General features: G+C 37.1%; 4 protein-coding genes, 1 long non-coding RNA gene and 1 pseudogene across 14 annotated transcripts; 2 read left to right on the top strand and 4 right to left on the bottom strand.

Moving 5' to 3' along the window:
* Positions 1 to 83,782: 83,782 nt before the first annotated feature.
* On the bottom strand, positions 83,783 to 233,104 carry Jakmip2 (janus kinase and microtubule interacting protein 2). Of its 3 annotated transcripts, XM_074076701.1 has the most exons (22): positions 232,796 to 233,104; positions 213,252 to 213,480; positions 140,747 to 141,022; positions 130,822 to 131,319; positions 126,570 to 126,779; positions 124,614 to 124,712; positions 120,616 to 120,762; positions 119,836 to 119,976; positions 112,639 to 112,695; positions 111,718 to 111,837; positions 110,616 to 110,744; positions 108,340 to 108,423; positions 107,587 to 107,649; positions 104,668 to 104,766; positions 103,449 to 103,547; positions 101,779 to 101,832; positions 100,861 to 100,926; positions 96,423 to 96,491; positions 93,676 to 93,753; positions 91,615 to 91,818; positions 87,187 to 87,252; positions 83,783 to 83,853 (listed from the first exon to the last, which is right to left on the bottom strand). In XM_074076701.1, exons 3-22 carry the CDS (start codon positions 140,873 to 140,875, stop codon positions 83,803 to 83,805), a joined length of 2,463 nt encoding a protein of 820 aa, XP_073932802.1. In that variant the 5' UTR covers positions 140,876 to 141,022; positions 213,252 to 213,480; positions 232,796 to 233,104; the 3' UTR covers positions 83,783 to 83,802. The 3 variants fall into 3 exon arrangements, with proteins under 3 accessions (XP_073932802.1, XP_073932801.1, XP_073932803.1); XM_074076700.1 differs by lacking the exon at positions 213,252 to 213,480; XM_074076702.1 differs by lacking the exons at positions 107,587 to 107,649; positions 213,252 to 213,480.
* Positions 146,322 to 146,420, bottom strand: LOC141424442 (U6 spliceosomal RNA; annotated as a pseudogene).
* Positions 233,099 to 407,932, top strand: Scgb3a2 (secretoglobin family 3A member 2). 8 transcript variants are annotated; one of them, XM_074076703.1, is made up of 9 exons: positions 233,196 to 233,333; positions 240,465 to 240,660; positions 267,020 to 267,094; positions 290,573 to 290,792; positions 291,282 to 291,481; positions 292,670 to 292,758; positions 294,568 to 294,839; positions 407,222 to 407,421; positions 407,763 to 407,932. In XM_074076703.1, exons 7-9 carry the CDS (start codon positions 294,794 to 294,796, stop codon positions 407,829 to 407,831), a joined length of 315 nt encoding a protein of 104 aa, XP_073932804.1. In that variant the 5' UTR covers positions 233,196 to 233,333; positions 240,465 to 240,660; positions 267,020 to 267,094; positions 290,573 to 290,792; positions 291,282 to 291,481; positions 292,670 to 292,758; positions 294,568 to 294,793; the 3' UTR covers positions 407,832 to 407,932. The 8 variants fall into 8 exon arrangements, 6 of the variants coding, with proteins under 6 accessions (XP_073932804.1, XP_073932805.1, XP_073932807.1 ...); XR_012449010.1 differs by lacking the exon at positions 407,763 to 407,932 and having other exon boundaries at positions 233,099 to 233,333; positions 407,222 to 407,356; XM_074076704.1 differs by lacking the exon at positions 290,573 to 290,792.
* On the bottom strand, positions 308,238 to 314,519 carry Spink1 (serine peptidase inhibitor Kazal type 1). The gene is made up of 4 exons (XM_020151243.2): positions 314,384 to 314,519; positions 312,777 to 312,808; positions 311,117 to 311,223; positions 308,238 to 308,338 (listed from the first exon to the last, which is right to left on the bottom strand). The coding sequence occupies exons 1-4, from the start codon at positions 314,436 to 314,438 to the stop codon at positions 308,293 to 308,295; spliced, it is 240 nt and encodes a 79-aa protein (XP_020006832.1). The 5' UTR covers positions 314,439 to 314,519; the 3' UTR covers positions 308,238 to 308,292.
* A 15,786-nt stretch (positions 407,933 to 423,718) lies between the features above and the next one.
* Positions 423,719 to 428,841, bottom strand: C6H5orf46 (chromosome 6 C5orf46 homolog). Its single transcript, XM_020154823.2, has 2 exons — positions 428,695 to 428,841; positions 423,719 to 423,958 (listed from the first exon to the last, which is right to left on the bottom strand). Exons 1-2 carry the CDS (start codon positions 428,762 to 428,764, stop codon positions 423,798 to 423,800), a joined length of 231 nt encoding a protein of 76 aa, XP_020010412.1. The 5' UTR covers positions 428,765 to 428,841; the 3' UTR covers positions 423,719 to 423,797.
* Positions 428,842 to 432,529: 3,688 nt separating this feature from the next.
* Positions 432,530 to 474,284, top strand: LOC141423892 (uncharacterized). Its single transcript, XR_012448656.1, has 4 exons — positions 432,530 to 432,647; positions 450,464 to 450,632; positions 463,378 to 463,503; positions 470,893 to 474,284. It is a non-coding gene; the product is annotated as an uncharacterized lncRNA (long non-coding RNA).
* Positions 474,285 to 571,040: the final 96,756 nt, after the last annotated feature.

Here is a 571,040-nt window from a genome sequence, read left to right as displayed (position 1 = left end):
GTTTTCACTTGCAAACTCCATGTATGAATGAATGAAGCAATGTTTGCAAAATATTGAGCACTGTGCCTGATGCACAGTAGGTGTGTGTCAATAGCTACAATTCCCTATTTTCCTTTGAGAATAGATACATCATTAATATCAGAATTAGTAAATGATCTTGAGTATTTTCTATAACTTTAACTTTGCAGAACTCTGTGCAGAAAATTGTTACAAACTGTGATATTGTACAGTTAAAAATGGCTAAATCTTCCATACACCTCCAGCATACTCTACGAATTTTCCTGACGGGCTGCTGCTGAGTGTCAGCTCAGTACCTAGTGACCAAAGTATTAGTGAAAAACTTGAAAGTAGGATTTTTTCAAATATATGCACAATGTTACAATTAGATTATAAAATATTTTCAACAATCCTGATAACACATGAATGAAAATATCCCTAGTTTCATGTGAATATACACATATAAAGTGAAAAAACCTATAAGAACATGTATAAAAATACTGTATTAGTAGAGTCTGAGTCAATGGGATTATGGGTAACTTCAGTTTCTTCCTTAATGCATTTTTCTGTTTTTCAAAATCTTGGTTATTAAGTGGATTTATTTTCAAATGTGTGTCCAGGATGTTATTTTACATAAAAATACACTTATTGAACCTGGTGAAAATTGCTGGTGAAGAGTTATTGAACCAAATAGTTACACCTATTATCTAAAATGAGAAATAAAAATAAACTAGTTTTCTCGTCTCAGTCAAACTGCCACCTCATGCAAAGCATCCTTGCAGTTGGACAGCTGAGGAGAAAAGCTTGTCATGATGAGGATGAGAAACGAGGGCTTACAAATGTCCTCAAGGTAAATCCTTTTCACCATGGGATTAATTAATAGGACATGACATAACCCCCTTCCTGGTGGGGATGGTGGGGTGTCCTCTCCGTGTTATGCATTGAGCATGTCTCTTTGATTTTTATCATTCTCAAGTGTTTGGAAGGCTATTTTCCAAACACAGCATTACCTTTTGCCTTAACTGGGAGGGAGACAAATGTAAAATTAGTAGCTGACCAAACTGATAAAATAGATATTCACTTCCAGTGTTTTCCTGCTTGATCTCCTTAGTGAGGATTCACAGGTACACTTTAATTTGGAAAATCAAGATTTCTAAGTAAGGACCAGAAAGTAAAGCAAGTTACAAAATGTGGCAGGAAAATAGCACCACCACCACCACCACCACCACCACACACACACACACACACACACACACACACACACACACACACACAGAAACAAAACAAAACAAAACCATCACCCATCCAACATCTTCCCATGTCACAATGGCTGACAGTGTTTCCAAACTTTAAAAAAATGAATGTATTTTGTTATTTTTCTAGTTACTCTTCACGTTTTTTGTCTATTTACAAAATAATTGCATAAGTTTTACATTATTATTATAAGAATCTCATTCTTAGTATCTGAAATCAAATGATACGCTTTTAAACTTTTACTCTTCAAAGATAAAAATAACAAGACATCCCTTGTTTATCTCTCCCTCTCTTCTTAGCTTCCTCCCTCCCTTTCTTCCTTTTCAGTGAAAAACTAAAATACAGACAGGCAAAGAGTGATTTAGCAAATGCCCATGTACTCACTGGCTAGAATTTATAAATGTTAACTTTGTATTATGTTTTTTCATATATATTAAACGATTAAAGTGCCTTATGTATCCCTTACCTGCCTGTTCTCTCTCTGTTTCTCTGTCAGTCTATGAAAGAAAGCCACCTATGTTAAATGGTCATATTCTTCTAGAGTCTGTCATGTGTTGGAAACTGATCCTTTAATTATTATTTTATTATGAAATAAATTATTATCTCATTTACTTGCTTTAAAGAATAATCCTTGGCCTGGGATGATGTACAGAAGTTCCTCACTCCTGGAAAGTAGAGACTTCCAATAATAATGATAGATTTTGGCCTAAAATAAAGGTAATCATAATTCATGTATAAGGGAAGAAAATGTTAGACTCACATTTTAAGAGAAGATGTGTGTCTCAAAACACTGGACTTCTGAATCAACTGACACAAAAACCAACCATTTTTCCCTTACTGGGAATATTTTTGTTATCCTGATGGCTTGAATGCTCAAGGAACTGAGAGGAATCTTATGTGTGACATTTTAAAAAGGAACTTTCATTTTACTATCTCCTTGAGCCTGAAATAAATAATGAACAAAGAAAGGTAATCAAATAAGATGACAGTGTGAAAAGAGAGCTCTTTTCAATCCAGCGAGAAACTTGCTGGTTCCACAAGACTGGGGCACATCCGGACTCCGTCACGTGGCAAACAGGCAAAGGCGTGAATGACAGAGGCTAAAAATCTGAAGAAAAATACAAAAACAGTGAATAATTCTTTCACTGAGAACTTTATAGTTATGTGTAGATTCAGAAAACATAAATGCATTGGTTGACTTCTTATCCTAATGCTTTTGTCTGATTTCATTTTTCTGTTCATAAATAACTCCTTGTCTGGGCAGCTCTCTGAAACGCCTTATTCCTCCAGATCTGCCATAATTAAGATGAATGGATAGGAAACAGGATCCCTTAAACATTTCCAAGCTTTCAGAACAGTTTATGTTGGAACCACGAAGAAAAATATGTGCAAACCATTAATCTAATTATCTACCCCCAATTTCCATGTCTTATTAAGAAATACCAGGGTATTGATGGGATGTGAGATATGAATGAAGAAAACATGGGTTTGAAGTAAAAAAATTTGGACTATAATTCTAGATCCATGACTGGAGAGCTGAATCTGGGGAAATTGCATAAATTTTCTTTTCTGTTCCTTCATCAACAAGATGGAAAAAGTGAGATGTTTCATGCTAAGTTATAGCTGTTTTATACATTGTTTTATTTTCTTCAGTGCCTGGCCACAATTTTTGTGACCTAATATGTAAACAACAAATGTGTGCTGAACTAATGTTGCACAGAATTTTTATCTTTCAGTGGTAGACCTGCATACAGTATGTAGCTAGTTCTTACTAGTCAGTCCTTAGGCAGGACCAAAGTGAAATTTACAATCATGAGATCCTGAGATATTTCTTGCCCAAAAGTGTTCTTAGATGAAAGATACAGTCAATTGTATATGTGAATCTTATTATTTAAAAATACTAAAAACATTTAAGTTATGGGAAATTTGGGGGGGATCATGGGTCTTTGTGCTTGCTAAGCAGGTGCTCTACCATTTGAGCCATGCTCCCAATTCTTTTTGCTTTATTTATTTCTCAAAAGGGTTTCAGTTTATGTCTGCCTACCTGGACCACAATCCTATTTATGCTTTCCATGTAGCTAGGATGACAGGCATGTGCCACCACACCTGGATTTTTTATTGGTTGAAATGGGTCTTGTGAACTTCTTGCCTACGATGATGTCAATGCATGATCCTCCTGATCTCTACCTCTTGAGTAGCTGGGATTACAAGCATGAGTCACTGTGCCTGACTAGGCAAATGTTTTTAAATACTGACATAGTTCATATTTATCATATGAAAATTTACTCAGCTTTGGATATACAGTGTCTAACAATTTATTTAATAATTTGTAATATTGGCTGGTCACTAAAAATTGATTTTACATTTAAAGTGTAATGTTGAATTAGGGGTGGGGCTCAAGTAGCAAAGTCATTGCCTAACAAGAGAGACCCTGAGTTTAAATCCCAGTACTACCAATAAATAAACAAGTGAATAAATAAAACAAAGTATAATCTTAACTTGTGAAATGGTTTATTCCTTATCAAAAATATCAATATAATCACCCACTCAAATGATATACTGAACAATCATTAATGGTACTAAGGTTCTCGAAGTTTCACCTATAGAAACATACATTATAGTCTACTGCTATAAGGCTGACTGATTAGTTTTAGGGATAATTAAAGAATACTAAGATGGACTAGATAATTTCACATTCTTAACGCCATAAATTTTTTGCAAATTGTTATGAGGGTTTCTAATGCAAAATCTAAGATTAAACACAATGCAAAAATTGTCGTGGATTATTTATCTGGTAAAGTTTTTTTATTTGAACATAAAAAATTACCCCATTTTTAGCTAACAATTCTTACATTAAAAAATGAGTGACTTACGAGCCAGTTAGAATTTATAAAATGTGCATAATATTTCAGTAAGTCTGGTGGATTTAGACGTTGGCAATTACTCTGGTAATATTGTTAGCTGGATTATTCCTTAGTATGGACATAATTTTTGGCATTGGCTAGACATTTCATACTTATGTAGAAATTCAGTAATCAGGAATTAAAACATAGTCATCAGTCATGTAATGATGATTAATTTTACCATGTGGATTTTTATACCAGTAATCTTCACAACTGGATTTCAAGAAGTCTTTAATTCATAAAAGGCATAAGTGAAAATTCCCCATGGGGAAGGCGGATCTAATTTTATATGAAAGATGCCATTCCAAAATTGTAGTATGCCTGAGAGTATCAAAATCAAATTTGCTTGTTTCTTTGTTCCTTTCTTCTTTCTTTTTGATTGTTGAACAGCATTTAGAAAATTGCCCTTGTCAATGGCTGTGAAATTGTTTTTTGTGAAGGTTAAATTTGGGGCTTACTAGGCAGGCCTCTACCCCTTCAGCCGTATCTCCATATCTTTTGGCTTTAGATGTTCTTCAGATAGGGCTCGCGTGTTAGTCTGGGCCTCTGATCTCTGCCTCCCGAACATCTGGGATCCACCATGTTCAGCTCAAAAACTGTGAACTTTTTTTAAAAATAAATGCATGATTAATTTTTATTGTGTTTCATAGACACATAAATACATTCTCAATTTGAAGGTCAAATAAAAACTACAATCTTTTCAGTTCACCTTATTTGTCTTGTTTTTGTATCTAAAGAGTAGTTTTTTCAGTGGATTTTGGTCCTAAAATAATGCAAATGTTGAAGAGACAATGTCTGAGTCAAGTTCATTCTGCCTTAACTAAGAAGAGATTAGAACCCTGCTGGAGTAACAAGAGGAAAGCTATTGGTTTAATCAATTCAAATTATTAATATTTATTGAGCACTTATTCTGTGCCAGAGTATTTTGGAAGTATTGTGGGAGTGTAGGAATACAGTAGATATGACAAATGTACTTGAATGCATTCAAATATAACGTAACTCAGACTGTCAAAAGTGTTGTCACAAGAGAAAAGTAGAGCTACAGATCAGTCAAGGCATTCAGAAAGCAAACGTGAAGAAAGAGTGGGATTTTGCCAGAAGAAGATGGGCAAAGTCATTCCTGGCAGAGTGAGAAATGCTGGGAGAACAGGGAGCAATCCTGCTCAGCTGGAAAGCAGGACACTTGCAGGGCAGGTATGAATGAGGCCAGGAAGAGTAGACAGGGCTCACATGTGGACGGCATTACTGCCTTTGCCCTCTGCTCGCATTTCTCCTGTCTTCACATTGCTGTCTGAAATCACTTTGTATAACTTAAGACTCCAGAGCTTTTGTCAATATAATTTTTCCTGGCAGCAAAATACCTCCAGCTATTGGTATATACACACCCAGTACCTTCTTGGATGGTTTTGGAGGTTAGGAAATTGTCGGCGTGCTAAATCCCAAAGTATCCTGTAAGGGGTTTCTGGAAGTAGGCTTAGAATTTGGAGGTAAAGTTCCTCTGGGAAAGGGAGGCTTTCTAAAGGAGGCTCTGTTGAAGATGACACTTGACTTCTCCTTGTTAGGGATTGCAGATGAGAAATGGTTGTTGGGAAACCAATCATTCAACAGTAGAACAGAAAACTGGGGATGTTGAGCACACTTTGGTCTTCCTGAGAAGGGCTGGAGTGGTGTAGGGTTTAATTACTGTAGGGGCATTTGAAGAAAAAAAAAAATCATTTCCTTCTATGAGAGTATATTACTTTTCTAAAATTAAATGACAAAAATTTATTATGTCGGTTTTCATGGATGGGGAATTTGGATATAGATTAACTTGTCAAGGTCTCAAGGTCTCACCAAGCTAAAATCAAACTGTCAGAGGAAGGTGAGGTCTCACCTGGGTCTTGGGGTCGTCTTCCAGGCTCATTGGCTGGTGGCAGAATTTACTTCTTTACAGTTGCATGTCTATCCACCATTGTCCTGTTGGCTGTCATCAGAGGGCACTCTCAGCTTCAGGACGCACCCTCATGTCCTTGCTTTGTGATTCCTTTCCTAGGTAGTTCACAAGATGGCGATTTGCTATACCAAGGAGAATCTCAGTTGTTTGAATTGCTGACTTCTTTGATTAGATCAAGTCCACCCAGTATAATTTCTCTAACTTCAAATGAATCTGTTAATGACTTTAATTACAACTGAGAAGTTCCTTCAGAGTAATACATGTATTAGTATTTGAGTGAAGAATTAGGAAGAAGGTGTGTGTACCAGGTGAGTGGGACTCCTGGGAGCCATCTTAGAATTCTATTTGCAACAAAGAGACACATGCCAGAATCTTTAATAAACTCCACTGATGTTTTTGCATTTTTTGTTATTGACTTTTTTGAGAGAAGGCACTGGGACTTGAACTCAGGGCATTGTGCTTGCTTGTCAAGGGCTCTATCATGGGCGCATGCTCTCAGCCCCTTTTGCTTTACTTATTTTTTAGGTAAGGCCTTGCTTTTTGCCTTGGGTCAGCCTGGACAGTGATCCTCCCACCTGTATCTCCCTTGTAGCTGGGATGACAGGTGTGCACCACCATATACAGCTTATTAGTTGTGATTGGGTCTCACTAACTTTTTGCTTAAGGCTTTAAATCTTGATCCTTCTGTTCGCTACCTCCCAAGTAGCTGAGATTACAAGTGAAAAGGCCCAATGCCCAGCTCCCTACTGATGCTGTTAATTACATGAGGAAAAGCTTTTGAAAGATGAGCAAAGCAAACCATCTCTTATATGTCTATACCTGTCTATACAATCTCTACGGTGTAACACGTAGTGATTCAGAAATCAGTAAGCACCAAAATATCTAGTGTTTATAATATTTGAGGGTGGTTATATCATATGGATTTGACCATATGACTCAAAATAATATTTATACTATACAATAACTTTACTGTATATTGTTTAGGGTCTCATCACAAATGCATGAAACAATGGTACACTGTCTGGTAATATCCAGTAAATATACACTAATTTAATGAAATACTTTGTCCTTTTCTTTGGAGACAGGGTCTCCCTTAATAGCCCAGGCTGGCTTCAAACTCACAATCCTCCTGCCTCAGCTTGCCAAGTGAGTGTAAGGATTACAGGGGTGCATAACTACTCCTGATTTCTGTATTTTTATTGAGTTGAATTTTGGGGGGAGTTTGTATTCTATCTCATGCAACATCAGTTACTAGCAAAATGTTCTCAGTCCACTTCAGTCTGAATCTTTATATTTTTGTAATATTGTGTATTTCACAAAGTTTCTATAAGGAGTAAGGAAGGTTGTATAAGGATCAAATGGTCTTATACAGTTATAGACCTATATATTATTTGGAAATTTTGTATGAAAATATAGGAAGAAATTTTAGGCAAAATCTTGATGAGTTATCAGTTGGGCAATACTTCTGAATTAAGTGCCAGATAAATAAAATATTGCAAACCTGAACAGAGACAAACTCTTGCCTCATTTGGTCAGGATAGGATAGTTCTTCCAGCTGGGCAACTGCTGCTATGGTAGCCTCAGAAGCTCCCTTTAATTTTAGTTGGCTTTAGAAATTCATATGATAAGGCTAAGAAGTGCTCTATCGTTGAAGCCTTGAGAATGTAAATTATTATGCATGAGGCCAGGTCTCCCAGCTCTGGCTTTGTAAGAGATGCCCTTATAAGGGTAAGTTGGAAGAGAAGTTTCTTTCTTTCCTATGTGTATTTTTAAAAGGCAATAATGGACGTGCAAAGGGGCTGATTTGGAAGTTGTATCATTTATACATGTGAAAGCAAACTGCTAGTCCAAAAATAATGTCTGTAATGATTACTGTAGCTGACTTGGGATCAATAGTATTGATCAATAAACTGCAGCTCATGGGCTAAATCTAGCCACAGGCCTGTTTTCCTGTAGCACACATAATGAGAATTTTTTTACATTTTCACATAGTTGAAAGAACTATCACGATGAGAAAAACACACAATTCAAATTTACATGTCCATAGGGAAGTTCTATTCCAACCCAGCCATACCCATTTTCTCATGTATTTATTACCCTCTGCTCTTGCAATGCACAAGTTGAATAATTGCAACAAAGACTGAATACTGCCAAGAACTGAAAATATTTGATCTCTGATCTTCACAGTAAAACTTTGTAAACCCTGATCTATAGAATACATATTTTTGTTCATGTGTAGTAAAATGGTTCCCATATCCATCACTTCTGGGAGTATTTATAGGTGCAGCACTTCTAGAGGGCAGACTGACAATAGATACCAGAGTAAGACACTTTCCCCTAGTTGATTCTGCTGTGAGTGGTTCTCAGGCTGCATTCTGAAATACAGTGTTCTCTGTTCTCCTTAATCTGAGACTATCTCTAATAAGCCCTTTAAAAAATTTCATGCTGCTGGAGCTTCCTTGCTTGGAGAAGTTTCTCAGGCTTCATGGCCCTCCGGGGGTAGGTGAAAAATTTTTAGTAGGAACTGTTCTTTCAGCACTACATCCTTCAGGTGCTTGTAAATGCAGTTCACACCTGACAGCAGTCTGAGAACTAATAAGTCTCTCATCATAAAGCAAGTTCTCCATAGTCTCAGAATTCCTTATTCTTAAATATAATAGCCTTCGTCAGGCCATGGTGGCTCACACCTGTAATCATAGCTACTCAGGAGGCAGAGATCAACAGGATCATGGCTCAAGGCCAGCCTGGGGAAAACAGTTCTAGATATACCCAACACAAAAAAAGGGCTGGTGAAGTGAATCAGCTGCAGAGTGCCTGCCTGGCCCTGAGTTCAAACCCCAGTACAATCCCCACCAATATGTAATAGTCTCATATCGGAAATCAGTAATTTGGGATTCTTCCTAATTCCATTATAAAGCACTTACTGGCTTAATTTTTAAAATTTCCTCTGAGGAGTATGTTTTGATGCTTTCTGGGGAGCCAAAGGCTTGCAGTTTCAGTCAGTAGAAGGATCCTGAATGTAGTTGTTATGACATAAGATCTTATTTTGTCTTTCTTGTTTTTTAAGCCCAAAACCTTTAATAATTTCAAATATTTGAAATTGTGTTCCATGTGTTAAGAAGCACTTAAAATCTAGACTGGTTAGCAAATGAATTAACTCAATTTTCTCTATTCCTTTTTCTTAATCCGAAGCAAATTGAAACTTAATATTTCTATATTAGTCAAAAAGTAAAGATAGAGAGCAGCCCAAGAAAAGTAAATAAATGAAAAGGAATTATGATTAAGTAAAACAGTTTCATGTGTCCCTGCCATCTTGTGCCAAACAGTTTTGGAGTTTGAAAATACATGGTGTACAGCCTAGCTGATTCAGTATGAATTATAGAAATTGGAAATAATTATGTTATTAAAATTTCCCTATGTGAACACTTTCCTATGCATATCCAATGCAACAATTATTGTAGTACAGGAGCTCCCAACATCATGGGAGAGAATGATAAACTGCAAATGAAAATATATCTTGTTAGATGCTACTAAAAGGATGAGCCAGACATGGGACACATATTATGCCATCTTTTGAGGGTAAGGTCAATTGAGTTCTCAAACATGAATTGGGAGAAAACTGGTAAAATTGAAGGAGGGTATTGTAGAAGAAAAAAATTTGTGCAAATGACCAGTGACAAGAGATAGCTTGTCACTATCTGTTTCATAGTGTCACTGTTTGACAGTAAGCAAATAATTTCTAGTGAACAGAGGAGAAAGAGCTGAGTTTGAAAAATAAACTGAGTAGACATGATGTACATAAGTATATAGATGCATAATTTTAAACATGCGAAATATTTCATTAGTTTAAAAATAAAAATATAGGGCCGAGAATGTAGCACAAGAGTAGAGCGCTTGCCCAGCATTCACAAGGCCCTGGATCTGATCTCCAGGACTGAATGAGTGAATAAATAAAGTGTTAATGGTCTAGAAGATGTGCTTCAAAGAAAACAAGGTATATATAAAGTAGTTAGTGCCTGGTAATTTCTCAATAGGTGTTAGCTATTAAAGCCTTATTTGAACTAGAATAAAAGGGCAGCATCTGGACGGAACTTTATTTGTCATGTGGGTCAAGTAGAAATTTGATATAATTGTTAGAGCCAGATAGACTTGGATTCAAATCCAGGTGCTAAATATTAGCTCTGTGCCCACGGGCAAGTTTTTAAAACTCTCTAAGCCTGTTTCCTCATCTGTAAAATGGAGATAATAACACCTCATTCATGGAGCCCTTGTGGGGATTAAATTTAATAATAGATGTGAAATAATTAAAACAAGTTCACTGGCACAGAAAAAACACACAAAAATGGATGCTTGTGTCATGACAAAAAGAGACATTAGACATGTGGTGGAGATTGAGGGACATTCCCAGAAGATGCATGGCAATGAGGATGATTGTCTCAGCTGGATGTGAATTCATCTTGCTGTGGCAGGGCCTGCTCACAAAGAAGAATAATCCCACAGATGAACAGGCAGCCAGCGAGCATGCTTGATCCTCAGCATTGGTTCTAGCCAGGGAAACTGAGTGCGAGCAGAATGCAAATCACCTGCTTACTGTAAATTAATTATTATTATTCACTCAGCAAAGAGGAAAAGATGCTTGGTCAGAATTAATCATCTAAAAAGCTGAGTTATTTTAAATTCATTACATTTGAATATGGTAATGAAACATTTGTCACTTTTATAGCTCTTTGTGGGGGATACTGTCTATTGTAGGATGGAAAGGATTAACATATACTTTTTAGAGTGTGCCCCTCTTTTTTTAATCTTTTTTCATATTTGTTTACACCTAATATAATGTTTGCTGTATAGCTTTTATTTATGGATAAGAAAATAGTCTTTGAAGTGATTTATAAAGACCTTATCATTCTTAAGGTAGTGAAATGGTGTTAAAAATCAAGATGTCTTTACCTCTAAGTAATGGATTTAGCATTAGAATCACTTGAACTTTTTAAAAACTAGTTATGCTTAGGGCCTTGACCTAGTGATTGAGTTTTTCTGAGTTAAACAATCCCTAAATGTGAAATTTCTTGGTTAAAACAAACTCCTTTAAAAATATTTGACAAATAAATGGCTTCAAATTTAAAATATGGTTATGCTGTCTACTTAGGAACCAAACTTGACAAAAAATACATCTTTTTTCTTCTGCTGTTGTATTCTTCAAAGGAATAACCTCAGAAGCAGGTTAAATACAGGGAGAATGAATCCAACCATTTATGCTGTGTTGGGGGAGGGAAAAGAGTTTTCTGCCCCTGACCTTTGGGATGAGTCATTGATAGCCTTACTATGGCAACTCTTTGGCCTCATCAGAGAACAAATCCCTTCAAACATTCTAAATAATCAGAACATTATCTAACACTTGAATGAACTTGGTTCACATCCCTTAACCAATTGACCTTGGAGGCTTACTTCTCCAAAGGAAAGATGAACCAATTTCTTTTTATTCTTTATGTCACTCTATAGGCAAGCATTTTGAAATGCCATCTCTTTGTTATCCTGGGAAATTGAAATGATCTTATACACTTGAGGCTTTTTGGAATCCTACTCTCTCTCCCTGTTGTACATTCACTCACTCATGTCAAGTGTTGGCCTTGGGGGAGAGATGGAACAAAGGGTGAGTCAAAGCAATTCTCTCCTGCTGACTGTAAAAAAATGATAAAATGATTCTTCTTTTTATTGTTGCAGTGAGTCTTAAATTTGGGGTAATCCTAATTCTCTTTATGTTGCTAAGAAAAGGCCCTCAAGGGAAAAGTTATTAAGATATGTATGTTTCAAATATTTACCTATCTTGACTTCTAAGGATTTCTAAAATTACAATTAAGGAATTTGACACTCTGTGAAAAAAATAAATGTGTTCTTCATCTTTTACTTATGGATATGGGGATATAGTAGAAAAAACAGATAATTCAAAAGTGAAAATGAAATCTTTTTATTTGTTTTGATATACATAAAAGCAATCAAAACAAAACAGAAGCAAAATATAAAACAAAGAACTTTTCTACCAACCAAAAGAAAGAAAGAGAAAGGAAAGAAGGAATGGAGGGAAGGAGGAAGGAACTGACTGTGATTATTTCCTAGAAATATAACTTCTTTCCACTGTGTGCAGTTCACAAATAGTAATGTGTATATTGGTAAATACTGACCCTCCCAATCTGGCTTTTCAAGTCAGTCTAACATTTCCTTTCCTACTTCTACTTTTTCAGGGTTCTTTTTCTTATTTTTCCTTTTATCACCTAGTCATCCAATCACAAATATTAGGAAAGAGATCTGCTATCAATTAGCCAAAAATATAAGTGGTAAAATGTAAGGTCATAGGAAACCCTAAAATGTACCTGAAAATATTTGATCAGGAATTGACTAGAAACAGATTCTAAATTGCTACCTCCAGATTGTATCTCTGGAGACAGAAGTACCCCTAAAAATTGTGTCACAATACCATTTTATATTTTGACAAGAGATTTGTAAGAAATCCTGGGAGAATAGGGGTGAGATGAGGGTGGTGACAGTAGTGCCTAAAAGTGAGACAGGAGCAGAAAAGACTTACTGCCTGTCAATTTAAGAGACTTGGTTTGAAAATCCCAGGGCTAACATTTTAATGCTTTATTTATAAAGTAGAACAATATTACAGAATAATATCTCAAGTGAGCTTCATTCTTCTTTTTTCCTCAACATATCCTCTTATAAATGGAACCATGACTAAATGACTGAAACATGGGATTGGTAAGGTCTTACTTTTGTCTTTAACTTGCTAAGATTTTATAGGTTCCAGAATGTACCAACATGTCTCTTTACTGAGTAATGATATTAACACACAGTATTTGTTGAGCTTTTCCTATGTATTACACATTGTTGATAAACTCATGTAGTCCTTTCAACAATAGCACTTATAAAGCTAGTACTATTATCTCCTCTGAGGCTAAAAAGGATAAATAATCATGCTCAAAAGCTTAGGGAAAATGTGGTCTCCTTGAGCCAAAGGAATGGGACTGTGGAGCCTACACTCACAATTATTGTGCTGTATTTCCCCTAAACTCATGCATCTTTATGACCTGAGCTGTTTAAAGCAGTTTCAACCTCATTAAAATGTAGTTTTCAAAGCTAGACAAAAATCTTGACTCTTAGACAGATATTGCTGAGGTTTAGTTCCTAAGTGTCCCTGAAAGGTTCATGCAGCAAAATTTGGTCCCAGTGTAGCGCTATTGGGAGGTGGGGAAACTTTAGGAAGGGGATCCAAGCAAGTGGACTTTAGGTCTTTGTGCTCTCAAAGTGGATAGTGGCACCCTAACCTTCTCTTCTTTTCTTCTAGCCATGAAGTGAATGGTTTTGTTCCACCATGTGCTCCCTCCATGATATTCTGTTTTGCCACGGGCCCAGAAACAACTGGGTAGACTAATCATGGACAAGAACCTCCAAACTTTCAAGCCAAAATACATCTTTTCTTTACAAGCTGATCATTGCCAGGTATTTGTTACAGTGAGAAAGCTGATGAACACAGACTTAAAAATTAAAACATATTAAAGATTTTATTTAGCTCAGTAATGAGGAAAATAAAATGTGCTACAACTAATTAAAAAATCATATATTTATAGGTCAAGTCTATGGAGTGAATGTGCAAATAGAGGCAAAATTGGACTGTTCTACAGGGAAGAGTGCAAATAATGTAAACCTCTCCTGAACAGAATTTACACTTCTGTGGACAAGAACTATTCGACATTTCCATGATTTTTCTACATATTATAGCTTCCACAATATCAGAATGAGATAAATCTAGGAATCTGTGCTATAGATAAGCATAGATTTTCCTCCGAAACACAAGTTTTTTCTTATGAAATTTATAATTCTTCCTCAGTCCTCAAACTCAGGAAAACTTATACATGATAGGCCTAAAAGGTGTTTTGGGAGATATACATATGAATTAAAAATATCTTACAAACTACCAAAATAGAACTTGATACATAATTTTCATAAGGCAGATTGTTAAGGAATATAACAAAGAAAGAAGAGATTCATTCAGCTCTGGGAACCTATTAAAATTTTTATATAAGGGGCATTGAGTGGAGTCAATCTAATTGGAAGAGGGAGATAACCTGACAGTGGTTGTAGATACTACTTTATATAAAATTAATAAAAACTAGACTTTCTATTAGAGAATTGGATAAAGTATGATAGGAACCCTGAATCCATACAAAGCAGTCTTGTGTTTTGTATTTGAAATCTAGAAAATTTCTTTGGAGAAAAAGACATTTAGATTGACCTAGTAGGAAAATGTAGAAGTATATGTCCACACAGAGTGGAATGCTGATTCAAATCAAAGAGGCCAAGAAAAGAAAGTGACTCGGGAATAGGAATGGTAAGAACCAGGCAGTAACAGGAAAGGAGTCCGCCTAAAAGTCCGGTGCTCTTATAGCCTATGCAGGTCCAGGCACTTACTAAGCTCTGTTTCCTTTTACAAGGATCTTGACAGCGGACTCCTCTATTTTAAGTCCAGAGCCCTGGTCTTAGCACATAAACAAACTCTGGGTGAACAAAGGTATGGAAAGATAAAGGGAGGGAAGGAAAGACCAAATCTACCTAAGCCATCTGCTACCCAAAAAACATTTTCCAATCTTTCCTGTTTTAGGAAAGAGCCAACTACAAAAGACTACCCTTCATATTTGTTTCTAGTTAAAGGCCCACCTCCACTCTAGCTCACTATTTCTTTATCTACCCCTCCATAAAACCACAGGCTCCTTCCTTTTCTTGAAGATATTCTTCGTTAATAAATATTTTTCCTATTGTAATATAGTAAGATCTTCCCAATCATCCTGTTCATTTTGTCTTTCACAGTTGGAAAGAAAAGGGTTCATTCCCCAATCTCTGTTTTTGAAGAACCCTTACGTGGGCCAATACAGGATAAAGGTCTGCAAATCCTTTATTTATTTTAACTGCATCCTTTTTATACACACGAAAGTATAGAGATCACAGTGATGCAAAAGCCTCTGATTATAATTTGACCAAGAAAGAAGTGTAATTGCTGGTGGCTCTGGCATGTACATCTTTGTCCTTGGGACATGATGCAAGTTCAGGAAGTTGTTTGAAGTTCATCTTTTTTGGAACCAAGAAATGTAATGGAGGATGCTTTTTCTTTTCCTTCTTGGATAATGGACTGGGGAGGGAAGATGTGAATTGGTGAAATTACATCACCAGAAAAACCAGTTTGGGAGAGAAAATAGACACATGCTTTTATTCAGCCAAAGAAAGTATTCATGATGTCACTAAAGGTAGTTTAAATAACAAAGCCACTTTTTACCTGTTTAAGAAATAAACAAAATCAGAGAACTTACTGAAAAGATGAGGTTTAACTCAATCTTTGAAGACAAAGTTAAAGTGTAAATGCTGCAGTAGGATAAAGATGCTAAAATGAATGGACAGGGATGACAAGCTCTGACTCATAGATGTCCCATTACCAAAGAGTCAAATTCTCAGGAGAGCACATATGATTGATAGAACTTGGGTTAACCTGCTACCCCTAGCCACGGGATGGCCCAATGAGTTCACTGACAGTTCTATCAAAATTATCCAAAGAAGGAAAAATTATGTAGCAAAATGGAGAGGAAACTAGAGGACTATTCCAAGAAGGCAGAGTCAAGTATTTGGGGAAACAAAATAGTTCCTTTACAGAGAATTATGCGATTCTATGTAAAGCATTGTGATTTTACTCTTGGGTACATATACCCAAGAGAAATGCAACCCACATTTATACAAAATGTTGTACATGGATGTTTGGTCCTCTGAACTTTATTCATACCAGCCATAATGTGGAAACAACCAAAATGCCTATCAATTAATGACTGAGTAAGCAATTGTGGCATCTTCATGAGATGGAATATTATTCAGTTATAAAAAGGAAGGAATGTAGTGCATGATATATACTACATGATGAACCTTGAAAACATGATGCTAAGTGAAAGAAGCCAGACACAAAATGTTTCATGTTGTATAGTTTATTTATATGAAATATCTAGGAGAGGCAAATCTATAGAGACAAAAAGTAGATTACTGTTTGCTTAATACTGAAAGAGTTGAGAGTGAGGCAATAAGGAGAGTAGTAGAGATTGGATGGTAATAGATGTGGATTATTTCTCCTAGGGAAACAAAAACATTTAAAAATTGTTACAATGATGATTGCCCAAGTACTATAGCTTGGATGTTGAATGTTCCCCCACAGGTCCATGTCTTAAGGGTTTGATCCTCAAGGAGAAATTACTGGGAGATAGTGAAAGCTTTGTGAGGTGGGGCCTAGTGTGAAATCCTATTGTTAAAGCAAATAAGGCATTTGAAAACATAGCCCAAACTATGAAAATTTTATAAGGCAACTTTAGTCTTTAACTTATTTGCCTCAGGTATTTCACTATAGTAAAGGAAAGTTGATGAATACAACAAACTTGTGAATATGCTAAAAAACTTTTAGTTGTGCAGTATATGAATTAACTCAATAAAACTGTTTATTTAAAAGGCAGATTTGCCATTATAATACTGTTATTGCAGTGAGGAAGTTTGGTTTTTATTAAGTTTAATGTTTTCTCTTACCAGTAAAGTAGGGAGAAGATACTGTGGTATGGTCATAAGAGGTGGGATAAAAAAGGTTACCAGTCTACCACAATTTCTGAAACCTAAATTATCCTTTTATATTAGGATATTTTCTTTCTGTTGGAAGCAGCTACTCCCAAGGCAGTTTCTTAGTTAGCTTTATAAGTAGACAAAAGTAAGTGTGGATAACACTGTCATATCCTACCAAATGTGTGAACCTGACTAAAATAGGCCCTGTCTGGGATGAAACTTACATAAGGCAGTGTAGAATACGGCAAAACATGCCTACCAAGAAGGCTATGCCATTAACATACCATTAATATATACTTGACATAGACTGTGTGAAGTTCCTTTCCTTCTCTGGTCTCAGTTTCCTCACCTGGAATGGGAAAGGATCAAATTAGATCAGTGGTTACCATTAATGGTTTTGAATTAATATTTCCTCAAAACAAATTAAATAAAGTGAATCAATAATAAGAAAATTCTAGGAAAATAGCAGTGTGGACTTTGTACAGATATGGCAAAACCATGATGTTAATATAATTACTGGAATCTGGAAAATGCTGCATGATTGATATATCCTGCCAGAGCCTGGTTGTGTGGAATAAGGTCCTGCATATATGTCTACAAACACCATTACTTTGTAAAACCATATCCCTCTCCCATTTATTTATGATATTAAGTTTTAAAATGATAATGATGCTAGTAATATTAATGAACATTTGCTTTGTTAAGTGTCTACTATATGATGGTTCTTGCAAATAAAACTCAAGAAGATATTATGACCAAACCGTGGTTTAGATGACTAAGTAAGACCTCTTTGAAAAGCAGAGACAGGAAGGATGATGGAATTAGTAAGGTTTAGTAAGGATTTAGTGAAGCTAGAGGAGGGCATCTTTCTATAAGTGAAAAGGCATCTGCAAAGGTTTAGGGTTGAAATCTAACATGTGGTCTATCCTACAAACTAATTGGTCCTGTGCAGTTGGAGCATGGGGAAGGAAGAAGAAGGAATGAGATCAGTACCCAGTGCTTGCTGAGACCATCACATCTTACTTGTCACACACCCTAAGTGCTCTGCTTCCTTCATTTAAGCCACACAAAGTCTCTATGGAGTCAGGATCATTATTCCTTTTTACAGATGAGGACTAATGCTTCAAGTTAAAATATCTTGTCTGTGGTTACAGAGCTAGTAGGGGAAAAAAAAAAAACCTGGATTTGAATACAACCAGACTGTCTCCAGATCTACAGTGTAAGCCACCACACAAGACTGCCAGCTGACTGCACACTGGTCATCTTCCTTTCTCCAAAACATTGCCATCCTTTGATTCCCCTCTGCCCTGGCTAGGCTGAGTTAGCAAGAGATCACGTGCTCTCTGATCCTGCATAGGAAGCCTGTTGTTAAAGTAAATAAGGCACTTAAAAACGTAGCCTAAACTATGAACATTTTATAAGTCAACTTTACTCAAGATTCTGTACCGGAGGTAAACGTTAAAAGGGCTTATTATGAAATCATATCTTTTAGACCATCCATATAATTTCCTTCTCCTTAACAGAGTTGACAAAGATAAAAATAACATTTATTTTCACTGGGAAAATAATATAACTTTATTTGGGACAAGAATTGAAATATATTTGTTTGGTCAGTTTTTTTTACTCTCATACTATGATTTGATACAAAATGCCAAACAGTTATTTTTCACTGTGTTTATAAGTGGTTCTCTTAAAGTTGTGCAACTTCTCATAATCCAGTGGGTACACATCATAACAGACTAAGTCTCTAATAATAAAAATTATTACTCAAAGGATGAAGAAGGTAATACAAGTACTTGCTAACATGCTGGAGGTCCTGAGTTTGACATCTAATATTGCCACAAAAAAGAAAAACAGAAGAATAAGAAGGAGGAGGAAGAGAAGAAGGAGGGGGAAGAGGAGGGGGAGGGAGAGAGGGAGGGAAAGAGGAAGAGGAGGTAACATGAACCCAAACCCAGCTTCAACAGATAGAACAAAGGACCCAAAACACTTTAATTCTAGTCCAAATTTTGAAAGAAAGCCCTACTGTTAATGTTTAGATTTACTAATTTACCACTGAGAATTTGAAAAGAAAGAAAAATAAAATAAGGTAATGTTTATCCATGATGGATAGGTGTCACACCTACATTTTTGAAAAATATATTTGCCCTTTTCCTAAGAGGCATTTTGGAATGGAGTCATAACAGTTATGAAACTCTATCTTATTCTGTTAAAATGTTCATTGAGGAAGAGAAACTTTCAAGAAGTTAGATGAAGTGGTTCTTCCCTTGCACATGTGACTATTTTGATGGTTTTGATGCTTCCTGAAGAGATGAATTGAACACTTTCATGCTATGCACTATTCTTTCCAATTTTTATTCTCTTTGTACCGTGACAAAGGTGATTTGATATATACCCTGACTAGGAGTCCAGAGAAGAGGATTTAGGATGATCACATATGCTGGTTGCTCAGGACTGAGGGACTTTCTGGGATGCAGGAATTTCAGTGCTAAAATCAGATTCCAGTGCTAGAATCAGCCCAGGAAAATCAGAAATCTCCTTAGAATGGTGTTTTTTAAATGGGTCTGGTTACATCTCTTTCTTTAAACAAATGAGAGATCTTCATCCCTTGTCTACTGAGACATAATCTCCTGAGAGCCCAGGCAGCTATTATTTTCAAAATTTTGACAGATTGCTTTGATGACTAGCCAGATTTTCAAGTTTCTGACATGGTGCAAGTAGTTCCTAAAGAGAACTATTGCTATTGGTCTTAAATGGAAATGTAATAAATATGTTATTTTCTAGGTACTTGAAGTTGAACTGTATTTAAACACAAATCAAGTGGTTTCTTTCAGAAGAGAGCCTGCTACAGTCTTCAATTTTCTCAAGATATATACCTTCTGAAACTAGACTTTTGTCTAAAACACTAGGAACTAGAGCATCAGTTACCTATGTGGCTTTAAATAGACTATAGTAGTCTGCATCTAGACTTGATGATCTTTCTCTCACTCCTTATCATTTCCCATTTCCCAGAGAATAGATGGGAAAAAGAATTCCAAATATCCTTCAATGCTCTTAAAATCCTCAAATAAAATGCTGGTTTGTTTTGCTTCTTACTTTAAATTTCTGACTTTAGTGCAATTCATAGTTTGCGTTATGAAATAATTCATACTTATTGCAAGACTTTTGAAAAAGTAAAAAAGGAAAAGATTATTCATTTGTTTGACTTCTGCCCAACCCAATCTGTCTTAATATTCTGATGTATTTCTTTTTTGTATTGTTCCCATGCGCTTAAAAATATATAAATATAACAAAAAGCTAGTCATGGTGGTGCACACCAGCTATTTTGGGAGTGGAGGCAGGAGGATTGTGAGTTTGAGGCTAGCCTGGACAAAGTTGGTGAGAGATGCTGTCTCAAAAACAAAAATAAAAACAAAAGTGCTGGGAATATAGTTCAAGTAGTAAAGGGCATGCAGAGCAAACACAAGGTCCTGGGTTCAATTGTACTATATATGCAATATTTTATGAGCAGCATTATATTTTGTTTTCTTTTTAAACTCACCATTATAACATATACATATTCCTATGTTGTGACAAACCATAACTAGTTCTTTTATTTATTTATTTATTTTTATTCATTTATTCACATGTGCATACATTGTTTGGGTCATTTCTCCCCTTTGACCCCTGCCCCCACCTTCTGCTCCTTCTCCCCCTCACTTCCAGGCAGAACCTGTTCTGCCCTTATCTCTAATTTTGTTGAAGAGAAGACATAAGCATAATAAGGAAGACAAAGCATTTTTGCTAGTTGAGATAAAGATAGCTACACAGGGAGATTCCTAGCATTGCTTCCATGTACAAATGCGTTACAACCCAGGTTGATTCATCTGTAACTGATCTTTACACTGGTTCCTGATCCCCTTCTCATATTGACCTCTGTCGCTCTAAGGTTTGTGTATTAGTTCCTCTGGAGTGGGGACATCAAATGCTTTCATGTTTTGGTTTTTCTACCTATCCCCATACCTCCCATTTGTGCTCTCCCCTTGCCTTGTGATCCAAGCCCAACCACATTGCTGCATTTGCCCTAGATCTAAAGTCCGCATATGAGGGAGAACATACAATTTTGGTCTTCTGAGCCTGGCTAACCTCTCTCAGAATGATGTTCTCCAGTTCCATCCATTTACCTGCAAATGATGAGATTTAATTCTTCTTCATGGCTGAGTAAAATTCCACTGTATATAAATACCACATTTTCTTGATTCATTCATCAGTAGTGGGGCATCTTGGTTGTTTCCATAACTTGGCTATTGTGAATAGCACTGCAATAAACATAGGTGTGCAGGTGCCTCTGGAGTAACCTGTGTTGTATTCCTTTGGGTATATCCCCAGGAGTGGGATTGCTGGATTATATGGCAGGTCTATGTTTAGATTTTTAAGAAGTCTCCAAATTTTTTTCCAGAGTGGTTGCACCAGCTTGCATTCCCACCAGCAGTGTACGAGGGTTCCTTTTTCTCCACATCCTCACCAACACATGTTGATGGTGGTGTTTTTGATGATGGCTATTCTATCAGGGGTGAGGTGGAATCTTAGTGTGCTTTTGATTTGTATTTCCTTTACGGCTAGAGATGGTGAGCATTTTTTCATGTGTTTTTTGGTCATTGGAATTTCTTTTTTTGAGAAAGTTCTGTTTAGTTCAGTTGCCCATTTTTTAATTGGTTCATTGATTTTAGGAGAGTTTAGTTTCTTGAGTTCCTTGTATATTCTGTTATCAGTTCTTTGTCGGATGTATAGCTGGCAAATATTTTCTCCCAATCTGTGGGTGGTCTCTTCCATTTGGAGACCATTTCTTTTGTTGTGCAGAAGCTTTTTAATTTCATGAAGTCCCATTTGTCCATCCTTTTTCTTAGTTGCTGAGCTGCTGGGGTTCTATTTAAGAAGTCTTTGCCTATGCCTATTAGTTCCAAAGTGTTTCTTGCTCCTTCCTGTACTAACTTCAGAGTTTCGGGTCTGATATTAAGGTCCTTGATCCATTTTGAGTTGATACTAGTACAGGGTGATAGACATGGATCTAATTTCAGTTTCTTGCAGATGGATAACCACTTTTTCCAGCAACATTTGTTGAAGAGGCTGTCTTTTCTCCAATATATACTTTTGGCACCTTTGTCAAAAATGAGGTGAGTTTAGTTATGTGGATTCATATTGGGGTCCTCTAGTCTGTTCCACTTGTCTTCATGTCTGTTTTTGAGCCAGTACCATGCTGTTTTTATTGCTATTGCTTTGTAATATAGTTTGAAGTCAGGTTTTGTGATATCTCCAGCATTTCTTTTTTTGGTGAGTATTGCCTTGGCTATTCACGGTCTTTTGTGTTTCCAAATAAACTTTAGGGTAGATTTTTCAATTTCTGTGATGAAAGTGATTGGGATTTTGATGGGAATTGCATTGAACATGTAGATTGCTTTTGGTAGTATAGCCATTTTTGTTATGTTGATTCTAACAATCCATGAGCACTGGAGATCTTTCCATCTTCTGGAGTCTTCCTTGATCTCTTTCTTCAGGAGTTTGTAATTCTCCTTGTAGAGGTCACATCCTTTGTTAAGTTTACTCCTAGATATTTGATTTTTTTTGAGGCTATTGTAAATGGAATTGTTTCCATATATTCCTTCTCAGTTTGTTCATTGTTGGTGAATAGAAAAGCTAATGATTTTTGTAAGTTGGTTTTGTATCCTGCCACCTTGCTATAGCTGTTTATGGTGTCTAAGAGTTTTTGGGTAGAGTTTTTTGGGTCTTTAAGGTATAGGATCATATTGCCTGCAAATAAGGATATTTTGACAGTTTCTTTAACTAGTTCTTTTAATGGCAAAATGAAATTTAAAGAAATAAGCATAGATATCAGCAAGATTCTTGGTTAACTACCAAGAGCAATCCAATAAAACAGATGCAAGTAGATCATTGTCAGATAGACATCCAAAATACAATCTAAGGAAGAATGACTGTCTTGATAATTTACCTACAACTAAATTCTTCCATTTAGGATATAGAATGAATCTTTTCTCTGGAAAATTTCTCTGTCTTCATGTTTTGCTGGGTTCATTTTTAATTTAGATGATAGAATAGCCTAAGATAAGATTTTTTTTGTGTGTGTTGGGTTTTTTCTTTTGTTCTTTTTTTTTTCATTTTTCTTTTATTATTCATATGTGCATACAAGGCTTGGTTTATTTCTCCCCCCTGCCCCCACCCCCTCCCTTACCACCCACTCCTCCCCCTCCCTCTCCCCCCCCTCAATACCCAGCAGAAACTATTTTGCCCTTATTTCTAATTTTGTTGTAGAGAGAGTATAAGCAATAATAGGAAGGAACAAGGGTTTTTGCTGGTTGAGATAAGGATAGCTATACAGGGCATTGACTCACATTGATTTCCTGTGCGTGGGTGTTACCTTCTAGGTTAATTCTTTTTGATCTAACCTTTTCTCTAGTACCTGATCCCCTTGTTGTGTTTGCCCTTGATCTAATGTCCAAATATGAGGGAGAACATACGATTTTTGGTCTTTTGGGCCAGGCTAACCTCACTCAGAATGATGTTCTCCAAATCCATCCATTTACCAGCGAATGATAACATTTCGTTCTTCTTCATGGCTGCATAAAATTCCATTGTGTATAGATACCACATTTTCTTAATCCATTCGTCAGTGGTGGGGCATCTTGGCTGTTTCCATAACTTGGCTATTGTGAATAGTGCCGCAATAAACATGGATGTGCAGGTGCCTCTGGAGTAACAGTCTTTTGGGTATATCCCCAAGAGTGGTATTGCTGGATCAAATGGTAGATCGATGTCCAGCTTTTTAAGTAGCCTCCAAATTTTTTTCCAGAGTGGTTGTACTAGTCTACATTCCCACCAACAGTGTAAGAGGGTTCCTTTTTCCCCGCATCCTCGCCAACACCTGTTGTTGGTGGTGTTGCTGATGATGGCTATTCTAACAGGGGTGAGGTGGAATCTTAGCGTGGTTTTAATTTGCATTTCCTTTATTGCTAGAGATGGTGAGCATTTTTTCATGTGTTTTTTGGCCATTTGAATTTCTTCTTTTGAGAAAGTTCTGTTTAGTTCACTTGCCCATTTCTTTATTGGTTCATTAGTTTTGGGAGAATTTAGTTTTTTAAGTTCCCTGTATATTCTGGTTATCAGTCCTTTGTCTGATGTATAGTTGGCAAATATTTTCTCCCACTCTGTGGGTGTTCTCTTCAGTTTAGAGACCATTTCTTTTGATGAACAGAAGCTTTTTAGTTTTATGAGGTCCCATTTATCTATGCTATCTCTTAGTTGCTGTGCTGCTGGGGTTTCATTGAGAAAGTTCTTACCTATACCTACTAACTCCAGAGTATTTCCTACTCTTTCTTGTATCAACTTAAGAGTTTGGGGTCTGATATTAAGATCCTTGATCCATTTTGAGTTAATCATGGTATAGGGTGATATACATGGATCTAGTTTCAGTTTTTTGCAGACTGCTAACCAGTTTTCCCAGCAGTTTTTGTTGAAGAGGCTGCTATTTCTCCATCGTATATTTTTAGCTCCTTTGTCAAAGATAAGTTGCTTATAGTTGTGTGGCTTCATATCTGGATCCTCTATTCTGTTCCACTGGTCTTCATGTCTGTTTTTGTGCCAGTACCATGCTGTTTTTATTGTTATTGCTTTGTAATATAGTTTGAAGTCAGGTATTGTGATACCTCCTGCATTGTTCTTTTGACTGAGTATTGCCTTGGCTATTCGTGGCCTCTTGTGTTTCCATATAAATTTAACAGTAGATTTTTCAATCTCTTTAATGAATGTCATTGGAATTTTGATGGGAATTGCATTAAACATGTAGATTACTTTTGTGAGTATCGACATTTTTACTATGTTGATTCTACCAATCCATGAGCATGGGAGATCTCTCCACTTTCTATAGTCTTCCTCAATCTCTTTCTTCAAAAGTGTGTAGTTTTCCTTGTAGAGGTCTTTCACATCTTTTGTTAGGTTTACACCTAGGTATTTGATTTTGTTTGAGGCTATTGTAAATGGAATTGTTTTCATACATTCTTTTTACGTTTGCTCATTGTTAGTGTATAGAAAGGCTAATGATTTTTCTATGTTGACTTTATATCCTGCTACCTTGCTATAGCTATTGATGATGTCTAGAAGCTTCTGAGTAGAGTTTTTTGGGTCTTTAAGGTATAGGATCATGTCGTCTGCAAATGGGGATATTTTGACAGTTTCTTTACCTATTTGTATTCCTTTTATTCCTTCTTCTTGCCTAATTGCTCTGGCTAGGAATTCCAGTACTATGTTGAATAGGAGTGGAGATAGTGGGCATCCTTGTCTGGTTCCTGATTTTAGAGGGAATGGTGTAATGCTGGCTGTAGGTTTGTCATATATAGCTTTTATAATTCCTAGTTTTCTTAGAGCTTTTATCATGAAATGATGTTGTATCTTATCAAAGGCTTTTTCTGCATCTATTGAGATGATCAAGTGGTTTTTGTCTTTGCTTCTGTTAATGTGGTTTATTACATTTATTGATTTTCGTATGTTGAACCACCCCTGCATCCCTGGGATGAAGCCTACTTGGTCTTGGTGAATAATCTTTTTGATGTGTTGCTGAATTCGGTTTGCCATTATTTTGTTGAGGATTTTTGCATCAATGTTCATTAAGGAGATTGGCCTATAGTTCTCCTTTTTGGAGGTGTCTTTGCCTGGTTTTGGGATAAGTGTAATACTGGCTTCATAAAATGTGTTTGGCAGTTTTCCTTCCCTTTCTATTTCGTGGAACAGTTTAAGGAGGGTTGGTACCAGTTCTTCTTTAAAGGTCTGATAGAATTCAGCAGAGAATCCATCAGGTCCTGGACTTTTCTTTTTGGGGAGACTCTTGATTGCTGCTTCAATTTCATTTTGTGTTATAGGTCTATTCAGGTGATTAATTTCCTCTTGGTTCAGTTTTGGATGATCATATGTATCTAGCAATCTGTCCATTTCTTTTAGATTTTCGAATTTATTTGAATATAGGTTCTCAAAGTAGTCTCTGATGATTTCCTGGACTTCCATGGTGTTTGTTGTTATCTCCCCTTTAGCATTCCTAATTCTACTAATTTGGGTTTTTTCTCTCCTCATTTTAGTCAGGTTTGCCAGGGGTCTATCGATCTTGTTTATTTTTTCAAAGAACCAACTTTTTGTTTCATTAATTCTTTGTATGGTTTTTTTGGTTTCTATTTCATTGATTTCAGCTCTTATTTTTATTATTTCTCTCCTTCTATTTGTTTTGGGATATGCTTGTTCTTGTTTTTCTAGGAGTTTGAGATGTATCATTAGGTCATTGATTTGGGATCTTTCAATCTTTTTAATATATGCACTCATGGCTATAAACTTTCCTCTCAAGACTGCCTTAGCTGTGTCCCATAGGTTCCGGTAGGTTGTGTTTTCATTTTCATTGACTTCCAGGAACTTTTTAATTTCCTCTTTTATTGCATCGATGATCCATTCTTCATTAAGTAATGAGTTATTTAGTTTCCAGCTGTTTGCATGTTTTTTTGTCTTTACTTTTGTTGTTGAGTTCTACTTTTACTGCATTGTGGTCAGATAGTATGCACGGTATTATTTCTATTTTCTTATATTTGCTGAGGCTTGCTTTGTGCCCTAGGATATGATCTATTTTGGAGAAGGTTCCATGAGCTGCTGAGAAGAATGTATATTGTGTAGAGGTTGGATGAAATGTTCTGTAGACATCTACTAGGTCCACTTGATCTATTGCATATTTTAGATCTTGGATTTCTTTATTGAGTTTTTGTTTGGATGACCTATCTATTGATGATAATGGAGTGTTAAAGTCTCCCACAACCACTGTGGTTTTTCTTTAAAAAGAAAAAAAGAATACCCATAATTCCTCTGCTCTAATATTGTCACTCCAAATTTTATATATGTATATAATGTATATATATAATTTCCCACAGGTATAATTATATAATGCATGCATTTATGTATTCCTTTTTTCCATTTAATATTTTATTATTACTATCTTATCATAATATTATGTCATATTCGTATTCATAATTACCACTTTTAATAGTTGCATAATCATACACAGGTTTGTGGCAATACAATTCTTTTGGAAATAAGAACAGGAAATATTCAAGCATATTGTAAAGTAGTGATTTTTAGGGCTGGTAGAATGACTCAAGTGGTAGAGTACCTGCCTAGTAAGGGTGAGGAGTTCAAATCCCAGTACCACCCCCACAAAACAAATAAAGCAGTTTTTTTTTTTAATTGTAGGCTTTGGTATACTCCAAGATTACCTTGGTAATGGGGAAAAAAAGAGGAATCTGGGACCCCTCAATCTTTCTTCAATCAAAATACTTCTTCTCTAAATTTTCCTCTCTAAATAGGTCTCCTTGATCTGATAAAAGGTAAAGAGTAAAGTATAGCACTAAATGACACAATTTGTGGTACAGTATGCCATTCACCAAATAGGTGATATTACCTGAAAGTCTGAGTCTCCCCATCTATAAAATGGGATGTTAATTTTGCCTAACTCAGTGAGTTATGGTAAGGATTAAGTAATATATATGTGCTATGTATATATTACTAGGACAATTCCAGATATCTAATGGCTGTGCACTTATTAAATAAATAAATGGGATACTAGAAGAAATAGTATCCAGCCCACAAACCTAGAGTGTATTCATGTGAATTTTAAAGCAAGAACTAGACCAGTTACAGACAGGTCTCTCAAGGGCACTGACCACAGACAGAAGAAAGCTTACACCTAGGCTTAGGACAAGCTTGACAAGGATACTTCATACCTGTGTGATTCAAGGCAACTGAATGAACTTTCCTAACTCTCAGTTTTCTTATCTGCCAGAGTGGTGGTAATATTAACTATGTCATCGAGATCTTACGAGCAGTAAATAAACAATCACTACAGAGAACTTAGCCTGCAACTTGGCCCACCCTAAATCTTCAGTGACAGCCAGAATCATCCCAAGGTCAGTGAATCCTTACTCACAAACTGGGGTTTGTGGGGAGGGGTGTGGCTACATCTACAACTTGTTTCATTTCTTATAATGTCAAATATGTTCAGTATGGGGTCCAGATGACCAAGTTGGAAAAGAACTTTTGTTTCACTTTTCAATTTGCAAATGGACAACAGAGAAGGTAAAGTCAGGCTGATTTATCCCTGGAAGTCAATGTGCCAAGATCTTGTCTGCAGTTGTAGGCAGGAGTTTGGGAATGCCTTGGAATGTGTGAAGCACAGTGCCTTAGCAGTTAAGCAATGAAGTTCTCCTCGTGGTTTTGTCCTAAACTTGTTACATCACCTTGAATAAGTCAGTTTTCTACTCTACTTCTACATAATCTTCTCCCTAAAAGTTGACAGTTCAGCTATAGACAGCCTCCCTTTCTCTATAATTCTTCTGGTGCAAAAGGATCTCTGCCAATTTAAGAATCTTCAGGGCATCAAGATTTTGTAGACAAGAAGGTGTTCGTTACATTTTACAGAGCACTATGCAACTCTGGTGAAGATTGCCACTTGTAGGTCAGTTATATTGGCTCCATCTTTCCTTGCTCTGGGAGAGGAGCAAGGAAATTCCTAGAGTATATGAATAGTGCTGTTTCTGCTTCTAAAAAATATTTTATCTGAACTGTTGGAGTTGGAATTCATGTATTCAGCTTAAACACTCCTTGTCTGAAACAAAATGAATTACCACACTGCTTTAGCATTCCCTCTGCCCCTAAGCAGAGGAGAGAAAACATTTTTGGTCAATTGTACAGTAGAATTAGAGAACGTTTGCCTTATTTAGTCATGGTCTGTCTGAGTCATTCTCACTGATAATGTTTGGAATAAAAATTAGACCAGATGTTCACTTAAATGAACTAGAGAGATTAACTATTAGTCCTACTGCGTTATCTTGAAGGGTGGGTAAAGAATTTCCCAAAGAATTTCCTGGAGCTGGACACAAAAGTTACTGATTATAATTGTAGCTAACACAATGTGCCAAGCACCATTGTAGGTGCTTCACATGTATTAAATTATCTAGTCACATGATAACTCTTGGAGGGAGGTACCATTGCTATCTTTCTTTTGTGAATGAAGTCACTGAATCTCAGAGAGTTTAAGTGCTATGTCTAAGGTCACCCACCTAGTAAGTGGTAAAAGCAGGAATGAGTCTAGGACCCGTGATCCTTTAGTTCCTGCTTTCCAACTATTCTGGTCCATTACCCTCTACAATTCACTGTACCAAGGTACCATTAAAAGTTGAAAATATTATATTAATCATTAATTTATAAGTGGATGAAGAGGAGCTAGAACTATTATGAACATCAAAAAAAATATATATATAGTAGCTGACTTAAGAGAAAGGAAAATTGCTAAATTTTGGAGACTATATATATATATATATATATATATGATTAGAAATGTCTTGAGTTACCAAAACAGCATAATAACATATCCAGTATTTATTGATCTTTTAAAATAATTTGAGGTATGTGAGAAGAACTGGAGTTTAGATCTGAACTTCTTGTTTGAATGAGGTATCTGGAATTTGTTTTGTTGTGATCAAAGCCAAATGTATAATATTGGTTGATGCTTCTTGGTTAACTTAAAAAGAAGCAAAACAAAACAGTTGGATTTTCCTCATTTACAATGGAATCCCAGATATTTCTTTATTGTTGAGGTTTGTTGGAGTGTTGGGTTGACATTGGCATTCTTCTGAGTTTAGCTTAATGTCTAAAAGCTCTTTCATCATTTGTTAGCACACATTTTCCAACAATATAAAGAAAGCATAACACTTACGCTAGCCATTTACGTTTTAAAACACCAGAAGATGTAGCTTCCAAAGGGTTCTGATTCTAGATGGGGAGATTTGTGGATAGGTCCTCTCAAATCTGAGCCTGAGGACTCCTAATGTACTTGAAAGGCATAATTCTCCCTCAGACTCAATCCCCCATATTTTTTGCCCTCCTAAGACACCCAAGAATTATGTTAAAGATACTTTTTGTATAACATACTTTCCCCCTTATCGCTCAGTGAAGGTTTTAAGACTTTGTGCATGCAATGAGAGCTTTATTCTATATAAGTAGGGTTCCTGAGATTTGCATGAGTTGGCCATAACATCTGTATTATGTAATTTTGTTGTTTTAAGCATTGTGATATGACATGTGAATGAATAGCCTCAGTAATGGAATAGAAAAGATCACAGGGAGGTGGCTTTGACACAAGTGTAAATGTTGTGCTCACCAAAAGAAGTCAAAGAAATTGAAACTCAGATTAACATTTTGATTACCTAGGATATAGTCTGTCTTGAGAGTAAAAGAAATCACCTGCACTATGCCTTTTACTAAAGGTGAACTTTCTCCAACAGAGAATAGTTTATCTTTAATCACCTGAAGTTTCTTCTGTTTTAAAGAATTTATGTTTGTTTCACTATTAAAAGATTATATATGACTAATGAATAAAGCAAAAAAAAGTAGAAAGATTTTTTAGGGTCTCAGTACCCTCACACCTCACGACTTACGTGTTGGCACACTTCCATAGTTAATTATGTTCACTATATTAATGCTACATCCTTCATTTTAAAAGTTTAGTATTAATTGATTGTATTTTGTGTGTGGAAACATATTTTTATGGTTTTCTGTGAATAAATATTTTAACTACATAATCTTTTTATCCCTAAACAAATAAGGGGCTTCCATCTTTTCTATTCTAATAAAAAGTAATTCAGTATTCATCTTTATGCCTAAACATTTCTTTTCTTAGGATTATTTCTTTGGGTTAACTTCCCTCAAGTGCAATCATTGCTCAAAAATGTATTTTGAAGTTGATTTCAAGTAAACAGATTTTTATCAGTTTATATTAACTTCCTACAATAAATTTGCCCACAATACGTGGTTAACTTAACTGGTTTGTACAACTCCCAAAGCAAAGCTTAGAAGCAGACAGTAACTGTTCCTTAAAAGGATTCTGAGTATTCTGATGCTTTAACTAGAGTTTCTGATTTTTTTTTTTTTGATAGTTTTGGGGATTTGAATTTGGGGCCTCAAGATTGCTAAGCTAGCATTCTTAAGCCATACCCTCATCCCTGAATTTCTCTTATGGGGTTTTAACTCAATGTTTTGCATGTGTTTCTCCCATGTATCTAAGTTCTTGAATTTACTCATTGGAAGGGTCTGGTTTGATCATTGACTCTTTGCACCTAGCTGAGTTCCCTCGTTAATACATTGGTTTTCTGCTTCTATCCTGGCAGGAGTAGATATTTTTCCACATTCATGTGTCTTTCCTGTATTAATCTCTTAGGAAACTGGTCCCACCACATCTCCAGAGGTGTCACTGATTAATCAGTCCCTCACTTGCTCACTTCCTTATTAAAACTGCTCTGGTAGTGTCACCAGTGACCTCACTTTTGTTAAACCTAATAATCAATGCTCTATTTGCATCTTACTTCACCTCTCAGCAGCATTTGGCCAGTTTAATTACTCATTCCACTTTGTTAAATCTTTACTTGCCTTCCAGGACCTAATCAAGTAAATATCTAATCAGGAAAATAAAAACTTGTCTTAATACTTCCTCAGAGAGAATTTAATTCAGGATCTTGATGACATCAATGACAAAGTAGCTGAAAAGCCAAATAGATCAGAGTGAGGCAACCCAGAGACTGGCAACAGCAGAAACACAGTACCAACATGGCTGAAAAAAGAAAGAAGAGGAGGTTATAGCAGAACCTATGGGTAGCAGTGACTCAGAAGAAGGTAGAATGATGCAGACTTGTCTGGTAGAAGCTGGAGCCAGGGAAAAGACATAGGTACCCATGACAATAGACACCACCCTAAAGAGAGGTAGGAGGGGTGGGGATAGAGAGAGAGAGAGAGAAAGAGAGAGAGAGAAGGAGGAGAAGGGCAAGGAGAAAGAGAGAAAGAGAAAGTTGTATTTTTATCGGGTACATCAGACTTGCTTTATCCCCTACTTTGGTGGTTAGTCCTTCTCAGTCTTTCTACTGTTTCCTCCTCTCCCAATCTCTTAATGTTGAAATGCTCCAAAGCTCAGCCCTTCATCTGTCATCTTTCTGGATATTTATGGCTACCTAAAACCCCCTCCCCATCATAAATTATTTAGAACAATAATTTGTTGCTACTTCTTGTGATTCTGTGGATTGACTGAATTTAACTATACAGTTGTCTCTTGGGCTCTAATATAAACTCATAGATCTGGTTTATGAGTTCTGATCCATGATAAACTCATCTGTGATAAAGTTTATGGTAAACATAACGATGTCAATCAGATCCCACTTCAGGAATGAACAACTTATAACCTCAGTTACTGAGGGGATGGTTGGAAGATAGCACTTGGAGATCAGTCTTTTGGGAAATGTCTCAGTTTGTGAGTCACTTTGCCCAAGTTCTCCTATCTTTCCCAAAGTGGCACATATCCAATGATTAACTGATATGGGTATATGATGCACAGCCTTCTTATAACTACTTGGGATAGCTATAAAATATCACCCCATCTTAAGAACTCCCTTGAGGGTCAGTTGAGTGTTGTGAAGAAATTGCATAGCAGTTCAACTGTTCTCTTTCCCCCTTCTCTTCCTACCTTTCCTTCCACAAAAGCACTCAAAGCACTCTTTAATGAGCCTCCTCTGTTTCAAAATCTGCTTTTTTAGGAACCCAGCTTTCAACATGGTTGCATTCAGATAGTAGCTGAAGCTGGACATTACTGTGGGTCACTCACATGACTGCCAGTTGATGACTGTCAACTGGCTGTGCCAGTTGCAGGTCTAGACATTTCCTTTCCAAGTGACTTTGAGTCTCTTCAGCATGGTGGTTGTGTTGTAAGAGGGAGATTTCCAAGAATAAATGTTGAAGAGGGCTAGGGACATTGTCACTTCCTTGAAGGTCACTTGTATCAGTTAAGCAAGTCACAAAGACTAGCCTGAATTCAAAGGGAAAAGTATGAGACTCCCTTCTTGATGGAAGGAATTTTCACATAGAGAGTGAAAAGAAATGTTTGGAAAACATCTTTGTAGATTTTCTACCACATCTTTTCCTTTTTCTCTCTGTCACCACCCCCAGTGAAATTGCTCTTGTCATGGTCACTATAAAGCTCCACATTGCTAAATCAAAGTGATCTATTCTCAGCTATAATCTTCTTTGACATCTGAACAGTATCTCTCACTTATTTGATGATATCATAATGTTTATATACAGATGAGTCTCAAATTTTTATTCCAACTCCCCTCCCTCATAAACCCCAGACACTTCTATCTTCAATTCCTTCTTACAATCTCAAACTAAGGCGACAAAACTAAATTCCTTGTCTTCTGCTGAAACCTTGCTCCCTTCATAGCCTCCTCTACATCATTTGTTGGTAACACCATCCTTGCATGCAGTTGCTTAGCAAATTAAAATCCTTATTGTTGCTTTATTTCTTATTCCACATTTAACTCAATAGAAAATCTTGTTAGGTTTATCTTCAAAACATGCTCCAAATCTGACTACTTTTTACTACTTTCTGCTACCACCCTAGTCTGAGCAACTTTCTCCACCTGGATTATTTTAAAAGCCTCCCAACTGAATCCTCTCCTTCAACTTTTGTACCATGGTAGTCCATTACCAGGTTATCAGCTTTAGTGGTTCTTTTGAAATAAGTCAAATGATGTAGTTTCTCAGCTAAAACAATGTAGACATTCCATTTCTCACTTGAAATAATAGTCAAGCTAGTTGACCCTCTATAAGTGCTCACAAGACTTACATGATCATCTCCATTACCTCTCTGACATGATTTTGCCTATGATCCCTCCCTCACACCACTTTATCCTCAAATTATATGCATATTCATGCATTGAGGTTTTTACAATGGCTATCCACCCTGCCTCAAATGCTTTTCCTGAAGATATTCTGATGACCAACTCTCTCCTCTTTGTTAATGTATTATTCAAATGTCATCTTCCTCATGAGTCCTATCTTGACTACCTCATTTAAAATCAAAACCATCAATTTCAACTTTTAATACTCCAACTTCCTTTTCTCCTGCTCTATTTTCTTTTTTTATTCCACAGCATTTATCTCCTTTCACAATGCAATATAATTCATTAATTTGTTATGTAAATATCTGTCTTCTTATAATGAGATAGACCTTTGTTTTGTTTACTATTGCATTCCAAATGCTTAGATCAATGCCTGGAACTTATGAGGCACTCAGTAGATATTGATTGATTGATTGGGTGGACAAATGAATCATTTTAGTTCAGCCCATAACAAGTGCATGGCCTTCACCTCAGTTAAGCATGCATTCATCAGTGAATGGCACTCACCATGTTATCAGGAATATGCCCATGACCCAGATTTATCAATGAGACAAAGGAAAATCTTTGGTGAGTAATTTCAGAAGTATCACACTCTTCTGAGAGGAGAAAGTTATAAAAATCATCTTCTGTATTGTGTGGTCTGAAGATATAAAATGTGTACATTACAGCCATTTTGTCCTAAGGGTGGTCTTCCCTATAATAAAGCTATCAGCAGGGGCTGAAGAGTAGAATGATGGAAAGATGTACCCTTGACATTATTGAGTTGATTATCAAATGAATCCTGGGATTTTCATACCTCTAGAGTTTTTAGTAATGAAAGACACTACTTCTCTTTGTGTGGTAAGCTAATTTGAATTGCATTCTTACTAACTGATATATTTCATTGAAATTCCCTTTCAACAAAATTTCAGTTTTTGTGGTAACCCTTAGGCTTATCTAGGATGGTCTAATCAAAGTCTTACACTTATTTTCTGTCTCCCAGTTTTTTTCTGTTTCCAATTAATTCAACCACACCCCCTCCATTGTTTTCTTAGTTTATGAATGTTTGAAAAAGAGTGGGTACTCTTACTGTTTGCTAATGAATCAAATAATACTGGTTCCTATGTTCTGACAACTGACCCAAATAAGCACACTTGGATATGAGCACTGTTGAGTTCTACTCATTTGAATTTATTTCTGTTCCTTCAGGAACATGTATCAGCAAGTTGTGCAGTTCCTCATTATCATTTCCTTTCTGAGAGGAGAAAGTTATAAAAATCATCTTCTGTATTGTGTGGTCTGAAGATATAAAATGTGTACATTACAGCCATTTTGTCCTAAGGGTGGTCTTCCCTATAATAAAGCTATCAGCTTTATGGACATATTTCCTACAACTTTTTCCTTTGTTCACTCTACTCGAGTCATGATAACCCTCCTGCTGCCATTCTCAAAGCACCAGCAATTTTCTGTGTCAGGTCTTTTGAACTTGGCATTTCTTCAAACTGGAGAATTCTTTTTCTGGTTGAATTCATGGTTTCTTCACTCAAAATTTTCAAGCCTTTTTGAATGTCATCTTAATGAGTCCTTCTGTGGCCCACCTTCTAAAATTGTACAATTCCCACTTCCCCACCCTCTCCATTCCTGTTTTTATTTTACTTCATAGTACTTAGAAGCTTCTCTTATGTAATTTACTATGCTAATTTATTTCATGTCTGTCTTCCTTGGTAAGATAGACATTTGGTCCACTTTATAACTCCACTCCCATAAATAGTGCCAATAATTATTTGCTTAATTTATTAAGTGAATGAATGAATTCATACAGGATAATGCAGATAGAAATAACCACTTTTTTCAATGAAGTCACATGTGTGGTTCATATATATCATTATTCTATGCAGTACATTAACACTTCTATAAATTTTTCTATTATTGTTTCATAATATTCTATGCAATAGCTTCTTGAAAATGAAATGCCATGCAAGAAAAAGTGGAAAATGCATGAGTTATACACTGTATCCTTTGTGCAAAGCACAGGGACGCATAGTCCCACACAACCCAGGTCCTAATGTGGACTCAGAAGTTAATTGGGAGTGAGGGTGGCTCTTTGACATGTTCTCAGCTCTTAGAAGTCACCTAATCCTTTAAGATTACAATCACACTTACTGGTGAAACCATTCTTCCTCTCCAGATCATTATTCTGAAATATTTTTCAGTAATCATAAATTTATCTCTGTGGATTAATTTTATCCTGTAACATAATATGTCTCCTAGACACACATTTGAGTCAGCTCCGTATGTTCCTGAATTCTCTTAGCCAAAGGACAAAATAACAGAAACATGTACTTCCTAATTAATGTGACCCAATAGGGAATAAGCCAGGATTTAGAAAAGGGCTTCTGAGGTATTTCTTGCAGAGTTGGAAGATTAATATCTTAATTTTATGTTGTCAGGTTTTTTTTTTTTTTTTTTTTTTGAAAAGCTTGATTCTGAGGAAAAGGCTTTGGAGACTTTCATATAAAAATGATGTTGTAGTAAAAATATAGGGACAATCTGAGATCAGAAAATAACCAGTCTACACATGAATCACAGGCACACATGGAGAACAGATAGTAAGATGGAAAACAGTCCTTATTCTTCTCCCTGAATCACCTTTTGGAGTTAACAGGGACAGCTTCTCTTTCCTTCCTTTCTTCCTTCCTTCCTTCCTTCCTTCTTTTTCTTTCCGGTACTGGGATTTGAATTCTGGGCCTCACACTTGCTAGGGAAGTGCTCTACCATTTGAGCTATGCCCCCAGCCCAGGTGGCTTCTCTTGTATAATTTGTTCCATTGCCCAGTCTCCATTCCATCAAGCATCAAGGTTAAGGCCATGGCAAATCTTTCACTCTATCTGCAAGAGTGATGCGGACTCCTTTACAGACCTTCTCAGGAGTAGAATTAGGATGCCCAACATACAATGCAAGCTCTACCTCTCTCTGACTAAAGGTGAATGTCTCTCAGTAATATTAACAATAATTTTTAAATAATAAACTAAAGATTTTCTTCTTACTAGTGTAAAAATACAAAAAAGTAAATGGTGATAAAAGGGTAGTGGGATATCTTCCCACAACAGGAAGATACAGAAACTTGTTTGCTATATAGTAGAGTAGTTTAGGTACAGAATAGTTAGAAGTTAGATCCAACAAGGAAGGGATTCCAAAAATATTTGTTGAATCACTAAATAAGTCAATGCTTTTGACTCAAATCCCAGTTGTGTCTAGCTTTTTTGTTTGTTTTTGTTTTTGCAGCACTGGGGATTGAACTCAGGATCTTAGATCCTCTAGGCAAGCACTCTAGCACTTGAGTTATATTCCAGTCCTTTTTCTTTTAGTTTGTTTTTCAGATACAGTCTGCTTAGCTGCTTGGGTTGTCATCAGCTATAATCCCCTGCCTCCACCTCTCAAGTAGCTGAGATGTGTCTAGTTTTTAAATCTTTTTTAGTCTGTTTTTTTTTTTCAGGTACAAAAATGGAAGTAAGGAGGATTGCATAAAATAATGTGTAAAGTACTTAACACAGCACAAGCACAGAGTAAATGCACAATGGATTCAATCTATTTTATTATTCTACTTGACATCTTCATGAGTTTGAAAAAGTTCATGAAAGATGGGAAAGGAGCTCCACACAAAATAAGAGAGTTGGATAAACTAAAGATGTTGCCAGTGATGACTTAATAGTGCTACAATTTCTACTTTGCCCTTTTGTTTATTTGTTGATCTACTAGAGGCATCCAGAGACTTTCCTGCTAGTTGGATATATGAACTGTCCTACACAGTACAGAGAACCACATGGTGACTCACATAAGTAGTCAGGTTATTTTCACTTTCTGTTCTGAGGACTCAGAGGTACCTAGAGATGCCACATAGCTCCTCCGTTATACCCTTGATGTATGAGGTATCTGTACATGCTGCTGCTTGTCCCCTAAATATTTAGATATTTAGTCCTTTATGTGTTCATATTTCATGTAGGTGCTGCATATATCACATTAAAAAACAATCTCTGGCGTAATGAAGTTTATAGTCTTGTGAGTGACATGGAGATTATAGAAGAAAACACATGAAAACTATGTGAGTATGAGTTGTAAAGTGTGATAAACATGAGGTTTTGTTGTGAGTTCTGTTTACTAAATTAATGATGAAATACTTTGGGGACATATGACATCACCAAATGTAGAAAAGAGTGGGCAACTGAACTTGGATCCTTTCTACATTAAGATTCACAATTTGGTATCTTTTCTCAGGGGCCTTATTAAAATGCATTTCCACACTGAGTCTAGAATAACTAATTTTTCAAAAGAATGAAAATTCCTACTGTGAAGAGCAATGGAAATGTAAGGGGGAAAGGCTTGTGGAAATGGGCAGTCTTTTAAAGTTTAAGCATGGGAGCAATTCTGAGTGGAATTATTGGTTTGTGGGGAGCCAGTGGTAATATACAGTTGCATAGTTGCTTTAAGAAATGTCACTGTTTTTAGGTCAATTTGTTGTAAAGCCAGAGTTTCTTTCTATGATTTCATCTCTGAGTAACGATGGAGATAAAAATTTGTGATCCTGACAGTAGAGAGCAAGTACAACCTTGAATCTAGCAGGGACTGACACTAAACCTAAAGTTTTTAGGGCCTGCTTTATTTAAAAAATAAAGTACTCACTTGTACTGAAGTAAGTATAAGAGGTCACAAATCAGCAGTGCTTACTTCACAGACTTAGGAGAAAGTAAGCACACCATACAACCATTTCCCAGGGGAAGAATTAAAATAATGCTAAAAGTCCTGATCGGGTCACCTCTCAACCACTTCCCTCACCCCTCACTGGTCATTACTATCCTGAAGCATATCATTATTCATATATTTACCTTACAATCTGTTCAATACTCTGTATTCATAGCTATATAGGCATTGTATACAATGAGTCATGTACTATCTAATCCTTCATGTCTAGAATTATTTGGGACATTTTCCTGTGTTGTATATAGCAGAAGCTCAGTTTTCATTATTATTGCTATATGGTCTTCAATTGTATGAATGCTCCACAATTGATTCATTCATTCTGCTTCTGAGAAGCATTTAGGTTGCTTTAAAATATACTTTTAAGGAGTTTTTAATAAGGAAATCCATTTATTGCTGATGACTATGCATCTATACATCTAGGAATGAAGTTTCTCAGTCATAATCTTGAATAGGTTTCATGTTGGTAGATAAAATTAAGCAGTCCTCCAAAGTAATTGTGTTAGTCAACTTTTGTCACTATAGCAAATAGCTAAGATAATCAATGTATAGAGAAAAAAGGTTTATTTTGGCTCCTGATTCAGTCAGTTTTGGCTCAGGTTTCAGAACATTATCAGTTGAACATGTTGCTTTAGGTCTTTGGTGGAGGTGCTAGATATCAATGACAGAGAGTGCATGGTATAGAAAAACCCACTCACCTCATGACCAGGGAGCAAAGAAGAGAGGAGAGCACTGGGCTCCCACTGTCTCTTAAAAGACACTTTAGTAATGACTTAAGGACCATCTCCTGGGCCTCACCTCTTAAAGGTTCTGTCATTTCCCAGTAGTACCACCCTAGGGACCAAACCCTTAACACAATTAGTATATGAGTCATACCCATTTTTATTCCTACTACCAACATATAAAAATTCCAGCTTGAATCTGGGAATGGTCAATATTTTTAATTTTAGATACTTTGGTAGGAAATAACTTCATTTTAATGATGTGTATTTAGGCAACCATTTGCTGATTTTCCATTTGCTTGTCATAGTTGTATGTAAATGTCACTTTGTCATAAATCACTTCTTAAAACTATATACTCTAAAAGGCTTGGTCATCACCAATTCCTGATTTCACTATGTTATTTTCCAAATGTAATAGTAATAAAAATGATAATAATAATAATGATATACTCTGTTGAAAGTTTACTATCTGCAGGATACTTCTTGTTACTCTTAACAACATTAAATTCATTTGTTCCTCATAACACCACTAGAAGATAGATTTTAGTGTACTTCTTCTTTTTATAACGTCTGAAACTGGAAGCCAGAGACATAAAATTAAATTAACTTTTCCAAAGCCACATAGTAACTGATGAACCTGGGTTAAATAAAAGGCAGTCTAACTTTATAGTCAGTATTTAAGAGTGCTTTTCATTGCTACATGTAGTAGGAAATTCACCATCCTGCCATTATCTCCAAAAATATTTAGAAGCATATATTTTCCCTGTTCATTCCTTCCTTATTTTTCTGATTTATGATGAATTTTTATTGCCATTTTCATCTTTCTGTCTTCATTCTTCTCCTGTAGGCTGGGTTTCACCTACTTGTAGTCAGCACATTTTCCCGACTTCCTAAAGAGATTTCTCACTGATTGAAGGAAGGCTCCTTTCATTCCACAGTTTGGCTATCTTCATCACATGGCTTCTTAAGTTTCCAGTGCTTTTTTTAGCACCAAGTCAGGGGAATGAACTGACTTGGCTCATGGAGGATGACAGCTGGGAAATGTTGATGAACCAGTGGTACCTGACCACAGGGCAGGATAGGAAATGTCTTCTGGCTGTGAGCCTAGTAAGGAGAAGAAATGGGTCTGGTGGGTTGCTGGTAGTCTCTGTCCCTAAGCAATGCGTAGTCCTCTTCACCTGTCATGAATTAAGCTATCTCTCCATCTCATTCCGTTGAAACAAAAGTAGTTCCTTTCATCTTGATGTTTAATAAGCATCTCCATTGAAGCACAATGGAGAACCAGGAATGTGCATATCAAATAGGTATCCAGTGACTTCCACTGCAAGAGAAGCAATAGAACAGGATTCATATGGACTAAAGAGGAAAGGGAGGAAAGGAAAAGGAGTTTATCTGGATCAATAGCCCTGGAGTATCATTTTTACTTTAATAATTTCTTCTATTTATAATCCCTTCCTGTTAAAAGCATTCAATAAAATTGATGCTTTGTCATTGTTTCCTGTGAGAAATAAAGTAGGAAGGATGTGATTTCATAAATAGGGGAAATGGGAATTTCAAGGAGGTCAAAGTCATGATGTAAAGGAATTCTGGGCAAGAAATTGAACTTTGTTCGTCTTCTGTAATCACTAAGTGTCATGCCTTATGTGTGTGTATGTGTGTGTTGGGGAAGGTGTTATGTTTGATTGCCTTCCCTCTTTTCCCTCTATTGTTTATCCCTGCCTCCACACATTTTACAGAGAAAATTGGCCAGGCAAATCAAAGAGAATTTTATGAGATAGAATTGACATTTTCTCATAGTGTACTATTTCTGTTTGGAGCTTGTGGATAACTGACAAATTGTGTTCCGATTGAACTACTCTTTTTGTCTTTAAGAGGTTGAGTATTTGTCATTCGGTTATTCACATCCACATTTTTACTCTCTGGCAGTAACTGATGAAAACCCAGAGATTTCCTATATTGTAAATATGCTGGGATTTATCTACAGACATTTTTGTTCTTTTTCATATTATTAGAGAGAGAGGGAAGATAATAAGCAGAGCAAGTGGGAAGTAAAATTCTTTCAACTTTTAGATACTGGGATTTCCCCTCACTCAATTATTTACTATTTATGCAGATAGGGAAAACAAAGGGGGAGAATTATAGTTTGGATATGAAGTGTCCCCTCCCCTATTGAAGGCTTGGTGCCTGGTTGGTGACACTATTGAGAAGTAATTGGACATGAGGGTGCTAATCCATCAATTGATTAATCCCTTGATGAATTTGTAACCGAATAGACTACCAGGAGTGGACCTCATTGGAAACATGGCTTTGAAGGGTATATCTTGTCCCAGGACCTAAGGTAAGAGGCTAACTATTGGTTAAAGAGAAAAAAATTTGAAGTCTGTACCACAGTTGGCTCTGGAACTTTACATGAATGTGGTAGTGGGTAAGTTACCTAACCTCTCTGCTCCTTACTTTTTCGTCTATAAAATAAGAGCGATAATAATAATAACAATAATCCATCAAATTACTTAAATGGTTAAATGAGTTACTGATTATAATGTGCTTATTGCAGTGTCTGGAACAAAGTTGCCTGTTCTCTAAGGCAAAAAATGACATCCCTATCTGATGCATTCTAAACTTGAACTCAATTTATCTGTTAATCCCCAGCACTCACATATACACATATAACACATGATACCCTACAATCTAGGCTTTTTATCTCTGTGTACATAAAAAGTATATATACACAATTACATATTATCTATTTATATGCTTTTATTCAGTAAAAATTAAAATGAGATCTAATTAACAATCATACTCTTCAACTTGATTTTTTCCCTCTTAGTGTTTTTTGACCCTTATTCTAAATCTATTATAATAATCTATTTTTAAATTTTTACTTAGGATTCCATTGTATAAATATGCATTAACTTAACTAACCCTCTTCTGAAAGATATTTTCGTTCCCTTAAACTTTTCACTCTACCACACAAAACAATGAACATCCTAACTAGGGTTTTACACACTTTTGAAATATTTAAGGACATGTACCAAAGCAGGAGCCATAGATTCAGTCTTTTAAAAATAAAAAGTCATTTGCCATTATTTTAAGAGTGTAGAAATTGAGACACAGAGAAATGACTTGTCCAAGCTAATCAGTACTGAAATGAGATTCAAACCATTTTCTGGAAAGTAAGTGTGCATGGTTGGGTAGGGTGTTGGCAAAGCCACTGGATTTGGAAAAATTAGATTTGAATCTCAGACAATGAGAAACATTCCTCAGGTATATGTGAGTCACCAGGATCTCACAGTTTGCAAGTGACAGAATAGGACTGCTCTTCCTAATCTCCATGTCCTTCCATGAACCTCAAGACTTTTCTTCTGGGAGACCAAAACCAGTTGAACTCAATATTGTAATGCTGACCAAGTCCAAGTAACTCAGACTGTTGGGAAACTGCTCCATTTGGTCCATTTTTCCCTTCTGGAGAGTGAAATTTTGCACTGCAATTGAGGATTTCTGTCCTTCTTGGCAGCAAAAAGAGAAGAGCTCATGGGAAGTATTTAGTATGTTCATTGTGACGTTTATCTAAATATATTCTTTGTGGTGGTCTGCCAGGATTCCCGGACTTTCCATATTAGTTCACTCTTTTATGTATCACAGGCATTTTTTTTATCATATGTGTTTAAGGCGTAAAGGTACCCATCAGGCCTTTAAAGAACTTAAGTGCTTGTCATATTTAGTTTCAGACAGAAGGATGAGAAGGAAATGGGACAGAGCATATTTAATTTTGATGGGGAAGAAGAAATGGATTTGAATTTTGGGACACAATGAATGTCATGAATAGCCTAAATCATTGATAATAGCTTCAGTAGAATGGCTGTTAAATAGCAAAGGAAGGGGGCTTTCTTTGTGTTTTTTAATATATTGACCTTATGAAATATAACTCAGCTACCATATAATTCACCCATTTAATGTATATGATTCAATTGTTTTTAGTATATTCACAAAGTTGTGTAATCATCATCACTACAGTAGAGGAAAATTTTACTTTCCTTACCCAATGATAGGTTCAAGGCTTAGGTACCACTAATAAAAGGCAGAGTAAAGTGAGAAAAGCAGGTAGATTTGTTTAGTATGAGTTTACACATGGCATGGGCACTTGCAGAAAAGAAGACCCAAAGAATGCAGAAACCTGTGTATAGATTATGCTTAGGTTTGTTGAAGATTGATAGTTGTGGAGAAGTACAATTGGACAGAGGGGATAAGACCTAATGGTAATGGGCTGGGGGAATTAGCAAGGTCTGATTTTCTTGTCCTTGTATCTTCTGTGGTAAAGATTTCCCTTTCCTCCTGGTATAGGGAAGGCATATCTGGAATGAAGGTCTTATGATGATTCTGTTTCAGGGGAGGATGAAGTTTGACTACTTTAACTGCCTCATACAAGCAGAGCTCTTGGTGTTTGTCCCTTTACATCTGTCTTATAACCCTCAGCATAACATTTTCAAAGTTCATCTGTATAACATATATCAGAATTTCCTTCCCTTTTAAGGATGAATGAGTATTCCATTGTTTGTATATATCAAGTTTTATTTCTCCACCTTGGGTGTTTTTTGCTATTATGAATAATAACAAGTAGCTGCTAATGAACACAGTTCAGAAATAACTGTATGAAATGCTGCTTTCAATTATTTTGGACACATAGGCATAAGAGGAATTGCTGGTTTGTATAATTTCATATTCAGTTTTTGAGTCATCATTGTACTGTGTCCTGAGACTGTACCATGTTAGCACAGGATTCTAAGTTCTCCACCTCCTCATCAACACTTGTTATTTTCTGTTTATTTTTTATAATGGCCACTTAATGGATGGAAAGTGACACCTTGTTGTGATGCTGATTTGCATTTCCCTAATGTTTATAACAGTGAGCATTTTTTCCATGTGTTTATTGGCCATTTGTTTATCTTCAGAGAATTGTCTTTTACCCATTTTTGGGGGGTGGGGAGGTGGTATCAAGGTTTGAACTCGGGACTTCGCACTTGCTAGACAGGTGCTGTAACTCTTGAGCCATGTCCATTTTGCTCTGGTTATTTTTGAAGACAGGGTCTTGCTTTTTGTCCAGGCTGGCCTGGACTGCTATCCTATTTTAAGCTTCCTACCACAGCTGGGATGACAGGCATAAGCCACCTTGCCTAGCTTTTGTCATTTGAGATGGGGTCTCACAAACATTTTTGCCTGGGCTAGCCTGGAATCATAATCCTCCAAATCTCAGCCTCCCAAGTAGTTTGGGATGACAGGCACTTGCCACTAGGCCCAGCTTTGGTTGAGATGGTGTTCTTGAGAACTCGCTGCCCAGATTGGACTTAGCAATCCTCACTATCTCAGCCTCCCAAGTAGCTAGGATGACAGGCATGAGCCACCAGCATCCAGCTTTGCCCATTTTGACTTTTTGTTGTTGTTGAATTGTAGGAATTCTCTTTATAAGGATATTAATCCCTTTTTAGATATACGATTTGTAAATATTGAATCCAAATTTTTGGATTTCCTTTCAGTCTTCTGATATATTTCCTTGATGTTTTTATTTTTAATGTAGTTAAATTTATCTGTTATTTTCTTTTGTCATCTGTGCTTTAGGTGTCATGTCCAGGAAATCATTGCCAAATCCAATGTTCTGAAGTTTTCTACTGAGTGTTTTCTTCTAAGTGTTTTATAATTTAAACTCTTATGTTTAGCTATTTGATTCATTTGGGGTTAATTATTATAAATAGCATAAGGTAAACGTCCATCATCCATCTTTGTATGTGTATATTCAGCTTTTCTAACATTATTTGTGAAAGCAAATGAGTTTTTTTTTCCCTCTCTCTTTTTAAAACAATTATTTGTACGGGTACATTGTGACATTTACAAAAGTTCTTACAATACATCAAATATATCATAGTTGAGTTCACCCCCTACATCATTCTCACAAAAGAGGTTTTTAAATAAAATGTTAAAGGCTTGTTTTGAGTTCTTCTGAAGCAGAACCTGTCAGATGAACTTATTTACAGATCATTTATTTGGGAGGTGATCTCATAAGCCAAGAATCAGAAAGAGGAGAATGGCAGAAGAAAGGACAAAGGCCAGGCATGTTGGCTCACACCCGTAATCCCAGCTACTTGAGAGGTAGTGATCGGGTGGATCACAGTTTGAGGTCATCCTGGGCAAAATGTTATGAAGACTTCTTTTCAACAAACCAGCCAGGTGTGGTGGTTCATACCTTTAATCCCAGCTACTCAGGAGTCATAGGTAGGAATATTAAGGTCTGAGACTGGTCTGGGTAAAAAATATGAGAACTTATCTGAAAAAGAACTAAAGCAAAAAGGATTAGAGGCATAGCTGAAGTGGTAGAGTGCCTGCCTAGCAAGCTCATGGCTTTGAGTTTAAACCCTGTACCACTCCTACATCCTCCTATCCCCAAAATAGGCCACTGTGAAGGTTGCTGCCATATATGACAGGGGCTCAGTTCTACCAGGACATACGAGAACAACAATTTAAAATACCTCCAAAATAGCCAACTGAGGAACAGAAGAATGAGGTAGTTATCCTCATATCTGTCCCCACTTGTTAAGGGGTACCACTGATACTCCAAAGGGTATATGTGTGGGTGGAGTGGCCTGCTATGACTTCAACAAATGTTGTGTGTGGTACTCACCTGGAAACCCTAGTGAGGATGTTTCAGCTCGTGAAGAGTCATGCTCAACAACTCATACTTGAGATGTGGACTGAGAAAAATGATGCAGACTCCCAAAAGTGTCTGCTACAGCTAGGAGCCAAAAATAAACATCAACTGCTTCAACGTTTAGCAGAGGGCACTTCATAGAATCAGGCCTGCACCTTTTAATGAGCATCTCTGATATATAAGCATATGTACAGTGGGCTATAAAACTGAATTTGACATTCCCAAATAAGCTACAGTTTAATACAGAAGGCATGATGCCTATGAAGACCATACCTTTCAAAGAAAGGAAGTGGAATGGGGTGTACTTCAGTGGTAGAGCACTTGCTTAGTATATGTGAGGTCCTGGTTCAATCACTAATGCCACAAAAAAGAACAGAAAAAAAAAAAAAAAAAGGAAGTGAAAATGCCACAGAGATGTGTGTGGGAAGGAGAGAAGTTTCCTAGTAATGGGTGGTAAAGTCTCAACCAAAGAGCTCACTTATTTATTTACTCATTCTAAAGATACTTCTATTGATAGTCTTTTGTGCATCAGGCCTTTATCTAGATGCCTGGAATTCTGTGGTGAGCAAATCAGAAATGGTCACTGCTTTCTTTATGATCTAATGGAATCAGGCAATGAAGTTATCAAATAAATGAGCAAAATAATGTCAAGCAGTGTTGTATGCATAAAGGAAACAAGATCAGATAATTCAGTAGCATTCTGAGCTGGGGTGGGGTGATCAAGAAGTTCTTTAAGGAGAAAAAAAAACAGTTAAGCTGAAATCTGAATGACAAGGAGAAGATGTCATCCCCCAAATAAGAGGAAAGTGTTTTAGGGACTATAAAAGCAAGTGCAAAGGTCAAAAGCAGGAAGGACTTTGGATGCTTAAAGAATGGGGAAAAGACTAGGGATTCTGAAGAGTAAGAGCCAGGAGAAGAGGTATGAAATAATGTTAGCTGGATGGACATAGGTCAGGTCATTCAGGACCCAGTAGGCACTGCAAACTTTGACTTAATCTGTGTACCAGGAAAGTCACCGGAGGTTTTAAAGCAGGAGGGTGACCTATTTATGTTTGTAAAGTATTCTGACCATTCAAGACAGGAATAGGAGTGTGAGCCTAGTTTCAAGGCTCCTGCTGATGCCATCCAACTTGGCTCTGGAGATGACTCCAGTCAGGCTGGTGTCAGTAGGGACAGACAGGAAGGGAAGGTTGGGATTCTATGCTGCAGATGGACTTGAGGTTTGCTTTTTTGTATAGAGTTGGTAACTGGGAGAATGGATAGGGGCACCAAGGTTGAACAGGAATCTGTCTTAGAAGAAAATTAGGCCTTTTCCTCCTTGGATGAAGCTTAATCGGGTATTGACAAATAACGGTGAAGAACTGACTTTGAAAGAGATCAAGGAGAACTTTGAACCTAGGCAAAGGAATCAGACTTAATTCTGTATTGATGATGAGTAAAAGTACTTTTAAACAATGGGGGACAGGAACCAAGGTGCACTCTTAAGTCTTACTGGGTCAACTAGCTCATAGGTCTAACAACAAGCAAATCAACAATCACACCTTCACCAGTGTGTGTGTGTGTGTGTGTGTGTGTGTGTGTGTGTGTGTGCATTTAAGCAGGAAGAGTGAGAGAAACTTGGATAGCAAAGCCAGCACACTTGTCCTTCAGAGGTTAATGTACTTCTCTGTTTATTAGAGTTGCTATGGTGATGCTAAACCACTAGCCAGAAGAACGGAGAACAGTTGACTGTCTCTGCACTTAATAATCTGATTTTATGTAAGACATCGGAAAAGAATGCAATAACTCAGGCCTTTGCTGGGAGCATTAAAAGAAACCAGATGAGGCTGAGCTCACATTCTTCCCAGCCACACCAGTCCCTTTCTTGGGTACAGGGTTTCAGGCCCAGCTGTCCTGGCACAATCTGTCTGACATTTGGAGGAACTCATCCTGCATTTAGTTCCCTCTCCCTCTCTTGCTGTCTCTCTCTCTCTCTTTCTTTCTCTCTCTCTCTCAATCTTTCCCTCCCCCAAATCAGACTATTACAAAGAGCCTGCAAAATGAAATGAAAGCTCAGGGATGTTGAAAAGGAATCTTGCCTATAAAAAGGGGGTTGTGATGGGAAGCTATTTCCCTGCTGAAGGGTAACTGTCTCCTGGAGTCCTAGAAGATAATGGCCCCAAGCACAGGTCTAAGAGAAGTTGCAAGATTGTGTTTAGATTTGGATTTTTCCACTTTCTTTCAGGAAGTCAGTGTTTTGATACTGGTGGTCAAGGTATTTTCCCTAATTAGAAACACATTCTTCTTAAGCAGTAGAGTGCCTGCTTTGAGAGTGCAAAGCCCTGAGTTCAAGCCCTAGTTCACCCCACACCCTTGCAAAAAGAAAAAAAAAAGGAAAGAAAGGAATACATTCTTTGTTATTTAGGGTAAAAAAAATGAATTTTTTGCTTTCCTTGGTGACACAGTAAGTTTTTTCTTTTCTTTTTTCTTTTTTTTGTAGTCCTTAACTGGATTTTTTAAAAATGGGATTAGTAACAAAACAAACCTTTTGTCACTCTGAATTCTAAACCGTGGATATCCTAGATTCTTAGTAACATTTTTATTCATTCTTTCCATAAATGCTCAACTTCTTCTAACAAGAAGAATATTGTAATGGCACTAAGAATATGGTAATGAGTGCATTGTTTCTTTCTCTAACTTCCACAACCATGGTGCTGACAATGAAGGGCAGTATCATTTCATTTTGGCTATGTGGAGCCTTTGTGGTTACATCTGCTTCAGACGTTGTCCCACTTAAAATTCCTAGCATCAGAGAAAGTGTTAATATTAGCCTAGGTTACAGAAGAGGGAGCTGAGGCTTCAGTGTCTGGCATGGAGGCTGACTGATTATCATTGTGTTATGTGTGGTGTGGTTTGAGGAGTAACAAGAAAGGTGACATTCTGAAATAACAAGAGTAGACTGTTTCTTAGATTTAAGAGTGAGGTAAGAGTTAAGCTATCATAACACCCTCAACCAAGTATCACTCAAAAATCATTTTTGATGGTACTTGGAAGGCTGAGGAAGGAGGATCATAAGTTACAGGCTAGCCTAAGGTATATGGCAAGACCCTGTCTGAAAACATGAAGGGCTGAGGATGTAGCTCAGTGGTAGAGGACTTGCCTAGTAAAGCCCTGGTTCAATCTCTAGGACCATATGAATAAATAAATAAATAAATAAATAAATAAATCACTCTTAGCATGCTATTGGCTGAGAACCATCTATCTTGGGAATCAAAGCAGGCTCCTTAGTTTCCCATCATGAAGCCATGGACATTCCAGGTTTTGATGTTGTGAAGCCCTATCTCAACAATTGCCAGGAGATTTTACAGTGGGTGAGTTTTATTCATGAATTCTTCAATGTTCTATAATTGCATTCACTTGGGGCTGATTAGTGTATTGCCAAGGTCCTTGGTTATATTGATTTACTTTATTTGATGTGCATCAATTTTTTCTTTTCTCTAAACATTAGAGGATTTCAAGGATCTTGCAATGTAAGTTGAATTCAACTTCACAGCCTTGACAACTCTGTGCTTAGCAGAGTAAGGTCTCCCTTCTGCCAGTTTGTGACCTCATATTCTGAATTGATGAGATAGACACTTAAAATCAAGAACTATCCTGAGAAACAAAGACTAATAAATTTGTTCAACTATAACCCAGAATATTTTTAAAGTTAAACAAATATATTCACATTTATCATCTGCTTCAAGTTAATTTTCCAATAGTAAGGAATATGCTGATAATCACATAAATTAAACTTTGACTTGACCATTGTCTTTTCCAATCTAGCATGAAAACCCTTGTGTTGAGCATCTCTAGAAACATATACACAGCAAGAAGTGGAATGCCTGTAACAAATATGGAAAGAAGCTATTGATCATTTTACAGTGATTATTTTCAAGTCCTTTCCTGCTTATGTACGTACAAGAGCAAGACTTGGGGAGAAGTTTCTAAGCCATTTGCGAAATATCAGATTTGAGGAAGGCTTGTTGGAGATGTCCTGGTGGTGCCACTGGTTTAGTGAAGAGAAAATTGTATCAAAGTCAATTTCTGCAGGAGGATGAATATCTCAACTTAATGTCTTTTACTTAGGGAGGAGTTCCCTGACACTTTTGACCAGACATATTCCCTGGAATAGCTACAGTCCATCCTATAACTTTTATTCACAGCATTTGTCACAAAAGTATATTAAACAAATATTTTTGTGATGATTTGCTGAATGAAAACCTTTATCACTAGAATATAAGGTCCATGAGATGGTGTTTGTCTTTTTCACTTTTTGAAGGAATCTAAGTGTTTAGCTCAAAGCTGAGCATATCTGAGGGATTTAATTTGTTTTGGTTGAACTAATCAAAGTCAGGGAAAATAACAACCAAGATGATAAACCAAAACAATTAAAAGAGTGAATTCATTGGAAATGAGTCTAGATGAATGGCTTCCAAGATTTTGATATTAAAGAAAATAGCCCCACATGCAAGTGGCAGTACTTTAAATTACTGATCATTGACATAATATGGGAGATTTATAAACCTTTGTGGATTCTGCCATGTTGTCATGATTCTATCTAGAAAATAAAAAGGAGATTTTTAAAATGTGATACAGGTACATTGCCTTATTTCATCTCCAGGCAATGCTCAGACAAGAACACACACTTGATGCTTTCTTCCACAGCTCCCTGGATAGGCTTAGGTGACTATCACTGAACTTCTGGAAACTACTAAGCTAAATAGCATGCCAAATTGCTTCCACTTCTAAAGTTCAGAGTCTTATACATTCAGTGTTTGGCAACAAGGTGAACAAAAGACATAATGTTTAATAATTAGTATGAACATCCCTAAGTTCTCTAAAATGCCTTTCCTTTCAGTGTTGCACTCATACAGTGTTAGCCCTATGCTCCTGGGGCACATAGGTACCTGGCAAGGAGTAGGTGGAAGAGACCCGGTTCCACTGGGTCCTCCTAGATTCTAGTCTCCTATTGGTCGAACCTGACAGACATCAGTATGTAAGGGAGCCTAGATGACCCACATCCATCAAGGTCTCAAGGCACAGAGTAACTCAGAGAAGGGCATAAAGGATCTAGAGGGGCAAGTGTTGACTAACCAACACAACAGGGAAACTCTTATACTTGATTAACTCCTCCAAGATGAGGATTGGGACAATGACAATGGAATGAAATAGGAAAGGAGATCTGTTAGGTGAGTTCTGAAAGGTCAACAGCTAGTGAGACATTGAACTAGACCCTTCCTGAAGCAATTGGAGCCCTGCTTAGTGTCTGTGTTGGGAGCATGGTTCTCTTCCCCCCACCATCCCAAACAGGGCATTACTGTACCTAGAAATCCTTTGGTGCTCTGGCTGAACAATGTGGGTGGTTTGTGTTCTGTTTCTTTTCTGTTTGTTTGAGGATTTTGCCTCTGTTTATAAAATATTATCTCTCCCTGTCTATAGTATTTTATTATTGCTGTTAAAGTACCCAGAATCTTTCAGACCCTCAGAGTGGAAAAGTTATGGTCAACATAATGCCTGATTACTTATACCATGGGGGAGAAGTGCAGGCTCTTATAAACTTACAGAGGGCTGCCCCCTGGGGGCCAGAAGAATGAGCCCCTTCCTGGTAAGGAGTAGAGTGGCTACAGGATGATGATACATTAGAACACTTGGTCTCCTCCCTTGATACTGGAGAAAATCTCAGTGGTGACATTCTGTTGAGATCATTTATGCCAGTCCTAAACTTTCCTGTGAATTACTTTTCTCACCCTTTACTTGCCAGATTATGTTTAAAAAGACCCAACTTTAAAAACTAAGAAGTATTTCTTAAAAAAATCCCCCCCAAAATTAGCAGAGATGAGAGATAAGAGAAAGAAATAGAAAGAGAAAATTGCCCACCAACACCCAACAGAAAATTTTCATTTAAATCTTCCTAGACTTTATTTTCTGCATGGATATACATGCTTACTATAAATAAAATTTATTTTTAACTGGAATTATTTTATACACACTGCCCTGCTTTCATTTTATCCTCTTCAGTGTCTTAACAGGATAGATTTCTCAAATCTCTTACAGAAAGCTGGAGATGAATGTCCTATAGTTGGAACAGGGAGTATGTTGGAATGCCAGCTCCTCAAACTAAAATGTACATACAAATCACATGTGAATTCTGTTAAAATGCAAGCTGTAATTCAGGAGGTCCAGGGTAGGTTTTAAGATTCTGCATTCCTAAGAGTTCCCTGGAGGTGCAGATGTTGCTGATCTGTGATCCTTCTTTGTGGAGTGTGGACATTGGATTATGAAAAGCCTATGAGAACTGGATGTAAGCAAGGCGAGATGCGGTTTAATTGCTTTTACCTGTAGGCTGAGATAGGCACAGCCCCGGCCACGAGACAGAAAAAAGCATAACAGCTGTATCTCCTAAGCTTGCATTCAAAGAAACAGGAATGCAGGTTTCTCCTGTTACAATGTCATACCCCTCCCAAGAGCCTCTGCAAAGGCCCACTGAAGGGGAACTTGGGAATTTTTGCTTTTTGCCTTTGGCTTTTATTTTGGGCTTTGGAGGGTTTTTCCGCTTTGGGCTTTTGCTTTGGGTTTTTTTGTGTGGAAAGCTTTTGGAAGGGAAAAGAATTACTGAAGGGAAAAGATTTGCTAAAGGGAAATTGTTAAAGGGAAAAGAATGGCTAAAGAGGGGTTGATAGAAAGTCTGAATCGAGAACTTTAACATAGACTTTAGAAAACTAAGCTAAAGAAAGAACTTTATACATAGGCTTTAGAAAAGCTAGGCTAAAGAAAGACCAAAGAAAGAACTTTACAGTACAAGATAGAGGACTTTAAAAGTTATGCATATGTAGTTTTTAGGCATGACTGTTTGCAAGTCTTAGCACTGAGGCTTTAAGAAAGCTAAAGGGAGAATGCTAAAGAAAAGCTGCAAGCCTGGGGGCAAAAGACATTAAGAGTGATTAGGCTAAAGATAAACTAAAAGAAAACATGGGACAATGTGAGTCTAAGGAAAGAGGTTTTAAACAAGGTTTTATTTATTTATTTATTTATTTCTTATTTTTTCATCTTGGCTGTTTCCATGCCTTGGCTATTGTGAATAGTGCTGCAATAAACATGGGTGTGCAGGTGCCTCTGAAGTAATCTGTGTCACAGTCTTTTGGGTATATCCCCAAGAGTGGTATTACTGGATCAAATGGTAGATCAATGTTTAGCTTTTTAAGTAGCCTCCAAATTTTTTCCAGAGTGGTTGTACTAGTTTACATTTCCACCAGCAGTGTAAGAGGGTTCCTTTTTCCCCACATCCTCGCCTGATGATGATGATGATGCTATTCTAACAGGGGTGAGGTGGAATCTTAGTGTGGTTTTAATTCGCCTGATGCTGATGATGGCTATTCTAACAGGGGTGAGGTGGAATCTTAGTGTGGTTTTAATTTGCATTTCCTTTATTACTACAGATGGTGAGCATTTTTTCATGTGTTTTTTGGCCATTTGAATTTCTTCTTTTGAGAAAGTTCTGTTTAGTTCACTTGCCCATTTCTTTATGATTCATTAGTTTTGGGAGAATTTAGTTTTTTAAGTTCCCTATATATTCTGGTTATCAGTCCTTTGTCTGAAGTGTAGCTGACAAATATTTTCTCCCACTCTGTGGGTGTTCTCTTCAGTTTAGAGACCATTTCTTTTGATGAGCAGAAGATTTTTAGTTTTATGAGGTCCCATTTATCTATGCTATCTCTTAGTTGCTGTGCTTCTGGGATTCCATTGAGAAAGTTCTTACCTATACCTACGAACTCCAGAGTATTTCCTGCTCTTTCCTTTATCAACTTTAGAGTTTGTGGTCTGATATTAAGATCCTTGATCCTTTTTGTAAACAAGGTTTTAAAGAAGACTTTAGAAGTAAGGTTTTAAAGAACTGCAAGGAGTAAGGCCTTAAAGAATAAAGATAGAAAAAAGAAGCACCCAAGTGCCCAACACACCTGACCCCACTTTCTGTCTGTCTGTCTATCCTATGTATTTTCTGAATCTCCAGTCACCGCCAGTTAAGCCCAGTTAAGTTCAGTAGTAACCAGGAATGAGAGATAAAGCTTGCTCTAACAAGGGAGGGAGTGAGAAAACAGCACCCTCTGCAGTGGAGCACACAGGTGGCAATTGTTATGGAAAGAACTCCAACGCATGAGTTCAAATTTTGGCCATGTGATTTGGGGTAACTTTCTAATCTCTTAGACTTAGTTCTTTTATATAAAAAGAAAAGTTCATAAAATCTGAAAATATTTAGCTTAAAACATGAATTTGTTAAAATATAGTTGAGTTGAAATCCAGTCATGATAAAAGAATTCTCTTACTTCATATTCCCTATTCCCTTCTTTCACTATGCCAAAGGAATAAAATCTGCCTTCACAACAGAAACCAATGTTCTTAATGGCTATTGTACTGAAAGAAATCCACGAGACTGAATTTGGAATGATAAATTAACCCTTTTTGCCTTTTTAAAGCATACAATAAAAAAAGAAATTTGAACCCATATTGATTGGTTCCCCTGAGAGTTTCTGTTTATCCTACAGCAGCTTGAAGGCTGATTCTTTTACAAATACAGTAACATCTCAAACAGAACTCTAAACCTCATGAAATTCACTTTTCCTAATTCGTATTTTCCCTTTTTCTCTCTCTCTCCACCCCCTCTCCCTCCCTCCCTCTCTTCCTTTTCTTTCCCTGTTTTCATGCCAGAAAGGTTCTCTTTCTCTATCAAATCTCCCTTTCCATGGCCTCCCCATCTTGCTGATCTTACTGGCTTCATCTTCTTTTGCCTTCTAGATATTCCCCAGTGGCTACTTTCACATCCCTTTTTGTACTGTGTTCTTCTCTTCTCTAGTTTGTCTTCACATGCATTTCCTTGCTCAAGAGGAAGGCTCCTTTCCAGGGAGCTCATGTTTTTCTTGACATAACCATAATCACCTTTTTTTAAAAAACTAAAAAAATTAGTCTTTCATGTTTCTCTTTTGAACTAGGGAATTTCCAGAGACCTTATTTCTACAACCCTGATAATATCTTCCTTCCTTTCTTACTTTCTTTCTTTTCTCTCCCTCCCTTCCTCCTTCTTTTTCTTTCTTTCTTTTTGTCTTTCAACAAGGGGAGCCCATTGATCACTCAGGTTGGCTTTCCTTGCAAAGGTAAAGGGGAGGGGAGCCATGATGGTCCTAGGAACAGGACTTGCACCCCCTGCATTGGGAGCCACTTGAGACAAGGATGGTTGTTCTAGTTTTGTGAGGGAGAGATGTGGGACTGAGCCTGTCTGGTGTCTGCCTATGTCCCAGAAAGTTCTTTGTACAAAAAATGAAAGAACTGATTCTTCAGGGCTGTTTGATTCTGGACTCCTGTGATTAAGTTCTGAAGGTCCCAACACTGAGACCAGTATTCCCCACTTATTCCATGTTCTTTTGAAGAATAAGCTTGGGTGGGCTCAGCTTGGGGATAGAGAGCTCTAGCTAGACAAAGAAAAACTAAAATAGTTTAATTGGCAAAATGGGCCAAAATAAACTTTCTGAGGCTTAGATATTCAGTTATTTCATGAGTAAATGCCATCCTCTACTTGAATGTTTTAGGTAGTTGTATCTAATTTACTGTGTTGCAATTTCTTGTTTATTCTCATGGAGCCTGACAGTCTCTAGCTTCTTAACTTGAAGTTAGCAAACCCACCATGGTGGGGACAGCATGATGATTTCCTTGTTGTAACATGACTGATTTTTTTCTCTCAGATTTTTGATTTTACTTGATAATTGTTTGGGGTGGGGTGGGAGAAGGGTAGTGTTAATTTAAATGATATGATATAATTCAAATCACTTTTAGGATAATTTGGGAATACTTTTGATATAAATTATAGAATATACTTACATAACAGAGAAGTAATGCATAAGTGAGAACAGAGTAACAGAGGAAAGCTGACCAGGAAGGTGTTTTTTGGTATATTTTGGGGATAAAAAGTCAGTTAAGAACCAGACTACAGTTTGGCTCTTGAGAACATGTGTATGGACAAAACTGGAGATTAGAACACATTTCATGAGTGGTGAGAATAATATTCTAAAGTCACTTTGATATATTTTTCATGTCTTGGAAAGTAACTTCACATCCCAGTGCCCACACGTCATATTATAAGCGGATACCATTTATTTATTAAGTACTTGCCTATAGGAAGTACCACATCTCATGCGTACTGGGCTCCAATCAATGAGCAGGTTTATTACTACCTCTGATACCTCCCTTGGTTTCACAGAGAATTGCATGAGGAGAAATACAGTTAGCAACACTGGGACATAGGCTTTGCTAGTTGGCCACAGCACTTCTTTTTTTTTCTTGTTTCAAAAATGGTTTAATGTATTTGACAGAGAAGGTTGAATAATATGAGCAAGGAAAAGTTAGGCTTCAAACTTCAGTGTAATGAGGCCAGAAGTCATGTTCCTTACCCCTGCTTACTTCTGCCATCCCAAAAATACATTACCCTGCACACTCCCAACTAGGGGAAGTAACAGGGAAGTAAGGGACTATCACTCAGGTCTACTGCTCTGATAATTACTAAGTATTTACCAGTCCTCTCAATCCCACTTGTATTTATTCATGAATGCATTTACTTGAGGAGGGGCAGAGGCTCTGTTTGCCAACTTCTTTGTGGCCTATTGGAATTCTAGTTCAGTCTTCAGTATGGGGAAATCTGAGCCCCATAAACCATGCTATGGCCACATCAGAGTGAGGGATTTTTTTTTCTTTTTCTTTCTTTCTTTTCAGCCCCCTTAGCCAAACCAAGTTGAATGACCTGGCTCTTGGCAACCTCATCATATCTATTATGTTTTGATCATTACTTAAGCAAATGATATTCACTGGGGTCCAAGTCAGAGGGACAGGACACAGAGAAGTCTTTTTATCAGTCAGCTGGACTGTTACTCGCTTTTCACAGGTCTTTTGTGTTCCCTGAGGATCCCTCAAGTGTGAAGCAGCTCACAAAGGCATGAGATGCACACAGCCTTTGTCTGGGAAGGGACATCCAGTCACCCCCTCTGTCCCTCTTCAGACAACTTGATCCTTTCAGATTTTTTTTTCTTGTCTTTATTTAAATCAAAAAGTGCTGAGGGAGTACCCCAAACACTTTTAAGGCACTGAGGTAGGAGAAGTAGAAAGAGTCACATGCAGGTTTTTTTCAAGGTCACAGACATCATGCAGAAGGAATAGGTGTTGAAGCAGTATGGTTCTGCAGACTGGGTGCCTGGGTTTCAATACTAAGTGGTCTTGAAAAATGTCTTAACACAGTAAGAATTATATTCTTTATCTGTAAATGGAGATAATAGTTATAGCCATGTCATAGCATTGACTTGAGGATTAAATGAAAAATGATATTCACTGTGCTTATTGGCACATTTAGAGCTTTTATTAAATTTTCACTTTTATGGTTATAGCTGAGGAGTACTTCCAGAGGGAGGTGGTCATGAGTCCTGGAAAGGAGAAAACTGATAGAATGTTTTAGGCTCAAGTCTAGTGTGTCATGGGTTTGGGGAAAGAAATAACAAATCTACAATTTGTCTTTTTATTTTATAGTACAATATTTTTTTTTTTAAAAAGAAAGTTTCACAAATCTAAAGCCTTTAGTAAACTATACTGGTTAGCACTTTGAGCTTGCACATAATTTCCCCAACCACAGTTCCACAGTCTAACAGTCTAGGAATTTTTTTGTTAAAGTTGCCTCTCCCAACTCTGTACAAAAGATGTTTTTTGTCAAACATATTTTAAAAGCTCAGCCTGCTTAGAAATTCATAATGAGCCAAAGGACAAAGTTTCTGAGCAGACCTATATGAACATAACACAGTCAATCCAGTGTTAATAAGTTTGAAGATGAAGCCTTTTTCTGTGGTCTTTTCCATTGCTGCTGCTATTGTGTGCTATTGTTTGTAGAAGGTTGCAGGAGGCCTGAATTAGGGCGCTCTGGTCATTCCTAAGAATGGAGTGAGCGCTAAACCAACTCAGACAGCCATGTGCAGCGTTTGCATGCAGTGTGTTTAGTCCATCAAGTGTTCTTTACAACAATTGTGGTGACATTAAGTGCTGCTCTCAAATGGTGATCCTAAAAGGCAGTGATTCTGAAGACTCTGGAACTGAGAAGCTGGTACAACCAGGCTGACCTAGGTCAGGAGAAAACACTTTATCATGATATTGGGGATTTGCAGCACAGTTTTGACTAGATTTAATTACCTGATTTTTCAAGATGTTTTCATTATCAGCGTCTTCCTGAAAACATTTGTAAAAATGTAACTCACTCCAACTGCCTTTCCTCTCAAAGTATACAGAGCTTATGAAAAAGCTGGGCATTGTGTGGGACAGAGAATACAGAGATGTGCCTGCTGGACATTAAAAGGGAACGCAGGGGAAGGGAAGAAGAGAGAAAAAGGGAGAATGGTGATGCTGTGCCTCTCAATTTGAGTCTACATAATATGAAATATATAGATTAAAATATTGCCCTGTTGGGTGCTAGTGATCATGCCTATAATCTTAGCTACTTGGGAAGATGAGATCAAGAGGATCACAGTTTTAGGCCACACCAGGTAAAGAAGGTCACAAGGCTCCATCTCAACAGCTGGAAAATAGCTGGGCATGGCGGCATACACCTGTCATCCCAGAGATGGCAGAAAGTCCTGGCCTGGATCTTGATCCTCACTTGCCTGGGCAAAAAGTGAGACCCTATCTCCAAAATAACCAGAGTGAAAAGGGCCAGAGGTGTGGCTCAAATGGTACAGTGCCTGCCTAGCAAGCACAATGCCCTGAGTTCAAACCCCAGTACCACCAAAACAAAAGTTATCCTTACAATAAATTAGTAGCCATGCTTAGGTATTTATCTATAAAATCTCTCCTCTGTGTGTGTGTATTATATATATATATATATATATATATATATATAATACATATATATATAATACATATATATATATGTATGTATGTATTCCGGATTTTTGGAGATAGAAAAACCTTATAGTAAATTGATAAAAATTTCAATTTTCTTTTATGTATTTATGGCTATAATAACTATAGTTTAAAATTTGCTGTGCCTAATTCTTTTAAATAATTATTTAGTATCTCTTCCATCATTGTTATTGCCTCATGAGAACTTCTTAAAGTTGAGCTTTTTCTTTTTGATTTGAGCTAACCTAGTCCATCTAAAATAATGTGTCCTTATAACATCTCTTCACGCTGTGGAGTGTTTCTTAGATTCTTCCTCTGTAAACTGAGAATAATCTCTGTTTTCTGGATCTTTATGAAACAAATAATATTAAGTATTTATTCTCATATTCCTTTCCATGTGCCGGACCAGATGTATAACAAGATTTTTATGGATCTGGAGTAAAAGGAGAAAAAGTAGGATCAGTGTGATAAGGTGCTAGTCGAATTTCACACAGTTAAAAAATGGAGAGTTCTCTCTAATCTAAAAATGTTCCACTTTTTAATGAAATGTCTTTGCAAGATTTCTACCTATATTTTCCCCATTATATTTTGTAAAATTTTTTAATTTTAAGTTTTTTTAAGGAATCATTAATAGTGTAAGGGAATTTCATTGTGAAAATTCATAGATGAATACAGTGTACTTTGAACAAACTCACCCTGTCCATTATATTTCTATAACCATTCTGTCCTACTCCCCACCTTTTTCAAACAGTATTTGCTGGTGCGTTTCATTATTCTCTCTCATCTACCTATCCAACTATCATCTATCTATCTATCTGCCTATCTATCATCTATCATCTATCTACCTATCTATCATCTGTCATCTATCTATCTACCTACCTATCTATCTATCATCTATCATCTGTCTATAATATACAGCAAACCTCTCACGCTCCTAAACAATGAGCTGATGATATAGAATACTGGGGCCAAGAGTCGTAATGGTCAGTGTTCCTGTGAATTTTGCTTTCTGGATGGTTATCCCTTCTTTGACGTTCATGGCATCCAGCAATAAAAAGAGAAAGAGAGAAAAATATATCTTCAGATATAACTAATGTAAACTTTTTGGACCAGACCATCTTAAAAAAGGTATGAGTGGCTGCCTTAGAGATGTCACCTCTAAGGTGATGCCTTATGGAGCCTGTGGAACCCTGCAAATTGAATTGCCACAAGGCCCAGGATCTCATGGCTGAGATCTCGCTAGGCTTATACTACAGATTGACATAGCCAATACAATTGGAAGAGAGCCATGGACTTTCTTTTCCACAAATATTACTGTTTTCCTGTTAGTCATCATTTGACATTTTTCTGTGTCTTTTTCCCAGATTCGTGTTAACTGCTACAGGTTCTTTCCTTAATTCATTTGACAGACATTTACCAGGACCTGTTGTTTATCAGATATTGTGCTGAGAACTTTAAATACTTCACTACCTCATTTAATCCTCATAGAAGTTCAGTGAGCCAGGCATTATGTTCTTCATCAATTTTTACAGTGAGGAAGTGATACTCTGATGGTATGTGCCATGCAAATGCCATTTATCAAGTGAGTCAATTAGCTGGGTTCAAGTCCAGGTATTTCCTATTTTGAAGACCATGGCATGAATTGCCAATATCCAAGTCTTTCAGCAGAGCAGGGAGACAGTATGGCAGAAACAGTAAGAGCAAGGACTTTCGAAATACAGATGTAGGTTGTTGTTGCTGTTGAGTTTTTGTTCTTTTTGGAAAATCAGGGCAATAACTGTGCCTTACCTTTATAGTTGCTGGCATGATTAAATCATGCATACAGAAACGTAGAATATACTAAGTTTTTGTGAAATGGTGACTGTCATTAACAATGGTAACAATGGCACTGTGATGTGGTTATATGAGACTTTGTATATGAGAAAACAGATCTACAATTTAAAGTGAAGTAGGGCATTTGGGAGGTGGGCTCAGAGGTGGGTGGAAGGATTGAAGGATCACAATGAGGTGCAAAGGCATCTGGATTCCAGTGTGGTCAGTGCTTCCTTGTTGAGTCCATCCTTAACTGGTAGACTTGGCAGCCCTGGAGATACAGGGTCTTAGTTTGTGCCTGGCTGCCAAGTATACTGAGCTTTGTCTCACTCCTGGTGGGGAGGACAGGACCAAGTGAAGTATGAGGTTCATGCATCTGAGACCCTGTGAAAGGAGTTTGTAAAGATGAGAAAGTGAGCCTGGTTCCCAAGGGGAAGCCCTCCACCCTGCTGTCTGGCTCAAGTTGGGAAAAACAGTCAGACTTTGATTACCTTGGCCAAAAACCCTTCATGATGGTCCAGGAACTGAAAGCTTGGGATCATTCTGGCAGTTGCTGGCATGTTCTGAATCACAAGGCTTGGATTTACTCCAGAGTTGGGAAGCAGCTGCCCTTTGGAGAGAAAGAGGAGTGGCTCTCACATGTGTAAGGCCGTGAAAGGGGGAAATGGCTATGGAAGGAAATGAAGTCATGGCTCCTGCAGTATAGTGTTTGCTCTAGATTGGGGGATCTTAGTTATGATTGAGCTATCTCCAGAGATTAGAATCCATCATCTTGATGAATATTGAGAATGTGGGAAAATTTAGGGAGACTGTCATATTTATTTAATATTTATTTGCATAGATTTTCAGTGTAGACAAAGCATCAAGAAATTATAAGTACTCCAAAAGAGAATTCCTTTCTCTTGGTTTTTATCTTGGTTGTGACATCTGGGAGATCTGAGGAGCACTGGGTTTAACTGGGAATTTTCTGTATTTCTTGTACATATCCCTATATTGATAGCTTAGGTAACAGTTACTGATGGTCCACTGGCTGTATTATTCATTCTTCCTTCCTTTCTTTCTTTATTTTTTCATTCTTTTTCTCTCTTTCTTTCTTCCTTCCATCCTATCAGCTATCTATCAATCTATCATCTATAATATCTACACATATGCAGATAATATAATAAAGTACATATTTATATATTAAATTTTAAAGACAATTAAGTACTAAATGTAGTAAATATTTATAAAATGTTATATTGACATAGTACTTAAATTCTTATTTCAGAATAATTACATGTTCACAAGAAGATGCAAAGATAGCACAGAAAGCCTTGCCTGTGTACTTCACCAGGGATTATATGTTGCCTAAGTAGAGTATAATATCAAAGTCAGGGAATAAATTTTGCTGAGATATGCACTATTCCTTTTGGTTTGCTACCTGTGTAGATTGTTGTAATCACTCCTCAACTGAAGCAAGATACAAAATAATTCCATTGCCACAAAAATTTCCTTCAAGTTATGATTTTACACTCATGCCCATCTCTTCCCTCCACATCTGTAACCTCTGGCAACCACTAACTTTTGTTTTCTATTTCAAAACCAACATATTGAGAACGTTATGCCAGTGGAATCAAAAGTAGGTGATCTTTGGAGATTGGCCCTTTTCACTCAGCGTAATGTCCTTGAGATGCAACCAAGATGTATGCATCAATAATTCTGGGCCTCTTTTTGCATATTCTATAGTCATATGACTGTTTGTTTAAGCATTAAACTCTTCTGTGTGTGTATGTGTGCAACTAGGGTTTGAACTCAAGGCCTTGTAGTTACTAGGCAAGTGCTCTACCACTTGAGTCACAACTCTGCTTTAGTTATTTTTCAGATAGGGTCTCAAACTTTTGACTGGGGCCAGCCTCACAGTGTGATCTTTCTGCTTCTGTCTCCTGCATAGCTGGAATTGTAGGCAGGAGCCACAATGCTTAGCTTTTTTTTTTAAAGATAAGGTCTCTTTGGCCAAGCTGCACTCAAACTGTGATCCTCTTATCTCCTCTCCAAGGAAGCTCAGATTAGAGTTGTGAGCCAAACATTCACCTCTTGAAAGGATATTTTGGTTTTTTCAGGGGACCAGGAACTAGAGAAAAGGTGAGATCAAAAAGAATTAACCTAGAAGGTAACACACATGCACAGGAAATTAATGTGAGTCAACTCCCTGTATAGCTATCCTTATCTCAACCAGTAAAAACCCTTGTTCCTTCCTATTATCGCTTATACTCTCTCTACAACAAAATTAGAAATAAGGGCAAAATAGTTTCTGCTGGGTATTGAGGGGGTTGGGGGGAGAGGGAGGGGGCGGAGTGGGTGGTAAGGGAGGGGGTGGGGGCAGGGGGGAGAAATGACCCAAGCCTTGTATGCACATATGAATAATAAAAGAAAAAAAAAAAGAATGAAAAAAAAAAAAAAAGTTGTGATCAGTACCACCCTTTACCATAAGTGAGCTGCAGATGTTAATGGCTGATGGTGTAGTCTGTGATCAGAAGATCTCCAAAGTCCTTGTGTCCTGTGTGGAAGGATTCATAGCAGGACATGTGGATATAATTGGGGTTTATCAAGTTAGGGAAGGGAAATACGGGTGGAAGCTTGGAAGCAGGGAGAGTGTGCTTCTCTTCAGGTAGTTTAAAAACCTATGCTAACCTATGTGAAGGGAAGAACCAGGTAATTCCCATCCAATAATTAGTGAGTGGGGAGGGTCATGCGTGGTGCCTGGGCCCAAAGAGGATGGCTTGAGCAGTCTGTGAGCCAGGCGTGGGCAGCCTACACACACGCACACACATGCAATTAATATTTTTTTTATGAGTCCCAAACTTTCCCTAATTCTAGCCTGCTTCCAATTCCCCCTGAGAGACAAGATCCTGAAAAAAAAATTTTGAAGTTGTTGAGGGACTGAAGTTCTCTTTTTCTGAATTTGCTTTGAACTGACAAGAGGATATTGTCTCTCCTATTTCTTTCCTTTGGGGCTCATTTGGACACAAGGTGTCTGAATTATTGTCCAGTACAATCAAGGTTCCTCATGAGGATCTTCATGTTCTTGGAGATTTTGTTCATCTGCAGAGATCAATAACCCTGTTGCTTCATGATTTGGGTCCTAAAGTCTTCTATCCTGGAAGAGATAAATCTGGTTTAGAAGGCATGACCAGAACATGTATACTGACAGGAGTGTCAGAAAGGGCCCTGTCAGGTATAGCAGGAAGAGTAAAGAATTAAAATTTTTATTTTGAAAGGTGACAACCAGAGTCTATTGGTAATTTTTTCTATAAGTGTCTATACCTGTAGATATTTTTTAACTGTTGGATGGCCTCCTGTTTGGATTGCCACTGTGGTGGGCAGTTAAGGACTGATTATTTAGGGTAATATCTATATCAGGGGCCAGGTGTCAGTCCAATTAAAGGGTAAACATCAATGGGGAGGCACATCGGTGGTACCCTGGCCAGGTGAGGGTGGTCTGAGCAGTCCCTGAGTCAAGCATGGGAACCTATACATGCATACAATATTAAGTCATGCATTTTTTTATGAGTCCCAAATTTTCCCTAATTCTGGCCTGCCTCACACATACTTCAAAGAACAACTTTGGATATAAAAGAAAGGCAAGAGTCCATTGGCTTTGCATAATTGAGGGAAGAGGAGTAAAAGAAAGAGGAAGACAACACATGATAATCCCAAAGGTCAGTTTTCCTTCTTTTCTGTGGTACTTTTCAATTTTGTTTGGCTTCCTCTGTTCTTCAGAGAATGTAACAGCCTCACTCTGGTTAAAAATGCAGTATTTATCATTAGACAAACATGGGCTCACATCCCAGATTCTCTTTTACTTTCTACCTGTTTGATGTTTTCAAACTTTAGTTTCTTCTTTTTCAAAATTAGGATAACAGTAATATCTTCCTCATAGATTTATAATGAATACTAGGTAAAAAAAGCATTTAGCAAAGCACCATGACATATAGCAGCTATTATTATTTTCCCTGTCCAAAATTACAAGTTGTCTGCACTGTAATCCATTTCTTTGAATCTTGCTCTGTGAATTGAAAGAAAATCCTCATTAATTTCTTACTAGACTTGAAATATTTTTCTTTTGTGGGAGTAAGGAAGATTTCAATTTCATTTATGCTTTAATTTCCTGAGTGTGTTGTAAACTGCACTGGGTTACTTTTCTTGTGTGAGGGTGTTCAGGGTCCCAAGATCATTAGACTTCTATTAACATGTGATAAAAGGCGGGGGAGGTTGCAAAAATTGGGGTATCTGTACCTCACATCACTGCAGCTAAGATAGAACTCAATCGTCAACAGGGACCATTGTATAAAGTTGCTATGAGAGTCAAAGGAGGGTAACTGCTGAGCCTTTAAAGTTATGACATTTGCTACATCTGTAAAGTGGTTTCATTTAATCCAAATACTTGCAAAGTGAATTCTATGACAAAATAGCAATGGTTACGTTATGCTTCATTAACTTTGTGCTACCATGCTGGTGACCTCAAAATAACAGTCAAAAGAAGACACTATGGTGAAAATCTGTGCTATGAAATCCAGGAGGGAGTCAAATATAAAAGGCCTACTTTTTGATAAAGGTTCTAAGGCATACGGAAAAGTTAAAGCTCTGTATATCTTGTATCCTTTTCTGAGACTTTCCTGGCCTGATTATCCTGATGCTTCCTTTCTTAGTGGTATGATCTATGACGACAGGAAATCCATGAACTCAACTTATAATTTCAAAAGCCTTAATTTTAAGACTGAAGAAATCATCCCATAGGCTCTGGTCTGGTTGTATTAGAAACTCAATATTCCTATGTGTGTGTGCGTGTGTGTGTATGAATATGAATATCTATGGCAACAAACTTATTTGATTATTACAGTTTACTATTAGGTTCTGTTAAACTCAAATGCAATTAAATTATTTATACACATTTAATTGCAGGATCTACTATAATTCTCTATCTGTATATTTACACAGGAAGATGTTTATGATGATGCCCACCTATGATTCCTCTGTCTTTAAATTTTCCTATATTGTTTGAGAATTTTGTTGTTTTGTTTGAGGTTCTCTTTCTTCCACCCTCGTCCGCCCTGTTTTTCTTTATATCTTTCTATCATAAAATCATTATAAACCCCACAGTAAGTTGGAAAAATAGAATAAATTGACATTGGTACCATACAAGATACAGACTTTGTTCAGATTTCACCAGTTTTTACATGTACTTATTTGTGGTAATGCTCCATCTTAACTCCACTGTGATTAGGGATGGGTGGAGTTGGGCAGGAAGCATATTGAACTTTGTGGGGATAAATGCGTACTTTCTTTGAAAAGTCATACTATCTACTACCCATGTGGTAGTAAACAGGCAATAAGTAACTTTATCCTTCCCAAAATATCAGTAATGATGTGCTTATCCCAGGTGTGGCAAGGCAATTGTTAGTGTTCAGGAGTTCTGCCATTGATAGTTTGAATCAGTTAGGGTGAAATGATTATCTCAGAGATACCTACAAAGAGTATATATATGAAAAATTTCCTCCCTTCTTACAGTCTGTTCAGCAGCACACTGCTGTTTTTCTTGGTTAATCTATTTACCCATTTAGCTCTTCTTATCTGCATCTGTCTGAGTGAAACCTTATTTCCTAGTAGTACATCCCCTTATCATTCATGATGTTTCTTTTCCTCTTGGTTTATAAAATAGGGCAGTGAAATAATCTACTAAAAAACCAAGGTTTTCTGTTAATGGATTCAAATGCTTCCTTAAATATACCTTCTGGAAGTAATTTACTTCCATCTGTCTCCCCCAGGGACTTTCTGGAATATGTAGGGAACATCGAGGGCATATGTGAGGGTAAAGGGGGTGTTCAGTAGAAGCTGTCAGCCCCTCTCAGTTCTCATCAGGCAGGCAGCTGTTGATCTTACCCATACTCAGGGGTCTTTCCCCTCATAGATTCATCCCTTTCTCTCCAAACAACTGGGACTCATTGGGCCATTTTTGTTGAGGCAGATGGTGGAACCTGCAAAGAGAACCTTGCCTTAAAGTTGAAAAAGGGTCAAAAGCCACAGGGATTCCTTTGTAAATAGCAGCGTGGATTCACAAGCTTCTAGATAGTGAAAAGACATATCCCTTTACTTTAGTAAAGTTATATTTCCTTATAACCGTTAGTACATCAATTATAGTGAGAAAAAGAGTAAAACGAGCAATACTGTCTTGTTCTATAGAATTCCCTTATTTAGATGCACTGATTGTTTACACTAACAGTTAGTGTAGACTGTTCCATGTACAGTCTATTACAGGTCCTGCAGGGCAGATTAAATGTTTTCCTACCTTTAAGACATCATAACTGTTTGGAGACAAAAATTATACTGGCAGCATAATAGTGGTATTAGCACAAGCTATGGTGTTAGATTGGAGTTGATTCCTTCTTGGCCACTTACTAGTTTAACAAACTTGGGCAAGTTGCTAAACTTTTGTGTGTTACTTTCCTCATTAGTAAATGTAATGTTGTTAAGAGCATGAATGGTAGTGATTGAGCATGTAGGAAGTATTTTCTGTACATTTTACAGTTTTTCACTTTGATTCATTTAAATTTAATCTTTGCCATTACCCGTGGTTGCATTATTTCCATTTTATGGATGAGAAAATTGAGCCTCTCAGACATTCAGTAGGTTGACCGGTGTTATAGAGCTAATGGGAACAGTGCTGGGATTCAATCGTGGGCTTCCAAAGTAAACTGAGACCACGCTAGAGGCCACATAGCATATGGAAATATAAATGAAAAGTTTCTGACTCAGAGCAGGGGCTCATTGTTATTTAATTAATAAATAATGAAATATATGTGTTAGTTATGTTGATAATTACACTAATATTTATTATGTAGAGAATTCTACAATTTATTATGCATCAATTAAATTAATTATATTATTGCTTTAGTGAAAAGTTCTCTAAACTTGGAGTAAGATGATCTGACCCAGCTCTTGGCTCTGTTTTTTTATCAGCCTGTCAATAGGTTTTCTTATTCATAAACATTCATGTCTTCCACATTGTAGCTTTTCAACAAATAACTTGTTTTAAAATGAACAAATAAATGTATTCTAGGTCTTAAAGATTATGTTTGTTGTGATTTACATAAATGAAAAATGAAATAGTTAATGCTCAAATAAAAATTGACTAATTTCTGAGTCAGAGGAGCCAGAACACAGCATTTCTTCTACAGTGCCTCTTTTGGCGACATCAGGTACTGCAAGGGTTTTTACCCAGGCTTCACATTACCTTGGTACATGGCATTTTGCCTGAGATTTGCCCTGCCACTTGTTTCTTCCTTTTCTACTGCCTGTTCACCCTATCCTGAACAGGAAGATTTTTGTTTTGTTCTTTATTTTTTGAGGGGTGCTGGAGATCAAACTGAGAGCCTTGCACACTCTGTGCATGCACGGTACTACTGATCTACATCTCCAGTCCGTTTATTCCTTAAAAAAAGAAAGATCACTGCTTATTTACTTAACACTGTGATGGTCTTGCTTAAGATGTTTTACTTGGTTTTGCTAGAGAGTCTTAGGGGTCAGGGAAGGATCAGGCAGGATGTCTGGGGTAAGAAGCGTCCTCTTCACCACTGACCTTTCATGCATGAAATGAAAGTCCTTTTATACTGACAAGCTGAACAATGTAACTTTAAAAAGTATGACTTATTGAGACTTTATTGTAACTTTGTGTACTAATTCTGTTAGATATTGAATTCTCTGAGTGGTGCAATATGGTAAATGGTATTATTGTCCCATCTTACATATAGGGAAAGGGAGGTTTAGAATGGTTAAGTTATTCATTCAATGACACATACCTGGTGGCAGAGATGATAGGACTGAGACCTGCTCTAGCTGACATATATATGATATATATATATATATATATATATGTATTACCTTATATGTACATTATATATATAATGCAGCTTGTAACAGAATAGAAAGAAAAATAAGTCAGAAAGAGAAAAGATTAACACACAGATCTCTGCTTTTCTGCCATTTTGATTAAAACAAAATTGACGCACCTAGCTTATTTTGAGTTGTTCTTCCTTATAGCAGCTCCTGTACAAGTGGGGAAATGCCAGCACTAAGAAGCCTGGAGGCTTTGTCAATTACATAGGGACACACAATGACATTTCTGGTTTGGAGTGGTGAACTAATAGAAGAAAAGCTTATAGTTCTACTGTTTTATAAGAATAAGAAGAAATTACTGTCTTGTTCATTCTTGGGAGGTAAATATTTGTAAAGGACAAATTCCTGTTTTTTTTTTTTTTAAAGTCCCTTTTAGGAAACATAATATGTTTTGGCAAAGATATTTAAAACATAACACTGTTATTTTAAAAAGCAATCAGAGGTATCCACATAGTAAGAGACGTTCTAGACACAATAACATGCCTTCTTAGTCTCTCCCCTGGGGACTTGTTTCAGGGGTGGGGAGTTAGGGAGTGAATCTGATGAACCGCCTTGACCCCCTTTGTCTGAGTCTGAGCCAGTCCGGAATATTTGGAGACTGTGTAATTGGTGTCCAAGTTTCCTGGGGGCCTTTGTGCTTGCAAATGAATTTGCTGCCTGAGTGAAGACAACAGCCCAACCTTCCTAAAATGAGAGGCTGCTGCACTCAGATGGTGAACAATCATGCCCGAAGAGTTAGTACACAAAGCAATGCTTACATTTAGGTTATTGCTTTCATCTGGGTGCAGGGAGGAGAAATGCAAACTAAGGAACACAAACTATCAAATGAAATCTTAGCTTCAGATTTTTCTTGAGCTCACAGTTTCTGGACTTTTGGACAAATGCTCCCCTCCTGTGGTCAGATTGTAGAATACAGAGGGACAGAGAACTGGCAGGACAAGGTGAAGGGAATGGAGAATGTGGTAGTTTATTTGTACATGTTTTTGGAAGAGGTTTTGGTTTATGAAAAAACAAAAGTCTTTCAAAACAACAATAACAACAACAACAAAAACCAAAAGTGAAAGGAAGAAAGCAACAAAACAAGCAAACACCAGAAACAACAACAAGATAACTTTCTAATCAAATGGCCAGGTTTTGCAATTTCTTCCTTCATGGAGCCTTCTCTGATCATTCAAACAGTATATGACTTCTCCCACGGTCCAGTACATAAAACAATTGGAACAGTTTAGGAGGCTCTGCTCAAAGCTGAAACAAGTCATACTCTCTGCCTTCAGGTAACTTGTATTTAACGAGGGAATTAAGTAGAGAAGTACAGAACAAGGACCTTTAATATACCTGGTCAAGTGAGTTAGCTACACAGGAATGCTTTGCGAGAACAAAGGATATTTTATGCAACTCTTCAAGAAGATGATGGCTACCTGAATTTCCAATTGTAAGATTTGTCTGGGTGAGGAAAAATAGGACAGCATTCCTGGCCATATAAATCATAAAGCAAAATCCATACAATCAATTTGACCCAAAGCCTGTATAGATACTAGCTCTTCAGGTCTGCCAAGGTTTCCCACATTTGACTGTAAACATTTTGAGGGTGTATTCATACATTCAAGGTCATAGAAATGGCCCAAATGGATGCTTATATAATGCACACTCAGTATTATTTGTTCTATATAGTAGTTCTATGAGAGAGAGAGAAAAATGTAAGCAGCTAGAGGAAGGTAAGCAATACTTAGAATTGTGATTGCAAATAGCCAGTAAGATTCTCTCTTAAACTACAATCAAAACAGAGACTTTACTAATCATGGCTCTTTTCTTACGAGTGGAAATTCTGACTTGGTCTTTATTGCAGTGTCCATAGCAGGCACACACAAACTCAGAATTTCAGGGTAATAATGAGAAGGAATCTATTTGCTGTCCTTGTTATAGAATTTATTTCTTGACATTACACTGACAATTCTGATTTGTCTCACCGTGTTTTATAAAGTAGATAAAGAATTCAGTTATCAAAAAACAAAGCAAAACAAAATAAAACACACAGAAATACAGCCAAACAAAAAGCACCCAAACTTATGCACAACACTAGATCAAGTTTTAAAAAAATGCAGCTTGTTTTATTTTTATAGAAACTAAAACACTGGAGTTCATTGATTCCTATATTAAATACATAAATTATAAAATAACCATTCATAAAACTTTACATACAATAAATTGGTTCCAATTTCTACAGTAATACATATAATACATGTACATGTCCTGTGTACTTCAGAGGATCATTTTGGTGAAACTCAGTCAGTTTCTATCTTTCATTGATAAACAAGCACTGATGCATTATATGGAGTCATGCTAATGAGATGGGCAGAACCAGAAATGAGGCTGCTGATTGGAGGAAAGTTGTGAGAGACAGGTCCCGGGCTACTTTGATGTAGTAGATATCTGAGGAACTTTGCATTCAAACATATTACTTCTATACTTAATCCCCACAGAATTGGATATTGAGGATTAAATCATGCGTGAACCCTCTTAGAATGAGATTTTAGTTAATATAATATTGGACCTTTGACTGATTTTAACACTGTAAATTATGCTGGATTTTCTGTTATCCTTTTCCAAAATTGCTGGTTTATGGGCCTGAATAATTGAAAACTCAGTGAGTAGTCTTTGCTATAGTCAACAAGAAGTAGTAATGAACAGAAGGTGGGATCAAAGAGAAGAGTCAGGCAAGGAGGAGAAGAACACAGATACTAGCTGGTAAACAAAAACATGAGTTGCCCAGGAGCAGAAAAACACCTTCTTTAAATTCTCTATCCTGGGTCAGAAGTGCACATCTAGTAAGCGTTCACACCTTCATACTATGTACAGAATATATATGCATATCTATGTATATCACATATTTATAAAAGTGTTTGGATTTTGATCTACCTCACTGTGGGAAGATGTTAAGGTTAATGGGGAAAATAGGCACATTTTGTGAGATGTTTGTCAAATGTTAAGTGATTGCTGTTACTAATGGATCCTGGATCTGCTTGCATTTGGTTGGGAAATTACATCATTTACTCTTTAGTAAGTTTGTGGAGTCTTCATTGTAGGGAAAATTGGACTCAATGTTGCTTGTTTACATTAGTCCCATCCTGTATAACTTTGCATATAACAAAGATGAAAATATAAGCGTGGGTATAAAGACCCCATAAATAAATAAAACAAAAATGGGAAACTTTCCCTATTTAACCATCTCCACCTCTGGGTTTGATAAATTAGGATGAATGCAATAAATTATAATCTTATTTTTTTGCTACTTTGTTCCTATATCTTTAATAACTTTTATTAAACATTGGACTTAGACTCTCTGAACAATAGGAGATGCATTTAGGAAGAACAAAACTGTCAAACTGGAGGCAGCAAAGGAATGTGAAACTGTCCTGCCCGATCTGAAAAAGAATCAAAGAATCTGGATCTTGAAGAGGCCATAAAAGATCAACTCCAACCTTCCATTATGCCAGTATGTCTGAAGTTCAGTCTCAAACAGCATATTATGTAGAAATGACAAAGAAGTTGGACAGAATGGAGGCTTCCCTTTCTGAAGATTTGTGTTGTTCTTTTTCTCCCCTCTAGAATAGAGAAGTCCACCTTGAGAGTGGCATGAGCCCATCCTAGAAGCATTAACTCATGACATAAGCAGTCATCTAAGACATGTTTTGATTACTGTTTTTTCAAAAAGTTATATTGAACTTTTTCATTATTGTAGATAGATTTAAATTATTAAAGTGATAGTTAAATGTCAAAAGCTAATTAAATTACCAGATCTTTGTTATGAATCACAAAAGGTAAACGATGAACCCCCTAAACAATACAGCCAATTCTTACTCTATTGTGCACACACGTATGAGTGTGTGTGTGTACATGTATGGTTATATTATGAGTCATTCTTTGACAGATCAAAAGAATGCAATTAAATGTTTTTAAAATATAGTATCTATGTACTCCATCCATTTTGGTTTAACATAACACAGATGGTTCCATTATTTAAACATTAACACACAACCAATAAATACTATTTTTATAATTTCCATAAAAACCCAGGCAAGTAATTTTTTACTTAAAAAAATTTTAAAATAAAGAACTTATGAATTATATTAAAGGCATGAACACACAAGTTACATAGTATGTTTACAGAAAAAGTTAATAAATAAACAGAAAGGAACATGTTTGCCAGAGATTTATTTAAAATAAAAAACAAATAGGTCAAAATAAAATACTAATATGAATAAAAAAAATAAAATACTATAGCAAAAGTTCTTCAGCAAACTTCATTTCTTCTATTACAAGTGGAAAATCCTTCCTACTCAGTGATGACCAATGTCCTCTCTATCATGTGTCCTTCTGTGTTGGGAAGAACCATACTGCCAGCTGAAAAGTTATTTATATACTGAAGAAAATATCAAAGAAAATTATTTTTTCACTCCTAAAACTACCTGCTGACAATAATTTCAAAAGGATCTGATTTTTCCAGTATATTCTCTTATCTCCTTAAATGAAATTAAGATATTTTTTAAAGGACAGATTAGTGATGATGCATTCCAGTTGGTTGTCAAATAGTCTATCCGTTTCTTCCCTCTTATGGAAATTTTCTGTCTTGAATAATTATACTAAATTGGGGCTTTAATTTATCTCAGAGTTTTTAAAATAATTATGTTATTTTCTAAGGAATCAAAACTTTGCTGAGAAAAATTAAGTAAATCTTCTCTGATCTGATTGCTGCTAGCTCGTTGATCAAATGTGTCCAATGTGTGCAGAAATTAAAGTCCAGCATATGAGTAATCTATTTTTTTAGAGCAACGGAGCCAGAGCAGACCTATTAATAATGAGAAGTTAATAATGAGAAATTATTTTTACTGTTGCAAAGGAAACATTCATTTAAATATCATCCTTTTCCATGGATCCATGAGTGACTGGAAAATATAGCTACAATTTTCCTAAAATTGTTATCACTGTGGAAATGAGTAACAGAATTGAATCTATCAAGATATTGACTTTTCCTGTGATATTAATTTTGAGGATCATGAGCAAGACTTGATAAAAATATCACCATTTATCTTACATCTAGAGAAATATGCTTGCTATCTTGAATTTTCAACAAGAATTCTTCTTTTTGCATTTGCCCTCATCTCATCTAAAACCATTTAGATGCTCATCCTAGCTTTTGTTGCTACCCTATAATTTGCTGTGTGTTATAATCCAGTGAATAACAAATAAGCAAATGGGACATATGACTAAACCACACTATTTAAAAAAATATTTATAGTAATTTAGAAATAGTCAATTATCAGATATAAAATTTAACCTACAAGTTTCTCCGTGGGAAGCCAAATGAGGAAAAAAAGAAGATATGGTTGGTGGAGCATAGATTTACTCAGATGGGACCTGGAATGGTAAGTGAAGAGTAATTAAAAAGTTAGAGATATGAAACGGTCATTTGTTGTCTTCCATATTTTTTGACTGAGGTTTGGTTGGGTTGGGTGACAGACATTGTAGAAGTACCCTGTTTCACTTTTCATGCAATGAACACTCTGTTCATGTTTAGTCTGGAACCTACCTAGTGGAGCAAAGAGTCTAGTAGGATAGCTCTGTTTTTTTAAAAATTTTTTTTTATGTTCCCACTAGGATATATCACCTGACCTTTCTCGAAGATGAAAGAGATAATCAATCAAGCTTATTATATTATACATAATATAATGTTATGTATTATTAGTTCTCTCCAAGCCTTTGTTTCATGGTTGGTTCTTCTGTGATAACAGTGGAACTTTGTTTAATGGCATGAATATGCAATCAGGAGAGTGAGGAGATGTTTACTACTGAAATGACACACTCCTTTGTTTTGTTCAATAGCACGAGATGATCTACTTGCTATAGATTTGACATCCTGATTTGAATCTCTCCATTTTTATTGCTAATAATTCCTGATAGCTTGATGGGAAAGCTTCAGTACTGCAGTGCTCAGATTTAACCAAACTGAAGCAGTATTTTATTACACAGGGGACTTTTTCTCTCAACAACACAAGAAAGTCAGATAACACAGCACTTAATTACAAAGCACTTTGTGCTACTTTAAGCACCTCTTGTTCCAGAATTGCAAATAAAACTTTATGAAAAAAAGCATTTAACCCCATTAAGCAGATGAGGAGACTGAGGCACAGAGAGGTTAAGTGACTGGGACAAAGATACCTGGGTCAGTAGTAAATATAAGGACAAAAAGTGGGACCCCAGCCTGCTAGTATTTCTTGAAGATTCTTCAGTTATTATTCTGGCTTTGAAAATGCCAGTACTTAAACCAAAGGATAAGCTACTGAACTCACATATGGAAAAATTTGTGTAGAAGTTCATTGAGCTTCTGGCTCCCTACACATATTCTCTATACATGAGAATTCTAGCCCCATAAAAAACAAACCTTTAAAATTTGAAAACTTGAGGTTGTCTTGTCATCTACAGTAAATGAGGTGTAAAATTAGCTTTACAAGAACATATATTTGCTCTCAGAGCTGAATCAAGACTTAGTAATACATAACTTAGGAAAAGTACCAGTTTTCTATGTCTCTGGTAGAAAATTACCTTTTCAGCAATATAATGTTACTTCTGTATAAAAAAGTACAGCTATCTTGCTGCTGTTAGCTGTCTGGGGGAAAAGTGATAATTGTAAATGACAAGAGGTCAGATTGCTCTAGATTTAACAGTTAACTTTTAATGTTTACATCTCTGTAGCAAATGAGACTGTTGGTAGAAGTTTACTTATCACCTGTATGATGTTTAAACCTAAATCATATAGTATATTCGTTTGCAGGCAATTTTAAATTCAAAACCAACATGGAAATTGACGAATTCAGAGGTGCTCACTGGCCCATGCTCCCTACAGGTGTTGGCGTTCTAAACAGAACTAGTTGAGCTTGTGATTTAGAGTATCATCTTCTTAATTTTCAATATGAATGAGATCAGTCCCTTGTTGGTGGAGGAATGCAGACTTGAGAGAACAAGGAACATCAAATCTGCAATTATTTCTCATGTTACATTCACCTTTGACTTGGTTGCCAGGTTAGTTGAGACACTGAGATCCACTTCTCATCTGTGGAGGCCTGCTATCAACTCCACCCTTCGGAGAGAAACAAAACGGAGAGGGCTTTCCTTGCATTCACATTGTAGATGTCTCTGTTCCTGAGTTTAAAACAATCACAAAGAAAGAAAAGCAAATCCCTGTAGTAAGAAACCAGACTTTTCAAATGAAACATTTTATTGTAAATAGCTCCTCATAGGTATTCCTCGTGCTTCATTCCCCACCCACCCGTAGTTTTTCTTTTGTTTGTTTGTTTTCATTTTTTAAAAGGATGTTTATTTTCAGGAATAGTGTTTCCATGGGGTGTGGTGTTACATTAAAATGACCCCCCCTGCACAGCAGGGGTTGAATTGTAACTTTGGTTCCATGCCCAAGACACATCTTTGCTTGATCTGCTGAAACTGGTCCTGTTGCTGAATTTTTTCTTTACACAATATATGTTTATAGCTCTTTTCTTTAGGGTTCTTTTCTTCTGGTTCGATGTACACACGTTTCATTAAATGCAGCATATAGTGTAGATTTTCGACAGGGTCATGTAGGAACTATCAAGTAAGAAACCTTGAATAATGGCTTTAAGATACACAGTCGCAATCTTGACTACATGGTAGGTCATAGCTTCTGATCTCCCTTGCACTGGTGTAAACAATTTTGCCATCTTCGAAGGTTTAGAAGCATCTTCCTTTCGGGAGTATGATCCGTGTTTTTGTTTTTTCTGTAAAACAGAGGAAAACATTCTTTAACCATCACTTCTGTTAACAGCTGGTTTAGGAAAAAATGAATTCTTGTACAAGGCAACTTTGGGGTTCAATTCCTAGCACCAAAACAAACAACAACAAAAAGGTGAACGTTTAAAAATAAAGGAAAAAATTTTTTTACTCTTTTCTCTCTTACAGTTGACTGCTTTTGTGCAACATCTTCAGGCTTTATTGCTTTATTTTTAAAAAAGAAAACAGAAGTGTTTATTTCACTGTTTATGGCAATATAATGTAGATAAAGCTATTAACAATCTTTGTCTCCTAATATGTAGCTTGAGATATTAACTATTATCATTATTGCCTTTTCCTCTGAAATCTTCCAAGGTAATGTCTTAAAACACAACTGAATCATCATGCTCCCAAACATCAAATTCAGTTTATTTTAAAAACAGGCTTGTGACTTGCTTCTATGCCACACTTTCTCTGGAGCAATTATAACCACTGGCAGGTTATCTCCACTCTAAGGACTGATTGGAAGCCTCCATGGGAATCCTGTAATATAGGCTGACCCTGAGATGTCTTAGAAAAAAGTTCCATCCATGAGTTGGGTCAATCAGGAATCTTAGCCCTGTTCCTTCTGTTGTCCATAGGTTTGGTTCCTGGGAAGAAATCTAGGTCATAATCCTCTCTTTGTCCAAGGAGAACTGGCGATAGCACAAAGGCTGCGCTATCATGCACTGCTTATGGACACGGCCTTCAGAGTCTGATTAACATGCAGGATGATGGAGGCAATGCAACTAATGTACAATACAAGTCTAATCGGAATTGTCCCTATGAATCTGCCCATATATAATGAATATATCCTAATAAAAATTATAAAAGAAAATGGGATTTCCATTTTTCTCCCTGTATGCCTAGGACCATGTTATTTAACTTAGCTAATCCCCAATTTCTTCATCTATAAAATAAGGATACTCATTCTGTGGAGAACATCTTTATTGTTTCAGATATGTTGACCAAGTTCCAAAGCAGGGGAAAAGGAGATATTTAATATCCCAAGGACACTTCTTGTTTACCAAATAGAGGTAAATTAAAGATCCAAAGAACTTTCTGCCATAAGTATTTGGAATGTATATTTGTAGCTCATTTTCTCCCAAGACTGGGTTAGATTAGGATGAAAGACTGATATAGTCACAAAGTTGACCCTATAGGAAGGAAGTACAGTGGCTGAGGTAAGACCTTAGTGAAGGGAAGGCTCCAAGAGGCATAAAGAGACTTGTGGTGTGTACATAGTGACTTGCCTTCTATTGTTCAAACACAGACTTGCTTGTCTTCCCTTGTCTTTCTGAGCAAAGAATTGGAGAGGTTGTATTATAAAGATGGAGTAGAAGTACAATTGTCTCCTTGCATTGTTTTCAACAAAAGATTACCTCCTCAGCAAGTTGCTGTGGGTTATACCATCCATGACGAGAGCCTGAGTGCCAGCAGAAAAGATTGGGTCTTAGCCAGGCCTTCTGAAGAACTCACATGTGTATCTCCAGGATGGCCAGTGGTTGGCCCCTCTCAGAGAAAAGACATAAAGACCTACATAGTTAAGGCCAGTGAAATAGCCTCAGCTACTGTCAATAGATTTGAGAAGCAGAATCCCTTTCTCTCTCCTCTTCTGTCCCCTCAAGAAGGGCTGAGCTTTGAAGACAGAAGAAAGGGCATGAGATTACCTAGAGACACCATGAACTCACTCTTTCCCAAGGTTTTCTGACTCATGAGTAAGGTAGTGTAAGGAAGGAAATGTGATTAAACAGAGTCAGTGACTGAATTTTTAAACTGGGTAAGAATTTTTAAGAACTGAAAGTGACTGAAAAGTTGGGGAACCAACTTAAAATTTAATTAAAGGATGAGAGAAGGAAATAAGTCAGAACCTAAGAAGACAGATTAAGTTCATATTTACATATATTGACATGAGAGCTTCAAACAACTAATTATAAATATAGTATTCTCCTATTCCCTATCAAAGAAGAGAACTAATCTGAACCTATATGAAAGACCGTTCAAGAGATATATGTTTGTGCATTTGTACACATAAAATAAATATATTAACACACAAAGACTTTTACTTGCAAACTTTCAATTTATATTCTATCCTAAATTTTGTGTCAAAGCATGCATATATAAATTTTTAGACAGGGTCTCACTATGTAGCCCAGGCTGGCCTTGAACTTACACTCCTCCTGTCTTTATTACGTAGTGTTGGGATTATAGGTAAATGCCACCACAGTGGACTATCATTTCTGCCTATCATAACTGAGTAAATCCAACCTGTCGCTGGAAAAAACACATATTGATTTTAAAACCAATGAGCTTATAAGTGTTTTCTAGAATGCTACATTCCTGTAAATTAAGGGGTATCTACACAAAGGGAACTATTATTTCCACAGTAAAGCCAGATTTATTCAAATTAACATTCTGAATATTTGCAATTATCCAGAATCACAATTTGGGTCACAAGGTTAAACAGGTTACAGCACTGAGCTTCAGTTTCCTTCTGTATGAAATACCAATTGTAGCTATAATTCTAAAACTCTTTTTTTTGTGGTACTGGGGCTTGAACTTAGGGCCTTCACCTTGAGCCACTCTACCAGTCCTATTTTTGTGAAGGATTTTTCGAGATAGGGTCTCACAAGCTATTTGCCTGGACTGGCTTTGAACCACAATCCTCCCGATCTCCTCCTCCTGAGTAGCTAGGATTACAGGGATGAGCCACCAGTGCCTGGCTTTCTAAAACTTTACTATGTAACCATCAGACTCTGACTTGTGAGGACAGTATTTGAAAGAGGTCCATTAAGGAACTGGAACTTGATCCTAATGGATGATGTTTGCTAAGGAAGGGAGCAAGATTAGATTTGGGTTTCAAAAAGCTTACTCTGCTGAGTGGATGAGGGGAAATGCTGAGCCCATATTGTAGACTATTCCACTGTGGACGAGGGGAGAATGTATTCGTTGATATATTCTTTCTTTTGTTAATGAATTCCTTAAGTTAGTGTCCAAACAATATATAACTAGCAAATCAAATGGTTTTTAGGGGATCAAACCCAGGGCCTCTTCACATGTTAAGCGTGCCCTCTACCACTGAGCTACACCCTGAGCCTGGTTATGTTACCTTGGTATTGTATTGTTATGCTATTCATGGCTCTGATCAAACATGTCACAAATCTGCTTTTATATTCATCTGCCCAGCTAGTTATTCCATCATCCATCCACCCTTCAATCCATCTGTCAATTTAAAATGTATCTAGCACCAAGTATGTATGTATAAAGCATTGTTACAGACACTGAAATTATAATGTGAATAAAACAAAAGCTCTCCTCTGGGTTTGACTGAGTCCAACTTGTAAGGCAGGTAGGAAGCAGGAGGCAGGTAGTATGTGTGGATAAAAGATAATAGATACAATCATATAAAGGAATGATTAATTGGAACACAACAATTCATCTTATAGACTTTCTTTTAAACAACAAATAGAATAGAGGTTTGTCATATGACTGTTTTCCACAGGTCACTTGTAAACATTGGTGGTTTGGCATACTAAAATTATAAATGTAATAAAAAGTAAACACTTGCATATTTTAACAGATACTTTATATTCAATTTTTTAATAATACAGTATCTAATTTTTTAAAATTTCTTTTTGCATCAAAACAGTAATATAATTTTTTAAATCATTTTTATGTTACTACACAGAAAGTAAAAATATTGAGTTATCTAGTTCAAGAATTCATGGTTGACACTTAGAGAGGTGTCATTAAAAATGAACCAGACCAGAGTATGTGGATATAGGATCATGATCACCTGTTCTCTGGCCTTCCCCACTTTATAAGGAACAAAACTGGAGGGCTGGAGGCAGGGCTCAAGTGGTAGAGTGCCTGCCTTACAAGTGTGAAGCCCAGGTTCCTGCTCCCAAAAAAGCAGGTAAAGGAACAAAGCTGAAGCTTTCTCTTCACTAAGCCATTCCTACTCAGAAGAGGATTTCAGTGGCTCATTTAGCCTGGATGTAACAACTAACCCGGGGATAGAGTTCTATCCCCGAATTTTCTCTTCTCATCTTCTTCTTTCCCTTGTTTCCTTATGTAACTCCCTAATGTGGAAGTTTAGTGGTTATGATGATTTGGATGTGTCTCCCAAAATCATGTGTTGCAAATTTAATCCCTAATGCAAGAGTTATGGGAAGTGGGACCTAATGAGAGGTATTAAGCCATGAGAATGGAATGAATGGGTTATGTAGGAAAGCCAGAAAAGAAGCAAGCAAGTCTGTGTTCTGATAATGTAGCATTGGGGAGGGGACAGCACAGCAGGGAGATAAACCTTAAAGAATCTAAACATGAAGAAGGTAACGTAGCACTGGGGGTGAAGTAGCCAGTACAGTTGCATGCAACCATATATGGGTTAAACCATGCTTTTTCCTTCTATAACCTGCTTGTAAGAGTATGTAAGGTGAGACCCCTTTGTTCTCAGGGCTCAGCCTTCAGATGTGAATCCACTGAGCTGCTGCTGGCCTGCTAAATAAACTTGCTTCCCTAAAGCCTTGGTGCCGAGTCTCTGTTTGAGCTGTCCTATAACATTTTGATGTAAGAACTCAGGGTTCTTTTGCCGTTGGACCCTGGGACTTACACTCGTAGCCTTCTGGGTATCTTGGGTCTTTGGCTTTGGACTGAAAGCCATACCATTGGCTTTCTCGGCTCTTGGGTCTTATATCTTGTACTGAGCCACAACAATGGCTTCTCTATTTTACCAGCTTGCACATGGCCTGTCATGGGGCTACTTAGAATAGTTCCTATTCTATTCGATTCTATTGGCTCTGTCTCCCTTTAGAGGACCCTGACTGATACAGTGGTATGCTATTCATTTGGAATAAACAGGATGCATGAGTAAATAATATCTCCTGGAACTACCTGGGGTCCTTCTGTTTAAGACAAAAATCCCAATATAATCCGTGCAGATGAGTTATTTAGTCAGAGTGCTGAGTGCAGCAAGAGGACCTATGTGGAGCTTTTAGTCAATTCTGTATCATTACTGAAAAGATATAGGGAGTCTATTATCTATCTATCTATCTATCTATCTATCTATCTATCTATCTATCTATCATCTATTTATCTATCTACCTATCATCTATCTATATATCTATGTATAAAGTAGTCTTGGGTTCATGAGAAGAATAATTAATTTCATATACAAAAAATGTATGGTTATTTGCAATATGCTTTTAGTATCTGTTAACAATCCAAGTACTTCCTTTCTTTCTTTCTTTCTCTTGACTGCTTTGGAGACATAAGTAGTATTAATCAGCTTTCAGTAATGTTATACTCCCTTATATTAACTGAATCCAGGTTTTTTTTTTTTTCTGAAAAGAGGTGACTGAAAGCAACTTATTTGCATTTAGGCTATAAAATACTTAAGAAACAATGTAGGTCATAATTTCATCTTTATTTACTTGAAAACTCAGTAAATGCGATAGCTAACTTTTTAGTAAAACTAGTAAAAGTTGCTGGTTATTTAACTATTTTCCAGGCAATGTGGTAAGTGTTTTATATGCATCACCTCATTCAATTCCCTCAACACAGCACCATGCTGAACTTAACATGCTTATAACCATTTTATGGAAAAGGAAACTTAATCTTTACACATTAAATAAATTGCCTACCCTCACATAGCTAGTCAATGGCAGATTCAAGCCATATTTCAAAGCTGTACATTCTAAACTACTTACCATTTTCCTACATATATTTTGTACTGGCCAGATTCATTATTACATTCATTTGCTGTGTTATTATTATCATCTTAGTCTTTCATTTGACAATTACTAAGTGTCAAGTATGTGCTTCTTTGGAGAAAAAACAAATCATTCCCCAAGGAGTTACAGAAAATGGGAAAAGATGTAGAGATGAGTACATTGTAATTTCGAAAGCCAATAGTTAAGTGGTACTAGGCAAATAGTAGAAAATGCCTCTGATTGCTGACATATCCAAATATAAATGTTACCCAAAATACAGGAGAAATGTCCTCTTTTATTTGGTGGTTAAAAGTGGACTCTGGAGTGAGGCCGTCTGGGTACAAATCTTAGTCCTGCCAATTGCAGCTGCCATGGTCTTGGGGATGTCACATGCTGTCACTTTTCTAACTGTAAAATAGGAATAAAAGTAATACCTACCTCATAAGGGGCTTGGTGAGGATTAATGTATCTTGCTTAGAACATCTCCTAGATTTAATAGTGTTAACCATTTTTGATGTTCATGCTGAAACCTGTTCATTTTCTTATTAGTTTCTATGAAGTTTGATTTTTCTTCATAAATCGCCTCATAGTTTCTTGTGTCTCATTGAACTTTATTTACCCTGTGTATTTGTCTACTTGGGGCTTTGTTTTCTGAAACTGGTTATTTAGATCCTTTACTAAAGAATCTCACCCCTTTTCAATTTCAGTAATCTTATTCACTTTAAGATGCTCATTCTTCTTCTTTGCGTGCTGCAAGGCTATCCCCAGACAAAGGATAAATTTTGATCTGAAAAGAGAATCCTTTGGAATAAGGAATAAAGCCAGATAATGTGTTATAAGGGGACATAAGTTTTCTGGGCATATCTGCTTAACTCTCCTTATAGTGGGTCATGCTAAAGCTCTTTTTCTTGTTTGTTTCACAAGCAGGTAAGAGAGTTGACACCCATAGAGGGAGAAAATTTCTCTCTTCTATTGTTCAGTTTGCTAGAAACAAATGTTAGCCAGTGTAGAGTCTAGGAAAGATCTCTGGATGACATAGCTCCATAGGATAATCAAAATTGACATGAACCACAATCAATGAGAAAAACAGCCAGCACTTCTTCTTTTTGTCTTTTTATTTTTTAACAATAATATTGAGATCAGTAGTTTCCATACATGGCTGGACATCAGAGTTGCCTGTTATGCTTGTTAAATGCATCTCAGGCTATTGATCTTCATCTCTCCCACCCTCTATCTCAACTCCATGTCAGTGATCTGATTCATTCAGTCTTCAGAAAGTCATGTGAATCTGTTATTTTCAAGCACTGGGAATCACTGGCTATGATGAATTATAGGTGTGTTCATGAGACATGGACCTGGTAATGGCAATAATAAGACTCTTTTTTTTTCCTTCCTAAATGGTACTGAAAACTGACTTATTTAAAAATAAGATCCAATTTCATGAAATAGCCTGCTTTTCTGAATTCCAATGATGAGAGACTGGAAAAAAAGAGTTGAAAAAATAGTAATAATTATTGACTTGTTAGATTCTCAGAATCAGTATTTCAAGCTGGAAGCAATACAAAAGATACAGACATATATAGCTGAAGATGTAGAAGTGACTCTCAGTGTAATTGGAAGTTAAATTGAGAATACTGAGATTTTCCCATACATTGTGAGTTCTCAAAGTAATATAGCTAATTGGAAAAAACTCTTAATTTCCATTATGTTTTGTAACTTTTTAAAAATTTCTTTGTCAGTCAAATGGATTGGATCTGTTTCTCATTTTATGGCTTATCAAACAAATGTTTTTAAAAAAACTCATGGCATAACTCTATGCAACATCTTTGTTATCCAACACCTCTTAGAACCACATTGTGAAGTTAAATGGAATCTTACCTTTAAGAGGCACCTTGACATCAAGGCCATAGAATAAAGGCAAGAGAGAAGAACAAGAATAGAAACAGAAACTGCAGAAGAAAAAGAAGAAGATTATGTAAATCTGAACTCTGAAGAGCCATTCAGGTAGTACAAAACCTCAGCCCTTCTACATTGCTCAAGTCTTCCCACTTCTTACATGTACAAAATACCTTTCTGCTTCAAAAATCCATACTTTTCAGTTATCTACTGGCAAAGTAATACCACCATTCAACTAACATTGGTTCATACACTTTAGAATTGCAAGGGGTCTTATGGATTAGTGGTCTGAGCTGCCAACTTTATAGATGAGGAAGATAAACACAGAGCAAATCAACTTACACAATTTCATGACACAGTGAGGGCTAGAGCTTAGCTATTTTGAGTCCTATATCATTATATATCATTGGCTCTATCTTCTGTGGATGAGATAGTATTTAAAAATATGATTAGTAAATATGATTAGTAGATATACTTATCATCACTATTGATCTACCATTACTTGGTTAATATGATGGATTTTAAGATCAAGGCACAACAGGGAAAATATTAATCTGTAGGATAAACGTATGTTACCCTAAACATTAACTATCCACAGTGGAGCCTTTCTGAGAAGGAAACTGGACACTACTAGCAATTACATTGGGACAATAAACTGGGTCTGTCCTGTGCAGACATTCTTATTGGTATGAAATATGCTTCTACATCAATGGGTATTTCAGATAATGAATGAGTGTCACGCTTCTGAGACCTCTTCTTATTTGACTCATAGAAGTAAATGAAGTCTGATCTATCTTTTTTTACTGAAAATCTTCACTAGAGACTCAGATAACTGAATGAACAAATACATTCTGTGTAGCTCTGGAATATAACTAACTGCTAATTACAAAAGATCATAAATTAGTTTCTTTTTAAATTTTGATTTCCTTGGCAATTTAACGTTATCCTATTCCAGGAACATCCTGTTTGACACAGCATCTTCAAATAAGGGTCATGTGTGGCATTCTCATATTATATATGCTATTTGAATATTTCTTTTATTGCCACTGCCTCACCTCTGAGGTCCCTGCTTCACTATGGCCAAATTCTACAAACAAATTATAAATGTGGTGCCAAGAGCCGTGTGTTGTTGACTGTTGGATTATTTTGAAAAGCAGAAACCTCATCCCTTAAAAATTAGTCCTTGAAAATATAGCTGGAAAAGCTATGGAAGGAGAAACTATAGAAGGAGAGGAATAGAAGGCTTCTCACTATTCCTATGAGGAGGTCAGACATCAGAGCTACTTTTCTGGGCATGAGGGAAGTCATCACTTTGTAACAAAATTCCTAGTCCTTGCAGTGTGGTGGGCAGATCACGACACCTGGAGTCAGATACCTTGACTTCCCAATTCGTCATAGATTGGCTATGTAATGTTGAGCATGTTTTTTCACCTCTTTGATCCACTGTTTTACTATTTACATGAGCAGGGATCATAATGTATGCTGGCTGTCCCATGGAATAATTACGAGGACCAAATAATGACAGCGGAAGTGCTTTGGACATGGTGAACTGTTGCATAGTGTTCAGAGTACTCTGCTGGGTTTGTCAAATACTCCATCTCTGACATAAATATCTTTACCCATTTTACTGGGTTAGAGGGTGAGTAAAAGGGAGGTAAATGAGTAGATTGTCCAGTATGAACCTCATCTCTCATTTAACTCTCTAGCCAGAAGTCGATTGGGTTATATTTTAAAACTAGCTTAGTTTATTATCTTATGGACAATATGAAGCTTTGATAACAAGAGGCTCTTATTCTCTGTATAGTTCATCACTACTTCATTATCATAAATATTGAGGAAGTTCAGACCTGTAAAATATATTGAGCAAAAGAATTGTGAAAAATTCATATTAAATTATAGGAATAATCTTAATCTCTCTTCTCTCAAAATTTTTGTGACATCTATTTAGAGAAGGAATAAAGTGGTGACATTAGTAGAAACACTGCCATGCTTTTTTTTTTTTTTTTTTAAATTTCAGTTGTGTGGAGACTGAATGGATATCAGAAAGTTTCTGGGAGCAGACTTGTCCTGATTGTAACTTCTTCCTTGATCTAGAACTGGGAAAGGGTAGGAATGGGTAGATAGCAATGTGTGTCTTCCTGCCAAGCACTGGGAACTTAAACTTAGTTCTCAGTTTGTTGTACTTTACCCTTGCCTCAATCAATGCTGCAGAACTAAGTAGCCACTTCTAAAATGAGGAAAATTCAAATATAAAAATTTTGCTGAGGTTGTACACATTAGGGGTGAAAAAAAATTTAAATTATACTTTTTAATTTGACTTATATATTCTCTGTGTTTCTTAATGTTCACATATGACCTAATTCCTCATGGGACCCATGAAAAGAGGTGAGTACAAGTGTTAACATTCCTACTTTGTCACTTCTCCAAGGTGAGCTAGGTACCTGAAGACCCAACTGTCTAAGAATCTAGATGCCTGGTGGTCCGGCTCCTAGAACCCACCAATACTCTCTGACATCATATATATGGACAACTAGAAGCAATTTAGAGTGAACCAAACTCTAACCAGATGTTTTGCTATTTTTTTCTTGCATGCCTGTGTTAGACACTGCAAAACAACCATATCCTTTCTTTATACAGGAATTTAGTCAATGAGACTGGGATGCTAGAGAAAACCTCCTGTGGTCTTTTCAGTATTCCTTGGCAGGACACTCCTGGCATGTTGCAAAAGGTGGTTCTTTGCTGTATAAGACTCTTGAGCTCAGGGCAGCTTGCTCAGCATCCTTGTCTGAGTCTGGCCACTTCTCCCAACAACCATCTCCAAGTGCCCTCTTTAAAACAACTATGCTTTAATGCCCCCAACACATTAGCTGTCTTGGCGGAATCAGTTTCTCTTTCAGCCCACTGGGGAAGGACAGGAGGGCAATAGTGATCAGGTGTCAACCTAAATTTCTGAATTTATTCAGGTGAAACTGAAACAGGAGGATAAAAGGGATTTATACAAACAGTGATGGGAAAGTACTTTTTAAAAGTTGCTAAAAAGATTTTTTCAAGAGAAAGAGCAAACTATAATAACAAAATTGAGAAAAAAATCTCTTAGAAGGGAAATGAAGAGGAGAAAGGGTAAGTTGAGAAAAGAAAGCACTTAGAGAAAGTAATAGGAATCAACACGAAGGGCAAAGTGTCCAGGCTAGGTGACAGATGGAGCAGCCTCTGCCTGAATTTGGGTACTCAACTGCAGGTGAGCACTACGTTTACTGCACCTAACACCTGCCTTTGCCAGGTCCACAGTAACTGAAAAACAAGGGAGAAAGAATGGGACTAGAAATCAATATTGCTTTCTAATTTAACAAATAAAGAATAAGATACATATTGAACTTAACACATACCTTTTCTTCTAAGTCCTTTATCTGTCTTTTCTGGATGTCTGTTTTATCTTCTAGGTCACGGATTCTCTGAGTAAAGGAAAAAAGAGAAGAAAAGGAAGCATTGGTAGGTGTTAAGTTGTACAGGAAAATTGTTCACTGAACTAAAATAAAACCTTCTATTACAATATTAACATTATACTAGCAGTTGGTGATATCACACATATACTTCTCCATATCTACAAAGTGGTTGTATGCTTCAAACATTAGTCAGACTTGTGGGGGAAAATAATTATCACTGATTATATTAAAAATATATTCTCCCCTCTGTGGTTTGGATCTTAGATATTTCCCAAAGGCTCATATGGTAAAGGCTTGGCTGCCGTCCTGAAGTGTTATTGGGAGGCAGGAGACGCTTTAGGAAGTGGGCCTACTAAAATGAGGTTAAAGGAGTGGTATTGAGGACATATTGGAACCTGTGTTGCTTTTATCTTTCTTTCCTTCTCACTGGCCACGAGGTGAGCAGCTTTGTCTCTCATGTGCATTCTACCATGATGTACTGCTGCAGGTCCAAAAGTGACAGAGTCAACTGACCATGGATTGATACCTCTGAAACCAAGAGCCCAAATAAACTTTCTTCTTTACTAAGTTGAGTTTTGCAGGTATTTTGTCACAGTGACAGAAAGCTGACAAGCAAACCACCCATCTCTTCTGGACCTATTCCTGCAGAGACCTTTCCCAGTTGAGAGGTGCAAGTACCACCACACTGACAATGGGCTTCGCCATGAGACTTGTTCTGGCCAAGATAATATGAGTTGGGTGAGATATGGGAAAAACCCCATTCTTGTAAAGAGAGCAGGATGCCCCATAGCTAATGAGCAAGAAACAGGCTGTTGCAAACTCTTTGGATTGAGATTCCTGGTTGTTTATTGGCACAGTAAAAACGGTTAAAGCTCACTGGTACAAATGTAAATGATCTCATTGTTTGTTGCTAGCATTTCCTTTCTTCCTTATTTCAACCTTGTATCAGGGTAGAATTTCCTCACAGACAGGATTGCCCAATTCTCAAAAATACTTCAATATAACTCCTCAGAAGGGAGTTGATAAACTAAAGAAAAAGACAAGTCCTAACAAAAATAGCCCAAGTAATCACAAAGACAAAAAAGCTTGTCTCGTTGAGCTTACCTGTCAACCATGTAACCAAATCCCACACATTTAAATTACATAGACTGCATATCAACATTACATATTCACAAATGAACAGTCTTCACAATTATAGCTGGTAATCTAAAGGCTTTTTGTGTCTGTGCACATGGCCACACTGTGTAGGCTTGTTATTTAATGCCTCTGTTGGAAGTAACTAAAAAATAGAGAACAGGGGCCTATGAAGAATATACTAGAAGCCAAATGGAGTGATAACATACCAAGAGAGGTTTTTATAATGCAATGTGGGGAGAAAAGCTGGAAAGCTGAACAAAGGACACTTTTCTGTAAAACAATAGTTCTCAACTGGGGTGGTTTTTCTCCCTCCCCGGGTGGGGGGGGCAGCTGGCAATGTCTAGATATTTTAAAACAGTATGTTTATTATAAAATGTATAATTTAGTGGCTTTTAATATATTCACAAATTTGTGCACCTCTCACCATGACCTAACTGTGACGACATTTTGTGTTGTTACTGCTGGGGGTATGTACAACTAGCCTCTGATGGGTAGAAGTGCAAATATCCTATAATGAAGAGGATAGTCCCCTCCGCATAAAGAGTAAAGAATTATCTGGTCCAAAATGTCAGTGTTCTGAGATTGAGAAAAGAGGAACTGATGTGTTTTGGTCAGAGTGAAACCATCGAGTTTGCTCTTGAAAGGATATGACAGTGAATGCTGGAGAAGCAGCTGGGACCAGATGCTGATGCTATATGTGTATGTGTGAAGTGTGTGCTGATGTATAATTTTTTTAGTGGTACTGGGAGATGGAATCCAGGGCCTAGAGCTCGGTAGGTAAGCACTACCCTTTCCCCTGCCCTCTTGTCTTCATTTCATTTTTGAGATAGGGTTTCATGCTAACTTTGTCAGGGCTCATTTCAAACTGGTGATCCTCCTGTCTCCACCTCCTTGAATAACTGGGATTGGAGGCATGTGTCACCATGCCTGATGTGTATTTTCAATGTGTTGCCTGTGTTCCAAGGCTACACATTAAAAGCCCAAATGTGTTTGGCATTTCCACCGTGCAAGCAATTCCTTGGCATGTCTCCTGAATGCAGAGGCTTGTATTATATTGAGAAAATCCTGAATACATGAGATTACTAAAGTACTTTATTCAACCATCCACTCTGTGCTTATTGGATACTTTTATAATGAAAAACACAGATAAGGCATCAACTAATTCCTGATCTTGATGAACTATGAGATCCAGATGGGAAGACAAAATTTAAAGCACAGAGAATAACAAATTGAGTTTAAAAGTTAAACAATGCCCCCAGAACATATATAGCTTCATCACCAATCTCCAATTCCTAGCGCAGTGTTTAGCATGAAGAAGCTGACCCCTCATGTTTGTTAAATGAATCCATTATGCTACATTATTTGATATAGGCTTGATTTCTTTTTCCTTCATATCCCCTTGCCATCCAACCCAATGGGAAATCTTATCAGACCCAAAATACATCATTTCTACCTACTTCTTTTTATCTCTACTGCTACAAAATAAACAAAGTCACTGTTATCCCTTTATGGGGATTGGTATGACAGGTTATTATTAGCTCTTCCTGTCTCTTTTCTTATCTATCCTACATCCATCTACAGCCAAGATAAACTTATGATGTGAAAGTATTGGGCTGGGGTATGTTAGGGCACTTGCCTAGTATTTATGAAGACGTGGGTTCTACACCTAGCACCACAGGAAAAAAAAAAGTGAAATGATCACAGCAGATCAGTTTAAGAGGTTTGGGAAAGGAAAGAAGTTAGCTGAGCTGTACTCAGAATAAATCCCTGCAAGAATAAAAGAATAAAAAAATAAAAGAATTAAAGGCCTGCAAAGTCCTACATGATCTGGCCCTTTGTTTTGCCTCCAACTTTGCCTCATATTAACCTTAGCCAGATTCTATGTACTCTTGCCATACTGATCTTTGCTCTGTTCCATGAATATTCTAAACTTATTCCTACCCTGGAGATCTAGCCCTTGCTGTTCCTATCTTCTGGAACATTTTGTGAAGATCTTTGTGTGGCTGCTTGCTTGGGTTGTAGATATTTTCAGATAGTAACCAATCCTACTACTAACCTCATACACATTCTCACACATACTATAATTTTCTCTGTGGTGTTTATTGCCATTCTTGGAAATTGCCTTTTTCAGTGTTCCTTTGTGGTATGGCTTTGTCCCTTTCCATCTGTAAGACAGATCAGAATAGTGATCTTTATGTTTTCTGTCACTATCGCATCCCTAACACCGGGTACTTATCAGGCCCTCAATAAAAGGTTTTGAATGAGTATGAAACAGGGAATGAAATGCAGATTTTTTTAGGCTTGTATGGTCCATTTTGTATATCAAGGAAAGAATCATGAAGGAGGTGGATCATACAATGGGACTGGAAAAAATGGGAATGCTTGAATAAATGTAATGGGAACTGGAGGACATTTTAGGATAAGCAACCACCAGGGCTGCTTAGCCCTCACTTTTCAAGTCATAACATGAGTGAGGAATTGGAATTAAGAATTTTGTTTGGAAATGGGTACTGGATGCCTATATTGAGTCACGCTAGTCTAGATGAATCATGGATAACTTACATGACATATGATATCACTATGCACTGGTCATTCGTACTGATCTTGGAGTTAGGCAGACCTGGGTTGTATTTCTGGATCATTGTTTACTATCTGTGTCATCATGGGCTGATCAGTTAAGCCTCTTGTCTTCAAAATTGTGATAATAAGAATACTTACCTCATAGGGCTGTTGTGAAGATTAAGTAAGTATAGCCCTTAGTTTGTTTCTTGACATAGTACGTGGTACTTAGTATATAGCAGCTTCCAGGCTTTGTTGCTGTTTCTATTTGTTCTGGGAATAAAGAAAAGGCCTTTGTTCTCTTTCACCCTGTTCATATTATTGGATCAGGTTCCATCATGGACTAGAATGAGTAATAGGAGAGAAGCACTCTTTCTGCCTGAAGAGACAGCACCCTGCTTCCTGCATAGGGGAGTAATCAGACTCCAGGAAATTCAAAAGGTACTTTATGAAAAAGTAGTTCTAAAAATGACAGCAAAGTTGAAATGTCAATTTTCTGAAGACTGAGCTATTACAAAACTGTATTAGTGATGGTGGAAAATAACGGTTATTCAATTTAGTCTCTGAAAATCTTCTGAGCATCTATCTACGTACTTACAGTTAACACGATGTACTTAGTACTATGTCCCACTTGCTTAGTACTAAACTATACAGATGCAGGGGCTCGATCCTCACCTGATGGGCTTGCTGTAAGAGCTCCATTCTCTCCTGGAGAATCTGACAGTCATACTCTCTGCTCTTCCTCAGCATTTGCCGTCGTAACTTTTCTACTGCTGTCCTCAGCTCCTCTTGCTGTTTTTCGCTTAACAATTCACCAAACTTGATAACAGTTTCTTGCTGCAGAGCATTGTACAAAGTAGCTTCTAGTTCCTGGATTCTCTGGCAAATAAAATTAGAAAAGTCTAACTTTGGAACTGAGCATTTGTGCGTGGTGTGAGGATGCATACATGGGTGCCTGTGCTCATGGATTTGGTGCTTTAGTTTCACAAGATCTTATCCACAGAAGGAATTTCAAAGCCTTTCTAGGTCAACTCCCCTCTGAACATTTTCTTTATGAGATTCCATAAATGTTATCTAGATAACAGGTGAACTGCTCTAGTGAGAGAAACTTGTTCTCTTTTTTGGGATCCTGTCCATTTCATATACTTTTCATTTTTAGAAAACCCTTTATCACAATTACTGTACCTCCTCCTCAAGTGTATCTGAAAGCATCTATCATGGTGGCCATACTTTAGGAATAAGTGGTCTATGCTGGAAAAAATACTTGAAATTTGAGATATGTTTCATACACAAAATGCTACTTCTCATTCACATAACAGTCCTCTGTATTTCAAGATGGTTTAATGGTCTCCGTGTTTTTTTCTTGAAATAAAAATTGGGAAATATGAATCCAAAAATGGAGTCCTGGAGTTGGTCTGGTTTTAATACACTGAGAATGATCCTTGCTTTAGTTCTAATGTTTCCCTTTGAGTCCCTTCTTTGAGAGATGAAGGTCTAGTGTCTCTTGTATTTCAGTGTTTTTTCCCACATTGAGTTGTTAAAATCTATAATCTTATCCCCCGTAACTTTAACAGGAACGGCAGGGAATATTTTACTAGCTCTTGTTCTGGAGTAAGGATATGTCATCTTTTAAAGATTAAATATGGTTTTCTGAATGAGGACTTGATAGCTTCAGGAGCCACATAAATACTCAGCTTAATTTTATTATCTATAGGCAGGAGAGACAAGGGTGAAAGGGTAGGAAAGGAGGAGAAACCCACTTGCTTCTTTATTCTCTAATTAGTGACCAATTCTCATTCTTTCCTTTCCCCATCAATCATCACCAGAATCTCCTATTCATTCTGGAAGGGGAAGACTAAGTCATCCTTGTTATAAGGAGGGGCTAAGTGTTTTTTGCTCTTTTCCCCAAAGTGACTCAAGCTGCTTCCAGGAAAGCATTATAAAAACCTCTGCTAGCAACTTCTTGAAATATCCCTCTAATGTGTTCTTTTTCTTTTGATTCATTACGATGAACGAATAAGGTTGAGACAAAAAGAGAGAAGTAATAAGAGCTGTACCATATGAGGAATTTTGCAATATGAATTTTGTAGACTGGAAAAGTTCAAATGTAACTTTAATCATCATAACTTTCTGGAGGAGAAAAAAACGCATAGTCCACTTGCTAGCGTGGCCTCACTTGCTGTGGCTGGATTATGATAGTTAATTAAGGTCACAATTTCTGGAATCAGATCTACACAAAACCAGTCTACCAACTTGGGCAAAGTTTCTAAACTCTCTAAGCCTTACTTTCTTCATATGTAAGATAGAAATAATATTCCCTATGCCTCAAATGGTAACTATGAGAAATAAATGAATTGAAAATATGCATAAGAAGCATTAAATACACAATTTAAATTCTATCACTGGACTAGACTCCCCAATGATTGCTTTTGACTTGATAAAATTATTTTTTAATCTACATTGACATCCAATATGCCCTTCATCTAAATATTATTTTACAATATACATTTAATTTTTGATGAAGTATAATTTTCTATTAAATATTATAATATTTTAACAGGAAAGACAGGGATTTTTTTGGTTGTTGTACAATAAGAACTAGAAATCAATACATAAATGACCTACATGCTATGTCTGTTCAAATCTATTCAAATACACAGCATGAAAAATTAAATGGGATGCCTTATTTCATAGTACATGGACATTTCAGGTGTCTCCATCATTTGTTATACCTACCATATACGCTTGGTCAAGAGCTTGTTTTCTGTAGTCTAGTTCTTCCTCCAGATAGCCTTTTATTTTACAGAACTGTTCCTAAAATAAAAGGTCATATTGGTAAATAGGAAGAGCCAGGTAACTAGAAAGTGATATACAAAGTGTACTGATTTATGTTTTCTCCAATTCTAACGTAAGACAAATGTCTAGTATTTATAGAATTACAGATTTTTGCCTATTAGGGAAATAGTTCAACTTGCACACACATACACAGGGAATGTGAAAATCAATAGAAAGAAGCAAAAGATATAATGTAAAATCCACATGGGATGTTCTTAAAGATTTTTAATGCCAATCTGAGAGTATGTGATTAAGTAGAGATCTTAACAAGTTGTGTGTGAACACTGGTGGTCTTCTGTTTCTGCTGGTTCTGCACCCAGAGACTCAACCAACTATGGTATGGAAATATTTGAAAAAATTACACTGTATTGAACATGCAAACACTCTCCATTATTCTTCATGGAAACACAGTATCAATCACTACCTTACAATTACATAGCATTTATTTCTGTATTAGGCATTATAAGTAATCTTGAACTGATTTAAAGTACATGAAAGAATTTGTGTGAGTTTATATGCAAATACCATGCCATTTTATATAAGGAACTTGACCATTTGTGGATTTTTGTGTTTGCTGGGCATCCTGAATCAATCTCCAATAGATATGGAGGGGTAACTGGGTATTGTAATAGTATATTTTTGTGCGAATATTACAAAATGTAATAGGGCAGCACTGTATAATAAACAAATTTAACTTATTCAAATTTATTTTTGTACAATTAGTACAAACAGAGACAAATAATTAAAGGAGAGGGGGTGGTGATTCTGCCTGCACTGCAACTTGGTAAATAGGTGTCTCCCTTGCCACACAGCTGGGGTGAGCTGGTAGACACAATCTGATGTTTCCTCACTTGTCAGTTCCTGTGTGCCTCTTACAACAGAAACGCCTTTCATTAGCATTTAAAACTATATTTTTGAGTACAACATAGTCCCAGGTGAAAGTCAGTTACTGAGTGTTTAACTGAAGGAATAAGCACTGCTTCCAGCCTGCAGGAAAGCCCAATTGCTGTGGCTTTTGCAGGAATGTGTAGTCACTGATCACCCCTGAGTTTCATTGCCTATGACACTACCTGGCACAGGCTGGTTGCTTCATTAATATTTGTGCATTTATAGAGGTTTCAAGAGTAATTGTGAATACAAACAGTTTTTGCTTTATGCCTTGACTGTAGAGTCTAACCTTCTGGTAAAATATAAACTGCATGTAAAATATAATCAAATGATTTATAAGCTATAATATGTTATAAGATATAAGTTACTATTCTTAATACAGAATTCACTGGCTTGAATTTTACTACATTTTAATTAATAATAATAACATTGATAAAGTATTGGTATAAAATTTTATACATTGTTGTAAGTTAATAGTGGCCAGTGCCTATAGTTGGAGGTTTACAGTTTTAAAAATTATGTTAAAATACACATGCCATAAATTTACCACTTTTATCCTTTTTAAGTTATAACATGAAGTATTCTCACATTATTATGCAACCAATGTTTACAAAATTTTCATCTTACAAAAGTGAAACTATTCCTATTAAATATTTCCCCCTACCCTTTTTTGCGGTACTAGGGTTTGAACTCAGTACAAAGTGTAGTGGCCTACACTTTAAGCCACTCTGCCAGCCCTTTTTTAGCGATTGGTTTTTGAGATAAAGTCTTGCAAACTACTTATTTGCCTGGACTAGCTTTGAATTGAAATCCTTCTGATCTTTGCCTCCTGAGTAGCCAGGATTATAGGCATGAGCCTCTGGTGTCTGGCAATTCCTCATTTTTGTCCTTTTAATCAAGGTAACCAAACTCTCTACTTCATGTTTCTATGAATTTGACAAGTCTAGTCTCTCACATGATCCAAATTATACAGCATTTGTCTTTCTGTGACTAGCTTATTTCCCTTAACATAATGTCATTGATGTTTATTCACATTGTAGCTTGTGTCAACAGTTCCTTCTTTTCTCTGGCTTAATTATACCACATTTTGTTTATTCATCTGCCAGTGGATATTCTGATTATTTCTACCCTTTTTTTTGTTGTGAACATGGATACACTATGAACATGGATGTATAAATATCTCGTCCAGACCCTGCCTTTGATTCTTTTGGATGTACGAATCCAGAAGTAGTATTGTTGAATCATATGATAATTCTACTTTGAAGTTTTTGAGCAATTATTATAATGTTTGCCATACTGGCTGTACCATTTTACATTCCCTGTAGTGTACAAGGGTTCTAACTTCTCTATATCTTCGCCAACACTTGTTATTTTTCTGTTTTTTGATAGCAGCCACTCTAATTGATGTAAGGTAGCTTAGGGATTCTTAAAATCATACTGATACCCACCATTTCTGTGATTTCTATTTCATAATAACTTATGGCAGAAAAATTACTTAGTTTAAGAAAGAAAACACTTAATTCAATTTTCTTTAGCTTTAGTTTTAGAAATATCACTAAAGCATAACATGTTTTTCTGAGAGACTAATGACTTGAAATTACTGGCTACTTCGGGAATTTTGTACCACAGTCTGTACATAATCTAAAAGGAAGACTATAAACTTTCATCCATTCCACACAACACTGGCAAAAGTAACTCTCACCTTCCATTTGCCTTGGAAATGTTACTTAATTTTTATGATAGTTCATCTTTGCACTCACCATGTCACTTTCTAATTCCATCATTTTCTGGTGCAGGGCAGCCTCTGCTCCTTCGATCTGCTGGATCCACTAGGAATTAAAAAGACAAAGTTTGAAAATGATTGCTTGATGAAGAACAAACCTCGTGGACTGATCCTTGAGGTGCTCAGTCTCCTCACTTAATCTCAGGAAGCAGACTGAGAACTTAAAGTGAAAACTGACTGCATTACTTCCTAGTTCAGACACGAGGCTATATAGTCTTCCATGCATGCACCATTAATTTAATAAATGCATTCTCCGATGTCTACCACATGTCAGGCACTGTGCTAGGTCCTAGGGCTGCAATGGCAAACAAGACCAAAGGTTTTGCCATTTTTGGATGACCCAATGAGAGGTCTTCTTGGAAACAACAGTTGCACTCAAATCAGAAGGAAGAATGGAGAATATTTGGGAACAAAACCAGGAGGAAGTTCTAAGCAGAAGGAGCACCCTAAGTGATATGAGTCTTTGAGTAATATGGTATGAGTCCACCATAGATATGGTTTAGTAGAACGAATTATGATAATGGATCTCTATTAAGTTAAATGTCAGCTTATGCCTCAGGGGGCAAACGGGCATAATTATTAAGTGTGCAGGTTTTAGAAGGAGACTATCTTGGCTTCAATTCAAATTCTAGCTTTTCATGGCTGTGTGGCCTTAGAAGATAACCTGATTTCTCTGAATCTCAAATTTCATATCCGTAAACTGAAGTTAATGATATGACAGCAAGGCATGGGGGCTCACACCTGCAATCCAAGCTACTTGGGAGGTGGAGATAGGAAGATTGATGTTCGAGGCCAGTTGGGGAAAAATTTAGTGAGAACCTATCTCAAAAAACAAGGTACAGCCAGGCACTGGGGGCTCATGCCTGTAATCCTAGCTACTCACGAGGCAGAGATCAAGAGGATTGCAGTTCAAAGTCAGCCTGGGTAATAGTTCACAAGACCCTATCTCAAAAATAGCCAACACAAAAAAAGGGTTGGTGGAGTGGCCCTGGGTTTAAACCCCAGTACCACCAAAAACAAAAACAAGGCAGGCATGGTGGTACATGCCTATAATCCCAGATACTCAGGAAGCAGAGGTAGAAAGATCAGCCTCAAAAGTGGGAAAACATATCTGAACAAAAAAAGAAAAACTGAAGCAAAAAAGATTTGGGGGCATGACTCAAGTGGTAGACTACTTGCCAGTCTAAGACTCTGAGTTCAAACCCCAGTACTGCCAATGATTAGTTAAGTAATTAACAACCATAATGTGACAATTAAAGGAAGACATTCATGTGAGCTGTTATTCATTGTGTACTGCATATACTAGTGTACTCCACTACCAGGTATTTCTTTTGAATTTACCTGTTATGAATTATGGACCGAGTATTTCTATGTACTAGAACCTGGATAATTATGGAGCTGTCCCAGGTCCAACCACCTCTCAGCTATTGGAATTGGGGGGTGGGGGCAGAGAAAACGGCATGTCGAGATGGGAGAGGCATGATTCTCCCAGCCCTCTGTACATATACAGGGCTTACTCTTGAAACAAATTTCAGTCAAAAGCCATGGTTTCTTGTATACTGTCAAGTTTTTACTAAACCTCTTCCTCTTGTTTCCTGCCCTTTGGTCATGGGGAAACAAATGTGAGAAAACAAAAGTCATATTTTTAAGAGCAATGTGACACTTAGCAGTTAAGTCCTAAGCTTTAGATGTAGCTGTGTATGGCTCCTGCTCCACACTATTTGGGTACCCAGGGCATTACTGATCACCCCAGCCTTAGTGTCGCCATGTGCAAAATGAAGATAGAGGCACCTATGTTGTAGGGAACAATGTGACCATATATGTACAGTGTCAAGTATAGTGCCTGACCCACAATGTCATTCGAGGTCATTGCTATTGTTTTTAAATACAAAGACACAATAGGACTTCCTTGCTAGAATTTTGTTTAGGCATCAACTTTGGCTAAAGATCATATATCCATACAGTGAGAGTTCAAATTTGTAGTATCAGAAAATTCAAGACTGACATTTAGAATTGCTTGAGAGTGAAACTTAACTGAATGCCAAAGGTGAGATATGACTTTAATCTGTGAATTGCAAAGGTCTACACCAAAACCAGTTTCATAGGCCACGAGCATCAGGGCAGGCTTGTGTCTTATCCATCTGGTCGCTCACTTTCTACCACAGCGCTAAGAAGACAGTCATCACCCTGTGCTTGTTCAAGTGAACCCAACAGAGTCTGTCTTACAAAAGAGGAAAGTGGAGCCATGTGATAATTCACCACAGCTGTAATGGGCCATCCAACATGCTCTGAACCGCCTGCTTCCTGGTTTCATAGGATTCTTGAAAGAAGTCTGGCACAACAGTAAAGATTACGGACTCTGGTCCAGACTCTGACTCCATCAATTTCTGGCTGCGTGAATTTGAACAGTCACCTACTTTCTCTGTTTTTCAGATTCCTTGTGTAAAAGAAAACACTAATGTCTAGACTTGGCAGTCATAACAGTGCATAGTTTAACAGCAGCACTATACACGTGTTCATTATGACTCAATACACTTTGCACCAAACGTATAGGCATCGCTGATTTAGATGGATGTATCTAAGTAAATGCAATGCATGCGAGGTTGTTTTCTGTTTCTTTCACCTTCCTAGTCCACACCTTCCATCAATTGTTCCTTGTAATAAATAATTGCAGGCCCCTCATGAATCCAGCTGAGATGCTCTGGCCATAAATGCTAAATGAACATCTAACCTAGTGGTACAGATTGTGTTGTATTCATCTCTGAGCCTCGTGTCACTAGAACAGTGTCTGGACATTCACAGATTCACTCATTCACTTCAGTGAACATTTACTACCTATTATACTTGATGTCCTTGTTGAAAAGCTAGGAGGAAAGGAGAGAGGGAATATACATCATATTCACCCACATGGGCTTAAAGTCTAGAGGGCAGTGGAGGAATAAAAGTAAATGGGCAGTTCAGTACAATTGTCAAAATCCAGGGAGCAGGAACACGGTCACTGCAGAGGTGTGAATGGGAAAGCTTCTCTGTATGCGGAGCAGCCTAATAATTACGATTCAGGCAGGCAAAAGTGGAGAAGGAAGATGGGAACCTCTTCTAGGTGAAGAGAACAGGTAAAGGGCCAAGATGGAGACAGAGATAGAGATAGATGTAAAGGAGAGAGAGAGAGAGAGAGAGAGAGAGAGAGAGAGAGAGAGAGAGAGAGAGAGAATGCTAGAAGAATAGGTAGGTAAGGGCTGGATCCCAGGGATCCCTCTTGCCAAGTTGTAGATTCTGAAGTTTCTGTTGGGGACAATGTGGTGCTCTTAATTTGCTTGAGCGGGGGGAGCTGGTCAGGTCCCTGGTTTCTACAGATTTTATGTGACTGAAATTGTAAACACTTCAATAGGCCTTTCTAAAAGATAAGGCCTTTCTTTCCCAAACAAAAACAAAACAAAACAACAACAAAAAACCCCCATAATCACAAGGTCTTTCTCATACTTTGCAAAGTTAACATTAGTATCTTTTGTCATCTGACACCTGCTGTATATTAAAATTTGGACAGCAAAATGTCTTTTAAAAATCAAACCAAAAAAACTCTTGGTTTACTTAAATGAGGATCCCAAACAGGATCATTTCAATATTTCTCAACACTCTTTGTATTTTATAGTAAAGTTACTTCTTTTTAGTTTTCTCCCTTTATATAACTATTTTGAGTAACATAACAATGTTATTTGACCTGTACAATTCCCTCATTTTAAATTGGAGAACATGTATTATTTCTAAGTGTTATGTACTCTGAAATTAAGAAAGCATTCTGATAAATGTATACAGTACAATTTTCACTTTATCCAAACATGCGTACATGATTCTCGTCTCTGTGCTGAGTGATGAGGCATTTTGCAAATAACCAGGCTCTTTCCTCTTCTTGCTTGTCTTGGCATTTGCCAGGTTTAGACACAAGAGGGCAAGAGCACCCCAGTGTTGCTTTTCTCCTGACAGTCTCTACGTTGAGATTTCTCAGTGAGACTACACTACAGTGAGCGCCTCCAAGATGCAGAATCACTGGAGAACAATAGGTAAGTGCACATCCACGGGAGCCTCTGAGACAAGAGCAATGCTCCAGTTTACCACCTCTCAACAAAACCCTTCTTAATTGGTTCCCAGCTTGGTAGGATTGCTTGAGTAATGTAAGAAGTTTTCCCATTCTTTAAGAATGATACATATTCAAGGTAAAATTATTCATCCACTCCAAATCAGTGTCTGGTGTCTGGACTTTTCTTGTGTATTCTCTCATCTCTTTGGGTTGGATCACATTTATTACATATTCAATAATTCAAGGTCATGTGCAGAAGGAATGCCTTCTACACCTTGCCCATTTCTTTGGATGTGGAGTCTGACATGAGATGATGTGAAATGTTAGTATGACTTATTACCTTCTCTGCTAGGGACAGCACAGTGCTGGCTTGAATTATGGCCACTTGTTCTTCATTTCTTAAATTCTGTAAAAAAAAATAAAAGAAGAAAGACAATAAACTGAAGATGTTTATGATATATACCCAATAGAAAAAAATATGTCACAGGCACTGCTGTATATGCATACATGAGACCTCAATAAATTCCTGCTCTGTTTAGTAATAATTCTTAACAAAGAGTTCAGAGTTAATTCATTTACTATGCCAAAAGAGGCATGTTATATGTGATTCTTTTTTCATTTCTCTAATACTTAATTTTGCATTACTGTAAGTGTACTTCATTAATAGCAAAATTGTGAGAAAATCAGAAATCAAGAAACCATGAAATAAAGAACAGTTCTGTTCTTTCCTCTGGTAATCTTTCAAGAGAAAAACGGTCACTCCTCAACTTGCATGCATCATTCATGTCACAATGATGGTCCTCTCTGAGAATTAATAGACCTCGACCCTGTCTGGAAGGAGTTTTTAGAAAGGAAAAGGACTATAGCTTTCTACTTCACTTTTAGGGGCTGCCAACAATCCTAATATTTAGCAGGATTTGCAACTATTGTGCTGATTAATTTTACAATGGTGCCTCTGAGCAGCAGTCAGACAGTAATTAGCTTTAATCTCTACAGATGTGGTCTGCATTCAAACCTGAAACCTGCCCAGGAAGAACACTTTACTAAATTGGGTTTCTGCTACTACCTTCCTGAGAGCCTTCCAGCCCCTGAACCATGCTGTCTGATAAACTGTAGATGCTCTCTTGGGAGCTACATGCTTAGGTGAGTGAGTATGGTGTCTCACTTGCTGTTATTTTACACGTGATTCACTGGCAAGTATTTCTTACCTGTGTTCTAGGTAAATCAATATATATGCCATATTTAGTTCATTACTCACCCCATTATCACCCAAGATATCAAGTTGCTTTATGAGATCTGGGATGTTTACATCCTGCAAAATCAAGAAGATGAATTCAAGCCAAAGACATAACTGAGGTCTCCCACTTTACCAGCACCTGAACACTTAGAGAAGATAATTGGGGCTATACTTTGTTGACTGTTTCCAGCCAGGTACACCAGGTTTTAAATTTCTTCTGTGCTTCTTACAACCTGTGTGAACTTGGAGTACCATGTAACAGTTCATTCTGGAGATAATAAATCTGGACATTAACTTTTCTTATAATTGCCAATTTAAATTTTTTCCAATTATGATAGCTATTGGGCAGAGAAAAAGTAATATAAAGAATCAACCAATTTTTTTCTAATTTAGAGGAAGTCTGATCTGGATGAATTTTGGACTTTCATGCAGTGAACTATAAAACTATAGTGGAGTTCTTTTTTTTTTTTTTTTAGATTGTTGGGATTAATTTTATCCTATGGGAAAGTGCTTGTTTTTACTTTAGAGCTTGAGTCTGTTTGAAGCAGCTGGACTCCATTTGAAACAGTTCCCTTGAATGTGAATTGTACCCATTGGATTAGGTTGGGATTTAGGTAAGAAAAATGCATCTCAGGAAAAGAAATAGACAATTTCTTTTCTTTTAATTAAAACTGAATCAGAAAATTACTTTGGTTTACAAATTTTCATGTAGCCCAGGAAGGCCAGAAGTTTAAATACTGTGAAAATGGCTGAAGATGGAAGACAAGGAAGCACGGCTTTGCTACCTCATTCCTCTACCACATTTGCAGCTCATTACTACAGTTCTTTCCATAGACTCATGTTCAAACAGCAGTACAGCAAAGCCCTACCACCAGGAAAGGGAAAGTCTAGCCCTCTATCCTAGGGAGAGAGAAGGCAATTGGAACAGGTATGTCCAGCAGCTCAGAGTGGGAGCAGGAAGGACCATACAGAGTAAAGGAGAGACCAGGAATAACAGGAGCCACCCCAGCTCTCCCTCAGAAGAAAGTATTCACAATGTGATTTCTTTACATTACATCACTTATTTCTGGGAAACACAGCCACCTCAATCCAACCTTAATATTTAAAATGTGTTCCAGTGGATTTAATATAGATAGAATTCTATTTTAGCTAATAAACAACATGTCATAAACCTTAAGCCCTTCTAAAAGGAAGAGATCCTCCCTAAATAAAACACATCAAAAGACAAGGTGAACTAGATGACTTCAAAGGTCTCTTCTGGCTCCCAAATCCTCCACAGGGCCTAGAAAGTCACAACAAAGGGATTCAGCAAATATGTTTTTATCTGGCAGACTTGAAATATGCTTCTTGAAGTACTGACTTTATTTCATATTTCCCCCAGATAATTAAGGCTAATTATCTCAATAAATATTTTGATTCTACACTGTTCTTTATGTTACTCTGTTCTAAATGATTATGGCTGTATTCTTTGCCATTACCATTCTTACATCTATCTCACATTTATTTTGCTCTCCTGGCTTTTCAAAAGATGTGACAATAGTCACATCTATTGAAAATATTCAAGTCCTACATGATTTGTACCAAAATGAGATCCAGTGACTGTAAGACAAAACAGTCCAGAGCAACATGTCTTTCTCCAATTCCCAGTTTTTCTAATTTCTACAAACATAAAATGTTTAATGTCTGCTCACCTTGACACCTTCCTTCATACAGTAGATCTGCAGAGCACTCACACCATCTGAGAATGGGTGAATTTGTAGATTAAATGGAGGGGATCGCCTCTCTCTCTCCTTGGAATACAGAGAAAAATATAAGTGAATTAAAAAAGCAACAAGAGATTAAACACTAAACTACTTCTCTCTTTATGCTATTTCAGCAGTTTATCAACATGCCATTTGACCAAAAAAAATCAACAACTAAACTCAAGATGCTCATGCTTAAATTGAATAGAAAAGAACTAACTAGTCAACTAAGAAATATGGGAGAAATACATAGAGATGGTGTTTTCTATTCCTGAAAATTTTTTTGATTAGGGAAATGCAGACAGCAGAGTTTCAACTTAAGCTGTATAAGGACTTAGAACGTTCAGATATCACAGAGTGGTCTTGCCATAAAGTTTTATGGTAGCAACCACCCTTTTGTACACAGTCTGCTCAATTTTTTATGAGCAAGATATACAGGCTGCAAGAGATGGCTTACTGAGGGTTACCAACTGCTAACTTTTTCACAGACCTAATCTGAAATACTCTCAAGAAGAAATCACTGCCAAAATAATAGTCATACAGTCTTTTTCCTTATACTCTTGCCTATCAACCAGATCCTATGACAGATTCTACATGATACAATCAAAGTTCTATTTGATATATGTTTTGTTTAAAAAGCAAAACCCCAAAACAAAGACTGGAAATTTGGCCTGGTCCATCTAGTATGTCATAAAACAAGCTACATTGGTTCTTAGCCTTCTTTTTGCATAAATGCATTGTGGAATAAAAAGTTTACTTATAATTCAAATTTAACTATAAGATATTTTATATAGCATATTTTGAAATATAATTTTACTAGTAATATTTCAATGTATCAAAATTCAATGAAAGATGGACATTATTTGAAAGCAACGAATTAATGAAGTTTTAATCTATTAATTTATTTAGAAATTGTTCATCAGACTTGTCTATAAAGATGGCAGTGTTTGAAGAGCACATCTCTGTGTGCTGCAACAAGATTTCTGTACTTACCAGTCCTGGACTTGGGCAAGTTATTTTATCTCAGTTGTTTCAGCTACAAAATCCTGAGGTTAATTGTGAGTCCAAGTGAGAGTTTGAATCTGAAATGCTTAATTCAGCCCCTGGTCCCTAGTGTGCTCAGTGCATGACCTGATTATTTTTATTATTACCACCATCCTTTTCTTACTTCTAGCTCTAGGTTTCGAAACTCCAGCAGCTCATTCTGGTCTCTGGCATCCTGAAGTTCCTGTTGTAGCCGGTGATTTTCTGCCTCCTGTTTTTCTATCTAATAAAGCAAATCCTGAAGTTAGATGAACATTGCAGCTACAACTTTGCAAAGCAAGCATGAATAGTGCTCATTTACTCAGTAAATGAATCATCTAGACCACGAAAAAAATTCCTAGGTAGATATGAATAAAGTAAGTTTTTAGCTTTTCTTCTACTTATCTTTCAGTCAAGAGGTTTTGTTGTTGTCATTTTGGTTTTCATCATAGAGAAAAATGCCCAAAGACATCTGTTTCTGGGGATAAAGTCTACGACTTCTGTGAATAGTGAATCTGAAATACTCACATGCCTTTGTTGGGAGTCAGACTCAGTACACTAGACCCAGATTTAAGGGAATGTGTAAAGAAGATTGACACCTTTAGCCCCTGGAGTTACCTACCTACCAGTTGTCAGAGAAATAATTTTCATTGTGAATTGACGCTTCATAATTGTATAAGTTTATTGGGTGCAAAGTGATGCTATAATTTGTGAACATAATGTGGAATAATGAAATCAAGTCAGTGAACATTTCCATCACCTCACATACTTAACATTTTTAGTGATAACGTGATAAATACTTAGGAATTTTGAAGTATATAGTAAATTTTTTTTTAAAAAAATCCACTTACTTTGAGAATTTCAGTTACTTACAGATGAAAGACAAACTCCTTAATATGGAATTCAAAAATCTTAGTAATGTGGTCTTTAGCTTGTTTTCCAGTTTTACGTGTCATCAGTCATTTCTATATACTCACATGCAACCCCACACTTACTAGAATCCTGCAGTGCTGATTTACCCTATGAATGGACTATTCCAGGAGCTCTCTCTGTGTTCATCTCTGTCTGTAAAGGACTCCTCATTTCTCCTTTTGAAGTAGAAATCCTCTACTTCCTTGAATGCCAAGCTTTAAGGTCTTATAAGAGCCTTCCCCCTCCCACCCATCCAAAAGTGACACCTTTTCCTTCTACTTTCCTATTTCCTGTAGGCTTTTTTTCCTTAGTGACAGGGTCTGAGTATGTTGCCCAGTTGGCTTCAAACTCCTGGGCTCTGGCAGTCCTCTGACCTCAGCCTCTCAAGTAGTTGGGATGATAGCCATGCACACTGAGCTCCTACAGGATCTCTCATACAACTTGATGAAGCGTGGAGTTATATCAGTTGTGTGCAGATGTGCTTCCCCTGTAGGTTCATGTCAGAGGCATCTTTGGATTTTAAGGGATCAGATAATTGTTAGGAACTATGGTAGATTTTGGGCTTCCTTGGTCATTAGCTCTGTGGGTGGATGTTATGTACAGTAATTACTTTAAATCTTGAATCTAGAAATATAAACCTAGGGGCTTTTTAACAAAATCACAGATGAATCTTATTTTCCCAGACAGATACATGTAATGTAAAATATTTAGTTTTCTTGTCACTTCTGTTTTCCATTTATTCTTAGAAGCCAAAGCTCAAAAATTCCCTTTTTGAACCAAAGAAAATCAGATAGCAGATATACTGGGAATTATTTTTTATGGTAAAGAAATGTAACAACATTTGTAACTAGACATCTCTAAGGTTGACAGGAAAATAAAGGTGGAGATATAATGGGGAATCCTATAACATTTATTATTAAAGTCAGCTCAAGTTTTTCTCCGTGGATATTTGTGATCTAATAAACTTTAAGAAGTTTTTAGAAGTTGACTTGGATTGTAAAGGAGAATCTCCTTCCTTGAATCTTGTATTGGATCAGGGATAGGATATTGGAGGTGGGGGTGATTGCTGGCTCTGGTTGTTAGGAACAACTAAGTCAGTTGTTCAAAAATTCCAATGCACAGACTGGGGCTGAGGTCAAGGAAGCTTCTTTCCATGGACCCTTGGGCCTCCTGAGAACACTGGTTCCTAATTCACTCTGTCTCACATCACGCACCAAGTGACACTATCTCAAATTGCCGCACTACAGGAAGGGAGACATCTGTTTCTTCCTTTTCATGCTGACCAAGTCATTGCAGATAATTTTTATTACTTGTCAAGGATAAAACATATTGTTAAAAATAACCCTAAAATAATTTCTTTATCACTATGAACTGACCTCTAGAATTAGTTCCTTTACTCAAATGCATTTTCAAATTCTGTTTCTGTCAAAGATCATCTAAGATTATTTTGTTTTCTTTCACTAGATTTGTAGAAGATATGTACCAAAGAAAAGCCATCTTTGAACTTAAAATGCTCTCTATTATGTTTAAATCAAAACTGTGTTCAGATAACCAAAATTTATTATCTATTTGGCCTAAATCATGTTTTTGTATTGTGGTTTGCTGATTAATTCCCTGGACGTGCTGTTTGTGCTTTAGATGTGTCTAAAAAACTATCTTTCCTTAAAAAAAATAGGAACAGCCAAGCTTAGCAAAAAGATTAAAGTTGAGAATGCAGTCTGTACTAAGTTGTAGCACAATCTTAGAGTCGTATTCTGTCACTTACTGCCACAAAATAACGTTGGTAGTATGTTTTTTGGGGAGGTATACAACCACATAGGATGTGTGCATGTGTGTGTGCGTCTGTACATATACATATATCCATGCACAGTCTATGTACAATATATATGTATATGGCTAACCAATCGGTGAGTAGCAGGGATCACATCTTTTCAAGTCTGAACAATGCGCAGCACAGAGCCATGCACACGTGCCACTTAACTGATGGCGATGGCAGTGACGGGATGCGGTTGAGCACGCAGCAGAGGACAGAGCAGCACCGGAAAAGCCTCCCCTTCCCTGGCCCCTGTGCCACTCCTGAGAGCACCCCCTGCTGCTCCTGGATCTCTCATCATTGTCTCCTCTGCCCGCTAGAGTGTTGTGCCCAACATACCTTTTCTAAAAGCTCCTGGTTTCTCTTAATGAAAAGTTGTTTATCTTCTACCCAGTGTGAATCCTGTTTGACAAAGAATATGGTGCAGTCAGCATTTCAGAGTGGCACAAAAGAGCATGTGTCCTCAAACACTTGGCCAGAGCTGTCTTCTTTTCACCCTGTTGGTTTGCCTGCACATGGTAACTGGTAGCTTGTAAATGGAACTCATCCCTGCCAGCTCCTTCTTCAAAGATTCTGGGGCCAAAGTTGCCAGGAACAATTTAACCCCCTTTTCATCATGACTTTCTACCTCTACCTTTCATTCTCAATAATCCAGGACCAGCCTTCTGGGGACTCAGAAGTGACCACACAGGCAAAAAGTGAAAAGGTCAGAATGCACACAGGCTTGATACATATGGATGGAAAACACTAAAATGCAGAACCATAAATGTAGCATAGAGGCAAAGAATGCAGCTGGGGGGTGGGACTTTGTCTAAGCAGTTTGTGACAAGTCTAGGCTATTTGTATGGGGCTCCTCTTCCTCTGGCCTTCTCTCTTTCTTGCCCACCTTCATTCACTGTGGTGGCTGGGTTTGCACTCTGGCCAGGAAAACACCAGGGACAGAAATACAGAGTTGCACATTCTGACACAGTTTGAGAGAGGTCACTGTGGAGAGCCAAGCCGTGTCCTGGATGCGGCCCATGCTGGGGTGAGCTAGAGGAAGGTCCGATCAAATGGTCTGCCTCTGCAGAAGAGCTACGACCAGGCGCCTACCTGCCCTTTCTGAGCCAGCGTCGCTTCCAGATCTTCGATTTTGGCTTTGTATCTGAGCACCTCTGCTTGGAGCTGTTCTTGAGCCTGGTGAGATGAAAATTACAGAATTCAACAAATCCAATGGTCATTCAACATTTTTCTTTCTCTCATGTTCCTTCACCAGTACTCAGAAAATGAGAGAGGAAAAAATTAAGAATTTTCTAGGATAAAAGTGCCTTTCTAAACTACTTTCATGATCTAACGTGACTAAATTCTTGTTTAAAACTCCCTGTGGTTCCCTTGATCATCAGGTTAATATTTGAGCTCTCTTTAGCTTGGCATTCAAGAACTCCTGTTACATTTCCAACCTTTTCATACTTCTTGTCACCATGGCATGCGCCTTTACCTGTGGGCACATGCTTGTTTCCTAAATCCTTCTTTGTAACTTGCCACTGCTTTTTTTATTTGAATGCGTTCTTTTTCTGGGAAGCCTTCTCCTACTTTGCCTCTCCAAATTCCATCCGTTCTTTCAGAGCCAACTTTGTGCTTGGTATGTAAATCTAAATTCAAATCCTATCACTTTATCTGCCCGTTCCTGTGGTAGTATGAATGCTTAGTAAATATTGATAGTGAAACCTGCAAATATTATAGGATCGAGGTGAACATGTGATGGCATGCAGGGACAGCTCTTTCTAGTGATTGCTTTCCTAGTTACTCCAAGCTAATTTTTTTTTAAAATTAATAAACCAATCAATTAATTGGTACTGGGATTTGAACTCAGGTGCTGGACAACTTGAGTTCAAACAACTTTTTGCTTTGGTTAGTTTTGAAGTAAAGTGTTACATTTTTGCCTAAACCACTATCCTCCTACTTGTGCTTCTTGTGTAGCTGGGATGACAGGCATGCACTATTATACCCAGTTGTTTTTGGTGAGATGGGGCCTTGCTAACTTTTTGCATGAACTGGGCTCAAGCTGCGATCATTCCCATCTCTGTCTTCCAAGTAGCTGGATTCCATGAGCCATTGCATCCAGACCAAAGTTTTAACTTTTAAACATGTTTACTCTCTTATGCAGGTGTATGTACAGGTATCTGTTACAATTTAAAAATATATAATGTTAACATTTATTTTTCTTTGTAAACAACTAACAGCAGTTGCTACAATACTCCCCAGTGCATTATAATCCCTTCAGAGAAAAAAGTAGGATTAGGATAAAAACCGTTGGGTAGCCATGCTCTCTCTTGCCTCATGCAGACTAATCTACGAGGCAGTGACAGCACAGTTATGGCATGTTGAGTAAGACGCTGAAGTGAGAGGCTAAGTTTGTATCTCAGCTTTGTGACCTCAGGTAATTTCATTAAGCACATTTAACTTCTCAGTTATTAATTCATTTTCTGTAAATAGGAGCTAATAATAGTATCTAATTCTAAGGATTGTCTAGGATTACTTAGATCACTCATGTCAAGTTCTCAGCACACCAGGAACACAGCAAGCACTCAATAAATCCTTCCTTCTTCCTTCCTTCCTTCTTTCCTCCCTCCCTTTCTCTTTCCTTCCCTCCCTTTCTTCTTTTCTTCCTTCCTCCTTTCCACTTTTGTATGTGTATGTACAGGTGAACACTGACATTTAAAAATATATAATTGTAATATTTGTGTATTACAATTATTATTTGTATATTACAAGTCTTCTTCTTCATCCTTTTTTGATGTAGGAATAAGAGAGACAATTATGATGTAATTAAAAAAACATTTCACCCAGTAAGATTTGAGTTAAAATCCCAGCTTTGCCATTTATTATCTGTGTCAATTCAATTAAACTCTCTGAGTCTTAAATTCTTCTTTTATAAAATACCTGCCTTAGGAGGCTGTCACAGGATTATATGAGACATTATCTGTTAAAATTCTTGATAAGCTGTCAAATACAATATTGTGCACTCATCAACTAAGAAAAGAAACAGACTATAACCATTTCTTTTGAAGATAAAAATTGTTTTTCCAAACATGAAACTAAAAAAAAAAATGGATTATCAAAATCCATATTATTTAAAATATAAGTTTTCAAATAGTAAGAATATAAACTATATGCTCAACTATCTTTCAAGGAACAAAAGCATTTGTCTGAGCTGGTTCTAAATGGCTTTAGATCCAAGGTTTGTTGACGTAAACGACAAAACAGTTCAAAGGCTGCAGAGGAGAGAAGGGGACAGGGAAGTGTGCTACTGACGCTTTTATGTCTGTGGTACTGTCATGCTGTGACCACTGCAAGCAAACGCAGAGCACTATGCAGATGCACACTACCTTGGCTTCTCGTTCAGCATCAATGATGCCTCCAGTCTGCTCCTGCAGGAGGGCATATGCTCTTTGGAGAGCCTGGTATTCTTTTGTTAGTTGTCGAAATCGTAGTTCAGATTCTTCAGCTGCTAAACTCTTGAGGTTAAAAATATAAGCCAAAAAGTAATTGGGTTATGTTCAGGTTCTGTGTTCAATGTGAATACTAATATCTGCCCACTTTTAAAAAAGAAGTTAAAGTTTGTTTGATTTAACATGGTTTGATTTTATTTTTAATTTAAACTGTTATTACACAAATAACAATAAAATTTGTTATGACACACATGCTGTTATACTTCCAAGGAAGACATTGCAGAAATATGTAAGCAGTTATTTAAAGAAACATTTACTTTTTCATAAGGAGCACATACTCATTTATTTATCATTACTACCTGTTTCATCTTGGATGTCAGCCATTCCAAGATCCATTATGAGAAGACATACTCAGACTTTGAATCTAAATTTGAGGCAATGACACTTAAGAGTTTTACTTTTATTTCTTTTTAATTCACTATGTCCACAAATAAATTATAAATTTTAATTATATTTTATCCTAAATAAATTATAAAAACTGTTTTATAGATTTAGGTCATAAACTTTAGGGCATAACACTATCATCAGAGAATTTTACTCTACAGATCCTGAAGCAGGAGATGGTGTTTGGGTCCAGGAATTTTTATTGTAACCAAACCCTCTAGATGATTTTCATGAAGTGGTACCCAGAGCACACTTTGCCAAATACTGCCTTGGACTATATCCAGAAGCCTTCTGAGCTTCTTTTAGTTCACACCTTCCCCAGATGAAGAATTTTGGAGAATAACTTTTATTTTGAAAGAAATATTCAAGCTATAGAGATGAACTGTAGAGAAGTTTCTAAAAAGGTTGCATGAAATAGATGATGTTATTTTTCAAGAGGTAACAAAGTCAAGTGTGGTCTCAAACTTGGTCACTGTTATGATATCAATTTGTATGAGTCATAAAGGAGAAGAAAAATGAAATGCTTTTTTCCTCCCCCTTTCAGGAAAGATTTGGTGACAATATCACACAAGACTAGAAGAATGGAAAAGCTTACTTCATCCAAGTCATCGTCGGGAGTAGCCGGTGTTCTATCTGTTCTAAATGAGGCCATGGATGACGTCTCTGAATCCATGGAATCCTCATCATAGCCAATGAATGGGTCCAAAACAGGCCTCTAAATGAGGGAAAGGACAAATGTACAGACACAACCAGAAATGGAGAAAGCTGACATATCAAAACTCTGCTAACTGACACATGTACATGAGTAAAGAATTCATGAATTCTTTTAAATGCAATAATACTAATACATGTTTCTCCTCTATTATTCACTTTGGCTCATTCAAATATAACTCATTAATATTTGGATGCCTTCATAAAAACATGATAGCCTCTCTGTATTACATTTTATATCATGATGAATTAAGGTAGTTTATTCTTTCTAGTATTTAAAATATGCTCAAAGGACTTCAAAAATTTGGGTATCTATGTCAAAAGGGTTATCAGATCATCCAATTCTGCATTCAGACCAGTTGATGTGCTTGGCAAAGAAAATTCTACCAAAATCAAACAAATGGAAAACTTAAGATTTCTGTGATTCTAAAAGGCCATAAAGATATTGGTGGACCGAGTGTCATTATCAATAATAATAATACATAATAATAATTCAAACATATGAAGCAAGTATAGGATAGGGACCAAACACCAATATAATTCAGTGGAAAACATCAAATCATGTGTCTTTTTTTCTTAAAGTGTAACTCTCCTACTCGTCAAGTGGGCCTTTCTATAATAATGGCTTCTCTGTTCAGAGAAAGTCAAGTTAAATCCACTACACAGTCATTTTCAGATCCAGAAATGTCAAGAGGAGAGATTTCTTCTAGCAAATCTTTATCGTGGTTCTGCACAGAGGTTCCTTGGCAGCCTCCTTTCATTGGCTACCTGTGGCAAATGCCTGATAACCAAGCTTTTGCATTACCTTAATCGGCTTGGAGCTTCTTCTATGTTTTCTCCTACGGATGAGCTTTTCCCGGTCCTGGAAAACAGATGAGGACTTTTCAGATCTAGAGTTGGTTCATATTTCCCTATAGTCTTTTTTTTTTTTTGAAGACAAAGTTATTTTTCCCATCAGGAATTATATATTTTTATTTAAGGAAAAATTTTTTTATAAATTTGGGCAACTGTTGGATATGATACTCAAATATTTTCAGAGTATGAATACTATATTTTTCTGATAATCTATGTGATTCTGAGAACTTCACAATCAGGAAGTTCACTGTATTCCTTCATTTCATACTTGAAAACCAAGTAGCTCAAAAAATAATTTGTTTTTTATTCCCCCAAAGTACAGTTCTCCCAGACACAAAGGTACTTTGAATTTGTAATTTGTGGTGAGAAAATGTGATTCCACAACAAAATTTTTAATAAAACTTACTAATTTTGTCATTTATTCCAGTCTAAATATCACCATTGTTATTATTACAAGCTAGAAAATACTTAATTGCACACAGTACAGGGACAATAACAATACCAAGGGCAATGACGGGAAGACAGAAAAAACAGGGAAACCAGTTTCCCCACAGCAAAAAATTAGTACAGGAACCAGAGGGAAATGAAGAAAACAGATACTCAGATCCAGACTCCAACAAAATGAAGACAAACTATGCCAAAGAACCCAATGAAGCCCACAAGAATAATCTAAAAGAACATATCTTACAGGTAATCAATGAGAATTTTATAGAGATGATGCTGGGTAGGGTCAACCAAAATGTACAGCAGACACTCAAGAAATTCCAAGACAACAAAAATAGAGAATTTGAAAAAGCAAAAGAAAAAAGGAAACCGTAGAAGACTGTATAAACACCAAAGCGAAACAAAGAACACAATGAATAAACAGATAAATAAGCTCAGGAGAAAAATAGACAATATTAAAGAGGAAATGATCCAGGATTTGGAAAACCTCAGAAAAAAGAAGAAAACAGAATTGCAAAACAAAACAGAAGGCCAATCCAGCAGAATAGAACAAACAGAAGACAGAATCTCAGAACTCGAAGATGAAATGGTAATTAAAGGAAAAACCAAAGAACTATTAATTAAACAACTCAAGTCCTGTGAAAAGAAAATGCAAGAACTCACTGACTCCATCAAAAGACCAAACTTGAGAATCATGGGCATCAAAGAAGGAGAAGAGGTGCAAGCGAAGGGAATGCGTAATATATTCAACAAAATAATAACGGAAAATTTCCCAAATCTAGAGAAAGATATTCCCATACAAATGCAAGAGGCCTCCAGGACATCAAACAGACCAGATCAAAATAGAACTACTCCACGACATATCATCATTAAAACAACAAGTTCAGAAACTAAGGAAAGAATATTGAAGGCTGTAAGAGAGAAAAAACAAGTAACATACAAAGGTAAACCCATCAAAATCACAGCAGACTTCTCAACAGAAACATTAAAAGCAAGAAGAGCGTGGGGTGAGATCTTCCGGGCACTGAATGAAAATAACTTCAACCCCAGGATACTCTACCCAGCAAAGCTATCATTCAAAATAGATGGAGCAATAAAAGTCTTCCATGATAAGCAGAAACTAAAACAATATGTGACCACAAAGCCACCATTACAAAAGATTCTGCAAGGGATCCTGCACACAGAAAGTGAAACCCAACTTAACCATGAAAAGGCAGGCAGCACCAAACCACAGGATAAGAAAAAGCAGACAGTAGTAGAGAGTAACATCAAGTTAGGTACACACAATCAAACCTTCAAACAACTAAGATAACTAAATGGCAGGAATCACCACATACCTATCAGTACTAACACTTAATGTTAATGGACTTAATTCACCCATCAAAAGACACCGTTTGACAAAATGGATTAAAAAAGAAGATCCAACAATTTGTTGCTTACAGGAAACTCATCTCACCGACAGAAATAAGCATATGCTTAGGATTAAAGGCTGAAAGAAGATTTACCAAGCCAATGGCCCCCGAAAACAGGCAGGAGAAGCAATACTTATCTCTGACAAAGTAGACTTCAAACCTACATTGATCAAACGAGATAAAGAAGGACATTCCATACTAATAAAAGGGGAAATAGACCAAAAGGAAATAACAATTATCAACCTATATGCACCCAATGCCAATGCACCCAATTTCATCAAACATACCCTGAAAGACCTAAAAGCATATATAAACGCCAACACAGTGGTTGTGGGAGACTTTAACACCCCATTATCATCAATAGATAGGTCATCCAAACAAAAACTCAATAAAGAAATCCAAGATCTAAAATATGCAATAGATCAAGTGGACCTAGTAGATGTCTACAGAACATTTCATCCAACCTCTACACAATATACATTCTTCTCAGCAGCACATGGAACCTTCTCCAAAATAGATCATATCCTAGGGCACAAAGCAAGCCTCAGCAAATATAAGAAAATAGAAATAATACCGTGCATACTATCTGACCACAATGCAATAAAACTAGAATTCAACAACAAAAGTAAAGACAAAAAACATGCAAACAGCTGGAAACTAAATAACTCATTACTTAATGAAGAATGGATCATCGATGCAATAAAAGAGGAAATTAAAAAGTTCCTGGAAGTCAATGAAAATGAAAACACAACCTACTGGAACCTATGGGACACAGCTAAGGCAGTCTTGAGAGGAAAGTTTATAGCCATGAGTGTGTATATTAAAAAGACTGAAAGATCCGAAACCAATGACCTAATGATACATCTCAAACTCCTAGAAAAACAAGAACAAGCAAATCCCAAAACAAATAGAAGGAGAGAAATAATAAAATAAGAGCTGAAATCAACGAAATAGAAACCAAAAAACCATACAAAGAATTAATGAAACAAAAAGTTGGTTCTTTGAAAAAATAAACAAGATCGATAGACCCCTGGCAAACCTGATTAAAATGAGGAGAGAAAAAACCTAAATTAGTAGAATTAGGAATGCAAAAGGGGAGATAACAACAAACACCATGGAAGTCCAGGAAATCATCAGAGACTACTTTGAGAACCTATATTCAAATAAATTTGAAAATCTTAAAGAAATGGACAGATTTCTAGATACATATGATCATCCAAAACTGAACCAAGAGGAAATTAATCACCTGAATAGACCTATAATACAAAATGAAATTGAAGCAGCAATCAAGAGTCTCCCAAAAAAGAAAAGTCTAGGACCTGATGGATTCTCTGCTGAATTCTATCAGCCCTTTAAAGAAGAACTGATACCAACCCTCCTTAAACTGTTCCACAAAATAGAAAGGGAAGGAAAACTGCCAAACACATTTTATGAAGCCAGTATTACACTTATCCCAAAACCAGGCAAAGACACCTCCAAAAAGGAGAACTATAGGCCAATCTCCTTAATGAACATTGATGCAAAAATCCTCAACAAAATAATGGCAAACCGAATTCAGCAACACATCAAAAAGATTATTCACCAAGACCAAGTAGGCTTCATCCCAGGGATGCAGGGGTGGTTCAATATACGAAAATCAATAAATGTAATAAACCACATTAACAGAAGCAAAGACAAAAGCCACTTGATCATCTCAATAGATGCAGAAAAAGCCTTTGATAAGATCCAACATCATTTCATGATAAAAGCTCTAAGAAAACTAGGAATAGAAGGAAAGTTCCTCAACATTATAAAAGCTATATATGACAAACCTACAGCCAGCATTATACTTAACGGAGAAAAACTGAAACCATTCCCTCTAAAATCAGGAACCAGACAAGGATGCCCACTATCTCCACTCCTATTCAACATAGTACTGGAATTCCTAGCCAGAGCAATTAGGCAAGAAGAAGGAATAAAAGGAATACAAATAGGTAAAGAAACTGTCAAAATATCCCTATTTGCAGACGACATGATCCTATACCTTAAAGACCCAAAAAACTCTACTCAGAAGCTTCTAGACATCATCAATAGCTATAGCAAGGTAGCAGGATATAAAATCAACATAGAAAAATCATTAGCATTTCTATACACTAACAATGAGCAAACGGAAAAAGAATGTATGAAAACAATTCCATTTACAATAGCCTCAAACAAAATCAAATACCTAGGTATAAACCTAACAAAAGATGTGAAAGACCTCTACAAGGAAAACTATACACTTCTGAAGAAAGAGATTGAGGAAGACTATAGAAAGTGGAGAGATCTCCCATGCTCATGGATTGGTAGAATCAACATAGTAAAAATGTCAATACTCACAAAAGTAATCTACATGATTAATGCAATTCCCATCAAAATTCCAATGATATTCATTAAAGAGATTGAAAAATCTACTGTTAAATTTATATGGAAACACAAGAGGCCACGAATAGCCAAGGCAATACTCAGTCAAAAGAAGAATGCAGGAGGTATCACAATACCTGACTTCAAACTATATTACAAAGCAATAACAATAAAAACAGCATGGTACTGGCACAAAAACAGACATGAAGACCAGTGGAACAGAAGAGGATCCAGATATGAAGCCACACAACTATAAGCAACTTATCTTTGACAAAGGAGCTAAAAATATATGATGGAGAAATAGCAGCCTCTTCAACAAAAACTGCTGGGAAAACTGGTTAGCAGTCTGCAAAAAACTGAAACTAGATCCATGTATATCACCCTATACCAAGATTAACTCAAAATGGATCAAGGATCTTAATATCAGACCCCAAACTCTTAAGTTGATACAAGAAAGAGTAGGAAATACTCTGGAGTTAGTAGGTATAGGTAAGAACTTTCTCAATGAAACCTCAGCAGCACAGCAACTAAGAGATAGCATAGATAAATGGGACCTCATAAAACTAAAAAGCTTCTGTTCATCAAAAGAAATGGTCTCTAAACTGAAGAGAACACCCACAGAGTGGGAGAAAATATTTGCCAACTATACATCAGACAAAGGACTGATAACCAGAATATATAGGGAACTTAAAAAACTAAATTCTCCCAAAACTAATGAACCAATAAAGAAATGGGCAAGTGAACTAAACAGAACTTTCTCAAAAGAAGAAATTCAAATGGCCAGAAAACACATGAAAAAATGCTCACCATCTCTAGCAATAAAGGAAATGCAAATTAAAACCACGCTAAGATTCCACCTCACCCCTGTTAGAATAGCCATCATCAGCAACACCACCAACAACAGGTGTTGGCGAGGATGTGGGGAAAAAGGGACCCTCTTACACTGTTGGTGGGAATGTAGACTAGTACAACCACTCTGGAAAAAAATTTGGAGGCTACTTAAAAAGCTGGACATCGATCTACATTTGATCCAGCAATACCACTCTTGGGGATATACCCAAAAGACTGTTACTCCAGAGGCACCTGCACATCCATGTTTATTGCGGCACTATTCACAATAGCCAAGTTATGGGAACAGCCAAGATGCCCCAGCACTGACAAATGGATTAAGAAAATGTGGTATCTATATACAATGGAATTTTATGCAGCCATGAAGAAGAACAAAATGTTATCACTCGCTGGTAAATGGATGGAATTGGAGAACATCATTCTGAGTGAGGTTAGCCTGGCTCAAAAGACCAAAAATCGTATGTTCTCCCTCATACGTGGACATTAGATCAAGGGCAAACACAACAAGTGGATTGGACTATGAGCACATGATAAAAGCGAGAGCCCACAAGGGAGGTATGAGGATAGGTAAGACACCTAAAAATCTAGATAGCATTTGTTGCCCTCAACGCAGAGAAACCTAAGCAACTGAGGCCAATAGGAGAAGGGGAGCAGGAATTAGAGAAAAAGTTAGATAAAGAAGAATTATCTTAGAAGGTAACACACATGCACAGGAAATCAATGCAGTCAACTCCCTGTATAGTTATCCTTATCTCAACTAGCAAAAACCCTTGGTCCTTCCTATTATTGCTTATACTCTCTCTTCAACAAAATTAGAGATAAGGGCAAAATAGTTTCTGCCTGGTAGTGAGGGGTGAGGGGGAGAGGGAGGGAGTGGAGGGTGGGTAAGGGAGGGGGCAGGGGGAAGGGGGGAGAAATGACCCAAACATTGTATGCACATATGAATAAAATAAAAATTAAAAATAAAAGAAATTTACAACTTAATCTCAGGGTGTTCACAACCAGGTAAATTCCTTGTCTAGTGAAAATACGTGATTCCTAAGTTATTAAGATGTGGAAGTGAAGTGAGGGACCCAGGGCATCAGAACACATTTGAAAAGCAACCTGGTTTAAGCCAGTGGTTTTTAGGCTTTTGATATTTTGCGTTTATAGGTAAGAAATATTTTGATCATGCAGCCTTAATATGGCTGAAACTTTTAAAGTTTATACAGTATATATTTATACTAATCTAGTGTGTATGCATTCTAACATATACTCAACACAGAAAACTTTAAAAAGATGAATGACAAGTCATTACAAACAGAAGTTCTAATCTTTCTTTTTCTCAATGGCAGGGAGTCATCTTGTTCACCTACTCTGGAGACAACTAGCTGCCTAACACCTCACCCCCATCCCCTAACACTAGTTCCTCAAGTCCGTCTGTCTTGGTTCGGTCCCTAAGTGAGGGGGACCAAAGGTGTCATTCTCAGAATAAAGACAGAGAGGCAAAGAAGAACCCCGAGGCGTGTGAGGACTCAGCCAGCTGCACACAAAGCAACAACTATTCTACCTATTCAGCAGATACTGAAGTAACAAGAGAATCTGGACCAGAATTTCAGCTAAGTCACATAATTATGGCATTGTTGTACATTCAACGTTTATTAAACAGTACCTACATTATAGACCCTGACAAGGTGTTGGGGAAAAAGAAGTATATGGTTCTGTTATTGGAAACAAAATCTTTAATCTTTGAGTCTTTGGATCCTGATACTAGCAGGCAAGACACAAGTACCCACCATACATACTTATATATAATGTGTTTGAAAGCTCTTTTACCGTGCTTTGCAGTCACATTTGTGTTACCAAATTAGTTGGCAAAGGATTACAATTGAAAATGTATAAAGTAGTTTAATAATAAAATATCTTTGGACTAGAGTCTTCTGAACATAATTACATACTTAGTGTATGAACTTGGGCCTCTGGGATTAATCTAAAATTATTAACTGCTTTCAATATGTGTTGGTTTGTTGGCTACTTGTCTTTAGAAATGGTTTAGAGTTTACAAATTAATTGAGACCAACCCTTGTGAGTTCATCGATGATATTCTGTTGCTCAATGACTTGAAGTTTTAGAAACTCTGTCTCTTGTTCTTCATTAGCTTGGTCAAGGTCATTCAGAGATTTTAATTTCTTCAAGGGTGGGTGGGATGTTATTTTTTCTCTCTGGATTAGAAAAGAAGAAAGTACAGGTGGAAACTTTAAAAATCTTAAACTTCAGTCATTAATATAAAATATTTATAGAACATTTATAAGACTCCAGCTAACTTTGAATACTGTCCCACTAAAATATAGACTTTCACACCCACCCACTAAAGTTCTCAAGTACATTTTATCTGCCATAGTATGTTAAAATCCTTGGGGATTTTCTGTAGATCTTGATAGCTGTTCTGGAAGTTGTTAAGGAGTACCTTACATATCACTTATCCATACATAATACAAGTGATATCTATTTCACAACTGTTGCACGAGTTTTTAGAAGGCAAGGTGTGCTCTCTGTAGAAGTCTCTAAATTTGGAAGAGGATTGAGGATGGTTGTGGATGCACACTGAAACTCTGCTTCTCTGTTTTCTAGCTTTCTGAAAGCATGCAGCTTCCTGGAAGCACTCCTACAGTTTTGCAAATTTAGAAACTCCATAAAATTCAGAGGCAGCAAGCTTTTCTTTTTCCCTTAAAGCATCCTTGCTTACCTAAGGGAAAATCCAAATAGCACTGGATTTTAAAAATAAGCTGAGAAAAAAACAGTAAGTCAGGTTATTGTAGTGATACAAAGGACTGCAGTTTTGTAGAGTCTGTGATACCCACCATTTCTGAATTTTCCTTGGTAATGGCTTTCAATTTCTCTTCCAAGCGCTGCAAAGACACCATCAACTCATCGTTTCTCTTGGCGAGGCACTTGTTCCTTTCCAGGAGAGGTTTGCACTGTTTTTCAGTTTCTCGCACTCGTTTTAACTGGGAAGAAATACATTAGACCTTATCTTTTGTATTTGGGTGGAAGTGGAGTCAGGGGGTCAACTGTGCGGGTAGAGAAAGCCCCTTTGTTTGCTTCACTGTGTGTTGCAAGACTGACCACTGACATTCCAATCCTCCATTTAACAGATGGATTACTTCGTTTCCACTTGCCTCTGATGGTTTTTCCCCCCCATATCAATCTGTTAACCTTGAAGGAGGTGCCGCAGACAGAAATGCTGGGTTTGGAAGTACTCATCTTTGCTGGTACCACCTCAGTAACCCCACTATGCTCAGCCCCTCTTTCTGGAACTGTAATGAGCTCTCATTGCCTCAGAGAGATACAGCAGCTCAGTAAGCACAGTTACTAAATACCACAACCAGGACCCACACCCAAGCCTCACTGTCTCCAAAACCCCTTCTTTCCCTCAGAGATCTTGCTGAAATCTCTCACTAAGACCATTTATTTTTAAGGAAGCTTTATTGAACAACAACAACAACAACAACAACAAAACTCTCATGTAATTTGAAAACTGTATTAATGATTGTGTTTAAGAACAATCACCTCTACCCATGCCTAGGCAGAGTAGAATGGGACTGTAATCTACCCATAACTAAGAGTAACCACACACTCTTGTCTGACCAGTTCTAACAGAGGCAGGGCTTTTCAACCTAAGCTCCCTTGATGCTTTTGGTCAGATTTTATTTGTTCGTTTGTTTGTTTGGGGGCTGTCCTGTGCATTGCAGGATGTTTAACAGCACCCATGCCCTCTGTCCATTACATGCCAAGAACATCCTGCCAGTTGTGACAACCAAAAATGTCTCTAGATGGCACCCAAATAGTTGCTAGTTTAGAACCATTGGTCTAAAATTATGAATGTTGTCTTGGGGTACTCATTAATACTTTCTCCCTTTATTCTCAAAATTCTCCTTGTTTGGATGATTAATTTTATGGACAAGCTATACATAATGGATTCCCAAAGTTCTAATGATTGGTTCATTTCCCCAATATTAATAATTCTGAATATGAATGTGTATTGGGGAAGAGCTACAAATCCAAGGAAAGGAGAGAGGTGTCAGAAATACTTAAGAAGATGTTTTACAGTATTCATTCCTATCATGGAGAGTCTGTAATATTGAGGTCGTATTGAGACACACTGAGGGAAGAAACCACTACCTATGAATATTTTGAAAAATTCCTTTTGTGATTTTCAAACAGTACTCCTCCAACAGCATCCCAACTTCAAGTTGAAAATTCCAATTTTATATCAAAGGCCCAAAATGGATTTATTTCTCATAAATAATCTGACCTCATTCTCAGTTCTTGAGCTTTAGTGTCTAAATAATTAATATTAAATATTGAGCACATATAAGAATGAATAAATTATTCCAGTAGGTTTATTACTTCAATCTTTACTTCTTTTCTGGAGGTCAATGACATGCATTTTAAATATTTAAATGTATTTAATGCATATCAATCATAGAAAATGCAGATAAGCACAAAGAAAGGGAAATAAAATGTCTATAATACTAACATAAAGTACATCAATCATCACAGTACCACAGCACCCAACAAAATGTTCCTTTTAAAAGATATACCTTAAACCCAATAGAAAAAGACTGAAATTAAAATGCATGTGTTTGCTCACATATGTATATTTGTATGTGCATGCACATGTATATTCATGCAAGCACTAAATGAAAAAATCTGATAGTTAACATATAACAGATAGACTTAAGTTAAGACGTCTCAGAGAAAAGAAAATATTTCATAATAAGCAATTAAATATGCCAAAAACATAGAGAAAATATTAATTTATATGCATCTAGTGATATAACTTCATGTAAAGCCAAATTGACTGAACTAAGAAGAGATATATATCAATCTGTTGGGGGAATAAGCAGACAAAAATATGAGTAAGTATATAGAAAATTTTAAATAAGAATTAAACTCAAATGAAGCTGTAACTAATAGTTATAGACTATACCTTCTTTTCATGTGAACATGGGACCCATGCTGGGGCCATAAAAGAAATAGTGAGGCTGGGCGCCAGTGGCTCACACCTGTAATCCTAGCTATTCAGGAAGCAAAGTTTAGGAGGATTGAGGTTCGAAGCCAGCCTGGGCAAATAGTTCGTGAGACCCTATCTTGAAAAAATCCATCACAAAAAAGGGCTGGTGGAGCGGCTCAAGGTGTAGGCCCTGAGTTCAAATCCCAGTACCGCAAAAAAAAAAATAATGATAAATTCCAAAGGAGTGGAACACTACAAAGTATGTTCTCTGACTATGGTGGAATTAAGAGAGAAACTGAACAAAAAGATAACTGAAAACTCTCCAAATGTTTGGAACTTAAATGATATCACTTCTGGATCAAAGAAGGAATTACATGACCCTAGAAAAGACTTTTAATGAAATAGAAATGACACCTAAAAAACTAGCTAGCATTTGTTGCCCTTAACGCAGAGAAACTAAAGCAGATACCTTAAAGCAACTGAGGCCAATAGGAAAAGGGGAACAGGTACTAGAGAAAAGGTTAGATAAAAAAGAATTAACCTAGAAGGTAACACCCACGCACAGGAAATCAATGTGAGTCAATGCCCTGTATAACTATCCTTATCTCAACCAGCAAAAACCCTTGTTCCTTCCTATTATTGCTTATACTCTCTCTACAACAAAATTAGAAATAAGGGCAAAATAGTTTCTGCTGGGTATTGGGGGGGGAGGGGGGGGGAGTGGGTGGTAAGGGAGGGGGTGGGGGCAGTGGGGAGAAATGACCCAAGCCTTGTATGCACATATGAATAATAAAAGAAAAATGAAAAAAAAAAAAGAAATAGAAATGCATTATGACACATTATAATCACCGGCCTAGTATGGTCTAAAATGAATATATTTTTAAAAAGGAGAGTCTGAAATAACTCCTTTTTATGAACAACCCCATTAAAAATGTAAGTCACAGAGCAGATATCCTAAATAAAATAGCCCACAAAGGATTTTAAGAAGTCCTAACATTAATAAGAAAAATAAAGGCAGCAGAGCAACAAATGAACAAAAGGCTGAGTGCAAGCCTAGGTATCCAACAGGCCAGTGGATATTTGAAAGGTCACCTAACCTTATTACAAATGTTAAAATTATAATAAAAATAAGAATATACCTCATGGTCACCAAAATGGCTAAAATTAACAATTATCATTGCATGTTGCCAAAGATGTGGAGGAACTGCAATCCTCAGACATCCTTGGTGGGGTTGTAAATGTCACAACTTTAGGAAATTAATAAGTACCAAAGCTGACCACATGCTTATTCTGCCATCCGGTAATTCTACTCCTTTGTATATTCCAGCAAACATGGACACTTTTTTTTTTTTTTGTAGCCGAACCCTTCTTAACAAGTTAAATGTGCTAGGAAACAACACAAGTATCCCTTAACAATGGAATGAACACATGTGTTTTGATACATTAACTGAATACTAGAGAGTAAGTCAATTTAACAAGCTGTATATACAACACAATGGATGAATTTCACAACCAATGCTGAGCAAAAGAAGCCAGGCACAAAGATTGAAAATTGTATGATTTTGTTTAATTTTTTAAAACAGTGATATACATTTATGGTCATAGAAGTCAGAACAGTGGTCACCTTTAGAAGGATGGAGGAGGTTCTGAGACTTTGGTAATCTTCCACTTATCCATCTGGGTGTTAGTCAGGTCGCTTTGACACTTTATGACTATTTATTGAACTGTCCTTTTAGTATTTGTGCCCTTTCCTCTTATGCCACCCTTCTCTAACATAACGTGTGCTTGCATAACATAACGCTTAACAGCAAAAGTAAAATAAAAACCTTGAGTGCAACTCACCAGTTCATTTCGTTCATCTCCAAGCAAAGTGTTCCTGTCTTCTAATTTTCTTATAGTGGCATTCAATTCAGCTATTCTCTTTTGATTTCTTCGCAAATCCTATATATGAAAATTAAAATGGGTATTTCTTCAATGATATACTTTCATAAAGATTTGGGATAACACGCACAAAAGTAATAGGCTCATTTCTCCTCATATGGCTCAAAAGTGACAGTAAAGTGTTCTTTCATTCAGAGAGGAGTAAGTATTTATCCTTTTCTAACTACCAATATTCATCACTTTTAACCAAGCCTTGTTAAAAATGCAAATGAATTCCATGTGGCAGATACTCCCTGAAGCCCAGACCCATGACAGAGGGAATGGCAGAAGATTGGATCAGCTTATCAGAGCGATGTTCAGCGAGACCAAGGTCCTGTTATGCTTACATGAGGTTCAAGGAGCATTCTTATGTCACGTGCACATTGCTTCCTTCAGCCTGGACAGCTGTACTGCTATTACACACATTCACAGAGAGGGTGGATTAGGAGGTAGGGGTGGGGCTTTGTAAATTTCTGCACACTTCTGGATAAAAAGGTTAATGTGAGGAAAGATACATTGCCTTAATGTTAAAAGGTAGTAAGTAGTTTATAGGGTTGTATAAAGCGTAATTGCTTTTTCTGCTGGCAGAATTGCTATGAATCTTCTTATACACCATAATCAAATTCTATCATCATTTTTCCTTTTGATAATGTTTTCTTCTCTCTCTCTCTCTCTCTCTCTCTCTCTCTCTCTCTCTCTTTGGTAGTACTTGGGTTTAAACTCAGGGTCTTGCACTTTCTAGGCAGGCAGTCTACCTATTGAGCCATGCCCCCAGCCCTAGATACTGTTGACAGACATCATATCCTAGAGTCCCAGTACCTAACAGATTGAGCAGAGTCCTTCAGGTAAAATTCAGGGAAGTCATAATTAATCTCAGGGGTCTTGTGGCTAATGTCAGTAGATCAAAAAACTAATGTACTGAATGTTAGCTGCTTGCCAGATACTGTGTTTATCATTTTATATGTCATATCTTTTGGTCTTTAGGCCAGACTTACAGAGTACTTGTGAGCAGTGAAGTGGGTAGCCACTTCAATGGGCCACTCAGTTAAGGACGGATCCAGAATTTGAAGCAAAGGATCTGACACAGCCTATTCTCTGGTCATGTATGCTGCACTGTAGATAGGTGTCAGCGATAGAACTGAAAATTATATCTGTTTCATCCTGGATCAGTATGCTTCCTGCCACCTACTAGGATACACATAGCTTGGAAACCAACTCATAAATTATTCATTACTTTTTCTAAGTACTACTTTGGAACTCATCTCTGTTCCTAAATAATACATTTTCACCTTTTTAGCAGCTAAATAATTTGAAAGGTAAAGGATACACTAGCCAACTATATACAAACTGACATCTCTTTGCTGTGCTTCTGCAAATCATTTCTCATATAAAATACTGAACATCCAGAGAAATAAATGGAAAGTTCAATCAGATTAGAAGTTTTCCTGCTATGATGACACATGGTTTAGCCTTTTATACAGGTATACATTTCAACCTTTGTAGATGGTAACTGTCTATACCAATTTCTAAGTCAATTGTTTGCACAGGGAAAATTGTCAGTCTTGGCAAGAGGCAAAATATTTTCATTTAAGTTATGATTCTTATAATAGACTTAAGTTTGAGTAGGTATTTCTTGGTTAGGAAAATTCTATGAAGGATTTAAAGAAGCCTGCAATTCTCATGCAATCTGCTGATGTACTGAGACTCTGTTGTCTATGAGTTTAGAAAACCTTGTTCCCAAGACATTAGCTGGTTTTATATAAGATGTAGAATTGATTTCTTCGTAGTAAACAGGAAAAGCTCTTAAGTGAAAAGTTAAACTTGGGAGCTAAATAAAAGATGACTCTAAAGTTTTTAACCTCAACTTCATGAACTCACAGGGCTGCTGCAGTGTTCAGAGCCGTCTCCTGCCCTTCCTGGGATTTCTCGCTTCGGACTGCTCATATTACACTCAGCCTCCTTGACCAGGAAGAGTTGCTCATCCAATGCCTCCTTCTGCAGTTGGAGTTTCTGTACATAGCCTGTCTGGGTCTCCAGTTCCTTTTCCAGGGAAAAAATGATCCTGTCCTTGGCTTTGATTTCATCCATCTGAATTAAATGAGATCCAGGGAATTTTATTTAACAATGCTGTAAAGAAATGCATTTTTGCAAGGGTATGAGTTTAACTTTTTTCTGATTGATACAGGAAAAAATTCATGAACATGACAAATGTATTGAACACATGAATTTGATGGGACAACACTGTGTAATAAAGGGCTATCCTAGGTTAAGTAGGTAGTAAAGAGAGAAATTTTTTTTCTCTCAAGTTTATCCTAGATAGATATTTTCATTTCAGATATTGTTTGAAATGGTCTCGGTTGATTAGAAAAGGCTAATTTTAAAAATGGGTCACGTGTGTTAATAAAGATGGATACCCAATACCCCACAACAATGTTTCCCAGGACAATACTCTTTTAAATGTTACCTCTTTTTTGGAGGAATGAGCATCTGAGTTTATACCAAATAGCAGTTGCTATGATTAGCTGATCAACCAAAACTAAAGTAACTGCAAATGTTTTAGTACCCTAATTATTTTCCAAGACTAAGATGCTCTCATGTAGGTGGTGAATTTAGAGGAAGGTCCTTACAGTGTTTCATGGCCTATGCTTCTTTTCATTCCTATCCATATTTCAGATCAGCCAGTTCTTAGCAACCATTTCACCATTACTGTCAGAACACCATGGGTTGGAACTAGAACAGGGACAGAAAATACCTGACAATATTAGACACCATTTCTCCTCCTACATCTGTGGGATATCTATCAATCAATCAATCTATCTATCTATCTATTGATCTATCTCCCAACACTTGTTCTAAGACTGGGCATGACCTGAAAAGTACTTCTCAACTAAAGGACACAGGTATTGCATACAATTGATCAGAGTTTCCATGGGAAATTTTTTGCTGTCACTGGATGATAGGTAATGAAATTAACATCTGTAAACACTTTTTTTTTTTTTGGTGGAACTGAGGTTTGAACTCAGGACTTTGAGCTTGGCAAAGCAGGTGCTCTACAACTTGAACCATACCTCTAGTCCATTTTGTTCTGGTTGTTTTGGAGATGGGAGTCTCACAAATTATTTGCCCCCAGTTGACCTCAAACTGCAATCCTCTCCATCTCATCCTCCCCAGTAGCTAGGATTATAAGCATGAGCTACCAACACTCAGCCATCTATAAATACTTTTTGAAGAATGCATAGCCATTTGATGAAACCTTTGTTCTCAGTTCATTATATTCTATGTGAATATTCACAACAGAGGTAAGGAAAGACATTTAGCACAAATCTTATGCTGTTTATTTTCTTTCTAAGAGAATCTCATTTTTAACAAATCACTTTTGTATAAAGCTTTGGAGTGGCCTTTAGACCAGGAGAAAAAAAGAAAAGCATTTGGGAATTAAATTAGGTTATACAGTCACGTATTTTCCACATATCAATTCCTGAGATATTCACTGCAAGTCACATGATTAAATTTTAGGTCAACTCTGGGAAGGCATTAGGCTAACGTCTTCAGGGTCCAGTAGGAACGTCTGATAATTTGATGAGATTATGATAATTTGTGAGAAAAGTAGCATCTGTAGCTTCTAACTCCTTGTAGAGGTTTTGAGTCCAGGGCTGAGTAACGCATTCATTTGTCAGACTTGACATGTCCAGTGTTATTTACAGTTTAATATAACTCCCAATCTGCACGCTTCTGGTTGGTTCAGAGGCATACTACCTATCAAACTTGCTAGGAAAGCATTTCCATTACCACCTTACAGTCGTCCTCACCATCACCACCATCAGAACGGAAATTACCAGTCTTTGACCATATCGGAAGCACTGTATTAAGATCATTACATACCTTATTTCATTTTACGATAATCTATTCAGGCCAGGTACTTGTGGCTCATGTCTGTAAACCTACTTACTTGAGAGGCTGAGATTAGGAGGATGGCAGTTTGAGGCCAGCCTGGGCATATAGTTCTTGAGATGCCTGTTCCAAAATAACCATAGGAAAATGAATTGGAGGTGTGGCTCAATCTATAAAGTACCTACTTTGCAAGAGTGAAGCTTTGAGTTCAAACTCTAGTCCTACCAAAAAATACAATAATAATAATCCTTTTGAGAAAGTTCTATTATCATCATTTTGCTGATGATGACTGAGAACCTGAAATGTTAAACAACTTGGTTTTAGTCACTTGGCTTGTGAATGATGAAGATTGATTTTTAATTCAGTCTTCTGATTCTATAGTCCATTCTGTTAGGCACTATGCTATACTGGCTCCAGATTATCCATAGTCTCCCAGTATCTCCCAAAGTGGTTCCCTGTGGAATCTAGTAAATAGTGTTGATGAGACTCTATCATATAGTGGTGATCAGCATGGACTCTGACCTCAGAATAATGAAAATCAACCAAAGCTCTATTTCTTAGAAGGGAAAGGGTATTCTTTGAGAAATTTCCTAAACAGAATAGCTCCCACTTCTTTCTCTCTCTTAGTTTCAAAAGTAGATCTGGGTGGCAGGTAAAGATAGGTGAGAAAAAGGGAAAAGTCAAGACAAGTGCACGTGTACTTTTTAAACATTTTCCCATTTTATTCTGCTCACACCCAATTTTTCTTTTGGAAGTACTGGGGGACTGTGTCCCCCAGTCCTGAACCCAATTTTTGAACAACTGCTCAGATGGTTTAGTTTTACATTGTTATTGAGAGGGATTTTGAGACTGCTTTATCAATGTGCTAGTGAAAGGAAGTCATGGAAAATATTTGCTCATCGACAAGTGCATATACTCATAGATTTATGCTGGAAGGCATTAATAAACAAAAGTATTTAATGCAAAACTTCCCTTTCAGTTACTTACCTGCCAACTCCAGAGTTTACTTTCACCAGGCATGTTGTTTCAACAACTAAAGGCAGGGCAGAGACCAAGATTTCTGCACCATGTTTGGTCATTATGTCAAATAACAGAGGATAATAAATTGCAGATAAAAATCCAGAAAATCTGGCAGAGGCAGCATTTTACAGCCACACTGGATTATAGTACAGAGAAATTTACACATGTTGAGCTTTTAAAAATGTTCTATGGTAACCAGTTTTAACTTAAAAATGAAATTTTAGAGAGATCATCCAAAGAATGTAAATGGAATTCTATGAAAATAATTACAGGATTGGCAGACATAAGAGTAAAAATAAAGTTTTTTTCTATGTGAAAGTACTATAGTTAGGGTGGCATAAAGTACATTCTAATAGGTGATGGTTAATTCAGTAAGATATAACTAAGATCTAGCTAATGCTAAACTTCTGAGAATATAAATGCTTCTTCTAAAATAATTGGACAAGGTCAACTTAAGACAATATAGATTTAGATATAGTTACATTTGTTTTATTTTTGAGCATGATAAGAGTCTAATGTGGTTTTTTGTTATAAATGTTAAAATGAAAGACCCTATGCTGCAGGGGTCTTGAAAATTACAACTAGCAAAACAAGTTATTTAAGAATAACATCCAACTAGAAAATTACAATGGCTTCTGTTCTGAATGCTCCTTGTTTATTTTTGGGGAAAAGATCTATTTTAAAAATAATTAGGGATTTTAATAGCTCTGTGCTCTGCTTTCAGACATGGCTCCTGAAAAAAAAGACTGGTGAATCACTCGAGATGTTCTCAGTGGGTGCCATTTTCAGACATCTTGAAAATTGTAAATACCCCCTATGTCCTGTAAAATACCCATTGACATTTGATAAATGGAAATCCCACAAAAGCATGTTGAGTATGGAACCCTTCATAATTTATAGTACTTTTATAAGTATCCATGAAAACAGGAATTACTGAATATACACTCTTCACATGTGTGGTCCTGAAAGAATCCTGTTATTATGAGAAGGGTGATTCCAAAATCTCTTAGATTTTGCAATTCCAATTTTGACCTGAGATATCTATCTATCTTTCTACCTAACTACCTACTGCTGTATCTTGTATTTTGGATAGAGCACTGAACAAATCAAAGGCATTGTTTATAAATCCACTGACAAGGAAACATCCTAAGAGCAAATCCCATGGAGCTCTGAACCTGGAAAGAGACTGTTTCTGCACTGGTCTGGTGGAGTTACTAACCAATCTCCGAATGTCCCGCTCCGACTCCCATTTGATCTTTGAGATGGCTTCTTGGTGAGACTGATGCTCACTCCTAAGGTCCCCAGCCTTGATTTTATCCGCTTGGATCATATTGCTCAGAGCCTCGTCCACCTGCTTCTTGGCTGTTTTCAGGTCTGTAATTTCTTGTAAGAGCTTAAGGCGCTCTGCATCAAACAGTTTCCGGGCCTCCTCCCGCGCCTCAATGGTGAGCGCTGTCCTTACTTTGTCACTGCTGCCGTCCCGGAGAGCACACAGAGCAGACTTGAGCCTCTGGATCTCTCCATCCCGCAACTTCACTGTCCTTGACATTTCTTGCTCGTGTTGCTTGATGAGATTCTCCCGCACAGCCTGCAGCTCCTTCATCTTCTCCTCATGGAGCTTGGCTTTGAGTTCTGTCACCAGGACCGTGTGCTTGCGCTGCTCCAGCTCACGAATCCTCTTTGCTTCTTGAGTCTTCTCTCTTTCAAGCTTTGATACCTAAAGGCAGAGAGGCAAAAGGATGAAACGAAATGAACCTCAAAGAAAAGGTGTTGCTCCCAGGCAGGATTTGCAGCTTAGGCTACTGTGATCTTTTAATTTTCGATCTCTTTTCAACAATTCTAGGTCACTGTGTGCTCAGAGGAGAGGGAATCAGAGGCCTTAAAGCTAGGAATACAGTGTGTGTAAAAGGAGGAAACACTTAAGACTGTTTATTTTACTCTGTTCAGACAAATACTGGATATTCTGGAGGCTGATATTCAATGTGTTGTCTGCAGGCACAAGCAGCACAGGCATCACCAAGAAGTTTGATACAAATGCAGAATCCCATATTTGATCCCAGAGCTGTGAATCATGAGACAATGATTTAACAAATCCCGAGACAATTGGTCTAAACCTTAAAATTGGGAAGTATTGATATAATGGGTCTTCTTTTGGTGGAGAAAAATTCAATGCAGATCATCTGGATAGCTTTCTGGAAAATACAACCCTAGTTAGATAGAAACTGACCAATGTGGGCATCTCTGGATAGCTCAAAATTTGATATTGTGATCAGGCTAATACATTAGTATTTAAAAATGAGATAATAAAATGTGCCTCTTCCTTTTCTTTGAGTTACTGCTAATTGGGAAGTTAAAAGATAAAGTTAGTTGATGATAGCTTTATCTCAGTTTACCGACTAAAAGTTCCCAAACTTAGGAACACAAGTATACACCAGTCACCCAGCCAAATAATGAAACACTTTGTCCTGTAGCTGTTGTTATTTCTGCACCTTCCATAGGTGTCTTTTTGCCTTTCATCTCCACTCTCACTCTTACCCCTCTACCTTGCTGCCACTCCCCCACCAAGCAAACACTCCAAGTAAAGTATTCCTTATAACCTTTTCACCTGTCAAGAATTCTGGTTAAATAATCTGGGTTTGGTTGTATTTCCAGTGATAATACAGGCTTCCTTGCAGGTTCCCAGTGGTACTGCCTTGATCTGGTTGGTCAGTCTCTAATTTAGTAGATTAAGGTTGGGTGGGTAGGGAGGGGACTGGCATTAGTAGCTTGAAAAGGCCTCTGGGTGGCCCCATTCTGCTGCCTCCTTCCCACACTTCACTTCTGCTGCCTGTCTCTGTCTTCTCCCTCTGTTTCTTTGTCTCTGTCACAACACATATACACACATACAAATTTGAAAAAAGAGAAGGAAATTTAGGTGCCCCAAGAGTATTATCCAGTTGAGTGATACTGTGTCTCTGCTATTTCTCAAATTTGAAAGTTATGCAAAATAATGGTTTAGTTAAGAGCCTTTCCAGGTTTTACAAAAGTTTTAAGATTCAAAATCTCTCTTGAAATCATTGTAATTATCATTATACTATATATTATACAATATATAATAATAGATATACAATGTATATGTGCCTGAGATTTTACTTACCTCAACAATTTACCTACCTTTAGTTATGTCAGTATTTCCTAGGTCTGCATTTTCTAAATATTTTATTTTTCAAGGCATAGCAGCTATTCTCATAAAAAACTATTCTCGTTTATTCTAAAAGAGCCCTGAGCACAAGCATATTCAAACAACCATCCTTTGGTTTTTGTCCAGTATAGGCCCGAGATCCGTTCCTGGATGCTGTTCTCTCACATGCTTTAAACTGTGTGGTACAAGTTTGAATTGAAATTGTCCTCAATATTAAATAAAACTCTGGAATCTGAAGACTTATTAGTGAGATAAAAGAAATAAAGTTTCTTGTTAATCATTTTTATGCTGATCACATGCTGAATTTGTAATATTTTGGATAAGTTGTATTAAATAAGCTGTATTATGGAAACTAATTGCGTTTCTTTTTACTTTTTAAAATTATAGCTAGAAGAAATTTAAAAACCACATACATGGCATGTATTTGCAGGTAACATAACTCTATCAAGGTTGTTCTAAAGTTCTTGGAGTTTCGTTTTGTGAACTCAACAGTCTCTAAATTGCTGGTGACATTCTCTTACAAAGCTAAGTTCTGGCCTTATTTATGTGCCCACTCAAAAACTGTCCAGGGTTCGTTATGCTATAGAGAAAAACAATCCTAACACCTCACATTCATAATTCAGGCTTTCATGAAGTTTTAGGTGGACTTAGCTCTTGTTTCCTCTCTCCCTCTCCTCACCTGCACCATGTTCCATGCACAGGACATTATGCTCTCTTCTGCACTGTGCTACATCTTTGTACCTATATGCTTACATTTTCGGGATCCTTTCATTCTTCCCGGCCCAGACAGATGACAGCTTCTCCTGTCATGCAACCCCAACTGACCAGGAAAAAATCTCATTTTTCCTGCCTTTGGCTTCTCAGTGTACTTTAGTACCATCTCCTTACTGCCCCTTTCCATTTTTCTTTACCTTATGGTGTTTTGTAGGCTATCTATCCGTACCACCTCCTTTCCTATCCCTACCTCAGCTTAGGGACTCACTCAAGGTCACCACTGTATACCCATTGGTTCCCAGTATACCACATAATAAGGGGCAGAAAGCATGTGTGGAATTAAAGGATATATGACAATATGTTTCCATGGATGGCAAACTAACCAGAGGAAATAATAATATATGCAGTTATACAGTTTAGAGAATCCAGGCTTCTACAGTTACTACAGTTGCCCCTTGGTCATCCCTTCCTTATAAAGCAAAAAGCAAAACAGAAAAACTCCTAATGTAAGAATGTCTACTTATCTGCTTGATGTTTCTTTCAGTGCTTCAGTAAGGACAATCAAGATCTTATTCTCCATTTTTCTAAAGTGAATGTAAGAGGATACATCCCAGACCAGAGGTCCATCCTGCCTCTGCTTTTATGAATAAAGTTTCACTGGAACAAGGTAATACCCAATCATTTATCTATTGCTTAAGGCAACTTTCATACTACAATGGGATTGAGTAGTATAACAGAGGTTGTCTAGCCCATGAAGATTGAAATATTTACTATCTTTCCCTTAACAGGTAAACTTTGCTGATTGTCATTATAAGTAATTTTTTTTGTTAATTTTAAAACTCAATATCTTTCATATAAGAAATTATGAGAGTAAACTTTATCTTAAGTGATAGGAACATAGTCCTCTTCAATTTCAGCAAGATATATTTACCTTAGGCATTTGTGACAGTGTCATGCCCACAAAGGCTGTTGGATAACAAGTCACTAAGGGAAATTTGAGCAATTCTTCTTAGAACAATGAAAAATGGACGAAGGGTAAGAAATTACGTAGTTGTATTTCTATTTCACTATCTACTATCTTTATGAAACTTGCTTAAAAATGTCTGTTACAGTTATTTCTAGGTTCAAATTAGAGAATGTATGGGAAATAACTTGGACTCCAAAGCACTGTGTCATGCAAGATAAAATTGTTATTAGATATAACAGGTGACACTCCATCTAAAATTATTTGTGTCAAATTTTCTGCAGGTGCATAGGATTGTATTTCCCTGTGATTCTGTCATTTCTCTCGAATTATAAACAATAATCTTTTGTGTGCATAGACAAGAGGAGAGGTGAACAAAAAGGGAAAAAAGTGAAAATTCAATCTGAAGACAAAAACAAATACAAACAAATACCAGTCTTCTTAAGCATCATTTAAGGTAATCCACAAAACAAAGAAAATTCAAGGGAACTAAGTAGTATTTAATATTTGTTATGTCTACTTGTTTTAATTGGCATGGAAACTGGTGTAACTTTTTCTGCAGGATTTCTAGATCTGACTTGAGAGAAGTATTTCATTGTGAAGAAGAGCCAGAGGCTGTGACTAAAAATTTGGGGAAAAGAAGCAATAAAATAATTGTAATAACTTAGTATGTCTTATGCTAGCTACTTGAAAGGGTGAGACTGGGAGAATCACAGTTTGAGGCCAGCCCAGGCAAAAAGTTTATGAGATCCCATCTCAACCAAAAGCCAGGCATGGTGGCACACACCTGTCATCTCAAGCTATTCTGGAGGCTAAGACTGGGAGGATCATGGTTCCAGACAAACTCAGGTTTTAAAAAAAAAGGTTGATGAGACCCCATGTCAACAGGAAAAGAGCTGGGCATAGTGGCACGTGCCTGTCACCCTAGCAATGGTGGGAAGCATAAAATAGAAGGATCGCAGAACAGGCTGGCTTGGGCAAAAAGCCAGACTCTATCTCCAGAATAACCAGAGCAAAACGGGTTGGAGGTGTGGCTCAAGTGGCAGAGTTCCTGCTTAGCAAGGGTGAAGCCATGCATTCAAACCCCAGTACCATAAAAAATGCAGTAATATAATGTTCTGAAAATTATTTGCAGTACAGATTGGAAATATATTTAAATAACTAAGGAAATTTATTTAAATAGCTTAAAATAAATCTTGAGATGAATACACAAAACGTAAGAACTATTCTTGTGTAGAAATAAAAACATGAAGATATTTTGAAATGGAACAAATTATTTAGAAGAAAGAAATTATTTTGATTAATAGAGATGTTTTATGCAGAATAAATTCTGCTCAGTCATATAATAGCTAACATTTAGAGACGGCTCCTTTCTAAATAGACTTTTTACTTGCCAGTTCATTTAATCTCCTGGATAGCTCTGTGATGTAGGTAGTATTTGTTCATCACAGTTTCAGATAGAAAAAAAGTGAGGAAGACACTATATATAAGCACAAGGTAAAGAAGGCTGATTAAAGTGGAAGGTGGCCAGGGGCTAATTGTGGGTCAGAGCCCAGGTCTCCCTGTTTACTCTGAAACCGTCACCTCTGTCAGCCTCAGTTTCTTATTGGAGTTGGTAATAATAATTCTCCTATGGCTGTGGTGAGGATCAACTCAGACAAGGACAAAAATCCCTTTGGAAATCCTGGCGCATGTGTAGGACACATAATACAATGTTAATTTTGATAAACATTATTGTGTACAGTAACATTTATGTAATGTTATATTGATACCTCCACCAGCATAAATGTAAGTACCTATAATACATGAGAAGACTAACATTACTAGATTACATTAAGACTGTAACAAATACTTTCCAGAAAGAAAGAGACATTCAAAGGTAAAACTGGGTTTCCCTGGTATTGGTGGCATAGACTCTTAATTGGAAGATACCTGGAATATGTGTGGGTATAACCAGTGGGTGTGGGCTGAGGCAGGCAAGGAGGAGATATTTCTAGAGTAGAAATATCTTCTATTCTAAATGTCCTATAGAAAAGAGATGATCATTAGGACAATTTAATCCAGCTGGTGAAAGGTTACACTCGACAGAGGGAAGAGAATTCATGGCTTCCTTACGTAGTCCTCACACTGTATTTTTATCCTCTGTCCTAATTCTAATTCCTTGAAAATGTCAGTGTAAATTCTGCCAAGATAAGGATGGTGAAGATTTGAGCTCTAATATGAGCTTAGAAGTCTATGATTAAAACCGGAGACAAGTCAAAGGTGAGGAAAGGTTGAGAGGTTATCGAGGTAAGACAAGCTAACAGAAGCTCTGGCTCGGATTATCTGCATTAGATGTTCCTGGAAAGCAAACCCACACTAAAATGGCAGGGATTTTTATGGGTGCCAAGGAACTTTCATGCAGGAGAGGTGGAGGAAGGAAAAGTTGCCACTGCACAAGAGTTGCTCATAAGGGAAGCCTTGTACAACCTGGAGTTACACAAAGGATTTTTAAAAGTTCTTGCTTTCAGCTCTTGGGGCCCAAGCCCAGAGCCTCTGAAACCTCAACAGAAGAAGTTAGCTGATTTTCTGCGAGAGCCCTGGGGGCCACTGGTAGCAGAGTCAGGCATCAGTATTGCCTTCATCTCCACCATCTTAGAGAAGAAGAGAATCCCTATTTTGGCTCCTCCACTTGTGGTCACTGGGAGCAAATGAGTTAAGCAGTCTAAGCGCCATTTTCTTTCTTAGTGCAATCAGAATAATAATCACACCTTGCCTATGTCCCAGGCTTGCTGCGATTTTTATAAGGCTGGGTGTAAAAGTACTTTGTAGTCTGAGGGCTGTTCCAATGCTGGCAGCTCCAATCTGGAGCTGATTCCTCCCAGCCTCTGACACCTAAGCCTGCAACCTGCAGCTCCTATCCTGGAAACCCTGTTCTAGGATCACTTCCCTTTATCCCTTCTGTCACTGTGGCCTCACTGCATCTATTGTCAATCTCTGAGGAAAAGCACAAACTCTGGAGACTCTGAAGGATGAATTTCTCATCTCACAGCAATCCCTGGTGTGTTCATACCCATTGTGTGGCCTCACAGTGTCCACAAAAAAGGCAGATGAGAAAAATATCATAGTTTAATGGCTCAGAGTGCTGGTTCAAGGAAACGATACACCTAGGTAGAAATTCTTTCTTCACCCAAACCTGAGACTTCCCACCTAAATAACTTCTGTAACGGAACTGAAATCCTAGGGTTTCCAGGGAAGTTTTGAAAAAGAGTCACAAGTCATTAGACAAGTGGTTTTTAGCACTTTCTATATGCCAGGCAGTTTTCTTGTCTGTAAACTGGAAATAGCAACAGTGCCCACCTTAGAGGATGGTATGGAGTGTCAACTGAGGTGACCCCAATTCCACACTTAACGGACTTGACATAAACTAAGTGCTCAGAAATTCAGCTCCCTTATGAAGTAGATGTTACTCTTGTCCCATTTGACAGACAAAGGACAGGAAACATTAAAGGGGCTTCAAAACCTGCTCAGGGTCACACACCTGTTAGAGTGTGTGATGGGTAGTACACATTCAGTAAGTAGTCACCATTTATATTGTCAACCATATAGCTTATGACTCTGTTCTCTGCACATGGGATGTTCTGTAAATGTCAATGGGATTATTTGCCTGACTGGAAAAATGAGTAATGGGCTGTTGCCCTAAAGGTCTCCACTCTTTAGTCCATTCCCAGTAGTCGAACTGTTATCTTGCCATCAGAGTCTTGGAGCCCAACGAAGAGTGTAAATTTACATCTTGGCAGTGATCATATTTTCTCTCTTAAAGGCTGGCCTCTGAAAACACAATTGTATTTATTTATAACGAAACTGCTTTATGACTTGTTTGTCCTCTGGGATGCCTTTGCTCTTCGGGGATGGCTGCTGACAGGGAGGGAGGCTTTGCTCCAGGTCCTGTGCTACTGTAATTAACAGCACAGAAAGGGAGAGGGGCAGGGGCAGCCAGGATTGGGAAGGGCGAGGCTGTGTTAGTATTCAAGAGGCCGGCTGCCAGGGCCTCGTCAGAGGGCAAGGATATTACACCTGCCTGCAGGCTTAGAAGGCAGTGCCAGGCCCTAGAGAGACAAGCAGCCTCGGAGAGGCTCGGGAGTTACCCATTTTAAAAGGCTTGAATGGTGGAATGTTGGCAGCAGTCAGGTCATTGGGGCCTCTGCTTTGGAATCTCATGAGTTTGTTCTCTGTCACACAGTGGTGGCTTATGCTTACCAGTTTCCAGACCGACAGGCATCTTCCTGTGAGTATTATTTGTCATCCTGTCTTCACTAAAATTAAAGAAATATGCCTCCCGTCAAATGTTTCATTGCCCCAGGAAAAGCTAAAATCAATGAGATGTTCAAAAGTAAGACCTGGAAGGCATCTTACTCTGGAGTGTTTGTCACCACCACTCTGGAACTCCTTCCACCTGAATTGCCTGGTCATCACCTGATTACTTTATTGGCATCCTTGGTCTGTGAGCTCAGCAGTCTCACCTTTTGATAAGTTCCTCTAGGTTATTCTCTGCACAGCGATGCTGCACACAGGTGTGGAGAAATAGATTCAGTCATATAGATTACAGATAGAGACATAGAGACACTCATATTTGTCTCCAAGGAGAGAGAAAGACAAGCAACACTTAGGACTTCTGCTTCTCAAACTAATACTTTTTAAAAATGAGATCATGTTTCCTTTTGGTTTATGGAAAGTAAGAATTTCTTCGTTAACTTTGCATTGGGGTTTATTTGTCCAAGATCAAGGCTGAGCTGAACCAGGAGGCAATGGGCTTTGGCTGGTCCAGATCCTACTTATTATTGTCAAAATGAAGACAAGTAGATTTTGGGGATAAATCACAAATTAAATTTTAATAGTGATGTCAAAGAAAAAGAGGCAGACAAACTGGAGTAAGGATATTTGTTGGTTTGTATCTTGCTGCTTGCTGATCAGAATATTTTTTTTACTATGCCAAAAGTTATCTAAATGAGGCAACTTTAATGCTGACTTGGTTGTCTCTAGCTTATCTGGAACAAAATATGTGTATGCATGTTGGATATTTCAAAATGCTTTCCTAGCCATAAGCTACTCAGTACTTACACTGTCCTGGTGAGATATGCATTAGCAATCCAGTACACTGATGAGACTCTGAGGAAAAATATTTTCCTAAATTTAGTTAACAACTGAGTCAAATCCAAAGAATATTAGGGGGAATAATAATATGAATAATTCCTTGAGTATTTACTATATTCCAGGCAGCTGTCTTGGTACTTGCTATCAATTTTCTTATTTATTCCTAACAAGTATTTTATGTACCTGTCTAATTTACACCTCATTTTAGCTCCATGAGATAATAGTAGCATTTTAATGATGCAGAAACTAAGTTATAAGTAATAAACTACCTTCCATTAATTCTTCTATTTATTCAACAAATAGATGTTGAGCTTTAACCTCTGGACATTATTTAGGCAATAGGAATATGAAGTGAGCTAAGTCCCTATTTTCACAGAGACTATACTTGATTGGGAAAGGATAAACAATAAATAAATAAATATATAAATAACTATGAAATAAGTCAAGAATAGGCTAGGAGGAGTTATTGGACCCTGGGGAAGTTATCTGTTTTAGAGACTGTGGTCAGATGAATGATGACTGAGCATCCCTTGGAAGGAGGTGAGGGAGGGAGAAAGTAGATAACCAGAAGAAAAACAAGGGCAAAGGCTCTTAATGTGATTGACATATTGATCTTGATCCAGCAAGAGGCTGGAACAGCATGATCAAGAGAAGGTAGCTGGAAACGACCTCAAGAATGGGCTGGAGGTTAAATCCTGCAGTGGTAGGAAAAGTCTTTTCCTTGAGAGGGACTCAGAAAGCACTGGGGAGAACTAAATACTGGAGTAACATGATATGACATATTTTTCCTGAAGGATTGTTCTGAATTTTCTTCACAGGGCAATAACAGAACTTGTTCAAGGTCGTGCAACTATTAAGTGCTGTGTTAGGAGGTAATGACGGTTGGATTTTATTGTCTCAATTTTTATATCTGGCTTTCTGGAACAGGCTTTCTGAAGAGGCAGAGATCTGTCTAGTGATCATCCTCATCCCACATTCTGTGTATATGCTCTCAGTCAACCCTGTCACACACACCACAGTCTCCATGCAGATGGGAATTGCCTCTGGCAACTGGTAGGAGTGCACTGGAGTCCAGTAGGCTGAGCTGTGATTGCTGCACATGGACACAGCCAGGGCTGCTCAGTGCCACAGCCAGAGGTAGGCTTCACTCACCTTGGACTTCTCCTGATGAAGCTCTATCTGAATGTCTGTGAGCTTGGTCCTGAGGTCTTCATTGGCAGCTTGCAGGGCGACAATGAGTGCCTCGGGCTTCTCGCCCTTATTTCGCCCTTTCTTGGACATTGTTCCTTTCTAAATGGAGTCTGTTGGTTTTTAATCCTTTCAAACAGGCACTGCCATGTTACTGTTTCTTATCCTGGAGTGTGAAGTCTCAACATCTACTGCATGGTGCTCCTCGGTAAGGTCTCTTCAACCGCTGCCCTGGAAGCCCTGAGAAGAGGCAGAGACAGCAATGACTATTTGGCAAAGACCTGGCTCAGTGTCAGCAGATCCACTCAGTTTAAGTGGCCTGTGGGCACCTCCTTCTGAGGCTCTCCTGTTCCCATTACCTCCTCCATCCTTTGCAGTGAATTTACAGTGATTTCTCCACAAGCTTAATCTGGATGGTTCAACACTCTGCCTAAAATCCTTCACCTGTAAGCATATGCCTTTTACACCATGGCTTTTGCCAGAAATTGCCTACTCTTTTATTCTGATCTCCACCATGTCAATCACTGATACTCTGACCATATAGAGCAGGGTTGTCACCATATAGGTGACATCCTAATTCCCAGACATTCAACCTGAAGAAAATCCAATATACGCAGATAGAGGTATTCAGTGATTAAACTGAGAAAAGAAGGGATTAAGTTTAGACTGCTGGATTGAATTACTTAGTCAGTTAATATTGCTAGAATTTCTTCCATATGCTTTGTTAGATGCGGAATGTTAAAATTTTAAAAATCAGAGTTCCAAGGCATAAAAAATTTATCTATTCATCTATCTATCATCAATCATCTATCTTCATCATTACCATCATCTGTCTAATTAGCGTTTTTAAAGAAATGCATATTATTTGTTTCAGAAGTACAGACAAGGACATTTCTTTCTGCCTAGACTGGATAAGGAAGGCTTCCTGAAGAATTCACCAAAGCACTAGTTTTTGAGGAGTAGGTAAGATGTTAACAGATGGAGAAAACAGGTAAAGCATCCTGGAATGAGAAAATAGCAGGTGCTCTGGTACAGCAGAGAGAAAGCACAGTGACTATTTTATGGGGAAAATAGGGTCTGATTAATTACCCCTGTACCTGGTTGGTGTGTGTGAATGCTTGTGATAGATGGTAAGAGACCTTAAATTCCAAGCTTAGAATTTTGGAGGAGATTTCCAGTAAGTAGCCGGGGAGCTGTTGCTTCTGGCAGGTAGGGGCTCTAACAGGATAGTGTTTGAGTTTGGTTATTTTGGTGGCAGAATGAGGGAAGACTGGGCAGAGGGCTACTGAATTTGTCTAGCTGATGGATTATGAAGGCCTAATGAGAATGGTGGCAAGAAAAAGAAAAGGACGTGTATTTTGATTTACAAACTTTTATACACTACCTAGGAAAGAATGGGTCAGAAAACTATAAATACTAAACCATTAATGATGATGGGAAAATCATGATAAGCTACTAGGGTAAGTTTCCCATGTAGCATTTCAGAAAGTCAGGTGTTGTATGAGTTGAGGTGCCTCAGTCCAGAACTAAGGGGAGCTCCTACTGATCACCCATATGTTCCAGCAGCTGCTGCTCTCTTAAGACCCTCATATTTAGCTTTGAGGACTGTGAAGGCATCCTGGGCTATGTGCCATCCCTCACAAGCACTGTGGCTGTGCCCTTTGGAGTATGTCCCTGAGTGCATAAGGATGGGCAGGGGTTGGAGGTAAGGGTGGGTGAGCATGGAACTGTCCAACACATTCCCGCCTGTGCTAGATGCTGGATTGGCCTTTGTGATTTTTTTTTCAAATTTTGCCTAATTGTTAAAATGCAGAGCTGAGAGATTTCTAAGGAGCCACCTTTCTTCCCTTTTAGTATTGAAATGAATTCAACAGGCACTGATTGAACATTTGTATGACAAACACCATTAGGCATAAAGATAAACAAACAGTACTCAGCCCCGTGGGTGACGAGTTTCAAGCAAACCCGTCCAATAGCTTGCTCTTCCTTTGGCTGATCGTTAAATGTTTCTGTCTCTGGGCTTCTCCAGATGATGTCTGTTGGCCTCACCTATGATGCCTCCTTTACCTCCATAGCCCTCAGTGTTTTCTAAACCCCAGACTCCAATGTACATCCCACTGCTACTTACCACTTCAATATCTGACAGGAATCTCAAACCTAACAAACTAACACCGGCATTGTTGTTGCTAGTCCCCCCAGGACCACATTCTCCTCTGGTTTCCCAGTTGTTACAGATACAAGCTCAGACGTCATCCTTTCTTCTACTTTATTCCTTACATCTCTTATCCATTTCTCCAGGAAGTCCTGCTGCTTTACCTATAGAAAAGTTAGCAGACTTCTAAAGTGCTGTTGGAACACAGAAGAAAAAGAAGCTTGAGAAAAGCTTCATAATTGCTTTATAGTTCCTTCGTAGTTGTACAGACTTCTTGAATAAAGAATGGGCTTTTCTAAATGGACATGGAGGGGCAGAGGAAAGAGTAAAAACCCGGAGCCATAGATCTGCCTGATGTGTCAGGAGGCTGGAAACTGGGAGAAGACAGACCGAGGTCAGATTTCAGTGTCTCGCATGGTAGACTAGGGAGTTTGGCCTCGATTATGTAGAGATGAGGAAATAGCAGCATTTGAGTAGGTATAATAATAATAAGAGCTAACAGTGACAGATTACTATGTGCCTGTCATTGGATGAAGGGTTTAACATACTATCCCCATATAATCCTCACAAAATTTAGGGAAAATTCATTCACAGAAAGCTTAATTAACTTGCCTAAATTGACCAAGTTAGTAGGCAGTGAGACTTAGATTTCAGGCAATTTGAGATCAGGGCTCAAGCTTTTTCCTCCTGGACTGTACTGTGCATTTTAGGAAGGCAAGTCTGTGTATGGAAGATGAGTTATTAGACAGGGAAAGCCTGGGAGAAGGATCTCAGTTAGGCTGATTCGGTGGTCCACATGAGAGGAGACTTACCCTGGAGAAGCAGCATCTTTTACATATGGAAACATTGATGGAACCATGTCATATTTCTAGACATCATTTTCACAGGTTTCAACATTTTTTTCTTTGATTATAGATAATTGGTACCAGCTCTCTAGAATTCCTTGCAGTCAAAATGTGCGAAGCAACACATTCATTTTCCTTTTTCACTTATAACTCTTTCCGACGAACATAAGTCTGTGCACCTGAATTCATGTACTTTTACTCTGAGAAGTACTATGACTTAGTCTCATAAAAGCTGAAGAAAGAGTGAAAACTTATGTACATATTCAGGAAGCTACTGATAGAGTCAGCTTAAGGTGAGCAACTTTCATAATTATGGTGACTATTGTTCCCTCTGGTGGCAAACAAATTCCCAAAATCTCCAGTGGTGATGGGTTCTTGGCAATCTCATGATTTTAATTTAATTATAATTATTCTGTATCATTGTGCTGCCTGTTTAGAAAACAGATTTAAAAAATAATTCCTATCCAGTAAAATTCACATTTTTAAAATATACAGTTCTGTGGTTTTTGTACAATCACAAGTTATATAAGCATCACCATAATTAATTTCAGGGCATTTTTATCAACCCCCCCCCAACCCACATTTATTGGTGGTCATTTGCAACTTCTCACTAAACCCTCCCCCACTAGGAAGCCACTATCTACTTTTTGTCTATGAACTTGCCTATTCTGGACATTTTATATAAAGAGTAACCATATAACATTTTTCCCTCTGACAACTCTCTTTTCTATTTTAACATGATGTTTTCAATATTCATCCATGTTACTGCTTTATGGATACTTTCTTTCTTTTTATTGCTGAATAATATCCATTCTGTAGATAAACTGCACTTTACTTACATTCATCACCTGAAGACACTTGAAGGGTACTTGTGCTGCCTTTGCTTAAGTGGATTAAGGTCAGGTTCCTACAGAAGCTTCCCATGAAAAGCGGCATCACCTGTCTAACGAGTGTGCCCAAGGATACAAAGGAAACACTTGAAGATATCACTGCGCAGAGAGAGTGTGCTTGTGGCCCTCCCAGAATTCTTGTCATTGATAAGGTCTGACATAGCATATTATCTGGAGGAAGGGCAGAAGCCGTGTTCATCTAAGGCTCAAGCCCTCTGGGAGTATTATAACATTAAGATAAAATTTAAAGGGCTTTTAGGTGAGTACTGTGTTTCCTTCTCATAGCTGCATGGTAAAACAGGGGTAGTCCCTGGCAGCATTGTGAAATCAAAGATGTGATTTTTACCCTACCCTTCTGACCCTCCTCCATCCTTAGCCAGGCACCTTCTACAGCCACAGAGGCTGAGTTCCTCTGTTACTCCATCTTTGATAATGACAATAGCAAATTTATAGAGACAGCCTTTCAGGAGCGTTTGCGTTTTAGAACGAGGATCACTATTCAAGCAAGCCCCAAGGAAGGAAAAGATTATTAGTGGAAGAATTGAAGGCATCATTCACTCACTCAACAGACTTTTTTTTTTTTTTTTTTTTTTGGTGGGACTGGGGTTTGAACTCAGGGCTTCAGGCCTACAAAGCAGCTCTACTGGAGATGAGGGTCTTGCAAACTATATATCCAGAACTGTGATCCTCCTGATCTTAGCCTCTCAATTCGTTAGGATTACAGGTGTGAGCCACTGGCACCATGTCCTCAACAGACATTTACTGAGGAGGAAATACACTTAGTGACTTAGAATAGAGCTTCTATTACATCAAAGTGTACTGGAGAGTTTAGAGATGAGGACTGCACCTCGGGGATTTGATGTAGTACATACCTCGTGATTCTCATTCACAGGCATCTTTGAGGACTTCTGGTTAAGAATATGGGCTGTGGAGTCAGACAGATCTGAGTTTTCTTTTTTTTTAAATTTTGTTTTCTGTTCTGTGGATTGAATTCAAGGCCTTTAGTATACTAAGGAAGTGAACTGCCACTGATGTACATTCCTAGGCCCCCACCTCTTCATTTAGTAAGTATACAACCTGGAATAAGCCATTTAATTCTCAAGGCCTCAATATTCTTCACCTTAAAAATGGGGTGAGAGGAACAGGAACATATGGGAGCAATGGCATTAGATAATCTGCCAATTAAATGAAAGAATGTAAGCAATACTTTTACTTAGCTCACAAACCACATTAAGTGCTTTCTGTTTCTACTATTAGCCTAGGTAGGGGAATTGAAATTGCCTATAAGCTCTGTCCTCAAGTTGCTTAAACTGGGGAAGAATGTTTAGGGATATGCAAAAATAATAGTAATTCAAACTGCAACACTTCTGGAATGTCTCATGTATCAAAAAGCCCTTCTTGCTAGGCTCTACCTTCTTGCTTGCTCTACCACTTGAGCCATGTCCCCAGCCCTTTTTATTTTTTAGATAGGGTCTGACATTTTTTTCCGTGGCTGGCCTGGACTGTAATCCTCCTGTCTATGCCTCCCATGCGGCTGGGATTACAGAAGTATGTCACCACACAAGCTTTTTTTGTTGTTGTTGCTGAGATGGGGTGTCCCTAACTTTTTTGCCCTAGAAGTCCAAATATTTTGATGTTCACTTACATTTTTAAAAAATATGGAATGCTTCATGAATTTGCATGTTGTAGGGACCATGCTAATCTTCTCTGTATTGCTCTAGTTTTAGCATAAGTGCTTCCAAAGTGAGCATGAACTATTTTCTACTAGTTTTCATATCCTAAAATACCACACAATCCTTGTCCTTGTCAGAAATGTGGCCACATATTTGGTCAAGAAAATATGGCCACTGTTTACTAAACTTGGCTTTCTGTAGTGCTAAAAAACATACGTATCATTTCTACTCTTCAGTGGCTTCTCGTCTATGAGAAGAGATGAGCTTCTGCACAGAGGAAACAAATTCTAGAGAACAGTGGTTGGTAAAAGCTGAGGGAGTAGCTCAAGTGTATTGAGAAGGCAAGAAGACTTCATAAAATAACTGCCATGTGAACGGCCTCTGAACGGCACTGGCTCTTTCTCTGTGCCACATACTGTGCTAAGAACATAATAGCTGTCTTAATTAACACTCTCTGGTATTTACTCTTATGATTTATTTATGTATTTATTTATTTTTGGTGGTACTGGGGTTTGAACTCAGGACCTTGTGTTTGATAGGCAGGCACTCTACCACTGGAGCCACACCTCCAGTCCAAGTCATATTATTTTAGATTGGGCTAATAAGGATTGAAGAGGTGTAACTTGGAAAATATTACTCAGTTTTGAAATGATAGAGCTGCAACTCAAATGAAGCTTCTTGGCTACAATAATACTTTCTTAAAGCAAGGGTAGAAGTCAGATCTGGCTGCCAGCAGTCTACAGAGATGGTGCAGGACAGAACTTTCACCTGGAGTTTAATGAAATAGAATGGTAGAAGGTGGTGGTCAAGACAAGACACAGAAATGAAATCAGAAAAACTGGCTGTGAATTAAATTTCATAGTTGTATATTCTCGAGATATTGCTTAAACGCTAGCTTCCATTCCCTTATTGCAAAATGTGGGAAAGAATGTATTTACCTTTCTGAACTCTTTCAAGAAATAAAAGACTTAAAGTGTTTGAAATAATCAGAAAATTACTATTATTATTGTTGACATAAGTAGAGTTTTTCAAGGATATAAGTATACATTAAACACCAGATGAAATATAAAGGGCAGAAGAAACTAAAACACCACCCTTTGGTGTTAAAAAGATGGGCCAGGAAGGCTCAGAGATTTCTGAAAAGGCTAATGAATTCCAATTTTATGTTTCTGGAGAAGTGAGGCCTGCAATAGTGGGTGCAGTGTTCGGAAAGTTCTTGGCTTTGTAGGTGGTTCTGCCCTAAGCTGTAAAACTGAATGAAGTCATTATTAATCTCAGCGTTTCCAACAAGGCTGCTGCCAGGGAGCTATGATTTGAGAGCACTGTTTTATGAAATAGCTGGAGTTCACACCTAAGAAGCTAAATGCTTCAAGAGTTTTCCATAATTAATATTTGGAACTGTCCAATTAAAAAGCCTTGTTAGTTTGTCTAAGCCTTCCCTCTTTTCCAAAGATGATTTTTTTTTGTGAGTTGCTGCTAAAGTTTAAAGTGAATTAAACTTGCATGCTTTATTCATGGTGACTTACTGAGACATGTTAGCACTCCTTAAACCCTTCTCTGTGCAGGAGAAATGTTTCACTGCACATTTATAAATTTGACACTGAAATTTGATATAAAGGAGGGAGGGCTGTGTTCAAGCTAGTTCTGGAGTTATAGCTTCCCTATGAAAAAGAGTCTTCTGGCTCTGGGATAAAAAGAAACCATTTTAATCAATTACACCTGTATTAGATGTTAGCATTCAGCCTGGTAGTGATTATGCATTTTCAAGACTGAAAGATGCTAGGCTTGTGTATCTCTTTATGTTTGTTTTTCTTTCTCATTCTCTTACCAAACTGTCCTCTTAATCACATAATAACAACCATTATTAGAATTATTTAATGTTAATGAACCAAATATTTCATACGAAGAATGCTTTATATAGTCAGCCAAGAAGTTACTACTGATTAGTTAGCTTTTTAGACCTCAGGTTTAAAACTTCATATCAGGACACTTCAGAAACTACAGAGTTGGAAAGAGCTCTCAGCACACAAATAAGAGACATCTAACCTTGTCAAGGCGGCTTGGTGGAAACGATGCTTAAGTTGAAATCCTAAGCAGGTGGCATGATCCAGAACTAATCTACTATGCAGATTCCTGACTTTGTGCATTGTATTTTTGTACTTCAACTACCTGGTGAAATATATTCTACTCTTTTTTGTTGTTGTTGTTTCTTGGCAGATCTGGGGACTGAACTCATAACCACACAAATGCTAGACAAGCGCTCTACCACAGAGCCAAACAAACTCCCTAACCTCCAGTCATCTTCTCATCTTTTAAAATCACATTCATGTCACTTTCCTTCACACCTTTTCATAATACACTGGGTGAAATAAATTATTCCCTAGTCTGTAATTCCATTTTCACTTTGAAGACAGAGAAATTGGACTCCAGACTCATTTATTAATCTATTCACTCATTAATTCACAAATAGTTATGAAGCAACTGGTAGAGGACACGGTCCATGTTAAGCAAGAAAGAGAAGATGCAATTTAATATACTGTGATAATTGCACAGATGATAAGACACAGGAGTCAGAGGAGTATTGGTAAGTCAGGAAAGACTCCATAGTAACAAAGATGAGAAGGAATCAGCTGCAAATGGTTAGGATGGGAAAGAACTCTTTAAGCAGGAATACTGAATATGTGGGTCTAGAGGTAAAAAATGATTATGAAAGATGGTCCACAGAGAAAGACTGACAATAGTTTCATGAATTAATGAGAAAAAATCAGCACAAGATAGGCTTGGAAAAGTAAGCATTGGCCGGATGGTAGAGGACAGATAAATTGTTCAAGGCTAAGGACTTTCTTCATATGTGTGGTCTCTGGAGGGTGTTGTATGGAAGGAAGCATGATTACGTGACATGTGGATTTTAAAAATAGTTCCCTGGCAATAGAGGAAGGAATGGACTAAAATGGGTAAGGCCCAGATGTGGAAAGAAGAGTCACTTTTTAGTAGTGGCTGACTTCCATTAATACTGTGTCATATTCATCTCTGTACTCAAAGTACCTGTCAACAAGGAATCCTCCAAAGTTCAATTTCATTACTATCAATCCCTATCCAAGGAAAATACAGAAACTGAACAGTATACTTCAGAATTTCTGCAAAGATCATTATAATAAGGTTTAGTACAGAAAATTTCTTTTGCTTTGTGGGAGCTCTTGAATAGCAGTTTTGATTTCAGATAAAAAATAAAACTTGATACAAAAACTAATTATAAACAATAAAATTAAATGAATTTAAGACATATACTAAGTTTTTTTTTTTTTTCAAGGGAGTCTTCTATGTAGCCCAGGGTGGCTGCCTGCCTCCTCAATGCTGGGATTACAGGCCTGTTGCCACCAGATTTCTTAATCATGGCTACCAAACATCATGGTCCCAAATTTAATTTCGCTCCTTGGCACTGGGTTCACCTCACACTGTATTCTCTTGTCAGGATTTATAAGGCTTTCACCAAATATGAATTTATCAAAGTGTCTAAGTAGTATATCATCTTATTTCATTGTCCTGTGTAGATTCAAAGTATTTTACAGTTATTGTGGAGCTGCAAATATGATCTATCAAACAAGAGAGTGAAATCTCAAACAGTTATGTATTCAAGGTTAGGCAGAACAAGAAGCATGCATTAGAGGCTCTGCATACAGCAGGCACTTGCTGCATATGTCACTGTTGCTAAAATCAAACTGGTATGTAAAGTAAAATACCCAAAATATTGGAGGAAGAGGTTTTCATAGAATTATATTTATAACTGTTAACAAGCTTTTCTATTTTAGGTATAGGTGAAACATACACAACATATCCCATCGTTTCCTTGGTGACTGTTTTCAAAGACCTTGAATTTGAAAAGAAACTGTCTTTGAAGGCACCTTTAAAAAGTGTCAAGCAGGAACTGAAATTTCTATATATAGGAGTTGAATAATGTGTGTCTGCTATTTTAAAAGAAACACAACAATTTCAATACAAGGATTTACATTGATTAATATTAATCAGGTAAAAACAGAGAAACTTTGAACAAAATAGCTTTTGGATATATTTTATAGTTTTATTGTAAAGAATTACATTTCATTTTCCAGACTCTACATAAGTTTAACTGGTTATCAATGTTTCCTCTGTGTTGTATTACGGTATGATGAACTAATAAATTATAGAACAGTATCAATCACTTTGTAAACATTTAGGATTCTGTTTTGAATTTTGTTCCAGAGTCCAATGCTTAACTATGAAAATTTTAATTGGGTAATTTTACCCAACTGATGAAATCTTGGAAGCAAAATTGTGAGGATGACTAATGAAGGTGGTTAACCTAACCCCATGGGCCAAACTCCATAGGAAAAACATTTCAAGAATCAGATCAACAATTATTTCTTAACCAATAATTATGTGTAAGGCATTATGATATGGTTGAATATGATACAATTTGCATATACTGAATGAATATGCATATTCTAAATGCCAAAAGAATGGGTACACACACACACACACACACACACACACACACACACATACACATACACACACACACACTGTGAGAACAAGAGGGATGGTATCATGGAGCGAGATTACAACATTTAACTCCTGTGTCCTTATTGAATCCCAGTGTTTGTTGTGGCCCTGACCACAAAATGGATTCCAAATAAATATTAATGAGGGCATAGATGACTGCCAAAATGGAAGGCCTTAATAAGGCTGGGATGTGGAAGATAAGGAAAATTCAGAAAGGAAGGACAGGTGGAAGTGTGGAGAATAAATTGTACAATTTTATGGTTAGTGTGGAAGATTCATTCTAGGAAACCAATAAGTGTATAATTAGGAAAATAAGGTGAGGATAAATTATGCATGTCTTGACTACTTAGAATTTTAATTTTGTGTACTAATTACTGAGAATCTAACAAACATTTTAAAGAAAAGAGGCATGTTTCAATTTGCTTTTAAGGAAGATTTACTCTTGAAGTTGTCTGTAGGTAAGAATGGAACAGAAAAAAGCTAGAGTAGGAGATCCAGATAGGAAACTGTTACCAATATTCAGGCATAAAGAGAGAAGCCTGGACTAGGATTGAGGGGTAAAAAAGCTACTCTTTCTTAATCTAAAAGAACTCTGATCCATCTCACCATCATTGTCTTCCTCTCTTCTTTTTAGGGAATAGCTATTATGTACTGAGCATAGCACAACATAGCAATTTATGCATATCCTCCCATTTGGGACTTAAAACAAGACTATGCAGTTATAGAGATATGCAGTTATTATTCTCCATTTATAGATGGGAGAATTGAGTTGATACAAGGTAATTCTCTTACTCAAAGTTCCAGAGCTAGGTCAATAGCACAATCAATATGTTTTGAACATGAAGCTTCTTTGTGCTTCTCTTCAGCTGCTCTGTAATGCAGGAAAAGTCTATATAATGTGCTGATTATTGGCAAGAAGTGAGGTGGTGAAGAAAAGTTTAAAGAAGACACACAATCCTTGAGTGTGGGACACTGGAAGAATGTAGGTAGTGTCAATAGACTGTAATATGCAAGCAGTCATCCATGGGTCCAGAAATAACATGAGCTAACATCTTCAGGTTGCTTAACAGAGGCCAGGTACTATACTGAATGGTGTCTATTCACTTCTCATTTAATCCACATTATACATATTACAATTAAGGAAAGAGATTGAAGAAGAAACACAGATTGTGCAAAATGAGGTAGATGGTAAGCATCAGTCAGAATATACTCCAGAGCCACACAAGTGTCACAGAAATGCTGTACCAGAAACACTCTGCTTTGTTCTTAAAGAAATCACACTTGAGGAATAACATTACTGTTTTTCCCCCCCAGGGGAGAGCTCTTTATTTTGGCAGTACTGAGGTTTGAACTCAGGGCTTTGTGCTTGCTGGGAAGGCACTCTACCACTTGAGCCCGTTTTAATCTGGCTGTTTTGGAGATTGGGGTCTCACTTTGTGCACAGGTTGACCTGGACCACGATCCTCCGGCTTTTGCTTTTTTCTGTAAGTGAGATGACAGGTGTGCGTCACCACACCCAGAATTTTCCATTGAAATTGGAGTCTCATAAACTTACTTTGTCAGGGGTGGCTTGGAACCTTGACCCTTCCCATCTCAGCCTCCCATGTAGCTTGGTATAACAGACACGTGCTATTGTATCCAGCTATTGGCCAATATGGGAGTCTCACAAGTTTTTTACTAGGGTTGGGCTCCAATGGCTCCTGACTGTAGCCTCCCAAGTACGTAGGATTGCAGGTATGACCCACCAGCACCTGACTGGAGGACTTTCTTTTTATTATTTATTTATTTACCTATTAACAGTTTCTTTTACATCTTATTTGAAAATCAATTTCCAAGTACTTTATAGAAATAAACTTCAACTTAATATGATCTAAGACATTTAAAAGAAAGCAAACAGTACATGTGTATGCATGTATAAAGACAGATGTTCAAGTAACAATTGTTTTTATTGAGTAGAAGATGCTGGGATGTTTTAATTTAAACTGAGCTGAGGTTTTAAGTCTTGATTCTAAAGTTTCTATAATAACTATTGTATTGCTTCTATAACTTGAAAAAAATCATGTTTCTGGTGGGGGGACCAAAACACAGAAGAATTTCAGGAAAGTGGAGCAAAGAGAAAATAAGGTAGGCAACACACTGACTCCAGGAGCAAAGCTGGAGGTCAACAACACTGACATCACATGGAAGAGCTGGAGTGAATGCAAGCACAGAGACCATGTTCCAGAATTTGAAATGGTTTAGACTTTGAAGGTGCCTCTCCTCTCCAATGAACTAATGTGTCATTAGCCACAGCAAGTCATAGAACAATTATCTCTCTGCAAACCTGACCACTGGAATCAACCGGGCCAGGAAAGACTTTTGAGTGTATGCCGGCCTCTTCTCATGAACTATGTAGTCATGAGGTCAATTAGATTATGATCTGAAATCACTCGAGGGTACTGCTTTCTATCAACTCTGCCTTTCTTAAGGAAGCCTACCTTACCTGCCAGCCTCTTCTCACACACATCTTACAGAGTTAAAGAGTACAGATTTCCCAGGGAAATAACTGCATTTCCTAGGATATTAACTTTCTTATCTTCGGTATCTCTCTATTCTGTTAGGCTCTGGAGAGACAGGGATTTTCCAGGGCCTAACAACCGCTTTATTCCAAGTACTTAGCACAGTGCTTCACAGCAGCTACTCAAAACCAAAACGTCTGTTGAGAAACACATGAATGCAGCCAAAACGAAAGCGTCATTGGCAAGAATAATGACCTCCTTAAATACACAAAATCTTAAATGTAGTTCTCCTTAAATATGGGTTTTTCTAGGGAGGGGAATCATTCACCTTGTGTTAGCCATAATCTTAGTTTACCCCATATTAAACTTTGCAATATACTAATAGTATGTGAGTACGTGGAAAATTCAGCAATGTCTTTTCAAATGGTGCCAACTTATATTTGATAAACACATTTTTCTCAGAAATTTCTTTGATCTATTACTTCCTGGCACAGAAACTAGGAATTGTATTTCTCACTTTATGTTTTAAACTGTTTCTGTAGAGAGCTTTATTTAGCAAAACAAAGTCTCAAAGTCTCAATTTTCTTTCCTTCATATCTCAGAATTCCAAAGTTTCAAGAGTCACTCTTTCCTCCCTGTATAGTAAACAGTCTTTGATATTTTAAAGCCCTGGAGACCTGGCCTATAATATTCTCGAGCATTATAGCATTTGTAAAGATAATTACTATCCTTCATCTGCTTGCTCACCTCTTACTGTGACAGATGAATGCCACTACTACCCTTAATTGTCATCATCATCACTGCCATTGACCATTTACTCCCCCAGTCACTGTGGTGAGCTACTTACATGCACTACCTTTTCAGTGCTCTGAGGAGGTGTTTAAAGTCATCTAGTCTAGTCCTGTATGTATGATTTTTGAATCCTCTCTACAACTCTTCCTCATGGGGAGAGACCAACATGTAAATAATGAACTGCAGTCTGCAGATGTAAAGAGCACCACACTAGGCCCCCAGTGCTCAGAGGAGGTATCTACTCCCTCAGGAGGACAGTCAGTGCTTACAGCAGAGGGTACGGCCACAGCCTTGAAAGACGGCAGAGGATTTGCCATGTGGTCCAAGGAATAAGGAAGAATTGAGAATATATAAGGACTGGAGGTGTGGCGCAAATGGTAGAGTGCCTGCTTTGGAAGCATTAAAACCCACTGGGACTGCCCACCTGAAGAAAGAAAGAAAAAAAGAAAGAAATTCAGAGAATAAAGAAGAGTTGGTGAGAATTATGGATGCATGAAGATAATTGATTAACTCTAATTTGAGGAGGAAGATAAAAGAGGAAGGGAGAATTTTGAAAGGGTTTGTTTTTATGCCTGATACTAAGTTCATCTGCATTCTTCAAGTAAAACATTTAACTTGGGGCAGAGGGTTCCATTCTTTAGAGTGGGAAAATTGTTTATTAATGACTCTATAGCTCAGTGATGGAGCACACGCTCAGCACACGCCGGGTTCAGTCCTCAGCACCAAGGTATTCATAATAATTCTACTGAAATTTTCACTATGTCAAGCATGGTATTCACCACTGCACACATATTATCTCAGCGAGACAAATTCACAAGGGAGATATCATTTCCTGTTATTCAAAAGAGAAAATTAACAGTTTTAAATTTGCTCACCACCACAACTCACATGCTTATAAGCCATTCATTGATTCAATTAATGTTTCTTGAGAGCCTAGGATGCATCTGTCAAATTCAAAATCAAGTCAGCCTAACTCAAAAGCACTTGTTTTTAACAACTGCACAATGCTCTTGTTCTCGTTTAGGACCAGAAAGAGAATATTTTTTTTTTTTGAAAAAGAGAATATATTTCCTTCCTTTCTTCTTTCCTTCCTTCTGCTGCCTTTAGAATTTTCATGTGACTTAAAAAATAAGTCCTGTTCTATAGAAATCAAAATATAAAACCACTACACACATTTCTTGTTTAGAGTATTAGAAATATTTAACTCACAACTGTATATTATTCATTGCAGTAATAATCTGAGCACTGATTTACTTGCCTGCTTAGAACATTGCACTTTAAAAAAATCCCATTTTTCTGTCTGGGTACAGTGGTTTAAGCCTATAATCCTAGCTACTCAGCGGGCTGAGGTCAGGAAGATTAAGGTTGGAGGCCAACCTGGGCAAAGTCTGTGAGACCCTGTCTCAACCAAAAGAAAGCTTATATGGTGGCGTGACCCAGCTATTCAGGAAACATAAATAGGAAGACTGTGGTCCAGGCATGCCTGGGCAAAAATGAAGCCTCTATCTCAAAAACAACCAAATCAAAAAGGGCTAGGAGACGTGGCTTAACTATTAAAGCACCTGCCTATCAAGCATGAATTCAAACCCCAGTAACATCCCCCCTCCAAATTCCCATTTTGGGGGGTCCTTACAATCTAGCAGTTAATACTTTTCCTCTGCAATACAGGGTCAGACAGAGGCATATATTACACCTGTAAACAGTATGCACAAAACAGATATTATATTTTAAATGATCTAGAGAGATAATCAAACTAGATGGTATTTGATGCCTAAATCTGTGGCTGTGGTTGAAAACTTCTTAAACTGTCAGAATTGTTTCTTCGCACAGAATTTGATAAAACACAACAAATAGTAATACATAATGATCATAAATATTTCTCTTTTATCTGTTCAAAGGGGTAACAGAGACCATATGATTGAGTTTCTGCCAAGAGCAGTGGAGCAAAGGTTTAATTCAGGGTATTTGACTGTACAGCCCATTCTCTTAAACACTGTAGTACTCCTCTAATAAGATGGTGCTGAAAGTTACATAGAATGATGCAGACAAAGGGTTTAGTGGTATGTGCCAAATAAGTTATCTGTATTAAACTAAGTTCGCTCAACAAATAGGTATTGAATGTTTTATAAATGCCAAGCACTGTTCTTATCATGGAAGAAACAACATGAAGAAATAAGGACAAAAATCACACACCACTGGGTCATGGAACTAACATGGTACTTGGGAGAGACACACAATAAACATGCATACATACACATACCTACATACATACATAGTATGCTAGAATATGACAAAATGTTATGAAAAAACTAATATAGGAGAAAGTAGAAAGGGACCTATTTAAGAAGAGGAAGAGGATCAGTATGGAGGGGTAAGAGTGGTAATAGGGGGGTGTCAATGGGATGAAAATACATTATATACATGTATGAAAATGTCATAATGAAACCCATTACTTTGTCCCAATCAATAAATTAACAAATTAATATTAATGTTGATTAACATCAATGTGTTGATATTGTCAATATTGTTGATTGATATTATTCTATTACTTTATTAATATTAATTGTGAAAAATAATATTATTAATTAATAAAACAGATAAAAACTAATATAGTATAGAGGATGATAGGAATTATGCAGACAGGCTGTGAAGTTAGACCTAAATAGATGTTATCTGAATATGCTGAAGGCTGGAAAGGAATGATGAGGCATGTAGGTGCCTAAGGGGAAAGAAAGCATTCCAGAAGAGGAGTGAGCTAGTTCAGGAGCTCCAGGGTGGGCACACGTGCCCAAGTTCATGGAACTGCAGGGAGCCAGGGAGACTATAGGGAATGAGCCAGCTAGGACAGCAGCCAAGTTAAGGGCAGACATTAATGGGAGGGCATCTTGTACCAACCATGCTGTGCTTTTTAGGCCTTTTTACATTGACCCGTGCTTTTACTCAGAGTAGGTGCAGAGCCCTTGGAGGTTTTGAGAGAAACAGTGTCTGATCTGACTGAGTTTCTAACATTTCACTCTAACTGTTCTGGTAAGAATAGAATATACATATGGGTGGAAACAAGGAATTTAGTTGGGAAGCCATTGCGAAAATACAGCCTAGAGACAGTACCATAGTGGCTTAGACCAAAGTGGAAGCAGGGGAGGTAGTGAGTGGGCACAGATGTAAGCTGGTGGGTAGAAAGGATGTAAAGTCTTGACTGTGTGGAGTTTATAGTCTAGTAGTGTGAAACAAATGTTAAAAGGGAGATACATAAATTTGATAGCATATGAAAAGGTAATAATGAGAGACTTCATGATGATCAAACCATACCTGTGCAACACCATAATAGAGAAAAGTTACAAACAAGCAAGGGCCTAGTTAAAGAGACCAGCTTTACAACATGCTACATACAGTCTACAAAGTATGAACTAACTAGTGCTAGTTGCAATTCAAAACATGTGATTTGGTCAAGAAAGCAAAATGATCAATGAAGCCCAAGTATAATGTTATTCATGTAAAAAATAAATTATATATATGCACATATACATACACAGACACAAATATTTCTACATGTGCATGTATGTATGTAAGCTCATGAAAACATTTTGGAAAATATATAGAGTAAAGAATTCCACTTCATTCAGGGATCAGTATGTCTTGATTATGCTCATGTCTGAAATTCTCTGGAGAGTGTGGCTCCAAGCCTTCTGCTCCTCCCCTCTGGTTAGTCCATGGGTCATTCCCTATAGCTTTGTGGTCACTGCATATATGTCTCTGCATGAGACAACAACTCTGACAGATGACATATTTGGACCTGTTTCTGGAAATGCTAAGACCCTCAGAGTGGACAGGATTTGTTGTAAGTGAGAAGATTTCTCCAGTTTATCTATGTTTATGCCTTCTTTGGGCTGAGGTGACTGAAGCCCTACTCTGGTCTCCCATCTCCTTTTCCTGACTTGTTATTATCTTCCTTCATCCTTCCCAAGACCAGTTGATGTGATAAACCATTTCTGCCAACATGCTAACCTTAAGAAAGCTTTGTGTTTAGAAACGCTCTCATCCTCCAGATGCCTGAGTTTTATTTTTAAAGGGTTAGAAGACACAAGCATTGCATGTGACTGTATGTGAGAAAGCATTGTTGCCCATAAACCACAGTCCATATGGTCAGTTATTAAAATGATTCCTACTAACTCTCCTACTTTCTCCACTGTGCAAAGATTAAACGCTATTGTTATTACTAACCTTCTCACCTCCTCCGTGGCATACAGATTGGGAAAAACTATTAGTGATTCTCCCCCTTCCCAATCCTGATCCTGTTGTAGCTGTGAACACATTTTTGGGTGAATTGTGCTAGGCTTAGAGGGCCCAAGGATTTTTTTAATCTTCCTTATCCTAAGTAGCATTTGAAAGAATGCTCCTCCTCATTAAAGTTTATAAAGAACATGCTTTGTCTCATTTAATATAAACAATGGATACTACTCTGTTCACTTTTTAGATGACAAGACAGCCTCATAATCTTATAGTCACTTACTCAAGTTGTCAATCACCTGGGATCTAAACAAATCATCATCTTCCAAACCCCATGTTCATGTCCCACAACCCAGGCTTTGGCTCTGAAGGAGGCTTTACCTTATGGACTTTCCTACAACGCAATCCAGAACAGGGATCGTTTTCCAGTCTTTCCTTTATGGACCCATGAACATGTTGGTCAACCTGTGGACAGTAAAGCTGGGGTGAAGATGCCCAGGTTTGTGATGTCTGCACTTCCTAGGAGGGGAGTCTGTGTCTGGGAGCCTGTCCTTGAGTCTCTTCACTCCTGTGTTTCCTTGGGTATGTGTGTCTATGTGCTTTTAAGTGGTCAAGTAGGATGTTATTTGCTTGAGGCAGGGAGAAGCATACTTTACAGTACCACTCCCTGGACAGAGATCTCTGTTCCTTAGTATCTAGTACCTCAGCTCAAATGTAATTGACTCAAGGAAGCTTTTGTGTGCCGAGTTGTGCCTCTCAAGATATTTTCAAGTCCTAATTCCCTAAAAATGTCACTTTATGTGCAAACATGTAATCAAGTTAAAATGAGGTCATACTGGATTAGGATAAGCCCTAATCCAATGAACCAATTCAGTTTATAATGCATATACACATGGAAATGTCACAATAGAACTCCCCATATAGCTACCTTAAACAAACAAAAATGCCTTTTTCAAAAATGGAGAACAAGAAGATAAAACAGGTTCTGTCTGGGAGTTGGTACCAGTGGGAGGGGGAAGGATATAAGGAAAGGGTGTAGGAGGGTGAATGTAGTAGAAATATTATGTACTCATGTGTGAAAATGGAAAAATTGGACATGTTGAAACTATTCCAGGAATAGGGGGAGAAGGGGATAACGGAGAAAGATGGAGGGGGTGAATTCAACTATAATACACTGAAGAACTTTTGTAACTATTACAATACACCACACAGAGGGTAGAATGCCATGAGAAGGTGGAGACAGGAATTGAAGAGATATGTCTCCAAGCCAAGAAGCAAATTCTCCTCTAAAAAAACACCAACCTTGCTGATACCTGATTTCAGATTTCTGTCTCCCAGAGCTGTGATAAAATGCATCTCTGTTGTTTTTAGTCACCATGTTTCTTGTGATCTGGTAATTTTATTATCTAACTACTACAGAAATTCTCTTGGGTTATACAGATCGAAGCCATGATCTTTAGGGCAAGTTTCCATAGCATCAATTGTTTGTCATAGCTTGTGATCAGATGCTTGATTTTTTATCAATATTAACTTTCCCCACAAAAAATAGAAGCCCTGTGAAAACAGGGATAGTGCTAGGAGAGTGACCAGCATAAAAGCTGTATAGTAGCCAATACATATTTTTAAAATGAAGGGAAAAGTTGAATACATGAGTGGACAAGAGAGTACAGTACTATAATTTTGGCCTGGGAACATGTGGAAGTGGTCATCTGAAAACAAAACAAGTATCTCTTCCTCTCTGCATCTCTCTCTCTCTCTCTCTTTCGCTTGCTCACTCTCTCATATTCAGAATATTTATTTTCTTAGAAGTATGTGAGAATGATAATGAAAGATGGACTGCAGGATGTCCAAAAAGGTGATAATTGGCCAAGGAGACATTTTTCCTTCCCAGCAAACTTCAGTTTGCACCTGAGAGACATCTCTGCCCTCAGGCAATAAAAAAAAGGCTATAAAACCCCAATTTCCAGCCTGACCCATGGGACCACAAGTTTCTGGGTCCCCATGCATGTCCCCATGCAGCCTTTCTATTATCTTCTCTACAAATAAAATCTTTCTGACCTCTGCTTCTGGAGTCCACCTGTGCTTTCATTCTCAGAGTGGACCCAAGAACCCTGAACACCTGAAAATTCCTGCGTGTCACCTGTTCATCATGTTTGGTGACCACAAAGGCACACTTCTTTACCTGAGGTCAGTACATGTTGCACCAAACTGGAGGAGACTGCTTAGGAAGTGACTGTGACCATCCAGCACTTCAATGGAATCTGTCTTCCAGGAGAGCATCCCCACCACAGCTTAGCTATGATGGACCTCTCTGGCAGACTTTCTCTCTCTCTCTCTCATTAAGAAGGGTTTTTCTCCCTCAGGAACCTGAGGAAAAGCTCTGAGCCCATTAAAGCTGTAAGGCAGGCAACCTGGGAAATCGGGGGCTGGCCAGAGGCTTATACCAGACTGCCAATGCTATCTGGGCAGAGTTAAATTTCAGTGCAAGAAGGTTTTTTTTCCTCTCAACCCTTGGATCCCTCCTTCCTTAAACTCTCACTCCCTTTCAAGATCTGACCCACTTAGGAGAAGGTCTGAAAACAGCCAGTGGAAAGGAAAGTTTCTCTTTAAGCTATTAGGGTGCTCTGGCTAGGGCAACTCCCTGGTGACACCCAAAGGCTGGAGATGCAACTTCCTGACCTTTCCTGAGGCTCCAAAGGAAGCTAAGTCTCAGACCCCTCAAGCCATGTCCACAGCTAACAGTCAGTCAGATCTCTTTACTTCCTTCATGGCTTCTGTGGCCCGAGAGTGGAGCTCACCCCTTGCTTCCAGTACTCCAGTACTGCCTCTGGCAGGATCCACCTGGACAGCAGGGATGATCAATAATCCCTCATGCGTTGAGCCTGGGAACACTTTTTCCCCCAATCCTCATCCTTCCTTTTTCCTTTTAGATCAGGATGAGTGGCCTCCCCCCTTTGCTCTAAATAGCAGTGGGCTTCCTCCTTTAGCTGAGTCTGTGAGAGTTCCCTGCATCCCCTAATACAGACACCAGAAAGTGCTACTCTCTAATTTGGGCTTAAGTGTCTTTGTCAAGAATCTTGTTTATCTGGTTAAGCTGATTCCACAGTCTGCCCTCAGGGAGTCGGGGGGGGGGGTGGGGGGGGTGGGGGGGGAGGGGGGCGGCGGGGGGGGGGGAGAAGAATTAAAGGGACAGAGACTTCAAAGGTCTTCTGCTTAAACAGGTTCTGAAGTCTGCCCTCAGGGAAAAGAAAAAAAAAAAAATCAGTGCTTTCAGATGCTCCCTCTCTTCTCATGGAAAATATATGTCTCATAGGATAAACAGGGGGACAACAGTCTACCTCATCAGGAGTCCCTGTGTGTGCCTCTGCAGGGGTTCTCCCTCTGACCATGTAAGCCCACTGGTTACTTTGATAGAGTTGTTTTTAAATTACAAACCTTCAGCTGGTAGAGGGGAACCAGGTATCTGGGTTGCAAGGCAAACAGGCAAGTCAAAATGAATAAATAAAAAAATGATCAGGGGACACTCTGGCAGGATAGCTGCAGTCAGATGTACACAAATGTCTTCCCCGTGACCTTAGCCACAGGTGGCAGTGGTGAGAGAGCACAGAAGAGAGGGACGCCCTCTTCCACATAGAGTTTCTCCTCACCTGAGGATGCCTGGGTAAAAGCAGAAAACCTCTGTTAAGGTGATCAATTTTCCCTTGCTTCCCTTTCAGGTGGGGAATCAAGCTTCAAGGATCCCGGAGGATCCCCGCCTTGCCTGCTTACTAAAACATTGGAAAGACCTTGATCCAGAAAGTCTTCAATGAAAGTGACTCAAGTTTTATTGCACCCAGGCCTGGCCTCAGTATCTTCTGGGAGATGGGGAAATATGGCCAGAAGGAGGGAGCATTAACTATAATACCATTCTTCAATTTGATATGTTCTGTAAAAAGGAGGGAAGGTGGACTGAAGTCCCATATATTCCTAAGAGGCCACCCAAAATAGCTGAGCAAATGGTCTAGGTACCCAGACCATGGTGACCCTTTACAAAAAGCCCCCAAACTCCCTTGAGGAACCAGAACCAAAAACACCATCTGATGCCCCATCAGCTCCCCCTCTATCCCCTTCCCAGCTACCTCACTCCCCCAACATCATCCCACAGGACTCTACCCACTCCAGTCAATTCCTGGAGGGGATAGGGCTTGTGTTCCTTTTAGATTAAGTGACCTTAAAGAAATAAAAAAGGATTTAGGAAATTACACAGAACACCCATATCAGTACATCCAGGCATTCAGAGAAGTCAGCCAAAACCTTGAAATGAGCTAGAAAATGTTTATCTCAGACCCTCACTTCTCTGGAGTAACAGTGAGTACTAGATCAGGCAGCTGCAGCTGGGGATGATCATCATTTAGATTAATGTGGCCTTATAGGCCTGTCCCAGACTGGAGGAGGAGGAGGAGGGGGAGGGAGAAGACAGACAAAGACACTGGATACCTAAAAGGGAACCCTGATTCCAAATTCCAACAGGAGGTCAGGAAGTGCCTAGGTATTATCCTAAGAGGGACCCAGAAGGTCCCAAGGATGAATGGACCTGTAACTACTTCATCCACTGCATTCTTGAGGGTCTAAGGAGAGCCTAGATAAAACCCCTTTATTACTCCCAAGTCACAACTATACAGCAAGGACCCTTAGATACCCCAGTAGCTTTCCTACAGAGACTTAAGGATGGTTTACAAAAGCATACCAACATTGTACCAGAGTCACAGGAGAAGATCATCCTAAAAGATAAATTTCTAACACAGTCAGCCCCAGATATCCATAGAAAGCTTCAAAAAACTGGAGGCTGAAGGGAGCAGAGCTCTAGACCAATTGGTGTGGATAGCCACATCCATATACTATAACAGGGACTTAGAAAAAGAAAAAAAGAGCTGGAGAGGGAAAAGAGAAAGGATAAATGGCAGGAGGCTCTGATCACAGTGCTCAGAGAGGTTCCCCTGGGGCAGAGTCCAAACCGGAGGACATACTTTCAATATGGACAGGTAAGCCATTTTAGGAGGGAGGGTCCCCGGAGGAAGCCATCTCCTGTCCCATTTGTCAGGGAAATCATTGGAAGGCACAGAGCCTCCCACTCAATGACAGGTCCTAGGGCCTCCCATCCAGCCTCCTGTAACCACCGTAAAAGCAGGGGAGGCCCGGGTTATACTCACTATGGAAAAGCACAAGGTCAGCCTCCTTATCGATCCTGGAGCCAGCATCTCAGCTATTTCTTTCTCTACCAGACCCAGGTCCTCCAAGAAAATTACTGTTTGAGGCATATCAGGGCAGCCTCTAGAGTGTTATTTCACTCAGCCTTTAGCCTGCTTCTGGGGAGAGTCCCATTTCTGTCACTCCTTTTTAATTTTCCCAGAAACCCCTACTCCTCTGCTAGGGTGAGACCTTCTATCTAAATTGGGGTACAGCTCCTTTTGCCCCCAGGAAAGTACTTCTGCTTGCCCCTGATAAAGGAACAAGTAGTCCCTATGGTGGGGATGGATGGACATACTGTGGCACGGGCACAAATAGTGGTCCCAGTTCCAATTCATCTCAAGGACCTCTCTTGGTTTCCCCATCAAAAACAATATCTTTTAAGACTAGAAGTTAAGGAGGAACAAATTCCAATAATCAAAGACTTAAAAATACAGGGACTGCTAATAGAATGCTCTAGTCCATATAATACTCCTGTTTTTAGTGTCAGAAAGGACTTAACAAATGGAGGCTAGTTCAAGATCTCTGCCTGATCAATACAGCAATAGTGCCTCTCTACCCTGTAGTTCCAACTCCCTATATACTTTTAGCCCAAATACCTTCAGGTACTGCCTACTACTCTGTTCTGGACTTAAAGGACACCTTCTTTTGCATTCCCTTACATCCTAAAAGTCAACCTATCTTTGCTTTTGAGGCCCCCACATGAAAGTCTGGACAGGTTGCCTGGACTGTCCTCCCCCAGGGATTCAGAGACAGCCCCCACCTCTTTGGGCTGGCTCTAACCAAAGACTTGGCAGAACGGCAATATCCACAAGCTACTCTGCTACAATATGTAGATGACCTCCTGCTCTGTGGACCAAATGAGCCTGTCATTTCTCATGTCACTGAATCCTTACTAAAAACTTCCTAGCAGATAGAGGATATAAAATCTCTAAAGAAAAAGCCCAATTGTGTCATACATTACATATTTAGGTCTTGTCCTGGAGGAGGAAATGAGGGCTCTAGGAGGAGATAGAATCTGTCCAATTCTGATATTTCTCCTACCTAATACTCTAAAGCAATTGAGGGCCTTTTGGGTGGTCACAGGATACTGTAGAATTTGGATCCTGGGATATGTAGACCTAGTCAGGCTTTTATATTAATCCTTAAGGAAGCACAGAGGAATACCCAGCCCTTTAGTGAATGGGATGACAAGTCAGAAAATGCATTCCACCAGTTAAAAGAGCCCTTATGACAGCTCCAGCCCTAGGTCTCCCTGTACAGGACAAGTTTCAATTTTATGTCAATGAAAAGGGAGGACTTGACTTGGGTGTGGTGACTCAGCTCCGGGGCATCACACCCCAGCCAGGGAGCTACTTAAGCAAAGAATTAGACCAGGTAGCCAAGGGATGGCCAGGATGCCTTAGAGCAGTTGCTGCAGTTAGCTTTCTAGGGCCTGAAGCTCAAAAACTTATTCTAAACCAGCCCATAACAGTTTACACCCCACACAACCTAGGTAGGATTTTAAACTCAAAAGGAGAACTTTGGCTATATGACAGTTGTCTAGTTAAATATCAGACTCAGCTTCTGGGAAGGACCAAAATAACTTTAAGGACCTGTCAGAGCCTAAACCCTGCATCCCTTCTACCAGAGGCAGAGGGAAACCCTGGACACTCATGTGAGGAGGTACTTATGGAAAATTGTGCTGCCTGACTTGACTTAACTGATTGGCCCTTGAAAAGCCCAGATCTAAAATTATACACTGACAGCAGTTCCTTTGTCAAGAATGGTGTCAGACATGCAGGGTTTGCAATTGTGACAGAATTTGGCATCCTCAAATCAGGTCCTCTTCCTCCTAATACAAGTGCTCAACTGGCAGAATTATAGCCCTAACAAAAGCCCTAAAACTGTCAAAAGAACAGACAGTCAACATCTATACAGATTCTAAGTATGCCTTTCTGATCCTACATGCTCATGCAGCCATCTGGAAGGAAAGGAGAATGCTAACTACAACAGGAACAACTTCCCATAGAGATAAAAGGGAGACTACTCTAATAGTTTTAGGGATAACAGCATTGATTACAGCACTATCTGAAATCAGCTACGGGGTGACTGCCAATAAAGTAACTCCAAAAAACCTAACCAAAGTAGGAGAGGGCACCTCAGACCAGGTAGGCCTTGCCATTAAGGACATGCAAAGGTCTTTGTCGTCCCTTGCCTGTATGGTCATGGACCACTGCCTGGCCCTATACTTTCTTTTGGCTAAACAAGGAGGGGTATGTGCCAGCGCCAATACTTCCTGTTGCACATATATAGACACTTCAGGCATTGTAGAGGAATGTGCAGATTACATTCTCAAACAGGCTAAGTGACTCCAGGAACAGTCCCTTGAAACTCAGGTTTCTACACAGGTACGGGACCAAAAAAAATCCTAGCTCCCCTCCAGGACTTGGTTCCTACCCTTTCTGGGGCCTATAGTTGCCATTATTCTCTTGCTTGTGTTTGGGACTTATATTTTAAACTTACTTGTCAAGTTTGTTTCCTCTCGTCTAGAATCCATCAAATTACAGATGTCCCTGACTGAGATGAAAACGACCTTGATAACCCTCTCATGGTCAGTCCTGATGCTGTGGGCCCCTTCATTGCCACCGCCCCTCCCCTCCCAGTCAGCAGGAAGCAGTTACTGAATAGACTTCTTTGTGCCTTTGTCCCTATCCCTAACAGCAGTTAGGGTGATCACTGAGGGGGAGAATTGATGGACCACTGCAGGAGGTCCCAAAAGGTGATAACTGGCCAAGGGGAAACTTCTTCTCAGGAAACTTCTGTTTGCCCCTGACAGACATCTCTGCCCTCAGGCAATAAAAAAAGCTTATAAAAACCCAATTTCCAGCCTGACCCAGGAGATCACCAGTTTCTGGGTCCCCCTGCATGCTCCCATGCAGCCTTTCTCTTCTCTTCTCTTCTCTACAAATAAAATCTTTCTGACCTCTGCTGCTGGAGTCCACCTGTTCTTTCATTCTCAGAGTGGAACCCTGACCACCTGAAAATTCCTGCATGTCATCTGTGCATCAATAACAGTGACAAAACTACTCACAGTATTAGAGAGAACTGTCAACACTAAGTATGATAATAGATACTGTAAAACTGTGAAACAAGTCATTTCTTCCTGTAAGTTAGAGTAGATGGATGCTTTTTATCATTCTGTCTTATTATCAACTAGAAAAATGGTAACAGTTTGTGCCATTAATTTGTATACAATCTAAAACTATATACAAATTTCACTTGATCAAAATAGTAAAATGTTGTATTTTTTCTGTCTTTAGCATTAGCTGTTTACAAACATGATCACAGATTCAAATACTGCAAAAATTACTGGAGTCAGAACCCATATTTAAAGTGTAGTTCTGACTAATTACTAACTGTGCAACTTGGACATATTCATTCCCTTCTTAGCTTTTAATTCCTGCATCTTAGGGGAGTTATTTGAATCTACTAAGCTAACGTATGCAAACACAAACAGAAGTAAGTGGCACCTATTAAAACTCAATCCATGTTCACCATTCTCCTTACCGTTAGACATCTGGCATCTGATGAGACCATGGTGAGTAGTGACTGGGATAACATCTATTTCAAAACTACAAATTATAAATCATTTCTCTTTTTCGTCTTTAAGAAATAGAAAGCAATGAATAAAATAGGTAAGTGATGTGTGGTGTTAGAGTTAGGATAGAGATTTTTCAAACTCACTTCTTTGTAATAAAAATGTTAAGAGTTTAATTAATCTTTTTGTTTTGGTAACAGAATAAGGGATGTAAAATAATGTCAGAAAACCCTCTTTACTTTCACTCTGTTAAAGGTATCAAATTATTTTTATAACTTTAAAATTCAAGTTTTTGTACATCAGTTCCAGTCCTGTCAAGTCAAGCTTTCAAAGAATTGTCAAGCTGAATGTTTAACTGAATGGTTTCTATACTCAGAATTACAAGCAGTTTGGAAATTGAATTTCTGATCAGACCAGTTAAATCAGAAAATAAAATCCATGAAGTATATCCTTGGTGTTTGCCCCTTCGCAAAGAAATACCTTCTAAAAACATTGCAAACACTTCTTTGGTTAAAGAATTTTATGGTCAATTAATATGTTTAAATTGACTGTCAGAATAGCCAGGCTAGAACTTAACTCTTCTCTCGGTATCAAATTGTGATCACTCTTGTTCAGTCCCAGATTTAATGTGGAATTATCTGCTGGAAATCACTACTACCTACACTGGAGAAATATCCACGTTGAAAAATCCCCTTAATGCTCCATTTTGCTAGCAAGGATAAAGTTCATTTCCAGTGAGATGCCAGCAGTTCCTTTGGGACACTGGGTATCTCCCATCTAACCGCTGTGGTTAATTGTGAGGTGACAGTCATATCATCAAGAATTAAATACAAACAAGGCTTCTCAGTGGTCTGTCAACACTACAAGCCGTCATTATGCTGGGTCAGGACTTCCTGAGAGCTGGAGAGACTCTGCAGGAAAATGAGCCATGCCAGAGAAATTCTTACAGGTCCAGTAATTGTCTTCTGAAATTGATAGGCTATGCCTGTCAGAGCTGCTGGCTCCTCATTCTTCCTGCCTGCTTGCCTCCCTCCCTGCTTGTGGCTGGCAATTTCCACTTGCAGCCTTTGCAGTTGGATGTGTAATTTGACTTCCTATGCCTGCCTGAATGTACCTTCCTGTAACTTCTCATTCTGAAACTGCTTCTTCCTCACACTTTATTTTAATCTCTTAGTATTGTGGAGTCACTCTTAAAGTCAGAGTTGAAGAAGAAGAGTTCATCTTTGACAAACATAGAGTAAGCCCACCTTATTTGTAGATTTTTTGACCAAACACAATTTAAAAAATAATTTTTTTTAATCCAAAGAAATTTTAAAAACAAAAATTTTAAATTCCTACACACGCATTATGTAGCTCAGTTGATGTAGAGAAGCACTTGGTCAGTCCTGCACTATCATCAGCTGTGTTTAAATCATTTTGTGATCTGCTGAGTGTTTCCCTGCCCTTAATTTTGTGAAAATATAATACGCCTTCCCCAAAGCAAATGATGCCTAAAATGTATGTAAAAGTTATGGTAATCCTCCCAAGCCAAAAAGGGCATGTAACATGCTTAATTTAAGTGGTACAGTGAAAATTTTACATTTGTTGAAGGGCAGCATGTCTTTAGTGGAGGTTGGGTGGCATCATGGGAAAAAAATGAATCAAGCATCCACAGACAGCACTGACATCTACACATTCTGAGCATGTGTGGTGTTTTCTCAGCCATGGTCTCCTTGAAACCATACACGCATGGATACTGAGGGTATACTGCACACAAAAATAGAAACAAGTGTCAAAAGCAGAAAAATGGGGAGCTAAACTGTTATGTCAGGCATAGAAATTAAATTTTATGTCTCTTGTCTTTCTGAGCAAAATATGAATATATGGATTTGGTACTTATCAAATTGGAGCAAATTTTGTGTATTTAAGGTTCTATTGAAGGCTGAATGATTTGGAGCATAGAATAAAAGGAGTACATGCAAGCAAGCCAATTTGTCCTCTTTGTGACCATTATTAGATTTAGGACTCAAAGGAGTTTTTTCTTTTATTCTCAAATTTCATTTAGGAATAAGTATTAATGATCAAGCAAATAATATAAGAATTAATCCCTAGAATTTCTATGAAATGATTATTATACTAAATTTAGCAGTTTACATACAGCTGCCAATGATCCGACTAAATTAAGTCAAGTGCTCTTTAACAATAGCTTAAGGGAAGAAAGGCCTATTTAGCGGTTGGGAGGACAAAAATGAAAAACAAAATGGAAAAATTTGTCTGGCTCCCTTCCATGCCCACCCCACAAGGTAAAGACTCTCAAGGATGTAGGTTTTCTTTTCTTAAACTCAAAAGAGGTGAAATTTATTATGGGCAGTGGATTAATGGTTTCTCTTAGTCTGCAGCTTGGCTATACCAGTTCCCACATTTCCTGCCTAGAGAACTGGATTAATAGGCTTCCTTCTTAAGGGACTGTTTAATGAGAATGGCAGTGTGCCAGCTGCAGCATACCTAGACTGGGCCCTGGGCCCAAACATTCATGTTTCTTCCTGGTTCCAGTCTAGAAAAGCAAGGCTTGCTTTTCTCTTTTCTTTCCCTATAGTTACACAAATGGAGTGTGTGTGCGTGTGTGTGTGTGTGTGTGTGTGTGTGTGGTGTATAAAAGAGAATCAGAGAGAGAGATTTATTTTATACTGATTTATAGAAGTCAAGGTCTAAGTATTGGCATACCTGTTTGATTTAGACTGACGCATAAGTTATATATTTATCTGAAACTTTATTTTTGGGGGGTAAGGTTATGAAAAATAATAAACCATTCTATTACATTATACATTTTAAAGGCCTAATAGATCCATGGACTAAAATCTGAATATAGTATTATGACAATTGCTTCCATTTTAAAGAAGAGACAAAAGTACAGCAGTATTTATGGAGAGCTTTCTAATATACAGGCTGTTACCTGCCTTAACTTTCCTGTTTCACTAAAGGTTAGGAAACTACACTGCAAATATACAGCAAAACAGATCCCTTATGGAGGCGGAACAAAATTCGGTAAACATATATTGGGTGCCAACCATGTTTAAGATGCTCTATAGAGTATGCGGTTTCTTGGGGCTGGCATGCTGCACGCCTTGAGGATGTTTTCATCCACACATCTCACTAAAGTTGCACAAATGTGAAAGTAGAAAAATAAGGGCAATATGGGCTTTCAGCGGTGCTGGGTGGCCTTCAGAACGCCACTACCTCCACCCCATTGAAAGGTCTTTACAATATGGCTTCTTGAACCTTATTTATCACAAGCCATGTTATCTGAGGTTTGACTCTACAGGATCCGTTCACTTCCCACTTTTTCCTGTAACTGGACTATACTCTCTGCCCATTCTGGTCTTTACTCATGGTGTGATCTTAATTTAGTTAAGCACCTAAATTATACACCCTTCCATTATATAGTAGGAAAAGCACTAAGGCATACTATTTAAGCTATAGAATACGGGAAATTTAAAGAAAAGAAAGTTAGAAAGTAATTCAGGCCAACCAAAGGCTTCAGCAAGCCACAGGGTTGCCGATGTGTATGATGTGTGCAGATGGCCTGCTAGTAAGTCAAGCTGTGTTGCAGTCAGAAAACCATGGCAATTGTTAAACAAGACAGAGTCCAGGTCTAGCATGGGGTGGAAATGGAGGAAGATAAATACAGAGAGATTTCCAGGGCAAGAGAAGTTAGTTGGCAGACACACACCTGGAAGTAATTACATTAGTGAAAAAAACAATGAGAAAAGGAGTCTTTAAATAAAAGTAAGAGCATAGGAAAAGCAAGTTAGGTGGGGTTAGAATTGAGTGACTTGAGGAATTAAGAAGAGGTTCTTTCCCAGCTATACAGTGAACTAATTTTCTTGAACATTTTACCTACTTTAGAAAAAAATCATCTAAAACTTCTGGATTAACAATAAAAGCAAAAGCTAATAACAGAATAAAAGTAGGATTCCAGAAATATGAAGAAACACTCCAGATAGGGTTTTTCCAAGGGTATCAGCAAAAATGTGATGACCACTGGGCACTGGGGATAAAAAACAAACCGTGGAATTTTACTTCAAAAGTAAAGCTGGCTTTCCAAAGAGAACTAAAAATTGAACTGCTGTACCAGAACACCAAGGAAAATTGCCTATTTCAAACTTCCTGATGTGTGAAGGCAGGGAAAATTATTTCCTGACCTGGAGGAACATGTCATTCTTCATGTTGGTATGAGATCTTAATACATGATTTATATATGTTGAAAACATTTGGTTGAGAGACTAGTGTTTTCAGTGAACCAAGAAAAGCAAACGCAAACTCACTTTGTTGAAACAGCCCATCTACACAGTCTGCAAAAACGTCCTGAGAGAAAGTTCCAAGGTTAGGAAAGTTTACTGAGGGGAGGGGGGGCTGACTACAAAATTGGGCTAATATAGATTCAATTATGGAAATTACTAGGCATAGAATAATTTTATATTAAGAATATAAAATATTTTAAATAGGATAAGATGGGCTAAGGAATTAAAAATATAAGCATTGAAAATGAAGTGAAACTTCAGGAAGGAAAGTAATTGTGTGTGAAAATAAAGTGGGTGGGGAATATTAGATTAGACAGAGATGGAGAGACATTTAGTAAACTGGAATATGATCTAAAGAATTAATAGTATGATTTAAAAGACAGAGATTGAAGTATATACATATGTGTACACACACACACACACACACAAACACAGACACCCTCCCAGAGCTTTGATCAGAGCCATGCCCAGATTCCTAGCCAGAGCCAAGAATTAACAAATCCCTGAGGGGTAAAGCAACTGCAGATCTTTGGATTACCGCTAGATGTTTCCTGCCTTTTTATGATTTTAATACTTTAAAATATGATTGTTTTATAACACATATGGCTTCTCTAATAGTTTTCAGTAAAAGCATGAAATACTTCATTTTAGTAGGAAATGGAAATTTAGGATGGCTTCTTTAATATTGGAAAATATGCAATTGCTTGGAGCATTTGAGTAAGGACACTGTGGACAGAGGAAAGTGATGAGGGTGGTAGCAGAGTCAGAATATGTAGAAACTATAGGTTGTGGTAAACATTTGTTTTTAAAAGAGCTGTAGGGGCAAAGTATGGTTAAGACCTTGCTATGAAAGAAAATGACTCAAATGAAAAAAATAAGATATAGAAAAGGAATATGATTATGGGTGAGGGAAGAAGGATTTCCTGGAAACAATGAAGCTGCTTAGCTTCCCAAAAATTCCAGTCCTAGAACTTCAAAGCACATACAAACTCAGAGATAAGGAGGACACTTAAGGATATTCTGATGGGCTTCACCAGTTTCATATGAGCTAATGATGGGTTTAGTGCTAAATTCCAGGTCTCTTATGCTTTTGTTCTCCAAGAAGAGATGACACGGACTTTCCCTGTGTCTCTTTGCCTTTGAATTCTGTGGACTTTGTTGTTACAGAAGCAAAAAGAATCTCTAACATTAGAGGTAAGAAAGGTAAGAGGAACCAGTCAACCATGGAGGAATGATTCACTCTCCCAGATGACTAAATTATCCATTAATAATCAGTTTCTTCATGGATTCCCTTTGCTAATCAATTGACATAGTCATTATTCAACAGTGAAGTCTGGCAGAAGGTTCATTCCCTTGACTTCTAAATATCTTTGACTGTCAGTAATCATTTGTACTTGATACTACTGTTTATGCTGACATTAAGAAAAGCTGGTGGAGTTAGGAATTTCCTCCAAAGAAGCAGGACTTCATGTGATTGTGCAAAGGCATTCAGAGACCTGAGGGAATGTATTTGTTCATTTTTCTGAAGGAGGCTGAGTTTATTGGATGGAGTCAGACAGAGAAAACAGTGCTAACAGCATGGCAGAGTGTGAATGACAAGGTACAGGAAAACATCTGCACACAAATCAGGCAGGATAATTTTATCCCATCATCTGCCATTCCCAGAATGTGTGAGCAAAATCTCTTTGGAATATATCACATTGGTACTGCAAGAGAAAATACTTTGCTCTTAATGATAATTATCCTCTGATTTCTTGGTCCTTTGGAATGCCTTTCCCATCAGATAAGCCTATTATGATTGTGTGAAAAGCTTATACAGATCAAGCTGAGTTTGAATTGCAAAATTTTAATAAGTCGCTTCTGCACCTTAAGCAATGGATTATTGGAGCTAGGAAGGGAATTCAGAGAGCAGTTAACTAGAGACAGCAAATGGCAGGTTGGTAAGTGAAGAATAGTTTGAGATCCTATGTAAGCCTTAACAAATCTCTCTCCACTTTGAGCTTCACCTTGGAGATATGCAAAGTGAGGACACTGGACTAAGAGACATCTAAGGTCAATTCCAGAGTGGAAGTGCTCTGCCCCTCTCTCCTCAGGATAAAGCATGAGGCTCTGTGTCACTTTGACGCAGAGCATTGAAAGAGCAGGGACTCAGGCTAAACCTTATACACAATTCAGGACTTGCAATTTAAAACCACAATTGTGTATTTTTACACAGATTCTAAAAAATGTGTTTTAAACGCACTGCTTTGGAACAGATGTGAGCAAACACTCCTGCAATGTAGTGGGAGTGTAAACTAGCACATGCTTTGTGCAGGAAAATCTGTCAACATACTTAACTATTGAAAATGCATATAATCTTTGATTTATACATTGCATTCAATGAATTTATGCTAGAGGGGTATCTATACAATTGTGAAATGATTTTTGTATAAGACTAACCACTGTAGTGTTGCTTCTAGCAATAAAACACTAGAAACAGCTTAAATATCAGTATCTATAATGTTATTTCTTTGGAATGGAATGTCCTGTAGCTATGAAAAACACAATGTAGATTTGACAGAAAAAACTTAAGGCATTTTAAAGCAGAAAGACTCTTACAGAGATAAATTACGTTGGCTGATATTGGCCTTTTCTATCGTCCTGGAGACTTGAGACTCTAGAATAGGTGTGGGGTGCTCTAAGAATTGACAGGTGACTTTATTTTGTCAACACTGGACAGGAAGGGGAATGGGGGACTGGCTGAGAAATTCCACTAGTGGTTTCTTCCTCTATCGTTATCCCTCTTCATACAATTGTTCCTTTCCCTGCAATGTCTAAGTGGCAACATCTTCTGTTATAAGTACTTACAAACTCTTATTTTTGAACACTTTTTATGGTCCTCCAGTATAATGGACATCTCTGTGAAAAAGAAAATAATAACGTTAGAGTATTCCAGTCCTACCAAGTGCCATGTAGTGTGATCAGAATTTCATATGGATTCCACCATGTATCCTAAAAATTATGATCTCTCTAAATATCTCCATGTATCAGATAGTAAAACTCAGAGAAGATGACTTATTCCAGCAGAGGATGTAAGTCAGCACAGCTGAGATTCACACTCAGTGTACTCATAGGCCTTCTTTGAGGATGTATAAACCATATTTTTCTGCATAGGTAGAAACTGAGGTTTAATATTAATTGATTAAATAATTAAGAGCCAGGTACTATGTGAAGTCCTTAGCAAGTATAACCCAGCTGCCTACTCCCAGAAGGGACAGAAAGGAACATGTGCACTTGTTAATGCTAGGGGCCCACGTCAGTGGTACAACCAAAATTAGTCAATGCAGTGTTTCCAAAATGCAGACATTTGTGCTACCATCACAGTTTTCATCATGGCCACCTGCCAATGTAATCTTCTTCAATTATTTTTTTTTAAATAACCTCAGTTTTCCCCCTTAGAGTCTATTTATTTAGCTTCAACCTAAGCAGACATATCTATTGTGTTAATCAGCTTTTAGTTGCTGACATAAATGATTTTTAAGGACAAGAGATTTATTTTGGCTCCTAGTTTTAGAAGTTTTAGCCAGCTGGCTTCACTACTTTTAGGCCTGTAGCAAGGCAGAAATATGAAGGAAGGGCATGATGGAGAAAGCTGTTTACCTCATGGCAGCCAAGAAGGAGAGAGAGAGAGAGAGAAACAGAGAGAGACAGAGAGAGACAGAGAGACAGAGAGAGAGAGACAGGAAAGGGTTGGGGAACAAGATATATCCTTGTATGACACTTTTGCACAGTTCCAGTGAACCTGCTTCCTCCAACCAGAACCCATCTCCTCACAGCCTATTCAGTATGAACTCATCAATAGGTCAATCCATTGATGAAGTTAGTGCCTTCATGATCTAATCACCTGTCAATAGTGCCACCAGCCAGGGACCAAGACTTCAACACACGAACCTTTGCAACATTTTACATGCAAAGCATAATATCTATACAACCAAAGTTGTAGTGTGTCAATATTTTTCCAGTACATATCGATATATGTTATAGTGTGGAGGGATCTATTCATGCCCTATCTAACATCATACATTTGGAAATACTGGATTTAGTCAATTGTCTCATGATGACAGGGATCCCTCACAGACCCCATAAGATTATCTTACTGAGCTTCTACGATGCTGTAGCTTGCAGAAACACAACGTGTGGCTACCAGACTTTCCTGAGCATCAGTACATCTCCCATGGTGACATAGCCTGTTCCAAAATTGATAGACTTACATATGTTCTATCATGCCCCACCCTTCCAAAATGTTTGACTTCTATAGATGTGATGCATAACAGTGGGTTTTTATAATAAAGTTGTGGTGAGTCAATGAATGATATGTAAATTGAATTAGAAATAGTAAGTAAAGAGTTTTTTCAGTAAAATGGAATTGAAGCTGGGGATAGAAGGAGCCAAGATCTGAACCAAATGTTTCTGTAGGACAGAACTTGGACTGTTTTGAGGTGGGCTATATCAGTTGGTTTAAGAAAAAAACCTTAAGCTAGGAATGATTTTTCATCATTTTTCCCTAAAATCGTAAGTCAGAGAAGAGCGTGGTTTAAATTTCTATTATATACCTATAAACAAACATTTGCCTGTTTTCTAAACAGTATTTAGGAGACATTCTTGGAAGTGTGAGATTACTGAGTTAGAGTATGAAAATATTTTCCACATTTAGACACTCCCAAAGCCTAGGATTCAAGAGACAATGGGAGGGTAATGTCAACTTGAAAACAACAAGGCAAACAAAAAATTAAAAATAAATAAAAAGAAACATGAACCAAAGAAAAATTCATGTTTCCCTCTGCACTAGATTTCTAACATTAACTCTCGAGCCTTGAAGAGCATCAATATTACCTGAGGAGTCTGTTAAAAATATGGAAAATAAGCTCAAGCCTGTAATATGGAAAATAAACTCAGGCTGTGGAGATACAGAAGATCTCAGTTCAAAGCCAGCCTGGGCAAAAGTTTGCTAGACCCCACTCAACCAACGCAATAGCTACAGGTGGTGATGTGTGCCTGTCATCCCAGCTACTACAGCAAGCACAAAATAGGATCACAGCCCAGGACAGCCTGCATATAAAGCAAGAACCTATCTCAAAAATAACCCATGCAAAAAAAGGACTGGAGGTGTGCCTCCAGTAATTGAGTACTCGCCTCACAAGCGTGAAGCCCTGAGCTGAAACCACACTACTGCCAAAATAAACAAACAAACCAAAACTAAGGAAGTTAGGCTCCACCCGTGTAAATTCTGAATTAGGAGCTTTGAAATGAGGACCAAGATCTCCACTTTTAGCAAGGTCCCAGGTGACTCTGATGCACATCACATTTGAAAACTCTCATTTAATGAACTGCTAGTCATATAGGAGAAACAAGGTGGAAATATGGTTACCTGCACTCACGTTTTAATTAGGATTTCTTTTTTAATCAACCTACAGAACAAATAGTTCTTTACACTTGTTTTTTCTTCACAGTTTTAACTTCTGTGCTTTCTATTCTAGCTTGAACTTTTCTCCCCATATTTCAATGTTCCTGAAATTGAGATGTTTTTAAAATTGTGTCTTTTATCCTGAGATGATGTAATTCCATGTGTCAAAACACAAAGAGTTGTCTCACTCAATGAAACACCACATTTGCAAGGGATCTCAAAAATGGAGGACCTGAGAGCCTCCAGAAGGCGGTGGTTGATGATTTCAATCTGTGAGCACTCTGAAACTACTGTGTAGCTGAGGTTTTCTTGAGAAATAAGCTCAGGCCCCTGCCCAGCACAACAAGGTGGCCTTACTCTGCAGAAAGTCAGAGTCACCTAAGTGGTGAAACAGCCACCTCAGCAGCATATTTTGTTCTCTTGTGAAAAACATCCACAAATTTAGTCAGAGGTTAGAGCTGGGAATAAGAGCAGAGAAGTCTAGGATCAATCTTCTAATCTAAGAGGTGGTATTTTGAATTAATCCAGGACTTGGAAAGACAGTCAATAAACTCTATTAGATAAATCACATATAGTTTGGATTTATAGAGCTCTCCAGTGTACCAGCGATATTTTATAATTGTATTGTGAAAACCCAAATGACATTAGGGGAGTTGGGAAGATGTGAGAACATGCTAAGAACATAAAGGGTCTACATCATAAGACCCATATCTATCTATCTATCTATCTATATATATAAAACATGTGAAACACGTGAATACACATGCACGTATCACAAAAATACCTACGCACACGTCTACAAAGTTATACACACATGCCTGCATTACACACACAGATATTTCTGTACAAATTCCCATAGATCTAAAAGCATCTCTATAAAACTGTATACATATTCTGATGCATAAAATATGTTTCAATAGTTTTTAAAATGCAATTAAATATTTATATATTAATGACTTAGTCTGAAGTCAAGATAAGAATAATAGGAGATGAAAATATTATTCGTCTTTCTTCTTTTGTTCTTCTGTTCGTAGTTTTTTAAAGGTCCTACTGTACTCTGCATTTCATTTTATTCATCAATGTGCATTCGTCATCTCTCAGTTAGTCGAGAACTTGCTTAAAGGCTTTGATATTCTGCTTGTCATTGCATCCTCAGTGCCTAATGGGGTGGTCTGCATTGTGACAAAGGCTTAATAAAAATCCAAAGGAGTGCTGAATGAACAAATGAGCCTGAAAACATGAGCCTCAGTATAAGTTCTTCTGTAAATGGCCACCTCGAACATGGGCAAATCATTTAACCTTCTTGAAAATAAGTTTAGTTATCTATATAATTACAAGGTGGATGCAATTATTCTTCAAAGAATCTTTAAAGTTACAAGAATTTAAAAATATTTGTGAGTGATTTAGAATAGTATGGAGGTATAATCTGTTGCAATGCACATTGTATCACTTCTTCCATCAGATATATGAGCTAGAAAAAAAGAATAATTGAGTAAAATACCTTTAAAAAGGTATAAAATTTATTTATATCAGTGTCATGGAGAAGAAATAAATAAGAAAGCATAGGTTTAAAATTCAGAAATCCTAAAATTCAGTCTGGGCTTTGCCATTTAGAGGTGACTGACCTTTAGAAAAAAAGTCAATTAACTTCTGAGGTTCCGTTTGCTAGTCTGTAAAATAAAGATAATGGTACTTTCTCTATCTCCTTTTCAGAGTTGTTGTGAGGTCTATTAAGATAATATATGTGAAAGCGGTTTGTATGATGCTATGTCAATGAAGGCTGTAGTTTTAGCCTTCAATACCAATGGTTTAACGATATTCAACTATATATTACTATGGAACCATGACTTCAAAATCTGCCATGGTGCTACTAAAAAGCAACATAAAATAAAATGATATATGTGATGGAAAAACAACTCTGAAAACTTAATTACATTATGCAAATGTATGGCAGTATTATTTTATATCGATGCAGATTTCAAAAGCAGTTAAAAAGGATGCATTTCAAGTAGTAAGGTGCTTAGGTAAGTAACATATAAATGTTTCCAAACAGGGAGAAGAATAAAAATCATCATACTATTTCTTATTTAAGCCAAAAATCTCATGTTCTTGAATTTTTCTGGACAACATTCTCTAATGCTGAAATGATAACATGTTAAATAACAACAACTGGAAATAGTAGAAGCATGAATTGATCTACCACAAAAAAAGCTTCTTACTTTTATTTTCTTAGGGACTTTGAAAAGATGGGCTCAATGGCAAGGAATGAATATAATGATGAAATTAGACACTTGTGCCTGTGCAAGGAAAGACCCAAAACCCAGGGCTTGTGATTTCTTAGAGTCATAATGGAGTAGCTGCTGGTCCATAGCAGTGACTATAAATTGGAATACTCTATTTATTCATTTATTTTTTCCTTTTTTATTTTATCATTTTTATATTTACTCACATGTGTATATTGTTTGGACCACCTCCCCCATCCCTGTTCTGGGCATTATTTACTCATTTATTTGCTGATTCAATAAGCATTTATTTAGCATTGGGTACTTTGTTTGGAAGTGGGGACTAAGTAGTGAATAAAAGGATAGGTAGGTTTCTTTCATTCCCAGACATTACCATAGGCACAGAAGGAAATATTAAGGAACATGGAGGTAGGTGGTGCATTGGTGACATGCAGACAGCTTACAGAGACAGTCACTTAGGGAATTGGGGAACAATCTAATTTTCTGAAGCTTCAGTTTCCTCATTGATAAAAATGGAATAATTTTATTACTGATCTCTTGGGTCTTTGAGAAGATAAAGTTAAGGAACAGGCACAAATCATCCTATACGATCCATATTAAATTTTTAATGAATGGTAGATTTTATGGTCTTGATAATGATATCTTTATCAGTTATGCAATTTTGAACTAATTTTTTAGCTCTTATGCCACCTTAGAACATTCTACCAAAAACCTTGCTTTATTCATACATAGAACCTGAAAATGTCTGTCATGTTGCACTTTGAACAATGTTTTCTGATCCAAATCTTCCACTTTCTGACCTGTGATTTTGTCTTTTGTCTTCAGCTTCACACTTTTGTCAGACCCAAGCCTCAAACTGTTTGTCTTGCTCTGGCCTGCCCTACTTGGTTACAATCCCACCCACATGCAAAAGTCACATTTTCTAGCTCTCCAGAAAACAGTTTCATGGTCTAAATCAAAGTTCTCCTGGGTTTGTCTTGGTGGGGGAGAGGATTCAGACAATTCTATTTTGTGATGAAGCAGTTTATGCTCTACAGGTCATGGTTTCCATATCCATTACATGACAGAATTTGATTAGATAATGCCTTTTTATTCATTGTCTTTTTAAATTTTATTTTTGAATTATCATATGTCACTAATAAGAGGGAATTTCACTGTGATAATTCCAAACATACATACAGTGTACCTTAAACAAGTTCACACTCTCCATTACATTCCCATTCCCCCTCAGCTTCCTTCCTCTTTTTTCAAATAGTGTTTTGGTGGGTTTCATTATGCTGTCTTCATAGACATATCTAGAACATACTTCTATCTTCTTTACCCATCAGTGTATTCCTGTTTCTATTTCTTACATTTTATTTTGGTGTGAAAATGATCCAGTTTTGCATAGACATACTTCTAAATTCATATGAAATCTGCTGAAACAGTAGGAACAAACATAGAGTCCTTCCACTCATAATACTCATATAAGGTTGCATTTTCATCTTTTTTCTGAGACTTCCTTACATTATAAAATTGCTTTGCCAATATCAGTTAGTAGAGGGAGAAAGAGGGTACACTTTAAAGTCAGAAATTGAATGTTTCACTTGGTTGCTCTGTCATCTATCTTAATTTAGACAGCATAACCACATAGTACCTAGCATCCAACCCCTTACACTCTGATGGAAATAATGGGTATGTCTATGAATGTTTAAAAGCAAAAATGGATGGGCACTCACTTCCTTCATAGACAGACACTTTTTATTCTCTTTCCTAAGTAAAAGTGTGAGTAGTAAACCTGCTGAGAATACTAAAGATTGAGACAAATTCTCTGTATTATGCTGAGATAATAAATCTGAGAGATTCCAGTTAGTCAGGCTTCCTTTAAGGAATATGGCTAATGATTCAGAAATATATGTTATGGGGAAAAGGCGGAGAAAGAGTAAAGGTAACTGTCAAAACTGACAAGTTCTAAAAATAAACCACATCCTGAAAACTAAAAATGTATTGTATGAAACTCAATTGGAACATTTTATATTTAATATTATCAGTAAGAATTACACAATGCAGCTGACTCAGATATTTTTACATGATATTTTTTGATAAACAGCAATGGTATTAGAAAAAACCAATTTACACTAAACTTTATTGGCTATTCACTATGTATTCAGTGCTATTCCTGGGGCTTAACATGCATCAATTTACTTTAAACAGTCCCAAGAAAGAGGTAATCCTTTTTTTTAACATAAAAGGAAATGAAAAGTAGAAAACATGGTAAAAATTATAAGTATATTGGGTATTCTCCTTAATTAATGGGAGGTTGGATGCTTCTGGTCAAGCTTCAGTCAATGACTATGATTTAAAATATTAGGGGAGAAAACGCAATTTTAAAGAGCTGAGAACTGGGATGGGGGACAGTAAGAGCCAACACCCAAGAACACAGAGTCCTCAGGGTCTTTTTCTTTGGTGGTATTTGCTGATCCAGGAGAGATGGATAAGAGTTTTTGACAGACTAATGAAAGCTTTATGGGAAAGGCTGGAATCCATGTTCACTGCCCCTGTTTTAGGTTGTGGTCTCAAAGTACCACACCCTAAAGACAAAGGTAAAATAAAAGTAAATGAGTAGCTTGACTGTAAGGCATTTGGGTGACCTGGAAAATCTCAAGCCCCAAATTAAGATTAAAGTAATTCCAGATTGTTCTTGCCCAGAGCCTGGAAAAGGAAAGTAATTTAATGGGGAGGGGAGGGTTATGGCTCAAAACTATTCCTAGTATTATCAGAATGTCACTTTCAACACACAGTCATAACTAAATACATGAGGAGCCAAGAAAGAATAGGTGAGAACTTGCAGAACCAAGGAACAACAGACATACACATAAGAATTCAAATACTGTAATTAATACAAAGGTCCTGTAATACACTACGTTCCCTTAATCCAAGGAGAGAAAAGCCAATCTTGAAAATGTTGAAAGACATCTTGAAAATATATTAATTGATATAGAAGACTGGAGAAAGGACAAAATAGAAACTGCAAAACTGAGAAAGACAGCAATCAAATTTAAGAAATCAATAGACAGGTTCTTAGAAGTTTAGAAGAGGAAGATAATCAGGAAATGAGAGATAAGTCAAAAGCATGAGAGACCAAAAGATGAAAAACAATACAATAAATAAAAGAAGGTAAAAGATATTGGATGGTAGACAAAAGTCTTGTCATTCGTTCAGTAGAACCATAGACGGATTCAAGAGAGAGAATGAGGCTGAGGCAATGTTTGAAGAGATACTGGCTAAACTTTTTCTGGAATGTACCAATATACACACTGAAGAAGTCTTATAAATACCAACAAGAATCAAAGACAAAGAGGAAATGATATCTTACATCCCATCAGAGAAGATAGCTAGCTAGTCTTCAAAGGATAACAAACTGACAGTTGACTTCTTAACAGCAGAAGGCAGTGGAAGAGTGTTTCCAACATGTTGAAAGACAGAAATTGCCAAATTATAACCCTCACAGGAAGTATAGGAAGTATCCTTCATGAAAAGGAGTAAAACAAAGACAGATGCATACAAAGGAAACGAATAATGCAGGGAAAAGGAAAAGGACATAAGAAGCAATAAGGAGCAGTGTATAAAGAAAAAGTTATGTGTATCTGGTCACATGTAGATGCACATTAATTATTTGAACATATTAATATTTCTTATGATATGTATAATTATAATTCACAAAACTAATAGCATATAATTCCATAATTCATGAGGGGAAATATGGTTTTAAGAATGAAGAGAAGGATAAATGTAACTATTAAAGTTTGGACTTTGATAAGACAATAATATGTTATAATTAATAGAGTTAACACTAAAAAATAGAATAGTCTATAACTTCTAAGTTAATAGAAGGAAAAAGTTGAATGATTAAAAATTTTTTCTATCAATACAAAAGAAATCAAGAAAGGAGTGAGGAAAAACAAATGACTAGGGAAACAGAAAACAAAATGAGGTTGCAGATTTAAATCCAAATATCAGTAATTATGATGAATATGGATTAATTAGATATACCAATTAAAAGATAAAAATAAGCACAAAGGGAAAAATCCAAGCAAAAAGTCAATATATAAAATAACTTAAAATTGTATGTGCATATTTGCTATTATAATATACATAACATAACAAAGTTTAGAGAAACCTGTAGTGGCTGCATTAATACCAGAAAAATAGATTTTACTAGATATAAATGGAGTAACTTCATAATGATGAAATTTAATTGCACCTAGGAAAATATGCCAATTTTAAATTTGCATGTATCTATTAATACATCTACTCACATAGCCTCAAAAAAGGAAACGTCAAAGAAATTATAAAGAGAAACAGGTATATTCATGATCATAGTAGAAGCTTCAAAAAATTCTTCTCTGAGTAAAAGCCAATTCAAGACATGTAGTGATATTTTTTAAAACCCTATTTCTTCTATATTAATGTGTGAGAGGAAACGGATATCAACTTCCTAATTTTTTTCTCAGGGGTGGACCTCTTTGGAAGCAGTCACCCTAGAGAAAATAAGTATTATAAAATAATTATAGCCCCCTTCTTTTGGTGGGACTGGGATTTGAACTCAGAACTGCAAAGTAGGTGCTTGCAAAGTAGGAGCTCTACTGCTTGAGACATGCCTCTAGTGCATTTTGTTCTGGTTATTTTGGAGATGGGATCTCTCTCAGGAACTATTTTTCCAGGCCGGCCTCAAATCTGGATCCCCTCGAACTCAGCTTCTCAAGTAGCCAAGATTATAAGCATGAGCCACTTGTCAGCCAGCTTGCAAAATCACTGTAAAACAATTCCTTTCAACAATGCTCAGTCCTTTTTATCCTGGATTTTCACAAATAACCTACAGTATAAAAGTATTTTGTGATACAACATTTTAAAGCCAATGAACTAGCCTGGAGATACAGCTCAGTGGTAGAGCTCTTGCCTAGCAGGCACAAAGGCCTGGGTTAAACTACCAGCACAGATTAGATAGAAAAATTGATAGACAGATACATAATTATAGTCAGCAAACTGAATGATTTCTAAAGGGGTCTCTATATTTATAATAATTTAAAAATCAACTGGTTGCTGTTTGTATTCTCTACCCAACTTTGCTGCAAATGACTAATTTCAGTACTTTGCATCTCCTTGCAATTTTCACCCTGATGGTTTTATAAATACCTGTGCAATTTTTAAAGCATGATTTTATAACCTGCTATCACAGGTTTCAGGTTTGTCTCCTTGCTCTTTTTAGTTATTTCCCTCTCCTTCTCCTTTTCCTCTTATGTCTTCTTTCCCTTAGTCTTTGTGGTTTTGACAATACATTTTGCATATGGGAGATTCCTTGTGTAAAAAGCAGATTTTTCCCGAAAATTCCTGTCCTGTCTATGATTTCCTAAACATCTATATCCTCGAAGGTTTGCACTAATCAGCTGCAGGATACCATAGGCTGAAATGTATCCTTTTGTTATGAGGGTTTTGTTTTTGTTTGTTTGTCTCATAGAGTGAACAAAGATTTTTAAATACAAGGCCAGCATAGCAAAGTGTAGCATGAAAGGGTAACATGGAAGACAATGTCAGTCACAGAGGGAAGCTGATAATTTTGATCATTAGATTAGAAATGAAGAAGAAACTAAATCATCTGAAGATACTAAGTTTGGTGTTTGGTCTGGCAAAACAAGATCACCCATAACTTACTGTTCTCTTGGTCCAAAAAATATCTACTTAAAAATTAAAGGCAGACACTTTGGAACACACTATGGAGGCTTCTTAAAAAACTAAACATAGATCTGCCATATGATCCAGCAATACCACTCCTAAGGATATACCCAAAGGAATGCGACACCCGTTACTCCAGAGGCACCTGCGCACCTTTGTTTATTGCAGCACTATTTACAATAGCCAAGCTATGGAAACAGCCAAGATGCCCCACTACCGATGAATGGATTAAGAAAATGTGGTATTTATACACAGTGAAATTTTACTCAGCCACAAAGAAAAATGAAATTTTGACCTTCGCAAGTAAATGGATGGAACTGGAGAACATCATCTTAAGCAAAGTTAGCCAACCTCAGGAGGCCCCCCCAAAAAATGCATATTCTCCTTCGTATGTGGATTATAGACCCAAAACAAATGCAGTAATATTATTGGACATGGGTCATACACTAAGGGGAGAACACGCACAGGAGGAATAGGGAAAGGAAAGGAAACCTAAAACTTGAATGTGGTTGATGTGCTCACTGTAGAGGAGCAAATATGGTAATTTTAAACTGGCAGAGGCCACTATGGGAAGGGGCCCAGGAAGTAGTGAAGAAGTCTGGAAGAGATGAACCAATGTGGGTTGCAATACACAAGTGCATGGAAGCAACACTAAGAATCTCTCTGTATAGCTATCTTTATCTCAAACTAGCAAAAACGTTATGTCTTTCCTATTATCTCTTATGTTTTCCCTTCAACAAAATTGGAGAGCAAGAGGGTGAAACAGGTTCTACCTGGAAGTGGGGGGATGTGTGGCCAAAACAATGTATACACATGTGAGTAAATGTAAAAGCAATAAAATAGAAGAAAGAAAAAAATTGAAGTTAGAAAATAGTTATGGTCCATTTCTATTTGCATCCTGTTCTTTTTTCTTCTCTGCAAATCTGTTACATGTTAATGTAGGAAAGATTTACTACCTTTACAAAACTCATATTATTGCATAGTATCAACAAAATATTTTAGGGAGGTGAAAAATAAGAATGTCATGTAATTAATTACATTTTGATTTTTGAAAAATTTAGCCATGCGTCATTAGCACTGTATTGTAACTAAAAGAAATACTGTGGATTTTAAGATCTAACTAATAAAGTTTGCATTTCACTAACCTTGGTCTTTCTAAGTTGCTTGTATTTTATCAGACTACAGAGAAAAAAGCACCACATATCCTACATACTCACACACAGAGAGAACACAAATACATGTGCATTTTTTTGTGTGGTACTGGGGTTTGAACTCAGGGTCTCACACTTGCTAAGCAGGCGCTCTGCCACTTGAACCATTCTGCCTGCCCATGTGTGCATTTTTGTAAATATGTTGATTGACATGGCACTTAGTAACCCACAATTTTATAAGCATTTTATAAACCAGCATACAATATTGTAATTTTAACCCTTACTTTTAGCTTATATCTTTAAGAAAAAAAACTAACTTTATTTCCTACACTTAATCTGCAAAAAAAGATTTCATTTTTAGAGAATAAGATAGAATTTAACTCCACAAATTAACAGCCTCCCACATATGTTAACTGGAAGCTTTTCAAGAAAACATAGAGATCACCTAAAACAGTTCTTCTAAAAATAGGAAACATTTATGTGATTTTTAAAATTTTTGTTCTAACAGAATGGGTGAAGAGTCTAATACAGTGGTTTTGGACATTCTAGGTAGTGTGTTCTATGACAGTTTTCTCTTTGGGCTGAAAACATTAATTTGGGGCAATGCCATGGGGTAAAGGTCGTGAGGTTTCAAAGAAAGACCTTATTTTCTCTCAATGTTGTATGTCTAATTCCAAGCAATTTTTAAAAACCAGTTATCATTGGTCAAATAGTGAAAAACAGATACTTCTTAATATTCTGAAGAGTATTCTCTTCTTTTAATGCCTTGACACCATTATTTTTAGAAATCACCACTCTGCCTTGTGTCTCATTCATTATGCAGTCTATATAAACTCCATGAGACATTACAGGAAGGAACACCATATAGCTTTCAAAAAACACTCATTCTGCCTTATCCATCAGCTATCACTGTGTAGCTGTCTCTTTACAGCAGACCAGGGCAAGCAGCCCTAAACACATTGACAATATAATGAGTGATCTATATCCCAAAGGCAAGATGCACAACATAACTGGAAGATTCTGTGGTAAAATGACCACAAGCTTTCTCACTACCTGTGAGAAAGGGGTTTCAATTAAATTCCACCCAATATCCAGAAGATACCATTCATTACCAAGAACAATTTACTTAAGCAGATACCTAACTGACAACTTCTTTTATTATCAGTCACACTACAAGAAGAAGGGGTTACAGAGATGAGTGAGAAGGTAATTAAACAAGTTATTCTTTTATTCATAAATTAATTTTTAATGATTAATATTTATCAAGCAGTGAGTTATGACTTGAGGGTGCAAGGCACTCAACCTAAAACTCCAGTTCTTATTTTATATTTTTTACAATGCAAGGTAGTTTTCTTTCACCATCCAATGCGCTGTATGCTCATAGATGATGGCCCATGTAAACACGTCAAATATATTTTCTAGCACCATTATTTTTGTCATCTTCCTCTTATTTATCATACCTGAAGCTTGTATAATGAAGCAAGCTGCTGAATAACAGTATCATTTTTATGTCTTTCTTGTTCTTGTTTAATAACAGCAACAATAAAAAAAATCTTGTGTGCTATGCACTTATTATGTCTGGCATTGGGCTAAGCACCTTATAGGCCTTGCCCCTTACATTAAAAATCCATAAAAAATCAGATAGGAACTGCTATCACTTTGACTTAATGAGAAGAAATTCAGATTCAGAGTGATTTACTCAATCACTGGAGTTAAACAGAATAGTTGGAGGCTCAGCTGAAACTCAAACCTAGGTCTGTTGCAGAGAAAGGTGACTTAGAAGGAAGATTTTCTTGTACCCACTTCAGTCTTCATTCATGAAGTCTTCCCAGGTCAGGAAAGTGTGAGCTGACTTTTAAAGAGTTGGATCAGAAGATTGACAACTTTTCTTTTCCTTTTTAACCACTGTTTTGATAATTAGGAAGGAAGGAATTTCTCTCTTACATGTTAATTCAGGAAGCCCCTGAATTAAGAGCTGGCCAACCTCAGTTTTAGTCATGGACCTATGTCCTTGGCCAAGACATTTACCATTTCCATGTTTGTTCATTTATAAAGTCATAATTCCAGGATTTATGGAATTTCTCACTTTCTCACTTTTGAGGATAAAATGAAAGAATGCTTGAGACAGCACTTTGAAAACTGAAAGAAATGTTCAGATGACATCAAAAAAACTGGGGAAGGGGAACAGGAAAAGTCACTAAGTTTTATGTCTCTTAGGTGTTATAATTTTGAAAGGCTAAGCAGTGTTAGATGCTGTCAAGTAAAAATGCTTGTTCTGTCAACTATTTACCTCCTGAAGAAACTTTCTGAACAAAGCAGAGGAAACAAAAATGTTAAAGGGTAAGTAGCTGAGAGCCATGGTTCAGGAAGCAGACATGAGGTCACTTATGCCTGGCTTGAAATGAGCTTGACTATTTCATTTTTCACTAAAAGATAGAAGTTGTGTCACTGTTGTTCTAAGTCTAACTTTCTTATTTGTTTCTATCTGATAAGGTTTACAAAACTTAAACAAAAATAAGGCAGGCAAAGTGCTTGGCCTTGTGCCTTGCACAAAGAAGATGCTTAATAACTGGTCTCTGAAGAGTCTGATACAGTAGATGATTTCCTCCCAATATGCTTGGATTTGTTTATTTGTCTGTTTTTGCAGTGCTAGGGATTGAAGTCAGGGCCTCGTACTACCAAAGTAAGCACTCTACCACTGAGATACATCCCACTGTATCTCATCCATTCCTGTATTTGCCAAGCCTGAGGGGCTTCAAGCCAATTAAGGTTAATAAAGAATGCAAGAAGATTAGATATATTAGGAAGTGATAAGATTTTTTTCATTGCCAAACTTCAATCAGGATCCTGAACCTTCATGTACTTCTTGTAAAAATCCAGTTTTATCAAGAACCCTGCTAAGTCAGTTTAGCAAGAAACCCCTACCCTTGATATCTTATGATCTCCAATATCTGATTGATTGAGTTTCCCACTCTTCTTCCTCCAGGTGATATCTGAACATATTGGCCTTTTTTCAACTAGAATCCTGTTAGGCTAGTTTATCTAGAATTCTCCTTACCCCTAATGTTTTCGCTTAGTCACTTTTTACTCACTGATCCACTTGCTCTTCCTTGGCTATAAATTCCCACTTGGCTGTGCTGTATTCAGAGTTGAGTCCAATATTTCTCCCCTACTGGAAGACTCCATTCTAGAAATACTTATACATACGATGATGGTCCTGAATAAAGTTTCCCTAACTATGAGTTATCAAGTATTCCTGAATAATTTTTTTCTTAAACAGAAGATTGGAGGTAAGATTGGTAGACTGAAACCAAATGATTTCACAAAGGTGATGTGAAGCAGAAACAAGAATCACATTGGCTCCACTTTGAATGGAGTAGGCAAGAGAGGTCACCAAGATCTCTTCTGATATAAAAAGCATTTTCTGGAATTTTTAGGAAAAGAAATTATTAAAAAACAAAGAAATTCTTTGGGGAATATGAGGTAATTTAGACTTCTGAATTTAGCAATGATAATATTCCAGTTCACTAAGAACAGACTAGCATTGCACTTGTTATCCTGGCTTTGTATCAGCAGCGCTCTAAAAGTGCCCAGGTCTGGACAATGAACTATACATATTCTCTCTACTTCTGAAGATTATTTAGAAGGATTTGGATGCAGCTTTTATAGAAGTTGTGAGGGCAGCACTTCCTCAAATAGCACAAATTTAAACTAATGGTTTCCTAAATTCATGGTCATATTTCCCAGGAAAAAGAGCCTCAGATTTAACTGGCGTCCTAATGAACACAGCCATGTCCTCTTCTTTCTTTTATCTAGATTATTCTCCTCCAAGATAATCACAACAATAATTTTGAAAAATAGGTCACCTAGATTTCAAAACTATTTTGTTTCTAGCCATCTGGAGCTGAGGAGGGTTTTGAAATTAGCTGTTCTTGGTATCATGGCAGAAACCTGACATTACACATTTATTTGCACATTCCCCAGTGTTGCAGCATTGTTCTGGGTATTTGATATTCAGAAGATGTATTAAGCATTGGAGCCTCTGAGAAGCAAACCACTCAGCATTTCAATTAGGATTACTGTGTTGTGCATACAAAACATCACTACAGAAAATCTTGGAACATGATGGATTGTACATGGTGGATTGTGTGGCTTTTAAGTAGGAAATATTGCCAAGCAGTTGTAAGGTAAATTCTCTCTTCCATGGTATTCTCACCCTGCCCTTGAACTTTCTTTTAAGGAAGGTATTTCATCCAAATCCCTTCCACTTTAGGTTGTCCGTCCATATTTAATGAATTATTCTCAGCACATTTAATCAACTCTGTATAAAGCTTTGATCAAATGGCATCTCAGAAGGTCAGTCATGTGACTCCATGTATTTCCCATAGGGCCCCAAACTACTATAAAAAAAATTAGTAGCTTCATTTACAATCATTGACACTTTTGTGCCCTTCCCTCATCTTGCTGATATAATTCTTAGTGTTCCCTTCCCCATGTTTCATGGGAATGCTTAGTTCTATTCACAACTGCTAAGTATCAACTCAGAAAACAGAGATAGCTCCTCCACCTTGTATAAAAAGTTGAGTGTGTTGGAATTTACATAGAGCTATTTCTTCCTGTCTGCTTTAGTGGTGTATACAGGAGAAAGCACAGGGCTCACTGTATTCTTCTAGATATGAATAATGATGAGCAGCAATGCTAATGCTAATATTAGTAATATTAATGATTCTGTGATGAACATTTCCAGGTGCTGAGGGCTTTACCTGCCTCACGTCATTAGTCCTCACATGTCATTACCTCGGAGATAAGTACCATCACGCCTATTGTTTGAGGCAGGAGACTAAGGTCTAAGGTTTAGAAGATTGCCCAATGTCTCTTTTCCATTAGATCAGGATAGAAACCCAGCTCATGCTGTGATATTTCTTTCCAAGGAAGAAGTTCTGACATAAGCAACACTATCCTGCCATTTGATGTTACTACATTAAGTTAGAATGCTTCTGCCTTCCTGGCATATTGAAGGACATGTCTAAGTGTGTGATCTTTATGAATCGTTTAGAATTAAATTGCTAAGAAATCACCTGTGTGAATGTACCTGTAATGAAGTCATGGTTTAGGTGAGGATTTTTTCAATCTATTAAACTTTGAGGCTCTTAAGGACAGAGATGGTGTCAATTATTTCATTCCCATTAATGAGCACAATAATTGACAAGTAGTTGTCAACAAACAATGCTGATTGAATAATGTGGCCAGAATTAAAAAAACAAAAACAAAAACCCATTACTCATGGTAATATTATTCACTTTAAATGTAAGAGTAGTTCAGAGATAGGAAAGCTGAAATGGACAGCACTGATCTAGTCTGGGCTGGGTCCTACAAGGGAGGGAATGAACAAAGAGCACTACTGCACTACTCTGTTCTCACTGCTCCTAATCATTGCCCTTTGGCACTGCCATTTTCCCTCTTGTTCCCTATGCCCTTTTGCATAGGATAAACTTTGCATCCTTTCATTTCCGGTTCCTGTTTCGCATCTTTTCATGTGATTATTGACAAAACCAATTACTTTCAAGAAGAACAGGAGGTATTGATTTGGGGATAAGATTTACTAACTACATGCAGATCACAACAAACTGTTTCTAATGGGTGTGAATAGTCTGATTTATCCTCTGTGTTGAAAGGGGGTGATGGGGGGGGACACCGAGGACCCTTGTGGATGTCTGTGTAAGAAGGAAGTGCTGTGCTGTAGGAGGCAAAGCAAACACCTCCTCCAGGAGTTTCTCCAGACATGTGCAGGGTCACAACACCCTCTCAGGGTGTTCCTGTGATCTGCCTATCCTGGGATGGGCCCTTGAAGGGCTCCTCTGCGACTCTTGCCATTTGTGTGTCTCTATTTTAGTGTGTTTCTTTCCTGCAGTCTCTACCAATACTATGACCTTGGTCAAATTATGAAACTCAATCCTTATTTTAAAAAGATAAGTTGATGTAAAACTCAAGACAACTGACAGAATATGAAAATGATTTTCAAATCCAAACGCACACCTCAAATGTTACTTACTCTTATTATTTTAGGTATTACATTTCAAAAGCTTCCACCAGTTCAATGATTAATGATTTGTTGATAGTAAGCCTTAATTAATTGTTGATCATCTCAATATTATTTTAATTAGGTATAATACTTAATTTTTTTTTTTAGCAATTATGTTTTCTAGCAAACATTCCTATTGGTAGATTCCATTTCTAGGAAAACTTTAGTAAATCAGATTTAGGACTTGTTGGAAGTCAGAATTTTGATAGTTCCGTTCTCAGTTTGGAGCCCAGCCTGTTACCACTCTGGACAGATCAGGGCAGATTAAAGGACACAATGCCTCTAAACCAATGTGCTTTTCCACCCCTCACTCCATAACCTGGCTTTAAAAAGCAATATAGTAAACAACTGCTTCCCAGCTATAATTCTTAGGAAATGGGATTTTCCAATTCATATAATTTCAAACATTGCCAAAACATCTTATTATAAACTGATTTTTTAAATTTAAAGAACATTAACTTTGAAGGAGGTATTCTTAGAGTTCATTTTATCAAAACCCTGGATTTTAAAGATTTCTGATATTGAGAATCTATGTGTGATTTTTACACAAATCTTATGGGAGCCCTTTATTGTCTATACTGGAGATATCCATGTAACTGGTAGCAATTTAGGAAATTTAGGATCAATATTCACACACAACTGCTCAGTATTATTATTTACCAATCAAGTTCCCAAATTAAGGAAGAAGAGAGGGGTCTTCGAGAAGAGATACTGAGCCTGGGAAAGATAAGATTTAATTGCTGTGCATGCATGAGGCATGTGATTTATGACCTGTGCATAACTGTTTACTCACCTCTCTTATCACAAAGATGACCAGTTAACCTTTTAGGAAAGATATTTGCTGAATATCTGATGTCAATCCCAGCAATCTCTATTAAAGAATATAATTTGGGCAAATATTCAGAACATATTATAATAACAGAGATTTTGAATGCTGTTTGTAATTTTCATTTCTGAGATTTAAGTATTGCCTGAACTGGTAAAATGAAAATACTTCCCACTTTGACGTCAAAACACCTCTCAATAAAATTAAGTGTTGAGCTGAAGCATATGATTATCACAGTTCATTTTTCTTTGTGCCATGTTCCAGCCCCTGCTGTAATTCTGTTCTTGCAGTGTTATAAATCAAGACTCTAAATAAAGACATAACTCATTGTGTATGTGTGTGTTCTTAGAACAACTACTCAAGTATGTTTTCCTAGACAGGGATAAATGGACATGAAAACCATGACTAATACAATGGAGGTGATGATGACATAAACTTGGAAATGAAGTTCTCAGAGCATAATCTTCAGACAACTCTTCCACTTTTGCAATCTTTAAGGCATACATTCTGACAAAGAATGTAATTAAACTACGTTTATCTATTTAAAATAATATATGAGGACTGGTTCTAGCAGCTGCTGATTAACTTTGAGATTCTTCTGCTCATGAAACTTACTCTTTGTTGGAAAATACGACCTTCCTATTTGAAGTATATATTGATTGTTCAAGGGACTTCACCTTGACATTTCAGATGTATATATTGTGCTTAAATCAAATTAAACCCCCTTATTACTTACTCTTTTTCTATCAGCCTTCTCCCCTACTATTCAACAGTGTACACTGCATTACTTTATACTATCTTCATATACAGATGCATTGTATTTCAATATTATTTGCTATCATTCTTTTTTTCTTCTTTCATCTTCTGCCTTCCTGCCTGCTCTCAGTCGGATCCATAATACAATCATATAATCATGTGTTCTCTCTCTCTCTCTCTCTCTCTCTATATATATATATATATATATACATGAATACATATATGTGCATATATAGATACATATGTGTGTATAGGATCATATATGTATTTATGTGTACATTTATCTTCTTTTTTTGAGAATTGAGGTTTGTACTCAGGACCTACACTTTGAGCCACTCCACTAACCCTTTTTTGTAATAGGCTTTTTAGAGATAGGGTCTTTTGAACTATTTGCCCAGATTGGCCTCGAACCAGGATCCTCCTGAGTAGCTAGGATTGCAGGTATGAGACTGAAGTTTGTCTCTTCAGTTTGGTGACCATTTTCTTTGCAGTGCAGAAGCCTTTTAGTTTCATGCAGTCCCATATGTCAATCCTTTTTCTTAACTGCTGAGCTATTGAAATTCTATTCATAAAGTTATTACCTGTGCTTATATGTTCCAGTGCATTCCCTAGTCTTTCTTGTGATAGTTTCATGGTTTTAGGTCTTACACTGAGATCACTGATTCACTTGGAATTGATACTAAGAAGGACAGGAAGGTAAAATAGGTCCTGTCTGGGTGTGGGAGAGGGAAAGTTAACAGAGAGGCTGAAAGAGAGTGAATATGATGGAGGCACATTGCATTGGTATTTGAAAATAGAACAACGAAATCTGTTGACATTGTTCTAAGAAGGAGGGAAGAAGATGAAGGATAATGATGGAATGGGTGAATCTAGTTAAGAAATGTTTTAAGCACACATGCAAATGTCACAATGTATCCCCCCTGTACAACTATTACATGCAAACAATAAAAGAAAAAAAAAGAAAACTACCCTCATTAAAGGTAGTGTAGATTCCTCTAATTCTTGCCCCTGATTTTAAACTAATTTTATCATCACTTTTTACATCCGATCATTCAACTTACTAAGATAAATTTGGGAAATAGGGAAGGCACAATCAATTAAATAAGTGGTACTATATAGCTCTCCAGGTTGTTCTTAATTTTTCTTTTAATTTCAGATTTTTATAATTTTATCATTTTTTTGGTGAGCACATTCAAATTTCTCTCTTCTAAATATTTTGAGATATATAATGATGTGTTGTTGTTAATTATATTCACCCTACTTAGAACTTACTCATCCTAGCTGGGCATGTGGTTCATGTCTGTAATTCCAGCCACTGGAAATTGGGAGAATTGTGATTTGAGGCCAGCCTGAGCAAAAAGTTAATGAGATTCCATCTCAAGCAATAAACTGGGTGTGGTTGTATACCCTCCCAACTATGTGGGAGGCCATAGGTATGAGGATCATAGTCCGAGGCTAGATCTGGGCAAAAATGCAAGAACCTACATGAAGCAAAGTTAGGGAGGCTCAAGTGATAGAGCACTTGCCTAGCAAGTATGATGCTCTGAATTCAAACCCCAATACGGAAAAAAAAAAAGAACTTATTCTTATAAAAAAATAATGTTACACCCATCTATCAACCTCTCTTCCTTGTCCATCCCCCTATCCTTCCAGTTGCTGGTAAGCACTATTCTGTTGCAATTCTTCTTGATTAAGTTGGGTGATACCAAGTTAAGTTAATGTAAGTGTGCTATCAAGTGCATATATGTAGATACACTTTTTCCTCACAAAATGTTATAATGGGTTTAAGTAGTAATGTCTTACAGACAAGAAAAACTTAAGAAAGTTCAATGTATGGAAAGTCAAGGTATAAGTCAAGCAGACAAGTTAATGACATTGACCTTTCTTTAGAGAACATTAGAGTTATGGCAGGAAGTATGTTAGTGCATGTTAATTAAAGATTAAGATCGCTGGCTTTGGACTGAGGAAAGTTTAGGATAAAATATTGTTTCTGCCACTTAGCAGATGTGGAATCTTGGACCAGTTACTTTTCTAAGTGTTAATCTTTACATCAGAAAAAGTGTAGTAAGAGTAGCAATTATCTCACATGACTTATAAAGATTTAATGCAATCATGATCTGGTCAGGAGGAAAATGCAGTTAATGTTAGAGTTTTAAGTAAGGCCTGAATGCAAAAGTCTACAAATTAAAAACAGTTACTGAGCACACATGTGATACCAACACTGGGGAGGCAGAGCCAAGGGGCATCATGAATTCAAGGCCAATTTGGGCTACATACTGGGTAAGACACTATCTCAAAAACACAAGGGCTGGGGATGAAGCTCGGTGGTAGTAGAACACATTCTTAGTGTGTACCAGGGCCCAGATTTGATCTACAGCAAGAGAGAGAGAAAGGGAAAGAGAGAGAGAGAGAGAGAGAGAGAGAGAGAGAGAGAGAGAGAGAGAGAGAGAGAGAGAGAATGATTAAAATGGACATTTTCAGAACCAGTTTAATTACCCTTGGACTTCATCCAAGGATCTTTAAACAACACAAAAAATTTGAGGTTGAAAGGAGGGGATTTCTGTTTGGATGATTTTGGAAACAGTTTTTGGAGGATCATATGTCACACTGGCTTCTTAACTGTCTCTGAAGGGTCCAGAGATCTTTTCACCTGTGCCTAAGAACAGCACTTGGAAGGGCACTGGGAGCCTCTTTGAGGTCTGTGTAGAATGGACTCCCAGACAATGACAACAGGGCGGGGAGTGGCGAGCCACAATAGACATTGCCTAGCTCCTGAGAGTAACAACTCTAAGAGTCCATCAGGGCCTTAGAAGGATTCACACAGGTAGAAGAGTCAGCTTTGAGATTATTTTTCTTGTAGACACAAAAGACTCCATGAGAAAAGGAAGCACGAAGTTCTCAGAAAGCAGTGTGAGCTTCAGTGACATCTTCTCTGACCCCTTTTCCAGTGCTCCAACTTCAGAGAAAAGGTTGGAGAGTCAGAAAAAAGACAAGGAGACACCCCCACACACACCTGCCACACACACATTAAACCAAGATCAGAGTTGTGATCACCCTCTGAGACTAGACAGTGTCATCTCTGAAATGAGACTGTGTAATTTAAAGAGATCACTGTACTTCACAAACTGACCAGAAATGTTGTATCTCCTGTTCTTTTTCCCTCATAGTCATAGAATGCCTACCTCTAATGTATACATTTTAAAGAAACCAATGAAAGATGAAAATAAAGTATATGGTACATTTTTCATGAGTTATTCTTGTTCAAAATATAACGAGTAGGGGCATAGACAGCTCTCAGTATTTTTAATCAACTGGAAAATCTTATTTGTTGGATACCAAACTCTCAATCATACAAGCATACAGGGCTCTTTGTTGAGTTTCACTTCTAATCTACCAGCCTGGCTTTAGCTGGAAGGCACCACAGGTGACGAGTGCTTGCCACACATACCCAGTATAATGTTGTGTTGAATAATATGTAAGTGAGAGTGCAGGCAGCATAAGATCTAATTATAAAATCAGAATGCAAGACATATGCCAATCACAGATGTAAAGAAGGAATGGGGGACTGATTGCCATTACGCACATCACACAACTTTATTTATTATCAGCACACTGTGAGGCCAGAGAGGACCTTACTGGACATTAGGGAGCTACGACAAACAGGTCTGATTATAATCATGTTTTTGTAGAACAAGCCTCTTTCCTGAAATTTCTTACTTCTGCCAGTTGACTGAGAGTCTTCCTCAGACTACAATTGAGAGGTTGTCCTCATGAACCTGTAACACAGCGGGAGGGACTTCCTCGTGAATGCTCAAAACAATTGCATTTCCATAAACTTTTGGACAACCTAGAAGTAACACGAGGTGGTGCCAATTATCCTGAAATCTTTGCTTTGCATGTTCTCTCATCTTGGAATACCCTGGCATAATGAAGCTAAAACTAAGGCTGCAACATCGGGGATGCCTCTGCAACCAGAGCTCAGCGGAGTGACTAGCACTACTTGCAATAGCTGGGAAAAAGTGTCTTATCATTAATGTGACCATCTTGAAGAGCAAAACTCATACACTTGGTTGATAGAGAGGGGCATTGTCTCCAAAATGAACTGTGAGTTTCTTTTGTGTGAGAAGACATATCAATGTAGTCATACATAGGGAGAGCTGGAAGGCCCAATGGGAGTGCTGATTGCACTCCCTCGAGGTATCCTAGACAACTGACTCCCCATCCTCACTTAGGCCTGACTCATTAGGAACAAATTGAAAAATACAGGGAGCCCTCTCTCTTCAGGCTTTGAAATACATTACAGATATATACTACTGCAGAGATCATGGTTAACTAAAATACCAACTTGGTAAGCTAAATTGCATATTAGGAATATCATTTCATGAAAGAAATATTTTACTTCACTTAAATGCTAAAATATTTTAAATATTTCTCCATATATAAGTATAAAACACACAGAATACATTTATCATAATTCTGATGATAATTGCACTGTAAAAAAATTTACATATACTATTAAAAAAATACAAATTTTGTAGCTTCAGAATGTGATACAAAATGCTATTTCTTAGTACAATTATGTGTAGAACTTATGTGTGTATTCTTTTGAATTACATTTTAAATTAATTTTCTAAAATGAGCACATATAACTTGTTTAATATATAAGAGAAAAGTTATAAGTATACATCTTTTCCTAGAAGCATGAAATGTTGCTCACTTCCTGCATTAATTCACCAGAATAATAACAAATACTTGTTCTACTTTGTATTTGCCCACAGAACTTGGTAATATATTTTTTAAAGAAAATAATTACACAGAAGACTGGAAGAGATGGGCAAAATTCATTCTAGACTTTAAGTAAGAAAGACAGTTTTCCTTCAGCAAAGCACAAAAAACATGTTTTCTTTCTAGCTCCAGGGAAAATCTGCGAGCTATAATTAGGTATTGAATAATGCTGTTAGTTTGGAATCAATGGTGAGTGCAATCAATCCCGTGCCTGAATAAAGCAGGGGTGCAGCATCAGCAAAACTCCTGAAAAGAAACAGCACTACAGAGGAACTCAATCTGCTTCCCCACGTCACCTAACCTTAGCGATCAAGCGCACAATTGTATTAGTGTTGGCTCAACCCTAAAATGTCCTGCTCAAGATTTCATTTAAACACACACACAAACACACACAGGCACACAGGGACACTTTATTAAAAGACAATAGCGCTGCCGTTATAAAACCACACCGCTAAAAGGGCACTGCTTTCTGATATTGCTTTGTCGGTGACCTTCTCTCTTTGTTCCCCTAACCTCAGAGAGCTATATATATTTTTATACCATTATATCTTTTAGTGGATTCCTTGTGGGACTTTGGCAGGGTCGCTACATGCTTCTTAAGATAACTAGAAAGAAATATCCTGAGCTGTCACAAAACCTTGATACTTATTTATCGAACGCAACTAGAGTTCAGGGAAGCCTGCTCTCAACCCTGGCCTCTCATGATCCTGTCATCTAATATTTCAACTCATTCTTGAGCTCTTCTGTGGCAAGGAGCAAAGGGGTTTTCTTTCCTCCCTTCCTTCATAAATATTCACTGAGCCCTTACTATGTGCTAGATCTATGGTAAATAACGAACGAAGTTTGACTCTCATGGAGCTTGTGATCTCCTGAGGAAAGACAGACTAGCAACAAAAAATAAATATGTATTGTGGTAGGCGATAAATGATAATTAGAAAGGTAAAACTGGGTAAAAGAATAGAGAGGTGGGGTTAACCTATGCAATTTAGTCATCCTCAATAAATACTTACTGTGTACATGATATAATCCCACATTTGTTATTTAGTTGGTCTTTCAAGAAATGATGACGTTCATCACTCCCACCCCCTCACCCACCTCCAGGTGTTTCCTTTTTAACTTGCTGAGTTGGTTATTGTCCCTACACTATTTTGGCGTTAGGAACAAATTAATTATTGAAATGTGAGTATTAGTTGTCAGAAAAATGTCTAATACCTTGCTTGGTACACAGTAGGTATTTTTTCAAGCCTTATTGACCTATGGCATTGAAAACTAAAGTAAGACTGAATTTTTATTCACTTTCAAGAATTGTCCACACTGTTTCCCAACCTGCAATGTTTGACTTTCTCCCCAAGAGAAACCTTTCAGGGGCTGGTAGTGTGGCTCAAGTGGTAGTGAGCCTGCCTTGCAAGTGGGAAGTCCTGAGTACAGCCCCCCACCGAGAGAGGGACAGAGAGAGAGAGAGAGAGAGAATCATAATCAACCAAATATGATCATGAGCACTTACTATGATGTGTTATGTTCATTCTTTAGATCGCCTTCTCATGAATCCTCACATTGACCCTGAGGGAAGTACTCCTGCATACTTGTGTTTTTAGATGTGGAAGCATGCCTCTCAAGGTTATCTGACCTGTTGTACACCGTGCAGCTTTCCAGAGGTACAATAGGCTTGGGTCCACAATCTTACCTGAAGCAAGGCAATGATCTTCATCACTCTCAAGCTACCACCTAAATATACCTCAGGTTACCATTTAGTTGGAAGCAACTTCTAATGTAGGTGGTAAAGATACAAAAGTCACTGACGGTTATTGAAAAATACTACTTGAGTGAGAATGATGTGGTATGTGTGTGTGTAGAAATCTTTTAATTAAGATCTGTGTATCTTTCACAATAAAATGCAGGCATTAGAATTTGATCTCAAAGGAAACTTATGGCCATGGTTTTTCTTTGTGCAGTATTGAGATTTGAACTCAGGACCTCATGCTTACCAGGCAGATGCTCTACTCCCTGAACCACGTCCCTAGCCCAAGCCCTGGTTCATTTTAAATTACTCTATATTAATTGTACAAAGGGGTTTCATTGTTATCTTTCCATACATGTATAAAATATACTTTGATTAAATCCCACCATGTATTGCTATTTGTCTTCCCTCCTCCCTTTAAACAATTTTATAAGGTTTCATTATCCTATTTTCATATATGCATATAAAGTACTTCAATCATAATTACTCTCCCCCAATTATCCTCTCCCTTCACCCTACCCCTACTACTGGTGCCTGGCTTAATTATCATTATTTCTGATTATTAAACCCAGTGAAGACTGCTGAAGCTTTTAGAGAACCAAATTTTGAGAAGATAATACCAAATTTTTAAATCCTGAGAGTACAGGATCCAAGCTTGGAAAATCTAAAAATAAATATATAGTTAGAAGGAAGGAGACTTTTTCATCATCAGATTCAGTCGGAGGAAACAGGGGCACTTTCTCAGGATAGAGCAACTACGTTTTCCTGACACAGCAGGACTTGACTAAGTTTCAGGAAATGCTTAATGGGTTTTCATTCAGACATGGCTGACAGAAGTATTTCCTTATCTAATGTTCTCCTGGAAAACACCTAGTGAGGACTAGGGATGTAGCTCAGTGATAGGGTGTTGGTCTAGCACATAGGAGTGCCTCAAACCAAACAAAACTAGGTGACAGAATTCATACCTGCACATGTACATGGAAAACAGAACGAATTGACCCAGAGACAGAACTCTATTCTGTTGGAAGAACAATGTACTGGAAAAACCTGCTCTTTTGGGAATTTAGGATCCCTTATGTTCTATAAACTAGTTTTTATATAAAAACGTGAACATGTGTAAATATGATAAGTATATAAAATATAAATAATAGATCATAAAATATAAAATAAAATCTATAATTTATATATATACATGCAGCATTTTTGGAGCCTGAAATATGTACAATACTCAAGAAACATTAGGTAGGTCTGTAATTGCAGAATTAAACACTGAACTCATAAAGCATCAATTGTATAACTATCTTCCTCCACTGTTACACATCTTCATTTGCTCATTAGTATAAATATATACTTTCATTTTCCTAAAGCTAGTTATTACTCAGAAATCCCCATGTACGTTTCCTTAAAGCACTCCTGTTGTTCACAGAATTGACTTTATCATTGGTGGCCTAGGCCTAGTAGGCCAATTGTTTGCTTTAGCTTAGTTTGAACAGTGATTTCTATATCTTTGACCATTTAAGCCATTTATTCTGCTAATAAAAAAAAAATGTCCCCAATGAGCCAGAGCCCATAAGTTGGTGCATTAAGGCAGGAGAGTAAGTTTTTCTTCTTAGTTGTCAGCAGGACCATCCTTCCACAAAGTGAAAGCCAGCCAGTGTCCAGCACTTAATGAAGATCAGGTAGCATGGACTCATGGGGCATGAAAAAGTCCGCCTGAGCACAGATGCCCCCAACTGGCCCACACACCTCTCCGTTTTCAGATGGGGGAGGGCAAAGGCTGGAAATACTACACATAGAAATGTCCCTGGAAGAAATGCCCAAAACACCACTTATAACAAGCCAGTGAGAGTTTCTGTCCTGAGAGTGAATCAAACCCTCACTAGCTTGTTATAAGAATACAAATTATGACACTGAACACAGCTGACCTGAGAACATGAGGCTCTAGAAACAACAATCAGGAATAATCAAAGATGCAAAGTGAATGAGTTTCCATCTGTCCTGATGGAGCTTGGTGGCTATGTGGCCAGTCTCCTGACCTCACTGTGAATTCAACAGCTCTCTACTAGTCTTCCCCTTCCCAGACTCTGTCCTGCAAGCCATCTTCAAGTTGCTGTCAGAGGTTACTAGAAGGCATCATTACTTATGTCAAGTCAGTAAGTGGCTCTTCCCCAGGTCCCTTACAATTTATTTAAACCACCCCAAAGTTTAAACTTGGCCTACCAGGTCTACCGCCCAGGTGTATTGTGCCACTCTGCCTACCTTGTGTTATGGTTCAGCCAGACTGCATGCTTACTATTCTCCACAGAGGCCCTACGTCTTTGTCTCTTTGCATCAGCTATTCACCCTGTTACGAGGCCTAAATGCAATAGTTTTTTCCAGGCCTGGGTTTGCTTAATCATTACCATTTTTTTCTTTTGGCAATACTAAGGGTTAAGCTCAGGGCCTCATGCTTGCTAAGCAGGCACTCTACCTCTTGAGCTACAGTCCCCATCCCTTTTTGCTTTATTTATTTATTTATAGAGTCTTGTGTTTTTACCCACCCAGGCCTCAGACAACAATTCTCCTGTCAATACCTCCAATGTAGCTGGGATTACAGGCATGGAAAAATCACACATGGCTTATTGATTGAGATGGGGTCTTGTTAATTATTTGTCCAAACTGACATGGAACCACTATCCTCCCAGTCTCAGCCTCCCAAGTTGTTAGGATAATAGCTATGAGCCACAGTGCCTGGCCCTTTTCTTACTACCTATTTACTTGTTGACATATATTTTCCAAGGTGCACCTCAGATGCCACCTCTTGCAAGGGGTCATCTTTCCAGACACTCTTATTTATGACAATTGGGAGCATTTACTGAATGTTGGCACTGCCTGAGCACTTTGCTAAAGGTTCCACAGATTTATATACAAGCAAGTGAAAATAGTGTAACACAGTGTTAAAGACTGCAGAGTGTCAGGTTGCAAATCCTGGTGTTATCACTTACTGACTGTTTGAAATAGAAAATGGCTCGTTTTGTCTGCTCAGTGTCCTCCTGTGAATGGGAAAAGACAGCCAATACTTATGAAGCTAACAGCTCTTGTGGAAATGGTAAGATGGTAATATCTGATAAAGTTATTATGAGGATTATATGAAATAATACCCATAAATCCCTTAAAACAGTTCTTGGCACACTGTAATTATAATATAATTACCTTGTAGCTGTATGCTACAAGGTAAATGGCTTTGTTATTCCATCCACTCTAAACCTACCTGATCTTATTTCTGTAATCTAGGCTGATTGGTGTCTTTTGGTTGCCTTTGGTTGGTTTGGCTCACTTGGGAAATGTGCCCTGAAAGGGCCAAGCATGTGAGAAATGTCAGAAAGGGGGACATTTCATAGTAAACAGGCTTCATTCTTAACCCAAGAGGCACAATTCCCAGTGGATGCCTTTGTGTTATTAAGATATACGAAAAAGGCCCCATGACAAGCGTTCTCCTATCTCACGGAGAGTGACTTTCACACATAGCATTTGTTTCTTTAGACACTTTCATCTCCAACGTGGTAAAAGCTACAAGATTAGAACTGGTGTGAAGTTTGAGAGCCAACAAGAAAGAAAGAGTAAGCACAGAGATTTCCCAAAGAAGATACTGCTAGTGTTGTCAAAATGCTCACACACACACAAAACCTATCTAGCTCCATCAATAACGAAGTCGTATTACATGAAATTGAAGCATTTGAATGTTCCTTAAAAATTCATATGTTAAAGTCCCAACCCACTCAGGGTGACTTTCTGCACACAGGGACTTTAAGAAGGTAACTAAGGTTACCACTCATTAAGAGTACAACTCTAAAGTTACAGGGTGGTGTCTTTGTAAGGAAAGGATTCCATGCAGATCTCTCTCCCAGTGCACAGAGAAGAGGCCTTGTGAGAACTCAGTGAGAAGGTTGCCATCTGTAGGCCAGGAAGATAGCCCTCACCAAAACCCATCCTTGCCACCTTACGGACATTGGTTGGACTTTTAGCCTCCAGAGTTGTGAGAAAATAAATGACTGTTGTTTAAGCCACCCAGTCTGTGGTATTCCACTATGGTAGCCGATACATGGACTCACCTTTGTATTGAATTATTTCCCATACTCCTATAAAGTAATGGTTCTGTTTTTCTAGTGAAGAATCAGGATGGCTTTTAAAAGAAAGGGTATTTGCTTCCTTTTCAAGTCAAGAGTTAGGAGATCTAGCTTGGACTTTTGGGCTTTTATACTTCAGACAAAAAAGAATTAATATCACCCCAGGTGTAACCTTTCTTTTGTAAATTTTTTCTTTCGTAATAGTCCCTTCTTGAACTACCTCCCTAAACTTCAAGCATGGACAAAGGGGCACAGGGAGACAAAGACCAGCCACATAGCTTTGAGTACACTTAAGGATGACATAGGCTCATTGTTAGATGGACTTTACTCCTTTTACTTCTGAAATTTAAATTTTTTCTAGTTGCAAAGGATTTTACAATTCCATCCCCTTAGCCAGTGACACTACAAAAATTTTGGTTAGAGAAGGTGGAATAAACCTGACTGCTGAGGTTCCTTAGGCCTTAAAGGGCTGCGGGTTGAAGCAGAGCTCACAATGAACAACTTCATAATGAATAAATGACTTCTTTCCAAAAAGTACTTTTGAGGCCTGTTCTGTGCCTGATGTTGGGCAAGGCCACAGCAAGAGAGCAGCAAGACAGCGGCCTGTGTATTTGCTTCAGCAAACACAGATCATCAAGTAAAACTGACCAAATTAATAATGAGGACATTTCTGATGATGGAAATCACAGAAAAGAATATAGCATAGAGTAATGGATGATTTTAAATTACATTTGGAAGGAGACTGAACTGTGGCCAAGAAGGCTTCTCAGGGATGCTCTTTGATAGATAAGGAGAGTTCAGCTATCCTATGATGGGAAGAATTCAGGGCAGTTAGGAAAAAGGCTCTGTGGAAGGAATTACCTTGTTCTGAAAATCAGTATAAGGCTGGTGGAGTGGCTCAAGTGATAGAGAGCCTGCCTAGCTAGTGTGAGGCGCTGAGTTCAAACCCCAGCACTGCTTAAAAAAGAATGAATGTTGAGTAAATACTTTGCTCACGCCTACAATCCTAGCTACTCAGTAGGCAGAGATCAGGAGGATCTCGGTTTGAAGCCAGCCCAGGCAAATAGTTCGCAAGACCCTATCTCGAAAAACCCTTCACAAAAATAAAAAGGGTTGGCAGATGGCTCAAAGTGAAGGCCTTGAGTTCAAGCCCCAGTACCACAAGAGAGAAAGAGAGAGAGAGAAAGAGAGAGAGAGAGAGAGAGAGAGAGAGAAGGAAAAAAGAAAGAAAGAAAGAAAGAAAGAAAGAAAGGAAGGAAGGAAGGAAGGAAGGAAGAAAGAAAGAAAATGAGTATAAAGGATGGAGCGGCTGGGGCAGAAAGGAGCACTGCATCAAGGAGGGCATGCAGACCATGATGGGGAAAGCTGGGGATATATTAGTAGTACTTGAGAGGCCTTTGTAGGGGTTTAAGTTAAGTGAGTGACATGATCTTATTTCATTTTTACACAGATCACCCTCACTAATTCAGCCTATAGTCTGTTTTTGTAAATAACCCAATCATTTAAGTATTGTCTCTAATTGCTTTTGGGCTGTAAGGGGATATTTGAGTGCTGTGATAGAGTTAGAAGCTCACACGACCTAAAATATTTACAATCTGGCTTTTCACAGAGAAAAAAATGCTAGGGTGGAAGCAGGAGGAGCACCAAAGGCTGTGGTTCTCCAGTGTAGAAGCACTGGAGTTTGGACTACTGTGGTGGGTGGCAGTGCAGATGTAGGGAGGCGGGCAGATCTAAGACATGCTTTGCAGGGAGAGCTAGCAGAATTCACTGATGAATTAAACATGGCGGGGAGAGAGGACAGGAGAGAGAAGGAATCAAACTATTTTTGACTTGAACAGCAGAGTAGATAACAAGGCCATATGCTGGGGGAGGAGCAGCATTGTGGAAAGGATGAGAATGAGGAAATGTTGGAGAATGCTCAATTGGAATAGCCTTTCTATAGGGCTGCTATGTTGTTTTGGTTTCCTAGGTCCTCAAAGTCATGTAGTGACTTCTTTTACCTCATTGTTTTATAACACAAACCAAAGCCATGTAACTAGTAGTATACCTGACATTTGCTAGGATGCTAACCTATAAACTCTGTGAAGATCATACAGTGGTTCTCACCATTCTTTCTCCATGTGTAACCTGGGAACTGGCAGACAGTACAAACTCAGTAAATATTAATTTTGAAGCCAAGAAATAGCAAACATTTACAGAGAACTTACTATGGCATCAGACACTCAGTGAGGCACTTCATATAGATTTTATTGCTTAATTCTTTTTTTGGAGGGGTACTGAGATTTGAACTTCAGTGTTTTGTGCTTGCTAGGAAGATACTCTACCTGTCGAGCCACACACTCCCAGCCATTTTGCATATGGTTATATTTCTGAGATAGGGTCTCACATTTATGTCCCCTGGATGGACTACAATTCACATAGTTAAGATGACAGGCATGTGCTACCATACCCAGCCATTGGTTGAAATGGGGTCATGAGAACTTTTCGTTCAGTCTGGACTTGAACTGATATCTTCCCAATTTCTGTCTCCCAGGTAGCTAGGTTTACAAGCTTGAGTCACCACTTCTGGCCACTTCACTTAATTCTTACTACTGCCTCTCATTGCCGGTTGCTGTTAACTATACTAATTACACAAATTTGGAAACTGAGAGTTAGAGAAAGGGACCAAAAGTACCAATGCCTACACAGCATCAAATTAGGATATATGAGTGAGTACAGGAGACCATGTAGTGACTAATGAGAACTGATAGGGCCACAGCCTTCCTTAAATGGGCAACGAAATGAGCAAATTGCTCATGAGAGCAATTGTTCTTTGTAAATGTAGCCACACAGTACTGCCAGTTCTGATTTGTCAAGAGACGCTGGAAATTATTTTGTAACTGTGAAGTTTCTCAATTAAAAATAAAAAAAGATGGCTTAGAGTAAGCACTAAAGAATTCAAACCTAGCAGCCTCCTGTCATATACTTTTTTTGTGTGGTAAAAGTTCAAATCAATCCTTGATAAACATTATTGGTGAATGTGGTAGTCACACTTCCCTGTGAGGTCAGCCAAATATATTTTTTTGTTATTGTTGAAGGTTTTTTTTATAATAAGGGTCACACTAGGCACTTGCTTTTTGAGTCTAGAACACTGTATTCATTCTCTGAGATCTGAATATGTGTCTGGTGACAAGGGTGAAATATCAAATCATATTGCCTGAGTGGCTCATGAATTCCTGCGGTCCTCCTGACACAACAGTGCTGTCATGCTGACCTCACTGAGTCACCAAGCTGTGCGTATTTAGAACTAAAGATATGGAATGCTCCTCCACGCACAACTTTTTATGTAACATTTTATAGTGTATATTAATTGTCCGAAGTAGTTGGCTGCACTATGACGTTTTCATGCATGCATATAAGGTACTTTGAGAATATTTACCCGCCTCCATCACCCACATTTAGTATATCCTTTGTTCTTCTTCCCTCTGGTCTGTTTCCTATTCCCTGGGATTCCCTTCCCCTTCTACTTTCACATCTTTTTCTTTACTTTTTTTGATTCCACATATGAGAAAAAACATCTGACACTTTCCTTCTGGATATCATATTGATGTTCCAACTTAATTTCATAAAGATGAGGGATTAGAAAATGCTAGCAATGACTTATCTTTGAAATTTTTGGTATGACTTTTAAATAATGTAATGAAGAGGGAGACTGGAAGTTTAAAGTTTCTAACAAATTCAATTTGGTGAGCAATTACTGTATACCTATTATGTGTCAGATGCTAGCTATATCCCAAGATACAAAGTGAATTTCATTGCCTCCTCCCACTAGTACAGTCCAGTGGGACATATGGCCCATAAAAATAATAAATTAAGCCATATACTATAATAGAAGGATTACAAAGTACTCTGGGAACTTAGATAATAGAATGTTTAGTAATGACCTCATGGGGGCAGAACTGGGACGTCTAGTCCAAGGAAAGCTACACAGGAAAGATTATTATTCTGCCCTGACTTTAAGTTGACTTGAGTTGTTTCAGATTTCAGGTATACGAAGAAGTGCATTCTGAGTAGCTAATAGCTACAAAGTTTACCACAAATGACACGATTGAGCTTGCATTTAAAACTCATTCCTCACAATAACTCAATAAGTTAAGATTCTTTTAAAACTCTACTTTTCAGATTAAGAAACCAAGACCCAGAAATATGATATAATTTAGCCAAGTCCTCAGAGCTAGTTATGTGGAATGTTGGTTGTCTATTTCAGGTCCATATGACTGGAAAACGTGCTGTTTAAAGTACTACACTCTATGTCCAGGTAGGGTAAATAACACATGGAAATAAAATACTTTGATCTGAGGACTAGAGACTAGTCCAATATGAGTAGAAGATGTTTGTACAAATATCCATATAAAGGCCTGTTTTATCAAACAGATGAGTATATCAGTGAAAATGGAAGGGACCAACACATATATTTATTCAAGTTTTTTTTTTTTTGGTGGAACTGGGATTTGAAATCAGAGTCCCACACTTGCAAAGCAGGTGCTGTATATTTAATTTTTTAAAAGGAATATTTATGTAATTACTGTTTGACTACACTGAACAAAATGAAAGAATAATAGTTTTAAAGAATTACTTTTCAAAGCGTTTTATATTTTCACGGAGTTTTAAGGAGAAGAATTCTATTAAAGACAATTTTTATTTGTGCTGGCTTTATTAGGAGAAATCACTTTAATCAGTAAAAGTCAGTAAAACATGACAAGGAGACTTTGCCCTCACTCTTACCCTGGCTCACACAAAGAGTCTAGGGCATCCTAACCACTTAGCCTCAGAATTACAGCATATTCTACCTTCTGAGCTATTCAAAGAGGGTCTGTGAGCAGTTCTCATGGTTACACAAACATGAAACAGAAAAGAACTTGCTCAGCATGATGTGTTGCATTCATGCTTCTTTGTTTGAGGAACTGAAAGCACTTTACAAACAAGCTCTAATAAATCTCCTTAAGACAGTTGCTTACTGAGGCCAATAGGAAAAGGGGACCAGGAACTAGAGAAAAGGTTAGATCAAAAAGAATTAACCTAGAAGGTAACACCCACGCACAGGAAATCAATGTGAGTCAATGCCCTGTATAGCTATCCTTATCTCAACCAGCAAAACCCCTTGTTCCTTCCTATTATTGCTTATACTCTCTCTACAACAAAATTAGAGATAAGGGCAAAATAGTTTCTGCGGGGTATTGAGGGGGGGAGCGGGAGGGGGTGGAGTGGGTGGTAAGGGAGGGGGTGGGGGCAAGGGGGAGAAATGAACCAAGCCTTGTATGCACATATGAATAATAAAAGAAAAATGAAAAAAAAAATAAAATCCACTGGGTAAGCAAAAAAAAATAAATAAATAAATAAAAAAGAAAGACAGTTGCTTGTGGGAACTCTTTCCAACTCAATGGAGACCAGGACAGGTAAAGGGAAAAGAGAGACTGGGGGTTAAGAAGGGGCATGGACAGGTATCCACACTGTCTAAAGTCTCTAAAGAAAAGCAGAGCTGTGCACATTTGTCCTTTGATAGGACTTAATGTAAATAGGCTGCACTGTACCCTTCCCATGTGGTTGCTGATGTATCTGGATTTACCATTTGTTAACACAGGTGAGCAACAGCGAGCAAAACACCAGAAGCACAGAGAGTTGGGGTGGGAGGTAAGAGAAAGCCAAGAAAAAACAAAAGATTGCAGAGCACTGTACTCCCTGGTTTTCAGACACTGTGTTAGATGCTGTCTCATTTTATACTAGGGACTCAATAAATGCTAATTTTCTTCCCTTCACATAATATATTGTCTGATTCAAGAAAACTGGTTTTCTGGGAGAAAAAAAAAGATAGTTCTTGTAGATGAATGCTGCTGATCAAGAAAGAAGCTAACCTATGTCTGCTTGGAGGCCCAATAAGAAAAGTTAAGTACGGTGCTGGTTCGAGATCTGCTTATGCATTCTATGTACTGTTTATGCCTTTGCAAAGCCATTCAATTCAAGGAAACATCATTTATCAAAAATGAAGAGCCTAGAAGAAGACAGAAATATTCACTGGGATAAAATGTTTAAATTTTCCCTAGTGAAGCAGACAGTTAAGGAAATGGAGAACTCCTCAGAAATGCAGTTGCTGCTTTAGTTGTTGACTTTGGTTGCAGAGCAAAGACTGATGTGGCATGAGGGAGACATTTATCGAACACAGGATTGTTGGTCCCTGTGCTTTATAAAAATATAGAGAAGATCTTTAAGGAGTTATTTCACAAGACAAGTGAGCTACTCAAGGATAGTATCCCATTGGTTCAGAGTCAAATAGACTGGGTGTGAACCCAGCTTCTGCCCCTTAGTCAGGACCTTCTATGTTTTCCAGATGCTTTCCACCAGGTGGGTTTCTTATCTAGGAAATGAGCAATAATAATAGCATCTATAATATCTGCCTCTCAGAAAATCGTGGTAGTGATACATATGGATATTTGGCAGTACCAGGCATATGGTAAGAAATCCAACACATCTTAGTTTATATTGATCACATATTTTAAGATCCTGGAGTGATAATGTACTTATATCTAAGGTTTGGTATCAATCTACATAGATTTTAAAATATTACAATAATTTTTCATAGAGATGACAGAAAATTTAACATTGGAGATTTATTTCAATCCAGAGGCTCTGCTTTTTTATTTTCTTTGAATTGTATCCAGAATGAGTTTTGTTTTTTCTGAATTTTATTTATGAATTAGCATACATTAATAATATGGGAGTTTCATTGTGATAACTCTGTACATGTGTACTTTGAGCAAGTTCAACCCCTCCATTATATTCCCATTCTCCCCTCTCCCCCCCACCTTTTCAGATAGTGTTCAGTGGGTTTCATATTTTCATATGTGTGTGTGTGCACACACTGTACTCCAATCCCCTTCACCCCTCATTGTCTTACCTTCAAAATGTAACCCATGATTTTTTAAAACTGATGCATCGGCTATGCCATGTGTATCTAACTATAAAGGACAGACTTATCTATTAAAAGGTTATTCATCATAGGTTTTACTTTAGGCAAAATAATCACATGTAGTAAAAAAACAGTTTATAGCTAGCATTTGTTGCCCTTAACGCAGAGAAACTAAAGCAGATACCTTAAAGCAACTGAGGCCAATAGGAAAAGGGGAACAGGTACTAGAGAAAAGGTGAGATCAAAAAGAATTAACCTAGAAGGTAACACCCACAACACAGGAGATCAATGTGAGTCAATGCCCTGTATAGCTATCCTTATCTCAATCAGCAAAAACCCTTGTTCCTTCCTATTATGGCTTATACTCTCTCTACAACAAAATTAGAAATAAGGGCAAAATAGTTTCTGCTGGGTATTGGGGGGGGAGAGGGAGGGGGCGGAGTGGGTGGTAAGGGAGGGGGTGGGGGCAGGGGGGAGAAATGAACCAAGCCTTGTATGCACATATGAATAATAAAATGAAAAAAAAAACAGTTTAGTAAAATTTCAGAAAATAATAAAGGTCCCTAAAATCTAATTCCTCCAATTAAAATGCTATGAGACATGTAATAAGAGCACAGAAATGCTGAGTTACCAAAATGTCAACCAGTAGTTAGCAATTTTACAACTTTATCTAATAGTTATAGCAGAGTCCATGGAAATGTAGCAATTAAATGATTTAAATAATTTCTGTTGGTAATGGGACGCTTAGTGACTAATTGCTAAGATGCATGTGAAAGCTAATTTAAGAGGTAAAAATAACTTCTTTGAGAATACAAATTTAATATGAAATACAGTAAAGAAAAATATTTTGGAAAAACTTAGACAACATATACTCTATACCATATACCAAAACAAGCTTCAGGTGCCTGTGATTCATGTCTGTAATTTAGCTACTTGGGAGGCTAAGAGGATCACAGTTCAAGGCCAGCCTGAGCAAATAGCTTGTGAGATCCTGTCTCCAACATAATCAGAGCAAAATGGACTGGAGATGTGGCTTAAGCAATAGAGCACCTGCTGTACAAGCACAAAACCCTGAGTTCAAACCTCAGTCCCATCAAAAAGAAAAAAAACCATTCAGTTTGCATAATGAGTTAACTATAACCTTCAAATCACAGAAAAACTAGCTTAAAATAAGCTACCAGACCTATGAAGCTTCCAAATGTTTGAAAAATGGAGACAGTAAATCACAAAGAAAAAGTTTAACAGGATTTACTGTAAAGGCATTAAAGTTTTATACAATGACAACACCATTACAGAATACAAAAAAATACCACATACACATGCAAATGCCAAACCCAGGAAAAAGCAAAATAAAACTCTCAAGAGTGTAAATTATGGAGCATGCATAGTCTAGGAATATTGTTCATTTTGTTTTGTTGTAGTGCCAAGGGTCAAATGCAGGGCATCCTCAGGTGTATTACTGAAGGTGCTCTCACTAGTGTCCCTACCACTGACTGGAACCCTAAGGGACACTAGTCCCCTACTACTTACTTGAAAGTATCCTTCTGCCTGCTCTATTGCCTTGGAAACCTCTCTCTATCTTGTCACACCTCTGATGTCCATTTTTGGTAATAAAAGCCTCAAGGGTTAGAGAGAAGAAATATGTTTTAAGATTTAAAGCATGTGTTTAATAACTATATTTGATCTGATTTCTATTACTGGGTAAATTCATCCCCAAAAGTAATTAAGAGGAAAAGTGAAAACACATACCTAAAGATGTTCCTATTAGTATTATTTAAGAATGAAAAACAAAAGAAAATAAATGGGGAGGGGAGAGGAGAGGGAAGAAAATAAGGAGAAAGGAGGAAGGAGAAACAAGGAATTTTCCAAAATGTCTAACAAATGAGATGGTATATCAATTATTTCTTTTTAAAGATAGTTTCTTGGACCTTGCAGGAAACGTTTAAGTGAGCTGTAGCTTTGTGCATTCATTCAACACATACCTGAAGTGTCTGCTCTTCAGACACCATTTGAGGCTTCAGGGACTTGAGTGCTGGTGTAGAAAGAAAGCAAAATATCAGTCAGAGACAGGGGTTAAGCAGATCATCAAATGAATGAAGGGACGGAGACTTTCTGGTTTCCCCTCTAGATTAGATCATCTGTGAGGGCCTCTCTGAAGAAAAAGGACACTGACGTTGTGATTTGAACAGCAAGAAGCCAGCCTTGTTAAGCCTAGAGAGAAACAAACACCAAGAACACTGTGAGGGAAACAGGAATGCAGACGTGAGGAAGAGGGCAGCAACATGGTCAGTTTATAGGACCTGTAATTTTCAACATGAATTTTGAATTTGTTAGAAGATTTGGGAAGAAAGTTGTGATCTGATTTATGTTTACAAGGGCTGCTCTACGATTTTTTGCAATGAGAATTTGCTGTACGTGGGGACAGATACATAACTGGAGGTATTTCAGGCAGAGAAAGAGGGCCCTGTGTAGGAAGGTAGAAAAAACCACAAAAAGCAGGCTGCTTTAGGGAATGTTGGAGGCAAAATTATCAGATCGAGGAAAGAAATCAAAGACAGCTCTCTGATCGTCTTTGCAATTTTAGAAGACATCAATGTCATTTACTAAGACGGGGAGTGGAGAAGGACAAGTTAGTGCTGGAGGTGGCGCATGCACCTAAATCAAGAGCTCTACTCTGTGCCTGATAAGTTTGAAAGTTCACACACACATTAGCATAAATAGTAAGTAGGTGAGTGAGTGTGAGTCTGAACTTCATAGGAGAAGTGAGTGCTGCAAATTGGTGTAACTATTCTAAGACAAGAATTTATGAGATTACCTGGGGGAGTGCAGCTAGAGAGCATAAGGAGGTGTGGCATTGAGCCTTGGTTGATTCAAGCTCTTAGGAAAGGAAGTACAGAGGGAGCAGCCATCAGAAAAGATAGTGAATGAAATAAAAGAAATAATCAGTAAGTGTAGTTATAGAAATCATAAAGGGTAAACCATTAAAGAGGGGGAATGGTCATGAAGTACGGTGGCTCACACCTGTAATCTAGCCACTCCAGAGTCAGAAATTGGAAGGATCGAGGCAGCTAGGCAAAAAGTTCACAAGATTCCATCTTAACCGATAAAAGCTGGGCATGTTGGTGTGCACTTGTCATCCCAGTTATGCAAGAAGAGTAAATAAGCCTGGGCAGAAAGGTGTGATCTTATGGGGAAAATAACAAAAAATCAAAAAGAGCTGTAGGCATGCTCAACTGGTGCAGTGCCTGCCTAGCAAGCTCAAGGACATGAGTTCAAACCAAAGAAACTTGAAGAAGGAGGAAGAGGAGGAGGAAATAAAGGCACGCGCATGCGCGCAAGAGAGAGAGAGAGAGAGAGAGAGAGAGAGAGAGAGAGAGAGTGAGAGAGAGAGACAGAGAGAGAGACAGAGAGAGAGAGAAATGATTGGCCCTTGGGAGGCAGAAGCAGGAGTTCAAGGCCAGCCTGGGTTATATGGTGAGACCTTATCTCAAAACCAGACAAAGCAAAATAAAAAAATTCGTTATGAGGGAAAGGGTGAACAGTCTTAATGTGAGAGGTCAATCTAGAAAAGGATGGAATAAACAGCTTCAGAATTTGGCATCAAAGGACAGAGGTTGTTATGGATTGGATGCACACAGGCTGAGTAGTGCAATGGGAATGGCAGCCATGGGCAGGTGAGGAGAACACATGGGCTGAGTCACTACAGACAGCATTGAGAGGCAACTTTTCAGCAGAAACTGCAATGAAGGGTAAAATCTAAATGGGATTGTGATCAAAAGAGGAATTTTTTTTTCAGTGCTGAAAATTGAACCCAGGGCTTTGTGCACACTAGGCAAGTGCTCTGTGACTGAGCTACATTCTGAACCCCTAAAGGAATGCTTTATAAACATTTAAGGTACAAAAGAACATTTGTGTGCTGATGTGAGCGATCAGTTGAGAAAGAAAAGGGTGATTCAGGAAACAGAAAAGCTGTTGAGAAGAGGAGAAGGGATGGAATCCAGAACCCATAAGCTCCTCACCGACCTGGACAGGTACAGAGACACTCTCCCACTCTGCAAAGAAGGAGGCATGTGGCTAAAGGCATATGCATTAGCTATTGCCACACACAGGTATTAGGCAGGCTGGAAGGAAATATGAGAGTTTGGAGAGTTAAATGAGGACACAGGGTGACTCTCCCTTCTTCTAGTGCCCTTATCATCTGCCTTTATTATAAATAGACTTTTTTTGCAATAACAAATTCTTGAAAAATCTTCTAAATAAAGGTGTTCCCATCAGTATGTAGCAAGAAAATAGTTAACAAATACATGTTTTTTTTGTCAAATATACAAAAAACTTGAGCTAATAATTTTGGTACTTCTGATGGTAAAGACTATATAATATCCCCTAAATTAATTCCTCATATAGTTGATACATACCTATATAGTTTTACTATGTGTCAGTACTGTTATAATAATTTTATAAATATCAACACAGTTAATACTCAAATATCATATATGATATTCAGCATATCAGTTGCATCACTATTACCATTTTATACATGAGAAATCTGGTGTACAGAAAAAAATAATTTGTCTACAGCCAAAGAACTAACAAACCAGGAAGTTAAGATTGAAGCCAACACACTCAGATCCCAGCATCTTTGCCCATAACTGTTAACTTCTTAACAACAAACTTACAAGAAAAGTATAATGAGTCCATATATTTAACCGCTAAGAAAAGCGAGACTTAGAAAAGTTGAGTAAATTTCTTTCATGGTCACACTATTTAAGTGGCATGGCAAGTATTCAAAACTGAATCTGTCTGTATGTGTGCCTTCTCAGCACTTAGCACTTAGGAGGTTTTAGAAACAGACAATAAAAAGAGTACATCTTTCATCTCTCAAAAATGCTGAATAACTATGACAAGTGGAGCACAAAGGGAAGTTTTTGATGATGGGAATGAAAACAGATGAACTCAGAAGGAAAATGACGATAATTAATTATTTACTGACATTATAGGCAGGAATTTAATATGATATTGCTAGTTATTGGATCTCAGGAGCTTTAAAGTCTGAATCAGTTTTATTCTATTTGGAAGCTACTTTTAAGACATGAGATAAAAATACATATAGCTTATGAATACTTCTAAAAATAATTCATGTTTATTTGGAAAAATCGGCTTTTCAGACAAGCTTAAAAAGAAAGGAAGGAAGGAAAGGAGGGAGGAAGAGAAAAAAGAAAACTATATCTGGAAAGGACGTGAGGGTTTTCTTGCATCTAATTCTGACATTGTGCACGCACACAGATAGATACAGTTTTCTACAAATAAGATCATATTATGTGTTTTTTGGTAGCCTCCTTTTCTAACTGAAACCCTATTGGGAGTGTTTTCTCTATCAAGCATTATATAGATCTTCATGTTTTATAGTTCCATTGTTAGATTGCTCTCTAATTCATTGATTGCATTGTATATTAGCTTGCCAGTGCTAACATAGCAAAGTGCCACAGACAGGGTGGATGGTTAAGCAACAAAAATTTGTTTTCTTACAGTTCTGAAGTATTAAGTCAAGATCAATGTCATTGCAGGTTTAATTTCTCCTAACGTCTTTCTCCTTGGCTTTTGGATGGCCACATTCTTGCTGTGTCCTCATAGGGCCTCTTGTCTGGGTGTGTACATCCCTGGTATTCCTTCCGTTTCTTAAAAGGACACCTGTCATACTGGATGAGTATTCCATCCTTGTGAACTTATTTAACTGTAATCACATCCCTAAAAGCCTAATCTCCAAATGCAATCACATGGGGGTTAAGGCCTCATATTATTTGTTGGGGATGTAATTAAGTTCATAATAAGTTATCTCCAGATTTTTAGCAGTATAAATCTTATCGATGATAAGTTAAAAAGTGATTTTTAACCAATTATTTCCTGGGATGTAATCCTAACAGAATAATTGCTCGATCAAAGGTTATGCTATTTCAAGGCTTTTATATGAACTCTCAAGTTCATTTTTCAACTCTTTTGCAAATTTTTCCCTTCAAACTACTACCAGTAGAGTAGGAGAATGGAAACACAATCATTTTAAGGAGAAACATGTATGTGTAAACTTCTCTAAGCTGGAATCTAACCTTTGCTCAGATTCTACCTCTTAACCTTCACTGTGGACAGCAACCAATTTGTTCCTGAGCTCCATCTGAACTCTGGGAACAAACTCCTGAAGAATGATGGGGATAATGTGCTCCATTTCTTTTAGTATCTTTGTTGCCTGTTTTCTAAGTTATTCTTATTTAATTCTTCATATTGCATTAATGCAAATGCAAAACCCAGTTTATTCCACTGACAGAAGCATGGCAAGACAGAAGATGACAGGGGACATGCGTGTTAATTTGGGGATGCTAAGAGGCTGCCTCCTCTTTCTTCCCACTAAGCTAGCACAGTTGAAGGAGAGCTTTTTCCTACTCAGCATTCTCTCTGTAAATAATACGTTCTGCTGTCTCTGGCTGGCATTAGATTACTCTATAACCTACAGGCAATTAAATATGGAATCACTGCTTCCTCTGTTGCCTTTTACACTGGAGTCCAGTGTCTCCACAACTGGGTGAATATTTTAATTTCAAGGTAGATACAAATCTCAAATTGAAATAGAGATATGATAGGTTCTTTCATGCAGGGAATGGAGAGAGCTTACTATAGTTCCTAGGATAGAGGAGTAATTCGATGTTGGGAACTTTGAAATTTAATGTAGTTTTGATGAGTGGAAAAATATCATGGGAAAGAAGCCAGAAGAGGAAGGAAAACTTGGCATGGACAGGGAAGGCCATTTAAAAGCAAAATTCAAAAGTTTGTTATATTTAATGTTTTCTACCATTAAATTTTACCTCAATTATGTCAAACAAAGCAAGAGTATATGAAGGTAGAAAATTAAATGAAATTATAAGTGAGCTGCCAAACATCATGGTGGAATGGAAAACATTTAGAAATGCCAAGACATACAACTCTTATTATAACTAGCTGTGTGGTCTCAGGAAAGTATACTGCCTCTCTGAGTTTCAGTTTCCTCTCATGACAGATGAGAATATGAATACCAACTTTATAGAGTAACTGTAGTGCTTAAATGAGATAATATGCAAAATACTTATTAGAGTACACACAAGATTCACTCCTCAAGTGGGTTTCCTTCCACTTCTAGGAACAGGAAGAAGACTGAACTTTCCTTAAGTCCCTTTCAACCCAGATGTGGAGTCTAGATGCTCAAATAGACTCCCAGATGTGGAGTCTAGATGCTCAATTGTTCTTGAGAAAAGAACAATTATGCACTCAACAATGTGCGTTGGTCACAAGAACAGCAGGAATTCAGACCAAGGGAAACCTGAGTGTGCTGGATTATTCTGCTTGGAAAGATTCATCTAATTGTGCAGACACAGCAGGCATAAGCAAAGTAAGAGAACCTAGTTGAGGAAATAAGATATTGAAAGTGTGCAGAGTGAAGGTGGGATACTGGAGCAAAGACAAAAATGGTCGGAATACTGAACTAATTAAACCCTTTGACTGGTCTTTAACTCATAGAAAGAGTAATTCACACTCCTAATAGATGCATCAAAAACAGCAAATGACTAGGAAGGTTTGCAGTGTGAGTATGAAGCAAATAAGTACTAATAGATAACAATAATGGTTTATGAGAATTCATTTTGGAAATTAAAAAGACCAGGAACTGTAAACCAATTGGTCACTTTCTCAAAAAAAAAAAAAAATGACCCTAACATTAATCTGCATGACTGTTAGTAGATAGAATAGTAGAAAGCGCTAGTTCTTTCTATTGAGTAATGACACACTTTCTATGGTTGGCTTGGTCTGATCCTATGGCTTTTCTTTCAGTACCAAAATGACTTTAATTCTGGCAGGACAGTGGTGCTGGTCTTAATTTGGCTTGTCTAAGTCTTAGAGTTTTCACTTTGTGCATATATTTGTTATTTTAATTCACATATTTATTTAAATTATTTTAGTTCACATTAAATTACAAAGAAAAATGGATAAAAAATAATTTGCTCTAATGTTGAAAAAATATGAGACTTGTTTTCCACTATCAAAATCCCTCAGGAATTATCTAAAATCTTCAGGTTAAGCCAACTTTAAAAGTTCTAATTGTTTTTTTTTCTTATTAACCAAGAAATACATGTTTATTGGGGAAGACAAGTAAACAAGATAAAAACATAAAAAATAAAAATTCAATTACATTTCTACCACCTGAACACTATAATTTTATAGTGTCCTTAAGTCGTTCTTCCCTATGCATATACAAATATACTAGACATACTGTTTCCATATCTACATTTTCATTCCACGTATTCAAAACATCTTTGCATGTCATAACAATTTTAAAAACATTTATAACGCACACTCTTCTGTGATGCTCTCTCATTTTATCTTCACTATGTGGCAGTCAAGACAATTTTATGTAGTTTTATATTTTATGTAGCTAGATATTACAATTGCAGAGAGTAAATTACTGTGCAATTTGAGCCATCTGAAATTTCCTCACTCCTTCCTGGGTTCTGATCTACTCTTTAGGATTGTGTTTTCCTTCTTCTTCTCCTTCTCCCTCCCACCTCACTTCCCTAAAGGAGACTAATAATGCTAGTAAGGGTAATAAGTCAAGCCCATAAATAATTGTAGTCACTACCAATTATAAGCCAAAAGGTAAATGAAAAGATTCTGTATTGCAAAGGAGGATTTCTTCAATCACATGGCAAATATGCCCACATACCCAAAAGCAAATGAATTAAAAGAACCTTACACACATATTTTTCCTTCTCAAGACAAGGTAAAGGGGAGCTGATACCTTGTATTTCTCCCTTTTCACAACCAAAAAGCATAAATCAAGAATGGAAGGATGTCTGCTCATGTCCTATAGTTGGTTCATAACTGAGCAAAGATTAAACCCAGGATCTCTGAATTCTAGTTTTGTTCCTCTGCATTGTGTCACACAATCCATCCAGAAAAATCACAACCTGGATAAGAGAACTTGGTACCTAGTCATTGACATGGGAGAAGAATATTTGATAATGCAAAGGATTATCATTATAAGAGATTTTCTTTTTATTCCGTATGTGACAGCATTACATGTTCTGAGAAATAAGAGAGAAGAAAAAAGAGAATCTTTTATCCTTTCATTTGATGTTTTCTTCCAGGTAGAACTATAGTCATATTTTAATTAAAGTGCCATAATGGCTATTCCAGCTTCCAGCATGTTCTCTAAAAAGGGAACATTAGACAGGGACTTTCTAAATATGCAAGAGAAAATGTACTGAAGGGCACAGAATGCTTCTGCCTTGGGGTTCCACTTACTGCAGGTTCACTGTGTTGAGTGGACAGAATCCTTAAATGCAATCTAGACTATAACCTCTCAAATAAACCAGAAACCCTCAATAATAGGACTGTCAATCATTCACCTTGCGCTTGGATATCACGCTTATGGATACAGAATCCGGGCTCAATCAGGGAAAAAGTATGCACTGCATTGAGAAGCCCGGCCACAGTACTGACAGAAAATATAAAGGACAATCACAAAACCATAACACATAGATTTATAGCTGCAAGAGTCCTTGTACATGATTTAGCCCAAGACATTCTTTTTACTTAAGGGGAAAAAAGAGTTTAAGGGATTTGCAATGGTTTTACAGATTTCTGCCTCAGTGACATTTGACTACACAAAATGTCAGAGAAGCAAAGAGAGGAGAGGAAGCTGGAAAGGGAGAGAGAAAGAACGAGAGGAGGAAGAGGGAAGGAAGGAGAGAGAGAGAGAGAGAAAGAGAGAGAGATTGATTATGTATTATTTAATACTGAGGCTGGAGCACTAATAATTATCCCTCAAAGAAGGAAAACCAGCAACGTGAAAGCAAGTTGAGTCAAGATCAATATTCTCATTAAATACTCAGTGACCTTCATCCCCCTGGGTTTATATTTTTCTTCACTTTCTGGGTTACTTTTTTATATATTAAATGTAGAAATAAATAATAATGGAGTCCCTTGACTGTAACTAGAATCAATGTATCTAATATGTTCTCCAATAGTTTCCGTTGTGCATATGCTCTTGTTAGAGTCACATAAAAAGAAGGGTTCGGATAAGGAAAGAAAGCTTTAGTAAGCCATTCATAATTTTCTGTGCAGGATTTCACAGTCATTTTTTATTTCAGTGTTACGGTCTATTTCCCAAGTGCTAAAGTTTCATCTGTGTGAAAATTCAGAGTATAGCAAACTTTAGATTCCACAAAGGGCTTTGTTTCTGTGGTTTTGTTTTGCTTTATTTTAAATATTCATATTTTGCACTGTTCCCTGAATATTAGCCATTTGCAGCTTAATTTTGCATAAGTGTAATTTTTTTTTTCCTTTGACAAAAGCAGGTTACAGCATGCCCCCTTCCCATTTCAGGTGCATGAACTCTATCTCTGGAATTTGCTGTTTTTCTTCATTCATGGGCATTGATTGATGTTTCTCACAAAGTTTTCTTGTATAGGTTTCATATACTCTATACCTATCTTGTAAATGTTCTTATGTTCTGATAAAGGCCCCTGGGTCTTATATCTTAATTTTAGTGCCTGAAAGCTTATTGCTTACCATACTTTTAGAATTGATCCTGATTCATCTTTGTAGGTTTCCCATTTGCTGCTGACTCCTACATACAAACACCATAGAAGAACACTTGTAGGTGTTAGAATTATCTTTAAACAATTTTTTTTTATATTTTAAAATCAGGACCACAAATTGAAAGAATATCCATTTGTTTTTAGTTTAAAGAATATTTTAAAGTCCAAGTCTTTATCTAGTTCAAATCAAATAAGTTTACCAGGTAATGTCATGACAAAAAATTATCTTTGACAAATAATTAACATATGAACTAAGACATTTGAGTTATCTTAACATTTATGGTTGAGACACATTTGGTCAGGCAGTATTAAAGTACATTATGAAGTATACAGCACATCAATGTAATATACAGCCACAGGAAAGTAGGCATAGACTCTTATCTTTATGGCAAATGTGAAGATATTAAAGTTTTGTTTGCAGCACAGGCTAAAGCAAAGAAAGATCTCATTTCATCTGAACTTCAGAGAGAGCAGCAGAGATTATGCAAAGGCTTCATGATGGGGTATGCAAATGCCTACCTCCTAAAGGGAAAAGGCTGAGGACTTCAAAGAGTTCATGTGGATTTTTGTCCTCTTATGCAATAATCCTTATTTGAATGTACTTTAGTAAATTTGTAAGTCAAAGAAAAAACTTGTATAATTCCACCTAACATTTTGATTTATACTATTTTGATCCTTTAAGTGTGTGTGTGTGTGTGTGTGTGTGTGTGTGTGATTTTTCCCTCTTTACAAAATTAGAATTAAATTCTACCTTTTGACTTTTGAACTTTTTAAAACTTTCAACACATATTTTACATGTTTTCCTCTATTACCAAACTTTTTTTTTAAACAGCATACTACTTAAAGAACTTCATTGTATTTTACAGTTGAAGTAGGCCACAATTAATTTGGTTCATATATCTGATTTGTATTGAGAGACGAACAAATCAAGATTTCAATCTTTTCTCATTCAATCCTATTCTTGTTATAAATCTTGCCTTTCTCTATAAACAAAAATTGAAACAAAAGAGTCTTGAACTGTGGAATTTATATTATGGAACCTATTGGACTCTAGGAACTATACTATTCACCACATTAAGTTCTGGAATTTGTGCTGCTTGATCTATTTTGCAGCTGGGGATTTTCCCACAGATGAAATTCCTATGGAACTTCTCTTTGAATCTCTTCAGAAGAAAATAAAATGTTGATAGTTTACAGAACTGTCAAAAACTTAGCTTAACATTTTGCCCTAAGTATTAATTGCATGAAAAAAAAGTAGAAAGGAAAACTAGATAATTTTCTTGTTAAAATATATTTAATGCCTATTTAAAACTTGCTTTTAAAAAGGGGTTTCTGAATTATATAGTACCAAAACACAAAACTCACCCATTGATCTCTAATAGTTATTTAAACATAAAATCCTCAAATGGTTTATATTAGAACTAGGATTGATTCACCCCTTATTTTGTCTCCTTACTGAGAAAGTCGCAGTTATGTGGACTTTGTTTTTGAACATAAATTGTAGTAGAGTGTTGTCGTCCTCTATAGCAAGAACTGGGTCTTTGAAATAAACATTTGGAAATTGTTTAATCTGAATTTATTTCAAAAAGTAACTTGAGCTGGCAGTTACTGGTTTAAGTGGTAAGATAGCAAGCATGAGGTCCTGAGTTCAAACCTCAGTGCCACAGAAAGGTAGTAATACCTCTTAATAATTTATATTTAGTAATGTAAACATTACAATGTTTGATTCATTAAATGAAAGATATGTCTTAAGAGAAGAAAAGGAGGATTGAAGATCAATTCAAAGTCATCTTTGTCAAGGTGAACATTGATAGGTTAAGTCCATTACATAGAAGTCACAGGGGTCAGTGTACAAAATCAAAGACTTATGCAGGGAAGTGGTTTCTATATCTATCCCCTGTAACTGTTCCATGGACTGCTATTCTTTGTAAAATTTGGCCCATTTTTCCTTTAAAAAACCTAAGTTCTTTTGGACAGGGACTGAAGTTAATGATCAGAAGTCTATGAAACCTTTCTATTTTGAGGCTCTTCACTGAGGCTTTTGTGTTGATGACGATACTATACTCGTGAAAATTATCAATACATATTCTCCCTACATGCCAACCAACCAACCAAACAAACAGAAAGGACTCAGCTTATTTAGTGGTTTCCATACACAGGTACCTGTAGACTGGCTGCCACTGATTGCATAAAGGAAGGACTGGCAAGGGTAACCAAAGACCTAACTTACATACACTAGTATTTGATATCTGCCTCACTGATGTTTGTGTGAGATTTAACTAAAGTGTTAAATGTCCTTTGTTCTTTGTAAAATAAAATAATAAACACATTAACTGTGCAACAATACCTTAGACTACTAATCTTGAAAGACATAAAATAATTGATGGAGTATAAGAGGGATCACTAGAACTTGCAGACTTTTCTATTGAAACGTCATTGTCATTGTCCACAAAGTATAACTAAAACAGTAAACTTCATTTAGAGACAATTCATTTTTATCAAATGTTTGTCTTTATGGTCACTTTCGGCTCTGATACTAATGAAACCTATTTAACTGTACTTCAGCTTAACTGAAAAAAAAACATGAATAAAACACAGCATAACAGACACAAAAGAAGTGCTCAAAGAATTTAATTAACTCTCCTTTTCTGAATAATTTGGAAAAGGTTGTTTTACTTTTTTGGTAGTTGTTATAATCAGAGCATATCAGATATTCTCATTAACAGGGTCACAGCTATCCCATTTGTTGTTGGAATAAATTGTTTTGCTTCAATTATAAAGAAACTTCCAAACTATGTATCTTCCATGCCTTCACAAGAGTGAAGATGAGTCAGTATTGAGTCCAAAACAATTTTCAGAATGACCCAAAGAGAAGGTATCTTTACTCAAAGTACATCCCTTGAACAAAATGCTTTTCATTCTGTCATAAAGGTCCTTTGGTTAGTCAAACAGCATTTAAACACAGCAGAACATATTTAGTGATGGCAACATGTGAATTGAGAATGGATCAATTCTGCTTAGATTATTTTTTGACTACAAAGTCAATGTTCCAAAGCAAGAGGATTATACAAAATAAATGTAGATAGTTACTGTTTTCAAACTATATAAACATTAGTGAAAGTTCAGTAAGCAAATGACCAATGACTGACTAGGAATATTCATCTTGTCTCTTTACTACCTTTCAGGGGCCTTGGACAAACCATTTAGGCCATTTCAGAGTCATAAGTAGAAAGGAGAAAAATATAAAATCATGTACTACAGTCAAAAGAGATTAGGCAACATGTGTAGTTAAACCTGCCCAGAAAAGAGCATTTGAATGAATCAGGTGTATTTCTACATGGATCTGGACACTAGACTTCATTAAAACGATGCAGGATAAAAACCTGAAGGTCAATTTCCTCTTGTTGCAGACCAGTGTTTTCACTTCTTTTATTTTCAAGTGTAGCATTGCACCCTGCAGATCTAAAATGTGAACAATCTAGCTAAGAGGAGAGTGAGGGGGTAAACTATTCCTTCTATGTAAAATTAACCAAGGGAAAGAGTTCTGAGTTAGTTCATATTTTAAACCTAGGATTTAGTTTTAATTTTTGTTTATATTTTTGCCATCTGGCTAAAAATACTACAAACTCTAAATCTTACAGGTGCTTTCATTAAGTGAAGAGCTTTAAAGATAAAAGGAGGGACAAGTAATATAGCTCAATGGTATCACATATTAATTGTGCCAAGGCCCTTCATGTGAACCCCAATAGCATAAAAGAAAAAAAAAATCAATTAATCAACATATAAAGGGAAAATAACAAATTCAGTTGTTTTCCATAATACAGCTAGAAATCCCATATATTCTCTAAACTACAAAATTTTATGTTTTATGCAAAATATAAAATGGTAATTATCTATCACTTAAATTACTTCTTAATAGACATAGGAGGCTGAGTCTGAGCCAGTGCAGTTGGAGTAATTCCTGCCTTTGGCCGTAGGTGACTAGTGCTGAGCAGATGTTGGAGAAAACACAGCAGTTCCAGAGTGTCCACCTTCATAATCTGAATTATCTAAGAACTTCATAAGAAAGGTCTATAACACATATTTTCAAAACATTCAAGTCTTTCTCTCCATCTTATCAGTATCAACAAGTTGAATTAGCAGGCTGTGAATTCCACCATGGATTTTTTTTTTAATTGATTCTCCAAATTTCTTATCATTATATAAAAAGTAGTTGTTGATGACTTGGGGTGGTGCCTAGTGGTAAAGCATTTACCTAGCATATGTGAGACTCTGATTCAATCCCCAGCAACACCCTCTCTCAAAAAAGTAATTGTTGATGGCTTTGCTCATCATTTAATGATTTCTGGTAAAATGACAGAATAACCTAGATTTTGCAGAATAACACTTATTGGAAAAGTTGTTTTAATCAGTATTGTAGCATCTAAAATTCCAGCAATCTTTGTCTTAGAAAATAGGTTCAAATTAGGTACATTTGATTTTATGAGTTTGTAAGGGTCTTAAGTATGGATTTCAGTGATGACTACAGAGGCAGAACTCAGCTTCTTTTTGGAAGGTACCTCTGTCCCTGAAATGCTATACAAGAGCCAGATGAGAAATTATTGCTTAGTTTTCATTTTTAATGTGGTTATACAGGGAAGCACTTTCCACAGGAATATTTCCAGTTTGAAGCAGAAGGCATAATGAAAATATCACCATTTCTACTTAGCTAGACACTCACAGACTTTTGTAGTCATAACAATCCCAGCAAAATTTTGTTCTTGAAAATAATGGCAATGAATTGTTCTCTGACCAAATAAGTGGTGAACCAAACTTAGTCAGATTTGGTTCTTCATGTGCATTTTAATTATGACTGAACTCCCAAAATTCAGGAATTGCAGTAAATTCCATCATCTCGACTTAGATCCTACTTAAGTTTCAGTGTATCAGCAGGTTAGGCACCCACCCAGATAGCTTGAAGGTATACACAGTGGCTTGAAGGTATGTCTCTGTGTCTGTCAAACATAATCTTTCTTCCATGTCACCCTTTATATTTGATTTCAAACCTTCATAAAAGCAGAAGGTGCCTTAATTTATCTTTGAACAAATTACATTTGTTTCACCTTACTTTGGGGAGATAGACATTAAGGAGTGATTTGTATGTGATTAATGAATTTGGTAGAGTGGATTTCTAGAACAGCAGAATTGCTATGAATGTGTATCATATAATTAGATGCTAATAATAATTAAATTACTAATTTATTTTAGTAAATTCAAATTAACAATTTCACTATTTTCAACTTCTAATACAGATTCTAAAGGGGAAATAAAAGAATCACAGAAATGTTTATAGCTTTTCTTATGTCAGCACGTAGTGAAAAATCTTTAATGATGGATTATTAAATATTGTGCTTTTTACCTTTATGAATTTTATTTTCCCCATCAATAGCTTAACAAAATCCTTAGAATATCATACATATGAATACAATCTATTTTGTTTTTACAGGTTATTTATTTGCCATGCTGGGGATCAAATCCAGGGCTCTGTGCTTGCTAGAGAAGTGTTCTACCATTGGGCAATATCCCCAAACCTACAAGTGGTAGTATCTGAATAGCAACTGCGAGGCACTGAGTTCACACACACACACACACACACACACACACACACACACAAACACACACACACACGATGAGAGTCACAGTCTAAAGAACTACTAGTGGATGGAAATCTCCTCCATAATCACGGGCCAATGGCCATTGAGGACTCTACACTCATTCACTGGATCAGTTGGTCAGTCAGTTGGTCAAAATTGTTTATGTAGAACATATGTTGTGCCAAAGATTATTTTAATCAGTGAATGAGACGGCCCCATTTTCTGCCCTCATAGAGCTTATCATCTAGCAAAGGGAAGGGAAAATAACTAGTTCTAAAATTAGAACTTTTTGTAAGTGCTGTGAGGGAAACATATAGGGTACAGGAAATACACCTATGGAATTCTCTTCAAGACGGCATACTTACCGAAATCGAGACCTAATGTATATTGAAGATGAGGAAGTATCATATACATAATGTATATGTTGAAGATGAGGAAGTCAGATGACCAGGCATTCACTGGAAAACTATTCTATACATGTTTAATGATGACAAATATGAATCTTGGTTTATACTGAGAAATCGTGTACAGCTGAGTGTATATCATTTAAGAATATTTCCATAAAGGATTTGAGTTGGTCACACAGGTTACAACTACAGGATGCACTGCTATCACACTGGGAGAGAATGACATGAATCTAAAAGAGATTTGTTCTTGGCTTTGTGTTTTAATTGCTGCTGTTGTACACACCTAGTGAACTTCCTAGTGAATGAAACAAGGATTTCACTAACTTGGGGTTAGAACTCATTCATTATTAGCAGACAAGAGGTTAATTTATTACTCATTGTGAGACCCAGTGGCAGGTAGGCAACAGAGCTCATATTTCCTGAGAATAATACCTGGCTCACAGCTGAGGTAAATAAGCAGGCTCTACCTGTATCTGAGAAGTAGTTACAGCAATGTGTAAAGATTCCCAAGTGGGGAAAAGCAAACGTGAATCATGGAGAAAAATGCAAATGGAGATTAAAAATTTAGTAGACATATTCATTGACATTAAAAAATGTCCACCACATAGAAAGTAAAAGAAATATAATCAATGGTTAGAGTATGGTCCATTTATGAAATCCTCTATGTGTGAGTGTTTCTATGTATGAATAGAAAATAATGTAAAAGGAAATATGAAGAGGCCCAGATTTTTCTAAAATATTTTTGTGTCTTTTTTTGGGCAGATACCCTAAATGCACAATCAATTCGGCAATTCAGTATGGTCAAAAATATCAAGGTACGTGAAATATTCAAATAAAACCCAAATAAGAGTGAGTAACACAATGCAGATTTATTATACTTTATAAATAAAATATTCAAGTTAATTTGTTACACTTTCTTTTTTCTACATTTTACAATGTGGAGGTTTTCTTTTTAGTATTTCCACACATGTATAGAATATATTTGATCACATTCACCCCTTCTAGATTTGTACTCATAAGACTTGGGATGTTAGACGATTTACCAAACACAAATTTGGACAAGTTTGATCTCCTGAAACAATTTTCACTTATTTAAAAATTATAACAACTTTACTAGTAGTATAGAACTTGGGAGTATAAAATAATAAGTAAAGAATGGAAAATAACCTTGAGAGCTTAAAAGATTATAATAACATAAGGTATATTTACAGTACTAATTATAACTGCAGTATATTGTTTCATAATTAACTATTTCACATATGTACATCTTATATCCTCCAAGGAAATTCTACGTTGTTAGCATAAGCAAATTCTGCTAATCATATAAGAGCTCTACAAATAGTGTTAGCCAATTGATTAATTCATCTTGCTTGAAAACACATTGTGCTTGATAAAATAATAGTGGGATGTGTAAACAGGGAGAATTGTAATTGACTTCTCAGAGTAACAATGAAATATAAACCTAGTTTATTTATTTCAATAAAAGTTCATTGTTGAATTATTTATGTTGAAACTTCCATGACAAATTTGGTTTTCATTTCATGATAAATTTGGGGCAGCATCAATGATTTATGAATCAATGAGAAACATAGAAAGAAGTTTTTAGTCTCCAAATATTTTCTATGTTATCCTGAAAAAGACTTGCAGAAATGCATATAAATTAAAATATGGCCTGAGGCAAATTGAAGAATTAGAAAACATCTAATCACAAAATACTAAAATAAATAATGTGCATTTTAGTTGAAATAGGTGTTCTTAAAGATTTACATAGCACTTGAAATATTTAATTTTAATATTCCAACAAGAATGGCACTTTTGGCTAGTAGATAGGCTCACGTGGTACAATGCCTGCCTAGCAAGTGTGAGGTCTTGAGTTCAAGCCCCAGTACCACAAAAGAAAGGTATTTTCAAGACAGTTTTTGGGTAAGAAGTAATTAGTACCTTTTATTCAAATTGCACATTTGAAAAATACATGCAAACAATCATTTACATGTGTTGTTCATATTTTTTCTGACATCTGCTTGGTAGCTCTTGAATTATTTTGTATCTAGACTCTACTAAGTAATATATCACACATCTCAAAATTAACCGTACAACAGGGAGTAATTTTAATATTGATATTTGGTATCTCACTCCATAAAGTTGCTGAGAAAGAGGGACTTATGAACAGGTTAATGCCTATATCTGTCAGGATTACATAAAAATTTCTCCAGGCAGATGCTCAATCAAATTCTTTAAAAATATTCAGATCTTGTAACTTAGAAGCTCATTGCAAAATGGAATTTTGCTGTTATAGGTCTAGAAGTAATGTGATATTAAACAACTAAACACATGCTCTTGAAGGTATGGTTTACTCTGGAAAGAGGCAGAGGAGTTCTTGAGGAGGAATCTAGTCTACCTCAGGCAAACACATATCTAGGTCATACTTTTGGAGGTTTTGATGACAAAAGAGTGTACTGCTTTATCTAACAATTAACATGACTACTCACACCTTGAAGAACTTCTACATTTTATGTTTCTGATCTTCACTTTTCCTAATGAACTTGAAGCCCATTGACCATATTTTAGGTTCCAAAAAATAGCAATAAGCAATGTCCCATGTAAAACCAGCAGCTTATCTGAAACAAATGATTGTCAACTCTCAATTTTCTCTTCTCCAAATGACATAATTCTTGTTTCTTTATCATTCCTTGGAGACAGGGTCTCATTGCTGAACCAGTTTACAGCAGTGAGTTTTAAGCCCATGTCCTAGGATGGTGTGCCTCTGCTCAACTGTACCAATTTGGCCCACAAAAACACATCCAAATAAAAACTCAACACAAAGGAAATAAAAACAAAGCCTCAAGGTATCCACTTTCATTGTGTAAAATAGAATTAACTGCTATATATCTTAACTTTTTAATGTTTACTCTAGATCTACCTGAATTTTGAATTTTGGAAGTCAAAGGTTATCATTAAAAATTCAGGACATGTGTTTTAAAAATTTCGATGAGACATACAAGCCTAGTAAACCCTTCCTTGCCCTACTTTCTGTAGTTGTTACAATTAGGCACACGGTAGCATGTGTTTACAGAGTGTGGAATTCATATAATGTATGACATGCCAGGGGCATATTAAATTAAGTTACTAAGGAGTTTTCCTATCTATAAACCAAATAGTACAATTATTCACAGAGAAATACAACTATAAAACTGACACATGTAAAAATTATAAATGAGGGAGAGTGGGTGAAAAACACAAGATTAAAACAAAACTCACTTATTTTACATTGCAAAAAATGTTTGTACTGACAATGATATTGTTGGAGAAGAACTTGATGGATAAAATTAGTGTGTGTGATGAATGCACTTGTGCTAATAGTGCATTCATCATACACACTAGTTTTACCTGCAAGGATTTTTCTGGCTTTAATTCAATGAAATCCATTATCCTGGGTAGGAATGGAATCATGTATGCTACTCATTTCTGGCACTTTTAGTATCCTGAGCTGTGTTAAAGCCTTGACATAGTAAAAGGTCAAGCAGAAGCCAGTAAGCATTTATAAACTATAATCGCCCCCATTTCAGCTACAGCCACACATTCTCCTGCTAAGCTTTGCTCACTGTCTTTCATTTTATTGCATGAGCAGGCTAATTTGGAAATGGTTATCCTAGGGTGCTTGGAACACCTAGATTTGTAAAACAATCCTACTTTCCTGCTTAATGACTTCCAGAAGCAGACCGGTAACACATCTTACAGAACTATAAAATGGTGCCTGGATACTGAAGGGATGAGCAGCAAATAGCAGCACTATTAAATAAAACAAATGTATCTCACCTCCCAGCTCGGCTGTGCTACCTGAGACACACTGTACCACCATGAAAGGGTTGGGGCAGAATTTCAAGGGAACTGATTTGTTTTGACATTAATTTGGGAAAATGCTGGATGCAAAATAATACCAAAGTCACTTCTCTTTCTCATCATTGTAAATTCAGAGCCCTAGATACAGGCCTATAAACCCGATGAAATATACAGAAGGGAGGCAGCCTAGGAATTCACATCTAGCTCTATAATACAAGTCAAACAATAAGCATAATTGTTTGTAATTGGTCACAAGGAAACCAAGAGACAATAATAGGAATAAATGTCACATTAACCTAAATGAAGACAGTGAAAAATAAAACAATCCAGCAAAATAGTTTCAAAAATATGCAATTACTTCCAAGCATGCAAGGACATTTAAAACCCATAATGACAGCAAAGCAAACACACTCTCTATATAAACATTCTTGGTAAATGAAATATATATCTAAGTAATAAGTTTGTATATGATAGTCCTATCCATACGAGGCATTTGTGTATATTCACAATCAAATCTATATACTAAAAATGAAACTCTGGATCTGTCAAATGGTTTTTCAATGAGTGCATTAGAATAGGAAATAGAATATCAAATTCTAGGGCCACCTTAGGAATAAAGAAAATAAGCAAAAGTACCTTATATTTAAGAATGTATTTTTGAGGAAGGCCCAAAACTGTATGTGAGAGCTGCAAATGAAACAATTCTTTTCAACAACTCCTTTTTCATGTTATTAGCTCTTTTTCCTGATTTTGTTCCTAAGCTTGGAAGGAAAGGAATCAAGAGGCTCAGTCTGTATACTCAGCCAAATTGAGATTAAAAATCAGACACCATTAAAAAAAAAATCAAGCGGATGCCTTCTCACTTCTCTCTTCCTAGCAACCGTCCTCTGCCTCCATCCTCATCTGTCTCCACATCTCCCCCTCCTAGACTGAGACGCGAGTCATTGTTCAAGTCCAGGCCACAAATGTATACACAAGTCATTTAATAACCAGCTAAACCAAGAAGGTAGCCCCACTGTCTCCTACTTACCATGATGAGACCCGGAGAAACTGCTGAAAGGAGGAAGAGATGCAAACTGAATCCATTTTCCTTGTGCTCAAGTCGTATGCAGCCTGCAAACCCAACATCAGCAGCGGCTGCTGTGATTTTTTTTTTCCCTCCCTCTGTGGTTGGCGACGGTGCGAATAGGAACCACCCTTCCCAGCCCCACTAGAATATCAGCAGCAGAGGCGGCAACAGCAGCAGCATCACTTGGGCCTCCTCCCTCCTGGAGGATGGGGTGAGCTCAGAAGCAGCCAGGAACTTGCAGCAGATACCTCCTCTGGCTCCTCCTTTCCCTCCCCCACCCCCAACAGCCCCACCCCTGCTGCGGTAGAAGCAGCCTGCCTGGCAGCTGCTGGTTGTCATGGCAATAGCCAATGGTAAGCGGCAGGTTAGGGGGAGGGGAGAGGAGCACAGCAAGCTGCAGAGGCAAAGAGGAATGAAGTTGAGAGACTGCCCTCTGAGATGATGTTGGTCTCCACTACCCTGGGCTACAGGACTTTAGAAAGGGGACAATGGTGAAAAGGTACGGAAAAAGAATAATTAGAATTTAATGGATAGCTAGACTGAAATATCCAAAGTAGCTTAGTTTTTTTTTTTTTTTTTTTTTGCATTTTTCTGTCCTTTTCAATGAAACGTATTAAATTTGCTATCAGAGAAAAATAAAATCAAATGTGGAGAAAATTTCTTGTATGATAACAGATTATTACTACTGCAAATTTGTCTGTCCTTGTTAGCATCTTTTACTCAATGCCATTCAAGGTTGGACTTTGCCAAAAACTGAAAGTCTGTTCGATTCTTTTGCACTATTCCTAGCTTGTGTTGGTCACTTGGTCACACTGTTTTTCCAGGTCCCCCTCTGAAGAGGACTTGGAGGTGCTGACACACTCCTAAGGAAAAGGAAGTTGAAATAGAGAAACAGGAAATTCCTTTGAACAACTAAGGTTCTTAGCAGCACTACTTGGTGGACAGTTCCATACTTGGTGTTATCAAACTCCTGGAGTGATTGATTTTCTGCATCTAATTCCATGCTATTTTTGTGGATGCTCTTTTGGAGTTCAGAAGCCAGCTGTTAGTCAGGTTGGTAGGTAGGAACACTGGAAGTGCAATCAGCGGTGTTGAGTTATACCTGTGTTCTGTTTCTAACTATAAATTATAGATGACTCTAGTATTTATCTCATGCAATAGTAAAGATTGATTGAGATAATGCACTAAAAGCACTTGGCATGTAAGTAAGTGTACAATAAATATTTACTATTATTATTATTATTATTAGCAGTAGTACTTTGTAGCCACTACTTAATCTAAGGGCTTTAAGGAAAGAACATGACAATTTCAGGTAGGAGAGATAATTTAGGTGGGAAAATACTAAATACATGATAACTGTGATAATGAAGTTGATGGTGATGGTGATGATGGCGATAACACTGATGCCCTAAGAGAGCACATGTTCTCTAAAACTTGTCAGTTAAAGACATTGTAAATCTTGGAGGAGTCAAATAACTTTCCCCAAATTTACATGACAAATAAATGGCAGAGCCATAATTAAAACTGACTCTTCTAACATTAGTGTTTGTTCTCATGATAGTTGCTTTTCTGCCATTCCTCCACAGAATGAAGACAATCTTTATTCTTAACTCACAGTTATTTAAGAGTTTAAATGGGATTGATACTAATTTCATAGTCTGTTAGCCTAGGCTGGATTTCTGGTGCCAGTATTCACTGTAAGTATGCTTTGGGAAAATTTAATCATCTTTAAAATGTAAATAATCATAGACCCTCATGAGTCATTGTGCAAAGTGAGTGGGATGACGTATATGAAGCCTTAGCACACTGTGTAGTGCATAAGTGTTCAGTAAACATTGGCTATAGTTCTTTGTTACTATTCATATGTAGTTGATGTGAAAACATGAGAGGATTTTTTCCACACGGGGTTGCCCTTGGTGCCACAGGTTTAATTTCACAGAATTGACTTGAAGGTGACTAGGTGGTGGAAGGAAGGACTGCAACTCTTCCTCAGCACCTGATACGTGGGGTCCACTCCAAGGGAAAGACAACATCCTGCTTTGTGTGGCTAGAGGCCCCTGCCTTCTGCCAGAGTCTCCACAGTCATGCAGTCTGCACATAATTCCAAATCTCCATCACTCAAGTGTAGTTGTGCAACATGAAGAATGGGTTGCAATCATCTTGCTTCTTTTTGTATTCTCTGTATTTCATCATTTCCTCCACAAAGATAGTCTTGTAAGTGAGCAGAGAAGGAACTGCTGGCTGTTAAGTTTAGGCATGCTGAGATTGGCCTTGCTATAGAACATTTCACCTCAGCACCAAGAATTGACTGGATTGGAGTGAGTGATTCTGGTTTCCCAACTCCCTTCAACAAAGACACAGATAACCAGGAGTGAATTGGATGAGGGAATTATTTGGTGTTTCTGGTTTTAACCATTCCCCAACTTAACCACTTCTACTTTCTCACTTTTTTTTCATACCCATGCAGCACTACCATTGTTTATAATACTTTTCTTCAAATATTTACTTTAATTATATATGATTTACTTTAATTGTTATGTATTCATTTTTAAATGAAATTTGTGGCTTCAGCAGAATATAAATAAAAATTGGAAAGTTAAAGAGATTGACCCTAGAGAATAAATCTGAAAGCCAATTTTTATTTTTGCTTTTAGTGAAACAGACTTCAATTATATTTTAAAAAATTTTAATTAAGGAAAGAAATTTTAAAATTTCACTCCTGTCTGTTATCATTTCTCTCTAATTGTGCTTTATATTTCCATGTGCTATATATATGGTTAATATTAATTATCTAATGTAGAACATGAAGATAAAATAGGTCCTGTCTGGGGGGGGGTCAGGATCAGTGGGAGGGGAGAGGAAGGGTTGCAGGAAGGTGAATGTAGTGGAAATATTATGTACTCATGTATGAAAATAGAATAATGAAGCCTGCTGAAACTATTCCAGGAATAGAGGGTGGGGATAAAGGAGAATAATGGAGAGGGTGAATTCAACTATGATATATTGTGAACACTTTTGTAAATGTCACAATGTACCCCCAGCACAACAATAATATCATAAAAAAAAGGTAAAAATATAATGTAGTATAGTAAAACATAATGTAGCTTAATGTATTATTGAGTATGTTATATACTCTCTATATTTGCCTGTATGCTCTATAATTTTAATATACTATATGATAGTAATAATCTGTCATATTAATTATTTGTATTTCTGTAACCAAAATATGAGCTATAAAATGGCAGGGAGTTTTGTTTGTGTATTTACTTGTGACCAGTGCCTGGGGTAAATTGGCCATGTGGTAAATATTTGCTGATTAGTAAACCAGCAAATAAAAAAACAACTTTTGGTACTGAATCATGGATATATAAGTTATTTTAATATTATTGACCATATATATGATCCTTCTCATAGTTATAAACAAAGACAATTATGCTTGTTAGCATGTATACATGTTAGTATAATGTCTATCTACCACAGATTTAAAACACAGCTACTAACAATAAATGTTTGTTTATGCATAGTGGAAACTGCCTAGCACACCCTCATCAGCATGCATGGTACGCTGATTTACTCTAACAGCTTATTGTTCAGTAATACTAGTGGGACCTTTCCAACTTTGACTTGTAACTTCTATGAGAAGTCTGAAAAAGTACAGGGTGGGTCTTGACTCCAAAATGGCATTAAAATTTCAGGGGATGCCACAGTATAATGGAAGGAATCTGCAAATCATGGGCTCTCAGACAGACTGCCTAGACTTAGCCCAAGCGTCACCATTTGACCTTGGGCCAGTTGCTTCACATCTCTGTGCCTCAGTTTATTCATCTATATGACATCATAGCAGTACCTACACCATTGGATTGTGTTGTTTTAAAGATCAAAGTTTGTGTGGGCCAAGTAGAGTAACTGCCCTATGATAAATAATATTAATAAATGTCACTATGAATCATTTCTAATACTACAGTTATGGAAGGAACATTTTATGGATTGTCTGAAACACTCAGATTAGTTTGGGCTAATGAGCAAGTTATAACTGGAGACCAGCTGTCAGCATACTAGAATGAATTCTGGAGATGCTCGTCTCAGAGATAGGCAAATGTTTGGATTTCTCCCCCAAAACAATCAAAACTGGATGGTTTGGATGAGTGTCTTCCAAAAGTCCATGTGCTAAAGGCTTGGTCCCATAGGATAGTAATATTGGTGGAGTATAGTAAAAGGTCCTTGGGTCATTGAAGGAATATTCGTAAAAGAGTACTATGGCACTCTGATCTCTCCCTTTACTTCTTTCTCTGCCTTACGTTCTCCCTCTCTCTCCTCCTGTCTCCATCTTGCATCCCGTCTCATGAGGTCAGCAGTTTGCTCATGTGATGTGGTGGACATGATTGTTTCTACCATTATGTGCTGTACTCACCAGAGCCCAAAGCACTGGGCTACCAGTCTTGCACTGGAACTTCCAGAATCATGAGCCAAAATGAACCTTTTTGTTCTATGTATTAATTGCCTCAGATATTTCCTTATAGTAAGCTGAAGAATACAGTGGCTTCCCCTGTTTCTGTTGGAAGTCCCTTTCCTGCCTGAATGCTTCAACCACTAAGATCTAGCCATCGCTTCCTTCAGGGCATCTTTACATCATGCCAGGTGTGTTGTATCATAACTGTAATCCCAGCACTCAGGAGTCTGAGGAAGGCAATCACAAATTTGAGGTAAACCTGGGCTACACAATGAGACCGTGCCTCAAAAAGCAACAACAGAAACCAAAAAAAAAAATCCACAAAATATATCAACAGATGTTGTCATTTGTCACATTTTATTTCATGATGGCTAATGGTAAATATTTTTTTTGTCATTCTCTCCTATTTTATTGTTAGCATTTTGACTTCAGGGACAATATTCATTGGTTTCTTTATTGATACAGCAATCTAACAAATGTTTACTGCTAGCTGTTGCTATGTGTTGGTGCTAGGTATCAGGGATGTAGGTGTGAGTCATAATATGAGCACTCCCTTTATGGAGCTTACACTCTAAAGAAAAGGAGAGATTGCATGGGTACAAAAAATAAACTAGGTTGAGAGCCATAAGAGAGAAATATAGGGTGCTCAAAGGATGTCACTTAGTTTGGGAGACTATGTAAAACATAATAGAGGGACTGTAGGATGGGAAAGCAGGTTGTTTCAGATAAAGGGAAGGATATATATGCAGATCCTAGTGCAGAAGATGTCATGTGACTGTTTTCATTTAATCCTGGTATGTAGCGTGTAGCTGGTATGTGTAGCTTACCTGTTTGATGGAAGTGTTTTGCCTCTTCTACCTCCCAACACATACAAAACACATTTCTTTCCTCTGTTTTTCTTTTGGCAATTTATTTGGGAGATTAATATTTAAGAATAGTTAAGAAACTGAAAAGCTTTAGGGATAAGAAGTCATGAAAAGAGATCAAAAGATTAATTTTCTCACAGTATAGAAAGGAGGCATGAGACTTTCACAGTGGCCACTGCTCCATCGCAGATTACTGATTTATGTGATAATACACACCTTTGCTCTGATGCTGAAACCAGAAACAGCTTTTCCCTTTCAAGACCTGGGCAGTTTTAGATTATTAGGTCAGACAACACACGGACTTAGGGTACCACCAAATCAGGAATACCAAAGAAATCAGAAAATTCTGTTTCAGTGACCTTTTCCAAACTTATCTAGGAATAAACCAGGTTCATTTCAGTATATGTGCATATTTTATTTTAACTTTGGTGTAGTTTTTGGTTTTGGTTGCCTATGGAAGGAACCATACTTTTGATAATTTTTTTCATTGCTTAAGGACTCAAAATGTCTTATTATAGCATTAGGCATAAGAACATGAGTGTTGAAGTAAAACAAGCACATGAGTTCCACAGTGAACAAAACAGACATCCTTCCTGCTCTCGTGGAATTTAGACCCTTGTGTGTCAGACAGCCAAAGAACACCAATTTTAAAAAATACTTAAGTAGTAGCGAATTTTCCTCGCTGCTATGAAGCAATGAAAAGATCAAGAGGACAAATAAGAACTGGGAGTGGGAGAGTGAAAATGGTGGTATGGGTGACATTTAAACTGAGAGATGGAATTTGGTTTATGCTTACCATGTAAAAGTGGAGAAAAGAGCTTCAGGTGGAAAGATGAGCTTCTCAGGAAAGGAAAAACCAGGAACGAGCACCTATTTTTTTAAGGCTGCTGCTAGACTATGGTGATTAAGAAAAGTCTGGCTTGAGAGGAAGTTGGAAAGGTGGGCAGGGGCCAAAATTATGCAGCACCTTGCAGCCTACTGAGGTGATTGGAGTTTTTCTTCAATGCACTGATGAGCCATGGAAAAGTTTAAATTTGGCATAGGGCACTATGGGAGATGAATTAATGGTAGGCCAAAGGGGTGCAGTTAGTATGTTGCAATCACTTAATCTACAGATGATAATTGTTAGATTAGGGTACTGGGAGTGGATGTAAAGAAAAGTGGACTGTTTCAAATATATTTTATAGGTGGAGTTGTGAGGACTTGCTGATGGGTTGGATCTTGGAGTTGAGGGGAAGGGAGGAATCAAGGATTGCATGTAAGTAGACAGCTAGAATCTTCCTTTAGAAGTGCCTACTGCCAAATTTTAGTTTCTACCTTCTATAGTGAGGAAAGGCCTGGGTCTCTGACTTTGGGAAAATGTGTGGAAACTTGAGGGGTTTCTGAACACTGAGCTCACAAGGCCCCTTCTATATACTTCTCCAGGTTTGGTGATTTTCACACTTGGGCCATAAATACCATTGGGCAAATCATCACCAAGCTTATACTGCTGCAATGAAAGCAACATGGCTGAGAAGGCCAGGAGAGTCCCTAGATCTTCATTCAGAAAGTTTCAAGGACTTTCAGAAGTGAGTTGTAAATAAGAAATGGACTTCCTCTTCTCTGACTCTCCCAACAGAGACTGAGGGAACCCAGTTTCCTACTGCAACTCACTTGACTTCTTTCTCAGTTACAGCCCTCATCCTGCCACCTTCTAACCATGTGACCTTGGAACTATTTCTTATCTCAGCCTCACTGGCCTTGTCTATGAAGAATCCAGAATAATAATCTCCTTTGCCGACTAAATGGATATTTAAATGGGTTATGTTTGTAAAGACCCAAGCACTTGCCTTGGCACGTAAAAACCCTCTGTGAATTCCTGCTCTTCTATTATGTAATCGGCTCTCTGATAGCTGAGTATTTCTTACAAAACTCTTGAAGGCCCACAGGCTTTCCCTTTAGTCCCTCAAGGTTTTGAAAACTTTTCCTAATACCTTCCATCTCAAGATCCCCAAATTAGCTCTCAGTCCCTCAAACAGCCAAGTATTTATTTTCCTCTGAAAGATGTGCCAGGTACAGGGGGACAGACCACCAAAGGGTTGTCAGAAAGTGGAGCTCAGACATTTCATGGTCTGCCTCAAATATTTATGAGCCCACTTTCTTTAAATATTCACATCCTGTATCTACCTTTTATTACTATTTGATTTGTTTCTTACAGTTGATCTGAAGTGTGAAATTGGGAGGCTGTAACTTGCCAACACTTCCATGTTAGAAAAAATTCCACAATGAAGGAGTTTGAGCTTTGTATTTTTTTTCTCTCCTTTTCCCTACCAAGGACAACTCACCCTTGAGAAGAATATGCCACCCTACACTCAGCAACTCCTCCTGGAACACTATTGCTTACAATTTCCCCAGTTGTAGCTACATGCTGAAGGTCTTGACTGAAGTGCCAGAAATGACTCCTCTGGATCAAGAGTGTTTGATTCTAAATGAAGATAATGGAAGAAACACAAGGCCAACTTCAGAGAGAGGTATTAAACCTCAGGAAAGATACTTCCTCATTTCTTTTTTTAGAGGTATTGGGTTTAAATTCAGGGCCTTGTAATTATTAGGCAGGCCTACTACCACTTAAGCCATGTTCCTAGCCCTTTGTTTTAGTTATTTTCAGGTAGGGTCGCTTGGTTTTACTGGGCAGACTTTGCACCAAGCTCCGTCTACCTATGCCTCCTTTGTAGCTGGATTCAGAGTTGTGCACCACCATACCTGGTTCCTCATTTTAACTCTTTCAAACTTCTTTTATCCTAATCCAAAATCCTTCCCTTTTTTAAGCATCCATTTCTCCTTCTAATACATTTCTCAATACTTAAAGCCCCAATCTGTCTCTCAAATAAATCTGTATAATGCTTAGCTCTTATTGAAGTATAATTTTCAAAAATAATAAAATCAAGAACTTCAGGCAAATACAAATGAATGTATCAATGATATTAATTAATTAATTGCATATTAAAACTGGTCTAAAGAGCATTTGTGAATCTAGGTATTTCTAGGCAGTATGCAAATGAGAACAAGAGTCACTTTACCCAAAGTTACGTGATCCCATCATCATGAGATGGGATGATGTTACATACAAGATTGATCTTCGAGAACCTGAATAAACTAAGCCAATAGTCAACTTTTTGTAAGTTACAAAATCCAGCTTTTATAGCATTGCCTGGACCTCCAGGTGGAATTAATATTAATCTCTCTTTCCCTTCCTCAGAGAGGCCTCAAATAAGATGTAAAGGACACAATGATCTGATACTGAAGTCAGAGAAAGGAAATTTTATACCTTTTATTCCAAATCTCTTTTGTTTGGTCAAACTGTTTTTATCTCACCTGCTGAATCACCACACGCCCAGTATTCTTGTTCTTGTTTTGTCCATGTCTTCATCTGCCATAATATCCTCCCATTTTACAGCTGTATTTGTGGAAGCAAGATGACGAACTGAAAATAGAGGACAAAAGGAATAGATGAAAACAACTTTTCCAGTCTACTGGGATCCTGGACTCTGAGCCAGTTCAGGCCCAGTCACACTTGGGGTGTCAGATGAACTGTACTCTGTGTAGAAAGTAGAAGTCCCACTGACTGAACACATACTCACTTTGGGGCCCCAATAATTCTTCTCTGACAACTCTTCCAAAAGAAGATGGGAAGAATTGTTCTCACCTCACTAAAATCACTTAATATAGAGAGGAAAGACATCCTTAAAAAGACCACAAGAGTATTAGAGACATAGCTGAACTGATAGAACACTGGTCTGAATTCAAACCTGAGTCCCTAGTCCAGCCAAAAAAGAAAATAAAAAAAGGCATAACCACATAAGGCAGAGGTTGCTGTGAATCCTCCTAATCTTGAAAGAGACTATTAAGCATTTCTGCCTGAAAAAGGTTGAGGGCATTGGAGACCAAGGTCAATCGATCAACAAATATGCCATGGAGGAAATGAGGACTCCAGGTGGGTGCAGGAGGCTCAGCAAATCATGTGTGAGGTTCTGCATGTTTAGTGTTGCTGATGCAGGGCAGGTGCTGAGATGCAGAAGTCAGAGGTTGCTGTACTAATTCTTGGGCTCCAATGATAAACCCCTTGGGGAATTTTAAAGAAATATTGAAGCAGAAGATGCAAAGAATAGTAGAATATCTTTTTCTCTAGTAGGAATGAGGCCTTTTCAGTGTGTCAGGATCATTCATTCAAGAAGTAAGTTACAGCTGGGTATATTTGTTTTTGCACAAATGGTTATTATTATTATATTTATTTAATTATTATTATTTATAAGTCCCTTGCTGATTCTCCCATGTATTCCTGCCAGATAGGTGTGCTCTAGGCATGCAGTCCAGCACTGTGCCACATTCCTATCTTTGTTTAACCTTTCATGTTTCATTGCCTCCATATCAAAGTACAGAAGAGTGGTAGAAAATATAGACTCTTTTACTGGTACAATTTGCTAAGGCTTAAATTTCCTGTTAATCCTACCATTTGACTTCTTGAAAAGGAATTTCTTGTAGGCACATAAAAGAAGGGGATTTTTGTGTCATGATCTACAAATGCCTGGTAGAGGCCTCCATGGCTCAGAGCTCAGCACTTCAGGTCTCTCCTTCTGTTTAACAGAACAGAGCTTGCCTCTCCAGTGTCCCTTCAAATAGAAGCTTCTCTTAGTAAACCTGACTCTGTGTGGTCACTGTTCTCCAAAAATGTGCAAATGTGTCTGGGAAATGCAGAGAATCAATGGATTTTTATACCACAGAGGACCATTGGAGTTACTTATACTACCTCAACTATAGGAAGATTATGATTTTTACATTCTAATATACAAGATTGGGTCAAGCCCTTTTCTGGAGCTTTGAGGGTTTGACCTTTAATACAGAAACAGAGTATCAGTGGCAGAATTTAGGACTGTTTCATTATTTTAGACCATGGTTTTGTTTCCTGAAGAGCCTCATAGGTAATAATTCCATGACCAGTGAACTTAACCTCTCCTTTTAGGCTACCATATTATTCTAGATGAGGTGTTCAAATTACTTCAGGAGCAAATTGACACTGACTGAGAAAAATGTCACTTCCTCTACACATCCAAAAAGCTCAGTTTTCAAGCCTAGACCTAGAATGTCACAATGCTTCATGATGATTTTCCCAAAAAGCTATAATTTGCCTTTGTAAAATGGAACAATATTTAAATATAAGAGAAAAAAGAAAATGTGGCATATTGAGCTTCATGCAAATTCCTCTGCAATTCTTGAGATTTGCTAAACCTTCAAAAATTGAGAGTAGATTTTTATTCTTTACTTTGATACACTGGAATGACTAATAGCTACTTAGTTCAAGTATTTAATTATTGAGGGTAAAACATATTGTGAATCAAAGGAAATAGAGTTCCTAATATTTTCCCTATTTTTGTATCATTTGGCCCCTAAGACATGATGTCAAGGAAGGAGAGAAAAGTGCTTTGCATCATATTTAGCCCAAATTTCCCAGCATTTTCTGGAAAATGGCCTAGCTGTGACTTTTTGCAGTGATCTTTGTGAGACAAGAGATTTGTTTCATGTACCTTCCTTGAAGGAACAGTCTTCAGTATCCCAGAAATATATCTGGAATATTGGTCATGGAATAAATATTGTATGCCCAATTGTGGCCTTTGTAATTTCAAGTATACTATCTAAAGCCTGGCCTTTTAAATATGTCATGATGATAAATTTCTAGTTGAAAGGAGTCTAGAGCAGTGAACATTAAGTAGCATGGGCTCTTAGGTTAGAACCTGGGAAAGCGAACAAACAATCCACCTGCTATAAAGTACATCAAAGAAATAATTGCCAATAGTTGACTGCAATGTAAAAATTAGAGAAAATTAGATTAATGATAATTTCCTCATTTTGATAAATGAACTCTTGTTATGAAAGAAATTGTCCTTGCTCTTAGAAAATACATTTCAAAGAATTTAGGGAAACACTGTAACATTAGTAACTCCTTTGTAAATGTTCTTTCTTCCTCCACTTTTTCTCCTCCTACCCTTCCTCCTCTTCTGCTTCACTGTCCTACTTGTTCTTTTCCTTATATTTCCCTCTGTTTTATCACCCTGTATGTACTTATCTGTGTGTGTATACATGGAAAGCCAGAGAAATCAGCCAGCATTAGAAGAATAATCTAGGTGAAGGAATATAAGAGTCTTTGTAAATTTTTTACAACTTTTCTATAAGTCTGAAATTAAAGGAGAATAACACAGCAAATTAAAAAAATTTCTCACTCAATCTATAACGCTTATAACTAGTCTTCATTTTCCATTCCTCTTTCTTTTGTCTGTAAACCATATAACAGGCACAGGGTCTTAGTAGTCAGGATCCTTGCTTTACATCAGGTCCTCATAGTCCTGAGTTTTCTGCCTATGTGGCATTCTGACTACATAGTTGCAGGAGGCCCTGAGAGTGGTGGGAGGAGACATTGCTTTGTGAAAAGCCCTTAACCTCCTGAGATTCTGCCCTCTCTGTATATATTTCCATATAACAGAAAAAAGGTTTTACTCTGCCTAAGAGAGCAAAGGTGAGGTGGGGTGGGAGCTAGTCCTTGAGCAACTAATTTCTTAATCTTGCCGGGACCATATGGAAAAGTGTTTCCACGGGCCACACAGCATGAGTGATGAGGCCATTGTACCCTAGACTTTGGTCCCCCTTCCTCCAGTGTTTCCCTATGAGGTACTCCCTTTTGGGGGGCACCAAGCTATAGGTTGGTACAAGTGCCGGGAAATCTTGATGGGATGTAAACAAAGTTTGCGTGTACATATTCCTGAGCTAAACAGAGCCCTTTGGAGCTCAACTCTATTATGCTTTGTCTCCAGGGATCATTTCAGTTTGTGTGTTTGACAGAATGTCTCATATCACTCTTCTCTAAATTATGTGATTCTGGCCTTCTTGTTGCAGAAAAATCATGGATAACTCCATGTCACGGACATAAACTTTCTAAGGCCTGCTGGGATCTGGGTGAGGAGAAAAGTGACTTTCCTGTCCTATCCTAAGATTGGTCTAAGGGAAGCTTTAATATCTTGTATGTTTCTCTACAAACCACCGATTTCTTATACTTTGTCCTACAGGCACTTAAAAGTCAGGATCAAGGCTGATTAAGGAACTTGAATCCAAAGTAACACTCATTTCTTTGCCTCTCTCTTGACATTTCCCTAGTGCCCCTTTAGGGAAAGAAATCTTATAGCTATTTTTTCATTAATTTAGAGAGAACGTAGTATGTGTCTGGCAATTGAGTTGTAAGACATTGATAGCCATACATATCTAAAATTGCAGCTGGGTCTTTATAATCAGTTGCATCTATTGGTTAGTCCCCCATTCCCAATCTTTACAAATAAACTACTGGAAACATCATTTGTAGTCGTTTGGGTAACTGGTTTTCAAGTCCTCTGGACTGTGATTGCAAGCAGTCTTCCATATCCCCTTCCATAGAGCTGCCCTGAATGGGCTTCCTGCATTAAGGATAATCCCTTGAAGCCAACTTTGAAAAAACATTTAAGCTACATTTTTTTTTGTTCTACCTCTCTTAGAGAACTATCTTTTACAATGTGCATACTCTGAACCTAAACATTTATAACTCATTTAATTTATTATGAAATTATAATAGTCTTCTTACTGTTTCTCCTTATCTCTGGTTTCTAGTATTCTAGTCCTGCTGTCTTTAAAATTTGAGCTCTATTGCAAACCCCATACCCCTTTAAATTCACAGTGTAATACTCATGTTTCACTCTGTGCCCCAAGTAGAATTTCTTATTTCCCTATGAATTTCTACCACTTGTGCTGAAGAATACAATCTAATCTAAAATTACATTTTGAAGCAGTAGCTGCATCTATTATTCTGCATAGAAGTTGGACTAACATTTAAGGCTTTATGTGTATATTTTTCTTGATTAAAAATGTAAGACAGTCTGGGCATGTGGTTCAAGAGGTGAAGTGCCTGCCTAGCAAGTACAAGACCCTGAGTACAAACTCCAGCATCACATCCTCCCCCCCCCCAAAAAAAGCAAGACATTTTGCATGATCAGTGGAGATCCTGTTTCGCTGCCTGTCAAGAGTCTTGAATATACAGTCCTAGGTGTCTATCACTTCTTCAGAGTTTTCCCCTCATATGTGTAGACTCCTTAAAGATGACAAAGCTGGTCAATAAATGGCTGAGTAAAGAAAATGCACATTTAGTGCTATGATCTGAATGTTTTCTGAAATACATGTGTTGAATCTGAATCACCAATAGTGTTAAGAGGTGAGGTTTTTAGGAGGTGATTAATCATGAGGGACGAGCCCTTCTACCTTCCACTATAAGAGGACATGGCCATCTTGGAAGGAGAGAAGAGCCCTCACCAGACATTTAACATCTCCAGAACGATGAGATATAAATTTCGATTACTCTGTCTGTGACCTTTTTCTATGGTAGCACAAATGAGCAAGATGCACTATTCAGAGCAAATGAGTAAAGCAGAAGCTAGACACATAGGAAATGAGATATATGGGGAACAATCTATCACTTTGACTTTTTGGTCCTACTCCATGAATCTCACGTGTTAGAGATACCCATGAGGTCTTGAATGACTTTATCTTAGTGTGATCTGGGTACAGTAACAATTTTCCATGTTGACTAATTTTGTAAAGCAATTATTCTCCAAGAAAGTATAGTTCAAATATCCTATACAGCCTACTCTTATGTAGGAAGAGTCCGAGACTAACCAATTGGCTTTTCCACTTTCTCACAAATCTCACTGAATTGACATTGATGTGATTTTTCTGCTAGTTCATGTTTAAAAGAAAAATTTCACAAGAATGGTGCAGTAAAGAGCATCAGGAGCACGTTCCCTAGAATGTGGAAGAGTTATCTGTAATTACACATCAGAAGGGAATTCCCAGTTAAAAAGACACTGAAGGCCAGACTAAAGTCAAGATTAGCAGATGATGTGGCAGGAATGAGTTAAATCTAAGGACAGGTTTGCTGCAAGATCACAGCTACACAATATCGTACAAGAAATGTTATGAAAATCTTTAGAAGGAAAACTTTTGGTCAAAATCTTCCATGCATGTTTATAGTCATCTCACAGGCCTGAGAGTCAGCATTTCTGATAAGAAAATTCTAATCCAATATACATGGATCCATTCTAGTTTATGCACTCAAAGTTAGTAATTTTGTGTTTACTTAATGACTTACTTAATGACTTTGTTAATTCAAGCTTTTTAAAAATAGAGACTGGAGGAGCCCAAGGTGGCAGATAGCTGACAAACCCAGGAACCCTGAGCTCTCACAAGTCTGAAAGAATACTTCAGATTCATGGTAGCAAGGACCAGGTAACCTGGCTTTTTTTTGCCAACTAAGATACCACCAATACATATAAGGGGCACAAAATGTACAACCGCCAACTTTTAAATAAGTTTTTTATAGCACATCACAGTCCTGGAAGCCTGAGAACCCGACAGAACAGCAGCTGTTGCCTGGCCCACTCACTAGAAAGCTGTTTTTTTCTTTTCTTTTCTTTTTTCTTCTTTTCTCCACTCTCTGAAGAGCAAAAACACAATGCAGAGAACGGCAGAACAAGTTCTTCAAGCATCTGGGCCATCCTGGACCTGCCAAAATTCATAAACATAACATCTCTGACTGCTGCCTGCCTGTGCCCATTCAGGCTGACCCCTGATACCACCAAGTGAAACTACAACCTTGCCAAGTGAGCATGCCACATCATTTATTATGGAGGGAACACATAGTTCAGTGCAGCTTGTGAGCATATTGTACCCCTGTTGGACAAAACTGGTGGCCTAATAAATGGAGGGAAAATTTCATCTCCACCTAGTGGGGAGGGGATGTGGAGCTGAGCTGACGCAGCCTGTGTGTGGTTTGGGTGGTCTAGCTGCAATCTGAGGAAAATAGCAACACATTCTATCCCCTAGAAGAAGCTGGTAGTGAGCTGAAACTGACAACCTTCCAAGAGAAAAGCAGTAGGCCACAAAGCTCAATTGTAGTTCCCAGTCTTGCCCTGTGGGTGGAAGGGGCTGGTGACTGCTCACATACCAGCTTCTCACAGCACCACTTGGGAGAAGCTACTTACAAAAAAATCACACTGAACCAGATGGCCCCTCCTCCCAAGAAGAGCTTGGGTTCAAACATGAGCAAATCCCCCCAAAGCTGTCCAGTAGAGAGGGGCACCATCCATTGTCAGACAACCTAGCATATCAACATTTAAAAGAGGCAGAGACAGAGCAAGTTCCTGTCAGAAGGATCAACACCTGGATTAGAAACCAGGGGATAGAGCCCACAGCACTCATTGAATTCAGAGAAAACCCACTCCTCTCCATAACAAGGAAGAAATTTGGACAATAAATACACACACATATCTATTTTTAAGCTTTTTTTCTTTTTACTTTTCTTTTTATATTTGTTGTTACCTATCTTTTTTCCATTCTGTCCAAATTTCAACTTGCTTAGCCTTCTCTTGTTCCACTTTCCCTTTTTCCACTAATTTTCTTCTTCTCTTTTCTTCTTTTCCCTCTTCACTTCTCCTCCTTACCTTCATCTCCTTCCCCTACACTGACCCTACCTCCTCCACATTAACCACTTACTGAATAGTTTTTTATACCAACTTTATACATTACCCCATCCTTCTTATCCCTCTGCAATCCCTGACAATGTCACCATCCCCCACTATGACTGAACTATACTTTTATACATGTTAGGGCCTTATTGTCCCATAGCCCCCATACCTCTTCTCCTCCTCACTCCATACCAACCTCCCTACCCCCTCTTCTAGCACCATCATTTTAATTACTATGTATCAATCTCTATGCACACAACTATTATCTCCCCAATACTCATTGTTCATAGAGAATATTGACAAGGGTTTTATATACTATGTAAATAACTGGTTTGGCATTGAATCTGTGAATTTTTTATTGCTAGGTTATACCACCAGTTCAGTGAACAGAAATATTACAACAACCTAGCTAACAAAAAAAAGTTGGTCAAAACAAAGAAATTAAGTAAAGGTAAAGATAACAGGTGATTAAAACCCTCAACTAACTAATCGATAACATATGAGCAAAGCACAATAGAAACATGGGGCAAAAAAGAAAACAGGGGAATATGACTCCTCAAAAGGCTAGCAATAACACAGTAGAGGATTTGTTGGAATGATAAGATTGTTCAGTGAGCTTGAAGAGGACATACACAAACATCTCAGTGAATCTCAAGAATTAAGTCCCTTAACATTAAGTGTTAATGTTAGTACTGATAGGTATGTGGTGATTCCTGTCAGTTAGTTGTCTTAGTAGTTTGAAGGTTTGATTGTGTTTACCTAAGTTGATGTTACTCTCTACTGTCTTGCTTTTTCTTTTCCTATAGTTTGGTGCTGTCTGTCTTTTCATGGTTAAGTTGGGTTTCACTTTCTGTGTGCAGAATCCCTTGAAGAATCTTTTGTAGTGGTGGCTTTGTGGTCACATATTGTTTTAGTTTCTGCTTATCATGGAAGACTTTTATTGCTCCATCTATTTTGAATGATAGTTTTGCTGGGTAGAGTATCCTGGGGTTGAAGTTATTTTCATTCAGTGCCCGGAAGATCTCACCCCACGCTCTTCTTGCTTTTAATGTTTCTGTTGAGAAGTCTGCTGTGATTTTGATGGGTTTACCTTTGTATGTTACTTGTTTTTTCTCTCTTACAGTCTTCAATATTCTTTCCTTAGTTTCTGAACTTATTGTTTTAATGATGATATGTCATGGGGTAGTTCTATTTTTACCTGGTCTGTTTGGTGTCTTGGAGGCCTCTTGCATCTGTATGGGAATATCTTTCTCTAGATTTGGGAAATTTTCCATTATTATTTTGTTGAATATATTACGCATTCCCTTCACTTGTACCTCTTCTCCTTCTTCGATGCCCATGATTCTCAAGTTTGGTCTTTTGATGGAGTCAGTGAGTTCTTGCATTTTCTTTTCACAGGTCTTGAGTTGTTTAATTAATAGTTCTTCGGTTTTTCCTTTAATTACCATTTCATCTTCGAGTTCTGAAATTCTGTCTTCTGTTTTTTTCTATTCTGCTGGATTGGCCTTCCATTTTGTTTTGCAGTTCTGTTTCGTTCTTTTTTCTGAGGTTTTCCATATCCTGGCTGGTTTCCTCTTTAATGTTGTCTATTTTTGTCCTGAGTTCATTTATCCGTTTATTCATCGTGTTCTCTGTTTCACTTTGGTGTTTATACAGTGCTTCTATGGTTTCCTTTATTTCTTCTTTTGCTTTTTCAAATTCTCTATTTTTGTTGTCTTGGAATTTCTTGAGTGTCTCCTGTACATTTTGGTTGACCCTATCCAGTATCATCTCTATAAAATTCTTATTGAGTACCTGTAGTATGTCTTATTTTAAATTATTCTTGTGTGTTTCATTGGGTCCTTTGGCATAGTTTATCTTCATTTTGTTGGAGTCTGGATCTGAGTATCTGTTTTCTTCATTCTCCTCTGGTTCCTGTACTAATTTTTTGCTGTGGGGAAACTGGTTTCCCTGTTTTTTCTGTCTTCCTGTCATTGTCTTTGGTGTTGTTACTGTCCCTGTACTGTGTGCAATTAAGTATTTTCTAGCTTGTAATAATAGCAATGGTAATATTTAGAATGGAAGGGTGAGCTGAGATGGAAAGCAAGAAGTTAAAGAAAAAGGAAAAACAAATGCACAGATGAGAAGGAGAAAACAGAACAAGGTATCAAACAAGAAGATTTCAAAGGTATAAACAGGCAGTGTTAGTGTACTAATCGACAGTAAGCTGAACAGACATTAGACAGAGAGAGGTTTGAAAATCAAAAATAAAAAAAAGATAAGAATAAAAATAAAAAATAAGTAAATGAAAGAAACATCTATATATAAAAATGAATTAAAATAAAAAAACCCAAAAAACCAAAAAAACCAAAAAACCTCCAAGTTCAAATGCAATGAAGTTTCAGTCTTAATAATTTCGGTGTCCATCTCAGTCTCCAATCCTGGAGATGGTGCCTCAGATGTTGTTTTGTAGTTGTCTCATCAAAGGGGATGCATAAAGTAGAACAAAACTACACACACACACACACACACACACACACACACAAACACCACCAAGTGTCCCAAGTTCAAATGCAATGCAGTTTCAGTAAGTTTTTCAGCATGCAGGTGTAATTTGGTTGTTCTCTCATCAAAGGTAGGGAGAAAAAGAAAAAAAAAGAGTCTGGAGACAGTTCTGAGAATGGTATCTGCAGCTGTGGCTTGCCTGCTCACTGCTGTCAGCCTGCTGTTGCTGGAGGCATTATTTATGCAGATCTCTGGGGTGAGCTTAGCACTCACCTGGCCCCACAGGCTTTGTTTGCTCAGAGTTCTCCTGTGTTGGAGCCTCTGCTACAAGCTTTCCCCTTTCCAAGCACACTGGGAAAGGTGACACTGCACTTGCATTCTCAGGCCTGTGTGTTTATTTACAGCTCATGTGGGAGGTGGATCTTCCCCCCTCTCCTGTGGAGTTTTCCTCCCACCACCACTTTCACTTTCACAAGCTTTCCTCTGCTGATTACTGGGTGGTGCTGCTGCTCCTGCCAGCTGCCATGTTTGTTTACAGTTCACGTGAGAAGTGGGTCTTCCCTCCTCTCCTGTGGAGTTTTCCTCCCTCCACCACTCTCACAAGCTTTCCCACTCCTGGTTGCTGGGCATGTGCCCCGGCTCCCACCAGAGCCTCTCCTGCCTGCCCGGCTTGTTTATTTACAGTCCCAGGAAGGATTCCCTTCCCCCAATCTTCGGCGCTCAGTGTGCCCCATCCTCTTTCCCTCGTGTCCTTATTATTCTTATTGCTTATTGCTCAGTTTCTCTTTTTTCCCTGGGTGGAGGTCAGTCTGTCCAGGGGGCTATGCTGCTCTGGCCCAGGCTTGTCTGTGGGAGAACAGTGGTACCGCAAAGCTCACCTGGTCCACGTCTTCCCAAGCTTTCTGGGCGCAGGCAACTGGTGGCCTGGGGGTCCTCCTGGTTTCTCCATTTAACGTGAAGTGGAGATTCTCTGCGCCGGCTGGAGGTGTGGAGGAGTCAAAGTTATGCCTCTTCTCAGTGATTATGCCTGCAAAGTGTGTCTCCAGCATCTCTCCAAGATTTCACTATAGGAAACTCGCTTTCTGCTTCCTCCCTCTAGCCACCATCTTGGAATCTCCCAGTAGATTCTTAAAAGAATCCTATTCGTGAGAAAATCCATCAGTGATAAGTCAAGTTACAGTAGAAGATTTTCTAATTATTTTATTGAGTGTGTGCAAAATGTGGGATGATTCTGGGTTTTGTCATTGGTCTTGGAGAAATAGCCAGTCACTGTTTTATATGACAGAGATGAATCCCAAACAATGGGAAAATTGTTCTTTTTCAACTTGTGGGTTTTTGTTTTGTTCTCTATAATGAAGCATGTAAAATAAAATACGTCATTAAAAAAAAAATCCTATTCGCAATAAACAGCAATGAAAGGATGGGTACTATTAAATCTAAAGAGAAGACCAGACAAATAATTAGAGAGTAGCATAGAATTAGTTACACATCCTCAGACCCGCACCCAACAAAAACAACTAAATTCTAGGAATCACCACTTACCTCTAAATATTAACACTGAATATCAGTGGCCTCAACTCCCCCATCAAAATATATAGATTGGTGAACTGGGTTAAAAAGAAAGACATGACAATTATTCTTTTTAAGAAACTCACCTTAATTACAGAAACAAACACTGCCTTAAGGTGAAAGGATGGAAGAAGCTTTACCAAGCTGATGGTCCCCTAAAGCAGGCAGGAGTAGCAATACTTATATCAAATAAAGTAGACTTCAAACCTAAATTACTCAGAAGAGACAAAGAAGGTCACTGCATACTAATAAAATGAGCAATAAATCAAGAGGAAATATCATTTGTTAACATATATGTACAAATATCTCTGCACCCAACTTCATTAAACATACTCTACTGAACTTAAAAACACAGATAGACCCCCAACATAGTGGTGGTGGGAGAACCTCAATGTCTCTACCACCAATAAATAGGTCATCCGCACAAAAAATCTCTAGAATTGAATGACACTGCAGATCAAATGGACCTAACAGATGTCTACAGAGTATGCCATTCTGCAATGGCACAATATACATTATTTTCAGCAGTCCATGGAACTTTCTCCAAAATAGACCATATTTTAGGTCACAAAGCAAGTCTTAACAAACATAAGAAAATTGAAATAACCTCCTGCATACTGCCTGACCACAATGCAATAAAACTAGAACTCAACAACAAAAGCAGCAAATACTCAAACAACACATTGCTCAACAATCAGCGGGTCACAGAAGAAATAAAGGAGGCAATCAAAAAGTTCTTGGTATTTAATGAGAATGAAAGTATAACCTACCAGAATTATGGAACACAGCAAAGGCAGTCCTCAGAAGAAAGTGTATAGCCATGAGTGCATATATTAAAAACACAGAAAGATCTCAAATAAATGACCTAATGCTGCATCTAAAACTCATAGAAAAACAAGAGCAAGCTAAATCCAGAACTAGCAGAAACAGAGAAATAATCAAAATAACAGCTCAAATGGAGACAAAAAAAAAAAAAGCACTATACAAAGAATCAATGAAACAAAAAGCTGGCTCTTTGAAAAGATAAATAAGATTGACAGACCCCTAGAAAATTTGACTAAAATGAGGAGGGAAACGACCCATATTAATAAAATTAGAAATGATAAAAGGGAGTTCACAACAAACATCAAGGAACTCCAGGGAATAATTAGGGACTACTTTGAAATTTTCAAATTTTTCAAATAAATTGAAAAATCTAGAAGAAATGGACAAATTTCTAGACACATATGACCATTTACAATTGAACCAAGAGGATATAAATCACCTAAACTGATCTATAGCAAGTAATGAAATTGAAGCAGCAAGAGTCTCCCAAAAAAGAAAAGTCCAGGACTTGATGTATTCTCTGCTGAATTCTTCCAGACCTCTAAAGAAGAACTAATACCAACACTTCTTAAGCTTTTCCACAAAATAAAAAGGGAAGGAATACTGCAATACTCATTCTATGAAACCAGTATTACACTCATCCCAAAACCAGATAAGGACACAATGAAAAAGAATTACAGGCTAATCTCTTTAATGAACTTAGATACAAAAATCCTGAATGAAATATTGGCAAACTGAATTCAACAGCATATCAAAAAAGATCATATGCCATGATCAAGTCAGTTACATCCCAGGGATGCAGGGATGGTTCAACATGCACAAATCATTAAATGTGATACAGCATATTAACAGAAGCAAAGACAAAATGACATGATCATCTCAATAGATTCAGAAAATGCCTTTGACAAAATTCAACATCTTTTCATGATAAAAGCTCTGATTAAACTAGGAATAGAAGAATGTAACTCAATGCAATAAAGACTATATATGATATCATACTAATGGGGAAAACCAAAACCATTTCCTCAAGTCAGAAAGGAGACAAGGGTGTCCACTCTCCCCACCCTCATTTGACATAGTCTTGGAATTCCTAGCCAGAACAGTAAGACAGGAAGAAGAAATAAATGGAGTATAAATTGGAAAGGAAGAAGCTAAACAATCCCTATTTGCAGATGACACAGTCTTATACCTAAAAGACTCAAAAAATTCCACTAAAAAAAACCCTCCTAGACATCATAAACAGCTTCAGCAAAGTATCAGGATACAAAATTAATTTAAAAAAATCAGTAGCCTTTCTATACAGTAACAATGAACAGATTGAGAAAGAGTATAGGAAAACAATTCCATTTACAATAGCCTCAAAAAATATAATACATAGGAATAAACTTAACAAAGGATGTGAAAAACCTCTACAAGGAAAACTATAAACCATTGAAGAAAAAGATCAAAGAAGACTACAGAAGATGGAACGATCTCACTTGCTCATGGATTGGTTTAATCAATATTGTGAAAATGGCTGTATTACCAAAAGCAATCTACATATGCAATGCAGTCTCCACCAAAATTCCAATGACATTAATCACAGAGTTGAAAAATCAACCTTAAAGTTCATTTGGAAACACAAAAGACCACTAATAGCCAAGGCAATACTGAACAAAAAGAGCAACACTTCAGGAATAACAATATCCAACCTCAAACTATACTACAGAGCCATAGCAGCAAAAACAGCATACTACTGGCACAGAAACAAATATGCAGACCAGTGGAACAGAATAGAAGACCCAGATACGCATCCACACAATTGTGCGTACCTGATTTTTGACAAAAGTGCCACACCAAAAACATACAGTGGAGAAAAAACAGCCTCTTCAACAATTTTTGATGGGAAAACTGGATATCTACATGCATACAATTGAAACTAGATCCATGTATTTCACCCTGTACAAGTATCAACTCTAACTGGTTTGTGGATATTAATATAAATCTGAAACTTTGAAGGTAGTGCAGGAAAGAACAGGAAATACACTGGAAATAGTAAGCAATTACTTCCTCAATAGAACTCAAATGGCTCAGCAATTAAGAGAAAGGATGGACAAATGAGACTACATGAAATTAAAAAGCTTCTGCACAGCAAAAGAAATAGTCACCAAATTGAAGTGGCTGCCCACTGAATGGGAGAAAATCTTTGCCAGCTATACCTCAGACTCCAGATTATACATGGAGCTTAAAAAACTAAACTTGCAAAAAAATCAGTGACCCAATGAAGAAATGGGCAAATGAACTGAACAGAACTTTTTATAAAGGAAGAAGTCTAAATGGCCAAAAAACACATGAAGAAATGCTCGACATCCCTGACCATAAAGGAAATGCAAATCAAAACCACATTAAGATTCCACCTCACTCCTGTTAGAATGACTGCCACCAAGAACACCGGCAACAACAAATGTTTGTGAGGATGTAAGGGAAAAGGAATCTTCATATACTGCTGGTGGGAATGTAAATTAGTACAACCACAATAGAAAACAGTATGGAGACTCCTCAAAAAACTGAAAGTAGACCTACCATGTGATCCAACAATTCCACTACCAGGGATTTACCCAAAAGAATGTAAGTTACAATAAGGGCACCTGCACACTCATGTTTATTGCAGCATTATTCACAATAGTTAAGCTATGGAAAGAGCCAAGATGCCCTACTAGTGATGAATGGATTAAGAAAATGTGGTATTTATAGGCAATGGAATTTTATTCAGACACAAAGAAGAATGAAATTTTATCATTTACAGGTAAATGGATGAAATTAGAGAACATCATCTTAAGTTAAGTTAGCCAGGTTCAGAAGGCCAAAAGTCACATGTTTTCTCTCATATGTGGACTATAGACTTAATACAAGTACAGCAATATTATATAAAACAGATCATGCTAAGAGGAGGTCACAAGCAAGAGAGGGAGGGTAAAAGAAAGAATCTAACAAGGTGAATATGGTTGATGTACTTCCTATACAAGAATGAATATAGAATTTTTAAACCTGTTGATATTATCATAAGAAGGGGACCAAGGTACAAAGGAGAAAAATAGAGGAGATGAACCAAATTTCCATACATATTTCTATGTGTATATATGGAAATGTTACAAGGAAAATCCTCATATAGCTATCTTAAACAAACAAAAATATTTTGCTTTTTATAAAATCGGAGAATAGGAGGACTGGAGTGGCTGGTAAGGGTTGGGGTAGGTAGGATGTGGTGGAAAGGTGTAGGAGGGTGAATATGTTGAAAATACTGTGTACATGTGTATGAAAATGTAAAAGTGAGAACTGATGAAAATATTCCATGAATGAGAGGAGTATAGATAAAGGAGAATGATGGAGGGGGTGAATTCAACTATGATATATTTGATATATTGTAAGAGCTTTGTAAATGCCACAATGTACCCCCACCCAGCACAACAATAAAAAAATAAAAACAGAAACTAGATTCATTTGCATTCTAACATTAATACTAAAATAAAAGAGGTTTCCTAAATAAATCCCTCTTGTTCTACACAAATATTTTTCTCATTCTCTACATACTGAAAGACATAGTAACACAGAATGCAAAATCCTTTGGTTGACATATGGTGAAATTGAAACTTTGGCTCATCAATCATTCTTTTCTAGTAGCTCTGAGTAAATAACTGTACAACTCTGTCCTGGGAGAAGTTACTCCAGTTCAGTTTTCCAGAAACACCAATTAAAAACTCTCTGTGTGCACCAAGGAGGACAAACCCACTAAAATTAAGCTGATATGAAGACAAATGTACAGGTTTTAAACCTGCCACTCTTGGGCAAGAGACAACATCCAAACAGAAATGTTGACAAAACAGAAAGATGGAGAGATAAAGATGAGATTTAGAAGATAGGTCAGATGAGTGATTAGATTAACCTGAAAGTTGACAGAGGTTTGGAGTACTTACATGAGATGAAGAAGGGAACATTAAAAATACTCTTGACCTGAAATAATCTTTTCCCAGGAAATCCTAGACTAATGGTGATATGTTTTTGTTTTGTACCTTTACTTATATTTTCTGACTAGATTCTTATGCCTGTACTTTTCCTTTTCTCACACATACAGTAATCTCTCCTAGTTCAGGGGGAAAAACTGAGAATAAATTACCCAAAGGTAATTGCAAATGATTGTTTTGGAGCTTGCTTAACTGGGATCATAGAAGAAAAACTGAAATACATATCTTTATTTTTCTGGAACAATTTAAATGTTTAAGGATTTGGTGACAATTCAAAGGTAGAAATTAGAAGTTGGGGAGGACAGAGTCAGATGTTTCTTATGCCCAACCCTCTGTTTTCTTTTCCAGGAAGGAAAAAGGAGTGGCACATGAAATTTCCTTAATGTGAAAAAATAAGTGGGTAATCAAATAGACACTAGATTGACTGGCATCAGGGTCATGGGTGAACATCATAAAAAGCATTAGATTTTCCCACCTATTTCTTCTGTGTTCCAAGGAGCAACACAGAGCAATGTAGTTCTGTCAACACTACATGAGTCATAGTGGAGACAGCAGAGTTACATGTTCCTGGTAGATAGTTTACCTCTTATAGGTAAGTGTACAATTACTCCTGTTACAGTTTGAATGTGAACTATTTCCCCACCTCCAAAGACTCATATGTTGAAGGCTTGGTCCCAAATGCAGTGATCAGAGGTTGTATTGGGGGAAGGATTAGATCATGAGGATGCTGACCTAATCAATGGATTACTGCACTGATGAATCCATAATTAAATGCACTAGTGGCACGTGGTAGAGACTAGAAGGTGGGGCCTGATTGGAGTGTGTTGGTTGGGGTGTGTCTTGGAATAATATGTTTGGTCCTCAGCCTCTTCTTCTTTCTCTCTCTGCTGCCCAGCCACCATGAAGTAAGTCGTCTCCTCTCTCACATGCTCCTGCCACCATAATATTCTGCCTTACCACAGGTCCATTGAAATACATCCCGAAAACTATGAAGTGACACCTCTGAAATCATGAGCCAAAATGAATCTTTCCTCCTTTACGTTGATCTGTTCAGGTATTTTTTTTCACAGTGATGAGAAGTGACTAACACACTATCTTGGGACAAAAGTGCAAATCTCCTTACTGCTAAATGAATTCTGTCATAGTGCAAATTAGTTCCTTAGTACATTGCCTATCAGCTGAGACAGACCCCTAGCCAATGCTCTCTTGAGAAAGCTGTTGCTGCTTGGGTTTTATGAGGCCTCACTTTCCCAACCTCCATCTCTGTCTATCTTGATGAAGTTCAAGGGAAGTATTTCTCACAGACTCCTTAGAATAGGTCAAATTATTCCTCTGCTTCCTTTCAGAATTTATCATCATTGATACAAGTGTTTCTCAACTTATTGAGAATATATTATATTAGGTAAGTAACTCCTGACACTTGACCCTTTGAATGTTTGAGAGGAAAATTCTAAACAGATTTTTAAACCATAAATTAATAAACATCCTCCTTCCTAATCAGATACACAAAAAATACTTATTCTCACAGACACAGTTTGTAGAGATGGCATGTTTCATTCTATTGCAGTAGAACTCTAGCTAAATGCAGTAAGGACAGACTGACAAAGGCAAGAACAGAGGCAGGTGGTAAAGGGAAAAGTAGGTGCACTTGTTACACTGGGGCAGTGATAATCTTTACCTTGAAGATAACTCTCCCCGGTGTTTAATTGTGTTTCTCCATGCTTTGGGTGTTACTCTGACCCATAAGATGTTGTTTACATCAGCATCCACACTGAGCCGTCCTCCCCTTGCCTTCTTTGACGACTGTGGTTTTCGTCCCTTGGCAGTAGTCCTTTCTTCCATTCTAGTGTGTTCAGAATTCTATCTAGTGAACAGAAGAAACCCTCATCCATGTACGCTCAGAACACGTAGCCTGACTGCACTGGGATTGGTAGTAGTGCTGTGGAGGAGACTGGAGGAACTGAGTAGATAACTCTGTGCCTTTAGACTCACAAGACTCTTCATTAGCAGTAAGCTAATGGTAGGGAATCTCTACATGATGGGAAGACATAATCTTCATTTTTCTTCATTCCCCCTAATTTGATCTCCTTCTTGTACTGTCTCATATACACACCATATTCTTTGACTTTTCAGCCCTTTATTGTTTGCTTAAAAGGATTTTGATTCAGCATAGCAGAATCAGAAATCCTAAACAAAATCCTAAACCACATGTTTTAGGATTCATCAACACAGCAGCATCATCTTCAGATAGGACCAGACTTCTCTCCCTGAATCTGGACCATTATCTTGCTCTTCAGAGCTTCCCATGTTTATTTTTAAGTATTTATCCCTAGCATAATCACCACTTAATAAAGTGGTATCTGAATCACAGTTCTATAGACTTTGTAATTTCTATTCTTTACACCACAGAGGAATATTCTATAGATAATGCTTATAATTTCTGGGAAACTTACTTTTTAGTTGCAGATATAATTGTTGAGACAACAGGACTATATTCAGTGACCTTAACCATGGCAGGAGATGCTGAGTTATGTTTCTTTGGTTATAGATCCATAATAGAAGGAGGAAGATTGAAGAGAAAAAGAGTAAGAAAGAACATAGAAAGAGATATAAATGAGATAAGACTGAGAGTGCATAAGTATGACAGAGAGAGAGAGAATTATAATAAAAGGATAAAGTCAGAGAATGGATAGAAACTTCCAAACCTTTATAATAGTTAGATAATATCACCTCTCCTATTAATTTAATTTTTTTCTTAAATCATTAATAGTTTTCATAAGCAAATAATTTGTGTAATTCAGTTTACATACTTATTTCAGTTCTTTGAGCAAACTTGTATTCATTATTTCATTTTAAAGAAACTTACCCTGAAAGGTAATTTAACTTGCCTGAGAGTATATAAATGGTTTTTCTATTATGCACACTGTTTGCCTAGCTAAGATTTTCCAAACAAGAATTCTGTGTTAGGATACAGTGATCAGAAAGAACTTGCAGCCTTGGAAAATAGATTTCTTACCAGTCTTATAAAACAGAGGTTCATATCTATGTCGGTTAGTGTCAAACCCAGGAATCATTCTAAATATTTGAAGGAAAAAATAGATTTAATGCAGTCACAAGGGGCTTAGAAAAAACAAAAAGAGAGAAGGCTTTTACTTAGAAACTAGAAGCTGCTGTTGGACCTGACCTGAAGCCTTGTTGCTCTTGCCAGCTGTCTGCTGGAGGTGCTGTCGTTAATGATGAAATTGCATCCATGCTGCTGAGCACGGGTGCAGGAGCTTACAGTCCTCTTGCTGTTGCTGCTTCTACAGTTGGATCCACACTACTGCACTTGAGCAGGATCTCAGGAGACTGTGCTTCTAATGATGTTGCTATCACTTCTTGATGTACTGTACTATAGACAGCAGAAAATGGAATGGTTGTCCTCCCTTCTTTCCATCTCTTTTAGCCTCTGCTGCCAAAGGAGCCTGATAAAAATGGTTGGTGAACTCCCATTCCTGCCGTTGCACAGAAAAAGCTCCAAAGAGTAGGGGTAGAGCTTATAAACTAATAGACAAATAATCCACATAGTTTACCCTTTGGTGACACAGTGCTCACTCACCTCCCTTCTACCCTTATTTAAACTCAATTCAATAACAGTCATGATGATAGGTTGCTTTGCATAATATGATGAATGATTTTGCATGTAAACCAAAATGTGCTTACCCTGGGTTTCCTATAATTTAAATACTAAATTATAAAAATATCCATCATCCCATATCTGATATAATGTAGGGTAGAAAAGGAAAAGATGTAACAATGGATTAATATACAAAAATATTATGTAAAAAGCAAGACCAAAATCATATATATAATTACCACAGTCATAATTTCTAAAACTTGATATTAACAGGCAGTGAGGCAACCATGATATTTGTAATTCCCTCTTCTGCTCATTTCATGTTCCCTTTGAACTCAAACTGCCCCTCATTTCAGTCTTTACTTGTTGAAATTAGTCAAACATTAATTCTTGAAGAATCTGAGCTCTTATTAGTCCTTTTTGTTGAGTTGCTGTAGATTTCCAGCAACTTTCATTATTGAACACAGAAGTACTACATTCACCTGGGAGGCACCTCAGGGGGGCCTTTTGGTTCTAGATAGAATCCACTCATCCCTCTGTGGACTAGCATTCTATTTGCCTTCAAAAACAGAGAGTGAGTACCCTGCTTAGCTTGTTGTTTCAGTGACAAGATTCCCAAATAGCCACATGATGGTCCCTATTTCACAGATCAATGGAGCCATCATGTCATATGGTAGAGACATTTTCTCTTGGGAATAAAGACATCGAAAGAAGCAGAGCTTAAATTTACAAACATGAAGCCAAAATTATTCACCTTGGCCATTCCTTGATTCTATCCCTTGATTCCAAGGTCTGTGAATCCTGGTAATGACAGAAAGAACATCATATTTTCATTGTTGGTTCAAATCAGATGCCACATCTTTTTAGGATTGCATCACACCTTTGGAGTGATTTTGAGTACCACTTCTCAACCAGGAAGTGGTACTAGTCTTTAACAGTACATTCTAATGTTTTATATAAGAGTAGGGATAGTGTTTCTGGGTGATAGCGTATACAATAAGATCAGTGAATTTTATGGGGGTGGGGCCCTTGATACACTTTATCTTCTGTAGAATAAATTATTAGCCTAAAGTTATATAGCACAAATAATGGTGACCTAATTTGTCTACCAACTAATCCTGTGAATATACTATATTACATGATGAAATGGAATTTGTATGTGATTAAATTAAGGAGTCTGAAATTGGGAGAGTATCCTGGATTATCTGTGCAGTACCCAATGATGTAATCACAAGAATGATGTAATCACAAGTACTTGCTCATGAGGGAGGTCCTATTACAAGAGAGAAGAAGGCCATGTGAAGGCAAAAATAGAGGTAGAATGATGCGCTTTGAAGATGGGAAAGGGTCACAAACCAAAGATTACAGGTGGACACTAGATGCTGAAAAAGGCAAAGCAATAGATGATTCCCTCAGAGCACCCTGGAGGAAAGAGCTTTGTGGCTACTCTAAATATCTTGATTTTAATTCATTGGAACTAACTTTAGACTTCTGATCTCTAAAACTGTAAGTAAATTAATTAATTTGTGTTGTTTTACATCTTTTAAGTATGTAGCAATTTTTACAGTAATAATAGGAAACTAATACAGCAGCAATGCTATGTGGAATATTGTACCTCTAAATAAGGCATTCATAAGTGTACCAATGAAGGCATTACCTGTAAGAATGGGAAATTCACTGACAGAATGACAGTCTCTTTTAGTGGTGGTAAATCACTTCTTCCTCTATTATGGAAGGGGTGAGGTAAGATCATTCTAATACTGTATAGCTGTTTGGTCCACCAGGAATGATGTTATCATAGGACTCAGCATCAGTGTCTGGATGGGTCCATGCAATACTGGTAGTCAAATCAGCCCTGGTGAACTCCATGTCCAATAAATAGTTGTCACCTCTACTGCCTTGGGCATTTTAACTTGGTCTCATTGAGTGATTACTGGAATGCCCAGGAAAATAGATTTGCTGATATACCAGAACACATCACCTAGTCCATACGATTTCTTAGAATGTCCTCTGCAGTGGGTACACTTGACTGAGCACTCATATGGAACACAAATATCCTCACATTCTGCATCTATCCCTAGAAGTTTGTGAATATACCTTTCCCTCCCATCTTCTTTTAACCAAATCTTCAGTCTTGTTTTTTTTTCAAGTTACTAATGACCTGGACAGTCCATTATAGTCACTGACTATGAAATAGTATGTAAGTAGCTTCATCTAACTTTCCAAAAAAGTAGAAAAAAAAAACCAAGGAAACTGCTGGACGTTATTGTAAATTGTAGTCTTGCTTTCTTCACTTTATCATAAATATGCCTTGAATAGGGCTCAAATGCTGTATCAATGCATTAATAGCTCAATGTGAACATTATATACAAAACCCTTCGTAATTAGAACTCATTTGCTTCCTTTCATGTTAATTTGGAATAAAGAATTCCAGATGAGGCCACAGGTGTATACTAGAGGGAGAGGAATCAAGGAATAGGAGTAGGTCTCTGGAATCTCAGTGCCTGCTCAGTACTAGTCAGTGCTTCTGAGCATGCTCACTGTATCATTTTCAAAAGCTTCTCCTTTTAAAAAAGTGTAAAACATTGTCAGGGGAGACTAAGCTTCCCAGATATCAAGATTTACCATGTTATACCTACATTAACCCCTACTTTCTTACACTATCAGTTTTTTCCCTCTGTGCTTAACACTGGTATAACAAATATGCTTTGAACCCTTCCAAAGACCTCTGTTGACTGCATTTCTCTCCACATGTCACCTCACTTCTCTGCTTCCTATCAGCAAAATTTCTTGTAGTAGTTATCTTTTTTTACTCTATTTCTTCACTTTCCATCCACTCTTCAGCTCATTCCATGGTAGCCTTTTGGTTTGATAATCATTTCTCTGAAAGTGCTCTTCATGTGTCACTAGTGGCCTTCCTATAACATGTCTAGCAGATATTCCTGTCTTCCATTCTTTAACTTCTCAGTAGCATTTGATCCAGCTGACCATCAACTCTTTTTTTTAGAGAGGTATTTTTATATCTTGTCTTTTATGACTTTGTATTCTTTGATTTCCTCTTATTAAACTGGCCATACTTTTTATGGCATCGCTATCTGACCAAGATTTCTTTTTCTATTAGCTTGTCACAGCTATTATGTTCTTTAATAGCTTTCAACACTGTCTATTTGCTGGAAAATTCCCCAAATTTATATCTCTATCTGTGCTCTCTCCCCTGAGATCCAGACAGATAACCAATGACCTCTTATGCATCTCCACGCCACGTAATAAAACTTTCCCCAAACCAGATATCCGTTGTCTCTTTTCCAGTCCTAATCCACTTCTCAATTATTCATTCATACGACTTAGCCAAAAATCTAGCATTTTCAATTCTTCTCTTTCTCCCCATAACTATTCATTTCTCTATGAAAGCTCCCATGTTACATAAAATTTACCTTCAATAGATTTGTATGCTTTTCTCTTGTTAATGTTTCATGTTATAGGTGCCACACTAAGAACCCAGCAATGGATAAGGGAAGAGGTCTTTTCTTTCTCTATAAGGTATATATTTTTGCTAAGCACAGTTACTTGTAAATGAACTATTTAAAGCTTTAGGGTACATTTAATTCTGTGGCACCAATGAAACTCAGCAAAAACGATTGGGAGACTTGTTTGACTAATAATCTGTGATTTTTGTCTTGATCTTTTTTGAATTAATACATTACCTATTCAGAGGTAGTTCTTGAACCAAGATGTGATAATTCATTTATATGTGTTTGTGGAAATAGACTGACTTCAGAAATTGCTGCATAGAAAGCATAGGAATGTGACTATTGATTCAGAAGACTGCTTAGATGTGTTTTCTTTTTCTTTTTCTTTTATTACACTTCCCTTTTCATTTCTCCTTTTTTTCCTGCTCTCCCTTTTTCTCTCCTACCTCCCCCACTCTCCCTTTTCTCTTCTGTTATAGGAATGATACTATACCACTCTGTATTTGAGTGAAATACCACAAATGCACTTTTTCTCTTTTATTGTAATGATATCAGTAAATGGTACCAAAAACCCCTAGAATATGACATGGAAAAATGGATCTCAAATATTAAAGTATCACATAGACAAAAGTGAACTCAAAATGAATCACAAATCGAAATGCGAAAAGGTAAAACTAGAACACATTTAGAAGAAAGTACAGGAAAAAGCTTTGCAATTTTGGAGTAAGCAGATATTTCTTACTTAAGAAATAAAAAGAAAAAAATGATAGAATAAGCTTCACTATAAAATGTTCTCTAAAAACACCATTAATAAAATAAAAAGTAAAGTTACACACTTGGAGGAAAATCAAAAACATTCATAACTTAATAATTGTGATAAGGCAAACAAACTACACACAAGATTTTGATAAATAGAAAAAGATACATAAATAGATACACAAAAAGATTCTCAGCATAATTTGTCATCAGAGAAGTAAAATTAAACCTATAATGAAATATCACTATTTTGGTAAAATTACTAAAATTAGGATTGACAATATTAAATATTATCGAGGATGTGGAATTAGAAACTAGTGTGGTTTCATCAGCATGTATCTGCATAAAAACTCACTGAACAATGTAAATGTACAACATTTTAATAAGGATAACTTCCCAAGAACTATGGTAATGTTTTTCGGTTGAAAAGATGACTGTATTTTCATCATTATGAAAACTTTCACAAAATATGCTTAGATTCTCAATAATATTTGAGTTGTTGGTTTCATTACATCTTGTGTTACTTATTTCCTAAGAAAAACATGACATGTTTTCATAAAGCTGAGTTAAAGCACTCTTTCCACTTTTATTTTAGAGTTTTTGAGTTCTCAGATATTGTAGGTTATATGGAGAGGGTACTTGCAGTTGGTGTGGCTTGAAAACATTTGGTTTATCTGGATTGGGCTCCAAAAGAATTAATGCCCGAGAACTTACTGTCTTTAATAGTTGAATTATTCCTTATGACAAGCTCTTCAATAGCATTTAAAAACCTTCCAAAAGGAATATTGCAGGGTTTTTTCCTTCATTCTTGGTTTTGCTAGTAGATAAGGAAGAATTTCTGTTGCCTGATATTTGGGACACTTAGAGAGAGTATGTAATACTGAATGGAAACAGTTTCTGTAGCATAGTACATCAGAAATTGCAGAAACAGAATCTATGTTGGATATTAGTTACATAATTTGAAACAAAATCCAAATGTGTTTTGAAACCACAAAATATAGATAAATAATATTGAAGTACAAAATGGAAAATTAATCATTTAATTTCCAAAGGCTTTCCCCCCTCAAGGTATCTACTGCTTAAAATTTCATTGTAACATTATTAAATAAAAGCATTTGATTACATTCTTTAAACATTTGGTCTAGTCAATTTTCAAAGAGGAATTTTCAAATAAGATGAAAAAATAACTTAAAAAAACTTTGAGTTTTTGGAATATAAAACTAACTTTATTGAGTTGATATACAGATATTGTGCTGTGATTGTGTAATGTGGAATTCATAGATAATTATTTGGGAAACTAAAACAGAAAAATAAACAAATATGCACACATTTCTCATATATATGATCTCATTTAATCCTTTTGATATTATTTATTCATTTGAGGCTGTGTGCCAACACATATTCTAAGTTCTGGTAATACAGAAGTGAACAAAAAAGTTCTTGGTCTTTTAACTGTTGGTAGAAAATAGTTATTTCAAGGCACAAAGTAGTTCATTTATTGAAAAGCATCACAATTTAGTCTGTACTGGAAGCTGTACTGAACACATTTTACTTTAATATACTTTCTTATATTTCAGGTTGACTACACTACAATCAGACAGGAATCAGCAAATTATTGTGAGAATTTAGAGGAGATCAGCTTGAGAAAGCAGGTAAAGTTCTTGATAGAAACACCACTGAGCTACCTGATGACTCACTGGGCTCCTCCAAAATGGGCTGGTCCTTTGGAGCATTGTGAGGGTGAGACCTGGCCATCAAAGTGCAGAGAAGCTCTTCAAGTGATTCAAATGCTTTGTAAAGTTTGAGATCCTATGTTAAATGATAGCACTGGTGTGTTTGTATGTGTGTGTGTGAGTGTGTGTGTGTGATATTCATTCAACAATTTTGATGGGTAATAAAGTTGTTTAGAATGATAACGTAATGGGAAAAATACTTCAAACAGGGACATGTGGGGTTTTATGTTGCCAAGGAACTATTGGCCTAAATTAGGACCATTTTTTTAGTAAACTATGTGTAGCCATTATAACTTTTTCATCAGCGTGAAATAAAAAATATTTTTGTGATTTAGAAGCATTCTCTGCTTCAGGATGAACTGGCATTGTTCGGAGTGCTTTGGAGAAGGTATGTTGGAGTAAACTCAGGCAAGTAGAGCATTAAACTTTCTCAGAGGTAACACAGGGCATGATGACGGCAATTGATGGGGAAAAGAGACAAGACTGGATTTGAAAGATCATATATTTTAAGAATGAATTCCATGGTCCAAGTTCCACTGCAAATTTTGTTTTGTCTGGATATTTTGTACTGCGTGGTAGCAGGGATTTTATAGTGAGCATGGGATAGAGGAAGGAATGTTGTTTGGTTATGAAATTGATTTAATTAAACTGCTCTAGTGCTACTGTTAGGAGACAGAAAACTGATAAATGAAGAGAAGAAAACTTTGAGAAGTCTAGGTCTTCTGCCATGGTAGTGATCTTAGAAAGACACAGAATTTGGCAAGCACAAAAAAGGAGCAAAAAGTGGAAAGAACTTCATTGAGCTGTAGCAGATTGATAGAAGGTTCTCAGAGAGTTGATACCTGCATTCAGATAAGTCAAGGAAAAATTAGATGGTGAGTGAGTGTTTGTGTGTGCGTGTGTGTGTGTGTGTGCATGTGTGTTCCTGTGAATTATTTGGATGTAAAGCAGTAGTACATTCAGTCAGAGTAGGACAGAGGACCAGAGAACATGCCATCTTGGGGGACTTGGGATTATTATTTCCCACAGGCAAGTCACTGTTATGTAGGGCAGGAGCAACAGCAGCCACGAGAGACTGACAGTGTGACATAATGACAGGCTAAGGACTCTACATTTGGACTAGTTCTGACCCTGAGTTATTTGGAATCTCAATTTCATCATCCCTAAATTCAGAATCTCAGGATTTCTTGAGGATTCCATGTGACAACACATGGGAAGCCCAGCACAACACAAGGGGCTGGCACAAACCATTGCACACACAGGTTTGTTCTCACTATCTTTATTACTCTTTCACTTTCACCTTATGATGATTTATGTGCGTAAGTTATTAAAGTTAGTAAGTGAATCTTTTGAAGATTTTAAACATCCTTATAGTATAAATGATCAAAATATGATTGTAAGTTGTAAGAAAAGAACATGCAATTGCTTTCAGTGAATAAAGGGTTTTTTAAAAAAAGAAAAGTTAAGGATCCTTAAAAAGTTAAGGATTGGGGGCATGGCTCAGGTGATAGAGTGCTGAATGTGAGGTCCTGAGTTCAACCCCGAATACAGTCAACACACACTGAAAGTCAGCCTGAGCAGTCCATAATGAGGCAACCTATTGTGAATGTGGCTGATTACAACCACATGTACTCTGACCTCACTCTGTTCACTGTCTTCGCTTCTCCATCTTTGTCTGGTCAGGAGCTTCATTCTCTGTTTTGCTTTTCTTTATTTACTCTATGAATAATAGGCATGATTATGCTTTTTCCTCTTTCACAATTATGTATTTCTTGTTTTCTTTGTAGTTTTCTCTTGGTCTTCACTTTTCTGCTCCTGTTTCTAACTCAACTCTTCTCCTAGAGACTATTAATCCCCAGTGTTGTCTTATTCCCTTTTATTTGTCCAATAGGGAAGAATATAAAACCCAGAAGCATTGTGATTTACTTTGTCCTTCTTATTATTGAAGCTACTACCACCTGTCAACAGTAAGTCAGATCATTAAAACTTTTATAGTTTATTGGAAATACACAGGAGCAGTTCATGAACTATAAAATCTCAAACTGAAAAAATAGCAGGAAATGTCAATCTATAGTACCTATAGCACAATTTATAGAGGACAAAGGAGGAAGTCTTTTGGACTTTTGATGATTACCTGTCACACACTTTTTTTGAAGATAAACAGAGCTGTTCAAGTGGATTTGCTGACTGGATTAATCTCAATGAGTCATGCTGATAAGACCAAAACTAACATTTATGGGTTTTTTTTATGGTTTATAATTTACAATAAGTGTCAATAGGTGATTAGCTTTATAGTAATTAAACTGTGCCCTCCATTTTTGTTTATTTATGTTTAATATACTTAAAAATAATAGAACCCCAAAGATCCCATTCAAGTAAGTGGCTTTTGCCTGATCTCCAAACAGGTTTTTTGTTGTTTGTTAGCTTTTTAATGACTTTTGACTTATTTAAAAGCAAAAGATGTGTATAATTTCCATAAATAAACACTATTTTATTATCTACATTGTCGATATTTTTAGTTAAATGTTGCCTGTTATTTAAACAATAAATATAATCAAATTTTTGGCAATGGTAAAGATTAAAGAAGTAAGAGCTTTGCACTTTTTAAAAATTGTAATTGCCTTCTTTATTATGCAATAAAATTTATTTCCACGTAGTTGGTATAAAATGGGTCATAGAAATGGAAATAAATGTCCAATGTATTTCATGCCACCACCTTTAAATGCCAAGTAAAGAAGCATGGTAAAGGCAGAGAAAGGAGATTTATTACTTGGCTCTGGACACACCATGGGAAGAGGCAGAACATACATTCAGTTAATCTTCAGCCACCTTCATTCAAACAGAACCACCTACATGGACACAGTATCACATGCTTTCTGACAGGCCAGACAGCAGAGCCATTACAGGTAGATGATCTGGGTTTATGTCTTGCTTCTGCTTATAATTTCCAAACTCTTCTTGCTATACTTCCAGAATGGTCCAATTGTCCATGATAATTTATAACATTCAATTATTAAAATATTCAAAGTAATTAATACTAGGAGTGGCTGCAAGTGTCTTCTAGCATCACAGATAAGACTCTGGGAGCCATCTTGCAAACACAACCTCTGTTACCAAAAATTTGGTAAGGTCAGTCAGGCTCTTTTTTAGCTTTGTCACTTGGCAAACTATGGCATCCTCTAGTGGACAGAATTGAATCACAAGACACGTACATTAGAAATATCAAAAAATATGAGTGCTAGGCAACTTCATTTTGCAAGTGTGGAATAGCTTTTCATTGGTTATTTTGGGTTCAGTGAGCAATCTGCCCCCAACTGTTACTATAGTAGGGATCCTGATGATTCTCAGCCTCTATTAGCTATCTATTCACGTCTCCATTTTAGGCTTGCGTCTCTGGAACTTGGGATTTCAAGCTGTATTTACTTCTCCCATTTTGTAATACTTAGAGATATTTTTCTTTTGGGGAAATTCTTTATTTATAGAAATACAAACACAATGGACCTTATGATAGGAGGATGTTATACACAGTACCTATACAAGAAATAAGCAGGGACAAAGCAATGGAATTTAGGTCAGCCCTATGTTAAATGTCGAACTCTGCTACTTTGTTTGCTGGTAATACCATAAACAAAGTTATACTACAACAACTTGTCATTTATTTATTTTGCTTTTTATTAAGTTTTTTAGAGGTATTAGAATTAAGATAAAGAGGAAATAAAGGATGAATTCAGCAGGAAAATAATGGTGAAAGGGTGTCCAAGTGGTTGTATTCTAAATCATGTAAATATAAAAAAGTCAGCTGTTAAAATTCAGAATGGGCATTGACTAAGTGGATGGAGTATTAACCTTTGTTGTCTAGAATATGTGAATGATTGCTAGGATAAGATTAGAGAGGATGAGGGCTAAAACTCCTAGTTTATTAGAAATAGATCATAGGATTGCATAAGCAACTAAGAAATACCATCCTAGGTTGATAAGTGGCAATGTTATAAGGGGGTTTGCAGATGTATAGTTTATAGGAGATCAGGAATGTGGGATTAAGAACACAACAAGGGGATTGGACTATGAGCACATGATAAAAGCGAGAGCACACAAGGGAGGGGTGAGGATAGGTAAGACATCTAAAAAACTAGCTAGCATTTGTTGCCCTTAACGCAGAGAAACTAAAGCAGATACCTTAAAAGCAACTGAGGCCAATAGGAAAAGGGGAACAGGTACTAGAGAAAAGGTTAGATCAAAAAGAATTAACCTAGAAGGTAACACCCACGCACAGGAAATCAATGTGAGTCAATGCCCTGTATAGCTATCCTTATCTCAACCAGCAAAAACCCTTGTCCCTTCCTGTTATTGCTTATACTCTCTCTACAACAAAATTAGAAATAAGGGCAAAATAGTTTCTGCTGGGTATTGAGCGGGGGGGGGGGGGGAAGTGTGTGGTAAGGGAGGGGGTGGGGGCAGGGGGGAGAAATGAACCAAGCCTTGTATGCACATATGAATAATAAAAGAAAAAAAAAGAAAAGGAATTATAGGATGTCCTTAATTGAGATATCAGATGACTTCACTTTTCTAAGTTTAATCACAAGATAAGAGAAATCTTACAGGATTACTGGGCTCACATATAAAACAAAGTCCTCACAATCAGTTCCTCTGGTATATAGTCCCCTGCCCCCACTTTCTTTGTCCAAACATTTTTTGGGGATGGTTTGAAGGTAGGCAATTCCATGCCTCATATTAACTCAGAATTAGGTCACTCCCTTCATCCTGATTTGCCCAATACATACCCCATCAAGTCTTTGAAGCAGATTTTCAAGGGAAACTGTAGATGAAGTCCTCCATCTTGTCAAGATATATATTCAAAATGGGATAATTTTGGTCCACAGCTCACAAAATGGAGTTGAGTGGAGACAATTAGATTAGAGTTTAGAAATATCTATATTCAAACTTGTGACCCTGCAGCTTGTGCATATGTTCCAGGATGCAAGCTAGCTTCATGGAAGAAACCAAACCATCACTCCTTGGGACACTGGCATTTTCTGCAAAATTGAACTGAAATATTCCTTTCTCCTTCTGAGAAGCTGTCCAGAGATTGCTAATTGTTGCCTGACCCTAAACTAACAAAACAGCCCACCCTATGCCAGCATCCATCCAAAATCCTAATGTAACTCTTCTCTCCTTTCATGGTTTGAAGCTTTGTGTAAGTCCTGAATTTTGTGAAATGTCAGAACTAAGCTGGAGAGTGATTGAGTCATTGTGTCATAAGGTTGAAATCCTTATGAGCCCTTAATAAACATTTTTTTTCTTCTCAACCTAAATTTATGCACAAGGTTGGCAATCCAGACTTTAAGTAACCAGGGAAAACATACAGATTTACCATACTTCTTATCATTTTAGGGTAATGGGAAATGACCTCTGCTGGGAAAGAATGAAGGAAAAATCCAGAGATCACCCAACAGCATTATTAAGAAAATGTAGATTTTTTTTGCTTGTTTTTCAATAATTCATCAAGGGTGATAATTTCTGAAATAAAATTTACATTCTGAAATATATGGACATTTTCAAGTATCAAACTATTCTACCAGACAGGCAGCACTATGTCCATGTATGTAATCCTAGAACAGGTACAATAGACACTCACTTAAATTTGAAGGAATTATTTCAATTGGTAAAATGAGACAGAGTTAGAGTCTTCCAACTATTCCTGAAAATGGTAGTTCAATCCTACATGGATCACATGTGTTCATGATCCACTCTGTCCTGTAATTTAATATCTTCAATCATATTTTCTCATACAGAGAACTTGAATATGAGTAAAATGTAGAAGGAAAAGATATTGTGAGGGAAATCCTATCTGAAATTACAGAATTGCTGAATTGATAAAACCCTGTCTATTCTGAGTCTTGTCCAAGTGCCTTGGCCCCAATATAATCATGCAGGCATTTAAGGAAGAAGCAGTTGGAAAGCATGTGGTGTGTTCAGATGCATTTATTCAACAATGTGGCTAGCCCAAAATCATAAGGGCCTCAAGAGCCTTCAGGATTTGCAAGACCCAGCTGCTCGAACAAGAACAGGATACTCACGTTCCCTATAGAACCGATTGAGAAAAAAACATAATAAATTTAAACTTTACTGACAAAAAAATTGGCTGTAAGAGAAAGACAATGGAAAAATCACATCAGCTTTATTTAAAACAGAGATGTTTCCAGTTTATCTTTCTTTCATCCATTTATTCATTCACTTGTCCATCAAATAATTGATTATTATTACAGTCACTAGGGATCAGAAAGGAAACATCACTTCCTTACTACACTTCCAGATCTTGTGGGGTATTTCAGTCAGCCCCTGAAATTAGTCTTGAATCTATTGTTGTTTCTCTTGCTCCTATGCTACTGCACTATCTACCAGGTTTCCATCTTAATTGATACCTGAGCAATTGTAGGAACTTCTAATTGTTTGACATTTCATATTAGAAATCTGGGGATCCAAAACTGAGATATCTTGCCAAAGAAACTCAAATATCTATTATATATGATACAAGTTATTCTCCTTTACAAATAAAAACACCTTTTTTCTCTCCTCTCCCTGTACTATTTTTCCAATGTTTTTTCATTCTCCAAACTTAATATTCCTAAATCCTATAATAGCTTCTCATAAGTCTGTTTCCATATATCTCATCTTTCTAGTCATCCTTTCCATGAATAATTTGAGTTACAAATTTCTTGTATTTCTCTATGAATAGAGAACATCCTACACACTCATATCATTTTATACCTGGACTTTGTTGAGTCTTCATTTTAACAGATTTTAATACTTCCATGTCCCATAATCATTAAGGCTAATAATACTGATTTCCAAATAAGTTACTTATATAAGCAGAAGCATCTATGAGAGCACATAGGTTGACTTGTTTCCCATAGTCATGTCTTTGCATGTTTCACATTTGGTTATTTTGAATTTACATAAAAATTTAAGTAATGTTAAAAATCCAGTGTCTCAGTTGTACTAGCCATGCTTAAGTGCTATACTAATAGCAAGTGGATTGTGGCTATGTTTTGTAGATCACAGATAGAGAGTATTTTCATCATTACAGAAAGTTCTGATAGATGATGCCAATCTATAGAAATGATTTTACCATTATAGATTTCCTAAGAAGACATAGAAGAAATACAAAGAGTCTTAATTGAATCTACCTGCCAGGCAGCTAATGATGAAGGGAACCACCAGATATACATCCTTACTTGGTATTATATACTCCTCTCAAAAACCATCCAGAAGGGTCAGACCCTGGCTCTAGTTACTATGCAGCAGATTTGTTTGGAGATTTTAATAAACAACAGAATAAAAGCAATATGGAACCTCAGGAAATATGTTGTATTTAGAAAAGCCAAATTTATCTCTTAACATTTTTCTTATCTAACATATATAGGAAAATATGTTTTCTGGCACCCAAATATTCCTTTTCTAATTACACATATTTGAAAGAATAAGGAGGAATTAGAAGGTTTTAAAGACCAAGGAAACATGACCTTCCAGCCAATTACTCACATTTCCCCAAGTTTTCATTCTAAATAGAAGGCCTTTTGACCTTGGCAATTGGAAATTTCCCAAGTCTCACTGTGTTCTATTGCTTTCTCCTCCCCTTGAGTGAAAATAATTTTTAATCCCAATGTCAACAAAACAGGTAATGAGAAAAGCAACAAATTCCTTTTACAAGTCTTCATAGTGGATACAGATTCACCACAAAGCAGAAGTTTGGGGTCTGAAACTTCTTACTCTGTAGAGCTATTTTCATACTCTTGGCTAAATTCTGAGATTTGCCTGTGATCATTTAAAACAGCCCAAGAGGGTTTGTGTTATTTGGAAAGGAATTCATGCTGTAGGATAATGGAAATTTAGTTATTTGAGCCTAAGTCAGTTTTTATTATCAAGTGAGTCCCAGAAAAATCAAGTGTTTTTGGGTCATTTGTGGAATCTCTTTTGTTTTTACTGGTTCACAGTTTATTTAACCCGAAATGTTCTTTTTTCTATGCTGCCAAAATGTAGACCCCTGTTTAAATGGCAGCTTATCATGAGTCACTTCTTGAGCCCATTCAATATGAAGACATTTTCATCTTGCTTTATGTCTATAATCCTTTGCTTATTTGCTTATTTACTTGTTTGCTAACATTTACCACAACTTATAACCCATTTTCCTGGGCTCCCTGGGCCTGATTCCCTTCACTTATTTCTAGGTACTTCAGAAAATTAAACTTCATTAAGCTAGTTCTCATATTCCTGAATAAAAATGTTATATAATAGATTTTTGCTTGCCCAGATCTACTTATATTTGCATATTTGGGGACTGTAGAAAGCACAGGAAATACAGAGAATAACCACTGTTATCCTCAAGAAATATTTTAAAGGTATTTTGTGTACACAGGCTTTCCTAAAATATAGACTATATACTGTGTTGCTGTGAAAATCTGGATTCTTATCAGACAAGTTATTTTTAAATCACATACCAAATAAATGAAAAGGGAAGATTTTCATGCTAATAATATGTAGAGGCTTTAGAAATATATATGAAAAATTAAAGTTTCTACTCACATATTTTCCTTACAAAGAATACATTCACTGGAATAAGTAATTCCATCAAGCCCACAGATAGGTTTGAAAACATCGGGGCATTTTAAAGGCATCTTGTTGCAAAAAGGCTAAAAGTGGAATTAAACACAAACATTTTCCCTTATTGACCATTCTTTTAATTTATAGTAAAATATTAAAATAGTTTTAATTTCTCTGGGGAAATAGCTGTATTTGGGAGAGTGACACTGTGTGTTGCAAGACAAGAAATCTAAGATCTGGAGTCAGAAAATCTGGTTTCAAGATATGCTGCTGCTATTTATAAGCTGTGTGACATGGTGAGTCTATTGACTCCTCCCTGAGCCTCAAAACTTCATCAGCAAAATAAGAATGATCTTATTATTTTCCAACATATTTTACAATGCTATTATGGGGAGGTTATTTTAGACAGGTGAGATAACATCCAAGTTCACAATTACTGCTTGTCCTGGCTTCTTTTATGTCAACTAGCTGCATGGGACCTGTTCTTCCTTGCACACTGTAGCATACTCTTACAGATCTTCCTTTAAGTGTGCAATATCTGCATGTCTTTCTTTTTGGAGTCCTTGTACTCTGGTTCCTCTACTACAGTAAGAGCTAATAATCATTAAATGACTGTTATAGACCAACAAATGTCTTAAGTACTTTTTGTGTCTTATTCTACTTAAAACATTTATTGACCAACATTAAAAAACTCATCCCTTAAACAAAATTGTCAATTATCTATTCACTTGCCTATTTTATAGCTATTATGTAAAATTATTAATATAATACTATTGTTTAGGTGGAGACAATGAGTCACAACGTGATGAGATCATCCAAAGTGACACAGTAGTAATTCCTGGATCCAGAATCCAAACCCAGTCACTCTAGTTCCTGGGCCTTAGTTCTTAATCAATTCATTCTGCTGCATCCGCCCACCAGTTATGTTTTGCTAATGCTTCATCCTGCATGGTTCAGTAACTCTCACTTGGGGCCACCTTCTCTCATCTCTCTAACTAGGTTACATTCCTAATGGTATCAGATCTTTTTCACAATACTTAACACAAATACAATAGTGCTTTCACTCATGAATTTTGGGTTTATTAGCTGCCTCCCCTTAGACATAAATACAATGACAAGAGGGGACTTCTTTCTCTGGTCTCAAATGTATTGAACATTTATGTCTACAACCTTTTGGAAAACATGGAAAAGTGGGATTTAAACAGTTTTTCTAGAGAACAATCTTAAGTTGTTTTCTGATGTTCATTATAAATCAGAGCTACACCTTGGTATAGGGGAAACTTAACACTAATGTGATCAAATGGTCTAAGAAGAAGGGCTACTTGGAGTAGACTTGAGAAAGCTTCTATCTAAAATACTTGTCCTACCAGCAAGCACTAGTGTATATTAAAAACTCCTTCACAGCAAGCATTAAAAATTGCATAGCACTTGTTCATGCATCAGTGAACTTGTCACCATCATAGAACTGTGGGCATGGAGAAACTGCTATAATTATCTGCACTTAACAGGTTTAGTCTCACAGCATTCAGACTCTTCATCTTGACTTCAGGACAAATGGAAAGGTGACTGCTAGACTGCACTTTTGTTGGATATAACAGTTTCAGCCTAAGAAATAAGAAATTATAAAATTCTCCTTACCAATACTCCTGCACAGAATTTTCCATCATTACCTAGAAAACATAAAGAAGACATATTAAATTGAATCCTGAATGGGAAAACCCAGATATATTCTTAGTTAGCAGAGCATATACTGTTTTCATAGAAGCTGTGACTTCTTTCCTGACACCTTCCACTCCCCACTTCTTATTTTTTATCCTCTTTCAAAAACAGATGACTGTTTTCCCATTCATGCCTTTCCTGCTAACATTCTGAAAAAATTCAATAAAATTTAACTGTTACCAAATCATTTCAATGTGGCATTTCAGAAAGTTGGTTCATTCTCTTGGAAATAGAAATTGTCTATTTACTACTTGAATTTTATCAGGCACTAAACTAATGTCTACTAACATTCTTAAAACTATCCACTAGACCTGGATCTAAAATTTATAGATAGAGGTAAGGATCATTTATAACCAGCTAAGAAAAAAGAATTATCAGACCTAACCAGCAAAAGTATTCTGATACAATTACACTTAACTCTTCTTTTGTAAGTTTTGCAAATTGTGGCTTGTTCGCCAATGTGGTATCTGTTCCTAAATGGCTTTTTCCCACAGTTGCATTACACAGACTGACTATATATCCAATTAAATCCAATTACATTTCTTGAATTTAAAAAAACTGGCTGTATTCTCTACAAAAGAGCAGGTCTTGCTGACATAATGTAGGGTATGGCAACTGTGGATATGAATGTGTTCATTGTATAAAAAGGACATTTATCTGGTAGTACTGACAGGAAGAAATGTTGATGAGATTTAGTTTTGATAGCAAGAATCTCTGAGGGTACAGAGAAGAAGAGCTCCTAGAATAGTCTGAACCTGATGCTGTTGATAGGTCCTATTTGATTTCAGAATCTAGATGAGTGAAAAAAATTGATGAGCATGTGCTCACTATAGGCATCTATTTATATTATTTAATGCATAAGGAGGGGGAAAGGGACCTCTGCTCCCATAAATATTTAGCAAATGCAACAAGTGTTTTTCTTCTACTTGACAAAGTACTGATTTGACTTCCAATAATACTATCTGGTAGATTAAAGGTAAAGTTGAAAATGTTCATTTCCAATGATAAAAAGGAAAGTGATCTCAATCTTTTGAGTTCAGCACAATCTGACAACATTGTCAAGATGAAGTTTGGGGATTTATGCACATCACCTGTTCAAGCTGAATGTACACGCCCCAGTCATCCTACAGATCAGAAATATATCTGTTTTCTGCAATTCCATGAGAATTTCCAGTTTGTAAATTGGCCTTAAGCCAATTTAAAGAGTTAGAAAAGGATTTAAAGTTGAAGTATCTTTCTTTTCTCTACCTTATCTCTGGCAAAGAGTCAACCATGTCCCTAGAGTAAAACTTTCTATCTCCAGGCCTTTCTCACCAGAAATGTTTTGTTAATTTTATATTAAAAATTATTCTATAGTTTTCTTTTATTGATTTTATTTCATTTCATTAGGATCAAAGGACTAGCTAAGCTTAGCTAAAACTACACTAAGTCAAATTTCTAGAAGGTACTCTGCTCAGCAAAGCAAGCAGTCAAAAAGTTTGACTCAAATTTGAAATATATGCAAAGATACCTACCAGGTAAACTGAACAGGATCAAGGCAGTGAGAAGAAAGACACTTGGCACCTTCATTGCTGCACTTCTGGGTCTGAAGTTTGGTTGAACACTGTCCTGAACTTTCCACTTCTTTTCAGAATCTGGGAACTGAAGGTTCATATAGAAGAGGGCAACACAAGCTCCACCTACCACAGTGTGTAATAGGTATCCTTGGTTTTTGATCAACTCTGTTTCATAAGCTGGCTTCCAGGCTTGGGAATTGCCACCTACGTAAGAAAGGTGAAAGGAGGGTGGGTCCTAAATTTTGATAGGGAACAGTTCTTGTGGTTAGCTAGTTAGCTTGATCCCTAACTTCTCCTGTGATTATGAGGAGGCCCTCATAATCTGGATAAATATGCAGACATCTCTTTTCTCTCTTTTTCTGTCATGCATTTGCAAATCCTCAAGTGGTACATAGAGGGACATAGGGAGTTTCTTCAAGTCTGTGCCTTGGATCTGGATTGTGGAAACTGGGGTTTAGGAAACCAGGTAAATGTTGATACTCTAACCAGTATTGAAGATTGAAAGACCCTTGTCTCAGACCCAGAAGTCTGAGTCTTCTGCCAGTTTCCATTAAAGGGTTGCTGACCAACATGTTTTTTTCAAAAGTAGGGTAAGGGTAAAGTCTTATACCTTATAAGTCTCAGCCTCTATTAAGTGCTGTATTCATCACTTCGAATATACTACTAGTGATTATAAATGACAAAATTCATGTCTTCATGTAGTTTCCATGCATTTTTTTAAAGGAGGATACAAAACAAAAAGTAGTAAAGGATTATAAAATATATCAAATTGTGCTAAACAGCACAGCTAAAACACAGAGAGGATAATGGAAGTTTTGTGAAATTTTTATGACAGAGTATGCAGAGACAGTATTATTGAGTGGGTGACATTGAAACAGACTGTCTATCCCAGGTATAGAGAAAGGCAAGTGCAAAGGTTCTAGGGTAGAAGTGGGCTGAAATCTTTGAGAAACATCCAGGATGACAATCTGTTTGGAGCAATGTGATAGAGAGAAAATCAGGACATGAGATAAAGGAAGCAGTAAGGGCCTAGATCATGAATGTCCATGCAGGGCACAGTAAGAACTTTGGTTTTTATCAAAGGAAAAGTTTTTGAGGATATTAAGTGCTTTCCTGATGTTATCATTTGGGCAAATTGTAGGCAACTCAAATTTAAAGTGTTCTGTGTTACTACTGCAATCATTTACTGCCAATATTTTTCTTTTCATCTTCTCCCTCCATAGCTTTGTTTCTTTGCAGCTGATTAATCTGTCCAAAACCTATGTGTTCACCTTGATGTGTCCCTTTACACTTACCATGTACCACCTTCCACACTTAATTTGTTACCAAGATCTGTTTTTGGCTCTATGTCCAAGATAACCTCAGTTCTGGGCATTTCTCATAATTTTCCATTGTCATATCTAAAAGAATACCATGATTGTCTCTTTGACTTTTCACCATATCACTTCTCCAAAATTCTCATAGCAACTCAATAAATGAATCAAAAAAATACTGAATGGGCTGAAATGTCTTATACAGAATTCAAAAGCCTGCTTTTAAAAATTATCAGAGACCTCAAAGAGAATTCAAACAAACAGATAAATGATGATAGGAAAACCATCCAAAACCTTGACAAGAAACTCATCATCATAGGTGAGAAATTTAGCAAGGAAATTAAAAATGTGAAAATACCCAGACATATTGGAAATGAAAAGATCAATAAATCAAATAAAAACCACAAGAAACAACATCATCAGCAGACAAGATTAAGCAGAAGAAAGAATATCAGGATGGAGGTGAGATCAAGGAAATATTGCACTCAGACAACAATTTTTTAAAAAATGAGCAACTATGTCACAATGTTCAAGAACTCTTGGACATGATCAAGAGTCTAAATCTAAGAACCCATGGTGTAAAAGAATGAACTGAAATATAAACTAAAGGCATTGAAAACCTAGTCAATGAAATTATAGTAGAAATTTCCAAACCATAGGAACAGACATAGACAGCCATGTACAGAAGCCATTTTGAACACCAAATAGACATGACCAGACAAGAACCTTGCCATGTCGGATCATAATTAAAATGCCAGGACTAGGAAAAAAGAAAGGGTATTGAAAGTTGAGAGAGAAAAATGCCTACTTACATATAAAGATAAACACATAAAAATCACTTCAGACCTCTCAAACCAAACCCCAAAAGTCAGAAAAACATGAACAATATATTCCAAGCACTGAAAGAAAATAACTGCCAACAAAGATTACTATATTCAGCAAAGTTATCCTTCAGTTTGATGGAGAAATAAAGACTTTATAAGAATAATCTAAATCAGTTCATGTCCACCAAGCCTGCAGTGCATAAAATACTTAAGGGAATATTAAGAAGAGGAAAGAATAAAATTTAAAAGTGGAATAGATAAACACATGTGAACTAGGAATTATCAAATATATTAACCTCAGCAAACCAGCAAAACTCAAAGCTGAATAATGGTGAAAGAAAATAACAAGAAACCTGAGAATCAACCTGGACCAAAACTAATAGAAAGATAAAAAACAGTAAATATCCCTCAATCATAACCTTAAATGTAAATGGTCTTAAATCTACAATGAAAAGACATAGATTATCTGATTAGATTAAAAAGCAGTATCCTTCAAATGTTTTCTCAACATCTCTTGTTTCTTCCTCAAGGTTCTGTCCATAGAATGGTCAATTAATTTTTATAGAATGCAAACATGATCATAGGGCTCTCAAGTTTCTCACTGTTCCAACTCCTCCAGATGGGTTTAAGCTCTACACAATTTGGTTTCTTTCTATTTCTCATGCTTTATCCTCTACCAGATCACCCCCCGCTCCCCCCGGTCCACCTACCTAATTGTCTTGGTCCTTTTGTCTGTTCCTCCTTGATCAGATAAAAACAAAACAAAAATCCTTGTAAATCCCAAGGCTCAGTTAAATGACAGAGTTGCTCTTGTTCTTCTTCTTCCCTTTTCATTTAGATAAGACTCTCTTATTATATTATTTCATAGTTCATATTTTGGCAGATAAAATTATTTTAATTCTACATCTACCTGATGATCATGGAATATTTCTTCACCTTAGGGGGTAATATGATTGTTTTGTTTGCTGAAGTAACTAGGGAAGTGGCTTCAAAATAATAGGTACTGAATACATATTTGCTGAAAACATAAATTCAGCCTAATACATACTGATTTTTCTCGAGAATGAAGGTGAATGCCTTGTTTATTTCTGTGTTTTCAGTGTCTCCCATACAGTAGTCATTTATTGGTTCAGTCATCCTTTAATTCATTCATACTATTGGTAAAAATTCAAATTATCATTGAGCCCTACTATCTAAAAGTTCTCAGGTGAATATTGGCGAAATGGATGTGATTGTTGTTCTCATGGAGGTTAGTCTTAGCATTGACACCTATTAGTTGAATCTGTAAAGATCTTTCTCTTTATCTCAAATCAGTATTTAAATAGAAGTTTTGCAGCCAGTAAGAAAGTTCCAGTAGCCACTGTTAAGGATAGTTCATATTTGAAAAAGAATTGCTTTCTTTGGCCCACTTTGGTAGAGGACATTGACTGAGGTCTTGTCATGGAATATCTTTAGGTAATAGTAGCAATAGTAACAATATTCAGATGTAGGCTTGGCTAATGTCGGACCCAATGTCTTTGCCCCAAACACTGATTTTTATACATTTGACTCTGAATCTAAAAAAACAAGTTAAATTTTTTGTTATGGTTATGCTATGAATATGTATGAAAAGATAAGCAGTAATGAAGAAACAATGTAGTCTTTTGTTTTCACTTTGCAGAAATGAGATTTGAACTCAGTGCCTTTCTCTTGCTAGGCAGGAGTTCTACCTACTTGTGCTACATTCCCAACCCTTTTTGCTATCATTATTTTTCATTTTAATTTTTTTTGTGTGGCCTGAACATATCTCCTATAGCTGGGATGACAACACAGTAGCTTCTTGGTTGAGATGGCGTCTTGCTAACTTTTTGCTCAAGCTATCTTTGAACTACATTCCTCCCTGTCTCAGCCTCCCAGGTACTTAGGTATGAGCCACAGGTTCCCAACTTTTTTTTTCTTTTTGACAACACCATTTTAAGGTAAAGTAGGTGTTAGCTGGGCTTCCATGTTTACAACTATTCTCTAGAATAACTGTGTTTGCCAAAAGATTGGGAAGGATCAAATCATCTTTTCCAAATCTGATTGTGATGTTTAAATCCCATCAAGTCCATGCTTAAATATTTGAGGTGATAAGGAAGAAAAATTCTTTATGGGGAAATGAAACTTACCCTAGAATTTTCATTTATTTCTCTTAGTCCTAGACCTCAAAAGCAATTCTGCTTTTTTGACTCTATGATACTCCTTCAAATACATGTTAACAATGTCTGAAGTCCCCTCTAAAGCTCATTTATCATCTCCTTCTCATTTGATGTTGTTCCAAGTTTTTCTTCCTCAGAACATTTCCATCTTGTGTCCTTGTGGTTTTAAAAGGCCATCCTAGGACACTATTCCATGAAAGTGTGGTCAGTACTGTTCATAGCCTTCATGACTGCCATCCCCTCTCTCTAGGCACTAAAACTATGTTAAAAATGTCCATACCTTTGTACTTGGCCTGTAGGTACATCTTCCTTCACCTATGAGATGCTTCCAAATTTCCATCCTCAAATCTGTTTTTTTGTTGACTTCCCCACATGGATTTTACCTAGGGTAAACCAAATGTGGAAGTCTCTAAATTTCCCCACTTTCTGGGCACATGGAAACTGTATAATAGATGTATTTTTATCATTCAAAAAGCACTTATCTAAGACATAATATGTGTTAGGTGTTGGTAGAAGGAATACATAAATTTCAGTTAAAGAGAATTAAAAAGTGAAAAAATGCAAGGGAAGGGAAACAATGAAAACATTTCAAGAATTTGGGTTCTAAATGAAGTGGAAATGGGAGAATTGATGAAAGGGGATGTAGAGATAAAGAGAGTTTTAAGATGAGAATTGCTACACTTTAAATGTAGATTTTTGAAGACAGCTATCTAGTCCATTCTAAATATTTTTCTACATGTTCAAAACTCTTAGTTCCTTGACTCAATTATGAGAGTAAAAACAATATATGTCATAAGTCCTCTATAGAGCCCTCTGGTAGTCAAAGTAGAAAAGGCAGGTAGTATTTCCTGTTGAGGTAGTAAAGGAAGAAAATAGCTTGAGATGGTCATAGTTTTGAACAAAGCACTACTGAGAAAGAACACAAGAAACCATAGGACTCAAAACAGAGGTTTCTTTTAGCATTGGGAATCCTGGTAGCTTATTTCCAAATAGCAGCAATTATTGAACACAATCTTTGTGCTTTTGTTGCCCTATGAATACATAGCTGGAATAATCCAAACAGAACTCATCCAAGCAGAAGGAGTTCCTCCCTTATCCATGCATACTCTGCATTTGCACATCTCCATGATAGGATATCAAATTGAGAACTCTAATTTTTCAATGGCTTATTTGTTTCTTCTACCAGACTAAATTCCTGGACATGACCTTTTCATCTACTCCCAGAGTTAGGTACATTGTTTAATTTAGTGGTGTGTGACGTGACCAAATGGAAAAAAAAATCCATTCATGCTAATCATTTGTGGGCAAAGTATATTTAATGTTTACAAAGGAATGATACAGGGGATTACATTAAACACCAGACAACAAAATACTATTTTAAAAAGTCTGTTTTATATCAGTCTTAATCACTGTTCCTATATATTAATATTCCTTGGTCTTTACCCCCAAGCAGGAGGCAAACTAAAAATGGTGCTCATCCCTTCTTTTTCTTCTTACTTTCTACACTTAGAAACCAAATGGCTATTTTTCTTTACTAACTATAGCAGAAGCAGATTGCATCTCACCCCTGGAGATACCACATCCAACAGGCCCTTTTCCAGATAATTTCTGAATAAAAGAATATTATCAAAGTTCTGAAATCAGCTGTTAAGATGATATTTCCAGAATGTTAAAGAATGATTGAAATCTCAGCTTTTAGAGAAGGACAGACCTCCAAAAGGTCCCTGTGGAGCTGTGAGCTAAATTTCACACTTATAATTCTTGTTTTTCACATTTTTTTTGCCAAAACCCCTAGGGTCAAATGGGTTTTGGAATTCATATTTTTTTATTTCAGAAAAGTTATGGGATGCATTGGCAGAAAGCCCAGTGCTTTCTGTCTGGAGCAGCACCTACTATAAGCACCACAGTGCTTCAGGAAAACATGTAACATACAGATGTACTTCTAATTTTGATGCGGTTACATCTTGACAGGCCCATAAGTTGAAGGTGCATTCAATTAACCTAACCTATAGAACATTGTATCTTCAATGTCCAGAATATTTATATTGATCTAAAGTTGGGCAAAATCACCTCATACAAACCTACTGGTTAATCAAAAGTTGTCTATCTATATAATTTATTGAATTCTGTACTTAAAGTAAAAAATAGAATTAGAAGTTGTATGAATATGCTTTGGTACTGCCATAATGTTGAAAAACGAGGAAGTCAAACCATTGTAAGTTGGGGATTGTCTATAAATAAAATAGATGGGAGGGGTAGGGAAACTAAGAACTTGAGTAGGGTGGATGTACTCACTCTGCAAGGATGAATATAGAAATCTTAAACTGACTGAAATTTCCGTAAGAAAGGGACTAAGGTAGAATGAAGAAAATTAGAGTAAATAAATCAATTGAGATTATAATATGTATATATATATATAGAAATATCATAAGAAAACTCCCTGTGTAGCTACCTTTATCTCAAGCTAAAATGACACGCTTTTCATTTTATCTTTTCCCTTTTTTTGCCTACAAAATTGGAGAACGAGAGGGTGGAATAAGCCCTGCCCAGGGGGATGTCTGGCACCAGTGGGAGAGGGAAAGTGTTGGGAAAAGAGAGTAGGAGGGGAAACATGGTGCAAAAAAAATGTTTACACATTTAAGTAAATGAACAAATGATACCTGCTGAAGATACGCCAGGATTCAGGGGAGGGGAGAATGAAGAAGAATGTTTGAGGGGGTGAATTCATGAATGATATATTTGACACATTGTAATAACCTTTGTAATTGCCACAATGTACCCCCACCCATCACAACAACAAAGGAAAGAAAAGAAAAGAAACAGCCTTAAATTATCTCTTGACAGATTATGCTGACAAGTGACTCACAAAATAAAACAGAATCTTCTAGTTATCAGATTTTCTGTGGGGTTTGGAATTATGACTAGGGTCTGAGGCTGTATCCCCAATTTATGGACTTGTCACAAGGAATGAAAAGGACAATGCATGTGAAGCTCATAGCTCATGACACTAAAGGCTTAATAATTGGTTACAACTGCTTCCATTTGCTAGCTCATCTTAAACCTGGGTTCAATTGCCTGCTATTTCTCTTTCCTTATGTTGGTATAATCTTTCTTACTGTATATTTATAGAAATCTTCTGAAACTACTAACTTCTTTTAAGAGGGGCAAGCCTTTGGTGATGGAAACCACCCATGTTGGACACAGGACAGTTGTGAATAACTCTTGTTTAGCTTTCCCCATTGATAGATTCCTGAATCTCACTCAAGAGCATTTTGCTCTTCTCCAGCCAGGTGCTGACCCCTTCAGCAATGATTAACTGAACTGTGAAGCAGATAGAGAAGGGAGCATTCCAGGTACCAAATATAAATGCTTATTGGAAGAAAAGAACTTTAAAATGATATGTAGAAACCAATGAATTCTGTAGTGAAAGGCAGTAGCATATTTCTGGAGATAAAAAAATCAATTAAATAAGTGACAACATTTCAAATAAGGAAATACAGGGTAGGTCAGTAACAACCATAGCAAAAAGGAGAGTATGCAATGAAGATGAGAACAAATGTAATGGATTCTAGCTTCTAACACTCTTAACCAAACCTCTCATATTTTATTACTGAATTTATTCTTGCCAGTTCATATGATCTTCTCTTGGTCTTTCTCACATCTGTAATGCTTGGAATATATTTGCACACTCTACCTGGCTTTATTTCACTGTGGAGTATTTCCACTAGCTGCCCTGATAACATTTCAAGCTTACTTTATGAAACTAATCTCATTAACATTCTTTCCAATTCCCTTTCCCCAAACCTTTCCAGTTCTCTTGAAAACATCACCATTACCTCAAATCTCAGGTTTAGAGTCATCTTTGGTTCCTGCTTTTCCATAGCTCTTGATCTAAGCAGTCATTAGTTTTCTTAATTTATCTTTTATCCACATTTTCTTCTATTCCTTTTCTATCACTGTCTATTCCTGGGTTATCCATCCAAGTTCTTTCAAATGGATTCTCTGATATGCTATAGGCTTTGTATCTACCAGTCCTAAGGATTCAGAAGATGTGGATTTCTGACATGGTTCTTCCACTCACCAGCAATGGGATTGTTGTGATGTCCCCTCTCTTTTCCTCTCCAGCTTCCTTTGACCCTTAACATAGTCCCAAAGACAAATTAGACCTATTTTCAAAACGGTCAGTTTTTCGTCACCTCTTTCTTCTCTCTTTCTTTTTTCTCTCTTTCTCTCTCTCTCTTTCTTTCTTTCTCTTTATCTCTCCTCTCTCTCCTCTCCCTTCCTCCATCTCCCCTCTCTTCTTCCCTCCTTCCTTTTTCCTCCCTCCATCCCCCCTCCCTCCTTCCTTTTGTTTCCTACTCTTTTTTGAGGCAGAGTTTCAATATATAGCTCACACTACTAGACTGAACTAGGGCAGTTCTCCTGCCCTATCTCCTAAGTGTTAGGAATAAAGACATTCACCATGCCAGACTCTTCTTTATCTTCTTACTGACACTTCCATATTTCAGACCCTATCAATTTGTTGAACAGTTTGTTTCCCGTGATATTTGGTTTTATTTTAGGACAGTTTAGATTGCAAAAAAAAAAATAAAAATATAGTATAGATCTCACGTATATTCTTAACATGGTTTTTCCTGTTGTCAACATTGTACTTTACTCGAGTTAATTTTTCAAGACTAAGAAGCTAAACCCTAACACATTATTGTTAACTACACTGCAGATGTTATTCAGATCTCACTAGCTTTTCCTTGCTGTCCTTTCTCTACCATAGGATGCCCTCTAGGATGCTATATTACATTTAGCTGTCATGCTTCCTTAGCCACCCCCAGTCTGTGCCAGCTTCTCTGTTATACCTCGTTGTTCATGATCTGCACAAGTTTTGAGGAGCACCCAAGTATTTTTAAAAATGTTCCACAATTTTCCATTTTTTCTGTTTTTCTCATGATTAGACTATAGTTACTGACTTGGGAAAAAGCATCACAGAAAAGACATACTCTTCTTACCACTAATCAGGGATACATGCTATCAACATGACTTGTCAATGATGGTTTTAAATTTTATCAACTGGTCCAGGTACTATCTGCAAATAATCTTTACCTTTTGTAGAAAGTCAAGAGACACAGCTGCTGGGGGGAGAAAAGAGTTCAAGTCCATGTCCCTGACAGTGGAATATCTACATAAATTATTTTGAATTCACCCATGATTTCATAACTCAGTTATAACCCTTATTAATATTTTGTACACATTCTTTTTTATTTTTTCCAAGACTGGGTTTGGACTCAGAGCCTTCTGCTTTCTAAGCAAGCACTCTACCACTTGAGGCACACCTCCAACCATCTTTAACTGTTTTTACACATGATTATGAGTCTGTGAAATCATAATTCATGTATAATGATTTTTTTGAGACAGGGTCTTTCTATGTAGCTCAGGCAGTACACACACTCATAATCCTCCTGCATCACAATCACAACTGCTAGGATTATGCCAAAAATAATGATTTCAACAAATTTAATATTATTAGTTTTTCATGTTTTTAAATTATTTTTCTTAGAGATGGGATCTTACAATGTTGGCCAGGATAGTCTTGAAATCCTCAAATCAAGCAATCCTTCTTTTGAATACCTGTGGCTATAGGGTTTACCACTCCACCTGCTTTATTTAAATGATTTTTCAAAGAACCCTTTCCCCTCTTTTCATAACTTCTAGTAACTTCCCCCCTCACTGTGAATACTGTGCTGTATACTTAATGGTGTGATTTACTACCCAGGTGCCCTTTTGCCTAGCATATATCTCTTATGGCTCACCACTGGAGAGCATGTCTGCAAATTTTCTTGGCGAAAGGAGCTGCCTGTCCCAACTTTTGACACTAGAGAAGCCCAAATGATGCATTCCCATACAAATGGTCTTTCCTTTTTGGAGGGGAACACCATGGTGAGATAGCACAGGCTACAATCTGCTTGGCAGTTCAGGGAGCATCTGGTTGGCCAGTGGGTCTCTGATTTTGGTTAATTGTTTGTTCTGTCATGCAACACATGTTTATTGAACACCAACTGTACTGCCTAGTATGCTCCTAGGAGTATTGTAGGGGGTGCAGTGGAGAAAAAAAAAGGCAACAATTCAAAATCCCTGCTTTCATGGAACGTATATTGTGGGAATAACAGTGGAAGAAAAACAAACATTACAAATAAATATAATTCACAGTATGTTTGTTGGCAAGAGGTTTTATAAAAATCGAGCAGAGAATGAAGAAAAGAAGTTGTATTTGTGTGTAGGAAGGGAGGGATATTGCAATTTTACATAGAAAATTGGAGAAGACTCATGGAAAAGATGGGATACAGATGAAGACTTTTAAGTAGAGACATGATCTTGGTGACACCAAGCTATTGCCTGAATTCTTTTGATCAAAATACCTCATATCTGCCTGGTTTAACTTGATGCAAATATCCAAGATTGATCTTGTATAGGCAAAATGTAAGCTGTTCCCTGCCAATGTGCTAGACACTAACATTAAATCATTGCTGTAGGTCCAGATCCCACTTCATGACCAGTTGTGCCATAAGATTCTTATTGTTTCTTGCTTGAGTTTGGTGAGCTGCTCAATATGTCTTTCAGTTTGAGAATGAGACGTTGTTTGTTTTATGCCCCTTCCTCCCAGACATTTAAGGTTCAATGCCTGAACCATGATCCAGGACCTGCAACTAACTTGCAAGTTGTGATTTATTTATTTATGCATTCGTGTATGTATATATTTATGTATGCATGCATATGTATGCATGTATTTACTTATTTATAATAGGCTCTTTATATATCACCTTGCCTGGCCTTGAACTAGTGATCCTCTTGCCTCAGACTTCTGAGTTCTGGGATAATAGGTGTGTGTGAACACACCCAGCCTTACAAGTTATGTGATTCTCTTACATTCTGTTGGATCTTGGAATCCAATAGACCAGTCTGGAAAGTGTCAGTGAGTTGTGATGAACTAGAGTGGTAAACTGGGATATATTATAAAGGACTAGGAGCTGTGATTTGGGCCTCTTTCTGGGTCTTCATGGAGCACTCATTCTAAGTGCAAGTGAAGCAAGAGCTCCTGAAAATCATGACCAATGAAGACATAGAGAACAGGTTGAGGCAGCTGTTGTTAAGGTCATAGATGAGGCAATAGAACTTATGAGTAAGGCCATCAGGTCAGGTCCTCTGTCTTCCCTAGTCACAGAGACACTTGTTAAGCCACCAGTGGAGGAGGAAGTTGAATACCTGCAAGGGTTGCTGGACCTGGATAGCTGTTGTCTTATATCAAGACTATAAGGATGTTGCAGGCCATGATGAAGGATCCAAAGGGAAAACCACTGGTGACCACTATTTGGTTCTGCAGAATGAAAATCTTTTCCCACAGTCACTGGCTTCCTTGAATTTTATTCACAGGTCATGTAAGTAGCACCTTGCACCATGACTATTTCCTTGAAGAACAAGAAAAGAACTGAGAAAGAGATTGCCCAAAACCAGGCCCATGAAGGCCCCATAGTTGCCTTAGCTGGTACATAGTAGGTCTGGGACCAGATTGGCCAGAGGATGTAATGAAGAGGTCCATATGCGATAATTGTACAATGTGGAATTCATAGACAATTATTTGGGAAACTAATACAGAAAAACAAACAAATGCACATATTTCTCATATATATGATCTCATTTAATCCTTTCAATATTATTTTTTCATTTAACAACTTTGTGAGTGCTACTGTGTGCCAGCACATATTCTAAGTTCTGGTAATACAGAAATGAACAAAAAAGTTCTTGGTCTTTAACTCTCAGCAGTAGATATTCCTAGGCACAGAGTAGTTCATTCATTAAAAAACTGTAGTCTGTACTGGAAGCTGTATTGAACACAGTTTACTTTCATATACTTTCTTATATTTCAGGTTGACTACACTACAATTAGAGAAAAACCAAGAAATTATTGAGAGAACTTGGAACATATCAGTTTGAGAAAGTAGGGAGGTCCATGGGGGAGAGCACCACTGACGTACATGATGAATCTGCGGCCCCTCCCAAATGGACTGGTCCTCTGGAACACCAGGAGGGTGAGGTCTGTCCATGGAACTGCAGAGAAGCTCTTCAGGTGATTCAAATGCATTGTAAATTTGAGAAACCCTATGTTAAATGATAGCACTGGTATATGTGTGTGTGTTTGTGAGATGTTCATTCAAAATGAACGATTTTGACAGATGAGAAAGTTTGAAAGAAAACTTAATGGGGAAAATACCTTCAAATAGGAATATGTGTGGTTTTATGTTGTTGAGGACTTATTGGGCTAAATTAGGACATTTTTTTAGTGGACTATACATAGCCATTACAACTTTTTCATTGGAGTGAAATAAAAATTACTGTGGTTTAGACGGATTCTCTGCTTCAGAATGAATTAGTATACTTCTAAGGACTTTTGGGAGGGTATGTCAGAGGAAAGATGGGTGAGTTAACTCAGGCAAGTAGAGCAGTAAACTTTCTCAGAAGTAACACTGATCATAATGAGGGCAATTGATGAGGAAAGCAGACAAGGCTGGATTTGAGAGATAATGCGTTTTAAGAATGAATTGCATGGTTCGTGTTCCACTGAAAATTTTGTTGGTCCCAGATGTTTGGCTCTGCTTGATACCAGTGATTTTCTGGTAATCAAGGGAAAGACAAAGGAATATCATGTTTGGCTATGAGATGGATTTATTAAATCACTCTAGTGCTATTCTTAGTGTACTCAGAAGGGCTGGCAGAGTGACTCAAGTATTAGAGTATCTTCTAGCAAGTGTGAAGTTCTGAGTACCACCAAAAAAAAAAAAAAAGAATACTCAGAAAACTGAGGAATGGAAAGAAGAAAGCTTTGAGAAGTCTAGGTCTTCTGCTGTGGTACTGATCTCAAAAAGACACCTCAGAAATTGGCAAGCACAAGAAAAGGAGAAAAAATTGAGACTACTTCACTAAGGTGGAGGAGACTGACAAAGGGTTCACAGAGTGTTTACACCTACATTCAGATAAGCCAAGGAAAAATTAGGTGGTGAGGTGTGTGTGCATGTGTGCCTGTGATTTGTTTGGAAATAAAGTGATGAGTACATTCAGCCAGAGTACGGCAGAGAACATGACATATTGGGAGACTTGGGTTATTATTTTTCAGAGGGGAGTTGTCAGTCCTGTTACATAGGGCAGAGGTCATAGCAGCCATGAAAAAGTGACATAATGACAGGCTCAGGACTCTGCATTTGGACTAGTTCTGACCCTGAGTGATTTGGAATCTCAGTTTCATCATCCCTACATTCAGAATCTCAGGACTTCTTGAGGATTCAATGGGAAAACACATGGGAAGCCCAGCACAACATAAGGGCCTGGCACAAACCATTGCACACGCAGGTTTGTTCTCACTATCTTTATTACTTTTCTACTTTTACTTTTCTATAATTTATATCTGTAAGGTTTAAAGTTAGTAATTTATTTTTTTGAATATTTTAAATATCCCTATAGTATAAATTATCAAAATATGATTGTAAGTTGTAAGAAAAGAAGATGCAATTCCTTTCAGTGAATTTTTTAAAGCACTGAAAGTTAGGGATCAGGGGCATGGCTCAAGTGGGAGTGTGCTGAATGTGAGGCCCGGAGTTCAACCCCCAATACAGTCAGCACACCCTGAAAATTAGCCTGAGCAGTCCATAATGTAGTAACCTATTGTGAATGTGGCCAATTAGAACCTCATTCACTCTGACCTCGCTCTGTTCACTGTCTTTGCTTCTCCCTCTTTCTCTGATCAGAAGCTTCACGCTCTGTTTTGCTTTCCTTTATTTGTATTATTAATAATATGCATGACTATGCTTTTTCTCTTTCACAATTATGTATTTCTTGTTTTCTTTGTAGTTTTCTCTTGGTCTTCACTTTTCTGATTCTATTTCTAACTCAGCTCTTCCCCTAGAGACTGTTAATCCCCAGTGTTGTCTTATTCCCTTTTATTTGTCCAATAAGGAAGATTGTAAAACCCAGAAGCATTATGATTTACTTTATCCACCTCATTATTAAAGGTAAATGGAGTAACTACAATGAGCTACCTATTGCCACCTGTCAACAGTAAATCAGATCATTAAAATTTTTATAGTTTATTGGGAATACCAAGGAATAGTTCATGAACTGTAAAACCCTAAACTGATAAAAATAGCAGTAATTCTAAATCTATAGTACTTATAGCACAATTCATAGAGGACAGAGGAGGAAGTCATTTGAACTTTTCTGTGATTACCTCTCATATGTTTTTTTTTTAAAGGTGAACATTACTGTTTATGTGGATTTGCAGACTGATTTAATTCCAATGGGTTATACTGATAAGGACAAAAAAAACCTAACATTTGTGTTTTGTTTAGGATTTCTAATTTATGGTATGTGTCAGAAGGTGATTAGCTTTAGGGTAATCCAACTGTGCCCTCCATTTTTATTTATTTACTTTAATACATTTAAAAATAATAGAACCCAAAAGTACTCCATTCAAGTAAGTGGGTAAGTGGCTTTTACCTGATCTCCAACCAGCCTTTTTTTGTTGTTGGTGGTTGTTTTTTTGATGACTTTTGACTGATTTAAAATCAAAAGATTTGCATTATTTCTTTCTAGTAAACACTATCTTAATATCTACATAGTAACATTTTTAGCTAAATATTAGCTGCTATTTGAAAAATAAATGTAAATAAAGTAAATTGTTGGCAATTCTTAGGATTAGAGAAGTAAAGAGTTGTATACTTTTTAAAAATGTAATTGCCTCCTTTATTAAGCAAGAAATTTTTTCCATTTATTTGCTATAAAATGTGACAGAAATGTAATATGAATGTTCAATATATTTCATGCTACTTTTTCTCAAAAGATTAGTATAGTTTATTTTTGAGAACATGTTGATTTTAAAACAACTTCTTTGATAGGACAGTTATTAACATATCCTCTTCTCTTCAGCTAGATTCAAATTTCTAATAATCTGAAACCAATAAAGAAAACTGGACAGAAATATATTGGTCATGTGACTATGCAGTTCTGTGGTCCTGCATTTAATGAGGATTAAAATTCTTACCTTCAACCAGGGTGGGACTCCTGATACTAGGTGCTTGGTTTAACTGCCTTATTTCTTCTCAAAATCCTTTGCAATCTAGAATATTTCTTCTTCATCACTATCCTTGAATTTCTCTTTTGCAGGTGTGGTTTATAATTCCGGAATTTTTAAAAGATAAAATAGAGAGATTTTCATCTAATTTTGTATGAAGGTGATTTCTTCTACAAATCCCTGCTGATTCAATAAACCATCAAATCGTTACCAGAGTACCAGGCCAGAGGCTTGACTCTGAGGGGCACAAATAATTAGGTCTGGCCACTGGTATGGAAATCAACCCAAAAGTAACGGTGGAGGCAGAAGAGGAGCTTAATGAATATGATTCATATTCATGATGTGGGAAGACACATCATCTGCGGTGAGCTTATGTCTAAGAAGGAGAAGAATTGGGGCTGGGGGTGGGAGGCATGCATGGATTAAGCAGTCTTGCTCAAACTGATGTGGTTCATCATTTCTTAGTTCTGTCTGTGAGCATGATTCAGGTAATTCATCATCACTATCTTTGCTTTAGGGGACAATTCAGTTCCCATGAAATGACTGCTCCTACTTAAGGGGTATACTCAGTTTCCATCAAGGGCCAACTGCTCCCACTGCTAGGGAGGGATCACACCATAGGATGATCTGCCTAAGAGATTCACTGTTCCTGAAATCTAAGGAGACTGCAGATTTAGGGCAATGAGGAGATTATCAGATGTTCTTTTCTTTGTTTTAGCAATCTATAACAGGATGTTATAAAAGCTGACAATAAAATACTCTCATCTTGATGTCTTCACACATACCTGCAAATGAGATAGGTTAGGTAAACTTAAGACTAATCACCCTTGTATCATCAGTAATTACGCAGACACTTCTTGAATCATTGACATCACTATGTGCAGAGTCCAGGAGGAATCTGACCCAAAGTAAAGTAGATAGATACAAAATGAAGGCAGAGAAGCAAGGGTTTTATCTTGTTTGTAATTATTTGCAGGCTGAACTTGGGAGTGGTGCTTTTTACAAAAGGCAATGTCTAAAATCATTATTACCTTGTTACCCAAAGAGGTAACGTTTCTCTCATGGAAATGTTCATGCACTAAGAAACAATCAATTCCTTTTTTAGTGAGCTAAAGTATTATGAGATAAGTACGGATAATAACACCAGTACTTCTTGAGTACTCCCTGCACTGCAAAACTCCAGTTTCATTAGCATTGGGCTAATTGCCATATATGGAAACTGCTATTACAAATCCCACATTAAAAAGGATGACTGAAATTTGAGAAATTCTCTGATTTCTGCCAGGACACGTGTCTAGGTAGTGGCAAAGCCAGATGTTAGCCCAGGCATTCTAAATCAGAGCACTGTATTAGTATTATAGCATGCATTTCTTACTGAGTCAAAGTCAGGCTCTCTTTAATCCCTATCCAATTTTTCTAACTATTACCCTTTGGAGCCAACCAGAATATGTTAAATTTCCCTCTCTTGTTCATTTCTGTTACAAAGAAAGTATTAATTGGGCACTTCTAGGTGTTTAGAAATGACCTTTGAGCTCCTAATACAGGTGAAAAAGGGTCTATTATGTCTGCTGTCATGGTGTTGACATTTTTATCCCTTCCATTATCTGAAATGACCCACTAAGTTTTGAGGATTTTCCTTTCAGTAGCCCTATTTTTTATACCATCTAGGGGTACTGATTCTTTTTCTCTGCCAGATAAAAATTAAGAGACAGGAAAAAGTAAGAGTTTAGCAAAGTTTATTGGGGAGACAGAAAGCGAAAAGATATTTATTGGGGAAACAGAAAAGTGAAAGCTAAAGTAGGCAACTCCTTCAAGGAGATAGGGACCAGGATATCGGTAGTCTACTGATGCCCTTCGGGATCTTCCCTTTTAAGGTCCTCTCTCTTTCCTCCCCCAGGTGGCATGGGATATACTCTCCATTTCAGTTTGCCTGGGCTTCTGGCACCCTCTGTCCACGTGGCCTTTCCCTGTCCCTATTTTGATCCCCTGCCTGTGAGCATGCAGAGAAGGGGTCCTCCCAGTTCCAGGACATGTAGGGAATAAGTAGCCCGAGCATCACCAGCACCACGTAGAGTCTGCCAGCCATGTGGAATCATTTTTCCATGTCTGCCTGTATTCCACTATCTATCCCTCATTCCCCCCGCTCAATGGCACCCTAACTGCGGTTAGGGATCAGGGGCAATAACCATTCTGGCTTTTCTGACTAGACAGGGACACTGTAAGGGTGCAGTCATGGAGCATCCTTGAAAAGGAATGCTGGCCAGTCCAGTGGACTGCAGTGGATCTGAGGCGGGGACAATTTCCATCTCCATGACCATTTGGAGTTTGATTGATTCTAAAGAGAGGAGACAAATTTAACTAAAAGATTGAAAATGCAGAGTTCAAAGATGAGGAGTAGGAGAATAGCTAATAATGGCCCTAGAAGGAGAAGGAACCAGGTAACAATGGGTAACCATGTCTTGATCTGATTCCATACCTAGGATGACACCGCGACTGTAGTGACTGTTCCTTAAGCCATTTTGCTTGTTGAAGTATTCTGTCTGCCCTTTCCTCTGCCATCCCAGAGTTATTAACATATGTGCAGCAGGAGGTGTTTGCAACAGCACCTCCCCTCCCTGTTCAGCCAGGAGAAGGTCAAGGGCCAAATGATAGTCCAGGACCATTTTTGCTAGAGCCCTGAGGGATTTTTGGAAGTCCTTAAAGTTTAGTCCTGTATTCTCTGTCACCAACTCCACTGTTTTAGTTAAATTTTTGGAGGTAAGATAATTATTGACTACTCCATAGGAAATACCAGCAAATGCTGCTACCAAGGCCACTATTCCGACCATGATCAGGGTGGAAGTTTCTCTCTTTTGTCTGTGGGTGTCAGTAGCCAAATGGCCAAAAAACTCCGTAGACTGAATATTGAAATTGTTATAGAAAGTTACATAGTTTGTTTTGGGGAATCACTTGTATGATGGCCCACACACCTTGAGTGTGATTAGGATTTAAGCATTGGAGGCCCCGGACCCAAGTAAGGTTTAGGAAATATTCCACAAACAAGAACCCCTATTCAAGACAGAGAATTCAAGCTCCCCAGGGATGGAGACTATTTGCAGGGATTAGTGAGGGTGGGATTTGTCCTGAAAAGCTTAAAAAACTAGCCTGTAAAGTACTTAAGAAACAGGGTTTGGTACAGTTGTCTTTGTTCCAAGCAGGGAACCAGTTTTGATACTGTGTGATGGAGGTTGCAAGTAGTAATCACAGTAAGGGTGCAGTTTATGGTTCCTGGTCCAGCATTGGAGATAAAGGTCATGTTCCATGACCAAGGGGCAATGACACATGAAGGGTGAAACTGACAGGGTAGAGGGACAGTGGGTGTGGAGGCATGACCATCCTGGCAGCTAGTAATATTAATGACCAAGCCATTCTTAAAGGGACAAGTTCCTGTGCTCCCAATGGGGAGGGGAACGAAGTCTGGGTTTCTGAAAACTCCCAGGTCCTCTTGGGGTTGGGGAGAGAGTTAGGGACATAGAGATATTTGAGAAAAGCAAAATCATGGTATACCAGGTATATCTAGCATCCATCATGGGGGAGATACCCCAGTTAGGAGAACCAGTGAGTAAGGGGTTGGGATCCCTAGAATGTAATCAGAGACTCTGGAGGATAAAATTAAATTGAAGTCATGTGGATAAGTAGGCCATGGTAGGCTTTTTGAAGCAAACCTAGCAGTCTGAGAATACAGAATTTGGGTATGTGAGGGTGTGAGTGAGGTTAAGGAAAGAATTTGAGTTCCAGAGGCCCCCTCACCAGCAAGGAGGGGAGAAGAAAAAAAGATCCCTGTTAATTACCTGAAGAAATTGGAATGTGCTCTTTAAGACTTTCAAAGAGGAGCTCATTGGAGGATTAGACATAGAGGAGACCCCAAAGTAGCACAGATATAGAATAGAAAGAGAAGCAAAGGAAAAATTTCTCTGAGACAGTCCAGTCAGAGGGGGCTACAGAATATAATCCCACACTGGAAATAATTATTACAACTGTCCAAACATGACAAGGGCCCAAAAAAGTCCCAGCGTCACTTACCTGGAAATCTGAAGAGTAGTTTGAGACCCTCGGTCAGTTCACAGGAGAAAGCACTGTCTAGAGCTGTCAGGCTCTGTGTCAGCTGTTCCAGTGGTGATGGGATGTCCTTCTTCCTGCAGTTCCAGTGCTTTATCCGTGAATAGTAAATCCAGAATCTAGTCCTGCCACTCACACTGTTGTTTGAGTGGATACGAAGAATGGAAATGGGTCTTCCCATGGGGGTATGTGTAAGTTTCAACCGGGGTGAAGACTAGGTCTCCCAGGCAAAAGAGGGGTCCATTCATTTATTTGTTCCCTGGGAATTCCCTGTCTTATTTCAGACAAAATTTGCTGCAATTTTGCAAGTTGAGTGACATGGGACACCAATTGAGCCATCTCTGAATCAAGTAGGAAGTTGTTAATAAGGAATGGCCTGCCATATAGAGCCTCAAAGGGAGTCAGGTCCTGCTTCTCAGGGGTATTTCTAAGTCTGAGGACTGAGATGGGCAGGAGTTTAGTCCATGGGGACTGGGTTTCCTGGATGAGTTTGGCCAGCTGTCTCTTTAAGAGCTCATTGACCTTTTCTACCTTATCAGAGGATTATGGCCACCAAGCACAATGGAGACCATAATTTATCCCCAAGGCTCTTGAGAGCCCTTGGGTCACTTCAGCTTTAAAGGTGGGGCCATTATCACTCTGGAGACTTTCAGGGAGGCTGAATTGGGGAATGATTTCAGTTGTTAGGATTCTAACTACTTCTCTAGTAAATGTGTCCTTTAGCACTAGAAACAATTTTGAGTAAGGCTCTCCCTGGCACATGGGTAAAGTCCAACTGCCAGTCCTCACCAGGCTAAGTTCCTTGTCTCTGTGTCCCCAGGGCCTGGAGGCACCTGTTTTTGGGATTTGTTCTTTGGCGTATTTTACATCCTTGCGCTACCTGCTGAACTGTGTCCTTGAGCCCTACTCCCTTGAACACCTTCCTTGTTAAAATAAGGGTATTTTCTAATCCTAAATGGTAGAGTTGATGAAGTGCTTTTAAAACTTTCCACTTAAGGGCTCTAGGAAGCCCTAGATTACCCTCGGGGGAGATCCACCAGCCTCTATGATCCAGATGGTCACCTTGGATTGTGGCTTGTTGGGCTTCCTCTGGCTGGTAATGGGGCCTCCCTGGGGGAATTAGAGATTTCCCCCACTCATAGAAGAGGACCAGCTAGTAACTCCTTGCTGCCCTTTTTGCAGCCTCATCAGCAGTTCTGTTTTCCCTCATCAGCATCTCCCTTTTGATGGCTAGAGCAATGAATTACTGACACTTGTTTGGGCAGTAAAACAGCCCAAACTTCTAGGAGGGCACGGGTCTCTGTGAATACTTAACAGGGGACCATGTGTCCATTAGCATTCCCTGTTCCTTCCAAATAGCTGTATGGGCGTGGAGGATTAGGAAGGAATATTTGGAGTTGTGTAGATATTGACTCTCCTCTCTTTTGATAATTCCAAGGCTTTTGTAAGAGCTGCCAATTCCACAAGCTGAGTGCTAGAATAAGGGTCCTACCCAAATTATGCCAGAATCTGATACCACCATGAATCCTGCATGTCTGTTTCCATCTCCGACAAGCAAACTTCCATTTGTACAAAATACTAGGTCAGGGTTTTCCAGGGGGTGGTCCGTTAGAGCAGATCTAGCAGCATAACTTTCTAATAATACTTCCTCACATGAATGTTTGGGTTTTCCTTCACTCTTGAGCAGAAAGAAGGTGGAGTTGAGGTTTTGGCATGCTCATAAGGTGATCTCAGATCCTTCTAGTAAAAGAGCCTGGTGTTTGAGGCTGTCAGATAGCCATAAGCCTCCCTTGGAATTTAGAATCCCCCTGTATCTTGCATCATGTGGAGTGTAAACTGTCGGGGGTCTGCCCAAGACAAAGGGATCAAAAGGCTTACAGCACCCACTGCCTGCAGGCGTCCTGGTCATCCCCTAGCTTCATGATCTAATTCTTTACTTAGATATCCTACTGGCTTGGGGGCAGGCCCAGTTGTGTTACCACTTCCAGGGCCAGAACCTTCCTCTTGAGGACATATAGTTGGAATGTGTCCTGCATGGGTAAACTCAGGGCAGGGGCCCTTGTTAGAGCCTTTTTTAATTGATGAAAAGCATTAGTGGCTGCACAATCCATTCAATAAAAGGCTGGGAGTGCTTTGGTCCTCTAGGAGGGCCTGGCATAGGGATGGAGTCAGATTTGTACAGCCTGGGATCCAAATCTTGCAGTAGCCTGTTATGTTATCCCCAGAAAGGCCCTCAGCTGTTAGGGTCCTAGGAAGAGGGAAGGCTGAAATTGGCCGTATCTTATGGTTCTCTAAGGACCTCGTCCCTTTAATTAAAACAAGCCCCAAATGGGTAACTTGGATCTGACACAACTGAACCTTCTCCCTGGATACTTTATAGCCCCAATCTGCCAGGAAGTTTAGAAGGGGCTCGGTAGCTCAGGAAGTGGTGTCTTCCAAAGGCTCACAGAGAAGGAGGACATCCACAGAGTGCACCAGGAATGTTGCAGATAGGCCCATTCCACTTGGTCCTGAGGTAGAGCCAATCCAAACAGATGTGGCTGTTCCTAAACCCCTGGGGAAGAACGGTCCAAGTGACTTGGCCTGTTTTTCACTTGGGTCCTCAAAGGCAAGTAGGCGTTGACTGTCAGGGTATAGTGGAATGCAAAAGAAGGCCTCCTTGAAGTATAAGACTGAATAATGGGTTATCACCCAGGAGGTACTGAGCCAAGAGAGCATAGGGGTTTGGGACTACAGGGTGGAGAGGTATTACTGTCTCATTAATCAATCGGAAGTCCTGGACTAGCCTCCACTCCAGTCCCCTCCTGACCCCCAAGATAGGAGGGTTACAGGGGCTGGAGCATTCAATTAGGAGTCCATACTCTTTAAGTCCCTTGATAATAGGAATCTGGCTCTCTCTGACTTCCAGTCTCAGTAGGTAGTGCTTTTGGCGAGGGATTTGGGAGAAGTCTTTGAGGTGTATTATGGCCAGAATGGCCATTCAGGCCCTTCCCACCATCTGGCCATCTGTTCACATAGCCAGATCCACCTGAGATTATATTAAGAACAGGCAATAGTATTCTACAGGAAGCAAAAGAAACTGAACCTTTAATTGGGATAATGGATCTTGCCACAAAAGCAGAGTTGGTATCTTCCGAACTATCAAAAAGGAGTGACAGAAGTGGAGATCTCTCTGCTAGCAGGCAACAAGTTGAGTGAAATAGTGCTCTAGGGTCTGGCCAGATATGTTCTGAACAGTTACTCTATTTTGGGTCCTGGGTCCAGGGAAGAAAGGTGTGGTGGAAAACCTCACTCTTGTGTTGATTGGGAAGCTGATCTTTCACTGTTTGACTGTGAGCATGACCCAGGGCACCTCTGTTTTAACTGTGGTTATAGGAACCTGAATGGGAGAACTTGGAACATCATTGTTCCCTGGAAGGTGGTGAGCCTGATTCTGTCTGGTTTCAGGAGCCTTCCAGTGGTTTCCTTTACAGATGGGGCAGGGTCCTGGAGGTAACCTTTGCCTCCAGGGACACGCCCTCCTAAAGTGGTCTTCCTGTCTGCACAGGAAGCAGGCTCTTGGGTTAGGGCCTGCCTCTGAAGGAGTCCCCCACATGGCCATGATCAGTGCCTCCTAGTGTTTGTCCTTTCTTCTTTCCTTTTCCAGGTCCCTATTATAATATATGGCAGTAGCTCCCTGGACCAACTGATCCAATGACTCGCCTCCCCTGGCCCCCAGTTATTGAAGTTTTTCTAAGAATATCCCAGGCTGATTGTGTCAAGAATTTATCTTTTGGGATGATCTCCTCCTCCTGTGTATCTACATTAGTATGCTTCTGGATGGCATCCTTTAACTGCTGAAGGAAGCCTCTCAGAGGTGCAAGATCCCCTTGATGAACAGCAGCCAGCTGGGAGTAATTAAGGGCCTTTACCTTAGTCTTTCTTAATTCCTCTATTATGCAATATATAAAGTGATTTCTTTCCCAGACATGGTCATCCTCACAGAATCCACATTTGGTGTTCTTCAAGGGAACTGCCTGGTCACCTTTGGGAACCTGCCCCTGCTGCTTTGTACAAAGGAAAGGTAATAATTGTTCCCAGAAGTTACTGCCTGCTCCAAAATTCTGTTTTTCCATGGAAGTGAGAGTCTGTTCTAGTAATAACATGATACCCTTCCATGTCATATCATCCAACTGGGTAAAATGTTGGAAGGTCTGAACATACTGTTTCAATTTATTGATATAGCTTCCTAATGTCTTTTTTAAATTTTTATTTCTTTTAGCAAAGAGAAAAGGAGATATGAACAAACTCAGGCTCAAATTCATCCTCCTGCATGAGGAACATTCCTGAGTGGGACCTTTAATTCTTCTTTGAGGCAACAAAGGGAACAGGTTATCTCATGTACTTAGATTGGAATAGAGATCTTTCTGGGCAGGTGAGGCTGATAGAGGTGGCAAGGGTTTGGGTTTAGAAGGGGAATCATCCTTTTTTGAGTTAGGCTCTTGGGGCAGGGGAGAGGGGAAGAATCCAACTCTTTGGGGGCACTGGGGGTACCTTAGAGCAGACCATGGCAAGAGTCTATGTATCCAGCTTACATTCTTCCATCCATTTAGGATGGTCTCTCAAATAAAGGAAGAGCTGGATGTGAGGGACCTCCATTCATTTTCTTTCTTTTCTATAGATTAGGTCTAATTATAAACTAGTACTGTAGTTAAGGTTGCCACCGTCAGCCCAGGTTTCATTATCTCCCAGTGGATATTTAGGCCAGGCCTCAATACAATGGAATATTAAATATTAAAACATTAAATATTAAAATATTTCAAATTAATATTCAATAATATCAAATGATTAATTAAATTAATCAATTATTTAATAATTAATTAATTAAATATTAAATATTTAATTAATATTTTATATTAAAATATTTAATATTAAAATATTAAAGCCTTTTAATTTAAACTCTGGGAGTCTAAGTCCCTCCAACGTTTTAACAGGCAGGAGAGGGGAGTTCTTTCAGGGATCTTGAAGGAATTTGTGCCCATCTGTGGACAAGAGAAAGGGACTTGTGAGTCAAGGTCCCCAATCAGACATCTCCAATTAGGTCCTGATTCCTTATATTGGGTAAATGATACTGTCCAAAGGCTCTGAAGAGGATAAATTCTTCACTCTGTAAAGAATTAAAGGATGGGGAAATAAAGCAAAATAGGATTTATGAAAAACAGAACTATTGAAACAAAGTCAGTCACCATGATTGTGAAGTGGATGTTGGTAGCATCAATGCCACAAAGCGCACACAGATAATGAAGTCAGCGAATGAAGGCAAAGTCAGAACAAAAAGGCTTCTCAAAAGTGAAGGGGACCCTGGAAACCAGTAGTCCCCCTCAAGTGCCCAAGGGCTTTCTTTTCACTCCCTTCTAGTCCCTCCTCTTCTCCTTCTCCACGTGGGACATGTAGTCTCTGACAAGGGGAACGGTGCAAGCCAATCAAACAAAGGGTTGCAAAAGGAGCAAGGGACCTGCTGAGGGCATAGCCCAGAGAGCAGACAGCAAGAGTCAGCAGGGAGTGTTCATTCCCAAAGTCTTTAAGAAGGCAGCCCATTGCTGCCTGGGCCAATGGGGTTGGCCATTCATGATGGAAATCTGGGAGTTTCAGTGCTAATCATGGCTGGGGGGACTCCCTGAGATGATGCAGCTTCAGAGGTACTGGATACTCAAAGATCGTTCTCTGACTTCTCCCATCCGGGCTAGGCCTGGTAGATGCTGACTTTGAATCAGAGATTTGGAGAGCTCTCAATATCCTGGGGGAGCACCCAAAGATGTTACCGTCTAGAAGTATGGATTCTTTTTCTCCATGGATAAAGAATTAAGAGGCAGAAAAAGTGAAAGTTTAGCAAAGTTTATTGGGGAAGCAGAAAGTGAAAGGATTTTTATTGGGGACACAGAAAAGTGAAAGTTAAAGCAGAGAACTCCTTCAAGGAGGAGGGGGCCCAGAAATCGGTAGTCTGCTGATGTCCTTTGGGATTTCCCCTTTCAGAATCCTCTCTCCTTCCCCCGGTGGCCTGGGATATACTCTCCATTTCAATTTGCCTGGTCTTCAGTCCCCTCTGTCTCGTGGTCTTTCCTCTTTCCCCTGCCTGCGAGCGCTGCACAGAAGTGCAGGGGTCTTCCCAGTTCCAGGGCATGTTGGGAAGAAGCCCCAAAGTCACCAGTGCTTTGTAGACTCTATCAGCCATGTAGAATCCACCAATTTTTTTCCTGGTCTGCCTGTATTCCACTATCTATACCTTACTACTTCTTTCACTCACTCATCATACAACCAAGTTTCCAATTCTTCTCCATTTTCATAGTCTTCCTCTTCTAAGCACATTCTGGTTTATAAGCCATCTCCTCTTGAAATTGAAGTTTTCATCCCAGGGTCCAAACTCCTGAGATTCCATATATCAGGTCTGGCTACCTGCTCTTAAATGCTAAATGAAGAAGCATGGTGAAGGCAGGAAAAGGAGATTTATTACATGGCTCAGAACATACCATGGAAAGAAGCAGAATAAGTAGTCAGCTGTTAATGGTGCTGGTACAGTCGGTGATCAGAAGACTTTCAAATTCTTTGTGTCCAGTGGGAAGAATCCATTGCAGGATACATTGAATGTAAATGGAATTTATTAAAAGTTAGGAAAGAAAACTACAAAGGGTAGCATGGTAGGGCCCAGATGGAAATCAAAAGCTGAGAGAGTGTGTTTCTGCTCTGTCAGGTGCTTTTAAAACCTCAATAACCTATGGGAAGAGGAGAATCTTCTCTCCTGAAAATCAATGAGTGGAGAGGGGCATGGCAGTTCCCATCCAGAACCACGGTTAATCTAAGATGTAATATTTTTCTGGAAGTCCTGAGCTTTCCCTAATTTAGCCTGCCTCAAGCTTATCTTCAGCCATCTTCATTCAAACAGACCGTCAGTCATGGACACAGTATCACATGCTTTCTGATGGCAGGTCAAATGGTAGAGCTGCTAGAGGCTGATGATCTGGGTTTATGTCTTGCTTCTGCTTATAATTTCCAAACTCTTTTTTCTGTACTTCTAGAATGGTCCATGATAATTTATAGCATTCAATGCTTAAATTATTTTTACCATGGCAAAGTTCCTTAAACATCATAGGGTGTTCTGCCTAAGAGGGTCATTGTTCCTGGTATCTAAGGTGAGTCAGGTTTAGGTCAATAGGGAGACTTTCAGATGTCATAGCATCATAGATAAGACTCTGGGAGCCATCTTGAACAGCAATATCTGTTAGTACAGGATTTGGGGAGATCTATCAGGTTTTGTTTTAGCTGTGTCACGTGTTAAACTATAGCAACCTATAGTGGACATAATTGAATCACATGATTTGTACATTTTGAATATCAAAAAATATGAGTACCAGGCAACTGTAATTTGCCAGTATGGAATAGCTTTTAGTTGGTTAGTTCAACTACAGTGAGAAATCTGCTCTCCACTAATACTATATTAGGGATTCTGAAGATTCTCAGCCTCTGTTATCCATCTATTCTCTACTCCATTTTAGGCTAGCTTCTCTGAAACTTGGAATTTCAAGCTGCTTTTCCTTATCACATTTTTAAAATAGTTGTAGATTGTTTTTCTTTTGGATGCACTTCTTTATTTCTATCTTATTTGCTATCACTGAATATAAACACAATGGATCCTGTCACAGGAGGATGTTACCTATAGTACCCAGAGTTGCACTCATCAAGGACAAAGCATTAGACTTGAAGTGACCACTGAGTGACTAACTCTGCCACCTTGTTTGCTGGTAATATCACCAGTAGAGTTATACTACAAGGGCTCTTCATATAACTGTTTTGGTTTTGATTGTTTGTTTGAGGTACTTGAATTAAGAGAAAGAGGAAATAAAGTATGAAAGCCAACTGAAAAAAATGGGACAGGGTATTCAACTGATTGGACTCCAAATCATGTAGCTATAAAAAAGTCAGCTGCTAAAATTCAGAATGGGCATTGACTAAGTAGATGGAGTATTAAGCTTTGTTGTCTGGAATATGTGAATGATTGCTAGGATAAGATTAGAGAGGATGAGGGCTAAAACTCCTAGTTTGTTAGGAATAGATCATAGGATTGTGTAAGCAAGTAGGAATAACCATCCTAGGTTGATATGTGGCAGTGTTATAAGGGGGTTTGCAGATGTATAGTTTATAGGAGATCAGGAAAAATAGGACGAGAGTTAGTAAATGTGGGATTAAGAAAAGGAATGATAGAATGTCCTGGATTGAGATATCAGGTGACTTCACTTTTCTAAGTGTATCACAAGATAACTCTTATAAGATTTTTGTGGCTCACATATAAAGCAAATTAAGCTACACAAAGTCTTTACAATCAGTTCCTCTGGTATATAGTCCACTGCCCCCACTTTCCCTGTCCAAACATCTTTTGGGGATGGTCCATGCCTCATGTTAACTCAGAATTAGATCACTCCCTTCATCCTGATTTGCTCAGAACATAGCCATCAGGTCTGTGAAGCAGATATTCAAGGGAAACTATAGATGAAGTCTTCCATCTTGTCAAGAAATATATTCAACAAGGGATAATTTTGGTTCAGAGCACACAAAATGTTGAGTTGAGGAGCTGCAATTAGATTAGAGTTTACACACATCTATATACTCAAACTTGTGACACTGCTGCTTGCGTATATGCTCCAGGATACAAGCTAGCTTCTTGAAAGAAACCAAATCATCACTATAGGACACTGGCATTTTCTACAAAACTGAACTGAAACATTCCTTTCTCTTTCTGAGAAGCTGTCCAGAGACTGCTAATAGTTGTCTGGCCCAAAACTAATAAAACAGCTCACCCTATGCCAGCATCCATCCAAAATCCAGACAAGCAACTGATGAAACCCTTTTCCCCTTCATGGTTTCAAGCACTGTACAAGGCCTGAATTTTGTGAAATGTCAGAGGTTAGGCTTGACAGTGCTTTAGTCTTTGCTTCCATGTTGAAAACCTTATAAGCCCCAAATAAACATCTTTCTTCTCTACCTGAATTTAGGCACATGTTGGAAATCCAAACCTTAAGTAATCAGAGAAAACATACAAATTTACCCTAATACTTATCACCTGAGTAACTAATGGGAAATGCCCTCAGCTGGGGAAAAATGAAGGTAAAATCCAAAGATTAGCCAAAAGCATTATTAAGAAAATGTACCTTTTTTTTGTTTGTTTCACAATGATTCATTAGAGATGTGGATTTCTGAAATAAAATTTACATTCTGAGATTTGTAGACATTCTCAAGGACTAAACTCTATTCTATGAGACAAGCAGCATTACATCCCTGTACACTCACTTAAAACTGAAGGAATTGTTTCAGTCAGTAAAATAAAACAGAGTTAGAGTCTTTCAACTACTTCTGAAAATGGTAGTTGAATCCTATGTGGATTACATGTGTTCATGATTGACTTCCTCTTGTCATTTAATATCTGCAATCACAGTTTTTGAGACAGAGACCTTGGAGGAATATGAGTAAATGTGGAAGGAAAAGGTATTGTGAGGGAAATCCTATCTGAAATTACAGAATTCCGGAATTGGTAAAACTTTGTCTATTCTGGGTTTCGCTCAAGTGCCTAGTCCCCAGTGTAACCACACAGGCATTTGAGGAAGAAGCATTCAGAAAGCAAGGGGTATATTCAGATGCATTTATTCAACAATTTGTCTATCCCAATATCATGGTCTTAAGGGCGTTCATTTTCAGCAACTCCCACCTGCTCGAATGAGAACAGGAGTCTGGCGCTTCCTATAGGCAAGATTTTAAAAAAAATCAGTTTGAACTTTACAGACAAAAAAGTGATGGTAGAGAAAAGACAATGGACAAAAACCCAGCAGCATTATTTAAAATAGAGATGTTTCCAATTTATCTCTCTCTTATTCATTTATTCTTTCACTTATTCATCAAATATTTGTTGATTACTATTACAGGCTCACGGGATAAGAAAGAAAAAATCATGTCCTTACTACATTTACAGATCTAGTGGGGTGTTTCAGTGAGCCCCTGAAATAAGTCTTGAATCTATGTTTGCTTTTTTTACTCCTATGCTACCACCTTACTACCAGGTTTCCATCTTAGCTGATGCCCGGGCAATTGTCAGACCTTCTAATTGTTTGATGTTTCATGTTAGAAAAGTGGACATCTAAATCTGAGCGGTCTTGCCAAACAGATCCAAATGTCTATACTGCATTTTCCAAACCACTTTTTTAATTCTCCAAGTCAAATATCCATAAATCCTGCAATAGTTCCTCATAACTCTGTTTCCAGATTTCTCATCTTTTTAGCCATCCTTTCTTTGAATATATTGGGTAACAAAAGCTCTTGTATTTGTCTATTACTAGAGAATATCTGACACTCAGATACTTTTGTACTGGACCTTGTTATTTCTTTGTTTGAAGACATTTTAATACTTCCATGTCCCATAAGCATTAAGGTTAATAATACTGATTTCTAAATATATTACATACATAACCAGAAGCACCTAAGAGAGCACATACGTTAACTTGTTTCCCACAGTCATGCTCTTTGCAGTGTTTTGTAATGCTATTCACATTTGGCTACTTGAACTTAAATAAATAATTAAGTAGTATTAAAAGTTCAGTGTCTCAGTTGTACTAGCCATGCTTAGGTGCTATATTAACAGTTAGTAAATTGTGTCTATCTATGCATTAGAAAGCATAGATAGAGAATTTTCATCATTACAGAAAGTTCTTTAGATGAGGCTAGTATATAGAAATGAATTTGCCATTACTGATTTCTTAAGAAGACATAGAAAATGTCCTAATTGACTCTACCTTCCAGGCAACTAATGATGAAGAGAACCAACACATATAAGCCCTTGTTTGGTATTATTTACTCATCTCAAAAACCATCAAGAAGGGTAAGACCTTGGCTCTAAAAACTGTGCAGTGGATTTGTTTGGGACTTTTAATAGGCAACAAAATAAAGCCAATATGGAACCTTAGGAAAAATGTTGTGTTTGATAAAGCCAAATTAATCTCTTAACAATTTTCATATCTAAGAAATACAGGGAAATATGTTATGTTTTCTGGCACCCAAATGTTTCCCTCCTAGTTACACACATTTTGAATACCGGAAAGAATAAGGAGGAACTAGGAGGCTTTACAGACCAAGGGAATATGGCCTCCCAGCCCTTTACTCATATTTTCCCAAAGTTTCACCCTAAATAATGGGCTTTTTGATCTTGGCGCTTGGAAATTTCCCAAGTTTCAATGTGTTCTATTGCTTTCTCCTCCCCTTGAGTGAAAGTAATTTTTAATCCCAATGTCAACAAAACACGTAATGAGAAAATTAGCAAATGTTTTCAAATTCCTTTTACAAGTCTTTATGGTGGAAACAGATTCACCACAAAGCAGAAGTTTGGGGTCTGAAACTCCTACTCTGCAGAGCTATTTTCATATTCTTGGCTAAATTCTGAGATTTGTCTGTGATCATTTAAAACAGCCCAAGAGGGTTTGTGTTATTTGGAAAGGAATTCATGTTGTAGGATAATGGAAATTTAGTCATTTGATCCTAAGTCAAAGTTTTTACTATCAAATAAATCCCAGAATAATAAAGTGTTTTCTGTGTCATTTGTGGAATCTCTTTTGTTTTTATTAATTCACAGTTTATTTAACCTGAAATGTACTTTTTCTGTGCTGCCAAAATATAGACCCCTTTAAATGGCATGTTTACCATGAGTCATTTCTTGAGCCCTTTCAATAAAATGAAAGTTTCATTTCTGCTAATTTCTGTAATCCTTCACTTATTTGCTTATTTACTTACTTACTGGTTTACTAACATTCGTCACAACTTATAAGAGAAAATTTGTTTCCCTGGACTCCTTGAGTCTGGTTCCCTTCACCCATTTATTGGCACTTCAGAAAAAATTACTTCATTAAACTATTCTTATATTCATGAATAAAAATGTTATAAATATTTTTTGGCTTACTCAAATCTATTTATATTTACATATTTGGGGGCTTTAGAGAATACAACTACTGTTATCCTCAAGAATTATTTGTTGAAGGTATTTTGTGTATATAGGCTTTCTTAAAACACAGATTATCTACTGTTTTGGTATGAAAATCTGTTTTTTTAAAATCCAACTGTCAGCTGGGTGCCAGTGTATCACACTTGAAATCCTAGCTATTTGAGAGGCTGAGAGCAGGACGATTGTGGTTCAAGGCCAGCCCTGGTAAATAGCTAGTGATACCAGATCTCCAAAATACCCAGGGCAAAATGGACTTGAGGTGTGGCTTAATGGTAGAGCACTTGAATTGCAAGTATGAAGACCTGAATTCAAACTGCACTCCCACTCTCCCCAAAGAAAATAAAACCCAGAGTATTTACTGTTTTACTATGAAATCTGGGTTCTTATTATATAAGATATTTTATAATTATATCATATCAAATATAAGAAAAATTGAAAAAATTCATGCTAGTAGTATACTGGGACTTAGAAATATACATTAATGTTTGAAAATAACAAAATAATACATATTAAAAATTAAAGTTTATACTCACCTATTTTCCATACATAACATGCATTCATTGGAATAAGTAATTCCATCAGTCCCACAGACAGGGAGATAAATCTTGGGACATCCAACTGATTGTTTGTCACATTTAGGCTAAAGGTGGAATTAAACACACATTTCCCATTACTGACCATTCTTTGAGTTTATATAAAGTATTAAAATGGTTTTAATTTCTCTGAGGACACAGCTGAATTGGGGAGAGTGACACTGAATGTTGCAAGAGAAGGAATCTGGAGTCAGAAAATCTGGTTTCAAGTTATGATGCTGCTACTTACAAGCTGTGTGACATTGATGAGTCTCTTGGTTCCTCCCTGAGTCCCAATCACTTCATCAACAAAATGGGAATGATATTATCATTTTCCCACCTATGTCATAATGCAATAGGGACATAGGTTATTTTAGATAGGTGACAGAATGTTCATGCTCAGAATTATTGCAGGTGCTGGCTTCTTTTATGTCAACCAGCTGCATGGGACATGTTCTTCCTTATACACTATAGCCCACTCTTACAAGGTTTCCTTCAAGCATGTAAAATCATTGATTGTCTTTCATTCTTAGAGTCTTTGAACTCTGGTTACTCTACTACAATAAGAGCTAAAAATCAAATGACTGTTGTAGACCAGTAATGGTCTTCAGTACTTTTTTATGTCTTATTCTACTTAAAATATTTAATAACTAACATTCAAAAACTCATCCTTTAAACAGAATTGTCAATAATTCATTCATTGACCAATTTTACAACTGTCATGTAAAATTATAATTATAATACTCTTTCTTAGGTGAAGACAATGAATCACAAAATGATGAGATCATCCAAAATGACAAAGTAGTTATTTCTGGATCTAGAAACCAAACCCAGTCATTCTTGGGCCTTAACTCTTAATTCATTCATTCTGCCCCTTCCTCCACCAGTTATGTTTTGCTAATAATGCTCATTCATCCTACATGGTTCAATAACTCTCACATACTTGGGGCCACCTTCTCTCACCTCTGTAACTAGGTTATATTCCTAATGGTATCAGATCTTCTTCACAATACTTATCACAAATGCAATAGTGCTTTCACTCATGAAATTTGGGTTTATTAGCTGCCTCGCCTTAAACATAACTTTAATGACAAGAGGATACTTCTTCCTCTGGTCTCCAAATTTACTGAACATTTATGTCTATAACTTTTTGGAAAACATGGAAAGGTGGGATTTAAATAGTTTTTCTGGAGAAGAAACTTAGTTTACAATTTTCTGCTGTTCATTATAAATAAGAACTGCACCTGGGTAGAGGGGGAAATTTGCACTAATGTGCTCAAATAGTTTAAGAAGGAAGGGCTACTTGGAGTGGACTTGAGAAAGCTTCCTCTTAAAATACCTGTCCTATCAACATGCACTAGTGTATATCAAAAACTCTTTCACAGCAAGCATTAGACAGTTGCATAGCACTTGTCCATGCCTCAGTGAACTTGTCTCCAACACAGAACTGTGGGCATGGAGAAACTGCTATAATTATCTGCATTTAACAGGTTTAGCCTCCCAGCATTCAGACTCCTCATCCTGACTTCAGGGTAATATGAAAGGTGACTGAAAAAGTACACTGTTTTTTAGATCTAACAGTTTCAGCTTAAGAAGTAAGAAGTTACAAAATTCTCCTTACCATTGTTCCTACAGAGTTATCTGAAGCATTGCCTAGAAAATGTAAATAAGAGATATTAAATTAGATATTAAGTGGGAGAAACCAGATACATTCTTTGTTAGTGAAGCATATACTGTTTTCTTAGAAGTTGTGGTATCCTTGTAAACATCTTTCACCCCCCACTTCTTCTTATTTTTAACCCTTTTCAAGGACAAATGACTGGTTTCCATTCACTACCAGCCTGCTAACATCTTGAAACAAAGTCAATCAAAAATTAACTATAACCAAATCATTTCAGTGTGGCATTTCAGAAAGTTGATTCTTTTCCTTGAAAATAGAAACTATCTACTTACTGTTTGAAATATATCAAGTACTGAGCTAATTTCTTCTGAATTCACACTAGCATTCTTCCAACCAGCCATTGGATCTTTTACCTCAAATTAATGAATAGAGGTATGGCTCACTTATTTAACCAGCTATGAAAAACAATTACCATCAGACATAACCAGGGAAATCTTCTGATGCAATTACATTTAACTCTCCTATTTAGTTTTGTCAAAAAGTGGCTCTTTTGCAATTTGACATCAGTTCCCAAAGTTTTTTCTCACATTTGCATTGCACAGAATGATTATAGGTCCAGTTGCATTTCTTGAATTTAGACAAATTGGCTGCATTCTCCAGAAAACAACAGGTATTGCTAATAGTAATGTAGGGTATGGCAACTGTGGATATGAATGTGTTCATTGTAGAAAAAGGGCATTAATATGATTGTATTGAAAGGAAGAATTGCTGGTGAGATTTAATTTTGATATCAAGAATCTCTGAGGGTACAGAGAAGAAGAGCTCCTAGAACAATCTGAACGTGATGCTATTGTTGGGTCCTATTTGATTTCAGAATCTAGATAAGTGAACAAAAATTGATGAGCAGGTGCTCATTATGGGCATCTATTCGTATTAATTATTATGCAAAAATAGGGGAAAGACCTTTGCTCCCATAAATACTTAGCAAATGCAACAAGTGATATTTTTCCATTTGACAAAGTACTGATTTGATCTCCAGTAATATTATCTGGGAAATTGAAGATAAAGTTGAAAATGTTAATCATTTCCAATGCTCAAAGGAAAGAGATCACAATCTATTAAGTTCAGCACAATCTGACAACATTGACAAGATGAAGTCTGGAGATTTATACACACTACCTATTCAAGCTGAATGTACACGGTCCAGATATCCTAAAGATAAAAAATTCCATGAGATCTGCAATTCCATGAGAATTTCCAGTTTGTAAATTGGTCTTAAGCCAATTTAAAGAGTTAGAAGGGTTTTTAAAGGTGAAATACCTTTCTTTTGTCTACCTTGTCTCTGACAGAGTCAGCCATGTCCCTAAAGTAAAAGCTTTCAACCTCCATGCACTTCTCACTAGAAATGTTTTATTCTATGTTATTAATTCTTCTTTCCATCATTTTCAATTAATCTTATTTCATTTCATTAGTACCAAAAGACTAGCTAAGACTAGCTAGGCTTATCTAACACTAAACTATGCCAGATTTCCAGAAGGCACTCTGTTCAGCAAAGTAAGGAGTCGAAAAGTTTGACTCAAATTTGTAAAACATGCAAAGACACCTACCAGATGAACTGAACAGGGCCAAGACAGTGAGAAGAAAGATGCTCACCACCTTCATTGTTGCACTTCTGGGTCTGGAGGTTGGTTGAAAACTGTCCTGAACTTTCCACTTCTCTTAAGGAAATAGGAACTGGTGGGTAATGTAGGCAATGGCAACACAGGCTCCACCTAATACACTGTGTAGTAGGTGTCCTTGGTTATTGATTGACTCTATTAAATAGGCTGACCTCCATGCGTGGGAAATGCCACCTGTGTAAGAAAGGAGAAAGGAGGGGTGGGTTCCAAATTCTGATAGGGAAACAATTCTGATGGCTAGCTAGTTAACTTGATCCCTAATTTCTCTTGTAGTTATGGAGAGGGCTTCCCTTCCTGAGTCCCATTTTCTCATTTGCAAGGTGAACTCAAAGGTTTGTATACTTTCTCCTTCTAGATAAATATGCAGATATCTCTTTTCACTCTTTTTCTGTAATTCATTTGCAAATCCTCAGGTGGCAGACAGACGGTCAAGTAGGAGATAGGGAAGATTCAGTTTCTTCAATATATCTGCCCTGGAGCTGGATTGTGCTTGCAGCTATAGACTCCTAGAAAAGTGGTTCACTTTTGCTGTGCCTCAATCTATTCATCTGAAAATTGAAATAATAATAGTGCCTAACTCAAAGAATTGATCTTTCATTCAAAGATATGTACTGAGTGTCTATCATGTGTTGTCAGAAAATGATTCATTGTTTCTTATGGTTCTGCATGTCTTCTAAGTAGTGGTATTGATCACATTTGTTTTAATCTATCTCTTCTGGAGTATTAGTTAACAGATTTAGAAAATGAAATAATGTCTCCCTTTTGTACAAAGGGTCAGCTTGTTTACTGTCTAGAATAATAAAGGTATCATTTTCCAGGGCAAACCTGACATAAACTTATTGTCCCTTTAAGATATAGGATTTTTATAAAGTTTGGTTTCTTTTTTCATGTAAAAAGAATGAGTATTACCTAGCCCTTTCTACAATGTCCTGTGGAAAATGGGGTTTGGGAAGCCAAGATAAATGTTAATATATAGCCAGTATTGAAGAGTATTTACTACCCTTGTATCTGACCTAGAAGTGTCTATCTTCTGCCATCTTCCATTAAACTGTCACAGACCAATGTGTTTTTTCCAAAGTAGGGTAAGGGTAAAATCTTAAACCTTTTATAAGTCTCAACCTCTGTGAAGTGCTGCACTCATCTCTTGGGATATACTATTGATTACAAAGGACCAAATTAATGTCTTCATATGGAGTCTCCATGCATTTTTCTTGAGTAGGACACAAAACAAAAAGTAGCTAGGGATTATAAAATATATCAGGTTACGGTAATCATTAAGGTGAAAACCAGGAGAAGATAATAGAAGATTTGTGAAATACTTATGACAGAGTGGTTAGAGAAGGTATTATTGACTAGGTAACATTTGAATAGACTATCAGTTCCAGGTAGAGAGAAAGGAAAGTGTAAAGGCTCTGAGGCAAAAGTAGCTGATATGTTTGAGAAACCTCTAGCAAGATGATCTTCCTGGAGCAAAGTGTTAGAGAGAAAAGCAGAACATGAGATACAGGAAGCAGTGTGGGCCTGAATCATGGAGGGCCATGCAGGGCATAGTAAAAGCTTTGGTTTTTATCAAAGGGAAAAATTTGGAGGAAATTAAGTGCTTTCTTGGCATTTTCATTTGGGTATTTTGTAGGCAAGTCAACATTTAATGTGTTCCATACTGCTATGTGATCATTCACCAACAAAATTTTCCTTTTGTCCTCACCCCAGCCCATAGCTTCTTTTCTTTGCCCCTGATTATTCTAGTCAAATTCTCAATATTCACCTTGATGTTCCCCTTTCCTCTTACCATGCACCATCTTCCACACTTAATTTGTTACCAAGTACTCTTTTGGGCTCTGTGTCCAAGATAATCTCAGTTCTGTACATTTCTCATCATTTTCCATTGTCATAGCTTAGGCAGTGCTATCATTTTCTCTTTGGATTATTACTATATCACTCCTTCAAAATCCTCATAACAACTCAATAAATGAATCCAAAGAGACTAAATGTGCTGAAATGTCTGTCAAAGAGCTCAAAGGCTGCTTTTAAAAATTTATCAATGCCTCAAAGAGAATTCAACAACAGATAAATGAAGTTAGTAAATCAATCCAAGACCTAGAGAAGGAAGCCAGCAACTTGGATGAGAAATTCAGCAAGGAGATAAAAAATATTTTAAAAATCCAGAAGTATAGGAAATGAAAACATCAAGAACTCAAACAAAAAACCAAAATGGACAGTATCATAAACAAACAAGATTAAGCAGAAGTAAGAATATTAGGATGGAGGTAAGATCAAGGAAATATTGCATTCAGAAAGCAATTTTAAAAAATGAACAACTGTGTCACAGTCTTCACTAACTCTGGGACATGATCAAGTGCCCAAATCTAAGAATCCATGGGGCAAACGAAGGAGCTGAAGTTCAGAGGAAAGACATAGAAAACCTATTCAATGAAATTATAGTAGTAAATTTCTGAAATATAGGAAGGATATACACATGTATAGACCATTTTCAACAGCAAATAAACATGACCAGACAAGAATCTTGCCATGTTACATCATAATTAAAATGTTAGGACTAGAGAACAAAGAAAAGATTCTGAAAGTTGAAAGAGAAAAATGACTACTTACATGCAAAGATAAATACACAAGAATCACTTTAGACTTCTCAAACCAAACCCTAAAAGTCATGAAAGTATGGAACAATATATTTCAAGCTCTGAAAAAAAACAACTGCCAGCCAAGATGACTACATTCAGCAAAGTTATCCTTCAATTTTGATGGAGAAATAAAGACTTTATAAGAATAGGCTAAGTCAGTTCATCCACCAAGTCTGCATTGCTTAAGTACGTAAAGGGAATATTACACACAGAGGAGAAAGAAAAGATAGTCACAAACACAGGAGCCTAAGAAAGAATAAAATTTAAAAGTAGAGTAGATAAACACATGAGAAATAGGAAGTATCAAACATATTAAGTTCAGCATACCAGCAAAACACAAAGATGAATAATGGTGAAAGGAAATAACAAGCAATGTGTGATTCAATGAGGTACAAAACTAATGGAACCACAGAAAATAGTAAATACCTCTCAGTCATAACCTTAAATGTAAATGGTCTTAAATTTCCAATGAAAAGACATAGGTCATCTGATTGGATTAAAAAGTAGGATTCTTCAAATGCTTTCTCAACATCTATTGTTTCTTCCTCAAGGTTCTGTCCATAGAACAGTCAATAAATTTTCACAGAATACAAACATGATCATAGGGCTCTCTAGTTTCTCATTGTTCCAACTCCTCCAGGTGGATTTAGGCTGTATATGATTTGGTTTCTTTCTATTTCTCTTGCTTTATCCTCAATCAGCTCCCTCCCTGTTCCATCTGCCAGTAGTCTTGGTCATTTTGTCTCTTCCTCCTTGATCGTATGAAACCAAATCAAAACACCTTTTAAATCCCAAGACTCAGTTAAATGACATTGTCTCACAGAGTTGCTTTTGTTCCGCTTCTTCCCTTACTTCCCTTTTCATTTAGATAAGATTCTCTTGTTATATTATTTCATGGTTGGCATCTTGCCACATAAAATAATTTTAGTTGTATATCTATTTTAATGACTACTATGTATCATCTCTTCACCTTAGGGGGCAATATGATTGTTTGCTGCAGTAACTAGGGAAGTGACTACAAAATAATATGTACTGAATAAATATTTGTTGAAAACATAAATTCAGTCCAATATGTACTGGTTTTCTCAAGAATGAAGGTGAATGCCTTGTTCATTTCTGTGTTTTCAGTGTCTCCATACAGTAGTCATTTATTGGTCCACTCACCCTTTAATTCATTCAAACTATGGGTAAAGTTCAAATAATCATGGAGTCCTACTGTCTAAAAGCTCTCAGCTATGTTTGGGAAATTGATGTGATTTCTGCTCTCATGGAGTTTAGTCTTAGCATTGATACATATTAGTTGAATCAGTAAAGTTCTTTCTCTTTCTCTTAAATCATTATTTAAATAGAAGTTTTGTTGCCACTAAGAAGGTTCTAAAAGCCACTGTAAAGGATAATTCATATTTGAAAAAGTATAGTTTTCTTTATTCTTACAAGAACTGTGGTAGAGGAAATTGGCTGGGGGCTTGTCATGGAATATCTTTAGGTAATAGTAGCAACAGTAACAATATTCAGATTTAGGTTTGCCTAATGTCAGAGCCTGGGCTCTTTTAATCAAATAGTGATTTTTATATATTTTACTCTGAATCTAAAGAAAAAATAATTTTGTTTAATGGTTAAGCATATCAACACATATGAAGAGACAAGCAGTCATTAAGAAACAATTTAGTCTTATTTTTACTTTTTCACAGAATTTGGGTTTGAACTCAGTGCCTTTCACTTACTAGGCAGGAGCTCTACCTACTTGTGCTGCACTCCCATCCCTTTTTGCTTAAGTTATTTTTCATTTTAATCATATTTTGTGGCCTGAGCATATCTCATATTGCTGGGATGACACCACATCAGCTTGTGTTGTTGAGATGGAGTCTTGCTAACATTTTGCTTAGTCAGGTCTTCAACTGCATTCCTCTCAATCTTAGCCTCCCAAGTACTTAGGTGTGAGCCACAGGAATTTATTTATTTTTTCTTTATTGACAACACCATTTTCAGGCAAAGTAAGTATTAGTTGAGACTTCCAGGGTTTACAAATGTTCTCTAGAATAACTATGTTTGTCATTGAATTGGGAAGGATCAAATCATCTTTTCCCACTCTGACTATGATGTTTTAATCCTATCTAGCCCATGGTTAAATATTTAAGATGATAAAGAAGGAAAATTCTTTATGGGGAACTGAATCCTGTCCTGGAATTTTCATTTATTTCTTTTAGTCCTAAACCTCAGAACAATTTTGCTTTATTGACCCTATGATATTCCTTCAAATATTTGTTAATAATGTATAAAGTCCACTCAAAAGCCCATCTTCTACAAAATAACCCAGTCTATCATCTGCTTCTCATTTGACATTGTTTCCAATTTTTATTCTCAGAGTATTTCCACCTTGTGTCTTTTTGTCTTTAAAAGGGACAGTACTAAATTACTAAATTGCACACAGACCAGGGACAGAAACAACACCAAGTGGATCAATGAGAAGACGAAAAAGGGATGGAAACCATTCTTCCCCACAAAATAAATTCATTCAGAGGGAAATGAAGAAAATGATTACCCAGTTCCAGACTCCAACAAAACAATGATAAACTATGCCAAGGAACCCAACGAAGCCCACAAGAACACTCTGAAAGAAGAAATACTGCAAGTAGAGAATTTCATAGAGATGTTACTAGACATGGTCAACCAAAATGTACAGGTGGCACTCAAGAAATTCCAAGACAACAAAAATAGGGAATTTGAGAAAGCACAAGAACAAACTAAAAAAAATATAGATGCACTGTATAAACACCAAAGTGAAACAGAGAACACTATAAATAGAAAAATAAATGAATTAAGGCTGAAAATTGACAATATTAAAGAGGAAGTGTCCCAATATATGGAAAACTTCAGAAAAAAGAATGAAACAGAAATACAAAACACAATGGAAGGCAACTCTAGTAGACTAGAGCAAGAAGAAGACAGAATCTTAGAACTTGAAGATGAAACAGAAATTAAAGGAAAAACTGAAGCACTATTAATAAAACAACTCAAGACCTATGAAAGGAATATGCAAGAATTCACTGACTCCATCAAAAGACCAAACCTGAGAATCATGGGCATTGAAGAAAGAGAAGAGTTGCAAGCAAAAGAAATTTGTAATATATTCAACAAAATAACAACAGAAAATTTCCCAAATCTAGAAAAACTATGCCCATTCAGGTACAGGAAGCCTCCAGAACACCAAACAGACTTGAGCAAAATAAAATTAGTTAATACAGGAAAGAGCAGGGAATATTCTGGAAGCAGTAGGTATAGGCAAAGACTTCCTCAATAAAATCCCAGCGGCAAAGCAACTAAGAGAAAGGATGGACAAATGGGACTACATAAAATTAAAAAGCTTCCTCACAACAAAAGAAATGGTCTCTAAACTGAAGAGACCACCCACAGAGTGGTAGAAAACATTTGCCAGCTATTTATCAGACAAAGGACTGATAACCAGAATTTACAGGGAGCTCAAAAAACTAAACTCTCCTAAAATCAATGAACCAACAAAGAATTTGGCAACTGAACTTAAACAGAACTTTTTCAAAAGAAGAAATTCAAATGGCCACAAACACATGAAAATATGCTCACCATCTCTGCCCATAAAGGAAATGCAAATCAAAACCACATGAAAATTCCACCTTACATAAATAGCTGTCATCAAAAATACCACCAACAAAAGGTGTTGGTGAGGATGTGGGGAAAAAGGAACCCTAATGCAACTGCTGGTGGGAATAAAAGCTAGTGCAACCACTCTGGAAAATAATATGAAGGCTTCTTAAAGACTAAACATAGATCTGCCATATGACCCAGCAATCCCAATCCTGGGGATATACCCAAAGGAATGAGACACAGGTTACTCCAGAGGCACCTGCACACATATGTTTATTGCAGCGCTATTCACAATAGCCAAGTTATGGAAACAGCCAAGATGCCCCACTACTGATGAATGGATTAAGAAAATGTGGTATTTACACACAATGGAATTTTACTCAGCCATGAAGAAGAATGAAATCTTATCATTTGCAAGTAAATGGATGGAACTGGAGAACATCATCCTGAACGAGTTTAGCTAGGCTCAGAAGACCAAAAATCGCATGTTCTCCCTCATATGTGGACTTTAAATCTAGAGCAAAGGCAGTAATGTTGTCAGATTTGGGTCACACGCTAAGAGGAGAGCACATACGGGATGAATGCGGAGAGGTAGGAAAGTGAAAACTTGAAAGTGTTTAATGTCCCCAGTGCAGAGGAGCTAATACAGTAACCTTAAAGAGACAGAGGTCAATATTGGAAGGTGACTTGGAAGAAGTGAAGAGATCAAGTAGAGATGAATGAATTTGGGTTGTAACACACTTGTACATGGAAGTAATGCTAGAACTCTCTGTATAGCTATCCTTATCTCAACTAGCAAAAACGCCTTGTCTTTCTTGTTATTGCTTATGTCTTCTCTTCAACAAAATTGGAGAAAAGGGAAGAACAGGTTCTGCCTGGAAGTGAGGGAATGTGGCGGGGATAGAGAGGAAGCAGGGGAGAAAGGGTCCAAACAATGTATGCACATATGAATAAATGAATAAAGAAAAAAATAATAGAGCTAAGTTCTGGTGGTGCCCGCCTGTAATCCTAGCAAGTTGGGAGGCAGAGATCAGGGAATTATGGTTCAGGGTTCAAAGCCAGCCCAGGCAAATAGTTTGTAAGAACCTATCTCTTAAAAATTCATCACAAAAAAAGGTTGGTAAAGTGATTAAGGTGTAGGCCCTGAGTTCAAACTTCAGCACCACAAAAATATATAAATAAATAAGAATAGAGCCTCAAAATACCTATTTCAAGTACGTGACTTTTTCCTGGTCTCTAAGCAGTATTTCTTGTAGTTTGCTGGGTGTTTAGTGACTTTTGACTTATTTAAATGCAAAAGATTTGTATTATTTCTAGTAATAAACACTATATTATTACCTACATAGTTCATATTTTTATCTAAGTATTAGCTATTTAAATAATGAAAGTAAACAAAGTAAAGTGTAGGCCATGTTGAGGATTAGAGAAGTTAAGAATTTAGCACTTTTTAAAATTTAATTGCCTACTTTATTATGCAAGTAAAATTTATTTCCACATACTTGCTATAAAATGGGTCAGAAAATGGAAATGAATGTTCAATATTTTTCATGCTTTTACTCAGAAGATCAGTATAATTTATTTTTAAGAACAATGTTTACTTTAATATAAGTTTACTTCTTCAATTGGACATTTATTAACATATCCTATTCTCTTCTGCTAGATTCAAATTTCAAATAATCTGAAACCAATAAAGGAGAGAAGTATATTGGTCATGTGATGGTGAGGTTTAAATACTTATTTTCACCAAGGGAGGAAAACCTAACACTGAATGCTGGGTTTTCCTACCTTAATTAATCTCAAGGCCTCAAAATTCTTCCAATTCACTGCTTTTGTTCTTGGTCACTACTCTTGAATTTCTCATTTGTAGGTGTGGTTTTGATTCTGGAACTTTTAAAATACAAAAGTAGAGAGATTTTCACCTAATTTTGTAACCAGGTGATTTCTTCTACAAATCCCTGCCAATTCAATAATTCCTCAAGCTGTTACGAGAGTACTAGTCCAGAGATTGATCCAAAGGGAATCCAAAAATTAGGTCAGGCCACTGGTACAGAAATCAAGATCCAAAAGGAGCTTGATGAATATGACTGTAATGGGAAGACAGAGGAGATCAAGCATCTCAGCCCATCTGATGAGAGCTGATGCTTAAATAGGGCAAACGATGAGAGGCATGCATAAAAACCAGTCTTGGTCAAAATGGTGTGGTTGATCATTTCTTAGTTCTGTCTGTGAGGAGGATCTAGATAATTCATTATCACTGACATTGTTTTAGAGAGCAATTCAGTTCTCACATGAAATGATTGTTCCTACTTAAGGAGCATCCCTGGTTCCATCAAAGGCCAACTGCTCCTACTGGTGGTGGTGGGTGGGGATGGGGGTCACATCATATGTTGATCTGCCTAGGAGACTCACTGTTCCTGGTATCTAAGGTGACTGCAGGTTTACAGTAATGAGGAGATTTTCAGATTAGTTTTTGTTGGTTTTTTTTTAGCAGTCTACAACAGGATGTTATAAAAGCTGACAATAAAATACACTCATCTTGATGTCTTCGTACATATCTATGAATGAGATAGGTTAGGTAAACTTAAGACTAATCAGCTTTGTGTCAGTAGCAATTACACAGACATTCCTTAAATCATTGACATCACTTTGTGCATAGTCCAGGAGGATCTGACCCAAAGTAAAGGAGACAGATACAAAAGGAAGGCAGAGAATACAGGCTCTTAACTGCTTGTAATTACTTGCAGGCCCAACTTGGCAGTAGTGCTTTTTGGAAAAAGCAAGGTCTAAATCATTATTACTTTGTTACATGAAGAAGTAAAGTTTCTCTCATGGAAATGTTCATGCACCAAGAAATAATCAATTGCTTTTTTAGTGAGCTAAAGGATTACAGGGTAAATAGGGGTAACAATACCAGTACTTCTTGAATACTCCCTGTACTACAAAACTCCAGACTCATAAGCAATGGGCTGATTGCTCTATACAGGAATTGCTGTTACAAATCCCACATTAAAAAGGGTGACTGAAATTTGAGAAATTCTCTGATTTCTGCCAGGACACATGTCTAGGTAGTGGCAAAGCCAGATGTCAGCCCAGGCATTCTAAATCAGAGCACCGTATTAGTATTCTAGCATGCATTTCTTACTGAGTCAAAGTCAGGCTCTCTTTAATCCCTATCCAATTTATTTAACTATTGTTGCCCTTTGGGGCCAACCAGATGTTAAATTTCCCTCTCTTGTTCATTTTTGTAACAATGAGAGAATACTAATTTCACTTTTAGGTGTTTAGATGCTATCTTTGAGCTTGTAGTAACAGTGGTAAAAAAGGTTCTACATTTCTGCTTTCATGGTGTTGACATTTTTAGCCCTTTCATTGTTTGAAAAATAAAACCTACTAATTCTGAATGTTTTCCTTCCAATAGCCCAATTTTTCCTATTTCTTTCATTCACTCATCATACAAAAAAGTTACCAATTCTTATGAATTTAAATAGCTTCCTCTTCTAAGCACATTCTAGTTTGCAAGTCATCTCCTTTTGACTGGAGATTTGGATCCAAGGCCCAAACTACTGAGATTCCATATGCCAGATCTGGCCACCCATCTTTAAATCCCAAATAAAGAACCATGGTGAAGGCAGAGAAAGGAGATTTATTGCCTGGCTCAGGACAGGCCATGGAAAGAGGCAAACTAAGCACTCAGCTGATCTTCAGCTATTTTTGTTCAAATAGAATCATCAGACATGGACACAGTAGCTACATCTTTTCTGACGGCCAGACAGATAGTGGAGCCACTAGTGGAAGATGATCTGGGTTTATGTCATGCTTCTGGTTATAATTTTCAAACTCTACTTTCTGTACTTCCAGAATGGTTCAATTGTCCATGATAATTTGTAGCATTTGATTATTAAATTATTCTTTACCATAGCAAAGTTATTAATACTAGGGTTGCCCTTCAAGTGTCCTCTAGCATCACAGGGAAGACTCTGGGGGCCATCTTGCAAGCACAACTTCTGTTAGCACAGGATTTGTCAGGCTCTGTTTTGGCTGGCAAAGTACAGCATTCTCTAGCAGATAGAATTGAATCTCAAGACATGTATCTTCTGAATATCAAAAAATATGAGAGCCAGGTAATTGTATTTTGCATGTGTGAAATAGCTTTTACTTGGTTATTTGGATTCAGCAAGGAATCTGTCCTCCTCGAATACTGTATTAGAGGTTCCAATGTATCTCAGTCTCTGTTAGCCTTCTGTCCACTTCTCCATTTTAGGCTAGCTTCTATGAAACTTGGGATTTCAAGATGCTTTTCCTTCTCACATTTTAAAGAAGTACTTGTAGATATGTTTTTCTTTGGGGAGGCACTTCTTGATTTCTATCTGATTTAATATCACTCAGTATAAGCACAATGGACCTTGTGACAGGAGGATGTTATCCACACTACATAGAAGAAATAATCAAGGAGAAAGCATTGGAATTTAGGTCAGCCCTGAGTTAAAAGCCTAGCTATGTCAGCTTGTTAGCTGGTAATATCACCAGCAAAGTGTTTCATTTTTGAGTTAGTTTGTTAGAGGTTCTAGAATTAAGATAAAGAGGAAATAAAGTATGGAAGTCAGCATGAAAATATTTAGTTGGATTCCAGTTCATGTAAGAATAAAAACCGTCAGTTGTTAAAATTCAGAATAGGCATTCATTAAGTGGATGGAGTATTAAGCTTTGTTGTCTGGAATATGCGAATGATTGCTAGGATAAGATTAGAGAGGACAGAGCTAAAACTCCTACTTTGTTAGGAATAGATCATAGGACAGCATAAGCAAAAAAGAAGTACCTTTTTAAATTAATATGGAAATGTGTAATAAGGGGTTTTGTAGGTGTGTAGTTGTATTGATCTGTAAAAAAAGGACAAGTTATCAAGGTTGGGATTAAGAAAAGGAATTCTAAGTTATCGTTGATTGTGATGTCAGATGACTTCACTTTTCTAAGTGTATCATAAGATAACTCTTACAGGATTTTTGTGGCTCACATATAGAGCAAGTTAAGCTACACAAAGTCTTCATAATCAGTTCCTCTGGTATGTAGTCCCCTGACACCACTTTCTCTTGTCAGATCATCTTTTGGGGATGGTTTGAAGGTAGATGATTTTGTGCCTAATGTTAATTCAGAAGTAGGTCACTTCCTCCATCTTGATTTGCTCAGAACATAGCCATCAGGTCTGTGGAGCAGATATTGAAAGGAAACTGCAGATGAAGTCCTCCATATTGTCAAGAGATATATTCAACAAGGGATCATTTTGGTCCAGAGCACACAAAATGGAGTTGGGTGGCCACGATTAGATTAGTGCTTACACATTTCTATATATCAAACTTGTGACTCTGCTGCTTGCGTATATGCTCCAGGATGCAAGCTAGCTTCTTGGAAGAAACCAAACCATCACTGTCTAGGACACTGGCATTTTCTATCAAACTGAACTGAAACATTCCTTTCTCTTTCTGAGAAGCTGTCCAGAGACTGCTAATAGTTGTCTGGCCTAGAATCAACAAAACAGCTCACTCTATGCCAGCATCCATCCAAAATCTTAACAAACTGATGCACCTCCTTTCTCCTTTCATGGTTTTAAGCTTTATATATTTGTATAAGGCTAGAGTTTTCTGAAATATCACAGCTTAGGCCTCAGACTGGCTAAGTTCATGCTTTCTGGTTGCAACCCATATGAAACCTAAATAAATATCTTTCTTCTTCTTAACCTGAATTTATGCAGGAGGTTGTCAATCCAGACTACAAGTAACCAGACAAAACATACAGATTTAATTTACTACTTATCACCTTAAGGACTAATGGGAAATGACCTCTACTGGGTAAGAATGAAGGCAAAATTCAGAGATTATCCAACAGCACTAGTAAGAAAATGTAGCTTTTGTTTGTTGGTTTTTAAATGATTCATCAGAGGTAAGAGTTTCTGAAATAAAATTTACATTCTGAGATATGTAGACATTCTCAAGGACTAAACTCTATTCTACCAGACAGGCAGCACCATGTCCATGTATGACAGATACAGTAGACACTCACTTAAATCTGAAGCAATTATTTCATTCAGTAAAATGAGACAGAGACTTTCAGCCCTCCAACTATTCCTGAAAATGGGAGTTTAACCCTGTATGGATTATAGGTGTTCTTGGTCAACTGTGTCATGTTATTTAACATCTACAATCACATTTTCTGAGACAGAAACCTTGGAATATGAGTAAAATATGAAAGGAAAAAGTACTGTGAAGGAAATCCTATCTGAAATTACAGGATTGCTGAACTGGTAAAACTTTGTCTATTCTGAGTCTTGCTCAAGTGCCTTGTCCCCAATATAATCACACAGGTATTTGAGGAAGAAGTATTTGGAAGCATGGGGTGTGTTCAGATGCATTTATTCAACAATCTGGCTAGTCCAACATCACAGGCACCCTAAAGGATTTCAAAATCTTCCTCTTTTGCAAGGTCCATGTTCTCGAATGAGTACAGGAATCCGGTGTTTCCTATAAAAGAGATTGAAAAAAATCATTTTAATTTGTTGACAAAAATGTAACTGTAAGACAAAGACAATGGGAAAAAAAAGCCCCATAAGCTTTCCTTAAAATAGAAATGTCTCTCATTTATCTTACTCTCATTCATTTATTCATTCACTTGTTCATCAAATATTTGTTGACTACTACTACACTTACTAGGAATAAGAAAGGAAAAATCGTTTCCTTGCTACATTTTCACTTCTAATGGAGTGTTTCAGTGAATCTTACTCTTGAACCAATTGTTGCTTCTTTTGCTTTTATGTTATTGCCCTATCTACTAGGATTTCATCTTAACTGATGCCTAGGCAATTGTAGGACTTCTAATTGTTTGACATTTCATATTAGAAAACTGGGGATTCAAATCTGAGAGGTCTTGCAAAAGAAATTCAAATGTGTATTTTGTATGATACCAGCCATCTTTATCTACAAATAAAAAATACTTTTTGCTCTCTTCTTCCCATACTGTTTTCCAAACCACGTTCTTTATTTTCCAACCAAATATCCCTAAATTCTATTATAGTTCCTCATAAATCTGTTTTCGGATTTCTCATCTTTCTAGCTGTCCTTTCTTTGACTATTTTGGGTTACAGAAGTTTTTGTACTTCTCTATTACTAGAGAATATCTGATACTCATATACTTTTATACCTGGGTCTTATTAATTCTTCATTTGAAGACATTTTAATAATTTCATGTACCATAAGCATTAAGGCTAATAATTCTGATTTCCAAATAAGTTACATATATAAGCAGAACCATCTAAGAGAGCACATAGGCTGACTTGTTTCCCACAGTCCTGCTCTTTGCAGTCATTCCCAGTGCTATCCACATGTGGCTGTTCCAATTTAAATGAAAACTTAAGTAATATTAAAAATTAAATGCCTCAGTTGTATTAGTCATTCTTATGTGCTATACTAATGGTTAGTAGATTGAGACTATGTGTTAGAGAACACAGATAGAGAGTATTTTCATCATTACAGAAAGTTCTGGTAGGAGATGCTGGTCTATAGAAATGAATTTGCCATTATAGATTTCCTAAGAAGGCATAGAAGAAACAGAAAATGTCCTGATTGAATCTATCTGCCAAGTACCTAATGACCAAGGGAACTACCACATACAAGCTCTTGTTTGGTATTATGTTCTCCTCTCAAAAAGCATCAGGGTCAGAGCCTGGCTCTAGTAATATGCAGTAAATTTGTTTGGGACTTTTAATAGGCAATAGAATAAAGGCAATGTAGAACCTTTGAAAATATGTTGTATTTGGTAAAGCCAAATTTATCTCTTATTCTTTATCTTAGAAATACTGGAAAATGTTGTTTTTTGGCACCAGAATGTTTCTCTCCTAATTACACACATTTGAGAGAATGGAAAGGATAAGGAGGAGCTAGAAGGTTATAAAGGCCAATATGTTCCCTCTAAATGATGGGCCTTTTGATCTTGGCACTTGAAAATATCCCAGGTTTCAAGGTATTCTATTACTTTTTCTTCCCTTTGAATGCAAATAATGGTGTTTGATCCCAATGTGAACAACACAGTTCATTAGAAGATTAACAAATTGTTTCAAATTCCATTTACATATCTTATTGTGAAAGCAGATTCACCACAAAGCAGAGTTTGGGGTGAGAAACGTCAGGATTCTAGACTCCTTACTCTGAAGGCGTATTTTCACAATGTTGGCTAAATTCTGATATTGTTTTGAAATCATTTAAAACAGCCCACGAAGAGGGCTTGTATTATTGGGAAATGAATTCATGCTGTAGGACAATGGAAATTTAGTCATTTGAGAACATGTTAAAGTCTTTAGGATCTAGTGAATTCCAGAATAATCAAGTGTTTTCTGGGTTATTTGTGGAATCTCCTTCAGTTTTATTGGTTCACAGTTTATTTAACTTGGAATACTCTTTTGCTTTGCTGCAAATATCTAGACCTCAATTTAAATGGCAGCTTAACATGAGTCATTTCTTGACCCCTTTAACAAGAAGACAATTCATCTCTGCTTTATTTCTGTACTCCTTCACTTATTTGCTTATTTACTCACTTAACTTGTTTGCTAACATTTATCGCAACTTGTAAGAGAAAATCTATTTCCCTGGGCTCCCTGAGTCTGATTTCCTTCACCCATTTATTGGCACTTTAGAAAACTCAACTTCATTAAGCTACCTCTCATACTCATAAATAAAAATGTTATAAAATATATTTTTGCTCACCCAAATCTATGTTATAACTAGGAATCATTTGCTAAAGGTATTTTGTGTGTATAGGCTTTCTTAAAACCCAGACTATCTACAGTTCTGCTGTGAAAGTCTGGGTTTTATAAATCCAGATATTTTCAGTCAGGAACCACTGGCTCACACCTGTAATCTTAGCAACTTGGGAGGTTGAGATCAGAAGGATTGTGGTTCAAGGCCAGTCCAGGCAAATAGTTGGTGTGACCCCATCTCCAAAATAACCAGCGCAAAATATACCGGAGGTATGGCTCAAGGGGTATATAGCACTTGCTTTGCAAAAACAAAGGCCTGAGTTCAAATCCCGTTTCCACTGCCCCAAGAAAAAAAATTAAATCGAGACTACTGTTTTGCTATGAAAATCTGGATTTTTATCATACAAGTGATTTTAAAATCATATCAGATGGATGAAAAAGGGAAAAGACACATGCTGTTAGTATACTGGGGCTTTAGAAATATAAGATGTATAAAAGTTTGAAAATAACTAAACTTATATTTTATACATAAAAGTTTCTACTCACCGATTTTTCATACATATCATACATTCATTGGAATAAGTAATTCCATCAGTTCCACAGACAGGGTCAGTAATCTCAGGACACTCATAAGAATCATAGTTGCAATTAGGCTAAAGGTGGAATTCAACACAAAGTTTCCATTATTGACCTTTCCTTGAGTTTATAGTAAAATATTAAAATGGTTTTAATTTATCTGGGGGAATAGCTATAATGGGGAAAGTGACATTTGGTGCTGCAAGACAAGGAATCTAAGATCTGGAGTCAGAAAAGCTGGTTTCAAAGTATGCTGCTGTTTACAAGATGTGTGACATTGGTGGGTCTGCTGGCTCCTCCCTGAGTCTCAGTCACTTCATCTGCAAAATGGGAATGATATTACCATTTCCCCACCTATGTCACAATGCTAATATAGGGAAGTTATATAAGACAGGTGACAGAATGTTCATTTATACATTATTGTAGGTGCTGGCCTCTTTTACATCAACAAGCTGCATGGGACATGTCCTTCCTTGCACACTGTAGCCCACTCTTACAGGTCTTCCTCCAAGCATGTAAAATCATTGGGTCTTCCATTCTTGGAGTCTTTGTACTCTGGTTCCTCTACTCCAATAAGAGCTAATAATCATGAAATGACCATTATAGAACAGTAACCATCCTAAATGCATTTTATGTCTTTTTCTACTAAAAATGTTTAATGACCAACATTCAAAAAACACAGCCCTTAATCAGTATTGTCAATTATTCATTCATAGACCTACTTCACAACTGTCAGGTAAAATAGTATTGTAATACTGTTGTTAGGTGAGCACAAGCAGTAACAAAATGATGTGATCACCCAAAGTGACACACATAGTAGTTCCGGAATCCAGAATCCAAGCCCAGTCATTCCAGTTCCTGGCCTTAACTCTTAATTCATTCATTCTGCCCCTTCTTCCACCACTTATGTTTTGCTAATGCTCTTTCATCCCATATGGTCCAGTAACTCTCACTTACTTGGGGCCACTTTCTCTCAGTTCTCTAGATAGTTTATATTCCTAATGATATCAGATCTTCTTCACAGTACTTATCACAAACGCAATAGTGCATTCATTCACGAATTTTGGGTTTATTGACTGCCTCCCATTAGACAAAAATATAATCACAAGAGGGCATTTCTTCCTCTGGTCTCCAAATTTACTGAACATTTATGTCTACAACTTTTTAGCAAATGTGGAAAAGTGGGGTTAAAACACTTTTTCTAGAAAAGGAACTTCATTTACTCTTTCCTGCTGTTCATTATAAATCAGATCACCTTGGTATAGGGGGAACTTTTTACTAATATGTTCAAATGGTCTCAGAATAAGAGCTAATTGGAGTGTACTTGAGAAAGCTTCCACCTAAAATACCTGTCCAACCAGCAAGCACTAGTGTGTATTAACACACCTTCACAGCAAGCATTAGACAACTGCATAGAACTTGTCCATGCATCAGTGAACTTGTCTCCAACACAGAACTGTGTACATGAGATAATTATCTGCATTTACCAAGGTTAGGCTTCCCAGCATTCAGACTCCTCATGCTGATTTCAGGACAAATGGAAAGGTGACTGCCAGACTGCACTTTTGTTGGATCTAACAGTTTCAGCCTGAGAAGTAAGAAGTTATAAAATTCTCCTTACCATTTTTCCTACACAGTTATCTCCAGCATTGCCTAGAAAACATAAATAAGAGATATTAGATTGACCCTAACTGGGAGAAGCCTGATACACTCTTAATTAGTAGAGCATATACTGTTTTCATAGAAGCTGTGACTTCTTTCCTGCCACCTTCCACTCCTTACTTCTTATTTTTATCCTCATTCAAGGATACATGACTGGTTTTCATTCACTCCTTGCCTGCTGACATCTTACAAAATTAAATAAAAAACTATGACCAAGTTATTTCAATGTGGCATTTCAGAGAGTTGATTCATTTCCTTAAAAACAGAAATTATTTATTTACAGTTTGAAATGTATCAGGTACTAAGCTAATGTCCAATAAAATTTTTATAACCAGTCACTAGATTTTCATCTAAAATTTATGGATAGAAGCATGGATCATTCATGTAACCAGCTAGGAAAAATAATTATCATCAGACATCACCAGAGTAAGTCTTATGATGCAATTACATTTAGCTCTCCTTTTAAAGTTTCTCAAAAATGGGGCCTTTTGCCAATTTGACATCAGTTCTCAAAGAGCTTTTTCCCAAAGTTGCATTACACAATAACTGTAAGTCCAACTGCATTTCTTGAATTTAGGAAAACTGGTACAATCTCCAGAAAAGAACAGATCTTGCTTACATAATGTAGAGCATATCAACTGGGGTTTTGAATGTGTTCATTGTAGAAAAAGGACATTAATCTGAAAGTACCAAAAGGAAAATATGATGGTGGACTTAATTTTGATATCAATAATCTCTGAAAGTACAGAGAAGAAGAGCTCCTAAAACAGTCTGAACATGATGATGTTGTTGGGTCCTATTGGATTTGAGAATCTATATAAGTCAAAAATTGATGAGCAGGTGCTCACTACATTTATATTAGTTAATATGCATGAAGAGGGTAAAAGAGACCTCTGCTCCCATACATAATTAGCAAATGCAACAAGTGACGTTCCACTTGACAAAGTATTGATTCAAATTCCAGTAATACTATCTGGTAGACTGATGGTAACATTGAAAATGTTAATCATTTCCAATGATAAAACCAAAACTGATCTCCACCTTGTGATTTCAGCACAAACACAACATTTTTAGATGAAGGTTGGGAATTTATGCACACAACCTATTCAAGCTATATGTTCACCCTCCAGATATCCTGCAGATCAAAAGTAAATTTTTTAGTAAGTCAAACTATGCCTTTTATATGGAATAATTGGCAGCCTTTATTATCTTTTTTGTGAAGTTCTATGAGAATATACAGTTTATAAATTGGCCTTAAGCCAATTTAAAGAGTTAGATGGTTATTTAAAGTTGAAACACCTTTCTTTTTACTATATTATCTTTGACAAAGAGTCAGCCATGTCCCTAGAGTAAAAATTTTCTATCTCCAGGCCCCTTCTCACTAGAATTGTGTTGTTCATTTCTTGTTAAAAATTTCTATCTGTAATTTTCTTACATTGATTTTATTTCCATTTATATGGACCAAAAGACTAGCTAGGCTTGGCTAAGGCTAAATTAAGTCAAATTTTTAGAAGGTACTCTGTTCAGCAAAGCAAGGAGTAGAAAAGTTTGACTCAAATTTGAAAACTATGCAAAGACACCTACCAGGTAAACTGAACAGTACCAAGGCAGTAAGAAGAAAGATGCTCACCACCTTCATTGCTGCACTTCTGGGTCTGGAGGTTGGTTGAAAACTTTCCACTTCTCTGCAGAACCGGGAAACTGGAGGGTCATATAGGCAATGGCAACACAGGCTCCACCTACTATGCTGTGTTATAGGTGCCCTTGGTTATTGATTGACTCTGTTTCAGAGGTTGGCTTCCAAGCTTGGGACATGCTACCTGCGTAAGAAAGGTGAAAGGAAGGGTTGGTCCCAAATTCTGATAGGGAAACAATCCTGCTGATTAGCTAGTTAGCTTGATCCCTAACTTCTCCTATGGTTATAAGGAGGCCCTCCCTTCGCAAGCCCCAGTTTTTTCTTTTGCAAGGTGAACCCAAAGGTCTTTGTACTCTATACTTCTGAATAAGTATGCAGGTGTATCTTTTCTCTTTTTCTGTCATGTATCTGCAAATCCTCATGTGGTAGACAGAGGGACAAGTAGGAGATAGGGAGGATTCATTTTCTTCATGGATCTGCCATGGAGCTGGATTATGCTTGCAGCTATACGCTCCTGGAAAGGTGGTTCACTTTTGCAGTGCCTCAATCTATTCATCTGAAAGTTGAAATAATTATAATGCCTAACTCAAAGAATTGATCTTTCATTCAAAGATATGTATTGAGTGTCTATCATGTGTTGTTAGAAAACAATACATTGTTTCTTATGGTTCTACATGTCTTGTGAGTAGTGGTATTGGTCACATTTGTTTTAATCTATCTCTTCTGGGGCATTTGTAAACAGACTTGGAAAATGAAATAATGTCTCTCTTTTGCACAAAAGGTAGGTTTGTTTACTGTCTAGAATAATAAACATGTCATTTTCCAGGGCAAAACTCAAGTAGAATTATTGCCCTTTTAAGATACAGGATTTTTACAAAGTTTGCTTTCTTTTTCTTGTAACACACAGCACTTTCTGATGGATATTACTTAGCCCTTTCTATAATGTCCTCTGGAAAATGGGGTTTAAGAAACCAGAATAAATGTTGGTACTCTAGTTTGTGCTGAAAAAATATTTAATACCCTTATTTCTGTCCTAGAAGTCTCTGTCTTCTGCAAGCATCCATTATACTGTGGCCAGCCAACATGTTTTCTCCAAAGTAGAGTAAGGGTAAAATCTTATACCCTTTATGAGTCTTGTCCTCTGTTAAATGCTGTGCTCATCTCTTGAGATATACTGGTGATGAAAATGACCAAATTCAGGTCTTCAGAAAGCTTCCATGCATTTTCTTGAGAACACAAAACAACAGTAGCAAAAGATAACAAAATATATTAGATTATGGTAAACAGTGTGGTGAAAACATAGAGAAAATAATGGAAGACTTGTGAGATATTTATGGCAGACTGGTTAGAGAAGGTATTTTTGACTGGTTGACTTTCAAACAGACTACCAATCCCAGGTAGAGAGAAAGCAAGTACAAAGGCTCTGAGGCAAAAGTGTGCTTTTTAAAATATCAGTGACCTCAAAGAAAATTCAAGGAAACAGATACATGAAATTTGGAAATCAATCCAAGTCTTAGACATGAAGTGAGCAATATAGGTGAGAAATTCAGCAAGAGAATTAAAAATGTGAAAAAAAACACCCAGGCACATTGCAAATGAAAAGATCAATAAATTGAACAATAACACAATTGACGAATCATTAGCAGACAAGATTAAGCTGAAAAAATAATATCATGATAGGTGTAAGATCAAGGAAATATTGTTCACAAACAACAACTTAGGAAAATGTATATCGCACAGTCTTCAAGAACTCTGGGAAATGACCAAGAAACCAAATCTAAGAGTCCATGGAGTAAAAGAAGGAGCTGAAAAAACCATTCATGAAATTATAGTAGAAAATTTCCCAAGTATAGGGAATATAGACATTCTTGTAGAAGTCATTTTGAACACCAAATACACATGAGCAGACAAGAACCTGCCATGTCACAACCTAATTAAAATGGCAGAACTAGAGAATAAAGGATACTGAACACTGCAAGAGAAAAATGGCTATTTACATGCAAAGCAAAACACATAAGAATTATTTCAGACCTCTCAAAACAAACCCTGAAGGTCAGGAAAGCATGGACCAATATATTTCAAGCTCTGAAAGAAAATAACTGCCATCCATGATTACTATATTCAGCAAAATCATCCTTCAATTTTGATGGAGAAATAAAGACTTTATAAGAATAATATAAATCAGTTCGTGTCCACCAAGCCTACATTGCTTAAAATACTTAAAGGAGAATTACACATAGAAGAGGAAGAAAGACAGTTACAAACACAAGAGCCTAGAAAACATTAAAATTCAGAAGAGGAATAAACACGTGAGAACTGGGAAGTATCAAACATATTAAACTCAGCAAACCATTAAAACCCAAAGATGAATAACATTGAATGAAAACAATAAGGAACGTGAGGATATACCTGGAACAAACCCAAAAGAAGCACAGAAACAGTAAATACCTTTCAATAATAACCTTAAATGTAAATGATCTTAAATCTCCAATGAAAAGACAGAGGTCATCTGAATGGATTAAAAAGCAAATATCCTTCAAATGTTTTCTCACCATGTATTGTTTTGTCCTGAAGTTTCTGTATATACAACAGTCAATTAATTTTTATAAAATGTAAACATGATCATGTCTCTCTTCAGTTTCTCACTGTTCCAACTCCTCCAGATGGGTTTAGGCTTAATGTGATTTTGTTTCTTTTTATTTCTCTTGCTTTGTCCTCTACCAGCTCCCTCCCTGTTCCATCTGCCAGTCATCTTGGTCATTTTGTTCTTCCTCCTTGATCAGATAAAAACAAAATAAAAACCATTTAAATTCAAAGGCTATGTTAAATGATATTTTCTCACAAAGCTGCTTTTGTTCTGCTTCTTCCCTTACTTCCCTTTTCATTTAGATAAGACACTCTTGTTTCTTGTTTTACACCATGGAACAAAAAAATAATTTTAATTCTATATTTTTATGACTATATAACATTGTTTCACGTTAGACGACAATATGATTGTTTTATTTTCTGAAGTACCTAGGGAGAGGCGATAAAATAATAGGCACTGGATTAACATTTGCTGAAAATGTAAGTTCAGTCCAGTATGTACTGATTTTCTCAAGAATGAAGGTGAATACCTTGTTCATTTCTGTGTTTTCAGTGTCTCCATACAGTAGTCATTTATTGGTCCATTCACCCTTTAATTCATTCACACTGTTGGTAAAATTCAAATAATCATGGAGCCCTACTATCCAAAAGCTCTCAGCTGAATGCTGGGGAAATGGATGTGATTTCTGCTTTCATGGAGGTTAGTCTTAGCATTGATACATATTAATTGAATCAACAAAGTTCTTTCTCTCTATCTCAAGTAATTACTTAAATAGAAGTTTTGTTGCCAATATGAAGGCTCCAGACAACACTGTTAAGGAGAGTGCATATTTGAAAAAGTATTGTTTTCTTTATTCTCACAAGAACTGTGGTAGAGAAAATTGGCTGGGGGCTTGTCATGGGATATCTTTAGGTAATAGTAGCAATAGTAACAATATGCAGAAACTGCAATTTTTATACATTTTACTCTATCTAAAGAAAAAGTAAATTTGTTTTATGGGCAACTATATGAATACATATGAAGACACAAGCATCATTAAAAAACAATTTAGTCTTGTGTTTCCACTTTCTGACAGAAATGGGTTTTAACTCAGCTCCTTTCTCTTGCTAAACAGATGCTCTACCTTCTTATGCTGTATTCTCAATGCTTTTTGCTTTTGTTATTTTTCATTTTGATTATTTTTGTGGCCTGAACATGTCCCATATAGCTGGGATGACACCACACCAGCTTGTTGGTTGAGATGGGGTCTTGCTAACTTTTTGCTCAGGCTGGTCTTCAACTGCATCCCTCCTTGTCTCAACCTCACAAGTAGGTAGGTTTATAGAAGTGAGTCACAGGTGCCTGACTTTTTTTTCTTTTTTAACAACCCCATTTTAAGTCAAAGTAATTGTTACCTGAGCTTTCAAGGGTTTGCAAATGTTCTTTAGAATAACTACATTTCACATTGGATTGGGAAGGATAAAATCATTTTTTCCAACTCTGACTGTGATGTTTAAATCCTATCAAGCCCATGCTTAAATATTTGAGATGATAAGGAATGAAAATTCTTTACATGGAACTGAAAACTCTCCTGAAATTTTCATTTTTTTCTCTTAGTCCTAGACCTCAGAACAATTCTGATTTATTGACTCTATGATACTACTTCAAATATTAATGTTAATAATACTATTATTAGCATGTTAAGTTATTAAATGTTATTGCTAAATGTTAATAATAATTTATTCAATGTTAACAATAATTATTAAATGATAATAATGTCGGAAGTCCACTCGAAAGCCCATCTTCTATGAGATAACCTGGTCTGTCATCTCCTCATTTGACATTGTTTAAAGTTTTTCTTCCTCAGAGGGTTTCCATCTTGTGTCCTTATAGAACTCTATTCCCCAGAAGTCCAATTAATAATATATCTGTCCTCTCACACAGTCAGCATTGTTAGTTGTGTGTGGTAAGAGTACCTAAGATCTACTCTATTAGCACATATTCAAGATGCAGTACAATGTTATTAACCACATTCCTGATGCTATGGACTAGCTCTCTGTCTTTATTCATCCTTCACAAATTTGTACCATTTATCATCCTCATTCTCTTATTTTCAAAACCTCATTAACTTTTTTTTGGTAATTTTTACAGTACAAATTCCCTAACATGGCATAATAGGTCGTTTGTTACTAGGACTAATTCATCTGCATTTTGGTTAAATTCACTTTTTCTGGGATGTCTTCTTTCATCAATACCCTTAATCCCACCCTCCATACATGCAATAAGAGGTCTCTGTATTTGTTTGTTTTTCATTTTTTGTTTTTTTTTAGTGTGTATTGTGATATTGGGCTTTGAACTCAGAGCCTTATCATTGCTAAGCAGGCACTCTTATCAACTGAGTTATGCTCTCCACCTTTTTTGCTTTAGCTACTTTTTGAATATGCTCTGACATTTATGTCAGGACTGGCCTATCCTCCTATAGCTGGGATGTCAGGTATGGACTACCAAGCCCGGCTTTTAATTGGTTAAGATGGGGTCTGGCAAACTTTTTGCCTGAACTGGACTTGAACCATGATCCTCCCAAACTTTGCCTCCTAAGTAGTATGTTTACACGCGTGAGCCACCAACTCAACTCTATATGTTTTCATAGTGCTCTAACCACATTGTGATAGTTTCTAAATGATCTCTATTAAAAGAATCATGTTGGGCTCATCACAGTGACTACCAACTACATTTCTTCATTTTCAAAATCAGTTTATAGCTACCTATAGGTTAATAGTCTGGACAAAATGAACTATGTTTGTGAAAATGCTATAAATTTTAATCATTCCACAGATACAGATTATGCTAGAAAAATAGGGATTTGAATGCAGCCTTCTTCTTCTGTTTCAAGGCATATGATTTTGTATCACTGAAACCATAATTCATATGTAATGATTTTTATTGAGTCGGTATTTCTAAGTAGCTCAGTCTGTAGTCATACTCATAATTCTTCTACATCAAAAGCACATGAGTTAGGATTATGGCCAGCCCCAATATAATGATTTTAACTACTTAAACATTATCAATTTTTCATATAATGAAGTTTTTTTCTTCAAGATGGAATCTCACTATTTTCACTAGTCTGGTCTTGAAATCCTCAAATCAAGCAATTTCCTTTTGAATACCTGTGGTTATAGGTACCTGCTGCTGCAACTGCTTTATTAAAATAATTTTCAAAGCACCCTTTACCATGTTCTCAGAACTTGTAATACTTCCCACGTCCCTGTGAATACTATGCTGTATGGTGGATGCTGTGATTTACTTCCCAGACACCCCTTTCCCAAGCAGAAATCTCTGAGAGTTTCCCTTCAGAGTTTGTCTAGGAATTTTCCCAGAGAAAGGGAACTGCTTGCTCCCACCAGTGGCCCCACCCTAGAGAAGCCCAAATCAAACATTCCCATCCAAACAGTCTTCTTGGAGGAACAACTCCTGATGAACCAACACAGGTCTACAGTCTGCTTGGCTATTCAGATAGCATCTGGTTGGTCAGAAGGTCACTGATAAATTTGGTTAATCACTTGTTCTGTCACACAACACATGTTTATTGAACATCAACTATATGCTTGGGACTATTCTAGGTAGTGGGCAATGGAGTGTAGCATAAAAAAATGCAACAATCTGAAATCCCTAATTTCATGGAATTAATATTGTGTGAACAATAGTGGGAGAAAAATAGACATTACAAATAAGTAAAATTCACTGTATGTTAGTTAGGAAGGAGTGCTATAAAAATCAAGCAGATAATGAAGAAAATAAGTTGTATTTTTGTGTAGAAAGGGAGGAACATGGCAATTTTACATAGAAAGTTGGGGAAGAGTTGTGGAGAAGATGGGATACAAATGAAGACTTAGTAGAGATATGATCTTGATGATACCAAGCTATGGCCTGAAGTCTTAAGATCAAATTTCCTCATCTCTGGCTGGTTTGACCTGATGCATATGCCCAAGTTTGGCCTTGTATAGCTAAAATTTAAGCAGTTCTGCCTTAAGATTCCTATCATTTTTCTGTCTGAGTGTTGGTGAGATGTTCAATATGACTTCCAGTTTTAGAATGAGATATTGTTTGTTTTATGGCCCTTGCACTCAGGCAATTAAAGTTGAATGCCTGAAATATGATACAAACCTACAACTAACTTACAGGTTGTGATTTATTAATGCCTTTATTTATTTATTTATTTATTTATTTAATTTATTTATCATGGGGTCTCTCTGTATACCCTAACATGGCCTCAAACTAATGATTCTCTGGCCTCAGCCTTCTGAGTGCTCAGATAACAGGTGCATGCCACCACACCCAGACTTACAAGTTATGTTATCTTCTTAAGTTCTGTTGGATGTTGAAATCCAATAGACTAGTCTGGGAAGGTTCAGTGAATTGTAATCAAATGCAGTGGTAAATTGGGTTTATTATTATAAAGGACTCACATATCTAGGATATGGGATTTGGGCCTCTTTCTGGGTCCTCACTGAGGCAGAAAGTGAAGAAAGAGCTTCTGAAAATCATGACCAGTGAAGACATGGAGAACAGGTTGAGGTAGCTGTTGTTTAGACCACAGCAGAGGTCATAGAGCTTATGAGTAAGGTCCTCTGCTTCTCTAGCCACAGGGACACTGTTAGGCAACCAGGGCAGGAGGAAATTGATTACCTCAAGGACTGCTGGAACTGAACAGCTGTTGTCTAATCCTCAAGATAATAAGGATCTTGTAGCCCATGATCATGTAGCCAAAGGAAAAGCTGCTGGTCACCACTGTTTAGTTTGACAGAATGATGATATTTTCCCAGAGTCACTGACTTCCTTGAATTTTATTCAAAGGCCATGTAAGTAGTACTTTGCATCATGACTATTTCCCTAAAGAACAAGAAAGGAATTGAGAAAGAAGTTGGCCAAAACTAGGCCCCTATAGGCCCATAGTTGCCTTAGCTGGTGCACAGTGGGTCTGGAACCAGATTTTTCAGGGGATGTAAAACAGAGGTCCATGTGTAATGATTGTGTAATGTGTAATTCATAGAATTATTTGGGAAACTAAAAGAAAAATAAAAAATATGCACATATTTTTCATATACATCACCTAATTTAATTTGCTCAATATTATTTATTCCTTTAACAACTTTGTGAGTGTTGCTGTGTATCAGCATATATCCTATGTTCTGGTAACACAGAAATGAATAAAACAGTTCTTGGTCTTTAACTGCTAGCAAAAGATATTCTTAGGCACAGAGTGGTTCATTCCTTAAAATACATCGCACTTCAGTCTATACTGGGAGCTGTTTTGAACACATTTACTTTCATATACTTTCCTATATTTCAGTTGACTACAATATAATCAGACAGGAACCAAGAAATTATTGTAAGAATTTGGAACAGATCAGTGTGGCAAAGCAGGGAAAGTTTATAGGGGAGAGCACCACTGAGTGACTTGATGAGTCCGTGACCCCTCCCAAATGGTCTGAACCTCTGGAATATTGAGTAGGTGAGCTTTTCAGGTGATTCAAATGCATTATTAAGTTTGAGAAATCCTATTTTCAATGATAGCGCTGGTGTGTATGTGTGTGTGTGTGTGTGTGTGTGTGTGAGACAGAGAGAGAGAGACGGAAAGAGTGAGTGAGAGAGAGAGAGAGAGAGAGAGAGAGAGAGAGAGAGATGTGGTGTTTTATGTTGTTGAGAACCTGATGGGCTAAATTAGGACCTTTTTTTAGTGGACTATGTATAGCATTACAGCTTTTTCATCAAAGTGAAATAAAAAATACTTATTGTGGTTTAGATGCAGTCTCTATTTCAGGATGAACTGTCCTTGTTCTGAGTGCCTTTGAGAGGTATGTTGGAGAGACGATGTATGAGTCAACTCAGGGAAGTAGAGAATTAAACGTTCTCAGAGTAACACAGGGCATGATGATAGCAATTGATGAGGAAAGGAAACATTGATTTCAAAGGTAGTATGTTTTAAGAATGAATTCCACGGCCCAAATTCCATGGAAAATTTTGCTGGTTTCAGATGTTTGGCTCTGCTTGACATTCGTGATTTTATTTTGAGTGTGGCAAAGAAAAAAGAATATCACACTCAGCAAAAAGAGCAGTGCTAGAGGTATCACAATACCCAACTTCAAACTATATTACAAAGCAATTGTAATAAAAACAGCATGGCACTGGCACCAAAACAGACATGAAGAGCAGTAGAATAGAATAGAGGACCTGGATATGAATCCATACAGCTATGCCCACCTTATTTTTGACAAAGGTGCCAAAAATATACAATGGAGAAAAGACAGCCTCTTTAATAAATGTTGCTGGGAAAAGTGGTTATCCATTTGCAAGGAACTGAAACTAGATCCATGTTTGTCACCCTGTATAGTATTAACTCAAAATGGAATAAGGACCTTAATGTCTGGCCCAAAACTTTGAAGTTAGTACAGGAAGGAGCAGGAAATACTCTGGAACTAATAGGTATAGGCAAAGACTTCCTCAGCAGAACCCCAACAGCAAAGCAACTAAAAGAAAGGATGGACAAATGCAACTATATAAAATTAAAAAGCACAACAAAAGAAATGATCTCTAGATTGAAGAGACCACACACAGAGTGGGAGAAAACATTTGCCAGCTATACATCAGACAAAGGACTGATAACCAGAATATACAGGGAGCTCAAAAAACTAAACTCTCCCAAAAATCAATGAACCAACAAAGAAATGGGCAACTGAACTAAACAGAGTTTTTTGAAAAGCAGAAATTCAAATGGCCAAAAAACACATGACAATAGGCTCATGTCTAGCCATAAAGGAAATGCAAATCAAAACCACACTAAGATTAAATCTCACCCTTGTTAGAATAGATATCATCAAAAACACCACCACAAACAGGTGTTGGCAAGGATGTGGGGAAATAGGAACTCTCATACACTGCTGGTGGGAATGCATGCTAGTTCAACCACTCTGGAAAACAATATGGAGGCTTCTTAAAAAACTAAACATAGATCTGCCATTTGATCCAGCAATCCCACTCCTAGGGATATACCCAAAGGAATGTGACTCAGGTTACTCCAGAGGCACCTGCACACATATGTTTATTGCAGTGCTATTCACAATAGCCAAGTTATGGAAACAGCCAAGATGCCCCACCACTGATGAATGAATGAAGAAAATGTGATATTTACACACAATGGAATTTTACTCAGCCATGAAGAAGAATGAAATGTTATCATTCGCAAGTAAATGGATGGAACTGGAGAACATCATCCTGAGTGAGGTTAGCCAGGCTCAGAAGACCAAAAATCGTATGCAGATTTTAGATCTAGGGCAAAGGCAGTAATGTTGAACTTGGGTCACACACTAAAGGGACAGCACATACGGGAGGAATGGGGATAGGAAGGAAACCCAAAACTTGAAAGTGTTTGATGTCTCCACCGCAGAGGAGCTAATGCTGTAACCATAAAGCAACAGATGTCAATAAGGGAAGGTGACCAGGAAGTAGTAAAGAGGTTGGGAAGAGATGAATCAATTCTAGGTGTAATATACTTGTACATGCAAGCAGTGCTAGGAATCTTTCTGTATAGATATCCTTATCTCAACTAGCAAAAATGCTTTGTCTTATTATTGCTTATGTCTTCTCTTCAACAAAATTGGAGAAAAGGGAAGAATAGGTTCTGCTTGGAAGCGAGGGAGAAAGGGGGCAGGTCGGGGAAATGACCCAATCAATGTATGCACATATGAATATATGAATAAAGAAAAAATAAATATTGTTCTTAAAAATAAATTATACTGATCTGAGAAAAAGGAGCATGAAAAATATTGAGCATTCATTTCCATTTCTCTGACCCATTTTATACCAACTATGTGGCAATTGTAGGAAAAACACATGCAATTCCTTTCAGTGAATAAAAGGGTTTTTTCTTCAAATACTGAAAGTTTTTGCTCAGGGGGGATGATTCAAGTGGGAGAGTGCTGAATGTGAGGCTTTCAGTTCAACCCCAATACAGTCAACACACACTGAAAGTTAGCCTGAGCAGTCCATAATGAAGCAACCTATTGTGAATGTGGCTGATTAAAACCTCATTCATTCTGACCTCGCTCTGTTCAGTCTTCTCTTCTCCATCTTTGTCTGGTCAGGAGTTTCACTCTCTCTGTTTTGGGTTCCTTTATTTGCTTTATGAATAATATGCATGACTATGCTTTTTCCTCTTTCACAATTATGTAGTTCTTGTTTTCTCTTGGTCTTCTCTTTTCTGCTTCTGTTTCTAACTCAACTCTTCCCCTAGAGACTATTAATCCCCAGTGTTGTCTTATTCCCTTTTATTTGTCCAATAAGGAAGAATATAAAACCCAGAAGCATTATGATTTACTTCACCCTCCTAATTAGTGAAGATAAGTACAATGACTACAATGAGCTACTTGTTAACATCTGTCAATAGTAAAATTGGATCATTAAAATTTTTATAGTTTATTGGGAATACCAAGAACAGTTAATGAACTGTAAAACCTCAAACTGAAAAAAATGTCAGTTTTTGTATAGTATGGGTAGCTCAATTTATAGAAGACAGAGAGAAAAGTCCTTTGAACTTTTTCATAATTATCTATCACTTAAACAGATAAACAGCTGTTTAAGTGGATGTACAGATTGGTTCAATTTCAGTGGTTCATGCTGAAAAAGACAGAAACACTAACCTCTGTCTTTTGTTTAGGGTTTCTGATTTACAGTATGTGTCAGTAAGTGATTAGTTTTAAGGTAGTCAAACTGTACCTTGCATTTTTATTTATTTATTTTCAATTCATTGAAAAAATAGAGCCCAAAAGTATTTGATTCAAGTAAGTGGCTTTTGCCTGATCTCCAACCAGCCTTTTTTCTTGTTGTTGTTTTGTTTTCTTTTTAATGGTTTTTGACTTATTTAAAAGCAAAAGATTTGTATTATTTCATATTAGTAAACACATTTTATTATTTACATAGTCCATATTTTTCGTGAAACATTAGCTGCTATTTAAATTATGAAAGTAAACAAAGTAAATTGTGGGAAATTCTAAGAATTAGAGAAGTAACAGCTTTACAACTTTTTACAATATAATTGCCTCCCTTATGCAAGTAAAATTAATTTCCATATACTTGCTTTAAAATGGGTCAGAGAAATGGAAATGAACATTCAATATTTTTCATGCTTTTTCTCAGATCAGTAAAATTTATTTTTAAGAACAATGTTTAATTTTTTCTTTATTCATATATTCATATTTGCATAGAATGTTTGAGTTATTTCTCCCTTGATCGAAAGTCTGCATATAAGGGAGAACATACGATTTTTGGTCTTCTGGGCCAGGCTTACCTCGCTCAGGATGATATTCTCCAGTTCCATTCATTTACCTGCAAATGATAAGATTTCATTCTTCTTCGTGGCTGAGTAGTATTCCATTCTGTATAAATACCACATTTTGTTGATCCATTCATCAATAGTGGGGCATCTTGGCTGTTTCCATAACTTGGCTATTGTGAATAGTGCTGCAATAAACATGGGTGTGCAGGTGCCTCTGGAGTAACCTGTGTCACATTCCTTTGGGTATGTCCCCAGGAGTGGGATTGCTGGATCATGTGGCAGATCTGTTTAAATTTGTAAGAAGCCTTCAAATTTTTTTTCCAGAGTGGTTGTACTAGTTTGCATTCCCACCAGCAGGGTATGAGGGTTCCTTTTTCCCCACATCCTTGCCAACACCTGTTGTTACTGATATTGCTAATGATGGCTATTCTAACAGGGGTGAGTTGGAATCTTAGTGTGGTTTTGATTTGCATTTTCTTTATTGCTAGAGATGGTGAGCATTTTTTTTTCATGTGTTTTTAGGCCATTTGAATTTCTGCTTTTGAAAAAATTGTTTAGTTCAGGTGCCCATGTCTTTATTGGTTCATTGATTTTGGGGGAGTTTAGTTTTTTGAGCTCCCTGTATATTCTAGTTATCACTCCTTTGATTTGTAGCTGGTAAATATTTTTTCCCACTCGGCGGTGGTTGCTTCAGTTTAGAGACCATTTCTTTTGTTGAGCAGAAGCTTTTTAGTTTTATGAAGTCCCATTTATCTATGCTATGTCTTAGTTGCTTTGCTGCTGGGGTTCTATTGAGGAAGTCTTTGCCTATACCTATTAGTTCCAGAATGTTCCCTGCTCTTTCCTGTACTAACTTTAGAGTTTTGTGTCAGATGTTAAGGTCCTTGATCCATTTTGAGTTGATACTCGTACAGGGTGATAGACGTGGAACTAGTTTCAGATTTTTGCAGGCAGATAACCACTTTTACCTGCAACATTTATTGAAGATGGTGTCTTTTCTCCATTGTATGTTTTTGGTGCCTTGTCAAAAATAAGGAGGGCATACTTGTGTATATTCATATCAGGGTCCCCTATTCTGTTCCACTGGTCTTCATGTCTGTTTTTGTGCCAGTACCATGCTGTTTTTATTGCTTTTTCTTTGCAATATAGTTTGAAGTCGGGTATTGTGATACCTTCAATGTTGCTCTTTTTGCTGAGTATTGCTTTGGTTATTCATGGTCTCATGTGTTTCCAAATGAACTTTAGGGTAGATTTTTCACTCTCTGTGATGAATATCATTGGGATTTTGATGGGAATTGCATTAAACCTGTAGATTGCTTTTAGTAGTATAGCCACTTTTCAATGTTGATTCTACTAATCCATGAGCACAGGAGATCTTTCCACCTTCTGTAGTCTTCCTCAATCTCTTTCTTCAGTGGTTTGTAATTCTCCTGGTAGAGCTCATTCACACCTTTTGTTAAGTTTATTCTTAGGTATTTGATTTTTTTGAGGCTATTGTAAATGGAATTGTGTCCATTTATTCTTTCTCAATTTTTTCATTGTTGGTGTTTAGAAAAGCTAATGATTTTTGTATGTTGATTTTGTATCCTGCCACCTTGCTGTAGATGTTTATGGTTTCTAGGAGTTTTTGGGTCTTTAAGATATAGAATCATATCTTCTGCAAATGGGGATATTTTAACAGTTTCTTTACCTATTTGTGTTCCTTTTATTTCTTCTTCTTGCCTAATTGCTCTGGCTAGGAATTCCAGGATTATGTTGGATAGGAGTGGAGATAGTAGGCATCCTTGTCTCATTTCTGAGATTAGGGGAACTGGTTTCAGTTTTTCTCCATTAAGTATGAAAGTTGGCTGTAGGTTTGTCATATATAGACTTTACAATGTTGAGGTACATTTTTTCTAATCCTAGTGTTCTTAAACCTTTTATCATGAAGTGGTGTTGATTCTTTTCAAAGGCTTTTTCTGCATCTATTAAGATGACCAAGTGGTTTTTGTTTTTGCTTCTATTAATGTGTTGTATTACATTTATAGATTTGCATATGTTGAACCACCTCTGCATCCCTGAGATAAAGCTGATTGGTCATGGTGCATGATCTTTCAGATATGTTGTTGGATTTGGTCTGCCATTATTTTATTGAGGATATTTACATCGATGTTCATTAAGGAGATTGGACTATAGTTCTCCTTTTTGGAGGTGTCTTTGTCTGGTTTTGGGATGAGTGTAATATGGGCTTCATAAAATGAGTTAGGCAGTGTTCCTTCCCTTTCTATGTTGAGGAAAAGTTTAAGGAGAATTGGTATTAATTCTTTAAAAGTCTGATGAAATTCAGCAGAGAATACATCAGTTCCTGGACTTTTCTTTTTTGGGAGACTATTGCTACTTCAATTTCATTTTATGTTATAGATCTAGTCAGGTGATTAATAGTCTCTTGATTCAATTTTGAGCAGTCATAAGTATCTATAAATTTGTCCATTTCTTCAAGATTCTCAAATTTATTGGAATATAGTTTCTCAAAATAGTCTCTGATGATTCCCTGGATTTCCAAGGTTTGTTGTTATCTCCTCTTTTGCATTTATGATTTACTGATTTGGGTTTTTTCTCCCTCATTTTAGTCAGGTTTGCCAGGAGTCTGTCAATCCTGTTTATTTTTTCAAAGAACCAGTTTTTTTTTGGTTTCTATTTCATTAATTTTGGCCCTTATTTTTATTATTTCTCTCCTCCTGATTATTTTGGGTTTTGCTTGTTCTTGTTTTTCTAGGAGTTTGAGATGTAGCATTAGGTCATTGATTTGAGCTCTTTCTGTCCTTTTAATATACGCACTCATGGCTATAAACTCTCCTGTTAGGACTGCCTTTGCTTTGTTCCATACATTTTCATTAACTTCCAGGAGCCTTTTAAATTCTTCTTTTATTTCATCAATGACTCACTGATCATTGAGCAATGTGTTGTTTAACTTCCAATTGTTTGCATATTTTTCTACTTTTTTTTGTTGTTGTTGTTGGGTTCTAGTTTTAATGCATTGTGATCAGATAGAATGCAGGGGATTATTTCTATTTTCTTATGTTTGCTTGCTTTGTGCCCTACAATATGATCAGTTTTGGAGAAAGTTCCATGGGCTACTGAAGAATGTAGACATCAGCTAGGTCCATTTGATCTATGGTGTGATTTAGTTCTAGAATTTCTTTATTTTTTTGTTTGGATGACCTAATCTATTGGTGAAAGGGGGGTATTAAAATCTCCCTGTACAACTGTGCTGAAGTCTATATATGCTTTTAGATCCTTCGGAGTATGTTTGATGAATTTGGGTGCACTAACATTGGTGCATATAATTTGATAATTGTTATTTCCTTTTGGTGTATTTCCCCTTTTATTAGTATGGAATGTCCTTTATCTTGTTCAATCAATGTAAGTTTGAAGTCTACTTTGTCTGAGAAAAGTATTGCTACTTCTGCCTGTTTTGGGAGCCAATGGCTTGGTAAATCTTCTTCCAGCCTTTAACCCTAAGCCAGTGCTTGTTTCTGTCGATGAGATGGGTCTCCTATATGTAACAGATTGTTGGATCTTCCTTTTTAATCCAGTTTGCCAAATGGTGTCTTTTGATGGGGGAATTAAGTTCGTTAATATTCAGTGTTAGTATTGATAGATATGTGGTGATTCCTGTCAGTTAGTTGTTTTTGTTGTTTAAGGGTTTGATTGTGTGCAGGTTAGTTAATGTTACTCTCTGATGCCTTGTCTTTTCTGCGGTTTGGTGCTGCCTGTCCTCTTATGGTTTTGTTTGCTTTCATTTTCTGTGTGCAGAATTCTTGGAGAAACTTTTGTTGTGGTGGCTTGGTGGTCATACATCGTTTTAGTTTCTGCTTATTGTGAAAGACTTATATTGCTCTACCTATTTTGAATGATAGTTTTGCTGGGTAGAGTCTCCTAGGGTTGAAGTTGTTTTCATTCAGTGCCCAGTATACCTCACTCCATGCCCTCCTTGCTTTTATGGTTTCTGTTGAGAAATCTGCTGTAATTTTGATGGATTTACCTTTGTATTTTATTTGTTTTTTTCTCTTTCACAGCCTTCAATGTTCTTTCTGTATTCTCTGTGATTGTTGTTTTAATGATAATATGTTGAGGGGTAGTTCTATTTTGGTCAAGTCTGTTTGGTGTCCTGGAAACTTCCTGTACCTGAATGGGCATAGCTTTCTCTAGGTTTCAGAAATTTTGTTATTATTTTGTTGAATATATTACAAATCCCTTTTGCTTGCACCTCTTCTCCTTCTTCAATGTGCATGATTTTCAGGTTTGGTCTTTTCATAGATTCGGTGAGTTCTTGCATATTCCTTTTGTAGGTCTTGAGTTGTTTGACTAATAGATCTTTAGTTTTCCCCTTAATTTCCATTTTATCCTCAAGTTCTAAGAATCTGTCTTCTGCATGTTGTAGTCTGCTGTAGTGGCCTTCCATTGTGTTTTGCATTTTTTTTATTCCTTTTTCTGAGGTTTTCCATATCATGAGTCACTTCCTCTTTAATATTGTCTCTTTTCATCTTTAATTAATTTATCTCTCTATTTATAATGTTCTCTGTTTCACTTTGGTGTTTATTTAGGTCTCTTATGAGTTCATTTATTTGTTTCTGAGTCTTCTTGTAGTCTTTATTTTTGGTGTCTTGAAATTTCTTGAGTGTATCTTGTACGTTTTGGTTAACCATGTCTGGTAACATCTCCATGAAATTCTCAGGGATTACTTGCAGGATTTCTTCTTTGAGGTTATTCTTGTAGGCATTGTTGGGTTCCTTGGTGTTGTTTATCTTTGTTTTGTTCAAGTTCAGAACTGGGTATCCGTTTTCTTCATTTCCCTCTGAATCTTGTTTGGTACGCTGGATATCTCCCAAGCAGATTTGGAGCTGGTGTCTAGCAGGGGTGGGAGCCCTCCTGCTTTCTCATTGTAACATGGCATGGAGAAGCTTTCTACAGGCTAGGGGTTTAGGGTGTCTCCTTGCTGCTTTTTTCTGCCAAGTGTGGCTCCAGCATTTAGCAAGGTTTTGGAGTCATGGAGCTCACACCATCTGCTTCTGTGCCCTAGCCGTCACCTTGGATCCTCCACAATGTTAATTTTAAGACAAATTTACTTCTCAAAGGAAAACTGTTAACATATCCTCTTACCTTCAGCTTTCTTCAAATTCCAAATAATCTGAAACAAAGAAAACTGGACAGAAATATATGGGCCATGTGACTATGTTGTGCAGTTCTGTGGTCCTGCATTTAATGAAGATTATAATTCTTACATTCATCCAGGGAGAGACACTTAATATTAGACTCTGGGTTGAACTACCATATATCTTCTCAGAGCTGCAAAGTTCTTTGCAATTCAGAACATTTGTTCTTTATCACTACTCTTGGATTTCTTTTTTGTACATGTGACTTATAATTCTGTATTTTTTAAACATAAAAGTAGAGAGATTTTCATCTAATTTTGTATCCACATGATTTTTTTCTACATCGTGCCAATTCAGTAATGCATGAAATTGTTACCAGAGAATGAGGCCAGAGTCTTGACTCTAAGGGTACCCCAAAAATTACGTCTGCCACTGATATAGAAATCAACACAAAAGTAATGGTGGAAAGGCAGAAAAGGAGCTTAATGAATATGACTATTTGGGGAACACAGAGGAGATCAAGCATCTCAGCCCATTTGAAGTGAGCTTATGTTTCAATAGAAGAATTGGGACAGGGGGTGAGAGGCATGCATGGATTAAGCAGTCTTGGTCAAACTAATGTGGTTGATCATTTCTTAGTTTTGTCTGTGAGGGGGATCCAGATTATTCATCATCACTGTCATTGCTTTAGGGAGCAATTCAGTTCCCATGAAATGATTGCTCTTACTTAGGGTGCATCCTCAGATTCCATCAAGGGCCAACTGCTCCTACTGGTGGGGACTGGGGGGCATCACATCATAGGGTGATCTGCCTAAAGAAGTTCACTGTTCCTGAACTCTAAGGAGACTTCAGGTTTAGGGGAATGAGGAGATTATCAGGCATTCTTTTTATTTGTTTATTTTAGCAATCTACAACAGGATGTTATGAAAGCTGACAATAAAATACTTACTCTTATCTTGATGTCTTCACACTTACCTGCCAATAATATAGGCTAGGTAAACTTAAGACTAATCAGCCCTGCATTATCAGTAATTAGTTACTCCTTGAATCATTAACATCACTATGTGCAGAGTCCAGGAGGATCTGACCCAAAATAAAAGATATAGATTCAAAATTAAGGCAGAGAAAACAGGCTTCTAACCTGCTTGTAATTATTTGCAGGCCCAACTTGGAAATGGTGCTTTTTGAAAAAAGGAAGATCTAAATCATTAATATGTTGTGCATGGTAAAGTTTCTACCATGGAATGTTCATGTACCAAGAAATAATCAATTGCTTTTTTAGTGAGCTAAAGGATTATAGGATAAATAGGGATAACAATGCTAGTACATCTTGATCACTACCTATACTGCCAAACTCTGGTTTCATAAGCATTGGGGTAATTGCCCTATACAAGAATTGCTATTGTGAATCCCATATTAGAGAGGGTGACTGAAATTTGAGAAATTCTCTGATTTCTGCCAGGACACATATCTAGGTAGTGACAAAGCCAGATGTCAGCCCAGGCATTCTAAATCAGAGCACCATATTAGTATTCTAGCATGCATTTCTTACTTCATCAAAGTCTTTAATCCCTATCCAACTTTTCTAACTGTTACCCTTTGAGGCCAACAAGATGTTAAACTTCCCTCTTTTGTTCATTTTTGTGACAATGAGAGAATACTAACTGAGCATTTCCTAGGTGTTTAGATGCTATCTTTGAGCATGTGGCAACAGTAGTGAAAAATGGTCTAGGTTTCTGCTTTCATGGTGTTGACATTTTTAGCCCTTTCATTGTTTAAAAAAAAAAAAACCACTAGTTCTGAGTGTTTTCCTTCCAACAGCCCAATTTTTTCTACTGCTTTCACTCACTCATCATACAACAAAGTTACCAATTTTCACAAATTTTAAAAGCTTCCTCTTCTAAGCACATTCTAGCTTGCAAGTCATCTCCTTTTCAAACCAAAGATTTGGACCAAAGACCCAAACTACTGAGATTCCATATGCCAGATCTCGCCACCCACCCCTAAATCCCAAATAAAGAGGCATAGTGAAGGCAGAGAAAGGAGATTTATTTCCTGGCTCAGGATATGCCATGGAAAGAAGTAGACTAAGAACTCAGCTGATCTTCAGCCATCTTCATTCAAACAGAACCATCAGACATGGACACAGTATCTACATCTTTTCTGATGGCCAGTCAGATAGCAGAGCTACTAGTGGCAGATGATCTGGGTTTATGGTCTTGCTTCTGGTTATAATTTCCAAATTCTACTTTCCGTACTTCCAGAATGGTCCAATTGTCCATGATAATTTATAACATTCAATTATTAAATTATTCTTTACCATGGCCAAGTTATTAATATTAGTGGTGCCCTTCAAGTGTCCTCTAGCATCACAGATAAGAAGACTCTTGGAGACATCTTGCAAGCACAACTTCTGTTAGTGCAGGATTTGGAGAGAACTGTCAGGCTCTGTTTTAGCTATATCACTTGGACAACTACAGCATCCTCTAGTAGACAGAATTGAATATGAAGACACATTCATGTTAAATATCAAAAAGTATGACTGACAGGCAACAGTATTTTGCAAGTGTAGAATAGCTTTTACTTCGTTACTTGGGTTCAGCAAGGAATCTGTGCCCCACTAATGTTGTATTAAGTATTCTGAGACACCACAGCCTCTGTTAGCCTTCTATCCACTTCTCCATTTTAAGCTAGCTTCTTTGAAACTTGGGATTTCAAGCTGCTTTTCCCTACTCACATTTTTTAAAAATAGATGTAGATATTTTTGTTTCTTTTGGGGGCACTTCTTTATATCTATCTTATTTGTTATCACTGAATATAAACACAAGGTACTTATAGAATAAATAAGCAAGGAGGAAACATTGGACTTTTGATCAGCAAAGTTACACCACAAGAGCTTTTCAGGTAACTCTTTGGTATTTGATTATGTTAGAGATACTAGAATTAAGATAAAGAGGAAATAAAGGAAGGGAGCCAGCTGGAAAATAATTGCAAAAGGGTGTTCAACTGATTGTCCTCCAGTTCATGTAAGTATGAAAAAGTCAGCTGTTAAAATTCAGAATGTGCATTAACTACGTGGATGGAGTATAAAGCTTTGTTGTTTAGAATATGTGAAAGATTGCTAAGATTAGACGAGAGGGAATAAGGGCTAAAACTCCTGTTTTTTAGGAATAGGTCAAAGGATAGTATAAGAAAATAGGAAGTACCATTGAAGGTTGATGTGGAGTAGTGTGATAAGGGGATTGCAGGTGTATACTTGAGTAGGAGATCAGCAAAAATAGGACTAGAGTTAGTAAGTGTGGGATTAAGAAAAGAAATTCTAAGATATCCTTGATTGTGATGTCAGGTGACTTCACTTTTCTGTTTACTCACAAAATAAGAGAAATCTTACAGGATTACGGTGGCACAATCGGTTCTTCTGGTATATAGTTCCCTCTCTCTACCTTTTCTTGTCAGATCTTTTTTTGGGGATAGTTTGATGGTAGAGGATTCCATGCCTCATGTTAATTCAGAATTCGGTCACTCCCTTCATCCTGATTTGCTCATAACATAGCCATGTGGTCTGTGAAGCAGATGTTCAAAGGAAGCTGTAGATGAAGTTCTCTGTCTTGTCAAGACATATATTCAAAATGGGATAATTTTGGTCCAAAGCACACAAAATGGAGTTGAGTGGTGGCAATTAGGTTAGTGCTTAGACCTCTGTACTCAAACTTGTGAACCGCCTGCTTCTGCATATATTCCAGGATGTGAGCTACCTTCTCGGAAGAAACCGAACTGTCACTACCTTGGACACTGACATTTTCTACAAAACTAAACTGAAATATTTCTTTCTCTTTCTGAGAAGCTGTCCAGAGACTACTAATAGATGTCTGGTCCTAAACTAACAAAACAGCTAACTCTATGCCAGCAACCATCCAAAATCCTGACAAATAACTGATGCAACCTCTCCTCCCCTTTCATGGTTTTAAGCTTTATATAAGGCCTGAATTTTGTGAAAAGTCAGGCCCAGTGTTCAAGATTGCTTCAGTTTGTGCTTCCTGGCTGCAATCCCTGTGAGCCCTAAATAAACATCTTTCTTCTTCTCAACCTGAATTTATACAGGGGGTTAACAATACAGACCTCAAGTAACTGGGAAAACATACAGATTTATCATATTTCTTATCATCTTAGTAACTAAAGGGAAATGACCTCTGCTGAAGAAGAATGAAAGCAAAATCCAGAGATACTGAATAGCAAAATGTAGATTTTTTGTTTGTTCATTTTTCAATGATTCATAAGACATGAGAGTTTCTGAAATAAAATTTACATTCTGAGATATATAGACAATCTCAAGGGCTAAACTCTATTCTACCAGACAGGCAGCACCACGTCCATGTATGTAGTCTTATGACAGGTACAGTAGACACTCACTTAAATCTGAAGCAATTATTTCATTCAGTAAACTGAGACAGAGACTTTGAGTCTTCCAACTATTCCTGAAAATAGCCATTCAGTCCTATGTGGATTACATGTGTTCATGATCAAGTGTGTCCTGTCATTTAATATCTACCATCACATTTACTGAGACAAAGGCCTTGGAATATAAGTAAAATGTTGAAGGAAAAGGTATTATGAGGGAAATCCTCTCTGAAATTACAAAATTACTGAATTGGCAAAACTGTCTATTCTGAGTCTTGTTTAAGTGCCTTGGTTCCCATATAATCACACAAGCATTTTAGAAAAAAGCATTTGGAAAGCATGGGTGTATTCAGATGCATTTATTCAACATTCTGGCTAGTCCAACATCATAGGAATCCTAAGGCATTTCAAAGCCTTGTCTTCTGCAAGTTCCCTGTGATTTAATGAGGGCAGGACTCTCCAGATTCCTAGAGAGGAGATTAAAAAAAATCAGTTTAAACTTAGATAAAAAAGTGGCTGTAGGAAAAATTCAATGGAAGAAAACCCATCATCTTTATTTCTTTTTTTTTTTCATTTTTCTTTTATTATTCATATGTGCATACAAGGCTTGGTTCATTTCTCCCCCCTGCCCCCACCCCCTCCCTTACCACCCACTCCTCCCACTCCCGCTCCCCCCCCTCAATACCCAGCAGAAACTATTTTGCCCTTATTTCTAATTTTGTTGTAGAGAGAGTATAAGCAATAATAGGAAGGAACAAGGGTTTTTGCTGGTTGAGATAAGGATAGCTATACAGGGCATTGACTCACATTGATTTCCTGTGCGTGGGTGTTACCTTCTAGGTTAATTCTTTTTGATCTAACCTTTTCTCTAGTTCCTGGTCCCCTTTACCTATTGTCCTCAGTTGCTTTAAGGTATCTGCTTTAGTTTCTCTGCGTTAAGGGCAACAAATGCTAGCTAGTTTTTTAGGTGTCTTACCTATCCTCACCCCTCCCTTGTGTGCTAAAGCTTTTATTATGTGCTCATAGTCCAATCCCCTTGTTGTGTTTGCCCTTGATCTAATGTCCACATATGAGGGAGAACATATGATTTTTGGTTTTTTGAGCCAGGCTAACCTCACTCAGAATGATGTTCTCCAATTCCATCCATTTACCAGCGAATGATAACATTTCGTTCTTCTTCATGGCTGCATAAAATTCCATTGTGTATAGATACCACATTTTCTTAATCCATTCGTCAGTGCTGGGGCATCTTGGCTGTTTCCATAACTTGGCTATTGTGAATAGTGCCGCAATAAACATGGATGTGCAGGTGCCTCTGGAGTAACAGTCTTTTGGGTATATCCCCAAGAGTGGTATTGCTGGATCAAATGGTAGATCGATGTCCAGCTTTTTAAGTAGCCTCCAAATTTTTTTCCAGAGTGGTTGTACTAGTCTACATTCCCACCAACAGTGTAAGAGGGTTCTTTTTTCCCCACATCCTCGCCAACACCTGTTGTTGGTGGTGTTGCTGATGATGGCTATTCTAACAGGGGTGAGGTGGAATCTTAGCGTGGTTTTAATTTGCATTTCCTTTATTGCTAGAGATGGTGAGCATTTTTTCATGTGTTTTCTGGCCATTTGAATTTCTTCTTTTGAGAAAGTTCTGTTTAGTTCACATGCCCATTTCTTTATTGGTTCATTAGTTTTGGGAGAAATTAGTTTTTTAAGTTCCCTGTATATTCTGGTTATCAGTCCTTTGTCTGATGTATAGTTGGCAAATATTTTCTCCCACTCTGTGGGTGTTCTCTTCAGTTTAGAGACCATTTCTTTTGATGAACAGAAGCTTTTTAGTTTTATGAGGTCCCATTTATCTATGCTATCTCTTAGTTGCTGTGCTGCTGGGGTTTCATTGAGAAAGTTCTTACCTATACCTACTAACTCCAGAGTATTTCCTACTCTTTCTTGTATCAACTTAAGAGTTTGGGGTCTGATATTAAGATCCTTGATCCATTTTGAGTTAATCTTGGTATAGGGTGATATACATGGATCTAGTTTCAGTTTTTTGCAGACTGCTAACCAGTTTTCCCAGCAGTTTTTGTTGAAGAGGCTGCTATTTCTCCATCGTACATTTTTAGCTCCTTTGTCAAAGATAAGTTGCTTATAGTTGTGTGGCTTCATATCTGGGTCCTCTATTCTGTTCCACTGGTCTTCATGTCTGTTTTTGTGCCAGTACCATGCTGTTTTTATTGTTATTGCTTTGTAATATAGTTTGAAGTCAGGTATCGTGATACCTCATGCATTGTTCTTTTGACTGAGTATTGCCTTGGCTATTCGTGGCCTCTTGTGTTTCCATATAAATTTAACAGTAGATTTTTCAATCTCTTTAATGAATGTCATTGGAATTTTGATGGGAATTGCATTAAACATATAGATTACTTTTGGGAGTATCGACATTTTTACTATGTTGATTCTACCAATCCATGAGCATGGGAGATCTCTCCACTTTCTATAGTCTTCCTCAATCTCTTTCTTCAGAAGTGTATAGTTTTCCTTGTAGAGGTCTTTCACATCTTTTGTTAGGTTTACACCTAGGTATTTGATTTTGTTTGAGGCTATTGTAAATGGAATTGTTTTCATGTATTCTTTTTCAGTTTGCTCATTATTAGTATATAGAAATGCTAATGATTTTTCTATGTTGATTTTATATCCTGCTACCTTGCTATAGCTATTGATGATGTCTAGAAGCTTCTGAGTAGAGTTTTTTGGATCTTTAAGGTATAGGATCATGTTGTCTGCAAATAGGGATATTTTGACAGTTTCTTTACCAATTTGTATTCCTTTTATTCCTTCTTCTTGCCTAATTGCTCTGGCTAGGAATTCCAGTACTATGTTGAATAGGAGTGGAGATAGTGGGCATCCTTGTCTGATTCCTTATTTTAGAGGGAATGGTTTTAGTTTTTCTCCGTTAAGTATAATGCTGGCTGTAGGTTTGTCATATATAGCTTTTATAATATTGAGGAACTTTCCTTCTATTCCTAGTTTTCTTATAGCTTTTATCATGAAATGATGTTGGATCTTATCAAAGGCTTTTTCTGCATCTACTGAGATGATCGAGTGGTTTTTGTCTTTGCTTTTGTTAATGTGGTTTATTACGTTTATTGATTTTCGTATGTTGAACCACCCCTGCATCCCTGGGATCAAGCCTACTTGGTCGTGGTGAATAATCTTTTTGATATGTTGCTGAATTCGGTTTGCCATTATTTTGTTGAGGATTTTTGCATCAATGTTCATTAAGGAGATTGGCCTATAGTTCTCCTTTTTGGAGGTGTCTTTGCCTGGTTTTGGGATAAGTGTAATACTGGCTTCATAAAATGTGTTTGGCAGTTTTCCTTCCCTTTCTATTTCGTGGAACAGTTTAAGGAGGGTTGGTATCAGTTCTTCTTTAAAGGTCTGATAGAATTCAGCAGAGAATCCATCAGGTCCTGGACTTTTCTTTTTGGGGAGACTCTTGATTGCTGCTTCAATTTCATTTTGTGTTATAGGTCTATTCAGGTGATTAATTTCCTCTTGGTTCAGTTTTGGATGATCATATGTATCTAGAAATCTGTCCATTTCTTTTAGATTTTCAAATTTATTTGAATATAGGTTCTTGATGTAGTCTCTGATGATTTCCTGGACTTCCATGGTGTTTGTTGTTATCTCCCCTTTTGCATTCCTGATTCTACTAATTTGGGTTTTTTCTCTCCTCATTTTAGTCAGGTTTGCCAGGGGTCTATTGATCTTGTTTGTTTTTCAAAGAACCAACTTTTTGTTTCATTAATTGTTTATATAGTTTTTTTGGTTTCTATTTCATTGATTTCAGCTCTTATTTTTATTATTTCTCTCCTTCTATTTGTTTTGGGAGTTGCTTGTTCTTGTTTTTCTAGGAGTTTGAGATGTATCATTAGGTCATTGATTTGGGATCTTTCAATCTTTTTAATATATGCACTCATGGCTATAAACTTTCCTCTCAAGACTGCCTTAACTGTGTCCCATAGGTTTCATTAGGTTGTGTTTTCATTTTCATTGACTTCCAGGAACTTTTTAATTTCCTCTTTTATTGCATCGATGATCCATTCTTCATTAAGTAATGAGTTATTTAGTTTCCAGCTGTTTGCATGTTTTTTGTCTCTACTTTTGTTGTTGACTTCTACTTTTACTGCATTGTGGTCACATAGTATGCACGGTATTATTTCTATTTTCTTATATTTGCTGAGGCTTGCTTTGTGCCCTAGGATGTGATCTATTTTGGAGAAGGTTCCATGGGCTGCTGAGAAGAATGTATATTGTGTAGAGGTTGGATGAAATGTTCTGTAGACATCTACTAGGTCCACTTGATCTATTGCATATTTTAGATCTTGGATTTCTATATTGAGTTTTTGTTTGGATGACCTATCTATTGATGACAATGGAGTGTTAAAGTCTCCCACAACCACTGTGTTGGCGTTTATATATGCTTTTAGGTCTTTCAGGGTATGTTTGATGAAATTGGGTGCGTTGACATTGGGTGCGTACAGATTGATGATTATTATTTCCTTTTGGTCTATTTCCCCTTTTATTAGTATGGAATGTCCTTCTTTATCTCGTTTGATCAATGTAGGTTTGAAGTCTACTTTGTCAGAGATAAGTATTGCTACTCCTGCCTGTTTTCGGGGGCCATTGGCTTGGTAAATCTTCCAGCCTTTCATCCTAAGTATATGCTTATTTCTGTCGGTGAGATGAGTCTCCTGTAAGCAACAAATTGTTGGATCTTCTTTTTTAATCCATTTTGTCAAACGGTGTCTTTTGATGGGTGAATTAAGTCCATTAACATTAAGCGTTAGTACTGATAGGTATGTGGTGATTCCTGCCATTTAGTTGTCTTAGTTGTTTGAAGGTTTGATTGTGTGTACCTAACTTGATGTTACTCTCTACTGTCTTGCTTTTTCTTATCCTGTAGTTTGGTGCTGCCTGCCTTTTCATGGTTAAGTTGGGTGTCACTTTCTGTGTGCAGGATCCCTTGCAGAATCTTTTGTAATGGTGGCTTTGTGGTCACATATTGTTTTAGTTTCTGCTTATCATGGAAGACTTTTATTGCTCCATCCATTTTGAATGATAGCTTTGCTGGGTAGAGTATCCTGGGGTTGAAGTTACTTTCATTCAGTGCCCGGAAGATCTCACCCCACGCTCTTCTTGCTTTTAATGTTTCTGTTGAGAAGTCTGCTGTGATTTTGATGGGTTTACCTTTGTATGTTACTTGTTTTTTCTCTCTTACAGCCTTCAATATTCTTTCCTTAGTTTCTAAACTTGTTGTTTTAATGATGATATGTCGTGGAGTAGTTCTATTTTGATCTGGTCTGTTTGGTGTCCTGGAGGCCTCTTGCATCTGTATGGGAATATCTTTCTCTAGATTTGGGAAATTTTCTGTTATTATTTTGTTGAATATATTATGCATTCCCTTCGCTTGCGCCTCTTCTCCTTCTTCAATGCCCATGATTCTCAAGTTTGGTCTTTTGATGGAGTTGGTGAGTTCTTGCATTTTCTTTTCACAGGTCTTGAGTTGTTTAATTAATAGTTCTTCGGTTTTTCCTTTAATTACCATTTCATCTTCAAGTTCTGAGATTCTGTCTTCTGTTTGTTCTATTCTGCTGGATTGGCCTTCCGTTTTGTTTTGCAGTTCTGTTTTGTTCTTTTTTGTGAGGTTTTCCATATCCTGGCAGTTTTCTTCTTTAATGTTGTCTATTTTTGTCCTGAGTTCATTTATCCATTTATTCATTGTGTTCTCTCTTTCACTTTGGTGTTTATACAGTGCTTCTATGGTTTCCTTTATTTCTTCTTTTGCTTTTTCAAATTCTCTATTTTTATTGTCTTGGAATTTCTTGAGTGTCTCCTGTACATTTTGATTGACCCTATCCAGTATCATCTCTATAAAATTCTCATTGAGTACTTGTAGTATGTCTTCTTTTAAATTATTCTTGTGGGCTTCATTGGGTCCTTTGGCATAGTTTATCTTCATTTTGTTGGAGTCTGGATCTGAGTTTCTGTTCTCTTCATTCCCCTCTGGTTCCTGTACTAATTTTTTGCTGTGGAGAAACTGGTTTCCCTGTTTTTTCTGTCTTCCCGTCATTGTCCTTGGTGTTGTTACTGTCCCTGTACTGTGTGTAATTAAGTATTTTCTAGCTTGTAATAATAACAATGGTAATATTTAGAACGGAAGTGTGAGCTGAGATGGAAAGCAAGAAGTTAAAGAAAAGGGGAAAACAAATATACAGACAAGAGGGAGAAAGCAGAACAAGGTATCAGACAAGAGTTTCTTATTTTTTTTTTATTTTTCTTTTATTATTCATATGTGCATACAAGGCTTGGTTCATTTCTCCCCCCTGCCCCCACCCCCTCCCTTACCACCCACTCCACCCCCTCCCACTCCCCCCCCTCAATACCCAGCAGAAACTATTTTGCCCTTATTTCTAATTTTGTTGTAGAGAGAGTATAAGCAATAATAGGAAGGAACAAGGGTTTTTGCTGGTTGAGATAAGGATAGCTATACAGGGCATTGACTCACATTGATTTCCTGTGCGTGGGTGTTACCTTCTAGGTTAATTCTTTTTGATCTAACCTTTTCTCTAGTTCCTGGTCCCCTTTACTTATTGTCCTCAGTTGCTTTAAGGTATCTGCTTTAGTTTCTCTGTGTTAAGGGCAACAAATGCTAGCTAGTTTTTTAGGTGTCTTACCTATCCTCACCCCTCCCTTGTGTGCTAAAGCTTTTATTATGTGCTCATAGTCCAATCCCCTTGTTGTGTTTGCCCTTGATCTAATGTCCACATATGAGGGAGAACATACGATTTTTGGTCTTTTGGGCCAGGCTAACCTCACTCAGAATGATGTTCTCCAATTCCATCCATTTACCAGCGAATGATAACATTTCGTTCTTCTTCATGGCTGCATAAAATTCCATTGTGTATAGATACCACATTTTCTTAATCCATTCGTCAGTGCTGGGGCATCTTGGCTGTTTCCATAACTTGGCTATTGTGAATAGTGCCGCAAGACAAGAGAGTTTCAAAGGTATAAACAGGGAGTGTTAGTGTACTAGTCGAAAGTAAGCTGAACAGACATTTGAGAGACAGAGAGAGGATTGAAAATCAAAGATAAAAAAATAAAAAATAAGTAAATGAAACTAATATCTATATATAAAAATGAATTAAAATAAAATGGAAAATAGAAAATTAAAAAAAAACAAAAAAACCAAAAAACTTCCAAGTTTATATGCAATGCAGTTTCAGTCTTAATAATTTGGGTGTCCATCTCAATCTCCAGTCCTGAAGTTGGTGCCTCAGATGTTGTTCTGTAGTTGTCTCATCAAAGGGGATGCATAAAGTAGAACAAAACTACACACTCACACACACACATACACACACACACACACACACACACACACACACACACGCAAGCCCCACCAAGTGTCCCCAGTTCAAATGCAATATAGTTTCAGTAAGTTTTTCGGCTTGCAGGTGTAATTTGGTTGTTCTCTCATCAAAGGTAGGGAGAAAAAGAAAAAAAAGCATCTGGAGACAGTTCTGAGAGTGGTATCTGCAACTGTGGCTTGCCTGCCTGCTGCTCTCAGCCTGTAGCTGGCGGCGTTATTTATGCAGATCTCTGGGGTGAGCTAGCACTCACCTGGTCCCACAGGCTTTGTTTGCTCAGAGTTCTCCTGTGTGTGAGCCTCTGCTACAGGCTTTCCCCTTTCCAAGCACTGGGAAAGGTGACACTGTCCCCGCGTTGTCAGGTCTGCGTGTTTATTTACAGTTCATGTGGGAGGTGGGTCTTCCCCCCTCTCCTCTGAAGTTTTCCTCCCACTGCCACTTTCAGAAGCTTTCCTGCTCCTGCTTACTGGGCGGTGCTGCTGCTCCAGCTGGCCGCCATGTTTATTTACAGTTCACGTGGGAAGTGGGTCTTCCCTCCTCTCACACACTTCCCTGCTCCTGGTTGCTGGGCGCGCGCCCTGCTCCCACCAGAGGCTCTCCGGCCAGCCCGGCTTGTTTATTTACAGTCCCGGGAAGGATTCCCTTCCCCCAATCTTCAGCGCTCAGGGTGCCCCACCCTCTTTCCAGCGTGTCTTAATTGTTCTTATTGCTTATTACTCAGTTTCTCTTTTTTTTTTCCCGGGTGGAGGTCAGTCTGTCCAGAGGGCTATGCTGCTCTGGCCCAGGCTTGTCTGTGGGAGTACCGCAGTACCGCGAAGCTCACCTGGTCCGCGTCTTCCCAAGCCGTATGGGCACTGGCCACTGGCGGCCCCAGGGGCCCTCCTCGTTTCTCCGTTTAACGTGAAGTGGAGATTCTCTGCACCGGCTGGAGATGTGGAGGGGTCAAAGTTGTGCCTTTTCTCGGTGATTATGCCTGCAAAGTGTGTCTCCAGCGTCTCTCCAAGATTTCACTATAGGAGGCTCGCTTTCTTCTTCCTACCTCTAGCCACCATCTTGGAATCCCCCCATCTTTATTTCTAATAGAGATGTTTCCCATTTGTCTCTCTTTCAGTCATTTATTCATTCACTTATTTTTCAAATATTTGTTAATTACTATTACACTCACAAGGGATAAGAAAGGAAAAATTGTATACTTACTATATTTACAGATCTAGTGAAGTGTTTTAGTGAAATTAGTTTTGAATCTATTTTTGCTTTTTTTGCTCTTTTACTATTGCCCTATCTACCAGGATTTCATCTTAACTGATGCCTAGGCAATTGCAGGACCTTTTAATTGTATGACATTTCATATTAGAAAACTGGGTATTCAAATCTGACAGGTCTTGCAAAAGAAATTCAAATGTGTATTCTGTATGATATCAACCACCCTCATCTACAAATAAAAAACCTTTTTTGTTTTCCTCTCCTTATTTTATGTTTTCCAAACCATTTTTTAATTCTTCAAGCCAAATATCCCTAAATCCTACAATAGTTCCTCATACATCTGTTTCCAGATTTCTCATCTTTCTGGACATTCTTTCTGTGAATATATTGGGTTACAAATATTCTTTTATTTGTCCATTACTAGACAACATCTGACAGTCACATACTTTTATACCTGGACCTTGTTAATTCTTCATTTGAAGACATTTTAATACTTTCATGTCCCATAAGTATTAAAACTGATAATTGATACTCATAATACTGATTTACAAATAAGTTACATACATAAGCAGAAGTATCTAAGAGAGCACATAGGCTGACTTGTTTCTGACAGTCGTGCCCTTTGTAGTGGTTCCCAATGCTATCCATATTTAGCTATTTGAATCTAAATAAAAAGTTAAGTAACAGTGTCTCAGTTGGAATAGCTATGCTTAAGTGCTACACTAATGGTTAGTGGATTGTATATTAGAAAGCACAGACAGAGAGTATTTTCATCATTACAGAAAGCTCTGGTAGACAAAGTTTCTGGTAGAAAGTTTGGTCCATAGAAAAAAGTTTTGCATTACTGATTTCCTAAGAAGACATAGAAGAAATAGACATGTCCTGGTTGAATCTACCTGCCAGGTACCTAATGACAAAAGGAACCACCACATGTTAGCCCTTTTTTTAGTATTATTTTTTCATCTCCAAAACCATCAAGTAGAGTCAGAGCCTGGCTCTAGTAATATGCAGTGGATTTGTTTGGGTATTTTAATAAGCAATAGAATAAATGCAATATAGAACCTTAGAAAATATGTTGTCTTTGGTAAAGCCAAATTTATCTGTTATTCCTTATTGCAGAAAAGGGACATTAACTGGTAGCACCAAAGGGAGACTTCATTTTGATATCAAGAAAATTTACCAAGCCAATGCCTCCCGAAAACAGGCAGGAGTAGCAATACTTATCTAGGACAAAGTAGACTTTAAACTTACATTGATCAAACGAGATAAAGAAGGACATTCTAATAAAAGTGGAAATAGACCAAAAAGAAATAACAATTATCAACCTATATGCAACCAATGTCAATGCACCCAATTTCACCAAACATACCCTGAAGGACCTAAAAGCATATATTAACTCTAACACAGAGATAGTGGGAGACTTAATACCCCACTATCATCAATAGGTAGGTCATCCAAACAAAAAAAATCCATAAAGAAATCCTAGATCTAAAATATATCATAGATCAAATGGACCTAGTTGATGTCTACAGAACATTTTATCCAACTTCTACAAAATATACATTTTTCTCAGCAGCCCACAGAACCTTCTCCAAAATAGATCATATCCTAGGGCACAAAGCAAGCCTCAGCAGATATGAGAAAACAGAAATTATCCCATTAATTCTATCTGACCACAATGCATTGAAACTAGAACTCAACAACAAAAATAAAGACAAAAAACATGCAAACAGCTGGAAACTGAACAACTCATTGCTTAATGAACAATGGGTCATTGATGAAATAAAAGAGGAAAATAAAAGGTTCCTGGAAGTCAATTAAAATGAAAACATGACTACAGGAACCTATGGGACACAGCAAAGGCAGTCCCGAGAGGAAAGTTTATAGCCATGAGTGCATATATTAAAAAAAACTGAAAGATCTCAAGTCAATGACCTAACGATACATCTCAAACTCCTAGAAAAACAAGAACAAGCAAATCCCAAAACAAATAGGAGAGAAATAATAAAAATAAGAGCTGAAATCAATGAAATAGAAACCAAAAAAATCACACAAAGAATTAATGAAGCAAAAAGTTGGTTCTTTGAAAAAATAAACAAAATCAATGGACCCCTGGCAAACCTGACTAAAATGAAGAGAGAAAAAACCCAAATCAGTAAAATCAGGAATGCAAAAGGGGAGATAACAACAAATACCATGGAAGTCCAGGAAATCATCAGAGACTACTTTGAGAATCTATATTCAAATAAATTTGAAAATCTTGAAGAAATGGACAGATTTCTCGATACTTATGATCATCCAAAACTGAACCAAGAGGATATTAATCACCTGAATAGATCTATAACACAAAATGAAATTGAAGCAGCAATCAAGAGTCTCCCCAAAAAGAAAAGTCCAGGACCTGATGGATTCTCTGCTGAATTCTATCAGACCTTTAAAGAAGAACTGATACCAACCCTCCTTAAACTGTTTCATGAAATAGAAAGGGAAGGAACACTGACTAACTCATTTTATGAAGCCAGTATTACACTTATCCCAAAACCAGGCAAAGACACCTCCAAAAAGGAGAACTCTAGGCCAATCTCCTTAATGAACATTGATGCAAAAATCCTCATAAAATAATGGCAAACCGAATTCAACAACATATCAAAAAGATTATTCACCAAGACAAGTAGGCTTCATCCCAGGAATGCAGGGATGGATCAACATATGCAAATCAATAAATGTAATACACTACATTAAAAGAAGCAAAGACAAAAACCACTTGATCATCTCAATAGATGCAGAAAAAAACCTTTGATAAGATCCAACACCATTTCATGACAAAAGCTCTAAGAAAACTAGGAATAGAAGGAAAGTACCTCAACATTATAAAAGCTATATATGACAAACCTACAGACAGCATTATACTTAATGGTGAAAAACTGACACCATTCCCTGTAAAATCAGGAATGAGACAAGGAAGCCACTATCCCCACTCCTATTCAACATAGTACTGGAATTCCTAGCCAGAGCAATTAGGCAAACAGAAGGAATAAAAGGAATACAAATAGGTAAAGAAATTGTCAAAATATCCCTATTTGCAGATGATATGATCCTATACCTTAAAGAACAAAAAAACTCTACTCAGAAGCTCCTAGACACCATCAACAGCTATAGCAAGGTAGCAGGATATAAAATCAACATAGAAAAATCATTAGCTTTTCTATACACTAATAATGAACAAACTGAGAAAGAATATATGAAAACAATTCCATTTACAATAGCCTCAAAAAAAAATCAAATACCCGGCAGTAAACTTAACCAAGGATGTGAATGACCTCAACAAGGAAAACTATAAACTTCTGAAGAAAGAGATTGAGGAAGACTATAGAAAATGGAGTGATTGCCCATACTCATGGAGAGGTAGAATCAAAATAGTAAAAATGGCTATACTACCAAAATTCATCTACATATTCAATGAAATACCCATCAAAATCCCAATGACATTCATCAAAGAGATTGAAAAATCTACCATTAAATTTATATGGAAACACAAGAGGCCACGAATAGCCAAGGCAATACTCAGTCAAAAGAACAATGCTGGAGGTATCACGATACCTGACTTCAAACTATATTACAAAGCAATAACGATAAAAACAACATGGTACTGGCACAAAAACAGACATGAAGACCAGTGGAACAGAATAGAGGACCCAGATATGAAGCCACACAGCTATACCCAACTTGTCTTTGACAAAGGCACTAAAATACAATGGAGGAAAGACAGCCTCTTCAACAAAAACTGCTGGGAAACCTGGTTAGCAGTCTGCAAAAAAACTGAAACTAGATCTATTATTATCACCCTGTACTAGTACCAACTCAAAATGGATCAAGGACCTTAATATCAGACCACAAACTCTAAAGTTGGTACAGGAAAGAGTAGGAAACACTTTGAAACTAATAGGTATAGGCAAGGACGTTCTCAATAGAACCCCAGCAGCTCAGCAACTAAGCAATAGCATAGACAAATGGGACTTCATAAGACTAAAAAGCTTCTGCTCAACAAAAGAAATGGTCTCTAACCTGAAGAGACCACCCACAGAGTGGGACAAAATATTTGCCAGCTACACATCAGACAAAGGACAGATAACCAAAATATACAGGGAGCTCAAAAAACTAAACTCTCCCAAAATTAATGAACCACTAAAGAAATGGGCAAGTTAACTAAACAGAACTTTCTCAAAATAAGAAATTCAAATGGCCAAAAAACACATGAAAAAATGCTCACCATCTCTAGCCATTAAGGAAATGCAAATCAAAACCACACTAAGATTCCACCTCACCCCTGTTAGAATAGCCATCATTAGAAACACCACCAACAACAAGTATTGGTGAGGATGCGGGAAAAAAGGAACCCTTACACACTGCTGGTGGGAATGTAATATAGTACAAGCACTCTGGAAAAAAATTTGGAGACTTCTCAAAAATCTAAACATAAATCTGCCATATGATCCAGCAATACCACTCTTGGGGATATACCCAAAGGAATGTGACACAGGTTACTCCAAAGGCACTTGCACACCCATGTTTATTGCACCATTATTCACAATAGCCAAGTTATGGAAACAGCCTGTTGCCCCACTATTGATGAATGGCTTAAGAAAATGTGGTTATTTATACAGAATGGAATACTACTCAGCCATGAATAAGAATGAAATCTTATCATTTGCAGGTAAATGGATGGAACTGGAGAACATCATCCTGAGTGAGGTGAGCCTGGCCCAGAAGACCAAAAATCATATGTTCTCCCTCATATGCGGACTTTAGATCAAGGGCAAACACAACAAGGGGATTGGACTTTGATCACATGATAAAGCGAGAGCACACAAGGGAGGTATGAGGATAGACAAGAACCCCCCCACCAAAAAAAAAAAAACAAGATAGCATTTTATGTCCTCAGTCCATGGAACTAATGCAGAAACTTTAAAGAGACAGAAGCCAATAGGATAAGGAGACCAGGAACTAGAGAAAAGGTTAATTTGAGAAGAATTAATTTGGAATGTAACACATATGTACAGGAAAGCAATGAGAGTCAACTCCCTGTATAGCTATCCTTATCTCAACTAGCAAGAACCCTTGATCCTTCTTATTATTGCTTATACTCTCTCTTTAACAATATTAGAGATAAAGGTGAAAGTTTCTGCCTGGTAGTGAGGGGGTAGGGGGGGAGTGAGAGGGGGTTAGAAGAAAACGAGGGGGTGGGAGGGAAGGGGGAGAAATGACCCAAACATTGTATGTACATATGAATAAAAGAAATGAAAAAAAAAGAATCCCTGAGAGTACAGAGAAGAAGAGCAACTAGAACAGTCTGAATATGATGCTGTTGTTGGGTCCTGTTGGATTTCAGAATCTATATGAGTCAGAAATTAATGAGCAGGTGCTTACTACAAGCATCTATTTGTATTAATTAATATGCATAAGGAGGGGAAAAGAGACCTTGTTCCCACAAATACTTAGCAAATGAAATAAGTGATATTGCTCCACTGACAAAGTACTTATTTGACTTTCAGCAATATTATCTGGTAGATGAAGGTAAAGTTGACAGTATGAATCATTTCCAATGATAAAAGGGAAACTGATCTCCATCTTGTGAGTTCAGCACAATCTGACAACATTTTTAAGATGAAGTTTGGGGATTAATGCATGCTACCTCGCAAGTGAATGTTCACCCTCTAGTCATCCTTCAGATCAAAACTTGAAATTTTAATCAAAGTATGCCTTTTATATGGGATAACTGGCAGTTATTACTATATATCTTGTGCTATTCCATGAAAATTTCCAGTTTGTGAGTTTACCTTAAGCCAATTTAGAGAGCTAGAAGGGCATTTAAATTTGAAACACCTTTCTTTTCTCTACTTTGTCTCTTGACAAAAGTCAGCCATGTCCCTAGAGTAAAACCTTTCCATCTTCAGGCACTTCTCACTAATATTGTTATGTTAATTTTATATAAAAATTATACATTCTATAATTTTCTCTTACTGATTTTATTTCATTTTATTAGGACCAAAAGATAAGCTAAGCTGAGCTCAGAATACATAAGTTAAATTTCTAGAAGATTCTCTCTTTAGCAAAGCAAGGAGTCAAAAAGTTTAAAGTTTGAAAACTATGCAAAGACTCCTACCAGGTAAACTGAACAGTACCAAGGCAGTAAGAAGAAAGATGCTCACCACCTTCATTGCTGCACTTCTGGGTCTGGAGGTTGGTTGAAAACTTTCCACTTCTCTGCAGAACCAGGAAACTGGAGGGTCATATAGGCAATGGCAACACAGGCTCCACCTACTATGCTGTGTTATAGGTGCCCTTGGTTATTGATTGACTCTGTTTCATAGGTTGGCCTCCAGATTGGAACATGCTACCTATGTAAGAAAGGTGAAAGGAAGGATGGCTCCCAAATTCTGATAGGGAAACAATCCTGGTGGTTAGCTAGTTAGCTTGATCCCTAACTTCTCCTATGGTTATAAGGAGGTCCTCCCTTCGCAAGCCCCAGTTTTCTGTTTTGCAAGGTGAACCCAAAGGTCTTTGTACTCTATATTTCTGAATAAATATGCAGATATCTCTTTTCTCTTTCTCTGTCATATATTTGTAAATCCTCATGTGGTAGACAGAGGGACAAGTAGGAGATAAGGAGGATTCATTTTCTTCATGGATCTGCCATGGAGCTGGATTATGCTTGCAGCTATACGCTCCTGGAAAGGTGGTTCACTTTTGCAGTGCCTCAATCTATTCATCTGAAAGTTGAAATAATTATAATGCCTAACTCAAAGAATTGATCTTTCATTCAAAGATATGTACTGAGTGTCTATCATGTGTTGTTAGAAAACAATACATTGTTTCTTATGGTTCTACATGTCTTGTGAGTAGTGGTATTGGTCACATTTGTTTTAATCTATCTCTTCTGGGGCATTTGTAAACAGACTTGGAAAATGAAATAATGTCTCTCTTTTGCACAAAAGGTAGGTTCGTTTACTGTCTAGAATAATAAACATGTCATTTTCCAGGGTAAAACTCAAGTAGAATTATTGCCCTTTTAAGATACAGGATTTTTACAAAGTTTGCTTTCTTTTTCTTGTAACACACAGCACTTTCTGATGGATATTACTTAGCTCTTTCTATAATGTCCTCTGGAAAATGGGGTTTAGGAAACCAGAATAAATGTTGGTACTCTAGTTTGTGCTGAAAAAATATTTAATACCCTTATTTCTGTCCTAGAAGTCTCTGTCTTCTGCAAGCATCCATTATACTGTGGCCAGCCAACATGTTTTCTCCAAAGTAGAGTAAGGGTAAAATCTTATACCCTTTATGAGTCTTGTCCTCTGTTAAATGCTGTGCTCATCTCTTGGGATATACTGGTGATGAAAAATGAGCAAATTCAGGTCTTCAGAAAGCTTCCATGCATTTTCTTGAGAACACAAAACAACAGTAGCAAAAGATAACAAAATATATTAGATTATGGTAAACAGTGTGGTGAAAACATAGAGAAAATAATGGCAGACTTGTGAGATATTTATGACAGAGTGGTCAGAGAAGGTATTTTTGACTGGTTGACTTTCAAACAGACTGTCAATCTCAGGTAGAGAGAAAGCAAGTGCAAAGGCTCTGAGGCAGAATTGTGCTGACATGTTTGAGAAACATCCAAGATGGCGGTCTGGCTGGAGCAAAGTAACAGAAAAGTAGGACATGAGATTAAGAAAGCAGTGAAGTCCTAGATCATGAAGGGCCGTGAAGGGCATAATAAGAATTTTGGTTTTTACCAAAGAAAAATTTGGGAGACATTAGTGCTTTCTTGACATTTTCATTTGGGCAAATTATAGGCAAGTCAAATTTAATGTGTTCTGTACTACTATTGCAATCATTCACTACCAATATTTTTCATCCCTTCCACCCCCAAGCCTCTTTTCTTTGTAGCTGATTGGCCTAGTCTAAACCTATTTTTTTTTTTTTGCCTCGGTGTGTCTCTGTCCCCTTATGATACACCATCTTCCACACCTAATTTGTTACCAAGTTCTCTTTTTGACTCTATGTCCAAGACAACCTCAGTTCTAGGTATTTCTCATCATTTTCCATTGTCTTAACTCCGGCAATGCCATCATTTTCTCTTTGGCTTTTCACTATATCTCTCCTTCAAAATCCATATAAGAACTCAATAAATGATTCCAAAGATACTTAATATGCTAAAGTGTCTTACAAAGAATTCAGAAGTGTGCTTTAAAAAATTATCAATGACCTCAAAGAGAATTCAATCAAACAGATAAGTGAAGTTAAGAAATCAATCTAAATCCTAGACAAGGAAGTGGACAACGTAAGTGAGAGGGTCTGCAAGAGAATTAAAAATGCGAAAAAAATACCCAGAAGTGTTGGAAATTAAAAGGTCAATAAATAAAACAAAAAACAAAACAGACAGCATCAGCATCAGACAAAATTAAGCAGAAGAAAAAATATTAGGATGGAGGTTAGATCAAGGAAACATTGCACTGATAAAATAATTTTTAAACATGAACAACTATGTCACAGTCTTCAAGAACTCTGGGAAATGATCAAGACACTAAACATAAGAATCCATAGGGTAAAAGATAGAGCTGAAGAACAAACCTATGGCACTGAAAACCATTCAATGAAATTATAGAAAATTTCCCAAATTTAGGGACTGTAGACACCCATGCACAGAAGCCATTTTGAACATTAAAAAGACTGAGAAGACAAGAACCTTGCCATGTCACAACATAATTAAAATGGCAGGACTAGATAACAAAGAAAGTATGGAATAGTATATTTCAAGCTCTGAAAGAAAATAACTGCCAACCAAGATTACTATATTCAGCAAAGTTATCTTTCAATTTTGATATGAACCAAATCTGCAATGCATAAAATAGTTAAGGGAATATTCCACACAGAAAAGGAAGAAAGATAATCACAAACACAAGAACCTAGGAAAGAATAAAATTCAAAAGAGGAATAGATAAACACATAAGAACTAGGAAGTATCAAAGATATTAAACTTAGCAAACAAGCAAAACATAAAGATGAATAATGGTGAAAGGAAATATTAAGCAACATGTGAATCAAACTGGAACCACAAGAAATAATAAATACCTCTCAATCATAACCTTAAATGTAAATGGTCTTAAATATCCAGTGAAAAGACAAAGATCATCCAATTGGATTAAAAAGCAGTATCCTTCAAATATTTTCTCACCATCTATTCTTTCTTTCTCATGCTTTGTCCATAGAATGGCCAATTAATTTTTACAGAACGCAGACATGATCTCCATGTCTCCCTCCAGTTTCTCATGCTTCCAACTTCTCCAGATGGGTTTAGTCTCTACATGATTTGGTTTCTTTCTATTTCTCTTGCTTTATCCTCTACCAGCTCCCTCCCTGCTTCATCTGCCATGTATTCTTGGTCATTTTGTCTGTTCCTGCTTGATCAGAATGGCAAAAAACAAAAAATCTTTTAAACCTCAAACTCAGTTTAATGACATTTTCTCACAGACCTGCTTTTGTCTTCTTCTTCCCTTACTTCCCTTTTCATTTAGATAAGACACTCTTGCTATATTATTTTTGTGGTTCACACCATGGTACATAAAATAGTTTTAATTCTGTATTTATTTATATGACTATTATGAAAAATCTCTTCACCTTTGGAGGCAATATGATTGTCTTGTTTGCTGCAGTAACTAGAAAAGTAGCTGCAAAATAACAGGTACTGAATAAATATTTGCTGAGAACATAAATTCAGTCCAGTATTTACTGATTTTCTCAAGAATGAAGGTGAATGCCTTGTTCATTTCTGTGTTTTCAGTGTCTCCATACAATATTCATTTATTGATCCATTCACTCTTTAATTGATTCATACTATTGATAAAATTCAAATAATCATGGAGTCATACTATCTAAAGCTTTCAACTGAATGCTTGGAAAATGGATGTGATTTCTGTTCTTATGGAGGTTAGTCTTAGCATTGATACATATTAGTTGAATCAACAAAGTTCTTTCTATTTATCTCAAATCTTTGCTTAAATAGATGGTTTGTTGCAAGTAAGAAGATTCCACTGTGAAGGAGATTGCATATTTGAAAAAGTATTGTTTTCTTTGATCTCACAAGAACTGGGGTAGAAGAAATAAGCTGTGGTCTTTTCATGGAAAGTCTTCAGTTAATATTAGCAGAAGTAACAATATTCAGATTTAGGTTTGCCTAATGTCAGAGTCAATGTCTTTGCACCAAACAGTGATTTTCATATTTTGATTCTGTATCTAAGGAAAAAATAAATTTTGTGTTATGATCAATCAAATGAATACATATGAAGAGAAAAGCAGTCATTAAGAAACAATTCAGTCTTTTGTTTTCACTTTTTGGCAAAAATAAGGTTTGAATTCTGTGCCTTTCTCTTGCTAGGCTGGAGCTCTTACCTACTTGAGCTACTCTCCCAAACCGTTTTGCTTTAGTTATATTTCATTTTAATTTTTTTTTTGGTCTGAACATATCTCATATAGCTGGGATGACACCACACCAGCTTGTTGGTTGAGATGCGGTCTTGCTAACTTTTTGCTCAGGCTGGTCTTGAACTGCATTCCTCTCTATCTCGGCCTCCCAAGTACTTAGATGTGAGCACAGAAGACCAATATATATTTTTTCTTTTTTGACAACACCATTTAAGGCAAAGTAAGTGTTAGCTGAGCTTTTCGTGGTTTACAAATGTTCTCTAGAATAACTAAGTTTGTCATAGGATTGGGAAGGATCAGATCATCTTTTCCAGTTCTGAATGTTATTTAAATCTCATGTACCAACTAGTGGGAAGCAAGCCAATCCTTAAGGATTCAGGGAAGGAAAATTCTTTGCATGGGAACTGAAACCTGTGCTGGAATTTTCATTTATTTCTTCTAATTCTTGAGCTTATAACGATTCTGTTTTATTGACTCTATGATACTTCCTCAAATATGTGTTAAAAATGTCTAAAGTCCACTCAAACCCTATCTTTTCTGCAATAACTCAGTCTTATCATCTGCTTCTCATTTGACATCATTTCTAGTTTTTCTTCTTCAAAATGTTTCCAAAAAAAAAAAAAAAGAATGTTTCCATCCTGTGTCCTTGTGTTTTGAAAGGGGATATCTTAGAACACTTTTCCAGGGTAGTCTGGTCAGTAATGCCCATAGCCTGTAGGGTCATTGGCTGTCACTCCCTCTCTCACTCTAGGCACTGAAATTCTAATAAAAGTCTCCAAATCTCATTAACTATCTCCCAACTCAAAGTTGTACTTTTACTTACCTTGTACTTGGCCTGTATACACCTATATCTTTTTTCTCCTCATGAGATTCTGCCAAATTTCTGTCCTCAGTTCTGTATTATTGCTGATTCGCAGGACATTGTTTTTTTAACCAAATGGGGAAGTGCCTCAATTTCCCCACTTCTTTGACACAAGGAAGCTATATAACAGATGTATTTGTTCATTCAATAAGCACTTATCTAAGATGTACTATATATTAGGTGTGGGGAGAAGGAATATATAAGTTACAGTTAAATTTAGTTAAAAAGTGAAAAAATGTGAGACAATTGAATCAATACAAACATTATTTCCAGAAGCTGGTCTTTAAATGGCGTGGAAATAGGGGTAATTGCTGAAAGGGGACATGGGGCAAAAAATGGTTTTAAGGTGAGAATTAATACATTTTAAATGTAGATTTTTGAAGACAGCTATCTCTCTGATTCTAAATATTTTTCTACATGTTCAAAACTCTTAGTTCCTTGAATCAATTATGAGAGTAAAAAAGAAAATAATGTCATAAATCTTCTATAGAACTTCCCTGTAGTCAACATAGAAAGGGCAGGTAGTAAGTAAATCCCATTGGGGAAACGGAAAAAGGAAGAAAAGCTTGAGATGGTCATATTTTTTAACAAAGCACTGCTGTGAAAGAGCAGAAGAAACTATAAGACTCAATGAAGAAGTTTTTCTTAGCATTGGGAATCCTGGTAGCTTATTTCCAAGTGACAGCAATTATTGTGTATGGTCTTTGTGCTTTGGTTGCCCTATGAACACATAACTAGAATAATGTACTCCTCCAAGCAGAAGGAGTTCTTCTTTCATCCATGCAGACTCTGTATTTACATATGTCTCCATGATAGACTATCAAATTGAGAATTCTAAGTTTTCATTTATTTATTTGCCACATCTACTAATCAAAATTCCTGGACATGAAGACCTTTTCTTCTATTCCCAGATTTAGGTGCATTCTTTAATCTAGTGGCGTGTGACAAAATAGGGAAAAAAATCCATTCACTCTAGTCATTTGTTAACAAAGTATATTTAATGTTTGCAAAGGAATGATAGAGGGGATTGTATCACATAAGAGACAACAAAATACTATTTTAAAAACCTGTCAGTCTTTATCAGCACTCTTACCTGAGAACCTTTCATGGTCTTTACCCCTAAGCTGGAGTCAAACCTACAAATGTTTAATTATCCCTTCTTTTTCTTTCTACTTTCCCACTTAGAAGCCAAACAACTAATTTTCTCTATTATTAGAAAAGAACCAGTTTGTATCTCAGCCCTGGAGATATCACATTCAACAGGAAATTTCTGAATAAAAGCAATGTTATCTATAAGATAATTTTTGATATCAGCTGTTAAGATAATGTTTCCAAGATGTTATAGAATGATTGAAAACCCAGTCTTTGGAGAAAGACAGACCTCCATCCAAACTCTGCCTGTGGAACTGTGAGCTAAATTTCACACTTTTAATTCTTGATTTTCACATTTTTTTGTCAAAACTTCTGGAATCAAATGAGTTTTGGAATTCATTTTTTTAAGTTTAGATAAGTTCTAGGATGCATTGTCGAAAACTCAGAAGTGTCTGGGGTAACACCTATCATAAAACACTCCAAGTACTTCAGCAAGACATATAAAACACAGATGAGCATCAACTTATTACAGGGTTGCATCCTGATAGGATCATTTAGAGCAAGTTGAAGAGCTCCTAAATTGAAAATGAATTCAATAAACATAACGCACAGAACATTCTACCTTCAATGTGTCCAGAACATTTTTGCTAACCTAAAGTTGGGCAAAACCACCTCACACAAAGCCTACTGGTTAGTCAAGAGTTTTCTATTTCATACAATTTATTGAAATCTGCACTGAAAGTAAAAAATAGAATAAGGTTGTATGAGTATGCTTTTGTATTGCCATCATGTGGAAAAATGAGGAAGTCACATCATTATAAGTTGGGGATTTTCTATAAAGAAAATAAGTAGCCTTGAATTATCTCTTGGCAGATTTTGCTGTCAAATGAGAAAAAAAAATGGAACAGAATGTTCTGGTTTTAAATTTTCCGTAGGGTTTGGAATTATGACTTGGGACTGAGGCTCTCTCCCTGCTCTATGAACTTGTCACAAGGAATGACAAGGACAATGCATGTGAAGCTCATTGCTCAGACCATGACACTAAAGGCTTAATAATTATTACTGCTGTTTCCATTTGCTAGCTCATGTCAGACTTGGGACCAACTGCCTGCCATTTCTCTTTTCTCTTGCTTATATAATCTTTATTGTATTTAATTTAGAGGAATCTTCTGAAACTGCCAACTTCTTTTTTGAAGAGGGGCAAGTAATGGTGTTAGAAACCACCTATGTTAGACACAGAACATTTGTGAGTACCTCTAAACTAGCTTTCCCCACTGATAGATTCCTGAATCTCTCCTTTGGTGCTGATCCCCCTCAGCAATGATTAACTGAATTGTGAAAGAGAAAGAGAAGGGAGCATTCCAGGTACCAAATATAAATGCTTACCTGAAGAAAAGAAATTTAAAATGATATGTGGAAACCAATGGACTGTGTAATTAAGGTAGAAGCACATTGCTGTTAACTACACTGAAGATGTTATTCAGATCTCACTTGCTTTTCCTTGGTGTCCATTCCCTACCCTAGAGATGCCCTCTAGGATGCTACTTTACATTTCGCTGTGGTGCTTCCTTAGTTCCCCCAGTCTGTGGCAATTTCTCAGTTATACTTTGTTCTTCATGATCTTCACAATTTTTGGTGTGTAGTCAGGTATTTTTTAGAAGGTTCCTTAATTTATCATTTTTTTTCTGTTTTTCTCATAATTAGACTGCAGTTATTGACTTGGAGAAAAACATCACACAAAAGACATACCCTTTTAACCACATATCAAGGATATGTGCTGTCAACATGACTTGTTAATGACTGTATTAAACATCATCTGGCCAGGTAATAGCTGCAAAGTAGTTTTTACCTTTTGTAGAAAGTCAGGGAGCACAGCCTCTGTGGGGAGAGCAGAGCTAAAATCTATGTCCCTGAGAGTGGAATATCTACATAAATTATTTAGAATTCACCCACAAGGAATATTTGTCTCTTTTCCATAGTCATTCATTCATTTATCAAAAAATTGATTCATATCAGTGTAAATACTAAGATAAATAAGTGTAAAGCCTCATTGGTACAAACACACACACACACACACACACATATATACTTATACACATATATAAAAAAATATATATGACTATCTATCTTGTGAGTCAAATTATTCAGTTTTAGTCATTCTATTACAAGATTTTCTTACTGTCTCTGCAACTGTTTGTTTGACTGTTGAGGCTTTTTAAAAAGAAAAGTGTTTTTGTTGTTAATGTACATATTAATGTCAAATAGCATGATACCTATTTATTACTATAGTCAAGCCAATTAATAATACATCTGTCATCTCACATAGCCACCATTTTTAGGTGTGTGTGGTAAGAGCACCTAATATCTACTCTCAGCAAATTACCAAAATTCAGTACAATGTTATTAACTGTAATCCTGATGCTATGGATTAGGTCTCTGTGTTTGTTCATCCTTTACATCTTTGTGTCATTTATCCTCCCCATTTCCTTATTTTAAAAACCACATTATTTTATTTTGTAATTTTTATAAAATGCACATTTTTTAACATGGCATAATAGGTCCTTTGTGATTTGTTCATTGGTTAGGAAACAATTCATCTGCACCACCTCAATTAGATTCACTTTTTCTGGGATATCTTCTTTCATCAGCACCTCCATTCCCACCCTCCATACATGGATTAAGAGGCCTCTCTACATTTTTTCCCTCCGTGGGGTGTGTGTGTGTGTGTGTGTGTGTGTGTGTGTTTGTGTGTGGTGGTAGTGGGGTTTTAACGCAGGACCTTGCGCTTGTTAAGCAGGCATTCTACCAATTGAACAGTGTTATCAGCACTATTTGTTTTAGTTATTTTTTGAATAGGGTCTCACATTTATGTCAGGCCTGGCCTATCCTCCTATAGCTGGGATGACAGGGGTGGGCCAGCCACCTCATCTTTTAATTGGTTAAGATGTGTTCCCATGAACTTTTTGCCTGAGCTGGTCTTGAACTATGATCCTCCCAATCTCTGCCTTCCAAGTAGCTGGGATTACATGTGTGAGCTATCATACTCAACTCTAAGTGTTTTCATAGTGCTCTAACCATACTGTGGTAGGTTCTAAATAATCTCTACTGAATGAATCAAGTTGTAATCTTCACAGTGACAACCAACTACACTGTCCTCATTTTTTAAATGGGTTGGTGGCTTCCTACAGATTAGTAGTTTGAACAAAATGAGCTATGTTTGTGAAAGTGCTGTAAATTTTACAGCATTATGATAGAAAAATAGGGATGAGAGGTGAGGCTCCTGTTATACATGGAAACTTGCTAACTGACTTTTTTTCACTGTTGTAACAAATAGACATGTCATTCAGAGTGTGATAAGAATAGAAAGGAGCAGTGCAGAAGTGCCCAAGCTTAGAAAAAAAAAGTCTCTCCTATAATTGACATCATTTATGTATCCACTGAGAATAGGAAGAATCAGGAAGAATATCAAAGTTGATCTTTCCCCAGGTTCTATTTCCTGAGAAAAAGACATGCAATCTGAGCATAAGGATGAAAACAAAATCCTAGAAACCTGATTGCAAAAGGTTTTGCTAAAAGTGTTGGCTTTATTTTAAGAAGGCAAAATAGTGAAGGTACATAAGCAGGAAAGTTCCCTCATCAAAGTCATGTTTTAGGATTGCTGCTTTGGTGATGGGTAGTGCCTGTGACCTGCCTGGGTATGCTGCATGAACCTGACTAAGAGCAGCAGGGAATGAGAAATAAGACACACACAGACATACAGACATAAAACAGAAAACCTGGGGAAGGGAGGACTGAAAGTTCCTGGTGAGAAATGCAAGTGCCCACCTGAGCCAGAATGTTTATTTTATAGGTCAGTACAAGGAAAAGACTCAGGTAAAAATCAAGCTTCAACAATTCTTTGGTTCAAGGTAAAAGGAATGATTTTGAGTTCCAAGACTAGAGGGAGGAAGCAGATAGCATGAGCTCTGCAAAGCAAAATTCATGCTGAGATGCTGAAAACACACCTGGCAGAAAAAACCACCAAGAAGAAGAAAAACTCAGACACCCTGAGCCCCCAACCCGCACATAGCCTGTTCCCACCACGTTATACGGAGAAACCAGGAGGGCTCCCACACCACCAGATGCTGGCTTCTAACCTGCCTGGGAGACACAGACCAACAGGTGAGCAAATAAGTGGGATGCAGTATCCCCACAGCCACCCATGGGATAAACCAGCATAGCCCCCTGGAAAGCCTGACCCCCACCCCACAAAAAACAAGGGACTGAATAAAAAACAAGGGACTGAAAAGCACATGTATCAAAGAGGGCAGGGCACCTTGAGTGCTGCGGAGAAAGGGGGAGGGGCAGGCACCCACATGAACTTTAAATAAACAAGCCTGCCAGAAAAGGTGGGTTTGGCAGCTCCCCCCAGCCAGCTTTGGATGGACGAAGCTTGCAATAGTGGCTCACCTGTGGGATGCTCTGCTGGAGAGTGGGGAAGGGCAGTTTCCCTCAAGAACTTTAGACAAACAAGGCCTGCAACTGTAGCAGGCTGGTAGGACTCTACACTGGAGAAAAGGGCCAGGTGCCCGGGAGAACTCTAAACAAACAAAGCCTGATGGGGAAGGTGGGTTTGGCAGCTCCCCTCAGTGAACTTTAAGTGAACAAAGGTTGCAAGAGTGGCTTACATGCAAGATGCTCTACCTGAGAATTGAGGAAGGGCAGTTCCCCATGTGAACTTTGAAAATGAAGCCTCCAACTGCAGCTGGCTTGTAGGACTCAAGGGGAGGGGCAGGTTTCTGGGATAACTCTAAATAAACAAAGCCCGTGGGAGTAGGTGGGTGTGACAGCTCCCCCCAGCGAACATTAATAAATAAAATCTGCAGCAGCAGCCAGTTGGCAGTAGATGGCAGGTGAACCACAGCCTGAAACAGAGCAGATAGCAGTTCACAAAGCTGTCTCCTGACCCAACCACCTGGCGAGACAACCACAGTGTTACTGATTAAATACCAACACCAGGACTGGATGCTGAAGGAACAACAGCAGAACTACTAAGACTGACATGTCATGGTTTCTGGACCTGAAATTTTTATTCTTTTATAGTCTTGTATATCTTTTCTTTTTTTTTTAAGTATTTTTTTTTATCTTTTTGTTATTTTTTTTCTTTTCCTTTGGTGAGACAATGACAGAGATACTACTCAAATACCAACACCAGGACTAGATGCTGAAGGAGTAACACCAGAATTATTAAGACTGAACCTTTATTGCATCTGAACCTGGGATTTTTTTTCTTTTTTCTTTTATGCTCTTCTTTTTTCTTTTTTCTCTTTCTCTCTAATGCTTATCTAGTCCACTGTTGATTAGTACACTAGCTCTCCCTGTTAATTTCTTTGGTTCTCTATTTTTTTCTTTTTTCTTTTCTTTCTTTTTCCTCTTACTCTTCCATTCTAGATACTATTATTTTTACTATTACAAGTTAGATAATACTAAATTACACACAGTACAGGGACAGTAACATCACCAAGTGGGATAATGGGAAGATGTTAAAAGGAGTGAAACCATTTTCCCCTCAATAACAAATTAGTACAGGAACCAGAGGGAAATGAAGACAACATATACCCAGATTCAGACTGCAACAAAAAAGAGAAACTATACCAAAGAACCCAATGAAGCCCACAAGAACACACTGAAAGAAGAAATCATGCAAGCAATCAATGAGAATTTCATAGAGATGATACTGGATATGGTCAACCAAAATGTACAGGAGACACTTAAGAAATTCCAAGACAACAAAAATAGAGAATTTGAGAAAGCACAAGAACAAATAAAAGAAACCATAGAAGCCCCGTATAAACACCAAAGTGAAACAAAGAACACAATAAATAAAGAGATAAATGAACTCAGGACGAAAATAGATAATATTAAAGAGGAAGAGACTCAGGATATGGAAAACCTCAGAAAAAAGAATGAAACAGAAATGCAAAACAAAATGGAAGTCCACTCCAGCAGACTAGAACAAGCAAAAGACAGAATCTCAGAACTCAAGGATGAAATGGTAATGAAAGGAAAATCTGAAGAACTACAAGTAAGATAACTCAATACCTGTGAAAGGAATATGCAAGAATTCACTGACTGCATCCAAAGACCAAACCTGAGAATCATGGGCATTGAAGGAGAAGAGGTGCAAACAAAAGGAATTCATAATATATTCAACAAAATAATAACAGAAAATTTCCCAAATCTAGAGAAAACTGTTCCCATTCAGGTACAGGAAGCCTCCAGGACACCAAACAGACTTGACCAAAATGGAACTACCCCACAACATATTATCATTAAAACAACAAGCACAGAATATAGAGAAAGAATATTGAAGGCTGTAAGAGAGAAAAAACAAATAACATATAAAGGTAAACCCATCAAAATCCCAGCAGATTTCTCAACAGAAACCTTAAAAGCATGAAGAACATGAAGTGAAGACTTCTGGGCACTGAATAAAAATAAGTTCAACCCTAGGATACTCTACCCAGCAAAACTATCATTCAAAATAGGTGGAGCAATAAAAGTCTTCCATGATAAGCAGAAACTAAAACAATAAATGACCACAAAGCCACCACTACAAAAGATTCTTCAAGGAATTCTGCACACAGAAAGTGAAAGCAAACAAAACCATGAAAGGGCAGACAGTACCAACCCACAGAAGAAGAGGCAAGAAAGTAGAGAGTAACATTGATTTAGTTGCACACAATCAAATCCTTAAACAACTAAGACAACTAAATGACAGGAATCACCACATAACTATCAATACTAACATCGAATGTTAATGGACTTAATTCTCCCATCAAAAGACACCGTTTGCTAGAAGGTAACACCCACACACAGGAAGTCAATGTGAGTCAATGCCCTGTATAGCTATCCTTATCTCAACCAGCAAAAACCCTTGGTCCTTCCTATTATTGCTTATACTCTCTCTACAACAAAATTAGAGATAAGGGCAAAATAGTTTCTGCTGGGTATTGAGGGGGGGAGCGGGAGGGGGTGGAGTGGGTGGTAAGGGAGGGGGTGGGGGCAGGGGGGAGAAATAAACCAAGCCTTGTATGCACATATGAATAATAAAAGAAAAATGAAAAAAAAAATTTGCAATTAAAAAAAAAAAAAAAGACACCGTTTGTCAAACTGGATTAAAAAGGAAGATCCAACAATTTGTTGCTTAAAAGAGACACATCTCATCAAGAGAAACAAGCATAGGTTTAGGGTGAAAGACTGGAAGAAGATTTAAAAGCCAATGGACCCCCAAAACAAGCAGGAGTAGCAGTACTTATCTCAGACAAAGTAGACTTCAGACCTCCATTGATCAAATGAGATAAAGGATATTCCATACTAATAAAAGGGGAAAACACCAAAAGGAAATAACAATTATCAACCTATATGCACCCAACGTCAATGCACCCAATTTCATCAAACATTCCCTGAAGGACTTAAAAACATGTATAAACTCCAACACAGTGGGAGTAGGAGACTTTAATACCCCCCTTTAACCAATAGATAGGTCATCCAAACAAAAAATCAATAAAGAATCTTAGATCTAAATCATACCATAGATCAAATGGACCTAGCTGATGTCTACAGAATATTTCATCCAACTTCTACACAATATACACTCTTCTCAGCAGCCCATGGAACTTTCTCAAAAATTGATCATATTCTGGGGCACAAAACAAGTCTCAGCAAAGATAAGAAAATAGAAATAATCCCCTGCATTCTATCTGATCACAGTGCATTAAAACTAAAATCAACAATAAAAATAATAGCAAAAAGCATACAAACAGTTGGAAACTGAACAACACCTTGCTCAATGATCAATGGGTCATCAATGAAATAAAAGAGAAAATTAAAAGGTTCCTGGAAGTTAATGAAAATGAAAACATGACTACAGGAACCTATGGGACACAGCAAAGGCAGTCCCGAGAGGAAAGTTTAAAGCCATGAGTGCATATATTAAAAGGACAGAAAGATCTCAAATTAATGACCTAATGATACATCTCAAACTCCTTGAAAAACAATAACAAGCAAATCCCAAAAGAAGCAGAAGGAGAGAAATAATAAAAATAAGAGCTGAAATGAATAAAATAGAAACAACAACAACAAAAAACCATACAAAGAATTAATGAAGCAAATAGTTGGTTCTTTGAAAAAATAAACAAAATCGACAGACTCCTGGCAAATCTGACTAAAATGAGGAGAGAAAAAACCCAAATCAGTAAAATCAGAAATGCAGAAGGGGAGATCACAACAAACACCATGGAAATCCAGGAAATCATCAGAGACTACTTTGAGAACCTAATTTATATGCTAATAAATTTGAAAATTTTGAAGAAAAGGACAGATTTCTAGATACTTATGATCAACTAAAACTGAACCAAGAGGACATTAATCACCCGAATAGATCTATAACACAAAATGAAGTTAAAGCAGCAATAAAGAGTCTCCCAAAATGAAAAGTCCAGGACCTGATGGATTCTCTGCTGAATTCTATCAGACCTTTAAAGAATAACTAATACCAATTCTCCTTAAAGTTTTCCACAAAATAGAAAGGGAAGGAACACTGCCTAGCTCATTTTATGAAGCCAATATTACACTCAACCCAAAATCAAAGACACCTCCAAAAAGGAGAACTATAGGCCAATCTTCTTTTTGAACATTGATGCAAAAATCCTCAATAAAATAATGGCAAACCGAATTCAACAACACATCAAAAAAATCATCCACCGTAACCAAGTCGGGTTCATCCCAGGGATGCAGGGGTGGTTCAACATAAGAAAATCAATAAACGTAATAAACCACATTAACAGAAGCAAAGACAAAAACCACTTGATCATCTCAATAGATGCAGAAAAAGCCTTTGACAAGATCCAAAACCATTTCATGATAAAAGCTCCAAGAAAACTAGGAATAGAAGGAAAGTACCTCAACATTGTAAAAGCTATATATGACAAACCTACAGCAAACATCATACTTAATGATGAAAGGCTGAAACCATTTCCCCTAAAATCAGAAATGAGATAAGGATGCTCACTATCCCGACTCCCATTCAACATAGTATTAGAATTCCTAGCCAGAGCAATTAGGCAAGAAGACAGAATAAAAGGAATACAAATAGGTAAAGAAACTGTTAAAATGTCCCTATTTGCAGACGATACGACCTTATATCTTAAAGACCCAAAAAACTCTACCCAAAAACTCTAGACACCATCAACAGCTATAGCAAGGTAGCAGGATATAAAATCAACATAGAAAAATCATTAGCTTTTCTATACACTAATAACAAACAAGCTGAGAAAGAATATATGAAAACAATTCCACTTACAATAGACTAAAAAAAAAAATCAAATACCTAGGTGTAAACTTAACAAAGGATGTGAATGACCTCTACAAGGAGAAATATAGAACCCTGAAGAAAGAGAGGAAGAATACAGAAGGTGGAGCAATATCCCATGCTCATAGATTGGTAGACTCAACATAGTAAAAATGGCTACACTACCAAAAGCAATCTACATGTTTAATGTAATTCCCATCAAAACCCCAATGACATTCATCAAAGATTGAAAATTCTACCCTAAAATTCATTTGGAAACACAAGAAACTGCAAATAACCAAGGCAATACTCAAAAAGAACAATGCTGGAGATACCAAAATACCCAACTTCAAGTTATATTACAAAGCAATAGCAATAAAAACAGCATGGTACTGGCACAAAAGCAGACATGAAGACCAGTGGAACAGAATAGAGGACCCAGATATGAATCCACACAACTATACCCAACTCATTTTTGACAAAGGTGCCAAAAATATACAATGGAGGAAAGACAGCCTCTTCAACAAAAACTGTTGGGAAAACTGGTTACCCGTCTGCAAAAATCGGAAACTAGATCCATTATTATCACCTTGTACTAGTATCAACTCAAAATGGATCAAGTACCTTAATATCAGACCCCAAACTCTAAAGTTGGTACAGGAAAGAGTAGGAGACACTTTGGAAGTAATAGGTATAGGCAAAGACTTTCTCAATAGAACCCCAGCAGCTCAGCAACTAAGAGATAGCATAGATAAATGGGACTTCATAAAACTATAAAGCTTCTGCTCAACAAAAGAAATGATCTCCAAATTGAAGAAACCACCCACAGAGTGGGAGAAAATATTTGCCAGCCAAACATCAAACGAAGGACTGATAACCAGAATATACTGGGAACTCAAAAAACTAAACTCTCCCAAAATTAATGAGCCTACAAAGAACTGGGCAAGTGAACTAAACAGAACTTTCTCAAAAGAAGAAATTCAAATGGCCAAAAAAGCACATGAAAAAATGCTCACCATCTCTAGCCATTAAGGAAATGCAAATCAAAACCACACTAAGATTCCACCTCACCCCTGTTTGAATAGCCATCATTAGAAACACCACCAACAAGAGGTGTTGGCAAGGATGTGGGGGAAAAGGAACCCTTATACACTGCTGGTGGGAATGCAAAATAGTACAAGCACTCTGGAAAAAAATTTGGAGGCTTCTTAAAAATCTAAACAGATCTGCCATATGATCCAGCAATCCCACTCCTGGGGATATACCCAAAGGAATGTGACACAGGTTACTCCAGAGACACTTGCACACCCATGTTTATTGCAGCACTATTCACAATCGCCAAGTTATGGAAACAGCCAAGATGCCCCACTACTGATGAATGGATTAAGTAAATATGGTATTTATACACAATGGAATTCTACTCAGCCATGAAGAAGAAATGAAATCTTACTATTCACAAGTAAAGGGATGGAACTGGAGAACATCATCCTGAGTGAGTTTAACCAGGTTCAGAAGACCAATAATTAAATGTTTTCCCTCATATGTGGACTTTAGATCAAGGGCAAATACAGCAAGGGGATTGGACTCTGGTCACATTATAAGGTGAGAGTACACATGGGAGGTATGAGGATAGGTAAGAAACCCAAAAAACATGATAGTATTTGATGTCCTCAATGCAAAGGAACTAATGCAGAAACTTTAAAGTGACAGAGGCCAATAGGATAAGGGGACCAGGAACTAAAGAAAAGATCAGTTCGAGAAGAATCAACTTAGAATGTAACACATATGTACATGAAAGCAATGCAAGGAATCTCCCTGTATAGCTATCCTTATCTCAGCTAGCAAAAACTCTTTGTCCTTCTTATTATTGTTTATACGCTTTCTCAACAAAATTAGAGATAAGGGCAGAACAGTGAAGGGGTGGGAGGGAGGGGGAGGGGGTGTGGAAAAAGGGAGGAGTGGGGGGTAAGGGGAGAAATGAACCAAACATTGTATGCACATATGAATAAAGAAAATTTAAAAAAAGGAATAAGGTTTGGTGGACTAATTTTCCTAAGGCTAATGAAGTTTAATTACAACATATCTGTTCTGGAATCATCAAGGCACTCAGGACACCTTATCTAAGGTATTGATTAATCTGGCATCAGGAAGTTTCCTAACAGTTCTGGTACTTTATCTAGTTTTGCGTCAGGGGCTGGTATGCAGACACAGCAGGTTGTATTAGTCAAGGAGATGTGAGAACAAAGGTCAAGACACCAGGTGCTGAGAAGAATGAGAGTAGGAGAGACTGTGCAAGCTCCTACCATGGAGAAACTGTGTAAGCTCCATTATTTCCCAATCCAGGGTTCATGCCAGGTCTCCAACAGGGTAGAATTGATTACACCTGGAAATGCTATAAAAAGATGACTATCTGACAACAACTCTGTTAGGACAGGAATAATGCTATAGAAATAGAAAGCAAAGGAATAATGGCAGAAATACCTCAAAAAGAAACACTCACAATTTGGTCCCTGATTGCACTTGGGTACCAGGAATAGGATTGAATCTCATAGATCCATGCTTTGGTGATTGCTTTCTTGGAGAATGAGAACTTGGGAAGCACTGACTTGGAGTGGTCCATTCCAGTGTCACATGTTACACTCACCAGACTTAATCAGAATGGTCTGTATGGTCAAAAGAAATAAGGCTTTATTACAGCTTGTTTTGAAGAACGCATGAGAGAGGAATAAAATTATGCCGAAAAGTAATAATTGAAGAAAAATGTTGGGCTAGAAAAAAGGAGACTTGGTGTAGTATAAAATTCAGAATTTTAGGGAGTGTGTTGTGTTTACTCCTGTTGCTCCCCTGTTTAGTGAAGCATAGTTTCTAAGTAGAAAGTAACAGTGCAGAAGTCCCCAAGCTTGTATAAAAGTATTCACTTTGCTAGTGTTTTCCTGAATGAATTGAATAAATAAATGAATGATGAAAAACACTTAAAAAGACATGAGGCTACATAAGTACTGTCACGTAAAAAGGAAGAAAAATTTTCTTTGTATTGTTGGGGGATAGAAGTAGGAGAGATGAGAGAATGTTACATGACAGAAATTTGATAAATACTAAAAAGTACTTGTCCAGTTGGAGCTATCCAAATATTAACATGACTTCTCAGAGTTCTTTGGGTTGGGGTGGGTTGCCACAGGATGAAAGTAATTTTACAATACACTGGTAGGTCTTTGGGCCAAGGATTTAAGGGGTTTTCCAAACAAGGTGTTACCCATGAGTTGCTAAAAACATGCAGAGAAAGGGATTTACTTAGAAATGTAAAATTTGAGGTTTTGAAGCTACCTTTTAATTATGTATGTATTCACATCCATTCTCACTTGGCTTATATCCTAAGTCTGGCTCTATCAGAGTTGAGGGAGAATGCTCCTTGGCACTGGTGGTCTCTGATGTTGGAAAAATGTTTGATTCAGAAGTTATCCAAGGTAAATAAACAAATTACTGAGTTTAGGAAAATGATTACCCCATGGGTATGAGAACACTTGGTAGAGGACTGGTATGGTGATTTTCATCACTGATAATTCTTCAGTCTAGATATACTAAAGTAACTCTTCAGTCAATGCTAATGGTAAAAACAAAAACAATTAAGAAATGTACCAGTAGCAACAAAACTATGAGAAATAATAAATAAATTATAGAAAACACATTTGGTGGGTCAAGAACTGTGAGAAATTCTATCAAACGCCATTGATAGTGTGAAGACATGTTACCGAATGTTGTAATTCCTACTTAACAGATGAGAAAATGAGGTTATAACAGAATAAGATGATTGTTTTCCACACTTGTCAGAGCTGGTAGACAACAACAGTTTTGAATGAGTTCAAAGCAAAGTCCTTCATTACTCCAGAGATTTATCTTACACCAACATGCTCAATTCAAGAAATTGGTGCTGATGAAATATCTATGTGTGTTTTTGGGAATATGTGAGAAAGTTATTCTTTTTCAATATTAAAAAATGAAGAATTCTCCAAAGAAGAGTATGTTGAGTTTTCGATTGGAGCTCGAGCATGGAAAGAATTCCAGCCAGGATAGAGACTTGTGCCAATGAGTCTTAAAATCTATAATTCATGTGCTGAATGTTATATAAAATCCTTGACAAACACTGGCTGCAAATTCAATGTTTACCAAAGGAAAGGCCTTTTTCAAAGGTTTATAGGAAAGAGCTAATGTTTGAAAGAGTTTTAAAAATATGTTTTAAATTTCAATGATTGTATATGCTCTCATAGAAAATTTGGACAAGTATATAAATATAAAAAGGAAATATTTTTCAATAAAAATCACCCACAATTTTATAACTCAGTTATAACTATTATTAATATTTTGTACAATTTCTTTCTATTTTTGCAATACTGGATTTGAACTCAGAACCTTGTGCTTGCTACACAAGCATTCTACCACTGAGCCACCCCTCCAGCCATCTTTGATTGTTTTTATGCATATGATTTTGTGCCTTTCAAACCATAATTCATATATAATTTTTTTTGAGACAGGGTCTTCCTAGGTAGGTCAGGTTCTACTCAAATTTACAGTTCTCCTGCCTCAGAAGCACAAGTGCTAAGATTATGTCCTGCCTCAATATAATGATTTTAACAACTTTAATATTATCAATTTTTTATGTAGTTAATTTTTTTTCTTTGTGATGGAATCTTACTATGTTTTCCAGTCTTGTCTTGAAATCTTCAAATCAAGCAACCCTCCTTTTGAATACCTGTGATTATAGCTGTGAGTCACTGCACCTGCTTTACTAAAATAATTTTTCAAAGAATCCTTTACCCTCTTTTCATAACTTCTAGCAACTTTCCACATCACTGTGAATGCGATGCCATATATTGAATGGTGTGATTCTCTACCCAGATGTCTCTTCAGGACAGGGGTATCTATGTATTCCCCCAGCAGACATCTCTGATGCTCAGCCCAGAGAACTTGTCCAGGAATTTTCCTGGAGAAAGGGAGCTGGCTGTCCCACCTTGTGGCCGCACTCTGGAGAAGCCCAAATCAAACATTCCCATACAAATAGTCTTTCCTTTTGGGAGGGAAATACCATGATGAGCTAACACAGGGCTACAATCTGCCTGGCAGTTCAGGTAGCATCTGCTTGGCCAATGGGTCTCTGATAAGTTTGGTTAATCACTTGTGCTATGACACAAAACATGTTTATTGAACCCCAACTATGTGCCTAAGAGTATTGTAGACAGTGAGGATGGAGTAGAGAATAAAACAGGCAATAGTTCAAAATCCCGTGCTTTCATGGAACATATATTGTTGTGAGAATAAAAATGGGAGAAAAATAAGTGTTACAAATTATAATTCACAGTATGTTAGTTGGAAAGGAGTAATGTAAAAAATGAAGCCGAGAATGAAGAAAAGTTGTATTTGTGTGTAGAAAGGGAGGAATATTGCAATTTTACAAAGAAAGTTGGGGAGACTCATGGAGAAGATGGGATACAGATGAAGACTTAGTAGAGATATGATCTTGATGATAGCAAGCTATGGCCTGAAGTCTTAAAATCAAACTTCCTCATCTCTGCCTGGTTTGACCTGATTCATATGTATAAGGTTGGCCTTGTATAGGTAAAATTTAAGCAGTTCTCTGACAATGTGCTAGACGTTAGCATTAAATCATTACTGTAGGCTCTGATCCTACTTCATGACCAATTCTACCTTAAGATTTCTATCGTTTCTCTGCGTGAGTCTTGGCGAGCTGTTCAATATGACTTCTAGTTTTAGAATGAGACATTGTTTGTTTTATGCCCCTTCCTCCCAGGCATTTAAGGTTTAATGCCTGAAACATGATACAGACCTGCAACTAACTTATATGTTTTATTTATTTATTCATTCATTCATTTACTTATTTATTTATGATAGGATCTCTCTGTGTAGCCTAATCTGAACTCAAACCTGATCTTCTGGGCTCAGTCTTTTGACTTCTGGGGTAATAGGTACATGCCACCACACTCAGCCTTATAAGTTTTGTTATTCTCTTAAGTTCTGTTAGATCTTGTATGCTCATAGATTAGTTTGGGAACATTCAGCAAGTTGTGGGCAAATGGAGTGGTAAACCAGGTTTATTATTGTAAAGAACTCACCTGTCTAGGATCTGGGATTTGGCCCTCTTTCTGGGTCCTCACTGAGCACTGATTCTAAGTGGCAGGAAGTGAAGCAAGAGCTCCTGAAAATTGTGACCAATGAAGACATAAAGAACAGGCTGAGGTAGCTGTCATTAAAGTCATAAATTAGCAATAGAACTTATGAGTAATGTCATCTAATTCAGGTCCTCTGCTTTTCTAGTCAATGGACACTTGTTAGGCAACACTTGCGGAAGAAGATGATCACTTGCAAGTGTCACTGGAACTGGATAGCTGGTGTTTTCTTCACAACAATGCTACAAGGATGCTGCAGCCCACGAGCCAAAGAAAAAGCCACTGTTGACCACTGCTTGGCTCATCAGAATCACGGTCTTTTTCCACAGTTGCTGACTTCCTTGAGTTTTATTCACAAATTATATAAGTAGCACTTTGCATCATAACTATTTCCTTGAACAACAAGACGTGAGCTAAGAAAGAGACTGCCAAAAAGCAGGCCCCCGAAGGCCCCATAGTTCCTTTAACTGGGGCACAGTGGGTCTGGGACCAGATTGGCCAGAGGATTGTAACACAGAAGTCCATGGGGACAGGGGTTGGTGAGAAGGTAGACACTGGCCAGAAAGATAAAGATTGGCATGATACTATTTGCATTTATTAGTATTCAAAGGGCCAGCTGTGGGGAAGCCACCATAACTGCTGGAAAGCCATGATAATGAGGATGATGATGAGGTCAGCCACAGTCTGAGGTACTATCACTTGGGATTGACTGTGTGCAATATGAACTTCAGCTACCCAGATGACAAGACTCTTGTTAACCAAACATGATACAGCCCATCATGAAAAAGTTATCAAGAGAATTGTCTCTCTAAAAAGAGTTGTCACAAGAGCCTAACATGGGTGTGGAACTCTCCACAGTCAGCAGTAACATCATATGAACATATATACATTCCAAACTTCCATAAAAATAGCCAAGGTTTAGCTAGGCTCAAGCTCCTACAACTGCATATACTATTCCTTTTTATAAAAACTATAAATAATGTTGGGAATGTAGCTCAGCTATAGAGTGATATGCAAGTCCCAGAGAGGGAGAGAGTTAAGAAGGAAGGGAGAGAAAGAGAGAGAGAGAGAGAGAGAGAGAGAGAGAGAGAGAGAGAGAGATAGCTTTCATGGCCCTGTTTTAAGATGAGTCATTTCATCATTTCCTATTGATGGCATTTGACGTTCTTCCTCCTCCCCCACCAACTCCTATTCCTTCTCTTCTTTTATTTTTAACTTCTTTTTCTGCACATCCATCTTCTTAGCTACATATTGAGCACTTATTCTATGGCAGCCACAGTGCTACCTACTTTCCATATATTGCATATTATTAATTAAGCATTTACTACAATTCCAATACTTTCTTCATGAATTGGATTTAATATATTCTTCATAAAAATCTATTATGCAGAAAGGAATTATTATAAGTAAGGAAACTAAGATTAGGAGAGGTTAATAAAGTACTGAAAGTCAAATAGTCTGTAGTTAAAAATAGAAGTGAGTTTTGAACTTACTTCTGCTTATTTAAAAATTCTTATTTTTGGCCTGAGCTTTGGTTATCTCTGTATAGTCTTCCCTCAATGGTATGAATGGAGTTCATACTTATAATCCCAATTTAGTTTACAAAATAATTGTCCTATGCATCCACTATTTAGTAATCCCCCAAATTCCATGCTAGCTAGGCAAGCTGTATTTTATGATTGAGCCCCTGCATCTTGAACCAAGACTTTTGAAGCCAAATCCCACCTTTTCCTCAACTCATCGCCATGTATCACTGTCATGGAGAAAAGACATCCTAAATCTGTGTCCTGGAGGAGCTCATCTCTCTCCCAGTGATCCTGTAAGTTCTTTTAGAAGATGGTCACATTGCATTTAGAAGCCAGAATAAGAGTCATACCGATGTTGAATCCTTTTGAATCAATCATTTCTTAGTTTCTATGGGAAACTTTGTAACTTCTGCTCTCATAATTTTGGTATAGCCATCTGTAACTGTTCTATTTTCCTGATTCAATTTTTAATTCCCTCAAAAGAGTGAGGGCCACTCTTCAATTCTCCTCCATAGTTTTGCTTAAACTGTTTTCACTGCATAAATTGCTTCCCCATCACTCTTTTCAACCTGGTAAATTTCTGCTTGCGCGCACACACACACACACACACACACACACACACATGCACACACAAACATACGCTAGCAGATTTAGTTGGTTCTTCTGTTTTGCCATAGCATGTGGTATATGTTAAATTAGAAAATGTTGTCTTAATTATCTGTTTTAGGATTCACATATTATTCTACTTCTAACATTTTATCTTGGGTAAGAAATTTACCCTCTCTGAGCTTTAGATTCCTCATCTTTAAAATTGATAAACAACATAAATTCATACCACATAGGGTTTTTGTGAAAAATCTAAGGAATAATTCTGGATATATCTGATATATTAAAAAAATTCAACATGTTGATACTTGTAACTTTTGTTGATGCTAATATTACATTTACACACTTTATTATAGTACTAAGAGAGAACAAAAATTCAGTGGGGTAACATATGTATCAACTGTAGAATATAAACAGTTATACAAAGCAGCACGCTTATCCTGAAAGTTCCCATTTGTTCTTTCTTCTTATTTGCATGTTTATGTAAGTGAAATTTCCCTCTTTTTGTTCAATCCTTACTTGACTTTCTATCTAGCACCTCCCTAAATGACCATTAAATTATTGAACCTTCCTGTGCCTCTCTCAGTTGTGGAATCCCCACATCCTCACCTTGACCAGGTTGGAAATGGTGTCAGTAGATGGAAGTCAAGTTTTATAATCATTGGAAGAAATAAAGTGAAAATAAACTTGGTGTCAAGTAAGTGGTACTAGGCTGTTGAGCCAGTACTAGGCTTCTTTGACTAGAATTTGTGTGCTAATGCAATTTTAGTCTGACTTTTTTCCAGCCTAACATTTCATATTACTTATGAGGTTTCAGAGATAGGTTGTTGGAGCAATTTATGTAAACTAAAAAAGCCTAATGTTACTGGGTGCCATTAATAGTCTCTAGTATCTACTTCAAAGGAGCAGGCAGTCCTGCTCTGTTCTGTGCTGGCCAAGTCTGTCTGAAGTTTCACTCTGCACTGTGGCATGCCTTGGGAGGAACCTTAGAACCAGTCCCTCTGGACCTGGTGAGGGGAGGTGATGATGGAAGACCACAGGTGTACCACTGTGGTCTGTGCCTCCTGTGCTGTTCTGTTTTCTAAGTTCTTGTCTAGGGCTTACATTTAGTGCTGTCCTTCCTAAATGATTTTGAAATTTGTTGATAATATCTCAGATTCCTGGAGTTGGCACCCATGGACTAGGGAATGCAGTGAGGATGGCATATCAATGCAGCCAGTGTTCACTAGGATGTTTATTTATATGTCAAGATCCTGGCATGACAGAATGTTCATGCGCTGGTAAATAATAGGGGATGCTGGAAAAATCCCTGAGGACTAAAAACTTCCAGGTATTCCATGTAATTGGTCTGTTTTGCCCTCACTCTGCACCCCTTTTTGCATTTCCCAAAATTATGTATTACAGTTGTTAAATCTTCTGCTACATTTGACATGGTGTTTCTTATGATCTCAAAAGTACAAAAAATATAAAATAAAACACTTCCCTTATCCTCTACCTTTTTAACTTCATAGTTCATTATCTTCCTCTAGCTCAGGACCTGGTGCTAAGAAGGTAACTTAGCTATAGTAACTAGTTCAGAAGGTACTGAACGATTGTCTGCAAGATTGTTTTACTTTGTTTTGTAGATAAACTGTAGTGCAATCTCTGATCTGGCCACCAGAGAGTGTGAGTGCACCATTTTGGAAGTAATTATTGTTGCATAGTACTCATAAATCCTCCTGGTTTCCCATGGTTTGGACTTCTTAATCCGCACTGAAAGAGATAAAATGAAACTGGAACCATATCAGACACAGTCTAATCCAGTGTGTTAGTCTGATAGACCCAGATAGCAGTATCTGTGATAGCATCACTCCTTAAAATATTGGTGAGGCATTGTGAGCTATTTTAAAATATGAAATACTATATTATAAATATCTTAAATGGTACTGAAGATAGAGTAGCTATGCTTTTGACTTACATCATCAATAGCTTTATTTATTTGATAGTCAACGCCTTAGAAAAATTGAGACCCATAGGAGAAAATAATTTGTGTATATACATTTACTAAGGTGGAGACTTTTCTTTGCAGTAATGTCCCAGAAATCAAATGATTATTAAAATTGATAAAGCTTTTATCAATTTTCATCTCCATCTCTTTTTCTTCTCCTCTTCCTCCTCCTCTTCGTCCTCTACCGTCTTTTCCTTCTCTTTCATGGTACTCAGGTTTGATCTCAGGGCCTCTTGCTTACTGGGCAAGCACTCTACCATTCAAGCCCCCCCACCCCCAGTCCCTTTTGCTTTTAGTTTGTTTTTTCAGATAGGGTCTTGCACTGACTTTACCCAGCCTGGCCTCAAACAGCCATCTTCCTACCTCTACTTCCCCAATAGTTGAAATTACACTTGTACACCACCTTGACCCTCAGTTTCTTCTTAAATTAAGTCTTAGGTTAAAGAAGCTATTAAGTCATTTTCTGTCAGGATTGGAAAAGGTAATGACGATGTGTTAATATGTCCTCTGTCTATGACAAGAACATTTTCTGCAATAAATCTGGCATTGTTAACCTTTGTTTGTGGGTTTCATTGCAGGATCACTTTTGTTATTTATGATCACATTTCAAAAACCTCCCAAGTTCTCTAGCAAGTCTGAATCTATCCTTGTTTCATTGTGATAGCTCTATAATATTTGAACAATATCTTAAGGGCCCCTTGATTCATTTTATCTCTGGACTGATATATCAAAGTTTATTAACTATGTCTTGTATGATCCTTTGAAAACTTCAATACACTTCTTATTTGCTGTGTGTTAAATATGACTATACATTCTTCACAACTACCTCCACTAAAAAGTGAAGTCTATTTCCTTTCTTCTTAGTTCTGGACTGGTCCTATGTTTAGATTTGAATAATAGAATGTGGCAGAAGAGAGGTTTTTGAGGCTAAACTTCAGGACATCTACAGTTTCAATTTTAATACCTTGGAATGGACTGTCTTAGAACTTAAGGGCTATTGAAGCCCCTTCCAAACAGCCCCTGCTGAGCTCCTCATCAAAGCCAACCACAAATGCCAAGACTTTGACTCTTCGGTCATTCCAGTTTCCTAACCAACACCAATCAATGAAGCAGATGAAGCATGTAATCATTATAAAGAATCATAAGAGAGAAAACACTATTTGGGTTTTAAGCCATTAGGATTTGGAATATTTTGTAATGTTGCATTAGATAACTGAGAGGTCCAGGTTGCAAATGTTCTCAGAGTATTGGGTTCAGGTCTAAATCGGATGTGTTGACTATGACTAATAGTCCCTAAATGACATTTGCTTTGATTGTGATGGCACATTTGAATAATTCTAGTAAAATTGTATACCTGTGTTTTTATAATTGGTGACATTTGAAATGATTTCTGAGACCAGACTGTTTTCACATTGACTTAAAAAGAAAGACTGCTGAAATTTCATCTATGACCTGTTCCTCACTTTGCTGTCTTGACAATCAAGTAATAGATCCAGAATTTTTTCTAGATTGTATGGAATTACAGCCATAGTTTATTAGTATAATAATCAAGAGTAAACTAAAGGCTTTTACATATATCATCATAATTGACACAATCACATGTGGGAAGCATTTAGGATCCGTTATATGCTTTTGAGTATATCACTTGTGATTCTCCAATGGTTCAGAAGAAAAATATTCTTTGTACTATACTCAAATCTTTCCTGTAAGACTGAAATCATTTCAATTAAAACCTTTATACAAAAAAGTCCCCAAAATTTGCTTACTGGATAAAGTGATTGTCCATGCCCTCCTCCTATTTTGGATATGAGCTGATGAAATATGGAATTCTTTAAAGAGAAATTGTAAACAAAACTGCACACATTTCACTTGAAGTAAAATAATTGAGAAGTAGAGAAGTAGTGCTCATGAACTTGTTGGTGATGGTAGCTACTGTGATAGCACTTATGGTTAGGAAGCTGGAACGTAAAAGTAGGCGCACAAAGAAGGTAATGGCATTAATGTTTAACACGTTATGTGCCTGCTCTGAAGAATTAACTTTTGAAAGTGTTTTGTATATGTTAACTCATTTCCTCATAACAGTCCTGTAAGGAAGTAGAGTCAACAAAACTTAGGCCCTGAGAGGTGAAGGAACCTCCCTGATGGAGGAGCTTGGACAAGAGTCCCCACAGGTTAACCCCAGGACCTGTGCTCTTGACCACTAAACAAAGAACAGGACTCTCAAGGAACAAAATAGCAGTCTCAACAGTAGGAAGGTTTGGAGAAGCTGGAGACAGTTCTGAGCAAATATCAGGCTTGCCAGGAGCCCCTAAAGTCCCAGTTAAAAAGTGTCCCATCCCTGTAACCTGATCAAAAATAACATAGTGTGCGTGAACATTTAGGAAGGGGAGACCTAGGGATGTAGCTCAGTGGCAGAGCATGTACCTAGCATGTGCAAGGCCTGGCTTTAACTCCCAGCCCACAAAAAAAAAATGGAAAATGATTTATAGTTAAGACACTAATCAAGCCCTGGTAACTTGATGAAGTTCAATATGAATCTTTGATACTCTTTGAGTCACACCCACATGGTAAATTATGTGCATTTTGGCAGTCATTGAAAAGGTGTGGAGCTCACATGTACAAGACAAGGCAAGGACAAGCTAATCTGACTGATTTTTCTGGGAAAAAGGATCCACTGTTAGATTTTGACAATTTGTGACTTAGCTGAACTGCCAAATAATAAACTAAAGGTGCCAGCTCCCTGTTATTGTCCCACACATCAAAAAGGACCACACAAAAATGAAAGGGGCTGGATTGATACAATGCAACCATGTTGCTGAGAGGCCAATTATAGACTGCAGCTAGGAGGTTTTGGATGGGCAATGTGTGAACCCAAAGTTCCCCAGATACTGACAGCTATGTCTGCCTTCTGGTCTCTGAATCTGCCTTATAAAATCCTGTGACCTGCTTCTCCTGCGTAAGCCTCTGTATTCCTCCCTGTTGATCAAATCTTGCCAGATCAAGTACCAATCTCATTCAGTCAATCAGAGCTTAGGGTTTGAGAACCACACTTTTCCATGTAACTCATCTGACACAGTGATTGATTGTTTGATTGTAAAGTAAAAACATGCTTGATTTCTGCCCTGAGTAGATGCTGTGAATGAGCATGGAAAGATGAGAAACCCTGACCCCCATGTCTTTCTTTTCAGTCCACAGAATTGCCTGTTTGTGTTCTGAAATAAGCCTCTGCAGATTCTAGGACATTCTTACCTCTCTGCTCATTTAAATCTTTAAATTCAAGTGCCACTTGAATTCACGAGGACGTCCTTGAAAAAATCCAGCTGACACTGACAGTTGGTCTCCCCTTCTGATGCTTCCTAAAGTTTTTTGATTCTGTCTTGATTTACCTGTCATTTCCTGTGTTTCCTTCCCTTACCCCTGGGTCTGCATTCCTTTTGGATATAGCTGGGAAGCCACTAAAGGTCAGTCTGGAAAGGCATGACACTGAATTTTATTAAACAGAACTTAATAAATATGCAAGGGAGCTTGAAACAGATTGCTTTGCTTTTTCTCCAAGCTTTATGAAATGGAGATAATGAGCTGTAAATTTTATTTGCTTATTTATTTGTTTGTTTATTTAGTGGTATTGGGTTTGAACTCAGGGACTTGTGCTTGCTTGAGCCATGGCTCTGGGTTTTTGCTTTAGTTATTTCTCAGATAGAATCTTGCCTTTTTTCCCCTCTGGGGCCACCTCAGACTGCAATCCTACTACCTTCAGCCTCCTGCTTAACTAGGATTATAGACACAGATCACCATTACTGACTTGGTTGTTGAGATGGGGTCTTGCTAACTTTTTGCCTGAGCTGGCCTCCATCTACAATCCTCCTGATTTCTGCATCTCGAGTAGCTGGGATTATAGTCACACCTTGCTCATCTCTTACTTCTGATTGAATTTTATATGCATGCATTTCTAAAAATAAGTTTCCTGACAAGCCCCCCTGCACCCTCACCTCATATAGGCTTATTTTGAACCATTTTGGAGCATGTCATTAGCAGCGAATACAAGAGAGAAGATAGCATGCTCTCCTTCCACATTTCCAATGTGACTTCCCAGAGATCATCTCCTTTTTAGCCAGAAAGAAGTATGTCAGGTAAGCCTTCAGGTCAACTCTTTTCTGTTTCCTGTCCAGTGTCTTGCATCTATATTCAGTTGGCATTTTCATAACTATCACTTTCCTCACAGAGAAAAAAAGTGACACACTAACTTGGTTCTAACAGTTTTCTTTAATATAATTGAAATGAGGCAGCAGACAGGCCAATTCGTGTTACTGCTATATTCCCAGAATCTACCACAGAGCTGGACACACAAAACATACTTAATATGATGCTTGCTGAATGATTAATTGAATTTCCAATTTGTCTACAAGTTCAGTTTTCACAAAAACTGCATTTGTAAAGCACATCCAAATTAAGTTTAAAACACTGATATTCATTTCCTTTGGCTTCATTTATATTCAGTAAATCAATATATTTAACAAATGCTTACTGAGAATGTATCTTAATTAAATGTGCATACGTAGCAAAATACATCAACAATAAAACACACAGACTCTGGGTGCATAATTTTATTATGTAAGTGACATTGATGATTAGGTTTCTTATTCATCAGGGGTTTTGTGATGAAATGATCATATATGGGTCTCAGCACTGAGGAGTGGTTCTTAACAATGTTATCAACAGTGCCTGGCTTTTTGTTAAGATCCAAACATGAACAAACTCCTAGAGATATTTGCAAAGTACTCTTTGAAGAAAGAGTTTGATACAAATAATTATGCTGAAAAAAAGTATTTTGAAGGTGTATTTTAGGGCTGGCAGAGTGGTCAAGTGGTAGAGCACCTGCTTAGAAAGCATAATGCCCTGAGTTCAAACCCAGCCAAAAAAAAGAAAGAAAGAAAGAAAAACATATTCATAATGTATCCTCACCTACAGACCAGGAGATGCAGGCACTGTAAACATAGTTTAATATCTGCACAGATCTTGGTCCAGGGGACATGCCACTGCACAGGAAAGTACCAGGATCTGTTGGCAGACAAATAGAGTGGAGAAAATGTGGTCAAGGGCCTTTCTTGTGGTTTTGAAGGGAAGAGACAGGAAAGAGAGGTTATCAGGTTAAAGATTAACTACTTTGAATAACTTCGGTGGGTTCTGGGGCTTAGACATTATCCTTAGTTGGTGAACCTGGCTCTGGGGAAATTAGGGAAAGAGAATAGTGTGTAAGAGCCTTGTGACAGTGTTTAGGGGTGTAGGTTCTGGATTGGTTGGTTTGCATATGGAATTAGGTATCCACCTAATAGGAACTGTTGTGGAAATATTGTCAGATGAGAAACCAAGCAACACTCAGAGAAATGGAGAACTCAGATTTTATTTTACTCTGGAGGTCCCAGATGAGCTCACACTCAAAATTCTGGGCCCCCAACAATGAATTCACAGGATTCTTACAGGGTAGTGCAGGGCACCAGGTTACAAGGAATGTGTTAGGATTAATAGGTGAGCCAGTGCTGGGTTAGAGACCTGGGGTTGTTTAGCTAGGAGCAGCAGGGGAGGTCTGCTTTAGAAAGTGTGTTTACAGAAGAAGGCAAAGAAAGGCAGGAATGGGCAGTTATCGCTACATGGGGCCTTTTGCCTTGGCCCTGGACTCACTTTATGGCTTAACTAGAAATTTCTAATATCCTATGGACTGCTTGAGAAAATCTTCTTGTTCAGAACTAGGAATTCTTCTAGGAATTAGGTAGCCTTAAGAGGAGCATTCTCTTCTGGATCAGCAATGACTCAACATGTGTTGTGTGGAGCAGGTTCTAGTCTTTAGTCTAAGTCATCCATGGCTACCACTAGGTTCTGGCTGTACTGCATGTCTGGTGGATTACTAGAGAGACTCATCAGAAATCTGTTTACAGAGAAGATTAAGGAGACTGATGGGAAAGGACTTACCATCCAGGATCATCAGAGAAACTTGAGATAGCCCCAAACATTTCAGAAGTTGGAAGGGAGCAGCATTTCTATGAGTCTGATGTCATATTTCTCTTGAATGGTCCTGTCACACATAATTTCATAATTTGCCACCTTTGAGATGAAGTCCATACTTTAAAACTGAAAGACCTATTTTTTATTAAGAGTTTTATAATATTTTAAGATGCTACATCAGCCAGAACTAAACAAGAAAGCTAAAACCAAGTGATTGAATAGGAACAATTTAACAGGGAGGAAAATGTACAAGGTGCAAATAATGCAGTTAAAAAAATGCAGGGGAGATTTGAGTGATCCCTGAGATTAGAAAATATGAGAAGATGCCACTGCCTCCAGAACAGGAGGGACACTGTGTGTGTGTGTGTGTGTGTGTGTGTGTGTGTGTGTGTGTGTGTAGGGAGGGGGTGCTGTGGTCCTGCAGTAGGAACTGAAACAATGATAGGTGTGCCTGGTAGATGTGGAACCCCAGATGAGGCCTTGCTGGAAGGAGCTAGAGGCACAGAGAAAGTATAATCACTGCCTTGATGTCTCTGGAAGCAAAGAGAAGGAGAAACACCTGGCTTCTCCATTTCTTTCTTGCTCTATCTACCAGTGGCTTCCATTAGTTGAACTTAACCAAAAGCAGTTGGTGAAGGAAGCCTGGAAATCACAACTTTGAAAACTCAGTTCTCTATAGTACAGAGCAGGGGAGAAAAGAGAATGATAAAGATTTGAAATTAAACTCCCAATAGGAGCAGTGGTGGGCTCATGTATGAAAGAAGTGATAGCATGAAATGCAAGTATGGCATCAACCTCACCATCGTTTTACCACATGACCTGGGTCTTTGAGGGATTGGTATTTCTGCATCTCCAAGACAGTTGGTGATATGCTTGTGAAACAGAAGCAGTATCTAGGAGAGCAAGTGGTGGGAGTAGCAAGATTGAGTTTGGATGGCAACAATTCATAGTCTCTTTGGCTCAGTTTATAATGTAGCTGAGATAAATGGCAGAAACAATTTGCTAACATAGGAATTAATAACAGATTGTGGTAAGTATTAATCTTGGTTTGGCACAATTATTTGTTCCTTTGTATAATTTTATTAAATTCTCATAATGATAGCATACTCTCACATGGAAACAAGTTAGGCCCGAACTTCTGGCTTTGCACATTAAGAGGCTGCCATCTTGGTGTGCCTCCTTTGCACTTCCTGTGTTCCCCTTTGGTGTTGGGGATGGCCAGAGCCAGTAGAGCCATTTTGGTCAAGAACCCCTGGACTGGTTTCTGGGACCACATGTGCTCTGTCCTCTGTTTCTCTCTCTCAAGTTTCTTTCTTTCCCTCTTCCTCACATTTAAGGCCCACCAGATGCCCCCAAAGAACTGCAGAACATATGCTTACACATGTAGTCATCTTCAGGGACCACAGTTGATCTCTGCATCTAGGAAGGCAGTCTTTGAAATAGATTTCTGGGGCCAGCAGAATATTTGTGTATATATATGCACACACATATACATAGATGTATACATATATATATATATATATACATGTATACATATACACTTACATATTCATATAATTGCACAGGATTGGAATGTCAGAATGCTTTAAAAATTCGTATCTTGAGTGACTTAATTTATTTGTGTAGATAGGGTGTTACAAAAAATATTTTTCTCAGGGTTCCACACCTTAAGGTCCGTCATGCTACTTATGTCCCCATTTCACATGAGAAGATTGTTGTGTCTGGAGACCTAAGGCAGATGAATGAGTATCCTATCCCCATGGAGAGCAATATAATTCCTGCATCCTGAGGAGTTAGAGGCCTGCATTCCTGCATCCTAAAAGAGAGCTACAGAGTCTGATACATCTGCCACAGGGTCAATGAGCAAAATGCTCTCAAGATTGTTTCCCCTCTCCCAATAAAGGTGCAAACCAAACCAGTTCACCTGAGAAAGCCCACAAATCCTTGGCCAATGAGAAAAGCCCACCAAAGCCTGAGTTAAAATGTCCATAAAAACCCCAGCCTTCACCTGAGCACTGAGCTACTGGCTTCCGGCTCCTCTGTGCTTCTCTAGCTGTAGCCTTTTTTTTCTCTCTAATAAATTCTACTTTATATACTGCCTTTGGCTCATCATTTAGCTGACTCACCAGCCAGTTCTCTGGCTTGTGAAGGCAAGGACCCTCAACACCAGCACGTAAAAATATCAATGTCACAGATCTAAAATGTCTAATCCAGGATTACACAGATATAAAAATTGAATTCCAGTTTTATAAAAAGACATTTTAATTTTAGATCCTGAGCCTACTGTTCTATATGACATCACAGAGAAGGCAGACCCTGAAGATTCCCCAGGTACTTGGAGGACACTAGAAAAGGTAACAGAACTCTGATGTTCTAGTCATAGGAAATGAGGATGAGCAGAATTCCAGAGAAATGTGATACAAAATGTCATTAAGCTGACTGTGTAGCATAACAGGGCTGAGGTAACCCTCAGTTTGCTCCCACAACTGGGAAGCCCATCAGGTACTGTGATTCTTCAAACTCCAAATGAATAGAAAAACAGAGGATCTTAGAAAACTGGGAGAAAGCACTCCTTTTAATCCCAGCATAAAACCTTCACTTCTTTTCTATGTTCTTCCTGGAAAAGAATTCTTAGGGCTCTTTACCTCTCACCATCTCTTCTATGTGAAGGCTTGCGAAAGAGATACTCAAGAATGCTTTTATTTAGGGCTTTGTTTTTCATGGGAACCTGAGGGAAAGTGGAAAACCCTCCAGTTTGTTTAACAAGGAAACATGACTTTCAAGCTCTTCTTTGGTGAAATGAGTTAAAAGGCAGTGAATGAAATTCAGTACTTCAGTGTGTGTATAAATATGTGTGTAGGTGTGAGAGAGAAAGCAATTGTTCATACTTTGTATGACGAGTGAAACCACGGGCTTGGTGGCTTCAAGAAAATATCAGAGATACCTGCCATGAAGCTAGTAACTCTCTTCCTGCTGGTGACCATCAGCATTTGTAGTCACTCTGGTAAGTAATCTGGAACATATGATATTTCTTTACTTTTCTGTAAATAAGGACACAACTAGTAAGCCTGGCTTGCTGACAGTGGAATATGGTGGAGGTGGTTTAGAATCACAGAAAAAGGTAATGCTGGATATATCACAGATACTCCACTAGTGAACATCCAACCTAATGTAAGTACTAGCCCTAATGAATTTTGAATAGAAAATTAGCCAATTCCCACTGATGGAAATGAAGCACATTTCCTGTTAGACATTGATCATCAAAATTTTCCTTAATCTTGAGATAGAATCTGACTTTGTAACTTCTTTCTTTTATGATTTTGAAGCCATTGTTGTCATTTCCAATTAGCCAAGTTGCCAGGGTGACTCTCCTACACTTGGCTACACTCATTTTATTTACCTGCTCAACAGATATTTATTGAGGGGCTGCAACTAATTAGGCACTTGATAAACACTGGAAGATTCAGGCATGTGTTACATATGAAGACTACTCTCAAGGTGCCGATAGTCTGGTAGGGGAGATAAGACTTTGACAGGAGTTACTGCAGGACTATCCTACTATAAAAGCTCAATTTAATTTACAGTTATAGCTCTGTAGGTGTACTTAGAGGTAAAGAGTTTAATTTCTAAGTAAGGGTAAAGAAACTGGCATCTTGAGAAGAAGGGGTAATGATCCATTTTTTTGGAAAGAATCTTTGTTAACTATCAAGAAGACACATCTGAGTAATTGGAAAAAAATGCTTCATGATAGCCACTGCTCACCAAGAGGATCGAAGGCTTTGAGGACCTTCCTCCCAGAAAGACATAAACATATACAGAGGAGATATTCACCACAAAGTCCAATGGGAGCAGTGTGAAGATTCGTCATGAGAAGCCTTGTATTGCCTACACTTAAGCTGGCAACTGTGATCTGAGATTTCTGTGGAATTTTTGGAGGAATTTATAACTGATCAGTTTTGAGTATTTTGTTTTCTGTAGCATGCACTCAATAGGAGTATCCTTGTTTTACAGTTGTTCTTATTGTTCTTTAGAGTCCAAGGACAAGTATTTATGGGCAAAGATAGCAGGAGAAAAGGGGTGGAAAGAAATAAGAGTCCACCCACTGGGGAAAATAGGTGTCAGAAGATGGAGATAGTAAATATGCACAGGATTGAAGAGCTATAAAGATTTCCAGAGAGCAATAGCCAGCAGGAGGGTATATGTTCTTATGTGTTTGCTCACATGTATGTGCATTTATATATCTGCGCAGTGTTTTTGCAAAAAAACATATATCAGATATATTTTTCCCAATCACTACTCTTTCCCTTCTATTTATCTTCTATGGAAATGATATCTTTTTTTTACCTTTTATGTTTAACTGGAAAATTTGATGCATTTATTTTTAAATTATTAATTATATATTGAATATTATATATTATATTTTATAATATAATGTTAATTATATATATTAGAAAGATGCAGTATGGTATTTACATATATCCATACATCATACATTAATCATGTCTTTTTTTCTCTTCTACTCTCTACTCTCCTTCTTCTTCCCAGTACCCCTCCAAGTGCCTAAAAGTCCCTCTGAATTTCCTTCTCACTCCCCTCCTTCTTGCACTTCTCTGTCTCTAGTGACCATGATTCTCTTCTGTAAAAGTTATATTTTAAAGCCAAAGATGTAAAATGCAATCGTCCCATGTAAAATCCTCAGTAGTTCCCCCATTCTCCTCAGGAAAAAATTCCATACTCAGTGAATATGGCAACTGAGTTCAAAAATCTTTCAAAACTCTGACCTCACTTAAGGTTTACAGCTCTGCCCACTTCTTCCCATAGCCTATGGGAACTCTGCATTCCATTCTCTGGGCAGAAGTCTCACCATTCTGTGTGTGTACTTCTTTCATCTTAACAGCTCAGCAGTTTTGTTGATCTTGTTTCTAAAATACTGTCTTTATTCTTTGCCTGTGATCTTGACATTTGCCTCACAACTTAGCTTTAGCATTTCTTCTACGACAATTCCTGCGATGTTGTCCTGCATTACATTTTGTCATCCCGTCATCCCTCTGTGCTTTCATGAAGTTTGTCTACTGGTTTGTGGTAGATTTCTGAGTGGAGGAGCATTCTTGTCTTATTTGTCTACTCATTTGCACAAGTGGCATAGAATTGGTTCTTAATTATGTTGTAAGATTGAGCTGAATTGTTTGGGAGCCATTTCCTGGTTGACCTGTGATTTGGTCTATTGTTTTCCATGAACAGAGATTTGTTATGGCATCACCCATAATTCATCCATCAGTATCGATTCATTCACCCATTAGTATCTATTGAGTGCCTTCTACATGCCAGGGTCAGTTCTAGGCATGGGGTACTATAATGAGTAAAACACAAATTCTTTATTCTCATATGGCCTATGTTGTAATAATAGGATAAAACCAAAAATATATCAAACATGTAGTATTGTAGATAATAAGAAGAAAAAAATAAAGAATGATGGAGGGTAACAGCTGGTGCTATTTTAGGTATAGTGGCCATTGCAGGTTTCCCTACAATGGTAGGTAAAATTTGAAGACAGATCAAATAATATGAGGAAGGAAGACTTGTAGTTATCTGGAGAATGAAAGTATGGGGGAGATGGAACAGCAAGGGTAAAGGCCCAGAGGCAGAAGTTTTCATGGGAAATCCAGATGAGTGGGTCCAGGATGGAGCTATTGACACAAGGAGTGAAAGGTCATAGGGTTGTAGATAGGGGATGGATGTGCCTTGTGTCATTTGTTTCTCTTTTGCTCCTCAGCCACTGCCTTCCTCAATAATGCACCCCTTCTTGTTGACAAAGTACTACCTTTGCCTCTGGACAACAACCTTCCCATATTTGATCCATTGGAGCTTCTGCTGAAAAATCTAGGCATCTCTGTGGAGCACCCTGTGGATGGTCTAAAGAAGTGTGTAGATGAACTGGGCCCAGTGGCAGCTGAAGCTATGATGAAACTGCTGGTAACACAGTTTGCAGGATTGACTGCCAAGAGGGTTTAGTCATCTGAATGCTTACCCCAATGTGTGTCTTTTTTACTGGTCATACTCATAAAATCTGTATGTCCTGGAGTCTCAAGGAAAGTGCATTCTTTCTGCATTTACAGAAAGAATAGTTGAATAACAAAGACCTGTGTTGTAGATGACTTTGGAGTTACCTGGTTTTGTGATTCTGGATGGGATTTAACCACTCCACGTCTTTGTTTCCACATCAGCAAAACCATGGTCAAATAGAATAACTTTTCTGAAGCATCTAATTACATGTAATCTACTCCTATTTTTATTATTGTTCTTCTGCCTTTCAGGAGTTCCTATTACACCTGGTGCTACGTTTGGATAAAGAGAGAACAAGGAAGGCACAGGAAGGAGAATAAGCCTCTCCCTTCCCAGGCTGAACTGCATTCTACCCAGTTATAAACTAAGTATCTTTAAATACAGCAACTCCTGAAAAGAATGAATAAAGCAATAAAAGGTTTCATTTTGTTCTATGGTTATTTCTGGGTCTTAACTAGATACTTTTTCCTTTGAATCCTAGATTCTAGAGCCTGTGTTTACAAAGTTAACTCAGCATTTTACCTAAGATATATGCATTCCTTTTCCTCTCCTTATCTGTAAATTAACTATCTCCATTTTCAAATATTCTTTATCTGACAGTATTGCCAGACTCCTTATTCTTCCATTCTCCTAACACTAAAGAAATTATTACATTTAAGACATGAAATAAAGTTTCAAAATACTGTTTAACATGATTAGAGCATTCTTAACTTCATTGGCTTAGGGTTTGCATCACCAGAATGTTAGTTTCTAGTAAGTTGATAGAAGTTATTATGTCTACTCAATAACTTTTAGAGTCCCTTCTATCAAGTCAGGCCTTTATTACATAATTCATCTATACAGGGACTCTCTGTATAGATATTTTAGGAAAATGAAAATGTCATTTTTTTTCCAACTCAAAAACAGAGGGCAGGAAGGTAAACAGTTCTTGTCTGGGAGTTGGTAACAGAGGCAGGGAACAGGATATAAGGAAAGAGTGTAGGAGGGTGAATATGGTGGAAATATTATGTATTCATGTATGAAAATGGAAAAATGAGACCTGTTGACACTATTCTAATAATGGGAGAGGGGAAATAAAGGAGAATGATAGAGGGGGTGAATTCAACTATGTTATTTTGTAAGCACTTTTGTAAATGTCACAATGTACCCCTAATACAACAATAATATGATGATTAAAAACCAATGCCAGAAATATTTTTCCATAATACTATTATGAATGATCATCTATAGGATGGATTTCAAACTCCTGAGCATAGCATACATGGCTCTGCATCATCAGACCTTCGCTCACATGTCTAATCTCATCAATTTCCTTTCTCTGTATGTGCTCTGGCTGCAAACACATCTAAGAGATGACTGGATTTCTTTTCTGCTAAGAGTCATACATGTTCACGATAAATCAAGTTTCTTCCAACCTAGAGTATCTGCTACTGTCTGCCTTCAGACATGGGTCTGTTCAGCTTTGGGACTGTTTGCCCTTGAATTGATCCCTCCCCTTCCCCTGCTCTTCTTTCTGTTGTGGGAAGAGAGGGAAAATGATTTTGATTGCTATGGGCTGCATTTCTCAGTGTTTTACAAGTTAGCTGACATTGAGCTGGGTGGTGTCCCTCGGAGGACCAGACATTGAATTGGACGCAGAAAAAAAGAGGAAAACCACTGTGTGCTCCCCCTCTGCTTGTCTTTGGAGGAAGTCTCTGAAGTGGCTGCACCATGTCTGAGGTTCCAGGCCCTGCTGCTTAGATCTACAATGGCTCCAGCTTTTGTCAGGCAATTCCAGTCTCTGGCCTCTGATTATCTATTGCATCCTTGTTTTCTTTCTCTCCAAACTAGGATTGGGTTCCTATTGTCAGTTTCTGAGTTGCCTCATCAATACTTAATTGACCTTTAAGCTCTTCTAACATCTATTCAATTACTTATTCACACTACATTCCTTCTGTTATAAGGGCTTGTGTCCTTGTTGGATTCAGACTAATCTACTATTAAATATCATATTCTCTATGAATATTGCCTTGATTTCCTGTTTTTTCTTTGCTCCTGTCTTTTTTCTTCACCTAAAATACAGAAGCTTCTTGACTTATGATGGAGTTAATTTCTGATCAACACATTGTAAGTTACAAATACCACCAGTTAAAAAATGAGTTGAATATGCCAAGCCTACTGAACATAACACTTTAGCAACACAGTTTACTGCAGAACATTGGTTGTTTACTGTCATGACTCTGTGGCTGACTGAGGGCTGTGGGTTTCTGCTGCTGTCCAGAATCACAAAAGAGCGTTTTCCTACCTATTGCTCTCATGCTATTGTAAAGTTGAAAATTCACTAAGTTGGGACTAGCTTTAGTTGAAGTTTGAAACTTCCTGTTCTATTTTCTCACATTACCTCCATCTATAACAATAGATTAGGTTGTCCAGCTGTAGTAATAAGTAACCCCAAGTCTCAGTGGCATTCATGCACGACATTGAACTTTTTCCTCACAACGTATGGCTATCTTTGATTGGATAAGGCTCTGCCCTGATATTGTCTGAATTCTGTAACCAGGGCTGATAGAATAATCTTTGTCTCCAGCATTTTTAATTTAGGTCACAGGAAAGAGAACTTGATGAAAAGTGAGCTAACTCTTCAAACTTCTTTTTGGAGGTGATATATATCACTTCCAATCCTGAGTTACTGGCTAAAGCAATTCATATGACTGGTCACACCTGACATATTCAGGAAAGGGATGTAAAGTTATCTTATAGGAGGTAAAGATACCAAATGTGGTTTAATACAATGTACTTAACCATAACCCACGCACGCTCAAAAGTAGCTGTCACGTGAGAAGCCTCTATTCTAGTTACAGTTTCCTGCTCTATTGAAATATGAAATATTGTTCCCACATCTGTTTTCTTCTCTTTGGCCATTAGTTTTCAGTTTCTTTAAATGGGCCTTATTATTCTGACTTCCTTTGTGGGTCAGCTGGATGCCTCCAAAGATTCTAAGCTTGCTTCTTTTCTTTTCTCTTCATATAGAACCTTTATTGGGAAATCTCAGGTACTCCCTTGAATGCCAATATAATCTCCATCTTACAAACTTCAAAGTCTCAGCTACTCTCCTTTGAGAGGAAGAGAGATATGATTACATGTAAGAAACCTCCAAGAGGTGATTTTTTAGTGTTCAACTCAACAGACTCTGCTTAAATTTGTTGTCAGTCTTTCAGAACATGCTCCTATGATTTAATTTGTTGTTTTGCACTGTCAAAACAAGCACTGTTTTAATTTCCTATCTCAGTTTATAGCACAGCCACACTCATGGTTCCTTAAAACCAAAATTTATGAATTATCCTAAGTACTCCCTCTTACCAACCTTCCTTTCTAATTGATAAGCAAACTCTGCTAATTGTAAACCTTTTTCACATCTGTTTATACATTTTTCATTATTATTACTGTGGATGCTTTTCTTAAAACGTTATTGTTTACTAAGTTACTGTAGTCATCTACTAAGTGATCTCTGTATTCCCAAACATCCATTTCCAATCTGTCGGTCAAACAGCACAAAAAGTGTTTTCCTGAGATCCAAGAATAATTTCCCATCATCAAGCTCATCAATAGTTTTTCCATACTGATTGAAAAAAAGCCAAAAACTATTTTAAGGCATATTCATAGCACTTATTTTGTGCTTATTTTAAAGTGTATTCTTTACTGTACCAGTAGGTAGCTGTGTATCTTTATAAAATAAGAATTTGTTTCCTGATTATATAATAGATATGATGATAGCTATTGGTTATTGTTTTATTTATACATTTTTGTTTAGTAAATGATGATTAAATATTAATTGCAGTAATTTTTGCTAAACATTGAGCATAGAGAGCAATAAACAAAATTGTCATGGCCCATACCCTCACAGATTGTATAGGGCACCTTCTCAGTCAAAAATGGTTCTGGATGGAGGGTCCTGGATGGGTAAATATCCTCACATGAGGAGGATAACATGGCTTCTTCAAAGACATAAAGCATCATCTGTGTGGCTAAAGTCCTCTGAGTAGGAACAAAGCAACTCGAACTGAGTCTGGATATGTAGACAGAGGTGAAATCATGCCCTGGGCGTTATGGTCATGGGCACTGATTTTATCCAGGAAAGCCTTGGGCAGTTTTGTGTCCAGTGTTCTCTGTCTCCACAAATGGCACCACCAAGCATGCTCTTGCCTTAGTCAGATGCCTAGGAGTCATTACTGACACTTCCCTCTCCCTGACACATCATATAGGACTCATCACCACGCCCTGTCAAATTCACCTCCTAGTAGTCTCCTGAATCCTCCCACATCACCCATCTGCACTGACCCTTCCATATTCAAGTCTCTCTTACCTCTCATAAGAACATCTGAGCTGGCTTCCTGCTTTACTCTGGTCTGCACGCAGCCAAGTGATCTCTGCAAAATATGACAATGATCATATTCATTCTAACGCCTAAGACCCTTTGGGGGCTTCCTATTGCTCTCCAGTTGAAGAATAAAATCTTATGACCTATGAGATCCTATAAGACTTGCTTTCCTCCCCAACTTTCACTTGCTCTTATTTACTTCACAGCTACCTTGACAGCCTCTCATTGCTGAAGAACAGAACTCCCTCCTGACATAGGCCTTTTGCAAATGTCACTCATTCGGCTATAAACGCCTCTTCTTCTTCATTTTATTCTTGTGATTTTCGTCCAATTTAATCACCTTATTTTTAAATTTTTTTATTCAGATCTCAGCTTAAGTATCCCTTCCTTAAAAAAAAACCCTCTGTCTGGGTGAGATATATTTACAATAGGTTCTAAGAAATCGTATTTTTTTTCCTTTCTGAACATCTCTCAAAACATAATTATATATTTATGCATGATTATTTGATTATTATTTGTCTCTCCCACTTGTTTGTGTGCTCCAAAGGAGCAGAGTCCACTACCTGGCATAGTACATGGAACAGAATAATATTCAATAAGTATTTTATGGAAAAATAAGAGTTAAATGCAGGGTAAAGAATAAATTAATACTTTGAAATCAATCTTAATAATTCCAGAGAATGCAAGGTAATCTATAGTATCAGAAAGGATATCACTTTTTTTTTTGAGGAAAGAACAGGAGTTGGGGGGAGGGAGAGGAAAAGATTATAAGTGACAAGAGAAAACTATTGGGGTAATTATTACAATCATGTGATATTCTTGTGGATATATACATATGTCAAAACTTTCCCAATATGTACCTAAAATATATACAGCTTATTGTACATCCATTTTGCTTTAACAAAGTTGTAAAATTACTCATACTTTGAGATATAGATATAATTTTTATCAATAAAGTACCAATTTGTATCAATAAAGGAATTGATACATTTGTAAGACTTTATGACAGTATCTACTGGCACTTTAAAATATGTCCTTTCATCTAACAATTCGATTTTTGGAAATATGAAGTAACAAAAGGCATCAGTGCTTGTGCTTGTGTGTATAAGGATGTTTATTGAAGAGCTGAAAAAATAAAAACAATTATGAGTGCCCATTAATAAGGAAATAATAATAGCTGAGATTATGAGATATTTAGCAACATTTAAAGATTTCTATCTGTTTATCTAAACTAAATATAATATTAAATAAGAAAGGAATGCTGAAGATTAAAGTGCACACCCAAATCCCTCTTTGCATGTGTATATGTGTTTGAACAAGCAGGGTAAGCATAGTTAGCACTGGTGGCTGGGGGGCTGGTTTTGGGGTAGTGGTGTTAGATTGGAAGGTTGCTGAATTAGTTTTTTCCTCATTGTAACTAATACCTGAGAAACAGTTCTAAAGGAGGAAAGATTTATTTTGGCTCATGGTTTCAGTCCATGTTCCCTTGGTTCCATCACTTTAGGCCTGAGATGAGGTTAAATTCCATGGCACTGAGTGCATGTAGTGGAGAAGGCTGCTCATTTCATGACAGTCACAAAGCAGAGCAAGAGTGACAGAGAGAAGAGGTCTGGGGATATAATGTTCCATGGCATGTCTTCAGTGATCCACTTTCTCCAACCAGGACCCATATCCTACAGTTTTATCACTTTTTGATAGTCCACTTAATTATGAATTAATGAATTAATCCACTGATTTGGTCACTGCCCCCATGATCCAATCACCTCTCAATGATTGCATCCACCAGATGGGGACCAAACTTTAATACAGGAGCCTTTTTTAGGATACTTTTTTTCCAAACCACAATAATTGCTAACCTGTGTGCGTGTGCATGTGTGTGTGTATATGTGTGTGTGTGTATGTGAGTGTGTGTGTGTATGTGTGTGTGTGTGTGTGTGTAAACACATTTCCTGTATCTTCCCTCTTACATGATGAGTGTGTGGTACATTAATAATTTTTTGAAGAGTAATTTTGAATAAACCACTTGTCAATTAGCACAGATTAGAAAGTAGTCCTCTCCCTCAGAACCAAAACAAAAGCAACAAAAGGAAATCCTACCCCAGACTTAAAAAGCAGTGAATTAAAAAATAAGGGCTTTAGAGTTCACACAGACTTTTTGTCAGTGTGTTCACACAACACTTTTTTTGTGTTGTTAGAAATACCTTAAATGTTGAGGTTCTCGTTGGTTTTATTTCAAAAGGGAATAATAATATTTACTTCATGCTGGTGTGAAAAGAGGTAACATTCTGAAGGGCCAAGCATGAGAGGTGTCCTGCTAACATCGTTCCTCAGCAATGGCAGGAAAGCTTGAAGGATTGTGGGGTCACCATTGAATGCCAAGCATCACCACAGTATGAGTTTTCGTTTAGGCTTTGCACCATGGTCGAATTGCCCTTTTTCTTCCTTTTCCTGGTCTCCAAATCCTTTATTATCTATAAAGACATGGCTCCAATATTATTTCCTGTGATAAGTCTTCCCAGATCTCCTGAGGGAGCGTGAATGGCCCTTTGTCCTGGTTCCCATGTTCACATGTCAATGACTCTGTAGTACTATGTCATGCTGAGTTTGGTGAGTTGATTTGGTGTTCATATTTCTGTGTGAAGACTCTGGGCATCAGGTGTTCAGATTTTCACCCTTAATATCTTGCACATAGGTAGAAAATTCTATGATTTCTATTTCTTCACTTAATGCAGAATACAGGAAATATTTACTGAACTCTCTGTTAGACACTGTTATTATTGCTTATAATTGGGTGAGGAACATTGAGTAAAAGAGTTAAAATTCTTAGCTCATGAGGCTCACATTCTAATGAGGATAGACAAAAAAGGGAACAAAATAAAGTCAAGTTCAAACACTGTTAAAAGATGAATGCTATGGAGAAAAATAAAACAGTCAAGGGAAATAGGTAATATTTTGGATGCAATTCGAAATTGTGTGATCAAGGAAGACATCACTGACAAGGTAATATTTGAGAAAAATTTTAGGAACTGAGGAAAAAAGTCATGTTCTATCTTGTAGAAAAGTATTTTAGGTAAAGGGAAAAGCAAAATCAAATCTCCATGGAAAGAAGATGCTTGGGACATTTAATGACTGATAAGGATCCACGTGTAGCTAGAGTGGAGGAAGGCAAGATATGAGCAGTAGGAAAAGAGATGGGAAGTGGGACACTCAAGAAGGATCTTAGCCATCACTGTAAGGTAATTAAAAAACATAGTTTTTGTTATGAATAAGATGGAAAATGGCAGAAGGAATTGATATAATTTGAATTTCATTTCAACAGAAGTAGTCTTACTGCTCAGCATGTCTTTTTGAAAGACTTTCTGCAAAAAAACAGATGTATAATGTAAAACAGGTCCTGTGAACTGAGGTAAGTAACGTCAAAGAGGACACATTTGTTCTGATTTTGTAGAAGCAGAAATGTAAATCACAGAACTCACTATGAGTTCTGTTTGGTTGAAGCTGGGGTCTCAATCCTGAGAGCTTGCTGAGAGAGCTGCCAGAAGTCTGTTCTGGAGGATGTGTGAGGTAGAACTGGAAAAGCAGGATGCGGCTACCTTTGGATTGTCCAGGAGCCAGGCAGGTGTGTCCCTACCAAGAGAGGATCGCAGTTTCCACCTAGAGAGGATTTAAAACCTAAAACAAACAACGAAGAATTTTGCACCTTTTCTTCACAATGCATATACTTCCACATTTCACAGGAAGAGATAATTTTTAACGGAATCAACTATAACACATATTTGAGGAAATAAGCAACAAAAACTAAAATTTAAACATCAAAGTATATGAGGAAAGACTCAAGAACAAGGATAAAGGGATAAAGAGAGACTGCACATAGAATAAACAAAAGGATAAACTGAGCCATCAAGTTCACTGTGAGTTTCTGGATAGATGAAAAACACAAAAGAAATAGACCTAATCACATAAATCTTTTGATCAGAAAAGAGAAAGCAGACCTTAGGGTTGGCAAGTTCTTTCTCATTCTAAATTCTAAAATGAAACTTTGTCCAAAGACTTCATGAAGGGCATGTTAAGTGATACTGTGCCCAACTTCAATTTTGTTCCTCTGTGCATCAGACTTTTATGTTCAGTTTACTTAGTTATTCCCAGGCCTGACTCAGTAAGTCTAAGCATAGAATACTGTATGTCCATAACACATATTTTCTTAATCCAATAAATGTGTTTGGAAATTAAGAATTCATAAAGTGTTTTCTTATCTGTGACTTCTTCTGATAATCTCAATAATCTAGGGAAGGCCATCAAATTTTTATGCAGAAAAGATAATTTATATCTAGACATGTTATTGATTTAAGACACAAAGAGGTGCAACTTGAATTCATGTGGTTTCCACTGATGCAGGACAATAAGTGTTGTGATTTTAAGGCTATTGCAAATGCTAAGTGTGCTGGAAATCATGTCAGTGTTGTTGAGCAGAGATTGAAAGGGTCTTAGATTAATCAAGTGCCCAATTATCAGATATTATAAATTTTTTGGCTACTCTTCTGCTCTCTGCTCATCATGAGATTGTATGCAGGATCAAGCACAGTTTACCTTTTTTGGGAGGACTTCATCATGCTCTCCCCTTCCTCTAGGTATTCCTTTTTGTTGTATGTTTCACATATGACTTTATCATTTTCCTCCTAGTTATGAGCTACCCTGTGCTAAGTGATAGCCTACACTGCAAACATCTCAAAGGGTGGCTAATGTTACTCATTTAGGTAGCACTGGAAAAGTCTGACCCATAGTAGCCATGGATAAAATGCTCATTAAAGGAATGTGTAAGCTGATTATTGTGGCACATGCCTACAATCCCAGATACTTTGGAGGCAAAGGCAGGAAGATCACAAGTTCAAGGCCTGCCCAGGCAAGAGTTAGTGTGACCCTATCTCAAAAACAAAATACAAAGAAAAGGGCTGAGGGCATGACTCAAGTGAAGAGCACTTGCTTAGCATGTGTAAGGCCCTGGGTTCCATCCCTACTACACAGGAAAAAAAAAGGAAAGTGTAAAAAAAGGAGTTATATGTTGTGAGGAGGAACATGGGACATCAATCTATCTATGTATCTATCTATCTATCTGTCTGTCTATCTATCTATCTACCTATCTATCTCTTAATTTAGGAAACACATAGAGCTTTGGTCAAATTTTCTAAGATAGAGAAACAAGCGTGGTTACGAATCACTTAATTTTAAGTGATGACTTGCTTTTGATTACATAAGACAATTATACAAATTCATCTTTTGTAGCTACTTATTAAGTGCCCAGTCATGGCCATTTAATGAGATATTCCTGATCAAACCACAAAAAATTCAATCCCAATTTTAGAGGCTTTCTTCTTTCTAGTCCAAATTTTGTACATTCTAACATTGAGTCATTTCTTCCTGCTCATTAGGGCAGCTAAAGTTGTTTCAGGAATCTATTAAAAAAAATTTAAACTATGTGTACTTAAATTCTGGCATTAATATCCAGAGCAATTAAGTTCTCCATATTTTTAACATTGAAAAGGAGGAAAGTGAGGATCAGGGAGGTGGGGTGACCTGTTCATAATTAAGCAACCACTAAATCAGAGGTTGACTTTACATCTGCTGTATGTCTTCTGCTCTTCTTACTCCTCCATGTTGCTATGCCTATTGGACTGTATCACATATTGAAGTGTTAGGGAGCTACTGCAAGTATTTTGGATGTGGGTACCAATGGTGGCAAGTTTGTACTAGCAACCTGAATGTTGGCAAAGTGTTAGACACCTGCATTAAGAGGAAGGTTCTTCTCTGAGAAGATGTGGATGGAAACATGCAAATGTAACTGAGTATTTTTAGAAGCTTATCTGGCTTCGGATGGGAGTCAGGACTATGTGGGTTGAGCATATCTTGATTTCAATGCCCAAGCCTTGTTTCCATCCTTAGAAGCTTATGGGAAAAGGTAGACTAAGTTCTGGGGTAATACAAGAATAGCTTTCTTCTCTTACACTAGTCACACCCAAGTTATGAAATGCAACCAGCAGGGAAAAGAAACTTTCTCAGGCTAAATAACAAAAGTTGGGAAAGGCCATGCCTTCTGGAAATACATATAAGGCAATCCAATTCATCAACAGGGCAGTGTTTTACTTCAATGTTCATCTTAAGCCATGTGTAAGATCACATAGCTTAACCATTGCTCTCTGCCCCCTACTCCTATCTTAGTCTCTCTTCTTCAGCAGCACAGTGGCTTAGAGATAGAGCACAAACTCTGTAACCAGGCTTCCGAGTACCAATCCTGCCCTACTCCCTCAGTAATTTCACCACATTAACAAATCTTCCTGAGCCTTCAATTCCTTATTTATGAAACTAAGGTTAGTTTTCATATGGACTATGAATGTAAATTAATAACTACACAACTATACTTAATGCCTAAAACAGAGTACTTTCTTCATGTCATCTAATGACATTACCTTTCTAACTCTAAAACTTCTGTTTCTATATTTCACTATCCATTCTCAGGACAGAACTGAGTAAGGAAAAATCACTTTTTCTGGGCACTCAAACAATATTGTTTGCATATAATGTGAGATGCAGAGATTTAGTCTTGTTTCCTTGAGTCAAGCCGAGCAAATTTCACTCTCCTATCTAACTTACCGCATGATTATGTGGGCCCTTAGATTTTTAGTTGTAGACTCCTTCATTTCATAGATAAACTTGTACAAAGCAAGCTATAATTTGGATCTGGAATGTCTTCCAAAGGCCCAAGTGTTAAAAACTTAGTCCCCACCTTGGGGCTTTTTGGACATAGTGGAACCTTTCAGAGATAGGGTCTAGTGGGAGGTTTTCAGGTCTTTAGAGACACGCCTTAAAGGAAATTGTGGGAGCCCAGTGCATTCTTCTTTGTCTTTCTTTTTCTGGCCATGAGCTGAGCGGTGCTGCTCTACCAATGCTTTTACCATGATGTGCTGCCTTGCTTCAGGCTCAAAGCAACCAAACCAACTGATCAGGGACTGATGCCTCCAATTTTTCTTTATAAGTTGATTATCACAGGTATTTGATAAAGTGGCAGTAAGCTAACACAGCAGGTGCTTAGGAGAATTGTGACGGGAATCCAATCTCTTAACCCCCAGTGCTTAGTTGTTTCATTCCATAATTTGCCTCCTCCCTTAAGAGAATCTTAAGTTAGCAAATAAGATGATAAAAATATATCCAATTAAAATTAATATAAAAACTACAATAAGAATAAAGCAAGAATAAAAAATACCTTTCTACTTACAGCCACACATGGGTGCCCCAAATCATTAAATAAAAGTTCCTTTCCATCTCTAATAAATTATTTTAATTATAAATTAAAATCACTAGAGGACTTCACTTCAAGGACTCCTCTCCTGGTTTTTCACCAAATTCTATAAATCTTCTTGAAAAGAATTTAGGCTGGATGGGAGTGTAAGAATGATCATTAAGGTGTTTTTCTGTTGTTTTGTTTTGTTTTCTTGAAGTAAGGTCTCACTATGTTATCCAGGCTCACCTCAAACTCACACCACTCCTTCCGCAACCTCTACAGTACTTGTGGGTTATAAGCACATGCCACTTTGCCCAACAGTAGGGTGTCTTATATTGATTGTGCCGTAATTTTCTTCAAATTTTCATATGTAGAAGGAAATAAGACCTAAGATTTCCAGAACAATTCATAGTGACAAGCTACATATATGTAATTATCTCTTTGAACTTGTCAACAAATATGTTAGGTGTCTCTTCATACATAAACTCCTAGGAAGACAGATGTTTTGATATCTTTGTTCAGTGATATATTCCCGGCACATAGAACAGTGCTTGGCATATAGTATGAATTAATAATATTTGATGAATGAATTTTTATTTCCTCTTTTTACAGGTGAAAAAAATTCCTGAAGATCAATGTAGTTGATCTTTAACTACATTTCCAAATCACATGGCTGTTAGATTGCAACACAAAGTTTAAAACGTAGACCTCCAGAGTCATGACTAAATGCCAAAAACAGTATGCTCAAGGATTGGGAACAAGGGTAGCTTCTGAGATGATAAAAGATGAAAAATATGGTTTTTGAAGAAACTGTTGTCTAACGGAGAAAGCAGACACATTCAGATACAAATGATTTCAAACAATGTGGCTAAATACTTCCATGAACATTCCTACTAAGAATTATGTAATCCTAATACAAAAACTGAATTCTGCAACTGTAGGAATCTGTGACTTCTTCACAGAGCTTGTTTCTACATTGGACTTTAGAAAATGGTGAGACTTGACAGACAAATAGAGTAGGAGGACTGGGGCTTGAAGCTAGACATTGCTGGCAGAAAAAAAATGCATGTGCAGTATAAAAGCATATTCTGTCCTGTAAACAAAATCCATCCGTAATTGGGGTCTCTGGTTGTAGGGGTGAGAAATGTAACCAAAAAAATACAGGAACATTAGGGAAGGACTTTTACCACTAGCTTACTGTATTTCCTCTGTGCGATAAGTAGTGCAAATTCATAAAAGGGATTCAGGCATGTGGTGATATGACCAAAAGTGTACTTTTTAATAAGATGTACTGTAGGTGGGTAATATGGGTTGGAGTGAAGAGTGACAGAAATAGCAAAGTAGTTAAAAATCTAATCAGATGATGAAGGGTTGACTTAGACCAACTCATCAATGTTGCTGAAGAAAGGGAATAGTATAAGAAGACAATTTAGGGTAGACTATTCAGAAACTGGATGAAGATGCTGATGAGCAGGAAGGACCCAAGTAAACCTGAGGTTTTCAAATTCTGCGTGAATGGGGATGCGATCTTTTCAGACAAGATAGGGCAGGTTTTTGAGGGAGATGATGGACTTGGATTTAGACACTGAATTTGTGGTTCACATGGTTTTTGAGTTTTATAATCATGTCAGTCTTGAGCTCAGGAGAAAGAGTAAAATGGAGATCTGAATTTGAAACTCATCAGATTTTTTGAAAGACTCCTGGCATTCAAACTGCAACATAAAAAATCACACACATTTGGAGCCTTGAGAGACAATGTCATTTAGGGAGCAGATACATGATGTAAAAAATAAAAAAGAATGAGAAAGAATCACTACAGGTGGGGAGAGATGGAGGAAAATGTGTCATGGAAGCCCAGAGGGGAAATATTCAGAAATATTTGAGGCTTCTGAAAAGGTGAGGGGAATATAAATATTTGTGGTTTTTGAGAACAATGGTGAGTGGAATGCACTCTCCCTGGCTCCAGTGTAATTCCAAAGGTAAGTGGAGGGAACAATCTGATCTATTCAGTGTCCCAAAGGACAGATCTTGCATTTACTGTGTGCCTGACACCTTACTTAGGCATCAGAGTAAATAAAGCAAAATTTCCATAGTTTTGAATCCCCACCATTCCACTAATGTTTTGTTCCACATAAAATCTCATTCAGTCTTTCAAGGCCCCAATTCAATTTGCTATAAAACTTCCCTGAGCACATTGGTCCCACCAATAGTTCTGGAAATAACTTATGATATTCAGCTGACACCTTCCAAGGCATTTTAGCTGTCATTGCATTGGCTCATGTCATTTTACCACAAGAACTGAAGATTCATTAAGGAGAAAGGATTTACAGTCTAGATTTTTTGCTTCATAATTCCCATCCCTGCTTTGCATATTTTAATGCTTAGAAATGGCCTCTTACCATCTCTCACTCCTAATATCTGGTCTTCCTTTGAACCAAAAGTCTTAGATATATCTTAGATGCTGACTCCGCCATCAGCTAGATGTGTTCCCTTGAGCAAGCACTATTGTATCTTTGAGCAAAGATTTTCAGGTTCCCCTAGTAAGATTGGAGTAAGTGGGTTTCTAGCATAATCTCTAAGATTTCTTTCCTGAATTAAGTAAATAAAAATTATTTGATGAGTCCTGACACCACAGGCCAGATGTTATGCTATTACAGTGAGCTAGATGAGATATACCCATTTTCTTTTTTCATTTAGTTACATGATTAAAAAAGTAAATGATTTCAGATGGTAACATGTGTCATAATGATATATCGTAAAACAAGGTGGTAAAGAACAATAGAAGGTAGGAATAAAAGGAAAGAATATTAATAAGAATGTTGTAGAATACTTTTCTGAGGAGGTACTTACAGACCACCTTCGGGACCAAGCATAGCCATGAGAGAAAGAGTTCAGGCAGAAGGGAGAGCAAAGGACAGAGAGTGAAATGTGGTTGTTAAGTTGCATCAACAGAAAGAAAGCCATTTACTTAGAATACAAGGCGGAGAAGAGTAAATGATAGAAAATGAGGTACCACAACTGATCTCAGAACTCACAGAAATTCTTTAATGGGTCACTTAGTAAACTTTCCTTTTTTTTTTTTTTTAGGGTTAATATAGAGGAAAATGTGCCATTTAGCATCTGGGAAATTTTTTGTGGAAAGAACAAAGAGTGCAAGTTGCCAGTGGCTCACACGTGTAATCCTAGCAATCAGGAGGATTGCAGTACAAAGCCATCCCAGGCAAATAGTTCATGACACCCTCATCTCAAAAATACCCAACACAAAAATAGGTCTGGTAGAGTTGCTCAAGTGATACAGTGCCCACCTAGCAAACATGAGGCCCTGAGTTCAAACCCCAGTAACACCCCCCAAAAAATTTAAATTAAAAATAAAGAGAAATGTCCCAATTCCTTTCTTTGCTATGTTGTTATGACAATATTAAATACAGTCTGATTTGTACTTTGTAATATACAATGAGTGTCATGCTTATTATTTTCTTATTTATTTCCTTCTTGCTGATATTAATTGTCATGGGAAGGTATCATTGCAAAATAAACCACATTAGAAATTGTGACAATAGAAAGGAAGCACCTGTGAGTATTTCTTCTCCTTCTTTGTGGAGAAGATTCATATGGAGAACTCTGCCCAACAAAATAAATTGATTTAATCTTATAAGAATTGACAAGAAGACTCAGATCACTTCTGTAAAGAAGTGGTTCTTTATTGTTGTTGATTATATTGGAGAATATAATAGAAGCCATAAACCCAAGTCCCCAGAAAATGTGTGAATTCACATCTGCACAAAATATGAATAAAACATTGAAAGCTATGTGAAACTTTAAGGACCAGATCATCTGATCAGGCATTGCTTTCATATCAATGAAACTGGAAAGTTTGGTAAAAATATATGTCCTTGGCCTTGCCTTCAGGTAGATGCAAGATGGCATATAGAAAACTGAAATTTTTAGGAAATGAATTCTCTAGTGGATCTTGAAGCAGGCAGATAAGAGATCATATTTTGCAAAACTCTGCTTTGGGGTCCATAAGAGAGGATTAGAAAACAGAGGCTTAGAAAGAAACCACCTGGAAGTTCAGAAGAACGAGTGTGATCTCGGAAAGCTGCAATCAGTGAGATTAGCATGAGAAGAATGAAGAGAAAGTTGAAGTAGTAGTGTGAAACCAGAACTACGCAGCTGAAATAGGATATATTAGAAGATGGGCACAGGCACGTGGAAGCAGGCTGAGAACACTGCACTGTGGAATGGACCATCTTCCGCTAAGGCTGGGTGTCTCTAAGGAGAGATTTATCCACTGCCTTGCTCACCCACTTGAGCTGCAGGAGTTAGAAAACGAACCCAAAGCTCACTACATCCATCACTAGTAGCACTGAGTCAGCACCAGAACTTGGGTTTCTGTCCCCTGGTCCAGTACCCTTCCTCCTCCTTATTTGGTCCTGAGATTAAAAAATATTTTGTGGAACCATTTGATAGGAATTAGCTTGTATTCAAAGTGTTCAGGGCAATTCATTTAGATGCAGAATATATCTTAAGGCAGAGCAACAGTTTTCAATTAAAATATAATGAATTGGCCCTTGCCACAGTTTTTTTTCAATATTTTAATGCAACGTGATCATTATCAACAGTGAACAAGGCAAAAAGCAGAATTTATTTCAGTGCTTACGATCCCCTGGCCATCGAGCGGAAGATGAACTCAAATGCATTCTCAATGATCTCTGTGCCCAGGAGGCTGAGAAATTTCGGGAAATCATCTGGATTTTTGTGTGAGTCATCTGGCTTCTCGTCTGGTTTGTCTTCTGGGTTGTCACTTGGTTTGTCATCTGAAAAAACACAACAGAATCTCAGAGGTGATTCTTAGTAATAAGAAAGAGAAGTCTCTTTTCCATGTAATAAGCCCTTTAGAGCACTGTGTAACCCAGGTCACTAATTGTATTGCCTAAGAGTTACACTTGACAAAAACTTAATGCCTGCCTTATTTGAGTCTTCATATGAGCTGTCTAATTTATAGATATGGACTACCAAACACCGATACTTAGGTTGATATTTGAATCCATTTGTGGATGCAAAAACTGGAGCTCATGGAGGTTAAGTACCTTTCTTAGAGTGAAGCAGCAAGTAAATGCCAGTACCAGGGATGAAACACAGAATGCCTTCAGTTTTCCATGTAATATAGAATATCTGTTTTTCTGTGCAATTTGCATGCCCATGGTAATAATAAATTGAAGATGAACTCTTAATGGATTGAATTTTTTGAGCAAACCCCCATCATAGACAATTCACATGCACTGTCTCTTTTTATCCTCACAACAGATCTATGAGTTAGGAAAATTATTATGCCAATTTTAATGATGAAGAAATGGAATTGGAGAAAGGTTTAGAAGCTGATTCAAAATGACAGAGATAATAAGTGTCCAAAACATAATTTAAATCCCTATTACTGACAATAAAATCTTGAGTTTAAGCACTGTGATAAACTGCATAGTTTTTGACAGAAAAGCAGTACAATTTGTACTTCTTTTTTAAAGACTTTATATACTTCCATTTTATTCTGATAAATTCTTGCAGATTATGTTTCCCCTTTTCTTTGATGGATATTTTTTCTTTTTTTAAAAATTATGCTGGGGTACATTATAGCATTTACAAAAGTTCTTACAATATATGTAGCTATATCATACTTGAATTCACCACCTCCATCATTCTCTAGTATCCCCTCCTCCTCCAATTCAGCAGGTCTCATTTTCCATTTGCATACATGTGTAGACAGTACTTGCACCATATTCACCCTCCTGCACCCTTCCCCACATCCTACCCCCTCCCAGTGGCAGAAACCCCCCAGTCAGAGACTGAAAATAACATATTAATAATGATAACAAAAAGTCTGCCACTTGTATACCACTATTAGTTTTATAAATAATGATTTTTATGCTGTATAATTTTACCCTCCAGGAAATCCTATGCTATAAGTTTTGTAGCTTACTGTACTGCCAAACTGCAAAGATTAGGGACTTGCAGAAGACCTCTCAAAAATCAAGAGAAGAACGTGTGTGGAAGCAAGACCTATAAGTTAAATGTATATATATATATATAGAGAGAGAGAGATTATATCTATCTATATATGTTTATATATATTTATATAAATATATATATATATGACAGAGAGAACAAAGTTCATTAGTGAGTCCCTCTGAGGGGGCTACGGGGTTGGGAGAGAGAAAAAAAATGTTAGAGAATGAGAAATATTGAAACAACCCATCCATATAATATAATAATATAATATAATGCACTATACAGTAAGCTGTTGAATATTAAGGGAGTATGGTGATAAAGAATAAGTCAAAAACAGAAGGGAGGGAGTTAATTTGGTAAAAGTACAATACATACAAACCAGAAGTACCAAGGCAAAACCCCCTTGGACTATCAATATATACTTAATTTTAAAATATGAAGGGCAGGAGGGAAAAATAAATCTTTTTCAGGGGTGAGTATCAGTGCGAGGGGGGTAGACACAAGGAAAGGGGGCATGAGGGTAAACATGGTGGATGTATTTTGTATCCATATATGAACACAGAAGAATGAAACCTGTTGAAATTGTTCTAAGAAGGGAGGAGGGGAAAGGCAAGAGGAAGAAAGATGGAGGGGAAAATCCAACTAAGATATATTTTAAGCACATATGTAAATACCACAATGTATCCCCAGTACAACAATTATGTGCCAATAAAATCATAAGTAAATTTTTATAAAGAGAGTTGCTATAAAAAATCAAGAAAAGATGGGACCTTATAAATTCAGGTGTCTTATACTTTGTCTTTAATCATGTTCCCTGTGGATCGGAGGCCAAAGATCCAGGCTGGTTTCCCGCAGACTCTTGAGGCATTTTGGATTTGATTAATGCTCTTTATTTTCATGAGGTGAAAAGGAATGAAGAGTGATGGCAGCTACCATGTACTTCCTTCCCTTTGGGCCCTTGTGACAGAATTATGTAGGAACTCTGTCTTTTAATGTTATTATGGCCTTAGAAGTAGTGTGACTAGACTTGGTACAAAAAAAATACAGGGTGTCCAGCTAAATTTAAATTTCAGATAAATAACAAATATTTTTAGGATACATAGTGAAAAGTCAGTCACTGGTTCTCTGAAATTCAAATTTAAGAATGTGTGTAATATTTTATCTGGCATCCCCACTGCAAATTTTGACTGGTGAAGTCCCAACTTCTGCACCATAAATCCTATGACTTGAGATGAAAGACATGTAGCTAGCTTTTTGTAGAGGCTGTCAAATGATCTCAAAAGCTTTGCATCCATGTTATATAATAAAATGGAAACTATTAGTAAAGAATTAGCTTTCAGTTTTGCAAACATTATTGTTTATTATGTGACAAACAAAGATTTTATTGGAATACCAGTCTGGACCTATAAACAATATTGATACACTAATCATTAAGCATTCATTCATCCAGCTATTGATTCCTTCATTCAGAAAGTACTTTTCATTTTCTAAACTTAGCATTCATTATATGGATTGCTTTTCTACCTAAGAGTTAAGGTAAACAAGGATAGATAAAGACATGACTTTCACATTAGTACAGGGTGACCACTGTGCCCAGGACTGGTTCATTTTCATCATGAGAAGGAGGAGTAAATAGACTCCTCTTGTGGCGCAACTTTTGTGCAAGTCCCAGGCTGGTGCTTCATCACACCCTTTTATCCACACTCAGCTCAGTGATAGTGTGAAATTTTTACCAAAGAGAACAGAGACACTCAGGGAAGTAAATGACTCATCTAAATATCACTCAGCTGAACAGTGACTGAGCTAAGGTTTGAACCTGAAGTTTTTAGACTACACAAAGCATGTTCCCTGAAGGTATCTGCTAAGTGCAAAGCAGTAATTCCCTTGTGAAAGGTGAGTTCTTTCATTTTTCTATGTTTCTATCTACCTACTTGAATAATAACTTAGTTTTATTGATGTTTTATTTCAATATTACAATAATATTAGTTTTTTAATATCCGACGACTCTGAGATTAGAGTGAGAAGACCAGAATCTTGGCCTCAATCTGTGGAACACGCATAAAGTGAGAGGTAGTACAGTAGTAAATCAAAGTTAGAATTCCTACAACCTGAGTTTATTTCCTGTTTTCAATAAGGCATTAGCCATGTAACTTAGCACACAATGCTTATCACCATCTTTCAGTTTCCTCATTGTGTGTCACATTGTATATTGTGAAAGATATTTTATTTATCTTTCATATGTATCATATCCATGTATATTTATTTATAGAATGTATATTCCACCAGTGCAGTGCTAAATCCAAGATAAGTTCACAATAAATGTTCTGCATTATTATAACTGTTATTAATAATAATAGAAAAATGATCTATAGTTCCATTTCTCCTCTAGCACTTCAGGGGTTAATGAATTTCAAAACTGCTATTTAAATATTAAGAAATTCCATATCCTAGAAAGAAATCATCAAAGCCCAGAGTTAAGTATTTTCCTTTTTCAAATATAATAAAAAAGCCTTGATTTATATTAGTCTGTGGCTGGATTTCTTAGTCAAATATGATCATTAAGTTCTGAAAAAATAAAGTAATGCTGACATTTGTGTAGTTTTTATAGTTTACAAAGTGATTATGAAACATGTTCATTTGATCTGGTAAAGTTGATAGCTCCCACTTTCAGCTGAAGAAAATGAGGCTCAAAACAGTAAACCGATTTAACTACAGTTAGAGTTTAGGAGAGACAGGACTGTTCTCTAGGACAAAAATCTCAACTTTCACTTCATTGTGTTGATTAGTTTTGGAGTAGAGTGGACACAAACATCCCTGTGAGCTCCTTGAGGGTAACTCCTTTGCTGTGTCTGCCTGTGTGTTGTACTACTAGGTTGTGGCCTGGGGGTGTGAATTGTGCCAACTTACATTCAAAGGACTCCATTGCTAAATATTTGCACTGTTTTCTGATCTATTATTCAGAATAGAGATAAGAACTCACAAGTCTTCTGCAGACAAAATAATTAATTAATGAAAATGTTGTGTGTTGCCTTATGGTCTTATATATGCTTGGATAAGATATGGAAGAAATAGATATTTAGTTATAATATGAAGAACCTAGAAACTCAGATTTCACTATCAGATGCCACTTCTGCTTAAGTCTATGTTAAAGGAAGTTTCCTTCTGAGAGCTCAGTTTATTACTCTGTATGAGGAAAATGACAAAACTGTGCATGTTTACCTAATGGGATTATTACGAAAATAGATTAAGATTACATATAACAATAATTGCTAACATTTTGAGTGTTATTACTGACTAGCTACTATTCCAATTTGTTCTGCCTCTTTTATTTACCTTTCATGATAACTTTATGAGAAAGTTAACTATTAATGTTCCCTTGTCTAGATGATGCCCAGAAAAGTTAATGCTTTAATCTTTAAATTTCCCAGTCCAATGCTCTTTCTGAGCCGCTCAGTCCTCTCCCCCTTTTTATGTTTTGGATCAGTGCCAACTTTCCTACAGTCACTGCTAGCTATGGCACAATCCATGGACTGTGAGGAGAAGGACTTACCTGCATGGCAGGTCAGGATTAAGACAAGCAGTCCTAGGACAATTGTCAGCCGACGTACTGAGACAGCCATTCTTGTAATACTGGGTACCGATGCAAGTAAACTGCTCAAACGCACCTGGAGCTTTGCTTCATTTATAGGGCATACAGATGACATCATCCACTATGGAATTTAGGTTGTTGCACAAGATGTCTGCTCAGCTTGCTTTTGGATCTCCAGTAATGAGACTCTATCCTATTAGTGCCCTATCTTTCAAAACCCAAAGTTTTAATAGGGGAATAAAAGCCCACTTGATTTTCGCTAACCTGTGTATGTATAAATGGCAGTGGAGTCCATCTTTGGGGAGAAGTTTCAATGCCATTGTGGATAATTAGATGCATATCAGGTAGACTTACTCTTCAGTGTCAAGCAGCAGGCAATAAATCAGACTAGCAAAGTGTGTTTGCTCCCCTCCCTATGTGCTCAGTACCACACCCCGTGCTAATCCCCCAGCCACACACAAGCAAGCCGTTTCACACATGGTGCCTTGGCTCATGGTGCTCTTTCTTCTTCCTAAACCTTTCCCATAATCTCCCCTTGGAGCATTCCTACTTATTCCTTAGGCTCAGGTTCAAATGCTCCCTTTTCTATGAAACCTTCATGATAGCCATCCTACCTTCTTCCCAATAGAGCTTGTTCTTTCTTCATTTTCTATAGGACCTTTGGCACATTATCTGTAAACTAAGTATTTTATACATCTCATATGTCTCTTCTCATTCAGCCCATGGGTGGATCTGTTTATCTATCTATCTATCTATCTATCTAAAACCAATAATGATAAATCCATAAATACATGTATGTGGTATATAACATAGTGTTTTAAAATAGGTATACATGGTTAATATATAAATCAAGTCCATTAATATATGCAGTACCTTGCATACTTACCATTTATTTGTGGTGAAAACACCTAAAATCTACTTTCCCAGCAATTTTCAGGTATATAATATGTTGTTTATAATTACAGTCACCATGTTATATGATAGGTATCTTGAATTTATTCCTCTCATCTAACTGAGATTTTATATGCTTTGATCAACATCTCTCCAGTCCTTCCTCTAAGCCTCTGGCAATTATCATTCTGCTTCTATAAGTTTACTTTTTTAGATTTCACATATAAGGAAGATCAGATGCTATTTCTCTTTCTGGGCCTGGCTTATGTCATTTACCATAATGGCATCAAGTTTCATCCATGTTGCTGCAAATGATGGTTTGTTTTCTTTTTAAATGCTGAATAGTATTCCACTCTGTACAGACAACACTTCCATTATCTGTTCATTTGTTGATGAACACTTAGGTCGATTCCTAGCCTATGAATCTCTTAAGGACAAAAGCTTTTATTACTTTGGAATCCTTGGGGAGCCTTGCAACCTCAAAAAGATTGGCATCAGTCTCAGCTTTGACTTCATATCCTCTAAAGACTTATCTGATTCTTCTAAGCAGAGAGATAAATGGTCTTTTGAAGTGCCTGGTAGGTACACATTTAAGCATCTCTACCAATAGGCTTCTTGAGGGAAAGACTGTCTTTTTTTAGACTTAAATAAGTATTAACCAAGGCATATAACAAACATTTTAAAAAGAAAGAGAAAGAAAAAAATAGCTTGGAAGTTGAGTTCAGGCTCTCTCCTCCTCTACAAAACCTCATCATTACGGTCTCTATACCTGTCACCATGGCCCAATTTTAAAATAAAATCTGCCTTATATCTTTCAAAAGAAAAGTTAAGAAAAAAAACAACAGTTGAGTGCATTTAACTTAATTGCATTTGGTAAAACAGAATGTTGGATTTGAGCTGCTGCTCTGTATCATAAGTGGAAAAGGTCATTCTTTTTCTAAAAAGAGGATTAAACTTGGCTCAAGTCTAGATATGAAAAAGAGCCTTACCTAATTTGGGTTGCCAATCTCATAGAGAGATTTCAAAGTAAGAATTAGTGATTAAAAGCATGAACTTTAGGTTCAGCCAGAACTGAGTTTGAATTTTAGATTTGCTACTTATAAGCTGTGATGACAATGTGACACTAAACTATTACCTAATTTCTCTGTGCCTTTGATCCAATATCTTTAAGATAGAAATAATGATACCTCTAGGGATTGTTTTTGTGGAATGGATGAGAAAATATATGCAAGTAATTAGCACAGTGCCTTGCATATACTAAGGGTAAAATAAATGATACACCTATTCTGTTCTATTCTATTCTATTCTATTCTATCCTATCCTATCCTATCCTATCCTATCCTATCCTATCTTATCCTATCACCTTGGATTGTCCAGGAATGACTCTTAACCATGCAAGAAGCACTAATAATAATTATAATAAGATGAATACTCTGGTCAGGTGCCAAACTAGATACAACATATGAACAAAGCTACTGGGAGGCTACCATTATTATCCTCATTTTATATCATGAAATTCAAGCTTGGAAAGATTAAGTAATTTGTCCAGGGTTACAAATCATATATGAGCCAGGGTAGGGAATTAGACCCAAGGACATGTGACTCCAAAGTATCTGCTCTTAACTGGTGCATTCCATTGCACTGGCACATGCTAAGCAGTTGCTACTTGCAAAAAGCTTGGGCTAAGCAAGGAACACTGCAGTCACTAGCCTTTCTATCCACAGATTTATCTCTCTGCACTCAGTTTTCCTCATTAACCACTTCATTTCCCACTGGCATGTGAATGAAGTTCTGGTCCACTTCACCCACCTAGGCTTTAGCTCAGTTTAATATATCAAACATGCAGGGTTACAGTGCCTTCTTACTCCATGTTAGAAAGTGAACTGAAGATAGGATTATAGGATAAAACACTTCATTCCCAATTAAGTTTTGAATTTCATGTAAACAATGAATAATTCATTTAGTATATCACAAATATTTCATAGAACATAGTTATACTAAAAATAATTTGTTGAGCTGAATTTGTTTATTCTATTGTAGCTGACATTTAATTTCAACTGTGTATCCTGTATACTATTTTATTTACTTTAATTGCTGATCTAGCAACACTAGCTGGAGAAGCCTCATAACTTTTCTTACATAAAGCCTCATATCATGGAGTGAGGTAGAGGACTGAATAAAGTCAAATGCACGGATAAAGAATGGTATGTGAGAAGTTCCAATCACAAATGGAAACTGTGAGTTAGTAAGGGGCTTGAATTCCTCTTTTATTTTTTCTCCCAGCAGTACTGGTGGTTGAATGCAGGCCCTTGTGCTTGCAAGGCAGGTGGTCTGCCACTTGAGCCACGCCCTCAGTCTCTCTAGTTCCTCTTTAATATGTCACCTGGGATAGGTTTTCTCCTGTGCACCTCATAAAGAAATTATAGGACCCTCTCTTGTTCCTGGTTCATTCCAACTGAGGTTTCAAACCAGCCCTGGAAGGTATGCGTCTGGTGCAGGCAGGGCTCCCGCTCTCATGGCAGGCGTCTGCAGAGGAGTGGCAACACTCTCTCACCTTGAGACATTTCTGATGTATCTTATAACTTAACTGAATATCATGCCACAGATCCATTCACTATTAGTCAATGAACATTTGTGGAGATTGTTCTATTTGCCAGGTACCCTTCTAGGCACTGGAGGGAAAGAAAATACAAAACACCAATCCCTGACCTCATAGTTGCTAAAGAGACAAATTTGTAACCATGTAATTACAATTTAAATATGAGAAATGCTAATGGATTTATAAACAGATTCATACAGGGGATGGGTGGGGAGTGGTTAACATTGCCTGGGGGCAGGGGGGTGCAGGCATATCATTTGTTTGGACTTTGAAAGGTAACTGTGTAGGTGTTTGCTATGCAAGCAAGATGTAGAGAAGACACTTCAGATAGGAGGAATTACTTCTATGAAGACACAGAGGCATAGCACATTTCTAGGAATGATCCCTACAATTCCAGTTGTGCATATTACAAGTGGAAACTAAGGTGAGTTATCCGAATCTTAAAATTTGTTTTAATAAATGTATGTGTTAAGAATATGTAATGGAAGAGAGAGAAATAGAATGTTTTGTTATGTAAGTAAAAAGTCACTAAGTATTAAGAATCATAGCTGGAAGTATTTCCTCTACATTGCTTCTCTAATCAGAATTTCAGATAAGGACATTGCTGTCCACTTGATTACCAGATAAAAATGCAAATTTTCTTTAGCTTTTTATCACCAGAGAAACAAATTTCTCACAGAGTCCTCTCAATTCTCCTCTCAAATTTCCATAAAATTTGTTAGCCTCTCTTCACTTCCACAGAAAGTGTCACAGTTGGAAATTTTGTGTGGTCTATGGCAAGAACAATCTGAGGTCTTCATGATGTGGACCTCTTCATAACACAGGCTCTCCTCCACATTGCTGCCATTTTAATCTTTTTAAAACATAATTATCCTCTGTCATTTCTTTTATCTAATAATTTCCATGGCTCTTTACTGCATGTAGATAAGACCTTTTATATTCCATTTCCAGTCAACAGCTGTAGGTTTGTCTCAGGAGTAATACAGAATCATTCTTCAAGCATAGGTCAGATGGCCTTCACTCAGTTTGTGACTTCACCAGGACTAGTTATTTGCTTGGCATGTGCTAGAATGCACACACTTGCTCTTAACATGCAGTTTCGCCATGCTGCGCTGGCTTCTATACCCTAATTGTAAAATAGTGTGTTACCCTCTCAGTTTCTAACGCCATTCCTTATTTGGCAAGTTGCTTATACTTTCTAAACTTCAGTGCTACATTTCAATATGAAGACAGTTGGTCTCATAAAAATTTATGAGTACAAATGAAATTATACTATAAAGAGCTTGGTACTATGTGTTTCTAATAAATTTTGATCCTGCATCATAACCAGTCACTCTCTAACCAAGTCACTCCCACTCTTACCTTACCAGAAGTACCTTACCAGAAGTACGTACTTTTATTTGTTTATCATTCTATTTTATTTTGCTTGGAATATTCAAATCCCATCAATTCATTGTTCAAATATTACACCCTTCAGAAAGACATTGTGATCACATTGCTGATCTAGTTCATGACAAAATTAATCACTTCTATAAGCTTACTCTGCACACACCTCTATTATAGCATGTATATTGAATCATAAGTTATTGTTCATATATCTTCTACCTTAATTAAGCTATAGGCTCTTCAAGAATGAACCAGGCTTCATTTATCCTTGAATACTCTGCTTATAGTCATCACTAGCAAGTAGAGAGTGCTGAATAACTGCAGTGAGTATTCAAAGGGTGCTTATTAAATGTGTGAATGGACAATTGGGGCCACTAGCAGAGGTGACTCCAGAACTCCACTGGAATGACGCCAAAGCTCAAGCCAAGACATGGTATGTAAACAGGAAGGTAGTTAAGAGTCCAGTTGCTTTTGTTTTTCCAGCAGCTAGAAGTATGGCTGAGGGTGGAGGCAACATTGCTAAAGAAGGGCTTTGTCACGTCTCACGTTAACATACGGAATGGAGTGGGGGAAGGGATACATAGATACAGATGAATATATGTATATACATCAGCACTGTATCTATCTATCCACCATCTATCTATCCATCTGGAGATAGTGGTAGGGATTATATGTAGCACCTCGCCCATACTAAGCACACATTTTACCCCTGAACTCCACTCTCAATCCCTTCCCTAATGTATTCTCCCCTCTCTCTCCCTCTCCCCATCCCTCTCTCTCCATCTTCCTTTCTCTCTCTCTCTCTCCCTTTCTCTCTCTCTCTCTGTCCTGAAAATGGCATACATTAATCAATGGAAGTTGTGGTTTTCTCCTAAATTATGAAATTCACAGTACTAAATTAATAGTGTAAATATTTCTATGCCAGTTATGTATAATTTGTGTATGTCAGCTAAGGGTATAATAATATGCAAATCACAAGGATTTTGCCAAGTGAAGTGATGGATACAGAATTGATTTAAAAATCATAAAATGTCAATTGATATTAATTAAAGGGAGGTTTGTCTATTGAGGTAGAGATAAGATATCCATTAAAAATAGTCAATCCAAAAGTAGGTAAAAAAGTTGTGATATAAAAGAAAACATCCAGTAACATTGCAGATTTTATCATAACCATATTAGCACTCAAAACATTAAGTATAAAAAACCTAAACACATTAATTATAAAAGATCATCATATTATACTATATATAAAAATACTCTATATATAAAGAGACAAATAATAGAAAATAATTACAAAAATGCTATATCATCAAACAATAATAAAAGAAACCTGGATTGTTTATATTAATATCAGGATATCAGTACAAATAGAATTCAGAACAAAGATTATTACCAGAGATAAATACATCATTACATAAAAGAAAGGGGCCAATTAACTAAAGAAACATTATCTTATATGTCTATGCAATTAACAATAGTTCCTCAAAACTTTCGAAGCAAAAACTGACAGACAACCAAAGAGCATACAAATTGACTATAGTTGTAAACTTAAAAGCTAATTTTCCATGATTGATAAAGCAAGCAGACAGACCAGGTGTGCAGATTGGAAGATTCTTGAGTTCAAAACCAACCTTGACCTAAAAAACAATAACAACAACAACTAAAATCACAAAAACCCAAGCAGACACAAAAGTGATCATGATACATGCAGAAAATCTGATACATGGTCCTCCTGTGTCTATGAGTTACAGGTTTCAAGATCCCCAGTAAATACCTGAAACTGCAGATAGTATCCACCACATGTATAATCCATTTCTGTATACATTTATATTTATGGGCTAATTATCATTAATATTTAAAACAATACTCTAGGGAATGGTAGAGTGGCTCAAGTGGTAGAGCATCTGCCTAGCAAGTGTGAGGCCCTGAGTTCAAACCCCAGGACCACCAAAAAACCAAAATACTCTAACCCACAGAATGAAATGCAACTTTTAAAAATCATTAGCTAGATGGACCATTAATGAAGATAGACTTTATTTGAATCATTTAAAGAATCTACAAAAATGCTTTGTCTTCCTTATTATGCTTATGTATATTCTTCAACAAAATTAGTGATAAAGGCAGAACAGGATCTGCCTGGAAGTGAGGGGGTGGGGAGAGGGTGGGGGAGGGGGGCAGAGGGGAGAAATGACCCAAACAATGTAAGCACATGTAAATAAATGAATAATTTTTTAAAAAGAATCTTAATAAGTTTAACAGAATTGAAATACTAAAAAGAATGTTTTTAAAATAATGGAATCAAACTAGAAATCAAATTATTTATGGCAAAGGTCTCACAATATTTGCAAATTTAAAAAGTCTTAAATAAGACTGGGTTAAGGAAGACATTCCAAGATACACCAAAATATATTTTAAATTGAATAAAAATGTAGAATTTGAAAAGTTTTGGGAGGCAGCTAAAGGAGTGCATAGATAAAAATTTAGAGTACTAAATTATTTCATGAGGTTGGATGTAATGACTGGTACCTATAATCCCAGCTATTCAGGAGGCAGAGAGTAGAAAAGTCATGGTTCAAGGCTAGTCCATGCAAAAAGTTAGTGAGACTCCGTCTCAACACCAAAGCAAGCCATGGTCATGCATGTGATCCTAGTTATTTGGGAAGCTTAAGTAAGAAGATTGTGATTGAGAGAGAGAGAAGAAATATCACTATATACCTCTAATTATTAAAAGACTAATAAGGAGTGATATGAGCATCTCTGTGTCCATAGATGTAACAATTTGGATAAAGTGGGCAGATCCCATGAAACACAAACTGATAGAGATCATTGGAGGAGAAACAGATTGCCTGACTAGTTCTGCATCTATTAAAAATTATATCTATACTTCAGAATTTTAACAAAGAAATTCTTGGATAAGATAGTTTAGAAAATAAATTATATTAAGCATGTATGGAACAAATAATTACAGAGGTATGGAAAACTCATCCAGAATATAGAAGAAGAGGGAATAGTTTCCAACCAATTATTTAAAAAGTGAACTATAATCCATACGCAGAGGGGGTGAATTTAACTAAGATATAATGTAAGTACTTTTACAAATGTCACACTATATCCTTAGTACAACAGTAATGTGACAATAAAAAATTTAACCATTGAAAATGTATAGTTCAATTTTTAATATATTGACAAAATTGTTACAGTGAATTTGAATTTTAGAAACTTTATCAGTGACCCTAAAAATTCATATCCATTAGCCATCACAATTCATCTCCCTCATATCATTTATTCCCTAGTCCTAGCAATTGCTCTTCTACTTTCCATCTGTATGGATTTGCCTGTTAAGGACATTTCATTTTCAAACAATCATAACTTATTATGTTATTATGATATATATAATATATATTATATATATATCAGCACTCCATTACATTTTATTGCTGAATAATATTATAATGTTTGGACCCACCACATTTTACTCATCCATTCACCAATTGATGGACATTTGGGTTATTTCTATTATTTGGCTACTATGGATAGTGCTAATTTGAACATTCCTGTATGAGTGTTTTAATGGGCATATATTTTCATTTGTCATGTGTATAACACATAAGAGTGGAATTTCTGGGTCATATAGTAACATTCTGATCTTATGAGGCCTTAAACCCTTCCAAAACAGCTGTACCATTTTGTATTTCCACTACCAATATACACGTGTTCCAATTTCTCCCCATTATCACTTAGTCCTTTTCTGTTTCAATTTTGTTTTATCATTTTTACATTTACTTCTTTGTGTATACATTATTTGAACCATCTCCCACTGCCCCTCACCCCCCACTCCCAGCTTCTGGGAAGAACCTGTTCTACCCAGTTGTTTTCCAATTTCGTTGAGGAAAAATCATAAGCAATATTAAGAAAAACACCATTTTTGCTGGTTTGAAATAAAGATAGCTATATAAAGAGATTCCTAGTGTTGTTAACATGCGTATGTGTATTACAACCCATATTGTTTCATCTCTTCCAGACCTATTTACTACTCTTGTTATTGTGTTTTTTTTTTTAATTCTATCCATCCTAACAGATGTGAAGTGATACGTAATTTTGACTTCAGGTAGCATCCCATTGATTGCTAATATTAAGCTTATTTCATTGTGCTGATTGGCCAAATTATTTTTGAGGCCAAAATTATGTGGACTCCAAATCAGAAAAATAAATGACAAAACAATAAAATCACAGGTTAGTATCTCTCATAAACATAAAAATAAAGATCTCAACGAAAGTAAGAACAAGTCAACCAACTAGGCTTTATAAATGAAATTCAAGGGTCATTCAACATTTGAAAATCAGTAAATGCAAGCTACCATAAGACCATATTAAAAAAGAAACATAGTTATCTTAATAGCTATAAATCATTTAACAAAATTTAATATAAATTATATATAATATACTTTATATAAAATATATACTATTATGTATGCATGTGTATACTGCTCAGTAAACTAGGAATAGAAACAAAATGTCTGGACTTGAAAAGGAATACCTGTAAAACAACCACCGCTAACATTACATTTAGTGTTGAAAGATGACAGCTTTTCCTCAAGAAATAAGACACAGATATGATACTGTGCCAAAGGCTCTTACCAGTACAGTAAAGCAAGAAAGAGAAGTAAAAGAATTGGAGACAAAGAAATAAAACTGTCTCTATTCACAGAAGACATGATTGGCTGCATAGAAAACCTCAAAGAATCAACAAAAATGTACTATAACTAACAAGTGTACTCAGCAAAGTTGCAAGATGAAAAGTCAACATAAGAAAACCAATTGCATTTCTATGTATATACTGGGATAGAATAATTGGGAGTAGAAACTTAATTGCACCATTTCCAATAGCATCAAAACATAAAGTAATTATGTATATATTTAACAAAACATGAACAAATTTTATGTGCTTTAAAACTAAACTATTTTGCTAAAATAAATTAAAAATTACTTAAATAAATGAAGTAATTTAAGTGTTCATTTATAAGAAGATGCTCATTCTTCCTAAAGTGATCTACAGATTCAACATTATTCTCATAATAATTCTAATAGGATCTTGTATGGAAACTGGCAAAATATTGCTGCGCATGCTGGACATGCCTGTAGTTCCAGCTACTCTGCAGGCAGAGGCAGAAATATCTCAAGTTTGAGACCTGCCAGGGCAAAGTTTGCAAGACCCTACCTCGGAAACAAAATACAAAACCAAAAGGCATGGGAGCATGGCTCAAGTGGTAGAGTACCTGCCTAACATGAGGGAGACCCTGGTTCAATCACTGCTACTGCAAAACAAAACAAAGTGATCTCAGGCCTGGAATTGCTGGGTCATACAGCAGCTCAACTCATCTTATTTTCTATTTTAACAGATAAGGGAAAGAACTAGTATAACAAATTTTTAAAATTTAATCATGTTTGAGGAATCACTCTAGCTGATTTCTAGACTTCCATAATGCTCAGAAATAAAGACAGTTTTATATTGGAGAAAAGTTAGGCAGATTCATGGAATAAAGTCCAGAAATGTACTGTTACTTCGAAGGCCAATTGTTTTTCAATGAAGGTACACATGTAATCCAGTGGAGAAAAGATGTTGTTTTTGACATAATGTGAGAAATATTTGGATACTCATATGCTAAATGAAAAAGGAGCTATACCTTGTACTATATGAAAAATTCATTCAAAATAGGTCACACATATCTAAATATAAACCTTGAACTCAGACCAGGTGCTGGTGGCTCACACTTGTATTCTAGCTACTCAAGAAGTAGAGATCAGAATGATCACAGTTTGAAGCCAGTCTGGGCAAATAGTTTGCGAGACTTTATCTCGAAAAATCCCTTCACAATAAAGGGCTTGTGGAGTGGCTCAAGTTGTAGGCCCTGAGTTCAAGCCCCAGGACAGCCAAAAAAAAAAAGAAGAACAAACTTTTAACTCTAAAATTTATGGAATTTTCAGGAATATATTTGTACTGTTGGTTGGACAAAGATTCCTTAGATATAGCAAAAGTATGATATCTCCACACAAAACTACCATTAAAAAACAAGTCACAGACTATGTTGAAGAATTTATAACCAGAATATATAAATTATTTTCAAAACTAAGTAATAGGGAAACAACCCAATTTTTTAAAGGGGTACAAAAGGTCTGAGCAAATTCCAACAAAGTAAATATGTGGATAACTATTTCTTACTTAGTTAGTACATGAAAAGACACCCTGCATCCTTTGTCCTCAGTGGAAGGAAAATTAAAACCATAATGATACATCTCTACTCACCTATCAGAATGGCTAACATTAAAATACAACAAATACAAAAAAAAGGGTTAGCAAATAGAGAAATGGAAACTTAAAAAATTTTGGTGGGAAAGTAAGGTAGGAAAAGAGTCTGTTAGTTTCTTACAAAATTAAATATATGCTTACCCATATGACCCAGTAACTCCCCTCCTGGATATCCTTGAGTGAAATCCTTATGTTCACATGAAAACTGTATGTGAATATTTATAGTGTTTTTATGATCATAGCCCCAAACTGAAATTAATCCAACTGACTCTTAGCTAGTGAGTGAATAAACAAACTAAGGTACAGCCACATAGTAGAATATCGCTCAACACAGTGAATAAAGAACTACTGATAAGGGCAATGCCATGGATGGACTTCAAAGCATTGTTCCAAATAGTGGAAACCAGACCCCAATGCTGTGTATGGTATAGTTCTAATTTTGTTTATAGGATGTTCTGAAAAGTATAAATCTGTAGAGACAGAAAACAAGCTAGTGTTTGCTAGGGAGTATGCTGGGAGGGAGCTTATTATAAATGAACATGAGAAAATTTTGGAGGGATTTTATATTTTATATTACAAGTAAGGTCAAGGTTACAGAATTTCCTGTGTGGCAAAACTCACAGAACTTCATATCTAAATAGCAACATCAATCTGTGTATAAAACATACTTTAATATTTTACTATTTCTGAATTATACACAAAAGAAAAAAATATTTACAGTAGCCTTCTGGATGGTGGTGGTGGTAGGAGGGGTTAGGATAACAGTGGACTTGTGGTTATGTTTGCATGCCAGTCATGCAACCAACTTGCTGGGTGATCTTAAGGACTTCTTTTCTTTTCCCGTTCTGTGATTAAGTCTCTACATTTTTCCAATGGGAAGGCTAGATATCATGACGGATGGCTTTCCTTCCCACCGTGGCCTTCTCTCATGGCTAAAGGATTGATTTCTCAGGTTGCATTTATGTTCCCTTGATCTGTGAGAACTGATGCTTTTGCTGAGGTCTGGGCTGGGCTCATGCTCTGACATGTTACCATGCGTAACAAGAAGGTGTGAGTTGTGGATGACTAGGACTAGAATTAACACGCTCATCACCCTTTATTCTTCATAGGCATCTTTTATCAAGCTGTCTATGACTGAGCTGTGAACAGCAGCCATCAACAGCAACCTAGTCTGGGAATAAATTTAAAACAAACAGCACAGAACAAACCCTAAACATTTATCAAGTACACCAGGCATTCTGTGTTGTTTCTTGACTGAACAGCTCAGCTCAATAGGATTAGTTAAGAATAATTTCCATTCTTAAGGCCCACTCCCATATGGGAACTCACACATTCCTCACAATTACCCTACCCTGAAAGGTAGCTCAGGATGTGTATAATTACACTAATTTTGTAAATTATTGAAAAGAAAAAAATTGACAGCCACAATGACAAAATAAACTGAGGTGTGCACATTTTAATTCATGAATCTAGTGTCAATCTTCTGTTAAAGGGCAGAACTAGGACTTACATTTCTATCTGATGCTATAACCAATAGTGGATCTAACTGGGTTTCAATCTGAAATGCAGGAACCTGGTCACCATTCATGTGTTTATTAATTCATTCCTTCATTTACTTATTCTCAAATACTAACCAACAAAACACCAGAAGCCACACTGTGCTCGAGATACAACAACACATGGGATGAACCTGATCCATGCCACATGGAGTCTGCAGTCTCCTGGGGAATGTGAACAAACTTATAGGGAAATGCATTTCAGCTGCATTATTGTCACAGTGATATAAAAGCACATAAAAGAAGACTGGGGAAATCTTCCCAGGGGAGGAAATGTGAAAGATAAGTGGGAGTTACACAAAGATTTACAGGTAGACAAAAGCAAGTAGACAACAGATAGAAGCATAAGTAGCTTAGGACTTTGATGCAAAGTGTCTCTAACTGGTGTTAAGCGAGACTGAAAATATCTAAGGGTTGACTTATCTAAAATTTTGTAAGCTGTTTTTTATAGATGAGATTTTTTTCTAAGAACAATGTGCAAAGGTTTTAAGTAGGTGACATGAGCAGATTTTGTTTTTCAGATTCTTCAATCTGAATAAACCTACATTCAATGGAGACGCTTGCACATCCGTGTTTATTACAGCACCATTCATAATAGCCAAACTATGGAATCATCTTAGGTGTCCATCAACTGATGAATGGATAAAAGAAAATGTGGTGTATATATACACAATAGAGAACTAATCAGCCATAAAGAAGAATGAAATTATGTAATTTACAGGAAAATGGGTGGAACTGGAAATCATTATGTTAAATTAAATATACCAGACTCAGAAAGACAAACATTGCCTTTTCTCTCTCATATGGAGGATCTAGATCTAAAGAACAAAATGAATGACATAAGTGAAAAATGAGGGAAAGTGGTTGGGGCTGGGAACCAGAAGGAGGGTGGAAGGTAAAGGAGAGTATGAAGGTGGGGAGGGATGAATATGATCAAAGTATTTCATATGCATGTATGAAAATAGAATAATTGAACCCATTGAAATTGTTTAAGAAGGGAGGAGGGGGCAAGAAAGAGTAACAAAGGGATGAATTTTATCCAAGTACATTATATGCATATATGAAAATATCACAGTACAACCCCTTTGTACAATTAATACACTCTACAAAAGAAAGATAAGAAAATAATAGTAAATCAAGACTAAAGGCAAAGGACCCATTTTAGAGATTATTATTATCATAGTAATGATACTATTGTAATAATGCCCAAGAAGATAGTGACTTAAGGTAAAGCCAGAGGGAATGCAGATGAGTGGATGAACTAGAGCAGTACTTTTTAAAAAAATTCATACTAAATGCAGCATTTTTGACATATTTTGTGATTTTCCTTTCAGCTTGCTAAATTGGTAGATTATATATCTTACTATCACATATAATTTTAAAAATCTTTTCAATTGCATAGCTGTTATATAGGTAAGATTTAAGATAAATGATGTTGTATGTATTTTAATGTGAGTTAACAACATGAGGAAAGAAAGAAATCCTCCCTAAAATTTTAACCTGCACCCTCTGAAGCATGGCCATCTTCTCAAAATGACATTATGACATCTGATCAAAATGACATTAAGGCAGTCACATTGGCAAGGCTCAGTTATGGTTGGGCTTGTTGTATGAGGGCACAAGGAGAAGCCAAATATGTTTTCTCTCTTTCCTTTGAGGGTGGCAGAGTGGTTGTGGTACATTGTCCAACAGGGCAAATACAAGAGAAAAAGAGTTTGGGATTGGGGAAAGATTCCGTAATCTCTCAACATGTTCAGTACTGGACGTGTTGAATTTAAAATGCTCCTGAGGCATTGGAGATAAGTAATAATTAGCTATTAATTAGCTATTTCATATGACTGAATATAAACCTGAAGCTCTGAAGAGAGGCCTTTACTCGAGATATGGGTTTGGAGTTATCACTGTAAAGATGGAAAACAAAGCTATGAGACAGAGGAGACCATACAAGGAGAGTGGGTCAGGCTAGAAGAAAACAGCACTTAGATGGTGCTGAGGACCACCCAAAGAAGTATGTCTGTATGGGAAGTTTAGAAAAGTCTCTCCAAAGGAGAAAATGAAAAAGAGGATATTTAGATGTCATAGAAATCAAGCGAAGAAAATGTTTATGGCAGGGGGAACTGTTCCACTGTGTTAGATACTCCTGAAAGACAGAGGAAGATGAAGACCAGGATGTTTCACTGACCTAACAATGGGAGGTCACCTTCACGAGTGTCATATGGTGATGGAATGAGTTTCGTTTCATAATCACAGTGTGAGGAGTTAGTGGAAGGCAAGGAAATAGATTTCATCAAGATAAGCATTTCTCTGAGGATAGGTCCCTATGTCTGAGAAAGGTGCTGATGGCCTCTTTCTACTTCTGAAGTGTACAGAATGCAAAGAATTTAATGTGAGACTGATTATGATGAAAAGTTAATAATCTATGTGCATAAAATGAAGACCAGTCCTACTAGTAGTGTGATTTTCAAGAAATGTACAGATATGAGGTCTAAGTTAGAAATGATTGCAACTTTCTCTATTTCTGAGAATATTGAGTATGTTCATGTTACTTAAAGAACTAAATACTTGCAAATATTTATAACACGTTATTATTAATGACAGGGAATAAAAAATAGAAGTAAGTACTGAGGAAGTTCACATTTCTGGATAGTGTGATTAAAAAAAAACTTCCTAATACTATATACATTTTCGACTTAACTTACAGGAAGGCTAAGCCAGATGCCAGTTGCTCATGCCTGTAATCCTAGCTACTCAAGAGGAAGAGATCGGGAGGATTGTGATCTGAAGCCAGTTCAGACAAATAGTTTGTGAGACCCTATCTTGAAAAAACAATCACAAAAAAGGGCTGGTACCATGAAGAAGAACGAAATGTTATCATTTGCTGGTAAATGGATGGAATTGGAGAACATCATTCTGAGTGAGGTTAGCCTGGCCCAAAAGACCAAAAATCGTATGTTCTCCCTCATATGTGGACATTAGATCAAGGGCAAACACAACAAGGGGATTGGACTATGAGCACATGATAAAAGCGAGAGCACACAAGGGAGGGGTGAGGATAGGTAAGACACCTAAAAAATTAGCTAGCATTTGTTGCCCTTAACGCAGAGAAACTAAAGCAGATACCTTAAAGCAACTGAGGCCAATAGGAAAAGGGGAACAGGTACTAGAGAAAAGATTAGATCAAAAAGAATTAACCTAGAAGGTAACACCCATGCACAGGAAATCAATGTGAGTCAATGCCCTGTATAGCTATCCTTATCTCAACCAGCAAAAACCCTTGTTCCTTCCTATTATTGCTTATACTCTCTCTACAACAAAATTAGAAATAAGGGCAAAATAGTTTCTGCTGGGTATTGGGTGGGGAGAGGGAGGGGGCAGAGTGGGTGGTAAGGGAGGGGGTGGGGGCAGGGGGGAGAAATGAACCAAGCCTTGTATGCACATATGAGTAATAAAAGAAAAATAAAAAAATAAAAAAAAAAAAAGAAAGAAAAGAAATAGAAAGAGGGAGAGGGAGGGAGGGAAGGAGAGGATAGAGGCCAATTTGTTCATGTGTGTATAATATGCAAATATGGTCCTTGAGAAAGTAAAACATTTCTAGGAATGAGAAGGAAGGGTAAAGGAGGATGAAGGATGGGTGAATTGAAGTGTGATACATCGTAAGAACATTGTAAATGCCACAATGTATAGTACAACAATAATATGATAATAAAGAAATTTTTTAAAACCTTTGAAAATCAAAAAAAAAAAAAAAGAATTAACCTAGAAGGTAACACACATGCACAGGAAATTAATGTGAGTCAATGCCCTGTATAGCTATCCTTATCTCAACCAGCAAAAACCCTTGTTCCTTTCTATTATTGCTTATACTCTCTCTTCAACAAAATTAGAGATAAGGGCAAAATAGTTTCTGCTGGGTATTGAGGGAGTTGAGGGGAGAGGGAGGGGGTGGAGTGGGTGGTAAGGGAGGGGGTGGGGGCAGGGGGGAGAAATGACCCAAGCCTTGTACATATGAATAATAAAACAATAAAAAATTTTTAAAAATATAAAAAAAAACAAAAAACAAAAAAACAAAAAAGGGCTGGTAGACTCATTCAAGGTGTAGGCTCTGAGTTCAAACCCCAGTACTGCCAAAACAAGAAAAAATAAAACCTTACAGGCCTATATTCAATGATGTGACAAGAGACAATAAGTCATTCTAGGTGGAAAGAGCAAGGTAAGGAAAAGAAGATGGAATGTAAATTAATGCAACCACTATGGAGGTTTCACTATATGATCCTGCTATTCCAGTCTTGGGCATATCTCTAAAGGCATAGAAGTCAGCATATAATAGAAGCATCTGCACAGCCATATTTATCACAGTACTGTTCACCTATAGCCAAGCTATGGAATCAGTCTAGGTGCCCAATGACCAATGAATGGACAAAGAAAATGTGATACTTATATCACAATGGAATTACGTTGTTTGCAGGAAAATGGATGGAACTAGAGACCATCGTGTTGAACTAGATATGCTCCCAAGCTTAGAAAGAGAAATACTGGCACTGGGTGTGGTGATCATGCCTGTAATCCTAGCTGCTCAAGAGAAAAGAGCTTGGAAGGATCACAGTTTGAGTCCAGCTGGGCAAAAACTTAATAAGACCTCCATCTCAATCAGTAAGTTGAGTGTGGTGGCACCCTTTAAAAAAAAGAAAGAAAAAGAAATATTATATATTTTTACTCATGTGCGCAATCTAGACTTAAAAATAAATAATGACATGATTGTAAAGAGGGGATTGTTTTGGGGAGGCACCAACAGTGGGAGGGGAAAAAGGGGGGTGTTGAGGGATGAATATGATCAAAATACATTGTATGTATGTATGAAAATTGAATAATGAAACTACTAAAACCTGTTAAAAGGGGGGAGGAAGGAAAAAGGAGGGATTAATAAATTAATAGGGAGGGTGAATTTGATCAAAGTGGATTAGATACATGTATAGAAATATCATAAAGAAACCCCTTGGTATAATTAACTTATACTAATAATAAATAAATAAATAAAACAAGCAGCATTAGGAAGCACAGTTTTAGAAAGATTTTATTTATCTTTCTCACCCTTAGCACTTTTCCCCTCATAATCTTCTTAATTTTCTGCTCCTAATCAGTATTGTCATTGTTTTATCCATTCTGAAATTCTTCTTTCTATGAATATGAGAAGTCTATTCTCTTTTCTCCCTTTCCTAACTCTGAGTTTGCTTCATCTTGACCTCATTGTCCACCTCCTCTTCCTCATATTCACTGGGTGGACCAACTCATCTCCACATTGTTTTCCCTATCTTCATTTTTGTCCTCATTCTCTTCCTCTTCCAAGTTGACAATGGGATTGCATAAACCAAAATGCTTCCAAACAGCAGAGTGAAGAGACAGACTACAAAATGGGATAAAAATATTTTTCAGCTATTCATCAAAAAAAGGATTAGTATTCAGAATATAAAGAACTCAAAAAATTGAATAAAGAATCAAAAATCCAATTAATAAATAGACAAATGAACTAGACAATTTTCAAATGAAGAGATACAAATGGCCAAAAATATACATGAAAATACGTTCATATCTTTAGCCATCCAGGAAATGCAAATCAAAACTACTCTGATTCCATCTCACCTAAACTATAATAGCTATAATCCAGAAACATAAGAAATAAGAAATATTGATAAGAATGCAGAGCATAAAGAACCCTTGCACTCTGTTGACATAAATGCTCCATTAGCAACTATGAAAACCAGTGTGGAGTTTCCTCAAAAACTAAAAATAGAACTACTATACAATCCTGCTATACCACTCCTCAGTATATATGGGAAGGAATCAAAGTCAGAATACAATAGAGATACCTGAACCCTTACATTTATCCTGGAATTATCATAATAGTCAAGTCATGGAATCATCCTTGCTCTCTATCAACAGATGAATGGATAAATACAATGTGCCAACAGAATAGTCAACAGCATCCAAAGAGGTGGGACACTAATTTGTTCCCCTCCTCCTTTTCCATAATATCACAGTTCCCTTCCCTTCTGTGGTTATTCAGACACTTGCATGATTTTTCAAAGTGTGATGTGATCAGAATTATATTTTAGAATATTATTCTGATTATAGTGTGTGAAAATTGGACTGAAGAGATAATAAACAAGAAGCAAGGAAATAAATGTGGTAAAGTTAGCATGAGACCCTATTTGAAAAAACAAACTAAAATCAAAAGGACTGGAGGTATGGTTCGAGTATCAGAGTAGTTGCTTAGCAAGGGCAAGGCCCTGAGTTCAATTCCCAGTACTGCCAAAACAAAAGTAGACCCTAAATATAAGACAGTTAAAACTTTAAACAGATAAAAAATTGGGGTATATTCCCAACTCTTTAAACTATTAAATATTAAGAGGTACTTAGGATGAATCTGAAAAAAATAGTAAGATAGTTTTAGGAGTCTCTGGAGGTTTAGAGAAGAGAATTTAAGGAGATAAGGGATGTCTATTTGGGAAAAGTGAGATATTTTTGTGATAATGCTAAAAGCACTGGCAAAAGGTTTAGTCTTACAAATGAAAAGGTATATTTCTTTTTCACAGAAAGTAGTATGGTCCACTTATAGGTTAAATATATAGACATAAAATAGCAAACTATACTCCCTATCCTCATCTTTTTTTTCTTGACATTTGTTCCACTCTGGGTCAAAAAGAACATAGTATCAGAAGCACAATAGATAAGCTTCAATTTGCTCATCCAGAGTCCCTCACCACATGCATATTTTCCCACTGAGGCTGATTTAGTTGCATTATAGCAATGGGTCTCTCTCCTCTTGCCTTCCCGTTGGCTTTGATGAGAGATCACAATGCATAGGAAAGTGTTATGGGGCATTTTCCCCAGTTCTTTGCTTGCTTCTATGAGCCTAGACTAGCGCTTTGCTCAAAGTGTAACCAGGAAGCAGCAGAATGGACTTCTCTTAGTAGCTTACAGAGATGCAGAATCTCAGACTCCACACCAAACCTACTGAATTAGAATAAAAATGTGCCCAGACACTTTTTATGCACATCAGAATTTGGGAAATAGAGAAATATTTACAATCATAGTTATAGGATGAACTTTGGGGTCAGACTGACCTGGATTTGAGTTTTGACTCTAACTCTTGTTAGCTCTATAGGAACTTGTGACATATTATGGTATCTTTCTGAATCTCGAATTTCTAAACTGATAATAATCCTAGTGTCATTATGAAAAGTCAATAAGACAATGTAATACTTTGTTGCTGTGCAACACTTATTCATTAAACAAATAATTATTGTTAAATCAAATAAAGATAACTTAGTCTGAGGTTGTCTCTATAACTGGAGCTCCCACAAGAGCAAACCACAACTCAATACAATGTGAACAGTAAAAAGAAACTTAAACCTAGCCAATCAGAAACCAGCAACTAACTTTTTTTTCTGGTACTGTGATTTGAATTTAGAACCTTGCACTTGCTATGCAAGAGCACTTCCAGTTGAGTCATGGCTGCATGCCCTCCACCAACAAACTATTATTTAGGAACGCTCACCTAGATTATACACAAATAGTGCAAATGCCTATCTGTATCCAGTTACACAATTTCTGTACTTTGCTATTATGAAAGCTCACTGCTATCACTGCCAAGCAGAGCTCTCTGAACTTCTGGTTCTGAGTGCTGCTCGATTCATGAGTCATTTTTTGCTGAAATATGCCTGTTAAATTTTGGCTAAAGTTTTTCCTTTAACTTTATGGACACTTTCAATGTGCCAGGCACTGTGCTAGACAGTCAGCAACAAAACAGATACAGTTCCTGGACTTGGGCAATTTTTGCAGCTTATGGACAAAGTTACATCTGTTCTGGACCATAGCAGCACCCCTGTAGTAAGCAGAACATTGATTTCAAAGGGTCATACACAGTTTGTAAGCCTCCTTTTAAAAGGCACACTGAAGTACTTTAAACAAGTCACTTCAGCTTTCTGAACATTGTCTGCAAATGGGATCTCAAGACTACTGGAGGACATTGGCATATCTCAAATTATGTTTCAGATAACAATGAATTTAGGAGCTTCTCCATGGAGGAGACAAAAAGCAACCTGTGGCTAAATAAGTTAGGGAACTTGTTCCTCTATGAGGAGATCACAACACTGTTTTATCATATTAAAGGCTTCAAGAAGTACCAAACAAAACAACTCTTCAACTTATTTTAATTCAGCATTTCTGACACTTACTGATAAAGGATAAAGTGCTCTCTCTCTTTCTCTCTTTCCACTCCCCTATATTCTCTCCCTTCCTCCTTCCTTCCTTCCCTTCCTCTTTCTTTTTTCTTTCTTTCCTTTCTTTCTTTCTTTTTTCTCTGTCACTATTTCATTAATCTGTGCAAATATTAGACTGGCTCTAAGGCCATTTGTGCATATGATAGTTTGAGAATCTCTTCTAGAAAGTCAGGAAGAAAGGAGAATTTTGCCCAGGACAGTCCTCCTTAACTACTCCCGTGGTTGTTGGTTTCCCAAGAGCAAGCACCCAGTTTAACGGAGGTCAGGGGGATTAGCAGTTGTCTGACACTGAGCCAGTCTCTGGCTCTGTAGGAGGGAGTGGGACCACCCTGGTGGCTCAGAGGTCAGGGCTGTGTCTGAACTGTGTACAACCTAGCACTTAGAACTCCTGTTTAACTGTAGGTGAGGTGGAAGCCGTGTGTTGGAGCCCATGAAAAGCAGTGGTAAACTTTAATGCTCTTCTTCCTTTTTGACATGGGAGCAGTGTTTTCCAGCAAAAGTTGGGCATTCTATCCCAGTATAAGGGTTGGAGTGACCTCCATTTGGCTTGACAAGAGCCTACCGACTTTGATTAGTGCCAAAACCTGTACCCCTTGCTTAGTGTGAGTTTCAGAAATATGGACCCAATGTAGAATGAAGCCCAAAGTTTGTCTCCATAAGTATTTTGTGGTTGTTTCTTCTCTCATGCAAAGTACCCTGGCCTTTATCATAGGAAAAATGACAATAAAAACAAAACAACTCTTATCAAGCTCTGCATCCTGAACTTTATTTCCATATATGCTGATGAATGGAAACTGTACAACTGGTCTATCCTGCTCTGGCGCAGTGTGAAGAGATGACAGACATTGTTACACCCGCAATGGAGTCAGGAGGTCCAGCAGGTGAGAAGGAATGGGATTGGAGAAAGGGAACTGGGGTAATAGAAAAGAGGCCTCTGGTTACATTCAGTGAAGATCTTCCACCCAGCTACATTCAAAACAAAGGCCCAGGTACAGTGGAAGGACCACACAAAATGCCAGGTAGTTTTGAAGGACACAGGTTCTAAGAAGACAAACCAAATACAAACCCCAGCTCTGCAGCTCCCTGGGTAGTGTAGAGAAAGTCATTTCTCTTAGTTCTTGGTTTATTATTCTTTAAATTTGATAGAAGTACCAAGGTCATCATGTGGATTTAGAAATTAAATATTATAATAAATATATGTTATACATATTTATATGCTTATTAGTTGATATGTAGCCAGCATATAATGCAATTTACTGATTTTTTATACTATCATCCTTATTAAAACACTCAATACTGTCCTATCATGTACATTATATATTCCAGGTAAACATCCTACCTCAGAGAATAAAATCCCATAGCCACTAATATTTTGATAATTTAACAAGATATTTTGGGTTATTGGATACAGTAACAATTCAAACCTATGTTTGAATCTTGGTTCCGCTTTTAGACTGTTAGGACAAAATCTTTTAACTTATCTAACAGTGTACAAAGATATGAAAGAAGTAATAATAAACCAATGTGTCTAGTAGCAGTGCCTTCAGTCATGATAACTATCATCATTGCTAATGTAGATTATTTGAGTTCTAAATACAAATATCTGAGGAAGCTGATATGCAGAACCAGTGTGAAAAAATGACTTCTTCAAAGTTATAGAAAGTCAAGGACTAGAAACAAGTTCTCCAAGCTTTCAATGTTCTATGTACATGGAACACTCCATGAAGGAGACCTTGAAACACATTTGAGCAATGGAGAAGTATGGTGGCAAGTATCATGCTCTTGTAGTGAAAGAAACAAGTTAAAATCTGGCTCTACTACTTAGTGACTGGGTGACATGTGCAAGTCATGCAACTTCTATGAATCTCCTTTCCCTCATCTTGTAAAATACTGATAATGACCTTACTTTCTTTCCAGGAATATTGTAAAGTTCAAATGAGATGAAAAAGACATTAAAAATGATAAAGAGCAGTAGACGTATTTATATTACATGCTCTAAAGTGGTAAGGGAACTATTTGCTTAATACTGGTTGGAACATATATTGAAAATGTTTGACTGGTTTTGTTTTGGAGCAGGGAGGAGCAAAAGAGATAAGTACTGCTGTGTTGGCATTCTGAGTGTGTGGGTACCGCTGACTATTTCTGTAACCAGAACAAATCTGGGAACTCCAGCTGCCTGATGTTCTGTGTGCAGTCAACTTCAAAGAAACCAAGTTTGATATTCAAAGCAACTAAAAGTGATTCGAATCTTTATTTGAATCTTTTGGCAATGAGCAACAGGAATATATTTCACAGCTCAAATCATCTTACCATCCTTTCTTCTCAGCTCCTCCCTATCCTCACTTCTCTTACAAGTTGGAGCCACTCCGCACTTTACTTTAAACCTTTTCTATCACTCTACTCTCCTCTTGATTAAAAAGACAACAGAGAAATGGTCTTACTGGCTTTTTTCTTCTCATCTCTTTTCTTTCGGCTTCTACATTTTATGCTTTCATTCAATTAAATATTTGCTTTCCTTATGAAAATTCCATCTCTGGACTCCTCTATCCATCTCTCTGCTAATTTGCCAATTCCATTTCAAAAATAGGGCATAACAAAACTGGAGTGCTCTGAATTCACCTTGTGAAGTTGAGGAAGGAGTGAGACTTAGTAGAAAATGAAGATTAAGCACAACTTGAATTAATGTACTGGGAAAGAGTAAGCAATAATAAACACGAGTTAATACATACATAGATTAAATTCATTGTTTTCATCTCTCCAAAGAAATGACTGAATTTTTGATGTATGGATGGGAAGTTTGTGTAATAGAAGCAGACATGGGATAATTTTAAGAAGTTGCTTAATTTTTTATTGATACTCATTAAGATTTTCCACTCATACTATTTTCAAGCATTTGTTAAGGGCCTAATTTTTTACTGTGGATCAATTCTTTTTAACACTAGCTCAAAATATCTTTATATAGTTTAAGAAGAGCAGATATATTCAAGTTTCTACTGACCTTACATATTGAAAACCCTCTCCTGGAGGAAAAACACTTTGTTAATAATGATTAAGTATGTACTCACCACCTTTGGATATTTCAGGTTGCTCATTGAGAGTGCTTAGCAGGACAACCTACTCTGTCTTTGAGCGCCACCTGGTGGATACATAAAGAATGACGCACGCATAGTTGGGGATGTTGCAATTTGCTGCCTACCTTGGACCAACTACATCAGCTAACTGTCTGAGTTTTCTTACCTGTAAATGAGGATAATCTATTGACCTCTAGGTGCCTGATTTTATAGTAAGCATACAGATATGCTAAAATTATTCCTTTGTATATTCCAATTTGAGAGGCACTGACCAAAAAAAGCACCAGGTTTCTAGATAAGAGCAATTATAGCACGAAGTAATAATAATACTGCTATGGCCGGCTTTTGCCGAATATCTGCTTTATGATGGACATTGTTATGTATTATTTTCTTTAGCATTAGTTATTTTTTAACTTGTTCCATTAATTTTTTATTGGGATATATTCATTGTACAGGGAGGATTCATTGCGACAATTCCAAATAGGCTTATATTGTACATTGATTAGATCACTCCCACTGTCTCTCCCCCTCAAACCCTTCCCCTCCCCACTTAAAACTATTGGATGAGGTTCCTTTGTTATATTTCATATAAGTGTAAGACATCCATCCACCATATTCTCTCGCCTTAATCTTCTTCATTCACCATCCCCCCATTACCCCCAAATACACAGTCCTGTCTTTTGTTATTAATGTCTAAGTTGACGTTCAAAGGAGTCTCTCAGTGTATCCCCACTATGAATATACTTTACTCATTTCAACCCCTGTCATTACTCTCCATTACTCCTATACCTTCCACCTTCCATTTTTCAACAGCCTTCAATACATATATTTATATCTTCTACCTTCACAGATGTTATGTTTTATATTATTGATGTTCTGTCATTCTCTTCTCCTTACCATCCTTCCCTGAGTTTCATAGTATAGTTCCACTATTACAAACATGTTTTATGTATGAGTTTGTATTTGATCACTCTTGTTTTGTGCATATATTTATCTTCTGGATCTATTTTCCACATATGAGAGAAAACATGCAGCCTTTGTCTTTCTGAGCCTGGCTTCCTTCACTTAACATGATGTCCTCCAATTGCATCCATTTACCTTCAAACTATATGTTGTCATTATGGCTGAGTAAAATTTCTTTGTGCATATATACCACATTTTCTTGATCCATTCATTAGTTATAGGGCACCTGGGTTGTTTCCATAGCTTGGCTATTGTGAATAGTACTGCAATGAACATCAGTGTATAAGTGTCTCTATTGTATCCTGATTTACATTCCTTTGGGTATATACCCAGGAGTGGTATCACTGGATCATATGGCAGTTCTAGCTTTAGCTTTTTGAAGTCTCTCTGTATTGCTTTCCATAATGGTTGTACTAATTTGCATCCCCATCAACAATGAATAAGGGTGCCTGTTTCACCGCATCCTCACCAGCATTTGTTGTTGTTTTTGCCCTTGATTATGGCCATTCTAACTGGGATGAGATAAAATCTTAGTGTAGTTTTGATTAGCATCTCTTTTATAGCCAAGGAATTTGAACATTTCTTCACTTATTTATTGGCTGTGAGAGTTCCTTATTTAATTCATGTGCCCACTTCTTCATTGGAATGTTGATTCTTTGGGGGTTGAGTTTTTGAGTTCCCTGTAGATACTGGATATTAGTCCCTTATCAGCTGAATAGCTGGCAAAGATTTTTCTCCCATTGTGTGGGCAGTCAGTCTCCTAAGTGCAGTGACTATTTCATATGCTGTAGAAGCTTTTAAGTTTGATGCAGTCTCATTTGTTCATTCTTTCTCTTAGATGCTGAGCCATTTGAGTTCTATTTAGGAAGTAGTTCCCTATGCTTATGTTTTCCAGTGTATTTCCTACTACTTCCAATAGTTGTTTCAAAGTTTTAGGCTTTTTATTAGGGTCTTTGATCCACTTTGAATTGATATTGGTACAGGGTGAGAGATATGGATCTAGTTTCAGTTTTCTACATATGGATATCCAGTTTTTCCAGCAACATTTGTTGATGAAGCTGTCATTTCTCCATCATGCGTTTTGGGCTCCTTTGTCAAAGATCAGTTGGTTGTGACTGTGTGAGTTTATGTCTGGATCTCCTATCCTAATCCATTGGTCTTCCTGTCTGTTTTTGTGCCAATACCAAACTGTTTTTATTATTATAGCTCTGTAGGTATAGTTTGAGGTAGGGAATTGTGATACCTTCAGCATTGGCCTTTTTGCTCAGAATTGCTTTGGCTATTTGAAATCTTTTGTGTTTCCATATATATTTTAGGATTTATTTTTCTATCTCTGTGAAGAATGTCATTGGGATTTTGACAGGGATTGCATTCAACATGTAGATTGCTTTTAGTAGTATGGTCATTTTTACAATATTGGTTCTACCCCATGAATATGGGAAATCTTTCCATGTTCTGATGTCTTCTTGGACTTTTCTACTAAGTAGCTTATAGTTTTTATTGAAAAGGTCTTTGGTTTCATTCGTTAAATTAATTCCAAGTTACTTTATTTTTTTTGAGGCTGTTGTAAATGAGATTGCTTCCTTGATTTCTTTCTCAGTATGTTCATTGTTGGTATATAGGAAGGCTACTGATTTCTATATATTAATTTCATCTCCTGCTACTTTGCCAAAAGAGTTTATGATTTCTAAGAGGTTTTTGGTGAAATTATTAAGGTCTTTTATGTACAGGATCATGTCATCTGCAAATAGGAATAGTTGGACTTCTTCCTTCCCTATTTGAATCCCTTTTATTTCTTGCTCTTGTCTTATTGCTCTGTCTAGGAATTCTAAAACTGTATTGGAGTGCAGAAAATGGGCATCCCTGTCTCATTACTGACTAGTGAGAATTGTTTCAGTTATTCTCCATTACGTATAATGCTGACTATAGGTTTGTTGTATCAAATATAGCCCTTATTATGTTAAGGAACATTCCTTCTATTCCTAGCTTCTTCAGAGCTTTTATCATGAAAGGATGTTGAATTTTGTCAAAGGCTTTCTCTGCATTATTGAGAGGATCTTGTGGGTTTTGTCTTTGCTTCTGTTTATATGTTGTATTACATTTGTAGATTTATGTGTGTTGAACCATCCTTGAATCCCTAGAATAAAACCAACTTGGTCAAGATGTATGATCTGTTTGATGTATTGTTGAATCCTGTTTGCAAATATTTGGTTGAGAATCTTGTGTCTGTATTCATTAAAGATATTGGTCTGTAGTTTTCTTTTTTTGTTGTATCTTTATTGGGTTTTGGAATAAGTGTAATACTGGCTTCATAGAATGAGTTTGGTAGAGTTCCTTCCCTTTCTATTTCCTGGATAAACTTGAGGAGTGTTGGTATTAGTTCTTCTTTAAAAGTCTGGTAGAGAGGTATGCTTCACAAATCTCCTATACAATTCTCAATCAAGTTGACAATTACAATTAACCATAACAATTGAAATCATTTAATATATGACCATTCAATGCAAATATCATCTTATACATTTATATTTTCATTATAGAATAAATATAGATTATAATAATGGAAAAAAAAAGTCTGCGAGAATTCAGCCAGGAATCCATCAAGTCCTGAACTCTATTTTTAGGGAGGCCCTTTATTACTGCTGCAGTATCATTGGTTGTTACAGGTCTATTTAGATGATTAATATCTTCTTGGTTCAATTTGTTTGGTTATATGCATCAAGAAATTTATCCATTTCTTCTAGATTTTCCAGTTTACTTTAATGTAAGTTTTCAAAGTATTCGCTAATAATCTTCTGGATTTTATTAGTATTTGTGTTTATGTCCCCTTTTTCATCTTTGATTTTATTAATTTGGGTCATTTCCCTCTGTTGGCTAAGGGTTTGTTGATACTGTTAATCTTTTCAAAGAACCAATTTTTTATTTATTTGATTCTTTGTATAGTTGTCTTTGGTCACAATTTCATTGTTCTTGGCCTGGATCTTTATTATTTCTCTCCATGTGCTAGTTTGGGGTTTGATTTGTTCTTGTTTTTGTAGAGGCTTAAGATGCATCATTAGGTTGCTTGTTTGAGATGCCTCTGTTTTTTTTTTTTAATGTAGGCAGTTATAGCTATAAACTTTCCCTTTAGCATGGCCTTTGCTATGTCCCACAGATTCTGGTAAGTTGAATTTTCATTTTCATTAGATTATAGGAACTTATTGCTTTCTTCCTTTATTTCTTCAGTCACTCACTGGTCCATTCAGTAGTGTGTTGTTCTGTCTCCATGTGTTTCAATATTTTCTGTGGCTTCTTGGGTTGTTGAGTTCTAGTTTTATTCCGTTGTGATCTGATATGATACAGGTATTATTTCAATTTTGTTAAATTTGTTGAGACTTGCTTTGTGTCCTAAAATATGATCTGTTTTGGAGAAAGTTCCATGAGATGTTGAAAAGAATGAATATCGCATGATAGTTGGGTGAAATACTGTATTGATGTCTATTATGTCCATTTGGTCTAACATGTGGATTAGTTCTGAAGTTTCTTTGTTGATTTTTTGCCTGGATGACCTATCTATTGGTGATAGTGGGGTATTCAGGTCTCCCACTATTACTGTGTTGGCGTCTATATGTGTTTTTAAGTCCATTAGCATTTTTAATGTAGTTGGGTGCCCCTGTTTGGTGCATATATGTTAAGAATTGATATTTCCTCTTGATAAATTGTTCCTTTAGTTAATATGAAGTGACCTCTCCGTCTCTTCTGATTTTTGTTTGAAGTCTACACAGGTAGCTACTCCTGCTTGCGTGTAGGGTCCATTTGCACCCAAAACCTTTTTCCACCCTTTGATTCTGAGTCAGTTTTTGTTTTTCTCAGTGAAACTTGTCTCTTGTAAGCAATATATAGTTGTGTCTATATTTTTTTTTTGCCAAATTTGCTATTCTATGTCTTTTGATTGGGGCATTGAGGTCATTAACATTCAGTGTTAGTATTGACAGGTATGTGGTGTTCCTAGTAACTTTTATTTCTTTGGTGTTTACTTTCCCCTTATCTTTGCTTACTAGTCTGCTTGGTCAAAAGGGTTTATTCTTTCTTGCATCTTCCTGTGTAACTCTAATTTCTTCTTCTGTGTGTAAGAGTCCTTTAAGTATTTTCTGCAGTGCTGGTTTGTGATCATGAATTCCTTTAGTTTTTGCTTGTTGTGGAAGGTTTTTCACTTCCCTTTCAATTAGGAAGAATAGTTTTGCTGGATAGACTAGTCTAGGTTGATAATTGTTTTCTTTCAGGCCTGGAATATGTCTTTCTGTGAACTTCTGCATTTATAGAGTTAAGAAATCTATTGTTATTCTGATGGATTTGCTTTTATATGTGATCAGTCTTTTCTCTTTTGCAGTTTTAAGGTTCTTTCTTTGTTCTGTATATTGATTGTTTTGGTAATGATATATTTGGGGGTATTTCTGTTTTGGTCTTGATGGTTTGGTGTTCTATAAGCCTCCAGGACCTAGATATTCTTCCTTTCTCAAGGTTGGGGAAATTTTCAGCTATTATGTTATTATTAAATTATTATTATGAATAATTTATCTATGCCATTAGTTTGTATCTCTTCTCCTTCTTCTATATCCATGATTCGTAGATTTGGTCTTTTGATGGTGTGCTAGACTTCTTGCATGTTCCTTCCATATTTTCTTAGCATTTTTTCATGGTCTTTGACTATTTGATATACTTCCTCTCCTTTGTCTTCCATTCCTGACACTATTTTTGACTTGCTCCATTCTGTTCATCAAGATTTCAATTGAGATTTTTATTTGGGATATTGAGCTGCTTACTTCAGATTGGTTATTTTTTAGGATTTCTATATCTTTATTGATTTCCTCTTTCATATCCTACATGGTCCTCTTAATTTCATTCATCTATTGTATGAATTCTCTTTTAGCTCTTTCAGCTGTTTATTCATGTCCTCTTTTAGTTCAAACAATAGCTAGTGGGTCTCTTCTTTGAGTTGATCTTTGAGTTGAAGAAGAAAGCTGGCTTTTGAGGGAGAGATATTGCCTTGCTGCTTCATGTTTCTGTGTTGTTTCTAGTCCCCTGAGCCCTTTTAGTTGGGGTTTTATGGAATATTATAAAGGACTGGATGGTGGTTGATCTCTGGTACGTTTTCTTGTCTTAAGAAGGGAGTGGGTAGTAGCTCTATATTAATCTCTTCAGCTTCTATTTCACAGGATGTTGAATTCTATCCCCTAACCCACATAGGGCAAGGAGGCTTAGCTACTAAAGCTGTCACAGTTATAGACCTGCAACCTTGAAGTTATAGTAATCCCTGATGAGGATCAGTTATGACTACTGTTCTAGTATGTTTGATTTTCTATTAGAGCAAAGGTGAATCTTCATGGTCTTGAAAGGCTAAAGGTCCTGAGAGTTGTGATGAGAAGAAGACAGAGGGAAAGAATAATATGAGGTAAAAAGTGTATATAGCAGGGGAAGCTGGTGGCTGAGCTAATTTAAGTCTTTAATTAAGAGGCAGACTAAGATGGGTAGAAGAGATCAGGTAGGTAATAAAATAGGGGAGGGGGAGAATAATGGAGAAAATTGAACAGACAGACAAACAAATATAACTTGCATGGAAAAAAAGAGAACAAAGAAAATCTAGGAATCCCTTTATCTATGGGAATTATTGGTAGTAATGGAGTATTGTGAAGGGCAGACAAAGAAGGAGATTGAGAGCTAGGGAGTTGTTCTGGTTAGTGACAGGTAGAAAGTATAAATTGCATATGGTGGTAGAAAGGGGAGAAGAAGAGATGGTTTAGGGTTGCAAACTAAAAGGAGGTTTATGGGGGTCTCATAAATGTAGTGAGAGGGGACAGAGGGAGGGAAGTCAAAAGAGAGAATTGGGGAGCAAGAAGAAAAACACTGCTGTTGGAATGTACAGGAAAAAAAAAACTGCCAGTAAATGAGTAACAGATCTACATCACAGTTTCAGCAGCAAGGCACTTAGATTTTACATAAAAATTGCAAATTTCTTTTGCTGTTGCTCTTCCTCCACCCCTCTGGATCTGAATCTTTCAGTCCACTAGATGGCAGGCTAAATTGGATACCTGCCTCTGGGTTGGTGACTAGTGCTGGAGTGAGAAGAGTGTTTGTAGATCTATTTAGAGTTTGTACGGATAACTTGTCAGCTATACCCCATTCAGATTTGCAATGTTCTTGTCTCTCAAAGTCCCCAGAACTTACAGACTGTAGTTATGCACTAAGTGCAGTGTTTTGTCCAGATGTTGTCCAACCTCTGGCAGGACTGGAGGTGCAGCTCCCTGTTGGTAGCACTGCCATATTATACCCTGCTCCCTATGACCTCTGTGGGCTGTTGCTGGGTCCCAGTAAATTTTCCCTGTTGGGTACCTGATCCTCACAGGCCTTTCACATGTGGTCATGCAAACTTGAATGGAGGTCTCCCAAGAAGCAGTGGGAGTTGTTCCAGTTCCAGAGAAGTTAGCCCCCAGCTCCAGAGAGGGCTTTTGTTCTGGCCTGGTGTGCTGTGTGGCTCCACTTCTGTTCATTGTCCAGTAGCTTTCTTCAGCAGATTGCCTGCTAGGCGCCTTTGTTGTTTGAGCTCCCAGATTCTCCATGAGGTTCTTGTGCAGAAGGTTTCAACTATTCCTGCCCCACTGGGGGAGGCAGCACTTGGCTCCAGTGCTTTTGTGGGGGAGGGAAGTCCAAACATGCAAACATTTCTCCATGTATTTTTCTGCCTTACTTGTTTTGAGTTCAGGCATAGTTCTCATTCTACAGTTCTTTGAGTTGAATTTTTGTTCTTTAGAGAGAGGACAAAAAGAAAAAAAAGAGGAAAAAAAAAAAAAAGGCCACAGCACTTGGTCTTCCTGGGCTATTATGTCCTTCCAAAAATGAATTTAAAGGTGAGTCATCATACATTATGTGCCCCCTATGTATTGGCAGTATTTTACTTTATGAAAAAGCCACATTACCCATTCCTTTCAGCCATGAATCCTTACAGTTTTCTTGCAGATTTATGAGAGATCCAGGGTCTGTAAGCGATCTGCCATCTTGGTCCCCCCTATTATTATTTACATGAAGAATTTAACTTAATCCTCACAAAGTCCTTTTAATTAAAAACTCTTAATATGTTCAATTCACAAATGAGAAAACTGAAACACTGAGGTTAACTGATTTGTCCAGAGTCTCTTGATTGATGAAGAGAAGAGATGAAATCAATTCCAAGTCCACTGTCACAACATAAAATCTTTAACTGCTCTGAGATGTTCGTGAGAGTTTGGCTGGAAACATTTTTTACAGAGAAGACTGTGTGTGAGAGATGAAAGGGGGGATGGAGGGAAAGAGAGAGTGAAAGAGAAGAGGAGCAAGGGGAGGGCAGAGTGTAGTGGAGGTAGGATCATTCAGATTGATAGAGAAAAGTAATACAATTCAAATTTTTCCAAATTAATCTAGATTTTTATAACATTTGAGGCAAATAGGTTTCTGCCTATTTATACAGAATAATTTCCTAGTAGCCAAGAGTTTCTCAAATACGGAATGATCTGCCCATGCAGATAGTAAAGTCATCATTATTAATAACAGACATTTATCAGTGTCACTTGCAGTTTATAGAGTGTAGGGACTGTGTCTGATCGAGAGGTACCATCAAGGTCTTTTCAAGCCTTCAGGGGATACTATTTCTATAGTAAAATTCAAAATTCAATACTTTCTCTGGCCAAGGTGATCCTTTAGCTGCAATTGTGTGTTAAATAGAGCCCTTATGACTGCAAATTACAAAATAAAAACTCATTTAAGAAAAATGTGGATTATGAGGGTCAGAGATGTCTTAAGAAATCCATGGACAAGAGGAAAGTAGATGAAATTAGATGTTGGAATATCATCTGTTTTCTCTTTCCATTCTGAATTTGTGTGCCTGCTTACAGAATTGACTTCTTTCTGCTGTACCTCCCTGCAAGACACTTTTCTCTCTGGTCCCCTGACCACTCAGCAGGTTTCAAATTGGTATTTGAATGTTTCTGAGATGACATGTCACAGAGTCTCCTATCTCAAGAATAAGGAAAATCTTATCTTTGGCTCCAATTCCCACTTTTTTTGGTGACATGTTTTATTATAAAATTCATACAATTTAAAATTACCCACTTTAAGCTGTACAGTTAAATGGCATTTAGTAATTTCATAATGCTCTGCAGCCATCACTTCTAGTTGCAAACATTTTCAACACCCCTGAAGGAAATTCTTTTCCCATTAAAGTCACTCACCACCCCTCCCAGCCTCTCACAATCACTAATGTGCTTTCTGCCCCTATGGATTTACTTACTCTGAATAGTTCAATATAGGTAGAATCATGTAATATGTGACCATATGTGTCCAATTTCTTTCCTTTAGCTTAATATTTTCAAGGTTTATCCATGTTGTAATGTTTACAGGTAGTCTTCCATGTCCACAAGTTTTGTTTATGTGGATTCAATCAACCATAGATTGAATATGTTTTTAAAAAATTGTGTCTGTAGTACATATGTACAGACTTTTTCTTATCATTAGTCCCAAAACAATATGGTATAACAACTATTTGCATGGCATTACATTGTATTTGGGTATTATAAAATACCCAAATGTATAAAATCTAGAGAAGATTTAAAATATACAGGAAGGTGTTACATAGGTTTTATGCAAATAATACATCATTTTATGTAAGGGACTTGAGAATCTGCAGATTTTGATATCAATAGGGCATTCAAGAATCAATCCCTCAGGGATATCAGAGGATGACTATACTTCATTTTTATGAGTAAATAATATTCCTTTGTACAGAAATACCACATTTTGTTTCTCTATTCATCTGATGATGGATGCATTATTTTTGTCTTTTGGCTGTTGTAAATAGAGCTGTGATTTTTGTCTGAATAATTTTAAAAAATTATTTTAGTCATACATTAAGGGTGGAATTGTTAGATCATATTGTAATTTTATGTCTAATTTATTTTGAGAAACTACCAAATTGTTTTCCACAGGGGCTGCAACATTTTATGCTTCTCCCAACAATTTATAAGGGTTCTACTTTCTCCACATCCTTGCCAAAGCTTGTATTTTAGAATTATAGCCATTCCAGTGAGTATAAAATATCTCATTTATGTCACTTCTTTGTAGAAATGTCTGCTTAAGTCCATTGTTCATTTAAAAAAATTGGCTTGTCTTTTTTTTGTTGAGTCATAATAGTTTTCTTGTTGCTGTTCATGATGCTTGGTTTGCAACTCAAGGTCTTACGAATGCTAGACAAGTACTCTACTGCTGAGTCACACCCTAGCCCCTCACAGTTCTTTATGTATAGAATCTTATCAGATGCAGTTGATTCTCTTACCTGAATATTCCATAACTTGCAATCCTGCCTATTTGCAAAAAATATGTGTGCTGAAAAATCAATCCTGCAGTGCTTTTGTGTCATGTGAAAATGTAGAGTGCAGAAATGTAGTTGCCAGAAACACACATTCTCTTCTGAGGTTGAGTAAGGTGGTAGTCCATCTTTTTTTGTTTGGTTGGTTGGTTTTTTTGAGACAGTGTCTCCCTGTGCAGAGCAGGTTCACCTTTAACTCACAATTCTTCCTTCTTGTTTCAGCTTAGTGAGATGACCAGAGAATGGAGACAGTAAGATCAGTGCATGCACTGTAAGGCGTTCCAGCTGTGGGGCCAATTGGATGGAGTTTGAATCCCAACTCTGGACCTATTAGTCAGGCAGCCTCAGGTAAGTCCTTTATCTATGCTGAAGGTTTTTTGGTCTCATATAAATTAAGAAAACGGTACCTACCAGAATGAGTTACTTTTAGGATTTAGGCTTATAATTTATGTTATAGTCCATCATTTTATGTATTCATAATTTAAAATGAGATTATGTCTTGATAAACCCATTGTAAGTTGAAAACATTGTAAACTGACAATGCATTTGGGCTGGACATGGTGGTGCATGCCTATAACCTTTGCTCTGAGGAGGCAGAGGCAGGAGCATCATGGTTTGAGACCAACCTGGGTAAAGTTAGCAAGACCCTATCTCAAAAACAAAATAGCAACAAAAGAGGATGGGGGTGTGGCTCAAGTGATAGAGTATTTGCCTAGTATGTGGGGGAACTGGGATTCCTCAGTATTGGGAAAGAAAGACGGGAAAAAGAAGACTCATTTACTATACCTACCAACTGAACATCACAGTGCAGTAACACGGTACATTATAGGTTCAATTGTCCACCTTCATGGTAACATAACTTACTACAAACTGTGGTTTATGGCCCTGCCAATATTGTGAGACTATCTTTGTGTCGATCACTAGCACAAGTTAGGAAAAAGACTAAAATTCAAAAACTTAAGGTGTGGTTTCTACTAAATGTCTATTGCTTTTGTACCATCAAAAAGTTGAGCAATCACTTCAGGTCAGGAGTATATTTGTGTGTGTTTGTGTGTGTGTTTGCAATGATTTTTTAAACCTGAGTACCATTAATATAATGGACATTTACTTTGCATGAATTGCAAATATTCCCCTTACTTGTAAGTAGTCTTTTCACTTTTGTGATAAATGTCCTTTGATATGTGAAAAATTTAATTTTGATGAAGTCCAATTTGCCTGTTTCTTGCTTGTGTCTCTAGTTCTAACTTTTAAAGCAAAGTAACTTTGCTTAGTTCCATCATAAGTGAAGCGACTATGCTTACACAGTGGGGTCTCATTCACTGATACCTGGTTGCAGGAATACTTAGGAGAGAAATTAATAGATTTACCTAAACTTAGGTGCTAAAGAAGGGCAAAGTTTAGAATCAAACTCATGGTCGATAGTATAGCCTATTATCTCATTGCTGTAATTATGCAATGAAAGCATAATTATGGTGAGATAAGGGAAAACAAAAAGATGGTCTACTTTCAAAGAGTGGTTAGTTTAAATGAAGAGGAGAAAGGATGTGGTTTTGGGAGTGGCTGATGATTGCAGTTTTGTTCAGATGTAGCAAGTAAGGAAAACAATCAGTGACACACTCTGACCACCACCTCAACTCCTTTGCTCCAAAAATTCCACTTCACTATCTTAGACTTCCTTAGCTATTACTACATAGCCTGGTTGGCTATTGCAATCACTAGGTATGGACACAGGAGATGCTGAAGATCAGGTGCAAAATAACTCATATTTCTTTTCCCTTAATGTTGCTTCCATTTGAGAAAATTAACTTAGATTTAATGTTTAGATTTCAAAATTAACTGATATTTGGTCTCAGAGTTCTTGATGATTCAGTATCATTTTATATGAATATAGTAGAATTTCAGTGCTACAAAGCTATTTGAGATTATTTTTCCTTTTATCCCTTTCTGCTCCTTTCCTTCCTTCTGTCTTCCTTTTTCCTTCTTTCCTGGGACACTTAGTTTGATACAAATTTTCCAGATTGGAAAAGAAAACAAACATAACTGTTCTTTGTTCTAGTGATTGGGCACTAATGCCCAGCTCTGGCCTTATCTTTACCTACAGCAGGCCTGGAGATGTCTGTGTAACCTCAGGGTGCCACATAGAAAAGGTTGAAACACCATTGCTGAAGCTCAGGTGGCTGACAAACTATGCCCTCAGATTCAATCCTGAAAATGCCAGTTGTTGTATAACCTGAGGTCTAAGGTGGTTTTTACATGTTTAAGTGATTATAGGAAAAAACTATCTTATATGAAATTCAAGTTTTAGTGTCTCTAAGTAAAGTTTTATTGGAATATAGCAATGTTCATCTGTGATTGTATTGCCCATGGCTTTTTTCACATTATAGTTACAGAGTTGAATAGTTGAAACATAAGCTTCCTTAATAGACATAAAATTATATAAATTAATAACTACAATAAAATATTATTGGATTTGTAACATATGATGAAATATGATGTAATGTATATAATAGTACAATTGCTATACAGCTCACTTCAATTATGCTGGTATAAATCTGGAGTACGATGTAAAAAGTTAAACTGTGTTTAATAAGCTCTAGAAAAACAATTAAAAATAGCTCAAAAAATAGTAAAAGCAAAGCCATTAAATGCATTAAGATGCCTTATTAGAATATATCCACTTAATAGAAAAGAAGGCACTAAAGGAAGACCAAAGAGACAGAGAAACACAAGACATATAACAAAATAAGACAAAATTTCAGATGAAAGTTTAAGCATATCAGCAATAATATTAAATGTGAATGGCTTTAAACTATTTAGTCAAAAGGCAGAGTTTTTCAGATAGATTAAAAAACAAAATCCAGTTATATACTGTCCATAGTAGACATCATTTTGTTTGTGTTTTTAATTTGCTTTAAGTTTTTATTATGTTTATGGCATTCAATTTAATATTATGATACATGTATACATTCTGAATGATTTAATCTTGTTAATTAATATATCTATCACCTCCTTTAGATTAAAAATCTGCTTTAGCAATTTTGAAATAGATAATACATTATTATTAACTATAGTGGTCATGCTGTATGGTAGATGCTCTTCTTTATGCCTAAGTGAAACCTTGTGTCCTTTGACTAACATCTTCCCTTTCCCCATCCATCACTACTTCCTTGTCTATGTATTCCACCCCCATCAGCCTCTGATAACCACTGTTCTTCTCTCTATTTTTATGAGTTTAACCTTTTTATATTCCACAAGTGAGATCATGCTTTATATGCCTTTCTGTGTGTATGTCTATCTTATTTAACTTAGCACAGTATTCTATAGATTGATCTATGTTGTTACGAATGACAGTTTCCTTCTTTTTAAAGCTGAATAGCATAGCATTCCATTATGTGTATGTTTATACCACTGTTTTTACCTGTTCATCCAATGATGGACACTTAGGTTGTTTCCATATCTTAGCAATTGTGAATAGTGCTGCAATGAACATGAGAATACAAATAATCTCTTCAATTATTGATTACAGTTGCTTTGGGTTTTCCAGATCATGTGATAATTCCACTCTTAGTGCTTTGAGAAACTCCATATTGCTCTACAAAATGGTTTTGCTAACTTAAATTCCCACCAATATTTACAAGGGCTCCTTTTATGGAACACTATTTTAGATTAAAAAATACAAACAATTTGGAAGCAAAAGAATGGAAAATGATATCTCATACAAATAGTAGTTATAAGGAAATTGGAGTAATTATATTAATAATAGGAAAAAACCCTTTAAAACAGAAAGTTATATGTACTGAGAAGTCTAAAACATTTACTATCTGCCTCTTTGCAGAAAAAGTTTGCCAATCTCGGCTTTCAATACATAGGGTGATTCACAGGGATGAAGGAAAATATATTAAAATTTTGTTCTAGTTTTTAAAAATCTAATTATTTAAACATTTTTATTTGTACTATGTTTTGTGCTCTGCATAACAAATTAGAATAGCTCTGATATGCTGTTTTTAAAAAGTTAAAAATGTATTTGTACGTGCATGTGTAGAAATGTTTTCCTAATTCAAGTAAGAAAATACCTTAAGAAACCATTCTGGACTAATCCTATCGTCTTGCAAGTGGGAAAATAAAATAAATTAAGAGAGGTAAAATGATAGTTCAAGGGCCCAAAGCAAGGTTTTGGTTGAATAAGATGTAGGCTTCTGCTCTTGGCACAATGTCACTTTGTAGATGTGCCCATCCCATTCCCTTCTTCCCTTCATTCTGAGGTTTGTATTGCTAGATTTATCACTACATGATATATTTGGAACCTTTTTCCTAGTCTTTATAGGGATCTTGATACATTCTGGCCTTAGGAGTGCCCTTTGGCTTCTAGAGGGAGGCTATGTCATCACAACTATTTTTCTCTGAGTTGAAAATATCTTATAGACAAATGAAGTATACAGAAATCTGTATCTGCATGGCCCAATCCTCCTTTTTTGTGAGTGTGGTGCTAGGAACAGCAAGATCAGAAAAGTTTCTGTAGTTGAGTTTGGATGTCTCTGATTGGAATGATACATCTGAGCTGTACGAGCACACACCAAAAAGAAAGTCTATGATGAGGGAAAGATAGGCAGCACAATGTCTGTCAATACAAATAGAGAAACTGGTTGCTACTTAGTCCAGAGATGGCTCAGGTGCCAAAATAATTCCCTTGAAGTATCTGGGTGGCTCTCCTGGGAAAGGAGGCACCACATGCCCAGAACAGGACCTGTGGATGGAATTTGCTAGGATTTAGACTTGGGCTAAACCAGCCAGAGAAGTCTAATGATAGACCAGATATTACTTAGACTAAGATATCAGAAAATGTGGGTATGATTCTCAGCTTCACTTCTGATTGCCAGTATGACCCTGAAAATTATAATTGTGAAAATGAACATTCTGTACTGTCTTATGTGTCTTTTTTTTTTACCTTTTTCCACACATTCTGTATCCCAGTCTCCCACTGCCAGCTTATGCAGAATTTTGTAACTCAATATTGAGAGCAGTTAACTAAAAGCGTTTTAATACACAAAATTTGGCTTTTAAAATGAAAGTCCAGATAATCTGGAAGATAGTACACCATAAAGTACATGTTAAAACAATAGATGTGGAAATATAGAGTAGGAGTCACACTGTACCACCCTCTAACACCAAATAAAATTCTCATGGGCTAAGGATTAAGGTATGGAGATATAAGGAGGCTGTTGGTGGGACTCCATATGCCTACAGTTCAACATACCTGGAGGAACCAGGGGAACAGAAGTGGAATCAGCACTGAGACTAATCAACTGCTTATAAGAGAACCATTTATCACAAAGTAGGAGTCGATCTTTGCAAGTGCATCACATTAGGTATCTGTGCTAATGTCATAAATCATCCATGTCTTAGATCATAGTTACCTGTCCTTAATAATGAGTCTTATAAAGCCCTCCCACTAACAGCAATAGCAGACTGCTGCCTATTGTCCTATAGAGTGACAGTTCTTTGAGACACAATTTTGCTGAGCAGAGTCCAGCTTTCCCAATGTGGAAATAACTTCTGTTGGCCAGGTACATTCTAAGGCTTTGTTGAGATAATAAGAGGTCTCCCAAACACCTACAGGAGGAAAGGAAGCCTTATATCTATGTACCTGTAGGAATTGTCACAACTGATTTGAGGTCTCTTCTATGGGACCTCATTCACACCCCAAAAAGTAGCCCCAATTACATGTTAACTGTTCTTTTACCCATCACACCTAATCACAGTAAACTTTTTAAAGATCTTTATTCTATTATAGATTTTAACATTAATCATCATTTTATAGTGCTTCTGTGAAATGAAGTAACATAATACATTAAAATATTAACATAATGGTTATCCAAAGATTTATTCAATAAATGGAATTTATTATTACTGAAGATGTGATGAGACCATAATGCCTTTTGGTACTTTTACGAAGCTGAATGACCACTTGGTGTTTATGTGATAAGACATTAGGATCCCTAAATAGAGTAGTAATAATGGTAATGGTGAGTGACTTGTCAGTTTGAATTCAGCATTTTCAACCTGCTGCTCATATTCTAGATTAGGCAGCATCATAATAACCTAAGACAACTTTTTAAATCATCTAAGTCTGGGCCCAAATCCAGGTACAGTGACTTACCAGATCTAGAGCAGGGTCCAAGATAATGTGTTACTCAGAAACTGCTTTCTTCATGTGCCTTTAGTGGAAGAATCTATTTCCTTGCATTTCCCAGCTCTGGAGGCTGCCCGCGCTCCTTGGCTCATGGCTCTGTATCAGTCCAACTTCTGTTTCCAGTGTCACATATCCTTCTCCTACCCTCATGCCTCCCCTCCTATAAGAACCATTGTGATTATGTTGACTCCTCCAGGGTAATCCAGAATAATTTCATTATTTTAACATCCTAAACTTAATCATCTAGTCGGTGTCCCTTTGCATATCCTTAGGTCCTAGGGATTGGGATGTAGGCACCTTAGGGGAGCCATTATTCTGTTTATCACAAGTGATAATCTACTATTTGGACAAATCTACTGCTTGGACAGTTAATTCCCACCCATGAGCATGCATGAGGATCTTTCTTTTACACCATTCCTCTAAGTGTCCATTTCCTAAATATACAGTTATCCTAGGATACTGATGAAAAGTTGACAATTCAGGGTAGGCTGAATGACAAAAAACAAGCTTAAGGCTGAGGTATAGATGGCTTTCATTCCTGCCAGATGATCAGTGAGTTGCATCCTGACTTTTGCCAAAGGGAAGACCTCACCATACAACTTATATCTGAAGGTAATAGTTACTATTTCTGAAATATGGCTACATGTGATGTATACTCCAATAGACACTGTCTATCCCTTGGTTGTTGACCCAATGCTATCCTTATGCTTCCTCTGGCTATGTCCCCTCAATCCTTCTCTAGCTAACCATTAAGTCTCTCTTCTTTCTCCAGCCAAGAGGGTCCATTCTTTGTCTTAGAAATCAGAAAATTTTCTCTTGTGCATAGTCTTTCAAAATCTCATTTTTTGTAGCTGAGTCATTTCTTGGTGGTGGCTAAACTCAAGAGTGAAAAACTGACATTCTGTTTTCTGCTATTAGCTCATATGTAGGCAATAGAGAGAGAATGCTTAGTCGACTGAATGAGGGAAGAAACAAGGGTTAAAGCATGTTCTAGGAACAAAAGGCATTTTAGTGATGCCTCAAAATATTATCTATCTACATGATTTTAAAAACTTATTCCAGTATTAAAAGTCAAAGACTCAATTTCCTAAGTCTTTGATGTGAGTTTTTCTGCTGTTCCACAACACTTGATATGCTGATTCATTTCACTATTTCAACAACTTTAAGTCCTTAGCTTTCCAAATTGGCCCTGTCATAATGTAGCTTTGCCAGTAAACTTCCCCACTATTACTAAATCTCCTCTCTCACTGTTGTGAGAATGCCCTGCTCTCCAGTTCCTGGGAAAGGCTAAGTAACAAGAGACCTGTACCACCCTGGGTTAGGCTGCTGGTCTGCCTTTCCATAATTTCAGCCAACTCTCTATCTGACTCAGCTCTCTGTCTGCAAAACCAGGCAATGACTTGTAAGAAACCATGTCCTGCCACTTCTCTTCTCCCAAGGAGAACAGGATTAGCCTGAGCATAGGGCAGCTCCTTTTCAGTTTGTTTGTCTGGCATTAAAAGAGGATGGGAAATAGCTTAAGGTATAAACTGAGTTTCTTCCCACAGGTACCTGCCCACCCTCTAATACCCAAGTACACATGAAGAATGTGGACTCTGCATGGCAGTTCAACTGGTCCAGCCTCCTTAAAGCAAGTGACAGCTCGTCTAACCATGTTTCACCATTCCACTCTTCCCTTCAAATTCACAGTGAAATAGTTAATACACAGATGCAGTCTAGATTAGTGTGTACCCTGCATTTGCGTCAGACAAAATGTGGATTGAGTTCCAATTCAGCTACTCACTAATTATATGACCTTGGGCAAGTTATTTAATTTCTGAAAGCTCCAGTTTCCTCCCCTGTAAAACAAGGATGAAGACAACTACATCACTTGGTTGTTATGATGATCAAATAAAATAAAATGTGTAAGGCTCTTGGGGGTTCTATGTGGCACACATTGCTCAATAACTGGAAGGAGTTTTTATATTCTGCTTATTTAATAAGAGTGCTGAGCATCTACATGAAAAATACCATGCTTGAAATTCTGAAAGTAGGTAAAGCAGAAAGACCTATGGTTGCTGTCTTCAAGATACATTGGAGACTAATATGAGAAATAGGAAATATCAAAGGAAGTAAAGGAAATAAATGAAGGAGCTTACAGTAAGAGGGAAAAAATGGGGTGGTGATGAAGTTGGAACCATACAGCTGGGAAAAGGGTCCAGAGAGAACCCTCATGGCCAATGTGTGGGAATGGCCAAGTTGACATTGTGCCTCATCCTGAGGGCAAAAGCTTCCCTGTGTCCTTGTGTGAGACTCTTGTATTCAGGAAGTGCTGCACTGGGACCATGGAAATATATGCTTCTCTTATTTTATATTTTCTGGGGTTCTCATAGGTTAAAGCTACATATAGTTAGGGGCCTGTAGGAAAATGAACTTTCTTCTGGTCTACCTGTCTTTCCTTCACCCTGATATGACAATGTTTTTCATAATTAAGAAGCTCAGATTTAGGGGGACAAGTTGTAATGCATTCATATATAATTTCTAGAACATGTCAGCTAGTTCTAAAATTGGAATGGAAACCAACAGGAATGTGTGTACGCCAAGCTAAATACAAACATGCCCTCTCCACACTAGATAAAGCATTCAGATTCTCTGAATACTTGGCCATAGAGTCATTAGCATGTGTGGGCAAGTGCCTTGAGTAGTTCGTGGGAAGCTGGCTGGGTCATTTCTCAGCTGACTTGCACAAAAGTTACCAAATTCCCCTGTTCTGCAAATGTCACAAGGAGACAATGGAGTATTGGAACAAGATTTAGGGCACCTATGTTTTAGTGCTAGCCCAGCTGGGACAAATGTATGTAAAATCAGGAAAATTTTTTTCACTGCGTTCTCAATTAGCAAAATGAATGAAATAATCCTTACCCATGGTTTTGTGGAACACCTGTGCAATTTTTCTTTGAAGAATCCAGTACTTCTTAGTCATAAAATGGCTAGAAGTGATAAATTTAGCTTGGCCTAATTTACTTGGTTGTTGTGAAGATCAGAGAATATTAGTTTGGAAACTTCTCTAACATGGGATTTTAGATGTTTGCGAAGATTGCCTATATCTCTATTAAGCTTTCTCCAGTTCAGTCATTTCCTATTCTTCCAACCTTTTCACATACAGTTACTAAGTCCCCATGGATCCTCTTAGGCAGCACTCCAAGCTGGTAAACTGTTATTAATATCATATACATTTAAGCAGGGCATTCATGAGTCTCAGGTTTTCCAATTATAGTGAAGAGGCAATGGGAAAGGGAGAGTCTTCTAGAATTTCAGTTCCTCAGAGTATGGCATTTTATGAATATGATAACTACATTTCAATGTATTTAAATCAATCTAATGCCTTCTCCTTGCCAATGGAATAAAATACAGAGTGCTGACCACGAAACACCGCCAACACTCACATACTCTCAGGCCCTGGCTTATCTTGAGCAACCTGCATTATGACCTACTCATGTGTGCCTTCTTTCTATTCTTCATATATGCCAAGACTATTCTTTTGCTTTCCTTTTTCCTGTAATGCTCTTTCCTTAGATCTTTGCATGGCTGTATCTCATTATTTTATCTGCATTCTTGTCTTGACTCAAATCTCACTTCCTCATGCAGGTCTTTTCTGATCATGTTTCTGAGGTTCCCATCTCTATCCCCAGCACTATCTCATTCTTTTATAGCTCTTATCACAATCTGAGATTGAACGATATACTGTTTCACTCACTTGGTTGCTTTGTTCCTTCTTAATAGAATAGAACCTGTTCTCCTAGGGTGATAGTGAAACTATTCAACAGGAAGTGACACAGGATGTTAATCATCCATAATTGACCTTCAAAAGCTCTGATGTGGTGTCCAGAATATTTGAGTTCTAATTCTTAAATTTCTGGGGTTTTGGGGGGTCTAACTGTCCTGAGGAAGGGACTAGAATAGATAGGGCAATGTATATGAAATAGGGGTCTCAAAGGAATGCCACATATCCCTCAGTATGAAGATATTTCAGTATTTTAGCAGTCATTATGTCCTGTAGTTTCTCCTGGTTGAATAGCAACTCTACTTAGCTCCCATGGTCAACACTGTATCCTAGAACCTACAACAGTGACTGGCACATTATCATCCCTCACATGGTGAAATATTTAAGCATCACCGAGTCTTGTCCACCTTCCATTTTCCCCAACTTGATGTTTCCTAGAAGACTTGGAAGGTGTCTTACATTCATGTCACTCAAAGAGTAAGCAATGTCAGATATAGGCCATAAGGTCTGTCTGGTAGTAGCTACTGTCATTAATTATTCATAGTTTAGATAATATGCACATCATTTTCTCATTTTATTCTTACAACCATCCTAAAAGGCTCTCAGAGCAAGAATTATAATAATTTTCAGTTGGGTAAACAGCCACCTGTAAGTCAAGTCATAGTTAATGGTAGGAAAAGATGGGAAAAATCCCTTTTCTCACACTAGACTATCTGTTCTGTTCATAGATATGGCTGAATCTTGTCTGAGTATAGAATACTGGACATAGGCATGAATATCCTCTGCTCTGCAACTTAAGTTTATTTACACTTCTAGAGCAGCTGCGAGTACCGCACAAAGAGCAAGCGTGACACAGATTAGGAAAGTCTAGAGGTTTCTAGAAAGCCCACTCAAGAGGTTGGAGAAACATGAAATGATCAACCTGAGAAGTCTTAATGGATATGTAGTAAATCTCAGATACTCTAGGGTCAGCCTTGGAGACAACATTGCTCAGACTTTTTATCGGCAATATCACAGAGCAACAGTGAAATAGTGAAAAGAAAAAAACTGCTAAAAAACAAATCAGATTTTGGTTCAAAATATGCATTTTAGCTGGGCATGATAGTTCATGCCTGTAATCTTGGAAGGCTGGGGCAGGAAGATCAGAAGTTCAGTGTCAGCCTAGACTGCATAAGAAGACCCTACCTCCAAAGATAATAAAAGAAAGAAAAGAAGGAAGGAAGGAAGGAGGGAGGGAAAGAGGGAGGGAGGAAGGAAAGAAGGAAAGAATGAGCATTTTAATAATGAAAAGTAAAATAGTTTTAGAGTGACGTTCCCCCAAAATAATGTAAGTAAGATGTTTCTACTTAGAACATGGATGAAATTCTGTACAATTTTATTAGTTATAAGTTTACTTTAAAACATAGTAGTGCAAAAACACATAGTAAGTACACAATTTTCTGCTTTCCAAGGTATAAGAAATGACTAAATATGTATTTAAGTTTTCTATTTTTTTCCCGACCTTGCCTTGTGCAACTCTCTACCACTAAGCCATATCCCTAATTCAAGGTACTTAAGGATTTGTATGGACTGTTTAAAGAAAAAGACTTATGAATAATAACAAAGGTACTTTTCAAATATGCTATGAAGTTATAAATAAGTGATTGAAGTTTGTGAAAACTACATTATTTGAAGACAATTCTATCACTTTGTGTGACCACAAACACATTCCTAACATTGTAATGCTTGTTACCACATAAAGATAATACTGGAATCTGTTTAATAAGTTTGTGGAAAGTATTCAATGGTTTAATGCATGGAAAATGTTTAGCATCGTGTTTGGCACATAGCAAACCTAATAAATGTTAGCTATTGTTTTTACCTTTTATAAATAACAATGAGCACTTTTGAACCATGGCAAGCTACCATGTGAAGCAGAAGGCTCCTCAGCATGGGAGGAGTGTAACAGGACTAAGTGGGCATTTATCAGAAATGCTTCAAGAGAGATTCTTATATCCACAGGTGAAAGCACAGATAGCACTTTGAAGTTAGTACAACCAGGCGCTTTCCACGACTCTGCTTTTTGGAGAATCTCGGGGTACAAGAGAGACTTGAAACTGAAGTTTTCTTTCTACATCTCAGGAGGACAGTTAGCTACTGATCCTCAGGACCAATGCTCTGTAAATACCATTGTTGGCCGAAGCAGGCAGACCTGGCCTTTTCCTAACCTACTTCAGTGTCAAAAGCAGAGCTGTCTGAGAACTACGCAGCTATTGTCCCACAGATCTTGCCCAACCAGGAAAAGCACCTGTTCTGTCCTCACATCCTTTCTTACAACCGTGGGAAAGGCTGTAAGTTTTCTCACAAGTACAGAAAGGATCCATCCTGTCTAGCCTTCAAGTGGAACCTGGCCTTTTCCCAGTAGTGGCTGCTGACAGGCAATCAATTCCACCTTGAGAGCTCTGGCTGTGGGAAATCCTTCTTTACACAAGTGAAATGTTTCTCTGTAGCTCTCACCAGCATGTTCTACTCTCATCTCCTGGAGACACAAAGAACAAGTCTCCCCATGGCCTCCCATGAGAACCCTTCAGAGCTTTGCAGACTGGTGGAGTGTTTACCCTATGGTTTGTCTCCCATGCTGTTCTCATAAATATATTGTTCCTGTCCAGCAGTTTCCAGACCCCTCTCCTTATTCTTCACCAGTATTATGCTCAAATACAGTTCATTTTTAACTTTTTTGTAAGATGTGGCATCGCATTCTTTTTTTAAAATAAAGGGAGTTAAGCTGCTTTCAGCAACAGTTCAGTCTGTCCTTCAGTGACAGATTATGGTGTGTTTGTACTGTTTAGTGTTCTGGCCCCCTTCCCACACTGCACATGCTTCTGAAAGATCTCTGTTAGTCCTACTTCTCTAGTTTCCATCCATAGACTAAGGATTCTAATAGCTCATGCTAATTTCAGTTCTTTTCTGAATCCCAAGATTGTGTGCAATGGCCTCCTAAAGAACCACATGTGCATATCTGACAGATGTTTCAATCTCACTGAGTTTGAAGTGAAGCCCATCTTTTTTCTCTGAAGTTCCCCATATCTGCACTGCAGATCATGTTAGTGCTACATCATGGGGTTATTATATAGATGAAATAAGTGGATATGTATGTAGCATTAAGTATAGTACCAGACAAATAATAAACAGTACGTATGCTGCTATCATTGGTAGGGAGAGGAAAGCAAGCAAGGAAGTGAAATATAATATACCAAAGGTAGCATTTCATATGGAATATGAAGTGGGAAAGGAAGTGTTCACATGGACTGGAAGATGCCACAAGATAATTTTGGAAAATTGATTACTATTTCTCAAAGTGTACTTCTTGGAAGCAAATGTATAGAAATATTGATAAATAGATATAAAATGCTGATGAGCACATTTGTCTATATATAATCTCCACAAATGTGTCATATAGTGGTTGGTTTCTGAGTATTTTTCAAGTTGCTCAACATATTAAGACAGCCCTTCTGGTTTATGGCTCAAATTGCTTCTAGGTTCAGGATCCATTTTTCCAGAATCCTCACCATGAGAGTTCATAGGAGTTCATATCCAAGGAATAAGGGATTGTAATTGTAGCTGGCAACTGCCTGCTTTGCAAGGCATATGCAAGTCAAATGCAAATAAGTTTTGAAGAAGAATCTTGTGAACCTGGAAAACCAGGTTGTTAGACAAGACCCTTGGGGCATTGCCACTCAAAGTGCTGCTCCACCAACTGCTAGTGGTCTCTGTATGATATGCACATAATTGAGAGTAAGCCTCTCAATGGCTATAGCAATCTTACAGAATAACTTTTTACTTTTAAATCAAACTGTGGAAATATGTATTTCATATATGTGTATATATTTTCATTTAATATGTAGCATTGGTTTGTACTGGATGGAAAGCAAATAAAAAGAAAAGGAAAGAGAGAAGAAAATCAGAAGCAATCAGTTCTTCATAGCAAACTGTTGGAGTCTACTGAAGCAAGCATGAAGTAATTACCCAGCTCTGAAATCAACTATGACACTCTAAGCAATTCTTTTCCTAATATATGAATTAAAAATATAGGAATAACTTATTTTAAATTTTCATTGCTTTAAAGATGCAATAATTACAAGAATTCTAAAAAATATTTTGACCAAAAACTGACTAAATAAAGCCTCATTACTTGATTTTGAGTTAAATAATCCTGCTTTCTGGTAAAGACTCAACCACAGTCAAGATTCTGACCGTTTTTCTTCAGTTTCCATGAAGACCATCTGGTTTTCTTTGGTGATTGTGTTCCAGTCTGTCAACCTTCACTGAAAACATCTCTTTTTCTTGCTGTCTTCAGGTTTTCCTCTTGAATCCCAAATATTTTATTGGAAAAGCCTTATCTGCTAGATATTCATGGACTGATGACCTTACTGAATTTTTGAGGGTCCTTATGAGGATGTTTTATTTTTAATTTTTTCTTTTATTTACTTATTATCATATTATAGTTGGACTCGGGGTAACTGTGACATTTACAAAAGTGCTTACAATAGCTCTTAGTTAGACTCACCCCCTCCATTTTTCTCCTTTATCCCCACTTCCCCCTTCTCAGAACAGTTTCAACAGGATGTTTTCCGAATAAAATCTAAACACTGAGCCATTGCAAGGAGTTTGGATTTTACTTTAGGAGTAAGGGAAAGCCACAGAATAGATCTAAAAAAGGATAAGAACATGGTAAGATTTATGTTTCCAAATATCTCACTGGCTGATCTTTGGAAATTGATTGTAGGGGTCAAAAAAGTAGTCAGAGAAGAGCAGAGAGAACACTGAATAGGGAAGATATGCACTAATGGAGGTTTTTCTATGGGGCATAAAGAATACGTTCTGATATCTAAACAGCCTCAGGAGTATTATAGTATGGAATTGTTTACATATCCAAGATGTGACTTAGGTATGTTGGAAACACAGTTGTTTTTGGAGTTATAGGTAGTAATTTTTAGAAGTTAACATTATTTTGCAAAAAAGTTATGTGTGGAAATTATTACTGAATGTCCCAGTCATGTTAGTGTGTTCAATCAGAAAAGGGGTAAACAAAGAGGAACGATAGATGCAGGGTTTCAGATACGAAAGAGGCTTTCATTCCTTCTCTCTTCCACTTAGAAAACAAAGGAGGTAAGTAGGACTGTGGCAGTGTACAAGTCCAAAGCCATTCCATACAAAGTGCTGGCTCGTTGGATTCTTCACGCAGGACTCCTGAGAAGATGAAGAGGCCTGCCTTTGGGGATCAGTTACCTTTGGTCATGCAGCCATCTCATTAATTGACTCAGCCTTAGCAGGCAAAGTGCCATCTATCCACTTTCCTAGGTCTGTATCCAGGCATTTCACTGAGAAGTAAGAAAGGAAAAAAGTCAAGTACTCCCACCAGGTAAAACTATTTTGGTAATACAATTGTTTGGAGATTTCTATCCAGGGAAATGCTCAGCTCCACAGATGATTGATATAAGCAGCTGCACAGCAAATAGAACAATTTAAGACGAGGACGCTATCCAAGAAACATATGAAAGAAGGCAGTTAGAAGTGATGCAAAAGCCCTGACTTTGGAGTTTCAGCCAAGATTCAATTTCCTACCCTTTTACGAGCTTCTTTCTTCAGATGATTGCCTGATTACCAGAGGCTATATTGCCTCTGAAAAATGAAATAATTGCACATTAATGGTTGATGCAGGCATCAAGTGAAAACTACATAAAATTGTTTGTAAACTGTATAAAGCCAAATCAGTTTAGTTAAAGTAATAAGGCCTCCACGGAATTGCATCAGACTATCAAAACTATTTGTGGAATTCCCACAACTTGCTAAGCCACAACACTACTGGGTAAAACTTAAAAGACAATGTGAGACAATTCCTGCAGGTATGGAATTGCATAATACATAAATATGAAGATTTTATGTGCATGCACGTGTATGCTTGTGGGCTCTATATCAGTGCTATATTTACACTTGAATATTAATTACATTTTGACAGGGAGGTATCAGATACAATATAGGAACAAAAGTTCATAGCAAGGGCTTTGGATTCAGAAAGACCAATATTGTTCAAACTCAAGTTTTCAGGGTTGATGACTTTAGATAAAATCACTTAATTCATAAGAGCTTTTGTTTCATCATATATAAAATGGTAATGGTAATATCTGTCTAATAGTGTAACATGGAAGTGAGAAGTGAGTAAGATAAAGAATATAAAACCCTTACCAAATACTGAGAAAAACAGATGATGTTAGAAAATGCTGGATGTCACTGTTGTCATTACTTTTAATAAAACCCACTTCGTGCACGCATGAAGGGATGGAAACTGTTGCCTGAATGACAGTCTCTAGAAAGGGACAGGTAAGTAGGACTGATAACCAGAATATATAGGGAACTTAAAAAACTAAATTCTCCCAAAACTAATGAAGCAATAAAGAAATGGGCAAGTGAACTAAACAGAAATTTCTCAAGAGAAGAAATTCAAATGGCCAAAAGACACACGAAAAAATGCTCACCATTTCTAGCAATAAAGGAAATGCAAATTAAAACCACACTAAGATTCCACCTCACCCCTGTTAGAATAGCCATCATTAGCAACACCACCACCAACAGGTGCTGGCGATGATGCGGGGAAAAAGGAACCCTCTTACACTGCTGGTGGGAATGTAAACTAGTACAACCACTCTGGAAACAAATTTGGAGGCTACTTAAAAAGCTAAACATTAATCTACTATTTGATCCAGCAATACCACTCTTGGGGATATGCCCAAAAGACTGTGACACAGGTTACTCCAGAGGCACCTGCACACCCATGTTTATTGCGGCACTATTCACAGTAGGCAAGTTATGGAAACAGCCAAGATGCCCCACCACTGACAAATGGATTAAGAAAATGTGGTATCTACACACAATGGAATTTTATGCAGCCATGAAGAAGAATGAAATGTTATCATTCGCTGGTAAATGGATGGAATTGGAGAACATCATTCTGAGTGAGGTTAGCCTGGCCCAAAAGACCAAAAATTGTATGTTCTCCCTCATATGTGGACATTAGATCAAGGGTAAACACAACAAGGGGATTGGACTTTGAGCACATGATAAAAGCAAGAGCACACAAGGGAGGGGTGAGGATAGGTAAGACACCTAAAAAATTAGCTAGCATTTGTTGCCCTTAACACAGAGAAACTAAAGCAGATACCTTAAAAGCAACTGAGGCCAATAGGAAAAGGGGACCAGGAACTAGAGAAAAGGTGAGATCAAAAAGAATTAACCTAGAAGGTAACACCCACGCATAGGAAATCAATGTGAGTCAATGCCCTGTATAGCTATCCTCATCTCAACTAGCAAAAACCCTTGTTCCTTCCTATTATTGCTTATACTCTCTCTACAACAAAATTAGAAATAAGGGCAAAATAGTTTCTGCTGGGTATTGAGGCAGGGGGGAGGGAGGGGGCGGAGTGGGTGGTAAGGGAGGGGGTGGGGGCAGGGGGGAGAAATGACCCAAGCCTTGTATGCACATATGAATAAAACAATAAAAAAAAAAAGAAGGAAAATAATTTCCTGAGTCTGCCCTTCCCACTTTGTGGAAGAAGTCTCCACAGTCAGCCCTAGGGTTTACTTCTCTCTATTTCTTTTCTCTTGAACCTCTTCTAGTAATGAAAGGGACCAAAGGGTTCTGGAAATTTTGAATGAAAAAAAAAAAGCAGACATGTTTTATACACGTTTCTGAAATCATCCAGGGAATGAAGCAAGATGAATAGAGAGACCAGCAGGGAAAGTGACTTTATGAGTGCACTGAGAGAGAGACAGAGGATTGACACGTGGGCACACAGTGGCGCAGCTGAGGAAGCTGTCCTAAGAAGGAGCTGGGAGGTCAAGTGCTTAACACAGTTCTTCTTCACAGCAGGGAAATTTGCATTCACTTTCCAGTTCTGCACTAATTGTGCATAGTTGGGAAGTTTTCTCAGTTCTCTGTAAAATAGAACATGGAAAAAAATGATAGCTTTCTTACTGGGATAAAGTAATGCATGTAAGGTGTTTTGCAAATATTTTTTGTTTGATAATACTTTTACTACTTTTAATAGTTAAGAACCAAAACTTTCTCCTTTATAAACTTATTTTTCCCTTGCTATAATTGACATGGATGAATGTTAATTTTGAAAATGCCATTCCATTTTTTCATTGCTAAGATCATCAAAGAAAAAGGATTTTAGTCCAAATGAGGACATGATTGTAAATGAGGGAAATGGCCAGATCTACTTGACCCACAGAGCAGTGGCAGCAGATCTTAAAGAGAGAAACTCCAAAAGGAGGAAGAACTCTGACCCTTTAGTCAAGGCTTGACACTGGATTGTTGATCCTGAGTTCATGTCCTGGAGAAGTCAACCAAGCAGGAGTTAAAAGTAAAGCAAACACAAAGTTAGCTGAATGGATGGCAAAAACTCCCTAGTGGGGGAGGGGCTCAGGAAAGCTAAAGCTGTAGTATAGCTAAGGTCTAGGAGTGATGTAGGGCACTACCTGGCCTAAATCCAACTATGCTACCTTGAAACTATATTTGTGATTGGTTGGTGCCAAGTCAGCTTCTCACTGAACTTGGCCACCAGTCTTTCACTTTCCTTATGGAACTAAGCATTCCAGGAAAATCTGGTCAGTTCCTCCTGGCCTTGGAAGTTTGCCCAATTCATCCTGGCCTTGGGGCCCACTACTCACACTATGCAGCTACATTCTGTTATTTTGGTAAGGGACTTGTTATTTCTCTGAGAAGTCTGTTGTTTCCTATGTGCTTTTACATGTGTGCTTCTAAAGTGCCTCTCTCATCCAAAATGGAGTAACCCCTGTCATTACTCCAGTTATGGGCTGACAGAACAGCCATGCCTCTTTTTTTTTTTTCAGATAAAAAAATTATTATTTTATTGGATGCTCTTTTTTTTTTCTTTTATTATTCATATGTGCATACAAGGCTTGGGTCATTTCTCCCCCCTGCCCCCACCCCCTCCCTTACCACCCACTCCACCCCCTACCTCTCCCTTTCACCCTCTCAATACCCAGCAAAAACTATTTTGCCCTTATCTCTAATTTTGTTGAAGAGAGAATATAAGCAATAATAGGAGGAACAAGGGTTTTTGCTGGTTGAGATAAGGATAGCTATACAGGCAGTTGACTCACATTAATTTCCTGTGCATATATGTTACCTTCTAGGTTAATTCTTTTTGATCTCACCTTTTCTCTAGTTCCTGGTCCCCTTTTCCTATTGGCCTCAGTTGCTTTTAAGGTATCTGCTTTAGTTTCTCTGTGTTAAGGGCAACAAATGCTAGCTAATTTTTTAGGTGTCTTACCTATCCTCACCCCTCCCTTGTGTGCTCTCGCTTTTATCATGTGCTCAAAGTCCAATCCCCTTGTTGTGTTTGCTCTTGATCTAATGTCCACATATGAGGGAGAACATACAATTTTTGGTCTTTTGGGCCAGGCTAACCTCACTCAGAATGATGTTCTCCAATTCTATCCATTTACTGGCAAATGATAACATTTTGTTCTTCTTCATGGCTGCATAAAATTCCATTGTGTATAGATACCACATTTTCCTAATCCATTTGTCAGTGGTGGGGCATCTTGGCTGTTTCCATAACTTGCCTATTGTGAATAGTGCCACAATAAACATGGGTGTGCAGGTGCCTCTGGAGTAACCTGTGTCACAGTCTTTTGGGTATATCCCCAAAAGTGGTATTGCTGGATCAAATGGTAGATCAATGTCTAACTTTTTCAGTAGCCTCCAAATTTGTTTCCAGAGTGGTTGTACTAGTTTACATTCCCACCAACAGTGTATGAGGGTTCCTTTTTCCCCGCATCCTCACCAACACCTATCTATTGATGATAATGGGTGTTAAAGTCTCCCACAACCACTGTGTTGGCGTTTATATATGCTTTTAGGTCTTTCAGGGTATGTTTGATGAAATTGGGTGCGTTGACATTGGGTGCATACAGGTTGATGATTATTATTTCCTTTTGGTCTATTTCCCCTTTTATTAGTATGGAATGTCCTTCTTTATCTCATTTGATCAATGTAGGTTTGAAGTCTACTTTGTCAGAGATAAGTATTGCTACTCCTGCCTGTTTTCGGGGACCATTGGCTTGGTAAACCTTCTTCCAGCCTTTCATCCTAAGCCTATGCTTATTTCTGTTGGTGAGATGGGTCTCCTGAAAGCAACAAATTGTTGGATCTTCCTTTTTAATCCACTTCGTCAAATGGTGCCTTTTGATGGGTGAATTAACTCCGTTAACATTAAGGGTTAGTACTGATAGGTATGTGGTGATTCCTGTCATTTAGTTGTCTTAGTTGTTTGATTGTGTGTACCTAAATTGAGGTTACTCTCTACTGTCTTGCTTTTTCTTTTCCTGTGATTTGTTGCTGCCTGCCTTTTCATGGTTAAGTTGGGTTTCACTTTCTGTGTGCAGAATCCCTTGAAAAATCTTTTCTAGTGGTGGCTTTGTGGTCACATATTGTTTTAGTTTCTGCTTACCATGGAAGACTTTTATTGCTCCATCTATTTTGAATGATAGTTTTGCTGGGTAGAGTATCCTGGGGTTGAAGTTATTTTCATTCAGTGCCCGGAAGATCTCACCCCACGCTCTTCTTGCTTTTAATGTTTCTGTTGAGAAGTCTGCTGTGATTTTGATGGGTTTACCTTTGTATGTTACTTGTTTTTTCTCTCTTACAGCCTTCAATATTCTTTCCTTAGTTTCTGAACTTGTTGTTTTAATGATGATATGTTGTAGGGTAGTTCTATTTTGATCTGGTCTGTTTGGTGTCTTGGAGGCCTCTTGCATCTGTATGGGAATATCTTTCTCTAGATTTGGGAAATTTTCCGTTATTATTTCGTTGAATATATTACGCATTCCCTTTGCTTGCACCTCTTCTCCTTCTTTGATGCCCATGATTCTCAAGTTTGGTCTTTTGATGGAGTCAGTGAGTTCTTGCATTTTCTTTTCACAGGTCTTGAGTTGTTTAGTTAATAGTTCTTTGGTTTTTCCTTTAATTACCATTTCATCTTCAAGTTCTGAGATTCTGTCTTCTGTTTTTTCTATTCTGCTGGATTGGCCTTCCATTTTGTTTTGCAGTTCTGTTTCGTTCTTTTTTCTGAGGTTTTCCATATCCTGGGTGGTTTCCTCTTTAAAGTTGTCTATTTTTGTCCTGAGTTCATATATCCATTTATTCATTGTGTTCTCTCTTTCACTTTGGTGTTTATACAGTGCTTCTATGGTTTCCTTTATTTCTTCTTTTGTTTTTTCAAATTCTCTATTTTGTTGTCTTGGAATTTCTTGAGTGTCTCCTGTACATTTTCGTTGACCCTATCCAGTATCATCGCTATAAAATTCTCATTGAGTACCTGTAGTATGTCTTCCTTTAAATTATTCTTGTGGGCTTCATTGTGTCCTTTGGCATAGTTTATCTTCATTTTGTTGGAGTCTGGATCTGAGTTTCTGTTTTCTCATTCCCCTCTGGTTCCTGTACTAATTTTTTGCTGTGGGGAAACTGGTTTCCCTGTTTTTTCTGTCTTCCTGTCATTGTCTTTGGTGTTGTTACTGTCCCTGTACTGTGTGCAATTAAGTATTTTCTAGATTGTAATAATAACAATGGTAATATTTAGAATGGAAGCGTGAGCTGAGATGGAAAGCAAGAAGTTAAAGAAAAGGGGAAAACAAATACACAGACAAGAGGGAGAAAGCAGAATAAGGTTTCAGACAAGAAAGTTTCAAAGGTATAAACAGGGAGTGTTAGTGTACTAATTGACAGTAAGCTGAACAGACATTAGAGACACAGAGAGAGGATTGAAAATCAAAAATAAAAAAAAGATAAGAATAAAAATAAAAAGTAAATGAAAGAAATATCTATACATAAAAAATGAATTAAAATAAAATGGAAAATAAAAAATTTAAAAAAAAATAAATAAACCAAAAAACCTCCAAGTTCAAATGCAATGAAGTTTCAGTCTTAATAATTTGGGTGTCTGTCTCAGTCTTCCATCCTGGAGATGGTGCCTCAGATGTTGTTCTGTAGTTGTCTCATCAAAGGGGACGCATAAAGTAGAACACAACTACACACACACACACACACACACACACACACACACACACACACACAAAACCCCACCAAGTGTCCCAAGTTCAAATGCAATACAGTTCTAGTAAGTTTTTCCACTTGCAAGTGTAATTCGGTTGTTCTCTCATCAAAGGTAGGGAGAAAAAGAAAAAAAAAGAGTCTGGAGACAGTTCTAAGAATGGCATCTGCATCTGTGGCTTGCCTGCCGCTGCTGTCAGCCTGCTGTTGCTGGAGGCATTATTTATGCAGATCTCTGGGGTGAGCTTAGCACTCACCTGGCCCCAAAGGCTTTGTTTGCTCAGAGTTCTCTTGTGGGGGTGCCTCTGCTACAAGCTTTCCTTTTTCCAAGCACACTGGGAAAGGTGACACTGCACCCGTATTGTCAAGCCTGCATGTTTATAGTTCATGTGGGAGGTGGCTCTTCCCCCCTCTCCTGTTGAGTTTTCCTCCTTCCGCCACTCTCACAAGCTTTCCCGCTCTTGGTTGCTGGGCGCATGCCCCCACTCCTGCCAGAGCCTCTCCGGCCCACCCGGCTTGTTTATTTACAGTTCCTGGAAGGATTCCCTTCCCCCAATCTTTGGTGCTCTGTGCGCCCCACCCTCTTTCCTGCGTGTCTTTATTGTTCTTATTGCTTATTACTCAGTTTCTCTTTTTTCCCCCGGGTGGGGGTCAGTCTGTCCAGGGGGCTATGCTGCTCTGGCCCAGGATTGTCTGTGGGAGTACCACGGTACCACGAAGTTCACCTGGTCCGCGTCTTCCCAAGCCGTCTGGGCGCGGGCAACTGGCAGCCCGGGGGCCCTCCTGGTTTCTCTGTTTAACATGAAGTGGAGATTCTCTGCACTGGCTGGAGGTGTGGAGGAGTCAAAGTTATGCCTCTTCTCAGTGATTATGCCTGCAAAGTGTGTCTCCAGCGTCTCTCCAAGATTTCACTATAGGAGGCTCACTTTCTGCTTCTTCCCTCTAGCCACCATCTTGGAATCTCCAGCCATGTCTCTTCTGGTGACCATTAAGCTGCTGTCCCTCGCTTCCCAAACCTGGCAATGCTTATAGTCTGAATTAACTAGGTAAATTTTTGCCTGAACAATAGCTTTGCTCTTTTTGTTCTCCCTTTAATTTTCTTTGTTCCACAAGTGATTGTTAAATAGATGCTTCAAATAATGACATTTTTAACATTGGAAGAAACAGAAAACACTATGAATTTTGTCCCAAATTGCCACAACATAAGACGACATGCTATTTCTTAAGAAACCTAAGGGAAAATATCAGAAAAGCACTTCAGAGTTGCAGGAGGAAAGATTTCCTAGACCCAGAATTTGAATTATAGAACTATTTGATTATTCACAAAATTTCAGAAAGAGACAATGATATGAAAAGAACTGAAAGGCTAAAGTGTAGTGAACTTTCAAAGAGCTGTAAGTAATTTAGTTTGGAGGGTCAATTTTTGGAACTGTTCTAGAATTCATCTTTCATCAAGGTATTAATACACTTAAGGGAATTGGGACTGGAGTCTGGACCTTCTTGTTTGAATTCAGCTTTCTTAAGTAGCCTCAGTGACCTAGGGCAAACTACATGAGTCTTCATGGCTGTTTCTAAATCTATAAAATAAAATCATAAAATACTCTGAACTCTTAGTGTGCTGAGATGATTAGATTAAGTAGCCAATTTAACATTAGCTCTCAATAAGTGTACACATTTATAATTATTAAGATGATTCTGAATTATGCTTAAGGACAGGAAAAGAAGATTTGAAATTCATGCCAAGATTTTTTTTTAAAGGGACACACCAATTTCATGAAACTTGCACCACAGAGCTTTGCTCAGAAGGTGCAATATCCTTTTAAAATATCCACCTTATTACTGGGTAAGAAGTAATAATTGCCTGTAATTCTAGATTACCTGTAATTCTAGATACTTGGAAGGCTGAGATCAGGAGAATCACATTTTCAGTCCAGGTAGGGGAAATAGTTTGAGAGACCCTCCCCTCCTCCAAAATAATCAGAACAAAATGGACTAGAGATATGACTGAAGCAGTAGAGTGCCTGCTTTGCAAGCCTGAAGCCCTGAGTTCAAACCTCAATCCTGTATATACAAAGGCGTAAACTAAATCTGTATTTCTTTGTAATGTTGCTGCTCCTAGATTATTGTACTCGGAACCAACAGAACATGTTATATCTCACAGTATGATGTTAACAGGGGAAGCAGGAGAACCCCTGTACTTATCAAACTCAGCCAATGTTCTGCACTCTTCTTCTCTCTTTTGGTTAATCTGCTGATTCTTCTAAGCCAGATTAAATAGTCGTGATTGTGAATGAGTGCTTCCAATAAATGTAATAACCAGGCTTCTTTTTAAAATGCGTTTAAAGCATGCCTTATCCCAAGAAAGAAATTAAAAATAAAATTATCTTAATACTTAACATTAGTTTGTGAAGATGTTTGCTCGTGTCTTTGCATCTGTGCTGTACTTCATAACTAGTACAGTAGTAGGACATTATGTCACAAACTTGATTTTATTCTTGGCTCTGGCACAGGGCTACAGTGTTGCATGAGTTTAGAGGATGCCATACATATGGACTGAAATATGGATGGTGCCAACCAGAGTTTCATACCATGGAACTTCTTGCTGGCAAGCTAACTAACCTCATGGGCTTTGGTTCCTTATTTTTATTTTGGAAATTCAGTATCACAGAGTTTTTGTAAAGTTTAAGTAGGTTGTGTGGTCAAAATATTCATCACAATCCTTAGCACATAGTAAATCATAAATGGGAGTTATAATTATTGTTATGGCCATGGTCCTGACCTCCCCTAAAACTTAAGGTGGTGTTCTGGACTTGGCAGTCATTGTTATACCCACTTTACAAACACGGAAATTGTGGCAATGTAGAAACTATTTTTCTTCAAAGTAGGAGCAAATTCTGCCACGATTACTTTTAGTTACTTAAGACTTGTGATTTTTTTCTTTTGTTAACATATTCATGTTAAGAAACATTGCTAAAATTTCTTTTTTACTCGGGGTGTCAGTAATGGGGTGTGAACTCAGGACCTCTTGATTGCTAGGCAAGTTCTCTACCAGTTGACCTAAGACTCCAGCCCTTTCTTGTTTTAATTACTTTTAGAGAGCATCTCAGGTTTTTGCCCAGGGTCAGCCTGAGATCCAATACTCTTGCCTAATTCTCCTACATAGCTGGGATCACAGGCATGTGCCACCTTGCTCAGCTTATTGACTGAGATGGGATCTTGCTAATGTTCTGCCTTAACTGGCCATAAGCTGCATTCCTTTAGAGCCTCCTGATCTCTTCCTCCCAAGTCGTATTATAGGCATGAACCACCACACACAGTTACAGCTGTGATTAACACATGATAACCTTAGGTATTTATAAGGAACCATGTGACCATTCAGTAAACTTTTACAACAAGAACTGATCAAGTCAAGACAATGTTTCCATCTCTTCATCCTTACTTTGTGTTTGGAGCCATGAAGTACTCAACAGGTAACTGCAAACTGTAAACATCCTTTTGTGCAACTGAACTCTAGAATTTATGACTTCTATCAAACTGTTTGGGTACCTGCTATCCAACCTCACTAAAGTCACTTCCCTCAACTCTTCCCAATCTCTAGCAATCTTTATACTGCATTTAGACTGACATTTTTATTCACATTTGTTAATTGTACAAATTAATGGTGTTTAATGTAATATTTCAATACATTTATACAGTAAGGACTGATCAAATTCAACCTCCCAAATTTACCCTGACTCCATCCACCTCCCAATCTTTAGTAACCACTATTCTACATTCAAGCCAACTTTATGTTCTACATGCAGTGATTATTTCACTTAATATAATACCCTTCAGTTCCATCAATCTTGTTATTTTTTGGTTTTTGGTAATAGCATTCTCAATGAGCCTAGCTATAACCTTACTGTAATTCTGATTTCCATTTTCCTGGTGGTTAATGATATTGTGCATTTTTTCATATAATTTTTGCACATTTGTTTTTCTACTTAAGTTAGGTTATTTGTTTTATTGTTGTTAAGATTTTGAATTTAGATCATCTTTTTTCAGTATCTGCATCTCAAAGAGAATATGTGGTATTTGTCTCTCTGTGTCTGACTTACTTCATTTCATATAATGTTGAGCACTTCCACCCTTTTTGCTGCAAATGATAAAAATTCCCTTTTCAAATGGTGGAATAATACTCCATTGTACAACTATGACAGTTCCTTTATCTATTTGATCATTACATATTATATACATGTATTATTTTATGATATCATACCCCATAACTTTCTACAATTTAGATAATGATTAATAAAAAAATTAACTTAGGCAAATATACTATAACTAAAATTTTGAAATAAATTTGTAAAATTTTTTGAAAAGTCCTATGTGAATTTTGTTTAGAATTTTATTCATTTTATCATACCTATCTGAAGAAGTCCCATCCTTATGAAATTGTGTCTTCCATGACATGGTATATTCTGGGAGTTGCTCAGGTTTTTATGTCCTTTAATAAAGTGTTTTCATTAAAAAATTAAGTGGTGTTCTTTGTTGTTTTGTGGACATCTGTGGAAACTAGGGTCTAAGGCCTAAGCACTAGATCAGCTGTGTGGCCACTTCACTGTCTTTGGCTGTGATGCTTAGATAGGAATGTGCCATTGTTCTCACATTCCTCAGGCAAGCACCCTTAGCAGGCTGACTTGGTTGGACAAGTCACTTGAAGGCAGCTTTCTCCTGATGACACCAGGTGTAACAACAGAAGCACTGACTGTGAAAATTTTTCTCCCTGACAGAGTAACATGAAAGTGCACATGTGGGAACTATGCGCTTAGTCACCAGATTTGTTCATGGAAGGCAGCAGTGTCTCATAGGTTCGATCATGCTGTAATTGCTGACTGTTATTCTGAAAGTTTCTCAGAAGGGCAGTGAGAGAATTCGTGATATTTAGTAATAATGGGAACAAGATGACTCATGAGTGAGAGATGTGATGAGTAAAGAAAAAAAACACTATGTGATCTTGTGGGCAGGTCGATGTTTTAGAATGATTTCTTTACAAAATTAAAAATTTTTGTTCTCTAGTAAGTAAATTTCTTCTTATATATTTTTCATAAATTTGAGCACCTTTAATTATTATTTTATAGGATAAAAGTGTATTAAATGGCAGCTACATGACAAGCACAACTCTTTTAAGAGTTAGAGATACAACCTGTGGTAAAACAGATATAATTTCTGCCCTGACAATCATGCAGGAAGACAAATAATTAAATGAAGGGCTTTAGGACAATAAAGGAGGCAGAGGGATCATCTCACTGGGAGAGTTTTTCTTGTCTGGAGGGTGAGGAGGACCTTGATTGAAAAAGCCATGTGCAAGATGAATGATGAGCAAAAATTAGCTGCACCCCAAAACAAATCTAATTCTGTTCATTTGTTTATTCCCTCATCCTTTCTTGTGACATATGTATATTGTTTTCCTTCCTACAATGAGGCATCCTCTATTGTAGAATATAAAGACTTATGAATGAGCAAGAACTGTCTTTCCTGCTGTGTGTTATTCTGAAAGTTTCTTATAATTGCAGTGATAAAAATTGTGATATTTAATAATGATTGGAATAGAATGACTCATGAGTGAAAAATGTAAAGACTACATTTAGTGGACTCTTGGGCAGGTCGAAGTTGTGACAATAAACAAGTTTGTACTAATAAACAAGTAAAAATGTAAGATAATTTCTGGTCATGGTAAATAATAAGAAAGAGGAGAAGATCAATGACCATGATGATGACAATGACAAGGAGAAAATTACAAGAGGAAGATGTGGCAGGGGAGGATGATCTGGGACATCTCCTTGAGGAGATGACTTTTCAGATCAGTTCTCAATTAAGAGAAGCTGGCCAGGCCACCATCCATGAGTTATTCTCAGTATTGCACCTTCCTTTCATTATCCAAAAAGCTTCAGTAAATTGTCAGAAGGAAGAACTTTTGTCCAGGGATGTTTTGAGTAGCAAAAGCAAAACAATTTGGGCTACATGCCTTCTCCACCAGATGCCAGAAGACAATGGCAGTGGTCATCTCTGAATGAGAAGAGTATCCATCCAAATCATGTTTTCTAAAGGTCATTGATCATGGAGACTTTGGCATTATGAAGAGTTGTAGGTGAGAGAACTAGAAACTCTGTTTCCTAACTACATAAATAGTAAAAGAGTGGGGAAATCTCAGAAAATCCTGCAAGACCTGTGGGAAATGACGGAGTTTCAACCATAGGATAATGAGTTCCTCCCATTTTGGTTACAAAAAGGAAGTGTGACCTCACTTTATTATCACATCCTGGTGGAGTCTGGAATACGTGAATTATACTTAACTGTAGGCATTTTTAGTCAATATACATTCAAAGACTATGCACTAATGATACTAGACATTTACTGAAAATTAACTATGTGTCACTTTAAGTGTTTGTATTTGTTAGCTCAAGTGGTCAGATGCAGTTGTTCATCCTCATAATTCCATCAATATGAGAGGCAGATATAGAAGGATTACGGTTTCAGGCCAGCCCATGTAAAAAGTAAGTTAAACCCTATCTCAAAGAATAAGATAGGCTTACTGGTATATATCATTAATTCTAGCTATGAAGAAGGCAGAGGGAGGAGGTTCATGGTCCAAGGCTGGCTCTGGGCAAAAGGAGAAGACCCTTTCTGAAAAATAGCTAAAGCAAAAAAGGTTGGAGATATAATTCAATAGCAGATCACCTGCCTAGCAAGTGTGAGGTCCTAAATTCAAACCCCAGTACCACAAAAATAAAAACTTACATAATCCTTGTAAACACCTCTGTAAGTAGCTACTATTAAATTTTGCATTTTATATATGATGCAGGAAAGGTGTTAGGGAATTGGCACAAATTCTCAGAGCTATGAGATTCTCCCAAAAGTCAAGTGCAGGCTCTTCAAAACCAGTACTCGTACCTGTGTTGCAAGCCTCTCCCTCATAAGTCACATCAATACTTTACTGTTCTTGACTATTAGGGAAGTGTATGTGTGTGTGTGTGTGTGTGTGTGTGTGTGGTGTGTGTGTGTGTGTGTGTGTGTGTGTGTGTGTGTGAAAGAGAGAGAGAGAGAGAGAGAGAGAGAGAAGTAACAAGCAGTATGTGGACAGGCTGCAGCACTAGGAGCTACCTCTCAGAAACTTCTGAAGAGGCCAGGTGTGGTGGCTCAAACCTGTAATCTCAGCTACTTGGGAGGCAGAGATTGGGAGGATTACAGTTTGAGGCCAGCCGCCACTAAAAGTTAGTGTGACCCCAGCCTCCATTTATAAGCTGTGCATAGTGGAGCATGTCTGCAATTCAAGCTGTGTGGGAGACATAAGTAGAAGCATCTCAGTCCGAGGTCAGTCCCAGGCAAGAAAGGGAGACCCTACCTAAAAAACTTAAAGTAAAAAATGTCTTGGGACATGGCTCAAGTGATAGAATGCCTGCCTAGCACATGTGAGCCTGAGTTCTAATTACAGTACCAGAAAAACAAAATAAGACAGAACAATACAAAAACCCTCTGAAGAAGAAAAATAGAAGAATGATTTAATTAGCAATGAAAATAGTTAAGGAAAATCTGATTTAACTAAAATGGCAATGGCAGTCCGGATTTTTCTGAAATCTCAAGGCCAAACACAAAGCACTTTTAGCCTTGTTGTATAAGAGGATAAAGTATTATGTACTTGTATGAAAATGGAAAGATGAGACCTGTTGAAACTATTCTAAGAGTTGGGGGAGGGTGAGACAAAGGAGAATGATAGCGGGGGTGAATTTACCTCAGATATATTGTAAGAACTTTGTAAATATCACAATATATCCTCAGTATAATAATAATAATTTTTTAAAAATGAAGCAAAAAAAAAGAAAAAGAAAATTTAGCCCAGAGAAGTTCAGCAACTTGCACCTGCTTCATGCCTAGGTCTATGTCTTGACACTATTCTTCTCTAGGCATAATTAAAAAAAAACTCACAAAAACAAAAATTAGAGCCATTATCTAACCTGTCCTCCAGGCATAGACCATGGTGCTGAGATAAGCATCCACACGAGAGAAAACATGAAGGGAGCTTTTAACTAGAGACTGAATGAAGTATATTTGAACTTATAAAAATCTACATTACTCACTATTCACAATGGCCATGTTATGGAATCAGCCCAGGTCCCCATCGACCTATGAAGAAAATGTGGTATATATATTCACAATGGAGTATTATTCAGCCCTAAAGAAGAATGAAATCAGGTCATCTGCAAGAAAATGGATGTAACTGGAGATTATCATGTTAAGCACAATAAGCCAGACCCAGACAAATATTACATGTTTTCTCTCATATGAGGAACCCAGAGCTCATATACATATATTTTTATATATTAGATATTTAAATATATATTTAACATGTAAAATATATATTTATAAATACTAATATATAAGCAAAATATGTAACACATGTAAATATGGTTATATAGATAATATATTAAATATATGTAGTTATACATATTTAATATATATGCTAATGTTTAAGTCCAATAGAGGGGGTAAATAAGATCAAAGTATATTACATGCATACAAGGAAATATCACAACAAAACCCTTTTGTACAATTAATATGCGTTAATAATAAAATGAATTAATTAACCGATAATTTTCAAATAAAGAAATACAAATAGACAGTAAGTACGTGTGAAAATGTTCAACATCCTTGACCATAAAGGAAATGAAGATGAAAACTATACCGAGATTCCACCTCTCCTTTGTAAGAATGGCAACCATGCAGAAAACAAACAAATCCTGGCAGGGACGCAGAACAAAAAAGGAACCCTTCTACACTGCTGGTGGGAATGTAAACTGGTGCAGCTACTATGGAAAAAACTATAGAGTTCCTCAAAAATTTAGAACTAGAACTTCTATATAACCCAGGTATACCATTCCTGGGCATATATACCCAAAAGAATCAAATTCAGTTATAGTGGTATCTGCACATCCATGTTTATTTCAGCACAGTTCACAATAATCAGATTAGGGAATCAGCCTAGATACTCTTCAATGAATAAAAGGATAAAATGTGGTATATACACAGTGGAGGATTATCGGTCATAAAGAAGAATGAAATCATGTTGTGTGTAGGAAAATGGATGGAACTGGAGATTATGTTAAGTGAATTAAGCCAATCCCACAAAGACAGCTGTCGCATATTTTCTTTCATATGTGGAATCTCAAGTTGGGGAGCACATGAATATAAAAGGGGGAGACTGTTGGAGATGTAAAAGAAAAAAATAGGAAGGGGGTAAATATGATCAAAGTACATGGTATGGATGTGTGAAAACGTCACAATGAGACCCTTACTCCGTACAATTTTTAAAAATCTGCATGATTCAAAATCCAAATACTCTGTGGAAGAACGGAGGCCACTGCAACCTTCTCCATCCTCTGCCAGGCTCTTCAACACCTCGAGAAGCCTGGAGAGTCCTTGCAGGTTCTCTTCGTGCGGCCTGCGCGCGTGCTTGCGTGCGTGCGACGGTGCGTGCGACGGTGCGTGCGTCGGTGCGTGCGTTCGTGCGTCAGCACGCACAGGAAGCATGAAAAAAGACCTGCAAGGAAGGTTTGAGAAAAAAATAATAAACCTTGTAAGAGAAAAACGTATAAAGGTACGTTATTGGGAAAGTTTCTAAATATGGCTGTTATTTCTGATCTTGATTAAGTTACATTCCCTTCGGGGTTATAATTTTTGAGGAGTGTATTCAGCTTCCTTTAGCATTCTATTTTTGATTTTTTGGATGTTTAGATTCAGTCATCTATGTGAGTGACAGTTTTTTCAAAAGCTCATGCTCCCTTACATAATCATTTTATGAATGTACCCTCGCTAACAACAATACAAAGTTTATGACACAGTTTTTGGCTTGATTAGAGTCCTTGATTTCGTCTCTATTACTAGTCATATTTAATGACTGGGTTTGATTAATTTAAATGTGCTTCTAATTTCTGAATTAAGTATAATTTTATATAATTGATTTGTTTCTATTTCGGTATAGTTTTATTTAAATTTTTAGTCTAAGCAATTCTTTGACCACATTCTATAAATTTGGGTATGAAAGTGTTGCTATTTTAATTATTTTGAATATTTTTCAATGGTTGGCTTTTGTCAATAATTTCAGTGTTTGTTTCATCTGTAATAAATTCATATGTCATAGCACTATAACACTTTATATTTGCTTCTGATTATTCTTTAAATAGGTAACACATTTCACTTTATATAGCATTTTGTTTCATAATGTTTTGTGTATTTTTAATTATATTTTAACTGCTATGAACTGCACCTCTGATATTCGCTTAATAGGTTTTGCTTAGTTTCATCTTTTCTGCTATTGACAGCTGTGTTCTTCTTTTACTTAAATATATTATTTTTTCATTTTCCCAGTCTTTTTAACTAACTAAAATTAAATAAATTAATTCATAATTTGGTTTTTAATTTTTTTTTTCAGTACTGGTACTCAAACTCAGGACCTACACCTTGAGCCACTCCATAGCCCTTGTTTGTGATGGGTTTTTTCCAGATAAGGTCTCACGAATTATTTGCCCAGGCTGGCTTTGAAACATGATCCTCCTGATCTCTGCCTCCTGAGTAGCTAGGATTACAGACGTGAGCCCCCAGTGCTCAGCTAAAAATGTCTTTAAAAAGTTATGCTGAACTCCTTTAAATATAGAATAGGAAACTCTCAGTGTTTGATTAGGCAAATGAAGACTAAATTTTTTCATGATTTGATTTTTGTATACTTCCTTGGATCTATTTATATTTACTTATACATCTATTTCTAGAAAAAAAGATTCTTGCTTGGTTTTGTTTTGTTTAATCTGAAGAATGCAATTCTATCTTTGATTTTCATTTTCTAGTGATCATTATGCCTTAAAGTTCTTTAAAACATCACATTAATTTGGAGTGGTCATTAGCTCAGATTCTTCACATTTGCAGTTAAGGTTTTACTTTATTTATCTTCCTAATAATATTCGTTGGTATTTTGTATGTTGAGATTTTTTTTCTTTAACCTTCATTATTTTGCGTAAGTTCTGTATTACTTTTCTGTCATAGGAGAGCAAATTGTCACCAACTAAGAGTGACTTAACACAGATTTGTTCTCTGACAGTTTGGGAGTCAAGAGTCCAGAATGAGTCAGCTTGGTACCAAGGTCATAGTCTCACCGGGCTGAAGTCAAGACATCAGTTGAGGCTGAAATTCCATGTGAGTATCTTGGTTTTCTTCCAAGACCACCTGATACTGAGAGAATTTAATTCCTTTTTGAACTTAAGCTTTCAACTCCTAGAAAGCTTGTCATTTACTGAGAGGTGGCTCTTTTCAAAATATGGCAATGTGCTTATTCAGGATCTGCAGGTATGTCTGCTACTGTTTTCAATCTTTCTGGTTTCTCCTGACCTTGATCTCTAGACTCTGTAGGACTCACCTGATTTGGCCTAACCTACCCAGTGCAGGGTAATCTCGTTTTTAGTTAAATTAGTCAATAGGCCAAGTACCTTAATTATACTTGCAAAATTGCTTTACCTCTGACATATAACGTTATCTTGAGGTAAGTATCCTTTCATATTTATAGTATCTGCTACACTCAAAAAGCAGGTATTATATAGGGCACACATAATAGGGGGTGTGAAATTGTGAGGGCCACCTTAGAGTTCTGCCTACTATAAGGTCAGTTATAATTATACAGGTTTTGTATGTTATTTGTAAGCTTTATAGTCAGATGTGTAGTCTTATATACTATCTGATTCTGATTCTAATACCTGTTATTATTATATTAGTATAGCATTATAGAACATTAATTTTCCTTAATTTTTACATAAATATGTACAAATTTTTGGACCAGAATTCTCATTCCTAAAAATATACACTAAGAGCACCCTCATAGGTGGACATTAGATCAAGGGCAAACACAACAATGGGATTGGACTTTGAGCACATGATAAAAGCAAGAGCACACAAGGGAGGGGTGAGGACAGGTAAGACACCTAAAAAATTAGCTAGCATTTGTTGCCCTTAACGCAGAGAAACTAAAGCAGATACCTTAAAAGCAACTGAGGCCAATAGGAAAAGGGGACCAGGAACTAGAGAAAAGGTGAGACCAAAAAGAATTAACCTAGAAGGTAACACCCACACACAGGAAATTAATGTGAGTCAACTCCCTGTATAGCTATCCTTATCTCAACTAGCAAAAACCCTTGTTCCTTCCTGTTATAGCTTATACTCTCTCTACAACAAAATTAGAAATAAGGGCAAAATAGTTTCTGCTGGGTATTGAAGGGGTGGGGGGAGAGGGAGGGGGCGGAGTGGGTGGTAAGGGAGGGGGTGGGGGAAGGGGGGAGAAATGACCCAAGCCTTGTATGCACATATGAATAATAAAAGAAAAAAAAGACAATAAAAATATTATTGTACAAAAGGTTTATTTTTATGATTAATTTTTTTGTGGTACTGGGACTTGAATTCAAGGCCTTGTTCTTGCTAAGCCTTAACACTTGAGCCTCTTCCACAGTTTTTTTTAAACTTAGTTTATTTTTTAATCATTTGTCAAATCGTGCCTTCTGCTTTTCATAGGGCTGGCCTGGAGCTTGATCTTTCTATTTATACTTCTCTGTAGCTAAGATAAAAGGCACGCATCACAATACCCAGTTTTAATGGTTGAAATGCAGTCCCCCTAACTTTGCCTGGGCTGGCTTTGCATCAAGATCCTCCTGATCTCCACCTCCCAAGTAGCTGGTATTTATAAGTGTGAGCCACTACACAATTGGTTTTTTTTCTTTTTTTTTTTTATTCATTTATTAACATGCATACCTTGTTTGGGTCATTTCTCCTCCTGCCTCCTCCCTCTCCCCCATTCCTCCTCGCTTCCAGGCAGAATCTGTTCTGTGCTTTTCTCCAGTTCCTTTGAAGAATAGAAATAAGCAATAATAAGAATGACATAGCATTTTTGCTAGTTGAGATAAGGATAGCTATACAGAGAGATTCCTTGTATTGCTTTCATGTACAAACGTGTTACAACCCAAGTTGGTTCATCTCTAACTGATCTTTACACTGGTTCCTGATCCCCTTCTCATGTTGTCCTCTGGTACTTTAAGGTTTCTGTATTAGTTCCTCTGGAGTGGGGACATCAAATGCTTTCATGCTTTGGGTTTTCTATCTAACCCCATACTTCCCGTATATGTTTTCCCCTTGTCATGTAACCCAAGTCCTACGACATTGCTGTATTTGCCCTAGATCTAAAGTCCATATATGAGGGAGAACATATGATTTTTGGTTTTCTGAGTCTGGCTAACCTCACTCAGGATGATGTTCTCCAGTTCCATCCATTTATTTGAGAATGATAAGGTTTCATTCTTCTTCATGGCTGAGTAAAATTCCATTGTGTGTAAATACCACATTTTCTTGATCTATTTGTCAGTAGTGGGGCAACTTTGTTGTTTCCATAACTTGGCTATTGTGAATAGTGCTGCAATAAACATGAGTGTGCAGATGCCTTTGGAGTAACCAGTGTCACATTCTTTGGGTATATCCCCAGGAGTGGGATTGATGGATCATTTGGCAGATCTATGTTTAGATTTTTAAGAAGCCTCCATATTTTTTTCCAGAGTGGTTGCACCAGCTTGCGTTCCAACCAGCAGTGTACGAGGGTTCCTTTTTCCCCACATCCTCGCCAACACATGTTGGTGGTGTTTTTGAGGTGGCTAGTCTAACAGGGGTGAGGTGGAATCTTAGTGTGGTTTTGATTTGCATTTCCTTTATGGCTAAAGACAGTGACATTTTTTCATGTGATTTTTTGCCATTTGAATTTCTTCTTTTGAGAAAATTCTGTTTAGTTCCATTGCCCATTTCTTAATTGGTTCATTGATTTGGGGAGAGCTTAGTTTCTTAAGTTCCCTGAATATTCTGGTTATCAGTCCTTTGATGTATAGCTAGCAAATATTTTCTCCCACTCTGTGGGTGGTCTCTTCAGTTTAGAGACCATTTCTTTTTGTGCAGAAGCTTTTTAATTTCATGTAGTCCCATTTGTCCATTCTTTCTCTTAGTTGCTTTGCTGCTGGGGTTCTATTGAGGAAGTCCTTGCCTATACCTATTAGTTCTAGAGTGCTTCCTGCTCCTTCCTGTACTAACTTCAGAGTTTCAGGTCTGATATTAAGGTCCTTGATTCATTTTGAGTTGATACTAGTACAGGGTGATAGGCATGGATCTAGTTTCATTTTCTTGCAGATGGATAACCACTTTTCCCAGCAACATTTGTTGAAGAGGCTGTCTTTTCTCCATAGTATATTTCTGGCACCTTTGTCAAAAATAAAGTGGGCATAGCTGTGTGGATTCATATCTGGGTCTTCTATTCTGTTCCACTGGTCTTCATGTCTGTTTTTGTGCCAGTGCCATGCTGTTTTTATTGCTATTGCTTTGTAATATAGTTTGAAGTCAGGTATTATGATACTCCAGCATTGCTCTTTTTGCTAAGTATTGCCTTGGCTATTTGTGGTGTCTTGTGTTTCCAAATGAACTTTAGGGTAGATTTTTCAATCTCTGTGATGAAAGTCATTGGGATTTTGGTGGGAATTGCATTAAACACGTAGATTGCTTTTGGTAGTATAGTCATTTTTAGTATGTTGATTCTACCAGTCCAGAGCAGGGGCGATCTTTCCATCTTCTGTAGTTTCCTCGATCTCTTTCTTCAGGGGTTTGTAATTCTCCTGGTAGAGGTCATTCACATCCTTTGTTAAGTTTATGCCTAGGTATTTGATTTTTTTTTGAGGTTATTGTAAATGGAATTGTTTCCATATATTCCTTCTCAGTTTGTTCGTTGGTGTATAGAAAAGTTAATTATTTTTGTAAGTTGATTTTGTATCCTGCCTCCTTTCTATACTTGTTTATGGTGTCTAAGAGGTTTTGGGTAGAGTTTTTTGGGTCTTTAAGGTATAGGATCCTATCATCTGCAAATAGGGATATTTTGACAGTTTCTTTACTTCTTTGTATTCCTTTTATTTCTTCTTCTTGTCAAACTGCTCTGGCTAGAAATTCCAGTAGTATGTTGAATAGGAGTGGGGATAGAGGGCACCCTTGTCTCATGCCTGATTTTAAGGGAAATGGTTTCAGTTTTTCACTGTTAAGTATGCTTGCTGTAGGTTTGTCATATATATTCTTTACAATGTTGAGGTACATTCCTTCCATTCCTAGTTTTCTTAGAGCTTTTATCATGAAGTGGTGATGGATCTTGTTGAAGGCTTTTTCTGCATCTATTGAGATAATCAAGTTGATTTTGTCTTTTATTCTTTTAATGTGCTGTATTACATTTATATTAATGTAATAAATATATATATTTACTTAAAGAGTTAGATGGTTATTTAAGTTGAAATACCTTTCTTTTTTCGATCTTATCTCTGACAAAGAGTCAGCCATGTCGCTAGAGTAAAAATTTTCTATCTCTAGGCCCTTCACACTAGAATTTGTGTTGTTCATTTCTTGTTAAAAATTTCTATCTGTAATCTTCTTACATTGATTTTATTTCCTTTCATTAGGACCAAAAGACTAGCTAGGCTACTCTTGGCTAAGACTAAATTAAGTCAAATTTCTAGAAGGTACTCTATTCAGCAATGCAAGAGGTCAAAAAGTTTGACTCAAATTTGAAAACTATGCAAAGACATCTACTAGGTAAACTGAACAGGACCAAGGCAGTAAGAAGAAAGATGCTCACTACCTTCATTGCTGCACTTCTGGGTCTGGAGGTTGGTTGAAAACTTTCCACTTCTCTGCAGAACCAGGAAACTGGAGGGTCATGTAGGCAATGGCAACACAGGCTCCACCTAGTATGCTGTGTTATAGGTGCCCTTGGTTATTGATTGACTCTGTTTCAGAAGTTGGCCTCTAAGCTTGGGACATGCTACCTGCGTAAGAAAGGTGAAAAGAAGGGTTGGTCCCAAATTCTGATAGGGAAACAATCCTGGTGGTTAGCTAGTTAGCTTGATCCCTAACTTCTCCTATGGTTATAAGGAGGCCCTCCCTTCACAAGCCCCAGTTTTTTCTTTTGCAAGGTGAACCCAAAGGTCTTTGTACTCTATACTTCTGAATAAATATGCAGATGTCTCTTTTCTCTTTTTCTGTCACATATTTGCAAATCGTCATGTGGTAGACAGAGGGACAAGTAGGGGATAGGGAGGATTCATTTTCTTCATGGATCTGCCATGGAGCTGGATTATGCTTGCAGCTATACGCTCCTGGAAAGGTGGTTCACTTTTGCTGTGCCTCAATCTATTCATATGAAAGTTGAAATAATTATAATGCCTAACTCAAAGAATTGATCTTTCATTCAAAGATATGTACTGAGTGTCTATCATGTGTTGTTAGAAAACAATACATTGTTTCTTATGGTTCTACATGTCTTGTGAGTAGTGGTATTGGTCACATTTGTTTTAATCTATCTCTTCTGGGGCATTTGTAAACAGACTTGGAAAATGAAATAATGTCTCTCTTTTGCACAAAAGGTAGGTTTGTTTACTGTCTAGAATAATAAACATGTCATTTTCTGGGGCAAAACTCAAGTAGAATTATGGCCCTTTTAAGATACAGTTTTATAAAGTTTGCTTTCTTTTTCTTGTAACACACAGCACTTTCTGATGGCTGTTACCAAGCCCTTTCTACAATGTCCTCTGGAAAAAGGGGTTTAGGAAATCAGAATGAATGTTGATACTATAGTTTGTACTGAAGAATATTTAATACCCTTATCTCAGTCCTAGAAGTCTCTGTCTTCTGCAAGCATCCATTAAACTGTGGCCAGCCAACATGTTTTTTCCAAAGTAGGGTAAGGGTAAAATCTTACACCCTTTATGAGTCTTGTCCTCTGTTAAATGCTGTGCTCATCTCTAGGAATATACTGGTGATGAAAAATTACCAAATTCAGGTCTTCATAAAGCTTCCATGCATTTTCTTGAGAACACAAAAGAAAAGCTGCAAGAAATAACAAAATATATTAGATTATGGTAAACAGCATGGTGAAAACATAGAAAAGAAATGGAAGACTTGTGAGATATTTATGACAGAATGGACAGAGAAGGTATTGTTGACTAATTGACTTTCAAACACACATTAAATCCCAGGTAGAAAGAAAGCAAGTGAAAGGATCTGAGGTAGAAGTGTGCTTTTAAAAAAAATCAATAACCTCAAAGAAAATTCAAGGGATCAGATAAATGACATTCGGAAATCAATCCAAGTCTTAGATATGAAGTGAGCAATATAGGTAAGAAATTGAGCAAGAGAATTAAAAATGTGAAAAAACACCCAGGCATATTTCAAATGAAAAGATCAGTAAATCAAACAATAACCACAATTGACAGAATCATTAGCAGACAAGATTAAGCTGAAGAAATCATATCATGATGGATGTAAGATCAAGGAAATATTGTTTACACACAATTTTAAAAAATGTGTAAATATGTCACAGTCTTCAAGAACTCTGGGAAATGATCAAGAGACCAAATATAAGAATTCATGGAGTAAAAGAAAGAGCTGAAAAAACCATTCATGAAATTAGAGTAGAAAGTTTCCCCAATATAGGGAATATACACATCCATGTACAGAAGTCATTTTGAACACCAAATACACGTGAGCAGACAAGAACCTGCCATGTCACAACCTAATTAAAATGGCAGAACTAGAGAATAAAGGATACTGAACACTGCAGGAGAAAAATGGCTATTTACATACAAAGCAAAACACATAACAATTACTTCAGACCTCAAAACAAACCCTGAAGGTCAGGAAAGCATGGACCAATATATTTCAAGCTCTGAAAGAAAATAACTGCCATCCATGATTACTATATTCAGCAAAATCATCCTTCAATTTTGATGGAGAAATAAAGACTTTATAAGAATAATCTAAATTAGTTTATGTCCACCAAACCTGCATTGCTTAAAAAACTTAAGGGAGAATTACACATGGAAGAGGAAGAAAGACAGTTACAAACACAAGAGCCTAGAAAACAATAAAATTCATAAAAGGAATAAATACGTGAGACCTGGGAAGTATCAGACATATTAAACTCAGCAAACCAGTAAAACCCAAAGATGAATAACATTGAATGAAAACAATAAGGAACTTGAGGATACACCTGGAACAAATCCAACAGAAGCACAGAAACAGTAAATACCTTTCAATCATAACCTTAAATGTAAATGGTCTTAAATCTCCAATGAAAAGACATAGGTCATCTGAATGGATTAAAAAGCAGTATCCTTCAAATGTTTTCTTACCATCTATTGTTCGTTCTCAAGGTTCTGTCCATAGAACGGTCAATTAATTTTTATAAAATGTAAACATGATCATGTCTCTCTTCAGTTTCTCACTGTTCCAACTCCTCCAGATGGATTTAGGCTTAACATGATTTTGTTTCTTTCTGTTTCTCTTGCTTTGTCCTCTACCAGCTCCCTCTCTGTTCCATCTGCCAGTCGTCTTGGTCATTTTGTTCTTCCTCCTTGATCAGATGAAAACAAAATAACCATTTAAATTCAAAGGCTCAGTTAAATGACATTTTATCACAAAGCTGCTTTTGTTCTGCTTCTTCCCTTACTTCCCTTTTCATTTAGATAAGACACTCTTGTTTCTTGTTTTGCATCATGGAACAAAAAATAATTTCAATTCTATATTTTTATGACTATGTAACATTGCTTCACCTTAGAGAGCAATATGATTGTTTTATTTTCTGAAGTACCTAGAGAGAGGTGATAAAATAATAGGCACTGGATTAACATTTGCTGAAAATGTAAATTCAGTCCAATATGTACTGATTTTCTCAAGAATGAAGGTGTGAATACCTTGTTCATTTCTGTGTTTTCAGTGTCTCCATACAGTAGTCATTTATCGGTCCAGTCACCCTTTAATTCATTTATACTGTTGATAAAATTCAAATAATCATGGAGCCCTACTATCCAAAAGCTCTCAGCTGAATGCTGGGGAAATGGATGTGATTTCTGCTTTCATGGAGGTTAGTCTTAGCATTGATACATGTTAATTGAATCAACAAAGTTCTTTCTCTCTATCTCAAATCATTACTTAAATAGAAGATTTGTTGCCAATACGAAGGTTCCAGAAACCACTGTTAAGGAGAGTGCATATTTGAAAAAGTACTGTTTTCTTTATTGTCACAAAAAGTGTGGTAGAGGAAATTGGCTAGAGGGCTTGTCATGGGATATCTTTAGGTAATAGTAGCAATAGTAACAATATGCAGAAACTGCAATTTTTATACATTTTACTCTATCTAAAGAAAAAATAAATTTGTTTTATGGGCAACTATATGAATACATATGAAGACACAAGCATCATTAAAAAACAATTTAGTCTTGTGTTTCCACTTTCTGACAGAAATGGGTTTTAACTCAGCTCCTTTCTCTTGCTAAACAGATGCTCTACCTTCTTACGCTGTATTCTCAACCCATTTTACTTTTGTTATTTCTCATTTTGATTATTTTTGTGTTCTGAACATGTCCCATATAGCTGGGATGACACCACACCAGCTTGTTGGTTGAGATGGGGTCTTGCTAACATTTTGCTCAGGCTGGTCTTCAACTGCATCCCTCCTTGTCTCAGCCTCACAAGTAGGTAGGTTTATAGAAGTGAGTCACAGGTGCCTGACTTTTTTTTCTTTTTTAACAACACCATTTTAAGTCAAAATAAGTGTTATCTGAACTTCAAGGGTTTGCAAATGTTCGTTAGAATAATGATTTTTGACATTGGATTGGGAAGGATAAAATCATTTTTTCCAACTCTGACTGTGATGTTTAAGTCCTATCAAGCCCATGCTTAAATATTTGAGATGATAAGGAATGAAAATCTTTACATGGAACTGAAAACTTTCCTGGAATTTTCATTTTTGTCTCTTAGTCCTAGACCTCAGAACAATTCTGATTTATGGACTCTATGATACTACTTCAAATATTAATGTTAATAACACTATTATTGACATGTTATGTTATTAAATGTTATTGCTAAATGTTAATAATAATTTATTCAGTGTTAACAATAATTATTAAATGTTAATAATGTCGGAAGTCCACTCAAAAGCCCATCTTCTATGAGATAACCTGGTCTATCATCTCCTCATTTGACATTGTTTAAAGTTTTTCTTCTTCAGAGAGTTTCCATCTTGTGTCCTTATAGAACACTATTCCCCAGAAGTCCAATTAATAATATATCTGTCCTATCACACAGTCAGCATTGTTAGCTGTGTGTGGTAAGAGTACCTAAGATCTACTCTATTAGCACATATTCAAGATGCAGTACAATGTTATTAACCACATTCCTGATGCTATGTACTAGCTCTCTGTCTTTGTTCATCCTTTACAAGTTTGTGCCATTTATCATCCTCATTCTCTCATTCTCTTATTTTCAAAACCTCATTAACTTTTTTTTGGTAATTTTTACAGTACAAATTCCCTAACATGGCATAATAGGTCGTTTGTTACTAGGACTAATTCATCTGCATTTTGGTTAGATTCGCTTTTTCTGGGATGTCTTCTTTCATCAATACCCTTAATCCCACCCTCCATACATGCAGTAAGAGGTCTCTGTATGTGTTCTTTTTTTTCATTTTTTTGTTTATTTATTTAATCTATTTCTTTTTTCTTTTTTTTTCTTTTTTTATTGTTTTATTATTCATATGTGCATACAAGGCTTGGGTCATTTCTCCCCCCTGCCCCCACCCCCTCCCTTACCACCCACTCCACCCCCTCCCTCTCCCCTCCACCCCCTCAATACCCAGCAGAAATTATTTTGCCCTTATCTCTAATTTTGTTGAAGAGAGAATATAAGCAATAATAGGAAGGAACAAGTGTTTTTGCTGGTTGAGATAAGGATAGCCAAACAGGGAGTTGACTCACATTAATTTCCTGTGCATGTGTGTTACCTTCTAGGTTAATTCTTTTTGATCTAACCTTTTCTGTAGTTCCTGGTCCCCTTCTCCTATTGGCCTCATTTGCTTTTAAGGTATCTGCTTTAGTTTCTCTGCATTAAGGGCAACAAATGCTAACTAATTTTTTAGGTGTCTTACCTATCCTCACCCCTCCCTTGTGTGCTAAAGCTTTTATCATGTGCTCAAAGTCCAATCCCCTTATTGTGTTTGCACCTGATCTAATGTCCGCATATGAGGGAGAACATAACGATTTTTGGTCTTTTGGGCCAGGCTAACCTCACTCAGAATGATGTTCTCCAATTCCATCTACTTACCAGCGAATGATAACATTTCGTTCTTGTTCATGGCTGCATAAAATTCCATTCTGTATAGATACCACATTTTCTTAATCCATTCGTCAGTGTTGGGGCATCTTGGCTGTTTCCATAACTTGGCTATTGTGAATAGTGCCACAATAAACATGGGTGTGCAGGTGCTTCTGGACTAACCTGTGTCAGTCTTTTGGGTATATCCCCAAGAGTGGTATTGCTGGCTCAAATGGTAGATCAATGTTTAGCTTTTTAAGTAGCCTCCAAATTTTTTTCCATAGTGGTTATAGTAGTTTACATTCCCACCAACAGTGTAAGAGGGTTCCTTTTTCCCCACATCCTCACCAACACCTGTTGTTGGTGGTGTTGCTGATGATGGCTATTCTAACAGGGGTGAGGTGGAATCTTAGTGTGGTTTTAATTTGCATTTCCTTTATTGCTAGAGATGGTGAGCATTTTTTCATGTGTTTTCTGGCCATTTGAATTTCTTCTTTTGAGAAAGTTCTGTTTAGTTCACTTGCCCATTTCTTTATTGGTTCATTAGTTTTGGGAGAATTTAGTTTTTTAAGTTCCCTGTATATTCTGGTTATCAGTCCTTTGTCTGATGTATAATTGGCAAATATTTTCTCCCACTCTGTGGATGTTCTCTTCAGTTTAGAGACCATTTCTTTTGATGAACAGAAGCTTTTTAGTTTTATGAAGTCCTATTTATCTATGCTATCTCTTAGTTGCTGTGCTGCTGGGGTTTCGTTGAGAAAGTTCTTACCTATACCTACTAACTCCAGAGTATTTCCTACTCTTTCCTGTATCAACTTTAGAGTTTGTGGTCTGATATTAAGATCCTTGATCCATTTTGAGTTAATATTGGTACAGGGTGATATACATGGATCTGGTTTCGTTTTTTTGCAGACTGCTAACCAGTTTTCCCAGCAGTTTTTGTTGAAGAGGCTGCTTTTTCTCCATTGTGTATTTTTAGCTCCTTTGTCAAAGATAAGTTGCTCACAGTTGTGTGGCTTCATATCTGGATCCTCTATTCTGTTCCACTGGTCTTCATGTCTGTTTTTGTGCCAGTACCATGCTGTTTTTATTGTTATTGCTTTGTAATATAGTTTGAAGTCAGGTATCGTGATACCTCCAGCATTGTTCTTTTGACTGAGTATTGCCTTGGCTATTCATGGCATCTTGTGTTTCCATATAAATTTCACAGTAGATTTTTCAATCTCTTTAATGAATGTCCTTGGAATTTTGATGGGAATTGCATTAAACATGTAGATTACTTTTGGGAGTGTAGACATTTTTACTATGTTGATTCTACCAATCCATGAGCATTTGAGATCCCTCCACTTTCTTAGTCTTCCTCAATCTCTTTCTTCAGAAGTTTATAGCTTTCCCTGTAGAGGTCATTCACATCTTTTATTAGGTTTATACCTAGGTATTTGATTCTTTTTGAGGCTATTGTAAGTGGAATTGTTTTCATACATTCTTTTCCAGTTTGCTCATTGTTAGTGTATAGAAAAGCTAATGATTTTTTTATGTTGATTTTATATCCTGCTGCCTTGCTGTAGCTATTGATAATGTCTAGAAGCTTCTGAGTAGAGTTTTTTGGGTCTTCAAGGTATAGGATCATGTCGTCTGCAAATAGGGATATTTTGACAGTTTCTTTTCCTATTTTTATTCCTTTTATTCCTTCTCTTTGCCTAATTGCTGTGGCTGGGAATTCCAGTACTATGTTGAATAGGAGTGGAGATAGTGAGCATCTTGTCTGGTTCCCGATTTTAGAGGAAATGGTTTCAGTTTTTCTCCGTTAAGTATAATGCTGGCTGTAAGTTTGTCATATATAGCTTTTATAATGTTGAGGTACTTTCCTGCTATTCCTAGTTTTCTTAGAGCTTTTATCATGAAATGGTGTTGGATCTTATCAAAGGCTTTTTCTGCATCTGTTGAGGTGATCAAGTGGTTTTTGTCTTTGCTTCTGTTAATGTGGTTTATTACGCTTATTGATTTTTGTATGTTGAACCACCCCTGCATCCCTGAGATGAAGCCTACTTGGTCGTGGTGAATAATCTTTTTGATGTGTTGTTGAATTCGGTTTGCCATTATTTTGTTGAGGATTTTTGCATCAATGTTCATTAAGGAGATTGGCCTATAGTTCTCCTTTTTGGAGGTGTCTTTGCCTGGTTTTGGGATAAGTGTAATACTGGCTTCATAAAAGGTGTTTGGCAGTTTTCCTTCCCTTTCTATTTCATGGAACAGTTTAAGGAGGGTTGATATCAGTTCTTCTTTAAAGGTCTGATAGAAATCAGCAGAGAATCCATTAAGTCCTGGACTTTTCTTTTTGGGGAGACTCGATTGCTGCTTCAGTTTCATTTTGTGTTATAAATCTATTCAGGTGATTAATTTCCTCTTGGTTCAGTTTTGGATGATCATATGTATCTAGAAATCTGTCCATTTCTTTAAGATTTTCAAATTTATTTGAATATAGGTTCTTGAAGTAGTCTCTGATGATTTCCTGGACTTCCATTGTGTTTGTTGTTATCTCCCCTTTTTAATTTATTTTTTTTAGTGTGTGTTGTTATATTGGGCTTTGAACTCAGCCTTATCCTTGCTAAGCAGGCACTCTTATCAACTGAGTTATGCTCTCCACCTTTTTTGCTTTAGCTACTTTTTGAATATGCTCTGACATTTATGTCAAGGCTGGCCTATCCTCCTATAGCTCGGATGTCAGGTATGGGCCACCAAGCCCAGCTTTTAATTGGTTAAGATGGGGTCTGGCAAACTTTTTGCCTGAGCTGGACTTGAACCATGATCCTCCCAAACTTTGCCTCCTAAGTAGCTATATTTACACGCGTGATCCACCAACTCCACTCTACATGTTTTCATAGTGCTCTAAACACGTTGTGATAGTTTCTAAATGATCTCTATTAAAAGAATCATGTTGGGCTCATCACAGTGACTACCAACTACATTTCTTCATTTTCAAAATTGGTTTATAGCTACATACAGGTTAATAGTCTGGACAAAATGAACTATGTTTGTGAAAATGCTATAAATTTTAATCATTCCACAGATACAGATTATGCTAGAAAAATAGAGATTTAAAATGGGGCTCCTGTTATACATAGAAACTTGCTAATTGGCTTTTTCTCACTGTTCCAAAGAATACACATGTCATTCAAAGTGTGGTAAGAGTAGAAGGGGGGAGTGCAGAAGTGCCCAAGCTTAGAAAAAAACCTCCTTTCCTTTTATTGAGATCATTTATATCTACTGGGAATAGGGAGAATGGAGAAGGAAATCAAACTTTGTCTTTCCCCAAGTTCTGTTGCCTGATAAAAGACATGCAATCTGAGAATAAGCAAAAAAACAAAATCCTAGAAATCTGATTGGAAAAGCTTTTACTAAAAGTGTTGGCTTTACTTTGAGAAGGCAAAATAGTGAAGGTACATGAGCAGGAAAGTTTCCTCATCAAGTTGTGTTTTAGGATTGCTGTTTTGGTGATGCATAGAATGTGTCATAGCTGGGAGGGATGATAAAAATATGAGATTCAGTCAATAACCCTTTATTAGGACAGGAACAATGGTACAGTAAGAAAAAGTGAAGGAAAAATAGCAGAAATACCTCAAAAAGAAACCCCCCAAAATTTGGTCCCTGATTGAACGTGTATACCAGGCATTTGATTGACTCTCACAGGTCCATGCCTTGGTGTTTGCTTTTTAGAGAATGAGAACTTGGAAGGCATGACAGGGAGTGGTCCACTCCAGTGTTCCCATGTTTACACTGACCAGACCATAACCAGAATGGTCTTCATGGTCAAAAGAAATAAGGATTTATTAGAGCTTGTTTTGCAGAACACAAGAGAAAGGAATAAAATTGTGCAATAAAATAGTAATTGAACAAAAAGTTTGGCCTAGAATAAAGGAGACTTGGGGTAGTATAAAATTCAGGATTTTAAGGAGTGTGTCAACTTTTCTCCTGTTGTTCCCCTGTTGAGTGAATCATAGTTTCTAAATAGAAAGGACCAGTGCAGAAGTCCCCAAGCTTATACAAACGTATTCGTTTACTATTGTTTTCTTGAATGCATTGAATAAATAAATGAATGATGAAAATCATGTTGAAAAGATTTGAGGGAACATAACAGATGTCATGTAAAAAGGGAGAAAATTTTCCTTCATATCTCTTGGGGATAGAAGTAGGAGAAATGGAAGATATTTGATATATACTAAAAAGTACTTGTCCACAGTCAGAACTATCTAAATATTAATTTAGAGTTATTTGGGATGGTGTAGGCTGCCACAGCAAAAAAGTAATTTCACAAGAGATAGGTGGGTTTTTGGGTCAAGGATTTAAGGGGTTTTTCAACACGGTGTTTAACCATGAGTTTATGAAAACATGCAGAGAAAGGAATGTCAGTAATAATTTAAGTTTGAAAAGTTTTGAAGGTTCCTTTTGATTATGTGTGTATTCACATTCATTCTCATTTTGATTCTGCCCTGTGTCTGGTTTTATCAGAGTTGAGAGGAGAATGGTCCTTGGAGAATGGTTCTTCAAAGACTGGTGGTCTTTGAAGCTGGAAAAAATACTTGATTCAGATATTATCCAAGATAAAGCACCAAATTGCTGAGTTTAAGAAAATGTTTACCCCATGGCTATGAGAACACTTAATAGAGGACAGGAATGGTGATTTGCATCACTGATAATTCTTTAGTCTAGGAATGCTACAATAACCCTTCTTCAGTCAATGCTAATGGTAAAACCAAAAGCAACTAACATCAGCACCAGTAGCAAAAACTATGAAAATAATAAATAAATTATAGAAAATACATTTTGTGTGTCAAGAACTGTGAGAAAGTCTATCAAATGCCTTTGATACTTGTAAAGACATTGCTGGATGTTATAATCCCTGTTCAACAGAAGAGAAAATGAGATTACATAGGATCAGATTCTTCCTTGCCACACTTGTAGAGCTGGGTACAACAAGAGGTTTGAATGAGTTTAAACAAAGTCCTTCATTATTCTAGAGATAGGCCATTATCTTACACCAACATCCTCAATTCAGTTGGGGCTGATGAAATATCTATATGTGTTTTTGGCAATATGTGAAAAGGTTTTTCTTTTTCTATATTAGAAAATGAACAATTCTCCAAGAAGAGTATGTTGAGTCTTGGATTGGAGCTCGAGCATGGAAAGAAGTCTCCTGGCCAAACATTATGTTGTCTACTCAGAGCAGGATAGAGACTTGGGCCAATGTGTCTTAAAATGTTTAACTCATCTGCTGAATGTTATATAAAACCCTTGACAAATGCTGGCTACTTATTCAATGTTTATGAAAAGAAAGGCCTTTTTCAAGATTTATAGTTAAGAGCTAATGTTTAAAGAGTTTTAAAAACAAGTTTTAATTTTCAGTAATAGCACATGCTTTCATAGGAAATTTGGACAAAATAAATAAATATAAAAAAGAAATATTTTTCCTTAAAAATAACCCATGACTTAATAACTCAGTTATAACAATTATTAATACTTTGTATTCTTTCTTTTTTATTTTTGGTGATACTGGATTTGAACTCAGAACCTTGTGCTTGCTAAGCAAGCACTCTACAGCTTTAGTCACTTGTACAACCCTTTTTTTCTGCTTCAAGGCATATGATTTTGTCTCATTGAAACCATAATTAATATGTAATGATTTTTATTGAATTGGTATTTCTAAGTAGCTCAGTCTGTAGTCATACTCATAATTCTTCTACATCAAAAGCACATGTGTTAGGATTATGGCCAGCCCCAATTTAATGATTTTAACTACTTTAACATTATCAATTTTTCATATAATGAAATTTTTTTCTTCAAGATGGAATCTCACTATTTTCACTAGTCTGGTCTTGAAATCCTCAAATCAAGCAATTTCCTTTTGAATACCTGTGGTTATAGGTACCTGCTGCTGCAACTGCTTTATTAAAATAATGTTCAAAGCACTCTTTACCCTGTTCTCATAACTTCTAATAACTTCCCACCTCTCTGTGAATACTATGCTGTATGGTGGATGCTGTCATTCACTTCCCAGACACCCCTTTCCTAAGCAGAAATCTCTTGAGAGTTTACCCTGCAGAATTTGTCTAGGAATTTTCCCAGAGAAAGGGAACTACTTGCTCCCATCAGTGGCCTCCCCCTCGAGAAGCCCAAATCAAACATTCCCATCCAAACAGTCTTCTTGGAGGAAAAAATCATGATGAGCCAACACAGGTCTACAGTCTGCTTGGCCATTCAGATAGCATCTGGTTGGCCAGAAGGTCACTGGTAAATTTGGTTAATCACTTGTTCTGTCACACAACACATGTTTATTGAACATCAACTATATGCCTAGGACTATTCTAGGCAGTGGGCAATGGAGTCTAGCATAAAAAGTGCAACAATCTGAAATCCCTAATTTCATGGAATTAATATTGTGTGAATAATACTGGGAGAAAAATAGACATTACAAATAAGTATAATTTACTGTATGCTAGTTGGAAGGAGTGTTATAAAAATCAAGCAGAGAATGAGGAAAATAAGTTGTATTTCTGTGTAGGAAGGGAGGAACATTGCAATTTTATATAGAAAGTTGGGGGAAGATTCATGGAGTAGATGGGGTAAAAATGAAGACTTAGTAGAGATATGATCTTGATGATACCAAGCTATGGCTTGAAGTCTTAAGATCAAATTTCCTCATCTCTGGCTGGTTTGACCTGATGCATATGCCCATGTTTGGCCTTGTATAGGTAAAATTTAAGCTGTTCTGTCTTAAGATTCCTATCATTTTTCTGTCTGAGTGTTGGTGAGATGTTCAATATGACTTCCAGTATTAGAATGAGATATTGTTTATTTTATGCCCCTTCCACTTAGGCAATTAAAGTTCAATGTCTGAGATATTATACAGACCTGCAAATAACTTACAGATTGTGATTTATTTATGCCTTTATTTATCAATCATAGGGTCTCTCTGTATACCCTAAACTGACCTCAGCCTTCTGAGTGCTGGGATAACAGGTGCATGCCACCACACCCAGACTTACAAGTTATGTTATCTTCTTAAGTTCTGTTGGATGTTGAAATCTAATAGACTAGTCTGGGAAGGTTCAGTGAATTGTAATCAAATGCAGCAGTAAATTGGGTTTATTATAATAAAGGATTCACATATCTAGAATATGGGATTTGGGCCTCTTTCTGGGTCCTTACTGAGGCAGAAAGTGAAACAAGAGCTTCTGAAAATCATGACCAGTGAAGACATGGAGAACAGGTTGAGGTAGCTATTGTTTAGACCATAGCAGAGGTCATAGAGCTTATGAGTAAGGTCCTCTGCTTCTCTAGCCACAGGGATACTGTTAGGCAACAGGTACAGGAGGAAGTTGATCACCTCGAGGGCTGCTGGAATTGGACAGCTGTTGTCTAATCCTCAAGGTAATAAGGATCTTGTAGCCCATGATCATGTAGCCAAAGGAAAAGCCGCTGGTCACCACTGTTTAGTTTGACAGAATGATGATATTTTCCCAGAGTCACTGACTTCCTTGAATTTTATTCACAGGTCATATAAGTAGTACCTTGCATCATGACTCTTTCCTTGAAGAATAAGAAATGAATTGAGAAAGAGGTTGCCCAAAACTAGGCCCTTAAAGGCCCATAGTTGCCTTAGCTGGAGCACAGTGGGTCTGGAACCAGATTTTCCAGGGGATGTAACACAGAGGTCCATGTGTAATGATTGTGTAATGTGTAATTCATAGAATTATGTGGGAAACTAAAACAAAAATAAAAATGTGCACATATTTTTCATATACATCACCTAATTTAATTTGCTCAATATTATTTATTCCTTTAACAACTTTGTGAGTGTTGCTGTGTACCAACATATATCCTATGTTCTGGTAACACAGAAATGAATAAAACAGTTCTTGATCTTTAACTGTTGGCAAAAGATATTCTTAGATACAGAGTGATTCATTCCTTAAAAAAATATTGCGATTCATTCCTTAAAAAAAAATCACACTTTAGTCTATACTGGAAGCTGTTTTGAACACACTTACTTTCATACACTTTTTTATATTTCAGTTGACTACACTATAATCAGACAGAACCAAGAAATCATCGTGAGAATTTGGAACAGATCAGTTTAACAAAGCAGGGAAAGTTTACAGGGGAGAGCACCACTGAGTGACTTGATGAGTACGTGACCCCTCTCAAATGGACTGGTCCTCTGGAATATTGGGTAGGTAAGGCCTGCGCATCAAACTGCAGAGAAGCTTTTCAGGTGATTCAAATGCATTGTAAAGTTTGAGAAACCCTATGTTAAATGATAGCACTAGTGTATATGTGTGTGTGTGTGTGTGTGTGTGTGTGTGTGTGTGTGTGTGTGTGTGTGTGTGTGAGAGAGAGAGAGAGAGAGAGAGAGAGAGAGAGATGGAGTTTTTTGTTGTTGAGGACCTGATGGGCTAAATTAGGACCTTTTTTTAGTGGACTATATGTAATAATTACAGCTTGTTCATCAGAGTTAAATAAAAAATAATTATTGTGGTTTAGAAGCATTCTGTATTTCAGGATGAACTGGCATTGTTCTCAGTGCCTTTGAGAGGTATGTTGGATTGAAGATGGGTGAGTCAACTCAGGGAAGTAGAGAATTAAACATTCTCAGAAGAAACACAAGACATGATGATAGCAATTGATGAGGAAAGGAAACATTGGTTTCAAAGGTAGTATGTTTTAGGAATGAATTCCATGGCATAAGTTCCACGGAAAGTTTTGTTGGTCCCAGATGTTTGGCTCCGGTTGATACTCATGATTTTACTTTGAGTGTGGGAAAGAGAAAAGAATATCATACTCAGCAAAAAGAGCAATGCTGGAGGTATCACAATACCCAACTTCAAACTGTGCTACAAAGCAACAGCAATAAAGCAGCATGGTACTGGTACAAACAAAAACAGATATGAAGACCAGTGGAAGAGAATAGAGGACTTGGATATTAATCCACACAGCTATGCCTACCTTTTTTTTGACAAAGGCACCAAAAACATATGATGGAAAGAAAACAGCCTCTTCAAAAATTGTTGCAGGGAAAAGTGATTATCTGCCAGCAAAAAACTGAAACAGGGTTTATCACCCTGTACTAGTATCAACTCAAAATGGATCAAGAACCTTAATATCAGACCCAAAACTCTGAATTTAGTACAGGAAAGATCAGGGAACACTCTGGAAGCAACAGGTATAGGCAAAGACTTCCTCAGTAGAACCCCAGTAGCAAAGCAACTAAGAGAAAGGATGGACAAATGGGACTTCATAAAACTAAAAAGCTTCTGCACAGCAAAAGAAATGGTCTCTAAACTGAAGAGACCACCCACAGAGAGGGAGAAGATATTTGCCAGCTATACATCAGACAAAGGACTGATAACCAGAATATACATGGAACTTAAGAAACTAAACTCTCTCAAAATCAATGAACAAATAAAGAAATGGGCAACTGAACTAAACAGAGCTTTTTCAAAAGAAGAAATTCAAATAGCCAAAAAACACATGAAAAGATGCTCACCATATCTGGCCATAAAGGAAATGCAAATCAAAACCACACTAAGATTCCACCTCACCACTGTTAGAATAGCTATCATCAAAAACACCACTACCAACAGGTGTTGGCAAGGATGTGGAGAAAAAGGAACCCTCTTACACTGCTGGTGCGAATACAAGGTAGTGCAACCATTCTGGACAAAAATATGGAGGCTTGTTAAAAAACTAAACACAGATCTGCCATATGATCCAGTAATCCTACTGCTAGGGATATACTCAAAGGAATGCAATTCAGGTTACTCCAGAGGTACCTGCACACCCATGTTTATTGCAGTGCTATTCACAATAGCCAAGTTATGGAAACAGCCAAGATGCCCCACTACTGATGAATGGATTAAGAAAATGTGGTATTTACACACAATGGAATTTTACTCAGCCATGAAAAAGAATGAAATCTTATCATTCACAAGTAAATGGATGGAACTGGGGATCATCATCCTGAGCAAGTTTAACCAGGCTCAGAAGACCAAAAATCATATGTTCTCCCTCATATGTGAACTTCAGATCTAGAACAAAGGCAGTAATGTTGAACTTCTGTCACACACTAAGGGAAGAGCATAAACTGGAGGAATGGAGATAGGTAGGAAACCCAAAACTTAAAAGTGTTTGATATTCCCAATGCAGAGGAGTTAACACAGTAACCTTAAGGGAACAGAGGTCACAAAGGCAAGATGCCCGGGAAGTAGTGAAAAGATTAGGTAGAGATGAATCAATTCTGAGTGTAATAGATTTGTGCATGGAAGCAATGCTAAGAACCTTTCTGTATAGCTATCCTTATCTCAACTAGCAAAAATGCCTTGTCTTTCTAATTATTGCTTATGTCTTCTCTTCAACAAAATTGGAGAAAAGGGCAGAACAGGTTCTGCCTGGAAGCGAGGGGGATGGGGGGCAAGGGGGAGAAATGACAAAAACAATGTACGCACATATGAATATATGAATAAAGAAAAAAAAATTATTCTTAAAAATAAATTATACTGATCTTCTGAGAAAAAGGAGAATGAAAAATATTGAGCATTCATTTCCATTTCTCTGACCCATTTTATACCAACTATGTGGCAATTGTAGGAAAAACAATTCCTTTTAGTGAATAAAAGGGTTTTTTCTTAAAATACTGAAAGTTATTGCTCAGGGGGGATGATTCAAGTGGGAGAGTGCTGAATGTGAGGCCTTCAGTTCAACCCCTATACAGTCAACACACACTGAAAGTTAGTCTGAGCAGTCCATAATGAAGCAACCTATTGTGAATGTGGCTGATTAAAACCTCATTCATTCTGACCTCGCTCTGTTCACTCTCTTCTCTTCCCCATCTTTGTCTGGTCAGGAGCTTCACTCTCTGTTTTGGGTTCCTTTATTTGCTTTATGAATAATATGCATGACTATGCTTTTTCCTCTTTCACAATTACGTAGTTCTTGTTTTCTTTGTAGTTTTCTCTTGGTCTTCACTTTTCTGCTTCTATTTCTGACTCAACTCTTCCCCTAGAGACTATTAATCCCCAGTGTTGTCTTACTCCTTTTTATTTGTCCAATAAGGAAGAATATAAAGCCCAGAAGCATTATGATTTACTTTATCCTTCTAATTAATGAAGATAAATGGAATAGCTACAATGAGCTACTTGTTAACATCTGTCAATAGTAAAATAGATCATTAAAATTTTTATAGTTTATTGGGAATACCAAGAACAGTTAATGAACTGTAAAATCTCAAACTGAAAAAAAATTTCAAGAAATCTCAATGTATAGTGTGTATAGTACAATTTGTAGAGGATGGAGAGAGAAGTCCTTTGAACTTTTTCATGATTATCTGTCACTTGAACAGATAAACAGCTGTTTAAGTGAATGTACAGATTGGTTCAATTTCAGTGGTTCATGCTGAAAAAGAAACACTAACATCTGTCTTTTGTTTAGGGTTTCTGATTTATAGTACGTGTCAGTAGGTGATTAATTTTAAGATAATCAAACTGTACCCTCCATTTTTATTTATTTATTTTTAATTCATTTAAAAATAATATAGCCCAAAAGTATTCAAGTAAGTGACTTTTGCCTGATCTCCAACCAGCCTTTTTTCTTGTTTTTGTTTTGTTTTCTTTTTAATAGCTTTTGACATATTTAAAGGCAAAAGATTTGTATTATTTCAATTTAGTAAGCACATTTTATTATTTACATAGTCCATATTTTTAGCGAAATATTAGCTGCTATTTAAATAATGAAAGTAAACAAAGTAAATTGTGGGAAATTCTAAGGATTAGATAAGTACAACTTTTTAAAATGTAATTGCCTCCTTTATGCAAGTAAAATTAATTTCCATGTATTTGCTTTAAAATGGGTCAGAGAAATGGAAATGAATGTTCAATATTTTCCTTTTTATATTCATTTATTCACATGTGTGTATATTGTTTGGGTCATTTCTCCCCCCTGCCCCCCTCCCCTAATCTCTCCCCCCTGCCCTCCTCTCTTCCAGGCAGAACCTGTTCTGCCCTTACCTCTAATTTTGTTGAAGAGAAGACATAAGCATAATAAGGAAGACAAAGTGTTTTTGCTAGTTGAGTTAAGGATAACTATACACAGAGATTCCTAACATTGCTTTCATGTACATATGTGTTACAACCCAAGTTGATTCATCTCTAACTGATCTTTACACTGGTTCCTGATCCCCTTCTCAGGTTAACCTCAGGTGCTTTAAGGTTTCTGTATTAGTTCCTCTGGAGTGGGCACATCAAACGCTTTCATGTTTTGGATTTTCTACCTATTCCCATATCTATTTGCTATATTTGCCCTGAATCTAAAGCCCACATATGAAGGAGAACTTACAATTTTTGATCTTCTCTGAGCCTGGCTAACCTTGCTCAGAATGATGTTCTCTAGTTCCATCCATTTACTTGTGAATGACAAGATTTCATTCTTTTTCATGGCTAAGTAAAATTCCATTGTGTATAAATACATTTTCTTAATCCATTCATCAGTAGTGGGGCATCTTGGTTGTTTCCATAACTTGGCTATTCTGAATAGCACTGCAATGAACATGGGTGTTGCAGATGCCTTTGGAGTAACAAGTGTCACATTCCTTTGGGTATATCCCCAGGAGTGGGATTACTGGATCATATGGCAGATCTATGTTTAGATTTTTAAGAAGCCTCCAAATTTTTTTCAGAGTGGTTGCACCAGCTTGCGTTCCCACCAGCAGTATATAAGGGTTCCTTTTCCCCATATCCTTGTGAACACCTGTTGGTGGTGGTATTTTTGATGATGGCTATTCTAACAGTGGTGAGGTGGAATCTTAGTGTGGTTTTGATTTGCATTTCCTTTATGGCTAAAGACGGTGAGCATTTTTTCATGTGCTTTTTGGCCATTTGAATTTCTTCTTTTGAGAAAATTCTGTTTAGTTCAGTTGCCCATTTCTTAATTGGTTCATTGATTTAGGGAGAGTTTAGTTTCTTAAGTTCCATGTATATTCTGGTTATCAGTCCTTTTTTGGATATATAAATGGCAAATATTTTCTCCCACTCTGTGGGTGGTCTTTCAGTTTAAGACCATTTCTTTTGTTGTGCAGAAGGTTTTTAATTTTATGAAGTCCCATTTGTCCATCCTTTCTCTTAGTTGCTGAGCTGCTGGGGTTCTTTTGAGGAAGTCCTTGCCTATACCTGTTGCTTCCAGAGTGTTTCCTGCTCCTTTCTGTACTAACTTCAGAGTTTTGGGTCTGATATTAAGGTTCTTGATCCATTTTGAGTTGATACTAGTACAGGGTGATAGGCATGGATCTAGTTTCAGTTTCTTGCAGATGGATAGCCACTTTTTGCAGCAACATTTGTTGAAAAGGCTGTCTTTTCTTCATCGTATGTTTTTTGCACTTTTGTCAAAAATGAGGTGGTTATAGTTGTGTGGATTCATATCCGGGTCCTCTATTCTCTTCCACTAGTATTCATGTCTATTTTTGTGACAGTACCATGCTGTTTTTATTTCCATTGCTTTGTAATATATTTTGAAGTTGGGTATTGTGGTACCTCCAGCATTGCTGTTTTTGCTGAGTATTGCTTGGCTATTCGCAGTCATTTGTGTTTCCAAATGAACTTTATGGTAGATTTTTCAATCTCTGTGATGAAAGTCATTGGGATTTTGATGGGAACTACATTAGACATGTAGATTGCTTTTGGTAGTATAGCCATTTTTACTATGTTGATTCTACCAATCCATGAGAGTGGGATATCTTTTCATCTTCTGTACTTTCCTTGATCTCTTTCTTCAGGGCTTTGTAATTCTCCTTGTAGAGGTCATTCACATCCTTTGTTAAATTTATGCCTAGGTATTTGATTTTTTTTGAGGCTTATAAATAGAATTGTTTCAGTATATTCCTTCTCAGTTTGTTCATTGTTGGTGTATAGAAAAGCTAATGATTTTTGTAAGTTGATGTATCCTGCCACCTTGCTATAGCTGTTTATGTTTTCTAAGAGGTTTTGGATAGAGTTTTTTGGGTCTTTAAGGTATAGGACCATATTATCTGCAAATAGGGATTTTTGACAGTTTCTTTGCCTATTTGTATTCCTTTTATTTCTTCTTCTAACCTAATTGCTCTGGTTAGAAATTTCAGTAGTATGTTGAATAAGAGTGGGGATCATAGGCACCCTGGTCTCATGCCTGATTTGGGGGAAATGGTTTCAGTTTTTCACTGTTAAGTATGTTTGCTATAGGTTTATCATATATATCCTTTACAATGGTGAGGTACATTCCTTCTATTCCTTGTTTTCTTAGAGCTTTTATCATGAAGTGGTGTTGGATCTTGTTGAAGGCTTTTTCTGCATTTATTGAGATGATCAAGTTGATTTTGTCTTTTATTCTATTAATGTGCTATATTACATTTATAGATTTGTGTAATTTGAACCACACCTGCATCCCTGGGATGAAGCTGACTTTGTCATGCTGTATGATCTTTCTGATGTGTTGTTGGATTTGGTTTACCATTATTTTATAGAGGATTTTTGCATCAGTGTTCATTAAGGAAATTGGCCTATAGTTCTCCTTTCTTGGAAGTATCTTTGTCTGGTTATGGGATGAGAGTAATATTGGCCTCATAAAATGAGTTAGACAGTGTTCCTTCTCTTTCTATTTCATGGAACAGTTTAAAGAGTGTTGGTATTAGTTCTTCTTTAAACATCTCATTTAATTTAGCATTGAATCCATCAGGTCCTGGACTTTTCCTTTTTTGGAGACTCTTAATTGCTGCTTCAATTTTGTTTTGTGTTTTAGATCAATTCAGTTGATTAATATCCTCTTTGTTCAGTTTTGGATGGTCATAAGTTTCTAGAAATCTGTTGATTTCTTCAAAATTTTCAAATTGATCAGAGTATAGACTCTCAAAGTAGTCTGTGATGATTTCCTGGATTTCCATGGTGTTTGTTGTTATCTCCCCTTTTGCATTTCTGATTTTACTAATTTGAGTTTTTTTCTTTCCTCATTTTAGTCATGTTTGCCAGGGGTCTGTCAATCTTATTTATTTTTTCAAAGAACCAGGTTTTTGTTTCTTTAATTCTTTGTATGATTTTTTTTTGTTTCTATTTCATTGATATCAGCCCTTATTTTAATCATTTCTCTCCTTCTGCTTGTTTTGGGGTTTGCTTGTTCTTGTTTTTCTAGGAGTTTGAGCTGTAGTGTTAGATCATTGTTTTGAAATCTTTCTGACTTTTCAATGTATGCACTCATGGCTATAAACTTTCCTCTTAGGACAGCCATTGTTGTGTCCCATAGGTTCTGGTAGGTTGTGTTTTCATTTTCATTAACTTCCAGGAAACTTTTAATTTCCTCTTTTATTTCATCAGTGACCCATTGATCATTGAGCAATGTTTTGTTCAGCTTCCAGTTGTTTACATGTTTTTTACTGCTGTTTTTGTTGTTGATTTCAAGTTTTAATGCATTGTGGTCAGATAGAATGCATGGGATTATTTTTATTTTCTTAAATTTGCTGAGGCTTTCTTGGTGCCCTAAGATGTGATCAATTTTGGGGAAGGTTCCATGAGCTGCTGAGAAGAATGCATATTGTGCAGCGGTTGGATGAAATATTCTGTAGACATCAGCTAGGTCCATTTGGTCTATGGTGTTATTTAGTTCTAGAATTTCTTTATTGACTTTTTGTTTGGATGACCTATCTATTGGTGATGGGAGGTATTAAGGTCTCCCATTACCACTGTGTTTGAGTTTATATATGTTTTTAGGTCCTTCAGAGTATGTTTGTTGAAATTGGTTGCATTAACATTAGGTGCATATAGGTCGATAATTGTTATTTCCTTTTGGTGTATTTCCCCTTTTATTAGTATGGAGTGTCCATTTTTATCTCATTTTATCAATGTACATTTGAAGTGTACTTTGTCTGAGATAAGTACTGTTTCCCCTGCCTGTTTTCGGGGGCCATTAGCTGGTAAATCTTCTTACAGCATTTTACTCTCAGTCAGTGCTTATTTCTGTTGATCAGATGGGTCTCCTGTAGGCAGCAGATTTTTGGATCTTCCTTTCTAATCCAGTTTGCCAACCAGTGTCTTTTGATGGGGGAATTAAGTCCATTAACATTCAGCGTTAGTATTGATAGGTATGTGGTGATCCCTGTCATTTAGATGTCTTTGTTGTTTAAGGGTTTGATTGTTTGCAGCTGAAACAGTGTTACTCTCTACTTTCTTGCCTTTTCTTCTCCTGTGGTTTGGTATTGCCTGCTATTTCATGGTTTTGTTTGCTTTCATTTTCTGTGTGCAGAATTCCTTGAAGAATCTTCTGGAGTGGTGGCTTGGTGGTCATATACTGTTTTAGTTTCTGCTTATCACAGAAGAGTTTTATTGCTGCATCTATTTTAAATGATAGTTTTGCTGGGTGGAGTATCTTAGGATTAAAGTTAATTTCATTCAGTGCCCAAAAGACCTTACTCCATGCTCTTCTTGCTTTTAAGGTTTCCATTGAGTAATGTGCTGTGATTTTGATGGGTTTACCTTCGTGTGTTATTTGTTTTTTTCTCTCTTATAGTGTTCAATATTCTTTCTCTAGTCTTGGTGCTTGTTGTTTTAATAATAGTATGTCATGGGGTTGTTCTATTTTGGTCAAGTCTGTTTTGTGTTCTGCAGGCCTCTTATACCTGAATGAGCATAGTTTTTTCTAGATTTGGGAAATTTTCTGTTATTATTTTGTTGAATATATTATGCATTCATTTTTCTTGCACTTCTCCTTTTCAATTCCCATGATTCTCAGGTTTGGTCTTTTGATGGAGTCAGTTAGTTTTTGCATATTCCTCTCACAGGTCTTGAGGTGTTGACTAATAGTTCTTCAGTTTTTCCTTTAATTACCATTTCATCTTCACATTCTGAGACTTTGTCTTCTGTTTGTTCTTTTCTGCTGGAATGGCCTTCCATTTTGTTTTTTATTTCTGTTTCATTCTTTTTTCTGAGGTTTTTCACATCATGGGTCACTTCCTCTTTAATATTGTCACTTTTTACCTTAATTCATTTATCTCTCTTATTCATTTATGTCTCTACTTATAGTGTTCTATATTTCATTTTGGTGTTTAGTTAGGGCTCCAATGACTTCATTTATTTGTTTTTGTGTTTTCTCATATTTTTTATTTTTGTTGTCTTGGAATTTCTTGAGTACCTCTTGTACATTTTGGTTGACCATATCTAGTAACATCTCCATGAAATTCTCAGTGATTACTTGCAGGATTTCTTCTTTCAGGATGTTCTTATGGGCTTTGTTGGGTTCTTTAGTATAGTTTATCTTTGTTTTGTTGGAGTCTGCATCTGGGTATCTGTTTTATTCATTTCCGTCTGAATCCTGTACTAACTTATTTTTGGGGGGAGAATGGTTTCCATCCCTTTCTCATCTTCCCATCATTCCACTTGGTACCATTTCTGTCCATGGACTTTGTGTAATTTAGTGTTAGCTGAGTTACAATAGTGAAACTAACAAAACCAAGAAAGAAGGAGAAAAAAGAGAAAAAAAAAGAAATAGAAGAAATAGAAAAAGAAAAGGAGAACTAAAGAAAACAGCAGGGAAAGATGGTGGATGACCAAACAGCAAACCATAGAGCCAAACCCTTAAAGGAAGGCAAAAAAGAACAAAAAAAGAAAAAAAAATCACCGGTTCTTGAAGAGTAGAATTTCAGTCTTAGTAGTTCTGGTGTTGCTCCTTTAGCATCTAGTCCTGTGTGTCTGTGTTTCCTAGGCAGGTTTGGAACCTTCCTGAGGTGGGTGGCAGGTGGTCGGGACCCCACGTGCTTGGGGGCAGAGGCCTGTCATTGAGGTGATCTGGCAGGCCTGTGGAGTATGGACCTGGTGGGCCTGAGGAGCAGGGACCAGAGGAGCAGAGATCCTGTGGCCTGCGGAGCAGCAGCTCTGTGGGATTATGGGGCAGGGCTTGGTGGGCAGTGCCAGCTGTTCTGTTAGTAAATCGTGGCATGGCGAAGCCTTCCACGAGCTAGTGGTTCAGAGTGCCAAAGTGTCAGCTCTCCCTGGTGCTTTACTTCAGCCAATTGTGTCTCCATCTTCTCAGCAAAGTCCCTGATTCATGGAGCTCACCTGGTCTGCAGTGGTGTCCTAGTCACCATCCTGGATCTTCCCACTACACAATTGTTCATTTTTATGAGATACAATACAATGAGATGTTTTGCTTCAAGTCTACATTAGCTAATTATAAAATCAGGGTAATTAGCATATGCATCACCTATAATTGGTCACTTCTTTATGGTGAGTATATTAAAAATTCTTTCTTCTATCTGGAGTCATACAGTGCTTTATTTTTCACTATATCTACATTGTGTCATAGAACATCAGAACTTACTCTTCCAATGTAACTGTAACCTTGAACCTATTGATGAACCTCTCCCCCTTCTCTGTACACTCACTGGTCACTATTCTACTCTCAATTTCCATGACACCAACAAAAAAGTTTATTTTTACACTGCATCATAAAAATTTGATGTAACCTCAGATTACAAAGTTGAAGAACTCAGGGTGAATTCTCTTTATATATACATACATATATATGTATATATATGTGTGTGTGTGTATGTATGTATGTATACATATATAATGTTATAAGTATGAATGCCATAAGAATATGAAATGTATGTACAATTATGTAAACACAAAATTATGTTTAAACTTCAATTACAACTATGTAACACATGCACTGTATTGTAGTAGGACTAGACTAATTTATGGGAAAATAAGAACAATTAACAAGTTGGTACATCATGTATAAAACAATTCATTTACAGCTACTAAAATGTTTATAGACTGTATCAGAAAAAATCAGGTTAGATTCCCCAGTTTCTGGTAGGATAGGTGTGGACCTCCTGGACTTCTGATTCTCTTTCATCTGAAATCTGCTGAGCCTTTACTAAGTGAAGGGTGAAATCTTCTATTGCCACTGATGAGAGCTAAGTGAATTATATTGGGAGTAGACAGACTCAGCCCTTGCCTCCAGATGATGACTCATTGGCAAACCTTCCAGATTGGGTGTGACTGAGGACTGATTCTTCATGACTAGGGACGGATAAAGAATGGAATGCTCACTTTTCCCTCCTTTTTTATGAGGCTTCAAGTGGGACTATTTCCTGTGACCAAGAAAGAGTTCCTGGATTATTTTACAAAAACATCAGAACTGAAAGGACCAGAGAAGATGGTTGAGTTCTTTCATCCAGTGTGAAAATCCCTTTTGATGTACATGTGAAAAAAACACTTTTGCCTTGGCTTTACAACACACATTACCACCACTGAACGCAGCCTCTAATTTTGACAAACAGTCCACTAACTTGACAGCCAACCACCCTTTTTCCTAACAGCACTGACCTTTGGAACATAATTTGGAAAAGGCTGAATTACAAATAATTCAGTAATCTTCACACAAAGAACTATGACAAATGATGTGAAAGATGAATTATAATTATTTTTCAAGATACCAAATGAATTAGATATCTAGAAAGATGACTTTGTTTAGAAGTCTACCTTCCTATCATTAGTAGTTCACAAACACGGATTGATGAACACATGCTGTTAATATTATGGGGACAATGCAAGTTTTAGGCTGGAGATTAGAAGAATTAGGAGAATTTGTGGCTTTCCAGCCAACTAAGAATCAGAAGAGAAAAAAGTAAAGACAAAGGAAGGGAAAAAGGAAGGCAGGCCAGAGGGAGGGAGAAAAAGCAAGGAGGGAGCTAAGGAGAAAATAAAGATACCTGGGCTGTATCTAAGCACTACTGAATAGCAGTATCTGGGCTTGGAGTCTAGTAATTTGAACATTTAATACACTGCCTAGGTGATTCTAATGTATGCAGTTTAAGAAACTAGGAAATGAAAATCAATGGACCAGATTGCTTCTTAAGGATAATTGCAGCCATTAAAAAAAGTGATTTCCATAGTACAAACAATAAATACAGCAGATTAGGCAACTAGGGATGGCAAAGAAGTGGCATTGCTTGTCTTCTGGGAATGAGAAAATAGGAACCTGGTCTCTGAGATTTCCGGGCTGGGGACAATGAGTGAATCTATTTTGAATTTCTCACCTTATTCTGGCAGATAGATGGGAAGCAGTGAGAACCAGGGAAGGAGGTGGCTTGGGAGGGCATTTTGAAAACAGCTTATCCACCCATGCATAGCCTCTTTCTTGCACTTGTTGTGCAAACCTAAGGTTTTGATTGCTTGAATCTGTGGCTATTGCTTCATGGCATTAATAAGGCAAATCCCATACAGAAGAGCTATGGGACTTCTCAAATGGTTATTACAAGGAGTGGCTTCTTATATCACAGCAATTCATTTAATCCCCTGCCAGCCAAGGCAGTTACTTGCTGAAAAGTACAGCTAGTTACTGGTTCAGGAAGTGTTTGGAAACCTGGATTGCCCTCCCAGAAGTTGAAGGTTCTTTCCCCATATATGTGAAGAATTACTGCTCTCCAGGGTTGCCCACATTCTGGAAAGCTAGAAGGTAATTGGAAGGCCCATTCATCCATTTATTTACCCAGTGCCAACTATATACTACTCACTGCACTAGGTACAGAAAAGGAAAAAAAAAACATAAGTAATAAAAATAGGCTGGATTTTACAGTCTTAATGAATTCCTGTACTTGCTGACTGACAAAGAATTAGCTAGCACCTCTTGGTACTCAGCAGCAACATCAGCAGCAGCAGGTGACTAGCATAACAATGACTGACATTTTTGGACTTGGTATCTATGTGCTAAAAGCTTTTTAATGGAATGTTCCTAATGAGATAATTATTGTTATCATGCCCATTTTTCCAATGAGAAAATGGAGACACATAGATAAGGTAATTGAACCACATGACCTGGCCTCAATTCATTGTGAGGGTGGGCATGGGAAAACAGAGGTGTAATGTTATGACCGTGAGTCTTGCTTGCTTCTGATCTCTTGACTTAGGGTCTGAGCTAGTCCATGCTCCAGTAGTACTGTGTTAAGGCAGGCCAGTTTCTGTTCTCAAATGGAAATGATTCTGAGGAATAGGGATTAAACTCGAACCCTGAATAAGAGAAGAGAAATGAAGTTTTCAGCAGCTGCCTTTGTACACTCAGGCTCATGGAGGGAGAGAGCTTGGAGCATTTGGAGATGGCTGCAGTGGAGCTCTCGTTTGGGTGGCCTAGAGGGCAAGGCTCTTTCCACCAAACTCTTAAACATCAAGAAAACAACAGGACACCTCAGACTGACTTCTTGGGTTCAGAGGGGTCAGCTGGACCTGGCCCCAGTGGGTCAAGGAAACTGCAAAACCTGAAGAGCAGGGTCTAGGCCAAGCTTCTCAGATTTAGTAAAGTTTAGTTACTGTACTACTGAGGAAGGCTCAAGGATGTGATTCATTCTAATGAGTCTTAGGTGTGACATCAGACCTGAGATTCTTTCAGCTTCTAATCTCTGAACTATTAAATGAAGACAGTAAGATATTACAATGCAATCCTATGTTCTCGTTTTACAACAGGATTCACCCTGTGATTGTACCCTTTTTAGCTGCTCCTTCTCCTTTTTTTACATAACATATTTCCCCTCACCAAGTTAAGAATGTCTTTGTCTATTGTTATAGATGTTTTACTGATTTTTTTAGGAGAAAAACAAATTTATTAGAATACCATTGAAAGGAAATAGAATAGCTGGCAGCTATGCAAAGGAACATAGTGCCCTGGACACTTTTTAAAAACAAAACTGGAATCATATATTATATATGATTTTGTATTCTTTTTAGTTCTTAACATTTTCATTTCATAATATTCTGAAATATTTTCTTATATTGATAATGAGTTTATTGTCTGTGATTTTTGGAAGGGTGAATGGTATTTTGTCATACAGATGGATTGTAATTCATAATTTCTCCATTACCATTTTTAGATTTCCACTCTTTTACTTTATTATTTATATTTATGATAAAAGTCAGAAACAAGTTGAATGCTAACACTGTTTAAATACATTTAAATACATTTGTTCACCAATCTTTATGTACCATTTCTACACTAGCTCAAATATTTGTACTTAAAATATTTTTTGCTATCTTCGATAGATACTGTCTAAGCAACAATCAGGATGGTTGTATTACTCTTAGTGACTTTGAGAAAGTTACTCAGATATTTTGTCTTATAAGTTTACCATTTATAATATAAGAATAATAATAGTACCTAACTCACAGAGCTAGCTAATATATAAAAATGATAGAATAATGACTCTGAAGTTCCTAAAACTATATATAATGATAATTATAACCATAACTTTAATCATAGTCATAACTACAATTATGTTTGCTATTTTGATTATACTCTCAATCATTAATAAAATTTTGGTGGCAATTTTGACATCTTTTCCTTTTATTAGATATTTTAAAAATACCAGTTAGTGACAAAAGGGACCCTCTTTTGATTACTAATGAAGTTTGACATTTATTTTGTATTTGTTTAGCCACTTGTTTCTTTTTCATGGATTTTGCTCATTCATTAATTGGATTTTCATTGTTTTTCTTAGCAATTTTATAAGCCTTTATGTGGTGACACTTTGCTGTCATATGTTGTAGTACCTTCCTGCTTTGTAGGATATTATTTATTTTGCTTTAGTTGATTTTTACTGTCAGAGAGGACTGAGAAGTCTTCAGTTTAAAAGTCACATTTGGGCTGCTCGCTGAGCAGAAGTGAGTGGGCTTTGCAAACTGCAGAGGTAGTAGAGAGAGAAAGTCTTGCACTAGGAGACAGAAGACCATAGTTTTCTCCAGGTGTTGTCCCTTGCATAGGTCAGTTAGTATCTCTGACCTCTAATATATTCACCTCTAAATATCTTATCAATGACTGCAGGATACTCCTCAAGATCAATTGCTTTAGCACATATTAAATTTCTGCATAAACTAAACAAACCCCATGTAGTGTGAACTATTTACCTTTAATAGTAATAGTCCAAGTAGCTCATTTCTGACATCAGTTCAGTTGGTCTTTTGGGTGTCCCTTCACTCAATACATCTCATTGACTAGATCAAATATCACATTATTCTCTATGGCATTATGTAACTGTTAATTATAGCACTCAGCAGAGTTGACAGTTCCACATTTACTGATGTGCTTACTTAATCAATGTCTGTCTCTTTCTTTAAGAGTAGATATCACTCTGTTTTTGTTAACTGTGATGTTCTGTATGCTAACTATATCTGAGTAGGCCCTCAATTAATATTGCTGAATGACTAGTGGAATAGTTACCCATGCACAAAAGCATTTCAGAGGGCCTAATAATGTAAGGAACAAAAGCAGGAACGAATATATCATGCTGGGATGTTGGAGAGGAGATAAGTAGGTCTGCACCAAACAGTACATGTAGGAATGTTATGGGAGACAGGACTGGAACACCATGGGAATGGTACTTGCATACTGTGTGGAAGAATTTTAGTGAACAAGATATGTAATGGGGAGCCATTAAAGAATCCTGAACAAGAGTGGCATGTATCAGGCTGGGATGTAGCTCAGTGGTAGAGTGCTTGCCTACCATGCATGAGACCCTGGGTTCAATCCCAGCAACAGCAACAACAAAAGACAAAAAACTAAAAATAAAGAAGAGTATTAAGAAGATGCATGTGATATGCTGAGTGAAATAGAAGAGAAAGTGTGGGAGCAGGGAGTCCAGTTAAGAGTCCATTGTAATATTCTTTTTAAAACTATTGAGTGCTTTCATCAGAGTGCTATCACTCAAATTGGAAAAAAGTGAACATTATTTTCCAGGAAAGAATTGAAATTGTTCACATTATATGAGGGTGGAGAGAGAGGAAGAGGGAGAGGGAGGAGAAAGAGAGGAAGAGGGAGAGAGAGGAGAGAGAAAGAGAGACTGTAGATTACAGAAGATTATTTATGGAAAGGGTTTAAGAGGTCTAGCATGTAATTTCCTACACAAAGGTGGAGATTTAAATAGAACTGCAAATGCTGCACAGAACATGACATATTGGAGGCAGATGGGGATCATGAAGATGGTTTTCCTAAATCATTTTTTTAATATAATGTCCTTGCCAGGAACAATGTAGATGAGTTGAAAGGGGGGATTTGTGAGCTCTGTTATATGCAAGTTGAGTTAAGAATGATTGATGGGATGTTCAAATGAAAGTGGCAGGCAGTTCATATGAGGTGGGAGTCTGGTAGGGAAGTCAGAACTGGTATTACAATTTTTCATTTAAGTGATTCAAAGATAGCACCTTCAGAGCAGCTGAAAATTTTCATTTCAAATTCAATTATTGTCCCTCCAATTTCCTATTTTTGAGAAAATAGGAAAAAATAGTGATACTCATTGTTACTATACTTATTATATGATAAATGCTTAACCAGTATCTCATTTAACTTTGTCATGAATACCAATACTCTTATTATTCCATTTTACCAATAAGGAAGCAAGATTAGAGGTAAAGTAACTTTTTCAATGTCTATTAAATTCCTATTAATATTTTTAAGCAGATTTGTCAATTGTGACATCATCCACAGTTTTAGTCAGATAATTCTTTGTTGGGGTATAGTGGGGGCAGCTTTCCTGTGTATTGTAGGATACTTACCAATATTTGCAGCGTTTATCTCCTATTGGACTCATCCTCCAGCCATGACAGCCACAAAGGCCCTCAAACATTACAAAATGACTAGGTGTGGTGTTTCACACCTATAGATTCAGCTACTCAGGAGATGAGGTTGGAGGGTTCAAGGCCAGCCTGGGTGACATAGTTACATTCTGTCTCAAGCACAAAAAAACAAAAACAAAGAAAAATACTGCATAAAGTCCCTTACCTGAGTTCAATAGCCTCCTCTATTAAAAATCTTCTCCAGAAATTTCAAATTTAGTTGCTGTGTTCTTCTTCCATGTCCTTGTGCCGCTTTTTGCCCAAATACTGCTTTCTGCTTTGTTTTATATATATCTTGCCTTCCCAGGAAGCTTAAGAGGCTTGTGAAGAACAAGTCTTTTGCATTTTGCTAAAATGTTGGAAGCTGACATTCTTCACCTATGTTCTGTTTCTTCATTCCTACTGTCATTTTATTCCCTCATCACTATCACAGACTCTCATAATTCTTACCTAAACTGTTAAAATAACTTTGCTGGTTCCCCTACCTGTATTTCTCCCCATTCAAAGGACATCTGAATTCATTTCCTATTTGAAGAGTCCTCCTAAAACACAGGTATGATAATGCATGTCTTTCCTACTTAGGAAATATATCCATAGTCTAATATTAAAGGTATGCCACTTTGAAGTATCAGCATTATTTTCATAAGGAACTTTATCCCCTTTCTTGGATAAGTTTGAGTCTGGTAAGTAGAAGATGTTCACTCTGTATTTTTTCTGGGTTCCTGATTCTAGCTGTTCTTCCTTGTCTTTCTGTACAGTCCTTAGATTTTTCTTTGTAAATTATGTTTAGTAGCTACTCCCTAATATTGTTTGAGGATTCAGGAAAACTGCTTGACATAGTGTTTGGTAAATAGTAAAAATATTAAGTGTTAAATAAATATTACCATATTTACTTTAAGTAAAATTATTTATCATCCACTTACTTTGGAATAAACAGATTAGATTGATTTGTTTTATACTTTACTTGTGTGATGGGTGAAGGATTTTTTGGTCAAGACCTACAAGGGAAGTGTCAGGAATTTAAGGTTACTTATTAACGATCCAATATAGAAATGATGTGTGCCAATAATCAAATCCTTCCAAGGAAAACAAGCTTTGGAAGGATTTTGCAATAGGAATATGGGGATTTAGTAGATAATGAAGCCAGCCCTTTTCAAAGTATGCAATGGAGCCAACTGGAAAGGCTCCCATAGCACAGAGAGAATGCCTTGAAGTAAAGTAGATGAATCACACAACGTCCGAGTAATGAGTGGGTGGATAGTGAGCATGGGATTGAAATACAAAAGACTGAATGGAACCCATGGTTCGGGAATCATGAATGAAATTCCAGGCTTTCAGTTTGAAGACACTTCCACCTTGCAGTCAGAATGTGTTTCTGTACAAAACTCATTTGTCTGACCATGGGATATAAATGAGTGGTAGAAGTCTTTGCAAGAAGCTTGGTAGATGGATCCATCACAGACTGGTGTCAGAAGCAAAGCTAACGCTCCCAGCAGGACAGGGTAGAGTAAGAATGTTTGGGACTTTGAGACTTAACATACCTGTGAGAGGCAGAGCAGTCACTGTAGAAGGGCCACAGCAGTAGGTTAAAAGAAGACTATGAAAAATGTAGGTGGCTCTGGCCATGAACAATATATAGAACCAGAGTCAAATTTGTGGGTTACTTCAGAAAATACTGATAATCCATGTGAATTGAGATTTGGGGGCATGGCACCAAAGGACAAGTAGCTATCATGTTAATGGTTAACATTTATTAACTACTAGATATCAACTATTTTGTGTCAATTAGCATAGAAGCTAATTGTTCCCCCATTTTAAGATGAGAAAAGCAAGGTAAAGAGTTTTTTTTTTTCATTTTTCTTTTATTATTCATATGTGCATACAAGGCTTGGTTCATTTCTCCCCCCTGCCCCCACACCCTCCCTTACCACCCACTCCGCCCCCTCCCGCCCCCCCCCCCCAATACCCAGCAGAAACTATTTTGCCCTTATTTCTAATTTTGTTGTAGAGAGAGTATAAGCAATAATAGGAAGGAACAAGGGATTTTGCTGGTTGAGATAAGGATAGCTATACAGGGCATTGACTCACATTGATTTCCTGTGCGTGGGTGTTACCTTCTAGGTTAATTCTTTTTGATCTAACCTTTTCTCTAGTACCTGTTCCCCTTTTCCTATTGGCCTCAGTTGCTTTAGGGTATCTGCTTTAGTTTCTCTGCGTTAAGGGCAACAAATGCTAGCTAGCTTTTTAGGTGTCTTACCTATCCTCACCCCTCCCTTGTGTGCTCTCGCTTTTATCATGTGCTCATAGTCCAATCCCCTTGTTGTGTTTGCCCTTGATCTAATGTCCACATATGAGGGAGAACATATGATTTTTGGTTTTTTGAGCCAGGCTAACCTCACTCAGAATGATGTTCTCCAATTCCATCCATTTAGCAGCGAATGATAACATTTCGTTCTTCATGGCTGCATAAAATTCCATTGTGTATAGATACCACATTTTCTTAATCCATTCGTCAGTGGTGGGGCATCTTGGCTGTTTCCATAACTTGGCTATTGTGAATAGTGCCGCAATAAACATGGATGTGCAGGTGCCTCTGGAGTAACAGTCTTTTGGGTATATCCCCAAGAGTGGTATTGCTGGATCAAATGGTAGATCGATGTCCAGCTTTTTAAGTAGCCTCCAAATTTTTTTCCAGAGTGGTTGTACTAGTCTACATTCCCACCAACAGTGTAAGAGGGTTCCTTTTTCCCCGCATCCTCGCCAACACCTGTTGGTGGTGGTGTTGCTGATGATGGCTATTCTAACAGGGGTGAGGTGGAATCTTAGTGTGGTTTTAATTTGCATTTCCTTTATTGCTAGAGATGGTGAGCATTTTTTCATGTGTTTTCTGGCCATTTGAATTTCTTCTTTTGAGAAAGTTCTGTTTAGTTCACATGCCCATTTCTTTATTGGTTCATTAGTTTTGGGAGAATTTAGTTTTTTAAGTTCCCTGTATATTCTGGTTATCAGTCCTTTGTCTGATGTATAATTGGCAAATGTTTTCTCCCACTCTGTGGATGTTCTCTTCAGTTTAGAGACCATTTCTTTTGATGAACAGAAGCTTTTCAGTTTTATGAGGTCCCATTTATCTATGCTATCTCTTAGTTGCTGTGCTGCTGGGGTTTCATTGAGAAAGTTCTTACCTATACCTATTAACTCCAGAGTATTTCCTACTCTTTCTTGTATCAACTTAAGAGTTTGGGGTCTGATATTAAGATCCTTGATCCATTTTGAGTTAATATTGGTATAGGGTGATATACATGGATCTAGTTTCAGTTTTTTGCAGGCAGCTAACCAGTTTTCCCAGCAGTTTTTGTTGAAGAGGCTGCTATTTCTCCATCGTATATTTTTAGCTCCTTTGTCAAAGATAAGTTGCTCACAGTTGTGTGGCTTCATATCTGGATCCTCTATTCTGTTCCACTGGTCTTCATGTCTGTTTTTGTGCCAGTACCATGCTGTTTTTATTGTTATTGCTTTGTAATATAGTTTGAAGTCAGGTATTGTGATACCTCCTGCATTGTTCTTTTGACTGAGTATTGCCTTGGCTATTCGTGGCCTCTTGTGTTTCCATATAAATTTCACAGTAGATTTTTCAATCTCTTTAATGAATGTCATTGGAATTTTGATGGGAATTGCATTAAACATGTAGATTACTTTGGGGAGTATCGACATTTTTACTATGTTGATTCTACCAATCCATGAGCATGGGAGATCTCTCCACTTTCTATAGTCTTCCTCAATCTCTTTCTTCAGAAGTGTATAGTTTTCCTTGTAGAGGTCTTTCACATCTTTTGTTAGGTTTACACCTAGGTATTTGATTTTGTTTGAGGCTATTGTAAATGGAATTGTTTTCATACATTCTTTTTCTGTTTGCTCATTGTTAGTGTATAGAAATGCTAATGATTTTTCTATGTTGATTTTATATCCTGCTACCTTGCTATAGCTATTGATGATGTCTAGAAGCTTCTGAGTAGAGTTTTTTGGGTCTTTAAGGTATAGGATCATGTCGTCTGCAAATAGGGATATTTTTGACAGTTTCTTTACCTATTTGTATTCCTTTTATTCCTTCTTCTTGCCTAATTGCTCTGGCTAGGAATTCCAGTACTATGTTGAATAGGAGTGGAGATAGTGGGCATCCTTGTCTGGTTCCTGATTTTAGAGGGAATGGTTCTAATTTTTCTCCGTTAAGTATAATGCTGGCTGTAGGTTTGTCATATATAGCTTTTATAATATTGAGGAACTTTCCTTCTATTCCTAGTTTTCTTATAGCTTTTATCATGAAATGATGTTGGATCTTATCAAAGGTTTTTTCTGCATCTACTGAGATGATCAAGTGGTTTTTGTCTTTGCTTCTGTTAATGTGGTTTATTACGTTTATTGATTTTCGTATGTTGAACCACCCCTGCATCCCTGGGATCAAGCCTACTTGGTCGTGGTGAATAATCTTTTTGATGTGTTGCTGAATTCGGTTTGCCATTATTTTGTTGAGGATTTTTGCATCAATGTTCATTAAGGAGATTGGCCTATAGTTCTCCCTTTTGGAGGTGTCTTTGCCTGGTTTTGGGATAAGTGTAATACTGGCTTCATAAAATGTGTTTGGCAGTTTTCCTTCCCTTTCTATTTCGTGGAACAGCTTAAGGAGGGTTGGTATCAGTTCTTCTTTAAAGGTCTGATAGAATTCAGCAGAGAATCCATCAGGTCCTGGACTTTTCTTTTTGGGGAGACTCTTGATTGCTGCTCAATTTCATTTTGTGTTATAGGTCTATTCAGGTGATTAATTTCCTCTTGGTTCAGTTTTGGATGATCATATGTATCTAGAAATCTGTCCATTTCTTTAAGATTTTCAAATTTATTTGAATATAGGTTCTCAAAGTAGTCTCTGATGATTTCCTGGACTTCCATGGTGTTTGTTGTTATCTCCCCTTTAGCATTCCTAATTCTACTAATTTGGGTTTTTTCTCTCCTCATTTTAGTCAGGTTTGCCAGGGGTCTATCGATCTTGTTTATTTTTTCAAAGAACCAACTTTTTGTTTCATTAATTCTTTGTATGGTTTTTTTGGTTTCTGTTTTGTTGATTTCAGCTCTTATTTTTATTATTTCTCTCCTTCTATTTGTTTTGGGATTTGCTTGTTCTTGTTTTTCTAGGAGTTTGAGATGTATCATTAGGTCATTGATTTGGGATCTTTCAATCTTTTTAATATATGCACTCATGGCTATAAACTTTCCTCTCAAGATTGCCTTAGCTGTGTCCCATAGGTTCCTTTAGGTTGTGTTTTCATTTTCATTGACTTCCAGGAACTTTTTAATTTCCTCTTTTATTGCATCGATGATCCACTCTTCATTAAGTAATGAGTTATTTAGTTTCCAGCTGTTTGCATGTTTTTTGTCTTTACTTTTGTTGTTGAGTTCTACTTTTACTGCATTGTGGTCAGATAGTATGCACGGTATTATTTCTATTTTCTTATATTTGCTGAGGCTTGCTTTGTGCCCTAGGATATGATCTATTTTGGAGAAGGTTCCATGGGCTGCTGAGAAGAATGTATATTGTGTAGAGGTTGGATGAAATGTTCTGTAGACATCTACTAGGTCTACTTGATCTATTGCATATTTTAGATCTTGGATTTCTTTATTGAGTTTTTGTTTGGATGACCTATCTATTGATGATAATGGAGTGTTAAAGTCTCCCACAACCACTGTGTTGGCGTTTATATATGCTTTTAGGTCTTTCAGGGTATGTTTGATGAAATTGGGTGCGTTGACATTGGGTGCGTACAGATTGATGATTATTATTTCCTTTTGGTCTATTTCCCCTTTTATTAGTATGGAATGTCCTTCTTTATCTTGTTTGATCAATGTAGGTTTGAAGTCTACTTTGTCAGAGATAAGTATTGCTACTCCTGCTTGTTTTTGGGGGCCATTGGCTTGGTAAATCTTCTTCCAGCCTTTCATCCTAAGCATATGCTTATTTCTGTCGGTGAGATGAGTCTCCTGTAAGCAACAAATTGTTGGATCTTCTTTTTTAATCCATTTTGTCAAACGGTGTCTTTTGATGGGTGAATTAAGTCCATTAACATTAAGCGTTAGTACTGATAGGTATGTGGTGATTCCTGCCATTTAGTTATCTTAGTTGCTTGAAGGTTTGATTGTGTGTACCTAACTTGATGTTACTCTCTACTGTCTTGCTTTTTCTTACCCTGTGGTTTGGTGCTGCCTGCCTTTTCATGGTTAAGTTGGGTGTCACTTTCTGTGTGCAGGATCCCTTGCAGAATCTTTTGTAATGGTGGCTTTGTGGTCACATATTGTTTTAGTTTCTGCTTATCATGGAAGACTTTTATTGCTCCATCTATTTTGAATGATAGCTTTGCTGGGTAGAGTATCCTGGGGTTGAAGTTATTTTCATTCAGTGCCCGGAAGATCTCACCCCACGCTCTTCTTGCTTTTAATGTTTCTGTTGAGAAGTCTGCTGTGATTTTGATGGGTTTACCTTTGTATGTTACTTGTTTTTTCTCTCTTACAGCCTTCAATATTCTTTCCTTAGTTTCTGAACTTGTTGTTTTAATGATGATATGTCGTGGAGTAGTTCTATTTTGATCTGGTCTGTTTGATGTCCTGGAGGCCTCTTGCATTTGTATGGGAATATCTTTCTCTAGATTTGGGAAATTTTCCGTTATTATTTTGTTGAATATATTACGCATTCCCTTCGCTTGCACCTCTTCTCCTTCGATGCCCATGATTCTCATGTTTGGTCTTTTGATGGAGTCAGTGAGTTCTTGCATTTTCTTTTCACAGGTCTTGAGTTGTTTAATTAATAGTTCTTCAGTTTTTCCTTTAATTACCATTTCATCTTCAAGTTCTGAGATTCTGTCTTCTGTTTTTTCTATTCTGCTGGATTGGCCTTCCGTTTTGTTTTGCAGTTCTGTTTCGTTCTTTTTTGTGAGGTTTTCCATATCCTGGCAGTTTTCTTCTTTATTGTTGTCTATTTTTGTCCTGAGTTCATTTATCCATTTATTCATTGTGTTCTCTCTTTCACTTCGGTGTTTATACAGTGCTTCTATGGTTTCCTTTATTTCTTCTTTTGCTTTTTCAAATTCTCTATTTTTGTTGTCTTGGAATTTCTTGAGTGTCTCCTGTACATTTTGGTTGACCCTATCCAGTATCATCTCTATAAAATTCTCATTGAGTACTTGTAGTATGTCTTCTTTTAAATTATTCTTGTGGGCTTCATTGGGTCCTTTGGCATAGTTTATCTTCATTTTGTTGGAGTCTGGCTCTGAGTTTCTGTTCTCTTCATTCCCCTCTGGTTCCTGTACTAATTTTTTGCTGTGGGGAAACTGGTTTCCCTGTTTTTTCTGTCTTCCTGTCATTGTCTTTGGTGTTGTTACTGTCCCTGTACTGTGTGTAATTAAGTATTTTCTAGCTTGTAATAATAACAATGGTAATATTGAGAATGGAAGAGTGAGCTGAGATGGAAAGCAAGAAGTTAAAGAAAAGGGGAAAACAAATATACAGACAAGAGGGAGAAAGTAGAACAAGGTATCAGACAAGAGAGTTTCAAAGGTATAAACAGGGAGTGGTAGTGTACTAATCGACAGTAAGCTGAACAGACAATAGAGAGACAGAGAGAGGATTGAAAATCAAAGATAAAAAAAAATAAAAAGTAAATGAAAGTAATATCTATATATAAAAATGAATTAAAATGGAAAATAGAAAATAAAAAAAAAATCCAAAAAACTTCCAAGTTTATATGCAATGCAGTTTCAGTCTTAATAATTTGGATGTCCATCTCAATCTCCAGTCCTGGAGTTGGTGCCTCAGATGTTGTTCTGTAGTTGTCTCATCAAAGGAGATGCATAAAGTAGAACAAAACTACACACTCACACACACACACACACACACACACACACACAAGAAAAAATAAAATAAAATAAAAGCCCCACCAAGTGTCCCCAGTTCAAATGCAATACAGTTTCAGTAAGTTTTTCGGCTTGCAGGTGTAATTCGGTTGTTCTCTCATCAAAGGTAGGGAGAAAAAGAAAAAAAAGCGTCTGGAGACAGTTCTGAGAGTGGTATCTGCAACTGTGGCTTGCCTGCCTGCTGCTCTCAGCCTGTAGCTGGCGGCGTTATTTATGCAGATCTCTGGGGTGAGCTTAGCACTCACCTGGTCCCACAGGCTTTGTTTGCTCAGAGTTCTCCTGTGCGGGAGCCTCTGCTACAGGCTTTCCCTTTTCCAAGCACTGGGAAAGGTGACACTGCCCCGCGTTGTCAGGCCTGCGTGTTTATTTACAGTTCATGTGGGAGGTGGGTCTTCCCCCCTCTCCTCTGAAGTTTTCCTCCCACTGCCACTTTCAGCAGCTTTCCTGCTCCTGCTTACTGGGCGGTGCTGCTGCTCCTGCTTACTGGGCGGTGCTGCTGCTCCTGCCGACCGCCATGTTTGTTTACAGTTCACGTGGGAAGTGGGTCTTCCCTCCTCTCACAAGCGTCCCCGCTCCTGGTTGCTGGGCACGCGCCCCGCTCCCACCAGAGGCTCTCCGGCCCGCCCGGCTCGTTTATTTACAGTCACGGGAAGGATTCCCTTCCCCCAATCTTCAGCGCTCAGGGCGCCCCACCCTCTTTCCAGCGTGTCTTAACTGTTCTTATTGCTTATTACTCAGTTTCTCTTTTTTTCCCGGGTGGGGGTCAGTCTGTCCAGGGGGCTATGCTGCTCTGGCCCAGGCTTGTCTGTGGGGGAACCGCGGTACCGCGAAGCTCACCTGGTCCGCGTCTTCCCAAGCCGTCTGGGCGCCGGCCACTGGCGGCCCCGGGGGCCCTCCTCATTTCTCCAGTTAACGTGAAGTGGAGATTCTCTGCACCAGCTGGAGATGTGGAGGGGTCAAAGTTATGCCTTTTCTCAGTGATTATGCCTGCAAAGTGTGTCTCTAGTGTTTCTCCAAGATTTCACTATAAGAGGGTTGCTTTCTGCTTCCTCCCTCTAGCCGCCATCTTGGAATTCCCCCCATCGGTAGAGAGTTTAAATAACCTGCCCATTATCACATACACACTAAGTAACAGAGGCGAGGCTTGAATTCACTACAGCATCTCTGCTGTCAACTGCAAGAAATCAGTAGATTTCTGAAGTAGGAGGTTGAGAGGCTATGTAGTCCAGTCTTGATTCTAAAGTTCAAAGGCTTGCACAACAAAACTGGAGCAGGAGGCTCAGATAGTCTTTATAGTATGTTCAATTATGGAGGAGGCCAAGGATGGAGAAGCAGGAGGTCTCAGGCTCACCTGAGAACTTAGCCTTGTATATGTTTTACTTTATACCAGGTTGGCCCTTTAAGTGTCAGGCTATGTAAATAGTTTAGATCAGTTTGCTTTGTACTTTACTTATTGGTGATGGGTGAAGGATTTTTTTGGTCAAGACAAACAGGAGAAGTGTCAGGATTTTTTTACTTATTATGGCACCAATACAGAAATTATCTGTGCTAATAATCTAACCCTTTCAACAAAAACAGCCTTTGACCAGGACATTCCAACTAAAGGGTTGTGCATTTCAGAAGTCCAAAGCTTTCCCTTCCTCCTCCCCAACCTTGGGAAGCAATGGGGGATGAACTCAGAGCCTCATGCTTGCTAGGCAGCCACACTACCACTTGAGCCATGCCCCAGCCCTTTTTGTTTTTTAGTTATTTTTCAGGTAGTGACTTGCTTTTCCTGGGACTGACCTTGATTGCAATCTTCTTACCTATGCCTCCCTCTTAGCTGTGATTGCAGTCATTCACCACCACACTCAGTGTGGTGAGATACACTCAATAACTTTTTGCCTGAGCTGGCCTTGAACCACGATCCTCCAAATCTCTGCCTCTGGAGTTGTTGGAATTACAGATGTGAACATCTGTATCTTGCCAACCTTACCCCTTTGTGATGGCCATACAACAGAGGACATGAAACACAAGAGTAAATGAGGTACTATCTTCAGTGGTTAGTTCCTTCTTTCCTTACTTGCATAGACTGCTTTGTGAATAATCAATCCGACCTTTTTTTTTTAACTAGAAAATTGAGTAAACTACAAACTTCAAATCCACCATTAAATCCCAGTTGAAAAGAAATTTCAGTGGTTTTTGCAAGATGGTCTCCATCAGATAAAAGGACACTGATTTAAAACATAATTATCTATTAGAAAAAATAAAAGTGAAATATCAAATTATCATTAGGCACAATAAATGAGTTTTAAATTATTTATTCTCAACTTCATGTTCAAGGAATGTTCAACTTGAATCTTCTTGAGAATGTGATACTTATTAAAGTTTTCGTGACATAATTACTGCAGTTAGAATGACAGGACTGTGATATGTCACATGATTAAGACAACTCATCAGATACCTGTATTATTGTGGTGGGTTGGATCAGAGGTGAAGGAAGTTCAGTATAACTGTAATGATCAATTTCTGATGTTAACCTCACACATTTTCCAGTTGACTGTACTTATTAAATGTCATTTATAATCCCACTTACAAATGATAGAATAACATTTCTTAACACAAATTCAACACTGGATACCAGATATAGGATATGAACTTCAACTTTCTGAATTCCCACATGAATAATAGGAGAGAAGTACATGTTGTGTGATAACTTTGCTCTTGATAATCTTTCGTTGTCCTTTCTCCTGACCCAGTTAGCACTGGAAACCCCTATTATGCTTCTTACTTTGCTGAAATTTATTTCTGATTATAACTCTGTTTAATTCCCTATCTCCAACTATAACTAACACAGGGCAACTATGGAGCAAGCCCAAGTCTTTTTGTCTCCTGAAGGAATCAACTTAACCTTCAAAGTTGAGCTTGGACTTAACCTACACCATGAATTTCATCACTTTTTTTGGTTTAATGGTTGTCTCCCTTTATTTGCTTTGCACTTTGTGCTGTGAGAATGGGACTTGTTATGTGGTATGGATATTGAATTCATTCTGGACAAAAGTCGGCTTTATTCCCTTTCCCAGTACCAATCCTGTAATATTTTCAACTTAGTTACTATATTTACTTCAGAAATCTCTCAGTAAGCACATCAGAATTAATCATGATTTTGTCCCTAAGACATGCCCTTTCTTGTATAGTACACTGTGGTTGGCTATTTTCATCTACCCGTTCCACATGCCAGAACACTGTCTTAATCCTTACTATCTTGCACCATCACATCCTCCACATCACTAAAAACTATAAATTTACCTTCTGAATAACCTTGTTTCCGTTCCCTCTGTTTCCAGTAGTAACCTGATTAAATGATTATGGCCTGATCTTAATTGCTTTTCAACTGGGCTTTCAGCTTCAGTTATAACCTGTATTTGGTAAAGTTGTCAAAATAATATTTATCTTAGTCAAATTTTTGCCATTATAACACAATACCACAGACTGGATAGTTTGTAAACAACAGAAGTTTAGGCTCATAGTCTGAAGTCTGAGAAGTAGAAGAGCATTAGTGCCAGCATCTGGCTTGTGCCTTCATGCTTCCTCCTAGCATAGCAGGAGGCAAAGTGAGCACACAGAGAAAGAAAGAAAGGGCAAGAGGGGCTGAACTTACACTAAATCCACTGTCATGATGACTAAGCCACTTCCATGATCCATTCATGACATTAATACATTTAAGAGGGCAGAGATCTCATGACCTAATAATCACCTCTTAAAGTTCCCATCTCTTAATGCTGCTACAATAGTAATTAAATTTTGACATGAATTTTGGAAGCAATATGCAAGCCATAACAGTAATCAGGAAAAGAAATGAAACCAGGACTCTTCCATGCTTAAACTTTTAAGATATCTCAAATTCTACCTCTTACCTATAGAATGTACCACGTACTTTTTAGTATAACAAGTAAAGATCTTAGTGATCCAGACATACCTTTTGGATTGAGTTAGGTCAAAGACTTGACTTTTTCATTTCACAAATATTCATTGTATACATACACATTCTTGTGTCCATTCTTTGCTAAGCTTGGGGAAGTGGGCAGAATGTTTGCTGTATCTACTGGAAATATATATACATACACATACATATATGTACACATATATTTATTTATATCATATGTTTTTCTGTCATATTCATTGGGTACCATGTATATTGCATAGGACATGGTAAAGACTTTGAGAACCTAATTTCATTAGAGAAGATCCCTGTATAAACTCGCATGTATAACTAGGCCTTGTTAGAGGAAACACACTTTCACGGGCATGAGAGGAGAAAGCCTTTGCTTCAGACAACCAGAAAAGGCATCATAGACAAGAACACATTTGCATAATTAAGCAAGAATTTGTGAACTGAATAGAAGAAGGCATCCCAAAGATAATAACAAAGACAAAGGGAAGGAGATCTATAAGAACTTACTGTATTTAGACTTGAAGCTACAACATGAAATGTTGTGTGATGCTGGTGGTGGGGTAGAAGTGACAGATTTTAAAGTTTAATAAAAAATAAAAAAGGAAAAGAAAACCCAGAGTCTAACTAACTATCCTTCCTTCTTTGGTTAAAAGTTATCCTTCATAAATCATAAATCTTAAAATTTTTTTAGATTTTTAAAAAATTATTATACATTAATAATATGAGGGGATTTCATTAGGATAATTCTATATCTAACTAAATTCTACCCTGAATAAAGTTCACACCTTTCATTATATTTTCATTCCTCCTTCCCACCTCCCCCTGTTTTCAATGTGTTTGGTGGGTTTCAGTGTGCTGTCTGCATATGTACATGTGTAGCATTCTTCCATCCTTTTGACCCCTCAGCATCCTTTCCTTTCCCCTTATCCTCTCCTGCTGACCCCTCAGACAGTTCCCCATATATATTCATGTCCCATTATTATTGTTGTTGTTATCATTATTTTAGGTAGAGGTTCCACAAATGAGTGAAAACATGATATTTAACCTTTTGAGATCGCCATATCTCACTCAGAATAATGATCTCCAGTTACATCCATTTTCCTACAAATGACATAACTCCATTTTTTCCTTATAGCTGAGTTATCACCCACATAAACACACCCCATATTTTCTTTACCCATTCATTGGTAGTTGGGCATTTCAGCTGTTTTGAAAGTTTGGCCATTGTGAAAAGAGCTGCAGTCAACATGGGCATGCAGGTATCTCTCTTGTAAATTGATTTAAAACCTTTGGATATATGCCCAAGTGATATGGTGGGGGTCATAAGTATGTCTATTTTTAGCTTTTTGAGAAACCTCCATACTGATTTCCATAGTGGTTGTACTAGTTTACATTCCAGGGAGTCCTTTTTCCTGCATCCTCACTAGCATTTGTTGCTATTTGTGTTCTTCATGATTGCCATTCTGACTGGGGTGCGATGAGATGAAATCTCAATGTAGTTTTGATTTGTTTTTCCTTTATGGCTAAGAATGTTCAACATTGTTTCATGTATTTATTAGCCTTTTGTATTTCTTCTTCTGAGAACTTTATTCAATTCATTGGCCTATTTATTAATTGGGTTATTTGTTCTTTGGCAGTTTAGTTTTTAGAGCTCTTTATATATTTGGATATTGATCCTTTATCTGTTGAATAGCTAGTGAAGATTTTCTCTCATCCTGTGAGTCGTCTCTTGATTCTGGTAACTGTTTCTTTTGATGTGTAGGAACTTTTAACTTTGATTCAGTCCCATTTGTCAATTCTTGCTCTTGTTTCTTGGGCAATTGGTGTCCTATTTAGGAATAGGTAATTATTTTCTAAATCTACCAGAATTTTCCCTATGTTTTTCCTGAAGTAGTTTCAATGTTTTAGGATTTACAATTAATATCTCTGATCCATTTACAGTTGATTTTTGTATAGAATGAGAGATAGGGGTCTAGTTTCAGTTGTTTTACCCAGCACCACTTGTTTAAAAGGTTGCCTTTTCTCCAGTGCATGTCTTTGGCTCCTTTGTCAAGATCATATGGCTTCAGTTGTATGAATTTGTTTTTAGGTCTTTTGTTTCATAAGTCTTCATGTCTGATCTTGTGCCAGTACCATGCTGTTATTTTTTCTATACCTCTATAGTACAATTTGAAGTCTGGTATTAATATACCTCCAACATTGCTCTTATTGCTCAAGATTGCTTTGATTTCAGGGTCTTTTATTCTTTCATCTGAATTTTAGGATTGATTTTCTATTTCTTCAAAGAATGACATTGGGATCTTGATGAGTATTGCACTGAATCTAAAGATTGGTTTTGGAAGAATAGCCATTTTCATGATATTGATTCTGCCAATGAATGAAAATTGGTCTTTCCATCTTCTGTTGTCTTCTTCAATTTCTTTCTTCAAGATTTTATAGTTTTCATTATAGAAGTCTTTTACCTCCTTGGTTAAGTTTATACCTAGGTATTTTTTGAGCTATTGTGAATGGGAATCTTTTCCTGATTTCTTTCTCAGTCTGTTCATTGTTGGCATATAGAAAAGTCACTGATTTTGGGGGTTTGATTTTATATCCTGCTACATTGATGAAAGTGTATATCAGATCTAGGAGTTGTTTTGGTAGAATCTTTGGAGTCCTTTAAGTATAGAATCCTATCATCAGCAAATAGGGATAATTTGACTTCTTCCTTCCTTATTTGAATGTCTTTTATTTCTTTTTCTTGCATTATTCCTCTGAATAGGAATTCTAGTACCATATTAAACAAGAGTGAAGTGATTGGACATCATTGTCTCATTCCTGACTTCAGAATAAATTATTTCAGTTTTCCCCATTTAGTATGATATTAGCTGTAGGTTTGTCAAATTTAGTCTTTATTATGTTCAGATACATTCCTTCTATTCTTTTTTCTTCGTAGTTTTTATTATGAAAGCATGTTGAATTTTGTCAAAGGTTTTTTCTGCATAAAATGAGATGATCATGTGATTTTTGTCCTTGAGTCTATTTATGTGCTATATTGCATTTATTGCTTTATGTGTATTGAACCATCCTTACATCCCTGGATTGAAACCAACCTGATAATGATATTTGATCACTTTAACATATTGCTAAATTTGTCTTGCAAATATTTTATTGAGAATTTCTGAGTCCAGGTTCATTAAAGAGATTGGTCCTTAATTCTCTTTTGTGTGTGTGTGTGTATGTGTCCTTGCCTAGTTTTGGAATGAGTGTAATACTGGATTCATATAATGTGTTTGGTTGTGTTCCTTCCCACTCTGTTTCCTGGAAAAGTTTGAGGAGTATTGTGATCATTCTGTGTAAAGGTCTGGTAGAATTGGTATTGAATCCATCAGGTCCTGGGCTTTTCTTATTTGAGAGGACTCATTATTGCTGCTTCAATCTCATTGCTTGTTATCTTTCTATTTAAGTGGTTTATATCCTCTTTATTCAATTCTGGTAAGTCAGATGAATCAAGAATTTAGTTTGTTTGAATATGGATTTTCAAACTATTCCCTCACGATCCTCTGGATTTCATTGGTATTTGTTGTAATATCCCCCTTTTCATGTCTAATTTTATTAATTGGAATCTTTTCCCTCCTTTTACTCAGATTGGCTAAGGGTTTATCATCTTATTTATCTCATCAAAGAACCAACTTTTTGGTTTTTTTGATTCTTGGTATAGATTTTCGGTCTCTGTTTAATGAATTTCTACCCTAATTTTATTATTTCTTTACATATACTAATTTGGGGTTTAGCTTGTTCTTGTTCTAGGACCTTGTGGTATATCATTCACTATTTATTTGAGATTTCTGTTTTTTGGTGTTCTTTTTATGTAGGTGTTTACAGCTATAAACTTTCTTTTTGCACACTGCCTTTACTGTATCCCAAATATTGTGGTAAGTTGTGTTTTCATTTTCTTTATTTTCTGGAAACTTGCAGGTTTTCTCCCTTGTTTCTTCAATAATCCACTGGTCATTCACCAATGTGTTGTTCATTCGCCATATTCTAGAATATTTTCTGTAGTTTCTTTTGCTGTTAAATTCTAGTTTTATTTTATTATGTTCTAGTAGGATGCAGGGAGTTATTTTTATTTTATTATATTTACTAAGACTTGCTTTGTGTCATAAACATGACCTATTTTGAGCCAAGCACTGGTGGCTCACACCTGTAATCCTAGCTGATAAGGAGGCTGAGATTGGGAGGATCACAGTTCAAGGCCAACCAGCGCGAATAGTTTGTGAGGCCTCCATCTCCAAAATAACCAGACCAAAATGGTCTGGAGATGTGGCTCAAGCAGTAGAGTGTCTGCTTTGTAATATGAAGTTCAAATCCCAGTTCTACCAAAAAAAAGATATGATCTATTTTGGAGAAAGTTCCATGGGCTACTGAGAAGAATATGTGCTGTGAAGTTGCTGGATAAACACTCCATATATGTCTGTTAAGCCACATGGTCTATAGTGTTGTATAATTCTGAGGTTTCTTTGTTGATTTTTTTGTCTGAATGACCTATCCATTGGTGATAGTGGGTTCCTGAAACCTCCCAATGCCATTATAATGGGGTCTATCTGTGCTTTTAAGTCCAATAGTGTTTGTTTAATGAACTTGAGTGTAATGACATTTGGTGCATATATGTTAACACTTGTGTTTTCCTTTGGGTTATTTCCTTTGTTGATATTAAGTGTTATTCTTTTTTTCTTCTGAATGATAGTAGTTCGAAGTTTACTTTATTAGATATTAGTATCATTACTCCTGCCTGCTATAAGGTCCATTTCCTTAGAGTATCTTTTTTTCTACCCTTTCACATTTAGACAATTTTTTTGTCAGTGAGATATGTTCCTTGTAAACAACAAATGGTCTTGCTTTTTGATTCAACTTGCTATTTTGTCTTTTTATTAGAAAATCGAGACCATTATCATCAGTGTTAATATTGTAAAATACGTAGTAAGTCTGATCTCTGTTGTTTTTATAACTTTTGATTACGTTCTGTTCTTCATTTGCTTATATACTTATCTGGTAAAAATTACTTTTCCCATATATTCATCATTAGATTTATCTTCCTCTTCTTTGTGTATGATTCATTTGAGTATCTTCTGAAGTGCAGGGTTAGTCATCACAAATTGCTTTACTTTTATTTCTCTAGAAGATATTTTTTTCTCCTACAGTTATGAATGATAGCTTTGCTAGATTGAGTAATCTAGGATGGCAGTTATTTTCTTTCAGTGCTTGAAATACATCATCCCATGCCTTCCTTCCTCTTAGGTTTCCTTTGAGAAATCTATTATTCTGGTGGGTTTGCCTTTATTTGTGATTTGCCACTTTTTTTTTCTTACAGCTTTCGATATTCTTTTCTTGCACACTTAATGTTTTAAGTATGGTATTTAGAGTGGTTTTTTTCTGGTCTTGTCTGTTAGGTGTCCTAAAACCTCCTGTAAATGAATGGCTTTCTTTTTCTCAATATTTGAGAACATTTCTACTATTATTTTGTTGAATGTGTTTTCTGTCTCTTTATCTTGCATCTCTTCTCCTTCTAGGCCCATGATTCATAAGCTTGGTCTTTAAATAGTGTTCCAGAGGTCTTTCATGTTCCATTCACACTTATTTTTTTTTCTCCTTTTTCTTCATCTGACTGTTGTAATACCTTTACCTTGTCTTTGAGTCTTGATATTCTGTCTTCAGTGTGATCCACTCTACTGGAGAGACTTTCCACTGAGTTTTTATTTGACTTATTGAGCTTTTCATTTCCAGAATTTCAGTCTGATTCTTTTTCAGAATTTCTATATCTTTATTGAATTCCTCTTTGTATACTGTTTTCCTAGTTTCTTTGTTATTTATTTGCAACTTCTTTGAATTCATTCATCTATTTATACATGTCCTCTTTCATTTTGTTGGTCATTCTTATAATCATGTTTTAAGCACTTTCTCTGGACTTTCTTCCTCTTCATTGTACTTATTGTCTGTTACTGTGGGGTTGTTGACTTTTGTGGTTGTCATGTTGTATTGTCTTTTCATATTTCTTTTATTTCTATATTGAGATTTATGCATCTGAGACCAAATGGGTTGGCTGAAATTTGATTCACCAGTGGTCTGCAGTGGAAGTATTCTCAGTTTTCAGGAACTGTAGTGGGAGTGTTGCAGTTTAGCTTCTCACCGCTGAACTGAGGGTTAGCTCCATAGGCAAGCTTTTGTCCACATGTCCAAGATACCAGGTCTTACTTTTATTGCATTTATTATAAAATTAGAGATTTTATATTAAATTACTTTCAAATCCAAAATGTGATTTCAGAAAATATTAACTAGGAAATTTAAAAATTCATCTTAATTTTAAAGGTCATAATTTTTTGTGCAAAATTTTGATTTTGGGACATGACATAGCTGATCACATTCAAGATCTTAGATTTTATAAAGAGTGAAAGCTTCACATAATTGTACAATCAAATAGAATTTCTTTTAAAATGCAATATGATTAAACTTCATTATAATTATGAAAGCAATTGATTTTAGTGAAATTATAAAAAATATGATTTAGGTAACTTGAAAATTTATGTATCAAAAGTAAGTGGAACATCTGAAGTTTCTGGGGAAAATTAAAAAATATAACATTGATCATTTTGACTTTTGATTTAGTTATATTTAATTTTAACATATTATGATTTTTAAAAACATTCTTAATTGCCTTTTTAAATTTGAAGTCTATAGAATTAAGTTGAAGAAGTACATGAAACAGGTATAAATTCTGACACATGAATAAACAAGAATTAAAGATCAGTGTTTTTACTTACAGGTATTTATTGACATTAACAAAATTAAAGAGTTTGATCCTCTGTTGCAAAATTAGAAGATTTTCAATTGGTACTGGTTAAAAATAATTTTAATACCGAATTTAAGTATAATTGACCCACATGCAATAAACACACATTTAACAATTTGTTAGATTGTAACATATTCACATGTGAAACTTTTTCCTTAATCAAAATAATAAACATATCCATAACTCTCAACTTTCCTTATGACTCTTTTAGTGTGTTTCTCCCACTCCTCTCTCTCTCTCTGTCTCCTGAAAATGGCTGTTCTGCTCTTCATCTTTATGTAGCAGTTTGCATTTTCTTAACTTTATGTAAATGTAAGCTGAAGCACAATGAAATCGTGAATTTTTTTGAGAAAATGGTAATGCATTAATCATGCAGCTTAAAAATCATGAGTGCTTTGGGAGCTTCATTCTTCAGTGGGTGAAGGAACAGTGAGTGAATGTGACAGCAAGATGGTGACCATAGCTATAAAGTTTCCTTTTTTTGGTCTATCCCACTGGAAAGTCCCTACTTACATACTGAGAAGTTTCTTGGTTGATGCTGATTGATCAAGCTTAAGTTCAGTTTTTCTTCCTTTTCTTTCAGTACTGTGGTTTGGAACTCAGAGCCCTGAGCTTTGTTAGGAAAGTGCTCTACCACTGGAGCCACATCTTCGATTGCCCTTAGTTTTTGCTTTAGTTTTATTTTTAGATAGGGTCACCCACTTTTTGCCCAGTGCTGGCCTCAGACCATGATCCTTTTGCCTTAGCTTGTCTCAGCCAAGTTTAAAAACATGCACCGCCACACCCTACTCAGTTGCTCTTTAATAGAGTATAAGCATTGTAAGAAGTAGCTTACATTAAGGTTTGCTTAAATTTGCAAATCAAGTAAGGTTAAGGTAATTTATGATGACTAAGTAGTTTTGTCTGCTCCGAGTTTCTTCACATCTGGTATCCATTTCAATTTCTTTTAACAACTTTTATATATCTGGACTCAAGCTATATGTAATATATAATATTACAATGTAATATGTAATACTTTGCCTATTGTTTTTCAGCACAATTAGTTTGAGATTAGCCCATGTTGGAGCATGCATGCTTAGCTTATTTTTAATTGCTTAGTAGAATTCTAGCTCTGTAAATAGTGACATTGCTCTCTGAGTAGTTTGTAAGGGTATATACAATGTGTTCACTTTTTGTCATATATCTGAATTCATTCCAGTATTTGCCTATTGAAATAAAACCTATGGAACATTCTAGTGCAAGTATTTATATGTTATATATGAACACGTTTTCATTTCTTTTGAATAAATACCTAGAAGTAGAATGGCTGGATTGAAGAGCAGTATGTTTACTATTTAAAGAAACTGCCAAATTTCTTTCCAAACTTGCTCCATTTTGCATATGCAAGTTCCTGTTCTTTCACACCCTCTCCAACACTCAGTCTAGTTAACCATTTTGATTATAGCCATTCCAGCAGATATATTACAATACCCTATTGTGGTTGTAATTTATATTTCTCTAATTGCTAATGATGTTGAGCATCTTTTCGTGTGCTTATTTGCAAGTTTTTTTGGTAAATATCTGTTCAAATCACTTGATAGTTTTCAGTTTGGCTGTTGAGTTTTGAGAATTAATTCTACACAGAGACTTGTGGCTCCAAGACCTTTCCTCTCTTTGTAAAACAGCAATCTCAGAACAGTGTGTAGGTTGTGTGTGTAAATGAGAGTCTATCACTCATTTTTTACAGAAGCTGAATGCAGTAGTTCATTCTCATCCTTGGTTGATGAGCTCATTTGCTTTCTATGAGCAGAGAAGTTTCATGAAAAGTTACAACAAATGTCATCATTCTCATTTTAAATTTGTAAAATTTAAATCTATGGGCCTATTTGCCACCACAGAAACTCACAATATTTGAGAAATGTAAGTAAACCATGGGGGGCAGTTTTAGTTTAATGAAAAAAGTACTGTGCACTGAGCTCTTGACCAAAATACTTAGCATGTCTGGATGTTCTTTTATTTGTTTAAAAAGAAGGGGTTACAGACTATTTTAGCATAGTGTTCCTTGACCTTAATGTAGAACAATAGCAGGGTTTGAGGTAAACATTTTATATGCATTTAGACACTCTCAAGTTAATGGAAAGCAAAATGGGGTGGAAGTTTGTGATTTCAGTGGATCGGGGAAGAAAGGATGAATAAAAATTTTGACTCTGAACATCTTCTATTCTTTATAAGAAAAATATTACCCCTTTGTTATGGAAATTGTTTTGCTTCTTGTTTTAAATTAGCAAAACTAAGATCCAAGAAGATCTTATTTACAAATCGATCTTTACTTTTTTCAATAAACCCCATCAGGACACAGGAAAGATTATAGCAAGTTTACTTTGTTTCTCTAAGACATCTGGATAAAAAGTATTCTAATCTGAAAGGGTCAAGTGTCATAATCATAGAGATCATCAAATTATTTTTTGTAAAGCATCATTTAGTAAACATGTTTGGTTTTGTGGAGCATAGCTAATCAGCTCTGTCATTGTAGCGTAAAACAGTCATATGTGTTTGAATGAGTGTGATTGTGTTTGAATAAAAATTTATTCGCAAGCCAGACACCCGTGGCTCATGCCTGTAATCCTAGCTACTCAGGAGGCAGAGATCAGGAGGATCATGGTTTGAAGCCAGCCTGGGCAAATAGTTCATAACACCCTATCTTGAAAAACCCTTCACAAAAATAGGGCTGGTGGAGTGGCTCAAGGTGAAGGCCCTGAGTTCAAGTTCCAGTACTGAAAAAGAAAAATTTATTTACAAAAACAGACAGTAAAGCTGACTTGACCTATGGGTCATAATTTAACTTATTAACTGAGTAGAAAGAACATTGCTATAAAAATCAAGTTGATTGTGACTTAGTTAATCTTGCCCCAGGCCAAGTGTATAATGTCAAGAAACCCCTTTCCTCCTCTGGAACTCATATTTAGTAGTTATTGAGCATTTCCTACTTTATTGTAACTTTGTAAGACTCATATATTTAACGTTCACAGCAGTCGAATAATGCAGGTACTATCATTAGCTTAGAGCACAGCTAATGAGTTTCAGAGTGACACCATAAACCATGGTCTATTTAACTTTAAAGCTCATATTCTTAATTACAACCAAACTACCTCTGTATAGTGATGGATTTGAAAGTAATGTTTCCCCATAGCTCTTCTGTATCTTACAGTAAGTAAGTTTTGTGGAGGAAATAAGAGACTTCTCTGTAGGATGTCTTGATCTTTGGTGGTTCTTTAGGTTTTTCTTCAGTGATTTGCTACATTTCCTGTACTCTGTTTGTTAGTTCTAAAGTTGTTTTGGCTCTTGGGCAGCCATTGGAATGACAGACTTTAAGGAAATGCCAATGCCTTCCTGCCAAAAATGAGGTTAACCAAATTTCCCCACCCTCTGCAGACCATCTTGCCTGTGACTGACTGCCTCTGCCTGTTGGTGACATCTTCTTGGACTTCAGCTCAGAATTTTTAGGTTCTGTTTTTTAAAATCATCATTGTATTTTTATATTTCTGAGCTAATAAGATAAGGCACGGACATGCATTATTATAAAACCATGCAAAAGCCTCCAGAAGGCATGTATAATTTTCCATCTAAGATCTATAGGCATTGTATATTCATTAACATGATAGTAAAAACAAAGTTTCCCATGAAATGTCTTTAGAAATCAGGTCAAGGTAGGGCTTTAGAACAGTAGTAATATATTAAGCAATGCATGTGTAGTAGAGAGTCAATACATTACAAGATAAAAAAACGGTTTAGGCATCCTGTGTGCACACACATGCACCTTTGTGTGAGTGTGTGTGTGTGTGTGTTGCTGGGAATTGAGCCGAGAGCTTCTCTCATGGTAGGCAAGCACTGTAGCCCTGAGATAAATGCCCAGCTCCCTTTTGTTTTGATTTAATTTAATTTAAAGATGAGATCAAGAACTTAAAAGGAATGCAAGAGTTATAAAATGAGCTGGAAAATGATTTGCAGAGTTACGTTATTATATATGTGACATGAAGTTTTTTAATCTATTGCCTCTACATTAAATTAAAATTTTTGATACTGAGTTGCAAGGGCTGTTATAAGCAAAAAAAAATCATCATCCTCTAACACAATTTTTTCCTGTCCTTTAGGAAATTGTGTTAGAGGGAGATGGATGTCAGGCAGACATATGGAGATTGAAACTTGGAAAGTAGAAGTAGAATCCAGAAAAGGAGAGGAGGAAGATAGTGTTTAAGACAAAGATAGTTGCTCTAGAATCCAGTTGAAAAAGAGAGAGATGGAAATGAGATAGAAGAAATCAAAAGAAAACTCAGAGATGGAGCATGGGACCTGTTACAAGGCAAGAGGAAACATAGAAAGATAGAGTTGAATAAGAAAGAGGCTGGCAGAGACCAAAGGAAGTGCCAGAAAAGGAAATGGAGAAGAGAACTGCTGCAGAGTGAGAAGGTTGAGTTCATCTAAGCTTGAAATGAGGTAGGTAGGGAGAGAAAACCCAGTGAGAACAAGTGAGAAAGAGAAAGAAGAAGCTTGAGGAGGGACAGGATGGGGAAGGAGATGGAATGTGAGTACAGATTACTCAGGACTTCCCTCACCTTCTTTTTAAAACTTCCCCTCCTACAGAGCTTCCTCACATCCTCTTACTTCTCATACTCACGTCTGTCAGTTTCAAACCTGATACAAACAGGAAGCAAGCTGGTGAGACACTAAATATAGGGCAGACAATCTTCTGGAAGGAAGGCAGTAGTTATTTGTGTTTCATGACTGCCTCTGGGTTGGCAAAATGAGTTGCCATTTAAATGTCAGCTTTGATTGATGAGAGAAAGAGCTACAAGGCTCAAACAGGGACGCTTCTCACGCCTTTGGCAAGGGGTAGTGGTATCACCTAGACAAGTTTCTGATTTTGATCTAGAACAAGAAATAGACTGAGCTTGAAAAATCCTTTTTCTTTCTTTCCTTTCTCTTTCTTTCTTTCTTCCCTCTCTCCTCTCTGCTCTCTCGCCTGTCCCCCTCTCCCTCCCCCTGTAGTCTTGGTATCCCAGATTAGAATACAAATAATTTAAAGCCTGATTTTGAAAGATTTTTGTTCCTGGAGGTTTTCTTAATGCTAATCTTTTATCCCACTCATATACCAGATATTGAGCATTTACTGGGTGTTGTATACAGGATAAAGATTGAGATTAAAATAAATAATGGGACAAAGTCCCTGCATTCGCAGAGCACGTAGTCCAGTGACATAGACTGAGAAGAATTAGGGCAACAGCCCTACGGCCACAGCAGTGGAAAACATGGCACAGGGAGGAGGGTGAGAGGGCAGCAAATCCAGGGCAGAACTACCATGGAAGCTGCGCCTACAAGGTTACTAGGAGTAGGGCTGGGGGAGAAAAGGAAAATAGTGTTCTAGGCAAAGGAATGGTATGACTTCTTGGAGAGCATAGTGTAGCTCAGCATGGTTGGAAACAGGGCTGGAGTGTGCTTGGCAGATGTGTGGTGTGGATCAGTGGTGTATAGTAGATATGTTCTCAAAAGAAAGCTTCATTTCTAATTTTTGCCAATTTCTGTGGTGTAAATATTTTCACCATGATCAAATTCAGGTTAGCAATGATTTATCAGCTGACTTGCAGATTTCCTCTGGTTGTTGCCCAAAGACTTTTAGGAACCAAGACTAGTACACAGAGGTAAGCAGTAGCCAGACAAATTGAGCTCTAAAGCCATGGACTTAGACTGGACGCTTTGAAATGTACAGAGTCTCAAGGCAATGGTCTGGCAGTTCCATTAGGAAGTTCATGCCACACGGAAATGTTGGGGTATGGATCGAGGGAGGACAAGGAGGAACAAGAGGCAGTCTCTTTACTTTGGCAGTACTCGAACTAGAACTCAGAGCCTCATGCTTGCTAGGCATGTGCTCTGCGACTTGAGCCATGTCCCCATCCCACCTTTCTTCCTTTAGTTATTTTTCAGATAAGGTCTCACATTTTTGCCCAGGGCTGGCCTTGGACCACAATATTCCTACAGTTTCTATTTAGCTGGGATTACAGAGTGACCCACTATGCCCAGCTTCTTATTGAGATGAGGTCTCCTAGTTTTTGTGTGGGCAGCCTGAAACTAGTCCTTCTGCTCTCTGCCTCTTGGGTGGCTGGGATTACAGGTATGAACCACTTCACCTGACCTTGCCTTTCTTTCTAGAGCTTACATCTTGGCTCTGCTCCTTGCAGTAGCATGAATTTGGGCATGCTATTTAAATTCTTTGACCCATTGTGCTTCTTTCTGAAGAAAATATTGATGCTTTTACACAAGTTTCTTTGTGTAGGGGAGGTGGGGTAGAATGAGAAGAGATTATATGTAAGTAGTTTGCTAGGTGTAAAATTATTCTTTCATCCTCCCTCTAATCTTCCCAATCTCATCTTTCCCCCATCTCTTTTTCCCAAATTCCTCTTCCTCTCTCCTATCCTGTGTGCTAGAGATAGCATTAAACTGTAGTAAGCATGTTTTGGATCTCACATTGCTCTACCACCAACTTAACCTCACTGGACTTTTGTTATATCATGGATTTAATGACTGTCTCCTAATTCTGAGGAGATAAGAAACAGTTGCTGCTTAATTTATGGAGTATTGCATGTGTCATAAAATTCTTTCCCAGGATATTTCATACATGAAATAAGTTGAAGAAAATGCCTGTATGTCTTGTGCAGAGAGGATACATTGGTTACAGTGATTGAAAGCTGATGTTCTCTTTCCTTTTTGTTGATTTTAGAAAGGCAAGTGACTATTGCAAACAACAGTGAAGTAATATATGTATTTCTGTCTTAAATAAGATAGTGCTGTGTGGACAGAATACATTATGAAACGGAGTAACATCTGGCTACATTAAGGCTTAGGTGATGTAAATCTTGGAAGTTCTGCTGGTTGTGTTAGGGTTTTTCATGGATGGAAATGCAGACTTGTTTCCAAAGAGCAGGTCATAATTTGTTAACATTTTCTGCATATATGGTTTAGCATGGTAGTTTCTGCATTTGTAACCACAAATAGAATTGGTTGCCTATGGGTTTAAAAATCCATCTGGACATTTGTGGAATGGTTGTCTGTGGAGATGGGACGACTTCTGAGATAACACAAGTAGACTATGGAGCCATTCCAATATGACTAAAGAACAGGAGTCCTTAAGCTTTCTATGTATGTGCAGTGGACACCAGGGAACATGTGGTGACACCTCTGGTTTCTTTCTAAGAATGCTTGTAAATACAAACATAAAATGTGCAGGATTGCAAAGAAATAAATTATATCCAAATGCTGTAATCAAAATATTATAAATTTGTGATCTAGTCTTGCATTTAGTTGATGTTTAATATGCTAACAGGCCCTCAAATAACTAACATAATTTCTAAGTAGAGAAAACTGTAAATGGTTTTTGAGTAATATTATGAGGAATATCTGTGGTGTCTACTGGTGACAGATTTAGAATACTGTTTATTCTGCTTACATTATTAGCAATATTGTCATCAGAATGTATGTTAAATTTTAGTTTGAGATTCATGAAGGCATTTAAGGAGAAGGAATATGGTCAGTGTACTGTATACACTTGTATGAAAATAGAACAATTAAACCAGTTGAAGTTATTTTAAGTAAGGGTTAGAGGAGTGAGGGAAAATTGTGTAGAGGATAAATCTAACCAAGATGTATTGTAAACATGTGAAAATGTGATAATGAAAGCCTCCTGTAGGGCTAACATATGCTAATAAAATGTTTTAAAATTCTCAAATAGGTGTACTGAAGACTTTTCACGAAAAATAAATAAATAAGTAATATTAAAAAGATCAAGGTCACAAATCACAGGTTAAAAATCTTTTTAAAGGAAACTTTACCCTTGGGTTGTGGGACCTGGGGAAAGTTACATCAGATAAACTCTAGAGATTTTTAAATGATTCCCTGAATTTTATGCTCTGCGATTATAAAAGAAACCTACATAAACATTCTTCAGCCAAGGTGATGCTGATATTGCCATTGATGATAAAATAGTACTTAAAGCTTACTGAACACTCCTCATGTGCCAAGCACTGTCAAAAGAGGTTAAAATGCTCATTTTATTAACGTTCATCATGCACAGACACTTCTAAAAGTACCACTTTTCCCTTGTTGTGATTTCGCGTCACTAAAAGAATACAAATGCTACCTTAAATCTTAAAATATCTAGAAGTTAGGTTAGAAAAGCAAGTGTGTAACCTGGCAGAGGCCATTATGGGAAGAGGACTAGGAAGTAGTAAAGAGGTCAAGTAGAGATGAATCAATTTGGGTTGTAATACACATGTGCATGGAAGCAATGCTAGGAATCTCTCTGTATAGCTATCTTTATCCCAAACTTGCAAAAACCCTCCGTCTTTCTTATTATCTTATGTTTTCAACAAAGTTGGAGAACACAGGGTGGTGGAGGGGAGGGAGGGAAGATGGCCCAAACAATGTATACACATGTGAGTAAATGTAAAAGTGATAAAATAATAAAAAAATTAAAGCAAGTGTGTTCAACTCCAAAGCCTGTGTTGAAACCATCACATCACTGTCTCCCATACTGAATTGTTCTTTCCCGATTTTCATACCATACATCCTCTTGGAAAGCTCTTTTCCTGAGTGGATTGTGGAATCATCCTTATAAAGGGCAGAGCCTAACAGAAAAGACTAATCCTCAGGGATAATGAATGACCTTCCCAAAGACATAAAACCACGTTCCAAGAACCTTAGGAAGCAACAAATACGTCCACTCATGGCATAATTTGGGGACTGTTACATAGTACTTAGATTCTAAATATTCCAGTCAGTGGGTTACTTGTGTATATATTGAAGACGTGTGCTTTTGAGTAAGATTTTAACCTTTTCTCTGTAATGATGTATTAAATGTCAGGAGGCAGAGTAGTTTAGCAATGTGTCAATATGCATTGGGACAAAAATGCAATGAAATGCACAATTCTTCAATCTCTCAGAGACACTGATTCAGTGGGCCTGGGTGAGAATGAAGAGTGCATTTTTAATAAGCAGCCCAGGTCATTTCTATGTGGCTAAACCATGAACCACATTTTGGAAAAACTAGTTGATTGATTCAAAGGTTTAGAAGCAAGAGTTTGAGTTCAGTTCTTTCATCTGTCTTTACATACACACCTGGGCAAACTGTTTAATCTCCTCTTAGTCTCAGTTACCTCATTGGTAAAAATAGGAATGATAATGGTGGTGCTAATAGTAAAAAATAATAACACCACCAACACCAGTACCTACCTCAGGGACTTTCTGTTAATTATGTAAGCTTTTATTCGTAAAGTGTCTTAAGTACTTCATGCAAGGGACTATATTCCTTATCATTAATTTTAACTATTTAAGCTTTATACTTTGTAAACTCTTATCATCTTATTTATGGAAAGTTGTCTGTCATGTCTTCAACAAATATAGCTGGTGGTTAGCAGTCAGCCCCCTTGGTCTTGTTAGAGCTGCCCTTGGGAAGCTAGCCATCTGCCAATCTACTTCTTTACCAAATTCTTTTTTTTTTTTGAGCTTCACACTCAAGTGTTCCATGATATTTTTTCTAAGTTGTTTTTTTTTAATTGTTGTGCTAGTGTACATTGTGGCATTTACAAAAGTTCTTACAATATATCATACTTGATTCACCCCCTCCATCATTCTCCCTTATTCCTGCTCCCCTCCATTCCTAGAATAGTTTCAACAGGTCTCATTTTCCCATTTACATACATGTGTACACAGTATTTGCACCAACTGGAGTTACATAGTCTGTGATACTTATGGTACATAGCCAGTTGAAGCTATTTCTACATAATAAGGTCAAAAATAGAGATTTCCATTCTACTATTGCTAAGATGAAAGTATGTATACATTTCTTTTATATTTATTCATGACTTCTTACCATATGTGTATATATAATTATTCATTAGCCTTAACTCATTGTATTAGGTGATCTTCACATGCTACTTTGTCCAGCATAGGACGACACGTATAATAATTTACATGTCTACCTCCCTGCAACCTCACAACATACACACATTGCCTACTTTGTTTGTATACCCAGTAGCATTTGCTCAGTGAATGCTTGTTAAATTGATTAATGAATTTCATGGATGAATTAACTAAAAATAATATGCTTAATGTTGCAACTCTTCCTTCCTTCAAAAATAAAAAAAAATTGTCATTCAAGTTAATAAACCATGAAAATATATTTATTGACTCATCACCTTAAAACATCAGATACTGGCTTCTATTTTAAAGGAATTTATTTATTTATTTCTCCTAGGTAACTATAACTTAGTACCCATAGATCAACCTTTCCTTTCCTTCTTCTCCCCCTGGCCTCTTGTAACCACCATTCTACTCTCAGATTCTATAAGTTCCACTTTTTAAGATTTCACATATGGGTGAAATCATTTGGTGCTTGTGTTTCTGTGTCTGGCCTATTTCACTTAATATAATGATCTTCAGTTTCATTTGGGTTGCTGCAAGTGGTAGCATTTCATCATTTTTTTATGGTCAAATGGCATTCTACTTTGTGTATGTACCACATTTTCTTAATCCACTCATCAACTGATGAGCACCTGGAGTGTTTCCATTCCTTGGCTCTTGTGAGTAGTGCTGCAATAAAGGAAATTCTATCATCTAATGTTAAGACTTCCTCTTGTGCATTCTCTCCTGTGGGTCCTGTGCCACTGGTATGCTAATGTGTGGCTTCTGTGAGCATGATTTTTCCCTCCTCAGCATGTATTCTACCCTCTTCCAAGCAGAAGGTGAACTTTTTCTTTTTTTCTCTATTCATTCTTTTCATAGACTCATCTTATAAAAAAAAAAAAGCTGCCCTCATCTAACTGACCAGGATAGGCCAGATTAATGTGAAGAAAATACTATTATCACTGCCAATGAATAACTCAGGAATGATTCAAACTCAGGTCAATGGAATGTCTGCCATGGGATTCTGGAAAAATTTCCTCTCTCTTACAATGGTGCCCGAAGAGGAGATCTTTTTCACCTATGGCTTAATGCCTAGAATTATTGTAGCCAAGTTGGATCTTCCCTGAGGATGATGCAAACTCTTGTTACTGAGTCACCAAGTCTTGAGACTTGCTCCACCTCAGAATTTCCTATTGTAGGAGATAATAAATCTCTTGTTTATTAAGATCTTATAAGGAAACAGCTCCTTTTAAATAGGCCATTTTCAAACTATCTGAAAATGGTGGTTCCCAGTAAAGGGGATGAAGTGCCTGTGGTTAGGACAGGTTCCTGAAGTTTTGCAGGTTTCTGCAGAATCCATATGTACTTTAGGTATTGTTGATAGACTCCATAAATGGAGAAATAACTTTTGACTGGTAGAATCATGAAAAATTATGTGATAATTTTCAAACAGGATGCTCTGAAAACACAAAACAGTAAACAACTGACATTCAGTCTTGGAAAATAAGTAGTCTGGACTTTTCCAGTTGCTACATAGAGTTGCTCAGGTAAAATAGTTAGCCTCATCGAACTTCAGACACCTTTTTGTAAAATGAGAAAAACCTCTCACTGATTTGCCTCCCTAGCAGTGTTGTGAGGATGAAATGAAATAGGACAAATAAAAGAGCTTTGCATATTCCAATTAGAAGAGGTACTTTAATAATTTATTCATTCACCATGTTTCCCCACCCCAATATTTGTTTTCTTGTCATAGCTTTCCAGTAGTAACTTGAAGAACTTTCTCCTTTTCTGTGTTTATCAGTTTTTCCATTTAATTTCAATGCTAATTGTAATTCACCATGAACATCATACTTCCTCAAATCTTGAATCCATAATTTATGTGTTATATACTATGTACACCCAGAGGACTACAGCTCATTATCCCTTTCTCATCTATAAATCAAAGGCTTAGTTAAATAACCACATTCTCAATTCAAGGACTTCCAGTGAACAGGTTTTACATACAGGGGTGGCACTTCAATCTCATAAGCAAATGATGTACATGTATTTTCTACAGAAAAATCCTGGCAGATCTAGAAAAAATAAGCAATAAAAATACAAAGCACATTCTTTTAAAAAATTACTTGAAACTTAACTCACAAAAATTAATACTGAAAAAAGAAACATAACACTAAGCCTTAACTGCCACAGGCCTAAGAAGTGAACCATCTCAATTCCATGCCTGTAAGGTGTGTAAACTCTGGAAAACACATGCAGGAAGAAGGGGAAAGAGGTCATAGTTCATAGGAAGTGAAGTTAGGGTAGGTATGATACACACATTATAAAAATGCATTTATGTTAAGAGGGTATAACTGAATTAAGCTGAGTGTAGAGGGCCAAGGCAAAAATATATATGAATATATATCCACATACCTATATATATCCCTACGTACATAAGCAGTGCTTATACATATACATACATACTTAAATGCATGTATAGTACCTAGAATTTTATAATGTAGAATAATATTGTTACTAAAAACATAGACTATAAGTAGTTGCTAAATACACCATCTCAGATATTCCTTATAAGGCTTAGGTAAGACTTACTCGTCTTACCAATATGAATAAAGAAAATGAATCTCAGGAAAAGTAGTTGAATTATCTGAGGCTGCAGAACTGATCAGATTTGAATTGAGATTTTAACTGATATTTATGGACTAAGAGTTCAGGGCTGTGCTTTTTTCTATATAGGATCAGTGTTCCAATGTTTCCAGATCTCTTAAAGTAGTCTAGTATAACCCTCCTTTAATTCAAGAACTAATCTTACATTTGATTGATTAGTCTTCCAGTTCATCCTACTCTATAGAGCAAAAAGGGAAAATAGAAAAATTATAGCCAATAAGATGTGTTAGTTTTTCACCATCCCTTCTCACTAGATAGTCACAATGCTAAAAACACAATAATCATCCTATTATCTTGCTTTCATTTATTCTAATTCATTAATTATCAAGTTTTATGCTAACTAATGGAATAAAATATATAATGTTAACAAGAAAAGCTTTATATAATCTCTGAGAGGAAGGAACTGCACATGGGATGTGTATGCTTCAGGTTGGACAAGGACTCACTGTCTGACCTTGGGCTAATCATTTGTTCTTTCTCCACATCAGTATATCATCTGTAAAAATGAGGAAATTAAAAGAGATGACCCTTGAGGCCCTTTCAACTCAAAGGATCTGTACTACTCTGAGGAGCTTGCTGGAGGGGGATGTGTGATTAAACAAGGGTACACATGAGTTATCTCCGGAGATTTCTTATCCCTTTGTGATTTTTCAGTGAAGTATAGCAAGAACTGGGCAGAGATAGCCATGTTTACTGAGTTCTGATGTTGACTGTTTCTGTTTCTCTGGGGAATGGTCAAATGTTGGCATAGCTCAGACATAATTATTTTGGGAAACCTAAGCTAGCCTTGGAAGAAGATCTATTTTATCATGGTAAAGGTAAATTTGCAATCGCATTAGCAGAACTTTCCTGATTTCTGTCCAGACCACTCAGGGATCTTACTCACCTCTCCTTCCATTTGTTACATAATGCCATTCATATTTACGGGTCACAGACTCTGGATCATCGAATGTGATTCTTTCTATACTGAATAGAGATCATTGTTCTAGCATATAGGTTAACATAGACAAAGAGGTAGTGAGTAAGAATGAAGAGGCTGGTGACTTCTTAGCCCTAAGCAATCACCAGAATTGAATTTCTATGCATTTCAACATAGAGATGGATGGAGATCTGTGTGCGTTTTCCGTTTTCCTCACCTAGCTTAGATGCATCTGAGGGAAATTTAATGAACAGTGCTTTCATGTTTAAGTCAGGAAAACTGGGTTTGGTGCTGGTTTTGCCACTGGCTAGTTATAATAAACCCAAACTAGTTATATATGTCTCAGCCACCCTCATCTAAAGACTAGGATTTAAATAGATCTGTTATCAATTCCACAGAATATTGAGGCAGATACAATAGATGATATATTATACCTTTGACTATACATTTATTTTTCTTTACATCAGTTATATAATCAGTGAAATAAGAGAGTTAAAAAAGATGACCCTTGAAGTGTTTTCTACTCAAAGGTTCTTTACCATTCTGAATCTGAGTGGAGGGGGCTGTGGCCAAGCAAGGACAAGTCCTGGTTAACTGCCATGTTATTGCATGACTGGGAGATAATGAGACATACATTTCCATTCATCTGTTCACTGACCTTGGCAAACAGGGACTCAATCACAGATGATGCCTTTAGAAATTTTAGGTCAGCCAACACAGTTTACTATTTATACGAAAGATATGGTGAAAGGCAAGTGACAGCTCATTTCTTTAGCTGACTAGTTAATAATGCAGATAGTAAAGTTTAACAGACTTAATTCAAATCATCCATTTATGAGCTATGTAAACTTAATAAGTACTTAATCCCCAAACTTCAGTTCACTTATTTGTAATGTGAAAATCCTATTGTAAGATATAAGGCACTTAGCAAGCTCCTGGAACAATACGTTGTATTGCTGTTAACATTGGACTGTTAGCATTAGAGGAACTTGGCCTTAATTTGCGGGGAGTGAGTTTTCATGGAGGAGATTGAGCATTATGGTGGGAAGTTGAGGAAGCATTATTTGAGCATCCAGTTGAGGTATAACACTGGATAATTCTACCAGCATTGGGCTCCACCTAATCATCTAAGTATGGACTCTAGGTCGTGGAGCTATGAGAGGAAAGAAATATAAAGTCCCAGGCTTAAAAGGCAGTAATTTTATTCAATTAAATAAATAGGGGCCAAGCAGAATTCAAGTTCACTGCACTGTCCCCTGTAGGGAAAGTAGAATATAGGAAGAGTGTGTCATGGGCAGTCCTGAAGCATTAGGCTAAGATGGATATAAATCAGGAGCCCAGAAGCTTTGATAGTTCTAGAAACACTGCAACCAAGAACAGGCTGGTATCTAATGAAATGTCTTTGAAGACTTTAAAAAAAACACCACGAAGGGCTAAACTTAATATGAGATTACATTTATATTTGCAGAAGGAATGCAGACTCGAGTTCTTACCAGGAGAAAGAGCAACTGGCAACATTGACCTGTGACCTCATCCAGACACCTGCAAGGAAGCATCTGTTGAGAAAAGGATCCATATAGTCAGGCAGCAGTCATTGGAATGAGTTCCCGATGCACTGCAGATTGGATTTTTTATCATGTGACACTCTAAGGTAGTTTCCCCATCTCAGTGAGGATGTTTGGCCTTCATTTCTCCTCTGCTTCCATCAAGGCAGCATTGACTTTGATCTGCCAATGAAATGAATCACAGTGAGAGGCACTGATAAGTACCTGTCCCATTTTTCATATATCATAGAAAGAATTGTAACTTTCACAAGTACAACACCTTTCTTTGACAGGTAAGGAAATTGTGATATAATGAGAAGGGATTTTAGCCTTTCTCTAAACTACAGGGCCTCTTGCATGTCATTTAAATTTCTGCTCTGGTCTCTGGCTCAAAAAAACGAGATAATTGTACCAATATATTTTTATATATAAATGTAAAATATATTTCAGTTTTTTTCTATGAAATGAGAAATATGTTAAAGCATTTGTAGGTGGTGAAGCATAATTCATAGTTAAACAGCTCATCTGTTGGGGATGTTCCGAGGGGTCATGTGTCTTGCTTGACTCCAAGGTTTCCACCTGGGATGGGGAAGCTCTGAATATAGGAACCAAAGGAAGAGAAGGAGGAAGCTTGGGCTAAGGAAGAAACAGTGATAATCATCACTGGTAAAAAGTTATCAGTTTGGGTGAAAAGGGAGGTTGAGATGGGAGATAACATTCTGGGATTAACTGCATGTAGCAAAAACAATAGACTAAAAATTAAATTGCCAGACATACCAGATTTAAGAGGTAGATAATGAAAGAAAGGAAAACAAGTAAATGCGACTGAGAAAGAATGTCCCATATGGTAACAGAAAATGTTTCATGTGGTAGTGGAAGAGACTGGAGCCACTGGAGTGAAATGCAGAGAAATCAGAGCGAAGTGGACTATTGGAAATTCTGTTGAGAAATTAAAGGAGATAAAAAAAAGAGTGTCTTTAAATAATTATGCTCAATGATCTTAAATAGAGGTAAGAGAGAGAAATTGCATCAGATTTGTTGAATGGTAAATGAATGATGTCAGGCCAGGAAATTAAAGTCCTAAGTGGGCCCTGACATGTAAGCTGGGCAAGATACAGTGCAGGGAGAGGCAAGCCCAGTGGCTCACACCTGTAATTACAGCTTTGGGGAGGGCAGAAACCCACAGGATCACAGTTTGAGGCCAGCCAGCGTCTCAACAAACAAGCCAGGCACGATAAAGTATATCTCTAATCCCAACTACATGGGACGCTATAGGCAGGAGGACTGTAATCTAAGGCTAGCCCTGGGCAAAAATGTATGACCTTACCTGAAAAATAACTAAAACAATAAAGGGCAAGAGGATGGCTCAAGTGATAAAGCATCTGCCTAGAAAGTGTGAGGCTCTGAGTTCAAATTTCAGAGCCACCCTCTCCCCAAAATGAGGGGAGAATAAGATAAAACATGTTTGTGGATTTTAAAATATTACTTTGTTGTGCTGAGAATAAGGAAATTCAATAAGCCAGTCCTTAAAAACATGAAAGGTGATGGATGAGACAGAGAAGAAAAGTGAAAGGTTAGTCTTGGAGAACTGTGTTCATTTTTCTCGTGATACAAAAGAGAAATGGAAAGTGGACCGAAATTGTTGGCATATTTTTGAAGAGGAAAAAAGAGATGAACATCGTTTGAAATTAATGGCCCTTCGCATGATATTTTAGCAGGTAAAAGCCAGTTTTCTTTCGACAGATACTCGTCACGTATCTGGTTTTGGTTAAGCAATATGCTCTATTTAGAGACAGAGCAATATGTATGCTGGACATCCAGAACAAGGCACAGAGAAAGAAGTTGAGTAAATGGTCTCAGGCCATTGATGTAGATACAGTGAATGGCAGTATTGAAACTCCAGGCCTGAATTCAGAGCCTGTCATATGAAAATAGCTGGCCTTTATTGATTAGAGTTGAAATTTTTCAAAAGAGGTTCAAGACAAGATAGGATTGAAGGTGACATAATAGTGTTTAACACTGAATTTATGCTAGACTATCTGGGAAGGAATATCTAGCCAGAGATAATAGGAAGGGGAGAATGGACTTTCAGTGTGATTAATATGGGGAGCAGTTTGAGTGGGAGTTATTGAATGGAAAGATGGAAGGACGCTCCATAATCACAAAGGGAGCTTAAAGTTTTACATCTTGGAGGTGGAGGGATTCCAGGTAATGATGAGACCTAGGGTGTGGTTATATAGGTTGTTAAAGTACAAAATTCAGCAAACAAAGGTTACAGGGTAACTCAAAGAACTCATAAACAGGACAAACAATCCCACAAGCCTCAATAGAATCCTACAAGTGTAAATATATTTTATCCAAGATAGACTGAATTATTTGAATTGATCTTTATTCAGGGAGGCAAAATGTAGGCGTACAGATTTTTAGAATCTTATCAGTATCTCACTGCACACTGATAAGTCATATGGCATGTAGAAGTTAATTACTTAGCGATCTTGAGCATATTAATATTCTGTAAAATATCAGCTCACTGATAAGATACCACTTTCTTTAAAATTATTCCCATTGCCTTCATGTTCACTAAGTATGCAAATCCTAGTAGTCTATGAATCTTCTGTTCCATTTCCTTTGGCTATGGTGCTGATAGGTGCAAGAGTTTCCGGATTTCCAAGACCTTCATTACTATTTCGGGAGATCTCAGTTGAACTTCCTTTATGCAAAGTCTGATAAGCATTTCCTCCTTCAGACGACATATCAGGAAACTCCTATCTACATTCTACCTGAGTCCCAGCTGCTTCCTTCCTACTCAGATATGTTGATAGTTCCATAAATATCTGCTTTCATTTAGCCTTTCTGACTTCTTGAAATAAGGAAAATTCCTCAAGTAAGAAGAGCATTAACAAAGACATGTATGCTACAGTTTTCAGAAAACTTATGCACATTTGAGGACCTCATGCTACCAGTGTGAGAAAGCTAAATATTTCCAATTCACTGATTGATGAGAGAAATCAAAAAACTTGTCCAAGGTTGTTTCTCTTAGTCAGTGATTATGGCCATTGTGAGGAATGAGATTTTTTTCAAAGTCAAATCCAACTCTGAAGAGCATCAACCTCTTATAGAAATAGGAGTTTTAGAGGTGGAGAAAATGATTTTAGGCAACGAGAATGTCAATTTTCCATTTACTGGTGCAATCCCATCCTCAATACTTTTGCAGGAATAGGGAATACATTACTTCTTATATAATCAATTTTAATAGTCTGTCTTGGATTATTTGCTTTTCTTTATAATGAGATGAAGTTGTTCTCTGTCTAACTTCTACCCATGAGTCCCAGCCCATAAATTGCAACCACACAGATTAAAGTAGGCTGTCCACTTTCCCTGGACCACCTTTCAGTATTATCAGGTACTCTTCTCTGGGAATGATCTCGCAGTTTTTCCTACTATTTTACAAGATATATTTTCAGTTTCTTTTGGGATGTCTCCCTCTTCTTAACTGTCTTATTTAGTTAATTGTGTCCCTAAATCTTAGAATCTACAATCGAGCATAGTATCTTAGATACATTCCTTTCAGTCCGAATTACAAGTTTTACTTCCATTATTCCAGTAAAATACTGCTGTGAATAGGTCCAAGGCTCATGCTGACTTTTTGGGGTAGCTCCTGAAAATTCATCTTGTGTAGAACCACTTAGAAATGTGGGTAATTGAGTTTTTATAATAATTCTTTAGTAATCTTGCTTCTAAACTCGTATTTGATAAAGGCTCATCAAGAACTTTGTAGTAGTGTTTATTGAACTTGGAAAGGTGACATCTAGGGATGCTGAGTTGGGAAGATATGCCACATTTATGTAAGTTACAGTAATTCCAGGTGCTTCACATTATTACCTACTCATTTTTGTTTTAAATCGATTCTAAGTACAATTAATTAATTTTTAAATATTTTTCAGTTTTATTTTTAATATATATTCTAAATAAACAAAAATATTGTGGTCTGGAAGGAAAAATTAAGCTTTGGTTTCAGTCATCTGCTATAACAATTACCCTTTTAGGTATCCAAGACATTCCTCTCCCAGTCCCAAATTATAATGTATCATAACTTTTACAACTTTTTAATTACTTTATAATAGGTATACAGTTTAATCAGTATATATATTTACATAATACACATATGACAAATTTTAAATTAGATTACAAACCTAAACATACTTGTATATCCAGTATTTTCTGATGCTTCCTTTAGAGAACACCCCTTTCTCCCCTTGAGAAAGATTTCTCTTTCTCAAGGGTGAAGGGTGACCACAGACTTCATATATAATATTATAGAATACTTTTGCCTTGTGGTTAGTTCTATATAAGTGGGATCATACTACTGTTTAAATTCTTTGTCTTGTTTCTACTATTGAAAATTATATGTATGAGATCCAGATGTAGGTCAGTTACTATCCTCACCACTGTATAGTATTCCATATGCATGTGTGACCATACCACATGCATTCTACAGTGAGATATTTGGGGAATTTTATCTTTTAGATTGTATAAGTAGTGGATATTTTGCATTTTGGATATTATGAATAGACATTATATACATGATATTATGTATACATTTGGGTTGGGAATATAATCAGGGATGAAACTGTTGGGTAATAGGATGCCTAAAGGTTATTATTGTTTGAACTTCTATCATTACAGATATGTTTCATCTGTCTGGAACTTTATAGAAAGGAAATTATATGCCATGTTATGTTTTGTGTCTGGCTTCTTTCGCTCCATAATATGTCCTTGAAATTTATGCAAGTTACTATTTAGTGTTTTGATGTCAGTAGGTTTTCAGTTTCTTAACATGCACAAAGATTGGGCTAGATGAACTCTAGGGACTTTTGAGTTCTGAGAGTCAGTGAAAAACTCTTTCCACCCACTGTTTTGCAAGAATCAAAATGCAGGAATTCTGACCTGAATCAGTTGCCATGATACCATAACAATATTGGAATGACAGTTTTGAATGTGTAATCCAGTGAGAGCATTGATGTTGCATGTCTGGTTAGGGAACATTTTATGTACCTGTGTTATGTAAGATGAGAATAAGTGTTCTAGCTCAGGATTCCCTCACTGACATCTGAGCTCTCCCACATCCATCATTCTTCCTATGTGACTTACTAAGTTCAATTACTCACACTGCAATGTAAAAAATCACTGATAAACAGGATTAAAATAAAACTATGTACAAAACTCCTGCCTAACTTTGGTTATTTATATGTGTAGTGGTGAGGAATAATCTATGGGGCCAGGCTGATGGCATTTCAATTCTGCTCCTTCACTTCTATCCATAAAACCTTGAGTAAGTTTCTTAAGTATATGTAGTCTGTGCTTCCTTACCTGGAAACAGAGATAATGACAGCTGTCTCACAGGTAGTTAGGAAAGAGTGAACGAAATGATGCGTGCAAAGTGTTCAGAGTTCTGGAACATAGGCAGTGCTCAGCTAAGGCTGGTTATTAATGTTGATGCTTCTTCTCTGCAAAGTTTGACATCCTGTGCTCCTGTGACTCCAGTTTCTTGGCCTGTTTGTTCACAACTGGGACAAAGGTTGTCTAAGCAGTGAGTAATGAGCAGTCATGAGACTGCTCATTTAATCAATCCTATGAGAAGGAAACTTTCCATGCAGAATGGAGTGGGGCATTTACGTAAGTGGAATAAGCTATTTCCTGAGTATGGAACCCTGTGCTTTAAGAACTTCTCTAGTCATGAAACATTTCATAATTTTGAATGCGGCATTAAATCTCTTTGGAATAAACTAAATAGTGTAATGTGTTAGAGTAGTGTTTTCATTCAAATCAGATTCTAAATCTCAATTTCCTAAAACTCTTCCAAAGGAAATTTCCTCTTATGTTCCTCTTAATGGCAACATAGTACAGAAGTAAGAAAAAATAGGATTGGATTCAGAACCATTGGGTTTGAGTCCCTATGTTGCCATTAGTGATATGTATAAAATATCAGGAAAGGTAATTTATTTGTCTGTTCCTTGAATTCCTGATCTGTAAAACATGCTGTTATAGAATTGGTTTATGTAAGAATACCTTTATGCTGTTACCACAGAAAAGTTAATCAACAAATGTTAACCATTATTCACAATAATAGGATGGGGGTGGGGAGCGGGGAGGGG

The sequence above is a fragment of the Castor canadensis genome, chromosome 6 (assembly GCF_047511655.1).
Source record: "Castor canadensis chromosome 6, mCasCan1.hap1v2, whole genome shotgun sequence".
Lineage (NCBI taxonomy): Eukaryota > Metazoa > Chordata > Mammalia > Rodentia > Castoridae > Castor > Castor canadensis.
This window is presented reverse-complemented; position numbering and strand designations above follow the sequence as displayed.

Excerpts from the sequence above, each read along its gene's own strand:
- Scgb3a2 (XM_020154824.2), top strand. The coding sequence starts at position 404,398 with ATGAAGCTAGTAACTCTCTTCCTGCTGGTGACCATCAGCATTTGTAGT. Across the intron at positions 404,453-407,221 it reads CAGCATTTGTAGTCACTCTG|CCACTGCCTTCCTCAATAAT; the intron begins GTAAGTAATCTG and ends TTTGCTCCTCAG. Across the intron at positions 407,422-407,762 it reads AAGCTATGATGAAACTGCTG|GAGTTCCTATTACACCTGGT; the intron begins GTAACACAGTTT and ends TCTGCCTTTCAG.
- C6H5orf46 (XM_020154823.2), bottom strand. The coding sequence starts at position 428,764 with ATGGCTGTCTCAGTACGTCGGCTGACAATTGTCCTAGGACTGCTTGTC. Across the intron at positions 423,959-428,694 it reads AATCCTGACCTGCCATGCAG|ATGACAAACCAAGTGACAAC; the intron begins GTAAGTCCTTCT and ends GTGTTTTTTCAG.
- Jakmip2 (XM_074076701.1), bottom strand. The coding sequence starts at position 140,875 with ATGTCCAAGAAAGGGCGAAATAAGGGCGAGAAGCCCGAGGCACTCATT. Across the intron at positions 93,754-96,422 it reads TGGAATTAGAAAGTGACATG|GAACAGTTCTGTAAAATAAA; the intron begins GTGAGTGCAAAG and ends CTTTTATTTTAG. Across the intron at positions 83,854-87,186 it reads TAAAGGACTTAGAAGAAAAG|TTTCTGTTTCTATTCTTGTT; the intron begins GTATGTGTTAAG and ends TTTCTTCTGCAG.
- Spink1 (XM_020151243.2), bottom strand. The coding sequence starts at position 314,438 with ATGAAGGTGGTGAGCATCTTTCTTCTCACTGTCTTGGCCCTGTTCAGT. Across the intron at positions 311,224-312,776 it reads ATAACTCTGTAGGAACAATG|CCTAAATGTGACAAACAATC; the intron begins GTAAGGAGAATT and ends TTCCACCTTTAG. Across the intron at positions 308,339-311,116 it reads ATGTTATGTATGGAAAATAG|GAAGCGCCAGACTCCTGTTC; the intron begins GTGAGTATAAAC and ends TCTTGCCTATAG.